Raw genomic sequence first — 576,716 nt, forward strand, 5'->3', positions numbered from 1 at the left:
ATGGATTTATGGTGTACTCGCTTATTATATACATTTTTCTACATTTTGAACACAAACAAAGTTACGGACCGCAGCTCTGATTGGTTGTTTCTTAACAGGAGCGATGCATTTCTGCAAATGGCAATAGGAGCACTGGGAGGAGCCAGAGGAGCTTGATTTTTTCACAGATTATCTGTCTCATATTCTACTGTCAGGACATAATGACAGGTTTAACAAATATGTAAAAAATATATTTTTACAAAAGTTACCTACTGCAGCATTAAGGCTAGAGTGTAAATCTATTCTTAGTATAAAGTTTCACCAGTCTGGAGTTCCTCTTCGTGTCTCTCTGCTGGGATGACAGGAAGTCCAGCTCTGTTTGATGGTTTTCCAAGTAGTCCCTATATGAAACGAGATGTCATTAACATTCACGAGACTAGTGCTTGTGGTCCATGAGTCCATTCATTTCTCTGCCGCAGTGACTGCACGTACTTGAGCCCTTTCCTCAAAGCCTGGAAGATTCTGTCCACCTGCTCAGGCTGTTGGCCCCAGACGCTGCTGCCCACCCGACTCGAGGAAGGTATTCTGGGAGATTTCCCTGCTACGGCTTTTGTGCGGAGAGAGCTACGAGCCGAGGAAAGTCTGTGGCATGAGATGGAAAAATGACATGAATACTTTAGTTAAATCAGGATACATAAAATCAATCAAAAGACATTTTCAATGACGATGAGCAATTACATTAAACTTCAAATGACAATAAAGACATTAACAATGTTACTACATTTTTATTTCAAATAAATAAATTTATATTTCTATATATAGCATGTTTCTTTTTTAATAAATTTCGTTCTTATGTTTCTTGAGCAAAAAATCAACATGAATCAAATCAAAAAAGGATTTCTAAAGGATCATGTGACAATGAAGACTGGAGTAATGATGCTGAAAATTCAGCTTTACATCACAGGAATAAATTTATATTTGAAATGTATTAAACTCTCAAACTGTTATTTCAATAATATTAATAATTATAATCTACAATATTAATGCTTTTGATGATTTTTGTTCAATTAATGGCAGCTTTGTTGAGCATTAAAGACTTTCAAAACATAAAAAATCTTACCAAGAACTAGGAAAATTAATTAAAAATGACAACACACCCAATAACAATCCTCTCTCTCTCTCTCTCTCTCTCTCTCTCTCTATATATATATATATATGTATATATATGTATTTGGCCTTTTCTGAGTCCACAATTGAAGTTCTCAAGTATATGCAATGATTGGAAGACACTGCATTGCAATTTCCACACTTCATTAAACAGCACACAGTGGTTTTCAGCAAGCCAGGACATTAAGAACAGCTTCTCTATTACAAAATTACCACATTATAATGCTTTCCTAAAACAGTGTTTTCTTATAGCAATGGCTGCTGAAAATGATGTACTTAAGATCACATTACAGTTATTTCAAACTGTAATAATCATTTTGAACATTAATGATGTTTTTGAATGTATTTTTGGTCATTTAAATGCTACTTTGCTCAACAGATGTATCAATCTCTTTCCAAAACCAACATTTGCTTTAGCAGTTCCAACAGTAGCATATGTTTTTATATTCTGAATTTAATCCTCATATCCCATTTTAGGTACACCCACAATATAATCTACATATTTCGGCCATGTTCTGACAGTGGAAGCTTACACAGCATAACAAACCCAATGACTCTGCAATGTAAATAAACTGTTCTCTTAGTGAAGGCATTCCTTAGCGCTGCTCTGGGGTCACTAATAACACAAGCTCTGACTCTCACATCAGTATATTCCTTCCTGTCTCCATCACTGACCTCTCTGTAACTCCAGGTCCCTCAGGGGACAGTGTCACATGTGACGCCTTTTTCTCAGGAATAAAGAGCTTGATTTTCTATTCTCAGCCCTCTGCATCCTAACATACTTTCAGTGTATTATAAATAATGTTTATATGTATTTTTTATTATAAGTATGTAAAATTATTTACCAGTTGAAAACAACTTAATTGACTGTAACATAATTTGTGTGTTTTTTGTTTTGTTTTGTTTTGTTTACAACCAACAAGGTTGTATACAGTCTCAAGATGAGTATTCTGGAATTTTTGTGTGAAAACAGACATAAAATTGTTGACTTAGAGTGCGCATTTGTCTCTGCCCAACTGCAAATAATGGTTATAATAGTTTATAAAAATAGGTTATAATGGTTTCTAATTATTTGGCATTGTTGACAATAGTAGAGATAAACTATCCTTATCCAATCAACAAAAGTAATAAAATGTTTAGTTTTATAACTAAAATCCATGATCTTAACAGGGTCATAGCTGACAGTGGTGATTAATGTACAGTTTACGAAGTGAGTAAATGCTTAAAAAGCATTTTCTCACAATGCAGTTTTTTGAAGCTTTTGCCATATAAATTTTTTTTTAACAAATTGAAAGCATGCGGACCCGGCCTCTGAAGTTGTTTTGGCATTTGTCTGCAATCATTTAGTTTCAATCTGTTACTTGAATGGGAATGCAGGAATGTAGTGTTATTGTGACAAATAAAATAAAAAAACTTGCACAAATGTGCGCGCACACACACACACACACACACACACTCACACACACACAGGCAGCTGTGTTTACTTATGTAAGCTGTCACACTGCTCAGATGATGCTCGTACTCGAATGCGAGCCGTGCATCCTCTCAGGACCTTTAGTTCTTGAAATAACTGCTGCCATTATATAATAGCCGATGCTTGTTTACGTTACAGATTTGTGGAATGCTGAATCAGAACTACAAGCAATCAAAGAAAAGCCATAAACCATATCAGATATAAGCTAAGCTCCATTCCAAAGCCTAGTGAGCTCCCTGCTAAGGCCACATCTATGCCTCCTAACTGACTGATTTAAAACATCAGTAGAGTTTTCTGTAAGCTAAAAAAGTGAAATTCAAGAATACATAAAAGTACATATCAAAGACACATATTACAGTAAAATAGATCATTTTTTATTAGATAGCAGTGCTTGAAATTAATCCATACTTTTCAGCCCTGAATGACATATATTTATGATGCTTTAAATTGCTGTTTTAGAATCCCTTTTGCTTCAGTTTACTAAGTCTGGAAACTTTCTGTATACTATAAATTATGGAAAATGTCAAGGCAATTGGCAAGATGGTGAATATCGATGCCCAGAATACACTAAAACAATAAAGCAGTACTTGAAATGTATCTGGAACAAGTAGTCAGATACCAGAGGTAGAAATCATCCTGCTGGGCTTTTATGTTTGGCAGTGTCATATTAGTATAACTTATATACTATGATAGTATTTATTAATTTATCAAATTAGTTTTTATTTTTGTATTTTCAATATAGTGCTTCTGGTCAGTTTTTTGTGAATATGTCTATATACATTTGTTTACATTTCTGATTTAGTTCTAGTTATTTAAATAATGTTTTTAACTTCTTTTCTAAGAATTATATTCCAATCAGTTTAATTTTTTTTTTAACTATTTGTATAGTTTCTACAGTAGTTTTACTTTCCGTAGCACCATGAATGGCTTTATCGCAGGAATGATCTGGACTCCTCCCAAATGTTTTGTTTTGTGCTCAATTCTGAAACAAGACCTCCCCATGTCCTCAGCGACCAAGAGTCATGCTTTCCATGGGATTCCATGACCTCTGCTTTGAGGACATTTGTCTTAATAAAAGTGCAAGTAATGCAGTTTGACGCACATGGAAATACGTCATCTTCTCTCAAACACAAGCCATACTTTCTTACCTTCTCCGGCCGCCGAGTGTGTTTACTCCAGTGAAGGAACGGCTCCGCTGCACCATGCCGCCTTCAGCCGGACAATCAAACTTCAGCTTTACTGACATCTCGCCTCCACCTACCACACACACAAACAGTTCAAAATCCACTGAGTTTGAGTCATAGCCTACCAATCACAACACCAAAACAATGCGTTAAAAGGCACTCAGAGCATGTTATGATCTTGAAAACTCGAACACATCAGAACCATTTTTTGTCACTGTGACATTTGGATGTTACCCACACATCTGCTGAACATGAAGCTCCTCTTCACAAACCCTCGGTCTCTCATTTATCAACTGAGAGGCTACAAATTTAGTGACAGCCACTCTATTTTCCTCAATGACAAATGTCCATGTCTCTGTTCCATCTTTCCTCACCCCATAATTCCTCTCTCCTGTTATTGTACACAGATTTTGAACATTCCTCAGACGCAGAGTCCCCAAACACCTACAGTGGCCCCAAAAAGACACTCAACAATTCATCCTATCTATTTTCTTAATGCATGTTACAGATCTCACTGTGAACAATTTATCTGTGCATGTAGTTTTTTATACATGTAATGTTTACTGAAATGGCCACAACTGGAACTTCCAGTGAAAAGGGCGGACTTATTGCATTAGACTGCAAAATATCCAAATTATCTGCCATTTGTTTCTGAAAGATCATTTGAATTTGTGTGCAGATGACGCTTTGTAAAAGTGTCCCAAACGCTGTTTTACCTCACTGCTGTTGGCTGTAAGATTCACTTATGGCTTTTGCACCTGTTTGGCTCAAGGAAACGTTCTTGTTGACAGTGGCACACAAGAGAGAGACAGAATGGAGAAAGTGAGAGGAAGACAGGATGAAGAGGAGAGACAGAGGACAGGAAAGAGTCAGAGAGAGATGTCTTGATTGCAAACGCAGAGTCGGTTCTCATTCTCTACAGGACAGTAATTCATGTTCTTTTTCCTACAAGAGGAAGAGAGAGATCTGTGGGGTAGATGAAGAACTGTGGGGGGTAGATGGGAAGGGGGTTTCAGAGAACCATGTTTGTAAGACCCATGAAAACAGTGTTATGACAGCTGCTATCACTATGACAAGTGCAGCTAAGGAAAATCGAAAACAACATTTTTTAGATGAAAATGAGTGGTGCTTGTCTCTAAAAAGTTATAGTGGGTTCGGAGTGGTTGCTGTTTACTTCAATTCTATGAGATGGGTCCCTCTTTCAATTTAAGTCTATTCATTTTATTCTACGTCTGGAAACTTTGTTAATGTTTGAATCTGACTGAATTCATTAGAGCGGTTTCAAGATATATCAAGATATCAAGATAGCAGTGACTTTGTATTTTTATATATTATAAGTAGGATTGATTCAATGTTACAGTTTATATTCATAAAACATTTATCTCCAGTCAACTAATTTGAATGATAGCATCGATAGACCAGTAGGTGGAGGCAACTGACTATTTTCATGAACAATATAAAGTCGTTCAATTCGTCTAAAACACTGATTCCTTCAGAAACGAAAAAGTGAGTCATTGAATCATTCTTTCAAAACATTCGTTTGCTGTAGTTGGTTGAGCAAAGTTATCAAATGCCATGCAACAATCAATCATAAGTGTAACGCTTAGAAAAGTGATAACACAAGTTTCACAATTTTGTATACAGTTTATTTCAGTCACAAAAATTGTCACACAGTTTTGGGCATGGTACTAATAGTAATACCATGTTTTTGGACATGATACTGTCATGATTTAGAAAATGCAGAGGCTGTCATTTGTGCTTCACAAAAAGTAATTCAAAAGAATTCTGAACAAGTGTTGTTAATATGCCATGAAATACAAGTGTTGAAGTGTTGAACCTCCTTCGAGCAAATGGCAGTAAGTGTTAACCAAAAACAGCACAATGTTGTAATGAGCCCAGTCCATCTGTCTTTTTGATTGTCTTTTTTTCCCCAAACCATGCAAAAAAAAAAAAAAAAAAAATTCTCTACAAATAGCTGTGGGCATCCGGTTGCAATAAAAACATGCAAAGGAATTCAATACATCCTTGAGGACATGAACACCAGACACAATGTGTGCGTCCAGACTAGAAGAGGGAATCTTCTAAAAGTTTGGGTTTCCATCTTAATAGATCACAGAGATGCATAACAATAGATTATGACACCATTTCAATTGAATTTACACAAACAGATAAAGGGATGTCATATGAGTCAAAGTCATTTGAGTTTGGAGCAACATGCTGGTGAGTAAATAATGTCAGTGTTTCATTTTGGGTCAACTCCTCATTTAAAACTTACAAATTTAAATCATACTGTACATTTCTTTGATAAGCATAATAATTTACTTATTTGCAAATTACATCTCTAGCTCTGTGCCCAGAGTGTATATGCATTTATTTATTTCTATACACACACATCATTCTCAGTGGGATGCGCAGTAAGACTTCTGAGAGCAGGCCAATCAAAATATTAGCACAAGGATCATGTCTAGCATGAGAAACTGCCATACTAAAACTTTTTTCCATTTGTTTTTTGGCAGGAAGAAGAAAAACAGAAGGGTGTAGAGGGGAGGTAATGTGGATTGACTGGCTTGAACCGTGATTCAGAGTATGACTGCTGTCATTCCAAAAATGCACAAAAATACAAATTTGGCTTGAATTTTACAGCCATGAACATGGACATGGCGTTAACACTTACTGATAACACTAAGCAGTCAAGTATGTGAATCTTCCTGGAAACCGTCTGATTGTCATCGATCATTTGTACAGGGGACTCATGGGATTTCACGCCAAAGGGAATAGATAGCTAGTCCAGAGCACACAAAGCTGTGGATCAAGAAAAGCATGGGGTAATGATGGCATAGAAGGGGGGAAGGTTCACAGTCTAGGTCATTATGGTAGGATGGATTTTGTAGGACGGAACAGGACATAACTTATGCTATTTGATACTAAAGCTTCTAGTTTTACAAGTAATTCAGTGGAAATCAGGTATTTTAGCAGTCATTTTTATAAAATCTGTACGTAACACATAAACGTTAGCCAACGATATATAGCCAAACCTTTATGACTTTCCTCTGTGAACACTGAAAGTCCAAACAGCAGTTGACCCCATTATATGGATTAAAAAACAGATGTATTAAAATATTCTGTTTTGTGTTCCTCAGAGGAAATGACATGTGGTTGACAGATGATGACAGAAAATATCTTTAAGTCATTAGTCTAGATGCTTAACCATGAAACTACCACCTCATGTGTGAAAACCCATATGAAACATGAGCCTCGGCGTCTTTTGAAGTCCCTCAGCATCTTCTCTCATAAATGTTTGAAATAGAAATGAGTTTTTAATGACACTCATTAACATGCCTGTATGTCATCTGCCTATTTCCATGACCCAGACTACAGTTCAACTTGATGGTTTGTGCACAAATAAAATGTTTTAAAAAAAGTTAGCCTGAATGCACTGCAAGTCACTTTGGATAAAAGCGTCTGCTAAATGCATACATTAATTAATTAATGAAATAAACTGCAACCATCAATATCAAATGCATTAAAACAATTGAATAAGATTTATCACATTGCACTAAGTGTAATCTTATTCATCCATAGAACTTAGTCATAACAAGAAACAGACACAATATCCATACATTGCTTGGTATGTAGCTTAGTCAGGGTCAGGCCATCGCTTGAATACCAGAGTCTTCCTCCAAAGAATCTCTAACATGAGAAATTCTAAAGCATTCCATGTGTATTTATGTGAACTCTACCGTATGTTGTATATTAAGAGTGATTTATGAGCTCCTTGATTGCACAATTTTCATTCTGCCTTTTGTTTCTCATGGTTTATAATTCTGCTGTTATCTGGAACTGAGTCTCTGCTGAATAGCGCCTGAGTCATAGACTTCACTCTTAAATAACGTTCACGAAAGAGCTCTCAGCTGAGTACAAACATACAAAAAAACCCGCAAAAAAAAACCACTTAGAACACCTTAGCAACTATTCTTGAGAACATGTCAAATGTTCTACCTCTAGCTGTTAAGAAGACTCATGAGGCACTATATGTATTAGCAAACATGCTAAATAAGCTTGCATTTCAGGGATCTTGTGCAGATTCACAGGGGAGTTATGCACATCAATCTTGTAAGTTATTATGAGTACACACACATTACACATGCTCCAAGTTTGGCCATATTAGATGACAGAAACATGTTTTCATTGCAATAATGAAAAAGAGAGCAGCATGTAAGTGCAAAGCAAGGAGTATAGAGGATCACTTTGGGAGAAAGAGGAATTTGACAGACTAGCAAAATAAATTACTCACAACATTTTTTTTTTTTTTTTTTTTTAAGTACAGTCCTACACTCAACATCAAAGCTTCAAATGAGGGTCAGTATCAAGTTATGGAGTGTTAAGGCATGTATTCTGCTTGATTATATTTAAAGACCTCATTAAATGGTTTGACCAAAGCAGTTTTCATTTCTGTGTTTACATATTTTAGTTAATTAACAGCTTCACTGCAGAGCTAAATTGTGCTGTGTTCATAAAAGCATACTAACATGTTTTTTTGCAGTATAATGTTCTCAGTATAAATTTTCTGTATGCACAGAAAACCCTGAACCAACCACTGCAAGAATACTATGTCCCATAATGCCGAGGCGCTTGGTTCGTTTACAAGACAAAAAAAAAAAAGAAAAAGCTTTCCCTATGCAGTTGGTGATGCCACTTTTAAAAGAAACACTATGCAAACACATAATACGCATGTGCACAACATCCCCGTTTTCACAAATTCGCGTTTTCGTACAATAATGGTATCTTTGAAACCGTTTTCAAAAGCTTGCATTTTCAGACACCCAAAACGTTGCTGTCATTTAAATCAATGGCCAAAACTATTTTATCTTTAATTGAAAATGGTGTTCCATAAACATCCCCCTTAGTGTTTGACTGTATGTTTGAATGAAGATTCATGATGAGAGGATATAAGAAGATTTCTGTTGACTTTGTTCAATTTTGTTAGGCGATTTAATTTCAGCACATGTGCCAATGTCTTGTGGTGTATATGGCATAAACTTGGCAAAGCTAGATTGCTTGACATAAAGGCAGGTGGAAATTCCATGTCCATTTGACTGGACAAACAATCTAGACCGTATACTACTTTGAACAATATGTGTCTTCATCAGTTGTTTCTTTTTTTTCCTTTTTTTTTTTTTGGTAAAGTTTTCCAAACTTTAAGCACATGCACCTTGTAAACAATATGTTCTCATTAATATCTATCTAGTGTCTTCTTTTTTAACCAGTACTCTAACTTAGCTGCATCTGTAAAATCAGCATGAAGTGAGTAAAGCCAGTAAACACATGTGCATGTGAAAGGAAACAGGGTCATCTGTTCACGTAGCTTTGTTTATGTTTTGTTGAGGCTGTGCTCCTCAGTGATGTATATGTTGCTGTGTGTGATATATGAATGACTGAGAGTGCATGCTTCAGAAAGGCCGTATAAATCACAGAGATGTAATTGTTAAGAATATTTTTTTTTCCCACTGCAACAAACTGTGCCTCCAGAGGCCTCTACACATACTCATGCTTTCACTCCCAATTCAGCATGATTGCATTAGTATTCATAGGTATTTTTATGTCCAATGTACTTATTTATTTTATTGTAAAGTATCATTGTGGGCTACTTCTAAAAATGTCTAATTTGAGGTGTCTTTACACAGAGTTAAAGCTGCTATGTTCCTGCTCAAATGCAGTGTGAAGTCGCAATGCTGCACAAAAGCCAGATTAAATTTTGCTAGTGTAAAAAAATATATCATCCTTAGTGTGAACAGGCCTTAACTGCTGTTTAAATGCATTTATTCCATCTCTGAGCAGTCTGTGTAAAGACACCTAAATGCCGTTTCAGAAGCACTTCTGTTCCACCTTTAGAGGGTATTTGTCATTAGATGCCTACAAACATTCACAAAACTATGACATTTTTTATTCATTTAATTTTTTATTGCATATAATTTTTTGTTATTATATTACTATAAATATATATTTAAATGTTTAGAATATTTACTAAATATAATATTATTAATGTAAAAAATATTTAAATATCATTTAGGCACTATTTTATATGAGAAATGTCATTTTAATATAATAGAAAAAAATATTAAGATAAAATAAAAATAAAAATATTTGAATCATTTTATATTATCAGTATAGATTTTGTGACATGTAAAAGTGTTCATGATAATTACCAGACACAATTAAATGTTTGAATGCCTATACATAATAACAAGATCACACCTTTTCAAATCAGTTTTTTTCATGTTTTGTTGATCTTCTCTTTCTCTCAGACACAAGCAGAAATGTTAGTTGAAAGCAGTTGAGAGGGTGTAAGAATGTGTGTGTGTGTGTGTAACCTGTGTTAATTTGGTAACCTCAAACCACATGTTTCACGATCACAACAAACTTGCTCATAATTCCTCCTTAAACCCAAAATGTGGCAAAGCTTTGCATGTTCGTGGCTAATGGAGATGATTTTTATATAAGGACTCCTGATGTTTGGTGGTTGAGTGGAATGTTTTAGCCAGATGTTGCATCTTCCCCTTTTTCCTTCTTTTAGTCCTATGATGATTCATGACCTTGTCTCTCAATAATCAGTTCCTGATTTCTGCCCCATATTTCCACTCACCAAAAGAGGTTCCCATGTATTCTCATGATAGTAATACTGAATGATCGCCTATCTTTTGATTAGCATTATTTATGGGGATGTTTTTCTGATCCAAGTAAATATAAAAACCCAGAGTTGGTGATAGCAATACTGTTGGCTACATGCAAACATCCCTCTAGATCACTTTTTAGCAAGTTTTTAAGCTTAGCTTTCATGCACACAAGGGGATTTTCATGTATTGGCAATAAGTCTGATAGATTTCTTATGGGTGTACTTATGTGATGTTTAGTGATACTTAAAAAGAGCGTCCAAGATTTGAGACTAGACAGACGTTTTTCCATGTGCTTTGTGAAGTTGGTTAACTACCAGGAGTAAAGCATGGATATGGTATCTGAGCCCATCTGGCAGGTTTGCGACAGCCACAAAATTGGTTTGCGCCTCGAGAGTTTAAGGTCACTAGACATCTAGGCTAAATCTTCTCTGAACGGTGGCTTAGAAAATGAACGTTTTGTATTATTTCAGTCCAGTCTATGGATTATTTTGTCCAATATGAAGACAGTGCTCAGTGTTACTATAACAACTTAGAAAAATACTAAAATAAAAAAAGTTTGTTGCCAGGGGATGTGGGCTAACATTTCATCCAGTATTTCTCTATGAGGCATTGTCTCCATTTTACCTTAACCACTCTGAACTCTGTCACCTCCTTGGCTGGTTTCTGGTGAAGACTGAACACTGGCTTGAAAGTTTACTTGGATGGCATAGGCAAGAGAATTGAGAAGCAGCTGTCCAATCCAAACTATCTACAAGGTTTTGGATTATACAGCATATGTACACCAGATTTAGGTGGAAGGGTTTGTGGCAGGATGGTTTGTTCTATAAACTCTCATCAGGTCAACAAGGGTTTAATGTTGGGTAGCCACATCCTTCACCAATAGTTTTCTTAAATTATGGATTTTCATTCTCAATCAAAGATATATTGTTGCCCCTTTTTGAGTGAAACTCAAAATTTAGGGAAAACGCTTGTGCAGCTTGACAACCACCCTCAACACCCTAGCAAAAATACAAATCTTCAACTTTGTTTAGTTGTTTTTGTTATGTTTTGAGACACCGAAATGCACTTCACAGACAAAAATGACTTTCCAGCGTGAGTGCTTTCAGATCTCATGAATTATGTGATTAACAGAAGAAATGCATTGCGTGGTTAAAGCCCTGAATGTCTTCAGCTCTGCTTTTCGCATGTAAACAAATCCAAATGACTACCTTGCATCTCGGCGGCGAACCAGTGGCCACTTGAAAGTGCAAGAGAGTCTTCAAAGCAGACAGTGGGAATGCCAACAAAAGGTTCAATTTAGGCTTCTTGTATTTTATTTATTTATTTTTTGCTCGGGCTTCATGTGAGTCAAGTTTTAATAGATCCCAGAGCTTTAGGGGGCTGTACATCCTGTTTGTGTGTGCCATATGGGTTTAAGTGCGGAGAGGCCAGTCAGTAAAGCAGCACATGAACAGTGTAAGTGTAATTACTCTTCGCTCTCTGTCTGCACTTGTTCTCTCTCTCTCTCTCTTTCAGTATCCTTCTTTTTCTTTCCACTGTAATAGTTTACAGAGATGTTCCTAATGCACTTCCAAGTCATGTCATTTTTCGAAAAGTCAGACTTGCTCTTTGGTTTTAAGGTCACAATTTACAGCTCAAATAATATTTTCATGCAGATTTTATATGTAATTAAATTGAAGGTAGTTCTTTATAGTCTCAGAAGAAAATATTCAAGTGCAAAATTCCACGTCCACTTGTAATGAAAGGTTACTTTCAGTATGAGCAATAATAGACTTGCAACAATAAGTGAGGTTAACAAATGTATTTATTTATTTATTTGTTTATTTATGATGGTGTTTTGAATTTAAAGACAATATTTGGCATAGTGATGGCACTAACAGTTAAAGTAATAATTAATTTATTACAAAGTAATAAATCGTCCCCTTGGAATTATAAGGTTCTCTCTGCGTTCTGAGTAGTTTTGAGATATTGAGCTCTAAATTTTTTGTGTTCCATAGACTTCTGTAGATATAACCTTTTTGTTTTTTCAATAAAAAATCCCAAAATGTACACAACTTAAAATAAAACATCACATAATGTAAATAAATTGTCACAGAATAAGAATATGTGAATAACTCAATTTTGACAAAAATGTCAGATAGAACCTTATAATTCCAAGGGGACGAAATCATAAATTGAAAATAATTCAAAATATTTTACTACAACTAATAATTGTATAAAAATTATAATAAGTAGTTCAATATTTTGTATTATGTGATTTGATTTAATTTATATATATATATTATTATTATTATTATTATAAAACTTTAATTAAATACTTTTAATTAGAGAATACATTTTCTAAATAATTTAAGCTTTAAATAACATTTTATTATTATTACTGTAATAGTATTTATTATTACTATGTATTAGTACTGTCAAAAAGATTAATCACGATTAATTGCATCCTAAATAAAAGCATAATATATGTGCGTGTTCTGTACATATTTATTATGTATATATAAAATCAAATATAGTATATATTTTGAAAATATTTGCATATATTTACATGTCTATGTTTATATTAATACAATTTATATTATAAATAAATATATTTAATATATATGCAAACAATTTTTCTGAAATATATAATTTAAAAATGGTATAATGTATTCGGTATCACTTTATCTGACCGTTTATCGCTGAATGGCTTAAGCATATTAATTGAACTACAAGTCAAATGGTGAAAAACTGTTTAAATCAGGCTAAGCTGGTTCGCTGGTCTCCTAACTTGGTCAAGTCAGGCTGTCCTTTAAGTTGTACTTAAAGCTAAATTCAACCTAAAACCAGCTTAGGTTGGATTAAGCTGGCTTCTTAAAAGGGGGGTGAAATGCTGGTTTTCACTCAATATCCTGTTAATCTTGAGTACCTATAGAGTAGTACTGCATCCTTCATAACTCCAAAAAGTCTTTAGTTTTATTATATTCATAAGAGAAAGATAGTCTGTACCGATTTTTCCCTGAAAAACACGACCGCCTAGAGGCGTGACGTGTGGGCGGAGCTAAAGAATCACAAGCGCGAGTAGGCTTTTGAGTTGAGAGCGTTTGGAAGCTGTGACATTACCGTGAAGAAAAAAACATCATCCAAAACAAACCATGGCTTACAGTCAGATTCAGCGTATATTTATGATCCAGAATCAGATCCAGAGGCTGAAATTTAACAAGAGCAGCATCAGCAACGACGTCAGTATGTGGTATGTACTGAAACTGTATATATTTGCTTAGCGGTTTTGGAAAATGACTAAGTTCCACTTTGTCGTCTTTTTTTTTTTTTTTTAAGCTGTACATGTGGAAAGTGCAGTTTGATGACAACATCGCATGTTGTTTACTTGATGTGCTTAAGCGCTGATAGCTAAGTTAACAACACAGAGATATTTGAAGCCGTTTTACTCACCGCATGCGGTTCCAACACACGATCGTGACCCTTTTTAGTTGGGACTGCTTAAACCTTAAGAAATAAACGATATGCAAATCCGTCGTCAAACTGGACCTTGTTTGTAAAACAAGCATCTTCGAAATGCAGGGAACAAACACAAACACTTGTACAACTCCGTTGATGCTCTGTAAAAATAAACTCCATCCACTGGTCCCTTAATGCTGTTTTTCTTTTGGTAATCTGTGCAGGGTTGTCTTGCCCTGGCAACCAAAAACACACTCCTTTTGTGACATTTCGGTCTCTCGCTCTGATCAGTGAAGTCTGTTGTGCTCTCAGTGTTGTGCTATACGGGAGCGCGCGCTCTTCCGGCAGAAGTACCCTCAGGACCCATATAAGGAAATTCCGCTCCATCTAACGTCACACAGAGCCATACTCGAAAAAAACTTGTGACAAACCGGAAGGAGTATTTTTGTTCCAAAAACGTACAACTTAATTTTTGAAACTTTGTCCATGTTTAGCATGGGAATCCAACTCTTTAACAGTGTAAAAAACTCAGTATGCATGAAATAGCATTTCACCCCCCCTTTAAGTAAAAAAAATAAAAAACATTACATTTCAAGACAATTACATGCCAGGCTATAATGATCGCTGTGAGCAAGGCGGCATTGTGTGTGTTTATTTGTTGAAAATCTGTCAGGGCTGTATTTAGCATCAATATATGACTAACATGTCTGACTGGTGTCTGGAAGACATGACTAAACCGGACCTGGATTATAAAAATATCAAGAAAGAGCATCTTTGTCAAGCCTAGATTTTTTAGAAAACCAGTGAAGAACCTTTAGAAACCTCCTCGACTGCTGCTATCATGATGTGACCTCTCTGACAGTCCTCACAATTAGTATCCCTTCATTCCTGTGGATGGATCTACTTGTGGCGCTGTGTTTTTACAAAGTGGGGCTTTCCGCTCTGGCTCGGGTCCACCTGGGTCCACCTCGCTTTAAGTTCCACCACCAGAGCGATTGTACTTTTGGCTGCGTGTTTGATGTGCAAATCCCTCCTTTTTCTGCACTTCCTACACTTCTTTCCTTTTGTTTTTCTTGTGTAAACGAATAAAGCATTGCAGAAATGGAGTGAAAAAAGGGTGAGTTCATCGGGGAGGAGAGCGTATTGGATATGTGGGTATCTCAGCAGGGTGTACCACCACTGAAGTCAATGAAAACACTGTTTCTCTTCTTGCTTGTCACACACACACATACACACTCTCTTTCTATAGGTACCCATGCCACACCTGTTAATAATGCAATCTGCTCACATTCCAGTACCTTTGTATGTAATATAAACATTTGGAAATTGCATTTCTTATCTGATGAAGAAAAATGTCTCAACTTCCACCTCTCCTGCTTGGCATTGATGGATGTAACAGAAATGGAAATGGCTCACCACTGGCATATGAGGAGTGAAATATGCACTACATTTATCTTTTTCATTGCTTATTACGCATCCCACTTTAGCCTATAAAATCTATGAATTGTATTCAAAATTGAAATTTGTGTATTTTTTGGTGAACTAGCCCCATGTGTTTCTGACTGAGCTGGTGAGTCAGTGATAAAGGTTTCAGACAGATAGTAACTCCAGTTTTTGTGGCTGGTCGTGTGTTATCTGAAGTGGACCACCAGCTGACTTTTGGAGTTGTCTTCTATGTGCATGAGTGTAGATAGTGTGTGACATGAGTGCATATACACATATGGTCATATATAAACAGGATGGAAGAGTTTTGTACTGTAATGAAATGGGAATCTTTGTATAGTTTATGTTTCCTGAATGGGAAGGCAATGGATTTACCAAGCATTCGATGAATTCGAAAGTTTATGTTGAGAGTTCGAAATTAAATAAGATTAAACGGGTGTGTTCAGTTCTCACGGGCGACACCGAAGACAACTTGAGTTCTGAGATTATCTTTTTTTTTTGGAGAGAGCTCCACCAACTCACACAGATGTTGAAGAATCAGTTATGGCTGTTTTGAGAACACACATTCTTACAGACGCAACTAATCAAATGCAGAAAAATAGATTTTTGTTCATTCATTGTGTCTTGCAGTTAAATGTTAATAGTACAGACAGGTCAAATAGTCATGCATTTACCATAACCATGTACTAATTTCACATTTTTTCAGTATTGTGCTTAATACCAAATATGCCATGGTTACTTGCTAAAGAATCATTGTAAAAATAAATAAGATACTAAGGTATTATTATTTATTTTGTTAAAAATATTATTTTTTTTACAATAATTCTATAATTAATTATTCATCATTATTATAAAAGGAAACATTTATTCAGAATTTTTACTTGTTATTATTAGAAGTTATTTAAAATAATGATTTTAATTATATAATTAATAGGAATAAATACCTTTTATAATTATTCATAAATTAATATTATTAGTAGGAGTAAATGATAATAATAATAATAATGTTATAATAGTTTTTAGTTTATTTAATTTGTATATTCAATTTGTATTATATTATTATTATTACTAGTAAACATTTTATCATTTTTACTTTATTAATAATAATAATAAAACATTTTAATTTGCTTTTGTTGACGTTGTGTTACTATTATTAAAAGTTATTTAAATAATGATTTAATATGATTAATAATAATAATAATATTGTTAATAAATATATTATTAATTCAATTACAATAATAATCTTTTATGATTTATGATACTTATTTTATATTTATTAATTTATTTATTTTCTTAGAAGTAAAAATATAAAGAATATTCTTCATCATTATTATTATTATTTAATATTTATTATTTTTGTTTATTAAATATCATATTTGTAGTATTAGTAGTATTTATTAAAAATTGTATCGTGTATCAATTGATCTGAAAACTGTTTATTCATGAATGCTTGTATAAAATAAAAGGACATAGCTTGTTTTTTTATTATTTATATTTAAAGTGTCCAACTACAAACCTTCCACATTCTGATATAAAACATGAACACAGCTGGCCAACTTCAAATCTTTGACAAGTCTCTTAATTTAACATGACACTCATGTATAACACTGCCATTGATGGCCTTCAAAGTATTTGCCTTTAAATGATGCAACTAGTGTTTTTAATTGGAATTCTAGATTCCCAGATTCCTTCTAAGGGTGTTGTATCCGTTCAAAATGAAACAAAGCCAATGAAGGGAGACGCAAGCATGAAACAAAAGAGATCGAGAGAGAGAGAGAAAGGGAGAATCTGCATTTGGGGAAGGCTCGATTTTCTGAGTCTCACGGTTTGGGGCAGTCTTGTGATGGGGAATTGAGTTTCAGATTCCCACAGGGGGGCATCAGGGAGAGAGAGAAGAATGGAGGGATGAGCAAAGCAGAAACTGTGAAGGAGTGTAAATTGAAAAACACGAGGAGCCTCTCTGTGAACTCATTGTACAAGGGCAGAGGAACCTGTCTGAGGGTTTTTTCCACAACCACTGGTTTGCATTAAAGCATGACAAAGAGCTCTATTAAACATAATTCGTCTTCATGGAAATGCACGCGGCCTCTTTCATTGCCTTTAAAGAAGATTTGCCTTTAAAACAGTGTTGCAGGTTAAATGCAGGTTAAGCCCTATCATCAGTATCTCGTGCTGCCAGTTATTATTATTACTTGCCATTTTTCCATGAACACGTACCAGCAGCTGCAAAAACAAACACCAATCCTAGGCCGAGAGAAAAGAGCATTCAACTCATAACCTGAGGTGTTTTTCTTATAGCCAACCTGTGCAGCGAACCTCATCCCTGTCCAAATGCCACAGATGACCGCTGATACACAAAAACTTCTGTTTGGGGTTAATTTAGTGAAACAGAAACCAGGGTAGCATGTGAGATCCTGACAGCCTTGACCCAGGTGTTTTTTGATAGCTGACATAGCACTGACACAGATAAATAGTGCATGATAACACCAGGAACATGCTTTAAGAAAGAAAACAAGGTCCATGTGTTCACAAAATGATTGTTTTCAGACAGGTTTCCCTCAGTTTGCCATAGAATTGTCAAACAGTCCAAACACCCCAAACACGTTATGTAGTAGGAAAAATGTTAGTTAGTAAAAATGCAAAAAAAATAAAAAAATGACACACATCCTTACATTTTAGCAGTCTACTTTTTGTCTTACTCCTAAAAACGAAGCAGGACAGCTCAAACTTCACATGCAGAAACATCTGTAGTTAGAATAGTTCATCCTACCTGCTTCGGAGCTCTTCTGTCCCAGAGCCGAGTTACGTCTGACAGCTAAGCAAACTCACATTAGTGCTCATCTCTGCAGTAGCGTGCATGCGTGTGTGTGTGTGTTGCAGGAGCAGATGTCTGTTGACTCCTGATAGCAAGGGTTTCTCCAGCAGCCAGAAATGCCACCTGATTCTGAGAAGCTGCTTGTACAGAGCAAAAAACGAAGTGACTGAATGCATCAAATGCGACTAGCTTTCTCCTGCATCTTGTACTGAGTCGGTCTCTCAATGCTCCCTCGTCGGCTTTAACTTTTCTCACTCTCTCTCCTTTTCTCCTCCCATTTTTGTTCATTGGAGTCTCACACACACTCCCTTGTCATTTCTCTCCTCTGTCACACCAGGCAGCAAACACATCAAAGCTGTAAATTCTGAATTCTTCCATATTTTCTTGGCCACTCGGCACATTTGGCAGCGTGGATGGACTGAAAAACTTGGAACTGTTTCCGTGCAAACTGTACAAGTCCATTAAATATCCTGTGAATATGCTTGTGGGACACTTGGCCAAGACCCCCAATGGCTCGTCTGAATTAAACTATACTGCTTTCCACATACAGTCTGGTGTTGAAAGAGGAATAATTCCTTTTTATGGGCCAACGGGTTCTGCAAACTGGCAAATAGTTTGATGTATTTTTTGTGAATTCTGTCCTCCAAACTAAAATTCAGGATTATATTGTTGTAATATTGGATAAAAGTGAAACTGATTGGTGAAACTCTTAATGGTTCTCTTGAATCAGGTTCTCACATTTATATTGGGGCAAGTTGTCACAAATGCATTACACCATAGATAAACATTTTGGGGTCTTTGTGTGTGTGTGTGTGTGTGTGTGTGTGTGTGTGCTCTTGTTTTTATGACATATCAGGATACTCTGTATAATGACATGGGTAAGACACAGGTATTACAAGGAGAGGGTGACTTATGAGGACATAACCCATGTCCCCATTTTTCAAAATGCTTATAAATCATACAGAATGAGTTTTTTTGAGAAAGTAAAAATGCACAACATTTTGTACAGTATAAAAACCATTACGCCTATGGGATGTCCCCACTTTTCACAAAAACAAATGTGTGTGTGTGTGTGTGTGTTTATGAATTAAGTCTCTTCTGGTCACCAAGGCTGCATTATTTGTTTATTAATTTTTTATTGTTATTTTTATTTATCACAGTGCTGCTTAATAGTTTTTCATGTTTCCCATTGTGCTTTATGTGAACTGTAATACATTTTTCATGATTTTTCTCTTTAGTTTCACTTTTGATGCAACACTGTTGAATGCAAATGTATTGATAAGAAAAGAGAGAAAAGAAAAGAAAAGAAAAGTATTTAAAAAAATAGAAAATTATAATGGAATTTTATGCAATTCTGTTAAAATCAACTCATTACTATTGGATTACTATCAACAATTCATTTTAGCCAAAACAAGGATTTGATATTTTCTGTACTGTATGTTACTGTATTTTCCTTTTTAGCTTTTTTATTAAAAAATTTTAAAAAAAAATTTTATTAGCATTATTATTTTTTAATTTATTGTTTACAGTTTACCTAACTATTTATTTATTTAGATGAAAGCTGACTTTGCATAATGACTATGCATAATTTCAAACATAAATGTTTTGGAAATGGCTTTTGTACTTTTAGATAGTATGTGTGAAATCATGCTGTTTTGCATGTCACAAAAGGTGTATGTGAGTTCAATGAACTGTGTGTTTTCCCCCTACACAGTAACAGTGGAAATATTCTGCTTTTTAAGACCTTAAGGATTGTTTATAGAAAGTGACTTTAAAAAATAAACCAGCCTTGAGAAATACTGTATTGACCGGAGTAAAAGTTTGACTAATTCCACTTGCTAAAAGTATGCCTCATCTGCCCTCTGCTGGTTTACATCACTATCACTCCTGCGTCCCGCTCCAGATGTTTCAAAGAGGTCAAATATAAGGTTGAGGCTTGAGAACACAAAGAGAAAATGTTGTTTGTAGTATGATGAAATGAACTGCAAGAGTGTTTATGGTTTGAATATTCTTGAAGCAATGAAAGATCTTAAACTCCTGCCAGAGACGCTCTGGGCTCAGAGCCAATGAAGGAGCAGAAGGGGAGAAAAGGAGAGGCAGGGAGCTTTAGGGATTTGTTATGTGCCTCTAAACAGATGCCCTGATAATTTCCTTCATGAATTTCATCTTATCTTCACATTCTCATCCTCTTTGCCACTGGAAATAATATGCATAAAAAAAGAGCTTCATTTGGCCCCAAAATCTACACAAAAACATTTTGAAAAAAGTGCCTGAAATTCATTGCTTCAATACGGCAGGATCTTTTCTTGTCAGCTGGTGTTTTGGTGGTTTTTATTGGATGTATGAAATTATTTCTCCAGGTTCACACAGGTGTAGCTGCAGGTGAAAAGTGTGTGTGTGTGTGTGTGTGTGTGTGTGTGTGTATATATATATATATATATATATATATATATATATATATATATATATATATATATATATATATATATATATATATGTATGTAGTGATGTGTAAGTGATGCTTGGCTTCAAGATTTTATAGTCAACAAAATATTTTAGACGTGGTTAGAGGACATATAGACAGTCTCCTCATCTACAGTATCTTTTTTTAATATATATACAATCAATACTATTTCGATCTTCTTCAAAATTGTATGTGTTGCTTGTCACTTTGTATGTAATTAATAGTGAGATTTACTAGCAAAGTGCTATATCAAGTCTCAGTTAGCCTAATGTAATACACATATCAAAAACAGATAGAATAGAAAAAGAACAGAGCAAGCTAGTAATAGAGGCACTTTTTAAAAATTGTATATATCTTTTTTTTTTAAGAAAACAAGCAGTTACCAAATGTCTAAAGTCTAAAAGGGGCAATTTTTTTTAAAGAATAGAATTAGAATAGAGAGTTCTAGAGTTAGATGGACAAGAGATGTGTCCATCTAGAGTTAAATGCAAGAGATGGGTTTCTAGCCAATTCCTGAAGAATAATTTTTAAAGAAAATGTATTTTTGTGTGTGCTTAATTGTTCTTCCTCCCTTTCTTTCTTTCATCCCTTCAAGTCAGTTACCCATATGTGCAGGGATGGAGCAGATGGTTTGGAAATCAGCTGCTCTGAGGAACCTCAGTCAGTGAAAGTGAGATGTGTGCAGGTGAACACACACGAGGGGAACATCCTCTGACTGCATTGCCGAATGAATGCAACCCCTCAACAGAGGTATTCCCTATATTTGTCCTTGATATTACAAACTTGCATCTATTCTAATGTGTGCATTTGTGTCAGTGAAGAGTTCCTTTATAGGGGTAGTGTGATGTTTTAGAGATAAAACACAAGGCTTTGATTCTGTGAGCCATGAGCATCACTTCTGCAGCCTTGTACGAGACACTTAACCCTGGGTTGCTTCAGATGGATTTTCCTTCACTATATTGCATGCTGTGCTTTATGCATGTATGCTACCTTCAGTTTAAAAAAAGGCATATGAATTTCTTCACATTCTTTTTATTCAGTTTATCTTTTATTTTTCATTTGTGTAAGCAAATGTCTCATTATAAAGAAAAATGTTTTTGTAGTCTGATAATATGAGTCAAGAAAGAAGCAAAGAGGTCAAGATTGTGATACAGTTTTCACATTCTGCACTTTCTAATACATTAACTCATTTAGACAGTGCTCTTTATTTATCACAAAAATAGCTTCTACCTTGAGCTACTTGCTTTGCAATAGTTGTGGCATGAGAGATGCACATTCTGCAGTAAGAAGCATAAAAATGTAAATTGCATGAATTGCCAAAAAAGCAACAACAAAAATAATTCAGAAACTGAATTATTTATGAATTAACAGTTGCTGAGAGTTGAAGGTCTCTTTATAGTGTGCTCCTCAAAGTCCCAGAGTCATTTCAGCAGAGTTTATCTACAATTCTCTTGGCGGAGTTGTATAAATAAGGTTGTTTGGCTCAGCAGACCACATGTAACTCAGCCGCAGATTACAAGCCAAAACAACTGCCAAAAACCTGCAGTAAAAGATGCCAAATTCAGCTTTTCTGTCATCTTCTGGAAAGTTTTGCAAAGTTCCATATTGATAAGTGATGTCAAACAATTAATTGTATCCAAAATAAAAGTTATTGTTTACATAATATATATGTGTATTGTGTATATTTATTATGTACATATAGATACACATACATGCATGTAAATATTTAAGAAAAACATGTTACGTTTATAATTTAAATTGATATAGATATGACATTAATCATATGAATATAAATATATACATTTAAATATATGAAAATATTGACAAAATATATGATGTATGTGTGTTTATTTATATATACATACTATACATAATATATTATAACACACATACATTATGTAAACAAAACTTGACAGAACTAATATTGATGTATATAAAGGATTTATCGCGATTAATAAAGTTATACTGTGACAGCACTGTGCCAGTAGGTTTAATGCTCATAAACTACTGGACTGGCATGACTTTAAGTCAACATCTTCTTACCTTTAAGAGGAAATCCATGTGATCTTTAATACAGGTGTGTTTGACATGTAAAAAATGATCAAAATTTCTATTACATGCGAAAACGTGCAAACAGAAATACACCACTGGTCAAAGATTTGCACCGGTAAGAATATTTTTAAAAAAAATAGTAATGTCTCTCTTATTTACCATATTATTTGATCAAAATAAAAGCAGTAATATAAAGAAATATTATTAAACTGTAAAAAAAAAAAAAAAATGTGAATCTATTTTAAAATGTAATTTATGTGTACTCAGTGTTTCACGTGTTATAGAATCAGAATCAGAATCAGAAAGAGCTTTATTGCCAAGTATGCTTACGCATACAAGGAATTTGTTTTAGTGACATAAGCTTCCAGTACACAGAGACAACAACACACAGACAAAAAAAAAAAAAAAAAAAGAGATTTACAAATTGACAAAAAAATAAGTGTATAAACAATTGTGCTATAAATTATAACAAAGCTATTTAAGACATATGGTATATTTTAAACAAAGTACCTTATGATAACCATAGTCTTGCACCATGCTGTTGACTGTTCATGGTACTCAAGTATATGTAGTAGAAGTATATGGCCAATGACCATAGAGCCATATCAAACACAGCTTCGCATTAGTCAAAAGAGCTTCAGGAAACCCAACACATCACAAGGACGTATGCAGCCTCACCCACACGCTTTATTATAACCCCTGCTATTCTCACATCCGGGATATGAAACATGAGCAAAGACGTGGAATGTTACTTTTTTTCCTCTCTCTCTCACAGGCGCCGTAATGATGGAGTAAAAAGCATCACGATTGGTGGATGCGGCGAGAAGAAACATTAAACCCACAGCTTAGCTTTTGCACTCCGGACGCGACGCGACAAACGCGAATGAATCCAGCGCGTGCTTTCGGTCATCAGGGAAGAACTGGAATAAAAAACCCTCTTGAATTGCAGCAAAAACATCCAAATCCACACAACGGAATACAAGTACACAATGGTCGCTGGCGATATGTGTCTCTCAGACAAGCTTAGCGCAGCGTCGCTTGCGTGAGAGCTCGCTGGCCAATAGGAACCTCCAGCGGCCCAGCTGCGCTCAGACGGATCCAATGGCGAACGGCAGAATACGGGCCTAAACACACGTTAGGCTGTTGTTGCAGGCGGCCAGCGCTAAACTTCACCAAATAATAGCTGTTTGTATTTTGGCTGCCGCAGTAGCCATTTTAGGTAAGCACATCTTTAAACTTTTTTATTTTAACGCGTCGCGCGCAAAACCGCATGGAGTAGGTGGCGCGCGGTCGCGTCAAACTCTCGCATCCCCTCATGAATGAACTGCTGTTGTGCGTTTGGATTAAAGAAATTGCTCTGAGTTTTTTTCCCTTCCCCGACTCCCACCCCCTCTAATTTTTTATGCATTTTTCTAAACTGTCATGGCGTTTAGTGTCCTTGGAAATAAATGCGGAGAGAGGAACGCGTAGGTTTGTAGGCTAACTGATGTCCGGAGCCGGCGTGTCCAGGTAGGTGAGGTCGCGTTTGACGGTCCCTTCGCGGAGTTTGAGCGGCTCTTCACGCGTGCAACGCCTGAAATATAGAGCACCGTTGCCGTGACATTACAGTTAGCACGCTGGCTAGCGCCCTACATGGGCTAATGTATATGGGACACGATGTTGGGCTTTTTATAAGAGTGTTTAAGAGGCAAGTTTGGCATCTGTTGAGGCACAAAGCATCCCATGACTGCTATCAAGTACTAGGAACAATGTAACTTCTAGCACTCATGTGGCTTACTTCAACTCCTGGTTTATGCTATTGTCACTGTTGAAATGAAACACTGTTATTTATTGATTTTTGTCACTAATATGAAACCGTTATTGTAACAGATGTATGCCTTTTTCTTTTATATAACGTTACAATGAAAAATGCCTCAGTTACATCGACACCTGTCTTAACTCCAGGAATGAGTTAGTATCAATGGGCCCACCTGGTTTATAATGTAACCCTTTTGAAATTAAAGTGTTTAGGTGGATTTATAAACGTGCATGTGGATTTATACAACCAATGATGTTGCATTAGTCTGCCTTTCTTTTTTATATACAATAATAACACATGACAGGTAGTTTCACACCTGACTTGCTTCATGCAATAGGTTAGTTAGTATTTGGGATCCCACTTTGTTTATGATCAGATTATGTGATTATTATATATTTCTATCACAAATAATGCTTCTTAACTTAATGTTTTTGTTTTTAATTCAGTGATGGTGCACCACAGGTAGATGGCATCTGTCTTAGGTCAATGAATGGGTTAGTTCATATCAAGGGGTCCATTTGGTTTATAATGTAAACTTTTTGAAATGTATGTGTAAAAATAGTTATATCACCATAGATGTTGCATTCGTGTCAAATCGTCATACTTTTCATTACATTTACACTTAATTTTACATTACATTTTTTAAATAAATTGCACAACAAGTAGAATGACTCCTAGTATCAAGGCAAGGGTCTCACCTAATTTATGGTGAAAATTATGGGATATGTATTTATGCCACTAATAATGTTGTCTTTAGCTTTTTATTATAAGAGCATCACCGGTAGATTGACAGCTGTCTTACCTCAAGCAATGTGATAGTTAGTATCATGTAATTTTGTGGTTATTACACATTTATGTCACTTCTAAAGATTTTAATGTTTTTAGTTTTAACTCAATGACAGTGCACCACAGGTAAATTGACACTAACTTTAAGTAATGCAACTTCAGGAACCAGTAAGTTAGTATCAAATGGCTCTGGATTTAGTGATCTTTCAAACTAGTACATATTATTTTAAGTAAACCCTTTAGAAATTTAAACTTAATAAAATAGGTTGCGAAAGTGGAGAGAAGTTTAAGTGCTCATAATTTGCAAGTCAGTCATTTGAACAATACACACTTGTTATTAAGTTATGTCTTGGTGACGGGAAGTGATGCAATATAAAATGACTTTGTATAGTAATGTTGAATAAGAATGTTTATTGACATCCTAAATATTTGTAATGTCTACTGCAGCCTCATTCCTAATATGCACTTTTAATCTAATTTAGTTCTATTATGTATTTATTAATATTTTTTTTTTATTTAATGATGAAGAAGTTTGAACTGCCTTTTGTTGTGCATTCTAAATGGAACCACACTCAATGCTTTTATTGTCAAAATATATATTTTTTTAAAGTTGGTTTATGCTTTGCATAATTTCTGTATTCATGACTCCTTGTATCTCTGTATTCCAGACGCAGACACAGAGATCGAGAAAAAAATGAAAATACAAAAGAAGGACAAGCAGGTTGGTGTATCACATGTGTTTCTGTCAGACACTGTGTGAGAGTTCCCTGTATATCTCGCTCTCCCAGTTTCTCTCACACCGTCTCTCACACTTTCATCATCATTGCAAAATTAGCATAAGTTTTAGTCCTTGCACTATAGCTGTACTTCAGAAAGATTCTCAACCTTATTTAACCTACTTTTTGTCCTTAATATTTAAAGTGCTATTTGCAATCTTTTTTTCAAAGCTTATTAGGTAGTTAAACTTACCCTGATGCTAACTTACCCTGAGACTGTAGGTTTACGATTAGGATTTGAGATGCATGTGAATTGTGCAGAAAGCTTCTGAAATTTGTTTGATCACATAGTTTATATATCCTCCACAAGAAGATTATTTGGTTTTCAGTTGTTTGTTCACAGTCCAGGAGATTTAATTAGGTTCTCATTTTTGTTGCAATATCAACTTTGTGTCGCCAAGACAATGTTTACTGCCCTTTTGTAATTCATATGTTTTATTTTTTAATTTAATGTAGCTTTTTCCTTTTTCAGTATTATGCATGGCTGTGATTTTAGTGATTGTAGCATGGGTAATATGTGTTGTTAAAGGGATCATATGATGCGATTTAAATTTTTCCTTCCTTTTTGGAGTGTAACAAGCTCCTAAAACGGCTCGTTCTAACATGCTCCCACATCTCTACGTCACTATGTGGGAAGATTTTCATAATGCCGCCCAGATGTTCACGAAAAAAAAGAAGGCGTACCTTTCACATGTGGGTCGTCACATGTGGTTGCCACAAGCTCCTTCGTAGAATTCGGCGTCCACACCATTCTCAACACGACCCACCTCTGCTCATTCAAGCCGGCCTCCCCTCACTCTAGACCACGGCTCACTTTAGGCCGGAGGACTTCGCTCACTCAAGGCTGTGGTGTATGACGCTGTTTCGTTGAGAAAACGAAATTGTTTTTTTTGGCCTTCCAAAATAGAACACGACTAGAAATCATGTCAATATCATGTTTATAATGGGTTTTATGTTTATGTCTCATCGCTCCGGCCGGACAGGGGATCAAAATATGTTAAGGGGTGTAACATTTCTGCCACACGCTTGAGGTATTCGGCCAATCACAGCACACCTCGCTTTTCAGACCGATGAGCCTTATGAAAATCGACTTGTTTCAGAATGTGGGGCAAAGAGGAGAAACAATAATGCAGAGTATGTGGAAAATAATGATTTTTTTTTTTTACCTTAAACCACATAAACATATTAAATTACAACAAATACACAAAATAATTTTCTTTTTAGCTGCATCATATGACCCCTTCAAATAAACACTTCTGTCAGCTGCAGCATGTTAATGGTTGCCAAGCATCAAAGCAGCTTTCTGTGTTCGATAGAATGTGCACCTGTGTGCATATCTGCTGTTTATATGCCTTTGAAAGGGACTCATCCAATCAGAATTTGCTGTGGTAACTATCCATTTTATAAACTTGGACACTCTGTCACAATTACTGGTTACTTTTGACTTGTGATGATAATTCAAGGCAGATCATTTCTTCGTAGCCTGAGCTAATGAATAGCTGTTTTTTGGTTATATTGCTTTTACTGGTGGTCGAAGACGAGATCCCCTCTTTCATGTAAAGTGCTTTGAGTGCTTAGAGAAGTGCTATATAAATGTAAGGAATTGTTATTATTATTGTTTGTTAGGAAAGCATCAAATGGAATATATCTTTTGTTTTTCTTGAAATGTAATCTTCTGAATCTACCTCCAGTGTTTTCAGAGTTTTTTTCATAATGAATCTCGGTTACTCCAGCTCTGAGTTGATGCTTGGGTCAGACACTCTCTAGAAGTGTAGGTACTGTCAGCGCAGGCTGGCTGGTGCAAAGATTGCTGTCCTACAGGTAAATGCTAAAATTCTGAATATAATATCTTTTGGCATGTGGTACGAATATGCTTTCTGAAGTACCTGGTATGACTTAAACCTAGTGTAAACTCCAACCACAAAGTTACAAGAAGTTTAAATATATAATTTTGGCAATAGTCATATTGGGATTTTGTTGACATTGCTGCTACAAGTCCAATTAATGTGCACCATCTGTGCTTTTCATATTAGTGCTTTAGCATATAGCTGTGCTATTAATTATTGACTCAGTGTACATTTGGTATCAACACACATTTCGGTTATCTCTGGATATGCATTTTTGGATATGCATGAATATTTCATTATTTTACAGATGAATGTAAATAATTCTTAGATATTCGTACAGAAATTACTTGAATCATCATAGTATTGGCATTTAGGCGTTCACCTTGAATCTAAATGTTGTTTTTTGAAAAAGTAGCAGTAAAAATAATTGAATGCAACATTTTGTAACATTTTTCTATATCTGCATCATCAAGTAGTGTGTTTTTCTTTAGATACAAAAAATTACATAAAACACGATGGCAATTCTGAAATCATGTTTTGTGTGATTTTTGATGTGATTGGAATCTGTGGAGATCTCCAGTGTGGACCTGCACACGTCTGATTAGCACTCAGAACAAGAAGTTACTTAACCTCCATACACACCTCGTACTTCTAGTTGAGGATGTAGAGATGATGATAATGTTTAACTTAGTTTAACTCAGTTTTGCTTTGTTAATGTTTGATTAGAATCCCCTGAAATACAACAGAAGTACTTGTAAAGAAGGTGTGGGGTGTAGCAGAAAAAGATGTTCAGTCAGCAGTTTGCATGATGTCCCTTTGACATTGTGTTCTGTGCATCTGTACAATCTCTCTTCCAGCTTGTTTTGATTTTCAGGTTGGAAACACCCACCCAATCATGCTAATTGTCTATCAATCATTGGCTGTGCTATGAAGTGTCAAAGTTGAACATTACTTCAGTCTGTAGAGTCCAACGCATTGGTTGGAGCATGGAATCGGTATTTAAATATTCCATAATGTGTATTCATCTGTGTGGGAAATTTTAGTTAGTCAAAAAATTAGGACGGTAAAAAACAGTTCAATTTAGTGGTGCACCAAAATTAAAAAAAAAAAAAAAAAATTATTATATATAATGCCTTTGATCATCCATCAGGCATGTCTATGTATTCATGTGTGCCTGCCTATTTCAACACTTTTCAGACCATAGTAATTAGTACAAAGAATCAGTTGTGACATTTATGAGTTGTGAATAAATCCCAGCCAGTGTTGTGATCATGCACCAGTTAGACAGAACATAAATCAATGTCAGCATCACTCAAACTTCTTCCATCTCTCGTGCGTCCCCCTTGATCACTATTGCTGCATCGGTAAATAAATGTCAATGTTAGACATGGTGTGTTGTAGTAAGGCTTTCCTGGTTTCGAGAAATGTACAGCATTTCTCACCTTTATGTGGAAAACCACCCTAGGACACTTCTGTGAAGCTGTCGGATTGTCAGGCGGATCAGGGAGGCTTTTGGTCTGCTGTCAGGCGCAGTGGATCTAGACTCGGCGCTGGGATTTCTTGAAGTGAAGAATGGCTGTGTGTCAGTAGTCAGTACAGCAATGAAGCAGTTAACTTGGATGGGTTAAAACTCTGTCATATTGTCTGTTCAACGGGATTTATATGTTCATTGCTTTGACAGTGTGACCACCTTTTTTGAGAGCAGCACTTTGGAGACATCAGCAGATTATTGATGACTTAAAAAGAATAAAAAAACACTGACTTTAGAAAGGCCAAAGAACCGCTTTCACACTCAGACGTTCTTCTGGTAGTTTCATGTCACTCTCATGATGCAAATAATCTGATCTGCATTTGGATTTGAATTTTGGTGGTGTCAAAATCAAACTAGGCCAGTTTAGTTTTCCATTCCCGTACAGCGAGGCCAGTGATTCAAAGGGCACTTCCTAAGCACCCTGAGAGCTTCATTGTCAGGCCTTTCTGAGGAACCAGCAGGGATTCACACCAGATTAAACTGTGACTTGATTTTGACCAATTTGAAATCACTGCAGGTTTATAAAGTGATTAACAAGTCAAAGGAGACTTTAAAATTGAGTCTGATATTTCTGACTGTTGTTGTCATTAATCTTGAAGAAAAAACGCCAACTGTTTCAGTCATTGTTTCAAAATATACAGTGGACACTACCATTGGATTAATTCATGTTTTTCCTGAGCTTTTGACCTAAGGGCATCTGTACAGAAACAAATTATGAATTTTTATTTTATTTTATTTTTTATTAAATTATTATAGTAAAACTATTGGATTAATGTATGTGCACTACCGTTCAGAGTTTGGGGTCAGTTAGATTTCTTTTTGAAGAAAAAAATCCTATAATGGTTTCCCTTAAAAATATTAATCACAGCTCTTTTCAACATTGATAATAATAGTTTCTTGAGCAGCAAATCAGCATATTACAATGATTTCTGAAGGATCGTGTGACACTTAAACCTGGAGGAATGATGCTGAAAATTCTAAATTTTATAAAATATATTAAAATAGAAAATGCTTATATTGAGTTCTAGTAATATTTCACAGTTTTTAGTATATGATTGATCAAGTAAATGCAGCCTTGGTTAGCATTTGAGACTTCTCTCAAGAACATAAAATCTTACAAACCCCAAACTTTTGAACGGTAGTGTAAATAAGTAAATGTATTTATAATGAATGAGTTGGAGCAGATAGTTATTGAAAAGCAGTTAAGTGTCCATCATACATGTGAACTCACTTTTATTTTGTTTAAAAGCATTTCAGCTTGCACCTGAACCCTCTTGATGTTACCACTTTGTCTCAGAGCTTTCACTGTTGATTATTTCCCTCCCTGTTCTAGCCAGTAATCATCTAGATAATGTTTGAAACTTTGTATTTGTATCACTTCTCATGTTATTGCCTCCTTAGGATGAATCCCTTTGTTGTATTCATATCTTTTTTTTTTTGCCCTCATTTTACCTTTTTTTTTTTTTGTAAGTAAGTGTGCCATGATTCTACTTTGCTTTGCACAGTAAGTATCTTTTAAATGTTTTTAAAGATGCACATCCAGGGCCATTGTGTTGTGTCTTTTGCTGAGCACCACGTTGTAGGTGACATGTCAGGTAAAAAATAGTCCAAGTTTTCTTGAGACCCCTGCCTTATGTTCTTCTCTGTCTAGGTGTTTTGAACACAAGTATTTTCATTTTCATTGAATAGACAGTGTGCTACGCATCTGCCTGTGATCATCTAAGTATGCAGTTTGGTTTTAGTTTTTGTCTGAAACCATGAGCAAAAGAATATGGACTTTATTTAGGGAGGCTTACAGTTGCACAGAGCAGTTAAACGACCAAAACAGTTAATTCTTCTGTTATTATGCTTTTTGTTATTGCAGTTAGCATGACCGCTGCTGTGCATTTGACAGAGAGGTGGATGCATATTAGTGTGAGTGATGTGTGTGCATGTTTTATAACGCACGTTTGAGCAAGGTGTGTTCGGGTTTAGAGCTGGCATTGACTGAACTGCAGCTGTCGCGTTTGGGAGTTGGGAGTTGGTATTGATTCATAGGGAATTTGATTGCAAAGTGTGTACGTGTGTGCACTTGCGGTTGGCAGATTTGCCTGGCAAGCATGCATACTGCAGCACGTCACGGGAATAGTCTGCAGTGTTTGCGCACGCTTATGTGAGAGAATGTATGCACGGTTCCATGCACTTGTACGTATGGGTTTGCATACATAAGCGTGTGATGCATAGGGAGAGCATTCGAAAAAGGACAACCTAAGGGTAAAAGTGAAAAGGGCGTTAGCAGGAAGTTGTTTTTTACTCTATTTGTCTTTATACAGTGAAGTTAAGTACAAAAAGTATAGTTTTACCCATGCTGATATCACTAGGATTACCTTCAAGAACAATGAGGTTGATGCTTTTTAGACCTCAGAAAGGAAAGGGTTACCACGGAGACTGCGTGTTTACGTTCCTCCTTCCCACAGCTTGGTCCCGAGCCTGTTGCCATGACGACGGCCCTGATTCCAGCCCGCTTGCTTTGGAAAGCATGTGATTCATTGACATTATCCCCATACCTGCCTGCAGTCGCATGCTCTGTTGGGGTGCGCGTGTATGTGTGTGTGTGTGTGTGTGTCTGCCTGCACATGCGCGTGCTGTTCCACATGTGTACTGCAATGCTAGGCGCAGTTAAAAATAAACGTGCTTTGCGGAATAAGAGGTACAAAGCTAAATTTGTACCATAAACACAAAGCTCGCATACAACAGTGAATTCTGTTTACTTCATCCATGTGTTTTCCTTTAGAAGGAGGAGAACATTTTTGTTTAATCTGCCCTTTAATGTCTCATAGGTTGGGAATCTCATGGTTTCACTAGGGTGAAGAGATTTTTCCATGTCTTATTTATAATTGGGCACATGTAAATAGGGTTTCAGATCAAGGGAGTGTGAACAGGGATTGAAAACATTATAAAGCTAATTCACTTTGTGCCTTAAAATTACATATATGCACCATAAAGGGTTAAACCAATGAATGAAAGTGCCCAAAACTATTTCTTTTAGTCTAGACTGAGAACATATAGCGTGCTCTCTCGGCTGTAGATGGTAATGTTTTCTCTTGGTTCTTGGTTCTAAATAAATGCGACTTATAGTCCAGTACGACTTGTATGTTTTTTTTTCCTCATCATGACGTATTTTTGGACTGATGCGACTTATACTCGGGTGTGACTTATAGTCTGAAAAATACGGTAATTGAAAGACTGGATGAACAGTCTAACTAGTCAGATGTGTCAGTTTTAAACAACACAAATAATGTTTATAAAAATAAATTAATTTTAATCCAACTCTTGTTTTTCCAGATGTCTGCCACTCATGTACTTAAGCACACTCCATCCGCTGCTGCCTCGAATGCCTCTGACCAAAACGCACAAACTACATTTCCCATCGGCCTCTTGGGCAAAGAACAGTTACGGATCATTGGAGGACCGCCCAATCACTGCATGGCTCACCCAAAGCACTCTGGGTTACGGGAGGCAGGGCCTGTGGCCAGCAGTCACAGTCTCCGCCCCTTATCAATCAACAGCGAGGAGGACGATGGAGGGGGCGGGACAAGGGTGAAGAAGAAACGAAGGAAAAAAGACAAGAAAGAATCAGAGTGGCACAAAGATGAAGAGAGCAACGCTAAACCAAAGAGAAGGGAGCAAAAGGAACGGAAGGAGCTTCTTGCAAGAAAGGCAAAGGAGGCGAAGGAACAAAAGGATCATAAAAAGAGGGAGCCAAAAGCCCAAAAAGAGGTCAAAAAAGTCAAGAAAGGTCAAGATGTAAAAGTGAAAACACAGGCCAAGAACACTGCAACACATCAGCCCTCCAAAAGAGGGAGGAAGCCAAAGTGAGTAAAAAATGACAGAGTTGTCATTTTTGGGTGCAATATTACTATAAATATACAAAAACATTGACTCAGTATTTTGGCCTAACAGTGGAGTACTACTGAATATGTGCTTTGTAGCAAGACCATAATTGTGGGCATATTTAGCATCCATGGTGCCTCATCTACTAAGAGATGTCTCAAAGAGAGCAACAATCAATTTAGGTGTTGACTAACAAATGAAACATGACAACAACAACAAAAAAGTCTAATTTCAGTAAATTGCATCCTTTGCATGTGACAATTTTGCATATATTATATCTGCACTGTTCTTGCTAAGCTCAATCACAGAACTTTTCATGCCTTGATTGGTTGAAATGTGATACAGGGGATTGTGGGCATTACAAGGTGAATGTAGGTACTTACCGGTTTCCAATTTAAAACCAAGGTCAAAAATGAAACCTGCAACCATGCAAAGGGCTCTTTGACCTTTTGGGCTATTTTTTTTTTTTACGTACTTGAAGTAAAGATACATTTTACACAGGCATTCAAAATATACTCAAATATGTAATTTTCTTCAGGGTTGTATTAAACAATCCGATGCCACTATGATGACACTAAAATATGGCCTTATGACCACAAGAGTTTATGCCTATCATCTTGTGTGATTGGATACATTTCCTTTTTAAACTTCCTTACCCAATTGTGGTTCCCTCTCACAACTTGTTTTTCCAAAAGTAAAGCATTGAAATGCAATTTTATTCAAATGCTGCACTCGAGCAAAACTGTCATCCTGCTTGTCCACTTAGAAACCAGTAAATGTCTGCATAGCAGATGTCGGTGTTTTGTACCATTATATGGCCAGATACTTGTCACTCAAACAAGTCCTTGGGTGGTTTGTTCTCCGATCGGTCAACCTGAGCAACACTGGAGGTAAGATGAACTTTAAGAGTGTTTTGTTGCTGTGTTATATAGAGAGCAGGGTGCCATGCCTCCGGAGAAGAAGAAGAAGGGAAAGAGGAAAAGTGATGCTGTACTTGAGATGGTGGAGAGTGATGACACAACCTCTCTCAGCACGCTCGCCACCGGTGAGGAAAGCATCGACCCTATGGATAACACTGTGAGTTCTCCAGAAACCATCCTCATCTGGCATATGGGTTTCTCCTGAGTAGAAGAATTATGATCTGTATTTACACAAATACCAAATCCTGAAGTCCCATGTTCAAAGTTCATGTTGAAAATTCTGAACATTCCTCGAAATATTTCCCTGCTTTTATTCAAGATAACAGTGGCATGTTAACAATTACCACAAAAACAAGGGATGCACAATATAGCTTTCCTATCAGTTATCAACAACCGCTTTTGTTTTTTGGATGATATTGGACATTTAATTTTAATGTCTTTGTCCTGATGTGTTAACGTTTAGTTTAACTTTCCACTCACTTAGTGTTTCATTTATTTAAAATCAAAGTGAGACATTTATTGCAGCATTAAAATAATATAAAATGTGTGTGTGTTTGTGTGTGTCTGTATACAGTATTTATGTATATATGAATGCCAGAATTTGTATAATTTTAATTCACTGTGTCTGTTGGAAATCAGAAGGAAATAATGTAAATATTCACATTGTTTTAAAAAGTGTGTCCATAAAAAATGGATAAATATTATTAAAAAGAAATAACTGTGTAAATTAGTGTGACTTTAAAATCACTTACAGATCTGGCAAAGTTATATCAGTAATCTTTGAATATACATAAAGATTTATACAAACTAAATGAGTTTAAATAATTTTCTTTCTCTCTCTATTTTTGCATTATTTTCATAAACACATTTTCCCCATAATTCCATTGATGAATAATGGATATTTTTGTTGCCATTAATTTATTTATAAATGTAATTTTTTTTGGTGATTGTTAATAATTTGGATGTAATGTGTAACTTCATTTCTTTCTTTCTCTGTGCAGAAGAGGCGATCAGGGCGTCAAGTGAAGCGGCGGAAGTATAATGAAGATCTTGATTTCAAGGTCGTGGATGATGACGGGGAGACCATCGCTGTGTTGGGCTCGGGACGGATTGCCGCCATGTCTTCCTCTACCCTCGCCTGGCAGGCTGAGGTAACCGTGGCAACATCTGCCATCATGCCACACCGCAGACCTGCCCTACTTCTGGAGGGGCGGAGCAAACACACTGGAATAATGCCCACCTTCTTTCTTCCCAGGAACCCCCTGAAGATGAGGCTAATATCATTGAGAAAATACTGGCAGTGCGAACGGTCAAGAAAGAGGTAATGTTGTCAGATTACATGTTATACTTATAAATGAAGGATTACTTGCATGCATTCAGGTCCATGAATACTTTGCAAGTTATATAAAACGAAGCAACAATATTTCTTATGTGCCCATGAAATTTCCTTATGAGTGTGTATTTGATTCAGTATTTAGAATAGTGGTCGCTCAATATGTGGTGTTCAATTATTGATTCTTAAACCTTGAATATTTGAGTAAATTCTTGATTTACACCATGATACAAAAAGACCAGAATCCTGAATGCAGTCCTGTAGCATATATAGCTCTGTAAACTGGGATGCAGGGAATATCTGCCTAAAATGAAATCGTTTTCATGTAGACATCCCTTGACGAACCACAAGAAGAGATGGAGGAGTTTTACGTCAAGTACAGAAATTTGTAAGTGTACTCATGCGACTCAAACTGCTGTTACCTTTTTGTGCTCTCAAGCTCTCAATCACTCAGATTGTCAAAACTGTCAGAGCAAACACATAACTCACAATTATTGTGTAATGCATTACTTCAAATCATTTATGCATTAAATTATCCATCTGCTAGAGTGGTAATACACCCTGCCTCGAGAAGTAATTTGCTGAATCAGCAATGGTGTGATTTACAGCAAGATCTGGAACTTTAAAATAGAAATCTTTAAAGTTACATTTAACCTAAAAAAAATGTGTAATGTCTGTATATATACTTATATTATTATATTTATAATTTAAATATATAATTTTTGTGTTTGCATTACAGTGAGGGGCTTGTGTGCTACATTTTCAATAATACCTCCATACATAAAATTAATGCTAAGAATCATAAAAGGCTTCATTTTCTTTTTGCACAATAAAATTAATGATTTGATTTTGAGTTCAAATGTGACTTAGACATGTTCTTGACAAGTTTAGTATAGATGGAGAAACAAAGACATATTGTAAAATACTGTTATTAAATCTAAAAACTATTTTAAATCGAACACACACATTCTGGTTGAAAGGTAAAGCACACAGTGTTGTTATCGCACATTGTCAGCTATGAAAGGCTTTTCTCATTGCCAGCTCCTATCTGCACTGTAAATGGGCGACCTTGGAGGAACTGGAGAAGGACCCACGCATTAGCCAAAAAATCAAGCGCTTCAGAAACAAGCAGGCGCAAATGAAGCACATTTTCACAGAGGTACGTCTGCCAAAACATGCTGCAATTTGTTTGTGGTACATTTAAAGTTGTAACCTGGATATGCACCAGATATTCTAAGATGTAAATGCTAAGATGCATGTGGAAAATTCAAGAATTTTAGGTTTATGTTTCAAGTACCTCTTAGACTTACTACATGTGTATTATTTGATTAAATCTGGCTGAGATGATGTGCTTCTCCTCAGCCGGATGAAGACCTGTTTAATCCAGATTATATTGAGGTTGATCGGGTTTTAGAGATCGCTATCACCACAGATACAGAAACTGGAGAGGTGAGGTGCTCTTCAAACTGTCTTTAAAATAAGGAAGCTGTCATATATACTTTGGGTGCCAGTCTTTTGATGTTTGGTTTGTTTGCATGTTAACAGGAAGTTACACACTACCTGGTGAAATGGTGCTCTTTGTCATATGAGGAGAGCACTTGGGAGCTTCAGGAAGATGTTGACCCTGTGAAAATCAGAGAGTTTGAAGACCTAAAGCAAATTCCAGAAATCAAGCATGTGGTAAGTCCTCGAATGCAAATGAAGGCATGGTTCAGCTGAAGGTTTTATCGTACGGTCCAAAACATTTTCATTCTGCGTTGCTTTTTAGCAAGTATCTCAGTCTTCTCTCTTATCTTAATACAGGAAAGGCCTCTCCCCGAACAGTGGCAAAAACTGGAGAAGTCCAGAGATTACAGGAATGGGAACCAGCTGCGAGAATACCAGTTAGAGGGAATGAATTGGCTCCTTTTCAACTGGTACAACAGGTGAAACAAACTTTTAATATCAGCACTGGTTAAGCCCCTAAACATCATGATCTTATTTTTAGGTATGATGTCACTACTTAAGATTAAAATGAGGCTAATAATAATTATGACGAAACAGTGACGAAATGTCTTTTTTTATTATTTAAACTGATCAGTAAAATAAGAAATACTTGGACTTTCTCTGTTTGTTGCATTTGATTTGATGAAAGGACTGTCGATTTCAACATGTTTATTTAGTGTGATCTTATAACCAAAATGATTATGATTGTTTAAACTATTCACACTATTCAAAGATTTTGTCTGACAAAATGTAGTGAATTGTCTTTTGTAAGATATTTGTCTGCAAATATTATAATATTCTCAAAAAATCTCAACATTTTAAACATTTATAACAAGAATAGTAATACTAATCAATATATAATTTGATTACTATTTCAGCATGTAATTAATTTAATAATAATAATGATGATGACAATAAAATAATTAACCGCTCTAGCAGAAATCAAATGCAATTAATAATAACCTTATTTACATACATTAAACTATTATTATTATTATTAAACTAATAAAAAGCTTAGTAACTCTATAAAAATAGGGGTGTTGATCATGATCACAATTTCATACAATAAAAAGATACCAAAAACTGCAATCTGACACGATTAATAAACACCCGTTCCTCTTGATGTAGGAAAAACTGTATTCTGGCTGATGAAATGGGACTTGGGAAGACCATCCAGTCCATCACGTTCCTCTATGAGATGTTCCTCATGGGTCTAAGGGGACCTTTTCTCATCATCGCCCCGCTCTCCACCATCACCAACTGGGAGAGAGAGTTCCGCACATGGACTGAAATGAACGTCATCGTCTATCACGGCAGCCAAATCAGTCGACAGATGATCCTGCAGTATGAGATGTACCACCGAGATGAACAGGTGGGGCAAACAGAGTGATTCATTTTGAGAGGAACAGAAGCACACTATAGTTACATTAACCAACATAACCAAAACAAAAGGTTTTTTTAATACCTTTATTGATATCTGTTTGTTTCTGTTATTCATCATGTGTTGGCAGTTTTTATCAAAAACCTAGTCACTACACATCACAATGTAGACTTAGAGTAGTATATAATTTGTTTTTAAGAAATTAATACTTTTATTCAACAAGGATGTGTTGTATGTATAACAGTGTTGATATCACATTGATAATGATGTTTAATAATAATAATAATGGTTGTTGACCACCAAATCAGTATATTAGAATGATTCCTGAAGATTAAAAAATCAGCTTTGTCATCACAGCAATAGATTAAATTAAACTTCAGAAACTTTGAAAAGTTTTACAAACCCGTAACTAGTAAAACAGTAGTGTAACAAACACAAGAATTCAATGTGTGTTGCTTTTTACCCCCACCGTATTTTTCGGACTATAAGTCGCATCAGTCCAAAAATACGTCATGATGAGGAAAAAAACATATAAGTCGCACTGGACTATGAGTCGCATTTTAGAACCAAGAACCAAGAGAAAACATTACTGTCTATAGCCGTGAGAGGGCGCTCTACGCTGCTCAGGGAGAGGCTACAGGAGCACTGAGCAGCATAGAGCGCCCTCTCGCGGCTGTAGATGGTAATGTTTTCTCTTGGTTCATTTCTCTTGATTCATGTCAAATTAACTTCGATAAATAAGTCGCACCTGACTATAAGGCGCAGGACCAGCCAAACTATGAAAAAAAAGTGCGACTTATAGTCCGGAAAATACGGTAATACATATCTAGGGCTTTCATATTATTTTTTTTGCCCAAACCCCGGTTAATGCCTAACCTTACTCTGCACAGCTATTTTACCAGAAGGAGAAGGTGTTGTAGGCACATTATATTTGTTAGTACAGTGTATACAATGGGTCTTTCTCTTGCTCCTTCAGGGAAACATTGTGTCTGGTCAGTTTAAGTTTCATGGCATCATCACTACATTTGAAATGATAATGGCCGACTGTCCAGAGCTGAAGAAGATCAACTGGCGCTGTGTGGTGATCGACGAGGCCCATCGCCTAAAAAACCGCAACTGTAAACTGCTGGAGGGACTCAAACTCATGAACCTGGTAATTATTATTTTAATGTTCATTTATGTACCATGAAACATACACAGATGTTTTTCATTTCATTTCATTTGATGTGTGTGTCATGTGTCATTTATAATATCATCTGCTCTACAAATGATTCCAAGAGTTCAGATCTAAATGCAGAAAAGGGGAAGTGAAGCCATCTAAACTGATCTTAACTACAGTGGTATCTCTTATGCACACGTCTCATTTATCTGCGGAGTTCTGCTTCACTGCATTAACATGCACACATCCTCTCTGGACACAGAATGAGTAATCTCATCTCTCACTTTACATATTACTGCAGCTGTGTCCAGTGTGTGCAAACTGAGCTACATTTGACGCAGTGCTGTTTTATTCAAGAAGATCATCTCTCACAGCTGGTTAGGTGTATTTGATATACAGGGGTTGAAAAAGTATTTGGACACTTTGCAGTAGTGAATGACATCCAGAAAGTGTATAAATTGTGTGTTTTCACTAAATTGAAATTTGTACATAAATGCCACATATTTTAATATCGTGTGTCTAATGCATTTATTTTATGCAAGACTTCAGTGTCCAAATACTTTTTTGGTCCACAGTATAGAAATGTGCCCCCCCCCCCCCCCCCATTTTTCCCAGTGTTGTATCTCCATCTGCATCCAGAGAGAGTTGGTATAGATATCCTAAAATGTAAATACATTTTTGTGAATCAGTAGACTGAACTTAATGTTTCTGTTTGTCTTCTCTCGTAAGGAACATAAAGTCCTTCTGACAGGAACTCCTTTGCAGAACTCTGTTGAGGAACTCTTCAGCCTGCTTAACTTTCTCGAACCCTCACAGTTCCCTTCCGAAACCACTTTTCTAGAGGAGTTTGGAGACCTGAAGACAGAAGAGCAGGTGAGAGCTAAAACTCGAATGCCTCGATAGGAAGCTTGTTATGCACTGGATAAACATCTACACACCTTTACATGAAAATATCTTGAGCTTGGGTTCATCTCAGACTTCATTTTAGACATTTAACCAAAATCCCTTTAAAAAAAAATCTTTCACTTTGGGAAGATATAAAATTCTAATTTATTTCTCGGTTTTATGACTTTATATTAGACAATACGGCCTGATTATTGTTGAATGATTATGTGCCCAGTTTTAACCTCATAAACCTCAACACACCCACAGGTAAAGAAACTGCAAGCCATTCTGAAGCCCATGATGTTGAGGAGACTGAAGGATGATGTGGAGAAGAATTTGGCCCCTAAACAGGAGACGATCATTGAGGTGGAGCTCACTAATATTCAGAAGAAATACTACCGTGCCATTCTGGAGAAAAACTTTGCCTTCCTTGCCAAGGGAGCAAACCAGCACAACATGCCCAACCTCATCAACACGATGATGGAGCTTCGCAAGTGCTGCAATCACCCGTACCTCATTACAGGTGACATCTGGTGTTTAGACCAAGTGTGAATATGAAATATCTTGCTTGCAGTTCTCTACATCTCAGTAGCCACACCTCTAATTTGTAGCGCTGATGTAGTCGCTCTTCTTCCTTCTGTCAGGTGCTGAAGAAAAGATCCTTGAGAGCTTCAAGAAAACCTACAGTTCTGAGGCTGCAGATTTTCAGCTGCAGGCAATGATCCAGGCTGCTGGTAAACTAGTGCTTATTGACAAGTTGCTGCCCAAACTGCTGGCCGGAGGACATAAAGTGCTGGTGTTTTCCCAGATGGTCCGTTGCCTGGATATACTGGAGGACTACCTCATTCAGAGGAGGTGAGACAGCTGCTTATTATACAGTGCCATTAGACATACTTCTATAAAAAAGAAAAAAAAAAATTGAGATGTTTTTGAGACTGTAAGTGAATGAGGAAATAAGACTCCATGTCAACATGAAATCAAAACCTGGTTTACTTCACTTTACAATTCATCAAAATGTGTAGGAACCCTGTGTCTGATTATTAGAACATTAAAAAAAGGTTTGGGTTCAGTAAGAGTTTTTAGAAGAAACACCAAGGATGCAATAAATTGATCAAAAGTGACAACAGAGACATTATACTGTTAGAAAAGATTTCTATTTCAAATTAGGTTTATCAAAAAATACTGATAAAGTAACCATTGACACAAAAATATTAAGTACAACTTTTTTCAACACTGAAAAAAAAAAGATATATATATATATATATATATATATATTTATTTATTTATTTATTTATTTACTTTACTGCATTGTTGATCACATAAATGCATCTTTGGTGACCATAATTATTTTTTCAAAAATCATTAAAAAAAAAAAAAAAAACGCCCAACACCAAACTTTTGTGTATATTTATCATAGGGGTGCTCCGATCACGATCGGCCCGATCGTTAATGCGCATCTCGTCAGTAAAGCCGGTTCTCTAATCAGCGGTTAATTCCATCAGGTGCGTGATTTCACATAGAGCAGCTGTTACTACACAGAGCCGTTGTTAACTGAGGAGATGCGCAAATAAACGCTGAAAATGAACGTGATTTGCACATATTCTCTATTAACAACGGCTCTGTGTAGTAACAGCTGCTCTATGTGAAATCGAGATGCGCATTAACGATCGGCCGATCATGATCGGAGCACCCCTAATTTATCAAAATATGCATGGCTAAAACAGCAAACCACATATGAGAACTATGGTGGAGAAAGAGGGAAGTTGGTCATTTCCATGAATAAATAATGAAGAAGCAAAAAGGAAATGTCGTCTTATCTGAAATTTGTGTAATACATGTAGGTATACGTATGAACGTATTGATGGGAGAGTTCGAGGGAATCTCCGGCAGGCTGCCATCGATCGCTTCAGTAAAGTGGACTCTGACCGCTTCGTGTTCCTCCTCTGTACACGAGCAGGAGGTCTGGGCATCAACCTCACCGCCGCCGACACGTGTATCATATTCGACTCGGACTGGAACCCACAGAACGACTTGCAGGTGAACAAATTGCATCTTTTATGTAGAGTATAAATGACACTCTCTCTTTAGAAATTTCCATACCATGTATCAAAAAACGTTTGTTATGAACATGCTTTGAATTCCACAGGCTCAAGCGCGCTGCCACCGGATCGGTCAGAGCAAAGCGGTAAAAGTATATCGCCTTATTACACGAAACTCATATGAGAGGGAGATGTTTGACAAAGCCAGTTTGAAACTAGGATTGGACAAGGCTGTTCTGCAGGACATCAACCGCAAGGGCAGTCTCAATGGGGTGAGGGATCCACAACCTTTAACTTTTTCTTCCAGTGATGAATTGAGAAAATGTATCCGCCAAAGATTATGGCATACTACCTGTTGGCCCAAAAATACAAACTCTGTTTACTCAACTTCATAAGTTAAGTATTTGAAGGATTGATTGATCTATGTGTGTGTGTGTGTGTGTGTGTGTGTGTGTGTGTGTGTGTGTGTGTGTATATATATATATATATATATATATATATATATATATATAAATAATATATTGGCAGTGTTGTCTTATTTCTGTGCCATCCTCTTCCAGGTTCAGCAGCTGTCTAAGTTGGAGGTGGAAGATCTTCTCAGGAAGGGTGCGTATGGTGCTCTTATGGATGAGGAAGATGAGGGCTCTAAATTTTGTGAGGAGGATATTGATCAGATCCTGCAGAGACGCACACAGACCATCACAATCCAGTCTGAGGGGAAGGGATCAACTTTTGCCAAGGTACACATATCGATATACACTATCATGAATGTTTGGGCTCTATAAGATTTTTTGAAAGTAGTCTCTGATGCTTTCCTAGACGGCATGTATTGATCAACAGAACAGTCAAAACTGTAATATAGTGAAATATTCTTATCATTCAAAAGTACAGTTATATTTTTAAACGTCATTTATTCCTGGTATGAAAAGCTGAATTTTCAGCATCATTACTCCAGTCAGTGTCACACGATTCTTCAGAAATCATTCTAATATGCTGGTTTGCTGCTTGAGAAACATTTCTTATTATCAATGTTGAAAACAGTTGTGCTGCTTTTTATATATATAATTATTTATATATATATATATATATATATATATATATATATAAATACAGAAAATGTAAAATCTTTAATTGTCATCTGTGATAAATATATAATGCATCCTTTCTGAATAAATGTATGATATAAACAAATGACTGACACCAACCCTTTGTGTTAAAATGTTTTCTGAGACCTGCTATGGATCAAATCCGATTGCCAATGTTGTTTTTCTTAGTACGTCTGTTGATGTTGTTATATTCACCACTGTAGGTCATAAATATGGTGGATGAGTGGAAAAGTCATGTGATTGAACAAGATGAATAAGCATTGCTTGTATAAGTAAAACACAGGCCTTAACGGGGGATCTGTATTTTGATAAAGTGCTCATAATCCTTTATTTTGTCCAATTCCAGGCTAGCTTTGTGTCTTCAGGGAATCGTACAGACATTTCTTTGGATGATCCAAACTTCTGGCAGAAGTGGGCCAAAATTGCTGAACTGGAAATTGACTCAAAGGCAGAAAAGGTAATAATCGTGATGGTTTAAAAGGCAAAGCTTTGCATATATGAGCTCACCATGACTCAGATGGTGTAATGCAGGAGAATCAACTCATAGACTAGAGAGAGAATAGGGGTCATTTGAATATCAGCAGAGTCAAAACAGATGGTTGCTTTAATGTGTGAGTTTTAATGGCTGCACTCTAAACTGTTTGCATATTGATGACATTTAAGGAGTAAAATATTGAGACTGCAACACTTTCTGACTCATGTCTTTGTCTCTGCCAGGAGAGTCTGGTGATCGACACCCCTCGCGTACGGAAGCAGACGCGTCACTATAATTCGTTTGAGGACGACGAACTCATGGAGTTCTCTGAGCTGGATAGTGACTCAGAGGAACGACCCTGTCGCACAAGACGTCTCAGCGATCGCAACAGACGCTACCTCCGAGCAGAGTGCTTCAGAGTGGAGAAAAACCTTCTCATTTTCGGGTCAGTGCTTAATTTGCTTTCAGCTGCCCACTCATTCATTCTGGGTAACCTTCTGTTGCTCTACAAAAGGCTGTTAATGAAGTAACTCTTTCCAAAAAAGTTTACAAAAACTAAATGAAATAATTGAAGACCCTTCTCTGCCATTACATTTGCAAATCAAGCAGATGGTCTGAATATTGGAGCCATAAATTAGGCCATATGCAGGTTATACATCTCAGATGGATGAAGTGTTTTCTGTGTGTACAGGTGGGGTCGCTGGAAGGATATTCTCAACCATGGGCGTTTTAAATGGCACTTGACGGAAAGAGACATGGAGGTGCTGTGCAGGGCTCTTCTGGTGTACTGTGTTCGCCATTATAAGGGAGACGATAAAATTAAGAGCTTCATCTGGGATCTGATCACACCCACCAAAGACGGACACAATCAAGCACTACAAAACCACTCAGGTTATTAATGACTGTACACATCCTCAGTTATTATAATTTTTTTTTTTATCAGTTCATTAATTCATTCTTTTGAGACTTTAATTCAGGAACTTTTCTCATTTAAATAAGACGGTAAAAAAATCCATTAATCTTTAACATTAATATTGCACCGTGCTTGTGCAGGTCTCCAAAGAGTTTTAAAGGATTTTTGTTACAAATAGAAACATTTAATTCAATGTAATTAATTTGTTTGCCACCAATTAAGTGATAAATGTTTAGTTAACCAGAAAATATTTTGTTTAGTTGATGTTATTTAATGGACGTATACCTAAGAAAATACACTTTTTTTTTTCTTTTTAAAAAAAAGTTACAACAGAATTTTCAGCTTTCACTGCTTGGATAGTATATTTAAACAATAAAATGATTAATTACCATAATTTGAATGTTGATAAGGCATAAGCATCCCTCATTTTTAGTTATTTGTCCATTTAAACAGAATTCCTGGACTGCTCTTCATATAATTATAGAACAATTTGTTTCAAAACATTGTGTTAAACTTGTGTGTTCACCCGTCCAGGTCTGTCTGCTCCTGTCCCACGGGGTCGTAAAGGAAAGAAGCTGAAGAACCAGTTGAGTCCCCCTGAGCTGAAGAATGCAGACTGGCTGGTCCACTGTAACCCAGAGGTTGTGCTTCAGGACGACAGCTACAAGAAACACCTCAAACAACACTGCAACAAGTAAGACTTGTGGATGTTGCAAAACATGTGTATGCATTTGCAAAGTGTAGCAAAATGAAAATGTTCATACATCCTACCTGTTATAAAACAATATTTGTTATTTCATTACAATATTATGAGATCAGACATATTGTAATTGATACATGTGCTCAACATAATTACAGGGTTTTAAATGTGCGGTCCTCATGTATCGTGTAATAAACAGGGTTCTCTTGAGGGTGCGGATGCTGTACTATTTGAAGGTCGAAGTGCTGGGGGAGGCTGCTGACCAGGCTCTTGAAGGGATCCCATCCAGGTACTACATGGCCCACAAATGATCTTAACCTCATGCATACTCCATGAATTCTGTATCAAACTGTTGTCATTGTAGAGTGGCTTAATATGTAAGGATTTCTGTGTTTTCTACAGTAAACTGGAGGTAACCCTCCCTGATATTGACTATATTGAAATACCTACTATATGGTGGGATGCTGAAGCAGATAAATCGCTGCTTGTTGGAGTTCACAAACATGGTGAGACATAATCACAGAAGAATGGGTGCAACCGTCACACCCAGTTTCATTATACAATTCTTGTGATTACGCAATGGAAATCCATGCAGACACAAATACATAAGTAATTTTTTACTTTTTAGCAGAGATGTGATGCATATGAATGCATTTTGCGAATCTTCATATGGTTCATATCGACTTTTCATCATGTGCATTAACTTCTGTTTGTGTCCCATGCAGGATATGAGCGGTATAACGCCATGCGTGCAGACCCTGCTTTGTGTTTCCTGGAGCGAGTGGGTATGCCTGATGTCACTGCATTGACGGTAGAACAAAGTGGAGCAGAAACTGCTTCAGATGCACCTGATAGGTAATATGCTTAGAGCAGCAGAGATATAACAGTTGCACTGCTTGGCTGTTACTCCCATAAACACATTTCTTCTTTTGTAGTATCAGCAAGAGTGATGAAATCAAAGAGGAGAATGATATTAAGTCTGAAGAATTAGAAGAGAAAGTAGAGATCAAGGTAAGAATAGGAAGTCAAGGAAGTGTGAAGTCAAAAGAATTTTGCTAAGCATTTTAACCTAATGCTCAGACTGTTCATTTAAGTAAAGTGTTTTTTTTGTTTGTTTACACAAAGGAGGAACCCATGTCAGAGGAAACGGGAAAAAATGAAATTGCAGTGACGGGTATTGAAACCTTCCTTGTCTCTTTACTTATTCACCAGTACTGTTGAAATAGAATCTTTAATTGTTTATAAATACTGGTAAGAGATGTCCATGATATATCAAAAATTCACAGGATAGAGTTCTCTAAACTTGAACTTTAGTGCGTAGTGAAAAGAATCAGTTTGAAAGTTGTCATATTGCTCGCTATTGCTTTGGTGTCCGTATAAATTTGACACGGGGGACCACCCCTTGATATGAACTTACTTTATGTTGAGTCTAAAGTATCATTTCTTTTGAAGGGGGCTTTATAGGATCTCTCGCAGGAGACCTTGTTGCAGAAGTGATGGAGCAGGGACGGATACAGTGGCCGGCAGGCACGGCTCTTACAGCACGTCTGCGGCGCCTCATTACTGCCTATCAGCGTTATACACGACGTGAGCCGCTTCGTCATGACTTTCTCTTACATGAGGGAATTGCACCTGTGGCCTGGCAAATAGGAGAGTTTAGACACTGCACTACTGAGCCTGACCCACTCTTTTTAGAGTGGCAGCGAAGGTGAGTGATGTGACAGTGATTTCATTGTCTAGTTATTCTCTCAAGATGAAATTAAAGACTTTAATTTGCTTTCTTTATATATATAACACACACACACAACTGGAAACCAGCTCCTTTGGGTCAAATTGTGGTATTCTCATCATAATAAACACTAAGTTTTAAGAGGATGAGGAACATCAACAAAGTGAAAATAATAAAAATAGAGCCGCATGATTGAAAAAAGATAAAAGCAATAGCTAAAACCTAAATAGAATAATTGGCAAGCATAAAATCCTTGAGGACCGGAAAATCATTGAGATGTTGCAGGTCATGATGAACATTGGAAGAATAGTATTTTGATTCTGCATTGACTTAGATATTAATATGTGCTGAAAATCATTTAAGTTTTTGTTTGAAATTGCTTTTTTTATTTTATTAAACATATCTCCATATATCTGATACAGGTGGACACGTCGAGAGCAGGCTGACTTCTATCGCACAGTGTCCTCGTTTGGAGTAGTGTATGACCCAGAGAAGAAGACTTTTGACTGGAACCAGTTCCGTGCCCTTGCTCGATTGGAGAGGAAGACTGATGAAAGCTTAGAGAGATATTTCCACAGCTTTGTTTCAATGTGTCGAACTGCATGTAGACTGCCGCCCAGAAAAGATGAAGGTAATAAAGATAGTTAATAGTTTGATGGGAAGATTAATAGAAGCTAAATCTGCAATAATGTAAACACAACTTCTTGTCTCATGCAGGTAACGTGGATCCTTCACTGTTTGTGGAGCCCATTACAGAAGAGCGAGCTGCCCGAACATTATATCGTATTGAGCTTTTGAGAAAGGTCCGTGAGCAAGTATTGCGTCACCCGCTCCTCGGGGCACGACTGCAGCTTTGTCGTCCTAGCTTGTATTTGCCCGTCTGGTGGGAGTGTGGAAAACACGACCGTGATCTGCTCATTGGGGTCGCTAAAAATGGATTGAGTCGAACTGATTTCTACATCCTCAATGACCCCCAATTATCCTTCCTGGAGGCCCACCGGAACTATGTTCATAAAGAAAACCACAGATATTCAGTCCCAGGCTTGCCCCACCACCATTGCTGCTTGTATGATGCCAACCTTGGGCATTGTCAGTCCCCACAACCTCCAGAGTATCACCCTACACCTTCACACCACACACCAACACAACTCATCCATACTCATGGGCATCATCAGCCCACAGAAGTGGTGGCATCAGAGTCTGGAAGTTCCCTTGGGATAGGTACAGGAAATAGGGAAGGATTTTTGGATTGTCCTCCACTGGATGATTCTCTGGAGTTGGGGTCATTACAACATGAAGGCTTGACATCAGACACACTACATGGCAAATCTGGTAAAGAGGCCTTCAATGGATTCCCATTCAATTCTGCAACAGGTGGGCAGAATATGCTAAATTCGTATGGTGTGCAAGGGGAGTTAAATGGGTCTCAAGGAGACATGGTGGACTCCATAGCTGGGAAACTTCGCAGCGATGTTCTTGTGGGAGAACAAGGGTCCTCAGAGGAGACTGGCTTAATGGCTCCTTCTGTGGAACTAGATGAACTTCAAACTCCTTGGGAAACCTCAGACCATGCTGAAACTTCTGACATGTTCAACGAGACTGATCCCATCTTGGGAGCGCCAACTTTGGAACCCAGCTTTCTTGATGCTCCTCAACCAGAAGATGGACGGGAGGGTGATGAAACGCTGACCGACTGTTTGAGCATGCCTAGTTCGGACTCTCAAAGCAACCCTGTCGAACCACTGGCACCGAGCTTCATGTTGTTCAAAGACCTTAATGTTGGAGAGACTTCTGTGGATCCGACAGATCTGTCAGCCAGTCTTCCAGAATATGTTCCGCCAACACCTCTTGGACTCCCGGATGTGAGTCTTGACCAGACGGATCCCATTAGTGAGGAGCAGGAGGACAAGCTTAGTGATTCCAACATCACATTTGGTGTTCCCAGTCCAGAAGAAGGAGCTGAAAGCGTAGGGTTTAATTTTGAGAAAGAAGACCTTTCCCCTGACAGTCCAAAGACAAAGGATACTCAAGATGAGATCGACAACATGCCTTTAATAGAGTCTACAAGGGTCTCTGATTCCAATGGAGATTTGAAAGATCCTTGTGAAGCTGTTTTGGAAGAACCTTATGAAAAGCCTCTAACAGAGCCAGAAAAAGTGCCTTTAGAGGAGTCTTATGATTTAACTTGTGACGAGACCCTGCAGGAACCTTGTGAAGGGTTTCAGCAAGACACAGTGGAACAGCAGTTGGTGGAAGAAACCTGCAAAGAACCACCAGAGCCAATAGAAGAGTGCAATCTAACTAACACTACTCTTTCAACAGATTACCCTATGCCACCTTCACTCCCATCATCTCCAACTACCTTACCTGACACCTCTGTATCCCCGGGCCTTGACGCAGTCCCAAAACAAGAGTTTCTTGTGGATCCAGTAGTGTCAGATGTGAAGCCTGAGCCAGATAGCACTACACAGACCCCTCACCTTGAGCAGACTGAGGCTTTGGAAGTAAAGGACAAGATAAAAGATGAAGGTGCAAAGGCACCAGGTATTGTGGCTGTAAACATTAGCTTTCTACTTTTTATGTTTTGTTTCTGATTCTGTTAGTCATATGTAGTAGCTCCAGGTCGATTGAGGTTTTTAATATTTCATTTAATTCTTTGCAAAACTAGTAATGGCAGTTTGGGCTGTTTACCCTGTTGGAGAAAAGCATCTTAGTAGACTTAGCTGGTGTAAGCTAGTCTAGCTGGTGTCCTAGCCTGGCCATTTTGGTGTTTAGCTTGTTAGACAGCTGTTCTCCAAGTCTGAACACTTAAGTGTCCAAAAGCTAGCAAACTGGATCAACTTGAACACGTTAGGAGACCAGCAAACAAATTTTGGCTGTTTTAGGCTCACTTTATTGATACCAGAAGTATGTACACATCTGTTTTAGGGCTGAAAACATTTTAGATAGAAAAGACAGTGATAAAAGTGGAATACCTGACTCCTGACTGTTGAATTATTGATAATTATTGATGTTGTCGCCGCATTACCACCTTTACTGTGCATTAAATAATTCAACAGTTTTTCATCAGTTATTTCTAATTGTTGACAAACACTAGTCAGATTTGCTGGATGGAATCACTTCTGTACTGCTCAACATATTGAGACACATTACATGCTGATAAATGATTTTCTCACTATGTTCAAAAACCCAGTGGAAAACATAAGGAATAAATAATTTAAAAAATAATTTAGTCTCTTTTTCTCCCAACATGGTTTGAGTAATAATTGTTTATTTTATAGCATTATTGGGAGATGTTGATGGACCACACTTTGCATTGCCCATGTGTGAGATGGCAGACAGTGTCCATGAAATAAGGGAACCAACCATTGCTCAGCTTCTACAAGAGAAAGCACTCTTCTCGTTCTCAGAGTGGCCTAAGGTATTGTCATGCTGGTGATCATTCTTCATCAATTGGTTATACTGAGAAGATACTGAAAAATGTGCACATAAGTCTTCTCTGAAAATTAAATAAGGCTAAAGTCAGCCCATAGCATACCACTAGACATGTATCAGTCACCCGTTTCTGCAGTTAGACCCATTTCATGCTCTGTTTGTCTTTTGCTCCCTATAGGACAGAGTGATCATCAATCGTATTGATAGTATCTGCCACACTATCTTAAAGGGGAAGTGGCCTTCCTCCAGTCAACAGTATGAGTCTCCCACCTCTTTGGCTAACACCTGCGTGCCCAGCAGTGCCCACCAGAGGGCAGGATTTCTGCCTACCAGAATGCCTATATCTCAGAGCCTTAACTTTAACCTCTCACACACAGTACCCCACTTACCAAAGGTAGGTGTGAGATCACATCATCAGACAAGAGAGTCCTTTGGATTAAAATTGGATTGTTTTTAATCCATCTTACTACTCTAAATATCATCAAACACCTAATAAATATCAGTATTGCATTTGTTTATAGCCCAGCATTGAATATCATTCATGCAGTTAAACTGATCAAATTTTTGATAAAACCATGCTATTTACTTACTTAATATGAATTTGTCTCCTTTGATTTGTTACAAAATGGGTTGCAAAACTCTTGAGATTTAATTAAATGAAAAATGGAGATATCCTTTTTTTATTTTTTTTTATTTACAACTCTTGTCCCAACAGGAGCGGCTAGTGGCCCCAGCTTTTCTCCCTGAGCTCAAACGTCCGAGACGTGGGTTTGAATTCGAGGCAGAAGTCCTTGCCAAACCAAGCCAGCTTGGAGAAAAGATCCAGGTTGGCGTGCCTCATCGTGCTAACGCTCTCCTCCTTAATGGTTGGCAGGATGCTGCTATTGACCTCTCCAAACCAACAGAGCTAACAGTTGGTGGAGACAGTGGGTCAATTGGTCAGATGAGCCACACTGTCCAGTCAGCACCCCATAAAATAACTGGGATAGGCTCCATACAAGGCTCGCTGGGATTGGATATGGCTGGCATTTTGCAGGCTGGCCTGATTCACCCTGTCACAGGGCAAATTGTCAATGGCAGTCTTCGCCGTGATGACTCAATGTTGAGACGGAGGAGAGGACGGAGAAGAAATGTAGAGACTCCTGATCTCAGCTTTATAAAGGGACAAAACATGAACTTACCTGAACAACAGGTTTGTGGAAACACATGTCAATGAAGTGGATATAGTGGGACACCCAAAGATGAAAATGGCCCCGTGTGATTCTAGCATTGTACTATTTGTTTTGTGAAACATAAAAGGAGATGCTTGGCAAATCTACTCTTCTTTTCTGTGTAAAGAAAGTTTAAAAATTAAAAAAAGTTGAAAGTAATGATTTATCCCGGCAAGCTCAAAGAAGTAAAAAAAAAAAAAAAGCACCATAAAAGATTAAAATCCTCATTCGAAGTGGTATGGGGTACTTTTTTGATCTAACTTTTATTTGGGGTACATTTTTTTAACTAATTTGATGTTTTTAAAAAGATATACCAGGACAATATTTTAAATATTAATATGACAGATCTTATATAGTCTCTTTTGTGATGCTGAAACAAGCTTAGTTTCAAAGTTTTTATTTCAAACATGGATTTTGCCTAAATAATTTTTGATGCTCATATGGCATCAGTTTAACTCTCAAATCCATTTAACTGGCAAATGTTGTATTAATCTTTGTATACTCCACAGAGTGGGTCAGAGAGTATCAGCCACCCTGTTGTGTCCTCCACATCCTCCCAGTCAGAGGGCCCTCCAGCCACCCCGACTACACTTCCTACTCCGCCTGCAGCACCCTCTCCAGCTCCTCCTCCGGCCTCAGAGACCCTGAATGTGAGCATGGACAGGGAAATGGCCAATAAAGGCCTAATGGAATGGCTCCGACAAAACCCCAACTACAACATGGAGCTTTCTGCTTTCCCGGTAAGTTATTACAAAACATCATGTTGATTTGTGTACTGTTAAAGAGCTTTAAAAAAAAAAGTTGCAAGGTTGTTAACATTATTTTTCCATCTAGAAAGATATTTGAATGATCCTAAATGTAAATGTTTATTGTATACAGCTTATAATATATATTATAAGCCTTGATACAAGTAATATATATTATATTTAATGCATTACTATAATCTAATTTATATTGCACATCTTTCTTGGTCTCAGAATGCAAACTTATTGCACAGTTTCCTGGAGCGTCCAAAACAGAGAAGGCATCGCTGCAAAGACCCATCCAAGCTGGACATCAACTCTCTAACCGGGGAGGAGAGAGTCCCGGTAGTGCACAGAAACACAGGCCGCAGAGTAAGAAAACATGCAAACACACTCCTAGAACTTTATTTGTTTATTTAATTTACATTTAATTTGTCGATTCCTCTGATTGCAGCTTGGAGGCGCTATGGCTCCAGCGATTAAAGAGCTCTCCCGTTGGCTCGACGCAAACTCAGATTACTCTGTAGCTCCTGATTGGGCTGATGTGGTGAAGCACTCGGTGAGTCATATGTATTCTGTCTAGAAAGAGACTGGAAACTGCAAGAATATGTAGTAAATTGAACATATTCTAATCAACAAGGTTGCGTAAAATGTATAGGTTCCGAGTGGAAGAAATCGCAATCTTGCTTAAGCACTACACAGTCCTTGAGTTTGCCTTGGACAAAAAACATCTGCTAGATGACTAACAGTATGCATTTTTACTGCAACAGTTTCACAGGTTCTGTGTTCATGTCATCTGCATGAAATCCCCTATATGGATGTCTATAATAATCTATACTATAGTTTAGAACATTCTATTTTATATTCATTTATTATTAGGGTCGGTATGGTGACACTGATTTCTTTTAATTATATTACTATAGTATTATTTTCATATTAAAAATGTAAAAAATTTCACTACTTGAGTGTCAGTGTTTCACTGAAATACATTGTATTGTAACCCAAGTTTATGAGTTCTGCAATTATATGTAACGTGTGCACTTTTTTTTGCAATTAATGAGAGTTGACTCAGAGTTAATAAACTTTATCTCTTATATATGTGCAATTTTTATTCTATACATGAATAATATAGTCTTTGACTTGTAAACCAACACTAAGTTTCTGTATGGCACTGTCCCAGGGTTTTCTACCGGAGGGCAAATTCACACGCATCCTCTCTGGCCCTGTGTGTCGGGATCCCGGTCCACGTAGAAGAGGCAGGCGACCCCGCAGTGAGATGCCCAAAGCCCCCGAGCTAACCGCTGGCATGGGTCCGCTCTTCATGAACGGTGGGCTCATTGGCAGCATGGATCAGGTTAGCTTACCCAATCTCCGCAATGTCCCTGGAATCCCGCTAACCGGAATCATGGGCTTTCCTCATGGTTTCGCCACTGCCGTACTGTCAGGAGAAGATGCCAAGAATGGACTCAGCATGCTGCCCATGATGCTCCACGGTATGGCCGTGCAGCCGCCCATGTACAGCGCACACATGAGTGGGATGATAAATCAACAGCTGTCCACAACGACGTCCACTGCAAGCGCATCCTCCACTTCAGCGAGTGTGACTTCGACAAACTCTGCAACCGTAACCTCAACCTCCAGCCCGGCGGATAGTTCGGAATCTACGCCTCAATGTGAAAACGCAAGCTCTCCGATGAGCACGGAGAATGGGAATAAGGAGGATGCAAAGCAAGGAGGGGAAGAGAAGAAAGTGTCCGCTTCGGTGTCTACAGCTGCAGCCACTAGCAGCAGCAGCAGTAGTAGTAGCATCACAAGCACCGGCAGCCATTTGACCTTTAACCCTTTTCTAATCCCGGGAATGTCACATAGTCTGTTGTATCCACACATGTTCTTGCCACCGGGCAGTATAATGGCTCTGCCCGCTATGCCTGCAGCAGACAGCACGGGCAGTCCCAAGAGGAAGAGGAAGAAGGTTAGGGAAGAAGGAGCAGAGGAGGGAAGTGGCAATGTTGTTGTGGAATCGAAGGGGGTTAAAGACGAACAGACACTCGAACAAAAGAGCCAAGAGGGCGGAATGGAAGATGGCAGACCTGATGTAGATTTAGCTCCAGTCAAAGATCCTTCTGACCCTATAAAAGCTCCTTCTGAGGATAAAAGTACTGAGGAAAAGGACAAAAATGAGCTGGGAGAGGAAACCGAGTCAAATGCTCAAGGCTCTTGTGACGGTGGAGACTAGAATGCATCCTCTTGTTTGGGCTGCAGTACTTTTGTGTGTGTCGTGTCAGTAAAAGCTTGTGTATAGGACTTTGATTATCAATGTATTGTTTATAGATCTGCCCTTGTAATTTCACTGACATCTACCTTCTGCGTGTGTGCTAAAGAAATAGACACTTGAAGCATGCAAACACTCAGAGGTCTCGATTCCTAAAAAAGGGACAACATCATCATTGGTGTTAGCGCGTTTCTTTTGCATCATAGGGAATGGCTATTCGGACGATTGTGTCTATTCATGGAGAACGCTCTTAGTGACCCCAGCATTTTCCTCCTTCGATTAGGTGTTATTCACTAGCATCTTTCACAGATTCTCAGAAAGTGGTAGGATGGCGGTCTCACTTCGTAATGGTGTTTTGGATCACGCTCTTATAGTTGCATAAGACCTAGATTCATGTTTTAAAACATTTCTCTGAATAATGTACAGAAAACACTCATCCCATTGGTAGATTACCAGCAGAGCTGCATCTGATACAGTCTCGATGGATCACAGTATTTTGTTCTTAGTTGCTTGCTGCTATGTATTCATTTTAGTGAAGATTTTAACCTAAATCCTTAACAAAGCTATAGGTGGCATGAGTGCAACATGGTGAGTGCAATGGAAACTCAAAAAGAGCAAGGCTTGAAATTGATGGCCAAGAACAATCCTGAGATTGATCTGTCTTTTGTTTTGTTTGTCATGTCGTTTCCACATGGTTGCTTTGATAAGATGTCCCCGTTGGGATGCTACTAATTATTATAGAGGTGGCTATATATACTTAGGGGTGCTGCAAGTTGAAGAGTGAAGGGTTAAGGCCGTAGATGAGACTTGGTTCTAAATGGTTTTGGAACACGGGATTATAAAATACGTCTGATGCAAAGCAGTTGGTAGAAAATAGTGAGAACTCTGTTTTTAGTGAATTTAAAAGGATAATTCACCATAAAAATTAAGGTTCTGTCAACATTTCACCCTTATGTCATTCAAACTCGTATGAATGTCTTCTGTGGAGCATAAAAGCCACATGCTCACATGAAGAAGTGGCTGTCAGTCTTCAAAAAGGACCATAAAACTACTCCTTATCACTACTTTTCCTTATGCAAAGCTACCTTGTGTCTTTAGATAACTTGGAATATAGTGCACAATTCATTTGAGCTACTTTTATTGTGCATTTTTTGAAGTTTGATAACCCCTGGTCATTGTGCTTTTATGTGGGGAAGAGCAGTCTTAAAACCACATGAGGGTGAATAAAATATGCTGGAAAGTTAAGTTTTAGGTGAAATATTCCTTAACCAAAAAAATCTTTGCAAATCCCTGTTTTTGTTGTTGTTGTTTTTTGTTGCCTTCACTAAAGCTCTTAGGTTGATGGGGTTTGACAGAAAGACATCAGACCATCTCATCTCCTCATGGGTAACATTGCTCTTATTTTCTCTGGTGCATTTGAAAATACTGTAGAGTACAACCGACCGAGATTTTTGAAATCATGTAAATCTATCTATCTGTAAATTGCTGTTGCTTTTGTTTACAAGCACACATTATTTTTCCTCGCCAGTATGTCTCATATTGGGAGGATGTGTAAAAAAACAAATCAGCACTAGTGTTTCTTTTATTTGAAGTACTTTACACTAGTTGATAACCAGATAAATTGAACTCATCTTCTCCTCCAGTCTCAACAGGGTCTCTCTTTTATGGGAGTATTCATTTTCATCTTACACGTTTCTTTAGTTTGTTTTTCAGTTTTCAGATGTGAAAACATTTTTTGCACAGTCTGTTTGGTGAATGTTTACCTGTAATTGTGTTCTGTCTTGTTTATGTGTGTTCGTGTGGACGCATGCGCACGCTTGCACATGTCACTTCCTGTACAGTTTGACCTATGTAAACCTGTACTGTAAATTTCTTGTTAAAAAAAAAAAAAAAAAATCATGGTTACCTTCAAAAAACATGCTGTTGTTGCCTTGTCACATTATTTGTGACACCATGATGTAATTTATTTTGCTTTTATTTCTCTTTTTACGAATTCACCAAATAAGACATTTCCCCTTTCTCATCACATCTATTTTATTGTGTTCACTTCACAATGCCTTATTTAGTGGTTTATATTGATGTTTGTTACATCTTTATGTTGGAAAATATATATCAAAGTACTTGTGTACAGTGTCAACGTTTTGGGAAGCAGTCTCAGTCATACTAGTTCAAATCTAGTTGGACAGATACTGGCCTTCTTGTGCATTTATTTGTGTAAAACTGCAGATTATAAAACCTTTCAAATAACATAATCTTTTCTCTCTCTCAGCTCATTCAAAGCAGTATTGCAAAGCACAAAGTCTGCTTGACTTTCAAAAATGTTGCATTGTTAGTCTGAAAGCTTACCTCGGACCTTTCTCTGTTGCCTACACTGCGGTGTCAGTAACATCTGGTGAACAAAAACGCACAGACCTCGTCTAGACGTCTGGATGATTGTGTTATCCTTGCTTTTGACTTTGAGAAGTTTGTATCTCCATTAAAGGTCTTCAAAATTTTACAAGAAGCAGAGCCAGTATGTGTACAACTGGAGAGTTCAGACAGTTAGACTGAGAATGCTGCGTTGCTGGTTGTAAGTGTGTTGATTTTATAAATGTACTGTTTGTTGGAAATGTACAGTTTGAAAACGCAACAATATTGTTGGAATAACACTCCAGTTTAATTCAATTTGAACCACGGTGTTTGTTTGAAAGGAAAGTCTCCCTGGTGCAGTATCTGGGCTCATTTGAAGATCAATGAATATATATTCAATTCTATGTCCTAGTAACACTCCAGATACATATTTTTGTCTTTCACCCTAGCTGAAACTGTTTGGTAGTTCATCTACAAATCTGATCAATTTCAGTTCTACCTGTATTTATTGTTTTACTGTCTCAGCGTTGTCTCCCTGTGTATTGCAACATGTACATAAACTTGCTGTCTCCAGGTTTTGGATGTGTTCCTATATGGGATGTCTACACTTATCCATAAAAGCTGAACTGTTCTCAAAACCGTAATGTTGACTATCTGTGTGTATAAATACATCTCTGGATAGTTTCTCCCAGACACTCTTGAGAGCAAAAACCCTTCCCATTGGACCCCTACCTCCATTTTTTCATGGGTTGATCAAGGGGAGATCTTTGTAGTAGCTTTGCAGAGTGCATTTCCAATAGGAAGTGAGAACTGGGGAATTTGTGGTGACATGCCAGTGTCATTTTTTATCAGAATCTGTCAGCATTCAATAATTCCGATGCTTTCAAATATGCACGTAGTAAGAGGCTGGATTTTGCTTTGCCACTGTCAGTATTTGCATGTCAGGACCTGCCAAAAACCCAGTCACAACATCTGAGCCAGAGCAACATCCCATACTTTAAAGTGTATGCAAGTCAGGCTACTATGGAGTGTTTCTTATAAAAGCTGCTTAGCCAGACAGACTTAAGTCTTTGGTGTTCACGGCATACTAGAGCATCATATACCACGCAGAACTGTGCTTGCGTCACGGTTGAGCCTATATGTTGGAGGTTCTGTTCCTCAAGATCTTGTAGAATAACATTGAATGAATTTGATACGATTAACGATGGTCAGTGTTCATGACAGGGAAGAACTGTAAATTCGTAGTTACATTGAAGCAAGTGCACTATATTGGGATGATTACACAAAATAAAAAGTGAACTTGTATACTTGGTAAGAAATCAAGAAGCAATGCTGAGAGTCATGGGTGTTATTTTTATTTTATTTTATTTTTTCGGGGGATATTTTGTTTTTGTTCGACTAGCTCCTTTACGCCGATGTGGACCAATCATATAATTCAAACCATGGTATGTGATCTTTTATTGTGCAATAAAAGATGACTTTCAACTTTCACGTCAATGTCTTCTGTTGATCAGTTAGTCCCCTGCCAATCATTTTTTAAATGTGCAGGTTTTTTTTTTTTAGTTCTACAGTAGTCAACATTTGAAATGGTTAAAAAAAGTCCATCAAAGTTGTCCTAAGACAAGAAACTATTTTGGTTTTAGGTTTAAGGACAACTTTGAAAGGTTTTGATCCACTTGAAATGTTGACTAGTGTATTTTATTTATTTATTTTTCTAGCTAAAGACTGATATTTGTAGTTGCACAAATCAGTGATTTAATTTATCAAATAATGAATGCTTAAAGTCATTAAATGTATGGTCTCTGTGGAGATTTTAAATTTTATAATTCATAATTACATAAATACAATAATGCAAATATAATTGTATTTACAAGTATAAAGGATTGAACGTCAAATTAATAAGATAAGCATAAGATGAGATGGGGGGGGGGGGCAAGCAACAAAACGGGACATTTTTGTAAAACTGCTTACACAATTCTCATGTCAATATAATTAGTAGTAATTGTAATTAAATATTTTTAAGTATTAAGGATAAACAGGTAAAATGTTAAAAGTATAATATTCAACATGAGACGGAAAAAACAAGCAACAAAATGTGACATTTTTGTATTCGTGTATTGTGTTACAGATAAAGTCCAGAAATAAAGAGTGAAACAGCCGACTTTATTTTAAAGACAGAGCTTATTATATTGTGTTTATGTTCTTCATATTTTATGTAATGCTTTTTGGTAAACACGGCAAGGAAGTTTAAATCCTCCATGCTTGTTTGCTGTCGTCTTTGTTGTTGTAATGACGCCATCTACTCCTGTTCGCCCATTGGCGGAGAGGAGCCTGTTTTCGCGCCATCCGCGTGTCTCGGCATTGTGGGATAGCATCAGGAGGTCATCGGAGCTCCGGGTCAACTCCGTGTTTTATTAAAACACCTTTCTTTGGACATTTACGGATTTTAACGGATTCCAGCAATGCGTGGAGATGAAACGGATTCGGAGTCCGTTAAATCAGCCGATGGTTCGATTCGGAGCAATCTCGAGGCGCTTTGTCAAGAGCTCAATATGGACGAAGAGACGGCAGCAGAAGCGCTTGAGAACTTCAGCTCGATCTGGAACACGTACACGCTAGAGGTGCGACTTCAATTCACATTCAAACAACGACCAAGCTAACGCTACATGAACAGCTGATGCTTTCTTCCTGCCTTCAGCTAGTCTGTGTGTTTATACAGACATAGTCAAAATAACAAGTAGCCTACTAGTAGCGTAATGGCATTCACACTGGATTTCTCTGACGTAACGTTACCATGGTATGCGAATGGGTTACCTTGGTATGAATACCCTTATACTACCATAGTAACGTTACATCTCGAAAATACAATTGTTGTACCGGTGTATTATGTTACACTAATACGCGTCCACATATTAATTCTGAGAAATAACCTTTAAAACGCTTCAGAAATGACCAAGGGCTCCCTGATATGTCACATGACATTCACAAAGGGATGAGAAGATTAGGAAGTCTGGGAAAGATGCGTGTTCCCTCACTGGCTGCTAGATCTGTCAGACTTCTGTAGATTAAAATAGAAGTCCTGCTCATTTTATTCAAGCCTAACCTTGTAAAAACTGACATACGAAATAATGGTCACGATAATTGAATTTATTTAAAATTCCAGATTATTAAAAATAAGATATAAGAAAAGTTTGTTTTGTATCATATCTGATGCATTAGACGTCCATGGCTTTTTGGAGAGTATGGGAAAAAATACTCGGAATAAACAGCTCAGAGTTTTTTGTTTACTCCATGAAAACATTATTCGATTTGACAACAGAAATCAAATAAAATGTGTGTACACGGATGTGCCAAAGGTGAAATTCTTAGGTGCATGTCTCTGTAACATGGTAGTATAAACAACACAATGTATTGTGTACAATTGACAGTGTATATCTAAATAACAATGCTTGCATTTTACACAAGATACACCATATACACAAGGAATAGACAATGTACACAGGAAGTTTACATATGTTATAACCCGAATGCAGTCACAGTAATCCAAGATGTGTAAACCACAGCCTGAAGGTGATCATTTTACAATTATACTAAAAGGCCTAAAAAATTAAAATCTATCAATCATACGACAGAAAGCATGCAGTCGGTTTTTCAGCAAGGCTCTGGATATGTTGATGATTTAGAGGCCTTGGAAATGAATGATTCTCATGATACGGTGGGCTTTAGGGTTGATTGACCTCTGTGTGATGTGTTGATTTGTGTTGTGTTTGGTTGTGTCAGGGTGATGTCGTTCACTGGCTGGCCTGCTCTCTGTATGCTGCCTGTAGGAAGAGCTCAATCCCCACTGTGGGACGGGGTGTGATGGAGGGCAACGGCGTTTCCCTTACAAGGATCCTGCGCTCGGCGAAGCTCAGGTAATGCTCTGGAACAGACATGGACAGATACCTGTGAGATGGGCGTCCTCTCCTCTAATTTCAGTTTATTTAATGGAAAAGATTTAGTTTGAGTAAGAAGAGATACAATGGCTAGAGCATTTATTGTATGCATTCAAGGATTTTTCATTTGTCATAAATGAAGGTGTTTGTTTTAAGATGGGAGTGTTGTTGTGCTCTTTTTCTTCTAGTTTGATTCAGTTCTTCAGCAAGATGAAGAAATGGTCAGACATGTCGAACCTCTCTCAGGATTTCCGCAGCCGCATAGGTCGACTAGAACGCAATTTCGAAGTGTCGACTGTGATTTTTCGGAAATTTGAGCCAATATTTCTGGACATGTTTCAGAATCCTCAGGTTGAACCTCCCCGGATGCCTAGAAGCCGCAAACACCGGTAAATCTACCTGCCTTTTCTCTCCTTTCTTAACTCTCTTTTGAAAAAGAAAATGGTAACATATTTCTTTCTTTTGTAGGCGTCTTCCATGCCACGTCAGTGACGTCTTCAAGTTCTGTTGGACTCTGTTTGTGTATACAAAAGGTAATTAGACTGAAAGAAGCCTTCCCTGTTTAAACTATAGGCCGTCAGTGTGGTATACATAAGCCTACTTACACACTCTGTATCATATAATCCTATTAACCATGTAAAATAAAAAAACTGTACATTTTTTCGCAGCCATAAAGATTTAATCATTTGTGAAGGTTTACCTTCAAACAAGAGTAAAAACCATGTATTTGCAAAAGTTTGGGATTGTTAAGATTTTTAAACATTTTTTAGGGATTTTTAAGGAAGGGAAAGGAGTGTTTCGACTTATCTTAGGCATTCTGAATGCTAAAGTAAACTCATGACATGATTTCTGCTTTATTTCAGGCAATTTCCGTATGATAGGAGATGACCTGGTCAACTCGTATCACCTCCTGCTCTGCTGTCTGGACCTGGTGTTTTGCAACGCCCTCATGTGCTCCAACAAGAAAGATCTCATCAATCAATACTTCAGAGGTAAAACTCCCTTCGCCTCACTGTGAGAGTTTCCTTGATTAATTGTTGATTTTCTGTTTACAAGTCATTATCCTTGAGAAGGCAGACAGAGTTATTTTAGAGTTCGAGTCCATTGATTGCATTAGAGGAGTTACTTGCAAGGTAGTGCACTTAGTTTTGAAATATTGACTGAATATGTGAAGTTGTAGTTAATTTAATACGCTACAACTTCTAACTGTTCATCCATGACCCTATGAAATGGTTTGAGATCTGTGTTCTTTCCTGTATTATCAGATGAAACAGAAACATGGGTCAGGCCACAGAGCATCACAATTATATCACACACAAAAAAGTTTCAGTCTACTTGTTGTGTAAAGTATTTTAGGAGTATATTAGTAAACAGGTGTCTCAATTTAGGACTGAGATATGAACTGAAAACTTTTTTAATCGAAAACCGTCTTAAAAGATTAGTTTATGATCAGAATAGTAGGTTGCTTTGTTGGAAATGCTTCATTTATAGTCTTTTGCTCACCTCTCTTTAGGACTGCCGAAGGATACAGAAAACTTGGAGGAAATACCCTGTGTCATTGACAAGTTGTGTGAGCTGCATGATGGGTTGGTGGTGGAGGCCAAAGGCATAAAGGAGCACTACTTCAAACCCTACATAAAGACACTGTTTGAGAAAAGAGTGAGGAACACGCATGCATGCGCTCACACACACACGCACTTTTACATCCAGTCTACACTGCAAGAACATCATGATTGTGTACAGCTTGGGCTAAAAATATTCCCTGATTTTTCTCAGATATTAAAAGGTGATGCTGAGACTCTGACTGAGTTGCTGGATACCCCAAATTTCCAAGACAACAAGTAAGCATATGCCTTCATTTCTGTAGAATTTCTTTGTTCTTTTAGGCAGTTCCAACAATTTTGCATTCAAATAAAAAGATGTAGCATAAATTGCATATAAGCATAAATTGAAATGCCTTGCATTAATAAGTACTTGTATATGATTTTTTTTCTTCAGTAAATCCATAAATCGTGAGTATGAGGAATATGTTTTGACTGTGGGGGATTTCGACGAGCGGGTGTTTCTGGGAGCTGACGCAGACGAGGAGATCGGCACACCTCGCAAGGCCACCGCCGAGCCTCCATCAGGTCAACTATCCGCCCGCATGCACGTGGAGAACCACCTTCAGCAGCACTTTGAGAAGGTACTGAAGATTTCTTTCACTGCTGCTACATTGAAGTAACATTTTATCATGCTAATTGTCGATCTTAGCTGAAATATTACTGCTTAAATATTACTGTCAAATATAGTGTCAAATGACCTTTCAGAATATGCTAATTGCTACTGAATGAAAATGTATTATCATCAATTATGAAAACAGTTATGCAGCTTAAAGGGTTGGTTCACCCAAAAATGAAAATTATGTCATTAATGACTCACCCTCATGTCGTTCCAAACCCGTAAGACCTCCGTTCATCTTTGGAACACAGTTTAAGATATTTTAGATTTAGTCCGAGAGCTCTCAGTCCCTCCATTGAAGCTGTGTGTACGGTATACTGTCCATGTCCAGAAAGGTAAGAAAAACATCATCAAAGTAGTCCATGTGACATCAGAGGGTCAGTTAGATTTTCTTTTAAGCATCGAAAATACATTTTGGTCCAAAATAGCAAAAACGACGACTTTATTCGGCATTGTCTTCTCTTCCGTGTCTGTTGTGTGAGAGTTCAAAACTCCCGAACGAATCATTCGATGTAACTGGATCTTCTTGAACCAGTTCACCAAATTGAACTGAATCGTTTTAAACGGTTCACGTCTCCAATACGCATTAATCCACAAATGACTTAAGCTGTTAATTTTTTTAATGTGGCTGACACTCCCTCTGAGTTTGAACAAACCAATATCCCGGAGTAATTCATTTACTCAAACAGTACACTGACTGAACTGCTCCAGTTATTAATTACATAATTTTCATTTTTGAGTGAACTAACGCTTTAATATTTCTTTGGAAACCATGATACATTTTACAGGATTCTTTGAATTCAATGTGTTCTTGCCGAATAAAAGTATTCTTAAAAAAAAAAAAGTCTTACTGACCCCAAACTTTTGCCTCATCCTGTTGTGTTTTGGCACAGACGCGTTCCCTTGCTCCGTCTACGCCTCTAACGGGTCGACGGTATCTGAAGGAGAAAGAGGTGCTGGTCACCCCCGTTTCCTCAGCTACCCAAAGTGTGAGTCGACTGCAGAGCATGGTGTCCGGCCTCCGAAACGCTCCGAGCGATGCTCTGGTTCAAATCTTTAAGTAAGTATCTGCAAAAATCATGCATGTGTGTCCAAGTATGCATAACCCATCATGATGGCTCTCAGTCCTCAGTGTGTTTTCTTCACTTATATTTTATTTTCACCTTGTTTTTATAGTTCCTGCTCTCGAAATCCCACTGAGTCCATTCTGAACCGAGTGAAGACCATGGGAGAGAGGTTTAAACAGGCCTACACCAAACCCACAGATGACCTGCCAGGAGCACATATGGGTCAGATATACTGCACATTAAAAAAAAAAAAAAAAAAAGATGTTTAATTTAGGCTATTGTTATGAAAGCCTCATATTTCGTCTTGTAAGCAAGTGCTGGTTCTTGTGTGTAGATTTTGCAGAGAATCGTCTGAAGCTGGCGGAGATCTTGTACTTTAAGATCCTGGAGAACATCATGACTCAAGAGATGAAGAGATTACAAGGGAAAGACATGGCGGTAAGTCAGTGTAACTGCTAAACCTGGAAAAACCATTCAATGTGTTTTCTATCTACAGCTCTTACTTTCTGCTTCCTCTCTTCTCCTGATCTCTCTCAGGTCCTGTTGGAGCAGGAGGTGCTCCATTGCTCTCTGTTGGCGTGCTGTCTGGAGGTGGTGCTGTTCGCATACAGCTCTCAAAGAACATTCCCCTGGATACTAGAAATCTTTCAGATCCCACCATTCTACTTTTACAAGGTACAGAACAGTGTACTATTGCCTCACGTTGCAGTAGAAAATTATTGAAAAGCACAACAGACTGTTAAGACCTTAAAGAAAACGATGTATTTTGAAGTACTAAAGCAAATGTTCGTGTGTTTGTGTAGGTGATCGAGGTGTTCATCCGGTCCGAGGAGGGTTTGTCCCGAGACATGGTGAAGCATTTGAACAGTATAGAGGAGCAGGTGCTGGAAAGCAAAGCCTGGACCAGAGACTCGGCCCTGTGGACGGCACTCAATAACGCTAATAATAAAGTCCCCACTGTAGAAGAGGTACATACAAACCAATTTATAGGGTGAACTTATTGTAAAATTGTAAATAGAATTTAACCTGTTTTGTATTTGATTCTTAGGTGAATTTTCCCAGTAATTTTGACACGGGCAACAATTCAGGCGGTCCCACTCACCTCCCATTGGTGGCGCTATCTCCCATCGTCCACCCTCGCATCAGGGAGGTCCGCACAGGCCTGGGCTCCAGCGCACGCAAAGGTGCCACACATCTCAAAATGAGGCTAGACTTTGAGAGTGCATGAATGTGAAGAATATTAAAGGAGAGGGACGTTTCAGAGAGCGTTTGTTTGAGCAAAAATGATTGGGAATGTATTTGGTCCATTTACCATTTTAAAATGCATACACTAATGCATATATAAAATATTACAATTTATTCATTTAAGTAACACTTTAAAATAAGGCCTTTTTGCAGTTTGTAATAAGATGTCCTCATATGGCTAATATTTTTTTCTCTCTTAGACGTCCCTCAGTCTCCCATCTATCTCCACGACCGCTACAGCTCACCTGCAGCCGGCAGCGCTAAGAGACGCTTGTTTGGTGACGATCCTCCTCCACAGTCCCCAGTGAAAAGAATCTCAGTCACTCCCATCAAAATCATTCCCAGCAGCACAGAAAACAACCAGAACACCAGCACAACGACCGTCCTCTCCATGGCCACAGGAAACGGCCAGCAGCTCACCATTCCACTGCCAGGTACCACTTTTGTTTCTTGTCGACATCTATTTGACAAAGAGACACCACGAAATTGTGTTTTTGTTGACGTGATGGTTCCTCATCCTTCAGTGGTAAAGAACCAGACGGGTGGCATCACAGTCATCCAACTTCAGGCCAATGATATGCACCCCCTCACCGCTCAGTTCTTACTGACCACCTCCCCCAGCCGAACAGCAGCTCCACCCGCCAGCTCCGACACACAGCCACCGGCCGTCAACAAACCCCGGCGCACTGGATCCCTCGCCCTCTTCTTCAGGAAGGTGAGGAAATATGTGCTGGGCTTTTTTTCACCTGCTCGTTGTTAGCGGAAGTGCATATATGCTGTTGCTTGTCCATTCAGGTGTATCATTTAGCAAGTGTGCGTCTGCGAGACCTGTGTCTGAAGCTGGACATCTCATCGGAGCTGCGAGGGAAGATCTGGACGTGTTTTGAGCACTCGCTGCTGCACTGCACTGACCTGATGAAGGACCGGCACCTGGACCAGCTGCTGCTCTGTGCTGTCTACATTATATCAAAGGTACGGCTCTTGAAATGTGCCGAGTTACTGCAAGAACTACACTACCTTTCAAATTTTAGTGTCAATTTTACAATCAAGATTTAGTGTTTGTTTTAAAGGGGGGGGGTGAAATGCTCATTTTCACTCAATATCCTGTTAATCTTGAGTACCTATAGAGTAGTACTGCATCCTTCATAACTCCAAAAAGTCTTTAGTTTTATTATATTCATAAGAGAAAGATAGTCTGTACCGATTTTTCCCGGAAAAACACGACCGACTGGAGGCGTGACATGTGGGCGGAGCTAAAGAATCACGAGCGCGAGTAGGCTTTTGCGTTGAGAGCGTTTGGAAGCTGTGACACCGTGAGGAAAAAACCAACCAAAACAAACCATGGCTAACAGTCAGATTCAGCGTATATTTATGATCCAGAATCAGATCCCGAGGCTGAAACTGAACGAGAGCAGCAGCAGCGGCTCGCTCCGAGCGGGGCTCGAACCCGGGTCTCGGCATGGGAGGCGGACGCACAAACAAGAAAGCAGAGATATTTGAAGCAGTTTTACTCACTGCCTGCGGTTCCAACACACGATCGTGGCCCTTTTTCGTTGGGATTGCATCATCCTTAAGAAATAAACAATACGCAAATCCGTCGTCAAACTGGGCCTTGTTTGTAAAACAAGCATCTTCGAAATGCAGGGAACAAACAAAAACACTTGCACAACTCCGTTGATGCTCTGTAAAAATAAACTCCATCCACTGGTCCCTTAATGCTGTTTTTTTTTGGGTAATCTGTGCAGGGTTGTCTTGCCCTGGCAACCAAAAATACACTTCTTTTTTGACATTTCGCGACGCTCTCGCTCTGATCACTGAATGCCTCTGCTCTCATTGCTCTGCTCTACGGGAGTGCACGCTCTTCCGGCAGATGTGACCTAGGACCCATATAAGGAAATTCCGCTCCATCTAACGTCACACAGAGCCATACTTGAAAAAAACTTTGCGAAACTTGTGACAAACCGGAAGGAGTATTTTTGGAACAGAAATACTCCTTCAAACTTACAACTTAATTTTTGAAACTTTGTCCATGTTTAGCATGGGAATCCAACTCTTTAACAGTGTAAAAAAACTCAGTATGCATGAAATAGCATTTCACCCCCCCTTTAATGAATTTCTTTCTCACCACGGCTTTGATGCACACTTGCACTTATTTATATACGTTTATATTTTTAGTGAAAATACAGACATATTGTGAAATATTATTGCAATTTAAGATGTTTTCTATTTTAATATATTCCAAAGTGTAAATGTGTAAATATTCCCGTGATGCATGCAAAGCTGAATTTTCAGCATCAGTACTCAAGTGTCTTCAGAAATCATTTTAATATGCTGATTTGTTAAAAAGAAAAAAAATCCTATTATTATTATCAATGTTAAAAACAGTCCTTGCTTAATAGTTTTAACTTCTTTAAAAAATACATATTGACCCAAACTATATAAAGCAGAATTATCTCTTGAGGGACTTTCATTTAAATAGTTTTTTTTGTTTGTTTGTTTTTTTGGACTTGTTCGCTGCTTCTGCAGATTACAAAACAAGAGCACACTTTTCAGGACATTATGAAATGCTACCGAACCCAACCTCAAGCCAACAGTCACGTGAGTATCAACAGTCTTAGTCTTTCCAAACCTGCAACTGTTACTTGTGTTTTTTGTTGTTTGTGCATGTTTCATGTGGAAATACACATAAATGTCAAAGGTACACAATCTCTGTTTTCCCCAGCTACCTTATGTAAAAAACATAGAGTTTGAGCTGTGATGACTGCACATATGAGTCTTTGGTGCATCCACAACATCTCGTTGGTGTGTTTGTAGGTGTACCGCAGTGTTTTACTGAAGAGGAGGCCCAGAGAACAGCAGACAGATGAGAACATGGAAGTGGATCCGCCGGCAGAACAGTGTAAGGATAATGTCCTAAATCTTTCTTTTATCCTTTTTTTTTTTTTTTTTTTTTTTTTTTTTTAATCTAATGCACAATATATTACTAAAGAAAATGTACCAGTTTCCACAAAAATATTACACACTGTTGGTGTTTCTTGAGCAGCAAATCGGAATATTCTAATATTTAAGATGCTTTGTGACACTAATGATGCTGAAAATTCAGCTATGCATAACAGGAATAATTTATATTTTAAAATGTATACAAATAGAAAGTATATTAGCCTTGGTAAGCAGAAGAGACTTCAAAAACATAATGTTACCAATCCCAAACTTTTGAATGGGTATGTAATTATTTATTTGTTTGTTTACAGCCAATGAGAGGACGGAACAGGCAAACACAACAGAGGCTGACAGCGAATCAGAGGAAAGAGGAGACCTCATCCAGTTCTACAACTCTGTTTATGTGCTAAAGATGAAATCGTTCGCTCTCAAATATGCACATTCCACACTTGATAATAAGGTTGGTGTATTACTGTCTCTTTTGAAATCTCTCTTTTTCTGTTGTTGATATTTTGGAAATAGTATTTGACACTTTCTCCCTCTTTCTCTATAAAGATGGAGGCTCCTCCGTTATCTCCGTTCCCGTCGGTTCGTTCCCAGCCCCTCTCTCCTCGCCGTATATCTCAGAGACACTCCATCTTTGTCTCTCCTCATAAAAACAGCTCAAGTCTCACACCCAGTAATGCTTACACGTACAAGTTCACTGGCAGCCCATCAAAGGTTAGTCAAAATACAGGATGTCACAAGCATCAAGAGTAATATTTCCCTTAATGGAATATTTCATTAAAAAAATTGTAACATCCACATCCCTCCAAATCCCTATGACTGACTTCTGAGGAAAACAAAAGAAGGTGTTCTGAAGAATGTCTATATTCAATGAAATACACACAGTGCAACTGAGTATAATCATAGTCTGTATAACTGATTGGTTACATTTCTATTAAATTAAAAATCAAATCAAATTGTGTCTTTTTACATTTGAATGCTCATCCTGTACGTTTTTTCTCTGTTTCTCTTCAGGAGCTGAGTGACATAAACCAGATGATCCGTCAGGGTGGGGTGAGCAAGAAGCGGGCGTTCACCATGGAAGGTGATGAGACCGAGTCTCCATCTAAATGCCTGCGGCAAGAGAACGACGACGTGCTTCTCAAACGCCTGCAGGATGTGGTCAGCGAGAGAGCGAGTCTCTAAGCTGTGGGATGCCCGGTCTCCTAACAGACCCAATATAAAGCCAAAAACTCTTCCTGTGTGCTGCTCAACGACTCCAGGATGTAGAGAGATGCGACAATCAGTCTCTTATCTGTTCAGAATCCAGCACATTAATTATGTCACCAAACAGTAGCAAAGCCAAAAATCATGACAGATTTTTTTGTTTTATATCACACCAGGATTTTTGAATATCAGGGAGATTGGTATAAACTTAATAGTTTTATACCGAATCATGTATCATGTTTTTCATGATGCTCCGCATGCTTTCATAAGTAAATTCTTACGTTTTTACAGAGATATTCTGTATCTGTTGTTTTCTCAATCAAGTGACTCGTTTCTCCGGTAGAATCTCCCATGATCTCCCAGATATATTAGTGATTTTTATTTCATTTTAATCAAGTGATTTACTGGCACAATGCACTGGACAAATTGAATCTTTTAATTTTTTCGTTTTGATTTAAGTGTGGTTTTTGGTGAACCTGCCAGTGGTCGCATTAGTTTTGCAACAATCCTGCAGTTTTTTATTTAGATGCATGTTATCTACACCTCTCTATTAATTGTAATGTTTCTCTTTAGAGTTTAATATTTAGTATTTTCTCCAAAATTTCAGGAAATTCCGTTTCCTGAAATGGTCATGTTTTCAGTGCATTTAACATTTTTTCCATCTTCTGGCTCATGTGGTGTACAAATAACTTTTTCAACACTGTTTGTTAAACAGTGATACAGCTATAATTGTATCATTTGGTTCAGCTCATGTTATTTCATTAACATTCATTGGTCACATGCTCGATGAGGTCGAAGTGAAAGGTGTTTACTTTGAATCATGTGATCAGTGCTATAGTATCTGTATTTCTCAGTATTGTCGGTTAATTTGGGATTGCAGTTTTATTCTTGTACAAATGTTTAGTTTATCCATTGTTCTTTTGCCTTCATCTAACTCCATCTCTGATGTCCAACACTCTTGATCTCTTTGCAGTTGGTGCTTTGTATATTCTCTGAAATACTTATTTTATATCTGTTTATACAAACTCCATATTTTAAGCTCCACCTTTTTCCGCAAAACAATGCTCATGTACTGTTTGTAATTTAGCTTTATTGTAATTGTTGGTTTAATCAATCAGCTGTTCGGCAGTGAGTGCCTTAGCATGTACATAACAATAAAATGTATCCATTCTCAAATATTTTTTTCCTTATTATGCTGCACTTGTATCTGAAGATATGTGACACTTTTTTTAGCTCATTCATCCCTTTCTGATCTAAAAATGTAGAATACTTGTTTTATGGAGGAATCGGATCCAACTGAAGTTGGATAAGAAAGTTGACAATTGAAAGTTTTTATTTTGTGTAAGTTAAATTGCACAATGACCCTGAGATAGAATATCAAGTATTTATTTGTGTATTTATTTATTGACCACTTAAGCGCATCTCAACATGTTTATTGAATGGCTTTGGTTTTAATTTTGTTACTAAAATGTGACCCTGGACACAAAACCAGTCATAAGTAGCACGGCTAAAATATTAGTAATAGCCAAAAATACATTGTATGGGTCAAATCATAGATTATTATTTTATTAAGAAATATGTTCCATTAAGATATTTTTGTAAATTTCTTACATTATATAACAACTTAATTTTTTATTAGTAATATGCATTGCTAAAAAAAATTAACTTTAAAGGTGATTTTATCAATATTTTTGTACCCTCAGATTCCAGATTCTCTAACAGTTGTAAGCTGTATCTCGGGCAAATATTGTCCTATTCTAACAAACCATAAATCAATAAATAAATCTTATTTATTCAGCTTTCAGGTGATGTATAAATCGCACTTTCCAAAAAAAACGACTCTTATGACTGGTTTTGTAGTCGAGGGTCACAAATATGTCTGCTACGTTGTTATTCAAAATAAATATAAAAACCATAACTGTGTCCAAAATCTCTTATTATTTTCCATAAAGTGCGTGATGTTGTACCATTCATTAGATATGAAAAATGAGCGCGCAAAGACGCTAGTGGGCTTGCGGCCAGCAACTCTGAGCCAATCACAAAGCTCAAAACGAGTGACGCACATACGTCTTGTACTCGCAGGCCTACGTGACGCGCGAGCCCCGAATCAACTGATACTGTGTATAAATGAACCCTTTGCGTGATTTACCAGGATTTCCACGCAGCGAAATGTATGAAGAGATGTCAGTAGACAGAAACTGGACGGACACCGAGACGAGGGCGCTGCTGTACATCCGACAGGACGATGAAATCAGTAGGCAAATCAGCGGAACGGTTCGCGACTCTCTTATTTACGCTGAAATATCAAGGCTTCTGCGGGTGCAAGGGATTCACAGAACCAAGCAACAGGTCACCAACAAACTGAAAACACTCAAGCAGAAGTTCCTGAAACTACACGAGCATCACAAAAACAACGGCCACGGCAGAGTGTACTGGAATTACTATGATCTCTGCAAGTCCATCTGGGGCAGCAAGCGCTCCACAGACGCTTTAACACTTCATAATAACGTGAAGCTCGAAGAGCCCCAGAGTACATCCATCGAGGACGCGAGGAACGAGAGCAGATCCACAGACATCGAGGTGTCAGTCAGTCACGACGAGGAGACGAACGACACGATAGACGGTGTGTTCATGTGTCAAATAGAAAGATCATGGCCACATGACTTCACTTGCATCTGCAGTGCATTTCGCGTACTACAAATATAGTATGCGAATCAGTGTGCAGTATACACGACAAAAGCTGTGCATACACTTTTTTTTTTCTTTTTTACAACAAATTAGTCAAGGGGAGGCTGTTTACACTATCTACTTAATGCTTACTACTGCAAACACAGTATGTACAGATTTATTTAAAGTAGCTTGTGTTAACAGTATACAACTAACTTTTTGTTATACTACCTTATTTACAGGTTTAATTCCACAGCTAATGTCCATTTGTCATCATCTTTACAAGACCTAACATAGTAATTTAGCATTTTAACTAATATTACAGTGTATAAAAAATTCCTTTCAAGTGAATAATTTATATTTTAATTTAATAAGACATCACAATTTTTATGCTTAATTGCTTAAAATGCGACAAATGTTGATTTAACTAAAGGTTTCATGACTTAATGAAAAGCTAGTTATTTATTTATTAGTTATTAATTTGTTAAAAATAATTAACAACAATATTAACATATTTTGTTTGCCTACATGTCATGTGACCATTTAATATGTTTTGAAATTATATTTAATGATTGAAATATTCACTGAAATATTTTAAGTCAAAGGGTGACAAAAATATTTGGGAATCTCTACCTGAACGTGAATAATGATGTACATATAGAACTGACTGTGTTGATATTTTTAGTTGGTGCTCAACCTGTGAAGAAGAAGGCCAAAAAACATTCCATTAGTGACTCTGTGAGAGCTCAAGAACCTCTCCACGTGCAGAAGCAGAGGGAGTATGAGGAACGCTTGCGAAGAGAAGCCAGAGAAGAGCAGAAGGAGGACCGAGCGAGTCTTATGGCCATGTGGAAGGAGATGATGGAGTTTCAAGGGAACCTGTTAAAGGAGTTTGTTCACCGCCCATCTCTGCCTTCACATCCATCTTACCACAGACATGCTCTTCACAACCAAGGATGCTCTAGTTTTCCAAGCACTGGCTACATGGCACCGTACGACTCCCCACGGTATGAGCACAGACATATCTTAGACATAAGTTATGTCTTAAATGAATGTAAACGGGAGAAAATGGTATGTGTATCAATGTACTGGATTTGTGTCTTAAAGTGACAGCTGCCTAATGTACCTGCTGCTGTCTGTGTCTTTAATGTTGATCAAACAAAAGACAAATCTCTGATCTTTAGTTAATAACTTTAAGAATCAATGTATATTTAATCCATATAGTGAAGGAATTAGGCAGTGTTTCCTTTTTACATTCGATTTTTCAATCTCTTGCTTGAATGCTGTTGTTGAATATATTGTGTCACCATTTTGCTAATTTAACAACTTTGCCTTTTCACAGAGCTGAATCTGAGAATGAAAGTGCAATCTTACATGAGGAAGAGGAGCAGGAGGAAGAGGAGAAATATGTTATCCCAGCTGAGATTGCACCCGTGTTGGACGTTCAGCCTGTTAACTGTGCAAACGACAGCCAATCAAACACAGCAGAGACCGTTTCACCCCCACCTACACAATCAGCAGGAAAGAGCGATCTGGAGATGTCTGTGCTACGCAGACAGGAAATAGTCTTACAGCTTCAGGAAGAATACTATTCACTCAAAATCAAGCATCTGAAACTCAAGATGGCCAAGGATCCCTGACAGAACGAGGAGTGTAAACTGTTCTGCTCTCAGCTGGACTGTTGAAATTATCAATGTCTATGTGTCTGTGCATCTCATATTCCTTGTAGTTCATATTACATATTTTAACCAGTAGATGGCAAGGTGGTTACTTCATATTTTTCCTGGTGTCTACAGACATGTCCAAGAGAAATTAACAGGTAGGTCTAGATCTTTCTTTAAATATGCAAATATTTATAAACATTTGCTAATTTTTATGGCAGTTTTTTTTAAGACATTATTTTGCAAAATACTCTCCATTGTCTCCACTAAACATAACTTGTCTTATTATAAATGATTTGTTGGTTTATGTAAAACCGGCTTTCACAATAAATTCCCGATGGATAACGGTCTTGCTCTACCTTTTGATTTCTGTTTTGCACATTACAGCAGTAAAATGTGTTGCAAATACATTTTAACGTTGACTATAAGAATTAACGTGAGCTAGACATTACTCTGCTAATGTGGAGTATGTCTATTATCATTACCATTTTCATTAAATGAATAAAAGCCATGGAGTCAGACACATATTCAAAAAACTAAATCAAATGCAAAAGTCTTGGCCACCCTTTATTTTAATGTCCAATTTTCGTTATTGACAAACCATTAACTATGACCTTTGCCTCAATAAACTCCTAATTTGCTGCTTATAATAATAGTTATTCAGGTAGTTAAGTTTAGGGATTGAATATGGTCTTGAGATTGACATTTATTTTAAGATATATTAATTATTTCAAAGCATTTGCATGCTCATGGTTCTCCAATGTCAGTTAATAATCACATGACATGAAGGTAAACAAAAATAAAATGTATTTTTTAAATAATTGTTTTATTTGAATTAGTTTTATTCTAAAGTTATTTATTTTTCATTTAAAATTTTTCACTTAATAATGGCTTTTTATTATCTCTCAACCCTGAGCAGTTCCTTTGTGAACTCCAGATCGGGAAATGGTTCAATAAAAAAAAAAACAAAGCCTTATGCTGTTACTTGTTCTGTACACAGCTCTTACAACATCCGAAAAGATTTAAGAGGGACCAAAAATGCCATAAAACTGCTTCATATAGAACTTTTAGACTTGTGTTAAAGCGCACAAGTCTTATGGAGTATTTTGTGTTCCCTCGCATCTGTCAAACTCCAGAAAGGCTCTGTTTGAGCTTGACAGACACGGGTCACTGTGAACTCTGGGTGTTTGGCAAGAGCTGTGCAACAATTCTTCAAAAATGTCTACATTTGTGTTTCACAGATAAAAAAAAAAAAATACAAGCAAACAGGTTAGGAAAAATGTGAGTGAGTAAATAGTGACAGGATTTTCGTTCTGAAGCCGCTCCAAAAGCTCCAGCTATAATGTTTTTATATCATATATGTATTCTTTTTTAAATATCACTGTATTTCTGTTGTATTTTCACATTCATCTCTCTCTCGTTCCAAGTCTCCGTCCTGCTATTACTTCTCACAGAAAGACATTACATTTATACGACAGACCGACAGCATTTAATTAATGCATTTGGCAGATACTTTTCTCCCAAGCAACTTATATTGCATTTAAGCATGCATCTACTACAAGTGCACATTTGATCAAGAATCACTGAGAATAAAACCCATGATCTCAGTGTTGTCAATGCATGCTCTGTTTGGGCTATAGAAATGGAGCTAAGCATTTTGGCTTGTCCTTAAATTTGTAAAAACAAGCTAAAGTTGTTTGGTAATGCATTACCAGCTTGTTTGCCTAAAAAGTAGTCTCATCACTAATAGCATAAATTAGGTGATTTTACAGCTCACATAACATATTTTTAAGTGGAAGATTTAATTTTAGTGCTTAAAAAACACAAGTTGCACATTTTAAGCCCACAAAATGTGTTTATTGGCATCTTTGGTTCCATGAAGAACTTTTCTCATCCATGGAACTTCTTTAGATGTTTTAAATTGTTTTTCACACTAAAAAAAAGAAAATATAAAAAAAAGTTCACTGAAAGGTTCTTTGGGGAACCAAAAACAATCACCTTTTTGAAGCTATTATGAGTAGATTCCATCCATAGGCATAAATTATAAATATACTGTACACTTTTTTTTCTTTAACTGAGAGATGAGTTGAACATGTCTGTGATAATCGATGAAATGCCACAGATGCCATTCATAGATAATACATTTGTTGGAAGCATTCTGTCTGGAGCAGAAAGTACATAAATTGTAACCTTAAAGTATCTGTCAGGGCTTCACATCATAAAATGTCCATGGGGCTTTGTTGTAAATCTGAATTTCTATGACACCCCTGTGAAAGCAGAAAGTAATTAATAAATAACTGGAATAAATATATAAGAACCTCACAAGAGTTCTCCTGTGGTTTTCCAGCGAGAGGCTGATGAGAAATGTCAAACATAATGGGCATGGTTTTCTGTGAAGCAGCTGCTCTCGGGGTCTTGCTGAGTGGGTTCACACTTAACACTTCCCTCCTGGGTGAAATGTTGCCCTCAGACTCCTAGAGAGATGACTGTTAGCAAGTGAAAAACACTGCGATTCTTCAGATGCTTTGGAGTGAGTGTAGACTCTGGTGTTGAGCACAGTGAATGTCCCAGATTTGATGTTCTTTTAGAAAAATACATGAATTCTTTACTCTGAGTGATTTCAGCTTTGTAAAATTTGTGCCTGGTTTTCAGTGAATTCCCAAGCAAACATTTGAAAGTAAACGCTTACATCATGGGAATATCAAATGCTTGGTTAGTTTCAAATTTCATATATATTTTAATTGAGAATGAATGAAAAGTTTAAGCATGCCCTATCAGTGTTTGATTTAGTTAAAAAAAATTCTGTGGATTTTAAAATATTTTGTCCAATTTTTCCTTTATTGTCTCTTACACTTACAATACTGTTCTACAGCAGCCTGACCAATAAAAATCAGTTTTAGTGCATTTAATAATTAAATTATATTTTATTCATATAAACATTTTAAAAATGTAAATATTTATGTTGTATCTATTAACATTAATACATACATATACAGTGTGTGTGTATATATATATATATATATATATATATATATATATATATATATATATATATATATATAGTATGTTTTAAGATATGTATACTTACATTAATCTTGTGGATCTTTTTTTTCATTTATTTATAGATTTTATTTTTCATGATTCTTTGATGAACACAGAATAGAAAATAAAAGCATTTATATGAATTGAACTGACTGATTTGTACAGTTTGAAAAATATGTCTCTACTGTCAGTTTTGATCAGATTGAAGCATTTTCTAAACCGAAAAATAAAAAGAAGGCCTATAAAAATAAAAGTAGGTCTATAGATATTACTGTATACACAACCTACATTAAAATAGAAGATACACATGCTGTAAAATTGTTAGTTTATGTTAGTCCAGAAACATATTGTTACCAAATCATTATAGCTACTTGCTTTATTTTCACTTCTGTTGGTTTTGTCAAAGCTTTAAAAAGAAAAGGGGTCCTGCTGTGAAACAGAACTGATATCTTTTGTGTGCTTAAATATTTAATGAGTGAAGGGAATGGAGAGCTATTATTGTGCCTGTTGAAGTTTTAGTTGATGGCCCACACAGAATCTGCGCCCACTGAACTCCAAAGAAAGCTCAGCAGAATTGGACAAAGCTCCTCACAGTCACATCCCCCTCCTCCTCCTTTATGACATATTTTGGATATTTTTTAAAACACATTTTACTATTCGAATCCATTCCACAGATCCACAGGGCCTCATTTAGCAGCTTGCAGGAACATGTCATGGGTCACCGCTGTAAGGTTAATCAATGGCTACCCACGCATCATCACCTCATTCTCCTGATCTCTTCCCATCTCTCGGTTTGTATTCCATTCGAGTCTTATCTTCTTTCCGTTGAGCTGTTCGGATAAACCGGACATGGGCAAACTTGAAGGCCGCTTGATCCGTCGCCCCGTGTTCCCTGCAGATCTCGGTAAAAGGCAGCACACGGGCTATGCTTATCCTCCAGCTTTAGGTGGCTTTGTGACTGTACACATAGGGATGATATCTGCACAATTTTCTTTGTGGCATTCAAGAGCCCAAATATAACCGGCGTGCCGTGCGCGGGGCTGAGTCAACTGTCATTGTGAACCGTCGTGCGAGAGAGAGCTGAGCAACAATGACTGTAAACAACTTTGAAAAAATGCGAGACCCCCTTGTCACACCAGTGTGTCCTGCGCCTCAACACACGGAGGTAGTGACACTTTTGGTGGGACGTTCCATTATAATGAGGACTATTCTTGTAGGGTAGTTTAATTTTTGTTTTTTTTCTGTCCTCCCTTACTGTCACAGGAAGGGTTTGACAAGCCCTGTCACCTGTTAAGGTAAAGCTTTGCCTCGAGAAAGGCCATCTGTATTTAGAACGAGTTTGACGATCGCACCGTGACACACAGTTGAATCTGTCACCTGCTCGGAGTTCATTTACATTTGGAAGATTCCCAATTCATTTGACATTTGTAATTCATTGCACTCTCCGCAGAAGATAGGGGAGCATTTTAAGATTAATGCATTTGAAATGAAGACTAGATCTAGACATTTTTGCTGATGTAATGTGACAAAGAAAAGTCCATATATCCATTTATTTATTTAGGCCTATTTATTTTGTCAAATTGTTATTAAGGAAGACATGGTGCATAGGGTATATCGTTAACTAAATCTCGAATGAAAACTATTACAATATTTTTGTGAAATGAAATAAAATATATTAATTAAATGAAACTGAAATTAAGTGGATGAAATTTAAGTTGATGCACTAAAATTACTAATAGTACATAAATAAAACTAAAACCGAACTGAAAATAAATAACAACTATTAAAAGAAAAAAATTAATAAAATGAAAAAAAGCAGACAACTAAATCTCTAAAAATTAAATAAAAAATACAAATAAAATTTAATTCAAAATATTGATAAAACACTGATTCCATGCAAAGTTGGATGTGGGATGTTTTTACTTCCAGCAATAGGGGAGCATCTAAAAACAATTAGAATATAGTGATTTTTTTTTTTTTCTTTTTTTTCAAAGAGTGAAACTTTATTCCAGATTCATTACATGTAAAATAAAACGTTTCAAGGTTTTTATTTTTTATTTTTTTTATTTTAATTTGGATTATTAGAGCTTACAGTTCATGAAATTCAAAAGTCCAGTATCTCAAAATATTAGAATATTTACATTTGAGTTTCATTAAATTACCATCCCTACAGTAGAATTCTGGGTATCTCTTGTTCTTCGAAACCACAATAATGGGGAAGACTGCTGACTGGGCAATGGTCCAAAAGACAACCATTGACACCCTCCACAAAGAGGAAGTCACAGAAGGTCATTACTGAAAGTTCACAGAGTGCTGTATCAAAGCAAATTAAATGCAAAGTTGACTGGAAGGAAGGAATTGGGTAGGAAAAGGTGCACAAGCAACAGGAATGACAGCAAGCTTAAAGAATACTGTCCAACACTTGGGAGATCTTCACAAGGTGTGGACTAAAGCTGGTGTCAGTGCATCAAGAGTCACCATTCTCAGACGTCTTCAGGAATACAGAAACAACGTCAGAAGCATCTCTGGAAGCAACATATCACACTTGTCCATATAATTTGGGAACTGTGACTCAGTTGCATGGACTGCATAATTAACAAGGTTAGTGCATTTTTATATTAAAGTAGACAAATTTAAGATGCATTTTTATATTCTTGCAAAGACCATGTGAAGTTGAGATGATGTTAGTTAAATAAAGCTCAGATTTGATGGCAGATAGTTTGTTTTTAACGTATCCAAGCCCAAACTGAAAATATTGTCTGTAGATTAAATCTGATTCTAGATTCTGATTCTAGGTTTAAACAGGCAGGCCTAGACACATTGTGCCTTATTTAGATAGGGAAACATTCGTCATAGTTGCATCACCGACACTTCATATTAATGCAAGGACACCCTATGTGTGTGAATGTCTGTCTTTGCAGCTATGCAGAGACAGCCCAGAAGGAAACCGTCATTTTCTGTCTCCCTGATGTCCAGCCCAGGGTATTCGATTTTTTATTTTTTATTGATCGCATCTCTGACTCCTGATCTTTGTTCATCATGACTGTTTTTTGGGTTTAACTGTAAATTCCCCTACAGTATTATAAACCAAAATATGATGCACGGAGCACATAGTGATTGATACAAGACACAAAACTAGCACATTAAAGGGACAATAAGTAACTTTTTAGGTATTTTATTATCTAAAATCAATATTTTTATTCATAAATATGCCCTCAATGGTGTACAAATACCTATGCCAATGTTTAAACTAATCCTTGTAAATGAAGAATTTATTATCTTTATATACATGGGACGGGTAGGTCGACGGAGGCTTCCATGTAGTTCCGCCATCTTGCAAAACTATAATAGCAGAGAGGGACAAAAAGTACTAAGCCAACGCGTTTCCACAGCGCGTTTTCGGTCAGAGCCAGAAACGCAGGTGCAGAGCAGTGAGAGGCGCTTGAAACTGCACCGGCAAGTTTAAAAGTCTGGATTGCATTCTTATTATGGACCATACATATGCCGCGCCACAGGAGAAGAAAACATAGTCACCAAAACAGTAAAAAAAATAGAACGTAAAAGGAAACGTGACCGTAGATTACAGAAAACAAGAGTTAATGTCGGGGAAGCTTTTTCTAGGTGGAAAGAGCTAATGCTTGATAAAGATTTCAAAAGAGACGCTGAAGTGGCCAGTTTTCTTCTCGACAGGTAAGTCAGTGTTACAATCTTTATTATAATATTTTTTTTATATCTAACAATGCATATAATTCAGAAAATATAACGAATAAATTAGACATAACTACTAATTACAATATTTCATGTTTTCCACAGTCAGTAATTCATACTGTAACATTCGTTTGTTAGTTGTCATGTTGCAGTTTGTTTGAAATACACCTGTTCACCTGAAGGAAAACTCGACGAAGTGCTATTAGAAGACATCCTGTCAAAGCTTTTTGGTACATATCGCCTACCGTAGATGCAGCGCGCATTTGAAAAAGCGAGGCGCTGGAGAGCAAAATTAGTTTGAATGCAAAATACAATTTCACCACTAGATGGGAGTAATTCCTACTTAGTGTCCCTTTAATAGAGAAAATAAGTTGACCAGTTTTTTTTTTTTTTTTAGTTGTCTGTCATTTGTTTGTAGTTATGATCAAACATTGTGAGTTGTGTCAGCTTTGTTGTAATTTTCTGAATTCTGCATGGATTCTAAAAAACTAAATGTATTTATAAAGCACAATAAAAACAACAGTAGTTGAGCACTGTGCTGAACAAACATTGCTAAAAATAAACAGTTTTGACCGCAAATACACTAAAGATGAGAAAAATCACTGATAGGTGTGATAGATCCTTATACTCTAAGGACAATTAATTATATAATTATAAACCCTGGAAAAAAGGCATGTTTTCAAATTATATTTAAATTCAGATTCTGAAGGAACTAATCAGAGGTAGACTGGGATGACTATTCCGCAGTTTTGGGCCGTCAACTGAAAAGGCACGGTCACCCCTCAATTTCAGTCTTGATTTAGGACCCATCAACATTCTTTTCTTAGAAGACCTCAATGGTCTGGCAGATATATTTGGGCTTAAAAGACCACTCATGTATTCAGGAGCCGTTCCACTTAGAGCTTTAAAAACAAACATTACAATTTTAAACTTGATTCTGTAACAGAGTGGCAACCAGCGCAAAGAGCATAATACGGGGCAGATATGATCAAATCTGCATTTTGAACCATCTGGAGTCGATTTATGTTTGCTTGGCTCATTCCCATATAAAGGGAAGTACAATAATTGAGCCGTGAGGACACAAAGCATGGATCACTCTCTCTAGCTCTTGAAATGACAAAAAAAAACCTCTTGGCTTTTGAAAGCAATGTTAATTGGCAGCAACTGGATTTGACTACCGAATTGATCTGTTTACTTGAGTGCAGAGTCAAAGGTAACATCCAGATTTCTCACAGACAGTTTTCTGCAGGAGTCCAGATCTCCCAATTAACAATCGGTGGGCTCCTGAAGACCCAAACACAATGGCCTCCTTTTGCTCTCATTTAGATGTTAAACATTTTTGGAGAACCTATCAGACAAACATTTATTCAGAGATTCCAAGCCTCTTTTATTCTCCTGGTTGGATCTTTGTCTGCTCTATTGTGATGCTTTGGATTTTTTTCAGGATTCGCATATTTGATTTGATATTTTTAGATCTTGATTGTGGACCTTCAGAATCTTTTCGCGTTCGTAATAATGAAAGCGGTTGCGACGCACACGCGCTCTTTTTTCCAGGCGCGTCCGCACCGCGTCTTCATGGAGAGAGCGCGTCATTGTTGCTTAGCAACGGCAGCCGCCTCAGGAGCGCTTCTGTGCTAGGGCTTTGGAGGAGGAAGCGGCGCGCCTCGCGTTTTCCACGCGTTTTTGAACGGCCCCTGATTCAGCTCTCTGGAATTTTTGATTCTGATTGGACAGTTGCTGGATTGCGAGGTTATAGTTTTGTATGAATTTGTATATTTGAGTTGTAAATTACATACATGTCATGGCTGGATTGCATATTATTAACAATAATAATATTTAAAGTCATATTGTAATGTATTGCTTTTAAAATAATTATTATTTATTTTTATGGATTTTTTTATTTATTACAACTTTAGATGGGTTTTTCATGTCACTAAATATTGTGGGTATGAATCAGATGCCTACAGTAAAAAAAAAAAAAATATTTTTTTGCACTATATTGCACAACCCAAAAGAATGGGACATCTGAAACAAATACCCAGTATTCTAAGTAATAGTTATATTCTAAAAATATTGAAGAGCAATATCTTTTGTTTTTAGCCCTTAAATTAGTTGGGATTGGGAAAGGCTATTCTAATTTATGAGAGCAATAAAGAAAAGAAATGAAACTGTCTGTGTTATTGATCTTGCATTTTACAAAGACACTATCAAATATACATTAGGCCACCCTCATAATTTGGAGGAAAGGCTGAATCATATTGGACTAGGAGTTCCATTGCAGTGAATTTGTACTCTGGAGAGCAGCTAAAAGAAACCCTAAACAACTTTTTTTGTGAACACAGACATTTTTGTGAAATCTATATGCAAAGTGTTATGCATGAATCCCCAGCACTGATATTGTCTTTTGCTCATATGCGCCTCTAGCCAGGACTGTTTGTAAATGCACTGCATCTTATGATGGAAAGAAGCTTCATTTCGGTTCAGATGGAATGTGTGTTTCATTCCTCTGAAAGAGATAGAGATTTTTATCCTGTCCTGAGGAGGAGGAAGTTCTGTTCTCGTTTGTTGTTATTTAGTTTTAGTTGAGTGAGCAATTCCTGAGATGTCAGGACTATACCGCAGAGCCTGCTAAAACTTCAAGTTCACTGATGAAGTCTAGGTATCAGAGAGAAATACATGTAAATGATGAAAGCTTGAACAAGGGCATACATCACGCATACATATAAAGTGTGTGTTCAACTGCAAAATTGATTCAATTAATCAGTCATGATTATTGCTGAATTTGGAATATATCATTTGCATGTTAACTTAATGTTAATCTTAATATCACCATAAAATAACTATGAAATTACAAAAAAGCTATTTAAATTATATTTTTCTTTTTTTCTTTTTTTTTCTTTTTTATATATATATATAGTACAGACCAAAAGTTTGGAAACATTGCTATTTTTTATGTTTTTGAAAGAAGTTTCTTCTGCTCATCAAGCCTGCATTTATTTGATCAAAAATACTTACTTTTTTTTCTTTAAAAGAAAATCAATACTTTTATTCAGCAAGGACGTGTTCAATTGATAAAAAGTATTGGTAAAGAAAATATATTATTAGAATATATATTATTAGAATTTTTTTGAACAAATGCAGTTCTTTTTAACCTTTTATTCATCAAATATATTAGACAGCAGAACTATTTCCAACACTCATAATAAATCAGAATATTAGAATGATTTCTAAATGACCATTTGATAGACTGAATGTTACACTGAAAGCTGGAGTAATAATGCTGAAAATTCAGCTTTGCATCACAGGAATAATATATATATATATATATATATATATATATATATATATATATATATATATATATATATATATATATATACATTTTTTAAGTATATTCAAATAGAAAACTACTATTTTAAGTTGTAATAATATTTCACAATATTACAGTTTTTTCTGTATTTTTGATTTTTTTCTGTATCTTTCAAAACTTCTTTCAAAAGCATTAAAAATAGTAATGTTTCCATAACTTTTGGTCTGTACTGTATATATTTACAAAAAACATTAAAAAATTAAAATAATTTCAGTTAAACTTTCAATTTGTTAGTTTATTGTTTATATGGTTAAATGATGTGGGTTTTATGGATAGCAGTCCGAAAAACACAAAATCCCGTGATAACCCTTTTTAACACTTTCGGCTCATTTATGTTTAATTGCTTGTGTTTTCCCTTCTTTTTAAGTCACTTTGAACAAAAGCATGTGCAAGATGAATAAGTAATGTAAACATTTTTCATTATTCAACATTACTAAGTGCCAACATTTGTCAACAATACTGATGCTGTTGAATTTTTATGATGGATGAGCTGTTTTATTCACTTACTTACTGAACCACTGATTTCTTTGCTACCAACGAACAATCTAGAAGCGAAATATGACACAAGACATAAGAAATCTGATCTGTTCTAATGCTAAACTACACAGAGATTTAGCAGAGACAGAATCATGCAGAGATAGGCCATAAAGCATTAGCATACGGTGCTTAGAAGCAGCAGTGAGTGACGGCTCGCTCCTGCCTCCTGGCCACAGACTGCCATCTCCTCCCTTCTGTGCTCGGCTGTGATCCGGGGATCTGAGATAATGTTCTGTTTGCTCGTTCTGGCTTCAACATGCCCAGTTGTCTCTGTACCGCCAGGGGGTAGCAAGCAGGATGAATAGAGAGCAAGCCCATGTTAAGGTTCTTCCCTTGGGGGCTGGCACTAGGAGAAATCATGTGGAGCGACAGCCGCACTGCTATGAACACTAGAAGGGTGATATATAGCTAGTTTGTTTTTACTTTTTAACTATTTCAGATGCTGTAATGTGTCTATTTGTATAAAGTGAATTAAATGCCATTTATTTTAGGGATATTCAAATTGACAGGAAGTACAAGAGGGTCTGTGTAAAATAAAATAAAATAAAATAAATGTTAACTTTAATTTTTAATTTTAAACATTTGATACTAAAATAATAAATTAATAAATAAATACATTATATAAAATTTTTAATTGACTTTTTATAAATAAATATAAAAAATACATATTATTTAAATGTGAATGAAAATACATATTTATAAATAAATATTTGTGATGAAATAAATGTAAATAAATCTACATCTAATATTACAGTAGCAAGTAGACCAAAAAAAAATTATGTTTCAGAAATTAAACATTTTCCATTACACATGGCATATTGATAGTATTAACGGTGTCTTTATAAATTAAAATATATGGCTGCTGTTTAAATTTCAGGATGGAGGACATTCATACAAGGATGATCATATTTGGGGGTCTTGTTTGTGCTTTCTTAACATTTACTGCTTTTATCTAATTTGACTTTTAAAAGACTGTTCTGTGTGTTTCCTAAGGACTGGTCATAATAAGAAGCCAGACACAGGAGTTTGAGTTCAGAACAGTGCTGCAGGCTTGTTTATTGCCGTAAGACTTTTGCTTATCAGTTAATGATGGAGCAAAGCCTTTTTAAATGCAAATGTAAAAGTCGTTTGTGGATTTAGGCTGGGCATGCATGATGCAGTTTAGTCTGTTGATACAAGTTCACAGTTCTGGATTTCTTCTCATCGTAAGTTTGCTGCTCGCATCACTTATATGATGTATCCCAGTGGAACTGTTCTTCTTCAGATTTTATTGTTTAAATAGTAATCTAACAAACTGCTTCATTAACTATTCAGCAATTTTTACATTTGGTGAAAGATTTCAAAGACAACATTGTCATTGAATAATTACATTTTACATATATGACGGATGATTTCATCCAAAGCTACTTGAATTGCATTCAAAGCAGGCATTGTATCAAGTGCACGCATTCCCCGGGAGTCGAACCCATCTCTGTTTTGCAAGCGTCATGCTCTACTTTTCAAGCTAGAATAGAGTGCTTAAGGATGACATTTTTGTTTACGAAAATCCAGAAAAGAGTTAGTATTTCAGTTTCTGGTTTCATCGTCCTGAAGTCCTGAAGTGCATTTTTAGATTGGGTTTTTGGTTTAATGTCTGAAATGAGGTCCGTGGTGAATAGTTCAAGCTCAATTTAATTTTGTGTTGTATTCTATAACAAAATACATCAGTAACACCCCCTTTTGTTATCTGTGTAAGCTTTTTCCTGTCTTGAAAAAGGCGGTTTCTAACAAGTGTTTAAATGGGACAAAAGAGGTTGTGGACAGATAAACGTCATCATGGCAACATCTAAAATCTCTCTGGTTATTTATTTGAATAAAGACTTTGGCAGAGTCCAATTCAAGCAATCATGGTGTAGTTCATTAGCTTTTTACTTCTTTTGCTCAAAAAGCACAAAATATTTAAGTTATGTGAATTTGTAAAGTTTATTATGATGAACAAAATGTGTAAGAATCATAAACATTTGTTCATCACAGAGCTTATTTTCAGCATTAATCCAAAAGCCAATGGAAAAATCCAATTGGGTTTTTGTGGAGGGAACCAGGATGAGGCTACAAAAAATATGTTATTCCTGTAGCACTGCAAAATGTACACAATACGAGAAAGAACATGTATTAAGAAAGTAAACGGAGCTTTTGATTTCATGTTGACTTTAACGCATTTAAATCAAGGGGTCTTAATTTTGAAAGGAAATATGTGGCAAACTTCAGTTAATTCTACAGATTACTCCCAATTAATTGTTTCAGACTATCGACTGCTCTAATCTTTATCTAAAGCTACCCAGTCAGCGCCAGTGTTTTGTCATTTATCATTATCCGTCCTGTATGATGCCTTGACCTGCCAGGATGTTGACGAACTGTGAAGTCGTCTAAGCTCAGCACAGCTCAGATGGGATAATCGGTTAATCCATTATCTGCTTAGCCACGGAGGTGACTGGCCATGTGTGTGTCACTGGCTCTTATTTAATGATGAAGAGACTTTTCACAGGGAGCGAGGACTAAGAGGCGGATTTTCAAGGCCAGGTTTTTCCAAAATCCCTGCAGTGTCTTTTCAGCTGGACTATTCTTGTCTGACCCCTCGACATGATGAAATACTGAATCAGGGTTGCCATTTATGTGCCCTGTTATTGACAATGGTAAAGATCACAGAAGAAGAAAATCTAGTAAATCCTTGTTGTGATTGCTTCCGTGGCAAAACGTTTTCTCAGTTGCAAAATGCGGCTATATTCTTTGGTATTGGCATTGGATTAGCAAAGGCCACTGACTTCGCAAGCTCCTTGTGTATATCATCTAAATGTAGCGTTAGACCATCTTGTGTGCGAAGCAAATACATCGAGACACCGATATATTCAATTATATGTTAATACAACACATATGTAATATAATATGTTTAATATAATGCATTTGGACATTGAGCTTTCATGAAAACCTGGTTTCCAAATAAATGATTTGCCATAACAAATGATTTATTAATTATATTTTAATTATATAATTATTAATGTATTAAACAAATGGATATTTAAGAATATCTAATATATATTGTTTCATGAATATTATTGTTTAATGTTAATAAGTTTTTTTTTTTGGGGGGGGGGGGCAGAATAAACAAATTTTTAATTTTTTAAATACAATTTTGAAAATACACAGGAATAAATTACATTTGAAAATATATTCAAATTGAAAACAGTTATTTTAAATTGTAATTATTATTATTACATTTTTATTTATCATGGACATCACTTGCTTAAGTGTCTTTGCACAACAGTCCAAGGGAGGCTTTTCAGAGAGCAAAAACAAACAATAACAATGCTAATAATAATAAATAATAGTAACAATGTTAACAATAAATTAATAATAAATAATATATATATATACCATAAAATTACAACAACAATAAAAAAATAAAAAAATAAATAAATAAAGAAGGGACAATATATTCAGAATTTTTTTACATACATAGGCTCTAAAGAAAAGACAAGATAGATAGCAATAATAATTTGGTATGAAGAACCATTCATGTGAGAACTGTTGTTTGGTTTTTAACCATTGTTTAAGTCCTCTGTTAAAAGCATTATGATTGGGCTCTAGTTTTAAATAAGTATGCCCTTTGCCGAGAAAGCAGATTTCCCAAAAGAGTACTTATACTTTGAAACAAGACAGTCACCACTAGTAGTGGCTCGTGTGTTTGCCATATGAGAGCTCTGCCTACGGACCAATTCAGAAAACATGGTGAAACATCTCGTGAAACATGATTCTTTAGACATTTAAAAAACAATTTGAGATAATTAAAATCAATGAAACTATTGAAGTTAAGAAGGTTATGTTTTCTTAAAACATCACAATGATGCCATGTCATGGGTTTTTAGTTCATAACTTTTATTGCCTGTTTGTATATTGAAATAATAGGCTTTAATTTATTTGGAGAGGCTTGTGACCATAATTTGACACAATATGATAAATGTGAAAATATCATTGCATGCATGATTAGGTTTGCAGTTTAATATGACAAGTCCCTTCTAATAAGACGAAAACAATTTAGGTTTGGTTTGACCTTACAGATGTACTTGACTTTATTCACTGCTTCAATTACTTCATTGTTAATCCGCACCTCAAATACGTCCCTTGCAGGCCTATTTCATATGGAGAAGTACATGGAAACATGTCATGTAATGCCTGTGTCAGGTGCTCACCTGCAAGGCTTGGTGTTGTAGTGGACACAGAGACGACAGCTTCATAAGCATACATCTGGCAGTGTCATTTATGTACATTGTAAACAACAGAAGGCCAAGTACAGAACCTTGCGGTACTCCTATATTGTTTGTCTGCAGAGCTGACTCACCATTGACCCTGACACACTGCTGTCTCTCACCAAAACAAGACCTAAACCACTGAATGGCTTCTGATGACATTTTGAATTGATTTAATTTATTTAGTTGAACACTGCCCCGATAACATTCCCTAAATCCAATGAGGCTTATATAAGTTAACAGTTTGAGTGGAATATCTGTCTCTAAATCCAAACTGCTGTCGATAAAGCAACTGGTTAGACTCTAAATGTTTCACTAATTGCTTCGGAAACAATCTTCATTCTTCTATTTCAGAATATGTTTTTGTTCAATACTTTTGAATAAATAAATGAAGGCTTGGTGACCAAAAGAGAATATAAAAAAATCTTACTGACCACAAACCTTTGAACAGTTGCGTGTATGTGTTTGGAAAAATCTAATATATATATGATCATTATATGTCACAAATATATTTGGTTAATTTATTAATAATGTTTAATTTTTTATGATAATCAAACTGCATCCTTTAAACATGTTACTTCAGATATAAAAGTTATATTTTTTGTACTGGTACAATAATGTAAAATAATAAGAAATTGTTGTTTGTCTCTGTTTTATAAGAGCTCTCTGTGTGTGTGTGGTGTACCACTGTGCTATGATGATTTAATAACAGCCCAGAGATGATTTCACTAGCACAGATCAATGTTGAGCGGCCCGAGAAAGAAAATTATTACTCTGCACACCCAATACCTTTTACTAGAGAAGTCTCTCATAGCATCCCATTGCACCACTTTTATAAAACTGATGTGGAGGGGTGGAAAATCATATAAAAATGCTATTTATTTTTCATCTCCTCTTATATTACACTTGTGCACTCCTCTCTCCTTGTCTCCCCAAAGGTTTGAGGTATTGTTCAGGATGAAATGCAGAAAAATGCAGCGTTTTCTGTGTGCGTTAGATATGGCATACCATGCTGCTCTCTAGAGAGATGACTGAAAAACATATGTGTTTTGAAATATATGTTTGCCATTGTACATTCACAACCTGCATGGGTTGTATACTGGTACCATACAAACAAAACCTTCCATTTCTTAAATCTGTAATATTATGTAATATAATGCATATTGTTCAGATAAGTTTTATAAGTAACCCAGGATATAGATGAGAATAGCACGCACTGACTGAAAGCCACAAAACTTCCATTTTGATTTTATGTTATCGATCATTAAAACAAAAAGGCGTGAGTTAACTATATAATGCAGTCAAGAAAAGATTTGACTTCTCTGATGGAAGAAAAGCATCTTTTTGTGACATGGACAATGTGAGATTTAACATTCCATTCAGAATGCAAATTAACTCGCAGGTCCTTTGTATGAGGTTTGACGTCTAAAGCCTGATTGCCAAGATTATTTAATTGTTTGTCCTATTCTCCATGAGTGCAAGTGAAAGGGGCTATTATATTTGTATGAATTTCCAGAAAATGTTATTCATGCGGGTTATAATAGTTGACAGGCAATCATTTTGACATTGTTCAGACGACTGGCATCATCTGGCCAAATATTTACCTGAAATTACACAAGTTCACAGATGATGTCTGTGAATCTGAGAGCATATACACAGAGACTCGGGACAGGAAACATCCCATCCACTGTTACAAGCTTCCACTGCACAGATGAATGTTTTTAAACGTGCTTGAACACATGAATTATTCATATAGTTAAAATCTTAATTCCCTTGACAGTGAATGCTGAAATTCAAACTGGCCTACAAAGAAGTTATGTGATGTTGCGTTTAAACATGGAAAGGAACATCTTAACTTGATATGACAGATGAACATTTTTTTATAAAAATAAAATAAAATAATTAAATGTTCCCACCTATTTTATAAATGTTATATAAAATATGTTATTTTTGTTTATTTTATTTTATTCTTCTCGTTTCTCATGTTCCAGTATCCCAAACAGCCTGACACAGAAGCAACTCAGTTTGAAAAGCATTGATATTTTGGTGCTGCTATTTATTTTATTTTTATTTTGTCCAAGCAATGAAATCAACAGGGTCCAGTGTCATTTGGACACATTTGTGTTCATCAGAAGAAAGACATACAGTTTAAAACCATGATTGTTAGTAAAAATGACAGAATTAATTTTTTTAGGTGAACTATCCCTTTAATATATATATATATATATATATATATATATATATATATATATATATATATATATATATATTTATTTTATTTTTATTTTTTTTCTCTTTCCATTACTTTAATAGATCTACTTTTATTTAATTTATCCATTTTCGTTGTAAAATTGAAATCTAATCTTGGCCTTTTGGGAAGTGCTCATCAAATCATCTATAATTGGCCATATTCAGCCACTGCATGATTGAATCAAAAATATATTATCTGCCATGTGCACTTACAAAGAATATTGTGCAGCTAAGTTCCCAATATGTTTTCAGACTCCTTTCAGCCCGATCCTTGTCTGGGCCCTTTGGTGCTTTTCCAAATGATAGCCTCTTAATGTGCTCAGCACATAAGATTATGACTATTGATCTCACGATCATTAAATTATGTCCAAGGTAGTGCATCAAAATTGATCTATGCAGTTCTTTAGATGAGTAATGGGCTTCCATCTTCGCTCAAGTTTCACTCTACACTTCCCTTCTTCACCACATTACCCCTAAACACTTTGAACTAACAGTGAGGTCTTCAGGTCACTGTCTGCATCCTTGAGATGCGGTCTTGACATCAGATGAGTTCAGTGGAAAGTCATTCATTTCCACAAGAGGTCTTTGTCCCGGGAGCTCTCGCTTCTTGCAAACAGCAGGGGGTCCCGAGTCTCTCGAGCACACATGCGTTGGTATTAAAAGGCCAGAGAGGCTCTTCTCCAGCACTGAGGTGAAGCTGATATTACACATTAGTCCTCTCATTAAACGGCTCCGCAGGGAGAGACATTGTTTGAGTTGTTTTAATTGAAAGAGAAGTCATGGGAAGGAGCAATGGGTCCATGTGAAGTTACACAGCGGTGTCTGCCCTGGAACGGAGGACCTAATATCCCGATGCTAGGCAAACAAGATGTGCTAACTGAAGTTTCATGGCTGTGTAATCCATTAAAGTCAGTGGCCGTTCTTACAGAACTTCATCACACAAGAGTTGGTTTGATTAAACTTCATGCACAATTACAACTGTTTGTGAAGGTGTTTGTTTAGCTTGACACCAGAGGAGTTAATTAATTGAACTGGAAGTTGTAGCTCAGCCATGACTGGGGTTTAGGTTCTTTCCATTTTGTCAAACTGTTTACAAACCCTTATAATTTTTGTATGTGCACTGAATATTACTAAAACAAGTGGCTCTGGGAATAGTTGACCTAAAAGTGTTTCTGTCATTTAGTCACCTTCATGTCATCTGAAAATGTATGACCTTATTGTTTTCTGGAACACAAGGGAGAATGTCCCTTTAAATAAAATGAAAGCAGATTGTGTTCAATGGAAGAATGAAATCCTACAGATTCTAGATGGCACGAGAGTGAGTAAACAATGACAGAATTTGAATTAGTGGAAAAACTAATCAATCAAGATCAAGAAGAGGAAAAAGAAGAAACACTAACAACAACCAAAAAAGCTGTTTTAATGTTCCATAAAAAAGGGAAATCTGTCATTTTTAAACAAACACTGAGATGAAAGAGATATTGCGCAAAATATTGTAATTTAGTTCAATTTAAGTTTTAGTTCATTAAATTCGGAGTTGCAACTTGGTTGTGATTTTGAAGTTCTTATGAATCTTAAAAGCTCACTCACTTAAGAATATAAGTCGCCCTTGGTCCCCAATGGATAGTTGACCAGTTGAAATTTTGTATTTTTTATTTTTTAATTCACAAAAGTCCTTCCAGTTTCTAATGGCATGAGGGTGTCTAACAATGGCAGAGTTTTATTTCTGACTGAAGTATCCTTGGAACCTGTATGAAACATTAATACGATGTTAGTGGTCTTGTAATTAAAATAAGAGGCTATTGAAGATCCCAATGAGCGATATGTATGTAATATTCCAATAAACCGACCTCCAGTCCGACACTGGTCTCCAATAACTTCCTGGGTGCACAAGTATCTGATCTGACTGACCGCAATTTCCTGTTGTGCTGTCTAGTGTATTTAATGAAGGGGCGAAAGTGTTAGGATGTGGCATGCGGGAAGAATTAAAATGAAGTTCTGGAGGAGTTTTGAAGGTTGTGGGGCCTATTTGCAATGAGAGTGAAAATGAATATTACCTGAGGAGCTTCAATAAACAACAGACTTTATGTTATAAAAATATGAACCAATAAAAAAACTTAAATACAGTCTAAATATAATCAGAAAGATGTGGGCATACAAGCTTTTCAGTATGGCCAATGAACTGTCAAGGTTGTATTTTAATCTTGTGTTTAGAGATGCATGGAGACAGTGCTTACTCTATGTGCATTCTGGACTAAGTAGAGTTTCTTCAGCTAAGCACTCTCTGCCCTGTGGATTAGTTTAATTTGACTGAATACACCATATTTACCAAGAAAAACTGAGGTATAGATGTAATTTGTTTAATTTTCAAGCAATGAATATGTTGAAATGGTATCTAGTTATTTATTTTAGTCTCTGATTGTAGTCGAAGAATGAAATAATCATAGAATAAAAAATAAATATTGGTTTATAAACCAATGGTTTATTATGGATTTATTAATAAGCAATTTTTATTTTGAATATTTAATAGCTCAAAATTAATTTTGGACAATTAAACAATCAAAAAAGCATTAGGAAAGTTTGAATGTGTCCTTTATATAACAAAAAGAAAAAGATGAAAATGTTCTTTTAATCATAAAAGTGGCCATAGCTGAATAAACTTCCTACAACTGTGTACAATACTGTAACTTGGCTATAAAAATCATTCACTGGAAGAAACATTGTATGGTATTATCTATAACTTTATGATTTGCATTTGGAGGTTGTTAAAGATTCCAGACATGCAGTTTAATCAATAAGTTGAGAACTAATATTTATACATAATGCATGAATTTAGCACCACACAAAAATCTTTCTTGCCCTCTAGTTTCCCAGAGACATATTGAAGCCTTAATAGCCAGTCCATCTCTCTGGTGATTAGAAAACTCTTTTTGTGAACTCATAAAAACACAGTAGCTAATTCCCTACTCTACCATTTTCACTGTTTTCCAATCCCGCCCAGAGAAATATCATTAGCTCACACTTTCTGTCTTTTTAAGCAACGCCTCTTAAATTGTCCAACTCGACCCAGCAGGCTTTGTGTCGGCCAATTAAATCTATTGACTAACCGAGAGATGTTCCCTGAATGTAGGAGAAAAGAAGAGTGGATGGCACATTGCATGCATTTGATGGACGCTTATAAGAGTTCTTTATGACCTTTCTGATGATTGGGATGAGCGTGGTGAATGGTTGAAACCTTAGGGCACAGAGTACATATTACACACACATTCAAGCTGTAGAAAGGCCTCCTGGTGGCTGTAACTATTGGCAGGTGTGTGGGGGGGACGCCTTCTCACCTCTCGCAGCAACAGAATGATTTGCACCTACAGTATGGTGCTTTTCAATCCACAGCCCCCTGTTGTGTTTATTAACTCTGCTGCCTGACACTAGTTCTGCCTTTGTCATTATGTTTAATATATCTGTAGAGTGGGGCTCCAAAGTTTGAGGCCACTGAGGCCATGCTTACGTTTTGTAGTCTTATTATTTAATATATATTTTTATATATATCAAGTGAGAGTACCTGCATAAAGATGTTAAGTAAGGCTGATTTGAAAAATTCATATGAATTTCTCAGTTTTTTGGTATTTAGTTTGCCACCTCTTTGCTTTTATGACAGCGACACTGGAGCTCCAAACGTTTGTGTAAAACCTGATGATCATAATTTTCAGCATTATTTGAGAATGTTCCAAAGAACATGTAGTTACAGAGAAATAGTCACAATTTGTTATTCATATATATATATTTTAATGTATGATACAATTTGCATAATTTAAATGCATCCTACTATTTTTTATTTTATTTTCAGTGATCTGTTTCACTATGATATACATCACGATATGGAAAAAAAAAAATCACTATTTCTGTTTAATTATTTATTTTTGGCACTATCAATACCAAATAAACCTGCATTGGTGGTAGTTGTTCTGTTTCAATTCAGAATTAAAAACAACAACAACAAAAAAACACCTTTGCGTTCATGCAACTGAAACCAATAGAATGGGATGAGCAAGGGAGATTGATAGTGGAGTGAAGACTCTTGGACAAGAGTGAGTTGGTATGAAGAATGAAAGGGCACCTTTCTGTGTTAATGAGGCATTGATTTCCACATCACTAAATAATGAATTCATAAATTAGGTCTAACCATAAAACACTGTAACTGAAATCTGCCCACTCAGGGTGTTTCTATCTTATAAATGGACCATGGAGTTGACCATATGCATTCTGTAACTAGATCTTGCATTCTCTTGCTCACGTCTATCTATCTATCTATCTATCTATCTATCTATCTATCTATCTATCTATCTATCTATCTATCTATCTATCTATCTATCTATCTATCTATCTATCTATCTATCTATCTATCTAAACATTGTAACATGCATTTTATTCAGAATATAAAAGAATCATGGTTACATACAATTATAGTACCATTAATGGCATTATTGTACACTTTTGGTCATCTTAGACATGGTTACAGCATTTTAACTTGGTATGTTCCACCAACAAATTTTCCATATAATGTATAGGCCTATATTTAATAAATAAAACTTATGTTGGTGAAATGATAAATGTTCTTGTACTATATTTGAAATACTTGGTTTGATATTTTATTTAACACCACAGCATTCATACATTTTTAAGTGTGTCTTAAGTGTCCAAATACTTTTTCGGGGCCTCTGTATGTAACACCGTGGAAAACAATGAAACTAGAGTGGTCTGGAACCTCTCTCACTCATTGCTCGGGGTGTTGAATTACTTTTAGGCACCGCGCAAGTGCGCACCCTATCGCGAGGTGCACGAGAAGAGCGTCTCCAGCGCACGCGGTAGTGTTTAAACCATCACTTCACCACAGTATTTCTGGCAGGCAGGTCTAGGGACCTGGGGGATATTGGAACCCTCTCTTCGTTCATTCGCACCCACTCTCCTCCCCACACACCCTTGTCGTAGCAGTACAGAGAGCCAAGAGTCAGACAGCTGTCGACTGACGGCTCGAGTCGCGCGCGCTACATCACTGATGCCGGGAAACCGTCAGTTCTCTCGCGCGCGGACGGACAGCGAGTATGTGAAGTAATGACCGCGAGAATGGACCAAAGGAACTACTTCTCCGTTCTGCTGCTTGTTTTTCATCTTCAGCTCACATTTGGAGAGTTCTTTCCAGGCAAGTTTGCATTCTGCTCTGTTTCTTTTTGGCCACTTTGCGGAGGTTGACGAGCTTTGGATGCCGTAACCCAAGACGGGATGAAACTTTAATAATTGTGTCTTGTTTATTAATAATGATGTCCTGAGGGGAGATGTTAACTATGCTATAACGTTAATGTTAGATGAATACGAATTCCAGAAGGTATGTTGTTGCTTTATTCATCGTTTAATATTATGACTTTTTATAGGCAAATCATAGCCTAACGTTACCTTTTAATGACGGATCTGTATGTTGCCGTTATTTACCTCAGTTCTTTATATATTATTTTTATCCTGAAAGATGACTGTTGTCCTCTTTAAAAGTATTGTTTTGTATTACATTACATTACGTTTATTATATTTCAAATTACTATGTGTTAATGCTATTCTATGTTCAAGCTGTATATTTATAAATGACATCTCAGACTGGATTTTAAAAAAGTTTACTCAGTCAATAATGCTCATAATTAAAACAGCTGTTTGTTCTTTGTGACTGCGATAATTAATTTGATATTTTTTTGCGTCTGTAAACGATCGGTTTGGGGAACTTTTGAGAACGGCGATTAGATCTTAAAATAGTCTCGTATCAAGTGAGGGAATCGGTCACCGTGTCCGTGCCGCTGTGAAATGGCTGCAGTTCATCGCTCCGCCGGAGGGTGGCGCTCTGGGCACATCCAAACCATGTACCACGGCATCAACGCTTGAATCGTGGGTCGCTGAATAATTGTGCAGAGAATAGGAAATATTTATCCATTTCTGTTGTTTAGCATATTATAACTATTTTTTATAAGCATATTTTCTTTGTCGTAAATAACTCGAGGCATTCAAATACAACACATAAAAGCTGAATTAGAACAATAATGATAGACTTACTGCTAATTGATAAAGAGGATTTCCACGTGTTTGGAAGAACTTATAGCCTGTAAGACAAAACAGAGAACTGTCCATTTTTAATTTATCTGAAAGATTAGCAAAGTCAATTATTTTTCTGCTGTTATATAGCTGTTTAAATGTTTAAACAAAACCAAGAAATTCTAGAAGAAAAAGTCTTGTACGTTAAAACTTAATTGATGCCTTAAATGTTAAAACTTAATTGATGCCTTAAATTTAAATAAAGTGATACGTTTCTTCCACTTGTTCACTTTGAATTGAATTACTGATGTAGAAAATTGAGCTGAATCTTTGAGAACTCTTCTAATTAAGAACAATGGCAGAAATGTAGTAAGTTGGATGGAAACAAAGGTGTTGACAAAAATATTTTAATCAATAGTTTATTAAGCAGTTTATTAAGCATAAATGTTTAATTATGCTCTTTTTTAATTAGGTTTATAAATGATCTCCCATGCATTGTTTAATAAATGTGTTGTTTGTGCATTTCAGCTTTTGGCTTGAGGTCTATGTGTTAAAGGACTAACACTCAGACAATAAAGTTAATCAACAGACAACCACAATGGACACATATTAAAATAGAATTAGCTAGTTTACTTCTGGGCCTTGACTATTAAAACCAAGATAATTTCACAGGACTTCTGTTATGTCTTTCATGGCTTAACATTACATTCAAGTACCATGGCATTACCTTAGTTTTTAAATGTACTTAAAAATATATCTTTGTATTACGATTGTACTTTTTGCCACATTTTGTTAATGATAAAATAAGCTGGTTTGAGAATTGAGCTTTCTTTCTATAATGTAGTCTGTAATTATATTAGGTTGTTGTAATCCAGTTTTATAAAAAAAAAAAAAGATTTCTGGGGGTCCTGTGATGAAGAGGGCCCTCTATGTTCCTCACCCATGTAAATTTGTCCCCAGGCCCTGTCTGTTTTAGCAGCAGCATTATAATTTATTGCAGGGCCAAGTTAGTTTATCTTACTCAGACGCATAATTTTTTAAAATTTGCCTGTCAGAATTTTTTATTTCATTGAGGTTGCGAGGAGATGTCTGTTATTAATAAGAATGATTAATTAAAACTAACGAGAGATCATATACCCTGAGGGAGCTGCAGATTTGTCTCTGTCTGTCTCCTGCTCTCTGACAGCTACTCATAGCAGCTCAGTGAAGTCTCTTATCATCTGCACACTGCCAGACTAATAGCTGATCCAGAACCTGCCAGACTACTGGATAATCCAGTTCACCCAGTGTGTGTTTCTTATGGCTTCTAGATTAATTTCCATGTCCTTGAGCATGAGGCATTTAAGAATTCATTTATTCCTTTTTTTGCACAATGTCTCATCTTTTCTAATATTTTCTGTTCATCTTTCCCTTTACTATGTCTTGCTGAAGTGTTTCTTTGAGTGTTTACTGCTGTTGTTGAGGGATTCACTTGCATTTGACAAGATTTGTCTTAATAGTTGAATTAACTTGTGCTTACGATGCACATTTATTTCTACACCAATGCTGTCTACTTCCGCAATGTGTGATCTTTGTGAATGTTTGCCAACACTCTGATTTACACACATTAGAAATGGCAGAGATAAGCCTTGAACGCACGGTCCAGTGGGTAAAAGCTCCTTATAATGAACAGAAAGCTCATTCCTTCTCCAACCACTTTGTCTGAGCCCTTGAATGAGACACTTCACCCATGTCTAATGGCTGCCCCGTGCTGTAACCCCATCTCTCTCTGAGTCAAACAAGAGTAAAAAGTAGTAAAAAAAAACCCTGAATAAAAGTGGGAAGGAATGGCGAACAAAACTTAAAAGGAAAGAGTTTTAACTTCATTGAGAGTAGCAGAGTGGTTGAATTCTTGCCGAGGCTGCCAGGGATAAATGAGCAGGCGAGTCTGAAAACCTCACTCCATCGCAACTTGTGTGGAAACAAAACGAGTTGCCTTACTGTGACGGCTCCCTGTTTTGTTGTGATTGCTGCTCTAGACCGAGATGGAGAGCCTGTCTGAGGGGGTGGAATAACAATGCGAGAAATCAGGGAGAAATGAAACGCTGAGAGACGCAACTGAGAGATGGACAGAAAAGAGCGAGGAGGGAAAGGGGGCAAAACAACACTTGAAGTGGACGAAAAAATGAGACACCTGAGAGGACCAACAAATGACTTTGCAAGGGCTGTCGGGACATAATGGATTTCACACACACACACACACACACACACACACAGGAACATGATTATTTCCCGTGTGTCCATTAGAAAGCGCCAGGGCCGTAATTGTTTTCTTTGACCTGCTTGTTATCGGCCTGCTCTTGGGTTGCCGGGTTTCAGCGCTCCACTCTTGCCCTCTGACAAGCTGTCACTCAGCGGCCTGTTTAGTATTCGAGTGAGAGCGAGAGAGAAAGGAAGACTGTCAGAGGTGTTATCTGCATGACTGTGCTGGTTTAATCCTCCCCACTTATTCTATTTGGCTGACTAAATGACAGCTCAATACTGGAGTGCGGGCCAAGTCCACTATAAATGAGACGTTTCCTCCTTGTACTGTACAGAGAGCAAAAACCTGTGGAGCAGCCATATTTAATAGCTGAGGAGTTATCCGGAGCCACACTTAGTCAGTATTTAAAGTGGTAGTTCACCCAAAAAGGAGAAGTCTACCCTCTTCATCTATGATGTTGTTCAAACCACATTTTGCCCAGTGAAATACTTTTTTGCAGAAAACAAAGTTGCTTTCTCATACAGTGAAAGTGAATCATGTAATATTCAATATTACTTTATTATATGTGTGTGTGTGTGTGTGTATATATATATATATATATATATATATATATAGATACATACACACATACTAGGGGTGTAACGGTACGTGTATTCGTACCGGACAGTTTCGGTACAGGGCTTTCGCTACGGTGCACGTGTGTACCGAATGACCGAATGTAATATTTTGTGTGTGGAGCATAGGTACATTTTTGTGTTTCCACACGAAAATATTAAGTGGCGGAAGTTTTTCAGCGCAAATCCCGCCCTGCAGCTGATTCTAAAGTTTACAAAAGCTATCACGCAAGTGTGAACATCACTACAACTAGGAAAAAATGACCGTAATTCAAACGCAGCTCCTGTCGGCATTTAAACAGACCTCTGCTCTTAATACCGATCGGTCCAACGCAAGAACAAAATCTGAGGGATTGGTAATGCTGCACTGTAATCATAGTTATTTATATTTTTTATTATATTTTATTATATGATATTGGTTTGAGACTAAGAGTATTTTATTTAGTGGAGAACTTTGCAGCAGTATTTTATTTCTTATTTCTTATTCTTTTTTTATTTTATATATATTTTATTAAAAAGTGTTTAAAAAAGTGTAAACAAATTGTTAAAAAAAAGTTTATAGTAATAAACAGCCTGCAGTTTAATGTTTGCATTTCTTTCCCTTACTGTACCGAAAATGAACCGAACCGTGACTTTAAAACCGAAGGAACGTACCGAACCGTGATTTCTGCGTACCATTACACCCCTAATACATACATACAGTACTGTGCAAAAGTCTTAGGCCACTAGTATTTTCACCAACACAAAATAGTTTTTAAGTCAGCTATTTCTATCTTTTGCTGTAGTGTGTCAGTTTACATTTCCAAACATTTTTGCTATTAATTGTAATAATCCAGTGAGATTTTGTCTTTTTTTTTTTAAATGCAGACTTTTTCAGGTTTTTGTATAATGTCATTGACGTTAAATTAATTAGGCATGTGACTCTGATCTAGTCATATGCTGAGAGAGAACATAAAAGCGAGATCTTCCACTCTTCTTTCATCCATTTCTCCAGGGCACAAACATCCATTCCCCTTCAGTCAGCACTCTAGCAGGGTCATGCTCATTCAGGATGGGCAGAAGGACCCTCTCTGATGTCCAGGGTGTCAGGGGATTTAATGTGTGATAAAAAGTAATTATCTTTTTTTCTACTGTGTGTGCAAGGCAGGATTTACAGACATTCTCTCTGAAAGATTCATGAGAGTTTAAGAAGAGAAAGAAAGAGAGAGAGAGGTCGAAAGAGAGACTGCTCCTGTGGGAGGAAAAAAGAGACAATGTCAAAGAGAGACAGAGAAGAGAGGAAGAGTGAGGAAATTGTAATGAGAGAAAAAATCCTAACAAAAGAGAGAGAGAGAGAGAGAGAGAGAGAGAGAGAGAGAGAGAGAGAGAGAGAGAGAACATCATGTTTTATATAGTTGCATTGTGCATTAAGACACAATGTGAAGTGTTGACTGATATGAGGTGTTTTGAAATGTGAACCACTTCGCATCTGATCAACATTTTATAGATTACGGCACTTGCTTAAAATACTTTTGGATGGAATTAACTATCTGGCCTGTTGTTCTTTTTATCCACCTCTGTGTGGGTTGTAGATTGAGCTGTTTTGTTGCCATAGCATGTGAGGCTCAATTACAGCATCATTAAAGAGACACAGGCGCATTTGACACCCCATCAAATCACTGTCAGTTTCTGTTCATCGCTGTCATCGTAACACTCTCAGAATCAATAGAGCAATAAAGAGCTTTGGGCAAAAAAACAGCGAGGGACACATTTGAATGTGACACCTTACACCTTTCTGTCCTGAGAACAAGCAGGGGATGGATTTCTGTTCACGGCTGTAAGAGTCTCAAAGAAAGCATGCTAAAAGATTCCCACTTAAACCAAAGCAAAAAAGAGAGGAGGGAGAGATACAGGAAAGAAATCAAAATATGCTCTATAATTATCACTAAAGTTAAGAGGTTTCATTAGGCACAGAGTGATTAATAGAAAGGGTATTGTTAATAATAATAATTTTAATAACTGCAATAATAGTTCTTTCACCATATTATGTAGTCAGTGAGCCTAGAAAGATCTGCTGTAACTGATGTCTTGTCACAGCTCGACTTATAATTCTTTTTTTTTTAATTGTTTAAATTAATAATTATGCAATTAAGTACATGATGATGTGTAGTATTGTGGATATACACATATAGAGGTGCCTTCAAAGTGTACATTTAAAATACAGCAAGGCCCTGAGTGTTTAATTGCTAATAAAAGTAAAACATTTTCATTAAAATATTATTTTGTTAAGCAAATATATTACTATCCTTTCCCTTCCAATTACATTTTGCCACAGTTGTTACCACATTGGGTTTTTAGAATTCATGGAATATTATATCAACCAATCAGCATTCAGGACTGGAACTATTTGTTTTATAAATGTAAGTGCAAAAAGTGCACTTCTAGCAGGGCTGTCATGCTGCATTCAAGTCCATGTGATCGTATTTATATGTTGAATCAAGTCATAAAATCAAATGTTTCTGTTTTGCATCTGTGTTTACAGTGTGTCAATTAAATAATGAGGGTGGAAAGAAATTGTCATTGAATATAATTGTCAATATTTATGGTATAATATAGTTTGCACGCGTTCTGTGTGTAGTACTTATGACGAAGAACAGCAATAAAGCTTGCCACTAGTCATTTAGCCAGTTTATGAGGCATTAGACTTGTGTGACCAAACTGAATTTACCATCATTCTCAACAGCAGCATGAAATGCACAGATAATCCATCAATTACAAATCTTATGAGCATCCTTTGCTCCCTGTTTTGTTGGAGTAGTGCTGAAAAGCTTTCTTTGTCAGTATTGGAAAAAGGAAAAATGCACAATGCATTTATGAGTTCTGAGCTTGTAAGTACAAACTTCCCAGGAGGACTTGATCACAGCAGAAACTCACTGTTTGTAAGCAGGATTGAATTGAATCGGGCGTAGATGTTCCTCAGAGAGGGAATGAGGGATGGAGGGGTTGAGATAAAGAGGATGAGGCTAAGGTTTTCTGGCAGAGGGTTATTCAAGAGGTGGATGAGAGAGAGAAAGAGAAAGGGGTTGGCAGAATGATTCAGACGGTGCAGATCTGGAGAGCTGAGCAAACATCATATGGCTGGCACTGAGAAATATCCTGTCCTCCTGTTTACTCTACAGTTTTCTCATGGAGAGGAACAAACTCAAAGAAACCTGCACAGATGTGTACACGCACACGTACACAGTTATTTCCATCAATGAATCCATCAATAAATTCAGTCTAATTGGATTGAGATGGAGAGTGTCTTGATTGTGAGTAGATCTGATTAATTGATAATTAAATTCGTTATTATGAAGACAGATTGCATGTGGTTGCAAGTGAATCTTAATTTGAATAACATTGGAAAGGTGTTTAAGGACCCCATTTTGGTCCGGCTGTTCATTTCTTTATGTGGTAATTATACAAAATCCAGCTGTTTCTTCATTTATCACTTTGAACGAGGCTTTATCCCCCAGTTTAGTAGCTGACTAGTGAAGATCTCTGCAACTTTTGTCTTTTGAGTGTGTTAGTTGTTTGAGTGTTTATTTTATTGTATTTATTTATTTTTGTTAAAAATGCATTTAAAATGCACACACACACACACACGCACACACACACACACACACACACACACACACACACACACACACACACACACACACACATATATATATATATATATATATATGTGAATTGATGTGTAAAAATCTTTAGACAAACATACTAATCAAACTCATCACAGAGTCGGACTTGTAACCCAAACGTCGCAGGTTCGAGTCTCAGTTCTGGCAGGAATTGTAGGTGGGGGGAGTGAATGAACTCTCTTCCATCCTCAATACTGATGGCTGAAGTGTCCTTGAGCAAGTCACTGAACTCCCAATTTCTCCCTGGGTGCTGGAGCAAAATGGCTGCCCACTGCTGTGTGTGTGCACTTCTATGGGTTAAATGCAGAGCACTAAATCTGAGTACTTGCCAATACCATAGTTGGCACAGTTTTTTACTTTTTCATTAACCTACTAGTTGTTTGTAATAATAATCCTGTCAATCTAATAAAAAAGATCATCAGTGAAAAACCTTAGCCATCCAGACCACGCAGTTGATCCACAGAAAGAAATGTGTAGGCAAATGTAATGAGATAAAGAACTTACCTTCTTAAACCTTTATCAAAATAATCACTTTTTGCTACATATTGTTTCCTAATATAGTAACCTACTTCACTCAAAGATATGTCACATTACAGAAGCTCTGACTGCTGGTTCATGTTGACTTTAATTCCGTGTATAAACAGTATAGTGAGTACAAGACCAAAAAGATGAGGAAGATAGCAAAGGCAGGAATATTTGCAGAGCGCAGTGACCCAAACATAATGAACTGGGCGGCTCTTATGTCAGGGCTCTGTCAGAAGTCAAGGGAAGGGAGAGACGAGTAACAAGACCCCACGCGCATTCATTCTCCTTACATTTTCTTCTCCAGAGACACCATTAACCTTTAAGGGCTGTTGTGGACATCCAACACATACTTTTGGCTATTCGAGAGGGAGGCTTTGTTCCCCAGTGGAAGATTAAAAATGCTTTTAATTGGTGTGGTTAATGGCGATTTGCAGGAGTGGATTCATGCTTTGGTGCATTATTTGGACGTTGTGAAAAGGTCATCTTCTAGAGCCATGTGTAAGAGGATGTGGGGAGGCTATAGTAAAAGGGTTTAAATGAGAAAAAGAAAGTGGTGCACACTCTTTTGCAGTGTTTGAAATGTATTGTTAACAAAAAACTAGATAATAAAGAGCCACGAGGTAGAAAGTGTAACTTTTTGCATACTTTTTAAGTGCAAATTATGCACGCAATGATTTGTATGGTGAGTGCAATATAAAATGTTTTCATATATTAGGGTTTCACGGATGTATCAGCCGCCAATATGTATTGGCCACTGATATTTATCGGGTGATTTTAAAGCCATCGGCACATCAGAAATAGTATAAAAAGGGCCCACACAACCCACTAATTTAGGCAGTTTTTCCTCTCAAAATTAACGTTTATAGGGGTAGCATTTTTTTATTTAATGTCTTGAAAAAAATCTTTAATGTTTTTTTTTTTTTTTTGCATTAACAGTGCATTGCATTTTTTTTGTAAATCTAGTAAAGATGATGCTCTATTGGCTATGACTAAGAGAGATCATTCAAGACTCACTTCATGATTTCTTTCTTTTTGAGTAAATGGATCCCTGTGATTTATTATTATTATAATTATTGGAAAAGAGAAAGTAAAAAAAAAAAAAAAACAGTTATTAACTAGTATGTGAATGAATTAGGAATTAAGAATTGTGCTTTTTAGCTCAAACCCTCATTAAATATTATGTATCCATAGATCATACTGTGTCATACTCTGCCCCCCCCCCCCCCCCCCCCCCCGAATTCTTATTTAATCATGAATCTGTACATAATCATATTAAAATGAATATAAAAACTGTCAGCAAAATGTGTGACTTTCAGATGCATTGTGTTTTTTTCAAGGTGTACTCTGATGTTCATAAATCGATTTTGCCTGTGTTTAAGATAAATGCTCTGCTTTTCTCATTTTCTGGTGTCTACTTCATCTCCTGCGAATGCGAATGCAATCGTCTTTTCCGGCTCACCATTGTTCAAAGTGACAGTGTTAATTTGAATGTTTTCCTATTCTTTCATCTTCACACATTTACGTCCTGCTGACGGCCATTAATTATGTGAAAACCGAAGCCATCGTAAAAATGATGGAGGAGTTACACTTTCGACATGACAGCGAGATGCCAGAACCCAACAGGAGCTCCTTTGTGTAGAACGTTTGCCTTGATCACCGCTAATGGCAAGTATTAAAATGATGACTTTTGTCCTAAATCCAGCAAAGCACCCCTCATTACCTGAAACAGCAGAGTGTTAGGCCACTTGTGGAATTGGGTGGAATTACATGGAATTCTGGTCCTTGTTCAGTTGAACTTGGAAATTTATTGGAACTATATATATATATATATATATATATATATATATATATATATATATATATATATATATATATATATATATATATATATATATATATATATATATACACATTGAGTACATAAGGGTCGAACCTTATATCTCTACATCACGATGCACCCAATCTAAAAGCAACAAACATGTTAGGGCTATTAATAGGAGCACTGAGAGTGATCCATATCTCAGTCCCTCCTTGAGTTTTGAAGGTGGACTAGTTTTCACTTCTTTCTCTTTTATATTTCGTAGGTTGTATGTGAAAGATTTTGTAAAATTGAAAAAAGACTTGGCAGTATGTTTGAAAGTGATTTTAAATGGTTTCAAAAGTATTTGCAGGGGGTTGTTTTGTACTGCCTGGTTAAAAAGCCTGCAAAAAACTATTAATTTTCTTTACCAGCATGAAAATGGCAGACTATGATGAATGCTGCTGGTGTTTTGCTGTTTTCACCCTCTCCTCGTTGCTCCCTGCAAATCCCCAAATACAATATTTAATTGTGTCATGTTGATTGGCGGTATCCCTGACAGTGTTTTAACTTTTCTGCTGTTAGTTTACTTAGCAGGAGATCGTGTCTTTTGTTTCATCAAAACCAAACATGCCAATGCATTGTCCCTTTTATCCACCACTCTTTGTTTTTTAATTGTTAAGTTTCATTTAGAGTACAACAGACATGTCTATTTCTCGCTAGCAATAACACAAATCTCTCTAACAGCTTTTACTATCTGATTGTGTTTTTAATGCACACTAATTGCTTTTTATTTTAAGACATGTCATGCAACATGTTACTCTAGCAACCCACTTGTGTTTGTAAAGAAAAAAAAAGATATCCAATTTGTAGTTAAAAAAAAATCTTAAAATAGAATCAAATACACCAGATTTTAGCGTAGAAAGTGAAATGTGTTAATTTCTTTGAGGTTAAAATACATTCTGCTAATATATAGGTGTAATATTGCATGTGTTTCTCTTGGCCCTGCCTGCAGTCTATTAAAGACAGAGGGTGAATTATACTGTCCAGTGAAATAGATTCATGGACAAATAGAATCAGGTGGGAAAGAAAACTAAAATACCATTAGTCGTAATTTGCCCCCATCAGACCTGCATTCTGTCTCTATCCACCGTATCATCTATCACTTCTCTTTCTTTCACAGGCCTCGTGTGCACCTGCGTCTGGTCAATACCCCCCAGACTTTAGTTGATTTATCATCATTATTGTCTTTTCATACCTGCGGTTTATTTGATGAAGCTTTAGCGCGCCAGGCTTCCAGCCGCTATAATGGCTAACTCTCCTTTATCGGGACTGTAAATATGTTATATGAAAAAGCTGAGGATATAAAGTGAATGAGAAGGAGGGGAGAGGATCAAGAGGAAAACATCAATCTTTTTAAACCCCTCATGTGACATATAAGCATAATTCTTTCCTATATTATTTGTGGTGCTTGCTATGTAAACCTCTTTGTACAAACCCACAAGTCTATTCCCACAAGGCCCATTCACACCAAGCACGATAACTATGAAGATAACGATAAAGATATAGTTCTAAAAATCATTCTCAATATTAAAGAATAGCAGAGTCCCACAACTATAATGATAAAGGCACAGAGAAACGATATTGTTGGAATCACTTTCAGAACGATTTTTTTTTCTGATGAACGATAAAAACATTGCCAGCCAATCAGAATCAATCCTGCAGTAATGAGCTCGAGAATTTAAAGCAGCAGACGCGCGTCCGCTTAGAATACACAGACAATATCGTTCGCTGGTGCGGACGCTAATATGGTTATCTTTATAGTTATCTTTATAGTTATCGTTCTTGGTGTGAACGGGCCTTAAGGCTGGATTCATCTTACAGATTCAAACCTGGGGCTCCTGAGTTTGTGGGGCTTTTTGAACAAAAGAGAGAATAGTGATATTTAAGTACTATTTTATTAATATTTGAAATTCTTTTTTATTTTTATAATTTCAGTTTTCATTTTAATGTTACATTTGTTAAGTGCTTTTGTCATTTTTTTTATATAAATATTTTTTTCAATTTCATTTATTTATTTATTTTAGTTCAGTACTCATTATTTAGTAAATTAAAGTTCTTAAACTTTTAATTAGGCAGCATTTCTATTTTTAGTTTAAAGTTTTACATAATATATTTCAGCTTTTATTTCAGTGAACAAGCATGTTTTTAATAGTTTCTCCAGAATAACCCTGCATAAAAGTACTCCATTAGTTATGATGTGTTTTGATTCTTTTTTTATTCGGCTCATATGGTTCATTTGCTCGTGAATCAGAATACACTGGATGTGCAGTATTTGTTTCTGATTCACTTAAGAGATTTGGTGCATATAAGTTATTTGCATTGAGGTGGATTTAATTTGTTGTAATGTATGAATCAGCTCATTATATAACAAACATCTCATACGAGACATTTGTTTGTGAACCAGAAATGATTCACATTCAAAACTGGGCTTATAAGGATTTTTGTTGTTGTTGATAAAGTTATATTTGGTCATACTGTATGTTTTTTGTTTCACTTAAAAAGTTTGGTTCATAAGACTAACATGTTCATGAATCAGACTACAATGGTTGTGCTGTATATTTTTGATTCCCATAAGAATTGGTATGTAAAAGTTTTTTATTTTTGTTTCTCATCGCATTTTTTTTTAGTCCTGCAGATTCAGCAATGTAGGAAAGCCAGTTATGAACATACAGCATTGAAATCATCTAAGCAACCACATAACAACCATCAGAATATCTTAGCAAAGACATAGCAACACACTGGCAACCATTCACTACACTCTAGCAGTGTGGTGGTGAGTTTTGAACAGGTTTTGAATGTAAGACAGCAGGCCTCTCTGCAGACATTTAGTGTTGGACAGAATTTTATATAAACCTTTAATAAAACCTATATCGTATATCCCTCTCACAGCTCATAAATGACACAATGACATTATAAAAGTCTGTTGTCCTTGTATGTGTGCTTGATCCCGCACTATATTCATTAATGCAATTGTAACATTGTATCAAGGACACTATTTCTGCAGATACAGTGTGTGTGTGTGTGTGTGTGAACGTCCTATCTTTATGAGCAGAGTCAGTATCGTAGCCTCAGAGCTTTATTATTAGTTCTGTGTTTGATGTGTCAGCTGTACTTTGCAATATTGCTGGATGGCTGTCACAAAGCTATAACCCATTATATTTAATATATCTTCATTCGTTCTTCCTGGTGAATGGTCTGTCTCATAAAGTACAGATAGAGTTAGCCAAGAAAGAAAAAACAAAAATGAGATTGTTTCGCCTAGACAGTGATAAGATCAGGTGTAAAGAAACAGGCTCAGGGATTTTCTGCTTGTCTATTGTAATGCCCACTATAATTGTAGTGCATTATGATGCAATTTTGGAATGCAAGAATTAACAAATTAAATTTTTTGTGGAAAAAAAATACAGCAAAACTCACACTTTTGCCCTTCTGTTATGTATAAGTTGCATCCAAATGTCACCTGTTAAAAACAAGTTAAAGCTTCATGCAAATTATATGCTAATGCAACTCTTCCCTTACCCACCTTCCAGTGTGTAATTGGTCCACGGCAGACGCTATGTAAATATTTTCTTTTATTTTTGATGCGTGTCATAATGGCGGGGAGACTAATTGAGTTTACTCGAAGTGTCGCCTGGCTTCAGCCTCAGACTGTCAACAGTGCACGGCGAGTGTGACAAGGGAAAGTGGATCTCGTACGCTAATGACATGTTGCACGCCAGCAAGTCACGCATTTGCATGGCGCCAGTCTAACAGCTAAAACCCACGACCCGAGCACTCTAGGCTGCATTTACGCTTACAGTGCTTACTGTCTATAAGCATATTGCAGGATGTGGATTCAGTATTTTTGAAACCACTGCCATAAAATTAAAGGAGAATTTGTTCTGGCCTGAAGAAAGAATAAGTAAGTATGGGCTGAAAGGTTGAAAAATGTTTGTTTTACTTGATTATGGACTAAACTCTTAAGCTTATAATCAGATAAAATAATTTAATTTTTTAAATGTATTTTTTAATTCAAGTTAAATTAAATTAAATTAATGTAAAAAAAAACAAAAACACTTGGTATTTTTGAAGCCAAAAACTGAAGCAAATAAATCAGGTCTATTTAGTTCAACAGTTCAATTATTTCAGCCTGATTTGCTTAATTCAGTTTTTTTTAAAAATAATAATAAATAAAAATATCTAATCTAAATAACAATTTATATTAGGACTAAATTGTGTGTGTGTGTGTGTATGTATATAAATTATATATAATTTTATGAATGTGCATAAACTGTGTTTATATATAAATATATATATATAAATAAATATATATATATATATATATATATATATATATATATATATATATATATATATATATATATATATATATATATTGGATATGTTCGTATTTGTATGTAATTACTTCATTATATCCTACCCTAATGTGCAGAGACATTTTTAGGTCGTGTGTTTTGTGAAGTGTTGTGAATTTAGGCCAGGACTACCTGTTTGCTGAACAATGGCAGCTGGGGCATGTTTGGGAAGTCTGTTTTGAAGTCTGTGTGCTAGCGGAGCAGAAATAACATGCTTCAGCTGTAACTCAAGCTATTTATGCTAAAGTGCTTTGACTTATCTACCTGTGACTTCATGTGTCCTTCCTAGCATTAGTTGAAATGCAGTTGCCCAGCGAGATAAGGCAACAGCAGCATGGTGCGAAATGCTTACCAGCACACGCGCTCTCGGGCCCAGCGACTTCAGAGGGCCACAGGGGGAGATCTTCATTTGTATGTGCGGCACTTGATTAGTCTTGCCTGTCATGCTAATGATAGATCAGGGAAAATGTGCCCGCAACTCAGCTCCTAATGGAACACTACCATTCCCCCCGCTGGCCCTGGAAGCATTTTACTCGATCAACTCGGGCCCCTGGAGTGTGAAAACATACAAATACATACCCCACACACACACGCCGACACTGATCATAACCTACACAGATCAGCCTGGCATCCCGTGACCTCCGTCATGCTCTAAAACACACACAACCTTCGTTCTGCCTCAGTGGTCCTGCCGTTGCCCCGTTGGCCACAGGGTACCGATGTTCTTGATGCCAGCTGACGAACCACCGAAGAGCAGGCTGCTGTAGAAGAGGATCACCTGCTCTTTATTTTTCATTGCACTGCTCATGTGTTTCAAGGACGCTGATGTGAGTGTGTGTGTGGAGTTGCGATGAATGCTCTGGACACTTGACCCTACGGGTGTTTGTCTCGAACCAGCACTACGTGTGGATCTGATGCTGCTGTTCTGCTTTTTGCAAGGGCGGTTTGTCCTTTGTGTTTATGTAGTTTGTGCACTGTTAGTGGGTTTGCCAGTGTGAACATTAGTGCTGTTAGTATTGTTCATAGTTAGTGATTTAAACAAACTTCTATCCTAAATATTAAATCTCACCAAGTAACTCATCTCACTGCATTCATGCTGCCTGCATGGTTGGTACCTCAAACGTTGCGTGCTGTCCAGGAAGTTCCATTTAGTGTGTGCATGGGAAAAAAAAATGGGAAAAAGGGACCAAAATATTGTAGAAAAACAGAATATCCTAGCAACCAAATAGCAATGTCCTATAGCAACCACAGAACACATTGTTTATAAGCTCTATTGACTTTACCTTTTGACCTAATGACCTTTTGACTTTGTCCATAGCTCCAAATTTAATTGTAAGTTTTATTTAAATATTTATTTATTTTTAATTTTATTTCATTTTTATTTTATTATTTGTAATAAAGATAATAGGTCTCCTCTTTATACCGTTTGGTAATGTAATTATTTTTATTTAAAGTGTATTTTAATTGTTTCAATTCATATATATATATATATATATATATATATATATATATACACACACACACACACACACACACACACACACACACACTTAAAAGTTAACTTTAAAGTTAAAGTTATTATAGGGTTTACGGCTAGATAACAGAGCAAAGAAAACATTATTAGCTCTTTGTAAAATTATTATTATTTTTTTGTAGAATATGTAGACAAATTATGAATCGTAGTTTTGTTGTTATTCATAATTATTAATCATTTTAATATTTATTTTGATAATTATATATAAATAAAATGTAAAAGAAATTATATAAAGATTAAAGTAAATAAAAATAAATAAATATAAATAGTGCATACTGTTGGTCATGTTTAATATTATTTAATTTAAAGTTTTAATATTTTAATATAAGTTTTATTTATTTTTTAACATTTAATTTATTTAAAGAATCACTATGGGGTTTAAGGGTAGGATAGGATATATAAACAATTTTTAGCTCAGTATAAAACAATAAACGTGAGAAGAAAATCCCTATCATAACAGAAAAACAAAAGTGTGTGTGTGTGTGGGTGTGTGTTTGACCCACAGTGATGAGAAGTTCAGGTAATACTGAGGATATCAAGTTAGGAAGCAGTGCTGAGAAGAGCTTAATTGCTTCTAGAATATCAGCAGAAAGTGTGTGTATGCATGCACTCTTGTGTGTGTGTGTTTAAATCATCTGGCGTAAAAGTCACAAGCACTAGTTTCTCTGCTCAGTAATGAGTAACACCATTGGAGGAGCTCTTGCGAAGCTCGCTGACATCCACACACACATTGGTTCCACCAGGGTGCCCTGAAGCTGTAATATGCAGAGAGATGTGACTGGTGGCAGAGTGCAGATGAGGGAATGACCATTTGCATTCTCAACCTATTTGTTCTCATTAAGTCTCTCTCTCTCCTGGTCTGATTTGTCTCTCTCGACCCCTAAGCTGCAAATAACACGTAAGGCTGCACCTTTGGCCCACCACGGTGAGACAACAAGAACTTTAATTAATAAATAAATTAATAAAGCTTACTTAATGGTTGGATGCCCAACAGGCTATGAGAGATGAACAAAGACCAGTGACAAATAACATTTCCTTTCATCCAGGTGCCCCTGTGTGAGTGTTACCTGCATTATGAATAATTCTTCACTGGCTTTTTATGCAGTCTGTCCGGTTCTGAATATTTAATACACCAATCTAACTGAGCAAAGGACGGCTATGATTACAGGATAGTTATTTCTCTTTGAAATGCCGAAACGCTTTGAAACACCCGCACAGATGCAGACACGTGCTTATGTTATTTCCAGATGGACTTTCCCTGTTATTTATTCAGATTTGTCTGTATTTGCCCCGTTTAAAAGAATAGCATATGTTGTGCTTTGAATGCTGTGTGATGGTATCTATCTACCTTATTTTCCGGACTATAAGTCACACTTTTTTTCATAGTTTGGCTGGTCCTGCGACTTATAGTCAGGTGTGACTTATTTATCAAAATTAATTTGACATGAACCAAGAGAAATTAACCAAGAGAAAACATTACCATCTGCAGCCACGAGAGGGCGCTCTATGCTGCTAACTGCTCCTTCAGCCTACACTAAGAAACATATAGCGCCCTCTCGTGGTTGTATACGGTAATGTTTTCTCTTTGTTCTTGGGTCTAAATAATGCGACTTATAGTCCAGTGCGACTTTATATACATTTTTTTTCCTCATCATGACGTATTTTTGGACTGAGGCGACTTATACTCAGGTGCGACTTGTAGTCCAAAAAATACGGTATCTATCTATTGTTCATTAGTTCAGTCTGTCTGTCTATAGTCTATCGTTCTATCTATCATCATTTGTTCATTTGTTTGTTTGATCATTTTATAATTTATTCTATTTATCTGTCATTATATCTTTGTCAATCTATGTCTATCTGTCTATTTATATATCTTTGGAAATCATGCACTCCTATCCTAACTATAAAAGGACACTTCTCTATTCTCTGCATAGGTTATCTGGAAATTTTGACGTATTGACCTTTGTCATAATGTGTAATATTTGTGATGAAGCTGCGCTGCATTACGTTATGAAATCTCAAGTAGGAAATGGCTCTCTCTCTCGCCCCCTATATTTGACTTCATGTTTATAATGTTTAAGTCTTTTCCTCTACTGTGACACCCATTTGAGAATTCACCTTTGACCTCTCTCTCTTATCATAGGCAGTCCAATAGGAGTTCACGAAACTATGAAATTATTCTCTGACCGCTCACTGTCGCCCTCCCTAGCATTCTTTCACTTCTTACATTTTTTCCTGCATTTTCTCTCAGGGCAGTCAGATCACTTTTCTAATATTCTACTCTCGCTGTATATGGTTATACTATTCGAGCTAATTGCCTCATAGCTCAGCTACAAAAAAGCCTCCAGTGTCGATTGTTAGCTTTATCACGCAGAGAAAAGGCTAGGATACATTAGCATTTAAATTAGCTGGAGACGAATGCTAATAGAGAGGAGTGACACTGGCGGTCAAAGAAGATACAATCTGTAGAACACTTTAAAGAAGTACCTTTCAAAGGCGGTCACTGGTTTGGGATATTTTCATCAGCCTTTTAATCACATTTTCTCTGAGAATTAACATGCTAATTGTTAATACGTTGATGTTAATGGTCTTAGATTATTATTATAGCTAATTAACTAAATTTCATTGCTGTTTACTTGTGGAAGGAATGCATGTAGCTGTTCATTTAATACCTTTGTTAAAGAACATGATTGACATACAGACCTGGATTATCTGCCATTTCATGCAGTCGTCTGATGACTTATATGAGGCAGGGCAACAACTTACTGCATGATGGGGCCTAGAGAATATACCTTAAATTCAAGATATGGGGCAAAATTCCCCTGTATGAAATTAGTTAAGAAATATCACACAAGCTGTAGGCTGAAATCACATGAGTGCAAATGTGATAATCTGCTTATAGAACATTTTATTAAGAATCCACACTTTGAACAAATTTGGTGAGCCATTTGGTGCATTGAACCATTTATATACGCGTTGACTTTGAAGTGGCGCTGCACAGATCGATCGGTGAATGACATCAATGTACAGCAAGAGCGATTCAAAAGCACAAGGAGCGGTACTTTGATTCACTTCAAGTCGAACAAGCCTAATGATCCTATGAACCATTCATAAAGAACCCTTTACTTCACTCCTGAATGAATCAGCCATTTGAACTAATCAAACGAATAAATAAATGACTTTAAGACATTTAAGACATTAAGACATTTACCACCACGTACTGGCACCTATTTACTTTTAGTTTATTATTTAGAGCATCATTTCATTAAAGAATTGATGTAATATTTTCATAGTAATAATAATAAAATTAAGAAAAAATATTTATTAAAGTTATAGTTCACCCAACCAAAAATGTTGTCAAAAATGTTGTTCTCTCTCTCTCTCTGGAATTTAACTAATTATATTAAATAACATATATTATTTTATATAAATGCACATTATTTTAAATAATTTTTCTTTTTAAATGCACAAGCACAGGATAAAAATAAATTATAAATTTTAAAGATATTATATTATATTCTTGATAAACTATTTCGCTAAAACAAATATATATTTCTCTGTAAGTGGCAGAAGGTAGCACTTAAAGTGGCACCTTGTGGACCCTAAAAACAGCCATGTAAGGTTTAATGGCCGTGGCTACACACACACTTTTTTCACTGGCATACACACATACTTGGAGGCCATTATTTTCCATATGGTGCAACGCAGCTGGTTCATACGTGTATGTGTGTGTAGTAGTGCAAGGTAAACTCAGCCTCTCCTCTCTCAGGGTGAAATTGTCTTTGTCCTTGTGGGTAAAAGCTCTTTGCAAACCTCCTCATTTATTACCTGCTCACAGGTGCAAATGGAGCAAATCGCTTCCGCCCATCAGACAGTGGGTGGCATTGGGGTGTCCTGCTGCGTTACTGGCCATTCTTTACAAACACACATGCTCGACGTGGGGGAATGGTTTGTCATAAAAGGCTCTTGTATGTTAATGTGTGGGTCTAATGCTTGAGGAGGTAATGGCTGGAAAAACTGCTGGATGCTGCTGCTGAATTCAGGAGGACGAGGCCTTGTGCCCACCCCTACCAGAACTTACTGCTTAATGAGGCATCACAACTCCGATCAACAGACACACACAGGCATAAACACACTCTGCCGTTGGTGTAGACAAGGTTTGGAGGAGCACAGTAGCTCAAATGAACCCAGAAATGAAGTGTGCGACCTTGAATGTACAATTTGTTTGTTGTTTAAAAGCCTCCTCTTTACGATCCAGAGGGAAATGAGATGCTCCTCCTGGTCTCACATTAGCAGGGACCAGTGAAGACCGCAGCAATCTGCTCTTACGCTTGTGTTTCTATTTTCAGGAGTCTCATGTATTTAGGCAGAGGAATTCAATATTTCATACTGAATCTTTATTTGTTGTCATACTGTATATTAAGAGCTGCTGGAGTTTGTTTCTGCAACTTTCACACAAGGTCAAACAAAAACTTATTTTAGGGACAGTCTTTCATTATTCCTTTTCTTCCTTCCTTTATCACAACATCATCCATCTATCCATCCTTCCCCCATTTATCTATCTATCTATCTATCTATCTATCTATCTATCTATCTATCTATCTATCTATCTATCTATCTATCTATCTATCTATCTATCTATCTATCTATCTATCTATCTATCATCCATTCTTCCTTTATCCATCCATCCATCTTTACTTTATCACTTCATGTATTCATCCATTTATTCTTCCTTTATCTCTCTATGGATGGATAGATAAGTGGCATCCATCCATCCATCCATCCATCCATACTTCCTTCCATCCTCCCTTTTACTTCCATCCATCTTCAGTCCATGCATCCATTTATCATTCTTTGTACTTCTATAATTCCATCCATCCATACGTCCATCTATCCTTTATCACTCACTTTATCCATCCAGTTGTACTTTATCACATTATGCTTTCATCTGTATTTAGGCCCTACTCTTCCATTATCACTCTACAGATGGATGGATGGATGGAGTGATAAAGGATGGATGCCAAGTATCCATCCTTTAATCCCTCATCACTCCATCCATTCATCTTTCCATGCTTCTAGCCATCCTTCCTTCCTTCCTTCCTTCCATGTCTTCACTCTGTGTATCCATTTTTCATTCATCCTCTCTTTTTAACCCCATCCATCCATCCATTCTTACTTTCTTACTTTCTTCCTTCCATCTGTCTTCATTCTGTGCATCCATTTATCATTCTTCCTACCTTTGTAACTCCATCCATCCATATGTCCATCCATCCATCCTTTATTAGTATATCTGTCCATACATTATTTATTCTTTCTTCTTTTATCACTCTATGGATGGATGGATGTGTAGCATCCATCCATCCAACATTGTATTCTATTTTCCTTCATTCCTTCCTTCCTCCTCCATACTCCTTTTTTCTTTCTGTTATTCTGTCCATCCACCTATCCTTCATCTGCCTATCCATCCTCCTCCTCCTTTCCTTCCTCCCTTCCATCCATCTTTGCAATCTGTCTTTGCATTGTTTAAATGTTTATTTTATTAGACTATGAATAGAATTGACACTGAAGAATTACTGTTTTCTAAGTCTTTTTCTCAAGTCATCATTATTCAGATGACTTCTTTTCTGTCATAAAAATGAATGATGATGAATATTCACCAAGCGTTTTTCAAATCAGCTAAAGCTGTACTTCTGTGGGTTTACAGTCAAATAAAAGAGCCAGTTGAAAGAAAGACGGCTCTTTAACTGATCATAAAAATGTACTTTGATCTCAGGACGGTAAAGCCCATTATTTGCTCAGAGGACACGCAAACATCACAGTGCTAATATCATTTAAAAAATTGTGTGTAAATCTTCTTTATTCAGCTGTTGTCTGTTTGCAGTTGACTGGTGGGTGATTTAAATAGATCGCCTGAAATTATTGCATGTTGTACATCTTCACTGCGTTCAGTATTATTCGCTGAAGTGCTTGCTTGGTAGTTTACAAGTATGCTCTGTTAAACTTGAAAGGGCAAGAGAGAAAGAAATGATTCCATGTTCTTGGGGCATTAGAGGCATTGCAGGTGCTTTCTGTCAAACACTTACATTTGTGCAGGTCTGACTGGATTGACATGGTCAAGACAGCAAAGGAGAAAGAGTTGCTCCAAATCCATTCCTGGAGGTGTTGTTTTGTGTAGGGTCTGTTCAGATTGAGCTGTGGGTTCAATTATGTGTGTTTCTGTGTGTCTGTCTGTCAACGTTGAACCCTAAAACTGCTGACAGCACTTTGAGGTCACAAGGGCCACTGAAATGAACTAAATCGAACCACTGTACCCTGCTAACACACACACACTTGTATTCCTCATCTGCCAGTCAATCCATCAACTATATAGACCCAAGCAAAAAGAGAAAAATTGGTGAATTCACTCATTTTTTTGGTATTTTAGCACAAAAACCTTTTGAACAAACTCCTCTTGATAAGAATTAAACTTCGCTATTTGTGCTAGAGACAAATAATACCACAAATCGTGTAGCCTGTGTAAAGGAATGTGCTATTATTCTAAACAATTTGACTTACTATCTGTGCCAGCAGATAATAAAAATGGGCAAAATAGACATTACATTTAAATTTGAAGGACATACCGAAGCCTGAAACAAATGATCATGGTTGCCCCAACTCTTTCTATGGCTGCACAATTATCTTTTTAAACACTGATAATAAGAAGAATTATTTTTCTTCAGCAGCATTTCAGGATATTAGAAAGATTTCTGAAGAATAATGTGACACTGAAGATCAAAGTAATAGTTGCTGAAAATTCAGCTTTGCATCACAGTAATAAATTACATTTTAGAATATATTAAAATAGAACATTTTATTTTAAATTGTATTTCACAATTGTATTGAGGTCCACTTTTTGTGACTACCTCTGAGGAAGATGAGTTGTAATACTTTGTTGTAATAGAGAAAATGTTCTTTAGATTATGGTGATTCTAGGATGACAGTGCTGGGCATTCATGAGTTATTTTTCTCTCTTTTATAGTTGTAAGGAGTCAGAAAGAAGAACTTTTTGAATAGTAGACTTGAAAAGGGTTTCTCGTAACTCTGGTGAATTTTAAGATGGAGCCATTCATCATTCTTGTCATTTTTGTCTCGAACATCTGTGTCTTTTGGGCCGGTAGACATGTTTTTTGCCTTTGACGTGATCACAGAACCATATTTTATTCCCACTGCGGGTCTTTATGCTGTCTATCTGCCAAGTAAGTGCACACACTTGCAGGTTTTCATGTAGCTCCCATATAGTACAACTTCAAGAATAAAAATTACAACCATTTCTCACATAAAATGTGCCTTAATGTGCCATAATTGTTCAGTGATCCTAAAATGTGGAAATTCAGTTCTTGGCCACTCCAGAGAAAGGCATTATGAGTGATTTAGTTTTTGGTTCAGCCTACGTCAGCTAAGATATATTCCCCAAATGACTGTGTATAGGAGCTGACAGGGAAATATCTGTCCCATTTAAGGGTTGGCTTGATGTGCATTAGACTGTAAGGTTGGGATTTCTGAAGATGTCCTCCTCAACATCCCTCGCTTGAGCAAACCGCTAGTTGATTGGAAAATTGAAGCGTCCAGTGGAATGAAATGGCACACACATACCTCTCTTATTTATTCTTCAGTTGATCACAGTGCTTTTAGATTACTGGTAGCAATGGGAGAATTGATTTGTATCTAATTAAAAGGAAAATGATTTATTGTTATTTATTTAATAACAATAATAGCTTTTGAAAGAAGTCTATTATACTCACCAATAGGGCTGCATGATATTGGGAAAAAATGACATTGCGATATTTTATTTTTCTGCGATATGTATTGCGATATGAAATCTAATCAATTTTCTTCTTACAAACAAATATAAACACTCATTTGTTCCTCTGTCCATATCTCTGCTGAATAAATACGGGAGAGTAAAGAAGTGTTAATTCCTACCCAATTTTATTTTTAATTTTATTTATATTTTTATGGATATTGAAGACCACTCTTGCAGGGCAGATGGGGCAGGGCCCACCTTCATATTAACTATCAATTTATGTTGTTATTGATGCTTATATGTTTTTAGTTTGTTTTTGTAGGTTGTTGCATTGTAGTTGTTGGAGCTTGTATTGCAAGACAAATTTCTGTGTACACGGACAATAAAGTGCTATCAATCAATCAATCAATCAAAACAAAAATGGGGTGAGCACACTTACATTATCATTTTAAATAATTTAAATATCGACACCATCCTGTCAATTGATTAATATGCGCGAGGGAGAGAGAGCAAGACAGCGCTCGTGTTCTTTGAAGACGGTGAGCGTGCGGCCGGGGCTCGCTCGCTCTCTCTCCCTGTGTCTCTCTCTCTTGCGTGCACTCTCTCTCTCTCTCTCTCTCTTGGGCGCACACACATGCTCTCTCTTTCTCTCTCTCTATCTCTCTCTCTCGCGCGCGCGCTCTCTCTCGTGCTCTATGACTCTATGATGGTTAAGCTGTGCAATTAATCCACAAATCACATTCGTCAAGAGCAGCTGGCCTGTACAGTTAATGAATAACGGATCAACTACGACAGCCTACATCACACATCCTGCGATGTGACTATCGTGGATTCGTACATCGCGATATCGATACTTAAACGACACATCGTGCAGCCCTTCTCACCAAGGATTCCTTTATTTGATTAAAAAAAAACGTAAAATATGTTTTTACAAATTAAAATCATTGTCCATTGCAATTGATTATATATTAAAATATAATTTATTTCAGTGATGCAAGTTGATTTGCTGCTTAAGAATCATTTTTAAATTTTTTTTGTAATCAATTTTGAAAACAGATGTGCCAAGTAGTATTATTGTGGAAACCAGGATGCATATTTTTCAGGATTCTTTGATGAATAGAAAATTCTTATGAAACAAAAATATCTTTAGTGGCTATTTTGACCAATTTAATGAATTTTTTATGCATTCTGAATTAATTTATTTAAAAAAGCCAATATCATATTAAACAAAATATATTTAATTTATAAATAGTTCTATAAAGGTGAATCAAAAGAAGAATCTGGCTTGTCTAAGAGGACATTTATAGAAGTTGGAGGAAGTTGGGCAATTTTCCATCAGTTTTTCTCTCCCCATCCCCAATCGTTGAGTATGTGGTGACTGATGAGGCCTTTGGAGGCTCATGTTGTGTGTGTGTTAGCAGTTCTGTTTCAGCCCATACTAGTGTTTTTGTCATTATCAGCATACAGAGATGGAGTTTGTGTAATCATGTTTGTGTGTGTGTGCTTTTGTGTACTCTTGAGTACGTCTGAGTGTGTTCCTAAGTGGGCATTTTACTTGAAGGAAGTACTAATCACATGATGACGAGCCGCTTAACAGGGGTACGTATTTAAACTGCTAATTAATTTGGTGTCTAATTGCTATGTAATGAATTGCTTGTTAGGCAACGAGTCGCAAACGCTCATAAAGTACTGCAAGGTCATTTACGACTAAAGGCAAAAACGTATAGTCTCAGTTTGTCTGTTTAGAATGCACTTCATATTCTGTGCACCTCATGGGCTGATGCCATTCAGATAGACGTGGACGCTTGTGACCTCAATTAAGCTTTTGTTTGCAGGCAGTAATGCTTAGAATGCATCAGCTGTGTGTGTGTGCATGTGTCATACCTGTCCAAACCCATAAACCCACTGCTAGGTGTTTATAGGAAGTCTGCAGCCTATAGCAATGCCTCAGTGCCCCTTCACTCTCTCAAAGCGAAGCATGACCTCTTTTATTCTCCATGCAAGGCTGGATGACCCCAGGTGTGTGTGTATTTGTGTGTGTGTGCGCTTGACATACCCCACACCACATCCCAGCTACAGGCTTCCTTGGCCTGTCAGTGCCATGGCCGTCAGGGGTCTGTCCATTTTACATTTTATCTTTTGATGGTGCCCCAAATAATGAGTGTAATTGAGCCGCAGCAGCACCAGCCCACAGCCAGCTAGAAACCATCCCGCAATGATTGCGCTAAAGCGAAACGCTAATAGAGCGGAGTCATTTCCACAGAGATCAGCGGGACTGGTTCTGGAGCAGTGTTCAGCGTTTGGCTGAGATCATGACTCTGTGGGCAAGAGAAATCTGCTGTCTGAACAGGTGCTCTGTGTGGTGAGGAAGGGATGAGTGCTGAAAAGAGTACACAATGGATCATTGAGTTTATATCTTTTGAATTGGACGAAGTTTCTTCAGACTTGTTTTCAGCTTTTTTTTTTTGTTTTTTTTTTGCTTTGTGTCACTATGTGTGTGTTGAAAGAGCTAGAGGACTAGCCATTGTGGATCAAATATATACATGTGGATAAATTTTTCTGAGAAGTCTCCTGTGCTCACCAAGGCTACAAAATACAAAAGACAAAAAAAAAAAAAAAAAAGAGAAAGAAAGAAAGTAACATTGTTAAATATAACAATTTAAAAAACTTTTTTTCTAATCTATAATGAAAAGGCAATGGAAAGTCCTCTAATGGATGTTTTTAAATAAAATCACCAGAAAAATATTCAAAGTCTGGTTCAATATGACACAGGTATATCATGGTTCGATACAGCAAAAACAAAGAAATGCCAGACAAATTTCCTTGATTTTTTTTTTTTATATATATAAATTGATTAAAACTAGTATCATATAATCGTACAAATATTTTAGACTTCGGAAGGCCTTTTGACTTTTGGTATTTATCCAAGATGATTTTAGAAGGTTTTTTAACATTTGTTTCTTATGTTTGCTGATTTTCAGTGTTTTATATTAATACTTTGTGTAAGTTATTTGTTTTTATATTAGGCCTATAGCGTGGTGTATTTGTATCTGTTTTGTTAATAAATTACACATTCGATGTCTTTTTGGTACTGTTTTGTTGTCAGTGTTGTGGGTAACGCGTTACAAAGTAACGCGTTAGAGTACTCTAATTACTTTTTTCCTGAAATTTGTAACTTAACGCGTTAGTTTCGTGCGTAAGTAATCAGTAACTTCGTTATTTTTTTAAAAAAAGTAATCCGTTATTTTAAGGAAAGGAAAATCCCGACTGCAGCCTGCTTTTTGTCAGACAGTAGTCCTAGGTCTACTGTGCCACCTGCGGATGTACAGTATCAGCGGAGCCGAAACTCTGTGATCGTAAAGTCAATGGCTGTGATGCGTCTGTGCCCTGCGCCTGACCCTGTGTGTGTGTGTTTTTTTTTTTTTTTTTTTTTTTTCGAACTCCCGGCAAGATAGCAGAGAGGACAGCGTTTGGTTTATGGAAGTACGCACATTATTTTCAATTTGTCAACGAAAAAGAAAAGAACATAACGGTAAAATGCACACTCTGCTTTGGTGAAAAGCTTCTGTCGACCGTCAAAAATTCTACCTCAAATTTAACGCTACGTTGTAATCACTACTTTGAAGAGTAAATGTAAGAGGACTGTGTTAAAGCGAATTTAGGCTTGTGACTGTGAGTGACACTTTAATAATAATTAGTTCGGCTATTAACCGATTTGTCATTTGCCTGTGTGGCAGTGAAGGATTTAATTCGGTTTGTTATCATTTTTGTTTGACAGGCAGCTGTTAATTTCTGTTAGATCATTGGCTGGCTGGTTGTTCATCATTTCTAAATGGATTTAAATCTGCAAGCCTGTTTAAGGTTGTGTTTACAAGTAAGCATACTTGTACTTTGATAACTGCATTATTTAAAGTTAAAGAAAAATCAGGAGTTATCTTGTGGTGCTCATAATATACAGTAGCCTAGGCTACCCGGGCTGGGTAACGTTAGGTGCGAATTTTGATTAATAATATGTTCTGTGATAATAAATAAATAAAACGCCATGTGGAATAGCTGATTGCTGACTGTCTATCCTGTTATTGTTATCCTGCAGTGTTAATTTAGTCGGATGACTGACGTTATTCATTGTCGGGAGTCACGACTTCTAGGTGCATTTAAAGGGGCCGGGGGCTGTGTCTGTCATGTGTGAGCCGCTGCAAACGGCTTTTAATTTTTGGTAACGCATGAGTACTCTAACGCGTTACTTTTATGAATAGGTAACGCTGTATCATAACTGACTACTTTTAATTGATGGTAACGTTGTAACCTAACTAACTACTTTCCAAAGTAACTATACCCAACACTGTTTGTTGTTGTCAATTCGGTCAATTGAAAGTAAAATGCACATTTACAAGCTATTTAAAAGTGAATAAAAGCAAGGAAAAGAGGGAAAACTCTAGCAAACTACTTTACCGTCACAACCTGGAGTTCACCCCACCTAATGTAACAGGATTACTCCACCGAATGTTGTACTAAATGGTTCATTACTAATACGTGTACACCCGTTACACCCCTAATAATAAAAATCTTACTAACCCCAAACACTTGATTGGTAGTGTTTATACTATATTATATTATATTATATTATATTATATTATATTATATTATATTATATTATATTATATTATATTATATAGTTATTATATTATATTATATTATATTATATTATATTATATTATACTACAGATACAGTAGATTCACGCCCACCCATAAATTATTTTTAATGTTTTCATTTTGCAGGTCTTATTTTTTTTTATAAATGTAAATTTAGGCCTAGTTGTATTACAATGAATCAACGTCTATCATTAGTAAAGTTCCACATAACTCCCTAACTTCATGCGTGTTTGTTTATATTGATAATGCCTTCAGCTATCAATAGAAGTTTTATTCTTTAACAATTTTTTCCATATCTAAATCCATTCCCCAGAATTCCACAGTTTTCCTGCACAATCAGCACTGAAAATGTGTGACACATTCTTTGCGGACCTAAAGTTGTTCTGACAGTGATAGTACTGTTTACCTAACCGTGTTTTTCTGTGTGTCTGCGTCTCAGTTTATATTGGCAAAGTAATAAAATGTCACATAAGCAGAGCTTGGCTAAACGGCAAGAAATCAGAACGTCTGCTAAATATTCATGACAGGTTACAGGAGCGAGGAGCCATGCATGTGTGTGTGCTTTCTGGTCCCTCCGCAGAAATCGCCATCACATGCCACCGATCCAGATGATAATGAACTGTTTGCATGCATGTCATATCCTGAAGGTCACACACACACATACACACACAAAGGACCAGAGAGTAAATGAAGGACAGGTGAAGAGTCTATCAGTCTGGTTAACACATACACGACTTTGACAGCGACCCAGTCCATTTAGAATATCCATTGGCAGATTATTCCAGAGAGTGACATTCAAAATGCGTGTTTGTCTCCTGGAGTGTGTGTGTGTGTGTGTGTGTGTGAAAGGGGCAGTGGAGTACTGTAAGATTAGATGCTTTGCTTGACTGGGAATCCTCCCATAATATATAATAATTACATGGATCATTGCTTTCCCACCTCAGAGAGAGAGAGAGAGAGAGAGAGAGAGAGAGAGAGAGAAGAGATACAGAGAGAGAGAGAGAGAGAGAGAGAGAGAGAAAGAGAGAGATGGCCAAATGAATTCAATTTCATCTGAGCTCCTCCATGCTGATGAGGAGAATGGCCTTTTGGGAAATGGTGAGGATGACAGAACGCCTTACTGCTCTCGTTTCACTAATCACTCCATCCAGCACTTCTCTATCATCCGACTGTCCTCTTCCTCCTCTCCTTCGCTCACCCATCTGTCTCTGAGTGCTTCATGCCTCCAAGTTTGTGCTGAAGTTATTCAAACGTCGCTTCATGCAGATCTTTCTGATAAATTCAACTTCTATTTCTGAAGCTTTCACTTCAGTCTGACTAGCGTCTTTCCTTTAGGCCTTAAAGGGACAGATCATCGAAACCACTTGCCACTTTCAGCCTGAATCGGATGTGATATGATAAAAAGAATTTGTAGCACAAAGTAAAGACAAGACGGCATGCTTTTTTAGTAGGTTCAGGTTGTCCTCACAGGCTGCATAAAGACCAGTTTTGTGTGTCTGTGCTTGTCAGGCTTGTTTGACTACAAATGACTCTTACGAACAGTTCCTTTGAATGACTCATAAACTCAGGATTTATTTATTTGATTCTGTTTGATAAATACTTTACTCAATAAACTGTTTCAGTCACTGAATCAACATCTGATTGCTTTCAGCGATGTAAAGCAGTTATCTACAGTGATCATCATTTTATATACATTACTGTAATAAAGCTTGGGGTCAGTAAGATTTTTTAAAAATAAATTAATACATTTATTCAGTAAAGATGCATTAAATTGAACAAAAGTGTCAGTAAAGACATTTATAATGCTACAAAGTTTATTCTTAAAAGTGGAAAATGCTGTTCTTGTCAACTTAGAATTTATCAAATAATCCTGACAACTGAAATATTAAGCAGCACAGCTGTTTTCGAAGTTGATAACATGTTTCATGAGCATCAAATCTGCATATTAGAATGATTTCTGAAAGATCATGTGACACTAAAGACTGGAGTAATGACGCAGTAAATTCAGCTTTGCATCACAGGAATAAATTACAATTTAAATGATATTCAAATAGACAACTGTTATTTTTAACTGTAATAATATTTCACAATATTTCTGTTTTTACTGTGTTTTTGTAGCCTTTCAAAAACACTGGAAAGAGCAACGTGAACATTCTCCTAAACATCATCATTACATTCCACTGAAGATCCATGAGCGAATCCACCCTGTTTCTTCGATCAGTCCGTACATCTTTTATCCATTCCTGTGTTATTTCCCGCCTTTCTCTTTTCACCGCAGGACTGCATGACTCCCTCTGCAGGCAACGATAAGGGTGAAAGGAGGGAAATAAGAGAAGAGGGAGTTAGACAGAGAGGAGAGAGGGGCTAAGACAGGAAGAGAAGGGGGCTGAGTGGGCATCCCTGCGGAGCTCACGGAGCAGTAGATGGACCTGTAATGAGCACCTGAGAGAGTGAGAGAAAGACAAAAAGAGTGCGAGTTAAACTTGAAAAATATTGCAATCCTCAAGCAAGGGTCAGCTCAGAAATGTGCCGATGTTTCTCAAAAACACACTTTGATGATTTCTCATTATTGTTGTGTGGTGTTCGTATAGTACTGTTAATGTGGGTTTAATTATTGCTTTAACATCTGCATAAAAGCTGTTTGCGTACACACACTCGCGCACAGATACACAGTTTAATCACAGTGCCGGGGACCCGATGCAGCTGAGAATTCAGCAAGCGGAGCTGGACTAGAATACTGACAATCACTGCCAGAGAAGGATAAACACAAGCTCACACACACATACAAATAGCCTTGTAGAATACTAATACACATACACTCCCGCCAGAGGCCATGGGTGCTAAATTAGATTGGCAATTGAAATATGTTTTTCTATGCTAATTTACCGCCTCTGTTTCCCTCTGAAAGATTTTCATTAGCCACTCTCGCTAACACCTCACTTGAGGCTGACCGACAAGTTTTAAAGAATTAAATGAGAATACCTTTCCATTTTACTTGCATATTTGCATAAATAAGCGTCAAATTGATAATCAAACGCACACACGCAAATGTTTTATTCAGTTTCTTTTTAAGTAGATGCTAGCCAGACAATGTGACTGTCTAATATCTGTTGCAACTATTGCATTTTTTCTGATATTGAAAGGAATAGATCACCCATAAGTAAAATTTTTATTATATACTTATGTTACTTTATTTATTTGTTACTTTATTCTCCTTCTTCTTGTTATTTTTATTCGTACATATATAATAAATATGATCTATTTTATATTTGAAATGCAGATTATTTGCCAGGTTGGGAAGATTAAGTAAACCACTGGGTAGAAAATTTATCAATTTAAGAGAAAAACTCAGATTGGGGGATTTAAACTCTTGACATCTGGCAACTGCAACCATCAACCAGCAGGCTAATATTGCAGATGATTAATCTTTGCACCTCAGCATGAAAGAATGATCAAATTATTGCACTTTGAATAGCAAGATATTACACCTTTTAATGTAAAACTTCATACAGAGTGCACAGTAAAGTATGCTACTATGAGCTTTCTTCAAGAACAGTCTTGCAGGTGAAAATCTTTGACATTCATTTCTCACTCAGCACTTGAACTTTCTATTTTTCCCTCTCTGGTATTTCACACTTTTTTGACAGCCTGGGCGTCAGGAGTATTTCAAGTGAGCGTGTTCAGTTCAAACCCCGTGCAGAAGGGCACTTTGAAGTGCACTTTGACAATGCTTTTAGTGTTCCTCCTAAAACGCTCTCAATATTTTCATGTCTCCACTGTCTTTTTAGAGTTCCGCTCTGCCACTTCAGTCATTTTTTTCTTTCTTTTTTGTCGAACATGTCTCACACGTAACAAGCATATCCCTGGGTGAAAATTTCCAAGAGGCATGCATGACCCTGAAGCTTCAGCGTGACGTTAAACCTAACAAACCGCAGTGCTGAAAACTCTCACAATACGTCTGCAGTTTTCAGACACAGAGGTCCATTACGCCTTGTACAGAGTGCAGGGGGTTTCAGAGCTCTGTTGCATTGCCGTAGGTAATGCTCTACGGTTGGGGTGTTCATAGAGAGCTGCTATTACAGAAAGGTTAAGGGTTGGTACAGACAGAGAAATGGATTGACAACAGAGCAGGAATGTTTGATTTGTCAGATAACATATTGGTATTGGCCGGTGTATTCTGTTTTTTATTATGTCTGTATGCATCGATCTGATTATTGGAATTATGATGTTTCAAAGCCTTAATTTATTTTTTGTAAATTGAGTTGTTATTAGAGCTGGGCAATATATTGAATATAAGTGATAATATCGGAATAATTTTGAAGACGATGTAAAATGTGAAAATATCAGGAATATTGAATATTTCAAATTCAAGCATAATTTCCCAAAAGAATGCGCTGAATGTCCAAAAAAGGAACATGTAACTGCGGACTGCTCATACGTGCCTCTATGTTTCATAAATGAATCAGAGTTTTGCTTTTACAAGGACACATTTCCTGCCCGGTGTTTGCTTATTTTAAGCAATCTGGCAACCATGCGCACCTGCTTACTCCTCATTGCGGAACAATGTGTTTTCAGATCCGACAATGATCTGAAAACACTAACAAGCTGGAGTTTAGCGGTCTGTGCTCTGCCATTAGATCTCGACTGTATTGTTTGAGACTGTGATCGCTGAATAAATGCACTTACTCGATCGCTGATGTTTGAATAGAGTATGGCCATTGGGATTTACTATTAGGGAATTTCACTGTTATATTTACCAGTTTTCATAATATAGACAGAGAGAATACCAAAGTCTTTGGTATTCATTTATATATATATATATATTTATATATAAGAAATAACTATGTGCTTCAGTAACTAGCTCCCCATCTAAGAGGGTTTTAAGTGTCAGTAGGAACATAGTTTCATGCCACAGAGCTTCTCTTAAAACCACAGACAGTTGACAGACTTGTGTTCTTAGCTAAAAAACTTGTAAAAATAATTCAAGTAAAATACTAATCCCAGTTGCATAGTTTAAATTGTGAATTGCATGCACTAAAAAGTTGACAGAATGGACTTTCTGTATTTGTTTTGCACTACTTGAGTTACATAAGCCCCTTTCACAATGCACGTCGGACCCGCAATATTTCCGGAACATTGCCGGGTCACCTTCTGTGTGAAAGCAACCACGTCCCGGAACTGATTACCGAATTGAACCCGGGTCGGGGACCTAGAAACATTGGGGGGTTCGACCCAGGACGAGCGCTGTGTGAACAAAAGCCAGATCTAATTCTGTGTCGAAGTGATGACGTGCGTTATCGCGCGACTCTTTTACCAGCTGTTTTGAAGGAAGATCAACATTCGCGACGAAAACATATGTGCAAACTTTAATGAAGCAGAGATCAGTTAGTTCCTCACTTTCCGCGCTGACGCCGAGATCGTTTGCTTGCTTCAGTGAAAGTATAACGTGCCTAGCATTGTCGACTCGTACATTACACGTCACGCACTGATGTCAAGTGTCGTTACGGGATCTTCAAGGGTTGTGTGTGAAAGCACGCACATATACCGGGTCATCACTGGCAGTGTGAAAGTGCCAAATCTAGCGACCAGGGAACAATTGCAGGAACATTTTACCCCTGTATTTGCCGGAATGGCAGTGTGAAAGGGGCTATATAGGCCTACATGTGTTCAATTAATAAAAACCAGGAAGTGGTCACTTGGTCTAGATTTTTAACTGCTTAAATTAGCTGTTTAATCTAAATGGTTTTTGTTGTTGTTGTTTTTAATGGCAAAAAGAAAATCATGTTTTTTATTATTTAAATGCAAATTCAAACATCTTGAGATATAAACAAAAGAGAACTGGAGCGCTGCTGGAATCCCTTGTATCCTCTGGTGCTCTTGGAAGGGTTAAATATAGAAAAAGATTTTGGAAAAAAATCCAAGTCCAGGCACTCAATAGGATGCAAAAGTAAAAAAGCCTTTAATGGTTGGGCTAAAGCATTAAAACACCAACGCGTATCGGCCCATTGGCCTTCATCAGGGTGTTGGTAACAAACAGACAGAATCACGCAGTACTTATAGTTGCATTGGTTTCAGGTGTGCCACTCTGGCACTTGTAACACAATTTTTTGGCCACTAGAGGCAATAGTTCAGATAATGGCTAATACCAAAGATCAAACCATACAAATACAAGATAAGGGATCTCCAAGTGGAAGAAAAAAAAAAAAAAAACACAGGAGAGAGTAACACCAATACAAACATCTTGTGTACTCCACACAATTATATCCATAAAGTCAAATAAATGTGTAGAGGCTAGTTACCCATCTTACTTCTGGATTCATTGTCAAGATAGTTCCAAAGCAACAGGAGAAAAATATTATTATGGGCATTACAGTACATTAAAAGAACAGTCAACATTCACGGACAACAATACACTGTCCCTATTGAGACACAACTTTTACAAAAAAGGTGAGAGGTCAAAGTCTTCATTAAGACCTGGATGACTAGTAGCCCTCAAGGAATAGATCCAATATGTCTCCCTTTGTTTAAGGCGTTTGATGATATCCCCACCCCTGGCATCCAGGCGAACAGCCTCAATGCCCACTACTCTTAGGGTCGAATCACTCCCATGTTTTGCGTCTATATAATGTTTGGCCATTGGATAGTTCATATTTCCAGTCCGAATGGCATATCTATGTTCAGCTACCCTGTCTCTTAGTCTCCTTTTAGTAAGGCCTATATAAAAACAGCCACAAGTACACTCTAAACGATAAACAACATGGGTAGAATTGCAATTTATAAAACTGTTAATAGTGTAAGTCTTATTGCTAAAAACATCCATAAATTTGTCAGTTTTAGCAATATTCTCACAATAATTACAATTACCACAAGGAAAGTTACCCTTGGGTTGACGAAGCCAAGTTTCACGTTTAGGAGCAGGGAGGTGACTTCTTACTAACCTGTCCTTAAGTGTGGGGGCCCTCCTAAAACTGATTCCAGGGGGTTCCGTGAATATTTCCCGTAAAGTCGGGTCACATTCAATAATGTTCCAGTTTTTCTTTATAATGTGTTTAATCTGGACAGCCTCCTTGCTGTAATGAGTGACAAAATAGGGTTTCTGTGTTGATACTCTATTGGGTCTAGACTGAAGCAAGCTCTTCCTTTCAAGTGATTGGGCTCGATTATGAGCTTGAACAAGAGTTTTTGTTTGGTAACCTCTTTGTTGAAAACGCCGCTGCATATCCAAAGACTGATACTGGAAATCCTGATCTGAATCACATATACGCCTTAGTCTCTGGATCTGTCCAAAGGGTATGTTATCAATAAGCCATGGGGGATGAAAACTATTAGCATGCAGCAAGGTATTACGATCTGTTGACTTTCTGAAGATAGATGTATGTAGGAATCCCTCATTATCTTTTGAGATCCGTAGATCAAGAAAGTTGATAGTGTGTAAATCATAATCCAAACTAAATTTAAGGTTCTCATTTAAGCTATTAACATATACATGGAAGTCTACAAGTTCTTTTTCTGAACCTGAGAACATCAAAATCACATCGTCAATATATCTACCCCACCACAAGATTTTATCTTTAAAAGGGTTGACGTGGGAAAATATATAGCGCTCCTCCCATAAGCAAAAAATTGTGTTACAAGTGCCAGAGTGGCACACCTGAAACCAATGCAACTATAAGTACTGCGTGATTCTGTCTGTTTGTTACCAACACCCTGATGAAGGCCAATGGGCCGATACGCGTTGGTGTTTTAATGCTTTAGCCCAACCATTAAAGGCTTTTTTACTTTTGCATCCTATTGAGTGCCTGGACTTGGATTTTTTTCCAAAATCTTTTTCTATCTTGAGATATATATTGAATATCGTAAAAATATTGAGATATAATTTTTTTTATATATATATCGCCCAGTTCTTGTTGTTATTATGTCCTAATACCAGATAAAATCCAAATAATTTGGGTTTAGGGGTTTCTTTAAATGTGTAAGACAAAAAAAGGTTGAAATTTCTGGTGTTTACATGTGAGCGTGCATATATGACCCCATATAACCTATAACTTCAGGGCTGAAAATTAAATGGGAAGTTTAACAGCTCTTTGAAGCGTGTATTCCTTTGGCTTGTTTGTGTGTGTGTGTGTATGAGCCAGTAATAGCAGTTGAGCTGATAGGAACAGACAGAGATGGATGGCAATGTACTGACATATTAAAGCTGCTGTGTGAATGAGGGTGTGTGTTTGTAATAAAAACCTTCTTCTGCTGTCTGGAAAGTATGTGTTGCTGACCTTATGAAACCTGTAAGGAAAATTCCTACTGCAAAATAAAATAAATGAAATGTATAAAATAAAATTTTTATATTTAAAAAATATGAATAGTTAAATATTTATATATTACATTTTAAATATATAATATGTATTATTTTATTGGCTGATTATAGGACTATTCTGTTTTTGCTGCATGTTTATGTATCTCATTCTCTGTACTATAATGCAAAAATATAGTGACACATTATTTATTTAAGTATTTATAGTAGTATTTGTTTTATGGCTATTTAAATAAACACTTTTATAGTAATTTGTACTGTAAATAAATGTAAACAAAACATTTACAGTAAAGAAAATCTAAGAATTGCCATTGAGAATATTGGTATTAATTATAATTTAAAAATAATATTAATAATAATGATTTCTCATTAGATAAGGAAAATGTGGGGGAAATTGTGCTTACTGTCATGAAATAAATGTCAAAATGCAAAAGCTCCTTAAAATAGACTTTTTATTCTTTGAGGAAATATAATTCTGCAGTCATTGTGTTAATGTTGATTTTGTGATGAAATTTGACACTTGAGACCCATAGCATTTACAAAAACAAATGATATTAGTCATTTGTAGAAGATGCTAAATATTTGGCAATAAAGATCTGTGAGAATTAGTCAGCACATGACACTTGAAGTTTGTGAGGAGGATATTTGGCATGTACATCCTCTCAGTGTCTGTCCCGGGACGAGCGAGAGAGCAGGAGGACGTTTTTATTTATGACCCGTCCAAAGCAGCAGAAACAGTTGTTTAGAGTTGCACACGCAGACGTGTTTTACTGCCCGAATGAGCTTTCATTTCTCTAGTAATCATTTTTTAAGGGAAGAAAAACTGCAGGACATGCAGTTTGTGGCAGCTAATAATTTTTATTGGCAAATTTTTAAGACCTAAAGTGCAGCACTGGAACATTTGTCATTTTTAATCAGCGAGAGAGAGTCTCCTGAGGTGTATTTGGAGTTACCTGAGGCGGCTCTACCTTCCCTGCGTGTGAATTCTGCTGTTTCGGCTGCCAACCTCCACTTGGCCTCTGCGGAGGGAAAAATATAATTAACTTCCAAGGACATACAGTATTGAGACTGAGTATGTCTGTCTGCAGGGGGGAACTCATAAAATGAGGTGGAAAAGTGAGCTGTAAAGTCTTAAACTGACAAATACAAATTCCCAAGAAAAAACTAGCTGGGATTTATGCAGCAAATATTAATGATAGGCATTTTCTTATAGGCAAGCATCAGGAAGGTTCTTGCACCGTTTGTGTTACAGACATGAATGATACTTCAAATTGCATGTGCTATTACCTTCCTAATCATCAGACTTACAATTGCAACTTGGGTCGGTAGGAAACCATCAAGAACACATTAGTAAACACAGTGCGATAGCCTAAAGGTGCCATCATATTAGCCATATTTCAGAGAATTTAGTGGTCAAAAAAGGTACATTGTCTGTCATCAACAACAAATTCACATAACCAACTGAAACCCATGCACAGTCTCAGTGAGAAAATGTTTGCCTTCACTAATATTTCAGAAATTACTGAATTTTGCCTGCAAAAGTTCTGTTGAACAGTGTTAAACAGTGCATTAAAACCACCCGGAACACAAAAAACTTTTTGCATGAGCAATTCCTGTTTTACTATGTTTTCTGAATATAGTAAACTGTACTACGTTAATATTGGAGTTGATATAATAAAAGAAGTTTGTTACCTGTATAAGCAATTCTTAACCTATGCTGTGACACTTTACATGCAATAATAACCAGCTTGTCTAGCTTGCATTTGTAACAGACCAACATTGTACCTTTAAATCCTGTCCATTTTGGGATTTTAGATCGTCCAAACTCTTCTTAGCTGTTTATTTCTCTGCAGGAAAGGTATCCTGACCCTGTATGTCAAATATTATACTGCAGAGTATTATATAGTGTTTTCTTCAGAGAAAGCTGGAGGAAGAGATTTAACATATGCCTTTGAGGTAAAGTATCAGGTCTATTCAGCCCAGTGGGAAAGTGAGAATAATATCTGAAAGAATCCCATGTCTGGAGGAAGTTTCAGCTGGAGTCGGTATGTGCTAAGCAGATCAGAACAAACCGGGTCAAGAGAAGATCTACCAAGTTCAGCGGAGTCAACTAGTAGTAGCACTAATCAAATTTTCAAAGTTTTTGAAACGCATATGGCAGCTGATTTATTATTGAACAGTAAAGGAATAAACACGCAATTTGTCAGCAGAACTACAGGGTATTGTAAACGTGAGAATTGAGTTTTTGGCAAAGGCATGTTGCATTTTCACTTGGTCTATGGGGGAAAGTGGTTTGGCACTGAATATCTGGTCAAAACTGCTTTACTAGTGCTGATATTTAACTCCAGAGTCTTGCAACCGAAGGTGTAAAATGTGATTTTTAGCGAGTCGTGCAATGTGTGGATCCATGGGAGCAGTGCGGGGTACCGAACCCCGTAATCCGTGTAGCATTTTAAAGGCGCGAAAACCTACTCGAGCAACACGACACTTCCTACTCGCGCTGGAGGAAGTGTGAATGTCTGTTGGACGCCTGTTCTTAGAGGACCCGAGTCCTGCTGTCTTTGTGTGGGTGTAGTGTGTACTAAATGAAGGAATCGCTGAGGTGTATGGGGACGTATGAATGAGTTTGAACAATTAGGAAGTTGGCGTTGGGTAGAGTGGTAAATATCTGCTCAGGCGTGGGTGGACTGGCACCTCTTTGTCCTTCTGTTGTAAGTGAAACTAGGAAATCAGCATCCGTCCGGCAGGCACGGCTGCACCTGTAGCACAGATGATGGATGGGAGAGATTTGCAGCGCACAGTGGATTCTGTGGCCCGAGCGGACGAGGTTAAAGGCGGCAGGTGAGGTGGAAAAAGTTGCATTAGCTCAGGTTGATGGAGCTGCTACACTGAATGAGTGACAAGCTCACTAGAGAGCGGCTGCGCGTGTTTGTGTGCCAAAAGGTGTTGGAGACGGGAAACAAGTGAGCGTGTGATGTGGAGTTTCCTTTCTCATTGTACGCTCGTGTCAGGTCCCTCTTGCTTAATTCAGAGGGACTAGCCATGCAAGGTAGCCTTCAAATAGGTGTATGTGTGTGTGTGTGTGTGTGTGTGTGTGTGAGTGTTTTTTTTTTTCATGGATTAAATTGGCTTGCTTGCTCTTGGTTCTTGCTCTCATCTGATCTGATTGGGAGTTGTCCACTTCTGGGGTGGGGTTGGTTTTCTCCCCGTGAACTCCATAATTACAGCAGCAGTCTCTTGTTATCAATAATATTGACAAAAAAAAATAAAAAATTCTGGGTTATGTTCTGCATTACATTTTGATGATTTGTAGAATGAGTATGTTTATATGTAAGGTAGTATTTCTGCTAACATGGAAGTAAGGAACTAAATGTAGACGGTTTTTAGAGTTTTATATACTAAAAAAACTAAAAATTATTGTATTTGCATGGACATTATCTGATTTTATCAGAATTCCAAGTTTATAACTCACAATTCTGACTCAACAACGCAACTGCTTGTTACAAAGTCAGAATTATAAAGTCACAATTCATCAAATCCATGTGGTTGTGTCCCCAAAGTGATGTCGCTGTCTGGTGGATGATGTCATTAGAAACTGGCTTTAGTTAGTAAGGGATTTTACAAAAGCCTAACAGGATAGAAAGTGATATCGAGGACCACAATGGAAATAAACCTATGGCTCTTTTTGTGTATTTTATCTTTGATAGTTTTGAAATGTGTATGAATTGGTCTTTATGGGCCTTTTTGCATTATGTTTTACATTTTGTCAATTAAAACAAACAAAAAAGACAGGAAAAATATGTAAAAAAAAAGAAAAAAAACTTAATAAAAATGGAAATGGATGCATAAAAGAATGGTTGCAATGTTAGGATTAGAGAAAGAACAAATTAAGAATTATTTTTTATCTTTTATTGTTATGTGGGAACTTGAATAAATAAGGCCTACTTCTTAAAAATGAGCCCATCTAAGTTTGGCTTGGATTTTCAGTATGTTTCGTTCACACAAATAAAACCTGTGATAAATTTGAATGTGGCTCGGAGCAGGAAATAAACTAAATACAGATTATGAGATTTTAAACAGCACTTTGATCGCTGCATTAACAACAGATATCGGAGCTATTATCTGTGCTTAGTGGGGTGGACAAAATCACTTTAGTTTCAAACCCACTATTTGTCTGCTCGACTGGAAACGCCGCTGGTGAGGGCCAAGAAAGACACAGAATATGCTTATGACTAATGCAGTTAAACTCTCAAACATGAATGTAACGTCAGTATCTGTTAACTAAGATCTTAACTAAAGGATGAAAACAATAGGTGAACATTCAAAACATTCAGCTGTCAATTCAGTAGTTGTCTCATGTTATACACTTATCAGTCTGTATCTGTTTTTTTTTTTTGTAGCATAGACAAAGGCCTGTATATCTATCATCTATCGATCTATAATGTTATCGCATTATATCATTCTAGCATTCTATCTATTGTTCTGTTGTTTTCTGTCATTTTGTCATTCTATTGTTCGGTTTATGTCTCTGTTGTTTCTGTCTGTTTATTATATTATAAGACGCAATTATTCATGTGGCAGTTAAAGAGAACAGTAAAGACTGTGACACCTCTGTTTCTTACATGCCAGTTATTTGTCAGAGTGTAAACAAACCCTTCTATTAATCGAGCAGATGTTACCCATCCACCCCTTCCACATCCGCCCCAAATCTCACTTTGTCTTTTCCTATGCTGTGAAATGATCTCTAAGTATATCAAGCGCTCCTGATAGGACAGCACAATTCTTAGATTCAACAGGGCATATGTTAGCGACCTGTGAGATGTGTGGAGCCGTGAGCGGCAGATGTGGGGGACGAGTCTCACTCGTACCGCTGCCTTGTCTGCCGCTGATGAGATTGGAAACTGTTGCTTGTATGCTGTGGGGCAACTTATCAATAATGGATCACATTGGTAGGCAACATTAATTAAAGGAGAAATGAAGAACGTGTGCTTGTTTTATGTCTGTGTGTTAGTGTGTGTGCAATGTGACCTCATTAGTACATGTGAATATTTGAATGTGAAGTATGGTCCAAGCACATTTTAATTTATTTACTTTCATTTGGATAGACACTGCCATTTAATTTTTATAATTTTTTTATTTAAAAATAACATTTATTTACCATTTAAAAATACTTTTCCAGTGAAAGGTCTCCTCAAAGGCCTATTTCTTCTCAAAGTCCCGAAATGGGCTTGTGTTTCTCAAACTTTCTGACAGGTCAGATTTAAAAAAAAGTGTTGTACATCTCTAAAGTGGTACATGTATAAAAAGCTTTGCTTTTGAACTTTAGATACCAACAGTGATACAAAGCTATTGTATCTCTCCAAAAGTGTATGAATCCCTAAACATCCCTCAACAAACCCAAAATTCAGAACAAAAACCACACACTGCAGTGCTAATTGTTTGACACTTTTTTCGATTCTGAATATGAAAACATCTTCTTTTCCCAGCGTCGGCCTGAGACGATTGGGGTGGCAGTATGAATATGTGAACATTTCAAAGGCAGTTAGAAACCGAGGGTTACATAAACTACAGGAGACCTCATTTCTTCTTCTTCTGCTGTCTAACTGAACCCCAGCGGGCAGTCGTGTTCCACAAAATCACGTCTTTGACTGGTTAATTTTTTCCTTCAATAGATCACGAGGCTATCTGATCGCTCCCCCTGGAAAATTCGGAATATTTTACTATTATTGTTTTTTACGGTTGTGCGATTTCTTTGGGAATACCTTTGATGTGGCTTGCGAGTCTTGCTGGTATTGTAGGTTTCATCGCCCTTTCAGCGCTCATGGCAAATTAATTATTTTTGTGGCATTTAATTCTCTTGTGTAGCTTAATACGCAGGGGCAAATTAAGACGGCAATGAATATTTGGTCCTTGAAATATGCAGAATGTAAATGTAAGTATCCTGCAGTCATAAGTTTCATCATGTTGAATCTGAGCACTTAACATGCTCACAAACCATGTTGGGTGACACAGAAAGTAATGACTGCGTGACATGTTCAGCCCACCCTGTAAAGATTCAGAAAAGAAAATAGTCTGAAGGAAACGAGAAATATAAATAAATATTTAGATGTAACATATATAGCAATATGCTGATTGGTCAATATAGTGTTCCAGTAATAATATAGTAATTTTATATATAAAAAAACCTGTTCATCTGCTATTGTAGAGGCACAAAACGATCTCAGAAAAATGTTCCCACAAATTATAATTCATAATTTTTGCATGACAATACAAAATAACAATAACAGACTGGTGTATAAATCTCTCAGACATATTTTAAAGATTCTATGCCGCAAACTTTTAATATTTGATATACTTTTGAAAATCCAGCGTTTATTTGATCTGTATAAGCACTTGTCGCCACAGTTGTGAACATGGCAGCTTTCTTCTTTCATGAAGGGGGTAAGGAGCCACTGTATCTTTATTTCCAGGCGGAACGTTAAAGAATGCGACACACACGTCTCGTGGAAATCCTGTATAATTCAACCAATCCGATGATGACTTCGACACTCCTGAAGCGTTTCCACTTTTGTGTCCCATATGCATCAGACGTTTAGCCAACAGTCCGTGGGCATGATGTCTGAGGCTGAGACTACTACGCTACACTTCATAAATAAAAAAGGCCATTTAGTCATGTCTGTATTCACAATACAGCACACCCTCTTGCACCTTACAGCTTAAATACACCCCCCCCCCCTTAAAGCTACAACACAAGACAATGTGTTAAAACGAGTACATTTAATTAGTGCTATTTCATCCTGGGTTTCTAATCCGTAGCTCTCGGCTAGCATAAAGCTTAATGCGGTGGAAAATCGTGTTTTTAGCGAAGATGAAGTAATGATGGCACTCCGTGGCTTAATCATGTTGACATATGCCATCTTCCCCTCTTCTCTCTCGTGTGTGTTCTGTAGGCAGCTGTTCGTTTGAAGAGCACTACAGTAATTGCGGCTACAGCGTGGCGTTGGGGACTAATGGCTTCACCTGGGAGCAAGTCAACACCTGGGAGAGACCCTCCATGGACGCGGCCGTTCCCACAGGTATGGGACACACCTCCATGCCTCATTCTTTCCTGTTTTCTTCCTCTCTTTCTCTTCTGCTAGTGAATTTTGAAAGGAATAGTTCACTCAGAAATTAAAGTTCTGCCAGTATTGTCATTCCAGTCCTTTAATGGAGCGTGGAAGAAATCTCCAAATGGACATAAAACACCATTAAAGTGCACTGTAGAGTACGACAGTCAGGTTCTGGAAGTAAAAATCCCATTCATTTTTTTTTAAATGGAATTGATTTTTAATATTATCTTATAAACCTTTAAAGACAGACCTACTGTGAACTGCAAGGTTGTTATGTAAGGGATAATGTACATCCAGCTGGCTTCGTGTTGGGGTCCAGATCACCCTGTCGGGGTTTATTCTGAGAGAACAACTGGCTGGATGTACATTATCCCACTTATTACACGGCTACTTAACACATTAGTAAATAATTTTTATGTGAAATATTCATTCGAGCAAGCGGCATATTCAAATTAGACAGAGATTTAAGGGAAATGGTTCAGTCAAACTACTTATTACACAACATTTCACCACAAAAATAATTTTAAGGCAATTAAATAATTAAGACAAAAATGTCTTAATGACCAATCAGAATCAAGTATTCCACAGAGCCATGTGATAATGGAATAAATATGCTTGTGTTGAAGCCGTCAGTCTGCATTATTCCACTTGTGTTTAATGATTAAATTCCTGGTGGAAAAACTACATTACCCATGATTCTGCAAAGAAATTCCACCAATCAGAAAAAAGTACTTATATTTTTTTGCAATAAACATGAAATATAATATAATTTCACTAAGCACAATCAACATCTTTAAATCAATAATTTTATATTTATTTGTGATTTTTAATTCATTTTTTTTTTTTTTTTGCAGTGCTTCATGGGATTGTAGTTCTTTCCCCCATTTAAGCTTTACAGTACAGTTTTTATTTTACCTTTTTGTCCGATTTGTGAATACATTTCAAAGTATACATCAAAGTTTGTCATGTTGTGATTATCCTCGTAGCTGGTTGGTTTGGTTCATGGTGTGTAACTTTTTAACAAAGACTTAAAAAAAATGACTGCTGAATAAATCGGTGCACACCTTTGAACTCTAGACTTTTGTACTATATCCCAAGCCATATCATAGTTTTATGTGAAGAACAGACCAACACTGTATGCATTTTTTTTAAGTTAAAAGTGAAGTTAAGGTAGGTTTTTTTTTTCTTTTCTTTTTTCTTTTAGAGCTTAACAGATATGATTAGTTGATGTTGAATGAAGACTCAAACATACTGGTTTGAAACAACGTAAGGTTGAGAAAATAAGAAAAATTTTCATTTTTGGGTGATCAGTTCCTTTTCCAGCACTTTCTTTCAGCAAAGATCCATTTTCTTCAGACATATCTCAGTTTCTTCATCATTTTCTTCATGTTTTTTCCCCCTTTCATTCTCTCTGTTGGCCTCTTGTTATATGGAGAAGGCTCTTTGGCCTCCCGTCTGTCTCTTTCTCTCTCAGCCCTTCTCTCTCAGAAGCAGTAGTTCACAGTGAGACAAATGGCAATCAAGTTCACTGTCAGTCTCACTCAGCCGTCTCCTGCAGTGCTCAACAACCTCTGTCTTGCAGCACCCTTAAAGACAATAGAGTCAGCTACACAACTGTGTCTCTCCACGCCAGCTTATTTAACCCCATTTGCTCCCTACACACTAGATCTGACACCAAAGCACTCCAACTTCCAGACACTCCATTGGAAAGATGCTACATCCTTATAAATGAATGACCATTTTGGGGTGTAGTGTGCTGCTTTTAAACCACTAAAGAAGTTTAGGATTGCTTTAGTGAAAGCACCATTCCCAGAATTGGATGGTGGTTTTCTGAAGACAAAAGTGTTTTTTTTCAAGGCAGTGGTTCTCAGTTGGCCGGTTATGTCCTAAAAATATGAGCTGTTGTGTTTCAGATATATATATATATATATATATTAGTGCTGTCAAAATTAGCGCGTTAACGCATTCGATTAATTTGAAATATTTAACACGTTAAAAAAAAATAACGCAATTAACGCGGTTGCAGTTTTTTTTTATTCCAGTTGTGGCCTATGTGTGTTCAACGTGCAAAGAAATATGGATAAGACCAAGGGACTTTTAGACGGAAAGTTTCAGTATAAAACTCTGCCGGATTACTCTTCAGTCTGCCACAAGAAACATTACTCTTCATTTAGTCTGCCACAAGAAACAGCAACATTCAAATTATGAACTCAAATGTCATTGTTTAAAAAAAAAACAAAAAACAATGACTGTAACAGTGTGTAAATCAGACCTTTCTGTAACGCTAACGTTAATAAGCTTAAACGAAAATAACGAAATAATTGTGTAGCGGAGTATTTTTTGTACACAGTGCCGCGAACTGTCAATCACCCCACGCGTGCATCACTGTCCTCCTCAGCTGCAGCAACTTGCGCTCTCTCTCTTCATCAAGCTTTAAAACAAAAAGGGGACAAAAAGATCATATTGTCTTTGTGCATAGGCTATAGATTAATTAGATAAATGAATATCTAAATTCGTGCCTTGCCGTCTACGGTATTTTTTTAGAACTTAGAAAAAAGATGCTGCAGCCAATGAACAGCCAGCGGGGGCTGCAGGACGACTCAACCTCCGCAGACAGTTTTTAATGTTTATCAGACAATAAATACTCAAGATTTTGCTTTAGTATAACTCACAACGAGTTTCACACACCTTCTCCGGCCACGTTGAGTTGTTGACACTTAACAGTGGGAAAAGCGACACATGCGTTATTCACTTGTATAACTTAAGGGTGAATGGGTAATGTAGTTTCTGCTCTGGGTGGGATGAATTAGGAAGCTTGCATTGTGAAGGGCGCTCTGAAAATCGGCAGTGCAGGTAAAAGATTAAAACCTCTATTAAAACAGATGTCCAAATGAGCGTACCGGTACTCTACAAGCACGTTCTGGGCGCACGGAGAGGTGGCGGTACGCTCAAGAGCTATATTTGGAAGTGGCGGTACTGAGTACCAGTGCATACCGGCCCACTTAAAGCACTGGCAATGACTATACTTTGGAATTTTTTTGCAGTCCACTTAGAATTCAACATGGAAATCATTTTTGTTTTTTATTGGCATTGATTGTTTTGAAATTCAAATGGTACTTACATGCCTGTGTTTTTATTTCTGTAATAAATATGGCTTTCAAGCCAACAGTTAATTTGGAGGATATTGATGGTTTATTGCAGGTATGTTGTTTACATGAGAAAATCTGTGTTACAAGTTAAACAAAAATTCCAATAAACAATCATATTTTGAATTTAAATAGTTTCTTTGTCTTGAGTTTACATTAATTATTTACATTTTACATTTACATATCCAAAAAGTTTCAGTCTTTTAATTGCGATTAATCGCGAATAATCGCGATTAATTTAAAAAAATTGTGCGATTAATTAGTTAATTTTTTTTAATCGATTGACAGCACTAATATATATATATATAACACACAAAATTAAATGCTTTATGGTGATTTATTGCATCATGCCTGATTAGGACACAGTGTTGAGTCGCCACTTGATGTCTAAAGTAAAATCTGGGTCCTGAAGGAAAGCCAGCTGAGACGTACTGTTTTAAGGAAACGGGGTCGTCAGCAACATCAAACTAAATCCAGCCAAAGACATCAAAGTCTAGTAATTTTTCTCTATTGGGGGCACTAGCATCAGGCCCCATCTGATAAAAATACACAAGCACTCATTAATAAATAAACGGCTGAAGAAGCACCATCTGCGCATTTTGATGTCATCAGGATCTGATTGTCTAATCAGGGGAGGAAATTGGGCCGCGGCATGATCCTTCCGTCATTAAAGCCTGTGGAGACGAGCAGATATCAGTCTCTCCTCTGATTGTAGGCAGCACTTAATATAGTGTTCAGTGAATTACACCCAGGATGAAAAAAGAGCAATTTAAGAGTGTACCCACAGAAAAATGTTATTGCTACGATGTTGCTCTTTCATATCATGCTGCAAGTATAGAACACCATACATTTCATGATAATAAAATTGAGAATAAAATATAAAATAAAAAAATATAACGTAACATAATATTACATGTAATTTAAAAAAACAATTTTTTGAAGGTTTTACAATCATTTTAGAACAGCCTTAGAAGATAAGAGCAAATATAGGAACACTTTATTGCTCAGTCTTGTCTCATCCACTGGGAACTTAATTGGCTTCTAATTTAAGTTTCATTGCAGTAACAACATCATCTCCCTCTACATTTTTTTTTATCCCTCTACATTTTTTTTTTATAAAAAATGAAAATCTACACGAATTAGACAACTGTTGATGAATAGTATGAGTATAGAGCTAAATATCTGTGTATATCATAGCTGAGAGAATTTGATCTTGAAACAATTTCATGACATGTAAAGTGTATAGAGTGTGAGATTAGGATATTTTTTATCAAAAGAAAACTTTGAGAAAGATAAGATTTAAGCTCACATCTCATTTTGCTCTCTAATTAATCACATTGGAATAATAAGGAGGTTTCATTTATGTTTTGTTTTCTCTACTGCCAGAGCAAGAAGAGGTGGGAGATAGAAAGAGAGAGGTGACTCAGGTGGGGATGAGGGCACATTAATGTGTTCTTACAGGATGTGTAATGAAGCCTGTCAGTCGCCACTGTTTTGTTTTATTCCTCCATGGACCACGGGTCACTAGCATCAATACAATCCATTCCTCTCTTTACTGCCGCTCTCTGAAGACTTCAGAGACACGGTTCTCCAGGGAAACACACAAGTGAATGAGATGTTGTGGCCAGGTGCACACGTTCTTATTTCACTCGGAGAGGAGACCAATCATCCCTCCGATGCCACACTTCAAAATGCTAAGTGAGGGAATGTGCGCCAGTACTTTCAGTTGGAGTTATTTCAGGTAGTCATATTTTTTGCCAAAAACATCTGTGTCAATGTGCACAGGTTCGTTTTTGAGGGAAATATCCCTTTAATGGAATAGTTCACAGAAAAATGAACATTTGCTAAAAACATACTGTACTTGGCCTCAGACCATCCAAGATGTAGATGCATTTGTTTCTTCATTGGAACAGATTTGGAGAAATTCATTATTGCATTACTTCTTCACCAATGGGTCTTCTGCAGTGAGTGAGTGCTGTCAAAATGAGAGTCCAAACTGTTGATAAATCCATCACAATAATCCACAAGGAATACTCAGTCCATTAATTAACATCTTGTGAATAAAGACATCTCAAGTGAATAGTCCATCCCCTGTTGTCCTCTCACATCAAAATCCAAAAATCCAAAATATTAGTTTAGAAATGTTTTGGACAGTTTTGGCTGGTAATCTATGCTTGATCTGTACTCATTTCTCTCCTGATTCAGTTGTGACGTCTTGAGAAAGCAATAGTATGGACTTATAATGTAATGGAAACAATAGTTTTATAATAAATTAGTGTCTTACAAACATGCAACTTTTCGCTTCACAAGACATCAGTTGATTGACTGGAGTGCTGTGGATTATTGCAGTGTTTTATCAGCTGTTTGGACTCTCTTTCCGACGGCACCCATTCACTGCAGAGGATGCATTGATGAGCAAGTGATGTAATGTTAAAAAATGTTCATGCTCTGATGAAAAAAACAAACTAATTTACATCTTGAGAGGCCCGAGGGTAAGTGGATTTTCAGCAAATTTTCATTTTGGGAAGACTATTGCTTTAAATGTAAGATTAAAACAGCTCTATCTGGGAATTTTTAGACTGTGAGATATAGGGTCACTGGTTTGTTCCTTGAAGGAAAAACTAAGTATCTTTCTGAATGTCCTAGAATTTGAGTTTATAGCCTGGTGATGTGTTTGATTTATACAACTTTTTGAAATCTTTATGAACCTGATGAACTCAAAGAGGCTGGTGGTTTTCAGATATGTCTTTGATGGACAGATGAAAGCTCTTGGCCTAATTTTAGTGTTCTTTCACAGTTTTCTCCCTCTGTTTCTCATGCTTGTCTGATATTTGTCCTACTATTTCTCTCCTCTGATTGGCCGGAGCTGTCAACAAATCAGAGGCAATCAAAAGAGCTGTCATTTAATCATGACAAACAATTTTGTGCAGGTGTCCACTATGATGTCCGAATTCCTTGTGCATACTGTGCACTTTTTGGAGTGGTAATTGAGTTCTGAATTATAGGTTGTCAGGGCAGCATTGCATACATGTGCACGTTACATATGGTTGATGAGGGTAAATGGCATTTTTACGTTTTCATATTTTTTTGTTCTTTTTGATGATTTGAGGGTCCTCAAGGGCAGCAGTGCTTGATTGTGTGTCTGATTTCTTTCCTCTAAGATTAGAAAGTGGAGCAGAAAAGGTTGCAATTGAAAAGAAATTGACAGGGAAGGAGCTTTAGGCAAGCACTTGCGTACACCCACTTACGCATGCACTTAAGCATATATAAACATATAAAAACCAGTGTGGGGGAAGCTTCAAGGTACTCATAATTTCAAGTAGTTAAACTACAAGTTAATGAATTCATTTATTTTTATTTGCAATCAGAGCAGTGTTTTTTAACACAAATAAAATGAATTCTAATTAAGATGACAGATTTGAACAGATTTATTCACAAAACGACCCTAATATAACTAGAGAACACCTCATTCATAATTCATAATTTTAATATTTATATAATTAAATAATTCACAGTATATATATACAGTACAGACCAAAAGTTTGGACATATATATATGAAATTGTGTCTGTATATGTCACACATAATAATATTATATATTATTATAACATAATGTACTATAATATATGTAATATTATATTTAATAATATTGATTATAAAATAATAATAATTAAATATTACAATAGTAATAAACCACAATACAAAAAAAAGTAATACTTTAATAACAATAATGACAATAATAACCAGAATTAGAATGAGCTTTTTTCACCAGGTGTGTGCAAACACACAAGGAATTTGTTGTGTTTCTTTTTTTTTAAGGTGCTCCTGGTACATACATACACATCTGACATGAGAACAGAATTAAAATAAAATGAAATTAGTAAGACATAGCAATAAGTAATGTGTGTGTATGCATCTGGAACAGCTCACTGATTTATGGACAGATTTGTGCAATTTTATTATTTATTTTACTATATAGAAATAAATAAATAAAGGGATAGGCATATCTATTTACATAATATTTGAGAAAGGCAATAATTTAAGATGTACAATTATTTACGGAAATGAATTAAAGAATGCATGTTAGCTTCATATGTTAGCTGTTTAAGTTGGAGATGGCATTGGGGAAAAACAGTTTTTAAGCCTAGATGTTCTAATGCACAGAGATCTGTAGGGTCTGCCTGAGGGGAGAAGTGAGAGGGGTCTTTGATGATGTCACCTGCCGTTTCTTCACTCTGGAGTTGTACAAGTCCTGAAGACTGGACAGGTGCACACCAAAGATCCTTTCTGCTGCCCTAACAGTCTGTTGCAGTCTTCTTGAATCTGATTTGCTGGCTGACCCAAACCAGACAGTTATAGAAGAGCACAGAACCGACTCAATAATAGCCGAGTAAAACTGTGTCATCTCTGCCTGTGGCAGGTTTAACTTTTTAAACTGACGATGGAAGTACAACCTCTGCTGGGCCTTTTTCACAATGGAATCTATGTGAGTGTCCCACTTCAGGTCCTGAGAGATGGTTGTGCCCAGGAACCTGAATGACTCCACTGCAGCTACTGTCTATGATGGTGAGTGGAGGGAGAGCAGGGTGGTTTCTCCTGAAGTCCACGATCATCTCCACAGTTTTGAGCTCCAGGTTGTTGGGACTGCACCAGATAACCAGCTGCTCAACCTCCTGTCTGTAAGCAGACTCGTCGCCATCCTGGATGAGGCCGATGACTGTGGTGTCGTCTGCAAGCTTCAGGAATGGCTTTCAGGCCATTCCACACTGAAGTAGAGTCATTACTTGAAAACTGTTGTTTTAGATTTTCAGAGTAGTTTAACTTTGCTACTCTTATCTCCCTATTCAGTGTGTATTTGGCCTGTTTGTACAATACTTTCTCCCCACCCCTGTAGGCGTCCTCTTTGGCCTGGCGAAGCTGTTCGAGCTTTGCACTGAACCAAGGTTTATCATTGTTATAAGTTAAATAAGTCCTGTTGGGAACACACATGTCCTCACAGAAACTTATGTAGGATGTCACGGTGTCAGTAAGCTCATCCAGATCAGTAGCTGCAGCCTCAAAAATACTCCAATCAGTAAGTTCAAAGCAGGCCTTTAAATCTTGCTCTGCTTCAGCAGTCCATCTCTTTACAGTTTTTACTACAGGCTTAGCAGATTTGAGTTTCTGCCTGTACGCTGGTAGAAGGTGAACCAAACAGTGATCAGAGAATCCTAGAGCTGCTCTGGGGACAGAGTGGTATGCATCCTTTAAAACTGTGTGTATATCGCTGTCTCTGGTGGGGCATGTGATGTTCTGTTTATATTTAGGCAGTTCATATATATATATATATATATATATATATATATATATATATATATATATATATACATATATATATGTTATTGAATAGTCATGTTAATGTGTAATATTTGTTGGCCAATTGTGGAGCTCAACAAGTCAGCACATCAAATCTAGAGGATTTTTTTTTTAATGCATTTGAAATTTTCATCAGAAAAATTGCTATTAGATCATTTCTAATTAGATATTTTTTGTCTAAGAGGATAGTGACATTCTGCCATCTTACAGTGATAATGAAGGCTCATCTGATGATTCTGGTGAGTAGGGGGTTTTGCAGCGGTGACTATGTTAAAATGCTACTGGAAGAGATCTAGAGAATGAAGGAAGTTGGGTATCCAGCAGCGTACTGCCATGAATGACTTAAAGAGATTGACAGACCAAAAGAGACAATAGACAGAAATTGAGAGCGATAGACAGAAAAAGACAGACAGTAAAAGATGATGGAGAGTGTGTTAGTGGGTTTAGCATCCTATCCCAACACACATCAGACTTGTTTACTGATTTCCAGGCTCCAATAAAGCAAAGCTACAGCCTCTAAGATTCTCCTGCCGCGAGCTGCCGGAATCACGCTCTCACACTGGGGACCCAACTGCTAAGAGCCCTCCGCTCTTCCCTTCTCTCTCTGTCTCTATCTTCCCTCTTGCTTTTTCTCCCCTCTCCCCCTCCTATGTCTCCCGAATTCATCACACCTTCCGCTGACACGCTGCTTTCATTAAAGCCTCGCTCGGGCCCTCTGCTGACTTACATGTCTCTGCTCTGGTTTACATGCCTCGATGAGCACACTCCCAGTGATGCATTCACACTTACAGACTCACACACATGCTTACACTCACTCGGTGGGACAGAATGCTGCCGAGCGGCTCGGGTCAGGAATCGGAGCTTGTGATTAACAGGACAAAAAACATGCATCTGTTCTCCGCGGGAAAACAGAATGTTTTTTTTTTGTCCACGTTTGCTTCATGTTCAACTAAATACATCAAAATGTCATTTTTTATGTAATTTTTCCATCCTTATGACTGGGTAGGCCAAGTTAATAACAACTGAAAGGCAGTGGGTGAACAACGATATGAATAACGACACTGAATCGAACTGAATAATGTTGCTGTTGTCTTCTGTAGAGCTATTTATAGCTAAATTAAATGATTGTTTCATAATTTATTAACTTTTTACACAGCTTTTCAACACTTAACTGACTTGAGCTGAATAAGGACACTATTGTGTTTTTTAGAATTTGAATGTGTCTCATAATTGAAGAAATCTGCATCAGTGATTCTGTTATTTTCCTCTTTGGTACTGTGAAGCTGTGAATCTGTACTGTATAAAGTGTTATACATAAACATGACTTGATCGGTGCTGTAAATGTGGACGGCACGATGTGATAGCATTAATGATTTAAAACAATTGAATTTTATTTTGATATCAAAAATGGACCTTTTCACCCTTCCAGTTTTTGAAGCTTGATGGCCTAAATGCGCCTTGCATTAGAATCTCTGTTACTTAAAACCATTGCAGCATTAACATTTTGTGCATGTGTGTCTCTTTGTCGTTGAATTTGACAGACATACAGACTTGAAGGCCCTGTGATCACCTGTCAGAAACATGTAGTGTCTTTCTCCTCGTACAGCACCTCGAAAAGTGAAATGTTTTGTCTTTCCCCTTATCCCTCTATACACCCATTTTTCATTGTCTCCATATCGCTCACGTTCTCATCTCTGTGCTCAGATAATACAATTTTCTGAACATTTCTGTGTCAGGATGAAGGAGTTTTTGTTATCCATCACTTGTAACGGAGGCCAGAAGTTTGTTGTCTGGTTATGACCTTGAGCGGTGCGTGGTTGTGTGGTTGCCTTTTCCCTTGTTCACATAGAGGAAACAGGGATGGATAACCATTAGTCAATGCCATTGTTCGACTGGCAGAGCATTTAAAAGCCATTGCTGTCAGGAGCAATGTTGCCCCACAGAGAAACACAGAGAGTTGGTGCTTTCTTTGTGGCGAGTATTAGCTTTATTCAGCACTGCCTCAGTAAGAACAAATCAGAGGCCTTGATCGTGCTTTGAGAATAGCATGAACTACAAGGTCTGTTAGGATTGCAAGAAACTGCTAATCATACCATAATGCATCATATAGGTCATTTATTTCTTATAAAGGCTGATGGAGTATTTTCAGTAGATGAAGATGTTATATGGGAGTTCTACAGACATATAATATCTATATCTACATAGGACAGCGTATTCAAAGGAGGATATAACAGAAACCCTGTAATTAAACACTGTGTTATATTTAATCTAAAGTAAAAAGGTTAAAATCCTCGTTCAGTGATCGTAAAAGGCTGGAAAAGTCACAAAAGTTTATTAATCAAAAGACGTGGCATCCCAGATGTTAATTTCAGAGATATAAAGGTTATTCAAAATGGAAAAGTCTTGAACGAAGTTGTGTAAAACCAACATGTATCAGGGATATATTTATTTTCTCATTAAATTTGTGATTTCCAGGCCTATAAAAGCCACCAAAAGTAATTGTAAATTTTAATAGTCAATATAGCTGTTTTATTTTTCTACTAATGCTCACATATTTGTCTAGAAATGGTCTTCTAAATAACTGATTGGAAATGTCACAGGAATTCATTGGTCAAAAACTGTGGAAATGCTGAAGTTCTTATAAGAGGTTTAAATGTTTGCAATCAGAAAGAACTGAATGAAAATCTTTTGAGAGAGCAGACAGGCCTATGAATCAGTTTCCCTTTTGGACTACAGTTTTAGATGATTTGCATGTGCATTTGTTAAGCAAGATATTAAAATTGCTATACACATCATTAACATTTATCAAGATGATGCAAACTAGATTTAATCACAGAGATGGGGAATTGTTGTTCATTATTGGTGATGAGTGTTTTAAATAAATAAAGGAAAATATTCAGCATCGTAATTAAGCATAAACAGTGGCTTGCTAATGTAGAGTATTGCACACATGGGTAATGAATCACACATCTGCTATTGACAGTTTCAGGTTTTCTATGCAAAATACTGTGTAATATTACTTTTAAACATAGCACAACATTACTGAAGTAAAGTAACAAATTGTGTTGCACTGTAATTTTTTATGTAATTTTTATATTAGTAAGTTTTTGTGTTACTTTTGCTTTTGCCACATGGTCTCTTAAGTTTCAGAAATATTGCACTGTGATTGAACACATCCGTGTGTTTTTTATTTTTTATTTTAGAATAAATAAATAGAAAAGTAGCTTGTTTTTAAGAGTGCACCAGTGACTCATCCATTACTCACCCTACAGTTGTTCCAAACCTGTTTGAGTTCTTTAAAATATTATATGTTATTTTCTGTTCAACAGGAGAAGGAAAATCATATAGGGTTGGAACAATTTGAGAATTTTTATTTTGGGGTGAACCATCCCTTTGAGCTTTTCTTCTTGTTTTTAAAAGGAACAGGGTACAAAGGGTATTTCATGCAAGAAATGGATTTGGGTTTTCAAAGACATGAGGGTAAGTAATTAGTGAAATTATATTTATTTTTGGGTGAACTGTCTCTTTAAATCTCTCTTCCAAACATCTGTTTTGATTTTTCGCCTCGTGTTCGTAAGCATACTATCACAATTCAGCAAATTGTCCTCACCAAATCAGTTAACTCTCTTCACATTACATCTGTTTGAAATGATTTTATGAGACAATGCACCTTATGTTCCACCAAATTTCATTCATGGGAGCCATTTCTTCACTGGAATAGTTTAATCTGAAATAATGTGACCAGAAAGATTGCATTGGGCTGGCAGAGAGAAGGGCATAATTAATTTGATGGTGACTTAATAAATGCAGGGTGACATATGAGGCACTGCGAAGAATGCTTAATGAGAGCAGGAATAAAAACGAGAGAGAATGAGAGAGAGAGAGAACAGAGATGTTCTACTGTCTCTTTCCACAGATTGTGAAGCAGACAGCAGAGCTCCGGGCGATGAGAGGGCCACTTTACAGCTGAAATTAAATACCGCAAGAGAGCTTAGACTCTGAACAGTTGAACCCAGCAGATCTATACTGATCCTTGAGCTGAAGTGACGTTACCACAGTCTTTCTGCTGATGAAGTTTGGGTGCAGAATATAGCAAAGGCCTTATCGGTGTTCTTAGGAAGTATTAGTTAGCGACTGCCATTTTTCAGATGATTTGTACCTTGCTCAGATTGTGATTTAGCCACAGTACCTGTGTTGATCATGCATCCCTGATATTGTGTGTTCTCAAGATCATGTCTAGGTCATATAGAACCTAGTCTCAGCCTCAGACGTCACGCCCACAGACCGTTGGCTAAACGTCTGACGCATATGGGACACAAAAGTGGAAACACTTCAGGAGTGTCGAAGTCATAATCGGATTGGTTGAATTATACAGGATTTCAGCGAGACGTGTGTGTCGCATTCTTTAACGTTCGGCTGGAAACAAAAATACTGTGGTGCTAAACCCCTTCAGGAAAGAAAAAAGCCATCGTATTTACAACTGTGACGACGAGCGCTTGTCAGGTGCAACTAAACGCTGGATTTTCAAAAGTATGTGAAATATTTAAAGTTCACGGCATAGAATCTTTCAAATATGTCTGAAAGTTTTACTCACCGGTCTGTGATTGTGGTGACATTTCCACGCCCCGAAATGTGACATGTCGGTCAAAGAGCCTCTTGGGTGGGCTTGGCCAGTGAACGCTGCCATGAATTCCAGACCTACTCGAAACTATATAGAACCCCAAAATCAAACGAAAGAAGCAAAAGGAAAATTGTGGAATTTGTGGAACCATTAAGGCTGTGTGGAAATTATTTTCATATTATTATTATTATTATTATTATTATTATTATTATTATTATTATTATTATTATTAATAATAATAAGATTCGAAATAAAAAATATATATAAATTGTGCTATTACAATTTATAACACAACATATTGTGTTATTATAATTTATTACAATAGTAATATTTATTACAATAGTATTTTTTATTTATTTGTTAAAATAATAATCATAATAATCATATTAATTATTATTAGTCATACTGATATATAAGCATTTTACATTTGACACTTTTTGGCCAAATTGTGTAGCCCTACAATAAAACTAAAGAGTCTTATTGTTCTTTGTATAAATGTTTTTCTTTATATAAATGTTTGCATTTAAAATTGTAATCGCAATTTTTAACCAGAAAAATGGCTAATTGATTTTTCTCTAAAACTGGGCAGTCCTAGTTGATACTCCCAAAACTAAATTCTGCCTAAAAAATCTAAAGAAAGGAATAATTCAGAACAATTTACCCTACATTTAAATGATTGTTGTGGTATTATTAATCTTATTTCCTAATTAAGTTGTCATTACTGTAATTCAAATAATAATAATAATAATAATAATAAAGTATTAGTCATTTATAATTCATGGTATTGTTGTATTGTCCTGCCCTTATGTTGATTAAAAAAATATTTCTTTACCGTAATACAGTAAAATATCACTGTATTATGCTAATGAAAATCTAATGTAATGAAAATTCTCTGGATGCATCGTCATTGCCATATTATGTGATTCCATCTTAAAAAAATAAATATAAAAAAAATCTTCAAAAACTTTTCTTAATGTAAAATGTAATATATTTAAATGTTATTATTTTGAATAATGTTATGCTGTATATTTTCCTGTTACATCTGTAAAAGAAAGCACCGTCTGGACAGTGTATTCTTTCTATGAACAACTTAATTTATTATATATATTTTTTTATCTAATTCCTTGTAATTCATTAGCTTGAAAGCCAAACTGTTGCATTAATATGGAATTCAATTGATGTACAGTCATCTATTCAGGGATTCAAAGCAACATCATCTTAATGTTTGCTAAGCGTATAAGGCTGTTCCTGTTCTGCACCTGTTGTTATGTCTCGCTAACTGCCTCATGTAACCTAATGCTTAATGGCTATTCATTATAGAATGGCCACAAAGCCTTTAAGTGCCTATTATGTGTAAATTGTGTCTGTGAGCGTGTACTAGAGTAGTTGAGCTTGTAGTACAGAAAGCTGGGAGGTCCAAACACAACTGAATTGAGCTTTGTCAGAGAAAGGGACACCCTCTGGTCTCATTTTTCTCCCAACTCCTTCAAGAAAGACTTGCTGATAGTATTACAACTTCATTATGGGAGTTCAAAGGACTGAAATAGTGTTTCCAGCAAAAGAGAGCATTTATTTTGCCCTCAGATCTCTGTTCTTTGTGGGCTTTTTCTGCTTGCTGATTTTCCAGCCCAGCAGCAGTGTCGTTTATATCACAACACACGACACAAACCTCATTCTGTAGAGCTTGCTTAGTTGCTACAAGTCATTTGTCGTAAGCCTTTGTCCTGCTTTACCATTTTGTTAGCCATCCCTATCTTCTGTGTGTGTTAGTTCACATGTGTGTATTTAGACTGTAACCATTACTTATCAGCAGATATAATATGTTGGTTCCAGCTGAATGCTCTTTTTGTCCTCCTTGCAATCAGACCCTGGCGTGGCCTTTGTTGACGGAGCGTTTCTCTCCATCCCTCAGGGAACAATAAAGGCTCATCTGAAAGCTTGATTCAAGAGTGGCCGTCCAAAACCACCAGGCTTGGGCGTATGTGCGATATTGAATAGGCCCTCTGAAAGAACTGACCTTTTCTTTTGCCAAACTCAACAACAGATTTCACTTTTGCTGCTACCTTGGGGACAATTATGCATTTACTCCCCCCCCCCCCCCATTTTTCTTAGATCTCTCTCTCTTTCTCTCTCTCCTCTGTCTCTATTTCTCACATTTGTTGTATTGTGTTAGTGTAAGGTCAACTGCCTCTGTGTGCTTTGGTTTGGGAGGCTTGCAGCCTTCGGGGAAAGACTGAGATGTCATCTTTGATATTTTGCAGAAAATGACTAGTTCTATATGTCTCATATCTTAAATGAACATTTCTCTTTGGGATTCAGCAAACATTTAACTATCAAATGCTCATATATTTGCTCCATTGCCGTTTTAGCCTGCCTTGGTGTAATATTGTTCCACCGCTTACTTTTTAAGTTTTTACAAGAAAATTAAATATTATTATGTCTTTCTACTTGAAATTTTCATGTTTAATTAAACATATTACTTGCATTTTCTTTCTAATTATTTGTGAAATTCTTTACCAGTTTTTTGAGTGAAAATTTTTCTATGTAATTTTTTTTTTTGATCTATAAGTCACAATTTTTTGGCAGATTTTGTAAATTCCATGTTATCTTTGTGAAATTGATTGTGATTTTGTTTTATTAACAAGAACACCTTTGGCTTTGAATACTGCATCAAAAATTTTGAAACAAACACACACACACACGCACACACACACACACACACACACACACACACACACACACACAGATATATATATATATATATCATATACTTTAAAAAAATATGGACGTAGTGTCCGTGACGTCACCCATAGACTCCTCAATAGCGGTTTTGAAGCCTAAAGTGTGCAGAGCGGGCCGTCGCCCTCTTGGCAGCGCGTCACCGGGCGACTCTCCCGGATAATCGAAAATGGGCAAAAAGGCGGGAGCTGATTGGTGAAGCCACGTCCACCGAGCGCGACGGCATTGTCAGCAGCGGCAATCCACCTGTCACTTAAGTGGCCACGCCCTTAATTATGCAGAACTTTAAGGCTTAATATAATTTAAACGGACGAGTTATAAAAAAAATTCACCCCCCTCACAGTTGTCATGAAGGGCAAAATTAGCAATATAGACCAAAACCATTTTTTTGAACCAGGCTGTAAACATGTTTTTTTCTGCTGTAAAGTTGGGCATTTTAACATGGGGAGTCTATGGGACTGACTCCCTTTTGCAGCCAGCCTCACGCAGCCAGTCGATGAATTGCAGTTTTAGTCACTTCCTTATTGGCTTCACGAGAGAGAGGTTGCCGCTCGATATATATATATATATATATATATATTTTTTTTTTTTCTTAGAATATCCAAGGATTTGTGAAGTAGTGGTGCACAGGTAAAGTTGGTCTAGAAACCATTTTCCTTTGAATTTAGTAAATGGAGGCCCTCGTGATTTATAAGTGCAGTGCATCTTCTGCAAAAATGCTTTTCATTGGTCCTCAAGACTTCCTACACAGCCACATGTGGTCTGCCAGTACTTCCCTGTCACTTCCTTTCTCTTTCTTCCCCTCTATGAAAGATACAGTGTCATTTGACCTAGTTTTTTTACAAATACAGCTGAATTCCTCTGTTTTCTCTCTCATTCCCGCTCTGATGGTTTTAGTGATGGAGAGAGAGAGAGTGTGGGTGAGTGCTTATTACTTCTATCTCCACCATGTCAAATCCAGGGGATGTGGAAAAGGTATTTTTTATAATACCACCTCACCCCCTTCGCTAAGGACTGGCTGTCCCTCGTTTTTCGTCTTCGCCTGTCAGCCCAATCTTCAAATCTCCTAACTGTTGAAAAGGATGAGTCTGAGAGTGTGTCTGGCTAACCTGAGAGACAAAAATGTTTGATAAGAGCGAGAGAAGAGCTTTTTTTGTTTTTGTCTATGGTCTTTTTTGCCTGTTCCACAGCAGTATATAAGTCATGTCAATATGAAATGGCATTAACAATACAAATGTAGTTTGTTGTGTTTCTAAATAAAAATGGATGCTCTACTAGAAAAAAATCAGGTATAGGTCTGGACTTGATTTTATTTATCAAGATGGTGACAAAAAAGTAATAAATAAATAAGTGACATGACATACAGCCAGGTATGGTGACCCTTATTTAGAATTCATGCTCTGCATTTAACCCATCCAAAGTGCGCACACACACACACAGCAGTGAACACACACACACACACAGCAGTGGGCAGCCATTTATGCTGCGGCACCCAGGGAGCAGTTGGGGTTTTGGTGCCTTGCACAAGGGAACCTCAGTCGTGGTATTGCAGGCCCGAGACTCAAACCCACAACCCTAGGGTTAGGAGTCAAACTCTCTAACCATTAGGCCACGACTTCCCACATACCCAAATGTGAGTGTTAAATAGATTACAAAGGACTTTTTCTGTAGCACCACATCATCTGCTTTTGAAATACGTTACAGAAGTAGGCTGTGAATGACATATATGTCGACGTTTAGCCTGAATCTCTCTGCAGTGTTATTTTTGTATTATTTATATACAATTGTAGTATCTATTGATATTTTTAAATTTGCTTTTATGTTGATATTTTTATTACTTTGATATTTTTATGTTGAGATTTTTTATTTGTATTTTAGTTGTTTAGATATGTGCTTATGTAATATTTTATTTAAGTTTTTATATTTCTGTTTCCTTGAATTTATTTAGATTTTAGTTCTAGTAATTTTAGTACTTTTCTAATTTTCTTGTAAGTTTAGGTTTTCATCTAATAGTAACATTCTATTTGATTCCAGCTTTATAGCACTAAACAAAACTGATTTCTAATAGCTTTAAAAACAGAAAAGCTGTCTTTCTGTTATTCATTTGATTTTTAACAAGCCGTCATGTACTACTGAACACATCAAGATGTTGTTGAGATTACAGTTGTATTCAGACCACTTTCCTCCTAAATTTAATCAGCGATTATGTGTGTATTTGTCTTTACGTGAGCAGAAGAGAGACAATGAAAGTGCTTTCATCCTCAAGAGTCAGTAAAGAACAAAACAATACGTGTTGGCTGAGAATTACATCACTGTTCAAGATCTAATTATGTCTGAAGAACATAAATCTGCAATATTGATATTTATTATGGGTGTGCATTTGTTTAAGGCAGAGAGGTGATTTATCTCAATGTGTGAGTGTATCTCACACCTTCTCTCTCTCTCCGTTCCTCCGAGCTCCCTGACAGAATGTCATTAGATTCGTGTTTACATGCATTCTTCATGAGAGATCCTGCTGGAACCATTAGCTAATTATGGTCATGATTTGATCGCTTATGGATTAGTGCACTAGGCCCAGTGTTAACTACATATAGCATGCTGTCTTGCGTGAGTTATACATAAGAGTGAATCTGTGTGCCATCATGCATGTGTTTGATGGAAATCATCAGGACAGGCTAATGCACACTAAATATTACCTTTGGACAGGTGCCCGCTGTTTTCCCTTCAGCTCTGAAGACACCTGTATTGACCCCTGAAAGCTCTTTTAATTATGTGATGGTGGAAATTTTTCATCAAGCCTTGAGATTTGAGTTTTGAAGGGAAATGGAAGGGGTAAGATGGATAGTAGGAGGAAATGTATCTCACGATTAGGCTTCAGGTGTCCACTGTACACCCATAAATCATTTACATTTAGTCATTCAGCTGACACTCTTATCCAAAACGACTTACAAATGAGGAACATCACGAGCAATTTATCATTAGAGCCAAACCCCACCTTTCAAGAATCAGCTAGAGCAAAAGTAAAAATGCAGAAATGTGCCAGAGAAAAGAGAAAACCTAAATTGTGCGTTTCATTTGTGATTTCCTTTGGAATGCTCATATAAATCATGCCTGTTTCCACACTTTCACACGCAAATCTTTAAACCAGTGTTGAGCAATGTTTCAGTTATGTTATGTATTCAAATGAACTGAACTGAATTTCCCCGGTGGCCAGTAAATAATAATAATAAAAAAAAATAATAATAATGTTCTGGCCAAAAATAGTCTTTAGCAGGCTTGAAACTATATTTTATATTATTTCATTGTTTTCTGCCATTCAAAAGTTACATTTTCTGAAATATTATTACAGTTTAAATGAACTGTTGGTGTTCAACATTTACTATAAAATTCAGTTGTGTTGCTTGATGTCTTTTTGGAATCCGTCATATATTTTTTTACAAAACCATGAAATGCAAATTCAGAATACGACGCAAACCTGCAATAATTAAATGTTAACTAACATAAATATCCTTTATATATTTAATCCCATTTTATTAACCAAAGTTTTTGCTGCTGACATTCAATGGTCTAATTCAACCATACTAATAAAAAAAAAATGACTTTAGATAAGCAACATCATTTATGCATCCTCTACTGTACAGACGTAAAATTAACATTTCCTTCAGACTGCAGCTCATTCATTTAACTTTTGGCGTGAAATGGCTTTTACATTTGCCAGAAATATAACTTTTTATTATTAAGAATAAACAAGCAAGCCCATCCCAGGTGAGACAAAGTAACATAAAAGTAACATAATGCATTACTTTCTAACTAAGTAGCGCAGTTATTTATTTTTCACAGCGAGTAATGCAATACTTTAATGCATTACTTTTAAAACTAACTTTCCCCAACACTGATAGTGTAAGCAAACAATACATAAAAGATGCATTTTGTCAACTGGCCAAGCCACATTTTTGACCCTGATTATGCAATGGTTAATGTTTGTATTTTTTTCCCCATTTTTCTCTTCGTTCAACTTACTTATTTATTATGACTTGTTTCCCATTATGAGAGATTGTTTGTGATGCTCTTCATCTGTAAAATATCATGGATAAAATTGTCTGCTAAATGAAAGGTTTTAAATGTACTTGTCTCTTTTTTAGCCATGTAGTACAGTCCAGTCACTGAACTTAACACAAAATCAGAAGTCCTGAAGCTTCTGTATCTTCTCTCTTTAGGAGTAACACAATAGTGTAACCCGCTAAACTTTTGAATGTTACGCTCCTGTCATTGCCTTCGACCTCTTCTATTGTTCTTTTCTCAAGTTAGAAAATGCGAGAGCCGCTGAAAGACTGAGTAGCGTAAATTCTGTCGGTGTCATTTTTTCCCTTGGGTTTACGATTCTCACTCTAGATACCTGTGAAGAGAAATCATCACTAACATCAAACCAGAAGAAGAAGAAAGAAAGAGACAGAAACAGCATCCTGCCCTAAAACAGGATAAATGTCTCCCAGAATTCCCATTTTCCCTCCTGGCCTCACAACAATTGGCCAGAGTTTGATAAATGACAGGCCTACAGGACCAATGACAGTTTTGTTGCTCAGGGATATTTTTATACCCAGTAGGGTTTTTAATGATAGATAGCCTCTGGTATGAAAGGCCTGCCTACTTTTTTTCCTTTTGTCCTATTTGCTCTGTCACAATCTAAAATTAGCTAATGTGATGGAAAAATAACCAAAACCTTGCTTCTGTCTCAATCTCTTTCAGTTCTAACAATTTTTTGATGTCTAATTTTAGTGTAAAAACAAACCACATGCTGTGAATAGTTTATTTATTTATTATTTTATTTTCTGTACAAGCTTTTTTCTTTTTCCCATTGCAGTACTAGGAAAGAAGAATCTCAAATGAGTTTTATTTATTATCTTAATTGTTTCTCCTATTCAGCATTGAGTTTAGATGAAGTGATATTCAATAAAGAGATGCCTCTCAGACATTTCACGTGATTTTCTCAACAATGTCTCAATCTGTGCTCGGATTTGCTAAGATAAAAAGTTCTGTATTAAGAAATTTCAATATGAACTTTCAAGAAACCTCTTTAAAACATATCTTAAAATCCCCCGAGACACGAAAGCAGAACTCTGTTTTCCGAGTTTCTCAGCTGAAGTTTTGATTGTGTTGGTGTCTGTGACCTCATCATTAGTAGATGATCCCAGGCACATCCAACACACAGCAGCCATCAAAAAGTTAGTGCTTTGTTGATGTTTACACCACGGCGTGTGTCTGTGGACATTAATAAAGGACACGTGTGTGTGTGTGTGGGAGGGAGGAAGAGAGGCTATTAAAGAGTGTGTGTGCAGGCAGGTCTGGATCAATATCACTACACACCATGTTTTTAGCCCTTGTCAGTTTCATGATGCAGCGTGTCCAATGAAGTGTAAAGTTTCAGTTTGTGAAATGTGTGTGTGTGTGTGTGTACCCTAAAGTGCTGTAAACCCCAGGCTCGTGATGCTCTCCATGCCACCACTAAAGCAGAACAGACCACTGGGCGATGTTCCAGTTGTAGGTCATTATCCCCTATGCCATACACCCTGATTCCTGCCAAGTGTACTTCCTTTTCACTGACTAGTACACTCTTCTAAGTAATCATGATGCCACACTTTAGGCAAGAGCATTTTTCTTTCCCTTTGTTTTCTGGCTCTTTTTTATACTTTTATGCACTAAATGAGTTCTGGCTTGGCTTGTCCATCTCTGCAACAGACTATACAGGTCAACTTTCATTTCACCTTTGAGAATTTATAGGTATCAAAGGATTTGATTTTTAAAAAAAAAAAAATAAAATAAAAGTAATTTAAATTTAATTAATACTGAACTGATTGGAGCTGAATAATGAAACTATTGTGATTCTACAGCTGCTTTGTGGCAGAATTATGGATTAGTTCATTTTTTTATTTGCATAATTGACTCTTTTGTTTAATACTGTAAAGCTGCAGTGAAACCATCTCTATTATATAAAGCGCTATAAAAAATAAGTTGACCACATTAATTTTAGTTTGATATTATTTTTTACGTTTTTGTTTATTTATTTTTTTTACTTTTATTCAATTTAATTATTATTACTATTTTTTATATTTGTATTATTTATTTTTTATGTATTTTAACTTTAATTTATTCTTAAATTAAAAATGTATATTTTTTCATTAGTATTAAAATAAATGAAAATTTAATTAATTAATAACATATAATAAATGTTTGATTACCACAAAAATTATTTTTACTCGTCCCTAGTAAATAGTGAAATAGTGAAAAAAAATAAAAATAAAAAAATAAAAAGAGTATGTCTGCAGTAATACACATACTTAGTGATGGCTTTTACTATACTTCCTCTCTCTTTTCCTCAATATTTCTTTGTCCTTTATCATTCTCTGTGATCTTCCTCCTGCATTTCTTCCTGCAGCTCTGACGCCCTTCAGAATGTTCCCCAGGAAACCCCTGTGGAGTTACATCGGACACGTCTAATTTCCAACTTTACGAGTGCAGCTTCTGTTTTCATTTTGACCCGGGGTGGATTCATCCTGATTGTTATCTGTGAAAGTCTTGTCTGTCACTGGGATGTGAGTGTCTCAGCTTGGCTTTCAGCAGCCATCCCTGTGTGAAAGCATACGGACAACCTCAAATAACCGGCTTACAAAATCGCTCGTGGCTCGCTCTCAAGGGCCCAGGAATGCACTTCCCTCTGTGAGGTTGAAGAGTTCAGCGGGAAATATTTTATAGCAGCAGCACTGGCGAAAGTGTCCAATTGCTCTCAAGGGAGCAGTAACATGGACTGCTTAAGCAGCTACGGACTTCTGCCCACCATAACAGTTACAGAAGCCAAGATATCTACCAAACACTGGCAGGACAAATCTCTGTCGGTGTCAAGATATTAGATGCGTTCCGATTTTAAAGTGACAGTAGGACTATTAAACACACAGCCTACTGTCATTACTGTCAAGGGATAGCTCACCCTCAAATTTCATTTCTGTCATTATTTAGTCTCAGTCACATTGTCCCAAACCTGTGTTAATTTCTTTCTTGTGCTGAACACAAAATAAGATATTTTGAAGAATGTGGGTGAACTATTCCTTTAACGTTAAGAAAACAAAAATCACTCACTGCTCTTGACTGAAGAAATTAAAAACTAAAAAGCTAAATTCCTAAAAGTTGCTTTAGGAATCAGTTTATGCAGTGTTTTATTTTTATATTTGTTCATTCAGTTTCTTGAATGCTCCTACTAAATACACCTATTGTATCTGAAAATAAATCACTGTTTGTTTTATTTATATATTCTGTGTAGTTGTAATTTGTATCTTTGTCATTCTTTTATCTTTGTTATTGAAAAATAAGAACCATAGATTTTATCTTCACCCTCTTTGACCTAAATATCTGTCTTTCTGCCTCTCCATCCGTTGGTCAGTCATTAGTTCCATTTTTCTGTCTATCATTCATTCATTCATTCTAATCAGTCAGAAAAGTTTTGCTAGTAGGAAAGCCTTGCAGCAGCAGTAACAAAGGGGACGGAACCAATGGTGGTTTGGGGTCAGTTGTTTTAAAAGTCACTTTCTACCAGTATCCCGATTGCTGCCAATTCACTGTATTTTTTATCGCCCACTTCTAAATATGCTCTCCTTTTGTGTGCATGGAACTCAAGGACACCTGGTCCATGCACGGGAAAGACCGCTCTCAGCAAAAAGAGAAGTGATACTAGATTTATGGCTGTGTGACTAGGTGCAATAAGCATCAAGTTCGCCTGGTCGCACGCTGCCAGCAGGGCGCCGCTGTCGTGCCCCTCTTCCCGGCCACCTGTTCCTGTCATGAACCTGGACGTGGGCCGGCAATAGGTGGGCCAGGGCGACTGTAAATTTGGAGCAAGCAGGTCTTCTGTCCCAACACAACTCTTAATTTGACACAAATCTGTTCACCTAGAGCTAAATTTACTTGTTACTTGAGGGTAAATGGAGCTTGAGTTTAAATTGGCTTTCTCAGCTTCAGAAAATACTGACAAAATTGCACCTTTTTAGACAGTTCCTTTATCATTTTAGATGGTTCCACTTACATACACATATTTGCAGTCTGTCAATTGAGATTTATTATTGCGCATTCTGTCATCTGGACTGTTTCGCAGAAAATATGAATCTTTTTCCCGAAATGGAGATGTGTATCTGTTTAAAATGTATTTTTAGATGTTATTGGACTCTTTTGCATCTCCCTTTATCTTTCTCCCTGTTGTATTTCTTCTTCCTCTCCCTTGTTAGTCTAGCTATGATCTCCCCAGGCAATCTGACCGCCTTTGGATCTTTTCAGACCTTTCCTTTTAGATGCTAATAATAAATAGCCAGTATATGATCAATTTGAGACAACCTGAGTCTAATTCAGCTTCTTGGCCACTGAGGGAGACTTTACTAGGAACTGATAAAAGGCCATCCTTTGTTCCAAAATGAACACACACACAAACAAACAAGAATAAGAAGCAGAAGAATCCTTTTTTCCTTTTGAACCCCTTTCTGAAATGCAGATTTCATAAGTTCAAATAACCATAATTCAAATGCCAAGATGCCCAGTTTCAGAAAGCATTCAATCCAAGGAATGCTAAAATAAACATAACAAATTGGACCAGGATTCTTGAAATCTGCATGCGCAGCGGCCACAGAAATGATCTTGAAATGCTTAAAAATGTTTAAATGTCATGACACAAACCAGGTGACATTTATTATAAAGAAAGACAGCTTAAGCAGTTAAAATCAAGTTTCTCAAACACTATTGGAACATGTTCATAGTTTATGTGATGGACTTTTGATTTAATATACTGTATTTTTCTGACTATAAGTCGCACCTGAGTATAAGTCGCATCAGTCCAAAAATACGTCATGATGAGGAAAAAAACAACAAACAAAAAACACAAGTCGCACTTGACTATAAGTTTTATTTATTTATTACCAAGTACCGAGAGAAAACATTACCGTCTACAGCCACCGGAGGGCGCTCTATGTTCTCAGTGTAGACTACAGGAGCACTGAGCAGCATAGAGCGCCCCCTTGCGGCTGGAGACTGTAATGTTATTCTCTTAGTTCATTCCTCTTGGTTCATGTCAAATTAATTTTGATAAGTCGCACCTGACTATAAGTCGCAGGACCAGCCAAACTATGAAAAAAAGTGCGACTTATAGTCCGGAAAATACGGTACTGTATTTACTAAAAATTACAGCTTAAACCAATTATTAAAATTTAATGAAGTTTTTGCCACTTGTTTCAATATTTTTTAAGACTATTATGTTTTCAAATGTATTTACTTACATTTTTAAATGTGGTTTAAAGGGATAGTTCACCTCAAATTAAAATTCTTCATTTAATATATCTGTCATATCATATACCACATCTTTCTTCTGTAAAGCACACAATAAAAGAAGATACTTTTTTCCTCATGCAGTGAAAGTCAATGGGGTCAAATGGTATTTGGATATTAACATTCCTCCACCAAAGAAAGAAACCAGGAAAGCATGAGGGTGAATAAATGATGACAGAATTTTTGGGTGAACAATCCGTTTAAGAATCTAATTACTTCAAAATACTGCCACTATATAATATGTTTGTAAAACACATTCTTATTGTGTAATATTAATTAGCTGTCTGTTCTGTTTAAAAGTAATTGGCGGGCTCCCTATTTGCATCTGCATTTACCCTTGATTTAAATAGTCCCTGTATCAACATCAGTTCTCCTGTAGCCAATCAGCAAATGGAAGTCTAGTGAAGCAGAAAGCGTGAGCTGGAATCCTTAACCACAGATGAAGTTGTATCTATTGGATTTGCCGTTGGCCGATTCCCTGATTTGCATTAAGGTGCCCAAGTGTGGAGTCTTCACTCTGATAATGACACTCCAATTATTGATTTTCCACTTATCGGATTACCACAGTCTCGAGGGTTTGCGACAAGGTCCACCGAGGGCCCATGAGAAAAGGGCATCGCAAGTAAAGGCTGGGGTGATTTCAAAGGGCCATGACGAATTGCGGCACACAGCCGGTGGGTCTTGTTGACTCTACGCCAATCACGTATCATTTGGCGCGACAAGCAGGGCGAGGCAGTTTCTGCTCGGGTTGAAATGGAAAATGGGCGTGCATGTGTGTGAAGAAATAACAAGGGCTTCAGAGAGGAGGAGAGGACATGGATAGCCCCATATCATGAAGGTCCATTACACATCCAGGGCAGCAAACATATGGGACCCGGCTGAAGTAGCCAACTGTCTCCCATCCTGTCTCTCTGCCATAAAAGCATCCATTCCATTCCTTTTACGCTCACTTTCACATATACACACTTCTATGAAGTGAGGAGGGATTTGGGGAATTTACTGTGCTTAAATGTGTCAAATGGGCCACAGCGCAGATCCACTGTACTCTTGAGACCTATGGAGAGTATGTATGTGTTTATAAAGGGACAGCCCATCTGCAGTCTGTCGTTGGGGGGGGGGGGGGGTGTTTTAGAATCAGGCGGGCATCTTCTCTCGCTTGCAGCTGCTCCAAACATAATGATTGCAGCTGACGCATCACCATTTCCTCTGAAACAGGGCCATACAGTGGACTTCTGATATGAACCGGCAAACTGTTATTTATTCATAAATTAATGATCCAGATGTATCTGATGTTTACTCTGATGTTTGGGTTAATGGTAAAATGAGCTAATATAATATTTGTATCTTTATTTCAACATACTTGAAATAAACAAACTTGTCCCTGTAGCTCAACTGGTAGAGCATTGCACTATCAAGCACAAGGTTGGGGGTTCGATTCCCTGGGAACACATAATAGGTAAATATTGATAGCCTGAATGCCCTGTAAGTCACTTTGGATAAATGCGTCTGCTAAATGCATAAATTTAATTTAATTTAACATTAATTTGAATACAAAATAAAATATTTAAACCAAAATGTATGTCAAAGTTTTTGTTTTTAAAAATGTATTAGTTTATTTTTTATTTCACATGCTTAAAAATAACCACTATAAAAATACAGTAAAACGCACATGTTTTTTTTTTAGCTTTTATTAGTTACTAACTGTTGTTTGGCTATTATTAATAGTTACCTTTTCAGAACTTTTTTCAACAACTCTGTACTCGTTGCAGATTGACATGTTGATTTAACCAAGTCGCTACAAATTGACTCATTTTGTGTTTCACATGTCATTTCAGCTTTGTTTAGATTTGGATGTGACCGAAAGTGTGATGTCCGAGTGTCTGAGTTGTTTACTTAGTAATTAGTCTGTCCATTTCCACCATTTGAACCCTCTCAGGTCATTTGCGGATCAGTTGTGGACATGATAAGTGGGAATTATCTCATTCACTGGGTAATTGGCCAATTATGTCCTATCATGTGACTTTGTGACTGTATTTTGCTAATGTCCCCCTCAAATTCACACTGCAGAACCTCAGTTAAGAACACAATGAGCTCAACAGAGACAAAAACTGTTGGATGGAGTCAGTTAAGAAATTGATCTCATATTTCAGTGTATACACAACTGTTTCAAACTTTGTGGTTGGTGTTTTTTAAAGTCTCATGCTTTTTGAAGTCACATTCTCACCAAGGCTTTATTTATTTTATAAATATAACTGTAAAACAGTCATGCTGTAAAATATCATCACAATTTTATATATAATATACAATTGAATATATAATCACAGTTTTCTATTTTAACATGTTATCATGTAATTTATCCTGTGGTTCCGATCTGAATGTTATTATTCTAGCAGTTATTACTCTAGTCTTTAGTCACATGATCCTTCAGAAATCATACTACAGTTATATGCTGATTGGACACATTTATTATTATTATCAATGTTGAAAACAGTTAATATTTTTTATGGCAATAGGAATACCCCCCCCCCCCAGGATTCTTTGATGAATAGAATGTTTATAAGACCAACATGTATTTGATAGAAGTCTAATAGAAGATTAAGAGAAAACAATAATCATACTGACCCCCAATTTTTGAATGATAGTTTCAAAAATATTTGTGTTTTTTTTTTTTTTTTCATCTGAATGTTTCAGCACAAGCTCAAAGCATTCTGACCTCCAATATATGCTTCCATACCTCTTTAAGCTCTTTCCTCGCTTCCTCCCTGTGTTTTTTCCTCTCAGCGCATTAGCTTTTCCATGGTATGGTGCATATTACCACCCTTGTTTGGCTCGGTGGTAAATAAGTGCTTTATTGTTCCCAGGTTAAAACTGTCAGGCAGGAATGAGAAATGCCGTGACTTTATCTGACCGAGCAGCAGAGGGCCCAAAGTACAGGGACCTGCCATAATTGCATATTAAAGTGACAACTAGAAGAGATTTTGCTATTTGTCTTGTGGGGGATCATATTATGATGGCGGGAATGTGACATTTAGTGCAAAGAGCTCCCAGTGGAAATACTCAGAGGGAATAATGACTTTCACCGGCAAGTTCTCCCGGTACTTTGCAGCCACACGCAGAAGAATCCTCTTCGAGAAAATGAGTTGAAATTGCCGCACAAGGGCCAGGCGTCTCTAAGATTGATGTGAATTGCAAGGCATTCTAAAACTGCTTCTCAGATGTTTGAACTGACAAATCTTCCAATCAAGGGCGTTTAGACATAAATGAATTCATGTAACATCTCTTCATATTAACGCAGGGGTGACAGCTGTCAACCAAGCGGCACTGAAGCGATACCTTATCTGGTTGCCTCGTGTGGCCCCTATGAAGATGTTTTGCAGACTGTTGTGCTGTACTAGAAAAACAGTAATGGATCTGCCTTGACGTTGGTCTCGAAAGCCACGTACTGGTTATTGGTTGATGTGAACAGCATTAAATCACTAGTAGTGCAGCTGTGATTCTGTGAGACTCTATTTTGATGATGGCACATTTGCTGATAGTTGAGAACGACTCTCATATTGCTATCGATTTTAGTAAAGGAGTTCGCCAAGTGCTTCGTTTTACTCCAGAAGCTATTTTTGTTCTGCAGTAAGTATTGAAAGAAATGTGTTTATCTGTGCCCACAGTTGCAGGAAAAGGAATTATCATCCAAATAGTGTTGCCCTTGAGAATGCGCATAACAAGTTGTGCATCAAGCTCAGGTATTTCTTAGACTATTCCGAAAATGACTTTTAATAATATTTTGATTCATCCCAGAACTCATTAATACACAAAATGTAAGTGCCTCCAATGCATTGGGACTCCGGGAGGTAATTGAAATCTGGTAATATCACTGAAGCAATTTGGAGGCTACGTGTTTTTAATCTGTTTTCAAGCAAGAGCTGCGGCAGCATCACATTCTTCATCCTAAAACATTCATTTCCATTTCGGAATTCTCATGCAAAGTCCCAACGCAAGATTGTGCCAATCACAGGCATGTTTGTAGTGTTGTCATACTCACGCTGGCCGATTTGTCAAGAATGTGTCGTGCATCCAACAGTCCACTTGGAATAAAACCTGTTGAATTATTTATCATAGAACCATTACATCCGATTTCACATTAGCTCAGCTTAAGACAGTGTAATCTACTGAAGCGGCCGATGGTGTGATTGAGGACACTCGTATTGACCGTGGTGATAGGGCTGATTGCCTACTTGTAGGTTCGCTCTAAATTACCTCTCGGTTCAAAGGCTTCACTCTGCCCGAACATATATATTGGCAATCATCAACGGTAGGGAATATATAGATGTCTGCTCGGAATACCTGATGGAAAATGCACGTGGGCCGAGAGGGTTGAATATGAAATGCAATCAGGCGAGTTCACTACCAGCCCGCTGTTTAGGGGGCCTTCGCAAGATTGGATCAGTGTGCGGAATTGATTGGCCTCATCCCAGGCCTCAAGGTTGTGTTGATTGATAGATGCGATGCGCTCGGGTCTTGTGATCATGTCTTAGCTAATACTGGTGATGAATGGGGTGTTATGGCAATGGCTTCCTCTGCCCACCTGACAAGTTATGCATGGTGATTTAGCACAGCCAGGCAGAAAAGTGTCAGGAAAAATTGGGACTGATTTTGCCCTACGTATGTGATGTTTTAACATAGCCCTTAACATATGCACACTGCTTGAGGTAAGTACGCCACCTGGATCCAACCTGGTTCGACATTGGCGAGCTTTCAGAAGTTCTGATGAAATACATTTTTTGCAAGCAAACGTGTATTGTAGTAGATGGATATACTCCAGTTTTTGCATGTCACAGCTTAGAATAGTCCCTAGTGATGGGATATGCATATGCACACGGCTTTGGAAATACTTCAGAGGTCTTTCAGTCACTAAATCATGAGCAGACCAGTTCTATAATTGCTGTAAAAACACTATTGAATAGCCAGAGTTTTGACTGATAACCTGGCTTTCACCTTTGTTAAGGCTAAAGCCTTTTACTTGACATAAATGAGTTGAACTCTTTTGTGAGATTTTTTTTTAAGAACTTGGAATGAATTACTATAATTTGTCAAAAGAAAAAAAATGCTACCTTTGGGTCTTTAGCTTAAATGAATGCTTTTCCCTGAGGAAGGTGAATCATTGTCACTTTTTTATCAGAAAAATCTTGATTTTTGTATTCTCTGAAGCCCTGCGCTCTTTCTTCTTTCTAACGCAGTGCCGCTGTTGGTAGTGGCTTGTACAAAACTACTGTATTCATAAGGCTGTAAAATGGCATATTGTTTCATAAACTTGGAGTAAAATAGATGTAAAGCTGTCCACAGAACCATTTCATAAATAGTGCCTCAGCACTTACAGTTTCAGGGTGGTTTTATAGCAGGCGTTTACCCAGTTACTCGGTTATGTGATGTGTTCTGCTTACAAAGGCACAAAAGACCATGAACATGATTGTGTCGTGTAAAATGACAATGACTATGATAATGTAGCCTTCAGTGTGGGAATATGTATATCGTACATCAAAACATTCTGTTCAATAAGCGTTCTTTTAGGAGGTCTATTCTATTCTGAGGTTGACAACTTCATTTTGGTTTATAACCATTTCATGTGGAAATATTCTATTCTGGAATATATTTTTTATATTATATATTTTGTTTTTAAAAATGTATTATTTTTCATATTTATGTCAACATATAAAATTGAACCAATTTGTCTTTTTTTTTCAAGAGTAATTCTATTCTATTCTATTCTATTCTATTCTATTCTATTCTATTCTATTCTTAACTTCTGTATGTTGTATTACTTATTACTGAGTAATAAGAAAGTGTTACTGAATCAGTTCAGTATTCAGTTTTTTTAATGATTCTTTAAAATATTGGCCCTAAGAATCAATTGCTAAGAAACACTTATTGCTTTGTTACAGCTACTACATTTCCAGTTGAATGCAGTGAACTATATTCTATTCAATTCTATTCAATTCTATTCAATTCTATTCAATTCTATTCTATTCTATTCTGTTCTGTTCTGTTTTGTTCTGTTCATTATTTCAATATGTTTCCATACCTTTTTTACTATACCTATTTCCATATGCTACGCTACTTCTAGGTTCCTTCATGATGGTGAATGCTTCGGGTCGTGCATCAGGGCAGAAGGCCCACCTGCTCCTGCCCACGCTAAAAGAGAACGACACCCATTGCATAGACTTCCACTACTCCTTGTCCAGCCGCGATGGGACAAGTCCCGGAACCCTCAATGTCTATATAAAAGTGGATGGTGGACCGCAGGGGAATCCCATCTGGAATGCCTCAGCACCCGTCACAGAAGGCTGGGTGAAGGCTGAACTCGCCATCAGCACCTTTTGGCCCAACTCCTATCAGGTAAGCATGACAATAACAATGATAGAGTCATGGGTTTCAATACAGACAATCTACATACTGTAAGAACATTTTCTGGTTTAAATACAAAAATAAATAAAAAATTATTGATAACCATATTAAATTATTTTTTTGATTAGCAAGACTCCCATGGTCATTTAGGTTGTTTTTAGCAGGATGAGCCACATAGCCAACAAACGACTAGCAGCTAAAACAAGTACTGAAAATGTTGTCTCCTTGGCCACTAAAATGGACTGAAGTTTATTTTCCGCCATATATTCTTGGTGAATGACAGCAATTGAACTGCAGAGAGGGGCAGTAGATTGCTCTCTGCTCCTATTACCACTGCAATCACTGTCCCCTAATCTCACCCACAAATGGCCCTGGTGAATAAGCTTTTAGCTGTTAATTTTAGATCTGTCTTTTTGCTTATTACCTCTCACTCTCGCCCCCTCCTTCTTTTTCTCTTCTGATTCTTTAGATCCCAGATCTCTCTCTATCTCTCTCTGCCTCTTACGCTCTTTTTCATTCTGTCTATAGAGTCACCGGTCAATCTGTGCAGTGAAATAGCCTCATAAAATAAGCCGTGTAATTGAATTAACTAATGAGAAGAGCAAATATTTAGAATGTGCTGGGAATACTCAATTCTCTTGGCAAACAGTAGACCAATATTTGCTAAAGGCAATATTTGCTGAGGGCATCTATTTGACCAGCAGGCAATATCAAAGCTTTTGTGTGCGTGAATGTGTATTTGTGAATGTCACAAAAACATGGGCAAGTTTTATTATTATTTTGCATATTGGTATTTATTGCGTATTATACATTTTAATTATTGTAATTTAGATTATATTGCAATTTATTTTATAATTCAGTATTTTTTTTTTAATAAAATAAAATAGTATTAGATTACTTGCTGTATAATACAGTATTTTATATTTCTTGTCTTTTCTTTTTTTTTTGGAAACTCGAAAATAAGACCCTGGCGTATTTTCGAGATTCAAACTCTTTGCGTGCTTGTTTCCCAGTTTGTGTTTTTTGTCTTGCTGAGTTGAACTTAATAAATTACCTGTTAAATATTGAGAACTAATAACTGCTAGAAAATCTGCTCATGGGATCATGAACTATACTGAAAAATATCCCACTGTGAGTTTGATTAGAGCATCGAATTTGCCGTATAAGTGGCCAATTTTTCTAAAACGAATCTCTCAAGTCAATCTCAAGTCAATTAATTGACTTGTTTTCTGCCGTGACACATTTTAAATCATAGGGTGCCACTTGCAGCATGACACTGTTTAAAGAGTAAAGTTTTATGATATGCAAAAGGATAAAAAGGTAAATCTGTCTCTTTTTAAACTTGTAATGGTAGATTTGACAAAAAGCTGTTATTTTTCCCATGTCCTGACAGAGATTGTTTGAGTCAGCCATAAAGGGGCAAGGATGATAAAAATGATGATGTAAAGGGTTTGCTCATTCAAAATACTGTCATTAATTGCTCAGCCTCTTGCCGTTCCAAACTTTGTGGCAGGATATTTGCACTGCTCTTTTCTTGGATTGAGAATTGAAAAAAAAACTGAACCAAGAACAACAAAAAGCTAAAGCCACTGAAAACAGTTTCACAACATTTCTGATCCGAAACGTGACATTCTCTGATTATGGTTTGTTCAAAACCATACCTTTAGTCTCTGCAATCTCTCCCTGAACAACATGGTGAGAATTGAGTCTGTTCGAGTAGATTGAGTTTCTTGACTGAGGCCTTTTTGGGAAGCCAGGGACTCAAGTGCATCCTGTGTCCAAGTTTTGGCATTCTAGCTTTGAGAGAAAGGGCATTGATCAGACCACACATGTCCTCACCACATGGCATGTACAGTATGCCATGCAAACCATGCCAGTCCCATATGTGTGTACTCAGATATGTGCTTAAAGAGTTTCAGGCCAGATTATCAGATCATTATGTCTTGCTTGAAAAGTTTTCTTGAGGTATTTCACTTTAAAACGAATTCAAGGTGTGTGTTTGGGGCCACTGTAGGTGGTTTTGCAGTTAAAGATCTCTCCTGTTGACTTACCAATTTGAATATTTTCATGCTTGAAATAAATTCACCATTTCAGTTCAGACTTTAACAAGCTGATTTGATTTAAACACTTGATTTCCGCTCTCCTCTTTTCTCGTTTAGGTTATTTTTGAGGCTGTGTCTGTACAAGGGCATCCGGGGTTCATTGCAGTGGATGAGATGCACGTTTTGGCCCACCCTTGCCGTGAGTACACACACACACACACACACACAGCGCCTGCTTACTTTCACAGTCTTGGCTACGCTGTAGGAGTTCAGTCTGTCAACTACTGTGAAAAGCACTTCATGTGGATCGAGGGTTGAACAGAGATGGAAAAGGCCAGAAACGAGCAGGTCGGTCTGAGGATGAGAGAGAGGGAGACAGATTGCAGAGCTGAGTGCTCAGACCTCAGGCCCACATCATTCTTGTTGTGATGGGAGAACTTTAGCCTTTGACTTCCATTGTCCAAGATATCTCTGTATCACTCATTTTAGACCGTGTACGTATCTTTTTTTTTATTTGCTATAATGTATGTGGGTAATATTAAGATAACTTCATTAAATCTGAGCGCTTTCCACATTATAGCAGATAAACTAAAAAAAGAAGTCTATATTCTCAGTGACTTTAATTGAAAAAGATTGATATTGCTTTTGTGCAGAAATGCATGCACAGATAATGAAGCTGGCAGAGTGAGTGGGTGGAGACGGAGACACAAGAGTTCAGCTAGTGCACGAGTTACCCTTCTGACAAATGCACCTGAACATGCAAATGAGAGAATGTTTATTGGAAGTAGTATTGAATACAAATGGGTTATTCTAAATGTGCAATAAGAGAAAAAACAGACAGAAACCATGTTCAACATTTCAAAATAAATATACAAGGACTGAAAGAAGTGTTTGGACACTTGTGGAACACTTACAAAATCAGAATGTAATTTCATTAGATACTGTACAATAAATGACACTTGCTTTGATATTTTGCAAGGATGTTAGCACAAGTACACTACTTCATTAGCTAAAAATGTCACAAAAATATATTCACAAAAACATGTTCATAGCTAAAGCTACGCCAATTTTAAGTGTAGAAACATGTTTGGGCTACTGTATAGTTGACCACCAGTGTCTTTGGAGCAAGTGTTTTATTTGATTTGCGTGGATGATGTAAGATGTGTTTTGAAGGTGCATGTGTGTTTTTTGATAGGCAAGACACCACATTTTCTGCGGCTGCAGAATGTCGAGGTGAACGTGGGACAGAACGCCACCTTCCAGTGTATTGCTGGAGGCAAATGGTCACAACATGACAAACTCTGGCTACAGGTGAGTCATGCACACAGCCTCACACATATGCATCACATATAATCTTACATAAATGGACTACAACATACATTTTTTAATCATCATTGTTTTTTGTGTGCTATTTCTTATTTTGTTAAACTATGTGCTGCCTCCTTTGGCCAGGAGCTGCTTGCAAAAAGAGATTTTAAAACTCTAGTTTATTTTTTATTTTTTTATCCTAGTTAAATAAAAAATAATACCTATAGAACATTCAGTGATATATTAAACCTGGTATGATTATGCACTGAAAAAAAAATACTTTGGACCTACATTTTCTATATCTATTTATGGTTTGGTTCAAACCTTATTTCTTTTCTCAAAGACAAAAATAATCATACAAAGATTATATACTATAAAGACCATTTTCTTAAGACATAATCCAAAATGTAACGTATAAATAAATATGCTTTTTACGACTTAATTTCACCATGATCAAAAGCTAAATTAGAAATAGCATTAAATTATATATTTTTACTTAAACTAAAGTAAAAGTAGCTGTTTAATTTAGTTTACTTACAGCAAATAAAGAAAACTTTGAAAGTCCTTAATTTTTTAAATATGCATTATATTTAACTGAATAACTGAACTAAACAAGTTAAAACCAGAAGCCAAGCTTTTCATTTTGACCAATATAAGATTTTAAATAAATGACACAGTCATTTTAGTTTTTTTAGTGTACTCAAAATGCTGATTTTATCCCTGAGCATCTCGTTCACTTCATTTGCATTGGGAGGTTTTGAACCTTGGTCCCGAGACACATCGCTTGAGGAAACTTAATAACTTGTTGGAGATTTTTGTCAGCGGGATTTCTAAGCCAGTGTCTGTGTCCATGAAGTCTTGGATAAAATTACTTTTTCCCTTGGCTGGAGACTATAAGCCTCCATCTATCCTGTGCTACAGCTCTTAGACATGAAGACATAACACCAGTTCTCATTGTGCACAGTGTGTTTTAAGACTTTGTGCCTCTGTCTTGATGGTCAACTTTGTAAAACATAATATATGTGCTTATTGTCAGATGCAGAATGATTATTTTTCTGTTTTTCAGCAATGGAATGGTAAAGACACATCTCTCATGGTAACCCGAGTGGTGAACCATCGGCGCTTTTCCGCCACCGTTAGTGTAACGGACACGTCACAGCGCAGCACTAGCCGTTACCGCTGCGTAATTCGTTCTGATGGAGGATCTGGCGTTTCCAACTACGCTGAACTCAGCGTCAAAGGTGCGTATATATACCTGAAAACACTGATGCCGCTGATTTCAAAGGAACTAAAATGTGAATGTTAATTTGTACTGATTATCTAATTGCTTTTGGGTCTGTACATGTAGCATTTGATAAGTTCTTCAGTAGCCAGAAACTGTTGTCATCAGTCTGGCTGATATGTGGCAATTTAAAGAGTTCATTATAACCTATTCAATTCTATTGGATGATAGACAGTATCTATGACATCAGCTATCCTCTTAATGTTGATCAGCCAATCACAGCAAAGAAAAAGGAAGTGCTGTTGGCTGTTTGCTGTTTTTTTTTTTTTGGTTGTATGACTATATTCAAAACATACTGTTAAAGATGCAGATGCAAATAATAAGAGTAACAACAATTAATAATAATGTTTTGATATCTATTTTTAATAATAATGTTATATTTATTTTTTAATTTATTAATAATAAATTGAAATTAAATGTTTTATATTATTATTTGCACTTAACAGTAAAAGTATAATACAGTTAAATGGAAATAGTGATTTTGTAATGATTCAAGCTTTTTTTTTAACAATGTAAATTTTCCATTCTGTTAAATTTTTCAATTTTCATCGTCTACTGCACAAATATAAATATATTTACTTAGATTTTATGCAAATTACTGTAGTTCACGTTTCATAAATGTGGCCCAGTGTTCAGGGAGATTGGCTTTCAAATGCTGCCATGCACGTTGAAAGATGCTCGCCAAAACACACACAAAACCAACCCACAGCCCAAAATGCAGCACTTATAACCCGCATCAGCCATCAGCAGCAGGATTCCTCTTGAATTGTTACCCACAGAGTGTTCATTATTTAAGCTAGCACTGCTAACGACTAGTACAGAAGCCTTGATTCTCCTCTCTTTCTTAAGATAATGGGGTAGAGCCTCAGCTTTGTTACAGAGCCATTGTCCCACTTAAGCAGAAATAACAATAAGCTTTGGTCCCTTTCTGCGAGGCTTGTTAGCATGTGGTCACTGGACTTGAGAGAAATGCTAGCATCTGTTTGGCTGTAGCTGTGCCGTGTGTGACTTAGCATGGCCAAAAACACCTTTAGTGGTGCTCTTTACCCCTGATAAGCTTCGTCTGGGATTCAAGCTTGTGTCCCCATATTGCACTTGGAAGTAAAAAAATCAGAAATGACTAAAATCCAACAGTTTCTGCTTTTGGAACAAAGACATGATTAAATCCTTTAATCACTACAGAGACATCAGTATTGGCTCTTAGTCTTTATTAGAAGCTGCTATTATTCATTTCAGATAGAAATAGAATAGGTAAAATGGCTTTTTTACCTACTTTATTTGTATGTAGTGTGCATTTGTAGCTCACAATCTGTTAAGTTAGAATTTAGGCTGATATGCAATATATCAAAGTACTTTCAAAGTTTCAATGTCAAATTAGGTATATGCAAGTGCTAACTGTGTTAAATTTACATTTTGGCACTGTTAAGCATGTTTAATCAATCTCCTTTATTAGAAATATGCAAAAATGAGGCTATCCATTCAATAATCTGTGAGCCTAAACAGAGATTTTGTATTTCTGTGAAGCCATGCGTAAAAAGCCATCCATATGGTATTGTTTGTATCAGCGTCTATTCAAATGTAAAAATGTATGAATATCTATGAATGATAATGAGATGATGGTAAAAAAATGACTTTTTAAGGTAGACTGGGCAATAATGTAATTGACTAATTATTTAAGGTGGAGTGTGTAATTGTTGTGCCACTAGTGAATTTGCAGAAACAATAAAACATTTGCAGAAAAAAAAAAGGTTTCTCAAACAGTTCTAGCACCCTTTCTGTCATTGTTAAATCAATCTAATTGTCCTGTCTAGCACCATTGGTTCAAAAAGACATGTTAGACTTGCATGTAGTTGTCTGTGAAGATTAAATTCTGAGTCAAAGAACCATTCGAACAGAACAGTAAAAGTAAGTTTAAGGTCTGACAAACCTGCATCAAAGTTGGAACCACTCGAGTTCCCAGGTGTACCCAGCATGACAGCAGATCTAGCTTCTCTTTGCAGATGATTTAGCATTGCTGTCACTGCTAGAGTGAGCACTGCGGGACAGTTTCAAGTCCTGTATTTGCTCTGCAAGACCTGTTTGTCCCAGTATCATTTGGAGAAAAAATGAAAAATGATAGAAACTTTAGAACCACAGAACAAAACTTCACCGTACTGTTGTCAAAAAGTACCAACTGCGATACCATTTGGTACTGAAATTTAAAAAAATGTAATAAATTATATTGTGAAATCTATTCAAATAGATAACAGCTATTTCAAATGTATGTAATATTTAATAATATTTTAATCAAATATGTGCAGCCTTTGTGACCAATAAGAGTCTTACTGATCCCAAATGTTTGAATAGTAGCATTTGATTGGTTATAAATGTAATGATATGGAGCTATATTTTTAAAGCTTAGTTATACATTGTTATATATTGAGAATCTGCACTGCAAGTAAGTTATTATAATTATCCTGCGATACAATTTGAGGCATGCAGGTACTCTATTGTCAAGGCTGTTATCTGTCATTTTAAGCTGTGATTTATTCTATTCTGCTTGAATTCCATTTTTTTTAAATGATGTGGTGTGATGTTTGATAATGTGTCCCCTTAATCATGATAAAATGGAGAAGTTAAATGGGCTTTTCATGAAATTCAAATCCAGTTTCACCCCTTTATACATAAATTGTCTTTGTACAGTAGCAGACAATTTTTAAAGTGTGAATTTCCAATGTCAAACCTACACAGAGGATTTTGTAATTTATTGTAAGTCATATATTTATATATGGAGAGGTAAAATATATATATAAGATTTGTCTATTTGTTGATATTGTATGTATCCATAGTGTAAATGGTTTTATTTGACACAAAGTCAAACTTTAGTGTCTGAAGTCCCATTAACCATGGTAAAATCATTCTAACTTCTCTTGGTTTATTATAAAATGGTTGCAATAAATGATATAAGATGGCCAAGTTCAATTAAATAACTATGATTATTTATTATATAAATCACAACAAACTGTTTTTCAAGTGATACAAACTGTAATTTATAACTGTAACCTGTAGATTGATTTAGAGTATAATCATCATCTGTGACTCATCCAACCAGATTTTCTTGTACAGTAATGACCCATCTTTGTAGTATTAGTATGCATCTGATTAACATGCCAAATCTAGAAGCTAACAGAGGTGTCACATATAGTGGCAGCATGATTGTGTTTCTAGAGCAGCGTGTTTGTGGCTGGCTCTGTCAGCGATCACTGCCATCTGTCTTTGCTGAGCACGGGGTGGGGTGGTGCGCTCTGGGGCAATATCCCTCAGGCTGTGAGCGCCTCAGGTGCTCAGAGGGTCCAGTGTCATCCTGGGAATTCAGAGGTGTGTGGATGCGTCTGCCTGTGTACAGTCTGTGTGATTAGGGAAGCCAACAGAGGGGTGATGTATAACATAATTTCCCTGGGGAAATGAATAGAGTGGAAGGCAATATGCCGCACAGCACAGGCATGCTAAATGAAATATGCATTAATTAATGCATGCAGTGCCAGGGATTTAGTCCAGGGGGAGGAGGCATGAGTGTATGGCATGAGTGGCATCGTTCCAGCCAGACACTGACAATTAATAAAGAGAACTTGCTGGGGGTGTAACTTTTAACAGGAGCTGAGCTGAAAAGGCCATAAGTTTGACCCGGTATAAATGAAGAAATGCAGACTAAGTGGACCTGCAGAGATGTTATTTTCTTAATCAGTTTTTTGGCCTTAACATCCTTAATGCAAGATAATTTCAATGGAGAGGTAAAATTATGCTTAATGAATAGGAATGTGCCCAACGACTAATTTGAATGAAGCTTAAACTGAAGTTTTGTATCCGACTAGTCTAAAAGCAAGAAACCCCCAAAAGATGGTAAGAAAAACATAAAAACAAAAAAACTTGTGCATGCGTGTATATAATAGTCTACATTTTAAATACTTATTCTGTGAATCAAACTGTCAAATCCCTCAATGAATTCTGCTAAAAATAGGTCACAATTATGCCGTAGCCTACACTTGCCTCATGTTATCATCATTTAATTTTAGGCGGTACAATAAAAGAAGATCACACACTCAACATCAGCCAATGTTTATTTATTAAAATCAGCTGGGGAAATGCAGAACAATGGAAAAATCAACTGATAGCCGGACAGAATCATTCATCTTCATGTAACGTTAGCCAACATATTAAAACACAAGTCAAAAACAATAGGAAATTTTATCAAGGGATAGCATTAAAACGTTTTTAAAAACATACTTCATCATGTAGGCTATATCATCTAAAAACAAAACAAACAAAAAGAAAGACAGGACCTCAGGCGATTAACAATTCTTGCTCTTGAGAAAAAGTGCTCTGTGGAAATTGAAGTCACAGGCAAGCAGAGATAACGAAAAGCAAGCCAACAGAATTTTGGAAAGCGCCTGGACATCCCGCACCAACACCGAAGTGGGTCTTCATTAGAGGAATAGATGGCTCGGACGGGATGGCAGTGTATAACGTGATTGACATTAGCTGGCTTTGGATAGTCTCTAAGCTAATGATTACGCATTGCTCCAGAAGAGTTATTGTAAGCCAATTTGACAATACACAGTTTACACTAAACTTTTCTGTTTCTTTCTTATTCAAAATAATCCCACACCTTGCTCGTCTTTCGCGTGGTCACGTTTGAGCTCGCCACAACTGACATGAAGAAAACTCATGCAAGGTCTGAGGTAAAAATTTAGTTTATGCCCAGATACACTTTTAAAAATAATGTATTTTTTTCTAATATTTTATTTTAGCTTATTTAAAATGTTTTAAATGTAACAGTGTTAATTTAATGGTAAAATAAAATGATGGTAATTTGAATGATAATTATTTTTATTTTTTTTTGGTCGTGTAATTGAAAGTCGACTAGCAGGAGCTGTAATGTTTAGTTGACTAGTCGACTAGACCTGCATATCCCTATGAATGAATTATCTTTCTCATACCCCAAACTTTTGAACTCTTGTGTAAACATAAGAAAATAGTTTTTGTTTTGTTGTAAGCCTAAATCTCACTAAAGTCCATTTTCCCACAAAAACTGTTTTTAAATCACTATCTTTAAAAATGTACAATGACATGTCGGTCAGGTTTCAAAAAGAAGGGAAACACCATAAAAGACCAGGAATATTAGGAATATTGTGGATGAGTTGTATAACCGGTTAAGCAACAGAAAGAGAGGAATGGTGTGTAAATACGAGTAAGTGTGCTCAGTTTTGGGCAAGTGCGTGAACTGTAAGTACTGGCCATTGCATTCTCAATCCTCCATAAAGGTGTCAGCCACTGAATGTATGAGTGTGTTTGCAGGCTGAGGGAGCGCGGGGGAGTAGCACACACTGAGAGAGATTAAAACGGTGAGTTTTATAAATGGGGTGCTCACAGAGGGGTGCAGGGGTCATTAATAACCACCGGCTGATGGCATAGAGAGAGAGATAGAGAGAAAGACAGACAGAGGTGCTAGTAATTGTGATGTGAAGGTACCTTACTGCTGGTGACCATGGAGAAAGTCCCATTATTTGTCATTTTCATCTCATGTTTTTTTATTTGTGTTTGCTTTTGCTGTTTTAGGATTACCTTTGTAAATATGTTTCCCCTATGCATGCCTTTGATTGCTTTCTCAGCCACAGTAACATTTTATTGTTCACAGGTTGCTCTTTCATAGCTCAGGAGTTCACAATTATGTTTTATAGCAGTACTTGAAAAGATATTCCTCAAACAATCTGGTTAGTTTGTTCTAAGCTCCTAACCTTAGGTGTAAAACTTCTGCAAATAATCGAGCCTGAATCACTTTCCATTTTCACTATGTTTTAAACTTAAAGATGGATTTTTGTTCTGGTAAATGTTATATGCGCACTTCTTATGATTAAATGTTAAATGAACGTATTCATACTGTAGCTGTCAAATGCAACTGACACTCACACATTGTGATTTTAGTATACACAATTGTAATGGGTCATCTTTCTAATACCAATTTGCAAATCTAATTGTGATTGACTTGATGATTTTTGCATACTGATGAGGTTTTCCTTTATATAGATAAAGAAAAACCTGAAACCTGAACGTACCTAAAAAAATCTAAACACTGTTATTTTACCACTATGCAAAGTATTGTATTTACCTTTAGGAAATGCAAATCTTTGTTGCATTTTTCTAAATTTAGACAAATAAATATACACAAATTAGATGATTTTTGAAGTACAGTAAGAGTGTAGCGGTCTAAAGCTCAGATCATTTTGTGATTGAAGAATGTCATTAGAAATGTTTGTGTTCATACTGAGATCCCTTGTGACTTTTGATCGCAGACTTTGGTATCTCGGCTAATATGAACTCAATTCGAGACTTTGAAGAAGTTGTTCTGAATTTGCTATCTATTTAATCTTTTTAGTCTATGAGCAACAATTGAGATGTCTTTTGTGATTTATCTTTCCTGTGGGCAGCACTTTCCTCTCATTACTCTTCGTTTCTGTCTCAGACACATTTGACGTACAATAATTTTCATCTGGCTGCATTATCATCTTTATTTCTTTTTTCCCCTTTTAAATTTCTGTTTTCTTTATCTCTACTTCAAGCCTATGTGGTGTCAAAGCTCTCCCGGTTTTCATATTTAATGTATGCTAATCTGTGTTAAGTAATATTCATTCTGACAGTCATTTCACTCTCTCATGTCCTCTCACAATCTCACCCTGATGCAATTTTAACCCAAAACCCTCTGTGCCTTATTAGCCCATTTATACACATTTGCATCACAGTGTCAGAGGGAGAAAGAAAAGTTTTAGATTCATTCAGGAAGAAACCATTTGCACAAGTTATTAAAAAAGTCTTTGGGTTAAATTAGGATTTTGGAGGTGGGAAAACCCATTTATCTGGGTGGGATATTAGTGGTTGAAAACAGCTTCTCTCAAAATAATTGATCTGATAGATATCAGTCAAATGTTTGCAATTATTATTATTATTTTTTTTTTTTTGAAAAAAGTATCTTATGCTCACCAAGGCTGCATTTTTTTTTAAAATATGGTAAAAAAAATGTTTTGCTGCTTAATATTTTTGTGTAATCCATAGTACACGTCCTTTTAAATTGTACTTAAAAAATAAAAATAAAATAAATAAAATAAAAATTGTATGATTTTTTTTTCATACTTCCTAAAAATATACTTCATTTCCAATATTTATATTATGCTTACAGTAATACATCTTGCAAGCTGGATAGTACATCTTACTTTTCTTACATCTTACCTGGATACATGAACAACAATATATACAATATAGCAAACCTTGGATGGGTAATTGTTTATATTGTTGCAATGTCATTTTAAATTGTATTAACGCACAGCTATATATATATATATTTACATATTAAACATATATAATTACATATTACATTTATTTTCTTAATGTTTTTGAAAGAAAGAAATCTCTTATACTGAGGCTACATTATTTGTTCAGAAATACGGTAATGTGTGTGAGTGTGTGTTTGTATATATTCAGTTGGTATGCTTCTATTTTCATTGTAAATTAAAATGAATACAATTACCGTATGTCTATAGAAATCTCTTGAAGCCTTCAGTGTTCTGATATAGAGATGAACTCTTCTTGAATCTCTCAGTGAATTACAGGCCTGTGCCTCTCAGTGTGGCAGAGGCAGTGCGCTAGGCTAGTTAGCATGCAGGTCTTGGCGTCCCCATGGTTCATGAAACCCAACTCTGTCTCTGACAAGACAGGAGGCCCCCAGGGGCCCTTCATCCACACCACACTCTCTCCACAGACTCACATCAGCAGAATAATAGCAAGGTCTGTGCGAATGACTGTGTCCACTATGGCCTTATTGATATGCTGCTGGTCAGCGTTGGACCTTACATGTGGGAGTGAATGAAAGAGAATAATATAGTGTTGATATAGCTAATGGATTCATAGACAGAGCGATGGCCTCAGGTAAAGGTGCTAATGACAGGTGACAGTTGTAATCTGGGACTGAACTCCAGGGCATAATCTGGATCGATTCTCTGTAGCCTCTGTTTGGTATGATGTCCGTGTAGTTGATGAAGGGCATGTGGGGAATATTAACCTACTGTAAAGGAATGCAGTAGACTGCAGATTTTTTCTCATTTAATTTTTTACTTTTTTCTAATGTCCTTAATTTGCATAACAAAAACTGTGCTTTTAGTCCTTATTTTATTTTATTATTTTGAAAAGGCATGAATGATACTTTATCAAGCTTTTTTTCTCCCTTACATATTGTATGAAAAATTAAGTGATAATGATTTTTAAGCTCTTGGGCCAAATTTTGAGGCAGCATTTAATTTGTTCTTTACAGATTTAGTTTTTAATATAATTTATTATATTTAATGTATGTTTTACCTGTAACAACAAAGTACCAAAGTGTATAGGAAATAATTTTGAGCTGCTGCTTTGTTACATGTAGTCGTGTACTGTGCAGATTTTCAGTCTATGTTGAGTGTTTTTTTCTTTTATTATTACATGTTACTTTCCTTAGAGGTCAGCTGTCTAAGTAGGGAGCTTTCTAGGTTTTGGAACAGAGCTTGTGGGTGGATTCTGGATATTGGATGGAAATCCAGTGAGTTTGCAGCTTGTGCGTGTTGAGTTTTAACGCATACCTAAATGTCTGCAAATGTTGCTGGTCTGTGTGTGTTTTTTGCGAGAGGTGTTGATGTGTGTGATGGTGTGATGCAGAAAGCACTGCTATCTACACTCAGACAGAGAGAAGTATTAGTGAAGGATTTCGGAAGTCTGTGTGTGTGTGTCCGTAGACTGCCTGCGAGCGGCCTTCACTACAGAGATGGATTAGAGCACAGTAATACTACAGCCCAGATAAGCAGGAGCCGAGGAGTTAGCACTTCAAACACTCGCAGCCACTTTATTTGTCTGTGTGAATATTTATTTATTTAGTTTGTATTCCGTAGCCTCTTGATGCACTGCTCTCCAAGTACCCGGCATATGTGCATTGAAATACATAGCTTTTTCACAGACTCTCCATCTCACAGGAATACAGTTGTTCAATTTCCAAAATCTAGTGAGCTGCCTACCTAGACAGCATTATATGGCATTGCAGGTGAGCTACCAAGTCAAAGGCTGCAGAGAGAGCATAAGGAATGTGATGCTGACCACTTGTAGAAAAATAAATGGTAAAAATCACTTAGGGATAAACGGGAAGACTCTTTCAGTTAATAAAGCCATTTATGATTATTTTATAATACCATTGTTGACGGATGTTATTACTCAAATGGAATATTTTATTAACACAGAAAGTATAGCTGTATTAGTATATATATATATATATATATATATATATATATATATATATATATATATATATATATATATATATATATATATATATATATATATATATATATATATATATCACCCAAGTAAATACTAGCCAAGAAGGCCAAAGAGTGAACTGTCTTGTCTGAATGGGACTTTGAAAACTGTTGCAGGGTAGTTTAATTATGCAGCTTCTATAAGATACTTCAAATGTAGCATTATGCATGTACATTGCAGAAAAACTCTATCTATCTATCTATCTATCTATCTATCTATCTATCTATCTATCTATCTATCTATCTATCTATCTATCTATCTAGTTTTTCTATTACTGGTCTGCATTTCTGACCTTATGAATCTTCATTTAGGATGTGGCCTCTGTAGGCAGTATACAGTAAGGCAGCTCGCTAGATTTTGGAAGATATATTTGTGTGTGTGTCTGTGTGTGTGTTTTACATCTCACTGAGTCCAGAGATCTATTTGGAGCAGAATTTTGAATTTTATGCACAGGTGTCCTCAGCATGGCATCTTTGAACAGTGCCGGGTTTGTGAATTCAGTCTAGCGAAAGACCCCTCCTCCCTTATTTTCACTCTCTCCCTCTCTTGTTGTCCCTTCCGCGTGCATTGCTTTCATTTGTCCAGACCTGTATGTACTTCTTCTGAAAGAGGGTTTGAAGAGCCTTCTCTCCTCTCACGCTGTTCTTACTACGCTTGTATGTTTACAGTGTTCCTCCGCTGTATTTCTCTTGTTCCCTGCTCTTCTACAATGCTCAGTATGGTGTTTTGATTAAAGCGTTCTGTGAGTGCATTCAACGAAAACCTTTCTATCACTGATGCACAACTATAAAAAAAAATAGAAGAGGAATTAGATTTTAGATGGAAGGAATAAAAAAGCAGGAATTGTAGTTCCTTTTCCTGACAAAGAGAATCAACCCTCCAAAGAGATACTGCATCAAGGGATAAGGGTCAGGTCAAAAGCACAGACTGCATCTCTCCTGACATCTCTCATCTGCTTCCCCTGAGCTGTTTTTCAGGGGTTTGATCCAAACAATAAAGCAAATGATTCGAAACAACTGTGTGAGTCATTCTGAACTGTTTCCCATGAGGCTGTAGGTATGGAGGATGTATCTTTGTGGGTGCTGCAGTAGTCTTGGTGTGCAGAGAGCTTCCCAGTGCTATGGAGAGCTTTGCAATTGTTCTGAAGTGCTCCTGTGATTTTTGGCATAATGTGATGCAATTCTTAAATGAAATAAAAAACTCTGAGGATGTTGCACAATATGTTGTGATGTTATAAATGCTTTTATGGTTGTGTAACGTATTAGACTTTATTTTCAATGATACTAGCAAAATCAATCTTATTTGGAAGAGCTTGAAGTGAAGCCAAGTTGAGGTTTAACATTTGTAGAGCTGGTATATAAATATATAGTATCAGTATTCAGCAAGGAAACATTCAGTTGATCAAAAGTGACAGTAAAGACTTTTACAATATTACCAAAAATCCAATTAAATGCTTTTCCTGTGAACTTTCTTGCATCAATAAATCTCTAAAAAAGTATCAAGGTTTCCACAAAAATATTAAGCAGCATAACTGTTTTATGTAACAGTTATGGATGTTGAAAATTCAGCTTTGCATCACAGAAACAACTTAAGTCATATATTAAGTTATAATATATAAAATGGAAAATGGTTATTTAGAACTGCAATAATATTTTACAATATTGCTGTTCATTCTTTATTTTTGAACATATAAATGTAGCCTTGGTAAGAGAAACCCCAGACATTTGAATGGCGTAAGCAATATACATAATTTTACAGCTAAAATAAAATTGAATGTCAATATATCATTACTAATTTATCGCCCTGCTCTAGTGTTTATGCAAGCACGAATGTGTATGTATCAGTTTTTGCATCAGTTTGTGGATATATATATATATATATATATATATATATATATATATATATATATATTAGAAAAACTTTAGTTCAAGATTAAATCTTTCTAAACTTTCTAATACTGTAGCCATATTCTCTCTTTCTCGGTTTCTGTTGAATTGGTTGTTCCGACAGACGAGAAACCAGATTGCAATTATTGTTGTTTCACAGCTACAAATTCCCATTTGACGCTGGAGCTCATCTTTCTCTCCTCCAGCTCTGCTATCAGACAAACCCGGTGGGCTTTGATCAGATAGCAGGGTGGGATTTCTGGAGATTTCTCGCAAATCCAGCTGGTTTTAAAACCTCCCTGCGGACACCAGGTGATAAAGGGTAAAATTACAGGGGCGCTCAGCCACATGGACACACATACACCTGCACAGGGACTCCAATCACCACATTGCTGCTAATATTCCTGAACGGATGGCAAAGTATCAGTGGAAATGGGAATGAACTTTGTGTATCAAAGGAATTTGATAAGAAAAGAGTATTTCGAATTGTGTTCTCTCACACACATGAAGTTCTACACCTGAAATAGTAAATAGTGTGTGCAGGAAACCTCTTATGTCTGTAGAAAATAGGTTTTTCCTGGAGTGAAAGGCACCCCTGGTGAACGGGTAATGCTCCTTTTGTTATCTGTATCCATACTGTGCAGTTCTGTCTGAGCCTAGCATATTTCCTCATTTTATCTCTATGAGAGAATACACTGACATAAGAAATGGAGAACTTTAGAAGTAGCTGAGATGAGCTGAAGCTTTTGTGTCATTCATATATTTGTTTTTGTTCTGCCAGCATATTTATATACAAGCCCTCCCTCATTATGTTCATGCACTTGCAGTTGTTAGTAGCTGTATGTCATGATACCACAATATTTTATTTCTTTGTCAAAACTGTTGCATCATCCTAAGCAATATGTGTTCTGAATGGGACTACAAAGTAATTAATAGACGTCAGATGTTTTAACATTCATATAATGAACATATGTTGATCTCTCTAGTGACGTAGCCCCAAACCGCTGTGCTAATCAACAACAACATCGTCAAGGCTGGAAGCTCAAAATAGTTTGTAAATCATCCGGAGTACAATAACACTCAGTCAGTCATCAACAAGCAATAACCAAAATTCAGCCAGTCCTCAGCAGCATCCAAACCTCATTTCAATCAAGCTGCAATCATAAATGCTCAATCCTAAAACTCTCCACTAATCACAGATTTTATCACTTGCAGGACCATAAATGCCCATGTCAAGACAATGTGCTGACATAAAGACTGCTGAAAATGCATTAAGCGATGGAAGTGTATTAATGGTTTGAACAGGGGCACTACTTCAAAATTGCAATTTAGATGTGACAGCTACCTTGATGAACAACATGCTGGAGTCCATTCATATGATAAATAACACATTATCCATAAGCAATATCAAATTTCAACCTAAAGTGTTGAAAATTTGTTTTGCAGTCATTATTACTAGGGGTTTACTACGGTAAATTATTGGTCATGCTTATGGTTAGGGAATTAAACACACCCCTATGCTTAAGTATTACACATTTATTAATTTCCTAAGCCAATAAAATTGGCAAAATATCCAATAGGCTCAGAATATTATAAAGACTATTAAGGTGGAACGTTTCCGCAGAAAATGTTTTCCCTTCTCTTACCCTCCTATATTTCCTGTCTTTTTTTCTGTGGTAATCTCTGTTTACTTCTTATTATTCCTCCTTCCTTTCTGTTATCATTTTTATTTTCTCCCACCTTCATTTTCATTTCAAGCACTAAACGCTCTTAAGCTTCAGAGGTTGACTGGTCACGTCTAAACTCTCTTCTCCGAGACAGAGCATATCCTTTCCGGGCAGCTGAGGGAGTCAGTGGTTATCAGCTGTGGGTAAATGGGCTTTGGTAATCTGGCTCAGTTGATTACATGGCACAGTAGAGACAGCAGCCTCTCATTAGAGTGGGCCTGGGTGGCTCTTCCATGCTCGGATGAACCCTTCATGCACTGCTACTCACCTCTAACCCTGGATTAGTGTCTGTCTGAACCCTCTCCTGCTGAGAGAGAGAGTGCCAAAAAGAAGATTAGAAGATGGAAAGTGGGAACTGAAAAAGAAAGAAATTATAAAATGAGGAAGATTATTCTGAATGTATTTTTACATTGGAAACGTAAAATGAATCGAGAAACAATATTGTTATTGTTGTTATATTTACATTTAATGGAGAAAGTTTCTTTGTGGCTCGACCAGGTCATTGTTAAGGGGTTCTGGTTGGTTGCAAAGTCATTATGTGGTTGCTAGGGTTCTTTTTCTTATTTACCTGAAATAAAGAAGAAAGAAATAAAGAAGAAAGAAAGGAAATGGAAAGTGAGGAAGGAAATGGGGAGAAAGGAAGTATGGAAAGAAGGAAGGAAATGGGGAAGAAGGAAGGGTGGAGGAATGGAGGGAGGAAGAAAGGAAGGATGAAGGAAATGGGCTGGGAGGAAGGAAATGGGAAAGGAATGGAAGAAGGAAGGAAGGAAATGGAGAGAAAAAAGGAAGGAAATGGAAAGCAAGGAAGTATGGAAAAAGAAAAAAGGGGAGGAAGGGTGGAAGGAAATGGAAAGAAAAAGGAAGGAAGGAAGAAAATGAAAAGCAAGCAAGGAAGGATAGAAGGAAAAGGGGTGGGAGGAAGTAAATGGGGAGGAATGGAAGAAGGAAGGAAATGGAGAGAAAAGGGCAAGGAAGAAGCAAGGAAATGGAAAGCAAGCAAGGAAGAACAAAAAAAAATAAAGTGAATGAGAGAAAGAAAGGAAGGAAATGGGAGAGAGGAAGCAAGAAATTAACTATGGATGTAAGGTAGAAAAGAAAAAAATTCGGAAAAAGAAGGGGAAGGGAAGAAAAAGAAAAAGGAATGGAAGGGAGTAAACAATGATGGAAGGAAGCAAGCAAAAAAAATAAAAAAATAAACATTGTTTACCTTTTACAGGTTTGAGGGTAAATCTGAGGTGCTCAACGGCAGTGAGACAAAGAAAGAAGAGACAGGCAGAGACAGGAAGTTAATGCAGGGCAAGCCGTAAGCTGTCTCCAGTGGATTTAATGTGAGTAGGTAGAAGCAATGGAGAAAGAGAGGGAGAGGAAGAGAGCTTAGCTAGGTGTTTAGGGAAAAGCTATAGCCCACCTTCTCAACTGGGATTCCAGGAAACGTTTCATTCCATTTATTCTAACAATTCTGCCGGCCAAGCAAGTCTGTCTGATATCCCTTAATGAGCTTCAAAGCTTCGGCCACATGCTTCACTGTAATTCCAGCCTTCATTTTCCTCTCACCATTTTGCGCTACAAAAGCAAATGTGAAATTATGGCTGAATGCAGTGTAATAGTGAAGTGAGATTACTTTCTACAGCCCTTAATTGCTCTTTCAACAACTTTTAAAATTTGCTGAAAAATTATTGCCAGGAGGCATTTCAGTGCAGCCACTTTTTTCATTTGTTTCTGTTGCTTCTTCCACCGCTTTCAAATGTGGATTTATTCATTTATTGAAGATACGTGGTATTGATCATAATGGGTGTTTGATGAATCTGTTAGTTTGTACACAAACATGCTATTCATGAAGAATAATCAAAAATATGCTGATAAAACATTGATTAAAATTCCCAAGAGTATTTTAAGGCAACATGATGATAAAATAGCCTTTTCTATGATGCCAAAGTGGTTGATTGTGTTGTGATAAAAAAAGATTGTAGATAATAATCAACCTAATGGAAACGATCCTGTTCTTTTTATCTTCTTCAGCACCCCCCACACCAATCGCTCCACCTGAGCTTCTCGCAGTTGGTGCCACCTACTTGTGGATCAAACCAAATGCCAACTCCATCATCGGCGACGGCCCCATCATCCTGAAAGAGGTGGAGTACCGCACCACCACTGGAAACTGGGCCGAGACGCACGTCGTGGATTCACCAACCTACAAGCTCTGGCATTTGGATCCGGATGTGGAGTATGAGATTAAGGTTCTTCTGACCCGACCTGGGGAGGGTGGCACTGGACCACCGGGACCACCCCTCATCACTCGGACCAAGTGTGCTGGTAAGTGTCTATATATAATTAAAACTTACAGAGGAGGTATAGAGCAATGGAATAGACCAGTGTTTGGACAATTCAACAGTTGTGTACTTCTTTCCAGTTGTTGCTTTTCTATGTTTCTCTCATTGTTCACATGCAACACAGTTACAACAATAAGGTGGCCACTCTATTTGTTTGTTCCATTGGCTTTTATACCTAAAGCATCTATGAATTTTAAGGGTTTTTTTTCTTGCTGTAAAAGTAAGAGTAGTGTGTTATTGGTGGCTAAATGCTCGGCTATGGTCTTTTTTTTTTTTTTTTTTTGTAGAAATGAGCTTTGTAGACTTTTAGGCTGAATCAAAGTAAAGGTTTGAAAGTGCTCTTCATACCTTGAACCCTTCTCAAATAAAAGAAATAAACTTTTATGGACCAGTAAGTAGAGTTTTATTTTTTGCTTTTATTTATATGACAGTATAGTCTAGACAAGTAAGTAGGGGTAGAGAGGTAAAACTGAAACAAAGTTTGGACCTACTAAGGTTGAAGCCATTTAAAAAAAAAAAATTATTATTATAATTATTTAAACATTATTTAAAAGTATATTGGAAAGTGTAAAACAAAAACAATAATTAATTTAATTTCATTTTAATTTAGATTTTAAATACGAAGAGTTAATTTGCAAAAACAGATAATGTCATTTTTTTTAAAATTTGAAAAACTTTTTTAATTCAAATTAAGTAAGGGATAATCAATGGTTATTTTATAGAATACTTTCTATTCATCAAAGGACCCTGAAAAAAACTTTCACAAAAAAAAAAAAAGTTCAGAAGGATCATGTAAATGGAGTAATAGTGCTGAAATTCTGCTTTATCATCACAGGAGTAAATTATTTTTAAATATATTCAAATTTTATATATATAATTTTAAATATATTCAAAGTAATTTTACATTTTAAATACATAAACACAGCATATTTTATCAACCCCAAAAATGTGAACAGAAGTGTGTTTTATGCTTCATAAAAAGAATCATGTCCTTAAGTTAGCAACATGCTGGGTTATATTAGAGAGACAGCACTTAAGTACTCTATCAGTCAGTAGTAGAAAGCTAAAAAGAGTCCAAATGATAGTGTGTTATTGTGCCGTTTCCTGAGGAGAAATAGGGAGAGACTGGGATGATTTGATATGATTTATGAGGGAGTGAAGGTGTTAGATTTAATGATAATTTAGATTGTTACATTTCCACTGCAGAATGATGGCAAAGAGCAGGAGAGAAGACAAAGGCTATAGGTGGGAACAATTTTCAGGCGTAATTATGAACGCAGCAGGGTGGCATGTGGAGCGGCGCTCAGATAGACAGAGACACTCTTTATTTGATAAAGTGACAGATAATAAGATGATGGGAGCAGATGAGAGAGCCCTAGGAAGTAGGGAAGCATGTGATCCAGGTGAAGGAAGTCACTCTGTCTGAGTGAGAGATGCAGGTGAGGGTTATGTGATGAAGGAGCTGGATTATCATTGATGACACAGCGGGTGAGATCCAGAGGGGCTCTTCTGTGTCTCCTCTCTCGTCTTTCACTCCCCCATTCTCTTTTCCTCAATTTAACTTCCTTTTTGACATTAGGATGCATGCATGTTCACACATAGTCTTGCACAAATTCAGCTGGAAACTAATGGTCTTCCAGTGGCAAAGACATTTCAGTGTTGTGCAAGATTTGAATTTAAATGCCTTTTAGATTCCTATTTATTTTCAAATTCATTTTCTGAATTTAAATTGCATTTGAATTGAGTTTGCAAACCTGATGCAGAATTGCAATTCATATAGCTGGCATTTTAAATGGAAAAGCAAAAAACAGCTAAGGTGATGGTGTATATATAGATGACACAATATTTACCATCCCTTTTCTGTTATTTATTTATTTATTTATTTTGAGCGTATTTGGCCATATATATGTGTGTTGTTTGATATTTTTGCTTGTCCAGATGAGGCTATTCTGCATAATCTGTGCATTCATGCCAGCTCACCACAGGTAGCCGTACTCGCACACATTTCTGATCCAATGAAGTGGCTTCCATCCGACAGCACTGATCTTCCTTGTCCTTCCAATTCAATTTTTCTCCTCCGCTCCGCAGCACAGGAGCTCTATTGGTATGCTAATATAGTCCCACAGAAGTGCGTCCTCTTTAAAATACACCAGCAGACTGGAGGGTGTCATTGTACGAGTACAGAAACACACATACATCTTGCATTTCTCTTTCAATATTTATTCTGAAATACAAGGATGCTATTATATGTAAACAATGCGGCTCTTATTCTTGGTGCAGGTATTTGAGCTAAGTATTCAACATCAGCTTGTAACAATAAAATCCAGAACACCTTAGCAAACACACACATGACCTGGCAACTATCTGTGTATGTTTACACCTGTTATTTTATAAGCCATGTTTACACTTCACAAAACCTTCATGTATAGACCCCACAACATGTCGTTTTTGTATTTTACCTTTGTGCGCTTTCTGTAATGGAACAGAACCACTGGGTTGTCACTGTTGACACGCTTCCCTTGAGATTCGAGCTGCAGCCCACCTAATGAGCTGGAAACTGGCCTTAAACTCACACGATTCTGACTCTCGACCTCATCCCGGTGAGTTCTGATAGTTTTGGTCTATAAGACTCCAATTGGCATTCGGGTATAACAAAAATCATCTATGGCTTTATCAACAATCCGAACGGTGTAAAACTGCTGATATAGCAGGAGAGTTTGAGGGGAAACAGGAGTGAGAGAGGTCAAAAAACGCAATGATAAGGCTGATTGCAGCAACCATCAAAGCCTCGAGAGCCACGCTTGTGTGTGGAGATCAATGTGAAATCCACTGTCAGATTTCATTGCATCACAGCCGGGGAGGCATTTTGGGAGTGAGAGGACAGGACAGACAGAGGGATTGGAGAGAGGTGAAGCGTGTCGGAAAAAACATGTGTTTATGAAGTGACGGCACTGTCTACCTGTCACACACGCATGCACGCACACACAGCGGTGCGTATCTGTCATACAGCACTGATTAGAGCAGACAGGTGTGGAGGTGCTGTGGTCAGGTGAGGCCTGTTTGAGGAAGTGTGTGTGTTCTGTGCGCTGCAGGAAAGTTACTGGGTCATGACAAAGGATGGACACACAATCTTCAGGGCAATGTTTCTGGTACTGGACATGCTTTCATTATTATTAGCAATGAGTACATGCAGGGGGTCAAACTTTGACATATGCAAGAGAATTGTATTTATAATTTTTTTTTTACTTTTGTCATTTGTTTAAGCTTATAAATTTGTGATATGGACTACTGTTCAAAATTTTCGGTCAGTAGGATTTTTACTATATTTTTGATACAATAAATTCAACTTTGGTGGGCACGCAAGATTCCAAGATACCCCAAATCCAGCTGATACTGACTCTGTAATTTTAATACCATTTGTGTGGAGTAAAATGTTGGATAAGATGAAAATGGAGTTGACATTTGGGATATAATAACTTTCCTGTAGTCCAGCCTCTCATCTACAGCACTGCTTCAGTCCTGCAGGGAAATATCTGCAGTTTCATGGACCTGCTAGCAGAATTCATATGGAAAAATAAATAATATTGTTCTTTCTGATGTTTCTTTTCATTTCTTATGTTCTTTCACTTTATTTTATTTATTTATTCATTAATACATTTCTTTCTTTCTTTCTTTCTTTCTTTCTGGCGTAGTTTTTTTGTCCCACTCCATCACCCTCTGTGGCACAGAGGTATTTAGGTGTGGAGATCTCTTATCCATTCTTTCTCTTCTCTTCCATCTAGCACAAATGATGGATAGAGTTTAGTCCTCTGCTTGACTCTCCAGCAAAGTGGATTTATTTGAATATATTTCCACATCGCTCATGATAAATTTCCATCCTCTGCAGGGGCAGGGAGACGGAGGTGATAATGTGTGTGTTCTTAATTGCTGAATATCAATTGAAGTGACTGTGGTGCTCTTAATATTTAATGCAGCAATTTTTCAAAAAAAAAAAAAAAAAGCTCTGTGGCAATATCTCATCTTTTCATCCTCTGCTATAAATTCTACCCTGAGATCTTAAAGCAAATTTACTTTACCTGTAGACAGTCCTTCATCATCCTTTTCCACTTTTCATGGAAACGCAGGCCATCCACACACACACACACACACACAATTCAATCAAAGGTCAATTTAACGTCTCCTCTCTAGCCTGAAACCTTGAGATAAAGCCTGTCATAAAGAACCTCTCTGATTTGCTGTGGCCTTTGGGACTTCTTTTTGTTAAATTTACGACATTTTAAAACACCTCCACTTTGCGAGTGAATTAACAACATATTTCTGAGTTAGAGGGCCTAATGTGTCTTCTGGCTTCTGTCCTAACATTAAGAAAGAATATGTACGGTGATACCAGCTCTCTGCAACCCATCAGTTAATGATATTATATACTGTATATGCAGAGGTTTGGGCAGATTTAAGTATCCTTTATAGTGCTCTCCATATGGAGTCAGTAGATGGCTGCCGTTATAATGGCATATTTGAACAGTTGATTTAAGTTTTGATATTCTATTTCTTGTTCTTAATGAGCCATAATGATGCAGCAATGTCATTTTATTAACCCTGGCTCACTATTGTATTAGTGAAAATTGTATTGCGTTACTTCTTGCACATTTTACAACACTTTCAAAGTGAAATGTCAATTGAGTGGCATGAAAATGCCATTCAGTTACATGCGAAACAGATGTAAAACGAAATGTAAATTTGGCATTGTTTTTTTTATGTTTGTCATATGTATGGGTTAGGTAATGAAAATCACTTTTATTGTGACTCATGTTTCTTTGAATGCTTCACATTGCAAGTGCAATGGTTCACCAGGTGAGCTACCCAGCAAGTTTACTATATCAGAAAAGACATTCATATAGAGCTTGTGTGATTTAAACATCAAAAATGTTTTGTTTGTACAAATCTTGCACAACAGTAAAAGTGCTTTGAAGTCATAACATGGTATTGTTTAATGAACCTGATAGAAAATGTCTTAATAAATAACAATCTGTCTTGTAATCATAATTTGTTTAAAAGGAATAAAAATAGCTGGTGTTTTCAGCTTGAAACTGCAGTCAATTGTTTAAAAACAAGTAGTTAGAGGCATGTTTTTCAAATGAGCCTATTTTTAATTTTATTAAAATGGTGCTGAACAAGCCAACGTTGTGCCAAATATCCAAATTCTCATTACCATGCTAAGTGTCAAAGAGTAGCCCTGTGGCACTTATCAGTAGTCAAAGATGATTTTCAAAACAAAATGTTGGTCATTTCCTCTTTTTGAATTCAGAGATGTCAATTCAGATAGCATTTAAATCAAACAGTAGTAGGACATTCAGCCCAGACTTATTTCCTGGATGATGGGAATAAAAAGAATAGGACATTTTTAATTCAATAAAATATTCTACTAGCTCATGTAGATACTGAAATCAGCTCACGGCCTTATGTAAAACAATAACAATCTCGATAGGACTTTTGTCATGAATGATTAGACGTCAGTGCATGTCTGGGCACTATTGTCTTACCTGAGAGAAAATAGATGTTTGCTCAGTAATGGAGAACGCAGCCTTATCATTATCAGTGAGAGGGTTTTGAAATGGATTTTCGGCTTTTGAATAAAATTCAGTTATGAAAAAATGTGAGTGGTACCTCACAGTGACAGAATGATAATAAAAGTTGACCTTCTTTAAAGAGGCAGTGATGCAATATTTTCAATGTTTAATGTGCATAGACTTCATGTAAGACATTTGTTGGCTCAGCCAATAGCGTGATTTTGGGGGTGGGGCTTCATATTTGTAGTAATAATGATCACTTTACCTTTATGAAACATCACATCTTTATTTCTCTGATCACTGTAGTTTATTTTTAATGTTGTATTTTATGAATCTAGCTTTCATAAAGTGAATCTCTTTTTAATAAAACATGGTAATGAGGCAGCAGAGAAAAGAAGAGAAGACAAGATTTCTGTATCGGAAAAGAACAGGCACATAGATATGTTTATATTGTCTTTCCCAGCACGTCAGGCAGTCATGGTGCAGAGATGCTGAATAATGCACAGGGGAGAGAGAAAGAGAGAGAGAGAAAGAGAGAGAGAGAGAGGGGATAGACGGAGATAGGCATGTATGGAGAGAAAGCGAGAGAAACTTTTTTTTTTTTTTATTCTGAAGTTGATTTGGTTTTGTGAGGCCTTGGCCATGGAGCCTGTGGCAGTGATTATATTTAAGTCCCTGGAAACTAAACAATATTATTCTAAACTTTCATTCTAGACTTAAAGGCATACTTCACATACTTTCAAAAAATGAAAATTCTGTCATTATTTATTGCCTTATGTCATTTCAGACCTTCAAAATATCTTATTTTTTGTTCTGCAGAAGAAAGAATGACACGAGGGTGAGTTTTAATTTTTTCGGTGAACTATCCCTGTAAGTGTAAATAAAACAGAAAGTTTCTAGCTTGTTCCATACAGAACTACACTGTTTATTTAAGGGGGGGGGGGGTGAAATGCTTGTTTTCACTCAATATCCTGTTAATCTTGAGTACCTATAGAGTAGTACTGCATCCTTCATAACTCCAAAAAGTCTTTAGTTTTATTATATTCATAAGAGAAAGATAGTCTGTACCGATTTTTCCCTGAAAAACAAGACCGCCTAGAGGCGTGACGTGTGGGCGGAGCTACAGAATCACAAGCGCGAGTAAGCTTTTGCGTTGAGAGCGTTTGGAAGCTGTGACATTACCGTGAGGAAAAAAACATCATCCATAACAAACCATGGCAGTCAGATTCAGCGGATATTTATGATCCAGAATCAGATCCAGAGGTTGATATTTAACAAGAGCAAGTTCCACTTTGTCGTCTTTTTTTTTTTTTTTTTAGCTGTACATGTGGAAAGTGCAGTTTGATGACAACATCGCATGTTGTTTACTTGATGTGCTTACGCGCCGATAGCTAAGTTAACAACACAGAGATATTTGAAGCAGTTTTACTCACCGCCTGCGGTTCCAACACACGATCGTGACCCTTTTTCGTTGGGACTGCATTATCCTTAAGAAATAAATGATATGCAAATCCGGCGTCAAACTGGGCCTTGTTTGTAAAACAAGCATCTTCAAAATGCAGGGAACAAACACAAACACTTGTACAACTCCGTTGATGCTCTGTAAAAATAAACTCCATCCACTGGTCCCTTAATGCTGTTTCTCTTTTGGTAATCTGTGCAGGGTTGTCTTGCCCTGGCAACCAAAAACACACTTCTTTTGTGACATTTCGCGACGCTCTCGCTCTGTGCTCTCAGTGCTCTGCTATACGGGAGCGCGCGCTCTTCCGGGAGAAGTGCCCTCAGGACCCATATAAGGAAATTCCGCTCCATCTAACGTCACACAGAGCCATACTCGAAAAAAACTTTCCGAAACTTGTGACAAACCGGAAGGAGTATTTTTGGAACAGAAATACTCCTTCAAACGTACAACTTAACTTTTGAAACTATGTCCATGTTTAGCATGGGAATCCAACTCTTTAACAGTGTAAAAAACTCAGTATGCATGAAATAGCATTTCACCCCCTTTAAAGGGATAGTTCATACCATGGATTAGAATAAATTATATTTTGAGGTTAATTTCCATATAATGAAAGGAAATGGGGAGACAAACTATAAAAACACCACAAATGTAACACAAAAGTGTTTACAGTTGCTCTTGTACTATAAAATATATCAGATATTTGGGTCTCATTTGGTTCACAAATCTGTTATTTGGAAAACCATCAATGTGCAGTGTTTTTGACAGTTTTTATTAACTTTTGTAGTTGACCCGAATATGAAAATTTTGTGTCTTTATCAAAACAGATTTGGAGATATTTAGCAGTCCACTAAATATTTAGCGCTCCAGATCATCAATAAATGTCTTGTAAACCTTAGTACATGTTGAAAAATCTGTATTTTAGAAGCTTTATGTGAGGAACAGACTGACAATTGCTATGCATAAGACTTGCATAAGTAATGCATGCATAAGACATTTCTACACCTGTTTCTGTAATACTGTACAAGGTTGTGTACTTTAGATTTGGACGCTCACAGTATTCCAGCAGGAGCTGTAAATCCCTCTTGTGCCACGTTTGAGGCCCCATCACACCCCATTTGCTAAACACAGAGTCCTCCTGCCCCCCTGAGCAACATCAGAATACACTGTATGTCTGCTCGAGTTTTTGATGGTTGATCACACCCTCAGATTGCCCTCTGGGAGATGTTCTCTGAATTATAATACAGTTTGCGTTCTGTATTTTACATCAGCTGCAGTAGTTCCCCTCTCGCTCTGTCATCACAATCTCTCATCAAACCTGGCTTTCTGACTGAATGTGACTCAAGGGTTTGAGCTCCTAAAAGACTTGTACTTAAAAGAACGTTCTGGGTTCAAAACAACCTAAGCGCTGTTGACGGCATCTGTAACACGCCATAGACGATTAGCACAGAGAATAATTGTGGCGTTTCTTTATGTGTAAAATCAAGCCATGGTAGGGGGCTTTTAAGAGGTCATATGCAGAATGTATTTTTGTTAAAGCACGTATATTAATTCTTCTCAACAAATATTTGTTTTTTAAGTTGTTTAAATCTCTTTTCCTAGGTGGATAAATTGACAATTCCTGTGATTTTTCTCCTTGTAAACAATGTTATGTTTGTGCATAACATTTGAAAGTTAAGAGTTTATTGGCTTTATATGGTTATGAAGAGAGTTGAAATATTGGAAATAATTCCAAATATTCAAATATTTTTAAATACCAGTAACTCTTCAGATATATTGTTTGTTGTATGTTATTAGCTAAAGCAGTGGTTTTCAACCTGGCTGCGGTGGTATTGCAGGTGGGCCGCCAATTATTTTCTGTTCATTTCCAGTCCATTCTAGGGCTGTGCGATTAAAAGAAAACGTCCTAAAATCACGATTTGAGCGGGCGCATATGCCTAACTCCAGGTTCACACACTGTCTGTAATGCGCCTTTTTTCTGAGCCAATGTTGACGGATCAGAGCGTTCTCACTGCGGTAAAAGGCTAGAAATAAAAACGTGCGAAAATAATTCATGTCTAACACATGAGCATAGAGTGAATTTGTTAGTGAACAGGATGCAGTTTAAGTGAGAGGAGACACGTTTTAAGTGTGCACACTCTCTCCTCGCAAAGCAGCGTGTATCTGAGCAAGCACGACCGGTTTTGTGACAGAGCAAAGGAAATCTATGCGAACAGAGAGATTCGCACTCGTGCATTATTTGAATGTGCTTTCGCGTTATATTTATGCGCTCTCACTGCTGACCGCATACACATACTGTATACACACTTCAAACACCTGAGGCACCGCTACAATTAATGAGCTCTATGAGCAATGCATGGCAAAAAAGAAAAAAAAGTCCCTGTATACAGGATTTTTTTTTTTTTTTTGCCACAAGTCTATACATTTTTTTACATCTTCACTATAGTGATAATTTTGACTTATGTCTGTTCTAGAGATGTTACAACTTTTTGATAAAGTTCTGATTGGTTTTCTTTTGGAAATATGTTTCAAATTAATCCTGAATGCATTTATGACTGTAAAAGCACAATTGCAAAATTGATCAAAAAAATCGCGATAGTTGTTTTTTTTTTTTTTTTGTCCATATCGCACAGCCCTAGTTTATTCAATAAATATAGTTTAAAATCTAGCTTCTGAGTACTAAGTTATTAACCCAACAATAGCGGGGTCAGTTAATTTTTTTGAAGTGGGGCGCGCAAACATATGTGTTTGGTTTTGTGGGCCGCGAGTTGAAAAAGGTTGGGAACCACTGAGCTAGAGGTTTCTGGTAATAAGAATTGGTGCTCAGCAATATAAGGTGACACTATTTAAAGATACATTTTGAAGAAACTGTGATGAATGTTATTGAGAATTAGTTTTGACTTGAACAAAGACTTGACTGAGTGAGAACCAGAGGGAGAAATTCGAAGGAGAAGGAGGAGAAGAAAAACATCCAGTATAAATATTAATTTCTCTTTTGTTCAACAAAAACGACCCAATCGGATCCTCAGCGGATTCCAATCCACCTCAAATTGTTTTGTTATTCATAACCTGCCTCTATATATTAACATGGAATACTTCAAAACGAAATCACAGCAATCCCTCGGGATCATGAGAGATGTGGATTTACCACATTTTATTGATTTCTCATGGATTGTATTTAACTGACATCTGCAGTCATAAATCAAACATTAACAATGAATAAATCAATATGCGAACTACAAACTGACAAATATAAAATTGTTTATTGTAAACACATCCGTGAGAGAGCAAGAAACCACAATAAAAATGATCTGTGGCTTATTTTTTCTCTTATTGTTTGAATGAAATTATTTTTCCCCATAGTTGTTGTCAAGTTTGTTTGTATTGCATATTTAAATAAAATGCTAGGAATTAAAGAGCTAACAATATTTCAAACAAAGAGGATTGTAAGTGTATTTGCTACAAATAGCCACAGATATCTCAGCCTCGCACAAGACTGCTCTAGAGAGAAATAAATAAATAAAGAATTTCAAATCATTTGAAAATGCAGCCACTGTTCCTGTAATGGAGATGAGGGGAAATGCGCTTCTCCTTAATTAATTTAAACATCTTATAGGGGGAAGACGAGGTGGTTTGCATGTTGGAAGAGTAGCGCCCACTGGGCACCAACATATGGAGACCGCATTTGGCTTTGGGTGACGTTTAATGAACTTATCATGATTATGAGTTCCGATACCAAAATAGCCCCCGAAAGACCTGAAGGAGGCCTTATCTTCAGGAGAAGCAGACTTTGTGGTTTAGCTCTAGGTTGTGTCCCACTGTGATTCAGCCTTACAACGCCGCGTTCATGCTCGCCCCGCTGACAGCCAGATGTTTTTCCAGACTGGAGTCATGTTTTCTTGCAGGCCTGGCCTTAGGGCATCTTTCCATTCTGATGGGCTCACGGGCATAGAATAATAATAATGATAATAAAAAGGAGAGAGAGACAAAGAGGGTGGCATTAATTACTCATTCATGAATAATGCAGATTTGTTTGACAGATGAAGGCTTTCTGTAATCTTAGGGTCATTAGGGCCATCAGTTGAATTAAAATGAGCTTGTTTGTAGCATTTCTCTTCTCAAATTAGTGTGGAAATTTAGAACTCTAGAGTTGGACAATAAGCAATATCACAACTTAATTTCTTGATGGAAAAAAAATTAGGATCTACGCTGCTTTTCAAATGTCTTGTGTCTGTGAGATTTTCAGCGTTTTCGAAAAAAGCCTCACGTGGTCACCAAGGCTGCATTTATTTGATTAAAAATATAATAATATCATAAAATATAATTACAATTTAAAATAACAGTTTCTTTAAAAAAATAATAATAATAATAATAATAATAATATGAGAGTATGGTTCCTAGCTAGAAAATTGCAACTTTTAATTTTCTATCGGTCTTAGTACATTATGTAACCACAGAAGGGTCAAGTTTTAAATAGGAAAATTATAGAAACTCTTTGGTCATTTTTGAGTGAGATGTTAAAGGTCTAAACAGGTTCAATGATCTATAATAAAGCTACAGCTAAAGTGCTACCGCCAGACCTGGAGATCAGTTGAATGGATTCAAAAACGGTAAAACTCAACTGTTTAACTATAGGGGAACTTACAATTAGCCTTAAAAAGAAATAAAAAAAATAAAAAATAGTGGAGTGTTCCTTTAAGCCCAGTCTGGGAAACCGTGGTAATTACATTTAGTCGTTTAGAAGACACTTTTATCCAAAGTGACTTACAAATGAGAACAATGGAAGCAATCAAAATCAACAAAAGAGCAATGATATACAAGTGCTATAACAAGTGTCAGTTAGTCTAATGCAGAACACATAGCAAGTTATTTTTTTATTTTTTTTTATGTGGTTTTATTAACAAAGTTCGGGAGGAGCACGATCAGATAATCATCCAATTTGGCACAGGTGCATCTCGTTTAGCTAATCATCTTAACTAGCACACAAGCATATATATATCCAGTCTTCCTACCTCCTGTCCCACGACAGTTTTTCAGCATCCCTCCTCCACCCCAACTCCTCACTTCTAATCTATTTATCCAAAATTAGGGATAGGGGGTGTTATTTGGGTTCGGGCTATGCTCCGGGCCCGGACCCCTCCCCCAGGACAGCACGCCAAAATATGCCTACTATTCGCCTTTAGATTAGATGTAAGGGTGAACTTGTGAATTGTATAAAAAAGAAAGAGAACAGAATAGAAAAAGTATAGAGCAAGACCATGTTAGGGGCCTTTTTTGCTTTTGTTAAGTGTATAATAAATAAAAAGATTAGAAAAGCCAGTCTTCTGGGTTTTTTTTTTTTCTTTTGAGGAAACAAGCAGTAAACGAATAGAGGGTAACACGTTATTTTGATAGTCCACTTTAGACAGTAAGTAACTTTGCAACTACATGTCAACTAGCAGTCATTAGATTATTAGTAGGCTGTCTGCTTAACATCATTTGATCAACTTTAAAGGCGATTTTCTCAGTATTTAGATTTTTTTGCACCCTCAGATTCCAGATTTTCATATAGTAGTATCCCAGCCAAATATTTTCAGATCGTAACAAACCATACATCAATGGAAAGCTTGTTTATTCAGCTTTCAGATTATGTATAAATCTCACTTTTGAAAAACTGACACTTAAGACTGGTTTTGTGGTCCAGGGTAAAATTTTGGTCCGATAATATGGTGCATCCCTAAATTATATCTGGTTTGCGCCTTTAAATTAAAATTTTGAGTCTTCTTTCTCTATATTACGGAGCCCCGCATATGACATGCAAGAAAAAAATAAATAAATTGTGCGCACGATTTACTAATTAGTTCCCTCATTGTACTAAAACGTGCACACGATTACTATTGCGTTTCCTCGATTTGGAACTCGAGGGAACAGATTAGTAAATTGTGTGCACGATTATAAATCGAGTGAACGAAATAGTAAATTGAGGCTAACGCAATAGTAATCGTGTGCACGTTTTAGTACAGTGACGGAACAGATTAGTAAATCGTGCACACGATTTAGCCTACATTTTTTTTCCTGCATGTCATGTGCGGGGCTCCGTACTATGTCTATCTCCCATTCTGCTTTCTTTCCTCTCTGCATGACTATATTTGGAACTGTCAACCAGATGCACTGTGGGTTTTGGAGCGCCGCTTTCTAAAATGAGTCGTTAGCGAGCAGGTACATAAGCTGCCAATGACAATGTCACATTCCCAGCATGCAAAAATTGAGGAATCATTAATAACCAGGCCAGGCAGTCTCTGTGCTCGGGTGGTACATTCACCGCTGCACCTTAAAAGAGTAACAGTGATTTAATCGTCAACTCTTCTGTCAATTGTTTCCAGGCAACCTGTCTTAAACGTAATGATCTCTGTTTGATTAAAGAACTGGAAGAGGACTTAAAAGAGAGACAAGCGTGGTGCAGTGTGGGGGGCTGGAAGCAGAGAGATTTGCTGCGCTGTCAGATTTTTTTTGTCTAGAAAAGTGAAGTGATTCAGGGAGGATGATGTTTCGTAAGACATATCGACTGGTGTTCTCTTTCTTTTTAATGGTGCGTTTTGTTCACATGCTAGTTGACTGAACCGACCTTTTGTTTTAAGATCAACAGATCAGTGCAGGGATTAGACAGTTAGTTCTCCAAATTAGAGAGATGTAGATGGGAGGCTTATCTTGAGGGGAATAGCTGGTTGAAGAGCGGTTCAACTGGAGAGCAGGAAAACAATATGAAGAAAGAGTTTTAGAAGGGAAAAGCGAGCACAGCCCTCTTCTTTAGCTCCCTTTGGAGCTGTCACCCTGTCTTGACGTGCATGGCTGCAGATAGCATGCTGACCAGAGGAGGCTGACAGGTGGAGCTGCCCCCCTCATTCAGGCTTCCAGAAACCCCTCCAAAATACATGACGCCAGGCACAACCATTAAAGTGTGTCCAAAAACCACACAGGGACAGAGTGGAGGGGGAACAAAGAAATGGGAAAAGTTTCCTTCACAGCAGACAGGTATTAATGGAACGTGGTGGAAATGAAATTACGTTTGTTGTAGGGATGGGATGATTCGCTGAAAAAAAAACGAACCGTTAGGTTCTTCACACACGGTTCGACACACGCTGCGACCACGGTTCAACTTAAATCTGACAGTGCATCTGTGATATGGTTTAATATAAATAACTCGTAAAACAAACGAGGTTGAGCTAATATATTTTTTTGTTGATGCATGCACATTCTAGCTTTCCAGACATTACAACAACAGTGATTAAATAAAAAAAATATATATATAATAAATCCGTGGACAAACAATGCACTTTTGTTCATTGTGAATGTCATATGCTGGAATATGAGCAGTCATTTATTCCGTCATCACCCGGGTGCTGATAGCACACGCGCACAGGATAGACCTGAACAGCACACGTTAATATCTGTGTTTAAACTAAACTCATTAAAGCTTTGTCATTTTAAACATTTAATTGCCAAAGGACGCAAGCTCGCCGTGCAGTCATAAGATTTGTGCATGCACTCATCTGAGGCGCGGGTTTGCGCTTTGGATGAGTGCAAATATTAAATAAATAAATAAATAGAATCCTGGGTTTCTCAATAAAATTCAGTTTTGATTCACAAGATTTGATTTGATTCAAACTCATGCAGTTTGATTTGATTCATTTCATTTTGATTCAGTTGAGTTGAGTTGATTCAGTTAGTTCAGTTAGATTCTGATTCTCATCTGGATTACATTGAAGCTGATTCTGATTCATTTGGTTATATTTCAGTTATATGAAATAAATAATTTCTCTGCTAATGCTGTAAATGGCACATTACAGCATTTCGGTCTGATTCGAAAACCAGCTCGTAAAAGTCATTAGTTTTGGGAATTGGGTGACACTGGACACAATATGTTTTTTTTTTTTTTTTTGCTTTCCTAAAATGAACTGGCTCATAAGAGTGATTTGTTCCTGTATCAGACTACACCGTTTAATATCTTTTTGTTGCGTCACATTTAGTACAGTCTCAAATGTAAATCAGACGCTCAAATGCTTGTTAGGTTTGCTCTAGTTTTCAATCATTTTGAATTTACTTAATCATAAGCAAAATTGAGCTGCATCTCTGAAAACCCAGAGTTTTTCCCCCTCAAATGTTAATATCAGAGTGGATTGATACAAAGACACTGCTATAATGATGCAGTCATTTTTTACAATTGCTTTTTATTACTCTTTCTCACATTCAGAAAGCTTTGAGTTAATATCACAGATCTACTGTCTACTGAGGAGTTTGGGTCCTTAGAGACTCCGACTGCTCAGAGAGACTTCATAATTCAAGCATAGCGATGTGCTTCTTGGCCTTTTCCAGTCGAGGTCATCTGGGACAGAAAGGTCTTTCTCTCTCGATAGGAGGGGAATAGCAATATTGTAACCTTTTTCACCATTTGATTGAACGGGCAATTAAAATGTATATCATGTAACTTCATACTAGCACCATTGCAGCTGAAGTCTCTGTCCCTACGTACACTATTTCTTCAGAAATAACTATAACTTATGAGATGCTGACCAAAAATAGCAAAATCTACACATTTAGATGACTGAAGTCTGTCTCTGCTGATGTCATTGGTTGGCTATTTATGAAGGATTTTCAGAATTAAATACTGGAATTTTGCTTATATAATGAATATACACTGTATACCGTCATCTTATTTGGATTATTTGAGATACACAATTAACTTTTTCAAACATTAATATGCTACATTGTCACATAAACAGTTAATTTGCAACAACCAAATGCATCCGTCTGAATATGTATGGATGGTGCTTTAAAGAAGATGAGTTTAAAAATTCAACTTTTCTAATAGGTTTTTTATTAGAAAGGGTTTTTGTCATGAATTTTCTTGACCTAACTAATCGACTATCTTGACCCATCCCTAGTACAATCAAATGAGTTTAATGTTCATCTGACACACTAAAAATGGAGGGGTCAAGTTGAGATCAGTGCATTCTGTGATACAGTATACTACACATTTGTGTTAAGATCATAGGTCAACGATGCATGAAAATTTGCATACGAAGAACAAAACATGCTACTTTCTAACGAAATCGAACAGGTTGTGTCATAAGTTGATATGCAAATTTTATGCATTTGAATGAACCATAAAGCATCTTGCTGTTCAGCAAGTATTTATTATCGGATTATTCACACACATGTGCATTAATTTTTTAATGCTAATTATAATGTCTGTCTGCAGTTAAGAGAAAACAAGCATTGTATGATGAAGGAATTAAATAGTGTGAGATTGAATATGCATGAAAATGGTCCAGATGTTTAGATTTATATTTTTATTTTTGCATCGTATACAGTATATACATGCAATTGTCTTAACTTTTTTTCTTTATAATAGCTAGTCATTATTATCTGCTATTATAGTTTTCTTGCAGTCATTTCAGTTGCTTATTTCCAGGCTTTTCATGAAGCCAAGGCCAGAAAGCACTTCAACCCTCAACAAAAGAAAAAGAGAAATAATCACCTTTGTGAGGAGACAATGCTCCATTTCTTTTTTTCTTTTTTTATGTGACAATCAAAATGTTATGCAGAATTGCATTGAATGCGATTGTACAATTTCTTGGTCTGTAGAATTAGACTTATAAATGGTGTAAAAGTTAGACTCTGTTCACAACCCAGCAATCCTCACACCACGTGGGCTCTTCTACGTCTTTTTTGATGTCTGCTCCAACCTTTTCTGATTCAAAAGCTCTCCAATTCTTTCACAATTGCTGTTGCCCCCCTTCTACAACAGATTGCTTACATGCACTCCCAGTCTTTCCGTAATGTCCCGAAACCTCCCGCGGAGTTCATGAATATAAGCACTTTTCCCCTCCACTCTTATCCCAACTCCCACCGATCTGCTCTCCTCCTCGCCGCCCGCCGTTTGATATATCATGATCCTCGTTGCGTGAAGTCATTACGGCAGGAAGTGGAGAGCGAGGCGGTTCACACTGTTTTGCTCTTGGAAGGTTTAAATGATTGGAATCCTGGAGCTTATGATTGACTAGGGAAGAGGGAAGGGTGATTGCTTTTTTCCCCGTCCGGCGCTCAGTTGAAGGCTAAACAATAACAAGACAGACTTGGAGTCATCTTTTGGGAATTGATTGTGTGATGGTGTCTTATGGCTTTTTGTTTTATAACTCCTCTGTGTGTATTATTTTATTTATTTATTTTTTTGCTGAGATTTTAATTTTTTTTCTGTTTATTTTTATTGAAACAATGTAGCAAGAATCTCTCTGTTCTGTGTCCATTTTTCAGCTTGTTTATGACCATCCGGTATCCTTGGATGAATGGTAAAATGGCTTTTTTTACCATTCATCCAAGGCAATTTTTATTTTTTATTTTGTATTATATTGAACATCAAATAAAGATTGAAAATAAAATTTTAAGATATTTAAAGTAAATATTTGATATTGATGTTTCCAATATTTCAAAACTGAAAGTATAAAAAATATATAATAATATAAAAAAAAATTTGCTCTGTTCATCATGACTTAATAGTAATTTTTATTGACAACTAATTTGTACTATTTTAAATTAATTTATTTTTGTAGAATTTATTTATTTGTTATTGTAGAATTTTTTTGTTTTGTATTTATGTATTAATTTTCTAGATTTTCTTTTTTAATATTACGTATAAAATATTAATACAAATTAAAAAGTAAGTTTAAGGTCTTAGGGTAATTAAACATCTGAACTAGGGCTGGGCGATATATCGAATATTAGCGATAGTATCGGTATAATTTTGACGACGATGTAAAATTTGAATATATCGGGAATATCGAATATTTCAAATTCAAGCATACTTTCCCAAAAGAACGCGCCGAATGTCCAAAAAAGGAACCTGTAACTGCTGACTGCTCTGCGCCCCACTACTACGAGAGCTTAATGATAGCGGTCGCCAGATAACAAGAGTTTAAATCTCTGAATCAGAGCTCCACTGTTACAAGGATACATTTTCTGCCTGGTGTTTGCTTATTTTAAGCAATCTGGCAACCATGGGCACGTGCTCACTCCTCATTGCGGAAGAGCCGCCGACGATAATCTGAAAACACTAACAAACTGGAATTGAGCGATCTAATGAAAGCGTCGTTCAGCCGGTCTGTGTTCTGTCGTGAGATCTCAACTGTATTGTTTGCATTTGTGATCGCAAAATAAATGCACTTACTCGACCGCTGATGTTTGAATAGAGAAACATAGACTATGGCCATTTGGAATTACTATTGGGGAATTTCACTGATATGTTTACCAGTTTCCATAATATAGACAGAGAGAATGCAAAAGTATTTGGTATTCATTTATATATATTTATATATAAGAAATAGCTATGTGCTTCAGTAACTAGCTCCCCATCTAAGAGGGTTTTAAGTGTCAGTAGGAACATAGTTTCATGCCACAGAGCTTCTCTTAAAACCACAGACAGTTGACAGACTTGTGTTCTTAGCTAAAAAACTTGTTAAAAAATTTAAATAAAATACTTATCCCAGTTGCATAGTTTAAATTGTGAATTGCATGCACTAAAAAGTTGACAGAATGCACTTTCTGTACTTAATTTGCACTGCTTCAGTTACATATAGGCCTACATGTATTCATTTAATAAAAAGCAGTAAGTGATCTCTTGGTGTAGATTTTTTTAACTGCTTAAATTAGCAGTTTAATCTAAATAGTTTTTTTTTTTTTTTTAATGGGCAAAAGAAAATCATGTTTTTTTATTATTTAAATGCAAATGCAAACATATCGAGATACATATCGAATATCGTAAAAACTTTGACAATATCGAGATATAATTTTTTTTTATATATATCGCCCAGCCCTACTTTCTGTTGACAATTTTATGTTTGTGCCACTCACTGTTTAATAAATACAATTATGTTAACTTTGACTTAGTTGTGATATCCCCTTTTTTGCATGAAAGTTTAAAATTAGCATATATTAATGCAGTATGAACAAGAATGTTTTAATGTAGACCTATAAAATCATCATACTGGTGTGACTGTATGCATCAAAGTTTTAATTCAAGGCTAAGGCAAAATATCGAGATATCGCGTATCGTGACATGGCCTAAAAATATCGCGGTATTTACAAAAGGCCATATCGCCCAGCCCTAATCTGAACTACAGACACAATACTGCCCTCTGATCAGACTGCACCGATATCAATGGGAGTCATCTGAAATATTATGCAAAGTGAGAAAATGATACCAAAGTCATTAACTAATTGGTTCCCATGGCAATGAGGAAACCTGAGAACAACAGAGAACATCACGTTACTTCACCCTGTCATCTTGTTGGATGAGCCAACAAAATATAATAAAGAACTAAACAATGTCCAACCACCACAGTACTCTTTTTTTTTTTTAGGTAGGTATGATAGGAATAGAAGAAATCATGAAGTCAAGGGTTAATTTGTTAGGATTCACCTCAAGCATTGTAGAATAGACAGTGCAGTGGCATGTGTGGCTGTTGGGGTTATTGTGTACCACAGGATAAACCACAAAGAGACGAGCAGACAGACGGCGGTGTCGGCCTCACAGAGAGTATATTCCTTTTGATCTGCTGAGTCTCTCTCTCCATTTCCCCTCTTCCCCTTCCACTATCACTTTTTTCCCTTAAGATCATCAATGTGAAATCACAACCAAATGTACTTTGTTGCCTTTGAAACTCTTGCTGATGTTGCCAGCTGCTGCCGCTCGAAGGAATAGTTCACCCAAAAATGATGAAACCATTAACTCACCCTGTTATCGTTCCACATCGTGTTTCCTTCTTTCTTTCTTTCTTTCTTTCTTTCTTTCTTTCTTTCTTTCTTTCTTTCTTTTGTAGAAGACAGAAGAGTGATAAAAAAAATGCCAAAACAATGGGGGGACTATCACTTTAAATTCCCCTCTTTTTTTCACTACATGCAATTTTATGGTGTGAAAATGCAACTCAGCACTTTAACAGAACACCCTTTCCCATATCCTCATAAAACTTGAGTTTTATGCTTTAAAAATGTTCAACTTTGCCACACAGTGACACTTGACCCTTCAGCATGCTCTTGGCTAAAATGTAGCAGCACAGTACAGCAGAACTTTGCTTCGCTGAGTGTTTTAGTGCTCAAAGCTGCAGTTGAGGTGAAAACTGCTTATGCTGAAGCAGTATGTATGAGGAACTTCTATATGATGTCAGTTGTCCTCAATGTTTGTGACTGCTGCATCTGGGAGATATTCCTTAGCTGGGGATGTAACCCAACACAAACGTCACGTCTCAGCATGATACGCAAACTCTTGCTTCACGCTGCGAAAAGTACAGCCGTTTCACTTTGACGTGCAGCAGCTAATTAAAAGGAGAAGTTTTAAAGTTACATCCAGAGTTAAATGCTAAGTATTGTTTACTGCAGCTAAAAAAAAAAAAAAGACAGTAATTAAAAAACACTCTGGAGAGAAACGACCCAACATCTGTTCCCAGTGTTAATCTAATTGATTCGAGTAGTGTCACTGCATGGGGTGACTCGAGTCTTCAGGAGATTTTGGATATCAGATACTATAAATGCATTAACTTGCACACAGTGCGTACTTCCTGTCCACGTCCAATATTCTTTAATTGTGTTATGTGCTTTAAAAAATGTCTTGTTTTGCAATGACTTTGTTTAAAAACCTGTGAGCTGTTTAGGTGCACAGCATTGTATGTGGACACTACTTCGGGACCGATTTCATTGCACTTTTATGACTGTATTCTATTTGTATTCATTTATTTATTTTTCAAGTTTGTTAAAACCAAACCAGAAGTCTATGTAGGCAGCATACAGCAAAGGTTCTGGAGCAAAGATCATATACAGTATTTTGTGTCCATCCACACACTCTTTGATGGGTTTTTCTTTGATTGGATGGAGATGTTTTTGAAGGTTGGTCATGTTTTCATATAACAGATGGTGCTACTTTGGCCTACAAATGACCATTGGATGGAAGGTTTAGTTTTAAAGGCAAAGTGCAACCTTGCAGAAATATCTGAACATTTATTTCTGAAGTAAACCACAAGACTTCTTTAGAAGTGTAATAAAGCATCTGTCAGCCTGCTGTGTTTTATTGTTCTCTGCAAGACTCACAAATGACAAAAAATCTTTGACTTGTGATATCTTTTTGCTTTCTCATTTCTTTCTTTATTTTTTATTTTAATTTATTGTTTTATTTCATTATAAAATTATTTTATTATATCAATTATTTTATTATATCAACTATTTTATTTAGTCATTCATTTTATTATACATTTTATACTACATATATTTTTTTATCTGTATTTTTTACAGTTGTTTTTCCATTTGTTCTAAACTGCAGATGGCTGTTGTGATGCTTTTTTTTTATTTCAAGACATAAAAATGGGTCATCATGCCATTTTCATGCTTGATGCTGATATCTAGAAAGCAGAATGGCTGTTGGTCGATATATGATACAATTTCATTATAGCGAATGAGACACATTTAGTTCTGTTTCATTTTTCACTGTTGTTTTCCATTGTTGTTCATTCCCTGTCTCTGTCTTTCCCTCATCTGAATATCTTGGTTTAAAAAACCCACGCAGCTGGGTATGGTGGACACCTATTGATATGTTTATTGCTTGCAGTTTCCTCTGTCGTTCCGGAGAGAGCGAGAGGGATGGTGGAGGTGTGATAAATGTTGCGGGGCGCTTGGGTCTGAAGAGATCGCGCCAAAGCAGCGCAGCAGCAGTACTGAAGATTGATTTCTCTTATGCAATTCTCCCCAACGTCTGCGATTAATGACCCTCTATGCTCGCCATCCATCAGAATCCCCCCTTGCTAAACTACAGCAACCCTCATCCAGGCTCCAAAAGCCCACCTATGGCACCACGGCATACCCTGCAGCCGCGCATTAGCGTGTTGCTAATGCTCTCACATATTCACCTCTTTCTGTCAGATTGATGATGATACTGTTACCCCGCACCTGTCCACCAGGCAAATCCCCTGCCCTCCCAACACCTTCCCTCGATGGGAGGCTTCATGTCGGACACGGACCCTCAGTGGCTGTAAGCCAAAGCACTCCCTGATCGGACATATGTCTCTACTTTTATATCTATTCTAGTGAGGCTTAACCACGTACAGTAGGATTCACAGTCTTAAATTTGCCCAGATGGGAAGCATGGGAAGATTAGTCATTATATGTCCTTCAGGAGCAAAGAATTTGGGGTTTGGGGTCATTTGTTGTTCTTTTTCAGCAACTGCTCAGCTAAGAGTTCAGCTTCAGTACAAATCTCCCGCAGAGAACCTAAAACGAGGCTCCCAAATAGGTACAGAAAACAAAACAGCATCTTTCCTAGTTTGCTTGATCTTGAATAGAATGCATTTGAATAAGCAAGGCTTCAAACTTTGTAATTCTAAAACACCCATGTGTAGGAGCCACTGATGACTGAGCCATTGAAGCTGAAAAATGCTGATGTTTGTCCTAGACGTGACACAGTTCTCACAATGCTCAAATTGTTTTGCACCCAGGAACTCTCAGAACTTTGAGGATGAAAGCGCCCTAAGAGAGCTGCCATGATGTAAACTATCTTAAGACATTAAAACTTCTTTTCAGATGCGGCTCCCTCAAGATTCGCCCAAGGCCAAAGTCAAAAACCAGTCGCCTGCCTCTTTTATGCTTTTCTTCTAATCTAGAGGAATTAGTGGGAGAGATTTTGTCCAACAACCCCACTGGATCCACTGGCGAGTCTCTGATACTGTTTCACTGCTCAATATTGTATTAGGATCTCATATACAACAGAGGATACTTGTAATGCTTAGTTGTAGCATTTATGTATTTATTGAAAGTTCTTGCCATTTTGATTACAGAAGTGGTGATCTGCTAAAAAAAGGTTCGACACCATCAGGACGTCTAAATATAATGCTGAAATATAACACACGCTTAATGCTAAATACAATAAAAATAAAATAAAAAATAAAATGCTGGACTGTTCAGCCAAACTTTGGGTCAAATATGGACTAACCAAAACGCTGGGTTACATTTTACATTCAATTTTTAATCCAAAAGTTGGGTTAGTCCAAATTTGACCCAAAGTTGGGTTGAAATAACCCAGCATTTTTTTATAGTGTACTAGGCAATCATTATTTAATGTTTTTTTTCTCTCTCTCTCTTTCACTGATAAATTGTTACATAGTTACCAAATAAAAATTGGCAAAAAAAATATTGATTAGATTTTTAACTATTTTGTATAATAACTTGTATAGAAATATTTGACTGCAAAATGCAACAATTGACCAATCAAGTATTTCACAGAACCAGCAGATGATAATATTTAATAATCAAATAAAATCCTGAAAAATGCATCAACTGGTCCACAAAAATATTAAGCAGCACAACTGTCAATGTTGATGATAATAATAATAATAAGTAATAAAAAGACTTAAATTATGATGCTAATATTCAGAATTTACATCACAGGAATAATTTACATTTAAAATAGTTAATTTAAATTCTAATAATAATCTACAATATTTCTGTTACTATCATATTAATATTACTATTTAATGCAATTTTGATCAAATAAATGCAGCCCTGGTGAATAAAAGAGACCCAAAAACAAAAATTGCACCTACCCCTTTTGCACAGTGTACATATTTTTGTTCTATGAAAGAATGATGTCTTTTGATAAGTGTTTCTCATATGACTCAAAATAAATTAACCATGTAATGACAATGACCCATCATATTTATCTCTGACCTTCCTTTCTTTCTTTTTCTCTTTTTAACCCTACAGATCCAGTCAACGGTCCCCAGAACGTGAACGTGGTGGACATCCGTGCCCGTCAGCTGACCCTGCAGTGGGAGACCTTCGGATACGCCGTGACACGCTGCCACAGCTTCAACCTGACCGTACAGTACCAGTATGTGTTCAACCAGCAGGAGTTTGCTGCTGAGGAGCTGATTCCCACCTCCTCTCATTACACCCTGAGGGGACTCAGACCTTTCGTGACGGTCAGACTACGGCTGGTGCTGGCCAACCCTGAGGGGAGCAAGGAGAGCGAGGAGATCGTCAAGCAGACGGAGGAAGACGGTGAGTGGGATTATGTACGATGGTGGAACGGGTGGATTAGATGTTGTAAATTATGAAACCTTTTATTTGTACTGGCTTTAATTAGGTGTCAGGCGTCAGACCCAGGAAATTATGTATGTGTCGATCCAGCACTCAGTATCGGTATCAGTCTTATGTGGATTTTTTATTTGTCTTTGTCAGATCATGTAACATTCATCCCTGCTCCAAGCCCCTCCATAATTTGCACCCTGACTTCTCTAGTTTATAATAAGATTACTTCACTAATTACTGTGTCTGAACAGTAATCACATTACCGATGATCACTCATGACTTCATTTCTGAAACCCACTGTGCTTTTGCAGATGGACTACAACATGCCAAACTGTCCATCCGGTTGTAAATTCAAAAGATCAATGCAGTTCAGTATTGATTTTATTTACTTACTTTTACTTCTCTGTAAATGTAAGATAAAAAAATCTAAGTAAGGCAAGTCAAGGCAATATAGGTTTACAACATATTTCAAACACTGTGGTAATTCAAAGAGCTTTTTTTTAAGTATTTAAAAATATAGTAATTATAAAAATGTTTCATAAAAGTAGAAAGTACAAATTCAAGAAAAATGAATAAGTTGGATAAAATGCAATAAGATTTTACATTAAAACAAATAAGCAGCAATAAGACTAATCTTATATTATGCATGCAAGAGATTGAATGTAGTGTTGTTCTCTGTTATAAACTTGAGTTCACAGATGAGCGATTTGTATTCTTTTCTCATTTACTCCATTTCGTTTCTTTAATAAAATAAATTATAAAAAAACACTAATGCTTTTTACATAGTCCACATGGTTCACATCATATAAAAGAAGTTTGACAGAACATTAGCATGGCCACTTAACAATAAATTAACAAATAAAGAAATGGACATGTAATATGTGGAAATTATTTTATTTTGTGAAACGAACTAGACCATGGAGTGCTATGAGAAACATGAAACTAGCACAGTATAGGAAATTGATTGCAAGGTAGAACAATTATAAAGTTATGTAGTGGTTATTATACAAATATTATTTGATTATTCAGTCAGAATCAAGTATTCCAAAGAGCCATGCTACTACTTTTATATTTACTTTACGCTCTTTCTCTCTCTAATGAAACCCGTGAATATATCTGGTTTTATTTATTTATTTTTTCTAATTTACAAACAGTGTTGTATTGAATATATGTTTAAAATGTATTCTAATAGCAAAACTCGCAATGCAGCTATGCTTTAAACTGAATAGATATCGTTATATTCTTTCATTTCTAAGTGCTGCTTTAGGCTAATTAGAAAACTTTCTGGGTAAGAGATATTGTGTAATTGTGAGAATTATAAATACATCGATTGTCTTCTTGAACTGATATATTTTGCTTGAAGGTTGTTTGAGGGACATTTTAAATGGAGCTTTGTTAGGTTCAGAAATCATTAACACAAGTTCTTGGCATTTAATCTCACTAGACATTTGAATTAAACAAGAACAGAAGTAATAACTACTAACCTTCACTGGAAGAATTGCGCATGTACAGAAAGATTGGAGGTTAATGCTTCAGTACAATACAATGAAGCAAAACATTAATATTATAGGCAAGAACATCCTTTCATAGCCTATATTCAGCATCAGGGACTCCGCTATTATAGCTAATGTTAACAGTTGTAGATTTTGTCAAATTAGTTTCACAACATGCGTGGCCCTTACCATATTCTCAGATGTGAAAATGGGAAGAGTTCAATGACCTTGCCCCATTATTTCAATTATCCAACATTTTAATGAATGCCTCTTACCCCTGGTTCTTGAGGGCTGAAGGGCCATTGGGTTCGTTTTTTAAAGTCTTTGTCTTGGAGCGCTTCCGTTCTTTCCGGCTGAATGCAATTCTGATGCTTTTCAGAGTGCTGCTGTGGAAATTCTGTGGTCTTCTGGGAAATGCTGTTCAGTAGTGGTTATTTCAAATTACTTAATTTTGCACTGTGGTCAAAAAATTAACAGTGTAGAGGAAAAAAAAAAAGGTTTAAATGCAGGTAAATTCTGTTCTCTGTTTCATTTTTATAGCCTAAGTGGGAGTCTTAGAATAGAATAGAATAGAATAGAATAGAATAGAATAGAATAGAATAGAATAGAATATATTTTATTGTCCCCTAGGGGAAATTTGTCATGGACTCAAAAATGAATAGTGCATAGAAACAGCTGCCATTACAGGAATTAAAAAATACACATAAACACACCAAGTTATTGCATACTTCTTAGACCTATCTTTTGCAAATCATACGAATTTAATTAAAATTTTTGAGTCTTACTGCTTTAAGCCTTTTGATTAAATAAGAAAATGCTTTTTTAAATATTTTGTGGATTTTTATCAGAATTCTCAGACTAGAAAGTTGAAAAGACCAGTTTTTATTTGAAATAGTTATCTTTTGTGACACCTTAAATGCTATTTTTGACCGGTTTAATTCATCCTTGCATAATCTAAAAACTTTAAAAAATAAAATAAATACAAATTACAAAAACTGTTATTGATCCTGTTATTGATTGAATGGTATAATGTACAATTATTTGATAATTCGGCAATGCTGTGCACAGGGGTTGTTTTCCATCATATATTAAAACAACGCCAATGGCAAATATTCAGTATTCCCTCTAATGTACATTAAAGTTCGGTGCAGCTGTTATCGTCAGCTAATAAAGTAAACCAGTGTGCTTTTTAAATAAATCACTATTTAATTAAAGCTCATGTACACATTAAATTGTTCTGTAATGGTGGAAAATCATCATTGCTGCATAAGCCATACTTTTGTAAACGATTTGGAAACAGTTTTAATGTTTTAATAATGCAACCTTTCAGATCTCAGCAGCTGTAATGCTCACAGTGAAAGTGTTTATATTGTAAGACATTAGATTGTCTTGTGTATTTGAGAATCACTGCAGTTCTGTTCAGAAGTCAGATCCACTCAGACAAGTAAATGGAAACAGAATTGTTAGTCCGTAGTACTGCTCTGCTCTTCCCGAAGAAAAACAACAAATATGAAACAAAGATGATGAAAGCCGTCCTCCTTTAATCCATCCGTTCCATTGATGTGTTGCAGTTAAAAGGAAATCCCCACATACAGATGGAGCATGTTAAAGCTTCACAGTCTGTGAAAAGACACAATGTTTCTCAGACGGAGGGAAGGTTTGCAAGCGGCGCTTAATTCGAAAATTTCCCAGAGGGAAGCGTTCAGCCTCCGTTTACAATTAATTTCTCCCAGCTTGTTTTTAATGCTGAGCAATAAAACCGTGTGAAAATAAAGCCTTTTGTCAGGCCTTAGATTATTAGATTATAGCGTATAATTCAAACTCATCTCATTTTCTTTGCGTTTTTCATTTTCATGTTCTGATGAGTCTGTTTTGATCTGGATAGAACTCTTGGTTATTCAGTATCTGCTCTTGTCTGCCGCACTGATGTTTTTTTTCTTTTTTAGCATATGAAAACCTATAATTGCTGTCCTTTGTGTTCGCAAATTGATGGACAGCTGCAACATATCAATAGTGAAGCAAATTTGTCCCTCTGTGTAACCTTATATGGGGATAATTGCAGGAGGCTGAAATTAACATGAAGACAGCAGAGCGTTTTTTACCTTATTAGGTCAACAGCAACACCGACCCTGTGCTTACCGCTTCTCGTAAACAAGCGTAAACAGGAAGAGAGTGAATATGTTGATCCCGATTTATTCAGAGATGAAAATAATCAGTAAGATTCAATGTATAATAATTACGAAACCTATTCAAAGTTATCTGTATCTGAGAGGGACAAGCATAATGGGGAAAAGAACATTTCCTCCACCTCCACCTTATATAGTGGAAAAGATAACGGATGGAGGACTGGATCTAATTATATTACATTGTAACCGTGATTTAATATGCTTGTTGGCTAGTACCAAATCAAGCTATTTGAAGAATTGTTGAAAATATAATTTAACTGGCCTCACTTTGCTGTACAATATCTGACATCAGCACCTCGGTGAGAGAGTGTTATTCACCTTTTCTTTGATTAGCTCAATTCTTTTCCCAGCGAAGAATAAATGCCAGTGACTATTCAGCTTTTAATTGCGACTGAGGTAAAATAACTCAACCTCAATAGCTTTTGAAGATGAACTTAGTCGCATGCGATTGAAATGAGAGGAAATCTGTTCTGTGAGGGCAAAGCAACTTTCTGTTTTTAAGTATACTATGAGTGAGATTATCAACAATATCCATTTTCTCTTACTGCATGAAGTTGGGTGCAGTTCTGCTCAGAAAATGTATTTCTGTTGTTTTTCAGTAATAGTGAAACTTTGGAAGAAAATGGCATTATTGCATAAAACTGGGACTTATGCCATATAAACAAACAGAAAGAATAAGATGAGATGAGATCTTTTCTTTTTTTCCCTCCCTCATTAATTGGAAGAAACATGATTGTTTCATAAATCACAGTTATTTGAGGACATTATTTGCATGCTTTATTAATGTATCCTATTAAATCTCAGGACACAGTGGAAGTGTTTATATTTTAAGTTATTAGAAAAGCATGTTTTTTCCCCATTGAAGAAAAAAGACATTCATCTTTTAATATTAAATGAAGGCAAATATCTACACCTTTAAACATTTTAAAAAGTAAAGTAATTTTTTTCCTTACAAGTAAAAAGAAAAGAAGAAGAAGAAGCAGCATTCTCTTTTGTTACATAAATGGGATTCCCAAAATAAAAAGCTTTTCCTCAATGAAATAGTTCACGGTTTAGGTTTGTGTATTGTTGCTGTGTTAATGAAATGCTGCACGTACAATAGATGCTGTCATTCTTTTCTTCGCCGTTCAAGACGACCTCCAGCTAATCTGTTTGTGCCCGAGCTTCCTCTCCCGCTTGCCCCGTTACAGCCCTGCCACGCTCATCTCTTTAATCTGCCCTCTCAATTAGCCGCGACTTAGTGCAAAGCAAACAGCAGCGCTAGGGCTGCTAAGTTGGACTAAACGACCTTTTAGTAAGTCATTAGCTCTCTTTGCACACACTGTCAGGAACAGTCTAACTCATTAGTGTATCATCGCTAACAGTCAAGTCAAAGACACTAAAAAAGACTGAGAAATGAAAGACAACTAGCCTCAGGTTAATATACTATTGACAAATTACTAATCCTATTGGCTATTAATACTATTGTCTATTGACAAACTGAGCCAAATTAGCACATTTGCTTGCTAATTTATGAAATTGTCAACTCTTAGCATCTCTGAAATTGCTATTCTGGAATACTAGAGCAGGATGAAGCTGTGTATGGATAATGCTGGCATCTTGAAAACAGGTTTTTAGGGTGTTAATGATGTTCTAGCAAGAGTATATTTGGAAGACTTGCAATGTGTGCCAGAGGGGATGTGCGCACAAAAATATGCAAATAGACACACGTATATGTGTGCAGTGGTACTCGTAGCACTTGTTAACACCTCTCGATACCGAAGGGTAGCAAAGCTGTTACAATTCACACTTCGAACATTGCGGCTGAGGTGAGTTTGACTTAGTTTTGCTTCTTTAGTCAGCCAATCTCTGCTCTTCTACCCAGCAACACAAGCCAATTCTGTCACCCTACATCACCTTTGTTCTCTTGACGTTTTATCTAAAGGTGTTGATTCAGTGGTACAGTATTTGAGTTATAGATGTTCACTAAACATGTTTTTGAGTTGCTAAATGTTTTGAATGTCTGTTTGTGTCTCTATACCAGTTCCTGGCCCCATTCCTATGGAGTCCATCCAGACTGGCCCATACGAGGAGAAGATCTTCATGCAATGGAAGGCTCCAAATGAAACTAATGGAGTCATTACACTCTATGAGGTGAGAAAATATTTTTGGTTTATTAATATTTTATGTATTTATAATGTAAATATGTATATAAATGTAATATTATCAGGGTGTATGTAGGTCTTAAAAGATCTTAATTTGCCCTTACACAAATGAAGGCCCTCTTAAATTCATAGTCATGGTATTAAATGATTGATGTATTGCCAAAAGTGAAAATCCTCAGTTTTTGTTTGTTTGTTTTTAAGCATAAGTATTCATTGAATGAAGATGTCTCAAGATTGAATGAGACATTGAAATGAATTGAAATGAATTGAATGAGATTGAAAGTCTTGGAAAACCGAACAAAATTAAGTTTTGTAATATCTCTCGATGGGGTACTTGATTTAATTTATTAAATGAAGTTGATTTATTTGATATTCTGTCTTTTTAAATCATGCAGTCACTTCATTCTGATCATTTTGACAGAAAATAAGTCTTTTTATCTTATGCAATGCAGCTTATCAAGAAAACACATCTTTACGATTTCCAGATCCTAGTGGTTGAGAGCAAATTAATAAATTGTAATACTTATTTTGCTTCAATTAATTAAAAAGTAAGGTAGATAGTTTGGAAGTTGTATTTTCATGTATGAAATGTTGCTGTTTTTGTGTGTCTTAAAACTATATATCAAAGTACATTTCTGTGCTAAAATAAGTTGGCAGGAAGCTATTTGGTACAAATATTGCACAAAAAAAAGTGATTTTCTGTTGGAGGAAATGCTGTTTGACAGCATATTAATTATTTATTAGTCAATGCATAGAATATCCACATTACAAGGAAGGAAATGAAGTCGCGTCATGACAAAAACAAATTACATCCAGATTTTGCATAAATGTGTGTGTTTGAGTGGGCTGGAGGCACAAAAGAGCCTCACTATCTCTTTGATTTGATGAGGAAGACAAACTACGTAGAAGACATTGTGCATATCCAGGTACATCATTAAAACAGGGTTACGGCATGTGCCATCTTGGTGATAAGAAGATTGACAGAATTTACTAAATGTATCGAGTGGGCACAGTGCGGTCCCATTTGGCCAGATAATTGCTATAATAGCCCTCATTGATTTAATTAGAAGCGTCCAATAGAATTATCCGGGAGATCTGAGCAGCCGTATGCCTCCTCTCCTCGCTTTTAGTGATTCAGACAAATTAGACTTAGGACAAAGAGCTCGGAGGCAGAAAAAGGAAGGCACAGAGATGAATGCATCGGAAGGGTCACAAAAGGATAAGGTTTTTTTTTTATGGCAAGCAAGTTTCTTCATTCAAAGCTTTAGGAATGTTTGGACTTGGAGACTCATGCAAATAAAATAGGGCTGCAGCAACTAAAAAAAAAAAAAAAAAAAAACCATTAAAAATGTATTAGCTTTTTATGTGTTTTGATGTATTTTGTTTTTGAGAGTATGAAAAGTTATTTGCAGTATACTATTTAAACATTTTTGAAATGCAGTATTGCCTATACACATCCTATGCAATGCTGCATACACATGTGTAATACTTTTATTGCTATGCATTTTAAATGTATAAAATGTGTTTATATATAAACCAAACTTTAAACATATAAAAGAATATAGATAGATAGATAGATAGATAGATAGATAGATAGATAGATAGATAGATAGATAGATAGATAGATAGATAGATAGATAGATAGATAGATAGATAGTATTCGATCATATTGATATATGATTTTAAGATGATAATACAGCATATAATAATATACATTTTATAGTTTATGTTTTTATTGCAAAATATTTTTTATCTGTGTTCATAGAAGTTTCTATGACTATGTATTTCCAGTACACTCACTTCAGCGGCAATCAAACCAGAAGAGATTTGAGGTTCCCTTTCGATACTTCACTCATACTGCGTATGGGGAAAAGCTCCTTTTTTCCTCGATACTGAAGCCTTTTTTTAATAACGCAGTGCAACTGCACTGCCATTGGTTTAATCTGTAAACTTTTTTAAACCAATGACAGCGCTGCGTAGCTGCGCGAGCCTGTGGCGATGCAGCGCGCCAAAGCCCGCCAGAATGGGCGGGGCGAATGGCTATATAAGCAGGCAATCGCCAGAGGAAATCAGATCTTACTCCTTCAGCGACGACTTCACTTCGTTGGATCTCTGCTGAACGCCTTCGCCTGGAACGAGCTCTCGCCGTCGAAGAGGCACCGCAGCGGACCAGCTGAGACCGCCGACCGCCTGCAGCGCCGGCGTACTCGCAGACAGCCGCTCTCAGCGCCGATCTCGGGCCGCCCGCTTCCCGCTTCCGGCCGCTTCTCAGCGATCTCCTGCCGCCATCCGGCGATCCTAAAAGAGCTTTTTCCAGCGGTTTTCACCGCTCTAAAAGAGCGTTTCTAACGCCGTTTTAACGGCGACGGCCATGCCGCGCCACAGCTGTGGCACATGCAGAGCCCCTCTGCATGAGGACGACGGCCATGGTGAGTGTGTTTTCTGCCTGGGTAAACCCCATGCTGAGGCTGCACTCACTGAGACTTCATGCTGCTTTTGTGAAAGCATGAGTCTCGCCTCTCTGCGCTCGCGGATTGCTTTCTTTAATGAAAGTAATCCCGCCCCTCGCGCCCTCCCGTCTTTTTCCTCCCGCGAGCCGGCCAGGAAAAGACAGCGGGGAAGAGGGGCCCAGCGCCCGGATTTGGGTGAGCTCACGCCGGCTCAGCGCCCGCGTGCCTCACCCTCTCCAATGAGAGAGCCGTCCCCTGTCCTCTTCTCACGCCCAGAGCAGCGTCCCTCGGCTGAAGCGAGCGACCTCGTCTCTTTTGGCGGATCGGAGGACGAGCCGCTTGACGACTCCATGTCACTCGCGGCTTCTGAAACGGAGGACTGGGCCGGCGATTCTGACCCCGCCCACCTGCCGTCACTGGAGCCCATCGACGCCAGAGCTGGGATGGATGCCGAGCTTCTCCGCATCCTCTCCAAGGCCGTTGAGGAACTCCATTTGGAGTGGGCCCCCCCTGAAGAGCCGACACGCAGCAGGCTGGACGAGTGGTACCTGCCAGGACGCCGCCAGGCCCCCCGCCAGCGACCTGCCCCATTCTTCCCTGAGGTTCATGACGAGCTGACAAAGTCGTGGCGCGCCCCCTACTCGGCCCGCCTACGCACTTCCTCTGCAGCTCTCAGCTCAGTAGATGGCTCTCAGGAGAAGGGCTATGAGCAATTGCCGCCCCTGGATGAGGCCGTGGCTGCTCACCTCTGTCCCCCCGCGGCTGTGGGGTGGAAAAATAAGAGAGCCCTTCCTTCCAAGCCATGCAGGACGACCTCTGCCATGGCTGGCAGGGCCTACACTTCTGCGGGCCAAGCCGCTTCATCTCTGCACACCATGGCCATATTGCAGGTGTTCCAGGCAAAGCTTCTCCGTTCCCTGGATGAGTCTAGCTGTAGTGAACCTGCTTTCCGTGACCTCCGCAGCGCCACTGATTTGGCTCTGCGCGCCACGAAAGCCACGGCCCAGGCCATCGGACGATCCATGGCCAACCTGGTTGTGCTGGAGCGCCACCTCTGGCTCAACCTAACAGAGATTAAGGAGAGCGACAAAGTGGCCTTTCTCGATGCCCCAGTCTCTCCATGCGGCCTCTTCGGACCAGCGGTAGAAGGGTTTACAGAACGCTTCACTGCAGCACAGAAGTCGTCCCAAGCCATGCGACACTTCCTGCCCAAGCGCTCCACCTCTGCCCCGAGTCGCCCCAGGACTGCGCCGACTCAGCACCAGAGCAAACCTGCCCCTTCTACCCCCCAGGCGGCACCCCCTAAGGAGCAGCACCCAGCTCGCCCCACTAGGCGCGCTAAACCGCCTAGACGTCAGGGCCCCCGGCAAAGGATTGTGCTGGACCCGACGCCCTCTAAATCCTCCTGATCGTTGGGGAAGAAAGAGGAAGGGGCAAAGTCCCGCTGCGGCCGGACCACCCCAGAAGCTCTCTCGCCTGTCTGCTGTGCGACCTGGGCCCACTGTTGTTGCGTCCACGCAAAGCGCCGTTGTTATGGCGAACACAATAAATATTTCACATTTTCAAAAAGAGAGCACTTTTCCTCTTCCACACTCGTCGGTGTTCAGGCCCCTGATCAGCGGTCTGCCATCCGACACTATCCAGCCCCTTGTCACGCGGGCCGAGGCCTGGCAGGCCATCCCCGGAGTGTCCAAGTGGGTGTTGGGGATAATAAAACACGGATACTCACTGCAGTTCGCCCGAAGACCCCCGCGTTTTCGCGGAGTGATTCCCACCTCGGTAGAGCCGGACGATGCTCAGGTCCTCCGCACCGAAGTGATGACGCTGTTAAGGAAGGGAGCCATAGAGATAGTTCCTCCCTCAGACAGCGGGTCGGGGTTCTACAGCCGTTATTTCCTTGTCCCCAAGAAAGATGGCGGTCTCAGACCCATCTTAGACCTCAGACATCTGAACCTTTCTCTCATGAAACGGAAGTTCAAGATGTTGACACTGAAGCAGATCCTCACGCAGATTTGCCCCGAGGACTGGTTCTTCTCGCTGGACCTGAAAGATGCTTACTTTCACATCCAGATAGCCCCCCATCACAGACGATTCTTGAGGTTCGCGTTCGAGGGTGTGGCTTACCAATATACAGTCCTTCCCTTTGGGCTGTCTCTAGCTCCCCGCACTTTCACGAAGTGCATGAACGAGGCGCTCTCCCCTCTGAGACAGATGGGAATTCGCATTCTGAACTATCTCGACGACTGGCTCATTCTAGCCCAGTCACGAACCGAGCTAGACCACAACAGATCCATGCTCCTGAGCCACTTACAGTGCCTAGGACTCAGGGTCAATTTCGCCAAGAGCTCACTGCTCCCCAGCCAACGTATTACGTTCCTGGGAGCAGTTTTCGACTCCGTCAATATGAGGGCGGTCATATCACCAGAGCGCGCTCTTGTACTTCAGCAGCTCGCGGCCTCTGTCAAGAACAAAGCCTGTTTCCCTCTGAAGTTCTTTCAGAGGATGCTAGGGCTGATGGCTTCCGCCTCCCCAGTTTTACAGCTCGGCCTCCTACGAATGCGGCCCTTGCAGTACTGGCTGAAACTCCGGGTCCCACCTCATGCTTGGCGGCACGGCCGCTTTCGCATCAGGGTCAACCAGGCCTGTCTAGCAGCCCTGGAGCCTTGGATGAACCCTGTTTGGTTCAGTCGTGGAGTACCCCTACAGGCGGTTTCCAGAAGGACGGTACTCTCAACAGATGCGTCCAACCTGGGTTGGGGTGCTCTGTGCGAGGGCAGACCAGCCTTCGGCTCGTGGTCGCACGAAGAAAGCCATCTTCATATCAACTGCCTCGAGATGCTGGCAGTGGAACGAGCCCTTCAATCCTTTCAGGCAATCTTGGAAGGGCGCCACATCCTAGTCCAGTCGGACAGCATGACAGTGGTGTCCTACATAAATCACCAAGGCGGCCTTTCGTCCAGCCGCCTCTGCGCACTGGCAAAGCGCCTCTTGGAATGGGCATTACCCAGGTTGCGATCGCTCAAGGCGACACACATACCTGGCAAGACGAATCTGGGAGCAGACATGCTTTCACGGAGCAATGTCCCCTCGGACGAGTGGATGCTCCATCCCCAGACAGTTCTCAAAATCTGGGAGATTTTCGGGAAGGCAGAGGTCGACCTCTTCGCCTCAGAAAGCAACTCTCATTGCCCAACTTATTTTTCAAAGGAAACAGATGCACTGGCCCACAACTGGCCCAGCCTCCTTCTTTATGCTTTCCCCCCGATTGCTCTGATCCCTCAGGTCATCAGACGAGTCAGGGAAGACAGACACAGAGTCCTCCTAGTGGCCCCACTCTGGAGGACCCAAGTTTGGTCCTCGGAGCTTTTCAGGCTTTCCATGAAAGCCCCATGGCCGATCCCCCTGAGGCGGGACCTCCTCTCTCAGGCGAACAGGACAATCTGGCATCCACAGCCAGAACTCTGGGCTCTGCATGTATGGTCCCTCGATGGGAGCCTCTGAGCCTCCCCGGGGACGTACTACACACCATTGCTCAGGCAAGAGCCCCGTCTACAAGACGCCTCTATGCCCAAAAATGGTCAGTCTTTGTTGACTGGTGCTTAGCACAAAACAAAGACCCTGTTGAGTGTGATGTATCTCCGATACTGTCATTTCTCCAGGAGCGTCTAGAAAAGGGTCTCACCCCTTCCACACTCAAAGTGTACGTAGCAGCCATTGCAGCATTTCATGCTCCTATTGCTGGCCAATCAGTGGGTCGACACAGCCTCATTGTGCATTTCCTGAGAGGTGCTAGGCGGTTGAAGCCCCCACGCCCTCTTACCGTTCCCACTTGGGACCTTCACACGGTCCTTGGAGCACTCAAAGGACCTCCCTTTGAACCGCTGCGGTCAGCTGACCTTCGGCCCCTAACGCTCAAAACCGCTCTGCTACTTGCTCTAGCATCGGTCAAGCGTGTTGGCGATTTGCAGGCCCTCTCGGTGAGCCCTGCATGCCTTGAGTTTGGGCCCAATGACTCTAAGGTCATTTTAAAACCCAGGCATGGCTACGTACCTAAAGTGCTCTCGACGCCATTCAGAGCACAGGTAATTTCCCTCTCAGCTCTGCCTCCGTTGTCAGGTGAGCGGGAGCTGGATTTACTCTGCCCAGTGAGGGCTTTGAGAATTTACATTGAGCGGTCTCAGCCGTTCAGGCAATCTGACCAGCTTTTTGTCTGCTTTGGTGACCGCACCAAAGGGTCTTCGGTCTCAAAGCAACGCCTCTCGCGTTGGATAGTTGAAGCTATCGCTCTATGTTACTCCTCTATGGGCCTTGAGTGCCCCATAGGAGTTAGAGCCCACTCTACTAGAGGGATGGCCTCTTCATGGGCCTGGTCTAGTGGTGTCTCTATCAAGGACATCTGTGAGGCGGCCGGCTGGTCCTCGCCGTCCACTTTTGTCAGGTTCTATAACTTGGATATCCCGACCTTGCATGCTCGGGTTCTTTCGGTTTGATACGACAGCCTCTAGCAGACTCTGTCATCATACCACCTCCAGGGAGCTAGCTCCCTCTCAGCAGTGTAGCGTCAAGGGTTCGATGGCTCCGGCCCTCTCACTTATCCTCTGGACCCCAGGGTGTTCAAGTTAAGTCTTGTCGTTCCCTACCGTGGCACGGCGCGGTTGAATTCGTTCCCCATACGCAGTATGAGTGAAGTATCGAAAGGGAACGTACTCGGTTACGAACGTAACCTCGGTTCCCTGAGATACGGAACGAGTACTGCGTTATATGCCGTGCCACGAGGCTGCGGGTTCAGTGTCGTCGCTTCAGTCGTATGACCTGATTTCCTCTGGCGATTGCCTGCTTATATAGCCATTCGCCCCGCCCATTCTGGCGGGCTTTGGCGCGCTGCATCGCCACAGGCTCGCGCAGCTACGCAGCGCTGTCATTGGTTTAAAAAAGTTTACAGATTAAACCAATGGCAGTGCAGTTGCACTGCGTTATTAAAAAAAGGCTTCAGTATCGAGGAAAAAAGGAGCTTTTCCCCATACGCAGTACTCGTTCCGTATCTCAGGGAACCGAGGTTACGTTCGTAACCGAGTACGTTTAGTACCTACAACAAGGACACAGAGATGATTGCTTATGACTCAATCCTTGTAGGAATGAACCAGTAACCTTCTGGTTGCCAGTCTCTAGGCCACACCACCCTATATGTACTGTTTGTAATGAAGTACTGGGTGCTTCATTGATCTACACTTGCAAGAGCAGCTCTGGAGCCTGCTAAATATGACACACACACATCACAGTGTGTTTCAGATCAGTTTCTGAGTACCTGAGATGTGTCCTGCATCAAAATCCATATTTTTGATCAAATTTCCCCTCTCTCCCTCTCTCTCTGCCTCTTTGCTCTCCCTTCGTTTCACTGCACAACAGCCTCCTGTTATCAAACCATCAAAGCCTTTCAGAAATTAATTGCTTTGCTGACAAAATAAGATTGTGCGTTTGAAAGCACATGCAAAAGTAAGACAGAGAAGATCCTCAACAGCTCCTTATTAATCAACAGTGAGACGTGTAAAGTGAAGGTGTCTTTTGTCCTCCTGCTTCTTTCATTTTTCTTTATCTCTATGCAAATGAGGATGAGTAAATAGCAGAACACTTCTGCACACACGGCTGTTTAGTCCTTGATCTTTGTTTTGTTTAATTTGCATGACATGTTGTGAGTTTGCGATGGTGTTTCTGATGGCTTCCTGTCTGGAGTCACGTGGGAACAAATCACCCACATGTCTGATGGTTTTTCAGGGGAGTGATGGACAGGGACTTTGAGGGTGCTTTCACATTTGGTTCGATTGCTTGGTCCAAACCCGAGTTCAATTGCTTCCCCCTCCACTTGTCCCCGCTGGACAGTGTTCACATTCTATTATTTGAGTCTGAACCTCAATTCGTTTGCATCATCAAGCCAGCATCATTCACTTCTGCGATTTGGTACAATTGCATTCACATCAGCAGCAAATTTTACCGGAGTTCAATGGTTAAGTGGTACAATGGTCTCAGGTACAGTTTGCGGGTGCAAATAATTCAGACAACCATGTTCACATCATCCAAACAAAATGAACTCTGACATCAATCGAACACAGGTGCGCACCAAAACTGCTAGTGTGAAAGCACCCTGACACTCTCTTTGGATACTGTTATCTATACACTTTGAAATAAACATGACATTTGAGTTTGAGCTGATTTTTTGCAACAACAATTTGCCATATTATTATACCATGTTTTTTGCTAAATTGTATTTCAGACCACACTCAATTCATATGACTTTTGCCAAATCGTACAAATTTTATGAGCTACACAATTCGTATTAATTTTTACGAATTACCTACACCTAACCCCGCCCCAAACCTACCTGACACTTGAGTTAAGACAAATTATATAAAATCGTATGAGTGAGGTCATAAACAAATTCATACGAATTAGCCTCCTCTTAAAATACGTACGAATTGGTCATGAGATAGCGATGGAAATTTATAAAGACCATTGTACATTAATTTCAGTACCAAAGTATTACCATCAGACGCCATCAATGTACCATGTACTTCTTTTTATGATGCCATGGTAATTTTTTCATGCTAAGATTTTTAGATATCTACCATGGAAATACCATAGTATTCTTGGCCTTTATGAAAGGAATTAATACTATTATTCAGCAAGGATACATTGAATTTATTAAAAGTGTCAATAAAGACATTTAATATTTCAATTAGTTTCAACATGTTTCAATTTCTAATTCAAATAAAACAACATTGATAATAGTATGTTTTTTTTTTCAGCAATTCAGCATATTAGAATGATTTTTGATGGATCATGTGACACTGAAGACTGGCGTAATGATGCTGAAAATTCAGCTTTGATCACATGAATAAATCATATTTTACCATATATACATGTAGAAAAAACATCTATTATTTGATATTGTAATTATATTTTGCAATATTGCTATTTTTACTGTATTTTGATCAAATAAATACAGGCTTGGTGAACCTTTAAACACACACTCACACACACACACACACACACATACACAAATAAAAAAATTTACCGACCCCAAAATTTTGAACACTAGAATAAATACTATACAATACTATACAATACAAAAACAATAATCTTGGTTAGTTCCATGATAATTGGTCAGCATATCAATTTAACATTGATGAACCATGGTACCACCATAATACGTTTTTTCTAAGTAAAAATCGTTTTTTCTCTCTCTAAATAAGTCAAAGTAAGAGCTGTCATTCTATGTGATGATGTAGTTTGGAAGGTTTCACCTTTAACGAAGATAAACAACATGCTCTGCCCTTACGGGATGGAGGAAAACCTGTGCACATCCCACCTCCTGCCTTCATGGTGTTGTTTTCATTTCCATCAATAAGCACTTGAGTTGCAAGCACTCGAGTTAAGAGAACCAGTAACCCCTATCTCTCCAGAGCAGCTAAACCCGGTTACTGGGCTCATGGTCCTGTACGTCTGGTCTAGAGACAGCTGGAGGGAGGTCTAAATCTGGGTTAATGTTGAGAGTATGGTTTTTATTTACCGTTTGTCATGTCATGAGACAGTGAGATTGAAGTACCCTTATTTTGTCCAAAACAGCAGACATTGACATAACATTGCTAGTAGTCGGAAGGAAGTTGTGTTGACAAGGTACCAGGTTTATGCAATGAGTTAGGCACTGGATTTTACAAAGTTTTTGAGGTTCACTCCATCTTTAAAAGACATTCATAATTTTAGTAATTATGTAAGTAGTAACAAGTAAACAAAAGATTCATCTGCAAATTATGTATTCTTTATTTTTTAGTATTATCTATGAAGTAAAGTTTTTATTTTGAGGGAGAATGAAATTTTTATCACCAAGTCTATAGACATTTTCAACTATTTTCATTCTCTCTCATGTCGTATAGTTGTTTGTGGAGAATGGTGAGCCATGTTTTGAATATTTTGTGCGTTGACAATGTTTTTAGATTTTTCACATTAAAAATAATGTCAAATCACATTGTATTGTAGTTGATCATTGTGGTCAGTGTCTAAGTGGACAGTTATTGATCAATATATGAGAATATATAATTAGTATTTGTAAAGTACTGTATTTTCTTCTATATTTGTTTCTTTGTCTATTTTATTCTGTTTTATGAATTGAGTGCAATGTAACATTATTCTCTACACCAATTGTTGTGTAACCCCATTTCTTCCTGGCATCCAAAACCCTCATAACTCACCCCTCAAAATTTACCGAATACTAAATAATATTCTGTATTCTCTTCCAGTCTGTTTACCAACTGAATCTCAGGAGATGCTGGCTTGAAAAAGGCTGAAGAATTACTAACCAATCCAGCTTGGGTTTATAGTTTTGCATTTCACGTATCTGCTTGTATAACAGCTGCCTTGGATTTCAGATTCTTATAATCTTCTTTGAAGGGTTGAAAGTCCATGCAGAATGAATTTTAGATGTTTAATTGCTTCGAGCTTATTGAAGTACTTCTTTGTGACCAATGTATGCAAGTGTGGTTGCAGGTTTGTTTGTTTGTTCTTCTAGGGTGCCTTTTTTTGTTAGTTGTTTTACTTGTCACATGAAAAAAAGGAATATTGAATGACAGTGTCACAAGAGACTTTATCCCTGTTCCAAAGCGTAGTGAGCTGCCTTCAGTATATGCCTGCTGTTTACATAGGCATCTGCCTCATATGGCTCAGTTGAACTGTAACATAGCAAGGGTCTGTTTTGGAACAATTTCCATAGGCAGCAACTCAGGGGCAAATTGAGGCACACACTTTTACTAATGCCGTGGTACACAAAAAACTTACATTAACACACTGAATAATAGTTTTATAATGTTGCTAATATTTATGCATTTTCCAATGCTCATCACAATGCATTTGGTCAAATCAAGGCATGAAAACAAGCTGTAATTCTTTTTTTAAAGTGTGTTTCATAAGAAAATACTATTTCAGTTTTTCTACTGCAAATATCTTTAATTTGATGTGTTTCCTGCTGTTTCTTTGTAATTGATCGTGGAATTTACTAGCAGTTGCACCTTTCTTTTCCAGTGTAGCATAAGAAGCAGTGTACTTAAGTTGCCTTTGGAAAAGTCTTTTTGTTGCTAGTGCATTTATTATGCCTTTAAAAGGCTGCTCACTGTGTTTTGGAACAGCATCTATGTCCTTTTTTTACTCATTGCTGAAGTGAAGTAGCCATAAATCCAATATCTCCCACAAACAGGGCTGTTTTCTTCACATTCCCATCTCCACTGCCAAACTGAACTGGGAAATGAACCCTTTTCAAATCAGCTGTGGTCAATTAAACTCAAGCGGCTCTTTTCACAAAGAGCCACAGTGCATTCAGTAGTGCATTAGGCCACTTTTAGCAGCCTGTCGCGTGGCATCACATGCCCCCTGGCCAACACTTCCTGTCTCCCCTGACAACAGTCTGATAAGAGAGAGAAAGGACAGATGAGAGCGAGATATAGATCCCCCATCCTCACCTCTTCATTTCATACTTTCAGTCTCCCACAGGATTGACCATCCCTTGTGAGTTCTGTCCCTTTTCTGAAGGGTTGAGAGTCCATGCAGAATGAATTTTAGATGTTTAATTGTTTTCTTCACTTCACTTTTAAATTCAGTGTGTTACTTGTTGTGTCTTGGTAATTGTTGGTGAAATTTACCTGCAATTTCTCAGTCAAAATTGTTTCTTCACCTAGGGTTACACTGAACTAGACACAAACTCAGACCTGTATCAAAACATCTTGAGTGCAGCTTACAGCTGAATTATCCAGCTGTCTGTATATTTCACGAACAATACCCTTCAGCCACCTCACGCTTTCTGTTTCATTGTGCTGTAAAGAACCTGTGTTTTACGAGATATGTTCAATACGACCCGCTGTTGGCTGAGTATATTAACACCGATCGAGGGCACAGATTTACAGAAGAGCTTCACTAAAGGCAATAGATGATATTTTAAAAGCCCCTTTAATAAAAGGCGTGCCATCAATATCTAATGGCCTTTCATTTACAAGAAAACCTATGAATTTAAAACAGAAAGAACACAATTAAATGCTTATGGCACAACTAAAGACATGAGTTGAAGCAGAATTACCTGTTTGTCCAAACAGTGACCGAAGAGGGTTTAAACATTTCTGTCAGCATGTACAGTCAATTGGCAGCTGTAAAAGCAAAATTCAGGCTGTAACTCTCTATTAAGACTGATTTATAATCCGTAACATGTAAACTTGTGCTTGGCAGTATATTACACCAGGCTGCTCCACCACACCTCCGCACCACTGCGTGATTTACTGACCCAACAGGAAATCATAAACATGATAGCATATTAAATCAAAACTAGGCTGCTGGAAAACATAAAAAAAGACAGTATAAACAATCCTTTGACATGAAATAAAACAACAAGCATGAAAGTTTAAGGAAAACCTATGAATAGCTGGATACTGTTACTGCATGCTCTTGTCCTATACAACAACATTCATACTCCCAGAAGAGATGGTGTGTGTGAGTCAGTATGAGAGCGTTTATTAAACAGCATTGTCTAATAAATGATAATTCTGTCATTTTTTAACTGTGTTCATCTTCATGTTGCTACAAACCTGAATGACTTTGTTTTTTTCTGCAGAAGCATATATTTACCAAGCTGCTTTTTCAAACTGTTTACCTTTAAACAAAGAGTTTCTCACAAGGACACATTAAATGTAGCAAAAGTGACAGTAAATACATTTATAATCTGTTTTATATAAATGCTACTTTTCTGAACTTTCTATTCATTAAATAAAAAGCTGATTTTTTTTAAAATGTGTCCATTAAGCAGCATAACTACTTTCATCATTGATAATAATAAGACATTTTTCTTGAGCAACAAATCAGCATATTAGAATGAGGAATCACTAAAGACTGGAGTAATGATGCTAAAAATATAGCTTTGCATCACAGGAATAAATTACACTTCACGTTTTGATTTTAGTTGCACTGTCCCTTTAAGTGACTGTATTGTATATACTGTCTATATACATATATATATGTCATCTGTGGTTGTCTTTTTCCTAAAGATGAACAATGTTCCAAATATTAATTTTAATTTCAGAATCACTGAGATGTCTTATGTCGAGGTCTGAAAAGTTTCAGCAGTGAATTGTGTCTGTCTCTCAAATATGTGTGTGAGTAATATTTGGTTTGAATGTGCAGATTTGCTTCTCCTGACTGTTTTGTTGCCTGTGGTCAGTGGACAGTCACGGATGTGTGTGTGTGTGTGTGTGTGAGTGAGAGTGTTTAGAGGGCATTCTGAATCACTCCACTATGCATGAAAAGCTTTTAGGCAGCGGGCCTGCCAGGCACCCAGCTGTCAATTTATTTGATTTGAATTGTGGACTGGAGTTATGAAGTGTGAAACGTCAGGGCTAAAATGTTTTGATTACCCCCATTCACTGTGGCCATCAATTTCCATCAGCCTCCTCTAAGATATGGAAGGTATGTGCGTCTTAGCATGAAAATGGTTATCTGTAACCTAGTTTAGTATTTGTTTTGGGGCGTGTTAATTCTTAGTTGGATGTCGTTTTCTAAAATGTACATGTGCAAAGCAAATCCGAAAGCCTCGTAAAAGTGTTTAATAAGCGGCTTGTATCTACAGCGCAGTGCACTGAATGTGCTTGTTATTCATTGTATTCATAATATAATATTTGGGTTGCATTTGTAGTGACTGGAATTGTCTCAAATATTTGAAGAGAAAATCTGAATGCAGAAAAGCCAAAGTAATAGAAAGAGATCCAGTTAAACAAATGTTCAGTGCTAAATTGCTTTTCCTGTTCCAAAGGGTTAACCTTATTAAGAAAAATTTAGTTTAAAGGAAGAATTCGCTCCAGACTGAAATGTTATTTCATCACACATGTGTTGTTGCAAAACTGTATGACTTTCTCCTTTCAGTGAAAAAGGAATCCAATAAAAGCACAGGCTATTTTTTTAATTTAAGCCGTCATTAATTGAAAATGTATGTAAATGTGGCATGTGAAGACAGGTTTGTCATTGAAACATTTAATTTCTTTGAAACTGACAGCCTTTGGTCAATATACTGTATGCTTTCGTTGTATGTAACGGAGCAACATGAGCATTCATCAAAACCTTTTCTTTTGTGTTTTTTGGAAGAAATAAAGTAATTCAGGTTTTGGACTTAATGGTGAATAATCTAAGACATAACTTAACGTTTTGGTGAGCTATGCATGGTATAATACATTTAAATTTGTGATTCCACTGAATCTATGAAATTCTTAATGATCTTGTCATTGTAAATGTTTATTGGTTTCTTCTTTTTCATTAGATCACCTATAAAGCACTTGGCTCCCTAGACCCCAGTGCAGATTTGACAACACAACGTGGCCATGTCTTCAAACTCCCAAATGAGACCCATCATCTCTTCGTAGGATTGCATCCTGGCACCACATACTACTTTACTCTGAAAGCCAGTACAAATAAAGGCTTCGGCCCCCCTGTGACCAACCGTATTGCCACCAAAATCGCAGGTAAGGGAACGGCAGGGTTTTAGCTGAGGGTGCAGCTAAGATTATTGGATATTTTCCAAAGGCTAATGATGATTATACGCAATTATAGTAAAACAGACCCTCAAGTTCCAGTTTAATTGAGTTAATGTGACAGACATTTGTTCTTTATGGATAAAGAATATTGACGTCAGACAGACTGGTGATAATGTATGAAATTATTTCAGGGAACATGAACTGACAGGGTTAAATAAGCTTAATTTGATTGCTTACCTAATTATCTCTTGCATTTCTAAAATTTGCATAATTAGTTTTGTCATTTTGACTTTTTTGTGTCTTAAAGAAGCTTTGCTGGAGCGAAAATCTCATTAGCGAGTGGTATTATTGGCATAAATATCATTGGAATGCAGTTAATGTAAAGTGAACAAAATAATGAGAACATGAATCGTAAACAACATCCTCCACAAGTTTAACCGTATTCCTCTGGCCCGCGGCTGTCAGTTCGTTCCGTTTCATAATGACGTGGCATTTGTGCAGCACGCCAGACACCATTTATTAAAACCGTATTGTTCACTGAATCTAAACATTGTAATGTGAGAGTGACATTTTCAGAACGATTACATAGTAATGATCGTTTTGAGTCAGGCTTCAACACTGTATGCTTTATCGTAGGAGTAATACTGTGAAATTAATGTTTTTACAAATACATGAATATTAATTCTGCATAATATCAAAACATGTTTTTGTGTGTTTGAAAGGCAGCTGAGTCCAAGTTCAATACAAGCTAAACTCTGTTTTAATGACATTCTGTCAAATTCCGCATGCAACGATTTTGACATCTCCTTCAGATTGTAAAGCAAGCATGAAGTGTTTACATTAATGCACTTTCATTTCAAAGCTCTTTTATAAAATATTGTTCATTTTATACTTGCAAATGCAATTAACTCATGTTACATAAACCGATAAAAAGTGCAAAGCTTTTTAAACATCCGGTTCTCATCCATTTGTCCTTGTCACTTGAGATGAGATCTGCTAAGCTATGCAGTTTGTGCTTGCTTTATATCCTGATAGTTGGTGTCCTTTAACATGAATCTGTGTGTGTGCAGCTCCATCCATGCCTGAATACGAGACCGACTCTCCTCTCAACGAGACCGACACGACAATCACCGTCCTCCTAAAACCTGCCCAATCACGAGGGGCCCCTGTCAGGTGAGTATCCAAAATGTATACCTTGAATGCGATCTAAGTTGCGATAAAAGTGTCTGTCAAATGCATAAAAGTAAATGTTATTGATGTTGAGAATATTTGCATTTAGAACATAATCTAAGGAAGTACTTGTCAAGTGTGTTCTTTGGGGAATATAGAAATAACAGATATAATGAGGAAATTTAAAATCCTAATTAGCTGTTATCAATTGACTGAGATTAGGAGCCTGAAATTGTGCTCACTGGACCCTTAACATTGGCTGTGAAGATTTAAGTACTTGTTAACAGACATTCTTCTGACTGTAAGTAACTTTGCAAGTACATCAACTTATGTGACTAACCATAACCCTATCCCTGACCTAACTGTCTACTAATACTCTAATGAGAACCAGTGTAGTTGCAAATTAAAAGAATGTGAGGTAGCTGACATGTTTTTGCTAAGTTGCTTATAGTAAATAGAAAATATAATGTGGATCAATAAATAAATAAATAAATAAATTAGATCTGCGGAAAAATGCGAAGCACATTAAAAGGCAAGAATACAGCAGATTACCCATGATTCCTCTCTCCAATCATCCAAGAGGGGTCTAGTGCACTGACTGAATGAAGAAGTGCATTACTGTTGATTCACTCGGGGTCCTGAGGGTTTTTAAATGCGGTCATTCAAATAAGCATCATTTGTATGCTAAGCCTTCGAGGGGATCCTGGTCCATTTGGCTGTGTTTTGGCACCTAAACAGAGCCTTCCTCTGTCTGGAAATTTAGACTGTGAATGTGCAACAGATTTTGGCAAATTCTCGAAATTGCAAGTCGACACAGTTGATGTGCAATGGGAGCCCATCAGTAATTAATGACAATTATTTGGTTGCAAGCACAGTTCTGAACAGTATTTGACAGTGTTATTGTAGTACCATTGAGATACTACTTTTTATTCATATTTTGAGTCAGTTAACATTTGTATTTGAAATATTTTACATTGTCATTGTAAAGTTTGTCATTTTTTACCTTTTTAAATAGTTTTTAAATATACCTATATAGTTTTCATTTTTATTTCAGTTAATTTTATTGTAGTAAATCAAGTTAAACCAAGTTTCAATGAGAAATGGTGCCTTGCAAACTACCTGGGTATTCTTAAGGCATTATAATGAATGCATAATGCATTATAAAATAAAAAAAAACTTTTTATATCAACTCATGAATAATGCAACAATTTTAATACATCATAATACTTATATATTTGTGGTTATAAGTTTAATAGTATGATGTACATTGTTTCTGTGGCTCAAGTGGTGACGAACTGCGTTAACAGTGCAAGGTTGTGGGTTCGATTACCGGGGAAATCATGTTAGGTAAAAAACGGATAAAAGCGTCTGCTAAATGCATACATTTATTTATTTAAATTTAAATGTATTATTTATAACACTTAATGAACACCATGTTAAATCTACTTCATTTACAGTATAATGGACTGTATCATATCTTGACATTGTTTATTTAAGATCTGCACAGTTTCTTGCTACAGTTTGTAGTAATGTTAATTAATTGATGTGAGTTTAATACTAAAAAGGCAGTTTTATATGGTTACATTTAATTTTGTTGGTCCCCTTAATCAATCGACTATAAGCAACTTTGCAACTACATGCCGACTAACTCTCAGTAGAGTATTAGTATGCTCAAGAATATGCTCAATAAGTTGACGTACTTGCAAAGACACTTCCAGTAAGTTTATCTGTTTGTTGACCATCAAAATAAAGTGTTAGCATATATTTACAGTAGCAGACATACTAATACTCTGTTGACGGCTAGATGACATGTAGCTGGAGAGTTAATTATCAACCGCTGTCTAAAGGGTACCATCACAATAACCAAACTGATATTACAATAAAAATTGTTAAAGCAAATGTGTCATATTACACATTCATCTGATCTTATGGCTGTTTGAAAGAAAAAAAAAATGTTATTATTATTATTATTATTATTATTCCTACTTATAAGTGATCTTTGACCGCTTTAGGTAAAGTAGCATCAGAAAAATTGCAAGATATGGGACTTACATAATACATTATAACTATGAGAAAAATAATAATTTGTAAAAGTGGATGCAGCTTGTTCATTGTGTTATAAATCATCAAACTCTTAAACGCTATAACCGCAAATAAGTAAATATTATAATATATTAAATCTATTCTTATGAATATTAATGAGATTATACAACATATTAAAAGTTAATTATAATGCATTTTGCATTCATTATAATGCCTTAAGAATACACTTATAATGTATTATAAATATGGCTTCATAGAAAGTGTTACCAAATTTTATATATATATATATATATATATATATATATATATATATATATATATATATATATATATATATATATATATATATATATATATATATATATATATATATATAGTTTCAGTTTGAGTTTTAAACAACTAATAGCATTTGGCAAGACAATATATGATAACATTCTATTCTATTCTATTCTATTCTATATAATTTAAGGGTAGAACCAAACTGATGCCTGTTTTATAAATAAATGTGGAAAAATGTTTAAAGTATTTCCATTGTTAGTGTGCTCTAAAATGCATATCACCCTGGTAATCCATAAGCATCTTTATAAAAAATATGTGACTGATAATTGTTTATAATTACAGCATCTTTTGACCTGGGTTAGAGCGGACGCACAACACACAACATCCAGTGTGCACTTAAAGCCATTAGTTTGAAATGGAGATCCAGTGTGTCTGAAAGAGAAAAGCAGGCAGGCCTCTTTGGTCATGGGAAATTATCCTTTATGAAAGATGCCAGATTAGAGGCTAGGATAATTTGCCACGTCTTTGCTACACGGAACATACATTTCCCAAATTGCACATAATTGGGAAGCATGTTCTTGGCGTAAGACCACATAATTGCAAACAAGTACTATTAGCACAAGAAGCTCAAAAGATGTCCTTATCTATTCATCGTGTACTGAAACACACACATGTCCCTATCCAGTCCTCCCCATGATAAGCACTTTCAAAAAGCCCAATGTGCACAAATCCACCACCTCCCCTCCAGCTAATTAGCGTAGTAGAGATTTCCCTCTGCTGGCTCGCTACTGCATCGCCTGCCTTGTTGTTTTCTTCAAGAGGAGAAGCAGCTGTGTATTTCTGGGTCTCATGCAGGTTTAAAGAGTTTTTTTTTTTCCAAGAAGAGAGTTTAATAGAGATGTTTAGCAGCTAGTTGCTAGCGTTAGAGAATTCTTGATGGCTGACAAGCCCTTCTGTGATTCCTAGAAAGCTACGGGAAGAGATGTTCTTGATGGTTTTAATGGCTCGTTAAATTGCCTCGAGCACAGCTCCCTCTCTGTCTTTTTTTTGGATGTGCCATCACTAACTGAAGATATTTCTCGAATCGAGAGGCTGCAACATAATGCTAAAGGATGTGCTTAAATATTACAATTGGCACCTTACATATTAAGCTAGATTTATTGTGCACCAGTTTTCTCATTGAATGTCATTTTTTCCTCATCACTATGTCACATTACAGAAATTAAATGCATTGTGAACATGTTTCGTGTTGACTTAAATAAAAACCTATTGGAAGTGTGCCTCTTACTTAATTTTTTTGAGGCCTCATCAGAGACTAGCTACAATAATGAGATATTAAGTACGTATTTTGATATTTAGTACATGAATTCATCTTTTTTTCCCCTCTAGTGCTTATCAATTGGTGGTTCAAGAGCAACGGAAGCAGAAAGTTCGCCGAGCCACTGATGTGTTGGAGTGTTTCTCCGTTCCTGTTAGTTTCAAAAACGCCTCCATCTTGAATTCACCTCACTATTTCGCGGCCGAACTCCCCCCTGTGAGCCTTGCTGTAGTACAGCCCTTTACTATAGGAGACAACAAGACTTATAATGGCTACTGGAACGCACCGCTGTCACCAGCCAAAAGCTACAGCATTTACTTTCAGGCCCTGAGCAAAGCCAATGGGGTGAGTATCCCATTTACTGATTATTTAATTGACCAATTCAGTCTTCTTGATAACGGTTCACACTTGAGTATTGGTAATGAAATAATGAATTATATTTTGCACATGAGAATGGAACTTCATGACAATTTAGCATTTTCCAATACTCATCATTATAATGTCCAATATTTACTTTAGTATGTTTTGTTCTAACAAATGCTGTTAAGCATGCACATGCCAAAAACAAGTGCAGATGCACGTCAAAAAAAAAAAAAAAACTAATATATATCTGTATTTCTTACTATAATATAGTATTGCAATAATAGGAATCAAAATAAGAAACAGTATTGACAATAATGTGAATGATAAAAAAATGTAAATTAAAAAACACCAATGATGATAATGGTGGGAAAAAGTAGTGTTTTTTTACGCTTATTTTTAATGACATTTTTTGAGTGATTCAGCTTTAAACAAGTCATCTTTACATCTTTACAAGTCTTACCATTGGGCGAAGAAAATCTTGTTTTAAAGTATGAAGCCATAGGATAAAAAGTCTAAAAGTACACAGAACATAACCTACATATCATCCAAAATTACAAGGCTATCCTAGATATATATATTCACATATTAGCATTTCAGCAGGCACAATGCACTCAGTAAAGGATCCATTTGGGCCTGCTGCATTGCTGTGCATTTTGAAGTATGTGGTTCCCAATTTGATTGGATTTGATTCAATTCAATCTCTCAGTCTCAGGCGGCTGGAGAAAAGCACTCAAAAACAACCTCAGACCGTGACCCAGATAATTTGATTGGAGATTCATGCATAAAATATGGATTTAGGTTGGTAGTTCAGATTTGTTTTCAACTTACCTTGTTCCAAGTGTGCTTGAGGAGCGTTTGGTGTAAATGTGTGTGATTCAATTTTTTTCATTTCCACGGGCGCAAAGTAACAAATAAATTCACAATGCAATTCAGTTTTGAGATTACCTGTCATACTGATAGCTATTCAGTCCGGCTTGATGTACGTAGCAGTTGTCATTAGTAGAATCATTTATTGATTTGGGGCATTCTGTGCAGTTTTGTAATGATATTTATGCATGGAAAATACAAAACAATATCAGTGCTTTATACAGTGACTCTGAAGAGTATTTGGACTTTGTACACGTCTGAATGTGATTGCACAGGAGAACAAATGATAATACTAAGTGCACATTTCAAACTTTGTTTAGTTTATCTGATAAAGACAGAGATTAACTGTCACTTAATATAAGTGATGATGCTTCAAACCCAAACAAGAATTTTAAGACTATTAACAAATTTTTAAAACCTAACAAATCGCACGTTCTTCTGTTCAGCAGTGTAACAGGTTTCTTAAGTTTTTGGAGGATAAAATTGAATTTATCTATAAGTCTATTGGTTCTTTCCCCGACTCTGTGCAAGGGGTGTCTGTCGACAATCAGTACCTCATGTTAAATATTGTTAATTCTTCTCTTATTACTGGGATTGTTCTGTGTGAACTTAAGGTTGCAGCTATCACACCAGACCTTAAAAAGCCTGGATGCGATACCTCTGATCTAACAAATTACAAGTCCATTTCAAATCTTACTTTTCTGGCTAAAGTCCTAAAACATGTTGTAATTACATTCTCATTTGTCTTTTAACAACCTTTTAGAGCCTTTCCAATCTGGGTGTAGGTCAGGGCACACTACTGAGACCGTTTTGGTTCCCGTTATCGATGACCTTCTGGTCTCAACTGACTCTGGTGCCTCTTCCATTTTGGTTTTGTTAGACCTGAGTGCAGCATTTGACACAGTATGTCACTCTATATTACTTGATAGACTAAAGGAGTTGGCTTGGTAACTCTTTGGCTCATAATGTCAGCATGAACAAGAACTGTAGGCCTCGTTAAATTTTCTAGTCATCATTATCACTTTCCATGGAGTCCAAATGCCAGCATGACTTTTAAGGCCTATTCAGATGAAGTGTGTAATTTTGGGGGTGTTAAAATACCTTTTCTTATCCCTGCTGAAGCAAATCATAGGTTGATTCCCCCGAAAAGAGCCCTTCTTCAGTTGACATTGCACACATCAACTTAATAGAAATACTACTGTTTTTTTTTTTTATCTCTCCGTGTAGCAGCAGTCCATAAACGAATGCATCTCAGAGTGCCACTGCCCACAGAGTTTCTCCTGGCACTGCTAATAGCACCAGGTCATTTTTGATAGACTTTATCACGTCAGTCTTGCCAGAGATGGCGAGAAAGGGGAGGGAGGTGGTCAGGGGAATAGTGGTCTCAAACTGTTCTAAACTAAATTAGGATTCCTCCGCTCTCTTTTGTCCCTCGGTTGTGTTTGTGAACAGGACCGCAGACGCTTGGGCTAAAAGAGCAAGTAATTGCTGCTGCAGGCGTCTTTTGTTCTGAAAGAGGGATACGGAGTGGTGAAGAGGCACTCACTCGTTTAAGTGGCTGAACTCACACTAGACAGAAATTGAAACAGACACATGCAGCTTTTAACAAAATGGAACCCGTAAAGCGTGTCCCGTCTTCGTTGTGTGGCAGGTAAAAGGACAAGTTTGGGGCACTTTGTTTCCACTGATGTGTTGCTCTGATAGGAGCAAACACTCTGGAGGAAAACAGCTTTCATTTAAAAGTCGCGACCTGTCAAAGGTGAAATCATGGCTTGTTTGAGTGTGGCAGCTATTGTTGGACAACTTGATTTAAAAAATAATCAAACAAACAAAGTGTTAAAAAACATGTGCCCCAGGACTAGTGTTAAATGTTCAGTTGGCAGGTCAGATAAATAAATATTTAAGAATCTGCACTATTTATTGAGTAAATTCTCGTGAAACATCAGATTTCCTTTATTTCACCAAATCACAAAATGCTCTTGTAATAATAATAATAATAATAATAATAATAGCTGTATTAATAGTTTTAATAGTAGTAGATTTTATTTTATTTTATTTTATTTTAATAGTAGCTTCTTTTTTTTTACTAGCTGTCTGGACCCAATCCAAATGTATTTAGATTTGAAACTAAAATCTTGATGAACTACCCAAACTGTGTGCCTTGATGCATTCAAACACTGAATGCAGAGTTTTCATTCGGTCAGTGCAATGAAATACTCAATGCAGTATTCATACGGTATATTCATGAATATGATTAATTGCTTACTAATTAAATGAAATGGGAATAGCCCTAATCATGGGTTAATTTGTATTTTACCCTCTTCCTGTTTTTCTGTGCAATTCATCAGCATCTGATAGCATTGATACTCTTGGTTGGAGACTAAACATTTCTCTCGTGGCAGTTGGGAGTATTTTTGAAGCGTCTCACACTTCTTTAACACGTTTTTTGAGAATCTCTTGCCTTTTCTTTCTTAATTTACACCTGACGCTGCAGTTAGCTGTCATGCTTTCCTTTGTTCTTTATGAGAAACAGAGTGCTATGTATGAATGAAAAAACTATAGACAGCACAAGCAGCTTGTGTCATACTATTTTGCTTTGTTTTTTAGTTTCTTTTGTCTAAATCTCCTGCTAATACTTCACCAGACTGAAGGTGTTACTCTCGAAAGCAACGTCTCCTGAAATAGTAGCGCCGCTGTCTCAAATACCTCCAGACAACTGGCTGATGCCACTTTTCTTTTGTCATTTTGTAACACACATTTCTTTTATTCATTCTCTATGGAGCGTTTTCCCTCCTGAGCCCCTAATGTGTAGATGATTGCCTCAGGAGGTTGAATTCATACCTGCATTCATAATTCCTAATTATAAACATCCAATTCACAATCTGTTTAAAAGACTGCAGAAAACATACCTTAAATTATTAGACACTTGAATGGTTTTTTCGTCTCCTAGGAAATAATATTTTTGATCAGCCCGTTTGTGTGACGTGCAAAAGCTGCTTATGACAAATAAGTTTCATTATAAATCATGTCTGTAGAATATATGTGGTTATTTGTTCCTTCTAGAGGCCCAAACTTAGAAGAAATCAGTGTGTTCACACAAACTGAACTAGTTGATAGTTAGGTATGGTTTCCTAGCTTACAGCTAGGTTAACTAATCCAAAGAATGCTTCAGAATTGAGCGAGTGACCACCTAGAAACGGTATAGACTGTAAATCTGCTGTCATATGGATTAACTCTAGCAGGCACGGCAAAAAGCTGAACGGTGACATGAAATCCATATTCTTTAACTTCTCTGGCTAACCATTAGGCATTTGTCATGAGTCCTGTGTTTTTTTTAAAAACATTAATGAAAAGTTGTCACTCAAGTTTAGTAAATTGCAGTCAGTTGGATTTGTCTGTGCAGAGTTATTAGCTTATTTTTGCTTTTCTTTTCTTTCAGAACTGTCATGCATGTGCCAATCTTTCCATTTCGCAACAAAAGCCATCTTTTTTGCTTTTGTTTGGTTTAAGAAGATCCTTACCACTATAGCAATGGTCTCACAACAACTTGACAATGAGCCACAGCACTTTAGCATCATTCCTCAGACCAGCAGCCTTTTCCTTATAGGGTGCCTTCTCACCTGCCTCATTTAGTTCGGTTGAATCGTACCAGAGTCCGTTTCCCAGTTTGGTGCGATTCGTTTGGGCAGGTGTAAAAGCAGGAATCGCACTCTGGTGCGCACCTAAAGCTGACCAAACAAGCATACCGAGACCAGCTTGAAGAGGTGGTCTCGGTACGCTTTCAAACAAACTCTGGAGCGGTTCATTTGTGGTGAGAATGTGATCGGACTTCGAACAGACCCAACTGCAAAAAGTACTGATCATCTTTGGACTAAACCAGCTGCCGTAGTCAGCTGCGTTGTGCTTTATGGGATGAGGAAGTGTTTATTGACAGTTTGCAATTTAGCATGGACAAACTTGGGAGTAGTGAGGAGGTGCAGAGCCTCATAGAAATTTGGTCAGATTACCATGAGCATGTCAGAGTTAAGAAGAATTAATGCACGCCTCCGCTTGAAGTTACGAGCAATTCCAGCTCGCCGTTTGCAGTGCATTAGAACGTTGTTTTCAAGCCGCATCCGCGCTTCATTATAGAAATGTATTTTTTGCATATTGTGGTGTATACAGACAATGTAATAGATTGTGGCCAGGGACAAAACCAGCCCGCACAGTCGTCTCTCCATAGTTGTGTTGTCTCCGTGTTGTTTGCTGGCTTTTCCTCTTATGTTGGAATTTTTTTCCCGCACGTAAATTCTGACCAATTGAAAAGCAGTTTAGGAAATACGTCATGGCCAGTGAGTGATGTAGATGTTGTTATGTGACTACATTTTGGTTCATTTCAACTGGTACGGACCAAAGCAATCAGTGTGGTGTGAAAAGGAACCAAAAAAAAGAAAAGAAAAATGCTACAATGTATAATTGTTTGTCCTTGGTTCGGACCAAATGAATCGAACTAGAGATGTGAAAGCACCCATAAAGTTATTCAGTCTGCCAACAGTTATTTTGCAGTCTGTTAGAATGACGAAGTTAGATGTTTAGATGAAGACTCTTTTCTCAAATTCACTCACCACCCTGCAGTTTTTCCTGCGCTGCAAAGACTTGTTCTTTTTCATCCCTTTTTCTCCGTCTTTCTCAGTCTTCCTCTCTCCGTCGTTATGCGGTCATATTAAAAAGCCTTTGACAGTCTGTTGAATTATTTGACTGGAGGGGCAGACAGTATAGCTCAGCTGTCACTGGATGTTTTCCATCAGCCGAGACCCCCTGTTATTATTCCATTCCCCAAGTCCCAGCACTACGACGCACTCAGAAACAAAGTACCGGCCCTCAGCTCCTCTCACCCTTTTCGGTTGCACTTTATTTTACAGTACGTGTACTTACATGTACTTATAGTGTACTTACAGTGTATTTATCTAAGAAAGTTTTGGTAATACAAGGTAACTATATGGGGTAGGGTTAGGTTTAGGGGTAGGTTCAGTGTTAGTACCTAGTTATTACATAGTTATTGTAATTACTATAATATGTACATAGTATGTACATGGGGAACAGGACTGTAAAATAAAGTGCTACCCCCTTTTCTCTTACAAAAAGTACTGAAGTCATATCATGGTGTAGCAGAATTTTATTAACTAAGAGTTTCCCCTCAGTAAACTCTTAATTGCTTATTTCGGTGTGAGGTTGACGATAGGGGTGTCCATGGTTAACCGGTTAACCGATTAACCGTTAAAAATTGCGTAACCGAGTGAAACATTTTGCTCGGTTAAGTGACGTCAATGGCGTGCATTGAATTTAGTTGTAATACATTTTTGCACCACCAGAGACCGCCAGAGCGCTCCCAGACATTTGTAATGTCCACAAGAAGAAGTCATTTTTCTAATATGAAGCGGGCAAAAAAAAGTACAGCGTTGGAGCACTTTAAAATTGAGAGTGACGGGGCAAAATGCAAGTATTGCAATACAGTGCTTAGACATACTTCAAGTACAACCTCGTTGTTGTAATCTCAACAGCCAACACCCGGGCATCATTAGGCCGGTCAGGTCTCACTGAATGCGTGGCGATGAGCGAAAGCATCTCAGCTGCGTGGCGTGTCTGTTTTTAATTCGGCTCCCATGTTAACAGGTTAGAGCTTGCCGACTGCCTGCGTGAGACGCGCGGCTCAGGCGCGGCTCGACGCGTGCATGCTAGAAATAGAACTGACGCCTTGTTGGAAGCGTTTCCAGGCAAAATATAATAGGAAAATATGTTTATATGTCATTTTGTACACAAATACATATTAATTCATGACATTTTGATATTTGAAAGTCTATAGGTTGACATAAATTCAGATATAAATGTAATTAAAAAAAATAATTATCGATTTTCAAATATTGTACCTGTCAAACATATCATAGTCATAGCCTTAGCGAGGCGGCCGCGGAGCCTGCTTGTTACCTTCGCCTAAACACGGAAAGTTACATAACCATTACTAGAGCCTGTTCCTTTATTTATAACATAGCCAAAGGTCGGTGTATATTTGCTTTATACATTTTAGGCTTATTCTCAAATACAGATTGTGTTAGTGGGCGGGATTATTAGGTAGTTTTAATAGGACAATTTGACCGGAGAGATTAAATTTTGTCGGACATTTCTTTTTTTGGCCAATGTCTGGAAATTACCGGACAACGGAAACCCTGGCGCACACTATGGTTAACCGATTATTAACCGCTAAGGGCCTCGGTTAACGGTTAATGAAAAACTTGAAAACGTGCAGCCCTAGTTGACGATGAATTTATTTGTATTTTTTTTTTAATGTTTGAATTTTTTGGGAAAACAATTTAATATTTCTGTGGAATTTTTCTTTTCTGTGATAAATAAAAACTTCAAAAGAACAGCTTTTAAGTTTAATTCTAAATCTTTTTTCACCTTATAAATGTCTACTGTCAATAATAATACATTCCTTTTTTTTCTTTCTTTTTTCTTTTTTCCTTTTTTTTTTCTTGCTTACCCCAAAGTTTTGAGCAGTATAGGGTAATATTACCATCTGATACCATCATGGTGTACCATTGTACTGCCATAGTACTTTTTTGTAAGTGATATCTTACTATGGTAAATGCCATGGTACATAATAAGTACCCTATTCATATTTCATGGTATTTACTTGATATTCTAAGGTACTTCTAGAACACCATACCCCCAACAACAAAAAAAGGTTTAAACCATGGTACCATCTTTTTGCCTTCCCTCCCAGTTTTTGTAGCTTGTATGCCTCCCTCCATTCATCTGCATTGAAAGTCTTCATAAAACTCCAACAATATTATTTTCCCCCACTTCTACAGTGGCTAGCAGTGTTTGACCCTGCATGTCCGATAGCAGTCTGTGACAGACAGATGGTCCGCTCACATATGGACCCCTCTCCACCTCGCTGTGCCAATCCACCCCCTGCTTCAATGCCACAATCAGATGGGACAAACCGTCACTGACAGCGAGGTCACATGTTAGTGGCTGCCCTTTTCTTGCATAGCACTGCATTGACAGTTCATTTTTCAGTGTCAACAGTTTGAGTCAAGGGTGTTGTTGTGTTTGCATTCATCAGCATTGGATGTATTTGAGCAACTCGTATGGGTTTAGATTTGCCGTGAGCCCAAATTGATATGTTGCCAAGGGGATTTTTAATATTTCTGAAGAGTGCCACTCATAAAGGCACAGTGAATTATAAAATAAATACTAGGAGAGAGACCGTCTGTATTGCTTCTTCAAAATGCATTTTCTGATTGATTTGTTAGTGGTGTTTGCTAAGACGAGCTTCATCCCACATGCAAATGATACCTCAAATCATGCGTCTTGTTCAGGAGAGGTGTGCTTTTACTTGTCTAAGTAATCAGACCTGGCGGAGGTTGCACCCCATAGACTTGAATTGAAGGAGGGGCTGGGGGCACATCTAGGAGTCAGAATGTCATAGACATAGAGTCTTTTGACTGCGCCAGTGCGAAACCACCTAGCAATCACCCAAAATACCGTAGACAAGTATACAAGTATTAACCCTGTTAACAAAAATTTTTTTTGTCTGTGTTGTCACGTCTCTGGATAGCAGCATTCTGAACTTGTAAAGAATCAGTTGGCAGATTAATTTGAATGATTTATACAGCATACAGCAAAGTGATGTTGAGTGGTGCTAAAAAAAAAAAAAAATAGTAGTGAATTTTGAGAAATGTGTGTTTGTGAACATGTAAAGGGTTTTTTTAGGCTGTCTAGGCTGTCATTCTGGAGATGATTTTATCTAATGTAACTTGGAGTGCACTTATTAGGGTAGAAGCACATTCTGGGCAAGTGCACATACACAGGTGTGACTACTTAGACACTGCAATGCAAGTGCAACTTAAACTGATAGTCCACCCACTCACTGTCATGTGGTTCCAAACTCGTTAAACTTTGGTTCATCTTCAAAATATGAATTAATTTATTTTTGAAGATACCTGAGAGCTTTCTGTCCCTCCATCAAAAGCCCAGGTGTAAAATAAATCAAGTCTTGTGAAGAGATATTATGGCTTTATACAGTATGATGAACAGGTTTAGGCTTTAGGCTTATATTTAGAGCTAAACAGTGATCGACATACAGTACAGACCAAAGGTTTGGACACACCTTCTCATTCAAAGAGTTTTCTTTATTTTCATGACTATGAAAATTGTAGATTCACACTGAAGGCATCAAAACTATGAATTAACACATGTGGAATTATATACATAACAAAAAAGTGTGAAACAACTGAAAATATGTCATATTGTAGGTTCTTCAAAGTAGCCACCTTTTGCTTTGATTACTGCTTTGCACACTCTTGGCCTTCTCTTGATGAGCTTCAAGAGGTAGTCACCTGAAATGGTCTTCCAACAGTCTTGAAGGAGTTCCCCGAGAGATGCTTAGCACTTGTTGGCCCTTTTGCCTTCTGTCTGCGGTCCTGCTCACCCCTAAACCATCTGGATTGGGTTCAGGTCCGGTGACTGTGGAGGCCAGGTCATCTGGCGCAGCACCCCATCACTCTCTTTCTTGGTCAAATAGCCCTTGATGCCTTCAGTGTGACTCTACAATTTTCATAGTCATCAAAATAATGAAAACTCTTTGAATGAGAAGGTGTGTCCAAACTTTTGGTCTGTACTGTATAAATAGAGAGCATGTTTGAGGTTCTGTGTTTACCATACAACCTGCCACTTTGTATTTGTTTATTTATGAATAAACACATCAAATAAATCTGTTCATCTAAGGTTTGGTAAGCTGGACTTTCAATGGAGTGACAGAAACCTCTCAGGTTTTACTAGGTATTATGGATGACATGAAGGTGAATAAATAATGACAGGATTTTCATTTTTTGCATTCTTGCATTGCTGCGTTGTTATCATTGGTGTATCTTTTCAGTAAGATTCTTGTCAAACAGTTGCTCTACCATGACGTTAGTAGTTTACGTAAAGAGAAAAATGAGCACAGAAGAAAATAATTTATGCTATAGAGCCTCCTGTGGCAATGCTGAGATTATAGCATGTACTTCTGACACTCTTTTCAGATGTATAATACAGCTGCTATACAGTATAACTTTCTGAAGTATTGCTGTAAGCAAAACCTTCCAAGGCCCTGTGATGTGTAGGCATTACTGTTTACGTGCCTGCTGAGATGAGGTGCACAAGGACAGCAGATCTAATCAAAACAAGTGGCTGTTGTAAACATGCTCACAGAAACACATGGTAGCATCTGGCTTCCTGTCTCAGAGCTCTAAACTTCCATGCACACTTCACACCAAAATCTGCCGGCTAATTAACACCTGTCACGCCACACGTGCCATTCGGATGATGCAAGTGAGATTTTTTATCATCATAACTGGCATTCCAGAGGCAGCCACAAACGCTTTTAAATGGAATAGACTAGAACAAGAAAATGTGTTGTTATCTAAATTAGCAGTTTTATTCATATTCATGTTAAATGCGACTTAAACAACATGACTACATTTGTTTATACCATCAAAAGTAATTTTTTAAGGATTAAATCAGGTCTTATTTATTTGTTCAGGGCAAGTTTTATGACCATAAATGTCTTTAACTTGACTGTAGTGACTTAACATGCATAGGAAAACTGAACTATAATGATAATTTCTCTCTGTTTTGGCTTTAGCACTGCAGTTGGGAACCCTTCACTATCATTAGAAATGTTGTTATATAATGAACGGTTTCTTAATGTCATGCACCTCATGATGAAAATAAGCCGCACTTCATTGTGTTGCAATTACTAAGATCACTGTAGCTTGACAAAAACAATGTTCCTCAATACAGTGTCTTTTCAATGTTTAATTAAAACACAAACTTTTCTCTCCTCTTCCAGGAAACCAAAATCAACTGTGTGCGACTGGCTACCAAAGGTATGAGAATTGTTTCATTAATTAATTAATTTTAGCTCGTATGAATGAAACACTTTATTATTAATTACTACTGATTTATTTGTTTATTTATTGATTTGCCTGTTCTGTTGTATATCCAGATGAGACTTGCTTTGGAAAAGTTCTTTGGCTGGGTTGATATTTGGATAGTTTAAGTCCCTGTAGCTAAACACAATCAATCAATCAAATTCATTGAAATAATGTTTGGGTTGGAATTAAGCAGATGTAATATTAGAAATGCTATTTCCTCTGTATTCTTAATAGACCTTTGATTTTATAGTGGAACCCATTACTAAAGGTACATGATGAGGTACAAAAAGAAAAGAAAAAAAGCACGAAGCCTTTTCATTTAAGTTGTACATTCAGACAAAGCTCAGTTGCATCGGACTGAGATTAGTGCTTCCGGTTTCATTGAAAAACTCAAATCCCATTTTTTTTTACCTGCATGATTATCTACGTTTGGCCAACAATTCTGTTCAGTTTCTTTTGCTCCATTTCATTTCCCCTCCTCTCCGTAAAAAGACCCTTTTACATAATCACTTTCAGGAACAGAGCGATCACAAAAGACTTTCTATTATTTAATGGACATCACAGATAAAGAGGCACTATTGCCGTCCAGTGCTACACACTCGTCATATTTTTTTTCCTTGCCCATTCTTTCTTTTCCAGTTTTCTTTCATTCCTTTTGGCTTTTTCTGCATTTTATTCAGTAAGCTTGCTTCTGCGCACACCTGTTTGTTTGTTTTGCTGAACTCCATGTCCATTTTAGGCTTTTTTTCTTTTCTTTTGGTCATGGCCTGTTTTCAGTTCATATCCCAGTTAGATCCGTCCTGAGTTGGGTTCTTATTATGATTATAAAAACCAATTACTTTTGTGTTTCTGTCATAGAAACACATGCTTTACACTGTGATGCCTTGGATACAGACATTTGAGCGTTTCAACCTTCCCTTGCCTTTTTAATGCTTTAGATTACGGGGTGAATTCACTAAACAGCTTTTGTGATTTTTTGCACATGGTATTCACTCAATACCTGCAAACTAGTTTAATGAGATGAAATGGAATGCAAACACGTGTCTTTTCTATGTGCACTAGACTGATTTAAGTTCTTGCCTTGTTCATAAAACCCAGTACTGTGTTCTGAAATACCATTAAGTTATGTTTCTCTAGATGTTTTGGTTATCAAAGAGATCAGTTGCTGTATTTAAAATAACCCATTCAAGGAATAGCTCACCCAAAAATGGATATTTACACGCCATCTAACAGATGATAAACAGATGATAAAAACATCACAATAATCCAAAAGTAATCCACAACCCTCCAAACCATCAATTAATGTTGTGGATTTTTTTTTTTTTTTTTAAATGCAGATTTTCTCCAAATCTCTCCTTATGAACCTGCATCCAGAATTCCCTGAATGTGCGTACATTTTAAGCAAATTCTCATTTGTGGGTGAACTATTCCTTTTAGGTGTTTGCATTGCAGTGGTAGAGCATGCAAATTTTGTAGTGTCATTAGCACAGTTACCTAATTTGAATAATTCCTTTATTAAATTGGTGGGTGAATCAATGCAAATTCATATAAATGACAGCAGACACAAAGTGTCTTAGTGCATTCCCCCCGTATTTTTTCCTTCTTCATACAATTGTATACTCAGAATAGAATAGTTTTTTTCAAAGTAACATAAGGCCTCGAAAATATTTGCATTAGTGTGAAAAAATAGCTATTTCTAAAATCTTCTGTAACTCTGTCAGTTCCACTAGAAGATTCTGGAGAGATATTATTTTCCCGTGTGAAATAGCCTGCCTGTTGTATCCTACACATTTCAGTGTCCTTTCCAGCCAAATGTTACTCACTCAAAGGAAGCTCAGATGACTGAGTTGAAAGCATAATTCTTTAGACTATTTTTTCTTTCCTTCTTTTCTCTCATGCATGCCGGCCTGGAACGTAAAACCTTGTGTTAGTGGTAATAGGTAGGGGACAAAATACCACGCCCTACATACTTGTCATTCCCAGTGAAGGTGAATATTATACCATAGTCAAACTTTTCTTTCTTCTTTGTTCTTTCCACCCATCCACATTTCATCTGTTGTTTCCTTCTCTACTTTTTTCTATTTTCATTCAGTTTTTTTTTTTTTTTTTTTACCTTGTTCCTTTATTCTGCTTTTCTCCATCGCCATCTTAATGCATTTTTTGCATGTCTGTTTCACTAAAAAGTCTAGCTGGTTCTCATTGACTCCATTGACACTGTTGTAATTTGGGACCCTGATAATGTACAGTGCCACCCACATGTCTTAAATGATCGTATTATTATTCATATCTCATGTTTAAAAAACAAAAGATATCCCCCTCTATGATAGTTTTGCTCATGACCTTGTTATCCTCTTTTAAAGAAAATTTCCTCCTTAGAAATTACATAATCTTGCTTTAAATGATCTGTAAATAATTGTGTGTGTGGGGGGGGGGGGGGGGCGTTCCTTATGTATTTCTTATTTATAAAAACAAATGATATGCATTTTAATTGTATGTATAAATGTATAAATGTTATATTATTATATTTTTTAGCTCTATAACCCTTCTGTTGTTCTGGAGTGTATTATTATTATTTATTTATTTATTTTTATTTTTACCCAGACCATTACGTAGTTGCTGTTTGGTTATACATAAAAATGCTTTACAGTAGAGCTTAATAAGTTTCTGAGCAAAATGTAAGCATAAAGTGATATATGTTGCCTTACCTACAACACTCCACCCCTTACATATTCAAGTTACTGCTTCACCTAACATGATCCCAGTCATACACTCTGACCCTCCCAGCCTAACTGGTGCGTGCGTGTGTGTGTGTGTGTGTGTGTGTGTGCGTGCATGTGAGTATGTTTGCCAGCATGTGTATGTTTGTGTGTCTTTACTATTCTAGATATGTTTTCCTGTGCATATATGCAGTGTGTGTGGAATAATTAAAAGTACCTAACTGTGCTTAATTGTATTGGGAAGAGCACTTAATTGTTATATTTGTTTATTGTATGTTCATATTATTCTTCATTTATTCCTAATATTAATAGATATTCAGACACAGGTGTCAGCTCTTTAGTTCCAGTGCAGTAAGGTCCACATTTAGGTGCTTCTCCATTTCACTCTACAGTCATATACAGTATGTTCAATTGCCCTGACTGAAATTACAAATTGCTTCCACTAAAATATCTCACATATCCAAAGGGTCTTGCTGGATATCTGCTTTGCACAGGAGATTTTAGCCAGCTAGTGAACCATTACAATGCTTAATCGTCTGAATTATGCAGATTGCAGCTTCCATCATTTAGGTTTTAAATGCATATTTTGACATGCAGTTATAAGGATCATATTTATGTTTTAAGAGTTTAATTTTAATGTACAGTGGCCCCAAAAGTAATTTGACACTTGAAACTTAAATATGGATGAATGTCATTGCACTGGTTAGCGAATGCATAGTGGGGTTTCAAAATACAAAACATTGGACTGTTGCACAGTACTTAACTACAAAGTGATTTTTTATATTTTTAGGTGTGGCTTTTCCTGGGCCAGTAATATTCCCTAAGCAATAAAAAGCCAAATCTAGTTGTGTTTGCTACATTATCCCAACAGTTCCAATAAAAAAAAAAAAAAAACCTAAAGACATCATGCATTATGCATGTGCACTTTGAGCTTCAAATCAGTTGTCAGTTTACACAAATACCTTTGTTTCTCAATCCTCCCATCTTGAATTTAACAAAATGCTCAAGACCAACGATGCTTAAATATAAGCACAAATACACTTGTGAATTAGAAACAAAAGGATTTTGAACTAAATGTATTTAAAATCCACCCATTAACCTCTCTGTATTTGCTAAAGGGGGATGCTTTTTTGAGATATTAGCATCATGGGTTGTTTATATGGCTGCCTGGTCTTAATCCCAGTCCATTTGAGATTATAATCCTGTTAGATGCATCCAACGATGTATCCGTAATCCTGTCAGCTCCAGAACAATGGCAATAGAGATGTCAGCGACGATATGCACCCCTATAAACCTTTGCGTAATCCCTCGGCCTACAGACCTGCTTTAAATAAAGTTATACAAAAGTACCATTTCACACGCTAACAGAACCACACAGAGTATCGCAAAATGCCAGCAATTAAAATGGCAAAACCCACCCACTCCAACTCCCCCAGTATATGGTAGGGATTATATTTTAATATGATGGGCTTTGATAATAATTCCTCTTTGATACTTAATTTTACCCCCTCAGAATAAAAGGATTTGCATACTCACAGATTTTATTGGGCATACAAGCAGGGCTCGTGGGTGAAGGTAAATGTACAGTGCTTCTAGAATCAAGGGCAGATAGTTTTTCTTAATTATTTTACATAAAATTTTATGGTAAATAAAAAATAGCACAGCTCTTAAAGGATCACTGAGATCCTTATGATTCATATGAGTGTAAGAGTCATCAGAACCAATATTATTGTCAAAATGATACAGATACAAGCACTTAGAATCACTTTCTATATTTTTTTAGGTTGTGGGCAGTACGTATGTAATTAACCGTTGTAAAATCGTTATTTAAAGCTGTAGTTTGAAACATTTTTGTTCCAAAAAACCCTTCAATGAACATTAAAAGAATAGTTTTTTTTCTTAGAGTGAAGAACATTTAAAAAAAAATCTAAAGAATATTTTTTCACTTTAAAGATAATTTGTTTTTACATTTTTGTACCAGTGAATTGTAAATGTACATACTAAAAATGAATCTAGTCAATTCGTAGGTGTATGCTGCCATATAGAGCTCTATGAGAAGTGATTTTCTGTTCTAAAGGGTCAGTAAAATAAGTCAATTGGTTGGTCAAGATTAATATTGTTGTATTGTCGTGAAGATGGGGCTGTCTTGGAGGATGATATCAGAAAATAGACTGAAAGAACCCCATCATGGAGTAAGTGTGTGTGAGTGTTTGTGTGTGTGTGTGAATCATGAACTGTTGAACCCAATCAGATCAGAGCAGACTGGAGGACATGGAGTTCAGTTACTACGCTGATAGAGTCAAAGGAGAACACATAGTCCATTCACATAGACCATCCATAGCGCTCACTTCACCTTCTGACAGCTGTAGATGGAGCCAAAATGTGTTTGGCTGGAAAACATTCCAAAGACTAGCAAGGTTAGCAGAGCTTGGCCCAGTGTTCTTTTCAAAGGTCAAAAGAAACTAAAGTTGTAAATGTTTTCAAAGTCCAGTCTTGGATGTCTTTTAGGGGTTTGGTTATGCCACCTTAAATTGCAAACCCAATGGAAATGAATAACTTCTGGTCACTGATGTCATTTGAAAATTACTTTCAGCTCATATATATAATATTTTTTTTTATTTGAACGTCTTTAGAACACCTTGATAAGCAAAACTGCATAAAATAGTAACACGTTCTTTTCATTAACTGAACCTTGAATAAGTTTGTACTCCATCAATAAATAAAAATAAAACATATTTGTGTGTGTATGTATATTTACACACATTTTTTGTACTGAAAAACAAGACAGAAATACTGTTTTGTTTGCTCTGAAGGTTTAGCTCTTCAATGTACTGTTCCAGAAATGTCTGTACGTTTAATGTTGAATGTTTGCTCATGCTTAAAAGAACTGTACGGTTTGAGGGAAATAAATAAATCAAATTATTGAGCTTACATGAAAGCAAACCGCCCACATAGAGAGATCAATGCTTTAATATGCAACAGATTGTTAAAGATGTCACACTGGCAGGTTCAAACATTCTCTTAAAGGAGAAGTGGAGGTAAATATAACAACATAATTGTTTAATCATTCTACCATACTTTCCTATGGTTTGTGTATCTGTACACATTTAATGCAGCTAGGCTATTTATTTATATCTATATGTGTTTTGAAGTCTATGCAGCCTTTCTTCTTCATATCATTAGGATTGATGTAGATTATTGTATGGTTGAATATGTTTCATTTAGTTAAGGCTTTGAAAATAAATTGCAAAGATGATTATGATCTTTTCAACAGTGAAATACGACAACAACAAACAGCTGATGTTCTTTCATAGAAATAATGGCAATTTCACAGTAGAATTACATGCCTGATGAAAGTAGATGAGCCGTTTGGTGTGGAGCCACGCTAGTCTGAACAGTATTTTCTAAAAATCATGCATGGTGAAGATTTTACACAGATATTACAATAACAATATATTGCATGCAAGTTTACGACACATATATGCACACAAAGACACACATACATCTGCATGAATCTTTTTGTCTCTTGTATCCATATTTCATGCTTGCTTTCCTTGCATTGAATTGTCTTTTGGTTATTTTGCATTCTCTAACCCAGAATCCAAAGGCCCTAGAGTGTTTCATATTTCACCACAGTGTTCCAGTATTTGAAAGCTCCTTTTTTTGTCTTTTGCCTGTTAATTAATACCATTCAATAAACGATCCCCCCTTGCCATAAACCCACCACACAGTAATGATCAATGTCACTTGTGCATTTGTTTTGTCTGAATTTAAATGCATTTAATGAACTTGATTTTGAATGCGCGTCTTTCGTTTTCTGTCTTTTGACTGGTTGTATGTATCAAATGAAAGTGTGAGAACATGAGATGTGCTTCTGTGTACTTTCAGTTAGTGTTTTCATTTAATTCTTGTGTTTGTTTGTCCTGTGTGTGTCACCGTAGAGCCTTTCTCAACAGCTCTTGTCTTAGTTAAAGGCCCTTTCTTTTCTTTGTGATGTACTTGTTGCTTTAAAGGTGCATCTACCCAGAATTCCAATGACATAGAGCCCGAAAAACAGGTGGACAGCACTGTAAAGATGGCAGGCGTCATTGCGGGAATCCTCATGTTTGTCATCATTCTCCTGGGCGTTCTCCTCACCTTCAAACGCAGGTACTGCTTACATAAACACACACAGTTATGCCCACACACTTAAAATGTATGTGTGCAGTTGCTCACATTTCAATGTACAGTAGCTCAGGCGGAATTTGAGGGTGTTAGTTAGCATTGCTTTTGACATAATCAGCTTTTGTGTCTCCTGGTGAAACATGCACACTGGCTTTCTTTCATTACATCACTTCCTCTCACCAACTTTACCGCCCACCCCCAACACACCTCCTCATGTCATTGTGCCTTACAAGAGTCCACCTCTTCCCATAGCGTCTCTGTCGTCCCTGCTGCACACCAGCACTCACATACCTTGCTCTCGCTCCTCGTAGATCGTAGACTTTCTATTTAAGGCTTGAACCCTTTAAATTGAAGCAAAAACTAGAGATCGAGGTAAAAGGGATGGGGTTAATAAAAGATCCTATCAGAGACAGCTCTGCACTTGTGTAAGTGGTAGTTCCCTTGTTACAAAATCTATCTGCAGTCTTGTCTAAACATATTGATATTTAATAATAAATTGTTTGTTTTAAAAGTATTTTTGTGAATTTTCAGTAAATGTGTGAAATTAGAATTTCATTTCAGAACTTTGACGTGTGATTCATTTTGCATTATTAAATTTCCTTATTTGTACTATATTGGTATTATATTGGTTTTAGAAATGTATTAATAAGATTTTAATGTTTTTAAAGTGAATTTTTAGTGAGTTTTCTTCAAATATTGCGTGGAATAGGAATGCATGTTATACGCACATCTCATTTTGGATTATTCAACTGAATAATTAATAATACATGACATTATATTGGTTTTATAGGAAATCAATTATTAACTTTCACAAAATGTTTGTCAAAAATTGTGCGAAATAGGTTTATGTGTGTTGTATGCATCTTTTTTTACATTATTAAATGGAATTATTTATTATATAAAGGCCATATATAGGCCATTAGGTCATATTAAATATACTATTTTGGGAATGTAAACAAGTCACAAGTTATTTAAATTAAGTTGTTTATTTATTTATTTCTGCCTACTGCTTTCTACTGTATGCTTCACAAACATTGGGACTTTTTGCCATTTTGCCATTTGACTATTAACACTGTGCTAGAAAACCTGGAGGTAAAGACTATTTTATGGTCAAATGTCTTCGTATATTTTTGAATGGTCATGACAGCAGTAATTCGTCAAATGATTGCGACATTATAACTAGGCACATATCCAGAAGCACACTTTTTGCATTCCAAAGAACCAATTCAAGTGTACTGTACATACTGAAGCTGTAAGTCCTAGTAAATGATGTCCGAATGGGACAGTCTGCTGCATCTTCAAAAACAAGCATGCAGAACGAGATGATAAACTGTCCTGTACCTGATTTGAATAATTAATTTAAGTGCTAAAATTAAACACACCATCAGGAGATGCAATCACTTTCAATGTGTGTGCATCTTTTTCTTCTTTTTTTTATATTTATTCCATCTCTGCATATTAAACTATGACAAGAAAAGTATTTAACCTCTTAAAAACTTGGATTACTACTTTAAGATATCATGTAAATTCATTGAAAGTCATTTAATAATTTGCACATTGTGGAACATTAGATGGACAAAAGTGAATAACCTATAGATCACACTCGAACCCCACCATGAAGCACTATTCCTGTTCTTCATGGCATAGTTAGGATTTTGCACTCATGCTGCTTTCCTCAAATAGTTGATTAAGTCTTTATGCATATGAACCTAAAGCTAGGAGTTTTTCCTTTTGTTTTTTAACCTGTTTGATTGTTCAGAAAGGCAAGGTGATAACCAGGACCTTAGAGCGAACGACACTTTGCCCATACAAGCCACAGTCAGAAATACAATAGTGGTTAAAACCGCCAGCTAAATCAATAGACTCTAATTACCATGAATTGTAAAGGAGAGCTTGACAGCACCATTGTTAATGCTTCACTGTCTGGAGCAGTGTGAATTGAAACTTAATGATAGATCTCGCTATTAAAAGAGCGGGAATCAAAAGGTTAGCCATGAATGGCCTTAGTAGGTGTTCATCTTCCACAGTCGATGGAGGAAGGGCACTTCTGCTTTTCATAAGGCACGAACTTGAGGCTTGAATATTACAATAATAGTTTGTGCTTTTTTGTCATTTTTCTGATGTGTGGGAGTCATAGCGGCAGAAGTTATATGCAAATACAAGAGTTCCTCAAGTCTGGATTCACACAAATAGCTCAGACTGTGGTTGCATTGAAAACTTTACACCTATAATGCATGTATTTAGACACTACCATTCTGTAGCATTGTGTTCCCAACCCATTGTCTGCGATCTATATAGGCAGCTGCCTTTTAAGATCGTCAGAGTATGTGTTCACATGTTGCAACTCCAAACTCTTAAGAAACACAAAAATATTTAATACATATTGCTTGCACATATTGGATTAAATATGTTATGTACCTTTCCGTGCTTGTGGATGACTAGTAACTCATGCTGTATTGTGCAAAAACTGATGTTTCTTAAATGTTTAGTTCATGAATGTGAATTTGAATTGAATTGGCCATTTTGTTGTTCTGTCTATCTTTTGTTCAATATCAATCATTCTATTTCTCATTCATTTTATCTTTTGTTCTGTCTTTAAGGCACATAAACCTTCAAACTTTAAGGCATTAAAAAAAATCTAGATTTTAAAACAAGATTTTGACAAAACATTCAGAATTTGTCTTGACAAACTTAGCTTTTGTGAATAAATATTGCAGTTTAAATATAAAAGTATTTAATTTAATAAATAAATACTGTTGATTTTATTTTAATCAAAAAGATTTTGTGGTTAAAAGTACTGCTAAATATTTTAATATAAATAATAAAAATAATTTTATTCAATAATATTTATTGCATTTCATTTTTTTTATTGTTTTTTTTTTTTATTAAAATTGTACATCATGTTATCTGCCTTAATTCAAATTTAGGACATAAATTAGAGGCATTTTCAATTCAGTTCTGAATGGCACACAGTCCTGATACTGGATATCTGTTTATTTCATGACTAAAGCACACAATATTATCCATGTCCAATTTTTGGTTTAAAAGGTCAAGCGTATCAGTACATACAGACGCATATTTTCTGTTCTCAAGTACATTGTGTTGAATTCGGGAAGCAGCTCAATAGGGTTTGGAACAGACTAGTCTAGTGCACTGGAATTGTACATTTTAGGCACCAGAAGACTCGTGAATTTAATTTGCGATGATTGTAGATGTCTGCACTCTAGTTACACAAGAACAAGAAAAGGCAAAATTGCTTATCCCTCAACTTCTTTTGATCATTCATATTTTAGCCACTGACACCAGCACTTAAGTCAGGCGATGATGTCTCATGAATTGCAGCATTTTACATGTCTTTCAGTCACCATGAATTATTTCTGTGGCATCAAAAATGCTTGCAAACTCATAAGCTATGCTTTTTTATCTCTCAGAACTTGTGTAAAGCATGTTTTTTTTTTTAAAGGCAGGAGAGATGGACTTCATTTTTAAACTAATAATACAAGGATGAATGGAGTAGACAGGCTAAGTCTAATGGCAAATTGATGTTTTACTTCTTGGTAATAAAATGTCCCCTCAGGCGTCTTTGACCGAGCCTAGGATAGATTGTAATTAATAATTGATGGCTTGCCTATCTCTTAAAAGTGGAACTGTGGCCTTCTTCTTGCATTGAGCCACAGGAGATTTGGCTCTGGTGCCGTTCAGTTCGGATACTTAAACACACTGTGCACGAACTGAAAGGAACATGCAATGCTCATAGTACTCCATGAAGTCTAATGTGCTGTTTCACATTTCTGTATGCCACCTGTTATGTACAACAGGTCAGATTTAAAACTTGTAGGATTTGTCTCAGAAGAATGGTTAAGAACATGTATAGGTCATATTAAAATCTTAAATCTATTGTGACATTATTTCATAAAAAAAAAAAAACATTCCCTCAAGTTGTCATTACCGTAAAATGTCTAGATATTTCTTATTATTCTCAATTGATTGTCATTGCATTTTTAAAAAATTAAATTAAATTCAGCATACATTAGGACAATACTCTTCACCATGCTGCATTCTTTATTTATTTATTTGCTTGTTTGTTTATGTATATTTAAATATAAAAAAAATCTCCAAATTACTGTAATGAAAATTTGATGGAAAATGTGCTTAATTGTCATCTTATTCGTAACATGTATATATATATATATATATATATATATATATATATATATATATATATATATATATATATATATATATATATATATATATATATATATATATATATATATATATATATAAAAATCTTAAAGCTCTTGAATGGTCTTTATTTCTTGTGATTTTAGGGTGAAACGTGACCCTGACATGTTCTTGACTATTCTTAACTAATCTCAAATGGTAATGTCATATGCATACTGGCTATAGTGTATTTTTTAAGGTAAATAATGAAGCTCTAAATGTAGATTGATGTATTATGTGCTGAAACGTTTCTTTGTGAGGCATGGGACAGTGTAACATTTCCATCTCAGCACTCACCAGCTCATTCAAGCTTCTCCATTTCAGCTAGAGTCAAAGCTCAATGAGTTGCATGAGGCGCAGTACATACACTCACAGTTTGGCCTACCATACAGGAGACCCTCAGATGCTGTATTTTATGCTGTGAAGTATGAAAGGTGTGTGTGTGTGTGTGTGTGTGTGTGTGTGTGTGTGTGTGTTACTTAACCTCTAGACTCATACCCTGTCTTTTATTTCTCCTCCTCTGGGCTACGTCCGCTAGAGAAATCCACACCTGGAGAACTCTAAGTGTGGGGTATTGTATGTTTAATTCTAGCCACAGTACGCATCCTGAGCGCATTCGCACACCAGTTTCTTTTATTTGAGCCCATTTGTGTCATGTTACATGCTTTTATTTATTTATTTATTTCTTAAGTTGTTTTTTGTCATTCAGATTTTAGCACATGCACGGAAACTATCATCTTGATTTGTTTGTATTAGTGATTAAATACAAGCTCTGCTCCCAAACCTAGTGAGCTGTCTTGCTGCCTACTTAGCCACCTGCTGTCTTAAACAATGGACTGATTTGGAGTGCTGTATATATGCAGAAAATATAAATCAATCAATAAATAAAATCTTATACTTAAGCTCACAGAATATGAGACATAACTTATTTTAGGAGAATTCACCCTAATACTCCAGTGAGCCTTAACATAACACAGATTTGAGTAAAATAGCATAATATTGAGTAAACTATAAGTATGTTAATAATATTTTAATTAATAATTGTTAAAGATTTTTCTTGCTCTGGCAAGTTTAGAATTGCAATGAATGCATCATGTTTTTCAATGTTGTGATCCCAGTGAAAGAAAGAAATCCAAAATAGCGATAAAATTGACAATGCAAGAAAATCTCAATTATTATAAGCATATAAATTCATAAAATATGTATAAGTGGAAAAAAAAATATGAATTTGAAGCTTTACACCATAATAATGGTAGTGTGATAATATATGCTGCATTTAATAATAAAAAAAAATGTTCTATTGCATTATACATTTAGTGCAATTGCAAAATGCATCATAAAAAAAAAATAAAGTAAAAATAATAATAATAATAATTTAAACTGCCAAAGCAAGATTAATGATAGTGAATAGTATCCCTAAAATCCATAAATGCATAATAAGATCACTAAATAAATTGATTCGGACCGGAATTGATGACAGAAGAAATATTTTAAGGTGAAGGGTACATCAAGAATTGGTTTAAAAGCAAGGAATCTTATAAGACAGCATCTGTTGAGCGTCTGTGAAGCCTTAAAATGCTGTCTCTGTAGGCAGTTTACTAGGTTTTGAAACAGAGCAATAGTGCTTGTTGGTGTTAATTGTGACAGTATGATGCTTTTGCTTGCCATCAGTGTGGCCTGTGTTTAATGTGTTTTTTCTGCATTCTCACTCTTGTTTTTAATTGCTTGTTGTTCTGCTTTGTCGCTGTTAAATGTTAGAGAAATCTGCAGTGATTTGTGCTGGGAAATTTAAGGGCGGTTCAAATGTCACTACATTACCATATTAAAATAAGTTTAATTTCTACAGCGAATCCCGTTGCCTGTTAGATCACCTTCTCATAAATAGCATTAGCATATGTCCCATGGTGCATCAATTACAGTGAAAAGGGCACTTGATTCGCTCAGAGAGTGGCTTCAAATGACACTTTATACTGCAATCCGGACTAGCTGGTAATTATTCCTCTTTAATACTGTCACAACCCTGCCTCGTGTGCCGCACTACGCCGTTAAGCTAATATGTTATGTTCATGAAGGCAAAGGGTGATTACACCCACGCCAAGACACCTACACAACCAACAGTATAGAGGATTTAGCTTAAAGCGCAGAGGTTGCCAGGTCTTTTCTGTAATCTTACCAAATTCACAACTGCAACATTACTGGGAACACATTATAATGTCAGTGCTTCAGGTCATTTGGCTTGGATTACAGAAGGCAACAGTAACAGGTAAAAGATTTATGGTTTATGGTACGTTTTCATAGCGGAATTGTATAGGCTTTAAAGTAGCTTTTTGGAATATGGAACCAGAAACTGATGCGTTGTTGGTTTTCTTTACAGCCTGTTAAATAGAATGTTGTAGCACCATTAATCTATATTAAAAGGGTCTCTTTGAAATCCTTAAACATAACAGCACTGAAATATTCATAGCAATAGTTCATAAGCTGGCATGCATCAGCCCCTTTTAATAGACTTGTTGGAAATTCTTGTAAATCTTTAAAGGGGTCATAAACTTTATTTAGATTCATTTACTATTTATTTTATTTTATATTATTATTTTATTTTATTTTGTGGTCAGTTTAGCAAGTTTTCTTGAAAAACTATTATTACGTGGAACATTTTACTTTACATTATTAAAATGTCCAGTTCATGTACAAAAATTTCAAAAACATTCACATTTTCTGTGAATGCCATTTCCGAGACTATATCGTTCTTTAGTCATGTTTTCTTGAAAACAGTTGTTTTTCCATCCTTACAATACATTTTTTATACATTATTACTTGTAAACAATAATTAAAAAAATATTTCCTATATGTTATATATTTGTTGATATATAAATTATTAAAGAAATGATTTGAAGGCATTATTTTTTTAATATTAGCTAACATCACAGTAACATTGTCTTTGCAGACTAATGTGACAGATTCATAAAACAATCCACGCTGAAATGATCTGCTGCTGTTCCACATGAACGGTTAAAATACCTTGTTAAAAATAAACTTTCATAACATCGGGATCAATCATTTCCATAGAACCCTTGAAGATGGAGGTAGATTTGACTTGTCATGACATTACCTTTTTACTGTAAATACCTACAGTCTGGTTTTGGATCCGATTTGCTTTTTAACATGAAGCCAGAAGTGCATAAGTAGCATTATCTGATTCTACATCAGAGCTCCAATGCTGAGAGATCTCATGAGGTGCAAGTATATTATGTGAAATATAGTGGCTTATGATCAGCCCTGCTGAAAATAGATGTATGTGATGATTCAGTGTGTAATCATATGCATAGGCAGCACAGCTATTACACAAAGTGTTGGTCTATTTCTCCCTCGGTCAGCATTACCGTGGAGCAATGAGGGAGTCGATCTTGGACAGAGTTGGTTTGGACACTATTCAGTCCCAGACCATTAAACACACACTCAGACACACAAACTGCAGCATGGCCCTGCACTCAACACACGGCAGTGAAGCTCTGACACATCTGTGTGGTTTCGATCAGTGACAGACCTAGACATAAAGCAATTTGACATAAATAATAGATGATTGCTGTAGGGGGACAATCTGATAGCATTACATATAGACTGAGACAGAAAGAGGTCATTTAATAATATGGTGCATATGAAAGTATCGAAGTATTTCTGTATAATACAAGTTATGAGGTACCAAGATATTATTTGAAGTGCCAGCATAAATTGTTCTACATTTAGGTACATACTGTGTTTTTTTATGTTTTATTTTATTTTATTATATTATTATTTTTATTATTATTATTACCAAGGTAAAATGATGTTATTGGACATGGTTGTATGTGAGCATAGTTTTTATATTATTACAAGTTTAAATTATTAGTATTATATTGTTTATATATACATTATATGTATATATTTAAGAAAAAAAAGTGTGTATATACATACATGTATATTTGGAGCTACATGAAGTTTATTTCTAATTAGTTTTATAATTAGTTTTCTATAACTGCAATAGAAGTGTGTTGGATTTATGTTGGTAGGCGCGGATGTGGATGTGTGAGAGATGTGTGCAGACTTCTACATGCTTGTCAGCCGATTGTGCATATGCTTTCAAGCCTGAATGGATGAATGAACAATTTTATGATCTAATAAACCACGTTGTCTCATTTACAGTCATTAGCTGAAATAAAGTTTTCTGAAATCTTTGGCACTTTGTTAAACAAACCAACCTTTTGTCAAGTTCCAAACCCTTTCTCTTCTCCGTCTTCCTCCTCCCTTCCTTCTGTCCTGTGTAAAGTGGCGGTACATGCGTGTAACATCACCGTGGGTATCACACTTTCTCCTCTCACTAGAAATGCGTCTCGTTTCAGGAATGCTGATAAATCATGGGAGAGCCCAAAAAAAATAATAAAGAGGCCACTTATGCTGCGATCTCCTCGCAGTTCTACTCCATTAATATTTATGGCCACCTTCGCCCGCCGTGGTGCTCTTCACTTCGCTCTCTTTTATTAATATCATCAGAACAATGTCAGCAGGCCATTTTAAAGGGCCATTGAGATGAAATGGCCAAAGATGGATGCCCCTGCTGCATATGCATGTCTTCCGAACGCATCGACCGCCTGCATCTGTTTTAGCACCGTCAGCCTGTCGCAAAACATATTTTCCATTACAGCCCATAGCCAAACTGTGTTTTTATTGCCTACAGAGAAGTCACAGGGTCATTAAATATATTTACTTTGGTGCTGCTTTAGTGATAAAGCTAGCAGTTTGGGTGCTATAGCTTGCTTTTATGATACACAAAGCGTACTGGCAATAATATAGTGTTTGTGTGACTTAATGCAGCTGTGTGCCAAAGAATAACTGTGACAGGCTGATGCATGATTATTCTGGTTTGTATTATTGTAAAGATTTGTGCAAAGTGGGAGGTTTTGAGGGTATTTGTAGCATGAAAACATGTTAATAACTCAGGCTAGTGGATGATTTATTTAGCAGATCATTTTGTCATGAAGGAAACTTTTATTGATAGATGATAGATGAAATATGATTACTTTGGTGGTTTTTTAATCATTGTAAAGGTTTGCTAAAAAATGTAAGGTCGTTTGTAAATGGTAAAAAGTGACGAATGCACCTCGTGGAAGATATGTTTCAGAAGAGCGATAAAAAGCAGTGAGCGCAGTCAAGAAGCAGACGGCCATGAAGTCACTAATTGACGACTTTGCTTGCATGTTCTCACCAATATTACAGTTAATCGAATCGCTGTTAACAGACGCCATATGGTCTTTATTATGGTATCAGACTGCCATCACTGTCCTAGCTTGCCGTGTGTCACCTCCTCTAGTCTTTACCCGGAAGGAACCGGTCCACAGAGACGTCAGCGCTGAGACACTCTAATGACAAGACCTCATTTTGGAGTAGCAAATGCGTGAGGTGTTCGCCAACTGCTTTTGGTGTCTCTTGTCCTCCTCCTATCTCTTTCTGTCCTTGTTAATCTCATAACAGAGAACAGAGCTACAATATGTCTGTGAAACACCCACCATTCCTGTCCATCTCTTTAGCTGTCCAAACACACACTCCCACCAGTACAGGTATATAGACTTTTCCTTCTTTTTGTTCTCTTTCACACTTTTTTTTCACTTGAAGGGAAGCCAGATGTGCAGTTTCATACATTTCATTTGTTGTTTAATTATATATATATATGTTTTTACAGATTTACTATTACTGACTATTACTTATTCAAAGGCCGTTTACAACCCTAAATTTACAGCCGCAGGAAGCATAAATCCTTACCTTAGCTACATGAAGCTGTGTAGCAATTTCTTGTCTAGATAAAACATTATGCGGTCAGCATGTGACAGTGGCAAGTTTTAATATTTTTGTCATTAAACATCTCTTTATTTACAATACTGATCACTAATCAATGTGTTTGTCCTTTTTGGTTCTTTATTTTATTTTATTATATTGTTATATTTGATTTTATTTTTTTAAATATTATTCAATTGTGGTATTTTCATATTATTATTATGATTATTATTATTATCATTATATTTTCATTTGTATTTTTCATATTGTTTAAATATTTATATTTATATTTTATTTTATTTTATTTTATTTATATTTTCATATTTCCACAAATATATTTTATATTATATTAAATTTTTTATTGATATTTTTTGTTGTTCTTTTGTTTTGTTTTCTTTCTTGTTTTTGTTTTGTCCTCATCTTGCTGCTCCAGAAGAAATGCGTATTCCTACTCTTATTACCTGTAAGTAGCATTAAATTCAGAACATCTAACCAACAATCCTGTTTATTTTATTTTATTATTCATGATTTCCTATTAATTTTTATTTTAAGTACTTTTAACATTTCCTGAAAAGTATTTTAAAACCTCCTTAGTTCATTAGAAGAAAAAGTAAAAGACTGAATTAAATGAAATTAAAGTTAAGTAACAATTTATCTTAGTACCAAAAGTCTCCTAACTTTGCCATGGTGAACAAAGCTTTTCAAAATAAAGTAAAAAAGTTCAATTTCATCTCAAAGTGTTTTATATTCGGTTTTATATTCATAACACTTTGCTTCAATATTTTAGCATCACAGTAGTTCCATTTTCTAGCAAACATAGTCGATTTCGGCCATAAACCGTCTTATGTACGATATATCTACAGTTATTTATTTATTTATTTTTTCAGATTGCATTGAAACATTAACAGGCACACAGTTATAAATTGCTCTTGTGTGCCCGTAAATTGATGTGGCTCCGCTGTTATCTTATTATTATCGACTATTGCTTGTTCAGCTCAAGTCCCTTTGGTCTGGGAACTCCACCTCTACTTTTTATTACTTTTCCGTTACGCTTAACTATTCACTATTACCTCGACTGTTATGCCTGTCTCAGCATTTTACTGTGCAGGATTGTTTCATTTGCGCTGTGTGCAACAGAGCCTAGCTGCAGGATGTTTACCTCATGCATTAAAGGATTTAAAAGCTCAGATTCACAGTCGGACTGCTATGTGCATTCTCACTGCGCTCTCCCTGATCCTGAAATATAGATGAAAGTAGGAACATAGCCAGGAGGAGCTCTTTCAAAAGGATATCATCTGAGAGGGCAAAGACAGAGAGCTACAGGCTAAAGCTAACAGTGACGCCAATATATTCCCCAAACCCAGAGAGCGAGGCATTCTCATATTCGGCGAGGTTATGTTACAGGATTTTCCGCATGCATGTTCAGATTTAGTAGCGCAGTCAGTGCACATCTTCACTCTTGTCCTTGCCCAGTCTCAAACTGAATTTATCATTAGGAAAGAAATTTTGACTTTGAAACCAATTTGTAATCTTGTATTCTATGCCTACAATTTAGGCAAGGCAAGGCAAGTTTATTTATATAGCACATTTCGTACACAATGGTAATTCAAAGTGCTTTACATAAAAGAAAGTAAAATAATCATGAAGAAAGAAAAATAAAACAAGCAATTTTTGAGTCTAGATTTAAATGTGACTAGTGTTTTAGCACATCTGATCTCTTTACACTTACTTTACGCACTTTAGTATGATTATCAGATTGCAATGATTGTGTTGTAATTATATAAATATTTAACCTGCTATGTTATGTAGTGAATATTCATGATAACAGTGTTCACAGTGTATCAAATCTTGTAATGTGAAAAATGTATACATTTAAAAAAGCATTTCCCTTCATTTTTAAGCCAGAATAAAAGCTATATGATTTAACTTCTTAATCTTAAAAAATAATTAAATAAATAAATAAAATTATTTGAATAATTATAAGAATAATAATAATCGCAGTTAGATTAGCTTCCTCAATTTGTTCTGCCTGTTACAGACTTTTGATGACACTTGCGCAAACCGTCTTTTGCCAATAAAATAGTACTGTCAGGATTTATGCGCAGTGAAGAATTAGAACTGAAAAGGCATGGACACAGTTATTTTTGGGCCTCACCTTATTGAATATGCATTTGTAGGATTTCCCCTTCATTCAGAAAAAATCTATGGGAGAGTTATATTATAATGAATCATGCAACGCAATTTACTAACATTTGCGCTCAACAAACTACTGGTATTTTCGTCATTAATGACTAAAAAGCATGTCTTAAAGCAGGTGGTAATTTTCGCTGCTCTTGTTAGATCGTGCTGGTCATTATGGAAATAGTCTGGTTTCATCTATGTTCTTTAATGTGCCCATTATTGGTAAAAAACCTGAAGAATTTTCCCCCATTTAGTAAATCTGCCCCTTTGTTTTCAAAGTACTATGATTTTAGGGTGTCACGACAGTCAAAATATATAATGCTTTTGATGTTTATTCCAGATTCATGTCTACTCCAAAATTTGTTTGTGCATGAATTAACATTTGCCAGATGCTTTTACACAAAGTTACTTAAGGGCATTCAAAAACATCAAGAGTTTTAACACCATGTTCCCTGGGAATCAAACCCTTGACTTTGTCCTTCCTAATGACATGACCTACAAGTTAACCTTGTGCATACAAGCAACTGAATAACAGTGGTTGGTGTAAAGGTTATTTTGAGATCTTCTGCATGCTTACTAACACTGCTTAGACGTGCACTTCCTGGCCAGCTGCCTCATATTTACATGTTCTGATGTCACGAGTGCACATGTCGTTGTATTATTTCCTCCATTCTAGTTTTAGCTCATTCAAGTGTGATACCCTTATTAATGAACATTTGGCGAATTTTATGCATAAATGAAGAGCAAAATCAAGCCAGATTTTATAGCTATCTCCTCATTGTTCCCCCCTCGCTCTTTCTCTTTTACAAAAAGCCATTAACAAAAGTTGGTGCTATAAATACTGTTTATGGTGCCCTAACTATATTATAGCCTTCACTTTTAATGAAGTGCTGCACTGACATTCATTAAATAAGGATTATCTATAGTTTATGCCACTTGCAATATGTCCAGAATTTGGCACTTGAAACGAGACCAATTACTGCAGCAATCAATGTTTTTTTTTTTTTTTTTATCTGATGGCTGTTGTATTTCAAAATACTGTGACCTTGGTTGTTGACTATGCTGTCTTGGTAGGGAGCACTCTAGGTTTGGTATAGAGGTTGTGCGTTGGAGTTTCTCCAACGAAATCTCAGCACTTTCAAGCCATCACATTGATGCTTGGCTGCTTAATTGGAAAGTCGTGACCCCTCTCTTATTGCTTCTTGGTGTTAAGACCTGCTTCTGAACACTTTTCGTCCTCTTTTGATCCTCAGTCACCAAAAACCAATGTTAGTGAATTTATTTTCCAACCTAGCTAAAATGGCCCCAATTTTAAAGGTTGGCCTGGTTTTTGTAGAAGCTGAAACTTTATTTGATTTTTTTTAAATTCCCAGCAGAGAAAATAACAAAACAAAGAGTTATTATCAGCTCAGCCCCATAAGAGAAGGGAGCACATATCAAATGGTGTTCTGTGGGACCTGGAGAATCACAGTCATTTTATTGGATGACACCAATCCATTGCTGACAGTAATATCTTCCTTGATGTTCTGTGCACTAAAGTGTGGGGAGACCTCAGCTTATGAACAGCCAGACAAATCAACAAATCAGGAGCAGCAGAAGTGAAGTCTGCTTCCTTTATAAAAACTGCCATAGATTACTTTTATTTGATTATATTTTGAGGCCATTTTTATGGATAATAAGGCAGGAAATGACAGGTGAAGAGGTGGGATGAGATCAGGAAATGTTGCAAACCATATTTAAACAGCACAGCTCAGTATGTCAAAGTTATAACTGCTAGGTCACTTATTCAACATGTCACAGTTTTAACAACGATGTAATACTTTCATAGTGCAATGCTATGTGTAGTTAATGAAACATTGCAGCTGTCATCCATGTGTGTGCTGCCCCTTGCAACAGTTCTGTATTGGACCTTTAAGAGAAAGCATTGCAATATATTTAATATGTAATTAATGTGTAATACTTTAATATGTTTCATTTGCATTATCTACAAGTGAAAGTGTTTGTGTACAAGACTTTCCTGATCAATAGACTTGTAGTGTTCAATTGGCTTTGTTCTGCATGGCAAGGTTTTGAGCTTCTTTCCCTTGATTTGAGTAGGTTTTCTTCTCTCTCTTTCTCACTCACTGGCATATATCACTGCAGAATATATATATTTTAGATGCTAATACAGAAATCTTACAGTCATTTTCATTGGAATAGCCAAATGCCAGCATCACTTCTTGTCCTCTATGTGCCCGATGTCTGTTTGTGTGTGTTTGCCTTTTATATCTTGCATGTCAGTTTTTACAGCAGTGTTGTGGCAGTGCTTTGGTTAAGTGCTGTATACTGTTACTATTATACTCTTATACTATACATATATTTCTAACCAATAACCGGCAAGTATAAGAGTACCCCCCCCCCCCCACACACACACACACACAAAAAAGTGATTACTTTTGCACATTTAACGTGTTTATACAACAGTTTGCACTAGCCAAAAGTATTGCACAAACACTGAAGTGTCTTCTTTTGATCATGCATAAACTTGCCCTGTTGTGGATGGATTTGAAGGAAACTAGCAAAAAAACAGAAGGAGACAGCCAGCAGCAGCACGCAGAGAGAGATGGGACCCGTAAGTACAGCGGATAAAAGCACAGGAAAAGTCAGCACGTTACACAAGGACGATCCGTTCTCCACCAGCAACCAGGACCTCAACGGATTTTGTGAGTTCAGCAAATATTGTGCTGTGACATTATCGTGCTGCCCTGTTTTTTGTATAAGCTCTGTTTATATTGAATGTACAGTACCTGTGATATTCCTGTGATAACAGTAGTTAGTTGGAGAGGGAAGTTGGCATTAACCAATAAACCAATAATATAAATTGACGAATGAACAAATTAAAAAATGAGTCGATGCATGAAATCACAAATGAGCAAATTAAAGAATTATAGGATTCACACAAATTAAAGAATATTTAATGAACTGATGTTCAACTGAATCAGTAAATGAACAAATTATTTAATGAATAACCAAATGCATGAACAAATTAATGAAATATTGAACATGTAAACAAATGATTGAATAAAAAAAAGAAAAACAATGAAAAAAGAAATGAATGAATGAAGAGATTAACTCCATGAAATGAATTAATGATTTAACAGAAACTTAAGTGCTATTTTCAACATACTCATTTAAATTTAGGAAGCAATTAGTGAAGCACTGAAATTTTTCTTGAAACTTGGCCAACTATTCAACCAGAATAGAAAAAAAAAAGAAAGAAAGATTTTTGGTTTGGTCACTGATGAAACGGCAATGCTTGGTGCATTTTGACTGTGTTGATTTAGTGTTAATTACGTGTACACAATGATAAAAAATCTTTTATACAAACTAACCATTGTTTAGCAATCATCCAATCCAATATTCGCCATAAGCCTCTGCTTTTAAATTCAGTGAAGCAATCCTCTTTACTATTAATTATAGCACTAAATAAACATCAGTGGATATGGTGAAAGATAGTTTCATGCTCAGTCAGACATTTTTCACATGTTCTCTTTAGAAAACATCTTGCACTTTTCCACCAGTCTGAAAAGTCAAAAGTCCACAGGTCATATAATCACCACGTTCCCCAAATATCACGATCTCTTGAAGTGGCCGCAGTGTGTGTGAGCCAATCTCTGGACTCATTACTGCAATCACACAAACCTCCTGCTCGTCCCACCATCATGCTGATGAGCTCAGCAAGCCCTAAAAGGGGTCAAAAGCGGTCAACAATCTGTCATTTTAACTAGACTCACCATTCTCCTTGATTGTCTTTACTAAACGTCCATCAGGAAACCAAATGACGGGACGCCACCGTCTCACACCTGCCATTCACAGATCTGAACGTCACCCTCCACAGAGAGCTATTCTGTAGCTACTCAGGACGGACCGAAGCGTTCTACATATCAAGAGACCTCTCTATTGATGTGCTGCTTTAAGAGGCGCTAGAGAAGAATAGAAAATGGCATTTGGACTAGGCATTTTTTTTCCTCTTGCTTTCATTCTCAGTTTTAAGTGGGCTCTGGCATGCTGTGAAGGGGCTGTAATTAGGACGGGTCTTTCTGAGTCGCTTTCTGCACAAAATGTCACAGTGGCCTTTGTGTACAGAATAATTTGAATGGAGCTGGAAGAAGAGGTGGCAACGGAAAGTAAGAACAAGATGCTTAGAGAGAGAGAATGTCATTATGCATAATGATCACATTTATTTCCTGTAAAATGAACACTGATTTGGAATGTGTTCTGCATGGTTAGTGTTTCTTAGTTCTTTTGAATGCCATTGGTCAGTGAATGTGCAAATGCAGTTTATTTGTATGTTTATTTCGGATCATTACAGGCACAGAGTAATTGGAGGCTGTTATTGTATCTGTTGTTTATCTAATGGTCGGAGAGTCACTATTACTGAACCAGTACAGGCCCTTTATTATAGGCATGAATCTCAGCTGTGGTGTTAGAACAGAAATAATCTAGGACTCAGCCCAGCTCATAATTGCTGTTTGAGAGCAGCTCTTTAAAAAAATAAAAATAAAAATAGTGTCAAATGCCCAGTGATGCATTATCAGAGACAATACACTTTCAGCTAAATCTTTAAAGCTGCAGTGGGTAATTTCTGTGTTGTATTTGCAAAAAGAATGTTTTTTTTTTTTTCAACTGAATTTTTTTAGCTGCAAAAATAATTTCTTAATCACTATTTTGTCTTGATATATGATATAACAACCTTCTTAAAAGAATATTAAACAAATATAACATACTTAAAATAAGATCTTAAAATAAGAAAATCATTGTGCTTGTATTTTTTAATTATTATTATTTGTCTAATATTGTTTTATTTGATAATTTATATAAGCATTTAAAAAAGCATGGAAAGCAGAGCATGTGCTGGCTTTACAGGCAGAATCTACAGTTTTTTATTTGTCCACATTTTTGTGCTGGTTCTAGGAGGAAAATCTTTGGAGAATAGTGTGTGTTAAACTTTGTGAATGACCAATTTGTACGTATTTTACGAGGTGGCTTATTCGTAATTCACTCGTACGATTTTATACGATTTGTCTAAACCCCAGTGACGGTTAGGTTTAGGGGCGGGGTTAGGTGTAGGTCATTCGTACAAATTCATACGAATTGTTCAACTCGTAAAATACGTCAGACTTCCTACTTCCGCTCAATTTCATTTCGCTTCTGTAGTCAGTCTGATACAGCGTCAGAACTTTCTGTTTGCCACCGGTCTGGAAACAGCCGGGCCAATCAACGAACAGAGGGCGGGCTGAGAGCTGTGAGGTAGATGCTTAGCACCGAGTTTTACATTGTAGGTTAGAGAAATCGAAAACCGAAACGACCGCGGAAATGGGAAACGAGACACAGGATGCAATTCGCTCTGTTATGGAGAACATTCACATTTTTTTCAAACTGCAAAAGTCGTTTACAGCCATGTTCACTCCGGTATTTCGCTCTCATCATCATGTGTTAACAACAGGTTTACAGTGGAAGTTCAATCATAGATTTGAGTTCAATGCATGATGTCTGTGCTTCGATGCCGTTGTACAGGCGCATAACATACGTCATAACTAAACGTATCTGATTGGCTACAGGTAACCAATGATTTTAAACTTCAGACAAGCGCCCCCTAGCAAGAGAGAAAATACTTCTCTATTATGCCATTCCAGACTCTGTCTACGAAGCAAAGTGAAGTAGCAGAGTCTGGTATTACCAGGCTAAAAGTACGTACGATTTGGCAACAAGTGTGGTCGTACGAAATCGTATGAATAAGCCACCTTGTGAAAAATTTACGAATTGCCGTGATATCATGTTGGAATGACGGGCCTTCCAATTTGTAAAGCCTCTTCTGTGGGCACCATATTCTTGCGGACCTTTATATCTCATATCGTAATTGTAATTTTTCTGATTTTATATCCAGACCTTCCTCTCACTGGCTCCACAGCTATAATCACACATTATATATATATATATATATATACAGTTTTTTTTTTTAAAAAGACGATTGGCATAAGATGTGTGAGATAGAGATCATGGTGATCCCAGCCTACACACTCAGCATTTTAGTTGTATTACCATTTAAATGAACACAGAGACACCTGCCTCTAACCTTCCACGCTTCTCTCATTCAGACGCTCTCTATCTCACCCCCGCTGGCCCATGAGCTTTTGCTGCCAAAGCACTTTCTGTAAAGATCCTTATGTGAGCAAATGCGTAAGCGCCAACACATGAGAGATGCAGAGATTTGTGTAAAGGGAGATCTGGAGTGATAGGTGATCAAAATAGAAAGTAAAAATGATATGGCTTCAGCTGAGAAGATTAAGAGTATGTTTCTGTGACCTCCATTTACTTTGTAGTAGAAGTCTACACTGTAAAAAATATTTAAACAATTGCAGCAGGTGTGAATAAAACAGATCATTGAAATATGTTTTAATGTGTAGGTTTTTCTACTTCAAAATCAAGGTGTTACTTGCACTTTCTTTGTAATTATTTGTGAATTTTACTGGACATTTCTCTGAGTTTCTACACCATTTTTTTTCTCTCAATCTTTTTTTTTTATTACAGACATTGTTTAGAAAACCACTGTATATGCTGAGCTAGGATATGAATGTGGATATGTTCAAAAGAGTCATGACATTTAAAGGTTTTGTTGACTACAGCAAGATGCAGTTGATAAGTGTGATATATGTCTCTTTTGCAGAAAGTTACCTAAAAATCTTGTGTTCTGTTGCTGCTTTGATTCTGTCACAATGTGATACTGCTATTAATCTGGACGTAATGTAATGTTTTAGGTTTAGATAGATATGTGCAGTGTGTGTGTCTGTGTACTGTAAGGTCACTAGTGCACTCCTCTCTGTCGTTCCCAGCCTCCTCTTCTCCATGCTCCTTCTCCATCCAGGGTAAAGCCCTCCAGAGTAAAACCCTCCTCAACTCCTACTACTCAGGTTTGTAGCTTTCTATGTTGAATAGGTCCATGTGGTACAGTACTACAATTCCGAAAGGTTCAAACTTTATAATGAATCAGCAGCCCAATCACAGAATGTTCTGCGGGATTCAAACCTCAAAAAGTTCATTTATGAATCATTTAGGATAATTTGATGATGCTTTTTGTTGCCAGTAAGGATGCAGTACTCTCAGTTCTTAAAAAAATAAAAATAAAATAAAAATAGCATCAATTTCAGCTATTGATACTCTCAGCTTTTAATACATTTTTAAAGCAAAGCACTTTAAAAACAGGTTTCTACTGGATCAATGTATATTATATTGGATGTTGCTTTAAACAATGGCATCTGCTAAATGACTGCTGAAAAGAATGGTTCACAAAAAAGAAATGTAAATTATGCTATCAAGCTTCAAAAAGGACACACAAAAAAAACATAAAAATAGATTGAGTAAAACTAAGCCTGTGAATGAATCATTCAGACTGGTTTTGTGAAATTGATCAACTGAAAACATCTGATTAAAAATAATGATTCATTCATGAATTGGACATCTCATTAATTCATGAAGCCTTGGCAAGCAGTACAGTCATACATTTTTTATATTATTTTACATCCTTTTTCAAGCTTTGATAGAGGCATTTTTATCCTTTTTTGTTGCATGGAAGAAAAATGGTTATGTTTAAAAATACACGAGGGTGAGTATTTTTGACAACTGTGTTATTTTAGCATAAAATATATTGTTGTATTAATACTTTATTATTTTTAGTAATTTTGTTAAGTCCTTTTATTTTATGAGTTTTTAATATTTGATGTTTTAATGTTTTTATTTCAGTTTTAGTCATATTAATACTTAAGCTTATTTCTATGAATGAAGATATGTATATCACTTAATTTACTTAACTTTTAATTTCAGCTTTATTTCAATTTATGATTTTTTAACTAGTTTTAATAAACAATAACAACAGCATTTTTTTCTTCGGAATCTCAGAACAATATAACAGTAGCTGTGTTGCATTTATGCTAAAGCCAAATATAAAATAAATACATACAAACATAAATGAAAGGGTTTCAGTTTTATTCTGTTTTTATTTGCAGTTTCTAAGGAGCCAGTCCCTGCCACAGCATCCATAGGTAAGACACTTTTCCTTCACTCCTGATTATACGTGGATTATGTTAAACCGTTTCTTCTGTTTCTTTTGATGTGAATGTAGGAGGAAGCTGAACTTAGACTAAATGAATATTCAGAGGCAAATCGCTATTAAGAATGTCGTTTCATTCCAAACCTGCGTGTGTATCTGTGAAACATCTCTGAGTCATAAAGTATGGGTTTAGATGATGAAAGATCATAGCATTGACCTTTGAAGTCAAAAGTAGGCGCTCCAGACTTTGGCTCCCATTCGATCAAACTAATTGCAGCTTGTAATTTTATGTTTTCAGTGAGGAGTCGGCGGCGTCCTCCTCACGCTGATGCGTCCGTCCCACGCTGAGCCAGATTAGAGGAATAAAAGCCCTCTGTCAGTTCAAACAAACTCTATGTTTACATCCCAATGTGTGGAAAGTGATTTGAATCAGATCGTTAACTCTCAGAATGCTAATTGTCAGATTTGGCAGATTGGTGTGTGACACGCACACACACACTCACCCTCATGTCTTTTCAAAGGCAGATTGACCATTTCACAGCCAGTGGCAATAGCTCATAATAAAGCCTTATCCATCCTTCTTTCATTCTGTCTTTATTTTTTCTTCTTTCATTTTTTTATTCCTTCTTTCCTCTTTCCTTTCTACTGTTCTTTCATTTTTCCTGTTTTTGTTAATATATGTGTTCATTTGTCGTTCCTTCCATTTTTTTCAATTGATCGTCCTTTCTTCCTTCTTTTCCTTTGTTTATGAATTCATTCATTTTGTTAATGTATTTGTTTACTTGTCCTTCCTTCTTCCTTCCTTTTCAATTCTGTCATTCAGTTATGAGTTCATTTCAGTCCATTTTTTCATTGTATTTCTTTTGTTTCTTGTGTTTCCATTAATCAGTATTTCTCTTGATTATTTATAATTTACAGTTACTTCTTCTTCCCTGAAAGCTTTGAGAAATACTTGCAAAAATCCAACTATAATTGGATTTCATCAGTGTCCCAAATTTACAGCAACAACCTGCCATCAACACAGAAAATAACTATTGATTATGAATAATTTGGACATTTACTTTGCCTTCACTGGCAAGCATGGTTTGGATGAAACCATACTCACTTTAGCAGCTAGAGAGTACTTCTGCTCCACTGCTGACACTTTCAAGTTTTTCCTGGTCACGCAAAGCTTCATCCTTTACTCGTTCTTCAGGAGATATTGAAAGCGTTCTTTAGAGTCGGCTTTTGAAAAGGGATTTCTGATAGATATCTTGGTGGGCTCTGGGCTTAGAGTCAGTCCAAAAGCTCATTTCAAAGGTTCACTCTAAAAGGCTCAGATGCAGTGGTCTCTAAACACGCACCTCTGATCCAGACAGCTTCTAGTAGGAGTTTGAAAACTCTCGCTTGAAGCTACACTCAGCAGCGAAGACCGCGACTCTCCCATACACGTACACACTCAACGCCAATAAACCACTGAGAGCAAACGTATTTACAGAGGTTATGAAGGTGGAGACAGCTTGCTTAGTGCACCGAGATGGAGAAAAGAGAAAATGGGCACACAGGCGGTGTATTGGAGGAAGAAAGAGAGAGAGCAAAATGGGAAAAAAAACGTCAAGCATAGGGGGCTTGATTCAGGCTTTTATCGACTAAAGCAGTACATTTGGACTGTGAGATATTTGTAAACTGGACATGAAACAGGCCACAATCATACTTTCACATTCATGCCAACCTGACCCAGGGAAGCCAAGGGGTGAACGGAAAAAATATGAGTAGAAAGTCTGATGGAGACTGAGAGTAGAAAAGCAGTTAATGGAGGACAGGGATGGAGGAAGAAAGGAATGGATCAGAAGAAAAGAATTCAAGTGAGAGTGGGAATCTGGGATGTCAATAAAACTAGATATGCTTAAGCAAATATTCAGCACTTGGGAGCCAAAGTAGTGTTAAAAATGTTGGTAAATTTAGGTTATAGTCTTTGATTCTCTGTCAGTATTATACAGTATATTGAATTACAGTAATAACATAAATTTTGTGAAATACTATAACAATTTAAAATAACTGTTTTCTGTTTGCATATATCTTTTAAATATAATTTATTCTTGTAATGCAAAGCTGGATCTTCAGTGTCATATGATACTTCAGAAATCATTCCAATATGCTGAACTGCTGCTCAAGAATCATTTCTTATCATCAATGTTAATAGTTGTGCTATTTTTGTGAGAAACTTGTTTTTTGGGATCCAAAGAATAGCATTTATTAAAAAAAAAGTATATATATATATATATATATATATATATATATATATATATATATATATATATATATATATATATATATATATATATATATATATATATATATATAATATGTAATAAGCTTATTACTATTATTATTACTATTTATTCATTGTGTTGTATTAAGGTTTAAATGTCCTGAACCACCAATCAAAAAGAATGTTGTTGAAGATACAGTGTAAATCAGCTTTTTTAAAATTTAGCTGTCAACATGAAATTAACATTGAAATCAAAATGTATTTTCTTAACACTCTTAATTTTACAGTGCACAATTCATGAGTGCACGTTGTTCCAAGTAAAGAGTTTGTAGTTTTTGTTAAAATATAATTGCTTTGCTTATGGCAAATCTTGGGTGATATTGTTGGGTAAAATCATATATTAGCCTGCTTTTTCAATATGTCATGACAGTAAGATGGATTTCAAATACCATTTCATGTCAACTGTAATGATAAGTTGCTATTAAAAGTAAAATGTTTATTAAAAAAAGAATAGAAAATACAACTAAGATTAAAATGATCTACAAAACAAAGGTTGAATGGATTCTAGAGTCTAGCAAGCACTGTATTAAGCAGTGATTGTGTAAAGAAGAATTGAAAAGGTGAAATTGAGTGGGGGATAAAGATAGTGAGATGGAGAGAAGATAGTAAGAAATACAGCCTCCAGTTCAGATAAAAGAATGAGGCATTAAATGAGGAAGAAGGCCTTTTCATTCTGTTTTACAGACCCCATCTCTCGCTCCGAGTGAGGGCGGTCATATTTCTGTTCTGGAGATGCTCCCTGCCGAAACGATGTCACTGAGATTACGAGGTCGAGAAAGACTGTCAGCCCCTAATCATTTATAAACCTGCCTATTATGTGAGGCTTCCAGTTCATTTACAGTCTATCGATCACGTTGCGGGGAAAAAAGCTCTATCTTGGTAATCGCATACAGGAACTGTGTGGGAGGACTCGTGCCGACTGTTTTTTAAAATCACTTCTCCTGTAATACATACAGACATGATCATCAATGCATCTGACGAACAGTCTGAGTTTTGCATCTGGGAGAGAAAACATTGTGTAAGGAAGAGAGGATAATGGGAGAGTAAATAGGGTGCATGCAATATTTTAGAGCAAAATAAAGAGTGAAAGATTTCGATGTTGCAGAGGATTGTAGATATCTGCAGGATCGATGGAAAAAAAACAGAATGGAGGGACAGAGATAGGAATGGGGAGAGAGAGAGAGAGAGAGAGAGAGAGAGAGAGAGAGGGGTTCTGTTTCATGGAGAAAAAATAGTTTAAGTGTCTGGAAATGGATAAGCCACTAAGGGATATGTGTGTGATTCTGCTGTTTAGCTGAAAGACACCTGACGACTCCAGCTTTACTCTGAAGATGGCCTTTAGTGCTATGACATTGCTCAAAAGTTGCTCCTTCTTAACTTAGGAGAAAAAATAGACACAAATGAGACAGTTTTGGATTTATTCAGTTCAGTTCAGTTTATTTGTATAGCACTTTTCACAATGCAAATTGTTGCATAGCAGCTTTACAGAAAATTTAAGATTCTATATTATATGTATTTATAACTTATCAGTGGTGACGATCTCAAGTTGATGTCCAATATATCAAGTTTTGTAGTAGTTTTGTACTAGGGTTGGCATCATCTGAGGTCTTTTGGGGGGTTAGCATCCTCTCTTCTCAGGTGTTCGGTCATCTCAGGCCCTTGTAAGGACTGGATCCAGACTTAAGCTTCTGTAATACCTAGTTGGCAGAAACAGAGAAGGTAAAAGAGAATAATTAGCATAGTTGCTGTTCCAGCTAAGCAAAAAAAAATATGTGCAACCCAAGCAAAAGAATGAAAATGTGCATTTGATCAAAAATAACTGAAGTACAAGGTTATGAGATACATTATTTGAATGCTTGGCTAAAGAGATGTGTCTTTAATCTAGATTTAAACAGATAAGAATGTTTCTGAACCCCAAACGTTAACAAAAACGTTGAAAAAGCTCTACCTCCTTCAGTGGACTTTGCTATCCTAGATACTACTAAGAGTCCAGAGCTTTGCGACCTTAGCGAGTGTGATGGATTGTAGCGTGGTAGAAGGCTAGTCAGGGAAACAGGAGCTTAACCATTTAGGGCCTTAAAAGTAAGTAGTAATATTTTGTAATGCGCTACAGGCTATAAGCTAGTAGCAGATTCTGCAAATTAAAAGAAAACTAGTGATAACAAGGTGCTCCGACTGTTTTTGTTATAGAATACAGTGGGGGATATATTCACATGTTATAGAAATGAAAATGATGGTGTAAAAAAATTGATTTTAAGATTGAAAATTAAACAATAAAGAATAACTTGACAGAGCTTCAACTCAAAACACACGGCAGCAGCCTTACGTATAATACCTACATATAATAATAGTATTACTATAAGTATAGTAATAGTAAAGTAATAGCAATAATACAGTTAGTGGCGCAAACTCAGTGACACATTTCTACAGTCGGCTGTGGCTGTTGCTGTTTAGTTGCTAGGTGGTTACTTACTGTTTAAGTTAGAAAGTAATCTCTTTGATATGGCTTTGTGAAAAATCATAATTTTTTATACTATGGTGTTTATTTATTTTGCCCATATAAAATAATAATATATGTAAGTTTGAAAGATGAACTGTAGGACTGAAATCTCCATTATGCTTATGCTTATTATCAGTGTTGCTTTAATTCAATAAAAAAATATATTAATTATTTGAAACTATTTTAATATTTTTTCAAATGTATTTTATTCTTGTGATGCAAAGCTGAATTATTAGCTAGAAACCAAGATAGAAAGTTCAAAAGAACAGCAATTATTTGAAATAGAAATCTTTTGTAACATTATAAATGCCTCGCTATCACTTTTGATCACTTGAACGTGTCCTTGCTGAATAAATGTATAATTTTCTTACATAGAAATATCCTGCGGACCCCAGACATTTGAATAGTGATGTATATATTTAAACAAACTACTAATAGATTACTTTTTCAATTCTGTAGCCAAGGACAAAAAGCTTAACATAGTGAAGCATGTTTTATTTATTGAAACAATGCCTGTGCTAATGTTTATTACAATACTTTGCTAATAATTCCAATGACTTTAATTTATTTTACCTTGACAGCACTTTCTACATATAAACACATTTGTACAGAAGTTTTTTTTATTTTTCTCCATATACCCACAAGAGAGCCATTCACATATGACATTTGAAAGTAATTCACATATCATTATTTAGTCACCTGTGCTTTATTGTGACTTGTCACGCAATTATTGTTAATGGCAAATGCCATAGTAGGTGATCATAATGTAACAGTGCATGCCGATAATTGAGCTTTAATGTGATTTTAGCTCTAATCATCTGAATGCACATAATGCAATAGCCACAAAGAGTTCATGCTCAAATGAAAGAAGCCATTATGGGACGGAACAAGGCCGGAATGAGAAAATTACCTCCATAAGGAGAATAATTACTTGGCATATATCTTTCTCTCTCTTTCACTCAATATATGACTGTATGCTTGATAATAGTCCAGTGCAGTTGTTTTATCATTTCAAACCTATTTTTTGCAGCTACAAGCAATACAGAGAGGACATTGTGTTAGAAACTGAAGATATGAATGTGAAGATATGCAATATATAAGAAAAAGTTTTAGACATGGCAGATATTTTGTAGAAGAGTCAACTATAAATACAATATGGGCCTGTATGAATCATGTCTAGCTAAATATTATCAGAAAAATGAAAGCAATGCACATGGATATTGGTTACCCATGCAAATAAAAATCAGAAACATATAGTATTTATTTAATTATAACACCACATTTACACAATTAAAGATGTGTTAATGTTAATGTAAGGTACATAAAATACACATTTCACCTTTAAGGAAGGACATATCAAAATCTAGTTTAGTATTCATGTTGTTTTTCCATATGGGTTTTCAGTCATGTTTTTATATTCCCTTCATCCTAAAGTGTATGTAGTACTGAACGTATCCCATGGGACCTCACAGTAAAATCTGCTAATGGTTTAGTATAATTTATTTATGAACTGTACTCTTCTTTTTATCAACTTATAACTGTCAGAACTCATCATCCTGAAGATTTAAAACTACAAAATGTAAATATTAAGTAATAATCTACATAACAGTCTCCTATATGAGGTCACCTAAAATGTGCAGTTGACCTTTCGTGTTTTAGAGCTGGAGCTCTTCGATATTTCTCTGGGTCTGATGTGGCAGACGCATCGTTTTAACAACATAATACACCCTCTGGGCCGCCACTTTGGGATTCACTCCATGCTGTTGAGACAAAACACATGAATAATTAATTAGGAAAAAATTGATAACGATAGGGGGAAGGGGAAAGGCAAAGGATGGGGCAGTCATTTGAGAGACTTTAGAGACTCTTTTTTCTCTTTTAGTGTTCGTATGTTGGCATGAGTCATAAAAAAAATTTTGCACCATGAATTTGCCTAGACCAAATATCATGGCAAGTAATAATCACATATCATGATTTTTTTTTTTTTTTTTTTTTTTTTTTTTGTGTCTAAAGATCAAGCTTAACATGTTATGCTTTTCATTGACTGTTGGCTTTAATTGTTGGCTTAGACCATCTAGACCATGTATTGTTAAAAAAAGTGTCAATTTTGCAGTGTGTTGGTAACCAAACAGGTTCAGTTCCCATTGACTTGTCCATACATTGGAAGTCAGTGGGAACCAAAACTGTTTCCCGTTCAGTCCGATCCAAATGATGTTTTGTGTGCTGGTTGTGAACCTGTTCAGATCTATTGAGCAGTCTCAGCATCTCTCTGCTAGTTACTTTTTGTGCCCTTTAAAAAGATCCTCCTGAGGCTACGATTGTGGCATAATTGTTTTCTTCATTATACATTGTCGCCGCTAATACTTTCAACTTTTTCCTTCTGGCACTGAAGTTGCTACGGTGCTAACACGTCATGCAAAATTACTTGTATTTGCTCGTGTCGAAAGCGTAGATGTTTGGTGTGGATTATAAATTTTTTAGCCCCAGAATTACTTTAAGTGTATAATGAATTTTCAAGGCAATTAAGATGCAAATAGCCACATTAATAATTCGTCGAGTAATATTCCATTCCTCTATGCATCTAAATGATGCTTTAGCTGGTTAAAGGAGGCCATATGACAAAAACTCTGTCATTTGCTTCCCCCATTCCTCTAGTTAATGAACTCATTAACATCAATAAAGTTCTTCCCAGTCTTATTCTAATAAAAGAGTATGCAAGGACTGCGTCTCAGAATATTGTCATGCATAACTGAAGTCTGCACTGAGCTGTGATTGAATGACTCTCAGATAGCTCACAGTAGTCAAGGTCTTAGCCGAGCTTTCAGGGGTTTGGTCTTGGCTGAGAGGTATTAGTGCACAGTAAACAAAGCTGTGCTTTTTTGAGAGCAACATGATATCCTAGACTGCAAATATTTGGGTTTTCTTTGATTTCTGAAGGATCATGTGATGCTAAAGACTTCTGAAAAATCAGTAATAAATTACATTAAAAAGACTCCTTTCAACTGAAACTGTTAATTTATATATTGGATGAGGGATAGGGGAAACAGACATTAAATTTTTAATACATTTAAAATGTATATTTACACTTTTATGTATTTTTTATGCAGGCTGAGTTTGTCATTGAAATATCGATAATATTAGTAGCATTGGGAAAACATTTAGAAGAATCCAGTTTAATCTTTAGATGGTCTGAAATAGATATGCACTATTCATTATAGCAGTTCAACCTGCCTAGATTGTAAATTATTGAATAAAAGCGCACAATCTTCTAGTGTTTCCATTTTTGCCCCTAGGCTTAGATTGTAATATTGTATATGTGGGAGATTGTGAATCCAAAAGTTGTAGAAATTAATTATGCCTTTTCTGGGTAAACTGTAAATTAAACATTCTGCTCAGTGGAAACTATACGCTACAGAACAAATTTTTTTCCTAAAATGACCCGGACTGTAAGAGTCCATTACTTTTATGACATAAATTTAGGAAAGTGCAACCCAGAGTTTTCTGCCTTGCTTGCCTTGTTTGGTGTGAAAGCAGCAGCCTTCCAGCTGGCAATTGGACATCGTGATGGTTACACAAGGATTGTGAATTGTTCCTCCACAGATGGCAGCCACAGTGAGATGTCCCAGCCCTCGATGACCATCCAGACATACCCATATGGAGGCTGTGAGTCGGTGGAGATGTCCTACCAGGCCGGCCAGTTCCAACCAGCCATCAGAGTGGCAGACTTGCTCCAGCACATCACTCAGATGAAGTGTGGGCAGGGTTACGGCTTTAAAGAGGAGTACGAGGTAAGAAGTCTTGAGCTTGAGTGACTGACATCAATAAGAGTGAAAATTTCAGTATGGCATGCAAGTTTATTTATATAAGCACATTTCATACACAATGGTAATTCAAAATGCTTTACATAAAAATTACTTGACCTTAAAGAGAGTAGATAAAATAATATTAATGCTGATTTGTTTGCTGCATTCAATAAATGAAGCTGTCTTTACTGTACTTTGCTGAAAGTTCCCTCTCTTCTGTAGCTCTTAGTATCATTTGCTTACTTTGTAGTGTACTTAATTTGTCTAAAGCCTTTCTGCAGTAAATTACAACAGCCGCGCAGCTATGAAATTTGTTTTTTTTCCCAAAAGCCCAAAAATGATGTGAAATTAATCTTAATATTGTTTTATTGAGGGGGTTGTTAAAATGTCAGCCATCTCTTTTTTTATCGTTCAATAATGACATTTTTTTTTCTAGTTTCCTGTCTTTCTTCACATCATTTCATTTCTTAAACACATTTGAATAACTAATTAAAGTGCGTCTGTGCTTACTAAAAGAAGCAGGTCTGTGCATCTCGATAACATGCTAGCATTTTGTTCAGAAAAAGTCACGTGAGATATGATGCACTACTTGAAAAATCTGCTCACAGATGGGGTCAATTCCTCCGTGACAATAAAACCAATTATCTAAGCCTTTATTAGTTAGAATATGCAAAGACCTTTGTGTCAATAGCATGTCTTATTCTAGATTTAAAAAAAAAAACATGCTAACCTCGGGCACTTATCACTGTCGTCCCCACACGTTTTAATAATACGAATAAAGATCTCCTTTTTGATTGTTCACGAAGGTCAGCAACATAGAAATTGTATCCGTTAGACTGTCTCCTTGTCATCTGAACATAAAGACATGTTTATTGTGCATGCCTCTTATTGTTCTCTGTTTTTAAGGTACAGATGTTGTAGTAGGGTAAAGTGTTTTATTATTGAGAAATCCCACACTGGCATTGTCGTGGCTCTGTTATTTTGTTTGAATAGCGCTAGAGGAAAGATGCTGCCAACAAAAGAGAGATATGATAAGGTCGTTTATTTTTCCTCTAAACGTATTTCCTACAAATTGTGGCTTTGAAGTAGCTGCCTTGTATGAGTTCCAGCTTCACTTTGTGATTCGTTTTCATTAAATGGATCGTTCACCCTCCAAAAATGACAATTCTGTCATCATTTACTCACCCTAATATCGTTCCAAACCCTTTCTTTCTTCTGTGCAACACAAGTTTGATTTTTTTTTTAAGAACGAGCTGGCTGCACTTGTCCTTGCAATCAAAACGAATGTGGACTGGAACTTTTAACTGGGAAGAAAAAAACCTTAAAAGTACCCTAAAAGTAGATATTGAGCTAAAATAGAGTTTGGAATAATTCTGACTTTTTAATGTTTTCAAATGAAGTTTCTAATTCTCACCAAGGCTGCATTTATTTGATCAAATACGCAGCAAAAAGAGTAATGAAAAATTATGAAATATTACTTCGATTTCAAACTGCTTTCTATCTGCTTCAACTTCAACTCATCATTGGTGCCTTTTTGTATGACCAACAGACCAAAAAGTTTTGAGGGTGAGTAAAATATTAAGCCAATTTAGCATTTTTGGTAAATGAGGGTTAGGGTTAGGGTTAGGGTCTGTAAATAAATATTTAAAATACTCTTGATCCCACCCCAAGATGAGAGATGTAGTTTGCATGTAGTAGCATGATTATACTTCAAGATTATTTGTGATGGCTAAGCAGTGATGGTATATTCTGAATAGTTTGGCTTGTAAACGTCTTATTCAGAATTCTAATATGGAATCTGGTCTGCAATCAGTTATTCAGAACAGCTCTTTTCTCACTGATGTAGGAATACTCTTCAGTAAGCTACCGAAGGAGAGTATTGTGTAAACATTCAGCAGAGAACTTTGCTTGAGTACAAGTATGAATCATATCTGGCACATTATTGTGTATTCAGACAGGGCCTTGATGAATGGCTCTGGCAACAAGAGACATCAGTGAATTAGAGAGGAAGGATGCTCTTTGCTTCCAAATTTTCAATCACCTGGATTGAAGGCTTATTTAAAAGGGCAAAGATTGCACTTTTAAAGACGAGACTCTCATTTATAAAGAATGACTCATAGTTATGTCTGTCATACTTCTAATTTACTATTCAGAGACGACAAAATAACAAATTTATGTGCATGTTCTATAGTGTCTATTTTGTCCAATTTATGTGTTCAGAATTACTATTGTGAATGATAAATAGGATAAAGCAGCTCCGCACCAAGCCTGAAGGAGATCTAGATGATACAGGTCTGTCTTAACCTCCTCTCTTACTCTCTTAACAGCATCACTTGAAGAGTTAGGCTAGGCCTAGCTTAATTTCAGCAGTGGAATGCTCAGCTGTATAGGCTGCCCTAAGCCATCTGAAGTGTTGAGGTAAACATGAGATCGATGCATGGCTGGCAGCTCATTCCTGTCATAGGCAGTCTGATAGCACCAGAGCCTGTGGCTCCGTGTTTAAAGGGTCATTCATCAAGGCAGACATTTTTATAACGCCTTTTTGTTATCGCCTCTCTCTTCTAACCTGATTTGCCTCACAGGTTTGCCTGCAAATGAAGTTGGCAGCTTTTTGCATCAGCCCATCTCTATCCTTGGTGCCGAAAATAAGTCATTTTTCCTAATATGCAGTGAAGGAGGAGAAACTCAATACATTTACATTGAGTCGAATGGAGTGTTTGCTTACTGGCTTGTGACTGGCTCATATGAGCGAGAGCACATTAGGGGCAAATACTGCGTTTCCCATGCATGTTTTACTGTGAGTTTGGAGGTGGTTTTTACTGCAAATTAGATTTTAATGTTACTAGTGCCCAATAATTGGACTTTTTCAGTTTTTAACTCTTTCAAGTAGAGTATCAAGCAAATTAGCTAATAAATTAAAATACATTCACGTGAAGATATATGTCATAAAATGATTCAGATCTGGACTTGTTTATCAGTATAAAATCTGACTGATTTAATTTTATATTTTAATTTAATTTAATAATTTTAAGTTATTCTCATTAAATTAAAGTATTAAATTAAATATTTGTAATTTAAAAAATATTTAAAAAGTTACAAATATTTACAAAAGCGGCTGTAAACTTAATTTGATGCATATTTGTCAGTAATACTAATTAATGGTGTTCCTGTAGCTGAATTGGTAGAGCATTGTGTTATCAAGCGCAATGTTGGGGGTTCGATTCCCCGGGAACACATGTCGTGGTATTGCCAGCCTGAGACTCAAACCCACAACCTTAGGGTTAGGAGTGAAACTCTCTAACCACTAGGCCATGACTTCCCCATATTTTGTTTAAATCTTGTATGTAAGCATGTTTACACAATGTTTAATTTATTTTCACAATTCATAGATTAATGCTGGTAAGCAATGTTAAAAATGACTTGAAAATATGATTATTAAAATAAAGTCAAATAAATGTGAATACTTAATTATAAACAATGTCATATTTCTCACTTGATAATATTAATTTTGGGGGGCATTATTGTATCTTGCACCTCTGATATTACATGAGACGTAATTAGAACAAACGAATAGAGTAGCCAGAAGGAATGGAGATGGATGAGATGTGATGGACAGGGAGTGAGTGATGCAGATCTGATCATGTTGGTAAAAGCAGATGATGGCCACCTGTGTGTGTATGTCAGCACAATCGCATCATTAATCTCAGCCTGCCAGATGTGTGATCCTACATCTGTGCTCACGTTACAGAGATAAGAAACAACGAGAAGTTAATGGTACGTATAAATATGGAGAAGGTTATAGTGGCCCCATAAAGTATTTGGACACTTACATAAACCCTCAGTGTGTGAATGTCATTGCATTAGATAACAAAATAACAAAGTGAGAAAGAAATGTAGCTGGTGAAGAGGATTATGAATTGTTTGTTAGTGTGAGGTAGGAAGAGGTCTGACAGCATCTCTGTTGTCTTTGTGTCCACACACATGCCTCGTTTTATTCTTCACTGTCTTCTCATCACTTCTCTGAAGCATTAATAGTATAAAAAACAGAAGATCAGATGACGAGAGAGGCTCCACTGAGGACATTTTTGGAGGGTGGATGAGGAATCCGGTACAGAACAAATGAAGAACAAGTTTAGCTCACTGCCAGAAGACAGAAGTTTAAGGCTTTTTGTGTAGCGATTCTCTCCGGATGTCTCAAAATGTATCATTAAGAAACCCTCAAACAGTTTTAGCATCACATTCTGTCAGGCAGACAGAGAGTTTGGCTATAACTGACTCAGTTACCCTGCCTGCACCGTGATAATAATGAGAACATGGGCAGAGTTGCCAGATCCCAGCATCCCTGTGCATGAATGAATGTGACTGATTTATTGGAAGGGTTGCCAGATCAGGTTTAATTCACACATGAAAGAGCAATTCAATAAAAATGAGGCTTTGTGAGGTTTCGATTTTCACAGGTGCCAGATCACGTTTAATGCACGTGAAGGAACAGTACAGCAGAGATGATACGGTCTGTATGTTCAGGCTTATGTGCTTCACTAGTTCCAGATGGGATCCACTGAACAGCCTTGGGAGAGAAAAAACATTTCTTGTACATATGGAACACATTTTTTTGTTTCAATAAAACTTTATATATTTTATATATATATATATATATATTTATTTATTTATTTATTATTGGTTTGGTTGGTTGGTTATATATTTATTTATTTACTTTTTACCTTTTTATTATTATTTTCTATCCATCCATTCATATGGTATTGCTTTTTGGTACATTGATCAATGCTGCTACATCAATAGAGGTATCAAAAAGCAATACTGGATGGGTGGATGGATAGAATTCAATTCATGCAATAGATATAATTCATTATGTAATATCTAGTTATGACATTATATTTTCCTAAAATATATAGTTGTGATTGTTGAAAGAAGATGAATGAAGAAGTAGTCTGTCATTCGCTGATAGCCAGCAGGTATTATGATCGATTTGCTTTTTGTTAAACCTTAATTATATAAACTGGTCATGTCAGTAATAACAAGTATGCACTGTGAAAACCTTCTAGTAAATTCTAACATGTAACATGAAATTCAGGTCTATTGCATCAGATTTAAGAAAAGTTTCTACCTGAGAACCATATGAGAACTTAAAGGTGCAATAGGAAATACACATTAGCCTGATAGCACTGAAAGCGAACGTCCCACCCACCCTGCGATCACGCCCCCTGAACGCATTTATGCTCACAGACCAGAATACCATAGACAACCTTACTACAATAGCGGTTCCCAATTCCAGTCCATGTTCCAAACCCCTGCTCAGGGAGTAGAGAGCAATGAAAACCTTGTAGGGATCATATCGATCAGAGCACAGTTCATTCATGTATCTCACATCTAACAAGTTGGTCGTGTGAATCGGGTGTGTTAACTGAGCAAGACATGTAAAATATGTTTGCGAGCACTGGAATTGGGAATTGCTGGGCTATATCATGTGTCATTAACCAGCAAGAAAACGTTAAAAGTACCACAATATCAAGAAGGAAGACCGGGTTGTTGATATATCTGCCATTTTAGCTCTGTCTGCACAGCGTGCGTGAATGCTCTAATGACGTATTCTGTCTGCGCAAACAGGGTGCACAGAGGTATGCAGATACATACGTTGACAGGCAGGTAGATCGAGCATTTTGATTGGATGTACATTTGGTCCTATGCCATCCACAGAATATAAAAATAAATAAAAATACATTTAAACCACATAACTTAATTGCTATGGGGATGTGAAGAGACTTTCAACCAGTATAAAAAAAAAATCACCTATTGCACCTTTAGCAAACACTGAACTTTTAATCATTTTTTGAACTGACATGATTCAGTTGCACTTATTATTATTAGAGGTCACTTTATCTTAACAATGTGCAATATCTTTACAAGTGCCGAAGTTACTGTATGAAACTTGCCCCCCAAATTTTAGAGTGAGAAAAATGTTTAATGAAGAAAAGACACATCATGTGGTCTGTGAATCAACTTTTATCTCTCAGTCGATTCTCTGTTGCTCTTCTTTTACAGAGACGTCTTTTAAAGGTAGACCTTCACTAAATTGCACCATCGCCCCTCTTATTCATCTTTAAAATGTGCTTGTTTTGAATCACTTTGTCCATGAAGTCTTTCTTTAATGCAGACACTTTGCAGAACACCGTTGTTTCTCTAGATCTATCACCGTAAATGGCTTGTCTTGTGTGTGCTGGACAGGATGAAGATTGCTCTACGGCTTTAAGTGGCCACCATTCAGCGCTCCTGTCTGACATTTCAGAGTCTTGTCTTTGCCGAAGGCTAAAGGATGAGTCTACAATTACCAGATTCTTCCAAACACAAGAGTCTTTCAGTGATTTCTAGGGAAAACAGACACCTATTTCAGAAAAGCATCTCAAAGTGTGAAATGTTTAACTTGTATGTCTTTTAGCTATCAAAAAATAGATGTATAGGCCTAGGTTTATGTGTATCTATATGTGTGAAAGCAATCTCTGTAATGGATGAACATGTTAAAAAATATTCTTGATTTGATTCCAGGGTCTGGCTGAGGGACAAACAGCACCATGGGAAACTGCCAAGAAGGATGAAAACCGCAACAAGAATCGCTACGGCAACATCATCGCTTGTGAGTACTGAAACAACAAGGATCCTAAATAGTGTTTTGTTAAGTCAACATTTGGGTTTCTTTCAAATTGAAAACTGCACCTAACTACTCAAACGCAACAATGGCTATGTATTTTATTTTTTATGTATTGTCTGAGCTCAGAACAGCTTTACTCGGGAACCAAAGTTGATTTCGCAGCACTGTTACTGCACAGCGCTGCGATATCCAGCGCAGAATGAATCATCAAGAGATCAGATTTTGAGAGAGTTTTGCTCTTTTCTATGTACGAAGTAAGAAAAATCACAGTGCTTTGAAAAACAAAAAAACAAACTTTTCTTCAATATGCGACTTAATCAGGAGTTGATCAGTTCCATATAAGACTATAGAAGAATAATAGTACTTTTAATAAGAGTACTATATATATATATATATATATATATATATATATATATATATATATATATATATATATATATATATATATAAATACAGTCAGGTCCATAAATATTGGGACATCGACACAATTCTAATCTTTTTGGCTCTATACACCACCACAATGGATTTGAAATGAAACGAACAAGATGTGCTTTAACTGCAGACTTTCAGCTTTAATTTGAGTATTTACATCCAAATCAGGTGAACGGTGTAGGAATTACAACAGTTTGTATATGTGCATCCCACTTTTTAAGTAATGGGACAGATTAACAATCATAAATCAAACTTTCATTTTTTAATACTTGGTTGCAAATCCTTTGCAGTCAATTACAGCCTGAAGTCTGGAGATCAATTAGACATCAGCGTACGCTGGGTTTCATCCCTGGTGATGCCCTGCCAGGCCTCTACTGCAACGGTCTTCAGTTCCTACTTGTTCTTGGGGCATTTTCCCTTCAGTTTTGTCTTCAGCAAGTGAAATGCATGCTCAATCGGATTTAGGTCAGGTGATTGACTTGGCCATTGCATAACATTCCACTTCTTTCCCTTAAAAATCTCTTTGGTTGCTTTCCAAACACCAAACTACCCGGAAGACCATGGAAAACAACTGTGGTGGATGATCGAAGAATTCTTTCCCTGGTGAAGAAAACCCCCTTCACAACAGTTGGCCAGATCAAGAACACTCTCCAAGAGGTAGGTGTATGTGTGTGTCAAAGTCAACAATCAAGAGAAGACTTCACCATGTGAATACAGAGGGTTCACCACAAGATGTAAACCATTGGTGAGTCTCTAAAACAGGAAGGCCAGATTAGAGTTTGCCAAACAACATCTAAATAAGCCTTCACAGTTCTGGAACAACATCCTATGGACAGATGAGACAAAGATCAACTTGTACCAGAGTGATGGAAAGAGAAGAGCATGGAGAAGGAAAGGAACTGCTCATGATCCAAATCATACCACCTCATCAGTGAAGCATGGTGGTGGTAGTGTCATGGCGTGGGCATGTATGGCTGCCAATGGAACTGGTTATCTTGTATTTATTGATGATGTGGCTGCTGACAAAAGCATTAGGATGAATTCTGAAGTGTTTCGGGCAATATTATCTGCTCATATTCAGCCAAATGCTTCAGAAATCATTGGTCAGCGCTTCACAGTGCAGATGGACAATGACCCGAAGCATACTGCGAAAGCAACCAAAGAGATTTTTAAGGGAAAGAAGTGGAATGTTATGCAATGGCCAAGTCAATCACCTGACCTAAATCCGATTGAGCATGCATTTCACTTGCTGAAGACAAAACTGAAGGGAAAATGCCCCAAGAACAAGCAGGAACTGAAGACCGTTGCAGTAGAGGCCTGGCAGAACATCACCAGGGATGAAACCCAGCGTACGCTGATGTCTAATTGATCTCCAGACTTCAGGCTGTAATTGACTGCAAAGGATTTGCAACCAAGTATTAAAAAATGAAAGTTTGATTTATGATTGTTAATCTGTCCCATTACTTTTGGTCCTTTAAAAAGTGGGATGTACATATACAAACTGTTGTAATTCCTACACCGTTCACCTGATTGGGATATAAATACCCTCAAATTAAAGCTGAAAGTCTGCAGTTAAAGCACATCTTGTTCGTTTCATTTCAAATCCATTGTGGTGGTGTATAGAGCCAAAAAGATTAGAATTGTGTCGATGTCCCAATATTTATGGACCTGACTGTATATTGCATGTTACTGTGGTAATTAAGTAAAAATTTTAAGTTTCCCAAATCAACCTTAGTGCTTTACTGCCAAATGTGTATTAACATGAAATAAACAAGCAATGAACATGTAGTATTATAAGTAACTGCACTTAATGCAAAAAATAGTACTTTTATCATACCATATATATTGTTTTATATCCTTCTAAAACTAAAAGAATACGTGCACATTGTAATTTCTATGAGTTAAGTCTATTTATTATCAAAGCATATGTCAGTAATACAGTTAAAACGGGGAAAATATGTGAATGATTGCATTGCAGACTGATTTATGGTGTGCCCCTAAACTTTCTGCTTGTGCTCCAAAATAATTTCATTCAGGGGCTACATACTCCTATTAATAATAGTTAGTCTGGATCCCTGATATTCCTGAATGGTTTGCAAGTTTTTAAGTAAGATCACGTTGAAAATCCACAGTATTGCACGATACTGAACCACTTCATTCAAAAAAGTACTAAAATCCACCATGGTACTAATAGTACCATAGTACTTGAATTCCAGTATATTTTAAAGTGCCATGGAAATACAATATGAACATGGTACACCAACCTATTTCACCAAGAATACTTTTGAAAATGTCAAATCGTGGTATTATGGTATAATGGTAGGCTATTGTTACGGTAGTTCCATGATAGACTTTGGTAAATATTTTGCTAATATAGCACCATTAAATGATATCTGGTTGTTTTCATTATTTCTTCTACAACATTTAGTTGTCACTGTCACGGTGCTCTTAAAATGAGACGAAACATTGGGCCAAATGAAATAGCCTGTCAGTCACTGATGGCCAGCGGGTATTATGATGAATTTGCTATTAGTTAAACCCATTTAATTATACAAGTTGCTAATGAAAACTGTCCATCAGTGAAAAATAGAGATAAGGGAGATGGATTTATTTAACACCAGGTGCAAAGGGTGTTGCTTTGCTTGTAATTGTGACTTTAGACTTTAGACTATTTTTTACATTTAGAACAACATTCTTGTAATAGTTAAATGACTGCTTAAAGACACCTAAACTTAAATCTTATCTTAAGTAAAACTGTCAAAAAACATGAAAACGATAGTAATTAGAATACATATATTATGAAGCAGATCGGTCCCTGTATTTGGGGATAGCTTTATGGCTTTAACATGTGGCTACATTTAATATAACCAAATCCATTGCATTTGGACTTGGATAATGGGTTTTTAAGTAACTGAAAAGTCTCAAGTCTACCAGCCCAAGGAGGACGTTGTTTTGTGAAGCATTTCATTATGTGAATGCATGTTTAACCACCCCAAATTGGAGCAATGTCTTACAAACTGAGCCAAGAAAAAAATTAACCCACAAACAAAATTGGCCGTGCATCCCTTGATTAACTTTGACAATTTATGGGAGATGAGGAAAGCCGTTTCAATTAGAGACATCTGTCCGGTTTCGCTCATCCCTTCAGTGTTTCAGCAGGCAGTGTCAGCCATTCAAGCCCATATGGTCATCTATAATTCACGAGACTCTACACCCAAAATAAACTGTTATTGGCAAACATTTACATATCAGAGAACGAGAAGGCTGTGGGTGATTGGGAAGATGGCTGTATTTACTCCTGCTCGCCTTCAAAAGCAATTTCTGCTTTTCTGTGTACGCTGAGATTTTTGTATCTTCTCCAAATGATTCCTCATTAGTATATTTCGTCAATAATGGTCGAGAGGGAGATATGTGCAGACAGTGAGCCTACTATGATTTGGTGAATGTGTGCTGTTGAGCCCCTTTGCTTAGTCTGTTTGGACTGAGATTGCAAGAAATGCTTTGGCAGCAGGTTTGAATAGGAACGGATGAGTCACAGCATACCTAAGGCCAGGTCTGATCCTAAAACAGAGGGCAATGACATCACAGAGAACACAACAGAGAGAGAAACAGGGGAAGGTCGGTAATGGAGTGTTGAAAGAGGACTTGCAGCTCTGTACTCGCCTGTAATCAAAGTATTTTTACAGGCATTTGATGAATTTATAAAAGTCATGAACATTAAAAAAAAACTAAGTTAATACATCAGATGCCAGCATCTCTGGCGTCACAATTCTGTTCTAACTACCATCATCATTATTATTTAATATTATTGGTACTAATAATTTTTTAATTAGCTTTTATTTTTATATATGAATATTTCATTTGTAAATATCTTCATTATTCTCATAAGCAAAAAATAAATAAATAAATAAATAAATAAAGTGTTCTTTTCTTATTATTCCTTAAAGAAATTCTCCACAAAAGTTTGTCACGGTGCATTCTGGGATTGCCTAATCCACAAAGCTATATGAGGTGGGATAGTTAAAGGCATAGTTCATCATTTACTAACTTTCATATCATTCTAACCCTGTGTGACTGTCAAAAAAGATATAAAAAATGTGTGAATGTTCGGATTTTGTGTTCTTTTTTGTTATCACTTGGTTTATTAACTCTACTTGTAGTGCAGAGGAAATTTAATTTATCTTGTATGAACTGAATTGGATTGTGTTACTGAGTAAAGCTCTCACATGATGCAATTCATGAAGCGAACCCCAACTTCACGCAACCATCCCGTGAAGAGGGATGAAACCCCAAAAGGATAACCAGCACACATCGGCTCATTATCCAAACCGTCACTCATTTTAACCAGTTAGCATCGATGCCTTTGTGGATCTGAGGTTAAAATATGCAAGGTAAGGCACCTGCTGAATAATAAATGTCCAGGTTGTTCATCTTAATTAGTCCAAACACAGGAGAGCGTGTCTTGCTCTTTTAAGTGCTCGGCATGCGTGGATCCGTGTGTCTGGATGAAGACACCTTATCATTTCTTCTCTCTGAGCTCCTCAAATTCTGACATTTATTCCCTTCACGTAGCACTGCCAGAATCGTCAGGTTCCCTTGAAGTCTTGCGGGGATGAAAAAACCTCCTCTGATGTATTGACCAAAGCTGGAGTATTAGCATTTACATGAGCTGTATAGTGTATTACACTCTCGCTTCTGTTTTGTTTGTTTATCGTAATCGATTAATGCTCTTAACTGGGAATGGACACCTAGTCAGAATCATACTTCATTTACATTACAATGATTAGTGGATTTAGACATCATCAATATTTAGAGATTGCTCAGAGAACTCTGTTATGCTTTATTCAAGCATCAACTTTTTTAATTTTGATAAGAAATGTTTGATTTGATATCGAAATTCCACTTTTGATTCCTGAAGAACAGCTTATGAGAGATTTATAAGGAAGTAAACATTCAAGAACTAGAAAAGACCTGCAGAAGTCTCCATTTAATATCATTACTGTCTGTGAGAAACAAAATTAAGATACTAAAGAGTGATGTTCCTATCCTTTAGCTATATCATATAAACTAATAGGATCACTTCCTTACAAAATGGCGTGGATAACAGATATAAATTAATTTCTTTAATATGAATCCTTGCTTATGTGGCAAAAAAATATCCTTTTTATTGCCATTGGTGCAAATTAACCTTCCGAAATGAATCCCTTTCAGATTAGGATGACACTTGTCCTAACACCAAGCTCTCAAGCGTTCGCATAAACACTTCTGCTGCTTTCTAAAACCCTCTCAGGTAGACTTCATGAGCAAAGCATCTTATCCTCGAGCGGATGGAAATGGATTAAACTGGATTAGAGTGTTTCGCTCTCACGCCATGAGGTGTGTGCGACAGCACTCGGCCCATTTGACACGGGAACCTCTTTTCTGCCGAGCAGGGATTTAATAGGCTGTTTAGGTGTATAATGCACTGGGGCCAGCTGACAACACACTCAGGTTATATAGAAGAGCAGCGACGAGGACACAGGCTTGAGAACACTGATTAACAGACTGCTGACATTTTTAGGGGGCTGTACTTTTAAACACACAAAATAACCAAGTTGTTCTCTTTGTGATTCATTTACTTTAGGATGAGGTGCAAAATAAGAAATGTTTAATGTTACCACTGCACCTGAAATCCATGGAGTTTTTAGCCTAACATTGCTTGTTGTGCTTTGTTGTTGTTGTTGTTCAATGATTGCATCAGCATGATTAGGCCAATAACAGATGCAATGACCTTAGAAAGTATTTGGAAACTATAATGAACTTTAAAAATGAATAAATGTCATGGCACTAAAGTATCTTAGTGACCTTGAAAGTCATTGCAAAAATGGCTCAATGCAGAATTTGTTTGCAGATGCTTCTTCTATATAATTAAAGTTGCCACTGTAATTTTATAACTTATTTTTTAAAATTACATTTACATATACATTTAGTCATTTAGCAGATGCTTTTTTCCAAAGCGACTTACAAATGAGGACAATGGAAGCAATCCAAATCTAATTTTCCAATTCAAACAGTATATTCTGTTATTGCTATCTAGGTTGCTGTGGATTAAAATGTTTCACTGCCAGATTTACTTTTGAATAATGTAAAATATATTGAAGCTGTTGTGTACGTACAAAATCTTTTTGTTAAAAAGCTTTTTCATGAATAGTGCTATATTTTGCTAGACTGTTCTGGGTCATTGCTTATTGGCTTAAGTCAAAAGAGCAGTTAAATATGGCTCATGACCCTAGTTTTTTTTTTTTTTTCTTTTAAAGTAGTAACTCTCAATATTTAGACAAGCAATAGCACTCCTATTCTCATTTACCTGCAGGACTGCATGAGTCATGTCTGTGGTGCAAATGGTGCAGAATTAAGATCCCTACTCATCATCATGTCACTGTAACGCCTCTCATACACGTCTAAACAGGTGATCATCCAGAGATAGTTTTGCAGGCTTACTCAGAACTACTGTACCCATGCATCACGGCGCTCGTCTGCAGTCCGGTCATTCTCTCCCAATTAGAGCTTTGTGTCTGGCCCCTCACTGCGGAGAAAAACCCTGCCGTGCGCTTGCTGTTATGACAACTGACTCAGTGGCGTCTAATTAGCCCCGTCTCTTTCTCTCTCTCTCTCTCTTTCCACATCCCTCCATTTACCTCTCTTCTGCTTCCCTCATGCACATTCCCTTTCGGGGAGCAGAGAGGTCAGCAGACAGACCAAACCACCGGTGCAAAGATGTTTGTGAGGCGAGCGAGAGAGAAGGAGCAAATAAAAAGTCTGAAGTTAAAAAAATATAAGTTGGCGAATTTTGAGCTGACAGAATAAGAAATGCAGCAAGTTTGGACAGGAAGGAGGGGCTGTCTGAGAGTAAACAACCTTCACGACCCGCTTGCAGCTCCAGACACAGACCTGCTTCTCCTCAGAAACAAAAAAACGGAAAGACTGAGAGAAATCAGGAGGGATTCTGCGGAGCTGCCTGCCATCAGAGAACATCCGCTGGCTTGGAGTCGACATGCCTCAACAGCGCATTTGCATTCTCCATGTGATCAAAGCAGAACGCCACACGAGTTTGCGGAGCTAGTGTCAGACCTTTCCTTTACCCCTCCTCTCTTTCCATTTCCACCCTCTTCCCCTTTTCCAGAAGTGTCGTCGTAATTGCTAAGACGTGCAGCTTCACCTTTCAAGGGAGGAAAGACGAAGTGCCTGAGCTAAACATGAGCAGGTCAAGTGTTTATAGCAAAGGCAAGATGAAGATAGGCGGTGCTGGAGTAATTGCATCTATTGCATCACTGGTCAACTGTACATCCACTTCGTTGGATGGGAAAATGGTCTGATTCTTATTGTCAATTCCCCAAAGTGCAATGCTGAACTTGGGGCACCCAGACTTGAGTTGCTTAGAAACAGGAACATTTTTTGAAAATGGTTCCCCGTCACTATAGATATATATATAAAAAAAAAAGATTCCTTGTGCAGGAAGTTACGCTGAGATTGCAGATCTTCCAAAAAGCACATAATTCATCAGCACCATTGGTAAATCACACTAAATGTGTTGTCTTTTATTAAAGGAGATTGCTGGCATAATTCTTATACTCAATAGATGCTGTTTTTTATTTATTTTTTTACTCAAATGTTCCTGAAGTATTTGACCCTGGTGAAAAAAATAAAATAAATAAAAAACCCATTTTAATCAACAAATTAGTAGAAGTGTATTTAGAATTTGCCTGGGTTTTTTTCTGTCCGAAAGTGATTGTTACACACATATAACTCCTGACATTGTGTATACAGCACAGTACAGTACAGTTGTGTTTCCTGGACAGCTCATGCATGTGTAGCTCCCCTTTAAAGTGTATGTGTAACTTTAGACCGGCTCTTCTGTGAATATTTGACCCCACAGACGATCACACTCGTGTCAGACTGCAACTGCTGGAGGGAGACCCCCACTCTGACTACATAAACGCCAACTACATAGATGTGAGTATATTTCACATTGTATGTTTATATTTATGCCATGTCAATATGATATTTATTAATTCATTATTATAATATATATTAATTCATGTTGAGCATTCTTTTCAGTTCATTCAAATTATTATTCAAATGTATTATTCAAATGATAATTAATTACTTTTATAAAGCAAGGACGCATTAAATTAATCAAGGGACAGTAAATAAATGTGTACCGTTACAAAAACTTCTGCTTCCAATAAATGCAGTTCTTATGAACTTTTAATTCAGCAAAAAATATATATATATTATAATAATAATAATAATAAATGACACTTAAGGAGAACAAATACTTTCAAAATTGATAATAATAAGAAATATATTAGAATGATTTCTGAAGGAACATGTGACACTGATGACTGGAGTAATGATTTGCATCACAGGAATAAATTACAGTTTAAAACATATTCTAATGGAAAACAGTTATTTTTAAAGAATGTACTATTTCACAATTTTACTGTTTGTATTACATTTTTTATCAAATAAATGTAGTCTTAACGAGCACAACATAAAAAATATTACCAACCCTACACTTTGGAACTATAGCATATATTCATATATATTCAGATTTCAATATTTTCCTTATTTCTAACTAAACTAAACATACAAAAAGTTTTGCATATACTGATAAAGAAGTACTGATCTGTGCATTTATGACCTTTAAAGTCTTGTGTATTACGTAACCACCATAAAATGTCAGGAAAACGTCCCTCTTGGCTGTTAAAGAAGGGCTTAATAGATTAATGCAACATTTATATGCTGCGCTCCTGAGAGCCTTGCTTACAACGAATGAAGGATACAAGGGATTTCTGCACTTAAAGCGCTCTTCTGAGTTTCTGCAAATTACTCAAGCAAATGCTCCGTGTCCACAGCGAGCGACAGCTCGATTGAAAGTGCTTCCCTGGCTGCTCCAAATCCACTAACTTGATCTAAACACCATAATGACACAGTCGATATGATTGTGATCATTGCAAAATGGGAAGTAAACATGTGCGGCTATGCTTCAGCGCGAGGCTTCTCGCCCTGCGGCAGCTATAATCAGGCTACCCAATCTCATTCCTGATAATAAAACAATTACCAGCTCCGTCATAGCACAGACCCGGTCGTAAACTGCAGTGATGCTTTAAAGCCTGACATGAGCAAGGCTACATTGGTCACCAATTTGTTTCACGGTGATTAAAATGCTAATGAACCCAAGGCGTCAGAAAGGTGAAATTACGATGTCTCATTGAGTGCTGAATTAGATTCAAGCAAAGTTTACTTTAAGCAACTTCCTTTTTCATTCTGTTTCCCAGGGCTACCACAGACCAAGGCACTACATAGCCACACAAGGTAATTAACAAAACACATAACAAAGACACAGCATCGGCAAAACCAAGACAAGACTTCTGACATGAACACAATCTACAGATTTTCTGGTTTCCAGCATGCATCTGTGCAAGTCACAGTGCATGCAGCAAATTCATGTAGCACTTCATGGGCTTCTGATTCATAAATGAGGTTGTTGTTGTTTTTAGCTTTATTGATTGTATTTGGTGTAAAAGGTTTGTGAATTAAGTTGAATGTCACCCTAATTGATATCCAATTTGTTTTTATGCAAAGTAAGCATTGCTAAATATCAGCATAGCTCTGCTAGAAATGATTCAGTTTGTTTTTAATATACTCTTTACAAAAACCAACTCACACCATAAGGTGAACAGTTTAAAGGCTTGGTTCACCCAAAAAAAGAACATTACCTGAAATGTACTCCCACATAGGACATTCAAGATTTATATATATAAAAAAATAAAATTGTTTCTTCATCAGAACAGTATAATATCCAATTACTTGAGGAGTTTTGTATGTTTTTATCAGCTGTTTGGACTCTCGTTGGCACTCATTCACTGCAGAGGATCCATTGATGAGCAAGTGATGTAATGCTAAATTTCAACCAAATCTGTTCCGATGAAGAAACAAACCCTAAACTCCAAAATCTACATCTTAGATGACGTGTCTTTTTTTTTTTTTTTTGAATTAGAAATATTAAACAAAATAAGAAATATTATATTATATATATATATATTGCAATAATATTATTAGTAATATTAATTAAAAATAAATTGTAAAATGACAATGATAATTCTTTTAGATTAGTTAACCTGCATTGGTTAACCATCTTCACAAGAAAGATGGACCTATGATACTAATGTGGACAGTCATGCTGGTCTGTGATGCTCTCTCCATCAGGGACTGTCTGTGAATCAATAAGGAAACGTTTTTCTCATTTCTAGTTGTTTTGTGAGTATTGCATGGTCTTCTAAATGTGTCCCTCCTCCTCTCTTGTAGGCCCCATGCAGGAAACAGTCAGGGATTTCTGGAGGATGATTTGGCAAGAGAATTCTGCCAGTATCGTCATGGTAACCAACCTGGTGGAAGTGGGCAGGGTAGGGTTCTTGTAATTATCTCTTTCCTTAATAAATATCACAGGATTAAGAATGTTATTTACAAAGCGCTCCTCCAATTGCTACACATTTAATTACGGTCCCGTGGTTAAACGGAGTGTATATATAAACCTGTGAGGTGGGTGCTCATGCAATGATTTTGGAAGCAAGAATTACATGCAAATGTTCTGTATGATTCTGTATCTCAAGGAATAGAGCATAGCAAGCAACATCAAGGTCATGGGTTCCATTCCTGTACACATCTTGGATGCACTTACAACATCAAGTTTCTTTATTGGCATCAGTGTTTCCATGAAAAACCTTTGAGATCCATGGACCCTTTCCACTCCACAAAAGGCTCTTTATAAAGGCCTGTTCACACCAAGAACGATAACTATAAAGATAACTATAAAGATAACCATATTAGCGTCCACACCAGCGAACGATATTGTCTGTGTATTCTAAGCAGATGCGCGTCTGCTGCTTTAAATTCTCGAGCTCATTACAGCAGGATTGATTCTGATTGGCTGGCAATGTTTTTATCGTTCATTAGAAAAAAAAATCGTTCTGAAAGTGATTCCAACGATATAGTTTCTCGGTGCCTTTATCGTTATAGTTGTGGTGTGGACTCTTTGCTATTCTTTAATATTGAGAACGATTTTTAGAACTATATCATTATCGTTAGCTTTATATCGTGCTTGGTGTGAACGGGCCTTAATAGTAAAAGGTCATTTATATACAAGGGAAACTTTAAGCATTTTGGAGGACATCCTAAAATCGAGCACAATTAGGTGCACAAGTCCTTCACAACATCCCTAACGAGAGCCGTTTGATGTCACGTTGAGTGTAATTGAGCGATGTTCAGTGATTGGCTCCAGGGAACTCGGACCACAGGGGTCGGTCATTCAGAGATAACATCCTGTCTGACAGGTGGCCAATTACACCTCTCTGTTTTCAAAATGTCATCAGGGACTTGTTTAATAATACTGTTTCTGAAAATGCCAATTTGCTGTAAAATTAAGATGCAGGTGTTGTGTAGTAATGTGTGCGTGTGGATGTCTGTGTCCATAAAGGTGAAATGCGTCCGGTATTGGCCCGATGAGACCGAGGTGTACGGAGACATCAAAGTGACGCTGATTGAAACGGAGCCTCTTGCAGAATATGTGATCAGGACTTTTACTGTTCAGAAGGTAAAAACCCATCCTCCATCTACACTCAAATATTTCATTGCTCAGGTTTCATCATATCAGTTTACATACAAATGGTTCTAAAATTGATTTAATATACAGTTATTAGTCTTTATAGAAAAGGAAAAATAGAATGTGTGTATACTGAAAAATATAATAATAAAAAAATGCTATTTTGTTTCTCAAGTACATTAAAAAATTAACTTTTCAGCACTCTCTGCATGCATCTCTTCATCTAGTTCCATGTTCATCCATACCATATGAACCATCAGCTTGTGTTTAAGCCCATAATGCATCTTTCACTCAGTCAGTTTTATTATTCTTATCATACAGGAACTGCTTGTCGTCAGATCTGCATAAAATATAAAAAAAAAAAAAAATACAAAAGAAATTTAAAAAACCTTACCACAAAGTTCTAACAAACAAACTTTACTAGATCTTAGCATAAGCCAACAGACAATATTTTGCAACGAAAGCGAATCGCAGAGAAAGCTCTTAGGAGTGGGTAGAGTTTTGTAGTTGAGTGTTGTAATCCAAACAGAACAGATGTAGGGAGGGAAGCTTTGATAGTGGGAGAAATTAGTGTTTGGGAGTCGTTTTTGAGGGGGAGAGCGCGGTCTGGAACAGCATGTCATCAGCAACTTTCTTAAATCACTCAATCCATCTGTCTCACGAGGCTGCTGCCGTTCAAACGCTTCCTCAACTTTGAAAGAGAGTTGTTAGGGTACATCCTCCTCTCGGCGCGTGGTTGTGCTTCATAATGAGTGGGAGCAGAAAATGACTAGAGATGTTTTCTAGTTCCTCCTAGAGGAGATCTAATGAGATCAAATGGATATTAAACAGGCACTTTTGCTCAACTCTTCTGATTCTCCGATTTTCTCCAGAGAAAAGGCCCTCGAAATCTTGTCTTGTCAAGAGATCTATTTGTCTGTTCCTCTTAAAGAGATCTATGACTCAAATTCCACATACTATAGTATTCTGAATTCCAAGAGTTTCATGCTCAAATTGTTTAATTACAGTCATTCAAGAAAATGATCAATTATGAAAGGTGATATTAATACTCAGTGTTAGATGAATTAGCAAACATTTCTTTAAGACCGTATTTTAGTGGCCTTATGGCTGTCTAGTTATGGATTTCATTCCCGAGTGCTGGATATCAGAGAGTCTTCTGTTTTTGTTTTTTTCCGGCTTTTGTTAGCTCTTGACATCTTTAGCAGCTTAGCTCAGTTACACACACACGCACACACACACACACACACTACACGGGTTCTCTCTTGGTGGTATCAGCACCTCCAGGCACGGATTACGCCACTCTCAATCCCAAATTATAATTAAAAGCGTATCAGAGCATTAAGTGCTAGTAAGGAAGTAATGGGAAAATGTTTTCTACTGTAACACAACACGGTGTGTGAAAAGGCTCAGCGCTCACACAGATCGAAGCACATGTGCAGTTGTGAAGTGGTTCAAACTCTGACCATGAGGCCCTGACTGACATTTCATTTTAGGGCAAATCAGACATTTCTGAAAGTTACAGTTGAGGTCAAAAAGTTTGAAACATCAGTGAGCATTTGAACCTTCTGTAAAAGTCGCATATGAGTCCCTCAGTTGCGAAAAGATGGATCTCAAAATTATACAGTCATTGTTGGAAAGGATTTCAAATATACAAAAATGCTGGAAAACCAAATAATTTGTTGGACCTGTAGGCAGTCGAACTGTTCAGGACAAGCAAGGGACTTAGGAAAAACTATCACTAAACAAAAACACAGATCATTCAGGTGAGAACACAGTATTAAGAATCAAGTAAACTTTTGAACGGGGTCATTTTTATAAATTCACCTATTATTTTCTCATGTGGATTATATGTAAATATCTCATTCAGGCCAGAACTAAATAAACAGTAGCATGCATTTTGTATGATATCTCTTATTTTGGTAAAATAATGAACATTTTGCAGATTCTGAAAGGGGGATGTAAAATTTTGACCTCAACTGTACAGTGATGCCTTGACATATTCCATGATAACATAATTATATGAGACCCCAACAATAAAGATGCTGCTGCTGGAACAATAGTTCAGCAGTTCCTCTTTTCTTTTCTTTTCTTTTCTTTTCTTTTCTTTTCTTTTTTCATTTTACTTTTGTCGGGTTATCCATAATGTTGTGCCCATTGTTGCATGGTATTTACACTGTATACACTGCCAGAAAATACCACATGGTGTTGATTGTTATTGACATGCCTTTATTGGGTCTGCTAATCCTAGCCATCTTCTGTCGTAATCACCTACCTGTTACCCTCAGATGGTGACACCTGCTGATATTAAGCTCACCACATGCTCCTGTTTGCAGAAGGGTCACCATGAGATTCGGGAAATCCGGCAGTTCCATTTCACCAGCTGGCCCGATCACGGCGTTCCCTGCTACGCCACAGGCCTGCTGGGCTTCATCCGCCAGGTCAAGTTCCTCAATCCTCCAGACGCAGGACCCATCGTGGTACACTGCAGGTGCGCTCTTATCTAAACCTCTTTGCATCTCTTCCTACAGTCCCTTTCTCACTCTCATTACATACATGTATTGTAAGTCAAAGGTTCTGGTTTAAAGTTAGACTGATGGTGTGATAATGATTCTACAATGAGAGGTCTATTGATTATTTAAATAAGACATTCTCTCTGAGGACTCTCGGTGGCTGCTGGTGTAGGTTTGTTACTGGTCCTCAGGCTGCTCTGTGTCATTTGTTAATATGGATGTCACTAGATAAAATAAATAATAATAACATTTACATTAGTATTAAAAATAATAATTCATTTGATTTGCTAACATTTTAGAATAAAACTAGCTGAGTAAGGCTATGCAGTTGCTAAAGATTTCTGAGAGGTTGTTTACTGGCTAAAGTTAGAAGAGCCCATGCATTATTGTTTTTATATTATTGACTAAAACGATTAAAAATAATATTTGGTAGTTGAAATAAAGTACAAAAAGAAAGAAAACTACATTAAAAAACCTTCAATGAAAACTTCAAATATAAAAATAAAAGCTAATTTAAAATATTCATATTAACTAAATAAACTAAAAAATGAAGCTAATAACACTGATAAACAAAAAAATGTAAATTAAAAAGAAAACTGAAAATGTAAAAATAAAAGCTAATTTAAAATATTATAAATAAAAGCAAAACAAGATAAGAAAAACACAAAATTAAAAAGGAAACTGAAAATATAAAAATAAAAGCAAATTAAAAATATAAAAAAAATGAAAATATAAAAATAAAAGCTAATTTAAAATATTATAAACAAAAGCATAAAACAAAATGACAAAAACCCAGTATTAAAACTGAAAATATAAAAATAAAACTCACTTAAAATATTATTAATAATAATATATGGTATTTATTTTATATAATGAAATCTTAAAAAAAAAAAAAAACACTGCCAGGTGTTTAGAATATTTTTGACTCTATATGTGATCTTGTAGATGATACTTTTACATGTCGAGCTTCCATGATATTGAATTCTGCCATACAAACATTGCCCTTCAGAAGGTCTTGCTCCATTATTTACTTATAAACGACATGCATCTTTATAATATTATTATTATTATTATTATTATTATTATTATTATTATTATTATTATTATTATTATTATTATTAATAATAATAATAATAATAATTTAATTTGAATGTGAAATTAGGTGAAAGCGTTTATTTCGTTTAAACATTTATTTTATCTCAAATGTTTGACAGTCCAGATGATCGCTTGCTGGCAGTGTAACTAACTTCTCATGTAACAGTAAAAGAACCCAGGGAGATAGAAGAGAAGACGATTTTCACACATCCATGAGCACTCACACATTCTCACACTAACGTAGGACGCTTCGGCACATGGATAGACATTCACCCATGAATCTGTCCACAACATGCCCACGTGCTCACAGATGGATGCACGGATAGACAGACTCGCTCTCACAATTGTGGGGAGTAATTGGGGGCCGTGTGGGAAGAAGGTTTGAGAATGAAAGGTGACAGCAGGAGACTGTGAAGTGGCAGTGTAAATTTGAAGTCGGCCGTGCAATCCCAGAGACGAAGCAGATGTGACAAAGAAACTTTCAGAGCGGATTAGCCCAAGTGTCAGGGGCTCCTGGTGCAGAGATTAAGATTTGTATTCAAGCAGTAGTTTTCAAACACTTTCTTACTTCCATGAAACGCAAAAAGAGATTTAGCAGAATGCCCTGGCTGCTCAAGACCGGTTTGATGTCAGTAATTGGATATGTGAGAACCGATAATGTTGGTCATCAAACCTGTCACAACACAAACTGATGTACCATATTGTACCATATTGAGCAGTACTGTACATTAAGATGCTTATGAAATTTGAGATCTGTAATGGAAGGGAAGAATTTGAATTTAATGAATAATATTGGCTACTGGCCATTTTAACGTTTTTTACTAAAAGGTCCACCAGAAGGCATGTAGTAGATTGTGTACTGTTTGAGATTGAAAACAGTTTTTCTGCAAAAACAACTGATCGTATTGAGAATTTAGATGCATTGGAAATGTGCATATCAGGCTTTACTAATGAAAACGTCTGGCAATTAGAGGATGATGATAATAGTGAATAAATGACCGAGGATGTAAGGTGTAACGAAATTCTCTCTGTCTATCCCTCTCCGTCCTTTGCTTTCTTTTTGTCAGTTGTTTACCACTCGCACCATTAATCACCGTAAGTGACGGCCAATCTGTGACACCGTGGAGTTTGTGTGTGTGTGTGGTTTTAGCCTGACTGATGGCACATCTTCTGTCCAAATGCTCTCTCACACACACAAGCATCTTGGTCTGCCAGAGCCTTGTTTTCGTAACACCTAACATTTGGATCTTAGCAGAAATCTCAGTCTCATGAATGTGTTTTGGCCATGTTGTGAGGACAAAATGTCCCCAGTAATATAGTAAAATCTTAAAATCATGACATGTACAGTGTGGGAAAATATAATGCCTTGAACATACAGGAAAAAAAAGTTTCTGTAACAGTTTCTGTATGTCGTGTTTATCACTAGGGTTATTTTATAGCATAACTATATAAAAATGTTTTCTATGTAATGATAAATTAATATATAGAATAAGTTTTCAGTGCTCACTAAGGCTACATTTATTTGATCAAAAATAAAGTAAAAACAGTGTGCAGAATTATTACAAAACAGCTGTTTTAAATTTTAATAACAGTATTTTTCAGTGTCACATGATCATCAGAAATCTTTCTTACATGCTGATTTGACACACAAACAGTTATTGTTAGCAGTGTTACAGCAGAAATGGAGCTGGTAGAAGGTTATCATGAGGCCAAAATCCTGATGTTCTTCTGTAATCTCCGCAGTGCTGGTGCTGGAAGAACCGGCTGCTTCATTGCAGTGGACATTATGTTGGACATGGCAGAGAGTGAAGGTGTGGTGGACATCTTCAACTGCATCAGAGAGCTGCGCTCACAGAGAGTCAACATGGTCCAGACAGAGGTGAGCAGAACCACAAAAGTTCTTATTTAAGCTTAAATCACAAGCTTATATACTCATGCATGCATTTATTAAATGTTTCATTATTTCACACATTATTCTCTTACTTACCTGTTCACTATTTCACTTCTCAATCATGCACTCAGAACCTCACTCACACTCACATAGCCTTTTACTAAGCTATCTAGTCTGTGAAGATGATATTGAAGTCATCTATTTTCAGCTTAAAATTTATATAACCTTTCTCTTCCCTACATTAATCTCCACAATGTAACATCAAAACAGCCAGAACATGAAATTGCCTTGGCTCTGACAGGCAGATTCCCTACCCAGGACTTACTGGATGTTGGAATTCAAAGTGATGCAGTGGTGGAGGAAAATTAGAGTTATTATTGTGTTCTGTTTATTAATGCAACAGTACTACAGTAAAACTAATAAATATTAACTAATATTAATAGTATATTTAACTAGTGTTATTTGTATTAAAAAAGAGCCTTTAAAGCCTTGAAATTCATTCAAGCATTTGACGTGAAAAACTGATCAATTATTAACATAATTATTTTATAGCACAACTATGATGTATGTAATTTATAATTATACCATTATTATTGTTTTTGTTCCTCACTAAATAACACACTATATAAAGTCAGCATGCCGTTTTATTCAATTTATTCTAATATTGCATGTTTTTTGGATGTATGCTTTTAAACAGCATGCTTTTAAAAGACTAACACTAAACACAGTGGTGGTGATAATGGCTTCTGGGAGGCAATTTGTGTCAGCCTGCAGCTCCATTCAAAGATAATCCTCCACAGATACAACACACAGCAATTCATCTTTTAAAAGGCTTTTTCCTAGTCTTTTGTCCTCAGCCCTCCGCAGAAGTGCTCACCAGGTTATGGAGTAATAATAGGTACGAGAGGTCAACCCAGCTTGACTTTAGCTTAGCGTGGATCAAAGGCCTACATTAGCATTCAAACCTTTAAGCCGGAGGCATTGTTGAGTTAAAATATGGATAATTCCGGCCCATATTTGGGGCCTGGGTTTAAGAAGGAGCTTAATATTAGCTGCAGGATGAGGACGGTGCTTTGAGTGCCCCCTTGATCTCATTTTTAAGGCCGCAGTTGGAACGGTTTTGGGGGACGTTGCTGTCACTGCAGGATTTCAGCATCAGAAGCTGCAGCGCCATAATCCATGTAAAACATCCCTGAGGCTGGAGTCATTTCACATCGGCAAATTGCGCTTCATGCATCAACGTTCATGCAATGCTCTCATGCTAACATTTGCATGAAGCATCGACTATTTTAGAGCTGTGATTATAGTTTTTATTATAAAAAAAAAATTGTGCTAAAATGCCGAATGGAAGTTTTCCCCTCAGCAAGATAATTAAAAGTGTCTTCAGTAGGGTTGAATTGTAAATCTGAGATTGCATTACATTTAACTATTAAACTGAGTAAATAAAATTAAAGTGTGTTTTTTGGAACACAAACACATGTACAGGTGCAGTATAAAGACTACCAATCAGAATTTTGTATTTTTTTTATGTTTTTAAAAAAGTGTCTTATGCACACCAAGGCTGCATTTATTTGATACATACATTTAAGGCGGGCATACACGGTGCGTTTTTTGCTGTCGTACGAGTTTGCATGCAATTTTTTGGTCAATCGTGTGGAAATCGCGTATGCTCGTATGGTCACGGCTCGTATCATTTGCGATGAATTACGAGCCGAGCAGAGTGGCTTACGAGCACTTCCCGACCTCCCGATCATTTTTAAACATGTCTAAAAAGTTTGTGAGCTATCGGTTTGAATTCGTGACATTGGTGCGGTTGAACGAGCCGATTTGTTGATTTATCTGAAGTTGACCAATCACGAACTAGGAAAACCACAGAAGAAGAAATACGAAGACGGCAGCGCCACGACGAATGTGTACTATTGACCAGGAGGATAAACTCGCTGAAGTCTGACAGGAACAGCGAGCGCTGTATGATGTTTCTAGCAACGTGCCATTTTCTCTCTCTCTCTCTCTCTCTCTCTCTCTCTCTCTCTCTCTCTCTCTCTCTCTCTCTCTCTCTCTCTCTCACACACACACACACACACACACACATGCATATGTAGTTTACAGGGACTCTCCATAGACGTAACTGTATTCCGTATAGCCCCATACACTACCTCTATCCATCACGGAAAATGCATGTTTGAAATTTCTAATAAACACCGTATAGTATTTTTTAAAGCCATTTGGTTTACGAGGGCACAGGAATTTCCTCACAAACCATGTTTACATTGTAATACCTATTTCAGATATTTATAAACCATATACAAGAACACACAGGGTGACCAAACGTCCCGGTTTCCTATTGCTGAAAAATAACTGAGAGAGGGAGAACAGTTATATTAGGCGCGTTCGACTTGAAGCAGCGCTGCACAGAATGATCACCTGTATGACATCAAAGCACCGCGAGAGTTGTTTGAATGCATTGTATATGTGTGCTCTCTTATCACTCTCGCGGTACTTTAATGTCATACCTTCTGTGCGTGCAGCGGTTCTTCAAGTCGAACGCGTCTATCAACTTCGTGCGATTGCTTCTGGAATTCGCGGGTTGTAAAATCGTGTCATATATCATCTCGTCCGCACGATTTTCAGATAAACTCACTCGTGCCGTGTGCGTGGACATACGTTCTTCCGACCATCCGAATTCACACCGTGTACGCCCGCCTTTACATATTTTAAACATGGTGCTTTCATGTATGCTCATTAGCATGAGTGTACCACAGTATTTTCTGTAAGTTGATATCTATGTCTGTCTCTTTCTGCAGGAGCAGTATGTGTTTGTCCATGATGCCATTCTGGAAGCGTGTTTGTGTGGGAACACGGCTATCCCAGTGTGTGAATTCAGAGCCATCTACTACAACATCAGCAGACTGGACCCTCAGACCAACTCCAGCCAGATCAAAGATGAGTTTCAGGTGAGCTGTCTAAGCAAATGGATCCATTTCCACCAAAATACTTTTGTTGTTCATATGAAGAGTGCTTCTAAAATCAGTTGACATGTTGCACAACAAAACAAGAAGCAAATTACTATATCCAGAGGGAAAATTACTATTTTATAACGCAAAAGTTTTAGTCTTACAAGAACTTGACGAGAATTGTTTGTGATTTGATTTCAGACTTTGAACACAATCTGTGACATTGTAGAAATCTGATTTCTCAGTATATCATCCTCCATTTGCTGTTCGTTCAATCTCATTACAGTCTAGGAAGAGCAAATGAGATACTAAAGAGCTCTCATTTGTGATTGATCTTTCCTCTGAGCCTTAAAAACAGTAGGAACATGCAATTTGTTTTCAAACTTCATGCTTCGTGTTCCTGCAGCGCGCTACACGAGCAGCCCACATGGAGGCCTAATTTACTGAATCTTCCAAGGTTTTTTCTGTCGACTGGTAGTGCTGCAATATGGCTGAAGGCCTCACAGCTATTTCTAATAGCTTTATCAAGCTCTCTGGTGTGATTTCATCATGATTACTCCTAAATTCGAAGCGCTTTTGAATAAGTCAATCGGCAAAGCGCACATTTAGATGAGGCAGGTGAGTAAAGACACGATGACTCAAACGTCAAGGGAGAAAGCGTTTCTTTATGAGCCATCGACGAGCTGCTGGAGCCCAATAAAGCCCAGAGCTGAGAGATTTCTTTTCATGGTGCCTTCATGTTTTGTATTCCCTGTGAAATGAGCGAGCCGCTGCCGTCTGTGGGAGAAGCAAGGCTTCAGATCTGTGAGGTGTCTCATAAAATATGATGAATATGTTTCTATCTTTCTTTCCTCCCAGATCTTTCGTTTTCTATCTAGCGCTGCATCTTTCTCGCTTGTAAGCTATTTTTCACCGTCTGTCTATCTCGCTCTCTCCCTCAACGTCTCTGTTCTTCAGTCTGTCTTATACATAAGTAATGACTGACCTTCGGTTTACTAAAATATTTGCATTGCTTGTGGTTGGACCAGCAGTGCGAGCAGAATTGGTTTTATAAACGCACCATTTTCCCCCAACTAAGACCAAGAGCAGCCTAATGTTCTTCTATGTTTTAAAGGTGTATGTCACAGTCCTTGATGTCTTCTTCTTCAGACTCTGAATATAGTGACACCGCGTGTCCGTCCGGAGGACTGCAGCGTAGGTCTGCTCCCGCGTAACCACGATAAGAACCGCAGCATGGACGTCCTCGCGGTGGACCGCTGCCTGCCTTTCCTTATTTCTGTTGATGGCGAGTCCAGCAATTACATCAATGCAGCACTGATGGATGTAAGTTTGATTGCTTTTGTTAGAGGTCACCTCTGAGCCCTAGATATAGAATATGGTCATGCAGAATAGTGCTAATACACAGCCAATATGTTAATAACAATAACTAAAGTGAGGGGTCTTTATTTTTTATTTTTTCACTTATAATACTCAGACATAATTTAGTCATTTTAGGCCGAATTTAGATATTCATTCATTTTTACATCCTTTTTTTTAATTTAACTTGAAACTACAGGCTTCTTGTCATTTTCAAGTAAGTTCAAATGTCAAGCTACTCTTTTGAAAAGGTAATGAATGTTTTAAAAATACGTTTTTTTGCAGCCTCGTGTGATTAAATGGTTTATTTGAACTAAGAAATAAATTTTTTTTGAGGTTTAAATAAATTTTTTCACAGACAAAACTCAAGCATTATATATTACAGAGCTTGGCATTGTACACACTGATAAATTCCAGGTAAGCGGAGCAGACGGCCAGGAGATCACACAGTAGCAGTCTCACATAAACAAGCCAATTTAACAAAGTACAAGATTAGATCACATCTCCGTAATCTCCACACATAGATCATAAGCACACTCGTACCATGAACCAGCAATCTTCATTTAGCATTGAAAAAGGATAATCAAGACAGGAGACACGCACTTCAGACAACAAGATGAAAAGAAGATAAGCAGCAAATGAAATGAACGGCCTAAGCGTGCAAGCAGAGCGTGTGTGTTTGTCTCAAACGAAGCCTAGGTAGTCCATGTCAATGAATCCCTTGGCAAGGTTATCACTCAGTCTCTGTGTCTTTCCTGTCCCTCTGCAAGTCTCCATTTAGTTTGGGTCATTACACATGTGAGGCACGTTGGGGTATGTGGGGTTCAGGCACATCTTCAGTGCTGGAAGGAAGAGTTAACTTGTTCTCTTATTGATTGTCCCAGAGCCACAAACAGCCGGCGGCGTTCATCGTAACGCAGCACCCTCTGCCCAACACCGTGGCCGACTTCTGGAGGCTAGTGTTCGACTACAACTGCTCCACTATTGTGATGCTGAATGAAATGGATGCTGCACAGGTATGGGAAGTACTTGGATCTGTTACAAGTGGATATTGGAAGATGGGATTCATTATCCTCATAGTGTTGTATTGATTTTGTGGATAAGGCTCAATCCAGAAAGAAAAAATGCAACCTAAAGTCTTTATGCACACATTAATATAATAAATTAGTTTTACTTAAAGTATACTTAACCATTCAACATATAGGGTTATTATTTCTATTATTTGCTTTATTTATTTTTTTATTTTTTTTAAAAAGCACACATTACATTGATCATTATTCTGGAAAAAAAGGATAAACATATTAAGCAGCTGAACTAAAATAAATAATGTGGTTAATCACATTTCTTTCATGAATTAACAGGAGGGGGCAAGTCATTTTTCGCTTAATAAATGAAAGGAATTATTTAAAAACTACATTTTGTATTTACTCTGGTTATCTTTGTGTAATATTAAAATGTGTTTGGTGATCTGAGTCTTTTAAGGGTGACATATGAAAAAATATATATAAATAAATATGTGTATACTTATTATGTATATACACATATAGCATATATTTTGTACATTTTGAGAATGTACATGTATTTATGTATATATATTTATATTCATATAAATTATGTCATATATAATTATATTTAATATGTAAACATATAATTTTTATAATCTTAAATATAAATATGCATGTGTGTGTATTTATATATAAATTATAAATATGCACAGCACACACACATATATTATAAAAAATAAAAATAAACTTTTATTTCAGATGTGATTAATCACGATTAATTGTTTTAACAGTACTTATATATAACACAAATTTACCCAGGAATGTAAAAAAAGTTGAATGAGATGATTCATTTGTTTAGTTCCAATTAATGTTCTTTTTTTACTCAGAGAAGTTCTGAAAGTTACAGTATATTTTAGATAAAGGGAAATTTGATTCATGACGATGTGATAAGTTTGAGTGGGTAAATGAGGGATCATTGGAACAGATTTGAGATCTGAGTTGAGATGAGACTGTGGACTTCAGAATTATTGAGTTGTTTCCATCTTCTCTTGCACTCTTTTGACTTCAGCTTCTTGAACTCTAAGTATATTATTGAGTCACACTGAGGGCTTATTTGCTGTAAATTCTCTCCCTCGCTGCAGCTCTGCATGCAGTACTGGCCAGAGAAAGGCTCCTGCTGCTACGGCCCCATTCAGGTTGAATTCATCTCCGCTGACATTGACGAGGACATTATCAATCGCATTTTTAGGATCTGCAACATGGCACGGGTAAGTGGAAGTGGACAGGGAAGGGACTGCTGTTTAGTAGCTCTTTGGGACTCAGCTGAGTGACTGAAGCAGAAATGTGTTCATTGATTTGCCTCTCACTTCATCGTTTGGTCCTTTGTTGATCTGAAGACTCTAACTAGATCTGCCAGAGCTCTTTTTCCAACCAGGGTGCAAATTTTAAATATACACTAGTGGTATTTTTATTTGTATTTTTTTTTTTTTTCGTTTATTTTTAAAGCAAGTCTCTTACACTAACAGAACCTGTATTTATTTGATTTAGTTGAACAGTAATATTCTAAACTATTTTTACAATTGAAATTTACTGTTTTTTTTTTTTAAGTTTTAAAAATGTAATTTATTCCTGTAATGACAACGCTGAATTTTCAACATCATTACTCCAGTTTCCAGTGTCACGTGATCCTTCAGAAATCATGATTTGATGCTCAAGAAACATTTCTTTTTTGTCAATTATTATTAGCAATGTTGTTCCAGTTGTTTTGCTAAATACTTTTTTAACCTGTGATACATATGAACCCAGTTAATGGAGGCAACAAAAAATAATGTTTTTTTTTTTTTTTTTTTTTTTTTTTTTTTTTTAATTAGTGTGCATTTTTACTTGCTACTAAACAGATGCTTAAAAGCTTCACCAAATTGAAGTGTAAGAAATACTAATGGTTTTTTCAGACAGGTTTCCTGATGATGTACCCCAAGCCAAGTTGAACCCCCTAAAAGTCCTGATGTACTTTGTACAAACCATCCTGACTATTACTTCCTTAAATAAAACTGCTTTTTGAAAACCAAAATCCTAGAGCTCAAGAAAAGATAAAAATTCACTTAAGTCACTTTGATTTGGCTCCTAATGCGACAGTAAATCAACAGCGGCTGAGATTATGACCCTGAGTTAGTGATGTGAGAAATTACATTATAAACCAGAAAGTCTATATAGTCCTTCTCAATCCACATGATTTCAACACTCAGCACGTCATGCATCTTTGAACGTGATTCGTTCTGCCAGACCCATATGCAAGAGCACAATAATCTGATAAATATTTGACCACCATCCTGCCATAGCTGATATAAGCCACAGATGGGTTTTGTGCAGTTTTTCTTCTTTTCCATGTGAGTGAGCTTGAGCTTTCTGTTGGTGCACATTAGCAGTCATTACTGAAGCTTGACGTGTTTCGAGCGTCTAAACGTTTCAGAAGACTCATCCCGCCTCCTCCTGCTTCCCTTCTCTTTTCTTCCCCCTCATTCTCTTTAACCACCGGTGACAGCCGAGGTTTACCCGGTAGCTAATCAGTGCCAGCGTAGCATAGCAGCACAAAATAAATAAGTGCCACAGCATCACAAATTTGCCATGAAATAGCTCCATCGATGGCAAATTGTGTGTAATATGACTCTCATTTAGCTGATCCGGTCTGACTGCAGTATCCAGCTGACATCTCTGTTTGCTTTCGCTACTGTTTTGATGTTTTATTTCTTGCTTTTCAGTGTCACTGCAAGAATCGGAGGTAGTGTGAATGTTATATATACAGAAAAAAATGGATACAATCATTTTCCAAACTAGCTTTCAGTGGCTTATTGTTCCAATGTTCTTAGTTACGTTTAAATTGAAGTATCGATTTTGTTGCTTCTCCTAAAAACTAAGAAAACATTTAGTAAAAACATAAATCAGTAAATAGTTCATATCCAGTGCACTAAAATATTGGTGAAGAAAAACCTCCCTATTTAATCTCATGGCTGTCTAAGAGACCACTGAGATAATTAAAACAACATTAATATGAATAAGTAAAGTAATTTTTTCGGTTGAATTTTAACTTCAAAGAGATGTCTTTATGTGGATTCTCTTGACTATGGGGTGTCAGTCTTATACTGTAGTTCAAAACTTTCACTTTGTGAAACATTAGTTGACAAATGTTTCCTGGAAATATGATCTCAAAACGTCTCCTGTTTTGCTTCCAGCCTCAAGATGGCTACCGACTGGTCCAGCATTTCCAATATATTGGTTGGCCGGCGTACAGAGACACGCCGCTGTCCAAGCGCTCCATTCTGCAGCTGGTCAGACGACTGGCCAAGTGGCAGGAGCAGTATGACGGAGGAGACGGACGCACGGTGGTCCACTGTCTGTGAGTGTGACCTTCACAACACAAAGCTGTTATACATAAAACCATAAACATGTAGATGTATGAATGAGTTGTTTGGAAAAACCCTGTGATGAGCAGGACAATATTAATAGATACATAGCAAAACACATAGCAGGATAATGTTATGTGGTGTGTGCTGTATGAACCTGAAATATAGTCAGTTGTTAATGAAATCTTGGTTGCACTTTATTTTAATGCCCATTTCTCGCTATTAACCAACCATTAACGATGACTTTTGCCTCAAGCTTATAATTTGCTGCTTATTAATAGTTAGTAAGGTAGTTGTTTAGTTTAAGTATTGGGTAGAATCTAAGCCTTAGTTTAGGTATTGCTTGAATCTAAGATTCAAGATGGTGCCTGTGTCTTCGGCATGCCGTCTGCTGCTCTTTTTTTATTTGATGGATGTTTGGTTTTTTGAAATTTTATTTGGCACACTATTGTTTTATGACCGACAGTCACTAATGACAATTCGTGCCTCATTTATGGACAGTTATAAGCAGGAAGTGGAGCACATTTTTAAACAAACACAGAAAAATTGTAATGGATATTCCAGTGTGTATTCGCCGGTGGCCTCTCAGCACTTCAAGGAGAAAGAGTAGGAGAAAATGTGAGTGTTGGGGAGGATTTACCATCAAACTAAGGACACTCCTTCAGGCTGGCTTCTTTTCTGTGAGGCGTTCTGCTGTGGTCCTGTTGCCTGGTGGCCGTAGGTGACTTCAACCTGTTCTCCCCATCTCTGTCCCCTGTCCCCTTGGATGGAGTTCCTTGGTCGCTGGTGCAATGGGGTGACTCCCATACATGTGATCTCTGAGCAGAGCATTGCTTTCTCCTGATATGATTCCCCCGCCAAAAATGGCTCTCTCATCAACGCTCGATCTATGGTGAATAAGACCTTTCTGATAAAACGATTTCTTCACTACTCATAGTCTGGATTTTATGTTCATGACTGAATCCTGGACCAAGGTTGGTGATTTAACTACTTATTCCAAATTGGTTCTGGCTGACTGCACCTTTTTTAATTCTGCCCACCCGACCAGAAAAGGAGGTGGACTAGTAACTATTTTAAAAGACTCTTTTCTTGAGCGCTGTCGGTTTGTTTCAGTGGAAGTGTTTGCCAGTTTTGAAGGTCAACTTCTCCATCTCGACTGGAATGGTCCCGTTTTATTGGGGTGATTTACTGTCCTCCTCACTCAGCAAAGGACCTCATACCACGATTTACAAAATTTGTCTGCAATGTTGCCACAAAGTATGACCATTATTAGTGGGCGATTTTAATATCCATGTTTGCTGTCAGTCAAATCCATTATCGAAGGAGTTTCCCAATCTTTTTGACTCTTTTATTTTGGTTCAACGGATAAAGGACTCTGCTCATGTTCAGTGCCATGTTTTAGATCTTGTACTCTCTCATGGGTTTGCTGTTTCTGATATTGAGATATCTGATTTCCTGCTCTCTGACCATAAGCAGATTTTATTTTCTCTGTCATATAATTTTACCGAGAAAGCTGTAATGCTGTCTCAGGACTATTCTTCTAAGTTTGGATCAAATTTGAATCAGTGTTTTATGGAGTCTTGTTTTCATCTCTCTGGATCTACCGTTACCTGACCTGGATACTGACCAACATCTAAGTGGCTCGATGTTTTAGATGTCACTGCTCCGTTCAAGCCTTATATGCACAAATTCTGATACTAGACTCCAATGACAAGCTAGTAGAAAGGCCGAACGCAAATGGAAAAATGATCTGTTACATATTTCATTTCAGTTGTTTAAAGAAAGAAAAAAACACAATTATTAATTATTTTATTAATCCTATAGTGCCTGTTGCCTCCGATGCTCTGAGAAATCTTCTTGAGACACTTCATTGACTTGACATTGACTTTAATTTGAGACCCAAAGTCTGTTCTCTCCACACTAAACTCCCTCTTTTTTCTCGGCATCCTGTTGGGTTGTTTTTGAACCTATTTCCTTACAATCACTCAAAGACATCATTGCTAATATTAAACCACCTTTTTGTCCTCATGACATCTTTTTTTTAAATTAACATTAACTGGCTGTGTTCCTGCTACTCTTAAAGTGGCTACTGTCACTTCACCTCTCAAGAAGCCTTCTCTAGATCCCTCTGTCCTTCTATTTGAAATGTTACAGCATTAGAGATGGCTGTCCACACTTTTATTACTTGACGATTAGATTACTGCAACTCTTATACTGTATATTGTGGTATATCAGTGTGGTTGGGCCTCGGTTGTTGAACAATCTGTCGACTGAGATTAGGATGGCACCTTCCCTATACATTTTCACATCACTTTTAAAAACACACTTGTTCAACCTGGCCTACTAATATTCTCATTACATTGTATTATGGCCTTGTCTTATTACTCTTAGGAATGTTCAAAATGTCTATCTGTATTTCATTTTGGTTTTCACTTTGGTCAGTCTTGTGGCTAATAAACAGCCAATATGTTAATAATAGGCATGCTAATAAGCAGCAAGTTAATAGTGAGAATTGTTCCCTATACTAAAGTGTTACCGACATCTTAAATGAACACTGTATGTAATCAAAGGAATAGTTCCTCAGGCCATCCAAAATGGAGATGAGTTTGTTTCTTTATTGGAACAGATTCAGAGAAATGTAGCATTACATTACTTGCTCACAAATGGATCCTCTTTAGTGAATGGGTGCCGTCCGAATGACAGTCCAAACAACTAATAAAAACATAACAATATTCCACAAGTAATCCACCCCACTTCATATCATCAGTTAACATCCAATGAAGCCAAAAACTGTATGTTTGTAAGAAAGAAATCTATCATTAAGATGTTTTTCAACTTCAAATGAGTCCTCCGTCAATAATAACCCATCCTCCAGTGGAAAAGTCGTCTTGACTGAATCTGGAGGGAAATACACACAGATCAAGCACTGTTTACAAGTGAAAACAGTTAAAAACAGTTCTTAACAATTATGTTATTAGATTTTGTTGTGAGAGAACAACAGGGGATAGACTTTTTTAATTGGAGCAAGCCTTATTATGGATTACGCATTATGGTTTGAAGTTTAAACGTCTCAATGATGGATTTGTTTCTTAAAAACATGCAGCTTTCATTTCACAAGACATTAACCGATGGACTGGAGTGGTGTGGATTACTAGTAGATTTTTGTGATTTTTTTTTCTGACGGCACCCATTCACAGCTGATAATAAGTGGTGAATAATTGATGTAATGCTAAATTTCTCCTAATCTGTTTCAATAAAGAATCAAACTAAGGATGGCCTGGGGATGAGTATATTTTCAACAAATTCTCAATCTCAAATTCTCATTTTTGGGGGAACTGTTTTAATAATTTTTAGTAATAAATTAACCTTTAATAATGCCATACTGATTTGTCTATAGATTTTAACGTGTAAGACACTGTCTGTTGTAGCTAATAAGAGTTTAATGAAGCAAATTTTGATCATTCAAGATGTGTATTTCACAGCTTTTCATCCAAGTCTGTGTGCACTGTGTAAAAATTGCAGCTTTAAAAGAACTAAAGGATAAAACCCTACAGCCTTTGAGCCAAGGACAGTCTTATCAGTGTCACAAATTAAAGCCAGAGAGATATAAAAGATCTGACAACTTCATTACTTTCCCATCACTGTCAAAAAAGTTCAGCTGTTGAATGCATAGCAGTTTCCGCGAGAGAAATAATTAAAAAATGACACAGTAATGCTAACATTCTGCAAACGGCATGAATCGCTTTGAAGAGAATTCTCTACTTGATTGTGTCATGTCATTGTACTGATACTAATCAGAGGTAAAACAAAACTGACCCGTGATGAGTGGTAGTTATTTGATTTACCAGTAGTTCTGCAATGTCCTCGGTTCAGGCAAACATCCAGATTCAGATACAAGCCTTTTACTTTCGTAATCTCAGTCCGAATGAAGACTATACTTCTAAACCATGCGTAATGTGCCATCAGTATTTGTGTTTTTCGAGGAAATGACACTATGAATGGCTGCACATTAAACTGAGATATTAGAAGCTATTGTAACAACACAAATAAAATTATACACTTCAAGGTTGGGGCCAAGAGGCCTGCGATCTCCAGAAATGTAACACAAGTCAAGCTGTGATTTTATGGGATATTAACTCTGCGTATCTGTGACATTATGGGATGTGTGATTTGTTTCTCGTGCCTTATTGTTGTTGATCTCTTCAGGACTGGTGGAGGACGCAGCGGGACGTTCTGTGCCATCTGTAGCATCTGTGAGATGATCCAGCAGCAGAACATCGTGGACGTGTTCCACACGGTAAAGACGCTGAGGAACAACAAAGCCAACATGGTGGAGACAATGGTGAGCTACCATTAAATTTATGTGTTTTTTAATAATATTGTGTTTAGTGTCAGTAAGATTCAGCAAGGATGCAATAAATTGATCAAAAGTGAGAGTAAAGAGAATGTTATAATGGATTTCTATTTCAAATAAATAATTTGAACTTTTGTTCACACTTTATTTTTATGTCCAATTCTTGCTATTAACAAACCATTAACTGACTTTTGCCTCGATGAACTCCTAATTTGCTGCTTATAAATATTTGGCAAAGTAGTTGTTAAGATACTTTTTACTATTAAGTTACTTTTTACTATTTACTTTTAAAGTTACTTTTTGTTAGTTACAATGAGTCAGCTATTTGTAAAATTAGCGGAAATAGGAAGGTAAAATAGTCCTTAAACAAGGTTAAAATAATAATATTAATCAATTGGCTATAGTTACATCACACACATTAACACACATTGCCACTTGTTAGCTAGTCATTTACAGATGGTATCATTTCAAATCTCCTCTAGGGGGAACATTTTATTTTTTGTTTACCACCATATGATTCCATCCTCACCGTTCTCAGTTCTCGATCAGATGAAAGCTGTTGAGTGCTAACATATTCAGATACTCACTATCTTCAGGAATCTTGTTGGTGGTCTTAATGATTCCACTTGAAGCAACAGTTCCTTGAGTCTCGGCAGCATGTCTGCTGCTCTTCATCACTCTGAGACAGAAAAGGAGTGTAATTACTCGTTCACCTCAAACCCCTGAGACACACAGCTGCACTTTCTACAATTCTGAGAGAATGTCTTGAGTGTAATAGGAGGCTGTTGCAGGTGCAATTAGAAATCTGTCCTCCGAATGCACTCCAAACATCTCACTCAGCTGGAGAAAAACTCCACAGCTGCGCAACTGATATGATGCTGGACCAAAATAGGACTAACATCAGGTTACCATTGGCCATTAGTTTAGAAAAGAAATGTATCTATTAATAAATTCATTAAAAATTTCTTCAGTGATTTCTTTATTTGCACTCACTTTGAAAACATTTAATCAGCTAGAAGTTCCTAATTGTGAGTGCAGTCTTTTAAAAAAAATTTATTTCACTATTAGATTCCTACTCATTTATAATTCATAAACCACGAGCTAGACATTGCTATTTATGCTTGCAATCTCTCTATTATGAACATGACATTATAACAAACATAATGTTAATAAACTTAATAAAAGTGGCATTATAAAAATGACATTAATGGCCATACGCACCTAGGCAAGGCGCAGGAAGCCTCTGACATCTAGACGGCTGATGAGACTCTTACTCTATTATAAGCAGATGCTTTTCCTCTAATAAAAGTGACTGTATAATGATGGGGTTGCATTATTAATGCAGGGGTTATAGGGAAATCTCCCCTGAGTGGCGTCTGCCTTTGAACTGCTAATGCATTGTTGCTATTCTGTTTTTGTTTTTTGTTTAGGAGCAGTACAAATTCTGTTATGAGGTGGCTCTGGAGAGCTTGAATGCCTTCTGAACGTTGGAAAGGTGACGAAGGGAGAAAAACAAGCAAAGCAATCTTCTCTGCTTCCTCAGAATGACATCTCATCACAGACTCATCGCTCAGTCATTCCTCTGAGCTTCTGTGATGAGAACAGGAAACTAAAGTTCAACCCTTCGCTGTAAAATAATGTATAAATAAAACAAAACGTTATTTGCCATTTCTTTCTTCTTCTGTCAATGTCCAGCATAAGAGCGTGTATCCTGGACCGTGAAGTGATCTTGTACAGTCCTATTCCTTTTTAGCTATACGCCTTGAATGTTACCCTTCAATGTAAAGAACAACATTGAAAAAACAAAAGCTTCTTTCTACATGCCAGCTGGGAATAACCAAATAGACTTTCCCTGAGCTCTGTACAGATTTAAAGAAAATCAAAAATATCAAAACAAAGCTTAAGCGAATTTGCGGAGAAACGCGAGGAAGGATATTTTTGTTAATCTGATGATTTTTGTGGTTCCTCCCTTTGGTGCGTTTTCACTCTGCTTGCTTTCTCATACACATGCGCCGCACGCCTACAGACCAACGTAAAGATATTTCAAAGGTTGGACGTTTTGGGTAATATTTGTTCTATTGCTGTTCTGTCTTTTCTTTTAGTGTTTGTTCTTTCTAAAAATAGATGTTGCCATTTCGGTTTTGGTTTTTTGATGTAGGCAGTGAATGTTAAAGATTAAATATATATCTAAAGTAATTTCTGTTTGTTATTTGCACTTTATATGTCTTTTACCTCCAAGGGTGAATCTCATAAATAATTATATACTGTTGTATAATGAGAAATTATACTTAGCATCAGGAAAATGGAGGCTATTTTCGGACCAGTAATTGCTTAATTGTTAATTGTAACGCAATATTTTTTTTTTTGCTTAATAGAAAATTACGGAAACCCACACATGGCATGCTGGAATAAATTATTGGGCTAAATTGTGTGCACGGTTTACTATTTTGTTCCCTCGATTTATAAATTGTGTGCACGATTTACTATTTCATTCCATCGATTTATAAATTGTGTGCACGATTTTCTATTTCGTTCCCTCGATTTATAAATTGTGTGCACGATTTTCTATTTCGTTCCCTCGATTTATAAATTGTGTGCACGATTTTCTATTTCGTTCCCTCGATTTATAAATTGTGTGCACGATTTACTATTTCGTTCCCTCGATTTATAAATTCCGTGCACAATTTACTAATTAGTTTCCTATTAGGCTAAATTGGGTGCACGATTTACTAATTTGTTCCCTCAATTTATAAATTGTGCGAACGATTTACTATTTGGTTCCCTCGATTTATAAATTGTGCGCACGATTTCTTATTTCGTTCCCTCGATTTATAAATTGTGCACACGATTTGCTAATTAGTTTCCTATTAAGCTAAATTGTGTGCACGATTTACTAATTTGTTCCCTCAATTTATAAATTGTGTGCACGATTTACTATTTGGTTCCCTCAATTTATAAATTGTGTGCACGATTTACTATTTCGTTCCCTCTATTTACTAAATCCTGCACACGATTTATAAATCAAGAGAATGAATTAGTAAAGTGTGTGCATGATTTAGCAAATCGAAGGAACGATTTAGCAAATGAAGGGAACAAATTAACTAATCGAGGGAACAAAATAATAATTGTGTGCACATTTTAGTACATTGAGGGAACAAATTAGTAAATCGTGCACACAATTTATTAATTTTTTCTTACATGTGTGGCTCCTTAGAAAATAAATAAATAAATACATACAAATTATATATTTTTTTAAATATGTTTTGGGCATTTCTTTGTGAGATTCACCCCCAAAGTATTGGTATGTATTTGTAATCCCGTTGCATCATTTGATTTGAAGTGCCAATTTCTCACATTAAATAGAAGGACTACCACCAAACTACAGACAAATTGCATATCATGAACAATGTGGCGACTCTTTTCTAAACCCCAGTTTGGTTGAGAACCTATTCAAACTCCTCAAGCTTTCTGAAACTGGGCTTCTGCATTTTTCAGTGTGATAAGAGCTAGTGAATTTAATTGTAAATCCAAGAGTTTTGCACGAAAACTGTGATATGACTGTGATATCTGTTTCTGAGCTTCTGAACTGTATTTTTTAGAAGAATATATGAATGTTTCACTGAAAACCAGCCATCACACAAGGTTACGGCACTTACTCTTTTTTTATTTGTATTTTCTTTTGGGAACTGTCTTTTTTAATTTTCATGAATTCACTGCCTGCTTTTATGATTTACTCCACTTATTGTATTTTTACTTATTTTCAATGATTATTTATCATTTATTTGTCTAGCAAAGTGATATATAGAGCTGGTGATTTCATGACCATGGTGGTTCTGTTGCTTGGAATTGTGATAACATTAATAAAGGGACCAAAATGTTGAACAGCAACTTTCCTGAAGCACTGAATTTCTGTTTGTCATTTCACTTACGATCCATCTGCCTCTAGTAATGACAGCTGAGCATCTGCATCGCTTTAGAGACCTACAGACACTGAGGAAACTAAACTGTTATGGGGTCATTCTGACAAAACGGTGCCATTTGTGCCTGAACATTTCAGGATTTCCTTTCATTTAATCATTCCATTAGAAATTTCATACTGCAGCACACCACAAAAGTCGCTTAAAGCCAAGTCATTTCACTCAGCAGCCATCATTGAACTATTCCAGTCATGCAAGTGCAGTTCCTATTTCTTTGAAAGGGGAAATATTAAATTCTTTAAAACTGTTGACTGATTTTACAGTTAAATTTCATTTTTTATGCTCAAATAGCACATTTTTTAGGCTAGACCAGTCAATAAGCATGTGCAGTCTTAAACGTGTCTCAGGACACTGATTGTTTCTATAGCAAGGAGAACTTCTAACGACAGACTCTACAAGAATGTGATGACTTTACTAATTAGTGATTGGCTCTTTTATCCAGAATGGTGTCCTATAGTCGGAATTTGTGCTCCGCATTTAACCCATCCAAGTGCACACACACTGCAGTGATTAGTGAACAAACATACGCGCACACACACAATGAAAAATAAAGCATCAACAGGTATTGACGTTTCCCAACAGCACAGCAGTAATGACTTTATGAAACTACTTCCAAGATCAATACTATTAGAGATAAAATTGTAAACATGCAGCTATCAGTTACAGTATTGCGTCAGATCCACGGAGAGGTGTGCAATAGATCCCCCGAGGAATGATTTCATTCATTCTTTACTATGGGAGAGGAAGAATTGCATAAACTTGTTAAATCATCTAAACCAACAACATGTATGCTATTTACATCATGTTTTGGGGTGGTGTTGGTGCAGTGGATAAGACACATGCCTTTGGTGTGAGAGACCCGTGTTTGAGTCCACTGTGAGACACCAATGTGTCCCTGAGAAAGACACTTAACCCCTAGTTGTAGACTAGAAAACTTTGTTGGTGTTATTGGAAGTGCATTTGCATGGTTCAAATCATAACTATCTGACAATTCGTAGCAGTGAATGGAGAGGTATCACAAGCGCAAAATGGAGTACAATACCCTTAGGAGATATCATCAGGAAACATGGTGTTAGCTTTCACTGTTATGCTGATAATACTCAGCCTTATATTTCTTCAGGGCCCAGCGAAACATATCAATTTGGAAAACTTCTTACTGCTAAATTCTGGAAAAAAAACAGGTGTTCATTATCAGACCTAAAACCTCTGCATGAAATGACATAGAACACTGCCTAACAATTGATGGCTGCTCTGTCAATTCTTCATCATCAGTTAGGAAACTAGGTATGCTATTTGATAGCAATCTTTCCTTTGAAAGCCACATTTCTAACATTTGTAAAACTGCATTTTTCCCATATGAAAAATATATCTAAATTATGACCTATGCTTTCAATGTCAAATGTAGAAATTTTAATTAATGTGTTAACTCTGGCATTAAAACTCTGGCAATTTGATAATACCGAGGATATCAAAATGAACTGCGGTCAGCAGATACTTTGCCTATTTAGCACCCAAACTCTGGAATAATCTACCTAACATTGTTCGAGAGGCAGACACACACTGACAGTTTAAATCTAGATTAAAGACCCATCTCTTTAACCTGGCTTACACATAACACACTGACACATTTCTAACAATTGAATCTATCAAAGGATTGTTAGGCTGCATTAATTAGGTCAGTTGGATCCGGGAACACTTCCCATAACAACCAATGTACTTGTTACATCAATAGAAGAATGGCATCTACGCTAATATTAGTCTGTTTCTTTCTTATTCCGAGGTCACCATAGCCACCAGATCCAGTCTGTATCCATATCAGATGGTCACTGCAGTCACCTGCATCCAGTACGTATCCAGACCAGTCCAGATACCAGAACAACTACATGAGCCCCAGAGACAACCCCCCTGTTGTTAGACGACCATCGGGACAAGACCACAGGATCCAGATGAGTCCTCCACACAAGCTGACTTTTCTGGAACTACAGCTGGTTCGTCTGGTCAGAGGAGAACTGCTCCTAAAACCACAATGCCCAACTACACTTGGTTTACCCCATGTTTCCTTTCTCCATTCCATTGCTGTCGCCTCTGGCTTGCCTAGTTGGGGACATTGTCAGCAATACTGTTGACTTGCACAGGTCATATTTAAACTGAACTGAGCTGTATGAAGATATCACTGAATTCAATGATGAACTGCATTTAACTGAAAATGTAGTGGTTACTGTTGTCCTTTTACATTATTGACACACTATTTTCCTATTTAATACTGTAAAGCTGCTTTAACACTATCTGTATTGTTAAAAGCACTATATAAATAAAAGTGGCTTGATTTGACTTTGATTCCATGCTAACAAAATATGTTTTCTAACAATGTTTTGCTAACATTCCCATTAATTTATGAAAAACTTATTTCTGAATGTTATCAGAAATGTTCAAAATGTCAATGTTTTTATTTAATTTTAATTTAATTAATTTATTTATTTATTTTGGTTATATAAACGTTTTGCAAACTAAATGTCTTCTCAATGCAAACTAAACATGTTCTAAAACAATAAGTAACATTTTTAAAAATCTCACGAATGTCCAACTCAAAAAGTTAACATTGTATAAATAATGTTTTTGAGAACATTATTTAAAACAGCATAACTTAGAACAAACATTCTATTAACGTTACTGGAAGAATCTTTGTTCATAACTCTGAAAACCTTGCCAGAATGTTATCCAAAGTTCTGAGAACATTTCTTGTTTGCAGAGATGGACAGCAAAAAAAAATAAAAAAAAAATATTTCTAGACAAATAGAAAACAATGCATTATGACAATGACAAAAGGCAACACTGCTGTTTATAACGTTTGCATATTACATATAATGTACCACAATATCTAACAAAGTCAAGAAAAAAAAAAACAGTTTAAAACCCTAAGAAGTATATATTGAAAGTTTTGATAGACACAAGGCCATTACGTGGGCCGTGCTCTCAGTATACTTTGTTCATCTCCTCGGCCCTCATGCCCACCTGTACAAGACCAACATCAAAGACAATGAGAACTCAAAAGGGTGAAGGTGCTTCTTTAAGCAGTCAAGGCCCAGGCTGCAGCAGAGACTCGTATAAAGACAGACGAGTCTTCTGAGATCCACTCCAGACTGCCAAGTACAGAAATAACCTGCCGCCGCGGGCTTTGATGTCATATACAGTATATACGAGAAGAGAATGTCTGATGGAAAACAGCACAACGACTTGCTCTAGTTTATGACTTCAGTAACTATGTCTTCTATGTCTTATTGAAAAGCATTAAGGACAAACTTAGTATAAGGTGTAGTAAAGCCACTGTATTCAAATTAGCAATGGCTAATGGGTAATTTTCACACTAAAGTAATTGTCCTCATTTTCCACAAGGGCTCAGTAGGAGCTGAATTACTCTTGAAAAAGTAATTTTGACAAGAATTTAAAAATAACCCCTGGACAAAATGTGTTTTGAGATGTAATCCTTGAATAAACACTGTGTTGTTAGCATGTCGCGTGGGCTAATAGGTGAAGCATCCGTTGTATTGTGGACTAACCATTATGATTATTCTTGCTATTTCACAAACAACAAAGCAATTACGCTCCTTCATGTGCTGGAAAAGCTTGTTTAAGGGAAAAGGCAAAGATTGTTCTTCAAACAGAAAAGCTTGTAGTGTTAGTGCTTAAATGCTAATTTCACAGCACCAAGAGAAACAAGCACACTTCGATTCTAATTAAAGCAATAGTTCGGTGAAATTTTCATTCGACCGCAGTTTTCAGTGAATAATGACTTTTTGACTTAGAAACAAAAGTACATTTTAAAATAATTTTAAAAGTTTTTAAATTCCAGTTAAAGTTTTATTTTTGACATCTTTCACAATTATTTAAATTTATTTTATGTAAAGCACTATGAATTAAACATTGTGTATGAAATGTGCCATATAAACAAACATGCCAAGAAAAAATAGAATATTTCTCTAAGTAAATTTTGTTTACTGAAAACTCTGTTCTTTTGACCTTTCTATACATTGAATAAGAAATTCCAGTAATTATTACTACAAAACAAATCAACTAAACGGTGGTGAGCATAAGAGACTTCTTTCTAAAACATGAAAAAGACTATATGCATGTGTTAAAAAATTATTATAGCTATTTAGCTTTGAGAATTTGTAATTTTGGTTCTTTGAAACTATATAAAAAAGAAAAAATCTAGTTTCAGTCCTTTTCCAAGGCTCCAAAGAGGTTAAAAATGCATCTCTACAGCCATGGGCTGCTGTAATGGTGGTTGCTCCATCACTAGAAGGTTGAAGTGGCCTGGTTCTCCGGCCTGTCTGTCACACCGATCATTTCATAGCATTTGTCAGTCAATTCTGTCCGCCGGCAGGCTTCTCTCTCACATCCACAAATTATTAATCCCCTTCTCACAGCAAGGCCATTGCGAGGCAGGTCAGCACTGATGAATTATTAACACTGTTTATAAACATTATTATTTTACACCTGTGGTATATGTGAGGAATCTATGGAGAGCTGCTGCCAGTGGTCTCAGTCAAAGTAAAGCTCACCCAAGGCTGTCAGAAGATTGGACTGCACCGCTGTGTGAGCCGCTCGGGGAGGCTGGGAAACATCAAGAAATTGATGCTTTGATCTCATTGAAAATCACATGTGGAATTGCGGTTGATTGCACTGTGTTGCTTTAATTATAGATTACTGGACTGACAGATGAAGAAAAATTGACTAAATGATCACAACTGAATTAACCTTTAACAAGATGATAGTATGTCAGTGCAGATTTGAGAACATATCTGCGAGGTGATTGCTTTAAGACTGCATGGAAAGATCAGCTTCCTGTAAAAATGTATTTATTTAAAATCTGAATGTAATGATGCTTATCTGTCTGCACATATATATATTTTTTTCTTTAAAGAAATTAATGCTTTTATTTAGCAAGAATGTATTCAATTTATTAAAAGTGACTGTAAACACTATATATAAAACATGTATTTTAGTTTCAAATAAATACTGCTGTTTTATTTTTAACTTTCTATTATCAAAGAATAAAAACGTATCACAGTTTCCACAGTATAAAGCACCAACGCTGTTTCCAACATTGATAATCAGAAATGTTTCTTGAGCAGTAAATCTTCATATAAGAATGATTTCTGAAGGATAATGTGACACTAGAGATTGAAGGAATTATGTTGATGCAGCTTTGGATCACAGGAATAAATTATATTTTAAAAATATTCAAATAAAAAGTAGTTATTTTAAACTGGAATCATTTTTCTCAATTTAAAAAATTTTACACTGTAATTTTGATCAAATAAATTCAGCATTGCTAAGCATAAGTTACTTCTTGCCAAAACATAAAAAGGATAAAAACTAAAACACTTATGACTTGACATGATGGCATGAGACAAGAGCCAGGCTGGTTGGCACAGACTGCAACCTTATCCAGTATAATGAACTGATGGTCGTGACGTGAACACAAATGCCCCGGCAATGATCAAGTTAGTATGATTAGATCACCTGTGTCTGTCATTCAGTACACTAAACCAAAATCAGAACAACAGTTACTGGCTTCCACAGTTCTAGTGTGTTCTGGCTGCTTGCTTGCTTTTAATATTCCATCTTATGATTTGAAGTTCTTATCCAGAGAACAATGTGGAGGAGTTGCACCCCAATGTTTAATACTTTAGGGTATTTTTATTTTTATTTTTTTGTTGGAAAAAGCACAATACAAATGCATTAGGACTTACAGTTAAAGCCATGACAGAGTAGAATTCATTAGACAGCCTGTAAAATGACTTTATGAATGGCAATGTGTTCGGAGTCATTTGTAAGACACTTTGGAATCCTCCCTCTGCCAATCCCTTAATGTCAGTCATTTCAAATTCAATTCTAAATCTGGGCTCGCAACAAGGAAGCACGCATCCACTGGGAATTACACATTTAATTTGTCAAGGTTACCCATTTGGCACATAATGACAACATTACGCCGAGTGGCACGAGATGGCGAGCAATTTGGGTCAAGTACAGAGATTTTTCCCCTCTCTCCGACCTTGAAAGCAGGGAAGGCGGTCAGAGAGATGGAGGTGTCCCTGTCTGTCAGGCTCTGGTGTTGGCGGAGGGTCTTGGCAGACAGTCAGGGCTGTTTGGAGACGCTCAGAGGTAGGCGGCGCATGACTGTAGGACTGAGAGGCTGCAGGTCTTGCAGATGGTGGCAGATTCTGATACAAGTGGAGGTCAGCCAGCGGATTCAGAAACAGCTACGAGGAGGGCAGAGAGAGAGAGAGCGAGGGGAATATTTCTGATTTTTTTATTGGTTCCTGAGAGTGACAGACTGGGGCAGGCTGGGTAAGGAGAGGCCACATGGGACAAAGGAGAGTAGGAGAGACATGTACAGTAGATTGAAGGTGACGGAGAGAGAAAATAAACTGGAAAAAGACAGGTTAGAAATGGCTCAAAAACAGAAAAAAAAGCTGGATAGAGAAAATGTTGTTGTGTGCTAGGTGATGTTAAGAAACTAAATAACTAAATAAAAGCAGTGTTGGATTTTTATTTGAAGCAAAACAAAAAAAGTAAAGTAAAATCTCTTTGAGTATGTTCAAACTGGAACTGGTTTTAGTCATACTGAACTAGACAAAATAAAAAAATACGTATTTTGTAATTACACAATTATGCGCAACCATTTAAAAGTATTTACTCAGTTTTTTTAAGAAATAAATGATAATATTCAATTAGGACGTAGTTAATTGATCAAAAGTAAAAAGATCATAAGTAATCAAAAACAGAAAAGACATTTACAGTTATTTCACAATATTACAGTTTTTACTGCATTTTTGATACCATAAATGCAGCCTCAGTGAGTATAAGCGACTTCCTTCAAAAACAATAGAAAATCTTACCGACCCTAAAGTTTTGCTGCTCCAGCACTGGACATTGCTGGATAAGATCATCGGAATAGACAATGTAGGGATGCTGTAAATACAGACAATCACTGTGGCAAGGCCGATGTTCTTGTATCCAGCTCACTGCAGAATAAAGTTGATCATCATCATCATCATCATCATATTACTGAAGTCTCTGGGCAACAACACCTTGGCTTGAACCCACATTACAGACATTACAACAAAAGAGACAGCTGGACCAGGTCTGATTGCCAATCACACATGTCCAGGCAATTCAAAGCCAAGCTCCAATCCCTCTTCCTCGGCGGCTCGGATAACTCTAAACAGCACGGCCCAGATTCTCTCTAATAGTATCATTTCTCAGTACATTTCTGTCATTATTTGCTATTCCTCCAACAGGGCCAATAACGGGGGTTAGACAGCAAGAAGCACAATGTAATTTTGCAAAACTGCAAAGGTTCGTGCTTTCCCGATATACAGTCTTTGGTCCAGTGTGTAAGAGGCACATTGTATAAGCATACACACAATTACACGGTGGCTGTGGTGAGCTTTTCACACCTCCAATAAAAGCCGACAAGAGCCGCATTTTACCACGTTGTATAAGGTCACTATGATAATGGTTATGCAACATGATAATTGCATGTGCCACAAGATAGCAATTTTCTTTGAACGCAATCTTTTGTGATTAATTTTAAGTCACGCAAGCCAACTGTGAAGGTCAGCGTCTGATGCGAGGCGTGATGCATCTTCTATGATTAGGCAACAACTTTGCCAGACATTACCATTCCCTAAGTAATTGCCTCTTGAAGACGGACGTGCTAATTTAATTGTGTAAATACACGCGGCTTGTTTTGTGGCGCTCCAAAAACTGATGATGAAATATTTGTGTTGAAAGGTTGACGGTTGCAAAGTGACTAGATGGAATTCTAGCCTCCTAAAGGTCTCAAAGAAGATCCAATTACAGTTATTCATGCACACATCATTTTGCGGCAGCCTAAAAAGGGGATGAAACTAAATTTTGCATTGTTTTATTAAATATATACTTTGGTAAACTACATATTTGAATGTTTCCTCCATAGTATGCCTCTTGTATTACTCTAGAGTCTCTTTCTTCTTACATATTGAGGTCATTTTACTTTGGTTTTAATAATTAATAGGTAGCATGTAATAGCAGGGATGCATTCAGCAAGATCACCCTGATGGGGTTTATTTTGCATTAAAGGGGTGGTGAAATGCTATTTCATGCATACTGAGTTTTTTACACTGTTAAAGAGTTGGATTCCCATGCTAAACATGGACAAAGTTTCAAAAATTAAGTTGTACGTTTGAAGGAGTATTTCTGTTCCAAAAATACTCTTTCCGGTTTGTCACAAGTTTCGGAAAGTTTTTTTCGAGTATGGCTCTGTGTGACGTTAGATGGAGCGGAATTTCCTTATATGGGTCCTAAGGGCACTTCTGCCGGAAGAGCGCGCGCTCCTGTATAGCAGAGCAGACAGAGGCTGTGCACAGACAATCACTGATCAGAGCGAGAGCGTCACGAAATGTCACAAAAGGAGTGTGTTTTTGGTTGCCAGGGCAAGACAACCCTGCACAGATTACTAAAGAAAAAACAGCATTAAGGGACCAGTGGATGGAGTTTATTTTTACAGAGCATCAACGGAGTTGTGCAAGTGTTTGTGTTTGTTCCCTGCATTTCGAAGATGCTTGTTTTACAAACAAGGGCCAGTTTGACGCCGGATTTGCGTATCGTTTATTTCTTAAGGATGATGCAATCCCAACGAAAAAGGGTCACGATTGTGTGTTGGAACCGCAGGCGGTGAGTAAAACTGCTTCAAATATCTCTGCCTCCTTGTTAGTGCGTCCGCCTCCCATCGGAGACCCGGGTTCGAGCCCCGCTCGGAGCGAATCCTTGCTGCTGCTGCTCTCGTTCAGTTTCAGCCTTCACAGCTGTCACAGCTTCCAAACGCTCTCAACGCAACTGGCGCTCGTGATTCTTTAGCTCCGCCCACACGTCACGCCTCCAGGCGCTCGTGTTTTTCCGGGAAAAATCGGTACAGACTATCTTTCTCTTATAAATATAATAAAAATAAAGACTTTTTGGAGTTATGAAGGATGCAGTACTACTCTATAGGTGCTCAAGATTAACAGGATATTGAGTGAAAACGAGCATTTCACCCCCCCTTTAATGGCCAGATGACCATACACTACCCATGACATATACAGTCATCTTTATGGCAAATTAATTATTTAGCTGTTTTTCTTTTGTATATTCGCAAACATCTCATCATTATGGATTGGTTGAAGAACAGAAAAGCATTAACAACTTTTTGCTGTGCCAAATTTTCTAGTGATAAAATATGACAATCACTGAGATTTTATTTATATGCTATTATGGTATTCATTAATAATTTTTATTAGCTTTTAAGTTTTAATTTTCAAAATGAAATCTATTAATTGTGAACAAATAAAATTCTAACATTTTAATTTCATAATTTACATTTGAATGCTATGCACTTTTGTTATTTTTATTTATTTATTTATTTATTTATTTTTGTCATTTTAATGCATAAAACTTAATTTAGTTATTTCACTAATTTCAGTTAGTTGTTGAGACAACCTTTATATTTTATGCTTTTAAGTTTTAGTTTTTATTTTTTCTTCAGTTTTAGTTTTAGTTTTAGTCGTTTAGTACTTAACGTTAACTTATTAGTTACCTAAACACCTTTACCTCAAGACTAGCAAATTACCTTACATTGTTTCTTTATGCTTCATTTATGAGCACTGAGCGGAAAACTGTACACTGTAATACAACTTTGAATAGAACACAGCATTTAAAAGAATCATTTAAGGCATCATAAGGCTAGTATCCTTATTTCCTTGCCAAAACCAATTTGGTGCTTCTTTATGAGTCTGAACTTTATATAGTTCAATATGACAAACACAGGCAGCACATGAACCTGAGGTGATGTCTGTTCTCCTGAGGATGGAGACTCTACATCCTCCTCTACTGTGTTCTTAGCACTGCAATTCCTCACACCTCTTCTTCTCCTCATCACACATCACTGCCCTTGAAGAATGAGCAGTGCGTCCGTCGAGTAGCGCTCTGCTCTGATGTCATTTAAATCTGCCAGTCGCTGATGCTTTCGGAGGCCGGGTTTCATCACAGTGTCGTTGAGTAAGCGAGGTTGCTGCCACCCACTGTCCTTTGTGACTTCATCAAACCAGGTCAGGGAACCAGTGGCCTCATCTCTAAGCACTGACACCCCAGCGCTACGGGTAATAAGAAAATATTAAAGGGACTTGAATCATGGGCTTCTCCCGCTGAATCTGTTATTGGTTTCCGTGTGGAGGTTGGAAATCGTGAAAGTTATAAATATGAAGGGAGCTGCCAGAACAGCAGTGAAGATCGACTGCATAACCAGAGGGGTAGAAGACAAAAACAAGAGCAAGATCAGCTGATGAATCAAAGCTGCTTACTAAACACAGTTACATTCATAACTGAAGTACACAAGCAGGGCAAAGTCTGGGGTCGGTACATTATTTTTTATGTTTTTAAAAAGACATCTCTTATGCTAACCAAGGCTGATTTTTTTTTTTTTTTTTTTTTTTTCTTTAATTTAAAATAACTGTTTTCTATTTGAATATATATTTTAAAATATAATTTATTCCTGTGATGCGCAGCTGAATTTTCAGCATCATTACTCCAGTCTTCAGTGTCACATGATCCTTCAGAAATCATTCTTATATGCAGATTTACTGCTCAAGAAACATTTCTGATTATCATCTGTATTATCAATATTTTTATGGAAACTATGACATTCACAAATAGAAAGGTCAAAAGATCAGCATTTACTTGAAACAGAAATCTATTGTATGTATTTATAAACATAAATGTATTTACTGCACAGCCATTTTTGATCAATTAAATTGATCCTTGTTGAATAAAAGTATTAATTTATTATAATAATAACACACTCTCCTAAACTGTCATATTCTCATATTTATTGAATCAGACGGTTCATTTTCAATCAAGTGGTACATAAACAAGAGTATTTCAGGAAATGCATTTGATATTTTTAGTTTAGTTAAATGAATAGTTATAATCTAAAAATACAACTCATCCACTCTCATTTCGTTCCAAACCTGCATCACAATTTTTCCTGTTGAACACAAAATGAGTGTAAAAAAACTTGACAACATGACAAAAGAAAGTCTTTTAAGCCCCATAAATAGTTCTTATGACTTGAGTCCTATATAGCTCATCTGAAGTTGAGTTATAGTTGAAACAGGACCAGTGAATTGATAATTGATCATTTTTCTGCTTCTTTTAAATTAACCAAATGATGCTGTTCCCAAAATGGACAGAATTATCCTTTTAGAGTCATTAGAGTCAAAGCTAAAGGAAAGATTTCATTTCAAAATATCTCATCTTTTGTTTCACAGGAGAAAAAAAGAGGTAAGATTCATCTCCCTAGCTTCACAATGTATATATATAACAATGTTTCTTTAGTAGCTTGTATTTCATCTAACTACTTTTTCAAACAACCGTAGTTTCAGTTCTTTAAAGTATGACTGGAGTTTGAAATATGGTTAACAACTAATTTCAGCAGTTTTGAAGAAAGAACGCACTTTTAGAATGGCGTTATCCAGGCTGTAATTGTAACTGCTAGGTTTTAAATAATAAATTATGAATGTCAGACAGGATTTATGTGGCAACAGCAGCTCGGAAACCGAGGTCCATTCTCCCAGGCACTACAAGACGAGTTTATTCTTGGGAGAAGATGCGTGATGGGTTCATGTATTTTCATGAGACTGGCATCACTCACTTTTTTGCAGCATGCCAATGATTATTTTACCAAGTTCCTGAACTTTTTGCTTCTTAACAAAATATTTATTAGCTGGCAAGATTGCAGAGTTATTGAGCTGTTGGGAACTGCTGTACAATGCATTCTGAAGCATGAAAACGATTCAAGTAGCCGGCTCCTAGGGATCGAGTTGGATGGGGAGTATTTGTGAGGTTTATGTTCCATTGCTTAAGTGAAATGGTTTAACTGTTTGCTTTTGTTTGCTAATGGATTTCGAACAGAGATGGGCGTGTGATTACAGGTTTATGTGACACTGCAAGGTTGAAATAATTCTGAGGCTACGTTTACACGACAACGATGTCGTCAAAAATGGAAAGGTGTTTCTCTTGCGTTTTCAAAACGATTTGTTTTTACACATATCCACGAAAACGGCTAAAAATGCTGTACAGTAGTTGGTGCCATCACTTTGTAACTGTAGGGAAGTGACGATTATATATTGTATATGATGCGTCTCTGCTGTTAGTTGTAGTATTGGTGAAGTAAATCCACACTTTGCTGAAGAAGTGTTAGCACACTCTTGAGCAACATCAGTACCATGTACTCCGCCATTGTTGTGTATGTTTGTTCGCACTCACCTTTAAAATGAACAAGTACTGTGCATGTCTACATACCTAACACATACATGTACCACGCTCGCGCATGATATCTTCGTTTTCAAAGATTCACGTTTTGGATGTTTACATGTGTAAACGAACAGGCAGAACACATAAAAAGCTTCCCATTTTTGTCTGAAAACGTTGTTGTGTAAACGGCCCCTGTGATGCATGATACATATCCTAACAGATATAAAAGCATTACAAATTATAATAAAATGACAACCAGCAGGGAATAACTGGCCCATTGGTAACCAGCCAACCCTTGACCTTATTGAGTGGTCGAAATTTGTCTGGTGAATATAGGCCAGTTTATAGTTATAAGCTAAAATATTCAACTATTTAAAAACTAATATGAAAATTGTCAAAAAAAAATTGGTTTTAATTTTGCACTCAATACATTTTTCATCAATTGAAATGTTATTTCTGTTGATTCAGATAAAGTGAAATTTTAGACTGGTCATTACATGCTATTATGGATGGATGGATGGATGAATAGATCAAAATCTAAATTACTAATATTTCACTACTGAATATTCCTCACCTCAAGTGCATCTTTAATGCAGTGCTTATTTATTAAATAAATTATGTCAAAAACTGCTAGAAGACACATAAATAACCATATGCTGTAAAACTACTACAGGTATGACAGGTAAAACAGGTAAAAAATAGGGATGTCCACTACTGTTTGGAGTTTTTTCTGAATTTCTGCTTGGTCAGGCTGGTGAAGGTCTGACTCCTCTCACATCCTCTGAACTCGCTCCTGGTCCAGCCCTGCATCACTTGTGTACTGACAGACTGACAGGCCTGATCAAACACACCAGGTCCTGCTTCTCTTTGAAACAGTGTGGCTGAGCTAATACTGAGCTGAGAAGTCAGATCTGACAGGACCTGTGTCAGCGAGAGCCCATTAAAGATAAATGAAAAATGCTGATGGCGTAGCTCGGCTGACAGGTCCAAGATCAGCCTGTGCCTTCTCTGATCCTCCGGAAAATGCTCACAAAGGCTGGGATCTTTAGTCGCGCACATCACCTGGTTTTAATTGTACCAGCGAACCACAAATCTATCAAATTAAATTAATACACTTACCATTCAGTGGCCTTTGAGGCTCTTACAAAGACACTTTGCTTTACTGTGCTCTTCAGATATCAGCTGGTTGAATTTGAACATAAATTGCTTTGGATAAAGAGGAAGGAACTAATGTAACTAAATGCAACTGAAGCCAGAACCTTCCTTTTAAAAAAGGTGTTTTTCATTTATAGTATTTCTGTAATGTCTGAATGATTCTGTTTGTTCTGGATTTTTAAAGCTTCAGTCAAGTTTTTTCTTTTTCATCTAAAGGAAATTTGATATCTGAAGATTATATAGACATATGCACTATGTGTATACTCTCAAGTGTCTACAGACAGGCATTTAGAAAGGAAATCAGGGCCAGACGACAAACATTAAAGCCTTTCAAACGGAAGGATTATAATTGTTAGCATCAGACTAGTTTGATAGAATCACTTACTGACCTTGTCTGGGTAAAGTTGCATCCAGTCTTTCAACTTCAGTGTCATGGAGCCGACAGCTCTTGCACAGTGGTGTAGCAAGTCAGTCCCGTGCCCATATGCAAAAAAAAAATAAATAAATAAATTGCCATTTGCACGTGCATACCCTGCATACCCAGACACTACGTCACTGCTCTTGCATGATAGGGCAAAAAGACCAGAAATGCGCCATTGCTAGGACTCAAACAAAAAAGCTGAATCCAAACAGTTTTGAAGCAAGTTACTGGCTTACCAAGAAAAGAAAAAAACATATTTGTGCCTCTGTATTCTTATGCACACATTTTTACTTCCAAGTGAATTATGGCAACCACATTTTTTTAAGTAAGATGCACCAGAAAATTCATCCAAAATGAGTGTCCATGATTATCAAAATTCTGCTATGAATGTTTATAAAGCTTCACTTATGTTAAACTCAAAACATATCTTTCAGTCCCACAGCAGGCTTATTTTAGTCAGCGTTTGAGAATGTAGCAGCGTCTCCCCAGAATGTGCCAAAAATGTCTCACTCTGTTCCACTCCAAAGCAAGACAACAGGCTTTCTCTGGATTAAGAACTTCTCTTTTGTTGTCTTCTGCTGCTTTCCACAGCAAAGTGGTACCAACGGCACCTAAATGAGGCAGCCTAGAGGTTCTGCTCAAAGAGGCTGATTTATCTCTATAAAAATAATAAAACAAGGGATGCCAGCATACGGAATCGTGCAAACATACATGCAGGAGGGGGTACATGCATCTCTATTATTTACAGAACATTTTTGTCAATGTCTCTCTCTTGCTTTCTTTCATTCACAGCAAACAGCTTTGTATTTGACATTTTCTGTCTAGGTTTTTTTTTTTATTATTATTCTTTACTTTTATTATCTATTGCTGATGCTGATAATAATCGCTACATGTCAGTTCAGGTCAAAAAATCCAACATTTTTAGGGGGATATGCATTTCAAGATGTACAAAACCTCTGAAAAAAGCCAACAGATATGGAAAATAAAACAATAAATCATCTTTTAAAGCTTTTCGTAATATATATTTTTAATGAATAATCCACAATAATGTAATCTTTTTTAATTAATTTCATTTCTTTCTCTGCAAATATTTGCAAACGCAATTGTGATTTGACTAATTAATCAGCATATCATGTAATTAATTTGATTCAAATCAGCCTGACTTCTAAATACATTGTATACATGACTCTTCTTTCTACAAGCAGCCTTATGTCTTTACCAGAAATATAACCTTTCTTTAAGCCATTTCATGTTCCCACTTGAATAGACTATCAGGACTCATCTGTGCAGTTTTGTTCTTGCCAATTCAGTGTCTTAGAACAGAGAAAGACTCTCAATTACCTCCTGAAAACCAAGTGTCTTTCAGAGCCTTTTCCCACCTATTTCAAAGCAATTATCAACAGCAGACTTGACAGAGTGTCAAAGGCACAAAGAGCTCTTACATTCTTAAAAAATGAAAATGAAAAATATAAATATGCAAACATTCGGCTATTTTGGCAGTCTGCTGCAAAGCGTTTTCACATACTGTATTGTGATCAGTTACATGACATTCATCAAATATGAGCCACGGAGAGCAATGCTAATGGATAGTGTTCTCAAGGTGATACAAACTTTCAACTTCCATTTCTTTTATTGAGTTTCTGCTTTTAATAATTATACTGCAAGTCACTTCAATAAAAGCATCTCATTAGTCACTACTTACTTACCATGTTTATTTGCATGCTTATGTTACAAAATGTCAAATGCACATTAGATTGGAACAATTCATGTCACAGCCATTGATACTCACCTTTAATAAACAGCCCTTTAAAGGCATCGAACACATAGAGGTAAATGCTTGTATATTGCACTCTAGGCTAAAACATTAGCTAACATTACTTTGGCACTAAGTGAAATTCAGAACCCATGCGAAACATCGCCCAGTGGACATTAACTTAAGTAACGCAACGTTAGCTGTGAAAAATTTCAGAATTGCTCTTAAAGTACACAATCTAAAAAAAAAAAAAAAAAAAAAAAAAAAAACTAATGTAGGGCTAGGCTAATGAAGCGCAAATAGCATGGCTGTTGCCGCGTGCAGCAAGGTGCTTTCCCATGGAGGAAATTGAAAATTGATTTTGTGGAGAATGACTGCAAATGAACTGCGAGGGGATAGGAGAGCACAATTTCCTCTCTCTGCAATAAAGCTGTGCCGGCTTGGGCTTTATTTCATTTTTAAACCACAAATCGTGTTAAACCTCAATGCCTTTTTAATACTGTGATATCAGCATTTGTTTAACAAACAAAGAGGAATTTGCAAAGTAGTATCAAATCCATGCTAAATTTCACACTTTATTAGAAATTTTTCCCCTACTACAGCCTCACCTGAGCAAAGTGTCTTATTGCCTCCAAATGATCAGAAGCCTTTAGAAAACCAATTTATCTGAAAATAAAGTATTGTATTGAGAAGCACAGTTAATCTGCTGAAAGGGAGGATGTGTTTTGCCGCCTCCAGAAATATCATATTTTTTGGACATGGTACCCTGGTAATACTATTCATATATTTACATGAACGTAAATACAATGGTGCATGATTATAGTTCTTATTGTACTATAGTACTGTATAGAGAATAATAGAAAAATCTCATGTCATGTAAAAATAATGATGAGCAATATTAAAGAAAAAAGCAAATATCTATGTATTTTTCTATACATGATATGTAACAATAATTATCTAACTGCAATAAAAGAAGTGCATGATTTTGTAATGAAGCGTGTGATCAGACTGTTATAGCTAATAAACACCGGCACTCTGTGTAGCATATTTAATTCCATTCTGAGTTGAGTTTTATTTTCCAGTTCTCATTCTGGTTGACACCATCTGTGCTCGGGTATGAAATAAGAGCCTATTTTCCTAAAGCAATTTTTAAAACCTCTAATTTAGTAAAGCATAATTTATCAGTTGGCCGCAGTGCATTCACTAACTAACCTCTCAACCATAAAAATGAGTTGAAAATGAAAATTCTTTACTCAAAGAGAGCCAAGTGATCAGTTGTGCATGGTTGAAATGTAATTTTGGTGCAGTAATTAGTTGAATTAGACATATGAAGTTTGAGTCTGAAAATGATGTGACCCTGAATTAAACTGTAATGTTCTAGGTCTCCATTACAGTGAAAAATATGGAGCCAGAAGAGTCTCAATAAAGATAAATGCACACACTACATTCACATATGCACACACAGGATTCATAGATGCACACACATGATTCATAAATACACACACAAGATGCACAAATGCGCACAAAATTCACAAATGCACACACAAAATTTAAAAAGCACAGAAGATTCACAAATGCATACAAAATTCAGAAATGCACACAAAAATCAGAAATACACACACAATTCAGAAATGCAAACAACATTTACAAATGCACTCAAGATTCACAAATGCACAGGACAAGATTCAGAAATGTATTTCTGATGCACACACACATATATCTTGATTTACAAACTGCTTGCGGTCTGTGAACTTCACTGCATTTGTGTGTGAATTTTGAGACTCCCCTGACTTGGCTCGACACACAAATGCTTTTTTTTAAACAGGGAATGATCAGCAACCAATCAGATATCTCCCTTCTTTTAGCCAATAACAAGAATGCACCCCATGTGGGGGGGGATTGTTTACTTATAAGCCAATCACATGAACGTGTTCACAGAGCAATTGTATTAAATTGTATGAAAATACAGATGTTTAGATTACAATTCAGGTTTATTTTTTATTATTTTTTACTAAATATAAATTTAAAAATGTCTCAATACATATAGCCCAGTGACTGCAGAAAAAAAGTTAACCATGGATTCATAAATTTGCAATAGGCAATTATTTCATTTTATTGAAATATTTTAATGAAAGTAAAAAAAAAAAAATGTTTAAACCTTTTTGAATATTTAAATATATCTAAATATTCTTTTGGATGCAATATAGAAGTCACTTTAATTATAATATTCAGTCCCTACATGAAGAGAGAGTCAGTGGTCCGCTGCGAGAGGAAAGTGGCTCTCTGGCTGCGAAAAGTGGGTCTCCGGCTGTCGTTCGCTTAGGAAAGTGAGTTGATCGCTGCGTGAGGAAAGTGAATCGTTCGCTCAACTTCGCTGCTTGAGGAAAGTGAATCGTTCGCTGAGGAAAGTGAGTCGCTCGCTGGGTGACTCGTGAGGAAAGTGAGTCGCTCGCTGGGTGAGGAAAGTGAGTCGTTCGCTGCGTAACTCGTGAGGAAAGTGAATCGTTCGCTGAGGAAAGTGAGTCGTTCGCTGCGTGACTCGTGAGGAAAGTGAGTCGCTCGCTGGGTGAGGAAAGTGAGTCGTTCGCTGCGTGACTCGTGAGGAAAGTGAGTCGTTCGCTGCGCAAAGTGGGTCGCTTGCTGCGCAAAGTGAGTCGCCGGCTGTGTGAGGTAAGTGAGTCGTTCGCTGAGGAGAGTGAGTCGTTCGCTGCGTGAAGAAAGTGAGTCGTTCGCTGATTGGCTTATAAGTAAACAATCCCCCACGTGGGGTGCATTCTTGTGATTGGCTAAAACAAGGGAGATATCTGATTGGTTGCAGATCATTCCCTGTTTAAAAAAAGGCATTTGTGTGTCGAGCCAAGTCAAGGGAGTCTCAAAATTCACACACAAATGCAGTGAAGTTCACAGACCGCAAGCAGTTTGTAAATCAAGATATATGTGTGTGTGCATCAGAAATACATTTCTGAATCTTGTCCTGTGCATTTGTGAATCTTGAGTGCATTTGTAAATGTTGTTTGCATTTCTAAATTGTGTGTGTATTTCTGAATTTTGTGTGCATTTCTGAATTTTGTATGCATTTGTGAATCTTCTGTGCTTTTTAAATTTTGTGTGTGCATTTGTGAATTTTGTGTGCATTTGTGTATCCTGTGTGTGTATTTATGAATTATGTGTGTGCATGTATGAATCCTATGTGTGCATATGTGACTGTAGTGTGTGCATTTATCTTTATTGAGACTCTTCTGGCTCCATAGAAAAATAATAGCAAGAGCACGCTACTGAATTCTAGAAGTTTAATGTGAATGGAATACTTTCCATTAGCAAATCAGCATTAGAAAAACCTGTATTAAACTCTTTGTAGGTCCTCCAAAACAACTGGTAAAATATTGACTATAAGATGGATTTGTGACAAAATTCTGACAATTATTGATTCTCTTGTTCACGTAATGTAGTTTCAACACCAACCCATTATACAATACTTATATTCTTACATAGGTTTAAAATACAGGTTTTGTCATTTTCTGGTTCCCATAAAAGATCAAATGGTTAAAGGTACTTGTTGATGTTTTCTTGCCATAGTTTGCTAATCAGCCATGTACAGCACAGATGTTAGCCAAGAATACTGAACTGTCATGCAAAGTCTTACTATGACAAAAGCAGAAAATGTAATTACATCAGAGACTGCTGCTGGAAATTCCTCAGAAACATTTCTTAACTCACAAACACAAGATGCAGTATTTACACAGGCTTTAAATTCATGCCAGATTTATGAAGGAAAACAATGAATGGGAAATTGTGAAGCATGCTATGAGCGTAGGAAATAAGTAATGCATTTGCCAAACATGCTGCTTAACAGCACAAAAGCACCCACATGTGGGATGAATACAACCACTTTTTGAGACTTCTGGGATGTTCTTTGATGGCCTTTAAAGTTTATTCGTTGTAACTAGATTTCAGTTGAGCTTACAGTATACTTGAATAAATAAAGAGCTCGAGTTATTAAATGAACTACTGCTCACTGAGGGAATAAGAATGAAAAAAAAAATGCATTGCTATTACTTACTCATGTTTATGCTGTTGATTTCAATTCAAAATGATGCCCCTTCCTGGAGTTATTTTAAATTAGAAAGTTAAAAGGTATTTAAATTACATGTAAATATATAGGCCTATTTTATCCTATTTAAAATACATCACAGGGATATTAAAAACATACTTAGTAATAGGAATGACCGAAATATGATCTCTTTTTGTTTAGTTAGGTATTTGCCACATTTTTGCCACAAATCTGGTGACTGCTGAAAACAGCACTTAAATTTTAGTTTCTTTAAAGAGATTCCAAAAACTCAAACATCTAACAGATATCTGCCAAAAGTGAAACATCCCAGAGTTACCAAACTTAACTTATCAAAATGCACTGCTAACTAAGAGGAGAGAACCAAGATGGTGAGGACAGTACAGAGAGGGTTTTTTACCCTGATCCTCTATTTTATGTTCAGCAGAGCATCTCTGAAGGTGATTTATTTGGGTGTTAATCTGGTTTGGCAGTGCTTGTGTGTACGTGTGTGTGTGTGTGTGTGTGCTATATTTACAGGCTGGAGATGTGTCCCTACGACCTGCTTCACAGCTGCACACCAGAGATAGGAGCTTCAATCCGGAAGCCCCACAAACACAAACACACACATGTAACACTCACTGGCTGACAGACAGCTACACACAAAGACACACATGTATTAGAGAGCACTCCATCACCAGCAACACAGGACAGATAGTGCTGTTGTTTACCAAAACAGAAGTGGCTTTAGGTGAAGGGTAATTTCCTGGCTTCTTTGATTGGTCATGTAAGAGAGCAAAAAATAAATAAGACATCTTGTGAGTTTGTGCTTGTAGCACAGTCGAAAATTCAGACGAAATATGGATGGATGCATATGTGTTATAATTTTCCAAAAACAATTACAACATATTGTGAATATGTAAATAAATATGAAAGAGAAATGTCTTAACTCTATTCCCACCACTGACCGATTGGACGAAGTCTTTAAGTCAAAAAACAAAACTTAGCTTTTTCTTAGCTTTTGTTCAAAATTTTGAAATTGTTACCAAAATTCAAGCGTTAATAAAAAAGAATGCATGAACTCAAATAAAATGGTTTTGTATGTTTAAAAGCAGAGGCTATGCTCTTTCTTTTAACAGAATGCATGTTCAGATATTCATACAACGACATATTCTAAGGGCCATGAAAATTTTGTGAAACTGATCAAAATGCTAGTGTTGGCTCATGTCAACTTTTTTTTTTTTTTTTAAGATCTGGCAGGGACAGAGTTAAACAGAAGTTTCTACTTGCTCACTTCAGTATTAATGTCAAGAGAAACTGTTGAGACATGCCTATTGTGATCTCTCACATACACAGTCACCTCACAGACATTATATCTTTCACTTGCAACTTTCAGTGACCTTCACAAATCAGACTGAATCATGAGTCATTGCAGTTTTTTTTTCTCTTCCTTTCTGCCATTCCAAATCCTCTTGATGAGCTATTCCTCTCGTTAGCACGGTGTGTTTAATAAGGCATGAAAATGCAACTTTGAGGGGGCTGTCATCTGGATTTGAGAAGCAACGGGCATAGAATGAGTTTAAGTGTGTGGAATTGTTTTTACAGAGGCAGTACTCTGTCAGATGTAAATTGAATGACAAGCATCAAACCACTTTGCAATATCCATCCATAAATCAGCCAACAGGTGACAGCTGCCCAGCTTCATTTAATTCTATCAGACATTCAGAGGGAGACGGAAATTTAATTAGCGCTTCTTTCCTGCTCTCCATCTCTCTCTATATATATTTCTGTTTTAGTTATAAGTGCTTTCTAAGGCAAGCATTACTATTTAAAAAATCTGTAAAAAAAAAAAAAAAATGAAGGAATGCACATGATATCTAGTGACCAGAAGGTTCCAGAGAAATATGATACGGATCATCCTAGCAACTACAGTACATATCAACACACAAAGAGCACATTAGCGACAAATACTCTAGTAACTATATTTTCCTCAGATGATGTCACAAATCTAGTTTACTTTTTGTTTTCCTTCTCTTGTTGACCAGCTCTCTTAATATTGACTGTTTTTAGACTGACGCTCACAGATCGTCCTGGGGCTCGATCACTGTCAGGCAGGAGAAGCAGCAGTGGCGTATAGTTAGATCGAGTGTTTGCTGCTGAGTCTGACCACCTCTGAGAAGAATTGACTGATAAAAGAGGGAACGGAGGATGAGAGGAGCCAGACAGACAACACGTGCTGATAAAGTCAAAGAGTCAGGAGGCATCAGGCCAAGCACATTTCAGAGGTTTTGTGCTTTTCTCTCTGCATTCTAGTTGTTTCTAATATAAGTCTCAGGTGTCCCCAGAATGTGTCTGTGAACTTACACACAGTACACCACGGGTCATTTATTATATCATTTTGAGAATGTCTATTCTGAGTGGAAGCAGAAACAGGCTGATTTTGTGCATGTCTCTAAAAATGCAAATGAGCCGCTGCTCCTCTTTTTCAGAACTGGGCAGATACTCTGCTTTAAAAATTAGCAGGTTTGGATTTTTTCAAAACATATCATGATGTCTATCGTGCTGAAATCATGTGTTTTAAAACCATATCAGTTTAAACTTCTGTTATACAGTTTTTTGAGCGCACACATCTGAAGCATGCGCACAGAAAGCGGTTGCGTTCTTGTTCATGTCTTATTGCTCCTAAACGGTCATGTTTATGTTAAAAACACACATAAGTGTAAAAATATCTTAGCAGTCTGCATGTCCATTATTGCTTACCACTGGTGCATTTGTATCATAATTTAGTTTTATATGGCCATTTGTAGTGTACGTACATCTGAAATGTCTTTTATAACCTTGTGTTAATTGTATAGCTTGAATAATTTATTCAGAGATCACCATGAAAATATCCTTGATGTTGGCATGGCATTAAAAAGGTGATTAAATAACTAAATATATGACCATTTGGCACCCTTTTTCTGACTATAAAATGTATTCTGTACTATTATGTACAGTAAACTCACTTAACTAGCACTTGTGTAGTCAGCAAGGCAGCTCCCTGGGTTCTGGAGCACAGCTATCCACAGATTGTGTTCAGGAGCCTGAAGGTCATATTGCAGCAGGTGATTGTCTACAGAGGACAGAGTCACTGAAGAGCCACATCTCTACAGGTACTGTCTGAATGTCCAAAGTCACGTTATCAAGAGACTCCCTGTCTAAAAATCTGAAATATAAAAAAAATCAGTGAAAGGTGGTGCATGATAAATTTTTTCGACAAGTTTCTATACTGTTCTTCTGATGTTGTACTGCTTTATATGGCTGGCTGGAAAATTGAATGTTCAATAATTCACGATTTGCTCAATGAACAACTTTGTATTGAAGTGCAATAACAGTTCTCACCCCGAATAACTCATAAATAATTACTTCATTGACTGAACAATGTGCAAGTATTCTTTAACCATTTTTCACTGAAATAGCACAATATCATTACGAGCTAATGTACAAAACTGGTAGCATAAGGGGTCTGGATGAAATCTCCAGAAAAAAACAGATTTCATTTATCACATCAGAGAAATGTTGAATGATATATTCGGTTTCACACTGCTCAGAAATGGCCTCAACTGTTTAGTAAGACAAGCAGCACTATTTTTATTGCTTTTTTATTGCTTTTTATTGCTTTTACTCAGTGATAGAGATTTGAATAAACTTAAATATAACTTAAGCGTTTAACTTACTCAGCACCACATGAATGGATTTTGACCTGGGTGAGTATATATTCACCAATGCAATTGCAAAGAAACATGTTATGAACATTTCAGAACACCTCAGCAACTGTAGAGTAACACCTTGGCGACCAATCACAACACCTGATTATGAATTTGGTGAGTTTTGTATGGAAAAGTATCGCTTACATATAATACAGAAAAAATGTTACAATCTAGTTAAGAGTTTCCAAACTTTTCTGATGGTAAGCATGTCTTCAGCAAGGGACAAAGAAAGCTTTGAGTGTGACTGCTGAGCACCTGTTGTGTTGCACAGATCATCTTCTGTCCTCCTTTCTGATGCAGATGTGGCAATCGGAGGATTTGATTCCAACTGCAGCTTATGACAAAATGCCAGGATGAGAGGGAGAAAAGGATGAGATGAGAGGGAAAGTAGCGGGAGGCAGAAGGTTTTATGTTGTGCTGTTTGTCTCCTGCAGAGGAGTGCTGAGAGGAGCAGAAAAGATAGTCCTGAAAAAATACCCATTGTGAAGAAGCAAAAGAAGTTGAGGATGAAACAAAAAGAGCAACAAAACGACACTTCAAAATTTTGTCATCTTCTACAGGTAACTCATCATGTGGCTCTAAAGTGTGGTACATCTTTGCGATAAATGAAAAAACTACATAATTCCCTTCTATAATTGTGCAACATACCTCTAAATAAGATTTGAATCACAAACAGATCATGTAGCGAAAGAGTCATTTGCATGAACAGCTTCACAAATCTCTTTTCAAACATAGTTCACCAAAAAAAAAAAAAACATTTGTCAACATTTACTCACCCAAATGTTGTTTCAAAACTATGGCTCTTTTTTACTCAGCTACAAATTTTTGCTGTAGGTTACATCAATGCACCAGTAGGTGGCGACAAATTAATCTTAAGGGGGTCGCACACCGGATGAAAAGCGCGTCTTTAAAATTCGAACACATTATTCTCTATGAGTGTACACACACCGTCCGCGCCATTCGGCGTCTGTCCGCGGCGCCCAGCTACGACTCAGAACTCTGTTCAAATTCCTGCTGTGCCACAGAGCGCCATCTGCATAGTTTTATATTAAATAACATCATATTTGTTTCAAACGTTGTTTATACATTATACCAAGATACCACTGCTACAAAATACTACCTACATTATTTGTACAGCTTGAATAAAATGTAAACATATATAATTAAATGTATAATAAACGTAGTCCTTTTAATCTTTTATTTTTCTCTTGAGACATATTGGCAGCCACCTAGTGGATTTACAAGGTCACAACCATCACAACACACTTCAGGTCATTTAAATAGCGGATAGCGGAGTAGCGGGCCGCAAAAGAGGACAAACTAATCAAGGACATAGGGAAATACACAATACACAAATATTCAAAGACAACACGAGGAAGTCATAAACGTGGAGGAAGATCGCGTTTGTCACCGGTTTTTCAGGCAAGAATGTCTAATTTTCGATCTGAGGTAAAATGTTCAGTGACAGTCCTTAGAAACGGTAAGATATAGGTAAGCATACCTACATAATTTTTTTAGGTTCTTTGTTTTTATTGAGCTTTCTTGAGATTCTTTTCATTAATTAACGTTCAAAACTCTTAAAACTCTTAAAAATTAATTAAAACACATCTTCATCTTGCTGCTCAGAACTTGATTCAATATTGAGCTCCAGCGTACAGAATGTGCACGTCCAGTGTGCGATACATCGAGCTGTCCTACATGTGGCGCGACGCGGCGCTTCTCGTCCGGTGTGCGACCGCCTTTAGTCTTAATGAGTGAAACGATTTGAAACAAAACAAATGGCTGTTTTTAAAAGTGAGTCATTGAATAATTAATTCAGCTGATCAGTTCAAACATTTATTCAGGAATGAAACAAATGATTAATTTAATCACTTTTAGTCCATCACTTCCGTATGTTGTTCGGTGATTACGGGTTTGGAGCAACTTGAAGTGGACTATTTCTTAACCTTTACAAATCTCCAACTCCTTCTATTTATGCCGTATTTATCAGCTGAAATCTCCAGGCATATTCAAAATGCAATTTCACATAGGGTGATTCGTTTTGTTTCTGTCGTATAGTAATTGGCAAATCCAACACTCTTTGAAAACAGCATCTTATTCTAATTTGTTGCAAAACTTGCATCAAGTATAAGGATGAAAGGGGTAATCCATCAAAAGACAGGTAGCATCAGCGCACACTTCACCAGTAACAAATCTATGAAAATGTGCAGTCAATCAAAGACAACAGTGTCTCTCTAGCTCCATACTGAAAACTCCAGTTTAATGTATACATGCTGCATATGTCTGGGTGCTCTTAAATCTCTCATGACTGACAAAAGTTTTCAGAAAATTTAAATGAAAAAAAACAATTAACATTAACATGTTAGATTAAGCATATAAAGTGAAAAGATTTTCAGCTTTTTTAACCATGCCTGATTGCATACTTTTTGCTGTATGCTTAACGTTCTGTGTTTTATGCACTGACATTCATCTAATAGAAGCATTTAATTCCAGAAATGTCTGTTGGTAAGTACATATCACAAAGCCTGTACAAAATGTGACTGTAGAGGCATGAAAAATATGTCTGTAAAAGTACCAAAAAAATGTCCAAAGGTCACTGTTGAGCTATTCAGATTTTCAGGTAGGACTTTAGCTCTCTATTGATAAAGACATGCAAAAGTATTGCAAGAGACAGTGAAATACACCGTGTTCTGTGCATGTGTGTGTCATTCTTGTGAGAGTGTGTCAGTCTCCATGGGAGGGATCTGTTTGACAGACGGTAGGACGGAACGAAACGGACAAGGACATACAGAGGAGAGACAGACAGCTTTACTACTGTTTGAAAATCGCTCATCTGCCATCTCAAGGGTGTGTGAGTGTGTGTAAGTGCATGAGAGCTTCCCATCCATAACATCCTAATTTTCCAGCCACCTCTAACTGACACACTGCCAGATTTACGATCGCGGCCCTGACAGTAACAAACGCGCGATGCTGTAATGATATGAGTGTGAATGCATGTCTGAGACATAACCCACGGCATTTAATCTGTGTTGTTATGCATGTTTTTACACCTCAGAGTTCATTTGTGTTGACAGAATACAATAAATGGAAAGTTGGGGATGCATTTTGCTGTGACTGCACAAAATACGATTAATAAAACGTGGATGAAAACAAACAACCTCTATGCTTTAGGATGTTTTTCTCAGGTTCTCATGGTTGAATCCACCTTCCAATGAACTGAAATTGCACTTGCATGACTTTTAAATCTGTCTTAACACTATCATCCATTAAAAGCAACCATTGTGTGTTTAAAAAACATGAAAGATCAGGACTCGCCAGTCCTATTCCCTATGCCACGCCATCCCTATTGTGTGATAAAGAAGGCTTAAAAACAATAGGGCTTTGCTTTCTGGGTCAGTGGGTCTGAATGCCAAAAAACAGACAGCGAGGCTGTGAATAAGAGCAGAACGCAGGCCAAGGGACCCTAATGCACTTGTCGAACACACTTAAAAGATTAACTATCCTTTTAAGTACTTAAAAACCCTTTGTGATGCTGAAAAAAAGACCAAAAACCTCTTTAGCATATCATTTGACAATGACCGAATACTGCCTTCGAGAAGAAGATTAGGCATTATGCCAGACAACAGTAAATAACATCAGGGATTGAGGCCTTTTTTAGAACAAAGACACTTTGTGAGTCTGATGTGTCTTAAATATGAAATGCCGTTTAAGGGATGATCGCTTTTTACGAGGAAATGAGTATTAACAATAAGCTGTCTGAAGTGTGTTATGTAAAGAATGATACATTTACCCATGAGTGCTGTTTAAACTCTGCCATTTGCAGCAGATATTCTGCATATTTGTCTGTAAAGCTGTCATATTAAAAAGTCAAATCTGAGACAAAATAGAAAAAGAAACTTTTATGAATGGCTTTGAAATAGGTTTGCTTTAGAGTGAAAAATACCACAAAATATCAAAATAAGTGCCGTTTCTGTGAAAGAAAAATACTGCAAGCATACTTATCTCAGGTATTAAATGACAAAACAATACGTATATTGTTCAAAATGTTAATTTCCTATTTAAACAGTTTTGTTCATCTAATACATACATACATTGCAACTGTATCCTATAGAAGCCCATTCCTGCCACTAAATAATAATAATAATCTGACAATGTAACAATTCTGATATTTTTATTAAAATTGTGAGTTTAAATCTAGCAATAAATCTTTTTTCCTATAGTTATAATCTTGCAATTACAAGTCTTAATCTGAGGGAAAGCAGGCTGATTATTTTCTTACAATTGATAGTTATGATTAACAATTCTAACTTTATAACTTGCAACTGCATGCTCTAAAGTCATAATTATGAGATATAAAATTGTGAATTGTGAGACAAAAAGTAGCAATTACCTTTTAAATTCCTTATTCACTGGTGGAACAGGAGGCCAAAAACTGAAGCCCAATACTTTTGAACGCTAATAAACTCAGAAACACATTCAGATGGGTATAGACAGACAGCACCAACATATCAAACAAATTCATATACAAGAGCGACGGTGTGAACCACAGGCCTTTAAATGTGCAGTATATATCAGTTTCAGGCCTTATGAATGAGTTCGGCTGAATGGATGTATCTGAATCACTCAGGTTGCTAATTACTCTCTGCTCATTAACAGACAGTCTAGGAAAACCTCTTCATCTGGCCGGCCGTCAGGAGGAAAGTCAATGATATAAATGACTTTTTCAGCACGATGAGCGAAACTCTATCAGTCAGTCCGAGGAAGTAAGGACGTAACTGATGTGCGGTCATTAACATGTCACACTCAATTAGGAATATCGGCTTAAGAGTCCATATTGAGAAACCAGAGCTCATATTGGGACACAATCCAGTATGTACACTATCATAGACATCTACTGAGTGAGAGAAAGACTCAATATGTTTCGAGTAATAACATTTCTGATTTTTTTTTTATGTCTTTCAAAAGGAAAGTTTGCTTTGACCCTCAGAACATCAAACTACAAAGTCTGAAGGCCTACATGTTGATGAACTGCAAATCAATCACTTCTGAACTTCTTCTTGTCTCTTTTGAGAAAGATTCTGTGAAAAGTAATTCTAGATGTTGGGATGAAATGAATTTATCATTAGTGAATCACCTTTGAGTGATTCATTTTTAGTATCCTTAGAAAAACAGAACACTCATTTTACTTCAAGACTAAACTTTCATTATTTAAAACCTTCTGAGTTCCACATAGAGAAAAAAAAAAACATTATAATATTTTGGAACAATTTTGGACAACTTTGATATTTGAATGAACATTTCCAAAGTAGGAAAGATCACACCTTACAAAACATCACAGGGCTTTATAGGCAATCGATAGGAGAATCAATGGTTGTCAGTTTGAGACCAACCTATGCATCAATCTCTAGAAGATTCCCTCTGTCTATGCATGTTTACAATGTAAAATATAAAAATACATTTCAGTAGAGCTTTTATTTTCTCCACTCAGTATGTCAGTCAAACTCGCTCCCTATTCATGTGTGTCTGTGCAAGTTAAAGGTTTGTAGAGTTTGGCAAAGTGCAAATGGAGCAATCAAAAGAAAAAAGCGACAAATACAGCATTGTGATGGAGAGCTGTCCACTCAAACAGATGAAGAGTACGCCCAAGCCTTGTGGGGAATAAATGGAAATAAATGTGGGGAATAAAAGTGAAAGTCTTTCATGCAGCTCTAGGCTGAAGAGGATGAGTCTGCTGTGGGTGCAGTTCAGAGTCACCGTGATTCATCGCACAAATGAACCTTCGGTTGCTCATTCTTCTGGTTTCCGTCCAGTTTATATTGTTCATTTCTTTTCATTCTGTTCATTTCCTTGCATTAGTCAAATAGTTCTATGGGCTTTTTATAAAAATGGCCTTAATATTGATGTGTGCCATTTTTCTAGCTTATAATACTGTAGCCAGACCTGCTTTAATAACTTCCTGAGGTGCATTCAAAACATTGTGCTGCTTGTTTGAACTGTTCGATCAAGGTCTACACTGTAGTTCCACAGAAAGCAATCTCATCCCATGCAAAATTAATACATATATACATTTGACAGTAAATCTCTCTTCAGAATCATCTGTTAGCATCAACAGTTGTAGAATTATGGCTAATTTGTGCTCAAATTAGCTGTTTAGTTGGTGTCAATGGGTCAGTCTCTTGATGGCTTTTAATTATTGCTCTACCAAAGAAATCTACAGCAAATCTATCTTTCAATACAAGCTGCTAGTTTAGCACTAATTGCTTATGTGATATAATTAAAGTACTTCATTAACTTTACTCCTCAACCTCATAGTTAGGTTCAGATGACAGATCCAATCATACGATATAATCACCATGTGTAAAACATCAAACCAAAGTCTATTGTCTTCATTTTCTGGATCAGTTCCATATATTTTCCGAAGACAATGCGCATGAAACACTAAAGTAACGTTCAGATTTAGGGTCTGTGAACTGAATAATACATAGACTCACTAGCCAGATACCCTTCATCATGAACAACCATAATTACATGCCTGGATTCTGTGACAGGGCTGATTGACTATTGGCAAAAACAACATTAAGCTATTTTTATGTCAGTTTGATGTCTAAAGCCCTGTATCTCAGTGGTTTTCAGCTGGTATTGCATCAGATTTTACATTGGAAAACATATATATATATATATATATATATATATATATATATATATATATATATATATATATATATATATATATATATATATATATATATATCTACAATTTTCTCTACAATTTTCATAGTCATCAGAATAAAGAAAACTCTTTGAATGAGAAGGTGTGTCCAAACTTTTGGTCTGTACTGTGTATATATATATAGTACAGACCAAAAGTTTGGACACACCTTGACTAACTGTACAAACTGTAAATATAATTTATTTAATACTACATATAATATATATAATTATATGTTTAATTAATGAAATGTAATATCTTATTTTTAAATTAGATTATTTTTATATTTCTATATTAAATATCATCATCATCAATATCATCATCATTATTATTATTATTATTATACAGTAACCAATAATAATAAAAATACAAAAAAAACAGTGACCATTTTTTTGGTCCACCAGTGAAGAACCACTGTGAGTAACACCCAAAATTGTGATGACTGGAATAGTGGTAATCATGGCTTTAACTCAACAACATGGATTGCAGAGTTTTGTAGAGTATTATCATCTGCCAATCACTGCTTATGGCAGCATGTAGCGTATGGGTTACTTTAAAACTGCATGGCTGGAGGGAAAATCTTTGATGGAGAGAGACAACATCAGCGTTTGTGAGTCAATGTTTCTCTGTTTTTGTGTTTTTCTTTCTCACACCTCATACGAGCTGAGAGGAGTGACAACTGTATTTAGCTGCAGTGTGTTTATGGCCTACAGGTCCTAAAGCAGTATATGCTTGAACTGCTATTGCCAGCTTGTTCTTGTCAAAGAATAATTGGGTTCTTTTTTGAATTCTGGAAGAGCACCAGGTACACTAAGACATGGTGCCACAGAAGTGAATGAGAGTGAGATGGAAGCTTGTAAAGCCATTGTTCAAGTCCATTTTCCCCTCTTCATCAGGCTTGGCTGAGCAATACATCAGCCCATCATCTCGCATCTTCCGACAGTAATTCTTCTCGTGTGCAACACAAACCCAATCAATCAGCCAACTCCACCTGTAATCCTGTAAATTCCTCACCATCCGTCAACGTCGCCGCTCATCTGTCTCAACTGGGCCAGACGAGATTTATTACCATCTCCGAGACTATTAGCTGGAACAAAAGGGAAAAGAATGAGGACAAGAGCAGCGTGAAGGAACGTGGTATGGTAATACGAGGAAGAGTCAAAGATGACAGAATTAAAAATGGAATAATATCCTGGAGGGACAGAAAAATAGAATTGATAGAGAGTTGAGTAACATCTGGGAAAAGAAAGCGAGAGAGAGGGAATGAACAATGACATTGCAGCTCCGGAGGCTCTTCCCATGTGGCAAATCAAACAGTAACAAAGGCCTATTAGAATAATTCAGCTAGCAGCCCTTTATGGCACACTAGAAGGACAGGACTTGTTAAAGATGATTTAAAGCTCGTGGCTTTCACTAATAATGGCCTTTCAGAACCATCAACACTTAAATATTCACTGTACATTTGCAATAACTTTTCTGGTGATATAAATTAAAATAAAGAATTGAATATCCTGATTTTATGTGCTTTTCACATGAGACTATACTGTTATTGTTTTCTTGACTACTTGTCTTGCAACTTTAAAAAAAGAATTTAAAGAAATAATTCACCCAAATATGTCATTAATTACTCACTCTCATGTCGTTCCAAACCAGTAAGGCCTTTGTTCATCTTTGCAACACATATTAAGATATTTTATTTAGATAAAATCCAAGATCTTTCCGACCCTAGACTGCAATCATACTACCACGGTCAGATCATGCATGTGCTGAGCCTTGTTTATGTGCAGAGGAAAGCAAATGTATTGTAAAAATCTCCATTATGGCACTAGGGTGACATGGAGGAGAATAATTGTTAAATAAAGTCGATTTTTTTTTTTTTTTTTTTTTTTTTTTTTAAGTTTGTAACAACACAAGGATGATTAAATGATCACAAAATTTGATGTAATGTAAATTGAAGTTGATGTAATGAACAACATTGAAATAAGGTTTGCAACTTTCCAGGTTTAACTAGATCAATAATAATAACAAACAAAAAAATGTGTGTATGTGCATATAATTAATGTTTTTACCCATAACAATAAGCAATTACGAGCAGTTCCCCAAAACAATCACATGAAGCAAATGTTCATCAGATCACCCAGATGTTATATAATTATACAGAAACATGAGCGCTAATATGGAATGTGCCTGAGAAAGAGGAATAAGAAGCAGCTCATATCAGGCAGGAAATGACCCTATCCACTTTCTTCAGTGCTTCATATCTCTGAGCTGAGCGATAGAGCTCATTTAGTAAATGAGTGTTCACCTCACACTCACTCTCTTGGTAAATGTCAAATGTACTGAAACATGATATAGACGTTACAGTTTAATCAAACAAAAGCTGAAATGTCAGTCAATAATGAGCAATAATGAAACTGCCAAAGACATATCAGTGAAGTAGCGAGTGGAGCATTTAGCTTAATATTTCTTCAGTGCGTCTCTATGTTTTTATATGGTCAGTGGGTTTATTAGTGGTGTTTGCAAAGGCAACCATCCATTTAGGCCAGACATGAATGATAACACAAATCAAGTGGTTTGTTGAGGGGAGGTGTGTCTTATTACTTTTCTAAGCAATCAGATTAATTTTTTTACTTGGCAGATGATTACACTAGTGTAAAAAAAAACAAAAAAAAAACAGGGAAGCACCGGAGCCATATCTAGAGACTTGAAAGTGGAAACTTTTGAATAGAAAACACATAGAAATGTACTGAAAACTCAAGTGTTTAAATTTCAGTGGCAAAAACAACATTAGTGATGCCACAGAAGCAAGGATAATATAGTTAATTCAAACTAAAACCATTAAAAACACTGAAATAAAAGAAACATTACATAAAATGAAACATGTAATATTTCAGACAGTTCCCAAGGCCACATATCAGATTTTCAATTTCAACTTGATGTACTAAAATAACTCATACTGATATAAAACTGTGAAATAAAACGAATAATTACATAGACAAAACTAAAGAAAATGTACAATTTATTAAAAACATAATAAAATCAAAATAGAAACAGAAAATATAAAAGAAAATGTTAAAAAGTAAAAATAAAAATAAAATGTAATTGTGGTATTTTAAAGGCTAGGAAATAAATAAATAAATAAAAGCCATTTTCAAGGCATGTGTTCTGATTTCTGATTGGCTAAAACTAGCAGTTGAAAATATGAAACATAAGAGAGAGAAAAACAACAGCATTTGCAATAACAGCCGCCGCTATACAGCACATTATTACTCATTAGATCTCACACTTTCCCACAGCACTCAGGTCTGACGCAGCTGACTTTCCCCCTACACAAACGCACCTTCATGGCTCCGTGGGAGTCAGTCTGCCTCATGTTTGCATGTGTGTTTGAAACGTGCCAGACAGAACAGGAGGTCATGTGCAGCTTCAGCAGACTGTGAGATTGAGAAAGTCTGCTGCCAGCTTTCTATAAAGAGAGTCAGGCAATGCAAATGATGTTCAAACGTCCTATCATATATAAAAAAAATGCTTCCACTTGAAGCATTCAATACCATGCACTGTATTTTTTACATGTTAAATTAGTGCATTAAACATAAGGTGACCATAGATATTCCTGACCAGGATTCCTAAAATGTCTGGGTTTTGACTTCATTCTCTTATCGTTTTGATACTTGATGATGCTGAAGGTAATGACTGAAAAGTAGTTTTACCAACAGTGTGCAAGTATTGTACATAATCGACCAGTCATGGTGTGCGAGAAGGCAGAGAAGTCAAAGCAATGCAAATATGCATAAATATAATGTATGAGCACACTAGAAATCATGTCAAATTAAGCCAAAACCCTGAAATTTTAGGCAATTAAAAAATCCTGGGCATGTTCAGGCCTAAAAGCAGGATAGCATATGTCACCCTATGTTAATAACATTGTTAATCAGTTGGCAGACGACACAAACAGTAAAGAAAAGAGTTGAGTCTTGTATCAAACACTTATATTTACCGACTTGCATCCAAGATTCCAAATGTAATCACATTCTCTTCAGTGAAAGCTGCTCGCTCATTCTTTAGTGGATCTTCAGGTTTGTTGACTTACTGTTCTCTGCCTTAATTACACTAGATGAATTAGAGAAAAACAAGCTTCAGAGAACACAAGAGAGATGGAGAGAGCAAAGTGTGGAGAGCATTAAGAGTCTGAAGTGCAGTAGGTCTGATCGATGCCCTCACTGCACCCTGCACAAAGCCACCGCTATAAAACCTCTCTCGGAGCGCTAAAGGGGATGCTAATTGATTCTGAGATGAGAATCTGTTTGCCGATCTATCCTCATTAATCTCTATAGAGGGAACTTCCTTCTTGCAGTCTAACATAGTTGCTAATTGGATACAATGTGGAGGAGGATCCCCACAAATGTGCTTGTTTTTATTTTTGACATTTCACTGAAAGAAATATCGGTCTCTTCTAGAGATTCAAAAGACACCTTCTGTGCTAAAATGTTCTGAAATATCAAAGTCTGCAATCAAAAATCTAAGATTTTGAAATATGAACAAGCATTTCTCAATTTCTTTTCCAAATCCTTTGAGAAATAATACTGAGATCTCTTTAGAAATACAGAATGCACAGCTTTGAAAGGCCATCAATGCAGAAAGTTGCCTTAATGGAGCATTATGAGTTCAGTACAATAAGCTCTTTGAACGAGCATAAACTTGATTACCGCAAAAGTCAATAGACTTCCCTCCTTTTCTCTCTAAAAAAAAGGCTCTGCTTTTAAGGCTTTCCATTTTTAAATATGTGCTTCAGAAGTCAAGTAAACTACAAAAATGCGAAATTGTGAAAAGTGTGTTATTACATGTTTCTTTACATAGTGACATCATCAACCACTGGCCTGGTATACATAATGGAGTTTTTTTTTTTTTTTTTTTTTGGGCTGGGTGGGTTTACTGTTTAACACAATTATATTGTTCATTCAGACTGATTCGCAAACATACATGAACACAAGAGGCAAGATTTATCACATGAACCAATCAAAGCTGAACATAGCCAGTCATATCCAATCATATCCCAATGGAGGGACTGCATCCCATATATAAACCTATATGTGTACACTTCTTAATGTTATATTGTGTAATAATGGCATTGTTTTTTGTTTTGTTTCTCCTCCTGCACCTGATGTAATCTTACCCCGAGCCATTGATAAAGTCTCTAATAATGATCTGATGAAATAAAATTAGGTGTGTTTGATTAGTAAGAGTTCAAAATGTGTAGTGTTGAGGGGACTAAAGAAACAGAGTTGAGATACACTGCCAAAAAAAAAAAACTGTAAAAAAGATTTAAACTGCTTTAAAACTCAAATAATACATAGATTTAACATAAGTGCTTTTACAAAATGCTGGGCTCCACAATTTTGCTTTTTTAAAATCGTTCACAAAAAATAAAATTATATATATAATAATAAAGTTATTATTTTTGCATTAATAACTGGTCTGTGTGTAAATGGATCCAAGTGATGCGTTGTGTGATTAGTGGGCTTAGATCACTTTTGGAGCCCACAGAAGCAATGATTATGAACCCCACCGACCCAGAAGCTCAAACAGTCTCCAGGAGGACTGAGCAATTTCCTTGGGTCCAAAGAACTCGACACCGGAGGTCTGATAATTACCAACATCCCCCATTCATTTCAACAGGCCAGCACCTTAGATGTGCAGAAATAACGCTGGGACAGAACCCGTGAGCGCGGCTTTCTACTCCACTGCATTCTCATTAAAACAATCTCCTCTAACAGCAGTCTCCAGGCGGCCCGAGATGTTCACGCAGACCTTTTGTGTTAATCTTTGTCGGCCATTATTTATATATTTAATTCAGAGAGAGAACGATGATCTATTCAGCCGTAAGTCTTGGGAGCATGAAAGAGGAAACTCATTAGTTGGTGCCTCTGGAAGAGTGTAATTGCAATTGGCATGATAAAAAGAAAAAACAATTTAAATTGTTAATGTCCAACAATAAGCTCGAGCTCCCAATTGTAGAGGGCAAACAAGCCTTAATGAGAGAATAAGCCGAAAAAAGAGGCAGACATCTGGGACTGACGGAGGCAATCTAATAGCACAGAAAAATATGGCAACTACCTCCATCCTATGAGGCCAAATGCTAACATTTGTTTCGTTTATTGGCTGGCTTTACAAATAATTAGGAAATCTTGTTTCACTGTCACCGATTCCTAATTTACAGTCAATCCAACAAGTGGGTGAAATGAAAGAACCATTCTTTATATATATATATATATATATATATATATATATATATATATATATATATATATATATATATATATATATTTTTTTTTTTTTTTTTTTTCATTTTTTTTTTTTTTTCATTTTTTTTCAATTTGAATGTATATAAACATTGTGATAATTTGCATTATTATTCAAATTTGTGGAAAAATATGCTTCGTTTTGGTTTTAAAAAAAAAGTCACATAAAGGCATATTTTAATGGATATTGTCAGATTCCTTTTATTAAAAACATTTAAAAATTATTGTTTTATATATGAATTTTCAGCATGCTACAACTATGGTTTGAACCCAAAACTGTGAACGAGACCTGTGGTGACAGAGAAATAAACAGGAGAATATTCTTTAGATTTAAAGAGTGTTGCCTGTCTGTTTTAGTTATCTGACAAGAACATTTAAATTGGAGGTCATCAAAATATAAAGACTGATTGTTCTCCCTGTGAAGACTTTATTTCAGGTTTTTTTTCACACCTACAAGACTGAACAAAAATGTCAAGGTCATATAAAAAAAAAAAAAAAAAAAAAAAAAAAAAAAACTTTAGTCACCATTCAAAGCAAAATATCATTGTAAGTTATCTTTGCTGGAGTTTTTCCAAAGGAGGCATTTTGTACATTGTGTGCCTTTTTGTAGCACAGATGACGGATAAAACCAAGATTAATGTTGAGGTATGATAAAGGTCATCAACAGAAAACCTTTGGCTAAGGTTTAGCTTTCGAATACTGACACCTATACTCCAACAATTGCCTGGTCAGAGGGTCTCAAATGAGAGAGGAGACAGATATCAAATGCTATAGATAAGGTGGTCTCTCAGAAAGCATGTACACTTCTGTTCTTTTTCATCTTTTTCTCTCTTTTAGTTAGCATTGGTGGGTCGTAAAAGGGATTACTGTGAAGGGCTAGCTCCATGTCAGATAAAACTCTTACAAAAAGCTGGTCATTAGTAGAGAATTACCAGAGACCGATAATGGAATTACATTAATGAGATTTTTGGTCTGGAGTCAAGGGGTAATAAACATATCTCTAGTTTCTGAGGAGAGATAACAGGAAGAAGTTCAGCTGCCCAGTGATGGGATGATCTGAGAAATGGAAAGTGTTCAACGGAATATGTTCAGGATATAGTGGCTTCACAAATATAATCTCACAATTGATTTAGAATTGCAAGACAGAAAGACTTTCAGAATTGTAAAATATCTAAATTGCAAGATAAATAAATTGCTTAGAAAGTCAAAATATATCTTATATCTTGCAATTCAGATTTTTTTCATCAAAATTCTGCATTAACATTTCACAAGATTTCACACAGAATTGTGAGGAAAAATTATCAGATGAAATGAATTGTAAGATAAAAAGTATATATATATAACATGGAAACAGGCTTCATAAAAATGTATTTTTCCTAGAAAATGTAATATCTAAAACATGGTGCCAAGACACCAAGGTTGCCATTAAGAGTCAAGAGATTTCAAAATGAGCTCAAACATTTCTCATCAAATGCAAATAATCTTCCAAAACCAAAATATGTGAGTCACACTGATTTGAGTTAATATAAAATGCCATTCATTCAACTTTCATACAGTAATTCCGCATTTCTATAAGAAAAACATGATGTTTAACAATTCACATATATAGAGCATAGGCTATGACTTGATTTTATCCATTAGGAATTGATTGGATCAAGAAAATAAATAGTCCATTTTGATTTCATGTTGATTTCGATGCCTTATTCTTTCATGCATATGATCAACTATCTTATCTGTTTCTCTGAAGAGACATTTAAGGAGGCATGATTGAGAACTCCATTAAACCTCCTAAATTTTAAAAAGCAACTTTTAACCAATACCATGTTCCTGTGGGTCATAAGCGCTGGGCAAGCTCAGAAATGTAGAAAATATTATACCTCTGTGTCTAAATTAATGATCTGTGCTCATAAATCATCTCAGTTCTCTGGTAAAGAGTGAGCCATGTAGCGTGCGCTCATTGTGAACGGTACGCCCTGACTATTTTTGTCCTTGGGCCCATCTCTGCCTATTCAGAAAATTACATTACATTCATGACAAAATCTCGAAGATCCCTTTATTTTGCACTTTAACTTTATTCAAGTTAATATAAATCCATCTATCATTTGACCATTTCTCATCCCCTTTGTTAGAAAAAGGAAGAACATTTTAAAAGCATTGGCTCCGGCAGAAGTGCATGGTCCAGGATGCATAGCTTTTCGCTGAAATTGCTTTTGAAATACATTACATAAAAGCATGAATCTTTATTCATTTGTAATGATTCACTCCTGTATCACGAACAGATCTCTAAAAAGATGGAGCTGTGCTTCATTCTTTTCTGGATTGAGAAGTGTCACTCTCACCTTTTAGGGAAGAAAATAATAAAAAACAATAAGAAGGATGAGATATTTTTAGTGTGGCAAATGAGAAAGTTAAACGTCTTATTTGAAGTACAAATCGAGCAGTAAAAGCTTTGTGGATTAGTGCAACACATAATGGTGAAATTGTGATGAGAGAATTTACATCTTGGCTAAATTATAAAAGTCTTGTGAGGCGGAGAAGATTTGGAGTTTGATGCAGGGAAACTGCAGGCCATTATAAATGCCAAATGAATGGTTAAAGAGACTGAGAGTTTCATTCGGTGACGATCAATGTTGCGAGATGTTTCTCACTTCACAAATCACACAGATTGCCACCCTCTGCAGTTTCGGGGAGGATTTTCTTGAGGGGTGTTTACAGTCATTTTAATGAAAGGGTGTGTAGATGAAGGGGTGGATGGGTGGAACTGAAAAGAATGGGAAAGTGATGTTAACTTGAAATTCACAGTTGAGAAAATTCAACAGACTTTTTGGACTAGAGAGAAAATATCCAATTTTTTAAAAGAAAAAGCCAAAAGTAAGCCAATAAAATACAAAACTTAGATTCTGGCACAGCTGACTCTGCAGCCAATTGATTTGACCAATTAATTTAACAATGATTCATTCACTGAATCAAGTGACTGGTTCAATAACTTATAACATTAACTTGTTTTGTTGGGTTAAATATAACATCCAATGACTCCCTGATAATGACACTGGGCCTTTTTCAACAGCGACACGTGCAGTGCTCATTTGAGAACATGTACATATGATAGAAACAAAGTGTGCAAGACTGTCCCACGTCTGCTAAATTCCAATGCTCAGTGTCCTCAATTCACAAATAATCCACATTATCACTAATACTGCTTCAGAGTGGCTAACATATCCTGGCATTCATCACGTTCAAGAGAAATATCAAGATTTGTTGGAAAACCATTTGCTCAAAACACTTTCATTTAGGAATGAAACAAATGTTAAATGTTAAATGAGTCACTGAACTGTTCATTTAGAAGATTTGTTTGGTCAAGAAGTGATGGTCTACTATGATAGTATATTAATGAAGTTTTTATTAGCAGAGTTTATGTAAGTATTCAATCACACTTAATTAACATGTTAAACTGCCAGCCCTAAAGAAGTCTAATCAAGAGTTACCTTCTCATTTATGTTATTATCTGGACTGAGAACTATGAAAATCACCAAAGCCTGAACTTTGACTCATACTGGCTAGTCATTAACCAACCAAACAAGGTTCACAGTAACATCAAAAAACATAAAGCCTCCGCAAACAACATGGCACAGTCTCGGTGAGGCTAATTTACATCATCTAAGGCTCTAGCATTCACGAAGTTGTATCCATTCGTTTACATCAAGATAAACAGACTCCTTTGTGCTCAACTCTTTCATTCTCCTTCATTTGTCTTTCCACCTGCAGTTCATGTGGTCTCCGGCTAGCGGGTACAGCAGTCGCTAGATCTGGTTTCATTAGTAACCCCGGGCGAATGAAAGGCCCCTCTGACTTATTAGCTTTAATTACTCTCTCTTTCTCTCTCTCCTCGACATCTCAGAACCTCCCCAGCACCCTTTAATCTAGACAGACACGCTGGTCTTGGATGATTTCCTCTGAACAAGAAGTCAGCCGGTCTGACTAAACGAATTCAACAGTTCAAGGTTGCTATTGTTCCCTTGATGCCACAGGAAGAAAAAAAGTGTGACAGAGAGAAAAGAAGGCTGAAAGACAGAAAGGAAAGATGAGAAAACAAGAGACAAAGACAGAAAGGCACTTTCCATTAATAGAGAACAAATTGGTGCCCCATTAATTTTATAAGCATTACAAATCCCATGTCTTTTGTCGTGAGAATTTAAGCTCATTTTTGTACATTTCAATACAAAGTACTGACATATTATCAATTTTAACATAAAAAAAAATGTCATAGAATCTGCTAAATGTATATCAAATACATTGTATTATAGATTTCCTCCATTATAAAAAACATTTAATATTCTCAATTCTGAGATTTTTAAGAATTGTGTTACCAAAGTTATTATAAGACAAATATCAAATGTCTTTATGGGAAATAAAAGTTTTCCATTACATTTCACCATTCTGGCTTTTTTATTTCGTAAAGTGTTATCTATTTAATTTGGGTATGATGAATATATTTATATAATATTTATGATTTAATTATAATATCTGTTTGATATAATATTTAATTAAATTACGAACCTAATACAAAATGAATAGCAATCCTTATAGATGTCTCTGATCCCTCACGAACTCAAATAATAGCTCTGTTTAACTATAAATCCAAACAATTCTCACAAGCTGCACAATTTGAGCTATCGTTCACATCTCTGGCACAAACAATCCAAGGAAAAAGCCTATACGTAGTGTTAAGGGTTTGTTTTAATCACTAACCCAAAGTACGAGCAATAATAATGGTGATACTCATTACATAACACTAATAAAAAAGACTGCAAACAGCTTCAGCTGCAGCTTTTCTTCAGGATCTTATATCAGGAGATCTGATCATGAGGCTGTGTGAATCGACAAATATACACGCCTACGTTTCCCCCGGTCAACAAGTAATTAATATAAACATTCCACATGTCCCTCCTGAACATCCTGTGAAATGAGCAACTATTCAGTGCTCATCTATATCCTTTACGACCTTTATGACACATTTACCATCATTAATTAGAGAGTAGTGTGTGGGCTGCACATTTACCTAAGCTTATTGATTTCAGCCTCCCTCAAAAAAAAGCTAATGGTTCTGAATGGCGACTTTCACTCTACAGTCTGCAACGTAGAAGAGATCAAATGTAGAAGCAGAATGGAATAAGAAACAGAAAGTTTTTGTCATGTAAGATGGAACATACAAGTACAAGTATTGCAATTGCGACTTTGCAGTTGCAATAAAGCTCAGATTAAGAGAAAGAAAAAATCAGCAAATGTGAACATTCTCAGAATTTTATTGCAGTACCCTTAATAACATATTTGTTCAAAGCTATGTTGTTTTTAATATATATATATATATTTTTATTTTATACTACTTTATTCAAAAGCAAATGTCCCATAATGCTTGCAATCTTCTAAAATATAATTTTTTGGGAATGTAGAAAGCCTTCCTCCACACACAAATAAAACAGCACAAATATATATATATATATATATATATATATATAAATATATATATATATATATATATATATATATATATATATATATATATATATATATATATATATATATATATATATAATTATTTTTTTTTTTTTTTGTGCAGAAAAAAAGTAACATAATACAAGCAAATGTGTACAGCAAAACCTTTTTGGACAGAACAGCATAACAAAAACAAACATAATATTACAATGAAATGTAGTTACAACCAACTGCCCCCTCAACCAGTTTCACATACTTCAAAGCCTAAGTGAGAAATCAGATCCCACTTGTAAAGTAAAGCATGCTGGGTAACCAGCAGTGCCACAGCTACTGATTGACTGACTTCGAGGCATTTCAATAGCACTCCAAAATGTTCTTTTTTATACTTAAAATATTTGTATCTGATTTAATTACAAATAAAAATAAAGCATTACAAACTTATGTGTGGTTGAGGTTCGATTTCTAATAACCCGGCCTCCATCAAGATCAAACACTTTCCTAACTACTCCGCCGCACAAATCGAACAGCTGTCTCTAAACCCAGACTAGACTGAAAACCCTCTGATGACTCCCTGAGTACAAACCGAAATGTAGAAAGCAGTCAAACCCACCAACATGCAACACTGCTGCCATGAAACTAGCAATCAATACATATTGGAGAGAAAATGATCAAAGAAAGTAAACAAAATAGGTCTTAGAGATCTATGCATGAATCTTAAATTTTTTAAGACTTTAAATAACATTTGAGTAAAGCTTGTTAGTTACATAATGCTCAGATTACTTTCTTTTCATGAGTTGCTGGATTTTCAAAATTGGCAAATGCTTTCACATAATCCCCTAGTGCTGAGAAAAATTAATACGGAGGAAAAAACCCATGAGTCTCCTCATTTTGATAATTGACATATTAAATGATGCCTAATTATTTTATCAATTACATTCAATTTATTCCATTAGATGTTTCAACAGCAGAGAGAGAGAACAGAGTGGAAAATTGATATATAATGAGAATCAATGTAATAACTTTTAATTGGTATGCTAATTACTTCTGCAAATTGATTGTCTCATCCTAACGGATTTGAGCAGATTCTTGCATGCACCGCAGCGCCTTCATTGGGGGTTGATCTATTGACATTTGTGTGCATTAGGAACTACTTCATGAAGTGTCCTGGGGCGAAACTCCATTTTTCGATGAAGTGCTGATTTCTGACAGCTAGCCTGTTTATAAATGTCGTGCTGTTAAAGAGACACTTCTCTGAAAAAGGTTGCATTTAAATCATCTTTACTGGCAGAGCTGTGACCAGCATGTGTTCTGTAGCTGCACAGAGAAAACATTTTATTTCTGCTCGAAATAAGCTTTTAAGTGCACATGACCCATCAATCATACAGTGTGTTTACAATGTGAAACAAATTTGTGAAAGCCATAAAAAAAATGATCAGACTACTATATTACATAAACTGTTTTGAAGTCCACATCAAAATGAATCCTATTTACTTTTGAAAGGCCCATTTCTGGTCTTGATTTCTATGAAAAGTGTATGTTATTTCAAATAAAAATGATGTGTCAAAAAATAACAACTTACCCATCCTCTGATGGCATCATAAATCCCTTGTGCTTTCCCATGCAACGTCCAATTTTCACAACCCAAACAAATGCTGATGAATCAAATCAATTGAATAATTCACAATAAATGACTGCTGCTGCTTTGCATCTTTAAATCACTTTCAGTATGAAGGCTCTTTCAGAATTGAGCAGAACAGCAGTTGTCGACATCTGTAAGAATATTAAGATGACGCTGAAAATGTAAATATAATTTAGGAATATAATAAAAAATATTGCATTTATCCCTACTTAGATTTACATTATTGCTTTTGCATGATCTTCCTTTTGGAAATAAACATGTCTTTCAAATGAAGTAAGGGTCAAAAGTACATCAACCTCTGAGCCTTTCACTGTGATCCAAACAGCTGCACCTGTCCGTGTTTGCTTAACTTAAAAGAAAAAGAACAGAGAACATGACATTTTGAGTATATTTTCCATGTGCTTTGCAAAGAAAGACTTGTCTGAAGTTGCATACTGCTCTGTTTGAATTCTAGACCCTGTATTGTTCCCTGATTTGTTTCGTACAGCTGTGGAGTTGATTATTGATGACAACCTCACAATACATCTGTTGCAAACACAGTGAGACTTGTCAGACTCAACAAAGTTGAAAACAACACCGACTATCGTTCAGCAGCCCTGAATTACAGTACTGTCATGTACAATGACAGTGGCTCCTCTGAACCCAAAGGAATATTATGACTCATTTAAATACCAACACAGAATTTCCTCCCAAATTTCATTTGGATGAATGAAAGTTGACTCAAATGAGACAATTTGTGGCAAGAATCTAGCAACAAAATGAATGTGGATAGCATTTCCCATCATTTGGTCTTGGAAGTATTTGATGAGAATTATTTTAGATCTCTGACTTCTGATCGCACTCTTTGGTATCTTGGGCAATCTAAGCAGTTTGAGATCTCCTCTAATAAACGTGAGATTACCTGCATCTTTTAAAAGGGATAGTTCACCCAAAAATGTAAATTCTGTCATTAATTACTTACCCAAACCCGCACAAACCTCTCAGGTTTCATCAAAAAAATCTTAATTTGCTTTCCGTAGATGAACAAATTAATGACAATTTTCATTTTGGAGTAACCACATACCTATATATATATATATATATATATATATATATATATATATATATATATATATATATATATATATATATATATATATAGTTCTTTTAGATTCAATGATAATAATAATAGTTCTGAGAAATTCTGAGAAATCCTGGGAAAGTGAGATCCTTCATCTTCGTTTGCACTTTACTTAATCTAACAGCTTTTTCCAAAACAACAAAATTAATTAACATCAAAAACAAAGAAACATTTTTAAAAGGAAGTTCACATTTGTGACAAACTGAGGCATGATTTAAAAATACGCTGCTAAAAATGAACTAACCCCATAGTGAAATATACAGTAATAAAATAAAGCTTAAAAGATAATCATTTCAACAGATTCATTTCTATCTCCATTCCATCAACATATTCTAGTAACTCTCAAATCTAGTTTATCTTCATATGCAGCCACAGCAATTCAACTAAAGACAAGCCAAAGAAAACAAATCTGTGAAACCAGTCAATAAAAGAATGATTAGAATGATTACAAACGTACGCCATCAAACTCGAACATTTCCCACGACACACATCAGCCTCCTGCGTTATCACGACTTCATCGCGTTAGATTTTAGGGTGGAAACCTTGTTTGGATGATGGACTGCTGTAATTATAGACTTCGCTGTCCTCACTGCTCACAGGTGTTGGGACCAAATTATGGAGAATGAAAATAATTAATCCCTGTGCAGCCTAAAGAGGAACGCTGCGCTATGGGGGGTGATGGGGGCGAAACCTGTTCATGAAGATGGATGGATATTTCCAAATTCATTTAAACTTGAGGGTTGTTTGTGAGTTTAGTTATTGGTTTTACTGTGGAGTGAATATATGATGTGTAAAGGTCATGGTTTTGGCATCCACATTGCGCATTTAGACCACTTTGGACTTCTATAAAGTTCCAGCTCAATGAATACAGCGACAGATCTTTTCTTTGGGATTGTGGCAAACATTCAAGGAAAAATTACAAAGACAAAATTTTCTTTGGAATAATGCACAGCAACAATAAACCAGGAACATAAAAATGATCTATTTACACTGGGACAGGACAAAGCTTTTGAATGCCAATCAAATGACAAGTGAAGTTGTCTTATGTTCAAAGAATGAATGCATAAACGTGTTTTATTTACCATTAAAATGGATCTGCTATGGTTCTCTGTTGAGGATTTAAAGCTGTATTTTAGCACTACATAAAGCTCGGTAAAGGTTAATGCCATCTTTGATGCTTAAAGGGGATGAAATCTCAATTTTGTCCTTTCAGTTTTGACAGATGCGATTCAAAACCACCACATTTTAAAAGGTCCCCTTCAGACTGGAGATAGCCACAGCATCAGTGTCTGTCACATTTATAAAGGGATTCAAACAGTCTGTTAGCCAGCGATTCGCCAGTCTGTGGGACTTGAACGTTGCCGAGTCCATGTCTGGCGTTTGGCATCAAAAGGATGTCTGAAACTGATGATAAAATGTGTTTAGTAATGTTCCAACACTTTGTACAATTAAATATTTATCTTGATTTACTTTTGTTTTACATCTTTGTTCTGCTTCTTTCTTCTCTACCCAACCAAAAGAAAACTAATTGCTCAGAGGTCATTCTTTCATTAGAAAATGGAAAAGAGGTTCTCACATAGAAACCATTTTAGTTTCAACTGTATTAGATGTTTCTCCCAAAGACGTAAGACATGTAAGGTTAACATACACTAAAAACATTCAAAGGTTTGAGATCTATACGACTTTTTTAAAGAAATTGATGCATTTTATTCTCCAATGACTTGAATGATCATTGAAAGACATACTGTTACAAAACTTGTTTGTATATACTGTTACTGTTCTTTAAAATGTTCCATTCATCAAAAAAATCCTGAAAAAATAAATAAATGAATAATCAATGTTTCCAATGAATGTGAATTGTTTTTAACACTGAGTACTTGAGTTTGGAGTAATGATGATGATGATTTTTTTTTTCAGGACATTTCTGTCCTTTTATTTGTATGTGTCTGTGCCTCAGTTACGTGTTTTTGGATGAGAAGCATCAGAGAAGTAATATACTTCCACAAAATCTCCATTTGTTCTCAATTTAATCTCAAAGAGAAACAACCAAGATACCAATTGTCATTTTTCTTACCTGTTAGCCACGTTTTTGCATCTCAGCAGTGGCTGATGAGACTTCATTGAATTTTCATAACTGATGTGTCCTAGTTTCATGAAGAAAAATTAGTCATAAACACAATGCAATATGAAAAAGAAAGAGATGAAATGCCATCTTTATTGAAATATCCCTCACAGCTGTTGTATAACTGCAGATAGATAATATAATAAAATTAAGTTAAAATTTAGGGCATCACTTTATCATCTCATCTACCATTTTACATCTTAACATATATTTTGAAAGCTGTCCAGTGCTTTGGATCTACTCTTTGGATTTTAGTATCCCATTACAAAGAGTGTGACATTGGGAAATATGCCAAAGGTGTTTGATTTCACCTAGATCATCAGTAATTTCGGTTTGTGTGTGTGTTTGTTATTACTTTACGCCATTGTATAAGATATGAGCTCTGTTTATATCCTCAAGCTATTCATTCTGCTCTTTGATTTACTTCCATCTCCCCTCGACTCTAAGTGTGTGTGTGGGGACACACTCCCACTTGTAATCAGCAGGGTCATTTGCCTTACAGCCTCTGATGCATTAAACTTTCATTGTCCAGAGTAAGTGTGTGTATGTGTGCGGTAGTGAATAAATCTATACCTCGACCATAAGGAGCACTTGTAAATCTTGGTTGTCTCACGATACATACGCTCAGGTTCCAGCTCTGGAATTACAGCAAGACAAATGGGAATACTGGCTCCATTACCGCGGTAATTAAGGTCTGTGGGAGTTTTCTCACATGCACGGTTATTTAATTCTGCCCACCTCTGATACTTTAATAAGCAGAGGCTTATGACAGGTGATCCTCGTCAAATGTGGATGCTGGCGATTTAAACAGAAGACCCACATTTGTATGTGATGTGTTTCATCAGATGAGACAAGTCACATTAATAAAACATTCTCATTCCTTTTTCCTCAATTTTTTTCCCATGTTTGCTTTGGTTCTGTCCAGCTGTTTTATAACCCTGAGGAGCACCATGAATATTTTACCATCCAATATCTCAAACAGTCGTACATCTCCCTCACTTGCTCAAATCACACGCATGTTTACCCGCATGAAACCTAAAGTCCATCACCTGAAGCATGCTTAATCTTTACACGGCAACATATTAAAGTAATAGTTTTATTACCCAAGATGTACAGTAAATTAGTTTTTTTTTTCTTCATCAGAACAGATTTGGAGAAATGTAGCATTGCATCACTTGCTCACCAAAGGATCCACTGCAGTGAATGGGTGCTGTAAGAATGAGAGTCCAAACAGCTAATAAAAACATCACAATAAGACACAAGTAATTTATAAATCTCCATTAAGATGTTTTAAACTTTAAACCATTGCTTTTGGCTAAAATATGAGTCCTCTATCCAAAATATCACTTTCTCCTTTCTTTCTGCCAGCCAAAACAATAATTTTCTTAATATTTTTTTGTTGCAAAAACATTTTCCTGAAATGATATATTTAAAGTTTTAAGCACAAATCTCATTAAAAAATTGTATTATATTTATGGTAAAAAAAATAATAATAATTGGCCACTGTGGTCAGAAAAACAAACTAAATAAGACACATTAGACATAAAAACACATCTTATTATCTCATTAATTTACTAAATGCATTTGGTTTTAGACATTTTATTGGAAAAAATGCTGATTATTATTATTTATTATTATTATTATTATTTTGTAGCGAAAACATCTCAAGGGTCTCACACTTTCACTGCTGAAACATTTTCCACTGCCACTAATGCTCATTAAATGTTCTAATTTATATGTGGCAGGCTTTAGATCCATATTTCAATTAACATTCGTGATTAATCAATGTAATGGCCATATTGGGGGTAATGAGGTGTGTGTGAGTCAGGACGTGTTGAACAGGTGGTGTGATAGCTGGAACATGATTTAATCAGAGATGGATCTCCTCTGCGCGCGCACACACACACACACTGACACACACACAAAGTCAAACGTCTATATTCAGAATAGCATACTACCACACTACTCAAACTATATCTAAAGTATACAGTATGCAATATTCCACACATTTACTTGGCATGTATAACTTGGCCTTCCATTCCTGGTTGGTTATTTTAGACAATTACATATTTCAACAAAAACATTTAGTTGACTTTGAGTTTCATGTTTAATTCGGTGAGTACTGCTCCGTTCTAATTTTAGAAATAAACATGTTTTGTATTTTTTATAATTTTTTAATTCAGTGCCACACTTCTACAGACAACAGAGAAAAAGTGTTGTGAGGAAAGAAAACTTCAATACCCACAATGCACTACGAATGATCAGACTATCTGTGAACAGGAATACAAAAATGAGGAAGTAAAATCTTTTCGCAAAAGCCTTGGAGCTGTCAAAGTTTTGAAGAATATACATTGGATATCCTGATGTAGGTATGGAAAATAATACATTGTTCATTTACCAACATTGTAAAAATGTAACAAAATCATTAACTTACCACTGAAGAAAAACATGCAAAAAAATTGGTCAAGTTGAGTACATTGCATTGTAGCAGTACTCTGTGCAGCATGCTCTGATATTTCGCTTATTATACTTATTATATTATACAACAAAAGTGCAAAAAACAATGCCTGTGCTCTTAAAATGTCTTTCAAGTTTCTCTCTCATTTGGAACTTTCACTTGATCCTGTAGGAAGGAAGCGTTTTATGAACATATACTGTACATGAATAAGAAAAGAGGGGAAAGGAAAGAAGCACAGCAAAGAGAAAAGCTGAATAACAGAGTGAGGGAGAAAGACCCAAAGACAAAGAGGAAAAGTGTAAGATCATAAAGAAGAAGAAAAAAGACTGATCGCTCATGATTTGAGGTGGAATTCTACATGCATTTCCAAAACACAGATAGAGTCAGACTTTTGGGGCGAGTGTTTGTTGGAAAAGGGTTGGAGAAATTGACATCAGTTGCTCACCAATGGACCAGAAGACGAATGAGGTCAAATTTGGACAGCTATCAGGAGTTTCTGTTTGCTTCATGTCTTAATCTGAGTCAAGCAGCACCTGAGAACACACCCCATTCATCTGTTACACACTCTGACACCAGCAAAAACATACACACACACACACACTACAGACACACAGTCACAAATATATGTTAGAATGTTACCCACACTAACTAAGGGAATACTTAGGGCTCTTTCATATGACTTACACAAACATATGTCCCGCTTTGCTTCTACATGACAATAGCAGATAATGTCTCAACTCAGTTTTATGTGGTTTCCATCAAGAAAGTGGGAACACAGTATACAGTCTGCATTTTCACAACAAAACCATGAGCTTACAACAAAAAAACAGTCTTGATTCAATATACAAAAGCAAAATTATGCCAAGCATCAAACAATATAAAGAAAGCTTAAAAAACTAAATAAAACAGTTAAGTAAACAGATGCTCTTGGTGCTCTTTTGGGAGATGCGAGTTTGAATCCTCCAGAAATGTGTTCCTTCTTTACTCTCTCGCATACAATAAAGCTCTGAAAATAGATTTAAAAAAAGACTTCTGAATCTGAATCTCTTATACACTTGTTAACGGCTCCATTAGTTTGGTAAAATAAAAAGAAAATGTAAAAAAAACTTTCTGTTATTTCTTTCCTCAGTTGTTTATATTTCTCCAGTGTGTACAGCTCTTGAGAATTCTCAACATGTTTTTGGCAAATATGTGTGTCTTTGCGCTTAGTGAAGTGTCTGCCACATCAGTGGGAGGTCTGTGAGTCTGTTTGCAAGTAGACGACTGTACTTCACAACCAACACACACAAACACACACTCACACACATCAGGAAGTCAAACTAAGGTGATAAAGACCCACAAGCCCCTACTAGATTAGCAATGCAGAGTGATGTGCTGAACTTAATGTTCTTAAGGACTTCTATCTTCAATATTGCAGTGATTCTATGACTGGTTTGCTGGATCTACACATAAATGAACGTTTCAGTCATCATTTACTCCTGACCTCTGAGCCGCTGAAGGTGCAGCTGTGTCCTGATCTGCCAAAATGTGTTTAAGTTTGTGCAAATCATTCGTGATCCAGTTTCATTTACAAAAGGAGTAAAAGGGTTTTTATGAATCTTTGCAAATCGCCTTTTCTTAATATATGATAGTTAGCAAGTTTCACAGCTGAAGTATACAGTCTGTTCGTCACCCTACAGAAGAGAGGGGCGGGGTCAGCAGAGCTCATTAGCATTTAAAGCAACATGGACTCGAACAGTATACTGAAAACATAGCTGATTTTGACAGGGTAAAAGGGGTATTTTACACACTACAATTGAGAATTTAAACTAAAACTAAAGTATGTTATAGAATTTTCATTAAGACCCTAAAAAATCATATAAACTTGTGGAAAAATGGGCATCCGATGACCCCTTTAAAGCTATAGTACACTCAGAAAAAGGTACAAAATGTGTTACTTGGGTGATACCTTTTCAGAATGTACCATTAAGGTACTAGTATGTACACTTTAGGTACTTATGTATACTGTTAGGGTACTTATATGCACCATTCATGGGTAAATAATGTAAAAACGTGTACTTTTTTTCTGGGTACTGCCCCAGTTACAGCTGTAGTCTTTTTTTTTTCTTCTTCTTTTTTTAATTTTTTGAGTGTGTGCAATGACCCTAAAAGATATGTGGACACATTACATTTATTTGGTATTTTTACTTTTTTTAAAAAGTACACTAACATTCAAAAGTTTATGGAGCAGAAAGTTTTGTTTTAGAAACGTAATATTGTGAATTATTATTACAATTTAAAATAGACTGTTTAAAAAAGCGGCTTTGAATTTTAGTATATTTTAAAATTCACAGTCATTGTACAAAAATAAAGAAGAAAAATGCTTTTTGTTCTGTAGATACCATTAATGCAAAGCACATTTATACATTTTCATGTCTAAAGGCTGCATTGATGGCAGACAGTTTCATGATTTGTGGTAATTTTAGAGCAAAGCACACAGTATAGGAGGATGCAGACAGTGAGCATATTACTTTAAATCAAGGTTAGTTTCCGGCTTACCTAAAGGGGTCAACTTGGATTGAGAGACCCTAAATTGCTGCAGAGGGATTTTGAGGATTTGGATGTAACTTAACCACGCAATCCTCAAAATGACCTTGGATTAGGTTCCTCTGAGGACTCGCTGGGGTCGTTCCACTCTCAGTGTAGCTCTAATGGAGCCCGTCTACTCTAAACCCCTGCTGGCTACCTACTTTGAATAGACACAAATAATGAGTGATAAACCTCACAGAACATTAGAGCATGGAAATCTCCCCTCAGTCTCAGAATGTGTGTGGAAAAGCTAAGTACGCCTCTTCATTGCCACATTTCTCCACTCCAGTGAAGCGAGGGTAACCTCCCTGTGCTCTCTGGAGAGACGGTTGGCCATTTCGCAGTTTATTTGATTTTCAAGTATTTATTCTCACTCTCTCTCTCTCTCTCTCTCTCTCTCTGCCCACTCCAGTTGTTCTGATCCGTGTCGGAGTCAGGGAGAGGCATTAGCTTTTCCAATCGGACAAATCCTAATTAAAGTCCCCTAAAGCGTGGCACTTGACATACTATCTCTCACTCTCTCAATCTCCCTCATCCTCTCTCTCTCCGACTGGAGGGATTTATGGCAAGGGATTCATACCAAAACCCTGTCACACGTTTAATACAGCACTTGGAGCAATCATCCACCCTGTAGGACCAGGTGGAAAAAGAGACCGTTTCCTGACCTCAGGCATTTTTATGATGCAGTACATTTTCATGTCTCCATCATATACATGTCTTTATATCCTAGGCAAAATATTAAACAAAAAACCTTTGAAAAATTAAATTTGGTTAAGATCAGCAAACTTCTCTTTTTTTAAGTTTAGTCTCATGTTCCTGAGTGTTAACTCAGTGTTTACAGTGCTAAAATTATTTATATATAATTATATATAATAATAAAAATTATATAAGTACTAGTCAGTTTAAAATGTTCCATCTAATTAGTTAAACAGCAATGAAGCATGAAGCTTTATAAATCCATCCCTCACTCAACAATTTGGAAAAAAGTTCATATTCCTGACACTGTATAAATAAGCAAGGTATAAAGGATAAAGTCTGACCAGAGCATATTTCTGAAAGGCTGGTGTATTGATATAGAATATTTTCCTTAAATTGCAGCACAAGCATATGCATCACAAAAATGTTCTACCACTCTAGAACAGGAATGACCCGCCTCCTGACTCTTGGCTCACCAAGATACGGAAACATCTATGCTCTTATTGCTTTTTATGAAGAAGACAGAACTTAAACCCTGCTGGACTGATAGGAAAGTTCTGCTCAAAGAAAAGGAACACCACTCAGGCACTCTGAAAATCTGTTTGCATTTGCAAATTCCTAAAATATAAATATAAATTCAGTCCTCTGAACTGCTATCTGAAAGTTCATGCGTGTTTGTAGAATTATCGCCTGTAAATGTTGATACAGACCTCAAAGGCCAGTGGAATGAGGGAGAACCATCAGAATCACTCTGTCTCCCCCTATGGAAGCTACAAGGAAGTGCAGGGTGAACACTTTATTCTGCTTTCAAGATCTGAGGAACCAAATGGATTTCATAAATATAAAACTTTGCCATATTAATATGCCTATAAACATATGGTACCAATGCATTTTTAATTCTCAAATATTTACAGCAAATAGTACTGAGAGGCAGCTGTGGCCTAATGGTTAAATACAGCTCTCTTCCACCCTCAATACCCGTGGCTGAAGTGCTCTTGAACAGGGCACTGAACCCCCAGTTGCTCCACGGGCGCTGGATATATAACTGCCCACTGCTACAGGAGTGTGTTCACAGTGTGTTCACTTCTCACTGCTGTGTGTGTGTGTGTGTGTGTGTGCACTTGGATGGGCTAAATGCAGAGCAACAATTCTGAGTATGGGTTATCATACTTGGCAAATGTCACGACTTTCACAAGCAAATTAAATTGCAGAAAATATAAAGGTAGTTTTATTTTATGTCATAAACAACTATGTAATTGTTGGACTCTTTTGTCATAAGTTAAACAAGTTATTTATTATGAATATGTATATACTGTATATAAATTAGCATGCTAATACAATACCATGGAACAAAGCTTTCCGATATCTCACAATTAAATAAAATTAAAAATAATTAGATTCCAGAGTGAGACGTAAGCTCTCACCTCGTAAAAGACCCTGACTTCAAGCAAAAACGACATCTCTTGGAGCAGCGTAAGAGACTACCACTCCACAACACACGCACACATGCACCAGAGACATGAGGAAACCCCTGAGGTTAGAGAGGAATTCACACAGATTCACAGAGAGATTGTAGTAGAGTGCTTCTATTCCAGTGTACTGCATCATGCCTAAAGACACATGTTCCACGATATGAATGCATAACCTGGGATATGGAAACGGTGGACAGATATGGCTTGCTATCCATAGTGACTCTAACAGACAGATTGTCAAGATCAAATGAGGGTGTTAGAAGAATGATCTCAAGATCTTTTAGGCTGATTATGTGTGAATTCTACAGTAAAACCTGATCTGACTAGAAACTTCAAGTTGTTTAATATGGATTTTCCAACTGGGAACATAGTTCTTCTGTACATTTTAGTAAAAAAAATGCAATTTCATGTTTTGTAACAGCTTTAGGCTAGTGAATACGACTAACTGAAGACCATAAATTACCAGACTGAACCAGCTAAAGACGACAGGGTTGGATCAGTAAATGACCACAAATGATCAGTTTGAACAAACTACCACTTTTTTAAGCTGGTTTAATGTGGATTTTCCAGCAGGGAACATTCTCTTCCTGAACGTCTTTTTGTGAACAGCTCCATTTTGCTTACTTTACTCAAGCTCTAATCAGAGATTTCTGTCTCAGTCAGAGGGGTTCACTGCTGGTTCCTCTCATCTTTCATCTGATAATGCACACATATCTCTGAGCCACATGCTTGACCTGAAGAGATTGGGAGTGGGACATCAGGAAAAAAGTATGTTTATGTGGAACTGTGTGTAGACAAGAAAGGGGCTCAGCAAAAAAAAAAAAAAAAGACAAAAGAAAAGAAAAATAACGAGCACTGCACATTAAATCCTGTGAACAAACACCAAGCCACAGTTAAGAACAAAAAAAACTCCCAGCTTTGTGTCGGCTTTAAACAGAGCCATCTCTTTTGTCAAGTTTTCCCCCTCTGTTTGCACACACGATAATCTCACAAAAGCTGTTTTCCAGAGCGGTGCGACACACTCCCCCTTCTGAAAGAGTCCTGAAATTAACCGAGCTCCATGTCTTAACCATCTTAACCCCTCTGTCAAGCACAGATAGCCTCCCCCTGGGCTCAGTTTGCATATCTGAACTCTTCAATGGAGAATGAGAACTGCAAAAGCAGCAAAACCCTAAGACAGCACTTTGAGAAGCTGGGGGAGAAATGTGAGAGGAGAGTTTGTGGTGTTTGAATGTGTTATTATGATAACAGATAATAGCTGATGCCTTCCACTGCACTGTCACCTCATGCAAATAAAATTCTCTTATTGCCACCGTTTGGCTGGAGAAGCATCGCCTTTGCTCGGAAGAAAAACGCACACTGGCTCGCAGTGATAAATGAGTCTGTTACCTCAGTAAACACAAATATATGAGATATTTTCAACATATTATATTATTCAGTGCAAACAAATACTCGTAATACTCGTAAATGTGACTTTATTAATTCAAAACATGTACAACTACATTTTCATAAATTTGTGGGGAAAATATTAGTGGTTCCCCTGCCACATTGCCAGTTACTGAGGTGTTCAGAGTAGTTGAGCATTCATAGGGTACTGCTGGTTACTAAAATATTTAGTGTTTGCTATAGGCATTGATTTATTTATTTTTTTACTTTACCATTATTTTGCATGCAGTTACTAATATGAGTAGTTGTTAGGGCATTGCTATTTGGTTGCAAGAGTGTTCTGGGTGGTTGGTAGGGTGTTGCTATGAAACATAATTTAAAAAAAAAAAAAAGGTTGAAAAAAAATCATGAAAGAAATGAATAACTGTCATTTTGCCTAGGAAAAGATTATCTGGATGTTGACATGTAAATGCTGGCATGAAAGAACCTTGAAGATGGATGGATGGACGGACTGACGGACGGAGGGATGAGATAGATGCCTCTAAGGCAGCTGGATATCTTTCTTTGTCAGTATATACGGCTTAGGTTGAGAAATCCAGAGGGATTTTCTGGTGATCACTGCGGCACACTGCTGAATGAGTTCATTCCTATCTAGAACTTTCTATTGTTCCTCCTAGTCATCCAGATGTGACCGTTGTGTGCAGAAACACACGTCTGTGTTAGCAAGGAATAAATTACACACCTCAAAACATACTAATTAAGAATACTAACTAGCACAATTTCCCACCATGCAAAATGAGCTCAAATGCTGCTTTTGGATGAAGAATACACCATTGGATGCACATGATGTGTGTGCTTACAAGGGCCTTTTTCTGAAGCTGAAAGCTCATTTAGCTTCTGTGCTTTGCGAGAGGTGATGGTGCCAAGAGACTCTGGCTGCTGGCAAAGTGGATGCCCACTGTCCAATGCCAAACTTGCTTGCGCGAGGGAATCTTAGGCACAAATTCATGCACCATCAAGTGCACACACACAACAGAGTGCCCAGTGCCAATATGCCAAGAGGACAAAAATATACATTAATTAGTGCTTGGTGAGGGTGAGACATTTGTGTACCTGTCATTTTCATCCTAGGCAATTTATGATCATAAGGAATAACTAACAACACCTGTCCTTAATTTAAAAACACACTGAAGGAGAGCAGAAAAGAAACACTGCTAACCAATCAGGTGGGCTTGGACACCACAGAGACCCTTAAATTAATCAAATGCCATCATTCATGCACCAAAACACATATTTGTGTCAAACGTCAAGCTCCGGGGTGAATTAATTTATTTATTCCATTAAAAGAATTGTTAATCAAGTTGTCCATTGCATGAAGTCAATTCTTCATGGAAACCATTAGCGGTGCCCAAGTTATCACACTCAGTATGTTTGTCATTTCAGCTTAGCAATGAACAAGGTTTAATTAACCTTTCACATGTGCAACTTGATAGAAAATCACTGCATAGTCATGTTTAACACCAGGAAATCTTTTTTATTTTTTTATTTTTTACTATTTATTTATGGTGTTTTATGACTTTATTCGAATAGGACAATACAGGTTGACAGGAAGTGAAGTGGGTGAGAAAAGGGGGGGTGGGGGGGGTCAAGGAGGGTCCACGAGCCAGGACTCGAACTCGGGACTCCCGAAGCACAATGGTGATGTATGTCGGCCATTGGTGGAAACATCACCAGGAAATCGTAATTTTTTTTTGCAACCAAAAAAAAAATCTAAAAATAAATGGTTATTTATTTGTATTATTTAACAAATAAATATTATTTTAAACTAAGCCATGCATTGGACGCAGCATGAAAAATGCATAAAGCCAAAGGGGGAAAAAATCCTAACTTTTATAAAGTAAAGATATAATTTAGCGAATTAAAGCAAGAAAACAATAAAAGAAACCAGTCATATGTGGAGTCTTGTGGTTACACATTTTAAGAATTAATTAAATGGTTATATTAACCAAACATGTAAACAAAAATAAATTAAAACAATTTAAAATTACAAAATGTCAGGCCCAGAAATAGAGAAACTTGTTAAAAAGAGAGACTTGTTAATATATTTAGCTATTTAATTTATGCTAAAATGTTCCATTGAATACAATTATTATAAGACAGCAAACTCACAAAAAACACTCAACAGTTCAATTAGTTTTTAATAATGTAATATATTATACAGTTCAACTTATGCTGAATTAATTTCATCTTCAATCATTCAAATCTTTGATTCATCTTCAAAACTTTATCATCAAAATTCCAAAACCCATGATATATTATATTTTCTTTAAAACAGTGTTTAACCATAAATCACTTGCGCAGACTGTTATTTGATTTCCAACAACTGTTTTGTATGCTGCAGGTTTGAATGAATTGCTGCAGGCCATTAGAATTATGTTTATCTTAAAAGAAGTGTTTCTCTCCTTGCAAAAATGAAAAATGTGATTTTTTTTTCAATTAGTTCTGTTCCAGTCATAGAATAAAAGGAGCCAAGATAAAAAGTAATAATCATTTACTAAACCATTTTATTAAACCATCATTTTCAAACATATAAAATCTCAAATAATACAAAATATAAATCAACTAGACAATTTTTCTCGTAAGTGTAAGAGTTTATTGATATAAATTCATCACAATCTACATTTTTTAAAATGTTTTTAAACATTAGTTAGACTCAAGAGGACTTGCACTGCAGCTCTGCTTAAGGGTAGGAGCATGGACCAACTAAATGGGATAGACGTGTGTGTATGTGTGTGTGTGTGTGTGTGTGTGTAAAAGGATGAAGCCAGCAGGGACAGGATTAAGTCTGTAATTCAGCCTGAAATTATTGCGTGTCATTAGAGAGGTATTGACCCCTATGGTGAAAAATAATTCAAAGTTAATAATTAAGGAGGTGAAAAGGGATTCATCTGAGGCCACCCATTATCCGGCAACAGTATTATTTATTTACTTCCTGAGAAAAGGAACGTTGATCAAAGCAGAGATTATCAATCTGGAAACCTCAGTACTTACTGCAGAGGTGGTTCTAGGGAGGGGCCAGTGCCCCCCGTCAACAAGTTGTACATATATATATATATATACACACACCTCTGGTTGACTGAATTCTCTGGCTAAATCTCTCATCAGAAACAATAAAGTGAAGATGTACTGTATGAATGCAAGTAAGATATTAATTTCACAGTGTAATTTCTTTTTTAGAGTGCTTGAACTCACTGGACTGAAGTGTAAATGTTCTTTGATAATGTAAATGTTCTTTGCTCTCTATTTTTTTCAACGAATTTGTTATAGGCTAATTAGTAACTTATAGGGTTTTTTTTGTTTGTTTGTTTTTTAATTCACATTTCATACAAAGTCTGTCACATATAAAAAAATTGGTAACACTTTCTATGAAACCCGTATTTATAATACATTATAAGCGTATTCTTAAGGCATTATAATGAATGCATAATGAATTATTAAAAAACGTATTAAGAATGGTCAAATCTAGTTTGGTAGAATAAGTTGACGGACTTGCAGAGACACTTATAGTCAGTTTATCTCTTGGTTGACCATCAGAATAAAGTGTTTAATATATTTACAGTAGCAGACATACTAATAATCCAATGATTATTAATTATAATTGATATGTAATTAATTATCAACAGTTTTCTAAAGGGTACCATCATAATTAATCAAGCTGATATTAAAATAAATATAGTTCAAAGCAAATGTGTCATATTACACATTCAACTGATCTGATTTTATGGCTGTTTGAGGGGGAAAAAAAGTTGTTATTGTTATTATTATTACTACGAGTACTTTGACCGCTTTAAGTAAAGTAGCATAAGCAAAATGGTATGATATGAAACTTATAATACATGAGAAAAATAATAAACTATAAAAGTGAATGCAGCATGTTCATTGTGTTATAAATCATCATACTCTTAAAAACTATAACAACAAATAAGTAAATATTATAATATATTATTAATATCTTATTAATATTCATGAGACATATTACATAAACACACCTGAATCAACTAATCAAGGTGTAACTAGGTACAGTATACTTGAAACTTCCAGGCAGGTGTGTTGAGGCAAGCTGGAACTAAACTCTGCTGGACAGAACCTCCAGGATCAAGTTTGGGGAAAACTGCATTAGGATAATAAAATGCAATTATTGAACAGCATTTTTTAAACTTAAACAGATCTCTTAGTCAGTGTTTTGTATCTCTTCAGCCGACTCATTCTACAGCACAGGCCTAATTGATTGACACAAGCCTCCAGCAATAGCGTCTTCATTGTCTTCAATAACAAGGACACTTTGTCATTAACCCCCAAATCATGCTCTCATTCTAGACATGCAATCCCATCATGCCAGTCCTCTGTCAGTGGTGCAGTGCTAAAGCGCCAGCTGGCTGCAGCCCAGCAGTGTGAACCCTTTCCACCTTATTAACCACAGCTAATGAAGCCACCACTGATGCTAATAAGCAATACGGCGACCTCATTAACTTTAAGCTCTGAATGTTCTACATAAGTAGTGGAGAAACTAAAAAGTTTGGTGAAAAGTCAATATTTGATAAATGGTTACAGATGTTGTAGGGTACAAATGGTCAGATTCAAGAAGAAAATTTGGTAAAAAAAAAAAAAAAAAAACTGTAAAAAAACAAAAGGCAAAGATTGGACCATGGAATTCTTTAAGACATTTTTGAAGAACCTGCACAACATTTACGCAAGTGTAAAACTAAGATATCAAGACGTTTAGTGGCATAAACTCATAGTTATGAGAAATGAAAATGCAACATCTTTCATGGCAAGAATGCATTTATATTGCATATAATGCAGTCTTCCAATGCAGTTTTGTTATAAAGCTTGTATAACAACCTCAGCTCAACATCACAACATCTGTGAAAACATAAAATCAAGTTATGATTTGGTTCTTCTCATAAAACTCAAGTATATATGTGAACTGTCAAATAAAAATGAAATGTAAATGTACGTGCCCAAATGAAGTTCTCATCTGCTCTTGAACGTCTGTGGCATTGAGAGATGAACAGAGTGTGTGCCTCTTGGCTCAGTCTTCTTTGTAGGCCCAATGCCAGACCTGTGTAAAGTTAGACACTGGGAGCAGTAGTCAGTACCCAGAATTCCTGCTATAACGAATGAAAGGCAACGTCAGAATGATTAAAATGAATATGACAGACAGAATGAAACCGATTATGTTGAAGAGCCTAAGATCTTGGCAACATGCACTGGCAGTGTTACGAGGGGAAATGTAAGACATTTGTTGTCTACAGAAGGGTTTCCCAAATGCCTATAGTTTATGAGAAAACCTTGGAAGATTGTGATTCTGTAGAAACAAACACCAAAATACAGTATAAAAAAAACATTACAACATCTACCAGTGGAAGTTAAACCAGGGATTTCCATATATTTATGTCAGTCAAACCTTTTTGACTTTAAATATTTACTTAAAATCTAATGGCTACAATATAGCAACACTTTCACATATTTACAGTTCTCGTAAATACAGCCACGTGACATGCAGATAAATAAATAAAATATTAGTGTTCAATTTGTATTATTTTTTTTTATTTTTATTATTTAATGTTTGCGATTTAATTATTATTTGCGAACCGTATTTAGGATTATCCCAAGTGATAACCTTCATTGTTTTCCATGCTGAAAAAGATTATTCCAGAATGTTCCGCTGTGGTTGTCTTAGCTCGACTGGTTGACTAACAGACACCTGGATTGTATTCTGGAAGCTGTTTTGACATCAGGTTACATTAAAAACCCTCAATATATACGTCATCTGAACATAAAAAGGAGGTGGAGTGTGACAAGCCACAGATGTATGTCACTTCTAAGCCAATAAGAAAACAGATAACAGATGCAAAGAAGAGAACTATACAGCTGCCTACAGTATTGTTCACATCCTTCATAGTTGAAGGAAATGGATTATTGATAAGACAAGCTATTGAGCTTGTATATAGATAATTCAAAACACCTTAGCAATCACATAGCCACATCATAACCAGCTTTGATACCTTAGCTTCATTGAGACTGGTTTGTCCACATTTCTTTTGTAAAATGTAAAACTGAAGAAAATTTAACTCTAAGCAATTAGCTATCCAAATTCTTGACTGATGAGTCTTTAATAATGTAGTTTTAGCATAAAACCCTCACCCGGTTGAACTGTTATGCACTTGATGTGCAAAGAAAAAATCATTTTCTGATTTGTTAGCATTCCAATAAATTCCATGTAAATTAATCATCTGTTATTTACTATGAATTATGTTCCTGTCTCTCCAGATACACATCAAACATTGTGCCACATTCAGCACAGCTGACTACACAGCGTAATTAACAATTCAAAACATCCGCCAAGCCAGATTGTTCATGACAGCCAGGTTCAGAATGAATTGATCTTCACAGAGTTGCCTACAACATGCAAATGCATTCAACAACCAATCTGACATTTCCTGCCTTTTCTATTCCCTGCATCCAGGGCCCAAAAAGAACTTTGTACAGGTGAACTGAGTAAATTTCAGGGCCATAAATCTTTAGTAGGCTGTTTGATTTGAATTGCTCATGTCACTAACATAAGCAAGGGCCAGAATATCATTTTATATCGACCATATAAAATTCCCCCAAAACATGTCAAAGTTACCAACCAGCAAGCAAGAAACTCACCTAAGCCAATTTTTACTTACATTTCACTCTTAGTGTGTGTTAAATTTGGTACTATTTGCATAAATAATGGTTTATGTAAGGAATCATTGACGACAGGCAGTTGAATTATTAGAAAAATAATGCACACCAATTTTGCTGATTCAGTTCTATTTTGTGAGGGTCAAAAAAATCTATGATTTGTGTGTCATGGCTGTCACATCTTGGGTGCGCATTATTTTTCAAATAGTTCAACGGCCCAGAGTTAATTATTCCGCTTATACTATGGTTACCGCACCTCAAGACATTGATCAGATGATATATTTAAAGGGATTTGTCTGATTTTTGTACTTAAATCGCTATTATGAGTAGGATTATTTCTTCCGCATCTCATCCCATCCTCTTTTGCTAGTTCCAAAATGTACATTTAATACTGGTAATGGAGGCTTGAGCTGTTGATAGCATTCTAATGCAGTTATTAATAAAGCTATTAGAAAGAGAGATAGAGCGACAGAGACGGAAAGAGAGAGAGAGAGCTTTTACGAATTATGCTAACATACCTCTGTGCGTCTCTAAACACTTTTCTGCTGCAGCGTCTCTAAACAGCGCTGTTATTACCTTGCTAGTGACCGTTATTACTGTTTAACTACACGAAGTGAAATGAAACTGTAATGCGTCAAGAGAGCTTCCTGGAATTATGTTCGCCGTGAAATAATGGCATATTTAAGAACGTTAGTCAGCCAATCAGATTCAAGCATTAAACGGCCCGTAGTTTAATATCATTTGGAAGTTTAGGGTCAGTAAGTTTCTAATTATAAGTATTTTTACAATAAGTCAAATCAAGTCACCTTTATTTAGATAGCGCTTTAAACAAAACAGATTGTGTCAAAGCAACTGAACAACATGAATTAGGAAAACAATGTGCCAATCAAAATAATACTTCTGTCTAGAAATTATGCACTGAATGAATAAAATGTGACAGTAAAAACAATTCTACTGCAAAGAAGTTCCTTTGAACTTTTTATTCATCAAACAAGTCCTGAAAAAAAAAAAAAAAATATATATATATATATATATATATATATATATATATATATATATATATATATATATATATATATATATATATATATATATATAATATATATATATATATATATATATATAACGATTTCCATAAATATATTAAGCAGCTCAAGTGTTGATATTCAGCTTTGCATCACAGGAATAAATTATACTTTAGAACATTTTCAAATTGTTATAGTATTACACAATATTACTGTTATTACAGTGTTTTATATTAATAAATACATGCAGAAACTTGTGAGTGAAACAGTATGTCAGTACTGGGAATATCACATATTTAAATGTCTTGATTATACACACCTCTTTTCGCTTACAGTTTGTATATGCACATTAGCATGAAGCTAAATCCACTGCCTTAAAATGAACATTTTATGTTCCTTTAAAAATGTGCTATAACGTCTTTGATCACATCTTCTTTTGCACACAGAACGTGTGGGTAACTTTAGCCGAAAGACATGCACAGTTCCTCACTTCCAAAGTCCATTCGAGAAAGTACTATTTTCCACATATATTTGGGACACTCTAAATCTTATCTCACATGCTATTTAGGGAGACAGCAACAGTGTCATGCCAGTGGGTGTTTTCGTTAACTCGTCAGTAACTGCTTTAGAGGGCTATCATGGTATAGAACAGCGATTTACACACCTTTACCCCAGCGCTCTCAGGTTAATAACACTGGGACCAATCTGGTCTACAGGTGCTATAATTCACCACACATACACACACAACCAACAGCCTCTATCTGCGTGCAGCCGCTAGCTAGAGATAATGCATCTTTACATCCCTTACCAAACCCTGAATGCTTCACTCTCTTAAGACCGTCTGATGGATTGTCTCAGGTCTGGCAGAGGCAGATAGCAAGACACACAGGTTCTTATCAGCCCTAAGCCAGGGGGATATTAATCAAGGCATCTGTCACTCAGTTTCAGGTAGGGTACGGATCTTAGTTAGCATTTAAATTTAAAACCTTAACTCTAAATTGAGAGTATCCGCTACAGAAATTACGTAATTCCTCATAGATGGGGGCTAAATTAGTTCTGAGATGACTGGAGGAACCATCTAGAACAGTCCCCAATGGATGAGTGTGCTAAATCTGGGATCTAGACTGTGTGTTTGTTTTTCAGATGTTAAATAAAGACGAGCATGAATGCACTATGGTATTCTTGAGGTTTTTATTTTGGAAAATCAGTGCTAAAAAGTGATTTGACTTGAAATAAGCCACGCTTTGCTTTTTACACATACAGTTGTTTAAATATCATGGAACAGAATTTTTGTAGAATTTCAATTAAAGAGGACAGTTCACTCAAAAAAAACATTCTTTAATCATATACTGATCCTCATGTTGTTTGAAAGCCATTGGAATCCAACCCAACCCAATTCAACTCAGACTGAGATGCTTTCAAAATGTTTGAGCTCTTGTCCATACAATCATATTATATGGTGCAAATTTTTAGTCAATGCAAATCATCTGATTTGAAATTCTATAAATCATCATTGAAATGAAGGTTTTTTATTCAACCACATGAATCTCAATCCATTTTTTTCTGTAAACACTATTTAGACTTAGTTTTCCTCACAAAGACTTCACCTGGTAACACTATTTTAAGGTGTCCTTGTTACACATTATAATAGCAATTAATTATGCATAATTACATGCAAGTAACCCTAAGCCAAACCCTTTTCATATAGTAAGTACTTGTATAGTACTTGTATATATTACTCATTACTAAAATGTATGATTACACTGTATTGAGGCACCTTAAAATGAAGTAACCCTACACTCTTCCCAACACACAAGGTCACCTCCCTCTAAATTCATATCCACAGAGAAACTCTCATTTTTCACACACGTCCCTGCTCCATGTTCACTGGTTCTATAAACATTTTCTCCGTGGGTTCTATTTGACAAACCGCATCCATCAGCTGCCACCTACTGTAGCTCTAAGATATCTGTTCTTTATTAAACCTGTTTCTTTCACGTCAGTATCAGTGATTAGATTGCACAGTTTTGTTTTTTTTTCTGCATTAGTATGAAAATTGCTGCTGAACCGAAACAGCTGGGAGTTCCTTTAACCTGTGTATTCCGGCCCCCTGGCAGAAGACTCATTTATTCTGTCTGTTGTTCCTGTGGATGGCTGAGAGGGAAACACGCATCACAGATAAACACCAGCACAGCAGGGTGTAGCTCTGAATGCGGGCTCAGATATGACGGAACAGTCTGGATAGACATGGTTAATGCATACAACTGCAGGAATGCCGCTCAAAGTGAGAAGACTGTATGTGAAAGTCACAATATTTAAACTCTAAGAAAAGTTCTAAATTTCTATTCTTAGGGCATTTTAACATACACATAATAACAAGTTGTTCTTTGAACTACACATACAGTAAATATTAACATACATGAATATGGGAATCACTGAAGTAGCATATATCAACATCATGAATTTTTTTGGACCCTTACAGAATAGAACTGAAGCAGCTACATTGGCAAATGGAAATATTATCATAGTTCAATATTGAAATGCATGAACTAATGTATTTATATGGCACATCAAAGTAATTCCAAAAGTTACAAAAGTAAGTTGTACCATGTTTGTTTCTTTTTTTGGGTCATGTACTATAATATATTTTTATTTACTGAAGCACAACGGAGTTCCAAGAAAATGGCATGATGTATAAATATGAGAATCATTTATATCAATATATTAACATATCATCCCCGGACCATGGTGCACATGGAGTCACATTCTTTGAAATCAGATCAGAATTTAAACCTATATACTTAATAGTGTAAAAATGTAATCCCCAAACACATGAATGTGCTACTATGTGGGAATAATCTTTTAATGACCAATGAATGGCTTCTCTTCCTTGCATTTCATTGCCATGCAAATGGATTAATAATTGATAACAGAAACTGTTGGTGTTCCTCAAGGATTAATGCTCGGCAGGATAGAGAAGCAAAGGATGTTCGGATGAAAGGAGAGAACGAGGGGATGGAATTAGGTGGGATTCAAAGCAGATAAACGCCCACTCTCTCCTGCTTTTCATGTCAAAGACAAACAACCTATGTAAATGCTCCAAGGACACACAGCAATCCCTGAATGGAGGAGTTGATCGCCTTGTATTTATTTAATTCAAATAGAAAAGAAAGACGTGCTTTGGCCAATTCCTCGAATTAGCCTTCACTGACAAATGAAGGACAGAAATCCACGCTTCCCTTGGCAAACATCCAATAGAAAATGTTCAATAACAATTTATCTGCATTATGTGAGTCTAATAAAAACATTTTCCCTTTTTATGATACACGCCGCACATTTCTAATTTCTCAAGGGAAGTAAAGAAAGCCACCCCCTTTGATAATGAATTAAATTATCTGATTTGTTTTAATTGATCCGGTAGTTTAAAGTGGTTTTATGGTGTTAAGCAGATGCTAATTGGCGAACACTCATAAAGCTGACTGAGGAAAAGTCACCAAGGCCAGTCTGAAACATTCGCAGACCAAACTGCATTCAAACCAAAAGAACTAAAAAGGTGGAACAAGAACAAGGACATCAAATATGAGGAGATAACAGTTGCATATATGGCCTACAGAAGATAACAGTTTACATAAATGACGACTCAGAATTTCCACCTTAGATATCTTCAATCTATATTAAACTATTACAAACCCAAAACAGATAATGTAGTCGCATTCTGACTTTTTCACATTGCGTTTCTACAGCAGATGACTGATATATTAGATAAAGAAAGCACACTAGCCCTGTGGAACAAAGAAATGAATTCTAATGCAGTCAATAACCTGAGAATAGAGGGCAGATAGGTAGTTCGGAAACAATCAAGATTTATTAAAGGAGCCTGTTCGGTTTAGTTATCTCCAATTATATTCACCAGTATTCACTTGTCTTTCAATTTCTATTCCAGTGCTGTAAAATAAACCTTAAGGACTCTACGAAATCACCTGGTGAACACAATTTTCTGTCCATTTTGATGCATTCCTTAATGGCATATTCAAGAGCCTGTTCTTTTCGGTAAAGGAATAGTCTAATTCTGTGCGGGGGTGGAGGGGTTGGGGGGCTCAAAGGACAAAACTCAGCTGTTAGATCATACCAACAATGCTAGATGTGTTAGAGGCAACATTCCCAGCTTGTCATAGTCATAACATCACTGCCAATGTCAGCAGTATATATCACAACAAACATTAAAAGTATCATAAAAAGTAGTCTATGCAACTAATATTCTAAAGCTATACTTTAAAAGACTGAAATTTAAGACCAAAGTTATTCACTTTAATGTAATACAGCCATTGATGTTTGATGTGATGCTTCAAAAGATGCCATACTTCATTTGAAAGATCAATGCATAAAGGTTATTTTCATAAGACTTGGAACGTAATGTCAAATGGACTATTTTCACCATTATCATAACTTGGGTATGAATTTGTGTTCCTTGGAAAAAAGCAGACAGGTCTGGAGCAAAATGAGGTTAAGTGAATAATAACAGAATTTTCCATTAGTTTACATCATAAGCGTTCATAGGAGTTCATAGGGTCCTGAAGTCAGGATCTGGTTTGCACTTGTTTGGAACCTCTGAAAGCATATGATGTCAAACTGAACAATGTGGCACATTATGGCGTTTACTTTTTAACTGTGTCAGTATTCATAGCACAGCACTACAATACTAGTCGTGCCCCCTAAAGGGGCTTCATACTCACAGTTAAAGGTGATTCCCGGCCTCTGAATATGAATTACTGCATCGCACAGCATGATCAGTGTGAAAATGTCCCACTGATGCATACCTGGCAGACATTTTCATCTGCTGAAATGAAGGACAGAAGCAACCAACAATTACTCATTGTGGAGATATGTGGCAAGCTACCTCATGAACAGCATCTAAATGAGCGTGAAAGGGCCATCATTTATCTAAAACGACTTTCAACTTTGTTTTGTCAGATTGGTTGAGACTTATGTGGTACTGCAAGCCGGACTACTAGTTTCAGCAAGGGACCCTAAGACACATTCAATTCAAGTTTATTTGTATAGGGCTTTTCACGATACAAATCATTCATTGAGACTAAAAACTAAATATTTAGTTAAATATGCAAAGTTCCAAATTTAAATTCTTATTAACTTATAAATTCTTCAACTTATTAATTCAGTTTGTGCCATTTATAGCCATTATCTGAAAAGTGTACATTTATTTTACTGTAAAGGGTTTTTAATATGCCACAATGTACATCATTAAATCCTATCATAACTTAAACTTTAAGCAACAAACTTGGCAGGCTTTCGGTTTGTTCTGACTCAGATAACTTTATTAAATAATAATAGCAAAAACACCCCAACTCTCACAGATTTAACTTCGACTTTAGAAATATGTTATGTTACTTTTACAAAAATGAACTGGTAGCGCTGAGACTTAATGACCAGCATACAGCACCATAGGGGGAACTGTGATTATTTTGGCCTATTTTGGTTAATTAAATCTTTAAACAGTCTGCATGCAAAAACAGTCAGTCTGAGACACTTTAGTTTGATTGAACTATCTCCTCTTTCAATCATAATGAAACCGCCTCATATTGCGGCGCACAAAACTTCTGCCATCCATCAGCAGATTGATGGTGAAGGGTGTTTTTCATTTCGATTTAGTTTTAAGTTCATCCGCAGTGGTAAATGGAGAGAGAGAGATATTCTGAATCTGAGACAAAGCTAATCCCTTTAACCACACGGTGCATTTCAGTGTTTTTCCATCTCATCAGAAATGTCACCCGCTGAAGTGACAAGGGAGGAGAGATTGAAATGTCATGCATGATTTATGGAACCTTTTCATGTAAAACTGTTTATATGACAGTGCCGTCTTATCTGTGAATTCAGCGTGACTGATTTGCCTCCCGTAAAGAAGTAAACGAGAGATGGTGTAAACACAATTCTGACAAGAAAATAAGACCTGTGGCCTATTCACACAATATACTCATGCAAACACAAAAGTACTCACATTGGCCATTTGCTGGCAAAGTTCTTACCAATAACAAAAACATTATTGACAACAACAAAATTCTGACTAGAAATCAATAAAAATAAAAAGCAGTAAAACAGACCTTCTAGTTTGGTTGGTCATTTTGTCTTTTCCAATTGAACTTAAAAGTATATGCCGCAACATCACAAAATAAAATGGCAAAAATAAGCTTACAACTTTCCCCTAAACACCTTTCCTAACCTGCCACTGCAAACAAGGTGTCCCATCACCAACCAGAAAAAAATGAGCCAGGTGACTTTGCCTCAACAAGTCATGGGACTGAATAATTAGTTCAAAGATGAAAAAATAATAATTCTAAAATTACCAAACAAGCAAAAATTTTGCTTTCTCTAAAACAATGCCTTATTCACAAATAGTTTTTTCCACTTAAAATAAATTCAAAACTTGGAAATATACCTAATTTAGCTCAAGCTGTTTACGTCCTTTAAATGGAATTCCCTTTTAAGTTTACCACCCTGTAAAAATAATGTGTAAAATGAATTAAAATGTCAAAATAAAAACCTGTATGTTTATTAACCATTTATATTTAATTGCTTACTTAACATACAGTACAAATTATCCATAAAAAAAAAATAATAAAAAATAAAAAAAAACTTGTATGCATAAATGAAAAGCAGTCTTAAGCAGATCTTGAGCTGAGTATGGAAAGCTGTAAGGGACTCCAACACCACATTTAAATGCCATCTCCAAATCCCACTGCACACCTGCATGGGAAATAAAGCTACAGTGTTGGCTGCATACCCACGCTTGGGAGAAAAAAGAGAAACCATTTCATCACTAGAGATTGGTGTATTAAAATCAATATTTGCAAACAATTCAGTTCATTAATGAACTAAAGCTAAAGCCCTGTGTGCATTCTTAGCCATTAGTCAGGAATCAATAAATGTAATTTCAAAAGCGCACCGCAAATAATGAAAAGGGTCCTTAGCAGAATATTACTTTAATCATCTGAACATTTTTCAATTATTCAAAGGGAACCTTGCTTGTCAGGGTGGGCGGACAATGATTAAAAATTCTATGAGAGACTTTTACATGGGCAGTTTCATTTCAGGTGAGGCTCGCTCTTACTGACATTCAATCAATTTGCCTAAAACAACAAAATCTGAGGACATGCTTTACATGCTTTGAATGGAATTTATATGAATACTCTCCATACCTATTTTATATATGAAGAGCCATTAACACAACACCTGTTCTTGTGTTTTGTACCATTTTGAGTTTATTTAAAAATTTTGCATCCATTTTTAAGCCATGTCTACACATTCATAGCTATTTTTATAAACAGAGTTTTTGGAATACACTTCTATAAACACATGAATACATCCACAGATTTGCGTCACAATCAAGGATATGTTAGCGAAAGAGAAAACATCTCTTCTTTTGGGTCACAAAGACTTCAGTCAATGCCAATTAGTTTCTAAGAAGAAAGTACATCAAGAGCCCCAGAGGAGGCATTACCTCCAAGGATAATGTGTCATCACCATTCTAGAAGTAAATGGGGGGTAATGAAATCATATCTCTTCTCAGGGAAATCACCAGCCAAAAAGGATATGGGTAAGCTGAAATGTGTTTAGCAGATATCCAGACAGGACAGAACGACCTAATGGCTGAACGTTTTTCAGTGGTCTTTGCTAATATGTATAGAGAGATGGGTTACATTATATTTAATTACCATTATAGCAAATAAAATCATACACAAAATATAATTATTAAATTAACATATATTTATTTAATGTATGCACCATTTAAAGCCAATTCTAGAAGAAACATCATAGTCAAAATTGATACTAAAAAGTGACATAACTGAGGACACCACCGAGTAATGAAATTAAATCAGCTGCATCACCAGTGACATTAGAAATCAAAACATTAAAAACTGTTATTCTGAAGAGGAAAAGGCACACAGATCCAGTGAGGAGGAACTAAAGTTATCCCACCTTTCCGTCGTATTGATTCCCACTACAGTGCATTGAGTTCCACTCGCCACAGGAGTTCTACAGCAGCGGCACTGAAGAGACAGAGAAGGTCAACCTTTGATTTCTCACCATGGTTTCAAAGAATCTTCCAAATAAAGAAACACTTTCCTTTTCCTTTCTCTTACTCAATCAACTGGAGACAAGCTGTTTCTAATTAGTGAGATATGCAGAAGATACATTCCTTCCATCTCCAACCTTTGCCGAGACTTCAGTTGCCCACAAACACGTCTGTACAGCCATTTTCTAATTATGGGTGACAAGTTTCTAAAAAGTCAAACAAAATCACTCTTGAAATGTTTTGCTTTCAGCTCTAATGCCACACAGCAGTATGCCTATTATTGTCATCATTTTCCATAATGGGACACAATTAATCATCAAAGCTGTGGCAAAGATGAATGAATTTGTTGAATCTTCTAGGAATATATGTTCATGGCCAATATAATGATTTATTATTGGCCTCAGATAAAATAGATAGGAAAAAATTATTTTTCCTTTAGGAAATTTAGGTACATTTTAATCCCCAGATGAAGTAGAAATGTGGAAAATGTAGAAACTGAGCTATGCACAGAAAAGAAAAGAAAAAAACTATGGAAGTGCATTAGAGCTTGCTATAATGTCACTAACAGAATGCTGGAGAACTTTGCCCTGTGAAAGTTGTCTTTGTTTTATTTATTTAATTTTTGGAGGGGGTGGGGGCTGATAGCAATTATTGCTGCATCATGCTGTATGATGCTTCTGCTAAAGACATTTTGCCAGCTCAAAACTAGTTTACTTTCCATTAGAGAAAATAAAAAGGTTAATGCATTGATTTACTAAGGTTGCATGAGCAAATGCAAATTAACTTTAGTCTTAAACCAAAGAACTATTCATCTTACCTTTACAGAATCATTGTCACCTCTAATTACAGAGGTTCAATGCTAAATTCTCAATTTTCACAGTACTTCTAATTGCATTGAATATAAACATTTATTAAGGGATCCTGTCTAATTCAGAATGATTGAAATGTCTCTGTGGACATATTTCACTGCTTTATTAAGTTTATTAATGAGTTTGAGGGTGAGGTCAACACATGGAGTGAAACTGATGACTCTTGACTGTGTTCACAAAGCACAAAAAAAACTGATTTCTTCTTCCTCCATACATATACAATACAACTAACTTTAATATGACATTGGTTGGTTGATTTCTTTAAGATTTGTAAACACCATGCCATTGGAAAACAATCATTAGTCAACGGTGCAGAAATGACACATTTAACCTAAGGAGGCTTCTTTTATAGGTTTGATTCTTCCTTAGAAAAAAATGATATTCCTGAATAACAGTACTACATTTCCTTCATAACCATTTCAGCCTTAGGTTTTAACTGTGGATAATAATTTTGTTAATAGCATCAGAGAAACAGTCAGCACTGTAATTGAGTTTAAAAGGTTAAAATTCATCAAATAACCAACCAAAAAATGTAAAATGACTGTTTGTTCCCTTTGGCAGTAATTTTCTGCATTTTATCTCTCTGCGTCTTTACCTCTGAGGACTTTTTTTTTTTTTTTTCTGGTCTTGGCATTAATTTATTAACACTAGTGTGATAAATGCAACTGATAAATCCAAATAATTAACTCTTATCATGTTAAATCTATCAATGCTGAAAGTAGCTTTCATGTCACCATTTAATTTCAATTGATGCAATGATGTTGATGGAAAGAAGCTGATGTAAAAGTTGAAGCTGAAATGAAATAATACTGCTAAAATCTAGTTTTATTGATAGTTCCCTAAGCTTCAAACATCATTGTTCCAACCTCTCATGCACATAATACATAATATTTAATCATTTAATCATTTGCCCCAGGACAAGGTTTTGTTGTGGCAAACACAGAATTAGATTAACCACAGTTAGGAGTGTATCTGAATGCCCTTTGAAGACAAATATTATTAATGCGATAATAAGCGCAGCAAGAACAATACAATTTTTAAAGATCACATCAGCTGCAGACTGCTGTTCTGGAGTGTGAAGGACTAGAGGACTAGCAGACTCAGTCATGTGATATGCCTTTAAGTGTCTCTCTGGATTACATTAACCTCCATTAGAATAAGTACACTGCTATGAATATGAAATGGAAAAATATGAATATGCATATGAATATGCTAATGGGGCTGCAGATAAATTTAGGGATTGACGTTTTTTAATTTTAGTGTTTATGAATAAACCCTGACTCATATTTCAAGCACACTAAATTGTTTTGCGACAATGTAAACCCAAACAGAGTTATTTAAAATGCCTGTGAAATCAAAAAATTATGTGGTTATTTTGCCAGCTAGATATTAACTTATAAACTTGAACTAACTTTCTCAGCCAGATATTTTTCAAACTGTTGCTCTACCATGTCAGTAAGTGACCTGAAAGAGAAAACTGGCTGCAGAAGGAAACTGTTTATGCTTATGTCCTTTATATTGGCCCTTGCAGCAAAGCAGAGGTTGTCGTGCGCATATGGTTTGCATTATAAATTGCCGTCTGACAAAGTTCAGAACGCAACAACGCATGAAATCGAGCTTGTAAGGCTAGAAAAGATTGCGTTCACGTACATTTTGGGCCTTGGGCCAAAGCACTGCTCTTAAAGCACCTTCAGTCTATAGTCTCTCCTTCACTTGAATGAACCGGAGTAGTTTGTACTCATCCATGGGGGCTTGTGCATAAAGTTTAATGGAGGATAAAAAGAGAGCACGATAAAGAGGATTTGCAGGTCCTTATAAATAAGGCCTCTAATGATGTTCCTGTCATTATTTATGTGTGACAGGTTTCAGACAGGCACCTCGAGGGACAGCCGAGACCTTGTCTTGTCGCAGGCACGCGGTGCCCACAGAGGGGGACTGATTGATCAGGTTCCAGAGCGTGGTCCGTCTGAGATTGAGACGTGATAGTTGGGGCAGCTGATTGATGTGTGAGCGTGTACGTGTGAGAGAGAGAATTCATCAAGACAAGAGGCTGAACAGACAAACCAAGGGTGCTGTGTGTAGATATGAAACCTAAATTTACAACGAACACTCACAGCACGGCTCTTAGGATTTACAGATTTAACCTACTACAACATTTCAAATTTGACTGTCAATTATAAATACTGTATATTATGTGTATATCTAAATGCACACACACCTACATGTATAAATATTTGCATGTATAGATTTATTTATACATATACTGTAGGGTAATTCCAAAGATGTTTCCAAAATCTTTTTATGCATTTGAACCAATTTTTAACTGAAAAAAATGCAATTGTGCAGAAAATGTAGGCGTCACGACATTGAACCAAATATAGAAAATATGAAATACTGCAATAACTCAGATTGTAGTCTACATGTTTGAAAATCACAGAAATCTTGTGTGTGTTTTTACACCTCTTTTAATTTTGTAAATTAGCTATAAATATATGTGCTATTACTTTCAAGGGTTAAATTAGTGGTAAAAAAAAACTTAGTGTGTGATTAAATCACACAACAGAAAGGTGACTTGCAAAACATAACTCATTGCCCAGCATATTATATAACCCATAGAGCAGGTAATAACGGATACTGAGAAATCTAAGAAAATGTATTATGATTTTGATAAGACATATTCGTGAAGGAAGGTTTGAATTTTCCATAGTAATTGTATAATTCACCAACATACCATGGTTAAAAGCCATTTACACTGAATAAAATTATAAACGCAACACTTTTGTTTTTGCCCCCATTTACCATGAGCGGAACTCAAAGATCTAGGACTTTTTCTATGGACACATAAGGCCTATTTCTCTCAAATATTGGCCACAGATCTGTCTAAATCTGTGTTAGTGAGCACTTCTCCTCTACCAAGATAATTCATCCACCTCACAGGCATGTTAGACAGCATGATTATTGCAATGTGCCTTAGCGTGGCCACAATAAAAGGCCACTCTAAAATGTGCAGTTTTACTGAATTTGGGGGGTCCAGGATGTGTGACCACCATTTGCCTCACGCAGTGCAACACTTCTCCTTCGTTTGATTTTCATGTTTGATTTTCAAACATGTAGTCTAAAGATGATCAGGTTGTTGATTGTGGCCTGTGGAATGTTAGTCCACTCCTCTTCAGTGGCTGTGTGAAGTTGCTGGATATTGGCAGGAACTGGAACACACTGTCGTATATGCCGATCCAAAGCATTCCAGACGTGCTCAGTGGGTAACATGTACGGTGAGTATGCTGGCCATGCAAGAACTGGGGTGTTTTCAGCGTCCAGTAAATGTGTACAGATCCCTGCAGCATGGGGCTGTGCATTATCATGTTGCTACATAAGGTGATGGTCATGGATGAATAGCACAACAATGGGACTCAGGATCTCATCACGGTATCTCTTTGCATTCAAAAGCCATCAATAAAATGCACCTGTGTTCATTGTCCATAACATATGCCTGCCGATACCATAACTCTGAGATTCATCCGTGAAGAGAACACCACTCCAAAGTGCCAGACGCCATTGAATGTGAGCATTTGTCCACTGAAATAGTTTCTGACAGATTGTGAAGAAATTCTTTGGTTATGCAAACCGATTGTTGCAGCAGTTGTCCGTGTGGCTGGTCTCAGACGATCTTGGAGGTAAAGATGCTGGATGTGGAGGTCCTAGGCTGGTTACACATGGTCGGCGGTTGTGAGGCTGGTTGGATGTACTGCCAGATTCTCTGAAATGCCTTTGGAGACGGCTTATGGAAGATAAATTAACATTCAATTCACAGGCAACAGCTCTGGTGGACGTTCCTGCAAAACGCTTCCTCAAAACTTGTGACATCTGTGTGACTGCACATTTTAGTGTGGTCTTTTATTGTGGTCAGCCTAAGGCACACCTATGCAGTAATCATGCTGTCTAATCAGCATCTTGATATGACACACCTGTGAGGTGGACGGATTATCTCGGCAAAGGAGAAGTGCTCACTAACACAGCTTTAGACAGATTTGTGAACAATATTATAGAGAAATAGGCCTTTTGTGTTCACCTCATGAAAAATGGGAGCAAAAACAAAAGTGATGCATTTATAATTTAATTAATTAAAATTCCAACTCAAACGAAGGCAGCCATAACCTATCAAAAACTGTGCCAATCCTCGGATTTCACCTCAAGGTTGCATACAACTTAATACTACTTTTAAGTGCTTTCTCCTAATCTTCTGTCATGGTTTCCCTCGTACAACCCAAATTGTATTTTTCAGCTGGAGCTCAGATAACTAAACACCAGCTATCTTAAAGAAGTCGTAAATAAAACTCAAGTGATATAATATCCATATTAACTTATGTTTTATGGATTTTCAGTCCCTTCCAGCAGGTGTTCAAATCTTCAAACCAATTTTAACGCGTCCCCACATGCAAAGTTGAGCGTGAAAATATGGTGCCATTGCGACACTTCTGGCAACGCGCTTTGGCTCTATATGATGTTCTTTTGCATGGTCATGCAGGTGAGAGAAATGTTTTATTTGACCGTCTTTTGAGAATAAGATAAGAACAACATCGATAAATAAAAAACGTTTTATTAGAAGTTACATTTTTTATTGCAAATAATAGTTTTTCACACTGGCACCATATTTAGTTTACTACGTTCTAAGTTTGAAGTCTAAGCATATACAATTCTTAAATATGAATTCATAATTTAAATTTATTGTAAGGTTTAGTAAATAAACTTGTTATCAGTCTCGTTATGAGGCTCTAGCTAATTCCTCCATCACTGGGGTCATGGGTCTTTAGTGCTAATAGGGTTAACTGGAGTATACCATCGCTCCAGACAGGGCACACCCGTCAGTGTGTCTCTCGGGTGTTTGACGCACGTCAGGAGCAGAGGGCAGGTGTGATCACTCCCGTCGTGGCCTGACCTGTCGCCCAACGGTGAATTATTCCACACCAGCCGCGGCAGAACAGTTTAGAGGTGATGAATCGCCCCGGTGCTTGGCAGGCGGTGTGAATTTCATTTCCCCCCAATCAGCAGGTGTCTAGTTTTTCCCCCACAACGTGCAGAAACTCTGTTCCTATTGAGCCAGAGCGCTACTTTTTGCCACGTGTCTCCCACTGACAGTTCTATTACGAAGAAAAATGAACAGGAGACATTAACCGTGCTGTCCTGCCACGGTGCATTCTGAAAACTCCCTGTGAACAGAGCAACTGCGGCAGCCATAGTGCCATCAGGTTATTAAAGCAATCAGCCACTCGAGGCTGTGTGTTACAGTGATTTTACCATGGGTAGGGGTGTCCTTAGACACAGTCTGAGGTACAATCATTGTGCACATGGCCTTTGTGGATTACTGCAGTATGATAAAAGACACCAATGTTCAATCAATGGATTTATTATTCATAATAATTAGTATAAACCATTCTTACACAGTCACATCATAGCTCAATAGTCTGGCCTATTGGGCTGGCTGTCCCATTAAAACGTGATGCCTCCTAAAAATTCTTAGGGAGTGCACCTTGTACAATTTTTGTACCATTTATCTCTAACATGTACATATTAGTACCACAAAGGTATATTAATAATTTAAATGTACAAATACACATTAAATAGGCTTGTAACTTTCTTTAAGAGTGTATGACAGTAAAGGTAGAGGTAAAAGGTAATATTTAAAGCTGGTAGGCTAATCCTAATTCAGTCCGCGATCACTTCTGGAAATGTAATCAGGTTATCATGTTCCTTGAACTCTGAATCATCAATGTCTCAGTGTTTAGTGAATGAAGACCCTTGCCAGAACCTCATGAATCCCACTGCACTCACAATTTATGGCCAGTGGTTTACAGAACTGTAATGTCAAGAAGCTGTATGGATAAGGATCTATATAATTCATATTTAAGATTCTGTAAAAATGTTTACAGGGACAATGATTTGACTTGACAGTGTTTATTTACTCTACCTGCTCTTTATTTCTCTTACAAAAATTATGTGGAAGCATGGTCTGTATATAATTATGCTACTACTACTATCTAAATAACAACAAGTCTAAATTTACTTTAATTCTCTCTACATGTCACAAGTTAGTTAGTTAGTTAGTTAGTTAGTTAGTTAGTTAGTTAGTTAGTTAGTGACAGTTATAGTAAAAATACAAATATTGTGAAAAAAATATATATACATATTTATATTTGAAATAATTGATTTTTTAAAATATACATTTAAATTAAATTTCTTCCTGTGATGGCAAAGCTGAATTTCAGCATCATTACTCTGGTCTTCAGTGTCATATGATCCTTCAGAAATCATTTTAATATGCTGAGTTGCTGCTCAAGAAACACTGTTTTTAAGTACTGACCTCAGACTTTTGTTAGATGTAGTGTACATCAGTATATTTCTCACATCACCACTACTGGCATTGTCTATAACACTGGGTCACTAAATCCCTGGTCGTCCCTGTAATATTAGAGATCAGAGTTGGAGATAGATATCCTGGTGGACTACCACAGTTGTTGTTGACACATCTCATTTGGGAAGTAGGCTTTTCCTTCAGCATTATGATTACTTGCATCTCCTGGGCCAAAGTTTGATGATAAAAGATATTTGTGCAGCTGCCTAAAAACACTTTTCTGCTGACCGTTATCTGCACTCTGTTCTTCCTTCATGCAAAATCCCATTTTAAAACCCCATTTTTTCTTAGGCATAGCATGATTTTGACCTATACTGGCAATAACATGAATTTAATTGTATGTGCAGAGTATCTGCGACAGTGCAGAGCCCTGAGGTCAACGACAGAATCTGAACAGGTGAAGTTTGTTTCTATGTTAATTCATGCCTGCGAGACAGGATTAAATTTGAATGAATTTTGTTTCTAATTTTGCTGCCTAAATCAAGCAAATTATTAAAGGTAATAAATAATAAAGTCAATTTAATATCAAATAAAATAATAAATATTAAATCAAGTTCTAGGAGACTCTGCCCAGAAAAGGGGATTGAATAAATGGATCTTTTTAATTTGTTATGAGAAACTAAGGTTTATTATAAAAGCTGAAATTGATTGTTGCATGATTACCTTGTTCTTCTGGATATTATTCATTCTGTCAATAAAAATCCCATGTTCAAAGTCAACTTGAATATCTCTGACTGAGTGTAAAACACTGGCACCTTGATTTATGAGCACACATCATATGCCAGGTTTTTACTTGCTGATCTTCACAAACTATTAGACGCTAAGACTTCTCTCAGCAAGCCAGAAAATTGAGATTCAGTGAGAGAAAGACATACAGAGTTTCAGGCGGGATGGAATAAGTTATCCTCAGTCAAACAGAAAGAGACTCCTGTTGAATTAAAAGCAAGAGAATAGAGGAAACATCACAGACAGGGGTTTGAAAGGTGAGCACAGCCTTTGATAGCTGTCTGACTTCTGCTTCTGGTGTAACGCTTTTCATCCTTTCAAAGAATCCTTTTCAGGGTTGCAGCAAACATTTTAAAGTTTGAGGCTTGAGTTGGTTGATAATGTTATAGGCAGCTGTCAGTAACTCAGTGAATGATACGACCACAGGAAACACTGACAACTCACTTTGAACCCAATAAATTAAATATGTGTATGTATCAGAAGTCATCATGGGATCCAATCACATTCTATTTGATTTCCACAATCTGATGCATTTTTCAGTGAAACAGAAGAAATGTAGATTTTACCCACAGGAGCTGCTGGATCATGAAAAGTGGGCGTTTTATACCTGAATAGAGACAGACTTGAATTGAGTTTGCAGCTGACATCCACTTTTGCGGAGGCTTTTCAACCTGAATGTGGAGGACAAATTATTGTTGCACATTCTACTGACAGATTTTTAGAAATACTGCATTACCAGGAGTTTAAAACAGTGATTAAATTGCATTCGGCTAAACACTTTAGTCAGGGTAGTGCCATATTTAATTTTTTGACAGGAATGAAAAGAAGGCTGTGAGGGATATGAGTACAGTACGTTCAATAGCCTGTACTATTGTTTTACAACATAACGATTATCCAGTCGACAAAAACATTTCTGAAAAAATACTAGACAAAAACAGATTTGAAAGCTGTGAGTTGTGAACAAGATGCGTGCAAATAATGCACCAAACCTGATTAAGGTCTATTGCTTAACAATAAACCAATATCACTATTTAAAATATGAATAAATGCAAATTGACCTGCTCATTACAAGTTCAACTTAAGTCCAAACAGAAATTATATTTATATTATATAGGTAATAATCATATAAAGATAAAATGCATGCCTATTAGATGATACAAAAAAAAGGCTAAAGCTTCAATATCTGTCTGTTGTCTTTGGATTAGCTCAGAGGAACATAAAAAAAAATTTGAAAGTCAAATTATAGATTAATTGGGGTCTCTGGGACTCCAAATAAAAAGAAAGTCAATCTCACCCAGAACACGAAGCTCAGCGTGCTAGATTAAAAACGTATTTCAGTCACACTTTCTTATTTCTTGCTCTTTCTAAGGTCACTCTTCTCATCCTGAACTTTCTCATTTCGAATCCCTCTCTATCCACATCTCACAGACTCGCTGCTCAGCTTCTCTCCACATGCTGTTACCTGGCTTGGTGCTTTGGCTGCTCTTCAGAAGGGTGAGCCAGTGTCGGTCAACACGGTTGCTCGATAATCTTTATCCACTCACCGGCCCGTTCCAGCCCTGCCCAGAGCGAGAAACAGGGGCAGACTGTGTCTGGGGGGAAGGATTTAATGCGCTCTCCTCCCTGACTTCATTACATCCCCAGACCAACATCATCCCTCTTGGTTCAGACCTTGAACTTTGCAGCTTCTCCAGCTGAGACCCTCATGATCCTGTGTGAATCAAGCTCATAGTGGCATCTTTAAATGACCTGATTCTCTGGTTTATGACACACACACTCAGTAATCCTCTGACACACGCTCTAGTCATCTTCTCCCCATCAGCTCCATTTAGCCTTCACTGGCTGATGTGTCATATTATACGCACACGGGTTCTCCATAATGTGACATCGTATCCATAAATGTTTCTTTGGCTATGTAATAGGGATCCTTCTGGGTCAGCATGTCCTTGATATGTTTAGAAGGACTGTAATGGGACATAAAGCTGGAGTGCATGTGAACAAAATTAGTTTTACAAGCTTAAGGGGAGTTCGGGTGTGTTCTTGGGCAATACAAGAAACTCGTTTACTATCTTGGGCTATTATTGGTTTATAAACAGGAGCTATTGAGGGTTCAACCACTGCCATCTTGTGGTCGGTTTCGAATCCTGTTCCACATTTTAGTAAAAGTGTCCATCTGTAGTCATTCATCCTCACAAAAAACTTGGCTTTGTGTAGAAAACGAAATAAAATGTTCTGATTAATGTTCACCCTGCTCTGTATATGCGATACACCATCCTTACAAACCAGCCCACGTGACAAATGAAAACTTTATGATCATTTCTTTATGAAAAGCTATTATTTTAATTTAACCTAACACTTTTGAGAAGTGGTGAGAAGGTCCGTTAATAAATTCTTTATCGTTGCATTTTGTTTGGACATTAAAAGCTACAAATCATTTAGCAACTTACTTGCTAAAATAATACCAAAACAACAATAAAATGCATTGAAAAAGGAAATCAAAAACTGTGGAGCCAGTGGAGAACATTATAAAGAATTACTGTAATGAAATATGAAATCTTACAGACCAGCGAATAACATGATTGGCCAAAATAGGACACACACACACACACACACACACACACACACACACACACACACACAGAGTCATGTTTTGCTCACTGTATTTCGCTGTATTGTTAAATGAGTTCACACAAGGACTATGATACAGTATGTGGAAGCTTTCATTTGTTCTCATGCATTCCGAACTGTAATTTCCATTAAACTATCTAAAGCTCCCATTTTCTCCTTTATGAACGTTAGAGAAGGTGACGGTGAACTTCGTTTCCCAGAGTGCATCGCGCTGACAGCTTCTTCCTCGCGACAAAAATGGCGGCTCCTTTAACCCTACTGCTGATAGTAGCTGTTACAATAAGAGCCGTTTTATTCCGATCCAGTTTGGCAGAAATAATTTCAGAGAGGGTCGAGGTGGTGTCCCCTTTGAATGCTTGGAAACGAGGTATGATTATGTATTTTTTCTTTTTGGGAATGCTGTATACCGATGGTATGTAATGTATGGCAGCATTGCTGAGCTGTCAGTTTATGCATGTAATATATTTTCAGCAAATGATGTTTTCATGCTTTATTGTTAGTTACATTATTGTTTACTTGTATATCTGATTTTAAATATTCAGCATCAATGGAATACACAGATTTGTTCTCCACAGCCTGTTGTGGCACACAGCTTAATATCTATTTACTGTATGTCTTGTATTGAATGGATTGCATTAATGCAGATTGTTTTTAAGTTTGATTTTACATCAGATCCATGTTACATCTAACATCCTTGTTATATTTATACAGTCTGACAAATATGAGATAAACTGGAGTTCATTCTATGAAGTGATGTGATTTTGGTGCATTGTTTCAGTAGGGAAAACGTCTCCGGTTACTATCGTAACCTCGGTTCCCTGAGAGGCGGGAACGAGACATTACGTCAGCTAAGACGTATATGGGAACTCTTCCCTTCTCCACTTTCACTGAAATCTTATTGGCTAACGCCAGCTGGGGACAGCTGGCCAATTGACGCGAAGCATGCAAATACTGGCGGGTAAGCGTGCAGTATAAAATGCATGGGCGCGAAAATTACGTCAGAATCACGACTGAACGCTAGCACAGCTGATCAAACAGCGACCACGGCGGCTAACGTAATGTCTCGTTCCCGCCTCTCAGGGAACCGAGGTTACGATAGTAACCGGAGACGTTCCCTCTCGAGGCGGTAACTCAACATTACGTCAGCTAAGACGTATATGGGAACTGTATAAAATCCCGCCGTGAGAGCAGTGAAGATAAGCCCTGAACGGAGTCAATCACCCTCACACAAGCAGTACAGTTCTAGCCAATGGCCGTGTCGCTAAGAGTGCTTGCATCTGATAGGCGGAACTAGGCCAATGAGACATCTGCTCCGACCCTAACAAAATATGCATAACTTCAAGCAACATATCGAAATCTGCACTAACCAGGGCAGACACAAAGCAATAAGCACTCAAGCATGAGAGTTAAACAGAGTCGACGGCGTTTGCGGTGACTGCTGCATAAACCATTTAAACCATAACACAGAGTTAGCAGCCATGGTAACCACTGTATAGCTGGTTATAACAGCTTTAATGAATAAAAATTTAACTCACCGAAAAACATGTGACGCTACAGAGGGTACATCCAGCTTGTAAAACCTGGCGATTGTGTTCTGGGAAGACCAGCCAGCAGCAAAACATAAATACTGGACAGACATACCTCTAGACCAGGCCCATCAGGAAGCATATATAATGTCCTCGCAGAATGAGCTCTGATGTTGAGGGGGTAATCCTTCCCCTGGCATTTGATAGCGTCCACGATCCAGTGAGAAAGTCTCTGTTTAGAAACAGCACGTCCCTTATTACATCCACCAAGCACACGAACAGCTGGTCCGACTGACGAAAGGCGGCCGAGCAATTCATATACATCCGTAAAACCAGGGTCCTGGCGCTCTGAGCATCAGCGTCACGCGAGGCTGACGGCTCAACAGATAAGGCGGGCAGGGAAACAAAACGGTGTATAGAGTGACTTAGAAACGAAACCCGGTCTCGGCCGGAGAATGACATTACAGTCGCCAGGCCCGAAACCAATGCAATATCGTTCACCAAACACTCACGAATTCTCCAAGGCACTTCGCTGAGGCGAGAGCAAGAGGCAAGGCAGTCTTCAGGGAAGCTCCTTAACCACAATCGAAGCTAATGGCTCGAACGGTAATAAGAGATAGAGCCCTCAAAACTAGAGCGAAATCCCACGGCGGCACGGAGGGCGGCCATGAAGTACACAATCGACTTGCTCCCCTGAGAAAACTGAATACCAGAGCGTGCTTACCGATCGTTTACCCGTAACCGGGGAACGAAAGCGGCAATAGCGGTCACATACACCTTCAGCGTGGATGGTATCAAACTCCCGCTATCCAACTGTGCTGTAGAAAGCGCAAAACATCCGACACGGAACAGGTCCCCGGGTCAATATAAATGTTCTCGCACCATTTTGTGAAAACTCACCACTTCTGCGCGTAGCAGCGAATGTTTGATGATGCTCGCGTCTCAGTAAGTGTGTTTAGCACTCGTCAGTGCAGAGAGTCCCGCTCATTAGGGTCCCCGCAGCGGCCACACATGAAGGTTCCACAGCTCGGGGCTGGGGTGCTATATTGTGCCATTCGCCTGAGACAGCAGGTCCTGCTTGAGGGGGATTCGCCATGGGGGAGCCATCAGTAACTCTCTCAGGTCCGCGAACCAGGGCTGATTCGGCCAGTTCGGGGCCACGAGTATAACTGATGCTTTCTCCTCCCTGATTTTGCACAACACCGGCAGAATCTTCACAGGAGGGAATGTGTAAGCCTGGCTTCCGGCCAGCGCGATGTCAGAGCATCTCCCAGCAGGGGGAGTGAGATAGCAAACGTGTTCTCGCTCGTGGCAACAAATCCACTTCCTCCCTCCCAAATCATTAGATCTGATCTTGGGTGAAGCCAACATCTCCTTGAGGAATCCCGTTCCTCAAAAGCATGCTCACTCCACGGTCCAAAGTACCGGGGATGTGCGACGCTCCTATGGAGATTAAGTGTCGGTCCGCCCACAACAGGAAACTCGCTGCCTGTTTGAATAGAGCTCTGGAGCGCACGCCGTCCTGGCGATTTATGTACGAGACCACAGACGTGTTGTCGGTTTGAATCAGTACATGTTTCCGCTCCAATCTCGACCGAAAGGCTTGCAGGGATATTAGGACACCGCTTCCATTATTCCAAACGGTTTATGTGTCACCTTCTCTGTGACTCCGACCACAGGCCCAGACGCACTGCTCCCCAGCCTAGATTCGCAGAGAAAAGAACTCCTGGGCTGAACATATCCGGGCTGTTCCACGGTCTCAGAGTGCTGACGCAACTGTGAATGACCGTAAGTGCTTGTGGACCGAAGACCACGCCCTCGGCGGAACTCGAGTTATAGCCAAAACTGTAGCGGCCGCAATGTAGCAGACCCAGATGGCACACTGAAGAAGCCGCCGCCATCAGTCCCAGAAGCCTCTGAAATTCCCTCAGTGCACACGACCTGCCCAGTCAGAAACAGCGCAGAGTCGATGAAATGCTCTAGAGAGAGATGGGCTTGTATCGCCATCGAGTCCAAACATATTCCCAGATATGTTACAGTCCGACTCGTAAAAACACGCTCTTCTGCATATTCACACGCAGTCCCAGCGTATCCAAACGGCGAAGCATTGTTTCCACGTGACTGATAGCACATCTCTTGAGTGGGCTAAAATCAGCCAATCGTCCAGATAATTCAACATGCGCATTCCGCTCGATCTGAGGGGAAATTTCGCTCTATCGCTCTCTCTCGAGCAGACTGAGAACTTCCTGTCGCAGAACAGGACGGTTTTGGGGCAAAGTCAGTGACGGGACCACGCCATTGAAGCGGGGAGGTCTGCGTTTGAATTGGAGAGAATATCCGTCGTGAATTATTCCCAGTATCCACGGTGAAACGCCCGGGATAGCCCTCTTACCGTCCATGAGATGACACGGCGGACGCGTTACGTCTACAGCCACTGATGGCTTCTTTTAATCAGGGCCCCGCCCCCGCGAGGCTGGAAGCACTGGCGGGAGGGCGGGCCATGGTGTGACACTCTTGCGCCATCGTGAGGCCATTATAATCATGGACTGTGGCTCTGCGCTGTTTGAGACAGGGCGAGTGACACAACGTTGGGTGCAAGAATTTGTATATATGCTTCCTTAGTACAATTTTTACTCACAAAAACATCATTTAAACAAATATAGCAATTGTCACCCATAGTGATGTGGGGGACATGATGCATATGTCTTTGTGGTGTTGGCACTCTCGCTCCTTCGCGAGGCCATTATAATAATCGGTTGTGGCTCTGCACTGTTCTGAGACAGGGCGAGTGACACAGAGATGAGTGTAAGAGGAAGTAAAGCTCTTTTGTTGATTGTAACATGCTTTTATTGTGGAACTCACACAAACAGCATTCAAACAGACATATAGCAATCGTCGCCCGAAGAAACATGGGGGACATGATGCATCCGAGCATTGAGGGTGACACCGTGTTCATGTGGTGTTGGCACTCTCGCGAGGCCAGTATAATCATGGGTTGTGGCTCTGCACTGTTCTGAGACAGGGCGAGTGACACAGAGATGAGTGTAAGAGGAAGTAAAGCTCTTTAGTTGATAGTAACATGCTTTTATTGTGGAACTCACACAAACAGCATTCAAACAGACATATAGCAATCGTCGCCCGAAGAAACATGGGGGACATGATGCATCTGAACATTGAGGGTGACACCGTGTTCATGTGGTGTTGGCACTCTCGCGAGGCCAGTATAATCATGGGTTGTGGCTCTGCACTGTTCTGAGACAGGGCGAGTGACACAGAGATGAGTGTAAGAGGAAGTAAAGCTCTTTAGTTGATAGTAACATGCTTTTATTGTGGAACTCACACAAACAGCATTCAAACAGACATAGCAATCGTCGCCCGAAGGAAATGGGGGACATGATGCATATGAACATGGCGCTTGGGGGCGGGGCCTCCCGCTCACTCACTCTTTCACCGTCAGGGAGACGGCTCGTATGGCGCGCTGGCTCTCTCGCGGCGCGAGATCCTCAACTGACCCTGACGTTACCTTCAAGGCTCTTACCACTGCTGGTTTTGGCAGAAACGAGCGTCCGATTCAGAGCGGGGTGCCACAGCGGGTTATTTTAGCTGGTTTTAGAGCCTGACCCGGTGCATAAGAATCTCGCAGAGAAGACTGGGGTGAGCGACGGGGTATCACATGGCTCATACTTTGGCGCGCTTTCTGCGTCTCTGAGAATAGCTCCATGACGTCACCAAAGAGGCCGGAGGGAGCAACTGGAACGTTTAGGAGCGGCCTACGGTCTGCGTCTTTCAGGACAGCTAGGGTAAGCCATAGGTGCCTGTAAAGATGACCATGAGCTCCGTGAAACAGCTGAGCAGAGCGCTTAGTAGCAATCAGCGCGAGATCAGTTGCCGCGTGCAGATCCTGATGACGTCAGCGCTACTGTGCCGCCGTTTGCCTGAAACACCTTGAGTATTGCCCTGGCATGAAGAGCAGAAGCTGCACTCGCTCTTTCTAGACTGTGGTCCGGACCAAAAGCAGAGGGAGACGAGCACAGGTGTGTGGTAACAGTCTCCTAGACGGGGGGGGGAGGGTTTCCGTCCCGTCCACGTGCGTGATATGGCCTTCGTAGCAGAGTGGGTGCGCGCCGATTGGGGTGCAGCCCACGATTTCACCACGAGCTCTTGCATGCCTAAATGCCATCTGGTAGCAGCTCGACTGGAGGAGCCACGAGTCTAGTTACCTATCACAGGCTCGTCATGTGCGTTGCAAACGAGACTCAGCTCCGTGACGACCTTTCCGAAGACCCTGACGAGCTTCTCCTGGAGGTCTCAGGGCCCTCTTGGTCGGGGCGGTCCCACTGAGAGGCCCAAACCTTTTTCGACGTCGAAGCGACATGGAGTCGTTCTCCTCGCCAGCTCCGAAGAGGACTTAGTTCGCGGAAGCTATAGTCCACCACGCCGACGTCAAACTCGTCTTCGGGCGGGGGAGGGCCCACCAGCGGCTCGCTGGCGGCAGTGGGCCTCATTCCCGCCGTCCTCCGAGCCACTCTGGCTCTGAGGGCGCGCACTGGCAGCTCGGTACAGTGGGCGCAAGTGTGGTCCGTCTGAGAATCCCAGGCAGGTCACACAGAACTGGTGAAGGTCCGAATCTAGCATTAGCAGCCATCGGATGCGGAGAGGAAAAACAGGGTGAGTAGTCCTCTATTGCAACTTCCACGATGACTTAGATAAGACTTCTAGCGTGAAGAAAGAGATTCTAACGTAATTTTCGCGCCCATGCATTTTATACTGCACGCTTACCCGCCAGTATTTGCATGCTTCGCGTCAATTGGCCAGCTGTCCCCAGCTGGCGTTAGCCAATAAGATTTCAGTGAAAGTGGAGAAGGGAAGAGTTCCCATATACGTCTTAGCTGACGTAATGTTGAGTTACCGCCTCGAGAGGGAACTTTACAGATCTGTTTCAGTTACAGTAGTGTTCACTTCGCTGCCTTGAATAAAATGACTTGTGTATTTAGAGAGAAATGTCCTTAAATTTGTTAGCTGTTAAATGCATAATATGATTGATTTTTTAATTAAACAGTTGTAGAGGGTCTTGCCTTGTTGGATCTGGGGGTCTCGCCTTACTCAGGAGATGTGTTTCATGAAGTAAGTCATTTTTTTTTTTTTCAAACCTTTTTTTTTTCCGATGTGTTTAATAGCTGTTGTTTTTTTATTTCTTCCAGACACCCTTTATGATATACCTCTTTCATTTTACGGTTGACTATGCAGAGATTGTTTTTATGGTAAGTGCTTATTTTGTTGATTGTCTTTCTTGTTTCCTTATATCATTAGACCATGCAAAAATGGCAATTGGTAGCAACAATCTCAAATCTGATTTACTGTTAAATTTTCCAGGTTGCTGTGAATTAATATCATGGTTTATAACTATTACTGTTCGTTTGTGTTTTTGTAAATTTCACTTCTTGTAAGTATGCTCATGTAACGTTATGTCTCCAGATAGCAGATGGAATCACAGCGGTGGCTCTTTATCTTTCAGTTCAGATCTATAACAAGGATGTGGTAAGTTATAGCTAACATTTGTGTTGATATCTGTGTATGTGTCTTAAGTTAGAGCATATGAATTCATTATATTTTCAAATTATTAAATGTATTATTAATGAACATTTATCTTTGTGTGCTTTGTAGTTTAGAAAACAGAAATATGCCTTGGAATCGGACCGGTATCCTGCCGACTGTTTGGAGCTCCTCCGCTCTCCGAAGGAAATGTTTTATATCCCCCTCAAGGTTGCCATGTTGTAAGTTCTGATCTGGCTTTAAATCAAGATCACGCTATCGCTTTTTTAATTTCATAAAAGAAACTCAGCCTTACAAGTAAGGTGCATCATTTAATTTCCCTAATTGTCTTCCAGTTATTTGTTAAACCCCTTCACCATCCTGTCTTGTGTGGCAAAGTCAACTTGTGGGCTGAACAATGCCATTATTGCTCTCTTCATTTTCTGTACATTAAAAGGTGAGTGTTCTCTGTTTACACTTAAAGGAAAAAGATGATCAGTTTCCACAAAAAAATTGAAATGTCTCTTGAGCAGCAAATCAGCATATTAGAATGATTTCTGAAGCATCACGTGACACTGAAGACTGCTGAAGATTCAGCTTTGCATCACAGGAATAAATTACATTTTGAACCATATTCAAATAAAAAAAAATATATATTTTAAACTGTAATATTTTTTCCAAATATTACAGTGTTACTTTATTTTAATCAAATAAATGCAGCCTTGGTGAGCATAAGAGACCTTTGAGAATCTTACTGACCCCAAACTTTTTAACAGTAGTTAATATGCTAATTATGATGTAGTTGATTAATAATCAGATGTGAAGTGTGTCACAAAGATCATCCAAAACACATTTAGGATCAGCAGTCTTTGATCTGAGTAATAATTAAGAAATGATCAGCTGCTCATATTTGACTGTTATTTATTATAATCATATGAAGTATAACATAATTGTCTGTGGTTTACTGTATGTGATTTCATCAGGCAGTGCCTTGTTGAGTGGGATATTGCTGGCCTTGGCTACATATCAGTCCATCTATCCTCTGACCCTGTTTGCTCCTGCACTCCTGTTCTTCCTGCAGGTGAGAGTCTGAACTCATGAAGAAACACTGCTCTGATGGCCAAAATGAAACATCTCTCTCTATCTCTCTCCGTCTCTTTCAGAGGTTATATATCCCAGTGAACCCGAGGAGGAGCAGTTTCTGGTATTTCACTCTTCAGTATGCGTTCATATATGTGGGCAGTCTGGTGGTGATCACTGGACTCTCTTTCTTCCTCCTGGGCTCCTGGGACTTCATGCCTTCTGTCTATGGATTCATGTTAGTCAGCAGTCATACGCCACATGCTTTATCTCCAAATACAAATGTCTTATTCAAATATTCACTGTGTGTGTATTCCACAGATTATCTGTTCCTGACCTGACTCCAAACATCGGACTCTTCTGGTACTTCTTTGCAGAGATGTTTGAGCATTTCCGTCTCTTCTTCAGCTGCGTCTTTCAGATCAATGTCTTTTTTTACACCATCCCGCTCTCCATCAAACTCAAGTAGGTCCTGCATTATACCTGAACATGAGCGATGTATTTATTTAGCATGTATAGCACTCTTATGGGTAAACGATTCAATCAAACAGGGAGCATCCAGTGTTCCTCATCTTCATGCAGATTGCCATCATCTCCATCTTTAAGTCGTACCCTACTGTGGGAGATGTCGCCCTCTACATGGCATTTTTGCCAGCCTGGAGTCACCTTTACCGATGTGAGTAGCTGTTTCATTTAGACATGTTGACTGATTTGATATTGAAACGGGAAAATGGAGAAGAGCATATCATGTAAATTGAGCAAAATATAATTTCGTTTCATTTCTTTTGTGTGGGTTTTTCTTTGTGAATTAACCAAATGTGGAGTGTATCCCGTGCTCTTCAATATATTAAGCACTTTTTCAAAGCACCTTTACAAATAATGTGTGTACTATTTTCAGATTTCATAGGAAAATCAAAATTGAACATGGTAAAATGCGATAAAAAGGGGACACTGCAGTTCTATTGGCAGCCGAAAACAATGTATTCGCGGAATTTTAAATAGACGCAAATGCAAGGAGTTGGGCTTCTGTGAATGACTGCTATTTAAATTCTGAGGAAATATGTAGACAAAAGCATCCAATGCAGATTCCGTGCAAGCCTGCATAGACATGCACTCGGTTAACTGGATAAAGCTGAAATCTCCTAAAAAGCTTTTTACTTTTTGTAGAAATGAGTTTGCTTTATTTCTTTCTTCTCTCTTTATTTCAGTTTTGAGGAACATCTTTCTGGTGTCGTGCGTGCTGTTGGCATGCTCCGCTCTCTTTCCTGTGCTCTGGCATCTCTGGATTTACGCTGGCAGTGCCAACTCTAATTTCTACTACGCCATCACATTGCTCTTCAACTTTGGACAGGTAAAGAGTCTTGATAAGCCATTTCAACTAAACACAATAGCAAATACAGCTGCCAAATTGTCTGGTTTGCTCACAAGTCTTAAGTTAATCAAAACTGGTTTCTTATACCTCTTAGCCTCAAGGTACAGTAAGATTCTATTAATTATGCCATGACAGAAGCTGTCATGCCAGGTATTTCCTGTACTCATGGAGGTAGTACACAAAACCTGATGACAGAAAGATGATGGCTATAAAATGTAATGAAAAATTTAATTAAAATTACATTTATGCATTATGCAAATTTATGTTGTTTGGAAGGTCAACTGCAAAGATGGCAGCAGTTATCCGCTCCTAGCTTCTGGTGTTTGACCGGCTCAGCTACGACAGTGTTTACAACTAATTGGCTGTCAAATTATGGGTGGAAAAATCGATGTAGGAACAAGGTTTCATTATTCATTAACTCGTATTAGTTTCAGTTAAACAGTCCCGTATTAGGTTAACCAAGACAGCTGGCACACCCCACATAACCCGTGAGGAACGTGCACCTCACAATCATGGAACAAATTTCATCTTTTTGTAGATTTTAGAAGTTTGGGAGTTGTCCGTTTGACCTCAGAATGAAAGTTCATTTAGTGAGCACTGTTTTAGTTCACAGAACTGCATGAACTGATGTCATGTGTGTTTACACCATCACAGATCCTCCTGGTTTCAGATTATTTCTACGCCTACCTGCGTCGAGAACATCACCTGACACACGGCCTCTATCTACAGAAGAAAGATGGCACTGAAGCCACTCTAGTGTTAAAGTGACCTTCTTTCATAAGACTTGGAGACCTCACCGACTGCCTCACACCCGATATCTTTGCTTTTTCAATTTCCATTCACACTACATTTTTTTTCCCTCTCACATCCGTTTGCCTCCCCTTTGCTTTTTCCCCATTACTTTCAGCATTGTACCTCATGTTTGAATGTTGACACCACCTTTTGGATCAAAGCTGTTTTGTACAAGACTTTTTGATAATGGGAGCCGAAGTATCTGAGTGCTACAGAACTTAACTATTTTGGCTCCCATGAGGTGGCTACAAAGTTATTTTCACTTTTGTTTCACTTGTCTTTCATTGTTTCGAAAGATTTGCCTTCTTTATTAAACTCCATTCCAAAAATGAGGTTGTTTGGCTGGACTTGCAGTTTGAAGTCATGGTCAGCAGAGGGCGTAACACGAATGTGGAGACTTCAAGTTGAAGACCCCCTCAGCGCCTTTGTGGATATTTTACCTGAGAGTATGATATGAAGAGATGGTTATCTTCAAATGTTCTCTGAATGCTTTACTTGGTTATTGTTTTTGTTTTTTTACCTATTAATAATGCAAGAGGATTAAAGGTTGGTAAAATATTCACATTTGATACTAAGTTTGATTGTTTGTTTTATGTTCTTAAAAAATTAGGGATTAAACTGCACTGCAATTTTATTCATTTTAAAATTGGCCCTGATTTGAATTTGGTTTATTGTTCTGTTTTATGATTGCTTTGGCATTAGGAATTTACCGTCTGGATTTCCTTTGATCTGTCCTTTTGATCTAGCACCAGGGCACGTGAACCGAACGATTGCACACCTGTATAACCCGTCACTCTTGTGGTTCAACCATCCTTCTAGATCTTAGATGGTGGAATTTTCCATTGCCTGTATCGATTCTAGACTTTTCTAATACTCGGCCCTTTGGTCAGGTAGGAAGACGCAAACATCCGGGTGGCTTTGATAATCAGGTCAGTGGTTTCAAAGTCTAGTGTGTGGAAGTCATCTCTAAAGTCATAAAGATGTAGATGTAGAACATATGCTTGCCATTTCATTTCTACATGCACTGGCATAGCTTATCGCACCTTATGTTGACCTTAAATGACATTTATAATGCAAATGGATTTCCTAAAACAAATAAATGAATTAGCTTTAAAATGTAAAAAGACTTGTTTTCACAAAATACATTTTCAATTAGCTTCTCTTCCCACATTGGCTATTTTTTTTATGCTTAAAACTAAAACATCAGTAATGTAAAAAAAAAAAACAACATGTTTTATATTAAGTATAATTTTAAAGGAAATTTAATTTGTTTTGACACTAAGATATTGTTACTGGACAACAAGTCAGAAATACTGATTCAGACAAGTTTTTGTGAAGTATAATACACAGCATTTCGATTGAAACTTCTGACTTTGATCATATTGAGCAGTTGTTGTACTTGCAAGTACCATTTTCATTTTTTCAGTCCTCATGGGAATTATTTATTGTGTTCTTTTGAATTCATTTTACTCTTTTACTTTAGTTGAACAACAGACTAAAGTTCATAAATGTGCTTTTTTGATACCAAGTAAGAAACATTTGAATGGCCAGCGAAATGTGAACATGTATGTGGTTGGCACAATTAAGGGCTTCTCTCCTGCTCACTTCAGGGAATCTTTATCTTAAATGAAATTTGAAAAACTTCAATGTGTTTTCAGGAGTTTTTATTTTTATTTTGAATGCCTGCCAGCGGTTCAGAAATGTGCACACTGAAGTATTACACATTACAAACCTTCATTTCACATTACTCGTGAAAGTTTGACTCGTTTTGGATGTCATAACACTGATTTGAAATCATCTGTAAATGATATGGGCATTAAAATGTCATAAAAGATTATTTCTCAGTTGTGTTATTTTGTTAAACCCTGGTGATTCTAGATTTAAGAGATTTTGTCAAAACTTATAAAAGATCCACCCTTTATGATCCGTTATTTGGGTGTACAAAAGCAGTCTTATGATCTGTTTTCTTTAAGGAGAAATGCTGTTTAAATTAAGCTTGTCATGTGTTTTTATGTAGAAACCAGAAGTATAATCTATCATGTCAGCAAGTGTTGTGTGTCCCAGTTCAAGTAGTTACATACCACTGCTGGGATCATGACTTGATGAGTGAACTAATGAATAGACTTCTTAGTAAATTTGAAGGGTTCTATATATTCTATAGATGCTATAGGTTTTGTAAAAGCTATGAATGAAATACCTTTAGGTATTAGTTGTGAAATACCTTTAAAGACTGTCAAAATGTTGTCACAGTCTTTCATGCTCTGTAGATCTCGCTGACAGATGACACTGAAACAATGTTGAGTGCAGTAAAAAAAAAACAAATAAAATAAAAATGTTGACAATCAGGCATTTATGCCACACCTGCTTTAGTTCACCAAATACTTTAAGCTGTCTATAGTGAAGTCAAGAGATTTAGCATTATTCCCAATTATTTCATAAACTCAACCCATCTGCACTATGAAATTCATGTTTGGTGTTTAGGTCATTTTAAGTTTTTTTTTTTTTTTTTTTTTTGCATACAATTTACATTTCTACTCTGAAGTATAGTAGTTATTAAGAAGACTACATATTTGCTTCTTGGCATTTGCAACAAACTACATTAAATTTTAAGTCATTATTGGGATACGTCAGTCACGCCAGGTGAAAGTCAGAATGACACTGCATAAATCACAATATTTTTTTTTTTTTTTTTTTTTTTTTTTTCATTTGCATTGTTTTGGTGTCCTTTCACCTCTTTCAGTGGATTCAATTATTACTTAACCACAGGTTGTTAAGCTTTATTATATTTATCTTGAGATGTTTGTTTTTAGATTATATTTAAATATTTATCTTCATCTATAAAACTGTCAAAGTATCCATAATAAATCATAGTTTGAGTTTATATTTGATAGCTTTCTTTGACATCTGTCACTGTAATCTAAGGTAGGTCATACTTTAAACAACTAATGTTAACATTAGTTAACAATAGTTGAAACCAACTAAAACTATGAGTAATACTTCCATAACATTTATTAATCTTGGTCAATGTTAATATCTACATGTAATACAAAATGTTTTAAGATTTCAAGTTAATATGATATTAATCATGTGTATATTTTAACGCTACCCAAGCAGAAAAAAGTTATTGTTTGCTGTTAGTTCATGATACCTATGATAACAAATGTATACAATTATACAAACCCAAGTTTGCTTAACATTGTAATTGCTTTTCATTCTCATGGCCTCTGTGCAGATTGTCTAAATAATGTTGCATAAGCATTTACATAACTTCTGAGCTACCATGACAACTGCACGTGAGCCGCTGAATCAGATTTTCATGTAACCATTCTTTCGCTCTTGAGCTGATGAAGCGATGCCTTGTAATAACACAGACTTGGTTCTCTTTGTGAGTGCCGTTGACTCTTGGATAGACTAAAGAGAAATGCTTTCAGAAGCCTTTTGAAAAGGGCCCCTCATTCTGTCTAACTGGAAACTTGTTGAGTCATATGCTGACTGGCCAGCAGGATGCAAGAGGCTGCTGAAGTAGAGCGTAAGGGACTCAAATGAAACATTTGGTCTACAACAATATGCTTGCATATTAAACCCACTAATTACAGACTGTAAATGTTTAATGATTCAAAAAATACCCGTATTTGAGTTATTTAATATATCGATTATTCTGAAGAAACATCTTGGATGCAGATTAGATAATCTGATAACAGTAACCCTGTCAACCCCTCGAAAATTAAGCAAATTCATGCAAAATAGAGATACATTCCAAAAGAGAAAAAAAATGATATTCCATTATGTGTGCAGATGTCTTAACTCACGGTGTGATGAGGCTTAATAAATCTTAATGAAGGATCACAATGTCCTAAAGACAGCATGTTCTTTGGTTAAATGTTTAGATGGTCAAGAACAAATCCTCCTACACCTTAAACTTTTATCAAGACCCCAGTCAACATTGTGATAATATTTAGACGAGGTCCCAAGATAAGTCTTTGTTTTTCTTTTCTTACACGTACCATTTTAGAACCATTGCAATACTAATCTTTGTAATTCTGTATATTGAAATGGCTCAGATGATTATGTAAATGTTGTGGTGTATAAATATGGTACCATGTTATACATCAAAATACCATGGTTTTGCTGAAGAAGAATATAGTATTTGTCCTTCATCTGAACTGATTGATAAATTTGAATTTATTATTACAGTCCACAGTCAACCAACAGGGTTCCCTTTTTCGAACAGTTGATCATGTTTCTAGACATGCTGTTCTACTTAAGCACTGAAGTTGCCAAACAGGCACTGTTCCCTTGTGCTATTTATTAAAAGGTCTTATTTTCAGAACTCAACAAAATGTTTATGGGAACCCAAATAGACCCAGGAGAAAAGACCTTGAATGAGGATTTAAGTAATTAGTTCCCAACAATGGAAACTTTCTTTTTCTTCTGAGCAGGGTGGGGGTCAAAGAAAGTAGCCCAGACTATTTACTAGTTACACTGCATCGCCTGACCTATAAGCATGTCACCCAGTCACATACTATTATTGTTTTTATGTTGTAACTTAAATATGAGGATTGTCGTAAAGGGTTTACATCTATTTTACAACAGCACACTAAGCATGTGTAAAGTTCAGTACAAAAGGAATATAAATTACAAAAATGGGGTCAAAGTCACAGGAAGTCTTTTTTGCTGTGTCACCTGACCAAGTAGCCATATTCCCCAGTCAGATTTTTATTTTATTTTATTTTTTTATTTTTTTTTATCTGTTTTCATGCTGTATCTACAATAAAAAGAGCCAGGGCTATAAAAATGATTTGCTGAATGAAAAAAAAATTATATACAGACAAATTCACAAACTAAGTAAATACACCTTTAGCAGTTCTCATTGCTGTTGAAACTCTGTAACATTCAACGTCAAAATGTTTGTCTTGTGAATAAATAATAATTCACATTTGTATAACAAAAGAAAGGCTAAAATAATTGTTTATGGGGTCAATAAAGGTAATAATTCTCTGAAATGGAGATGTGATGGGTTTTAACCATAGACTGTATAAAAACAGGTTTTAACATAGATATATATACGTATCTATCAAGGGGCAAGGAACTCGACCGGAAGTTGAAGTCGGATGGGGGCTGCCATCTTTTAGCAGAACTTCACTTGCGTTAGCATTCCCATTGACTCCCATTCATTTTGGCGTCACTTTGACAGCGAATAACTTTACATCTGAGGCGTTTAAAGACTCTGTTTGTCCATTATTTATTTCTAAAGATACACGACAATGTATAAAGGGCTCCATTACCTTCTATGTTACATTATGGCCCCGTATAAACAGTTTTTGTAAAAAATAGGCTAACGATTGCGTCATAACCACTCGGCTCTCTGTCGCATTACCGTACAGACAGGAGGAGAAGCTCGCAGGCAATTAATTTAATATGGCGTACTGGCGTTACATTTTAAAATACTATACAAAATAATTAATCAGAATACTTACTCCTGCTCACTCACGACAAAGAACTCCCCGCTCAAGCTCGCCGTCTCTGCAAGATTAACGATGGCAGTTTGCACACACAGCTACTAGAAGATTTACATCTGTCAGACAGGTTGCTGACGTCGTCAAGCTTCGTTTGAGTCTGCGCGTCAGAAACGGAAGTGCTAAAAAACGCTAAAACTGGGCTTCATTTGTCTCAATTGAGTTCCAATGGGGTCGCTGTGTCCATTTCTTTTACTGTCTATGGTATCTATGGGTTTTAACACTGTTTTCTATGGCGGCGACACCGTTCAAGCCGCTGTGTTTGCTGATTGGCTGGTGTGAAGTGAGCGCTAGACTCAGACCAATCGGATAAGAGCATTGTCAGTGAATGGAAAACTACAAGCTAGAACACGCTCTTTGCGTCAACCTTCACCCAACCAATCATAATGCCAAGCGTCACGTCTTCGCTCGATGATTGGCTCTTATGGGCGGACGCTGAAGAAGAATTATAAAACCCATTAGCGCATGAGAGTATCTTCTTAAGGCTCTAACGGTGCTGCGGCATCTCTCATTACAGCCACACAGAAGAACAACCGGAGAAAGCTGCGTGGGTATTTTACCTTTCCATTTAAAATATCTACGCAGCCGCTCTGCTTGTATATTCAAGAATTGCTATCTTACGTCAACTGCGAGTTATTCGGATCTTGGAAATTTGCATTACAGGTAACTTACATGATTTTTGGTTTACGCTCATCACGCCAGTGTAAGTTACATTAGAATATTTGACATCATTTTCAATCGTGATTTGATGAAATGCGTCACGTTTTGCACTCATCTCATCTCTTGGGTCATTTCAACTCATCTTTGTTCTTGTTTCCTTAATTTGGTGTTGCGTCGTAATGTGTCCGTCGGATATGGAAATTGTCTCGCGACAGCATGTCTGATCAGGCTATTCGCGCATCTGACCAGTTTAACAGTGTGCGGTGAGGCTCGCTTCGCACAATGCGACTGTGAAACGATGAAGCCATCACTGGGAAACGCATGTCGACTGCTCTGGAAAGTTCTGTGGAGCGCAAATATCTCCGTTATTAAATGCATTATCACATATATTAAAAGTGAAAGAAAAATGACAGGAGTGTAGAATGCAGAATGTTAGGGACTGTCGCCATTCACTTCCATAGCGTGTGTGCCACATTAAGAAAGCTTAGTAAGAGTTTTGGTTTCGTCACATTTGGAAGAACATGATCGTGAGTGTCACCGTAGTTTAACTTTTGCGTGAACTGTGTCTTTAAATATAGGCACAAGTGAAAGCGTGCGGTTTAGTTCCTTGAATGGACTTCAGAACTGACCCGTGCACGCGCGGCGACCTTATTTTCAATCAAAAATTATTCACAATTTGCGGGTCAGTTGGGGGGAAACGTCTCAAGTGGCTTAAATGAGCAGTCCCACAGTTTTGCTTTCCAGTTCACACGTTGGTAACTGCGTTATCACGCTTTAAAGCTACGTGCTTATGGTTTCTAAACGTTGAACTTGAATGATTTGTGTCTGCTAAACTTTTTATGAGATGGACATTAAGTTTTTTATAAAACTGCATTTTTATAAACTGTCCAAAACAAACATAAAAACGTCTTGCACGTACTCCGTTTTAGGCACACACGCCCCCCGAGTTTACAGGAAAAAGTCTGTAAACTCGGTCACGTGTATTACACGTGTATATATTTAAGTGAAATCAGCAGCAGAGCTTTGTATTTGTGTATTAATAGGTGTACTAGACATCTAGCATGTCGTGCGATCGCAATTCAGAATGACTTGGCGATTTTGACCCTGGAGCGAACCGTTTTAAACAGGCGCTGTCCCTTTAAGAAATTCTGCGCACTCATGGTTACACTGAACTTATTATGTAACTATACATCGGTTGATTCGTAAGAAGTGCCGGCTGAAGCTAATGTAAAGTTTGCCTTACTGTAATGCAGATTATATAGGGTTATATAATACAAGAGGAAAATATGAGTCACTTTACTGGTCATGACTAAGAAAGTGTAAATTGGATGGAGTGATCTTGTATTGTGTAAATTGGGCGGGGGTTTATGCTTTTGCAGCTCGCCATTTATTCTCTTTTTGTATGTAACAGGTGAACCACTATGGAGCTGTACAACAAAGACATATTTTCTGATGATATCCTGCCTGTTGTCATTGTTGGTAAGAGTTGTCATTATATATTTGTTTACCACGAGCTCTCGGAATTGTTAATGTACATTTACATGCATTAGGCATGCAAAACCATTCTATTTTTATTCTGTTGTTTCTCTCTCCCTTTCCTCTGTTCTAGACTGTACTTCTCTGAGCAAATTAAAATGCATTGCAGCCAAGGTCCAGAATTAACTAGAACAGGCTCAAGTGGAATCTGTGCGTGCAGAACTCTACAGAATGCCTTGGAAGGCATGTTATTCAACCATGTTCTGCACATCCAGAATCCCTTGTTTTTTGTTTATTAAATATTTTGTTTACTTTGAAAATTCTTTCACGTCAGTTAGCTTTACCATGTTTAAATGTGAGATTATATCATCTTAAAAACAGTGAGATCTCTTGTTCTGATCTGTATAGAGCATTTCCAGTATTCACATGCATGACTGTATTTCAGGTAATGGACCATCAGGGATTTGTCTCTCTTATTTGCTGTCGGGATACACACCTTACCTTTCCCCCGATGGCTTCCATCCCAACCCAATTTTGCATAACAAGCTGAAAGAGAATCCTCATCTGTCTTTGTTTGACCAGGTAATGCACACACATAATTCACATTTACCACACCTCTTTACATAACAAGTGGTAATCTATTATTTTTTTTCACCAAAAGCCCCTATAGACCACTACAAAGATTAGGGAATGTTGCCAATGACACACATTCTCATGTTCAAATACAGAAAAAAGAACAGTTTTGTTGTCTTATGTACATGTAGGATCTGGAGTACCTGTGTGAGGGTGTAGAAGGGCGTTCATCAAACCCTGTGGCTGTGCTGTTCGACGCCCTCCTTCTTCCAGATGGTGACTTTGGGGTGGAGTGCGCCTCCCCGCTGATATGGAGACATGAGCCAGAAAGGGCCACACCTCACCTAGTGCTGGGGAAGGGACCACCTGGAGGGGCCTGGCATGTAAGTAACCACACCTAACATATTTCTGGCGTCTTCGCGAATTCCTCAGCAGACACATTGGTCTCTTTTATTTATTTATTTAATTAATTTTTTTTTTTTTTTTGTGAAGCTCTACTATGTGTCCCAAATACACGTGCAAGTCATGTTTCACTCCGAAATCTAAAGAAAAATAAAATTATCTTCAAATTTTGGAGATGCTTTGCAAAGCTGTATTCCTAATAATGTCATGTGATAAAGAGCAATGAGTAAAATACATGAAAATGTGAGGTTTACTCTAATACACAAGGAAAGCCCTGAGGAAAAACACTTAGAAGGTACTGATGGAAAAGAACTCATGTGATTAATAGTTGCGTGTCTGAGAACAACTGAAACAGTGTCTTCTGTTGTGTTTTCGCACCAGTCTGATCAGATGTCATTCTTGTGCTCTGCCTGCTTCATTCCAAGATGTCAATTTGTGTTTATTTTGTTTGATGCCTGCAGGCGATGGAGGGCTCAATGCTGACACTCAGCTTGGCTAACTGGATGGAACTTCCTGGTGTGAAGCTGAAGGAATGGATGAGAGATAAACGAAGGTATAAAGAAGTTTAACAGCAACATTAAAGTTAATGAAGAGAATAATGTTTGTTATGGTGTAATGCGTTTTTCATATTGTGGGTTTTTTTGTGGAAAAGGCATTATGTGTAGAACACTTTCTGGTGCTCCAAATGATCAATACTGTTTGTTTGGTTTGTGTGTGCAGAAATCTACGTAATGACCGGGCCACACCAGCTGAGATTGCGTCGTACTATCAGCACTATGTGACTAAAATGGGTATGGAGAAGAGCTTTGCTTGCGGCACCACCGTGACCTCAGTGTCTCGGGTTTCCCTTGAATCTGGCCGCTCCGTTTGGAAGATCCAAGGCCTCCAGAAAAGAGCAAGCAGTGGTGAAGAAATTGAAGTCCCTTTCGCGGTCTATGCCGAGAATGTGGTGCTTGCCACAGGGACCCACGACATCCCTGCCCGTCTCGGCGTGGAAGGCGAAAACCTTCCTTTCGTTTGCCACAGCTTCTGGGAGCTGGAAGCTGCCATTTCGTCAGGCCACTTGGACAGCGCTTCAGAGCCGGTTCTTGTGGTCGGTGCTGGGTTGACGGCAGCAGATGCCGTTCTCGCAGCTCACCACTTAAACACTCCTGTATATCACGCCTTTAGACGACCTGTGAGCGATCCAGCACTCATCTTCAACCAGCTGCCCAAGCTCCTCTACCCCGAGTACCACAAAGTGCATCAAATGATGAGCCAACAACAGTGCAAAGGGGGTGAGACGGTGGCCAATCTGTCCAACCAGCCTCTTTCTTCACCTGCTGATGGCAACTGTTATCCTGGTTACCTCAGTTTCCCAAAGCACCATGTGGCTGCCTTCAGATCTGATGGCAAGTGTGTGCTTGAGGATGAGGGAGGGAAACAGACCGTGCTGCAAGTCTCAATGGCGCTCGTTTTGATTGGTGCCCATCCCAACCTGTCATTCCTCCCCGAACATGGTGGTCCGCTGGCGTTGGACTCGGAAGAGCCAATCAGTTGCCGGCGGAACCCGCTAGACGTGGATCCATACACGTATGAGTGTGTGAAGGAGCCTGGGATGTATGCCATGGGTCCGCTGGTGGGTGAGAACTTTGTGCGGTTTCTGAAAGGTGGAGCTTTGGCCATTGTGTGTGATTTAGCCCGAAAACGAAGTAAAAAACGTCAAGAGAATTGCACAGCGAGCTCATTGAATATTCAACTGACTAACTGTACACTGGAAGCATGAAAAGACTTTGACTTTTAAGGGGTGAAAAGAGTTTTGATATACGTGACCCTGGACCACAAAACAAGTGTTAAGTGTAAAATTAGTCAAAATTGAGATTTATACATCATCTGAAAGCTGAATAAATAATAGTTTCATTGATGTATAGATTGGACAATATTTTGCCGAGATGCAAATATTTGAAAATCTGGAATCTGAGGTGGCAAAAAAAACGAAATACTGAGAAAATCATCATTAAAGTCCTTAGCAATGCATATTACTAATCAAAAACTGAAGTTATTAATGGTAGGAAATTTACAAAATATATTCATGGAACATAATCTTAATATCCTAAAGATTTTGACCCATACAATGTATTTTTGGCTATAGCAACTTAAGACTGGTTTTGTGCTCCTTGGTCACACATAGCTATCTATTCCAGAATCCACATGCATGTCAGAAAATGCTCAGTGGTTCTGCTCCAACTGACACAAAGGAATCAGTTGTTGAACAGTTCATGACCGTTCCCACATCCCACAGCGCACGGACACATTTTTTTGTTGTTAATGTCTAACTAACCCACCTCTGAACATTAATCTGAGTCTTCAGACACATGGTGCTTTAACACTTCAGGGATTTATTTTTCCATGGCTGCTCACTCGAAACACTACTCATGTTCTCACAGCAATCATGTTCTGTTGTGCCAAATTAACTTTTGTAGGCTCAGTGTTTTCAAATCTAATATTTCCTTCATGTAAGGAAAACACAAAACTTATCTTTGCCAAGCAAATGCTGCTGTTGTATCAATGGTGGTACTAACCCTCTTACTGTCTTCTTCAGTGAATGTAGAAATCATAGTGGACCTGAAAAATCAGAAAGATCATTGTAGTTTCTTCTTCTTGTCTCCCGTACATTGCCTTCAATTGTAGTGAATCCTCGGTTATACCAGCAAACCAGACTTGAGTGTCTAGAATTAGGGCTCTTTAAAGTTTAAGACGTCCTTGTTGCATTATGCTGTTACAAACCTAAAGCCAAGCTCAGTGAGGTCCGGCTGCTCTTACAAAACTGACCACAAGAGGGCCTTTGCACGCCGTGAGTGAAGCCAGCAACATTGCATCAGACATGATCTATCATGACGTTATTTGAATGAATGATTAATCCTCCTCCATAAGCTTATTCAACGTTGTGTTAACCGACATGGGCCAAATATATGACCTAGGACCTTTTGATGCAATGATGAAAATAACTACATTTATTTCAAATTTTGTAAGATGCAAAATCAAAACAAATGCATATATTGTTCCTTCAAGAAGATTATTCATGATTATGATGCAACCTCCTTTTTTTTCTTTTCTTTTTTTTTATCTAAAAACTATTACTGCTGCATTAATTGCGTGTAAGTTATGAACCCCGGCAGCTCTGATAAAACATGTTTGTACTTTTTTATGTATAGTTTATCTACATGCGTTGTTGCAGTCAAATACTTTTTTTTAATAATAAACTGGAGCCTGAAAACAATACTGTGTATTCATTTGTCTATCTATGACTACTACTTGGTCTGTGCAGTTTTTATTTTTATTTATCAGTTTACAACATAACAAACAAAACAATACAATCATTGCACATTAAACATTATCAGAGTACAAATGTAGTACATACATCAACAGGTTCATTTTGTATGAGCAAATTAAAACTGAAACAAAGTGATAGCACATGAAATGGAGAAATTTGTGTTAACAGTAGGTGAAAAATTATACCATGAGTCAAAGGGGTTCATAGTAGATGAAAATATATTTATATATTCCAGGTCTCCAAGAATATGCGGATTTAGTTTTTAAAGCTGTATGTTAAATATTCCATATGTAGTGTGTCGTTTATAATACATTTAAATAATTCAAATGTAGGTGGTTGTTCTTTTTTCCAATTCAGTAAAATTCATTTCTTAGATACATAAGAAATCACACCTATCCTTTTTATAAATAGAGAGTCTAATGTTTCATTTAAGTCCACCCCAAAAATGTATGTTAAAAGAGTCTTGTGATATGTTTTCCCCAGGGTCATCACAGAGAACTCATGTACAGAATCCCAAAACTCATTTAATTTTTCACAGTTCCAAACAAATATGCATAATGGTGCCCCTGTGTGTCTTGTATCTATTGCACAATGGGGATGCACCAGTATATATCTTACCAAGACGAACTGGAGTCAAATATATTCTTTTGTATAAATTTGTAATTTCGGTCATTATTTTGTTACTGGTCTGTGCAGTTTTAAGAATGTTGGTAAAGCCACTAAGGTTTTAAAAAGTTTAGACTTAAAAAAAAAAAAAAAAAATTCAAACTTTTCCATCCATAAAAGGGTCACATGACAACAACATGGCTTTTGTGTGTTGGTTAAACTACAAGCAGGTATTGAGTTAATTTTGAATTCAAAGTCTAGAGTTATACAAATATTTTCTTTAATATTGCTTTTTTTTTTTTTTAAATATGTTTAATTATTAAATATATTAAAATATGGCATACATAATATATACAGAAATATTAAAATGATGTAAAAAAAATAGGCAGTACAAAATATGTACTGTAATTTCTGTAATACACCAGTAGCACATCACATATTACAAATCACTACTAAAGTTTCACCACTAGATGGAAGCATTTACTAGAGCCTAAGCCTTAAGGACATCTGTACTAACAAAAAATAAAATAAAAAATAAATTACGATTAATTTTTTTTTATTTAGTTAGAAATAGCTCTTTTCAAGAGAAATGAATTCTAAAATGTTTACTTATAATGTTCTAATGCAAATTAAACAAATTAAAAGATACTTTGTGTGTGGTTTTACACTTATTTATGTATATATGAAATGACCTGTTAATTTTATAGCAACACTTAAAAACACTGCCTTCCATGGACTTTTGTGGGTTTGGATGTTTGTGCTGTGAGTGGGCACACGAAGCTGTGTGGGAAGCCCTTTGCAGACTGATGAACAAGGTGACCTCCGCTCTCTCCCACAGACAGACAGGTGGCCACTGGAGGACGTGATGCTGACTTCATCATGTCTGCGTTGCTATGAGACCGCTGAGCTGAGAGGTGGACTCATTTCATAATGTCAGGTAACAGCACAAGGCTGGGCAAGATTACAGTGATGCTGACTCATAGATGATATGAATCCCTGAACACCAGCTCTTCTGTGTAGGCTACAGAAGAAGAGAAAAATGGTTATAAACAGTGATGCAGTTGGTAACTATTTTTGCAGTTGGTTCACATTTTTGCTTTTACTTGTTTGTCTTAAATGTTTTTAAAAGTACAAACATTTAATATTGTGTCTATTATGAGGTCATATTATAATATAGGTCATACATATATTATATGTGACCCTGGACCACAAAACCAGTTATGAGTAGAACAGGTATATTTTTGTAGCAAAAGTCAACAATACATTGTATGGGTCAAAATTATATTATTTTTATTTTACATAAAATAAATAATTAGGATGTTCCATTAAGATATTTTGTACATTTAGTGCCGTAAAAATATAAAAACACATTTGTTTTATTAGTAATATGCATTGCTAAGGACTTAATATAATATAATAATTAAATAATTTTTTGCACCCTCAAAAAACAGATATTCAAATAGCTCTATCTCGGCCAAATATTGTCCTAACCTAAAAAAACATACATCAATGGAAAGCTCATTTATCCAGCTTGCAGATGGTGCATACATAATTGACCCTTATAACTTGTTTTGTGTTTCAGGTTCACATATTATTTACATACATCAACTACTTGAATGTTATGACAAAATTAACGGAAAAGCACGAACATGTCCGAAGTACTCGTGCTCCGCCCCCGTTTGAGTTCGTCGTCAGCCACAGAAACGGGTTAGAAAGCGCGAGAGCGACCGAGCCAATAGTGAATGTTTACCACTTACACTGTGGAATCTATCAGGAGCCGAAACTTTAGTCAGGTTTTGCTGTATTCATTTCACCCGAAAAGCTATTTCAAACGGCAACCGCTCAATATTATCTCTATAAAGGACATATCAGCGGCTGGATCGACTGAATGAAACCATGAGGAATAAAAAATACGGCGGTTGTCGCGCTCTAAACTAACGTGGCTATCGATCCAGCAGAGCCAAGATTTTGAAAACGCCGAGCCAGGTACTTCGGCGCAGACTTTCAACGGTCGGTTTTTCCTGCGGGTTTACCTGTGCTTACGTGGCACTTTTTTGACCTGGATACTTATTTTTAAAAATCCAATTTTTAGGCTTTTTATCCACTTTTGTCGTGGCGATGCGACGTATTTTTAGAGGTTTAGTAAGTTGCGTGGCCGGGACTAGTTTACTTGCGCCAGTCAGCCAATCAGCGGAATAACACTCACTATTTTTGCTTTAATTTATCCACTTTTGCCTTATTCACACGGTAGCCTTCAAAAACAGCATCGTACTGCACCCTTCAGATACTGACAGCGGGTTTCGAGGCGAGCTTTCATAAGCAGCACTGCGCGTGTGGTAAAATGGATGCGGGAATGGAAAAGGAGTGCAGCGCTTTGGGAGGGCTCTTCCAAATCATCATGAACGATATGAAGGTGAGTCCCTCTCAAATTGAAATAACACACCCGATGCTTTGATTTCCCCCCAGCACCATGGGTGGGTTTGTAGTCTGTCTGTAGAAAGGCTCGGAATAAGTTATTTTCCAGCTGTTCTGGAGGGTTGGCAACAGTTCTGTGGTTGGCCGGCTGCTGATAGATGTGAATCCAGGCGCCCTGTGATGTTTGTCCCCTTCAAATCTCCATTTACATCCGTGTAGGCTGATCCTCTCGGATATACGAGAGCATTTACTAGTTAGAAAGACTGAATACATTTAGGTTATTTGTTTAGTAATATACAGTAGAAACATATTTGGTTATTCCACCTTCCTTGTTCAAAGCCACTTCAAATGGATTGCTGTCTCACTAACATAAAACTAGCATTTTATTAATATGGCTAATTTGACAAGCACGTTGGTATTCTTTTAAATACATTGGAGCTTGGAGTACCATCTTAGTAACGTTACATCCATGTTTTGTTTATATACATGTTAATGCAAGATCTATACAATGTCAAAAAATATGGTATTACCATAATACCCTGTTGTAAATATGTTAACAGATGGCACCATGGCTGAATCATATTCATATAGCATACTGTTTGATCTGCACATCAAGGACACTATGGTAAATGTAATTTAAATATGGCTGTGTATATAAATGAGCACGGAAGATACGATGGTATATGAGTATAATATTTATTTAATAGTAACATGGCATATATTAAAGTGCTGAGCAATTATCCAGCCTATCAGTCTATCTAAAATGTGTCCGCTTGGTTTATCATCTGTCAGAAGTTCTAGTTAACAGTCTCGTGCGTTTTTAAGTTATGTCCTGTTGTCTAACAGCAATGTTGATGTTCATTTTTAGACACTGGATGGTGACTTTTAATGCATTGTAACCTTAAAACAGAATTACTCTTCAAATACTACTCATGCCAGTTGTTTATTATAGTAACTCTGACTAATCGTTTTCCTCGTTGAAAATGTGTTGTAATGCAGTTGTGTGTGAGCGCGCACAGGTGAGCAGGAAGTCTTTAACGTGTGTCACATCCGGTTGTAAACGTGTGACTCAGGCTTTATTCATAGTACTAAAATCTAGACATTAAGGCTCAGTTTGCAAGTATGCATTCAGTCAAAGCATTGTTTTTTTTTTGTCGTTATAAAAGTTTTTCTATTAGGATGTTTATGCATAATTTTATGTGGAAAAAGGCATTGGATGTCGTTTTTTGACTCTTTGTTGTACCTACTAGTGTTCTCAAAGCATATATAAGTTAAAAAGTGTAACATGAATAATGTTGCTCTATGTAATGCAACAGCACATATTTCTTAATGTTCAAATACATTGTGGGTCACAGTATTTTAGGAACTCGGATTGTTGCTTGTTTGGCATTTAATGCTTTGCATTTATGATAAAAATGTTTCTATGTTTTTGTTTGTACTCAGTCAAGCTATAGTCATGAGAGAATAAATGGACCAGAGGTTTTTGGCAATGTCTAGCTATCCATTTGTATGCGTGCTGTTAATGTGGAAATAGGCCTATTGATTCACATGAAGGGGGAAGTGTGCAGGAGATCCCCATTATTGTTTGTGTTCGCGTGAATTTGTGTGCATGTAAAGTTATGATTCACAAAAAAATAGCTGTGGGGCAATGGCTGGCTTGTGATCTATAACAACCCAATAAATAGTGCCGACCACAGAGTGCAGTGATGTCCAAGTGCATGGAGAAGTGTGAACTGTTTTCTGTGAAAGTTTACATTTTTGTCCAGATTTAAAGGTAAATAGTTCACCCAAAAATGAAAATTTTAAGTTTATCTACTTACCCCCAGGGCATCCAACATGTAGGTGACTTTGTTTCTTCAGTAGAACACAAACAGAGATCTTGAACTCAAACCGTTGCAGTCTATCAGTCGTATAATGTAAGTGGATGAGGATCATGGCTTTTGGAGTCCAAAAATATACTCAAACAAAACCAAATTAAACACTGAGGCTCATGACGATACATTGATGTGTAAAGACACAAAACTGTCAGCCGTAGTCTACCGACAACTAACACAAAATCGTTTTCAAAATCAACAAAGAATCACCTGCGATTTTAACATCGATTTTGTGTAGATTGTCAGTGAATTACGGCTCAGTGTAGTAAATGCCAACCAGTGTTGCCAAGTCTGCGGTTGTTTTTCATGTCCGCGGGTCAAAGTGAGCCCATTACAAATAACGTGATATTTAGCCCCTAAAATGCTAATTTTACCAAGACAACCCTGATAAATAAACGTATATTTTAACCCCGGGAAGTGATTTTTATCAGGGAACCTTCTGGAAGCGCGATTGGGCTAGCTTTGAGAAGCAACTGGGCAGGATTTGTTGTGAAATCCTGGCAACCCTGATCTGAACGCACATGCTGGAGATATACTTCTAATTACAGGAGCGTCTTTACTGATGAGATGTGCATGAAAATCGCATTCGATTTTTTGCACAGCCCTATTACTGCCACCTATCTCTCAATTGGACAATTGACACTCTATCTACAAACTCAATTAGGAGTGTCAATGGTCAGACGGATGGTTTTGTATCTTTACACATCAATGTATCGTTACGAGCCGCAGTGTTTAATTTGATTTTGTTTGTGTATGTTTTTGTACTCCCAAAGCCGTGATTCCCACCCTGTTACATTATAAGACTGATAGACTGCAATGGTTTGAGTTCAAAATCTAATTTTGTGTTCTACTGAAGAAACAAAGTCACCTACATCTAGGATGCCCTGGGGGTAAGCAGATAAACATCAAATTTTCATTTGTGGGTAAACTATCTCTTTAACTGTTTAGTTCATCCAAAAACAGACATCGCGTTGTTTTCATATGGATTACTTTATCACAGAATATCTGTTTTCGGCAACATTTGTTTAGTTTTAAAGTAGACATGTCAAGCTTTCTATAGATATCTCTCTCATGTCTCTTCGTTGAGTATTCACGGAGTTACACTTCATTTTATTGACGTGTTTGTAAATGAAGATCAGCGGAGACAGGCTGCAGACAGCACACATACTGATAAGATGCTCGGGAGAAAACAAACACACAACTTCATAATCATACTTCGCGTTGTGATTCGGAGATGCTCGTTGTTCTAAATAAAGTTGATAATGAACCCTCTTTTATGGCCAAATGCTTTGAAAATCCCGCTTTGTACTCACCGAGATTAGAAAAGCAGTCATCAGTGAAATGTTGTGAACACAACAAAAGGGATTTGTTGTACTGCTCTGGTATTGTGGTGAAAATGAATTTTAGCCATTGGTTCTTCTGATCTTCATTCTTTGGCAGTGAAAATAAAACAAACATGCCTTTACAATTAAAAACACACTGTCTCCTCGACATGATGCTATCACACCAACCAGAGCGTCTGTGTGGGGGGGGGTGGGGCAGGGCAGAGTTCCGTTTCTCCCAATACGGTAGGCGGAGATTATTATGCAAAGTGTTCCTAGTGACGTACATAGTGATGGGCAAAAGATTTGAAATCTATAACGACTCGTTTCAGCGATTCAGAGTCGACTCCTTACTTTAGAAGCCAGTAACTTTATAAATCGTGTACTTTTTGGTTTAATTACTTTGCACATTGTTTACACTGATGGACAGCTATATCATACACTGTAATACAGGTATTTTTTAATTTCCCATCTGTGTGGCTCTTTAAAGATCATATTAAGATATTTGCTTGGTGTGCTTTGTAATCAAGCAGAAGTTTTGAATCAAATAATACAATGAGCAAAGCTTTAATACTATTACTTAAATAAGCAGGACTAAGTAGCTATTTCCACATGCCAGATGTCAGGTATTTGTAAGAAATCATTCTGTTATACTAGTCTACATTGAAATTGTTATTTTGGGTAGATCTAATGTCTGTATGCTTCCTCCCCTCTTAGGTTGTACTCAGTGTTGCACCTGATTTCCCCAATGTTCAAGAGTAATGTATGTAAAGTGCCTCGCTAGCTGCTGCTTACTTAGGTAAAATGTCACTTATGTTGACAGCCCTTAGTGTAAGCGTAGGCTGTGAAATACAAAAGTAAAAAGATAAATTGTAATCGGAGACAAATGTCACTGGTCAGAAATAAGTTGTTTCTTTTAAGAATTTGATGTTTAGCAGTGTTAAGTAGTGAGGGATGTGAGCTTGGTTGTCATGGGTTTGTTTTTTCTGCTTTGCTTGACGTTAATGGATTGAAGCAAGTGTTTTCTGGAATGCACATTACTTAATTTTTCCTTTCACACCATTGAAATTTTTTTTTTTTTCTGGTATGGTCTGTGATTCATGCTTCTCAGTTTCAAGTGTTACAGCTCTTCACAGAACAAGTTTGTGTTCTGTGGAAATTTTGCCAGTTTTTGTTCACCAAAAAAATTGTGCAAGTCAAGAATTGCACGTAATCAAAGGGATAGCTGACAAAAAAAAGGCAATTCTGTCATCATGTACTAGGGCTACACGATACTGGGAAAAAATTACATTGCGATATTTATTATTTCTGCGATTATATATTGCGATATGAAATCTAATCAAATTTTTTTCTTACAAACAAAAAGGGATGCACACTTACATTCTCATTTTAAATGATAGTATTATTTAAATTAGAGTAAATTATTTGCTTGTAACTTTAGGATATGGTTTGAATTGTTATCATGTTAACTAACATGAACTGACCACGAGCAATTATTTTGTTACTATATTTATTAATCTTTGTATATCTTCGTTTATAAAAACAAATGTTCTTGGTTTGGTAATGTTACTTTACAGTGCAGTAACTATGTTAACAAATACTGTACAACTTTTGATTACAACAATGAAGGCTATAGTGCAGTTTAGTAATAGTAAATGTAAAATAATGTAGTTAAATAGTTTAATAAATAGGACATTATTGTAAAGTGTTACAGATTTTTTTATACACCAATTCAGATGTCTCGTGAGTTCAGTGTTGGACAGGTCAGTTGTTTAAACCATTCATTCAATTGAATTGGTTCAAAGGAATCATTCATTCGAGAATCAGACGTGTGCATTGTGTAATTATCTCTGCAGTTTAGGATATCGCACAAGATTTGACAACACCGAAAACATTTCATCACTGGATAGTTTTTTTTTTTTTTTGACACCATTCGTGTCAATTGATTTCGATTAATATGCGTGAGGGAGAGAGAGCAAGACAGCGCTCTTGTTGTTTGAAGATGGTGAAGGTGAGCGTGCGTGCGCGGTCGGGGCTCTTTCGCTCTTGTTCTCGCTCGCTCTCTCTCTCTGCTCATTCTTATATGCCCTGTTAAACTGACAGGACTTAAAAACTCTATGATGGTTAAGATGCGCTATTAAATGGTAAATGGACTGCATTTATATAGCGCTTTCAACAGACCCCATGGCTAGGGCTGGGACAACGCGTCGAGGTCATCGATAACGTTGACGCAAAAAATACGCAAAATATGCGCATCGATTCGTCGACCTGTTTTTATTTCTCTAAAAAACGTTTGCAAAACGTTTACCTTATGTGCGCTGAATATACGCGATGGCCGGATCAACATTATGTCCAACGTTATATAACCAATCCAGGGGTTTTTCTGCATTGATCTTTTTTTTGGTGGCTGTCAAAGCCTTATTTGATTGGTGAGTGATGTAGAATGACAGGGCGCGTACGAGAGAGAGAGCCCCGGCTGCGCACGCGCGCACTCACAGTCTTCAAACAACACGATTGCTTCTTGCTCTCTCTCTCTCCCTTGTGCATATTAATCAAAATCATTAAACACGATAGAAAAAGGGCAAAACATCAAAGTTTCACGGGCGCTCGCGGACTCACAGTCTTCAAACTACACGAGCGCTCTCTCTCTCTCTCTCTCCCTCCCATCCCTCCCTCGTGCATATTAACCAAAATCATTAGACACGATAGAACGCCAAAGTTTCACGTGGAGAATTCTGAGATTTTTTTTTTTCTTCTCCATGACAGGCTGCTGGCTCCCACTATTTATATATTTTTTTTTTTTTTGAAAAGCACTCTCTGTATTAGCTTAATGCCCTCAAGTTTACATAGTTTACTGTATTCTTTCAAGCTCTAAACAAGAAAATTTTTTATTGAATGCTAGACATCAAGTTGTCGTTATTTTCATCTGAAAGAAGAACTTTTTTCAGTAATAGCCCTATGTGTTAAGTAAGCTTGTTTCAGTGAACTGTGTTTTTTTGAAGGTTTTATTGAATGCTATCTCTATAGAAGTGCAAAGTAATGCATTCTTAGTCAGTCTTTTATTTTGTAATTTTAAGAGCAATAAACATATATTGCAATGTTAAGGAATTCATGTTTTTTTCATTCAGATATGTAAATCAACATGTATAAATTGTTAGTAGTCAATTAATGGGGAGATAATCAAAATCGAATTGGTCTGCAAAAATTAATCGTTAGTTTAATCGATACATCGAAAAAATAATCGCTAGATTAATCGTTTAAAAAATAATCGTTTATCCAAGCCCTACCCATGGCCATCCACAAGCGATTTACAAGTTGCCTAACATTCACCCATTCACACACCGACTGCGGTGTCACATTCAAGGCAACATCCAGCTCGTCGGGAGCAGCTGGGGTTAGGTGTCTTGCTCAAGGACACCTCGACACTTGGTCATGTGGAGTCGGGGATTGAACCACCAACCTTCCGGTTTGTAGACAAACTACATGAGCCACTGCCGCCCAATATATAATCCACAAATCACATTTGTCAAGGGCCGGGGAGCATCTGGCCCATACAGTTTATGAATAACGGATCAGCTACAACAGCCTACATCGCACATCCTGCAATGTGATTATCGTGGATTCGTGCATCGTGATATCGATGCTTAAATGACACATCGTGCAGCCTTATCATGTACACATCCTAAAGTATTTTTAAACCTTGATGGTTAGGGTTTTCATGATTATGAAAGTTTGTCTTTGAAATGCAGTAGTAAATTATTTTTATCCTAAAAATTATAATAATAACTCAGATTAACCATATATTGCCGTAGTCGTGTGTTCATTAGTCACGTTGAACAAAGTCCTTTTAGGCAAGTCGTGCCACTCGGCTGCCATCTTGGCAATGCCTTTGGGCAGCTATTTCAGTCTAACAAGACAGAACTGCACTTTCACTGGTCACCGGGAGATAAAAACTGCATGTATAGAAAATTTTTCCCACAGGTTATACTTTTACTATGCATGCGCAAGGTTTCCTCAACTTAGCGCATGCGTGAGTGGAACCAGACGATAGGCTTAAATGTTTCCTGGCTTGACTTTTAAAAGCAGATGATTGGCTTTCCAGCGAGAGGGGCGGGACATGTGGATACAACCGCCATCTTTGCCGTTACTGGTTTTCCTAATATAGTTGAATGGAGGATTGAGGAAGTGGCATGTCTCTTATAAATTGTCTTTGCGTTGAATCAATGAAAGCAGTTAAAACTTGTCTTAATTCAGCTCCAGCGATAGGCATGTCCTGGATTTCTTCTTCAGGGCATATTTGGATTTTCAGCATGAGAGCGTCCTCTGGCTTTCGGATGGAGATTTACTGCTGATCACAGAACTGTGCTTCACTGAAAGATATGCATAACAATCGCAGCTTCTGCCTAATCGCGATTTATTGCCTTTGAGATTTAATAGGTGAAAGTGCTGCACGAAATAGTTTTGCATTTGCATTGCTACTATTATTCATTGCAGTACAGTTAAGAAAGTGAGAATATAACATCATACGAAAATAACATTTTATTGCATTTTTGTAAAAATTTGGAAACGATTTTCAAAGAAAAGCCATAAAAAAAAATGTAATACTACAAAATCAAAGAAAAATGTTATGAGTGATATCGCATAAACAGGTTTGCTCTAAGCATTGCGCAGATGCAATAATATACTGAAGTAATTCTCCACTATATTGTGTCAAATCTGTAGTTAGTTGTGTATGTATGTTTGTTTTTTTAAATGTGCGAATTCATATAATTCTTACAGTTCAGTTAAATGTAAATAGCAAAAATCACAAGCATACCTGATGCACTGGACAAAACTTAAGCAAAGTGTGCTGGTTCAGTTGCATTGTCTTGAAGATAGTGATTTATAACAAATCGTAAGCTAGTTGGCAACATTTTACACCCATATCCTTCAGGATTGATACTTAAAATCATACAGCTTATTGTGAAGAAATGCAGTCTTATTTTTGATTTCATGTTTTGCCTGGTGGACAATAACACAGGTAAAACATCCCTTATATTTACTTCTGAATTGACTTAAGCCATGTTTAATAACCATAATGTCATAGCAACTACTGTTTTGCAGCCTTTTCGTGTCCCTCCCCCTCGAGCCCAGTGTCTATTCCTGCTGGACACTGATCATTAAAAGGCCTCAACACTTTTCGTTGACATCAGCCAGGCTGTTTGAGGCCGCTTAAGATGTATTGGAGAAGGTAATGATTTTTGTCTACAGCTGAGGAGCTGTCTGCCTGTGCACATTCCTGCTTCAGGACGTCCCCCTCCCCCCTCTCCACCATCCCACAATCCCTCCGTCTGACGTGTGTAAAACTGCATGTTCCGTGCACAGGCCTGCCTGTGAATCACCTCTGAAATGCAACCTGGTTAAGACCGTCCTGACACTTGTACGCCTGGTACACGTGCACGCACACACACACTGGATACACCCTTTCTGCCAGCTAAAGCAGACACACCCTCGTATACAGGCGCAGGTGCCTATTACACACATGCAAAGCTTGTGCTGATGAGAGACTTGATGACTCAGTCAGTTTGGAGTGCTTTATGATATTCAGTAGTGGTTAACCCATTTGGGTTTCTCTGTGGCTGATTACGATATGTTAAAGAGTAGGGTGGCCTATCTGAGTATTAAACACTTAAATTGCACTTAAAAATGTCTGCATGTCACTGTTTAGATGAGAGAATATCGAAGCTAATATTCTCTCCTCTTAAATTTCCACAGCACTAACTTCACTTTTCTGAGCCATTTTTGTGATAACTTAGCTAGGGCTGAGCGATTTTTCCTCCTTTTATAGATTAATTCGAATTTAATGTTATGCCACAATTTTATTTTTTAGAAATAGCAAAGAGAAACGTTCGGCCTGATAGTGGAAAAGTGGCTTATGAATCGCCCATGAGTGAACGTCATAATTCAGTTCATCTGGAAGAGAAGACAAAAATGCAGAAGAGCTCAGCTGTGTGGGAGCACTTTAAATTGAGTGAGGACAAGACAAATGCAGTGTGCCAGATATGCAGTTTGAAACTGTCCTACCAGAACAGCACATCAAGTTTGAAAAATCACCTGAGTTCTGCAAGCAGTATGCCTATAGTATATTGTTGGTGTAAAAAAAAAGAAACGCTTTTATCCACTACGTTAATCAGTAATTTTTTTAAATTTGCACTTAATTTGCTTGGAAAATACTTGCGAAAATGGTAGTCTGTGCTCCTGTAGCCTACACTGAAAACATAGAGTGCCCTCTCGCTAGTTGCTGTAGACGGTAATGTTTTCTCTTGCGACTTATAGTCCAGTGCGACTTATATATGTTTTTTTCCTCATCATGACGTATTTTTGGACTGATGCGACTTATACTCAGGTGCAACTTATAGTCTGAAAAATACGTTAATGTGTCTTTATTAAAAGTATTGCTCTTAACAGAGCTAGCTGTGTGTTTTGTGTCACTAGTGCAGTGTCTGTTCTCGGAGCATGTAAGAGGCAAGTTGCTTCAGGTTCGTGCTGCTCTGTAGTTTATTACAAGTTGATTTATTCTGATGTGTCGAGTGTCCATATTGCACCAAAATGCAACACTGCACCCCCTTGGCTACACACCCGCCACGCGTGAAGTTTATTGGATGAACGTTTCTCGACATAATAAAAATGCAACACAGAAATTTCTACCTTTATTAGAGAGAGAAATATGTTCAGCCCCCTCCCTCCGAAGCTTCGAATATTCGGAGTTGATTACTATCGAAGCTTCGAAGCTCAAGATATGATATTTGGACCAGCTCTAGTTGACGCATACTCTGTTTGCTGTGCGTGTGCAGTCTATGTGTGGTACGTAAGCAGTGCAGAAGCAGCATGTGCTGCTCACTGTGCTTTCACACAGGAGTCTGCATTATTTTGATTTCAAATCCAAACATTTTTATTTAAAATGCTCTTCCAGCATTGTGATTATTTTTTTTTTGCACAGTACAGTATAATACAATATTTTATAGATGTGTTTAAATTCAATAAATATAAGAAACACATTATTCAATGCTTTTTCCTTTTGCATTTACTTCTAGATTTGTATATTAAGTTGCTCAAGCTAGTGGCAAAACATTTAAAGGGGTCATATGACGTTGCTAACACTCCAAAGAGAAAGAAAAATTTAAATCGCATCATATGACCCCTTTAAAGCACAGCTCATTATTTGTGTTCAATATGAAAAAGAAAATGCATATTAATACACCATTAATGCATATAATTAATGTCTGTGTTTCACAGCCAACACATATGGCTTGTTGGCTAAGTTTAAAGGGAAAATTCTTTATGAACCGCAGGATTCCTTGTAATAAAGATTTAAATGCAACAGAAAAGGCAGCACAGCTGACTGTTTCTTTTAGTTTGTTTTAATTTGGAATGTTTGTGATAACAAAAGTAGTTTAAATGTTTTGCCACTTGCTTGAGCAACTGTGTTGTGCTGTTTGTAAGCTATTGTGCAACAGATGCACAAGTGTATAAACAAAAGTGCACTTCATGATCGAACATTTAGGTGAGATTAATGTATATTTCTAAGTCTAAAAAATGCTCCCCTCCACCCCTCAAATAAAAAAAAAAAATTCCATGAGAGTCACAATAGTTTCCCATAAGAGGAAAATACCCCACATTTCAAAAATTAAATTCAGGCCTTGAATAAATGTCTAAAAATCCTGAGTGAAGTAATACTATAAATAATATATAACTGAATCTAAATTAATACATAGATATTTCATATTGTTCTTTTTTTGTTTGCCTTTTTTAATTCAGTGTGATTTAAAATTTAGTTAAATTAGAAATTCTTACAAAATAACTTTTTATTATTTAGTAAAATAATAAATAATGATTTAAAAGCATTTCCGTTTCGGTTTTCGGCTAAGTGCATTCAGAATCTTCAGTTTCGGCCCAGAATTTTAATTTTGGTACATCCTTAATAATAATAATAATAATAATAATAACAATTATTATTATTATTATTATTATTATTGCATTAACTAGCAATTTTTCCCCACTCCCACAAGTACTCTAAAATGTAAAAATGGGCAGAATCAGACATTCAAATGGTGTTTTCATATAAAATGTTCTCCAATAATCTGTTTTATTTACAATTTGGAAAAAAAAATACTGTTTACAGTGTATTTTGTAAATACAGTGGTATATACATTTTTGTTTGCAAGTGCACAAGTATTTTTGTTGTGACTGAATATACTTCGTAAATATAGTTGAATATACACTCATGCTAAAATTTACAATTTACACTTATTTTATGTGATCATACTATTTATAATTATTAAGAATTTGTTATAGTGTTTGTATACATTAATAGTTTATCCAGTTACTCTTCTATCTCTTATCCTTATGATGATCTAGATGAAAAGCTGTGTTTTTGTAGGATCCCCTTTTATAGCTCAGTATGTGGATCATTAGGGTGCTGTTGGTTTAGAGTACTATGCGATGACTCCCTTGAGTCCTTGTTAAGAGAGGGAAGATGTTTTTAAAAACATTTATTATTAATCAAAGAAACCATCTGTGAGGGGTGCCATTTTTATTTTTGAAATTCAATGGTTGATCCTCATTGCAACCTCTGCCAGGTGTGCTATACATGTGTCTGTTTTGTTACTTGATACAGTGGACAGACAGGTTTTCTGTCCTCTCCTCGTCCTCCGCTCTGTGTCACCACCTTCTTTACCACAGCAACAGGCAAAGATGAGAAGGATCGAAGACAGGAACTGATAATATATTTCTCTCATGCAGTTGAAAGCAGAGCTCTGGGGGGTTACTTCACAGGAGTGGTCCTCTTCTGAGAGCTGAGGGAGAAAGAACTGAGAGTTTGAAAAGGAAATGGTTCACAGGACTGATTTGGTAGGAGGGTTATTGGGGGTGGATCGTTCTTTTAAGTTTCTGACAGAGCCAGGAAAGCCCTGGAGGCTTGTGTACAAATCATGGTCACTAGTTTTCTATGAGATGCACACTCTGATAACCTTCCGTGCTGTGATTATGGCCACCGGAAGCGGAAGGAGCTAGTAAAATTTAGGGGCTGACATGTAGTAATAGAGATTTTTCACATTTTTGAACCCTGTCTTTGTCACTTGGTTGACTACTGGATTCAAATCAAATAAATTGAACATCATGTGGTGGATAACATTTCACCGCTTCAGTTTATAAGTGCATTTATTCCAGTCAGCATTTTATGAGATTTTTCTGTAAGCGGGCTCAGCTGTTACCGATACCCATTATTGCAAATAGAATTAGCTTGATTTGGATTAGATGTAATAAACAACAGGGCAAAGAAACAATCTTAGTCATACTGCTATCACTAATTACACAGAAACTACTGAGAAACACATTCTGATTCATGCTAGTCTGTCATGCTGTGAAATGACAACTTGAGTGACTACATGATATAAAGTTTGGAAATGTCACCTGGTTTACATGACATTCAGTTGAATAAAACACACCGTACCTCTTTTAATTTGTAGTTATGTAATTAATCTAGTAATTCAATTCTTTAGGTTGCATATGTCACACAACCAGAAATTCAGCAAAGCTGTTGGATATGACAACCTGTTATAATTGCTGCATTATTTGTCATTAATGTTGCTTCTTGTTTGTGTGTTTGTCCAATTTTACCAGTCACCTTGTGAAGACTTGCGTTGCCTTGGCTGTTTTTGGTGTAAACACTGTACACCAACAACAACTTCCTATCATGTGATTGCAGCATTGTCTTATTATATTCATCCTCATGCACTTCCTCATAAACATTTTTAAAGGAATTTCAGTTAACCCCTGACTCTAAATATTAAATTTCAGTGCATATTCCTCTCTTGAATACTTGTATATAGAATTTTATGATCGTAGTCAATAATTAGGAATTGTATTTTCGGCAGATAAATATTGATGATAAATGTAAAGTGCAATGATTTATTCTTGTTTGCCCTGACTAACAGTCTCTTCTTCTCTCTCATTGTTTGTTCTGTAGGCGAGTTATCCTGCCTGGGAGGACTTTGTCACCAAAGGGGCTAAGCTGCAATCTCAGCTAAGGTAAGAACAGGCCTCATGCGTTACACGCTTCCTTGAGTAGGGAGTAATTATGATAATCTTGTTTCGAAAGCAGGAAATGTGCTTGATTATTACATCATTCAGGAAGGATTTGTCATCCAGTATAAGAGGAGAGCTAATAAAAGAACATTTTTGAAAAACATCTTTTTGAAAGATTCAAAAAGGCAGTGAAGAGGCAGTGATTTCATAATAAAGAAATCATTTAGAAGTGGAGAAATGTAAATACAGACAGTTAGGAAATGCAACACATTTAGAAAATGAGGATGTATAGTTGATTGAATGGGCTGTTCTGTCCTAAAGTTAACAGAATATGGCATCTGCAAGCCTTTGTGCCTCCATGATGTTATGAACGTTTGAGTGAAGAATTAAAAAAAAAACCATCCTGATTTTATCCATCGTGCATTGATTGGATTTTGAAAAGTAAGTGTTACATATTATCATAGAGCCAGATTGTTGGAGATAGGTGTGAAAAAGTAAGAGGGCTTGGGGACATTATCTAAACTGAAAGATGTTCAAGAGATGTGTAATGTGTAAAGTAAGACCTTGAGTGTTTAAATTGAGTAAATAAATGGGGCAGGATTGATTCTGACTTGGGCCATTCCTAATTTTCACAATCCATGTTTTTGTCCAATGTTATGTTGACTTAATGATCGACACTAAAGTACACAACAGTACAACCTACTAAACAGACTGTAAGTCTATCCCTTGTGTGTATTTGTGCTAGATTAAATATTCCATCTGACCTGACTAAGGTGCAAGTTGGTATACTCTATAAAGTCCTCAATATACTCATGACACAACCCCCCCCCCCCTTTTTTTTTGCTTTATGCTTCTTAAGAAGGTAGAGTCGCAGAACATGTAATAGCCACAGACCATTGGTAGTTGAAAGGTGTTTGAGGTGCCATAAATCAGTATGATACACAAAGGCTTATCATAGGAAGATGATTGTGTAGGTTCTCCGTTGGTTCCATTTTTACAGTGCGTCGCCTCTGCCTGACCTCTTTGTTCTGTCCCTGGAGTAAACAGGCTAATGACCCTCTCAAAGGTCCACTCCATTCCTACAGATAAACATCAAACACGCTCCACTCACACACACAATTACATTTCCAGCCGTCTGGACTGCCAAGAGTTGATCATGGTCTGCTTTTTAAAGTTCCTCATGACTTTGGGCATTGCTAGTGTTTTTGTAAACACAGTGTTTACCCGTTGCTGTATATCACCATATGTCTGGCTGATCAACACCACAGTATATGCAAATAGTGATACTAGCCTGACTGGTTTGGGAATGGCTGCTGTAAATCTTAATGCAAACCACCAATTGTGCTTAAGGTGTAGTTGTACTGACTTAAAATGAAAAACAACGTTTTTGTGATATGCAGGTCAATGGTTATCATGTTTTGTTCATCTAAAAAGGAATTCATGCAGTCAGTGACTTGGATACACTAATTCTAAAATGAAATGTTAAATTTTCTGAATTCAATTTCATTTTGATAATTTCTTGGGGGTTTAAAGTGAAGAAAATAGTGATTATAACTGTCTGTAAACAATTTATTAGTCTGATTTAAAGGCCTAAAATAGTTAAAGAATGTTTGGTCTTTTTATAATAATTGAATTTATTATTGTTTAATTAAAAAGCATTATTTGTTTTACAATATAATTAATATTTCAAGAACTGAAATATTTGTAATTTAAATATTCGTTAGCATCAAAAAAAAAATTCTATACTTCACAGTTATGTCATTTAATTTAAAAAACAATTACCCGTTTTTCCAGGGTATCCCTACCATTAACCCAAACTCTGTTTCTAGAGACAGAGCTACTCTTAAAGTGTTAGCTGTTGCGAGTCTACCTATAGGGCACAAAAAGCTTTCGCAGGGCTTGGGGGGCCGCTGTGGGGAGGTGGGGGAATTGCTGAAAGGCTGTACTTTGTAGTTCGCATCACCTGATACCACAGAGCTCTCTCTGATAAGCTGAGATCTCTCTCTTCAGAATGAAGGCACTGAATGGATCCATACAATGGCACCATTGACCCTGTCAGTATGTGCCCGTGTCCCAGCCGATAAACATGCAGAACTCTTTCCTATTGAGCAACTGTTTACTATATTCTGACCTGGGAGAAGACTATAGATGTGTTTTACTGTAGAATCAAATAATCTAGTATATGTAAGCTTTCAGAATTGTCAAATCAAGTAGGATTAGCAATTTTGATCAAAATTCCATTTCATGGCCATTTCAAGGCTCTGTTTCTGGGATTACTTCTCTTTATATCAGGCAATCCAGTTTTGTTCCTCTTTGGCCAGAATACACCTTGTTGTAGTCTATATATTATGCTCTGTTCATTATTTTTTTTTAGAAACCTCACGCTTTTCTACTCAATTTTAAACGTTGATCTTGTATTCAAATGTAAGGCCCCGGTATACTTCAAACGAAATTAAAGAACAAACTGATAGGACGTAATTTCGAACAAAATCAGGCCAAAACGAAGTTCGTTTTGAGTTCATTTTGACAGTTCGAAACGGCTCACCAAAGCTTTCACTTTCAGGGGAGTTCGCTTTGGCTCCTAAACACCTTTGAGATTCCATCGGTCTGTGGTGGTTATGCAATTGGTGGGGGTGTTTTGAAACTCCACTTTGTTTGACACGCAATATTTTTTTTTTTTTCTCTGTTCATTCCTCATTCTGCGGAGGTCATTAAGGAGAGCAACATCTCCTGAATACACTGGAGTGTCAAATAGTTGAGCTGCACAATTATATCTGCACCTGTACGATCGCTTGCGGACAGACTTTAAAGATATAGAGACAATATTTCATTCCTAGAAAGAAATAGCAATGAAGCTTGGTGTCGACGACCTGGAGTTATGCAAATAGCGAAGCAGAGAAACATCTGAGACAAGTTTTCCAAAGCCATGAAAAGAATGAAAGGAAAGAGTAAAGATATAAGGTAGCAAGTACCTTTACAAATAAAGTTACAAATAAATGTTAGACCATACTGCTGCTGTTGTTCTTTCAATAAGCGAATTTAAAGGGTATACAGTAAATGAATCCACTGTGAGACTCTGACATATATAGCAATTGTAAGTCGCTTTGGATAAAAGCGTCAGCTAAATGAATAATGCAATGTAATGCAAATGAAATGCCAAACGAATATACAATAATAAACCTTTGTTTTTATCAAAACAATTACCGTATTTTTTGGACTATAAGTCACACTTAAGTATGAGTCACATCAGTCCAAAAATACGTCATGACGAGGAAAAAATACATAGTAACAGAAGTCGCACTGGAATATAAGTCGCATTTATTTAGAACCAAGAACCAAGAGAAAACATTACCATCTATGGCAGTGAGAGGGCGCTCCATGCTGCTCAGTGGTAGGCCACATGAGCACAGAGCAGTATAGAGCGCCCTCTCGCGGCTGTAGACGGTATTGTTTTCTCTTGGTTCATTTCTCTTGGTTCATGTAGAATTAATTTTGATAAATAAGTCGCACCTGACCATAAGTCGCAGGACCAGCCAAACTATGAAAAAAAAGTGCGACTTATAGTCCCAAAAAAACGGTAATACAGTTTTATAAAATAAATGAACACTAATAAAACAAAGCAACAAACTGATTCCAATATTTTTTTCCCCACATCATGCTAAAGTTTTACAGACTATGGGACATTCACACTTCCCAAGTACTGATTATGGAACGGTTCTTTTGTATTGCAAACATGATACTTGACTCCGCTGCTAATCATTATTCTGTTGTCTATAATATTTTGACCATTGGGCCCTATCTCTCACCTAGATTGCCTACACTTCTTTATTTCATCGTTGTTTTGTTTAGGGGATACACGCGAGTGTCGCGACATGACACGTCGCTCAGCCTTTTCAAACTTCTTTTTGCCCCAAAAACTATAAGTATGACTTTTGGAGTTTCAATTCTGTTTAATTAAACTTTTTACAATATCGTATCTAAATTCGTTCTACAGAATTCCAGAAAATGTGAAAAAAGTGCAGAAAAAATAGGGGAAAAATGTGGATTGTTTTGTAAGTTGCACTTTAGTTATTAGTGTCTTCAGGTATTTAAACATCATTCATCCAGAGTATTGTGGGCTGCTGTGCTGTTAACGTGCAAGCTCCAAAAATCTGTCAGTGGAAATATTTGTTGTGATATATTGACTCTGAGCAACAATCCAGTCAAAGCCTCTTTGCTTGTAGGTTTTTCTTACAGACAAACTCTTTCTCTTTCTGTCATTCAGGACAACAATCATGGTCACTAGCTCATTCCTGGATGCTTTCCAGAAAGTGGCTGACATTGCAACTGGAACACGAGGTAAGATGAGATTTCTACCTTCTTTGTCTCTCTCTGCTGTCTCACGCACAAACGGTCTGTCTCTCCAGTTATGATAATGAGGAAAACAGGCAGAGTCGTACTTCACAGGAAAGGTTATTCATCAGAAACATGAAGCATTAACTCGGAACACCTCAAGACTTGTCCAAATGTCTTTTCCTTTTTTAAAGGCCGATGTGGGCCGTGTGACACTAAAGTGAGAAGACTGCGTGCTTTATAGCTTTCCTAATGATAGTACTCCTGGTGATATGCATGAAACCAAGAAATAAATTCACACAGGTGCTTTTTGGAATTTGGTAGTGCATATCGATAAACTTTTTTTTTTTTTTTTTTTTTTTGCAGTATGTCATAGGCTATTTACCATTTAAAAGTGCTGAGACTGAGCTGATATATTTAAGTTGATGTGTGTGTAATGTTGCCAGTGTTCAAATACTTCCTGCCCTTTTAAAATGCAGACAACTATAATTGAAGCATTTGTAGATCGACAACCATGGAAAAAGAGTAAACACTGCGGTATTAGCAAAACATTGCTGTTTGTAAGAGCATTCCAGCCAACCCAACAGAGCAATGTTGGTTTGACCAATGGCGATTTGGGGGCAGGGCTTTCTGTTTGAGTGACCAATGGCAAATAGGGATTTGTTTGGAGATTTCTGGTTGAAAACAAACATTTTTACACTTTTGTTTGATTGGAGGATTATGTTGTCATGCTTTCACTTTGAAGATCAGTTTATAGATTATTCTTGCAGTCAAAACGGAAAACTGGTAGTGCTAGTTATTCTGTTAAGTTTTATATGCAGTGTATTATCTTTTTATTTGTTTTGTTATCTCTTTGAGATCATTTATTGATTTGCGCTGAGGTCTCACCTTTAGGGCAGTGTGAAATAAACAGGGTAAAATCTTGTCACCCAAGGCAACAAAAAGGTCATCACTGTATTGTTCTCTGCTCAGACAATTGCAGGAAGGCATGAGTGTCTCATAATGGCCTGGATTGGGTTACATGTCTCCACTTCTTGTTAAGGTGACCTGTTTGTTTGTAGTCTGTATGCTGTGTGTTTTGCACTCCTCATTCTTTGTGCAGCTGCTGTGATTTAGCCCTGACTCTGTTTATCTTGCTGATAGTCCAAGAATTTTACCTTGATCTTATGTCGCTGAACACTGAATTAGATTAGCATAGCAAAAACACGGACACTGCTGCCCACGTGCTATTTTGAATCTGTCTTGAGTTTTTTTTAGTCTACTTAATGAATTCAAAGAAGTATAGTATTGGATGTATGCTTCTTTTTTCCGTTTTGTATACTTATTGTTGATTTACTCAGTTTTCTTTGATCTAATTTGTCTACAAAGAAACACTGCAACCATAGTAAATAATTTGTGAGTTTTTTTTGTCTGTAGCTGAAACCTGATCTGTTTCTATTGTGCTGTTCCACAGATGAATAGGCCAATGGTAAAACAATGTTATATTCTAGTTCAGTTGCATGAAATCACGTAAAAAAAAAAAAAAAATAGCATTTACAGTTCCAGTGAAATAAGCTCTAATTTCTGTTTTCAACTTGAACCAATACATTTGAAATGCAGTTGATGTCAGACTTCCACCTTGTAAACTTGTGCGGAAAGTCCACAAATATGATGTCATGTGAAAGGTATTTGTGTAAGCTGCAGACACTCGCTAGATTTCAGAACGGAGCTGTAATATTAATTTATTCTGCATTTCATCCCAATTTGCCCATGCAAATATTTTCATACCCTAAGAGAATTCATTTACCCAAAACAGACGAGGTCTTGACACGCCAGGAAAAGGGAGTGAAAGAGCATTTAAAGATTTAGGTGCCAGGGGTGCTGCTGCACCTTTACACGAGAGAGCTGTCATGATTCAGACCTGCTGTGTCATGCCTTCTGATGGAAAACCGTTGCCTAAAATGTCTTTGTTTGGGGGTCTTGACTGTTGAGGAGGTGCTTTTTTGTTCTCGCAGAGGAAAATAAATGGTGCATGTGTTTGGATTAAGTTAGTGTTTGTTTAGAAAGTTAGTGTTGACATGTATGGCATCTCTTTCAGTCTGAGGAGTTTTACTTTACGTTCTTTAGATTGTTGTCAGCTTTGTGACAGTTTTGTTCTGTGTGTAGTTACTTTCACTCTTCTCTTTACTGATAAATTCTGTACTGAATATATACTGAATGTACTGAATGATAAATACTGATAAATGTGAGAATTTAAGATCATTGATGCTGATCTGTTAACAGTAACTCCAAATATATTTAATGTAGTTTACAAACATGCAATTTTCCAAATAACTACACAGACAATACTCAACAATATTTTTCTGCTTTATATTATTGGTGTGTTTTGTCTCCATGCCCACTTGGGATGCACATGCCTGGTCCGATCCTGCTCTCCCCTCCCCCTGCCCCCGCTGTACTGTGTTCATATTATTTTATTTGGGTCCAAATCATGGTTCGTTTGCCTCATCAAGCCAACAGCTGTTTACCGCATTACTTAATAACGATGAACCCGGGTGTGCACTAAAAGTGCTAGTCAGTGTGAAAGCACCTTTGCTCTCTGTTGTCTGAGTTCCACCAGAACCCTTTACTTGAGCCTCAGTATTGATTATGTGACAGGCATATCAGCTGCTGACCTGCGCACATCCCCCAAACCTGATCATTCGACTTACTGATCACAGATGAGACCGCTTTGCTAAACCAACCCATCTGCTTGGGGTTGTTTGATTTGATCAAATTTAAAAAGTTAATTGTTATGCTTTCTGCAATCTACAATTATTTCTTGCAATTATAGTTTAATTTACATACTGTAATGTGCCTCTTGTGAATAATTATTTGGTGGTTATAAATGTACATTTTCAAAATAAATGTTATTTATTTATTTTTGAATATTTAGGAGTGGATTTCTGTCAGCTGACTTGTCATTATCTGTCATTAAATCTTGAAAATAATCATCTTAAAAATCATCATAAATAACTTCTTATATTTAGGACAGCCCCAGACTTATATAATCCCAAACAATAATAATTTTTTAATGAATTTATTGGGTTATTTCAAATGAATTGTTATATTTAAGCATTACAACAACAGCTACATATAATACACAGGAGGACTGGGGATGTACATGATTTTCTTGACAGCGATGATTGTTAATGTAAACACGATCACTCATGATTAGCCTGTGTGTGACGCTGCTTTTTGCTGACTTCAAAACTCATTAGCAACTCAAAAATGAGTCAGATAGGGAGCTTTAATTGAACGCCGTTAATTTTAGCTTATAAATACATAATCTTTGGCAGTATTCAGTGCATATGAATACGCAGGACGCATTTGCTGTAGAAGCGTGGACTCAAATACCGGAAGCGTTCACTCAGATGAGAGCGCAAAAACACGGCACAAACATGAATGAAAAATATCACTGCAGCTTGAGACAGGCTATTTTAAAAGTAACTGTTCAAAAACAGGCCGCATTAAAACGTGAAGCTGAGCGCCAGTCAAAGTCGCAACGAAAATATACAGTCTATAGTGCATGCTTATTATGATTATTAGGGTAATCTACCGGAAACGCAAAAAGACAATAGTGTGAGTTTATCAGTGTGTCATGTATTCATTCAGATAACGGCTGTTATTTTCTTCTTAAGAAAAAAAAAAAAAAGATGTTCGTAAGAACTTCGTGGAATTTATCTTAAGAAATTTCTTAATTTATTTTTTAAGAAGATTTTCGTGAATCCGGCCCCAGATCTCCAACATAGCCTTGTCTCCTCCTTCTATCATCCAAATTGACTATCCATGCAGTAGCCAAAAAACAGGAGAAGAAAACTATCCATCCTCCATTTTTCTAATCAATCATCTGTTCATTCATTAGCTGACTGCATTGATTGATTGCTTCTTTTTTTCCTTTTCTCTCTTGTATTTTGCTGGAGGTTAGGGTCCCACACTTCCTTGCATTTACTACTTCAGCTTCTCTCTTCATCGGTTTGTGATTTGCAATCTTGCCTCCATTTAACAACCTCATTCCTTCCATCCATAACAGATGAGGGCAGAAATCCCCCTTGTTTTCTCTCCATCCATTCTTTTCTTTTTCACTTTTAAGGCAGCTCCTCAGAGGACATCTGGTGGCCTAAATGCTCATGCCGTAGCGAATAGAACAGAAATATCAAAGCGGGACATTCTAGTGTACACTTCTAAGGAAAATTCTTCATCTTATCTCACCAAACATTAGCTTTTGCTCTTACAGCCCACTGATGATATAATCAGATATCTGGGTAGCTGCTCTTCTCAAGTACCTTGTGTGTAAAGATCCGTGGACAGCTGTATTAAGACGAAATGGGAAGAGCAGATGTATGATGAACATATGGAGGTATAGCTGGAGTCGTCAAAAGCACCATTGCACCGTCACTGACTGGGGTGCCGTTTTGGTCCCACACCTGTTTTGGCCAGCGCCTGGTTCACAGCTGCTATGCTTTCACAAAGGGGCCACACCAGCCCCAGTTGTCTGTAAATATGTGTGCACACGTTTAGATCCTCTACTGACCCTTAAACGTCAGACCCCACTGCAAACATTCCAGAAACAGGAAGGATTAAAGTGCACTAGGAAGGCTGGATCGGCATGTATGTGTTTGAGGGGAATTTAACCCACCAAGACCCTCAGTACCCGCTCTGAAACCCCAGCTGAGAGTGATTGAGCATGCGGTGTGCAGCTGTGAAGTCCCATGACCCTTCCACATAAAGACGAAGTATGCATGTATGCCAAACAGCTTTATTTTAACAGTCTCTCACTTCTATTTGACCTGTTTTACTCTTTATAAACTAGCTCCATCTAGATTTAAACCTAAAAAGTCTAAAGCAGGGCTTCACAGCCTTTTCTGCTAAACCCTTTATTATGTAATATTTACTCACCCTAATGTCATTTCAAACCTGTATTGCTTGCTTGCTTGCTTGTTTGCTTGATTGCTTGCTTCTCTAGAACTCAACAGGAGATTTTTATTCTGAGGCTTGAGGCTAAGTTTCAAGCAGCAAATCAACATCTCGGGATGCTTGAAATGCAGCGGCGCTGTATGTCCGCACACTGCCTACTATTGGTGTAGACGAAAACAGTCACTTTAAATTGTAATTATATTTTACAATATACAGTTTTACTGTATTTTTGATCAAGTAAAAACAGCCTCAGTGAGTGAAAGAGACATTTCCAAAAATCATATTGACCACAAACGTTTGAATGGTAGGCCTAGTCTATAATAAAAGATGTGTAATTTTACTGTCATTATTTACTGGTAATCCTACCCTACAGTGAGCTTTTAACAATTTTGAATGGATGATGTATTCAGAACATTGAGAAATTGTGTAGAATCATTCCAACTGGTTTTGTCGGAGTGATTAAGATGGAAAAAAAAACTATCCATTTAAGTATTATCTTTCTATACAGAGAATATTTAGATTTGTCTTTCATACATTGCACTTTCCTATGATTCACTTTCCCTGATAAATCACATTGATGGGGATGAGTAATGGACTTCACCTTTAGCAATGATTTTCCATGCTACCATATTTATTTAGTCCCTGTGTGTAATTCTCTGTTGAAAAGACCTGCAAAAACTTGTGAAGGTTGTTGACATGCATGGATGAGTTCCCTTTAGGGCCGTTTTTGAAGCAGATGGTTTTTAAAAGAACAAAAACCATTTTTTTTCTAGTCTCTTAGGGAACTCATGACTAGTTACTAAAGTGGTAGACATTGCATAATTGGTTGGCACACCCAGTGTTTAATCCAAAGTGAAACTGCCTCTGGACTTCTAGAGATTCACATAATATTTTCAGTTTGAAGAAATAATTTGACATATGAGGGTGTCAGTCACCACACCGGTGTGGATACTGTAACGTTACTTAGGAATCACAGATTCTCACCTACATCTTATATATGAATATATGACCCAAATAAGAATTTTCTCTGTAGATTGTCATCAGAACAAGTAACAAGTCTGCCATGTTTGTTCTTACCAACTGAGGAAAAAAGCATTACAATACATTGCGCTACCAGTGGTGATTTAAATCTAATGATCGATAAGCTCATTTCACATCAAACCATGAAAAGTCGCACCTTAGTATAAGTCGCATCAGTCCAAAAATACCTCATGACGAGGAAAAAAAAAAACATATATAAGTCACACTGGACTATAAATCACATTTATTTAGAACCAAGAACCAAGAGAAAACATTACCGTATACAGCCGCAAGAGCTCTCGCGGCTATAGATGGTAATGTTTGTTCTTGGTTCATGTCAAATTAATTTAGATAAATAAGTCGCACCTGACTATAAATTGCAGGACTAGCCAAACTATGAAAAAAAAAATGTGCAACTTGTAGTCCGGAAAATACGGTATTGTTATACTTTGTTCTCAAATTGTTAGTTAATATCATCAACATTGGCTATAGTGTGTTTTAGCGTGTAGATTTCAATTACTGTACAGTCTAAATCTCTAATTATCATACCATTCAAATTTCATATTAAGAAATTATTTTAACCCAAAAAACATTATGCTCCCTTCAAACTGGTTGTCTTTTAAAATGTAAATTTTGTGTAATCCCAGGTAATGTAATTAAAAGCACATGTAAAACTGAACATAATAAAATTTCATTCACATGTGTTTTATAAACACATAGTCCTTTCTGGATTAAAATCCGCCATCAAAATGAATGTAATTATTCCAGCTAATGTGAGAAAAGGCTATAAAGATCCGCCACCTGGAGGATCCTCATATGCAAAAGCCTATTTGCCGAGACTCGATCTTTATGTTTACAGAAGTGACGTAATGACGCAGAAGCATGCTCAAATTTTCCAAGAAAACCTACTCGTAGCACTCAAATTAGAAAACATTTGCCGCGTTTCCACCGAAATTACCCGGAACAATTGTACCAGGAGCCTTTTTTTCCCCAGGAACAATTCCCCCCCCCCCCCCCCCCCCCCCAGACCTGTGGCTTTCTGCGTTTCCAACGCGGTCTAAAGTACTGTGAAGATTAGACAAATAGTCTGGTGACGTAGGTCTGTGTGCATTTCTCAATACAAAGTACACAAATTTCGGACATGCAAAGTCCGAACTACCGAGGATGCAAGTTTGATTTGGGAGTGTGATCTTCACCGGACGGGATGACGCAAGTCCGTTAATTATACAAATATTTACACTGAGCTCCTGCTGATCGCATGGAGCTGATCGTCTCCAGAATTTGGGAAACACATTTTTAAATAGGTGCTGTCTTCATAAATAAACCGCAGATTTGATTTTTAAACAACTACATTCTCACCTGAAATACTTTTAAAACTACGTTTTATGACACCACAACAGTAATATTTTGTAAATGATCTGAACAAATGGTGGTTCAGATTAAAAAGCTGTGTGAACTCAACCAATCAGCATGTTTAGCGCCCAAGTCCCGCCCCCAAAAGTTCTGGACCTTTGAAAAAGTGCTAGCTTGCGAACAGAAGCTATCTGAGGCTGTTTTTTTTTTTGTTTTTTTTATATAACCCAGAACTTAGACCCTGGTTCCTGCGGTGGAAACACAAAGCACCAGCCCAAAGTCCTTAGTTACTGGGTAAAGTTCCAGTGGTGGAAATGCGGCTATTATTATTATGAGCTTATCGTTGTGAATCAGGCTAAAATAAGGCGACAGTTTTGAACACTGGCTGGTTAAGCACTTGCTAAATTTTTTTTCTGATAATTTTTAACCAACACTAATGTGCATTTTTATTATTTATTCTCCCAATTAATTTACTTATTTTACGTATACATGACTATACCTCCCAGAGAAAAAAACAAAAAAACAAAACAAAAACTTTTGATATATTTTCAAATGGAAGTGGAATTTTCAGCATGTTTACTCCAGTCTTCAGTGTCACATGATCCATTATTATCAATGTTGAAAACAGTTTTAACAATCTTTACTGTTAATTTCGATCAAATTAATTCAGCCTTGCCGGATAAAAGTATTAATTTCTTTAAAAAAAAAAAAAAGAAAAGAAAAAAAAAACATTTAAAGTGCATATTTTTAATGGTTCATGTTTTATATCATGAACTTATTATAGACAGGCAACATTTTTATGATTGCTGCATCTCAAACTTTGATGTGCATTTTGCACTCAATTATCACAAGCCTTGTCTAAGTTGCCCTATCTTATCTAATTGGCTGTTTTTTTGCCTTTTCTATGAGTCGGGGTGCTTTAAGTTTTGAGCCGTTTCCAGGAACAATAATTTCTAGGCTGTGACAAACTATAATGGTGTGACGTGAAAGAGTTATCTTTGAGCACACCTGAAATTCTTTTTTGTTCTCAGAATTATAGATGGTTTTAGATTAACATGCCCCCAAACGTCTTAAATGTGGTTGTTCAGTTTATGTCCATCAGCAGGAGAAAAACCTTACAGATAAGTAATAACACTGAATCATGGCCTCATGGGAAAAGCATCACCCATCAGCAACATGAAAAACCTGACATTTCCTTTCCACAGCTTTTTTTGTAGCACTTTTTGTGACTTTTTTTTATAAATATATAAATAAAAACGAAGGTGTCTGAATCATGAGCAGGCGTTGAATGTGGAGTCTGTGCTGTGTAGAGAGTCGGTGGGTGGAGTGAGTAGGTGTGAACAGTGACGACTGTGTAACACGGACACACTGGAGGCTTTTGTGCGGGCCGGGCATGAGTGGGCACTGGCTAAACTAGATTTTAAGGAATGGAGGAAAGAGTGTGAAGTTTATTTTGGACTGTGTCTAATAGAGCAGCAAAGAGGGAGTACAGACAGAAGGATGGGTTGGCTTTATATGGTCGTGTTTAGATAAAGTATTCTTGTTTTTGCTAAACACATGCTGTCAATAAAGAGATGCAATAAAGCCAGTTTGAGGTTTAGTTTGAAATTTATCGTGGCATATCTGGTGACAAGATCCAAATAGATCTGTGAACTGGTCATGTTGGTTACAATCTAAAGGGCCTTTCGCACCATGGGAACCTTTTCATAGTACTGGAACTAACTGTGGAACTACCCACTTTTTGCACCGCTGGAACTGGGTACAATTTTAGTACCAGATGCTGAAGTGCAGGCACTTGTAGCAAATGCCAGTTGTCATTGGAGATTTTTAGTACTCTTTTCTGTTCTTTCATTCGGTTTATGTATATGCCAACATTCCATGTCCATTATTGTGAAATCCGCGAGACACAACAAAAACACAGCTTCGATCACAGCGTCCTCCATCTACCTGTTGTTAACGTTGTTCTTCTGTTTCCATTGTAGAATGCCATGCACAAATGACGTCGCTGACGACCGGGTTACATCACTTCCTAAAAAACACTGTCGTTGCGAATGGAACCCTTTAAATGGTACTGGGAAATAGTTTGTGCAAAATCGTCCCAGTATTTTAGTACTCTACATTTAGATCTGGAACTGAAGCAGTGCGAAAGGCCCTTATGAAGGTTATGTTTTTCACCACTTTTGTACACTTCTTGTTTTTATAGACACGTGTTAAACCAAAGCCAGATGTCATGCAATATATGCCCACAGATCATCTGCTTGAAGAGGAATGTCTCTTGGAGATCTTGTTCATTTCGTTCACCAATCCATACGCTATAACGCTTCATGAAGATGTCTGTCAGGGCTCACCAGAGGGTTTCATTTGTGTCTTCTTTGCTCAGTTCTGTAGGGCATTTGTGTGGTGGACGTTTCAAACTCGCATGACCCAGCGATCGTTTGGGACACAATCTGCCTGGAGCTTTTATCTAGTTTTGAGGCTTGTGGCTAAGTGGGCCCCCATGACTCACATGGAGAAAGGAACCAAGTGGTACAAACCCAGTCCTGTGATCCACTGGGGAACGTCCTTTTTCCATCTGTGCTTGTCTTTTTTTCTTCTTTTTTTTTTAAATAAATCACAAGTCAAAATATAAAAACTTTTAGTCAGACTTTGTTTTAGTTTGTTTTTTTGCTTTAAAGGATTGGTTCATCCAAAAATTCCAGCATACAGTGACAACATACAGTAACTATGGGATGAAAGTCCATATTGAACATTTAAATACCATAAAAGTAGTGTAAATGAATTCTTTAGAGAGATATTTGAAGCTTTGTATGAGAAACCGAAGCAATTTTATACTACCGTTCAAAGGTTTGGGGTTAGTAAGTCTCCAGCAAGGCTGCATTTATTTGCTCAAATGTAAAAAAAAAAAAAAAAAAGTAATACTGTGGAATTGTTACAACTAAAAATATTGGTTTTCTATTTGAATATATTTTCAAATGTAATATGTTCTTGTGATGGAAAGTTTGATTTTGAATGCATTCATATTTTTATAGCACTTTCATTGTGTATTGCTGTATCATTGTGTGTTTTCAGCATCATTACTCCAGTCCTCAGTGTGACTCCACACGATCTTTCAGAAATCATTCAGTCATTTTAATATGCTGATTTGCTGCTTTTGTATTAATATTTTTTTGCAACATTTTGTATAATTAATGTAGAAAAATAATTGTTGCCTCATATGTATTGCCGAAATCATAATGCATTTTTTTTTCAGAATTATTTGATGAACAAAAACTGTAATAAGTAAGTTTATCCCTTTAGTAAAAATATTACATTGGCATCCAAGCTGCTATTAATCTAAAAAAAATTAAGTCTTCTGAAATTGAGTTTCCTTGAAGTCCATTCCTTTCTTGCCTGTTTTAAATTCTAAATTCCTATGCTTAAAATAATCTCTTCCCAATATGGTTTCCACTAAACATAGGCACCACATGAAGTTCAATGAGTTTGACTCTGCCAGCCTTCCTACAACATGATCTTGCTCACGAAGCAAAATCGACCTTTAACTAGTCTGTTTTTTAGTGTTTCAGTCAGTTGAAGGTACAGCTCACAGCTAGCTGAAATGTTCGTATGTTTAAAACTCTCCTGCCAACTTATGATCAGATTTTTTTTTTTATATTATCAGATTTGTTGAATGATACCGTTTGTAGGTAAGAGATCTGTTCCACAGTCCTTGTGCTCTGTAGTTTGATCATTTTGAGTTTGATGCAGATTTAGAGGTTTGAGTTTGTGCATCTGTTGTGCTGTATATTGAGGAAGGATAATACAGACAACGCCTTAAAGTAAGGAAGGACCGGGGACGCCTTGGTATGCTGTGATCATTTAAAGTCTGCTCAGGGAGGACCTTTGTCCCCAGACGTGGTTTACGAGAGTATCCCGACCTCAGTGGGGAAGGCAAGCCGCTGACCATTTCCTTTGGAAACACTCGCGTCCCCAGTGAAATGACCTGTGACTGCTCTGGCTCAGACTAGTTATTTTTGGGTTGAATTTGAACATACCGCAGAAAGCAGTCATCACGGTCTGAAGGTTCCAAGACACTTCAGAGAAATTAATTATGTGGAATGATGCTGCTAGGAAAGTTTTTTTGACTAGGGCTTTGTTTTAGGTTTTTGGGGGGTGCATGCACACAAACCCTCACAGATGCATGTGCGTGTTTTCCTGAAGACATTTGCAATTCATTAACCCCTGAAGGGCACACATGACCTGAATGAAGCTGAATTGGCAGCCCTTCAGTCCACCGGTTCCTGAAGTCCACGCAGGATGGTTGGCGATTCTGCTGACGTTGCCTCTAGCTGATCTGTTCCAGGGTCAGCCTTCATTGACAAAACTGCCTCATAAAGACAAGAGCTTTTCCTTGTATTGCACCTTCATCAGAGATCACATGATTCTCAGCTCAGTGAGGTTTAAATCTGCTGAATGGGATTTATACCTAAATTTCTTAGTGATATATTTGAGAGATTTTATTGCAAAACTTGAATTTCTGATTTCTTCAACCATAAACCAAGCCCTTCTGCTGAATCTCAATATTTTCCCTCTGCACTAGAGAGATTTGGTTTATACAGGCTCCATGTTTAACCTTTTTTTGACATTTGGCAATGCCAAAGAACTCCCTTCTTTTTGCAGGCATTTTTTTTTACTTTCATTTTTTTTAATAAAATGTATGCATTTTATTATATATTTTATCAGGTTTAAACTACAAAAAATGGTGTCTCATGTTTGCATTAACAGACCTTAACACTGCTGAGAAAAGTGCACCATTATGTTTGAGCAAATGCACTTAATGGATTCATGCAATAATGCTAATCAGATTTGCTTACATAAAAGCCTTCTTCATTAAAACACTCTTAATATTTCACTTGGCGTTGGGGTCATTAAGGTTCAACTGTTTTTCAAGGACAGCTCTTTCAGTACTTTTCTGGTCTGAAACCAGCTGGGAGTGTAGACCTCTGGCTGATGTCAGTGTAGTGAAATACATTTTTGCATTAGGTGAAGTTTTGAATCCTTAGGAGGGACATATAATGTTTTATAACTGAGATTTCTCCCAGTAGCGAAGCCTAGTTGGATGAAACTCTGGTGCAACATTGTCATGTGGAGGGTTTGTGAAAGCAAGTACTGTTTTTCCTGAAAACTATTGATCTTCAAATGATTTTGGTTGAACTGCTGTTTTAAGCACGTCCGCACCGCACTGAATTTACTCTGATCTGACCTGCAAAGCAGCATGCAATGAGTTTCAGTTCAGTGCTCACATGATTGCATTATGCTTGCACTATTTTAATGCTCTGTAATACTGAAACTAATGAAAAATGCTACTACTTATTTATTCAATGTCAGTGCTTTTTAAAATGGTATTACAGAAAAAAACTAATATGCTTCTATGTTTTATTATCTTAGTTTTAACTTTGTACCAGAACTGTAGCATTCTAGTGCATACTCGACTGTCATTTTGGCTGTCATTTTGTATGTGCGAGTGTGATCAAGGTGTGCTGCATCTGTGTGAATGGACATCTTTGTCCACAGAACGGCCTCTTTTAAGCATCATATCACAGACAGCAGTGAGTGCCTGTTAACTAAGGGTTCATTCTTTGGGCCTCTCTCTCATTCTGAATGAATATATTGTGACTGACCCACGGTCAGAAAAACTCAATAGAGAACCTGAGATTGAAACGGAGCACTGCGAATGCTCTCTTCATACGACGAGCTTACGTGCAGGGAAATGAAATTGTGGCTAAGTGAAAGCTTTTCCATTGAGGAAGAGGTGGAAAAGTTTATTGCTCTTGAGCAAACACGATTTTGACCGTTTAAGGTGATGAGGACGCCAGCTAGGTGTTGTTCCTCTGAGGCGGAGTGCAAAGGCTTGGTTTTAGGTTGAGTTATGGACTCTTTTTCTAACAGCACAAGCAAGAGGAAAGTATTTGAGCGCCGACGGAAACGTACAGTCTCTCCGTCAGTGATAAAGACTGTTTTTGTGTGATTAAGAGGTTTAATGGGGATCATAAATCATATTGGCAAGAACAGTGAAGAACCTTTTTGTATTCGACACACAGATGTGAGTGTGCTTGAATGTTTTAATCTGGTTTCAGGGAGACTTGATTTGTATATGATATTTTATTTTTATAAAAAAAACAAGTTAATACTAATAAAAATATGGAATTATATAATCAATATAAATATAAAATAAACGTTGATTTTAATTGTTTTTCAGTATAATCTTGGTGCACAGATATTCTTTTGAAATGTTCTCAAGGTAATACCACATGGTCTATCATTTAGTCATTAAATACTGTGGTAAAAATTTCATTCAAGACAGGTTAAAAAACCCATAATGCCTAATACAATAATAATCTGATAGCTGCTAAGTGGGTTGTAAGTATTTCACTTTTTACTTAATTATTTTTAATTGTGATGTATGATTTTGATAACACTCAGCCCTTTTAGTGCATTATAAAAGTATAAAAGTGAAGAAAAACACAAACTACCTCTTAGCTCAGCCCACCTTTTTATCTCAATTTTGCCCTCGGATGCATTTCTAATATTCAAACAAAGCTTATTTTTCACTTCATTAACTAAAGAAGCCATTTTTATTACTTTTTCTTTATAGACACAGACAAGATAACAGGAAATTATGGGGAAAAGAGAGGATTTGGAACACTTTTGGAGCTATATTCGTACAAAACTGACTTAATGTGTCAGCATTTGTGTGCTAATCGCTAGGGCAAAATTCCAACCTAGCTAGACTAAAAAGTGGTATGCCATTGTTTGGCAATGTTTTGAATAGATAGCCGATTTGGACAGTTACAGGAAGTTAAATTAATTAAGGGCTGCCTTTTGTGGTTTCCACCAAGCATAACAGTTGCTTTTAAAGTGGTTGGAAAATTGGCTAGGTGGTGAAGTTTTATTCCAAGAATATACAGAATGGTGCAATCAGCTTGATCTGTAACTCTTACTAGGAATTAAAGAAGGGAACAACTAATTTCACACTGTTTTTACATTGGCAACTGGTTAGTTTGGCGGCCTGCCTGACTTTTACACTCAAACACCTGGAATTATAGAGTTTGAGAACTGTTCTTACAAGTTTGTGTCATCTGTGCTCTCTTTATTTGACACCGGTTGATCAACACCAGAGACATTGGAAAGTTTAATCACTTAACCCCCAGCAGATAACATGTTGAGATCTCGCGTGTGAAATGATGTGGCAGTAATGAGTCTTACTGAGAGTCAGCCCGAGGCGTCAGGGTGTGACGTCCCACCTCCCCAGCCGAATCATTTGACTTCAAAACATCAACAGAGACCAGTTTGTGGCACTAGTGGCTGTGCTGAAGATCACACAACACGCAAACAGCAACAAAGAGACCAGTGAGGTGCATGATATGATATGACATGTCCAGTCCTGCGCTGCCCCAGGCTACAGACCTGGGAAACACTTAGCAGGAAGTACAGTGACAGAGATGTAGTTACGCGAAGAGCTTTAATGGAAAAAAGAGAACAGCATCAAGGATTAACTTCAGTGATAGTAATGCGAGAGATAAATAGAAGGGTGTTTTCACACTCTGTCTAGGTGTCTCAGTGTAAATTCTGACTGCTGCAAATGCTCTGAACATTGGACTTTTAACTTGTGATTTGCATGCAAGGTTCACTTTCTTTTTTTTTATTGTATGTTATAAAATATGTATATGAGATAAAATACTGTATGTTTACGTTACAATGATAATGTACCTCAGTGATAACAGATGCAGAAATTCAGGTTTTGTGGGAAATTTGGCAACTACACAGAAATGTAAATGTTTTTTAAAGAAATGTAAATGAATAACGAAATGAAATTAATTAAATTATTATATTTGTGTAAATGCAAAGTGGAGTGAGACTCTTTCAATGGGATGATTTAAATTGTGTTACTTTACACTTTTTATGGTTCAATGAAATGTTTGGTTATTTGAAGAGGACTTAAGTAATGACAGAATGAAACTGAAAGCAAAGTGCATATTTACGGCAAGTGAATGGCAAGTTTTTCAGCCAGTCGTGTTGAGCATAATTTGCATATTGCATCAGCTATATCCTGTTAAAACACAGTCAGCATTCCAATATAAACTATATCTGATTAACACAATTTATTTGAACATTTCACTCACTGTTTAATCACAGGGTAGATTATGTTAATATCAATTATGTTATTTCAGAGTGTTCGACTCATTAGATAATGTGACCTTTTTTGTGTTAATGGGTGGGCTGGTTAATGTATGTATCATTGCGATTTAATGTATAATCTAACTAGTTTATCTGCTTTTGTAATCAGAATTACTCTTATAGTAATTTATCATAGAGGCTGTTAGGAAGCCAGTCTAGTCTATGCCTTTCCCAGATGTTTACCTTAACTGTTAGCAAGTGAATAGTTGGATTGTCTCAGATCAGTGATTAAATAAAGCTTTTTTTGGCTGTTCTTCTCGGCTGTACATGTGCTAGCCCAAAAATTTAGCATCCTTTCCTCAGCTGACTTTAGGTTGGAAAAAAGTCCAGATGTGTGTGTGTGTGTGTGTGTGTGTGGTCCTAAAAATGGGCTGTCTTTCCTGATTGTGAGAGATTGATTGTTTTAAACTTATTTCCTTACCTAGAAGGTGAATGATTTGAAAATCATTGTGTTATAATGAATACAATCTATAGCGATCATTTCGAACACACTGGATTGGTAAATACATTCATTTTAACTAGATGAAGTTTGCTATGCTAACCACAGATAATGAGTGCATAGGCTTGAGGGGCTGTGGAAGAGCTGGGTCTGCTGGCACCCTGTCTGTGTGAGCAGTCTCTTGATGAATGTGCAGTGCTCTCGCTGCATGCTGGAGGCTTTGCTGCAGTGATGAATTAGTCTGATTATGCAGAAGCTAAGTAATTGACCTGTTTAAAACTTTGGGTCCGGAGCACTAATTCCTCAAAGCATTAAAGAGGTTTATAGTTTGATATATATGTATATATGTGTGTGTGTGTGTGTGTGTGTGTGTGTGTGTGTGTGTGTATGTGTCCTGTCCTCCCTTCTTCTGGGTCAGAATAACCTGATGCAGGTACAAGGCCTGTGCTGAAGGAAACTAGGTCAAATGTGCTTCAAGTCATTCTGTAACAGTCAGATCGTGAATGCACGTAATTACCCACCTCAGTGAAATGAAATTCTTGCCATTATGTACTCACCTTCATGTCATTCCAAACCTGTATGACTGACTTTCCTTCTTCTTTGGAAGAACGTTTGCCTATTTTCCATGCTCTTTTCCATGCAATTACAGTGCAACCGACACTTTTGAGCCTCAAAAAGGATGTGCATAAAAATAGCACATATTACTTGTTCACTAAGTCTTCTGAAGCCATATGATGCTGTTAGCAAACCACTCTTTTAGTTGGATCATATCAATGAATCCATGAGGCGGACAGATTTGGAACGTCAGGAGGGTGAGAAATTATGATAGGAGCTTCTTTTTTTGGGCAAATGATTCCTTTAATCTTCAATAATGAGAAATCTGCGTTGCTTCATTTGAAGCACACATTCCTGTGAAAGATAAGAGGAGTTATGTTGCAAACTGTCTGAGACATGTTACAAAATGAAGCCCATTCAGCCACTTATTAAAGAAAGAGAGAGGGAAAGACAGGATTAAAGAGAAGAGAGAAGAGAACAATGTGACGAAACCGTTCTTTCAGGATTCTTAAGCAACATGTTTTTCCTCTTGGCATCACAGCTTCTGATAGAGCTCAGAATGAAAGTTTGGAAGATTAAAGACACTGATATTAATTTCCTCTCTTATTTTTTTTTATTTCCAGGAGCGACGAAAGAGATTGGATCGGCTTTGACCAGGATGTGTATGAGACACAGAAGCATTGAGAATAAGCTCAAACTGTTCACCACGTATGACTGCTTAATTGTTTTGTTTTTCATAAGCTCATTAGTTGAATTGGTAATAAAGATTATGTATTATACAACGCATTAACTGTGTTTGTGTGTGTGTGTGTGTGCAGGGCTCTCATGGATAACTTGATCACTCCTCTGGAACTGAAAATTGAAGAGTGGAAAAAGGTTGGCAGTCAGCTGGATAAAGACCATGCCAAAGGTATCGGCCTCCTTCCCTGTGTGATATAATCAGAATTCAACAGGTTTAGTATTTAATCTCTGTGTGTACGGCAGGAGGTAAAGTATCATTTGAATCCTTTAATGGAGGTTTTTCAAACTTAGTGGGTTGATTTTAAAGGTAGCGTTCTCCTGAAAATGAAAAAATTCATGTTCAAGCTGAATAAAAACAATAACTAGAAGAACAGACTGTTCAATACAGAGTGTTCAAACTTTATCTATTAAAAATATACAAAAAACATTTAATTGTTAATTAAAATGTTAATGGAATCCAGTATTTCTTTATCCTTTTGAGATGGGTTAATTATACTATGAAACCGTTTACATAGAAATCTTAAGAGTGCAGTAACAAAGAGGAAAATGGGCATAAAAACTGAGTTATGATTGTTATTGGCACACAAAAAAACTTGACCTCGACAATATAACCGTTGGAAAACCTGTCCTGTTAGCTGCACACTGTTAATTATTAAATGAATCTTAACTCTGTGGGAGTCCCTCAGACAGTTATATTAGAGCTCACAATGGATTAATTATTCATGAGAACAATCCATTATGTCATACACAAGATTAGGCATTCAATCAGTTAGCTTGCAGCTCGCCACGCTACACCCATGCTATCTCCAACACGTCTGTCTGAGGTTGCTAAGGGGTCGTTTCATTTGACATCATTGTGAATCATTTATTAGCAGTGCTTGCTAAGGCAGGCAACGTTGTTATTGGTGCTCTTATTTAAGATTAGGGATTTGAACCACTGCCTTTATTATTAACATTTAGCTTTTGCTTCCACTGCAGAGGCTAATGTTCTTCTTTCCCTGTCTTTGTTGTTGTAGAATATAAGAAAGCACGAGCAGAGATCAAGAAGAAATCTTCAGATACGATTAAACTGCAGAAGAAGGTTAAAAAAGGTAAGAACTGATGCTTTTCATTGAACGAAAGTCACTGAGGGTGAACACCTTGGGTAAATACTGCCTCAATTATGTTCTGTGTGTTGCAACATATGAATTCCTGTTGTCTTGTTACACACTCGCCAATCACTGACCTCAGATCTCTGTCTAAACACAACATGCCCATGACTTCTGCTGGTGCCACACCCCGTGTTGTCATGGCGTCAACCTGGGCCATCTTGTCCTCAGTCATAATGCACTTCGAACCGAATGTTCAATTGAAATAGTCCTTCAGTGTTTATTTTACAGCTTGACCAAAAAACTAGATCTACACGAAAATAAATCAAGTGCTGAATGACGATGCCATGATTTCACCAACAAAACCTGATAAAGTTTTTGAGAGAACTTCAGATCGCCTATAAAAGATCATATGCAAGTCATATTTCACCCCAAAATATTAAATTAAGAAAATAAAGCTTGTGTCGAATTAAGATTGTTTCCATTTTGATGTTATTTTCATTACAGTTCATCCCCGAATTATCATTATTGTTTTGCATTACTGTAAAAAAAAGTTTTTACAAATTACTGTTTTTTTATTTTTATACTTTTATTGTACTTTTTTTTATTAATAATTAAGTAATTTAGTATCTACACTTGAATAGGTAACTGTTTTTATCTAGTGTTGTGAATTGTTTTTAATAGGTTTGGTTTAAATTAACAATGAAAATAGAGTAAAGCATGCTATGGTGATGGGAACTTGGGAAGGTGAGAGTATTTATAATTCTCATGGCAATAATATTGCAATGCAAAATAAATTTGATAATACCATTTTTTTAAACAAAATATAAGTACTTTGATTTTAGTGTGAAACATGGTTTAGATGTGACATTAAGCTTTTTTATTCAATGATTAACAAAGACTTGAGATTGGAATAGTGTTGTGTTGGAATAATTATGAGAGTGTTGGGATGAAACGAGTTTAAGATGGAGGAAGAGACGTTAGGGATAAATGGAGCCATGATTAATTGAATTCATGGAAAAGAGGCAGCGAGAGAGATAAATGCGTATGCAGATGTGTTCTGTCTCTATGGTTGATGTCGTCTGCTTCAGCTGTGTGTGCATGGGTATGGGCAACAGTAAGAGACACTTCTGCTCTGGTCAGTTTGAAGGGTCAACACTCCACCATCATGCAAATGCTTACTCAACATTTCCAGAGAATGTAAAAAAAATTACTTTTGCATTTTCTGTGTGCTTGTGCATAAAACCCCTGATTAAACTCCATTTTATGATTTATGAGCTTTCTGGACCCTCAAGTATGATAATCTTCTTTCCGAGGAGACCCTTCATAGTAAATAATGTCAGCTATATATACAAAGTTTGGGGTTAGTAAGATTTAAGAAAAAACTTGGTACTTTTAAATGAATCAAAAGTGACAGTAAAGACATTACAGTGCCACAAAAGATTAATATTTCTAATAAATGCTGGCGTTTTGAACTCCATTCAAACATTTCAGAAAAAAAATCAAGGTTTCCATAAAAATATTAAGTAGCACAACAGTTTTCAACATTAAGAAGAAGAAATGTTTCTTGAGCATGAAATCAGCGTATTAGAATGATTTCTGAAGAATCATGTGACATTGATTGAAGGGACTACATAGAGGGATTTATTTTTGTTTTGTTTAGTGAAGGTGGTTGGAATGTGATTGTATGCATAAAAAAGAAAGCATTTGAGGAAATGAGCAGTTTTTGTCTGAACATTGTCTCCAGGATAGCTCATAGCTCAAGGCCACACAAACTCTTCAAGAGGAAGGAGATCCCCCATCCTTCCTTCCATTGGCATGTCATCTTTCCCAACATTGGGAAAACACCCTGTGGTCATACACTCCCTTTCATTTGGAAGGGTTCTGCTACGTCTGCACGATCTGCCTTGTCTTGTATTTAGGAGTAATATGACCTCAGATCCAGTTTATCTTTTGGTTTTATCAGCCACTTACTGATCATGAAAACTGAAAACTAAAGGGAAATCTGTTCAATAAGGCTGGACGCATTTATTTGGGGATATTTACATGAGAGATCTTATTCGAATTCATTAGTAGTTCTCTGGCAGACTGTTTGTATCTTAGTGTTTCAATTAGATCAGTGTTCTATATTTGCATTTTCTGCCCCATCTTATTTTGCATTTCCAAATAACTAGTACCTTAAGATTGGTTTACTCACCAAAGCTAATCTCTACTTGGAAGTTTACTACATGCATGTTAAAAAAAAAAAGTTACGTTTCCAATAAAAATCATTACTTTTATCTGTTGTACCTCCCACTAACAGAGTCCCTTACTGTGATGTTAGTCATCTGCATCTGTAAGATGAAAACATGGCCTTGCCCGACACCGTCTGAATCACAAGATGAAGTGTTAGCATAAGTGATTCAGAGGCTAGTGCTTTTAGATCACCACAGCACACCCATAAACCCCTCCTAGTGCTGTTTGATGTACTGTCATAACTCTCACAGATGGTGAGAAAATGAAAATAAATATGGCATCTAGACCTATGATGCGTCTCGGAGTGCACATTTGTCATTGTATCTTGCATTTGTGTTACTCGGAGGTCTACGGGGGCAGACCGCTCTGAAGACTTGGACCCGTCTGTGTGGGGATTGTGAAGAAAAAGAGCACTGGATCTGAATTATTAAAACACATGCACATTAGTATTCCAATGCCATTGCTGCTGTGTTTGAGATCTCTGGACTCTCTGGCGTATGAATTAACAAAATTTTTACGTTTTGAACATCTAGAATATGTTTGTATTTCATCTCCCATTTAATATAGTGATAAATGATTTCCTCTCTTTATTTGCATGTTATTTAGACCTTGTATGCTCAATTATATACAGGCCAGGTATATTCACGTGTTGCTGTGCACTCATTTAAAAATGAAATCCTCGAGGTCTCTTGGTCACAGATCCAATGCAGTAACACCTACTATCATCATCATCATCATCAGTAAGGTTCCTTTGCCCTACTTCTCCCAGAAAACCTGCACAGTGCATGTGTTTGTGGAGAGAAGGTGTCTGCTCATGACATCATAGCTTCCAACCGCTCGGGCTCTCTAGACCTCTGGGAACGTCTCTGTGGCGCACACACCTCTGGGTTATTTTCCCATCACGAGGTTTGTTTTGTGTTTAAAGAGCTCAAATGAACTAAACACTAAAGCTGTTACTTTTCTAAAATGTGCATGGGTCTTTCCACTCTGTTCTGCTTCATATAAAACTCATAATTTCCCATAGATCATTAAATTTTTTGATATACAATTATTTATGAAATAATATTTGTGTGTATCTTATTAATAAATAATTCATTTATATATATTTTTTCGATTCGAGTGGTACTTGCCAGTGCAAAACTTTTCGTGATATTAGTGTGTTTTTAGGTGGTTTTCAGGATGATGCTATTAAGTTGTTTAGGCGGTTTCCTAGTAGCGGAGTCAAAGTTACTGATTTATGTTTGTGGTGTATCACCTGCTTATTAATTTTGCTGGCCTGAAGTCATCTTAGCACTCTCTAATAGTTGCTATGCTGTTTCTAGGGTGATGTCAGCGTGTTCTGAGGGGTTGTTGTCACTCTTTCACATTTCTCTGTGTTGGAGTGTATTCTGTTAACATGAAACAGCCTCCTGTAACATATTTAAGATAGAGCTGCATGTGTCCTAAGCCATTTGTCTTACAGACAGGCCGTGGGATTCATCAACAGACCTAGTGACCTTTGCCCTTTAAACTGATGATGACCCCAGCCCTAAGCTGTCCTACCCAACCAGGTTTCTTTCAGCCTTCACTGCAGGCTGTGTTTAAAGGTGTAATGGTCTAAGAGCATCTAAACACACATGCAGTGACACAATCCAGCACAAGGTCAATGTACTCGAGCACCATGTTCACATCTCTGCCTGGAAGGTCAAAGGACTTAACGGAGTTCCGCAACACTGACGAGAATTGCTTAAATCCGAAAAATGCATACTCCGCACTTAAACAGATTTGCAGAGGTTGTTGAGATTTACTGTGCTGTGGCGCTTGTGCAACACTTGTGGATCTGATTCTGTTATTCGATTAAAATGCAAACTAGACTCGCTAAATGCTTATGAACCTTATCAGGAGGATTACCGTATAAATAATAAAAATAATAATAAACAAATGATTTTCATGCAAAAAGTTTCAGAGGATTTTTTTCATAAATTATTTTTTAAACTTTATTGAATAACAGACAAACAGTGTGACCGTACTGAGCACCACTGTATGTGTGTGTGTCAAGGAAAATGCATTAAAACCGTTTGGTTAAATCACTGTTCTATATTAATGCGCTGCTTTAATTGATGCACACACACACGCACACACACCACTCACACCAAGAGATCTGAGAACGCGCAGTGCAAGAAGTAGCATTCTGTTTTTTCATTCTGTTAAAAGGCCAGGTCATGTGTTTGAAGCTCCTCATGTGGTATGTGCTGGCATGAGGTAAACAAACCTCGAAATGTGATTAACCTCACATTTCCCCCAATGCACTTCATCAGTAAAGCACCAGGAGACAGGAGCTGTCATCATATCATAATTAAAAATCACTGTTATGTTCTTACATTAAATACTTTGCTTCTTTTTTTCTATCTTTTGTGTAAACTTGTATCATTATGTTTGCCAGTTAATGTTTTTCTGTGATTTTTAGAATGTGTGAGTAAGTCCATTTATGGTATGTCTTATTTTCTTTAATTAAGCCGCATTATATTAGCTGCCCAGCACCATAGAATCTGGATATCAGTGCTAGTCATTAAAAACAGCAGTAGTGCAGTAGTATTATCTAGTAGCTACTATGGAATGTGAGGGGGCTCTCAGTGGCAACACATGCACACCATACAGTCCACCTGTGTGCCATTACCAGACCTCAGATCCGTCGTCACGCCTGGTCACCAATGACCAATGAAATCTGCACAGCCTGGCTCTTAGAACACCTATTAGCATTGCAGCACATATTTGCATGATGTAAGTGTTTGTAGAAACTGTACTGACTCCTAGTGGTTGAAAACATCATAAGTTTTAGCATAAAGTTACCAGGCAGGTTATTCCTTCCTTCAAATATCAGCAAGACTAAGCTGTTTTGCATCCAGTGCTGCTTTAGCAATATTTAAATACTTTTATAACATTTATCATTACTTCCTAGCCTTTTTTTCTTTATCTAGTACTTTTGCCAAGGCAACATTTTAATTTTCAGTGTTTTTTTTTTATTTTATTTTATTTATTTATTTATTTTTCTAATATATATATTTTTTAAATATAGTTCAGTTGATGAACAAAACTTTTTATTTGATTTTAGCTTTAATAAGAAATAATAATACTTAATGCATCATTCTTTAATATTACTATTACTATCATAAATGTGCATTAAAATTAATGTAAATAATATATGAATATTGGAATGTCTTTGTGTTTGTGTAGGTAAAGACGAGGTGCGGATGCAGCTGGACAGCGCTCTTCAGGATGTCAACACACGCTACGCAGTTCTAGAAGAGACTGAGAAGAGAGCCGTGTGTCGAGCACTTGTCGAGGAAAGAGGAAGATTCTGCTCATTCGTCACAATGCTCAAACCTGTCCTGGTGAGTGTCTGAACAGACTCTGGTAAGACATTATATTTTGCAAAAAGAAAATGCTTTGAATAAGACCACAGCATTTTGTCATGTTTCAATAACATTTTCACAAAAAGAGATAACCCTAACTGTACAATAGAATGCGGTAGTGGTTCGTTTTGAAGGCTGATGCTGTTTCTCATTAAACAGGATGATTCTCATTACTGTATTACAATCAAAATGCTTTAGAGTTATGCCTAATCGTCATGGAAATGATTCAATAATTAAAAAATATATATTCTGCTTAATATTGTCATGCCATTTTTTTTCTTTGTATTTTCAGGATGAAGAGATAAGCATGCTTGGTGAAGTCACCCACTTACAGACAATTCTAGAAGATCTTGGCAACCTGACGGCTGATCCCAACACACTGCCTCCTGCTAGCGAACAGGTGCTGCGTGGACTCTAATCAGCCACATTGTGTCTGTGTGAGCTTGATCTCTGACATTCTGCTCTGGTTTTATTTATGCAGGTTATTCTTGACCTGAAAGGCTCCGATTACAGTTACTCCTATCAGACTCCACCCGCGTCTCCTAGCAACACGCTATCACGCAAGAGCAGCATCAGCAGGTGAGTTTGGTGTCGGGAAGAAATGTTTGTGCAAGAATTGTTAGCTAACTTGCCCTTAGAATGTTATCTGAATTACTGATAATATATTAATATTTTAGTGATTGGGTTGCAAAGGCCAATTTCATTTATTTTTTACGTTGTATTTAACATGCTATTTTTGCAAAATTGACACTAACGTAACAAACAAATGTGTATTGTAAATAATCAGTATAAACTCTCTCTCTGTTTCAGTAACTACACCTCTGTGCGTCATGTCCCATCTCTGGACTCCATCTCCAGTGCAGTAGATGGGCTTCATCTGAGAGCACCAGAAGTAACACAGGTATCATGGATACATGCTCCACAACACAAAACTGAGGGTCCAAAATGTACCTAGTCCAACTGGTGTACAAATCCTAAGAAATAATCTGTCACTCAGAACACACATACGGCTTCATTCAGCGCATAGGAACAAGTACAGCCTGCATAATCCAGACCTCCTCAAAATCCAACCTCTTCGGACCCCAAAATCAAATGAGCAAATTGACCATCAATACACACATCACTGGACAGTTCTTCAGTGCAAATAATATAGAAGATTTCATGTAGTTTGTCTTGGTATTGCAGTCCAAGTGTAATGGTAATAAGGTAGTACTTCACTGTTGTGATTACATCACCATACTTTCCCAGTTCATTAAGACGATACATTTTGTATTGCAAGCATTCTAAAATGCTGTTTAAATGAGTAAATTCTGCAAATATAAAAAAATGCACTTATTTGCATAGATTTCCGGAACAGAAATCTGAACGTTAGACAAAGCCATGTTCAAAATTCTTCTCAAATTTTTTTGACAAATGATAGATTTTACAGATCTATTTCAAGTTTGGTGTATGAACTGCTGAAATTTCTTTCTCAGTGCAGGAGAAAATACTTCTTAATCTTGAGAAAAAAAGCCTTTAAATATATGTATTGTAATTGAAATCTACAGACCTAAAAGATGAAGTGTGATAAAATGAACACTTTAATGTAACATCTCAAAATCAACCAGTGATTTTACTTTCTTTAAAATTGTTTATTATATTATGTGATATATGTATATATTTTAAAAGACAGATCAACAAGTGCCATTTTATGATTTTCCAGTCAGGCATTGAACAGAAAACCAGAAAGCATTTACTTTCAACAATTTGTAAAGGGGTCTAAGGGGGTTTGGATTTTGATGGAGGCTTGGATTGATCTAATCTCATCTTTCTCTTGTTCCACTCCTCTCTGCCCCTCACCTCCATCTCCCAGCGCTCACGCAGTCCTCTCCTCCTGGTCGGAGGGGAGGAAGGTGCTCGATCTCTCAGTGAGGGGAATTCTCCCACAATCCCTCGCACGGGCCACCGTGGCCAACACCTGCGGCACAGGAGCACTGTGAGCATAGACTCAGTGTAGTGCTGTGTGTAACTGTGAATGGACTCATTAATGTTGCATGAACTACTGGACACTTACCTCTCTGGTGGTTTACTTCCTTGTTTGTCTTTGTGCATGTGTGGAGGTTCTGTCTGTGTAGGTAGACAGCGCCCTCTGCAGACCATTTAGAGGGACACCTGATAAATTTACACAAGGAGAAAACTAATTTCTGTTTTTGAATATACATTAACATATTAACCATTTTTCATATCTCTAACCCCAAAAATCGGAATGCTCTGACAGGCCAATCTAACTAAATACTTAGCAAAGCATCAATAAAGTCAACATGAAATCAGAACGGACTGTTTACATACATTTCTGGCCTTTTTGTCTGCTATTTATAACATTTTCCTGCTGATGGTTTAATGTTATCCAATGACAGAGTTGCTTTTTAGGATATATGCTGTTGTTTTAGGTAATGCAGCCTTTATAAAATATAAAATATTTTAGTATTATTTAACTCTTTCCCTACCAGGGTATCATTTTGTCAGCCACTGCAGACATTTTTGATCATATTCGCAAATTTGTATGAATATAAGTTTTTTTTTTTTTTTTACATATACATTTTTTGGCAACTGTAAAAAATATATTCTAATTGATCCACTATTAAAATAATACTTTTTCTTTTTTTTCAAGCAGGACATTTTATATTTGCATTTTTTTTTTCTTACTTCCATTGAACTTAATTTCTATAATGGAAAAAAAAACTGATTTGTGAACACCATTTCATGTTGGCTTTAAATCCTTATTACTTTGTGACTACAGTGTGTCATAGTGTCTTTTGCTATTTACTAAGTTGAGATGGACTAATAGAGTATATTTTTTTGTGTAGGAGAAAGGCACCGAGAACGGGACCTCCATGCCCCCACTGCTTAAAGCTTACAGCGGGCATGAGGAGAGAGCCAGGACACTGTCCATCTCGGACAAGGTACGTGCTGATTTAAATGCAGAAATTATTTCTAAGCAAAAACAGAGTGCATTTGATACACCCTTTGATTCTACTGGAATCATTGTGGTTGACTCCAGACCTTTACTGATCTCTGATTGGCTCTCGTTCCCATCCATAGGCACAGTCAGCCAGGGAGCAGCTGGCTCTTACTCTTGGAGGCGGGTTTAATTCAGAAGCTCCTCGGACCAGCCGAGATTCCCTCCACTGCTCCAGCGGATACAGCACCCAGACGACCACACCGTCGTGCTCCGAAGACACCATTCCCTCGCAGCACGGTCAGTATGCCTGTATGTACGCTTACATGCATGAGCTGCTCGTTTCTGTTCTGTAATTTTCCTTCTTTGCACACATCTTGGAGAAATGATAAACCAAGCTCAATCTAGATATATTTTTTTGTTTAGCATTTTAACCCTTTTTCCCCTTAACACAGTAATCTGATTTGTGGTTTGTGTGCACATCAGATGTGCGAAGTAGTCCAATTTTGGACTAAATCTGATGTGCTTGCCCAAATCACAGGCTTCAATTGCTGTCCAAAGTGCATGTTTCTGGGCTGTTGTATACATGTTAAATGTACTTTATTGTTCTTTTACAGTGGTAAAGAAAGAACCTCCTCTTTATGGTAGGTTTCTGAATGTCATTGCATAGATTTGATTATTCTCATTGTAATCATATATACCAATAATAAACATTTAAATGTCTTGATTTTAGGGAATCCATGTCATTTTGCAGGCATTCCTTGTTGAAAGAGTGTTATCTGTATGCATAAGATCTGAGTGTGTGCAACCATGTGGCATCTCGTCAGTTGTCAAGTCTGTTGTCCATCTTCTCATGTTGCCCGAGTTTATCTGAAAGACACACTCTTAAACAGAGCTTTTGTTTGCGTTTTTTTGTTGTTGTTGTTTTTAGATGGTAATCTAGTACTGTTGTCTTCATGGAGTAATGTTTAAGGGCTGTCAATTTAGTGCAATTATTTAATAATGATAAAAATCTTTTTTTTTTTTTTTTTTTTTTTTTTTAGTATACTTGTTAGTTTACAAATTGTATATGCATGTTCAATTTGCATAATTTTCCCTTTACAAATAATTTTTTCTGCTAGTCCATCTTTTCAAAATGTAAAAAAAAAAAGGTTTTTGGGGGCTTTTTTTTGTATGTGTTTGTATATATACACATATAATTTTTTTTTATATTTTTCATTATATATATATATACATGCACACTATTTAAACTATATAAAATGCATTTGTAGGTTTAATTTAAACATCTTACTAATTAAAATGAGCTACTAGATAATGACATCACAAAAGGGAAGTTAAGTTTGCTAGGTAGAAAAACCCATGCACTGTCCTGTCTGGAACACACTCACAAAGTTGGGCCATCTTTATTGTTAAACCCTGAAATTTTGAGACATGCTGAACAGCTGTTGTGTTTTCTTCCACTGTCATTCTCTGCATATGTAATTTCTGCTTGAATTAAATTTTTCTCTTCAAGACAATATAAAAATGCTATCATTCAGCATTATCTCAGTATGTGACTCTCCTCATTTTGTGTTTCTCTCTCTTTCAGACTATGACTACATCTCGCTGCATGGAGGAGAGGACGCCCACAGCCAGTCTGAATTTGATAGATCTTCCACCATTCCTCGCAACAGCGACTTGAGTCTCAATTACCGCAAGATGTTTCAAAGTAAGAGGCCGGCTTCTACTGTTAGCCTGTTGATGGATCCAGAGCCTATAGGACCCCACACAGCCACCATCCGCCGTAAACCCTCCAGCAAGCCCAACATCCGCCGTGGGACCATCAGTGGAGGAGTGCCTATCCCCATCTCCACACCACAGGTCCTTCATCTACTCAAACTCTACTCAGAACAATTTTAAACTGTGTAAAAGAGACCTGCTGGAATTTCTAGCATAATTCTGAAGCAATTTTGAAGAATTGGGAATTTAATTTAATTTTATTTTTTTAAAAAAATTGGAAGAAATTAATCATTTTATTCCACAAGAATGCATTAAATTGATCAAAGGTAAAACTACAGACATTTATAATTTTACAAAATATTTAAATTTTAAAATAAATTCTGTTCTTTTGAACTTTTTTTGAAAATAATCCTGAAAAATGTCCTGGTTTCCAGTTAATTAGAAAGCTTTCTGAAGGATTTTGTGACACTGAAGACTGGAGTAATGATGCTGAAAATTCAGCCTCGCAAGTTACATTTTTAAAATAGATACGTTATTTAAAATTGTAGTAATATTAAATATGACCGTTTTTACTGTATTTTTTTATCTGATTGTTCAGCCATGTTGAGTGCAAGTTTTTAACAGCATCATGTTAAAAAGAGGCTGTATGTTTTCAAGTTGCCATTGTTATAGTATTAATAAGAAAACCACTTTCATCCTGCTCTTAGGTGCCGATGAAGGCGTCCGTTTCCACCGCCGGCCTAAGCGGCAGTGAGGAGACCATGTGCCCTCCAGGGGTGACGCAGGGTAACAGGTTACCTGGTTCTGATCTGGCTCACACCAGACATAACCTCTGTACGTCCACTCAGAGTCTGAGTGCAATGCCGCCTCCATACTATTCCATGTTTCCTGGACAGCCACCAGTGGGTGGCACAGAGCCGCTGTATCAAATGAGCAAGCAACAGCAGTATGCACTGCACCAACAGCAGCAGAGGCAATATCATCATCATCAAAAACAACAACAGCTGCAACAACAATATAATCAACAGCAATATAATCACCAACAGCAGTATAACCAACCGCAGGAGCCGCAATATCAACAGATAAATCAAAAAGAGCTCCAGCAGAAACTCGAACGGCAGCAACATCAAAATCAGAAGCAGATTCAAAACATGGCAGCTCACAGTTCCAGCTTGCCCCCTGAAAGCGGGAAGATCAATTCTGCTCAGCCTGGTGTGGATCATGTCGACGGCGTTCCTGATCCAGGCAGCGGAGGTGACATGTTGAGTATGATCCGAAGAGGAGTCAAACTACGTCGGACACTAACCAATGACCGTTCGGCTCCTTTAATCACCCCCAGCCATCTCAACTGATTTCATTTTTCTTTGAATTCATCTGTGACTTTTTTACGGTTGCCTTTGGCTCCTTTTCGTTTAACGACTTTTTCATGCCTTTTTTTGTTGAGGTTTGCGTTTCTTTTTTTTGTTGTTTTTAAGTTGAGGCAAAACTGTTGACTAATGTGCGACTCCTGCCACATGAAAAGAAGTTCAATTTAACTACACTGTGCGCGAAAAGTAACTGTTTAGCAGTGTCTATGCGAAGGTTGCGAATTAATTCTGCAGGCTGTGTGCTTTATAAATATATGTAAACCTATATATACAGATATATATGTCTTTAGAGATCTAGATTGAGCATCGGAGTTTAAGATATATTCAAATTATTTGTTTATGTCGTATTCGCAAGGATAAAGCACTCAGCCTTCTGGTTAGAGATCAAAAACTTCTGTATATATTAGCGAAACAATTGAAAGACTGTTGTATTATTATTAATTTAGTTTTCTTGTCTGTTTTCAAAATTAGATAAAGCAGCACTAGGCATCTATTTTTGTACAGTTTAGGGTAACAGAAAACTGCCCCACTGCCTTTAATCCACCCAATGACTGGAAGCGAATGCAGCCAATGAGAGGAATGGAGGAAGGGAAGGAACAATGTGATTGGGTGGATGAATGAAGGACTGGAATAGTGGATCATATTTGTGTTGCTTATGACTGTGAGAGCTTACAAAGGCATCACTGTGGTTATTTATTCAACCTGTTTGATTCTGAATCATTTTTAATCATTTGGTTACCAAAGCTTTGATGCTGTAGCCCTGTAGATGCATATAAATCTGCTCTCCTGGAGGATTTATAAAGACTTGATTCATATAATTACTTTTTGCCCATGAATTTGAGCTTTTTTTATGTTTTTGAATTACAAAACTTCCTTTAACTCAGTTATTATTACCAGAAAAGAAAGTAAATGGTTGCATTAGGTTTATAGATTGAATGTGTTGCAAGTTGCCTTCTTTGTTTGAAATCGAAGTGTCCCATCCTTCCACCAATTTAAGTGAAGCTTATTCAATGGAAAATAGGGTATACTTGTCTTTTCACTTTGAAAGACTTAACTCAAGACTCATATCTTAAGAATCTTTTAATGCATCTTAATTAAAACAAAAACCGTGACGCGATATGGTTAAGTACGACTATCAAATTGCAATAGCTTTGCTTTAATTGAACAAATATAGATGCGGTATGTTTTAGCGTGAAGCGCAGAACTGTGTTCTTTTACACGCGAGCAACTCCTGATCCGTTGTTTTCAGTATATCAAAATCTGCTCATCTGCTCCACCTGAACTCGTATGTTTGGGACGCTTATAACGTGTATTTGGAAGCACTACATGCACCAGCCATCTTTCCAAACTTCATTAGAAGCGCTTATAAAATGTTGACTATGTTGTCAACCAACGAAAAGCTTTAAGACAAGAGACGTTTTCCATCAAAAATAAAATTAATTATTTGTTAGTTGTACTGTAAAAAATAATTTTTTCTTACTTTTTTTTATTTTACAGTGAAATATTACAATAGTTCTATTTTAATTTAGTAGTAATGATCATAATAAAAAATATTTTATTTTGCAGTACAATTATTGTTATTATTACTTTATGGTCATATTGATGTAATCACTACATCTTTGACCAAATCTAGACCTCTTTTGAATCAGATTTTAACTTGTAATGGCGAGCTGAGAATTAAAGTGGTTGTGTTTTTGTTTTCTTGAATGAAAGCCAATGCTGGACGTTTGCTTTCATGTTGAAGTGCATCGCCAATGTCTTTAACATATTTAATAACAGGTGTAATTACATCATTTTAGCACCTCTAGATTTAATTAGGACCGTATTCATCTCAGTATGATTCTGAATGTAATGAACCTGATATCCAGAAGCACTTCTGCGGTCTGATGGGATTTTTCGCGGGCATCTGTGCTCTCTTTGATGTCTTATAATTTATCATAGCTGTCACACACGTGCTGGCAGGTGCGCTTTGAACTTTCACTCCTGCTTCAAAAGTTGTTTCTTCATATCTTACCGCATTCTTTTTCCCCCCCGTTTTTTTTTTTTCTATTTTTCAGGTTATTCTCAATCTAGGGTTACTTCACACCTGTCTGAGCCGTGTCTAGGATTTCTCGCTCAGTTGTTTTGTCTCTCTGCAGTGATTTAGACATGGCCAGATACAATGCTCCTCAGGCCTTTTACTGTAGGATTAGCTTGCAGCTGCTGTACAGCGCTCCTGGAGTGTAAAAGAATATAGTTTTACTCTGAAAGGTGAGCTGACCGAGGTGTTTCTCTAATAATCTGCATTGCTATTAGTGCTGCTCAGGGCAGTGATGACTGGGGCGTTTAATCGGTGTTGAAGTTTTCTTTGCTGAGATATAGCGATGGCTGGATCATAATGAGTGCTGCCTGCTGTAGTCATTTATCTTCCAGCTTGAGGCAAAATGATAAACTTGCTAGATTGAAAGGTGGAATGAAATGAATTGACCCAAAAGAGTGTTTTTAGACTTTTTTTTTGTTGTTGTTTGTTTTGTTTTTTGTTAACATTCTCGCTTTTTGATTCCTTAATCATCTGATGCATTCTGTATGCTAGACCATTTCATGATCAAACATCAATGGAAAGGGATGAATGTCAAATTGAAGTGAAGAAACCATAATTATTGTGAACCAGTCTCTTCTCCATTGACATTTTGAAATCTGTTTTAGGACTTTAGTAGTCATTAAAGCAAAAAGCCACTAGAAAGCTCTGTTGTAAATGTGGGTGGTTTACCAGGGTGTTGCTATGTGTTGTTTTTGATTGGTTTTTATCATTTTTGCTATGCAATTGTTATTGTATGGTAAGTAAAATTGTATACTAATTGTATACGGCTTAAAAGTTTGGGTAAGCAAAATTTTATAAAGAAATAACACTTTTATTCATTAAGGATGCATTTAATTGATCAATAGTTCCATTAAAGACATTTATTATGTTGCATATATTTCTGTTTCAAATAAATGTTGTTCTTTTTACTTTCTATTTATCAGATAATCCTGTGAAAACTATCGGTTTCAACAGAAATATTAAACTGCACAACTGTTTTCAACATTAAAATGTTTCTTTAATTATTAGACTGATTTCTGAAGGATCATGTGACACTGAAGACTGGAGTTACAATGCTGAAAATTCAGCTTTGGTCGCAGAAATACATTTTAAAACAATAATAGAAAATAATATTTCACTATATTACTTTTTTACTGCATTTTTGATTAAAAACAATTCAAGCCTTGGTGAGCAGGAGAGATTTATTTCAGAAACATTTAAAAGTCTTACAGAACCCAAACTTTAGAATTGAAGTTTGATTCTGATCATTCTGAAGAGTAATATCATGCTTCTTAAAAAATGAGCTATAGTAATAGCAAACTGTTTACAGTTATCAAATAACTACTGTAGAAGTATTTATATAAAAACTAATGTTAGTACCAACTCCTTTCCATCAAAACAGTCCTTTAAGGATCGTATGTTCCTGTCAAGTTGACACATTTTCCTGCCACAGCAGAGTGAGGTTGTGATCAGTCTTATGTAATGAACAGGCCCTAATAAGTGCAGGTTTTGACATCTGAACAAGCTGTAATGTTGACGTCAAGTTTGTGTGGACTCTGAGGTGACTGTGTTGTGTGTTTGTGTGTGTGTGTGTGTGTGAGAGAGAGAGAGAGACAGACCTCTTAACATGTTTAGACATCATCCTACTCCCTAAGGTAGTAAATGTGTGTCCTTGTTTCATTTACTGTACAAACTATTTTAATTTTTTAATCTATACATTTGTATTTATGCTTAAAAATATATTTTTTTTCTTTTTTTTTTTAAAGAATTTTATGTAATTTAAAAAATATATAAATTTTAGTTAAAGGGTTAGTTCATCGAAAAATCAAAATTATGTCATTAATAACACCCTCATGTCGTTCCAAACCAAATTGAATTTAATAGTTTTAAACGATTCGCATCTCCAGTACGCATGAATCCACAAATTACTTAAGCTGTTAACTTTTTTAATGTGGCTGACACTCCTCCCTCTGAGTTTAAACAAACCATGAGTAAATCATGCACTCAAACAGTACACTGACTGAATTGCTGTGAAGAGAGAACTGAAGATGAACACCGAGCCAAACCAGACAATGACTTGTTCACGAGTCAAGAACCGGTTGCATCGTTTTTCGGATCACCAGTAGTTCTTTCGGACAGTTCGTTTCAATAAACCAGTTGAAGAAAACAGTTCACCAGTTCTTTTGCGCTCGACGTAATGCCGTCATTGGCGATGATTGCCCTTGATTCAAGCCTTTGGTTTACCTGGGCTCATAACATTAGCACAGAATCAATCTCCAAAAGAATCAGTTCGGTTCAGACGCTCTGTGTGTCGGTCTGCTTCACGCTGATTCACTCATGCGCAGTATCATCAGCTCCTCAGTTCTCGAATCGGACACGACTGAGAGAAACGGTTCTTTAGTCGAGAACGAGTCAGTCTTTTGTTCGTTATCTGGCTCGGCTCGGTGTTCATCTTCAGTTCCCTCTTCACAGCAGTTCAGTCAGTGTACTGTTTGAGTAAATTAATTACTCCGGGATATTGGTTTATTTGAACTCAGAGGGAGTGTCAGCCACATTAAAAAAGTTAATAGCTTAATAAGTTCGAGAAGCTAACTGTTTAAAACGATTCAGTTCAATATGGTGAACTGGTTCAAAAAGATCCGGTTACATCGAATGATTCGTTCGTGAAACGGATATCACAAAATGCTTTGTTTGGAACTCTCTCACAACAGACACGGAAGAGAAGACAATGCTGAATTAGTCGTCATTTTTGCTATTTTTGGACCAAAATTTATTTTCGATGCTTCAAAAAATTCTAACCGACCCTCTGATGTCACAAGGACTTATTTGATGATGTTTTTCTTACCTCCTGGACATGGACAGTACACCTACACACAGTTTCAATGGAGGGACTGAGAGCTCTCGGACTAAATCTAAAATATCTTAAACTGTGTTCCGAAGATAAACGGAGGCCTCACGGGTTTGGAACGACATGAGGGTGAGTAGTTAATGACATAATTTTGATTTTTGGGTGAACTATCCCTTTAAGTTAGATCTTCGTATTATTTATTGATGTCTAGGGTTAGTGTTTGGATTTAACGTTTATTGCATTTACTTACAATTTACATTAGCCTAATTTGCTTCACTTCGCTACTTTATTTACAAGTCAGCACTGCGGACCTGATTGACAACCAGAGCAAGAGCATTTTATTCAGTAGAATAAAATTGGTTTGTTGTCTCTTAAAATAGAATTGCATATGCCTGCAAAATGTTTATTTTCTCAACTTTTAGGAGTCCCAGGATTCCCACAGTCCAGGGTCTTTTTAAAATTGCGACAGGGGTTACAAAGATCATGGGAACATTCTAAAACATTAAAAATCATGCCAATGTACTACTCCTCAAATCTGAGGAGACAAACACGTTTTATTTTCTATTATTTTTGTTTAAATCTCAGTTTCAAAGATGGGGACCTGACATAGAAGTGTAAAACCCTCCCCATCAAAATTCTAAGGTACTTTGCTACAAACTCATTTTACAGTTATCAAAGTTTATGTTCCATTGGTTTTTTGTGCATTTTTCTAAGTTGTTCTATTCATCATTTGCATCATGTTATTTATTTATTGCGATCCTAAGCATTTTATTCCGATATTAAGAACTCTTCAATTATTTTTATTTATTTATAAGGTGATACTGTTGAATTGTGTGGGATAAAAATACTGCTGATGATGTCCTTGTCCTGATGTAAATCTGAGGCTCTGGGTGATACAGATGCGTCAGTCCCTCACACAAACAAATACGTAAGACGCTTCTGTGTCACGGTGACTAAGCATTTTATGGAAGCCGTGTGACTTCACCGGTCACGATAATTCGGTGATTTAATCTGACCTTGATGCACTCGGTATTGCTGAGTGATTGCAGTATGCTGACTCACCTCCATCAGTTCAGGCAGTGAACGCCAGGTGGCGCTGCCAGCCGCGAGGAAGCTTCCATCCCTCGTCACTTCCAGGAACCACGACCGGGAGGCAATCTGAAGGGAAGGAGGTGGGTGTGGGGCAAGAATACAATCTAAGTGCTCATGTGAAAACTATTTATTTTTTCCCGACATTTCCTGTCAGCTGTTAGGATGTGAGGGAAATGCTGATTTACTGTAAAACGAGGAGGGGGTCTGTGGATAATCATTCGGGGATGAACACTAGCCAGTGTTTACTTAATATTGTAGTTGCATAGTTACAGTGGCCCTCTAATGTGAATTTGGACACTTACACTAGGCTTAAAAATATCTAAAACTAAAAAGTGTTACTCCGATACAACGAGGAAGATTTTCATGATAAAATATACATAAATACACTATATTTTAACATAAACATACTTTAATAAATAAATATTAAATTAAGCAGTTGGACACTTTCTATGGAAAATATTCATAATTAATGTGATATACATTAACTTGTGTGAACTTGAGTGGAATTAACTTTATAGACTAACACCAAAAAATTTATTCAATTTCATTTTAAAGCAATTTTTGGATGTGGATATTGTGTTTACAATATGGCGAAGGCACAAAATTTCAAGTAAAAGTAATGCTCAAGCAATATATATATATATATATATATATATATATATATGTGTGTGTGTTTGTGTATGTATGTATGTCATTTCTATATATATATATATATATATATATATATATATATATATATATATATATATATATATATATATATATATATATATATTAGTGATAATAAAAATCACTAATATATATATATTAGTGATAATAAAGATCACAAATATATATATATATATATATATATATATATATATATATATATATATATATATATATATATATATATATATATATATATATATATATATATATATTAGTGAAAAAAAGATCACCTTTACACTAGTTGAGTAGGAATGAGGTAATCAAAGTTTGTTTACGGTTGCCATTTGGTTATATAATTTATTCAGTGTTTCAACATGCAAACTTTTTTTTTAAGTGCGACTTGAGCATAAAAATTTGTTTTGGTGCCATAGTTATATCTTGGTAACATTAACATTGTAATATATTGCATCAGATTGCGGCTTAAGTGTTATTGACCGCAATTAAATGAGTCACACCTGACCTGATTAATGTAACCGCAGTCAGTTTGCACTGTTTCTTTTTCTTACTCCATCTGTTGAGCCTTTATTCAGTCCTGTTTTCTTTCTCTGTTTGGGACAAGTTAAGAGGTTAGGGCTCCATCTTCTAACATTGGAGTCTCTCTCTCCCTGTGTGTGTGTGTGTTTGTGTGTTTAAAAGGGAGAGTGAGTCAGTGAGATTCCATCCCATTACTGGTGCTCGTGTACTGACTCACTTCCAGAACGTTAGATTATCCACAAGCAACAGCTTCCTAAACCACAAAACCACAAACACACACTCCAAACATCCCTTGAACTTTACTCCAGTTATCCCGCTTCCTTATCTTTTCATGGATGTTTTGTATGTTTTGCACAAAACTAAAAACACCTGTCTCTCTTCCACTGGGATTTCCTGTAGTAACGTTAAAGTAAATCCATGCGACTGTGACCTTGCTCTGTGTGGTCAGATCTGTCCATGAGAGTATCAACCTATGACACATTCACACAGACTTTTGATGTCTATTGTAACTCTAAGCAAAAACATCCGTTAGTGTTGACTCCATATCTGATTCAAGGTTTTGTTCACCGAAGAATTCGTTTTTTGTCATTTACTCACCCTCATGTCATTACAAAACCATGTTTTACTTTCTTGAGTGGAACTTTAATGGAGGTGTTTTGATGAATGTTCATGCTGCTTTTTTTCTCCATAAAATATATGGTGACAAGGAAATGACATGAACCAATAAGTCATGCAATAGTGCAATAGCGAAAGTCATTTTTACGTTTTGTGTAAAACATAACAACAAAAAAAACAGTAATGAAAATTAGAAATGTTTTCTTTATAACTGACTGAAATAAGTTTGTTGAAGTATAATTACTTAAAAATGAAACAAAATGGTAACTCTTTGCATCAAGGTCACATTAGTTAATGATTAATAACATGAGCAATGAACAATACATTTATTACAGTATTTATTAATTTTGTTAATGCTAGGTTATATAAAAAAAATAGCACTGTTAATTTTTAGTTCATGTCGGCTCGGGTATATTAAATAATGTTACAGCGATTGACTTTTAATATTAGTAAATGTTAAAATTAACATTAAGATTAAATGATTTAGCAGCACTTTTCATTCTTAGTTAATTTGAACTAATCAACTAATGTTAACAAATGAAACCTTACTAAAGAGTAACCTAATGCCAAAATATTAAAGCTAAACAGAAATATTTTACAAAAACAGATCAAAGTGACAAAAGCACATAATAAATTAAAGTAATATAAGTTAAATGAAAGTACTTTATATATATATAGAAAGAGAGATAAAAATACTGAAATTGTGCTGCTCTTATGCTTTACTTTTATTAGTAAATAAATCAGCTGCTTGGACATTCTTCAAAACATCTCCCCTTGTTTTCCATGGAGGATAGAAACTCCTACGGAACAACATGAGGTTGAATAGGAGATGCCAGAATATAAATTTTTGGCTGATCTATCCCATTAAGTTGTGCCAGTGCTAAAGTTGAGTGCCCACGGCATGCCTTCTGTTTCTCTCTTTCTCCTCCCTCCTCCTCATTAGGCGGTCCTAATAAACTTGTGTCTGGTTGTGTCTTCTGTAGTTGTGCCAGCATCTGTGATTGGTCATGGCCGTGATCTCTGACGCACCGCGTGATGCTGCCCTCATCTCCTCCTGATCACCGCATCACGCCGGCATCTGTCTCACAATCGGCTTTAAAAATGCTGCTGCACAAAACACTTTCTCATGACTGATGAGGAGACAAAACCACTGTGATTTCAGTCTCAGAAATCACTGCACACTTTAATGGTAACGGCTTTCTTAGAAAACACACTTCTGAAATCAGATAATCTTTTTCAGGATTTTTTGATCAAGTTAAAAAGAAAGTAATTTATTCTCGCTGGAACTTATGTAACTATAAATGCCTTTACTGTCACTTTTGATCAATTTAATGTGTCCTTGGTGAATAAAAGCATTAAGCTTTCTTTCCAAGCTTTTAAAGGGTAGAGTACGTAAGCATGTCATGCACACTTGATTTTAGAAAGCTGTTGATCGTTTGACGTCACTTGAGTCACTGTAGTGTTACTTTTCGGCCTTGTTTTTGTGAACACTTGCATGTTTGTGTGTTTGTCCGTGTGAGTGTGAGGGCATCATGAGGCGTCCGAATCTAATTTGTGGGTGACTTCTCTCACACTTGGTTATGTTGCTAGGGATATACTCACATGATGACTGTAAAATCACAGTAACTGCATGAAGGGGAAACTTCTGTTTAGAAGAAAGTGGTCAGTGTATTTGAAGCCATAAAAGTGGTCAGTATAACTTGTGCATCTTAAAAAGTCATGTTAAGTCTTTGTTTGAGAAACAGACCTACATTTAAATAATTTTTTCAAACATCCACTCTAGCTCTCCTTGACATGTTCACAAGAGAGCTAAAGATGTCTGATTTGTGAAACGAATTGTTCTTTTGAGTCTAATTTAGTTTTTGTTTTTTTCTGTGAATTGGTTGATCGGGTTTACCAGTTAAAACTGGATTTAGAGTTTCAGTGAAAAAACACATGCATTTCACTCTCATGCAGAGATAGCGTATGTCTTCAGAAGACTCAAAATACAGTGTACGAGTCTCATATAAGCTAGTTTTATGCTACTTTTGTCGCTTTCAAAGCTTTAAAGTTTAAGTACCAATTGATTTATAATTGCTTTGAAAAGTGAAATGTTTATATTTTTCTGCATTTGAAAGAAAGAAAGAATGATTTGGAACAGCATGAGGGTAAGTAAATGGTGACAAATCTTTCATTTTGTTTGTAGTCTGTCCCTTTAGGTCTTTATAAGACCGCCTACTCATAATCTGAGAATCCTATCTGTATGAATGAGAGTTTACCCCCTGAAGCATCTGTTGCAATCCACACCTACAGGGAGGAAATGCTTTTATGACTCTAACCGTTAGATTAACTAACCCTTTGAGCCTTGCGCATGTTTTCTGTTTGCCAACATGTTCAGCACAAATTGTGCTATGACTTGGCTATTATACTTACTGTACAGTAAATGTGTTAATATGTAGCCAAAGTTATGTTTGAAGAGTGACTCTGGTAAACGTCCTTCGGTCATTGTGGCAGTGTCATGTGACTAACAGCATCTTAGGTTGAAAAGGCGGTTTGTCAGTTTGTTAATGGAGTGTGTTTTATTACACCCTTCCTAAAATTGCGTTAACAATTCCTCAAATTGCAATAGTGCCTGATAGAGTGATGGGTTTCTTGTTGTGACACATTGTGACCATAAATTTTGTTTAATTAATTTGGCAGATTGACAAATATGACTCTGTGTAAGATTGTTCTTACACGGTTGCATTGCAAAATATTTAGCTTACCATGCTTACGAAATAGTACCGTAGTATTACCATGGTGTACATATATATGAATTTAGTACCAATTAATTTTAATATCACAGTATTACCCTCTGATACTGTTGTAAGGCCATGGTCACTTAACTTTCTGTTACTTAAAAAAAAAAAAGTATCAGATGGCAGTACTATGGTTCTTTAAAATATACACTGGTAAAGAAATTTGTGAGGCATGGTTTAAATATTTTGCTTAAAGCTGAAGTAGGTAACTTTTGTAAAAATATATTTTTTACATATTTGTTAAACCTGTCATTATGTCCTGACAGTAGAATATGAGAGAAAAAAAAATCAAGCTCCTCTGGCTCCTCCCAGTGCTCCTATTGCCATTTTCAGAAAGTCATGCGCTCCCGGTAAGAAACAACCAATCAGAGCTGCGGTCCGTAAATTTGTTTGTGTTCAAAATGTAGAAAAAATGTATATAATAAGCGAGTACACCATGAATCCATTTTCCAAACCGTGTTTTTGGCTTGTCCTGAATCACCAGGGTGCACCTATAATAAGTGTTTATATTCGGACTATTTTAGATTGCTTCAGGGGTACCGCGGCGGAGTAACCCAGTACCTTTGTGATTCTTCATAGACATAAACAGAGAGAAGTAGTTCCGGCTACGATGTTCTTCTGCAAGACACAAGCAGTTCTGTTTATTAACCGCTAGAGCGTCAAAAGTTACCGACTGCAGCTTTAATGGTATGTCCAAGAATACCGTAATATCATACTAATATTGATCAGTGTTGATGAATGTCCAAAATATTGTGATATTACCATGGTACTTTGTGGTACTCTTTTGTGCATGGTATATATCAAAGTACCATGGTATTACCATCTGATACTATCACTATGTTTTTTTGTTTGTTTGTTCTTTGTCAGGCCATCATGACACGTTCTAAAACACATGTACTATACCTTGATTGTATTAGAGGGCAGTACTTTGGTACATTACTTTGATATCATGATAATTCATTTGTGTGGCATGATTTATATATTGTACTTAATGCTATGTCTGAGATAAGTGTCCAAAATACCATGGTATTACCATGGTACTTTTTGGTACGCTATTGTTAAGTCCACAGTATTTTTTGTAAAGGTAAAAACTTTGTTAATTACAAACAATTTGTGAATATTACAAACAAGAATGAATGGGGGGGGAATACAATAATTTTTGCTTCTCCCCTCACAGTTGAAATGATCTTCTCTTCGCCTCTTTTCAATACAAAGAATATAAAAGTACACAAAAGCTTCTTTTTTTTTTTCCTAGGGAATTTTCCCGCCAAAACGCAGCTGGCCTTGTATCCAGTGTCTGTGGTAACCATGGTAACGGATCCTATTGCAACCCTGTGTCACGTGAATGAGGAGGTCGTTCTGTGTGTTCAGTTACAGTGCCACACACATTCTGATGGTGTTAGTCGGTGCCTTGTGTGTGTGTGTGTCATGCTGAGGTAATGAAGTTTGGCAGATCCCTAGGAGCCCTTACCACCTCTCTGTGCTCCTCGAGTTACATGTTCCCTCTCAGACTTCAAACAACATCTTCACAATGGAGCCATAAAAATAAAGGTCCTTTAATAAACGCTGGCAGTCAGTGAATGTACTGTAAAATAATAGCCGTGTGTCATCATGGTGCCAGTTAACCACTAGAGGCCTCTGTTATGTGTGTTGCCTCTATACCCAAAAGCAGACTCCCACACAGGTAGAAACTCCAGCTGTGCTGCTCTAGTTCAGAGATACTTCAGCTCCAGCTGATCTTACTGAGGACTCAGTCCTGGCTCTCTCACCTGACACAAACCAGTGTCTGTCTGTCTGTCTGTCTGCCTTATGCTCTCACCTGATACAGTCCAACAAAAGAAAGTCTGTCTGTCTAGTATTTTGTCTGTCTATCTATCTGTCTGTCTATCTATCTATCTGTCTGACTAGCATTTCATCTATCTATCTATCTATCTATCTATCTATCTATCTATCTATCTATCTGTCTGTCTGTCTGTCTGTCTGTCTGTCTGTCTGTCTATCTGTCTGTCTGATTGCATTTCATCTATCTGTCTGTCTTTCTGTCTGTCTGTCTGACTAGCTGACTAGCATTTCGTCTGTCTGTCTGTCTAGTGTTCTATCATTCTATTGCTCTCTATCTATCTATCTATCTATCTATCTATGGTTATATATATATATATATATATATATATATATATATATATATATATATATATATATATATATATATATATATATATATATATTGTATTTATTCTCATTTTATCTATCATTCTAACATGCTTTCTCCTTTTCTCGTTATCATTATATTGTGTTATCTATCATATCTATCATACTGTCTATCGTTCTATCTATCAATGGTTCTATATATTGTCATTCTGTCCATAGTTCCATCCATCCATCATGTTACCCATCCATTCGTTCCTGTCTTTTATCTATCTTTGTTATATCTATCTATTGTTCTGTCTGCCTATAAATATTTATTTTTCCTTAAACGTATTTTTTTGCATGACAGAAAAAAACCCTTTTTCAGAGTAGGCTCATTAGTAGATGCTTCTGGAACAAGTGTGAGTGAGCATGCAAGAGAGAGAGAGAGAGATGGAGTATCACATGAGGTCCCTCCCCTCAGCGCAGCGGACTCATTGACCTTTTGTTCTCTCCTACTCGGCTGTGCGAGAACGGGAAGCGCGCGAAACGGCAGCCAATCAGGTTGCGGCGTGGCAGCTGGCAGAGAATACAACAATGGCGCACAGTTCTGACAAAGGGTGGGCCTGTTCCCGCACTATGAAAAAACACTGGCAGTCTTCCAAACACATTCCTCACAGAAAGCCTCCTTCAGAGGAGAGCCGAGAGAGTGAGAAGCACGGGCTTAGAATGAGGAAGCGTGCCGGATGCATTGTGCTGGTTCTGCTTTCCGTTTGAAAGCTAAGTTGGGCAGTTAAGTGTTTCATCAGCAGCGGTTTACCGCACATTCAGTCAGACAATTAGTTTGCGATTTTTTTTTTTTCTTTATCTTTTTAAACATTTTCATAAAGTGTGCTACAGCCTAAGGCTTAATTGTGTTCAGAGCTATGTGTGCTTCAGAATTCCAATAAGAAGTGTTTAGACTAGAGAATTAGAAATGGGCTGTGCTCAGTCTGGCAGCGTGGGCCTCTCGCTCACTATGTAGTAAATCCAGGCGCAAGACAGTATGAATGGGGTTGCAGCTTTGGCTGCATCTCCAAAGCCAATCAGCTTTAGCAAACAGAAGCATAATGCAGTACCGTTGGCACTGTCAACAGTCAACGTGTCACATTTCCATGGAAGAACTTGAGTAGACTTTACATTTACCCAGAAAAGCCCACCTCCCCCTTCTCACATTACAAATGCAAGTCGAAAGATGCCTTTACACCCCCTTTCCAAAATCCTCCGATGATCCCACCCATTTATAACTGACAGCTCCGTCAATACTCCCACCACACTCTTGCTGCGTGCGGTGCACGTGTGAACCCCCAGGTGTGTCTTTAACACTTCATAGACCCTCCTCTTTCCCATAAGTAACGTCACTGCTCTTTAAAAAAAGAAAAAAGAAAACCTGTACCTTTAACTAAGCCGTTTTTATTTTTTCTCTCATTCGCTTCCTCTCTCTCACACAGTGTAATGCAAACGTGGCTGAGACATTTGATCTTTCTAGCAGTTGTCATTACAGTGGCCTGCAGAGACACCCGTATAAGGGCTTTGTGGTGTGAATGGTGGTGGCGTGATGACAGCTAAAGGGAACATCTGGGTGGACCGAGATGTAGAAAGAATGTGCAGCATGTAATGTGATTTTATATGTGCATGTGTGTATGAGTATATGCAACATATATAGGAAATATGCAATATTGCAATGCATATGCATTGTGAGTAGTCTGCAATGGACTTTTGTCTATTTGAACATCTGCCATGTTGAAGGAGGAAATCTGGTTCTCAATCTTCTCTCTAAATCTGTCAACAAGTGGTTTGATGAAATTCAAATCAATTGATTTGTCTGGTCAGGACAGATGTTGGTGCTCCAGCTGTTCAGATATCATGATCATGATCTTTTTTTTGCATTTTAGCATTGGTATCTGTAATTAATTTTTTAGCATCTGCAGCTCTTTTTCTCTCTATGGTCTTCAAGGTGAATATTGACGTTTACAGGCCCTATCCATTCACCTTCCGTTTTGCTCACTTTTCTTCTTCTCTGATGAATTCTTGCCATGCTTTATGAATTCTTGACGTATTTGATCATAATCTTAAAGATTGTTAATAAAACACCAAATAATTGGGCTGTTAAGGATATATGGATACTTCCATGATTTATCCCTTTTGAAAGTCTAATTAGTCAACCATTTCACAGACTTGTAAGAAAATGTGAGCGCTCCTTGCTTGTGCAGAGTGTTGAATAAATTGTGTTTCCTTTTTTTTTTTAAATGCATTACATTTTTGTCTGAAAAATTATCAAATAAAAACCACTTCAACTTACATTAAATGAAGCTGAGCCATATCTAGAGACCAGTGGCTGGATTCACAATAATCTTAAGATTAAGAATCTTAAGATTCTTAAGATTAGTTCATAAGAATGTTCTTACATACAGTTCTTCAAAATTAAGAAGTTCTGAAATATATTCTTAAGAACATCTTTAGAAGAAAATGACAGTCTTTAACTGATTGAATGAATGGTTCTTGCTGAGCTCTCAATCATCAGTCCCATGAGAAACGGTTCTTTTTTACGCTTTCTCTACAGTGAATGTGTCTGGGGTGCTCTCCTCTGTGCTGAAAGCTGACAAACATTGTCATATGGACTGAAATTAAAAAACTAGCTCCATTTTTGACTTGTTTTAGTAAGTTGTTAGACTACTGAATTTCGAATTCAGTAAAAAGTTGCATTTCACAAATACTAATGGCAATGTCAATGATCAATTATCCCTAGAAATATGTATTCTAATGCTGTAATTCTTAAATGCAACAATTCATTTAAAAAAGCTTAAATTTATATAACCTATCTTCTATCTATTGCTCTATTGTTCTGTCATACTGTCTATCATTCTATCTATTATTCTGTATATTTTTACATCAGTTCTTTAAAAAAAATGTTGTAATGTATGTTTTATTACGAAAATATTCAAAACTTTTTTTCTTTTTGAAAATAAGAAGAAAATGGCAGTTAAGAAGAATTTTACTCTTAAAAATATCCCATGAATCTGACCCAGAATATTAAAGAGACACTAAAATGAACTAGTAATAAACGACCTAGAAAAGTTTCCTTAAACTAAGAAAATGGTAATGTTTCTCTTAAAAGCTCTTTATGGAAAGGCTCTTCGGGGAACCAAAAATGGTTCTTCTATGACATCACTGTGAGAGCCTTTATTTTTAAGAATATACAGGAATACTCATTCTCCATGGAACTCAAAGTGTGTGTGCATTCACATAATACACATACGTGTTTGTCATGTGTGTGCACGCTCGTCTCAAATCCTGTCTCGAAATGTCGTGATGGAAGACAGTGAAGATCCTTGGACGCCGTCTGAGACCACAGTATGTGAAGCTCAGCGAGGGGGAGGAAGGATACTGCGTAGTCTGTAATCACACTGACACACACTCCTCCCTGACTCGGTGAAAGAATGAAAAAGCTGTCGCTCGCAGGCCACACAGCCGTCCCACGCAAAAGCATGTATGCCACACGCATGCACAATCTCACACAGGAATTTAAAGCAAAGGCAGTGAAAACTTTATATGCGGTTGGAAGGCTTTGTACACCCTGCTCCTCTGCTTGTTACCGCAGCTTACACAGAGCGGTTTCCTTCCTGAATCACGAGCTTTGGTTTCATTTCGGTCTCAAAAAGAGCTGGGATCATTATTAAAATATTTCACTGTCTATAAAGCTTTTTGCTGATGCCTTTTCTTGCTTTGCTTTTCAGCTTTCTAATTCTCGACCTCAAGACAGCTCTTCCTGTCAGAGCTCGGTTGAAAATGAGGTTTTCAAGCAAAGAATGTTACATTTCTTTGTAATCACAGAGAGACTCATATGATCTATTATGCAGATTAATAGACCAATTATATATTAGCAGCATCAGAAGATTGTGCCAATTGTCCATTTCAAAATAATGTGCATTTTCATGTTGTAAATAGTTAATATTGAGTAAACTTGGTGTTTACCTGACTTTGCACCATGTTCAGTGAACAATGTCATGTACAAAGAACTTGACTGACAGCCACAGTAATGTCAGAGTGACAGTGCTGAGGACATGTTCCCCCGTCAGCTGAGAATCAACATGAGATCAAATCCAAGGTAAACGCAGAGAGCACCAGGTAGTGTTTGCTCATATGATAACAGCTTAAATATAAGGGTAATGAACTAATGTTACCGCTGTTATAACACACGTCATTTAGTTACTATTACAGCACAACCAGGTCCGTTTGCAATCATGTGAGAAAGTGCATCTGTCAAGCTTCTTTTGTTGGTCGATTCAGCAGATACGAATATTAGCCAGTAACATCACTCACAGGCTCATCCTAGCACTTCATGACCAGTTGTTCAAAGAGCTGGTTATTTTATTATAGTCATTGTGATGGGGACATTTAAGTTATGAGTTTTTACATCATAGAATCATTAGCTTGAGCATGAATTAATGATTAGGTCACCCAGAAATGACTTTCCTGTCATAGTTTACAGAACAGGAGCTGGGGTTGCATGTTTCAGTTAATAAGCAAATATATATAACTAAATAAATAAAAGTAGTTCTTATAATACTGGCACAATATGTTGATGTCTTCTGAAGTCATTACATGGCTTCATGTAAGGAACGAACCAAAATTTAAATCACTAGTCAGTGATAATCGTGAGCTGTGAGCAAATCATTGAACTGAAGAACTGAATGAGTCTGATTTGTGAATGAATCAGATAGAACGTATTATGAACAATACATTAAAAAGGTTTAACTCCAAAGATTTGTTCACAAATCAGCCATTGCTGTGTGTCTAATGGGCTCTCATTGAATGGCCAGTCAGATGTCAAGGTTTTCAGATTCTGATGTAAAGTTCAGAATATACTATGAGACATGTATGTACCACTTTTATGATGCTTTTGTGTAATTTTTAAAGCTTAATTTGTTGTAATTTTCTGAAAAAATATTGACCTAATGATCTCTTTTTGTGTCTGACGGATAAAAAAGAAAGTCACACTGGTTTGGAAACAGCATGAGGGTGAGTGAATGACATCGCTTGAATTTTTGCATGAAATATTTCTTTAAAGGAGCCGCTGTTTTTATACCCCTTGAAACACTGGCTGAATGGGAACTAATGAATGTCGTCTAGTGTTCCTTTAACTACAGAGTCATTTAACTCTGCAGATAAGACCGATTGTGTCAGGAGCGGGTCATTGGGTGTATATTACATGCTGCTGGCTCAAACTAGATTTGTTCGCTAAACATGGAGTCTCTCTGTTTCTCAATCACTCACTTATGCATATGTGTATGAGGACATATTTTCCCACCACACAGAAGCTATTCTGAGTTGTGTTGGGAGATAGGCCAGATTACGTATCTGAGCGGCCTGTGGATTTGATTGGCTGGCGGCTTCATCAAAGTCCAGAGCTCTGTTAGACGCCGCTTCCCTCTCACACAGAGTACGGGGGTGTAATGTCAATCATTAGTGGTCTGGTTAATCATTAAGTTCATGAATTGCTCTTATTATAATAAATAGAGTTTGAAATTTTCTAAGAAATTGCGAGTGGCAAAAATGGTGCAAGGGCATTCGTGCTTGCCATGATATGTCAGGTTACTGGCTTAAGCCAAGAGAGTTGATAGAGTCTCTGATGAATTATGAACAATTGTTGCCTTTGAAATCATCTTATCATACTTAGAATTGTTTGATTCAAAAGCATGCAAATTTATTTTAGTATCTTTAGTATGATATAATATCAAGCATTGCTTTTCTGGTATTATTTATAGACGGTTACATTTACTGATATTTTAAATTAGCTTTTATTTTTAAATTTGTTTTCATTTTAAATTTTACTAATTCAGTTTCATCTCTCTCTCTCTCTCTCTCTCTCTCTCAGATACACACATAACTTTGGGATCAGTTAGTTATTTTTATTATTATTCTTTTGTCATCAAGGCTACATTTATTCCATCAGATATACAGTAAAAACAGTAGTATTGTGAAATACTATTAGAATTTAAAATTGTTGTCTATTTGAATATTCTTAAAAACAAAATGTATCCCTGTGATGACAAAGCTGTTTCAGCATCATTACTCCAGTCTTCAGTGTCACATGACCCTTCTGAAATCATAGTAATATGCTGATTTATTATTAATTTATTATACTTCTTTTCTAATAATTAAAAAAAGTATTTAAAAAAAATATTATTTATTAAAAATAGGAATCTTTTGTGACAATATTAGTCTTTCTATCAATATAAATTTAACACATCCTAGCTTAATATAAGTATTTATTTATTTATTTTGAAAGGTAATGTATGTATATCTGATTAGTGTATTTTATGACATATTATGTTTTAACATTTATGTTTTTGTTATCAAGCTTTTTTTAAGGTATATCTATTTTTTATTATTTATTTTATTTCCGCTTATGTAAAAATGACAATGTCAACAAATATCTTTGTACACATCCATTTAAACTGCTTGGACGGTTTCATCCGCCTGCAGAACTTTTCCAAGAAATGGGAAAATCCTAAAGGTTTGGGGCTGAGCTGAGGGTTAGCAGATGATGACAGATGTTTCACTGGTGTGTGTGTGTGTGTGTGTGCGTGAGTGAACCTTTAGGAGTCAGGCATGCAGAAAGCAGGTAATAACAGCTCTCTACTGCAGGAGCTTTAGTGATTAAGCAAACAATCATCTATCTGTTAACAGTGCTGAGTAAGTGCTTTGAATATTCTGTACATGAATTTGCATCCATATCAGTCTTAGAATGACAGTGTTAACTTAAGCAAACAAACCTTCATACCACTAGAGTTGAAGAACTCTCAGTGAAACCCAGTGAGTCAGTCCACTCGACCGCCATCACAGCTATTTTGTAGTCGTGGAAGTATAGCTCCTGTTTGCTTGAATGGGAAGTCTGTAATGTCTAAAACAGTGGTCTAATAACATGATCCGATATACTTAATATTTATATTTATAAGCTAAAATTAAAAATGTTTCTGCTAATATTTAGAAACCTGAGAGCTGGTAACAGGAGAAGTGTTATTGCACATTCTAACACATAGTTCAGTTAAAAGATTTTAAGCAAAGGATGTTACACACTGTGTTAGCATCTGTATTGTTTGGCTCCATGACAGATTAATTTGTAACTAAATTTCAAATGCAGTTCAGACACTGATAGCAGAAAAATAAAAGCAGTAGACATTTTCTCCTTCCTCTGGGGTAAGATCTGAAAGATGTCCAAGCCTGCATTTATTTGATCAAAAACACAGAGTAACACTTTTGTACAGGGACCATTTCTCACTGTTAACTAGTTGTTTATTGGCATGATAAGTCACAGTTAATGGTTTGTTAATTGCGAGAATTGAACCTCGAGATAAAGTGTGACCATTGTGAACTTAAAATAACTATTTTGTATTAAAAAAAAAGAAAAAAAAAGCAATATATTCCTTATCAGGAAAAGCTGAATTTCCAGTTAATGTACTGTCACACGATCCTTTAGAAATAATTTCATAAAAACCATGATGCATTTTTTCCAAATTCTTTGAATAATCCAAATTGAAATATTGAGAAAACCGCCTTTTAAAGTTGTCGAAATGAAGTTCTTAACAATGCATTTTACTAAACAAAAATGAAGTTTTGACATATTTACTGGAAGAAATTCACAAAATATCTTCATGAAACATGATCTTTACTTAATATCCTAATGATTTTTGGCATAAAAAGAAAAATGTATAATTTTGACCCATGCAATGTATTTTTTGCTATTGATACAAATATACCCCAGTGACTTAAGACTGGTCTTGTGCTCCAGGGTCACAGATATACAGTTACATGCAGTTTAACAGCTTGCAAAATCTCAATCCCTCATTTGGTGCTACATAACTACCATCAGGTTTACTACAGACATGCAGCTAAAGGTGCAGACATTTATTTTTGTGACTGGCTTTATTGAATATGCATTTGTAGAAGATTCCCTGTCAGATGCAAAATAATGGGAGGAGAGCATTTAGATGAATAATGCAAGGTTACTTTACTAAGGTTTGCGGTAATCAATTTTCTGATACTTGCACCATTATTTTTCCTCTCTCAAAAAAAAAAAAAAAAAAAAGCATAACCCATTTTGAGCCTGCGTTGTTAGTAGATTACCTGCACCTGATTACTGTCTGCTCTGCTTGCAACCCTCTGCTGATTTGGTAGATTGCATTGGTCATTATGCTCATTATGGAAATGATCCGTGTTCTTTAATTTGCACATTGTCAAAACTTTCCACTCCCATTAGTGCTTTTATGAGATTGCCCTCACACACTAATTTGCCCTGTTTAGTAAATCTGGCCCTAGTTCTGTATCTCACCGTCTGTAATGTTGAAGCGCTGTGAGGGTGTAACGTGTGTATTTAGCGTGGATGGAGGCTGTTGAGATTAGTATGCATCCTGGATCCTCTGACAGTATGTATAAGGCAGTGGTCTTAACAATATAAACAGCTTAAATAAACACGGTCCTATGGCAAATGCCTGCTGTAAACGGTTCACTGGGTCAAATGGAGACCAACAGCTGGGAGAAGACACAAGTCTCTCTGAAAGACTGACATCTTTTACATATGGTGCAATGATGTTACCATATTTTTGGACATGTACCAAAATATTACCATGCTGCTTTTTGAATGAAATGCACAAGTCTAGAGGAAGACTGAGAGAGAACGGAGATGGGGTTTGGTGCAAAGGAAGTGAGAAAGTGAGTGAAAGTTTACTCTCACGGATCAAGGAATGTGTGATTCAGTGTTGAGCTGTACAGGCTTGTTTTACCAGCAGCATCCTGTCGATGTCAAACCCATTAATGTACAGCTTCGCACACACACACACACACACAGTGTGTTCTTTGGATACTCTTACTGTTATTTCATGTAATTTATGAAATAACTAACCCCTTAGGCCTTGGTAAACAAATAAACGGCTGCCCCTCCCAGTTCCATGACGGATAATAGCAAAGCACAGATGATTTAGCTGGATTACATTCAGTTGGATTAACTGATATCCTTGGTAGAACATGAATGAGCACATTCTTTCCCATAGGAAAGACGTGAGGGTGTGAATAGGTGATGATATATTTCCTAATGGAAGAGAGAGAGAGAGAGAGCCCTGTGGTAAAGGTGGGCAGTATTTGCATTTCTCAAGGAGTGGTTGTAAAGTTTAAGCCTCTTTCAATTTAACTTTTTTACAGTTTCTTTCTCTCTTTAGAAGTGTGTAGTGTTATGTATGTATTGTTTTATGCTATAACATTTTTAGGAATATTTGAATTGGCTTTTAGTTTTAGTTTTACTTTATTTCTAAACAGTTTAAAGGTATTATTATAATACATTTATTAGTTTTCCTCATGTTTTAGTTTTATTTTTGTTGGTAATTTCAGTGCTTCAACATAAACAACAAAACTAAATTTTAGTTTTAGTAAAGTTTTTCGTCTAATACTTAAATATTAATTTATTTCATCTTAATTTTAAATTAGCAAAAATCTTTTATAGTTTAGTTTTAGTTAATAATAACATCGCTGGACTAAGTTCAGATAAATGTATGCATAATTATACATGCACTTAATACAAAGTCATATTGTTTGCCACATTGATTAACAGTGAACATAAAGACAAATAACAGAATATAGCATTTTAATCATAAATTGCGTTACTTGATATTTACAAACACTTATATAAAAAAGAAATGTTCTACGCCGAAAATAATATCAAATGTGCAAAGCCGACCTCATACGTCACCCCCCCCAGAGCTGTTTCTGTATACAACAGTGAGCGTGAGCTAGATTAAAGTGAACATTATGTTTTAAATATGGTTCTTTTTCTTACAAAAATGCATTGATTCACTTCAGGAGGACATTGTTCACCTCCCGGAGCCATGTGAGGTAGTTTTTATTATGGATGGATGTGCTTTAATTAACTTCTTTTGGACTGATGAACAGTAACACCCGCTGACTGCCATTAAACAGCTTGAAAGATCAAAGACTGAAGTATAGACAAAAATAGTTTAAATGGGTTGTTTTTCCTCCATATTTGATTAAAGTTAGCTGCTTCTGCATTTAACGTCTGTATGGTTTGTACTGTCAAAATAAGAGTTGTTGGGTATTCAGGTATAGTAGTCTTTTATGGGATCCTATGATAGTTAGGATGTAGACATTACTCTTGTTCTGTGGAAAGTCGTTCTTGAAGCTTGTTGTTGTGAATCTCAGAGCTCTAGAGTAGCGAGCATCATGGCACTGACCCAGATGAAGTGACTAAGAGCGTGTATGAGTGGTTTAACAGATACACTCAGGTGGAGTGTGTAGAGGTTTGTGTTGCAGTGGGAGGGGTTGCAGGGATGAATGCAGCATTTGTGGTTTTTCTGAGTCAACATCAGTTTAAAGTGCTAATACTGAATTGAATGTGAGTGTCATTTTCTGTAGAGGTGCCATGAATGATGATTTAATTGCTTAAGTAACTGAATTATTTCTTTTTGAATGCTAACAGGATGTTGTGTACTTTTTACTTTCAAGTGTTTGTGTAAGTTTTCCTGTCTTTCTCTCAATCTTTTACACTTTACCACCTGTTGGACTGGGATTCCTCTCCAAAAGTCTTTCTCCAAAATCAAAGGCTCTTTTTTTTATCCTTGCCGTTCATTGCAAATTATGTAATTGAATCATAAAAACACACTGTAATATGCAGTCAAACTTTTGACTATATGAAACAATGATTTTTAAGCTTATTACAACATAAGGAAGTATATAAGTTTGAGAGCAAATAAATGCTCACTCGACTTCATGGGAAAGGGTGGTTACTTTTGAGCACTTTTGGCATGATTTACAGTTTCCATAGAAACATCGGCTTCTCTGATTGGTGGTTTGGAATTTGAAAACATACTTTGCAGGCTTTATGCTGCATCTATGAGAAGTGTGTGTGACATAACAACAAATCAAAATAAACATTCAAGTATGAATATATAAAAAATTAAACACAGGATTATAATGTTGAATTAGATTGGAAATCTAAAAAAAAAAAACTCTCATGCTCTTAATGTAGCAAAATCAGTTCAGAACCACTGATTCAAATTTGTGCTGTTTAATGAAATCTTAGGTTACATTGCCATAGTGTGCAGTTAAACTCAAGTATCAAGTTAATAAGACATGCAATTGGAAGATTTAATCATTTGAATTGAATCTCTTCGCACAATAAATATAACAATGCAGCATTGAATATAAAGATCATTAAGATCTTTATAAAGATGAAGAACATTAAGCTGAATTGTAATGGCCACCTAAGATAATAATTAATATGTTGCTGAAGTATGAGGTCAGATTACTGTAAATAGGAGATGGGGAATCGATTTATGAGTGCAGAGTGTCTGTATTGTAACCAGGAATGTGAACAAGCTTCCAACAAGCTTTAAAGGAGATATCCTGAGAAGATATCACACTACACTCCATGTTATTTTTTGCGGGATATGGATATACAGCATGCACGAAATGCTCACCGAAACCATGAATCATTCAGACCCCCAATCAAAAAAAGAGAAAAACATGAAAGAAGACAGGAAAATTGTGCTCGGAGGCATTCAAAACATGTACTAACAGAACGTTGATGCTTTGTTTTTTTGGGTTTTGCACCAATTTGAATCCAGTGCAAGAAATTCCGGCCTGTGTGGGAGTGTGTTTGATTGGGGAGAGAAGTACCAACTTGTATTTGGACTACTGCTTTGGTTTCGTCTGAAACAGGTTAAATTCTAGAGGGAATGAATTTTGGGTTGAGTAACTTGGCAGGATGTTTTTTGCTGATAACGTTATCCGTTGTGTTTGTGACTGTTGGGTAATGCACGTTTGGAATAACTGAACTGAATGTCTTGCCACAAGGCATGATCTTGCAAAATCAGGAAGAAAAGAAAAAAAAAGTCAAGAACTGGTCTGTTTGTCAGGTGTTTATTGTTTTATTTACATGGCACATATGCTTATCTCACACACACCCACATCCTTTAAAGGCCACAGCACACACACTTGCACTCTCATCATTATCTCTGAACTGTTTTATCTCAGAGTCTGTCAGCTATCACCTTAGTTTGCTGCCTTGAAAGAGTGAATGTTTGTGTGTCTCTTTTGCCCAATTTGGTCATTTGAATATGCGTCATTGGCACATTTACAATCACAGTGGGGTGGTAAAGGCAGTCTATGATGCTCTCATGTGTCCCTGGTCACACTTGCAGAGGTGTTCACGAGCCCATCATGTGTTTGTCTTTACACCCTATAAACCTCAGTTGAAACCACCTTCAGCTCAACGCCTTGAGTATTCCAACAGATACATGCTTCGTGCAAAACACACAAACTGATTACTGATCAGAATCAGATTCCTATCTTTTGTCAGCACTGATTAATGATCAGATTCGAACTTGTCATCATTTTTTCCAAACACTCATTACTATATTTGAATGGGAAACACTAAAGGAGACATTTTGAAGAATGTTAATGCTGAACTTTTTTCATAGAAAATCCTTAATGATTCATCAAATGTATCATAAAAGAAAGTCATATGACTCTACAGATGAAGACTTATAAAGCCACTTGAGACCACTTTGCAACAAAGCAAACAGTGTTGTGTGCATTGGGTAAGTAAGGTATAATGCACGGCTAGCTGTTGATTAACAGTCCACCTTTAATGTTAAAAACAAATTAATATATCAATTATTCAATTATCTGGAGAGATCGAAGAAAGAAAGTAATTAAGAATGACACAGGAGTGAGTAAATTGTGACATTTAGGTTTCATTTTTGTGTTACTGTTCTTTTAAAGATTCAGTTGAGGACAAAGGTTTTTAGTTATCTGTATCTCCATTGGCCAGAGGCATCTGTAACACTATCATGAAAGCATAGAGACAGTGATATGACACATTCATTAAAAACGGCATAAATAAGAAGCTAAAATAAGATAAGGGCAACAGAAAACAACAAGCATCTGGAAGGTAGATGACTCATTGTTCTGAGAACAAAACAGGGTAGTAAAATATTATTAGAAAAAGGTTGATAGTAAATGTTCAGGCACACAATGTGAGCCACAACAAAGCAATAAGCTAATAGTTATTGTTTGCACCTAAGGACTGTAATACACAAAAGGACAAGATATCCAATGCTAAGGCATTGACTTTCAGTAATAACTTTTTGCCGCAGGTAAAGTAACGTCCCAGAGAGAGAAGCCCCTCGACTCAACAGAGGTCAGAACAGGATCCTTGTGTCTTGTAACGCTTGAGCGCTAGTCATATGCCTTCGCCATAGTGACTCATAAAGTTGAAAAGAACCGTGACTAATATGACTCAAAGTGTAAACATAATGGACAAACCAAAGAGCATTGAAAACCTCCCATCTGTTTAGACAAGGAGCGGCGAGGACCCAGTGACAGTTGTGTTGGCAAAGGGGAATCAACAGACCTACTTTCATGATGACGGGGTCTTGATGGAGCTTTAGCATAAATAAGCCAATCTATTTTTCTTTTAACTGTTGGACTGGTAATCATAGGAAATTTTTTTTTTTTTACTGTATTGTCCTTTTGTGTGTACCATTTCAAATTGGTGCCTGTGTTAATGATCAGGGCAAATTAGCGTCTTTTGTAAATCCTGACAGTACTATTTTAACACCAAAAGATGGTTTGCACTGGCGCAAGCTGTTAGTAAAACTGGCCCTAGATATTTACATGTTCTGAAAAAAAGTGGTAAGCTGTTAGGGTGTTCTGGGTGTTGCCAGGATGTTGCTATGCAGCTACTTGATTGATCTGAGGGTTTTCTAGGACCTTACAGTGCAGTCGCAAGGGTGTTTTTGGTTTTTCTGTTGCTATGCCATTGCTAATGTCTTCTTTGTGGTTGATTGGCAAGTAATTTACAGTTTTTAGCACCTGCAATATGAAATCATAAGTTTGAGCACCTATCCTCAACATTGAGTTATGGTCTAATGATGAATGGCCCGCTGAAGTTATCCGTTTGTGTAAATCCCTGCACACTGAAGTGTACTTGCTATTTACTGTAATGTAAGTGTGTAAAATGAGTACACTCAGCAGCACTAAACACCGCTGCAGGGAGAGGTGTATCAGGATGTGGGATGTGGCTCAGAGCTTCTCAGATTTAGTTTGCAACACAAGTAGTGTGACACCGTTCCAATCTTAGAAGATGAATGCAACAAAACTAGGTTTTTACACACTGTCATACACATGTGTTTTTCACCCACTTCCTGTCAGCAAGATAGTACTTCCTGTTTTTATGTGGCTCCTGTGGTTATACGTTAATACTGGATGAATTATGTTTTACTATATGTGACCTCTGGCTGGCATAGATCAACTGTTTATCAGCTGTGAACAAAGAACCAATGGACAGACTCATCCATTTAACCTGCAGGAAACTCAAGGAGCTCGAATCTGACAATACACCCATTTACTAGAAACTAAATCTAATTGTAATTTTAAAGTACATGGTTATTAAATTTAAAATCTAAATACTTACTTAGTCTAAATAAAATGCTATTTTGCCATATGTGCCATATGTTGAATTAAAGCCTCAATTGAAAAACAAGTGCACTTTCATAATGTACTTAAAATGCTCTATTTTCAGGCACTGAATTTGTTCTTAATATACTAAAATAATTATGTAGTACTATCTTAAAATCATCTAAATGTACTTAAATGTGCTACTTTTGAGGCGCTATGAATATGAACTAAAATGTGCTTTCAAACATTTATATATCTTTCAAACATTTATATACAAGTGGTTACTAAATACATTTTTAATATAGAGTATGTTAAAAGCACACTTCAGTTCATATTCATGGTGTCTTAAAATTACACTTGGAGTTTCTTAAGATTATTCTAAGTAAATAAATAAATAGAAATATACAAAAAATGTATTTGAAATAGATTTATTTCAAGGCCAAGTATACTACAAATACATTGATATGTTATGTACTTAATAATAAATACTTGCAAATATACTAAACTGGTATACTTAAATTTAGCTTAATTGCAACAACTAATTTTGTACTTAATGCGTGCAGAATACTGCCGAAATACACTGAAGTATATTTGATTGTGTTAAAGTGGAACTATTGCAAGTATAGCGTACTTTAAATACACTTTAAAAATCTTGCATTTAAAGATATGAAGATAGTGACCTTAAAACACATTTTAGGCTTAAGATTAAGAAATGTGCGTTGTGCACAAATAGTACTCCAAATAAAGTTTAAATCTAACTTTTATATCAGTAAATACATCGGTAAACATTTGAATAGATGTTAACTATAGTAGTATGAAATAAATGTATTTTAAATATATTTGATTTGTATTTTTTTACTAGGGTTGTCTTGCATTAATTATGCCATTTTCACATTGACTTCTTAACCTTTGGTTTCATTTTTGCTGTGAAGTGGCCTGTACAGATGTAAGGGAAAACACAGGGTTATGAAGAAACCGTAGGAGGAACAATGGCTCGAAAAGGACACCCGTCCTCCTCTGCTCGACTTGGGAAGGGTAACGTATACTTAAGTTACCCGTTACCGCATTAGTCACTGTAAAAACACAGTATTTTACCACTTGTGGTGGAAATGATAGTGTGAGAAAGTTACAGTATGATTAAAAGGAGGAAAGTCATTAGCAAGAGCCATTTTATTCTGCCATATATAATGCACATACCCTAAGACCCCTCACAGCTTTTCACACTATAGATCTATTTACAGAAACTCTCTTTCATCTCGGCGGCATCTCTGTCTCAATTCACACATAGCTGAGACAGAAATGGCAACCATCCCTAAAATGGCGTTTGGTGTGAAGACAAGACTCATTCCAACTTGAAAGAAAGAAACATCTCAATTTGTCCTCCTGCACTGCTGTGGCAAGAAAAATCCATCTGAAGGCATGAATGTATATAGAGCATAGGTCTGTGGTCTGGGGGAGAGAGAACCTACGCAAAAAAAAACAAAGGGCCTACGTATTACAGCAAAAGCCTACGCTAAAGGGAAATCGCACAATTAGACGCAGTAGTGTTTATTTGTGTTGCTATTGTGGGCCACTTTCTATTACGGCACCACTGAACTACAGGTGTGAGAGGAAGTTTCCAGTGCGGTTAACGTGACGAGGGTCTTGGAGTCCAGGAAGTTCACGCAGGAAGTTCTAAACACTTTTTCTTATAAATTGGAGTTTTTGGCGGGGTTCATTTTGCAATAATAACTATTTTTATTTTATTAAACTATATTATTATTAGCGAGATAAGTATTGAAATTAGGTGTGCAACTCACTGACAATCAGACAATAAAATGTGAAAATATTCCAAACTTATATTGAACTCGCAATTGTGTGTTTATATCGCAGTGCTGCTTTTATTGCAATTGCGAGTTTATTTCTTGGAATTCTGAAAAAATTGTGAGACATTAATTCTCAACTGCGAGTTATAAAAGTCCAATTCTGAGGGAAATAGTAATTTCTTACAATTGCTTATTATAAGTCAGAATGGTGAGATATGAATTGTGAGCTTTTATCTTAATTCTGACTTTATTTCACAGAATTGCCAGTTCATATCATGCAATTCTGACTTTAAAACACCCAGCTGCGAATTAATAACTAACAATTCTGATTAAAAACTTCACGTAATTCTGATGTAAACTTGCACTTGCAAGAAAAAAGTCAGAATTGTCAAGTAAAAAGTCGCAATTACCTTTTGTAAATTTTAGTCATTGGCAAAAATGGGCTTCCACACGTCGGTGAGTTTTGCATGTGTATGCAGTAAATGTGCAGTGTGTGTCATTGTGTTCACAGCGTCTGTGATGGTGATCAGAGCTACTTCTGTAAAGGGTCACTCCTGAAGCACTCATGCTTGACGTTCCCTTCTGTCTCCATCACTCTCACTCTCTCCTGTTTATCTCAACAGTGCTAAGAGAAATGACATCAGAGAGGGACGCAGACAAACATTTGTCCAGATGAGCTGCGGTAACAGAATTGTGTTTGGACAGAGGTGACAGTGGATCAGCTCAAGCACACTTAATGGGACACAAACTAAGATCTTGGGATATAAATGATGTTATTCAGTGTTTTTGGCCAAACCATGCGTGCCCACAGAAGTGATGACGTCTAAACCACACCATGTTATTTTGAGACAGGTATATAAGAAGCATGTTTGCAGCGTTTCATAACTTGTTTACTGCGACACTCTCATCGCATCTCCCCTATAGATTTTACTTGTGTATTTATAGACTAGACACAAGAACCACATGAGGGAGCAATCAGTCAAAACGGTTTACAGAATTTCAAGTTAAGTGTGGTTAGAATGCCTGTGTGTAAAAACAAAGATCTAAGGTTCTAATCTAAAGTATTAATTTTGGACTTGATTTATGTAATTTATTCATTTCTATCTGTAATACCTTCTACCTTCGTAACCACTTAAAATACAATAGGAACTGCATAGCAACCTTAATAGGGATTATGTTAATCTGAAACTGGTCAAGAAGTCGTTTTTAGAGAGTTAAAGGTTTAGCTCTCCCGAGAATGAAAATTTGCCCACGTTTTACTCACACTCGAAGCATCCTAGGTGTATGTGACTTTCATCTTCCAGAATAATCCAGTCGAAGTTATAATAAGAAATTGCCTTTGCTCTTCCAAGACTGTATTTAAAGATGTGTGCACTTTATTTCACGTCTTCTGAACAGTTGACAACAAACGCCCGCTTACACCATTGAAAGGCTTGGAAGAACAAGGACAATTTTTTATTTAACTTTGATTGGATTATTCCGAAAGCGGAAACTCACATAAACCTAGGATGCTTTGAGGGTGAGTAGAAGATGGATGAATTTTCATTCTCGGGTGATCTAACCCTTTAACCTGCACCACTTGTTGTAACCATAGAAAAAACATTTTTATTTATTTATGCAAAATGTAATTTCTTTTTTTTTTCAAGACCCTGATATATGAATGTGCGTTTCTCTGATGTATTGTTGACATAATATCATTTGATTCGTCTTTTTATTGTTGAAATGATGTCTGACCTCTGATCAGATTCTCTGATGTGAAACGCTGGATGATTCTAAGAATGAACGACTTGCAGAACTTTCTTTGTGGTTCTGATGATTCATCCATCCAACCGTGAGTTCACGTCGATGACTAGACTGCAGCTCTCACCAAGTCAACCGGTGTTTCAGTTCTATTCACGCACACGCTTTTAAACAATCAAACAATTTTCAACACCCCATCTCAAATGTGTTTATGATTTATAACAAAACCACATGCATGCTCATTATAACAGAGAGGAAAACATTGGGCAACAAATAACATTTAGCTTTAGATGTCACTAAACACCCAATTCAAGGTGGATAAAGATAAGAAAAATGGCATCAGCTTCAAGGCTTTTGATTCATTCGATCTGGGTACTGTATCAAGGTGAACTATTTGTTTCAGAAAGACAAATTGTCTTTTAAGTACACTAGATTAAGGCCGTACTTTATTCTTTATAAAGGAGTTCAGACCTCAGATAGGGCATCTGTCTGGCTCTCGTCTCCTTTCCTTTGGTCTTTTAAAGAAGGAGGCTCCTGGTCTTTGCTCTTTGGTTGGTTCTTTAAGGAGTTCCTCACCTCCTGACCCCAGACCTGAGAGACATGCTCCAGTATACACCTCTCCAACAGGGGGAGGTCAAAACTTAGAAAGTGGCAAATGCACTCCTATGCAGAGATGGGGATTTTTTTTCTTCTTTTTACAGTAATAGAAATGATAGAATCAGCGGAAAGAGATCAAATGATTTCTCTGGTTCATGTTTAAATTTAGGAGTGGTAGTGAGAGTGATTGGTTACCAAGTGGTTTACAATTAGGGTTCATGCAAAGTTGGTTAAGTTGTTTAATGACAAAATGTGCACTGCAGGTTTTTTTATTGTTACTCAAATATACAGTAAAACTGTTTAATCACTTGAAAATTAGTTTTAATTAAAGTCCAGTATATAATTGAATATATTTAAATCAATGTGACTAAATCAAGTTACGTCAACAAATACTGGTCATAGCAGGTTGAAATAAATCTTTGGAAGTACCTACTGAAACTCCTTTTTTGTTCTCTAATTAATTATTATTATTATTATTACATAAACCTATTTTCTATTGCTACTGTCCACTACTGATAAATATTACTTAGCAGAAAATGTTAATACAGTTCTATTTTGTTTTATGTATTTTGAAAAAAAAAAATTAGTTTATTTATTTGTTTGTTTTAAATGTTGTTTTCAAAATAAAATTGAAATGTGTAAGTACATAACAGTGAGATTATATTTTAGCATTGCTCAACAGAAATGTCAAAACTGGCCCATACTGGATTGGTGCTGGTCTAGGTGGTTGAATATGATAGCCATGCTGTTGACCAGTTGGTGAAGTTGGTCAACCAGTATTGTCTGTGAGATGACAGACTGGTTGGCCAAAGGGAGTCATACTGGATAGCTAGTTATGAAGCCAGTTTGGGACCAGCGTGCAAAATACAACATATGTTGTTGTGTTTAAGAAACTTTCTCTGTCTGCAAGTTGTCCAGTTTTCAGCTCTTCTTAATTTCATTTAATGTTGAGAGTGCAGATTATGCCTCCTGCTAATAGCCATGTAAAGACATCAGCATCTGCTGCCTCTGATCTAGGACCAGTGTCGTGTTACGTGCTAATGGATTCTCATTACTGCACAAAGAGGGTTCAGTGAACTTCAGATTCCTGACGTATCTCAGCTGGCAGTTGGGTGATAATCTGTAAACTGTTGGTAAACCCTGATTCAGGACCACGCTGATTATATCTAGACTCAGATAAAAGGATTCGTTCGATTCGAGTTCGACGGAGCTCGAATCTTGCTGAACTCCTAAAACATTAATTTGTTTTCTCATTGTAAAACACAATCATTTAATTGTTCCATTCTCGTCTTTCCAAACTTGTATGATGTTATTTTTGTATTGAGTTTGTGAACTACCCTTTTAAGAATGATTTGCATAATAAGCGCTTTAGCCAAACCTTGCACAGCAAGCTCATGGGCTCAGATGGGTTCATGTGGGCTAACTGGTTTATAGTATAAAGTTCAGTTTGATGTTCTGTAAATAAAATCTCTTTTGCAGCCGGTCATTAAGTGAATGATCTGTTTTCATCCGCAGACGTGACCATTTGTATTTCCATATGTAAAAATTCCTTTACAGAACGTTCTGTAATTATGCCTTCTACTCACCACCGATTCAGACGAACTATAAATCATGCAAAACACAACTGCGTCTGAGGAATGTGAAACGGTTTGCCCCACTGCAGACACAGACAGATACACAGATGCTAGAACACACACACACACACACACACTCTCCTCTTACATACTCACGTTCTCGGACACATATATACTGTCCTTTTGTCTCGTTTCACGTCCCTCAGCTGTCCACTGTCACTCACCCCATTTCATGCTGCTGTCACAGGACATTTTCCCACAAATCTCCCACGCACATGTTCCCTCTGACAGTTCACACACGTGCCAGGAACACACAGCACACACATTCAACTCTGACGGGTCCGAAGTCGACATAAAATCAAAGTTGACCCTTGACTATTTACTACATGTTTCTGGTCTTGCTGTGAATGATTCATTGGCGAACTTTATTCTAAATTATTATTTTTATTGTCTTCATAATCTCACTCTGCCTCTGAATTGACTCTCCTCTTTTGTTGACGTCACGTATTGTTAACCAATAGCCGATAACGATTTTATGTTTTAGAAAAGTCTTAGTCTGGTTGAGAAAAAAAAAAAAAAAAAAAAAAAAAAAAACTGCTTTGTACAGTATGATCCAATAAGTTTTTTTTTTTTTTTTTCATTAAATATTAGATTTTTAAATTGTACACAGGGGTATCACAGTGGCTCTCAAGAACAGCATTTGCAGGACAGTTTTACTTTTAAAAACAGGGGAAGTTTGACAAAACTATATGTTCTAAAATGACAAACAGCAAACTGTTTAAAATAATATGATTTTATTAGAAATGTTCAAACCGGTAATACAAAGCCAGAAGAAATGAGAAGACATTTTTTGAATATTCAAATTGAAAATTGAAATTTCCACATTGAAAATAATTTTTAATCAATACTTTTTGTCTCGTTTTCCACTAAAATAGTCAAAATACTAATGGTATTGGACTATTTTAGTGGAAAAAAGGGATATTTACATGAGAATCAAAGTCCAAATGTCCCATTGGCAAATTACTAAGTGTAATATTACATTAAAAAACTATTTGCCAGTGGGGTAAGATAAATGCACTGCATGAATTTCGACAAATGAGTGTTTTTTATTACCTGAAAACAATTTTCCTGCAACACGCTTGAGCAGCCTATCAACTATCTGAAAATCAAGAGAATTTTATCAGACCAAATTAAGACGCATATCCAGAGAGAATGTGCTGGATTTGTTGTGACTAACCTCTATGATAGGGTTCTGTCTGCGTGCCACATTGTGGATACAGAGAAATCCAACTTCTCAGAAGGAACTCCCTGGAATGGAACAGAATGCATATAATGCTGAGCCAAGGCTTACGTCTATCTTTGTATTCCTTCGATTTTATCAAGCTGGCCTTCATACAATGACCTGATCAATCCAATTCACTTCAAACACATGCATTCATTCGAACTTTCGTTTGTCCTCTTCACAGAAAGTCATCTGGCCTTGAAATCATAGTGATACGTCATCCACCAAACAAACACCCATACGCGCATATCAATCACCAGGGAATGTAAACCAAGCTTTGCTGAGTACTGTAATCATGTTCTACTGAACTTTGTCCCAGTATTTAGAAGGACTTCTTGGTCCCTTTAATTTAGTGACATGTGTACCCCATGCATAATTGGAAAGATGTTTATTTTACTTGGTAAAACCCTTTAAACCAGAAATAAAAAATAAGTTATCAAGAGTTTTCTAATATGCATAATTTCTCTCAATAATACTTTTTTCGTTCACAAAAAAAGACCTAGAACTATTCAATAAGCCATACTGCAGCTGTAAACATACTTGAGTCAAAAACATCTTTATTTTGCAATGCCATCATTAATTTGAATACGTTTCCACGAAATAATCCCATGTAGTCAAATTTCGGTGTATCTTGTCACATTCCTGTGGGTTGAAGAGCTTATCATGTTCTTCTGATCTCTGCAGCTGTAGGAACAAGCTGAAGATGTTGAGAAATACATGCCGGCGGTTATTCTGAAAATGTATGTTTCCCACCGGAATGAAATGTATACAGGTGAATCTCGTGCGATGAGAAATGAAAAAGAAATCAAGAAATCTTAAGCTTTACTTTACAAGTGTCATGACAGTTAAGCACATTTCAGCCCCTATCCCCATAACTTTAATTCATCTTGAAGTGAATGGTTCCCATGATTCAAACGTCACCTAACTTTGCAGTAAGATGTGTAGGGGGTTGAAACAGTTGAGACCACTGAAGTCTGAAACATTTGAGACCGCTGAAGTGTGTCTAACCACCTGCCTGCAGTGAGACATTGCACCTTTGCAGTTTACTCATATCAGTCTTAAAACTCCCCCTTTATTTGTTTCTCCACAGGCAAAACATTGAAAAGCCCCCTCCGTTGGAGAGAGAGACAGAGAGAGAGAGAAGGATGGAATAAGAATGAGAGCGAGTGAAACCGAGTGAGTCATGTGTGCAGCTTCAAACAACAAGGGGAAATCCTCTGGAACATGCATCACGCATAGAGGTAATGGAACCGGAGGCCATACACAAACCAAAACTTTTAGCCATTTATCTGGAGACCGTTTGACAAAGTGTCATGCAAAACTGTTGCACTTTTAATAACAGTAAACTGTGAGGCATTAGCAATGCAAAATACTATTTCCTGAACATTTTCATATGCTTAGAGGATTTCGTTGATGATACGGCATTTAACGGTGATTGAAAATGATACGGCATTTAAAGTGCATGCACAGTATGTAGTGCACTGGATCGGTCCAATTAATATGCTTGTTCTTGTCAAATGCGGCTAGAATTCTTCTTGGAGTAATACAAATTTGTGGTTTTTCACATTAAAATATTGAAAGCTCATCAAGTAGTCAGCGCAGCCTACACAATGGAGCTATTTAGGGAAATTTCACATGAATGTCATATGTAGGTATTCACCCCTGTACTTTCTGTTGCAGCACTTGCGCTAGAACTTTACTCACAGGAAACTCAGGGGGAAGCTCCCCATCTGGGTTTAACATTAAAAAGGAACGTTTCCTGTAGCGTAGCAATTTTTCTCTCGCATTGTTCTCATTTGCATGATTTCCACCCTGATATTAAAAATCAGGGTTTGTAGGGCCCCAAGAGCCAGAGTTACATCATATAATTAGCTTTTGTTCTGTTTCAACAGAAATCACTATGAAGATGTCAACAGGAAGCGCATGTACTTGAATGGCGGAAAAGAGGATGAACCTCATATATATAAAATATATATATATATATATATATATATATATATATATATATATATATATATATATATATATATATATATATATATATATATATATATATATATATATATATATATATATATATATATATACATACACACGCACACACAAACAAGGTTCATCCTATTTTCAGCCATTAAGGTACATGCACTTCCTGCACTTAAATGTATATAAATACATCTTCTTCGACTTATTTTACGACTGTTGTTATGCAGAGATGATGAAATGTTAATGATGAATACATTTGATGATAATGATTATAAATTCGCTTTACACCAATTGTAGATAAAAGCACACATTCCTGTAGTATATACAGATTTCATGCATAAACAAAAAAAGTTTAATGTTTCTGAGAAGCCATGAAAATAACTGTTAAAATGTGACTCATTGTGGTCATTTTCAGCATAGCATAATAATTTGGCACTGCACTAATTTAAGGAAACCTCTGGGATGCTTAAATCCTGTACAAAAATAGTGAAATGACGTTCATGAACAGCTGGCTCAGGGTCAAAATCAGATCTGAATAGCCTTAGAATGTGGGCTTTTGTTGCACTGGCTGAAAACAGGACAAAGCTGATGGTGTTTGTTCAGGGAAATGAGCTGTATTATGACTAAAAGCCATGCCATTTTCTTTCCTGTTAAATGCAGCGCCCCCAAAAAAGTGTGTAGATATTTAAGTGTGAATATTATTGCATTAGATAATAAATTAAGAAACCAAGTAGTATTTTCAAAAGACAGATGGCATAAGCAAAATATGTGATATGTGATATGTGAAACATTCATATTTATTGCAATATATTGTTTTTGTTTACTATCGTAAATGTAGCCTGTTGGAATTATCTTCACCTTCCAGCAGTAACATTTTTCATCTTTATTTTAAATGTTTATTGTTTCATCACAATAGTGTAAAACATTAAGCTGAAATGATTGCGCTTGATATTTTGTCCATTTAATGTGTTCACAACCTCTTGCAAATCCATAAAGTTGCATCTTATATGCAAGCTGATGTTTCAGCAGAAATCAAATGTTGCTGCATTTAAATAGACTGAAGTGTCAAGTGTGAAGTGTCTGGTTTAATCGGTGGATGTCTTGACACGAAGATGGGTTAAAGGGTATTTTATGAGAAACTGAACAGAGAGACTGTTTTACACTCTAACGACTGTTCTTCTGAAATCAGAAGATTGTGAGTAATCCACCCTTTTACCAGAAGAGTTTGTGTTCCCATGCATGTTTGAGTGTGTTCTGATCTACCATCAGTTCAATCATCATGACTGTGCATGACAAGAACATCCAACTAAAAATATCAGCCTCCACCGGTAAAGCTGAATGATCTGTGAACTTCTGAGACTTTCTATAAGCTCATGATCATGATGAGGTGTCTGATGATTCCTGTGCTTCTGCAGAACCTCACAGGAGATTCAGATCACTTACTGTATCGGCATGCAGAAGGTAGAGATGAGCTGTTAGACACCAACATATGTAAAAGGGGAAGCCCCCTAGCAAAAGCAAGACTCATCATCTGACATACATGACAGAAATGGAAGTTTTAGCCTAAAAAACACCCACCCATAAAGGGGCCCGGGTCAAATTTAGCACTCGTTTCTGATAGACTGGAAATGAAACTTTTTAAAGGGGTGTAAATGTGTTTTCTCTCTTAATCTGTCTACTTCACTCATGCAAGAGAAGTATCAGTATTATTATTAGTCATGCTTAAGTTTACTGATCTGAGCAAATAAATTTTGGCAAGAAAATGGCCCAAAAAATAAAACCGACTCGTGGCAAAGGAAGGGAAATGTAGTGCCATATAGTGTAATAATGCATTAAGTATCTAAGAACACCTTAGCAACTGCATAGGCATAATGACTGTGAGTTTTGCCCTGGCGGATGCAAAAGAAATTGCTCTTTATATTTACTATTATGTGTTACTATTGCAGCATATTAATTATGTGAGTTTTATGTAAAATTGTCTCATGCATTGCAACGGTGTGACTGATGTTAATGGTTTATGTACTTTGGAAGCATAACTTTATGATCATAAAGTAAATCCGATAGAATTGCTAGGAGATGTTACTATTTTCTTCCAAGCTGCCTTTTTTGGTCACCCAGATTTCTCAGAGCTTTTCTCAAGGCTTCTATCTTCAGGCTTGTTGGTTAATCACAGACCACACATGCTGGAGAACGCCGAAATTACAGCAAAACAAGGGCAGTGTCTTGTGTAAGCAGTTTTTCCTTGAGGTAATTAGAAATGTCACATAAGGGCTCCATTATATAGCCATGTTGTTTCCCTAATGAGAGGTACGGGAATGCATAGTTACAGCAAAATAAAAAATGCAAAGCATGCATTTATTGGTGTATTTATTGTGTTTTTCTGTTTTTGAGTTCCTGACAGCGACAGCTTCAGCTCACCATCCAGTTTCACAGTATGGAGAACCTCTGAGATTTGTGTCCTGCAGAAGAAATAGTCATAAAGCTTGAGGGTGAGTAAAGTATGACAATTTTCACTTTAAGATGAATTATTTCTTTAAAGCACACCAGGTTTATTCACATTCAGGCTGCTATAGCCCACAGTAAAACACATGTTCAGACTGTGGTTTGGCCTCCGTGATCCCGCAGTAGTTGTTATTTTCCATGTGTCTTCATGTACAGTATGTCTCTGTACTTCTATGAATTTTCCTGGGCTGAGGTCCACGTGTCTGGGATCACTGTCTCTCATCTGGCTGGCTGGAATGAAGGGCTTTTCTCTGCCCCCTGTGTTCAGCCACTCAGTGTCCGCGTGCACACATACATCCAGAAATTCTCTTCAGCTTAACTGGGGAGAGGCGAGTTTCTAGGAAAAGCCTCACAGAACGTCTCCGTTCTAGCCAATGATTAACAGGTGCCCGAGCTGAAAAACATAAACAGCACTGGGGAACTCTGACTTCAACTCGGCGTGCTTTCTATGTTTTTTGATTCAACCTTTGTGTTTAGAAACATAGAAAGAGAACCGAAGGAGTTTGAAATAATGGTGTACTTCTGACTTTCTTGATTTAAACTAAAAAAAAAAATGTATACATATTAATAATTTTTATTTAGTAACTTAATGGTTTAATTATTGTTTAGATGTTTTTTTAAACAATATAGTATATATATATATATATATATATATATATATATATATATATATATATATATATATTACATTTAATTATTCAATTTTAATCATGTAGATTTAATATTTTGTTATATATTTTTATTCTATTTATGGACAAAATATTTTATGTAATTATTACAAATGAATAATTTATATTTTACTTTAGATATTTATTAATATTCATATTTTACTCATATTTAAAGGGAAACCTGATATATAGTGACCAGAACTTATATTATGTTGGGCTCTTTTGGTTTCACTTAATAAGAAATCGCAGAAAGTACACAGCAATTAAAGCACCAAGAACAACCTAGAGACCACTTATCATCAGAGGAAAATTACTACACTTCTATATATTTAGGTTATTTTTAATTATGTTCTGGTATTGCATTACATTATACTGAAAATATTAAATTGGCTTAATACATATAAAAAAATACCTTTTTTAATTGAAATCTTATAATCTAATCATTACTAATTGTGTGATGATAAATAGTACTGAAAACAGCTGGACATACTGTATACGGTGAGCAAAAAGAGGTTTTGAATCTCAGCTATATGAAACACTCTAGTGTTACGTAACGTTTCGTTCTCACAGTTGTTCAGCTAGTGTCTTGATGAAGTGTAGATGTGTCCCTGAGCTGCTGTACAGAACAGAGCTTACATTGACAGCGCTGACATGCAGTTATAATTAGTTTGGAAGAGCAACTGTTCCTGCATTCTCACACACTCTCTCTCTCTTCCCTCACACACCTTGACCCTCGGGAGCATTCTTGGGGGAAGGGATTAAAGCCTGAGAGGGGGTTGGAAGGGCAGAACAATTACCCTGAAGAGGCGTTGGGCCAGACCCCTGCAGGTAAAGCTGACAGGGCGAGACCTCAAGCTGTCATGAGCTATTAGCTAGGCAGAGACGACCAGAGAACACACACTCAGACGGAGCAACTAGATGAAAAATAGCTTTTTTTCGGCTGGACTAGTCGACTTCAGCATACTACTCAATATACACTGTGTGTTGCAAGTGCAGTATGGACTACATTCTGCATGCATACTACACTCACCAGGCTATACAGCAATGTCCCTTCTTCAAAAGATGATTGTGAAGTGCAATATTCATAGAGCCACAGACTTTAGTCAGTATTTGGAACACACAACCAGTTAGCATTAGTCAGTGTTTCACCTTTGCAGAATTTAAGTTATGACTGAAAATATGGCAGAAGATGTGATCGCTGAAAAACTTTTTGTAATCATTATTCATTAACATTCATTTATTTTAGGTGTGTTAGCATTTATTACACTGAAACTTGCTTGGAATTGTATTTCTACTACTTCCCATGTGTTTTTACTATTAGGTGTGATGATTTTGTGTTAACTATGCAATATATTGCTTTTTTCCTGCCCATGGACTACAAATTAATTTTAGTTAATTTCTTTCTGTTTCCAACATAACAAAAGGACCAAAAAAATCAGCTGTGATTTTTAACACATCATTTTTATTGACCTGCCAATATTCAAGCCATTTTATACAGAATTGGGTAAAAAAAAATATATTATTCACTTGCATGATAGTAACTTGATGCCTCTAAATTGAAAATACAAAGTAAAGTGACAATAATGTAGCATACTGTTGTTTGTCACTGCATACTACTTCACATACAGACATACACAGCCTATGAAGAGTGTTTATTATTATTCCAGCTATATATAGGTAAAAATAAAAAAAATGAAATATTGCAATGCGGTTTACAAAATTGACAACTATATAATAAGGACACACTGTTACACAATTACTTTACTTAACCTCTCTAAATTAGAGAGGACTGGACATGATTTGGAGAGAGATGGAACATGTCTTTAAATATAATCATATAATCTCACCTCAGTTGCCTTTGACCAGGTTGCACACTGTACAAATGTGGAATTTGCCTCTATTAAAGAATGACCAACCTTTGAACAAATATACTTGGGTGTGTTTGTGTCAACAGAATGATGCAAAACTCTAAGATCATGTGCAACTCTTGCACACACACAAACACACGTCTACCATAACAACTTCCTTTTGTGAGTGAGCAGAAACAAATGATGTTTTATATCATTTATAATGTTGTACTTGTTTCTGCTACATCAAAACACGTCCCTACAGCTACAAATGAGCACTTCCTCATCTATCACACTTCTCTTTACTTCTCTTTTCTTTCTGTGCTGTACGTTTCTTGGTTAGTCCTCTCTTTAACTTCCTGATTCTGAAATATAAAATAAATTTTACAGGTTTACAGTCTTGTCTTATGTTCACGTTCAACTCTCATTGTGCTCATAAGCCTGTTTAAAACCCAGTCTCTCATAGAAATGAAGGGAAAGAATAATGTTGCACAGTAATTTAGCCAATAAATCCTCAATGAACTATTTCAAACTGTTGGTAACTAAACTTAGTGAAGGATCTACCACTTTAACTAAACAATATAGTATAGATGGCATAAGACCATGCAGACAACCTTTATTATTAATCAACTTGATTTATACTATAATTATAGAGCAGAATACATAATTGTAATGGGGAAAAAATAAAGTAATAATTCAAGTATGTATGTATATATATATATATATATAGAGAGAGAGAGAGAGAGAGAGAGAGAGAGAGAGAGAGAGTTTGGATAACTTTCCAATTTTTAAATATATTAAAAATATAATTAAAGGGGCAAAAAAATACTTAAAATGAATTCTGAATAAATGTCATTTTAATTATGTTTTAAACAATATATTTTGATTATAAATATATTAAAATGCATACCGTTTCATTTGAACTAATTATCCTAATTAATTAATTAACTAATTAGTAAGTAATTTAAACTTTTTAAAATATTCATATAAATAAACATTAAAAATTTTATGTAATTAAATTGTATACATACATACATACATACATACATACATATATATATATATAGAGAGAGAGAGAGAGAGAGAGAGAGAGAGAGAGAGGGAGAGAGAGAGAGAGAGAGGGAGAGAGAGAGATTTTTCTGTTTTAAGCATAAACTTAACTACCTTTTTGTATTTGAGATTCATGCTTAAAACTAGGTTTTATGTGTGCCCTAACCTCTCTCTTCATGTGTATGTACATGTGCTGCAGGACGTTCCTGAGATGACAGACATGCACACCTACAGGAGTTCAGGGGTGAAGCCCCCCATGGTGACGGAAACGGCCCGAGGAAAGGCCTCATGCTGGAGGGAGAGGGGCCCAGCAGCTCCCTCAACAATGGAAGTTCTTGGACGATTCTAGGAAGGTCCTGTGATTTACGATTCATCTCTTTCTTGAATGCCACTTCACTCCTTGTTCACTTTGAAACATGGAGCAGTTTTCAAAAAAGTGTGTTTCTTTGCATGCACGTGAGACTGTGATACCCGTGTGACCAAACCGGTCGAGCGGCATTTTGGCGCCCTCAGAAAATAAAAAGAAATATATTGTGCAGAGCAGCTAACGTGTCAACACAAGCTTTTATCATTCCTTTGTCAGTTTAAAAGCTTTTATGTGGAATAATCTTTCCGACACAATTTGACATACTTGAAAAAATCCACATAAATGCCATTAATGTTTAAAGACACCCTATCAGCCTGCTTTTACGCCTAATTACCCCGGCGATCCCCTCACTATGACTGGACTCTCATTATGCTCTGAGGGCATGGAGAAAAGGAGGTTTAACATCCACAAAAGAAAGAACCTTCTTATACCCTGGAAAATGGATACACTGTGACCTTTAACATTTGGGGGATTAGGCTTCATTAGGGGTTGACCCTAAAACCTCTGTTCACCCGTATGCTCATCTCTCTGGGATTAGAAATCTTTGACCAATAGGTCCATGGCAGTTAAAAGCAGCAGGTTTTATCAACGTGTAGTGCGTTTGCTACTAGTTTGATTGTTTAAAAAAAATCACAAATAGTGATGGTAAACAGTTTAGCTTCTCCATAAACATTACCATCTCTTGTTAAAGGTGAATCGGTCAGTCAGCAGAACAGGCGCATGACTGGTTGCTTAATACTTTATTTCTGCATCTGTTATTTCAATTGTTACTTGCTGGTTAGAAGGTTTATTTCGTTCTCTAACTATTTCTGCTGCTATTTTTCGTTGTAATTTATATTTTTGATTGCACTTTATTTGCAATCAGAGCAATAGCCATCGGCTTAGAAAGAGCTTTTGTTATTTATATTGCTCCGTTCCTGCACTTAAGTGCGAACTTTAGTTTCAATTTGAGTGATTTGGGAGTGCTAATTTAACTATAGGTGCCGCAGCGGTATTCTCTGAAGTGTCGGGTGGCTGTATTTGTTTGTTGTCTGTCAGCTGAGGAGGAAGCTGGATGGTCTGCAGTCCTCATTCCCAGAGGATAGCAGTCCACTTTTAGTCTTCGGCAACTTTAAAATTCATTAAAGTCTTAAGCTGCAGACTTCCATTCACTCCTAGATTTATTACAAACCCCTTGCACCAACCCCTCTACCTGTTACTTTTAGATGAAACCTGCGCTCCCTTTCACCCTCCCATCTTTCCTCTGTACTATCCTCCTCTCTTCCCTCTCCTACCCATTTCTGATAGTGAGTGACGGCTCATGGTACCATCACAGAGAGGCTCAAAATCACTTTCCAGAAAAATTTTCTTTTACTGTTCCTGGCTGGTGGAAAGATCTTCCAACTTGGTATGACGAGCACTTCCTGTGTCTATTTGTCTCTTTAAGATGAATCGCTTGATGCATTCCCCAATTGTAAGACGCTTTAGATAAAAGCGTCTGCTAAATTAATAAATGTAAATATAAGGCTGTTTTAATTAGTTTACGATTAACTAGATATTCAGGCTAGTTAGTTCTGTATATAATTATGCACCAAATTTTTAAGAAATACATAAAGTAAATGTCCAAAAATATGTTTGTTTTTTATTTGATCAGTTATCCCAAAACAAAGCAAAGAGGGACATGGATCTGAAACCTGTGAGTCATTATGTACTCAACTTGGGATTAAAATAAAGCCACTTTGTTTTAAAAGTTCAGGGAAGTTACTGTTAGTTCCTTAAAACCATTACTCGTTGTGACAATGAAGTTCAGGTGATTCTGTGTTGAAAGATAAAGTGTTCTAGGCTGTGCTACTGAAGCTAAAGTTATTCAACTGATTACATACTAGATCAGGAAAACTTTCAGCAAATGATCCATATCTGCAGCATCTAAATAACTGCTTTCATGGCAATTATGACATCAGTTCTTGAAAGACATAAAGTCAGTTGTGTGACAGTATGCCATTTATAGTTTATCAGTTCAACTGATGAAAGTGAAATGTAATTCATGTGACGGGTCATATTGCACTACTTTTATGTTATTCTAAAGATAAAACCTGTAAATGAAAGGGGATGGTTGTTCTTAGTACTGAGTTAAATGACAAAGTATATGAGATTATCAAGAAAGAGTAATGTTTGTTTCATGGCCACTGAGTGCCATAGATGTGAAGTCAACACGAAACGGTGTTCAAATCCCATTGTACTTTCATAATGGAGTGTATTTTAGAATGAAATAAGATATTCTGTGGGAAAAGGATGATGAATGAGACCGGTTTAATTGGATTGTGAAAAGCTATTTGTTTATGGCAGGCTTTTGGAAGGGAGAGGTTGGGAAAGTTGATTACTTTTTGATAAGATTACAAATACAACACTGAGCTGATGAATCATGCTCAATAATGTGCATTAATTGGGTCAATTTTGATTTCATATTGCATTCATGAAGGTAATATTGCCCAGTAGTCCTTAAAAGTATAGTTCACCCAAAAATGTAAGTTCTGTCATCATTTAATCACCCTAGTGTCGTTCCAAACCTCTGTGAGTTGCTTTCTTATGTTGAAAATAAAAGAAGATATTATGAAGATTGTAGGTAATGAAACAGTTTGTGTTAGCCATTGAGTTCCATATTAGGAAGAAAAAAAAAACTATGGAAGTCAATGGCAAACACCAACTGTTTCATTCCCAACAATCTTCAAAATATATTCTTCTATGCTTAACATAAGAAAGCAACTCACAGAGGTTTGGAATTACATGAGGGTGATTAATTGATGACAGAACTTACATTTTTGGGTGAACTATCCTTTTAAGTTAAAAGAGGTCATGACATACCAAATCTGTATTTCTTCTGTAGAAGATATTTTATAAATATTCTTGACATATTTATTGTTTCAATGAAAGTCAATAAGGTTAAATACTGTTTTGGAACCCATTGACCTTTATTGTATGAGCAAAAACAATTCAAACAATATCTTTTGTGTCCTGTAGAAGGCGGCCAAACAGTTAAACCATGAGGGTAAGTATATGATAGATTATTGGCTGAACTATCCCTTTAAAAGCCCGAATACACTACATGACTTTTAAAACCTGAAGAGATTTTTAAGCATTATGCATCATACACTTGCCGACTTGGAAAATTGCAAAAAAACTACCTGACATAAACTCTGATTTTTTTTGTGTGTGAAATCGGTCAAGTTCAACTGGCCAAAATCTGTGTACTGGCTCTAACTCTTTTTTGGTCAACTTTTGTTGTGTAGTGTATTTCAGATGCAAGTAAACCGTTGGCATTATTCCCAGGGCTTATTTATTGGGGTTTGTTGCAAATGACAGACTGAAATGACTTATGATGAAATGACTTTAGGACCCGAGTACAGTTATGCTGTTTTCTAATGCTGGGAAGATGTTGCTTTGGAATTGACTATAACTTTAGCCCTGTGGTTAGTGTGTGTGGTGTGTCTTCATAAATCATTTGCTGAACACACACATGCACTGATCTCAAACTGTCCTGAAAATACTTTCCCAGCTCCACACATGCATCCAGGACGCTTCCCTTCCAGAAAGCCTAGAGGGTGTATCACGGCCTCAAACAGATCTCACACCTGTCCTTGTCTACCACTCGTCACGTGTCAGCGTAGCGTTTGGATTTCACTGGCTATTTGGCATTTTTGTGCTGAGCCCTGGAGCGTGACCCTTCAGTGACTGTTACTTCTCGAGAAACATTTTTTCCCGAAAATAGCCAGCAGTCATTTATTTCCCAAAATCTAATTTGTGTGTCAATCACTTATATAATCATGAAGGTGCATTGCTGACATATCTCCTTGTCAGTTCTGCATGTGAAATGCTGTCATAAATCATGTTTTAGCCCTTAAGTAATACAAGTTCATGATTTCTTTTAATGACATAATGGTTGCATTTTAATACGTAAAAGTATGTTTTGGGAGGATGCTGATCTCTTTGGCATGAACTATTGTAATGAATGTGTTTGTGTCCTTTATGGTCAATATTCTTTAAAGAAGCTGTTTCAGCTTTAAAATCTGCTTTCATGTTTTAATGGCAGTAGGAAGGCAGTGAAACGTCCCCGTGCAAACATGGCTCCTGTCTCTTGTCACCTTCATGCGAGGGAACATATGGCCAGAGACACTTTAGTGTGATGAAAGCAAACACAACCGTGTCAATCCACATCAGGCCAACAGGCTAAAGCCCAAACGCTGATAAAAACACTTTCACACATAGCAGAAAATGGCAAGATTGTCATGCGGCGACAGATGTGTATCTTGCAGACTTTTCTTGAAAAGGTTTCATTTGGTGTTTTTCAGCAAACACACTTTCAAAAATAAAGGTTCTAAAAAGTAAAGGGGTTTTCACAGTGATGCAAGGGGAAAAAAATTGGTTCCCCAAAGAATTGAAAACATTCAAAAATAAAAAAAATTGTTGTTACAGAGAACATTTTAGTAATCTAAAGAACTCTTTTTCCAGCAGAAAATAAAACTTTGGTGGAATGGAAAGGTTCCATGAATGATAAAAGTTCAGACCTAGGGTGATTCCCTCTTTGAAATTTAATGGCTGACAATAAAGATAAAAAAACTGTTGTTATTGAAACGAGTTGTTTGATTGAATGGAGACTTAAACATTAAACTAACTGGGAGCGCTTGCTTTTTCCAGATCTTGTCTTTTTCGTAATGGTCTGGCTTTGTTTGCTTTAGCACCTCTCTGTCTACAGCTTCAGAACGGTTCAGGAGCCGGTTGTCTAGATGACGGCACATTTACATGTTTAAAGACTGAATGGGGACTTCACAATGCAGATTGTCAGGAGACAAACCTTTCATTCTCTCTAAAGCATCCATGACCCAACAGGTTTAGGCACAAAAGATGAAAGGAGACTTAAGTAATGCAGGTCTAAAGCTTGTTCTGACACTTGGTGCTTCAGCCACGACATGCTTGGTGTTCTGATGGAAATGATAAAGGTCACTTTAAGTCAAAATGTTGTATTATTCTAATTTAAATGTGTTTTAAAATGCACTTTTTTTCTGCATCATTACTCCAGTCTTCTGGACTTCCAGATTTGCTGCTCAAGAAAATTTTTTTATCAATGTTGAAAACTGATTTTTTTTTTTTTCAGATGAATAGAAAGTTCAAAATAACAACGCTTGTATGAAATCAGAATATTTTATATTGTCCATTTTGAAGAAAAAAAAGTTTGCTGAATAAAAGAATCAATTTCTTTATTTTATATACATAAATATATACTTATTTTTTACAGTACCATTTATTAAATACAAAGATTTTAAGACATTTCATTAAACATTAAATGAATCATAAAAATTGGCTTCTCTTCAAGAGCCAACTAGGGCAGTAAGTAAAATATTTATCACAGTGCTTCTGGCATCAACTGTTTTTGAATACTAGAATGAATTTGACTATCAAATATAATTTGGATAATTGTTAATTATGTGATGAGAAATGACAGATCCTTATAACCATAATACCTTCGAGGCGTATGGTGGAAAATGAAGGGAGAAATAGATTAAACCAAATGAACCATTTTTGCTAGTCACACTAAAATATATGGTTTATGCTTCATAATTCGGTTCACTATAAAATAAGGCTTATGCATATAGGTTAATTTATGGGATTCATATGGGGCAAGTTTGTGCTCAGTGTTTCAGTTTGGTAAGTAACTCCTACAGTGTTCTATTGACCCACTGCAATCAGGCCCTTTAGACTTTAAACAAATGTCAACCTTGCCACCCCCTCACCTTGACCCAAATTCACTCAAACATTCCTGCTTTTCTTTAAAGGTTTTTAGTCTTGTGCAACTCTGGTGTGTGCCAGCCATTTCACCTGTCAATAAAACACACCTTGAAATCTTTAGGTTCATGTTGTTCTAATGTGATTTTCTGAATGCTGCCAATAAAAAGATCCAATCACGACATGTCATTTTGCTCATTCTTTATTACTTTAGAAAACAAAGTGCCATTGAAGATGAACAGAACTTTTTTTTTTTTCAAAAAAAAAAAAAAAACCTACTAAGGAACCAAAAAAAGCCTAAATAATTTATAATACATAATTAACAGGTGGTATTTACATTATTAAAAAAAAGTGAATAATCTATACAGTTGCCATTATGAAGGCAATAAAATAGACGGCTTCTTCCTGGTAGAGGTAGATAAACAGAGAAATGGGAGGGAACATACAAAAACTGACAAAGTAAAGACACGTGGAGGCAAAACAGAGTGTGATTCAAATATGAATACGCTCCATAACTCCAGACCTCAACAATACAAGCTATGCATGAACATGAATCCAATATAGTTTATCTTTCCAGTCTGAACATCAACAATTGCAAACATTAGTCTATAAAAACGTAATCATCTCAAATTACATTCAACTCATTTTCTTTTTAACATCCTTTGGATCCAGCCCAAAATATAACAAGAAGTTTATGCCAAGAACAAAAAGGTAGAATGTGTGAGGATCATCTAGGGTGTTTCTTTTAAGGCTAACTATGCGTTTAACTGATTATTCATCAAATATACAGCAAACAAAACAGTTTCATATTAAGACTCAAGAACTAAATGACTTTAACACAATCTAAAGTCATAACACTGAGAACGTTTCTTGCATTGACCATGCATGTTTGCAAACGGAACTTAAAGGTTGGGGAAAATCTTCTCAGACATCATAGTCTTTACAGTCAGTCACAAGCATTACGGTCTTCAAACCAGCAGGGTCCCAGACCACTACCTAGTGACCAAAACTGGCATTGTTCAGTCCCAGACTCTCACAACCTCTTGAGCTGCTCCAGTCTTGCTTTCAGACGTTCTTGTCGTTCTCGAAGTTTCTCTCTCTTCTGCTTTAGTCTCTGGTTGTCTGCTTCCAGATTTCTGATGCTTTCTTTAGCCCGCTTTAAAATCACCACCTTGGATGCCTTGTCGTTATTGGACAGTTCAGGGACGTTGTCCCGTAGCCTAAGGAAGCAGTTCTTTAACTCGTTGCGCCTTTGTCTCTCCATCACGTTGTGAGTCCTCCGTCTCTCTTCCTCGTCCTCAGTGTCCACCCCCTGTCGGGAGGCCAGACTGCGAGAGCGTCCCGTACTCTGAGCGCTTCGGTGGGAGTCTCCGGACCCTCGGGAGCGTTTGAGAGGGGAGGGAGGGGGCGGAGGAGAGGCGGGCCTTGGGGCAGCATAGTTGTGCTGTTGTTGGATTTCAAAGTGACAGCGCTTCAAAGCACGCTGTTGCTCGCGCCGACTGTCCTCCAGCTGCTGCTGGTGCTGGGAACGCGTGTTCGACCGCCGGACAGTCACAACGTCAATCTCCTCCTCTGTGGAGCACAAACATAATGATACAACTTACAATTAAAACTGAGTTTGAGCAAACTTTAAATCCAGTTTTAAGACACTATCCTCCATCATAGCAAAATAAACATGGTAAATTAATCAAAAGACTCACCAGAATCGCTTGTGGATGATTCTCCTTCAGTGGACAGTGAGCCATAATCAGACGTGGACTCGATCTGCTCCTGGCTGTCCAGCGGTAAGTCCTCGCTCTCCAGAGCCTGACAAGCGAGCGCCACACTGTGGCAGTCCAGCGTAGAGCCGACGATTTCGGCAAAAATCTCAGTGTCAATATCGGAGAGCAAGGGACTTGTGGAGAGCACCGCGGAGAGTTTATCCTCGTTCGGTTTGTCGCTTTGCCACAGGCAGTCTTCCGAGAGCGGATCCGAATCCGCTGCAGAACCGCTGCCGGTAAAGTTCCAGTCCAGTTGGAGAAAGTCGCTGTCTTCTATTAAAAGTTCAGATACTAACTCCAGCTGATCCACCGTCGATAAATTCTTTGCGAGCCCGGCTTTCATCGGTGGGGACTGAGGCGGCGTGGGGATGGACTGCAAGTCCTTCATGAGACTCAGGCAAAACTCGTCATCAAACAGCAGCGGCTCGGAGTCGCAGAGCCAGTCGTGCGGTGGAGAACAAGCCTGCAACATCTTCGCGGAACCTGTCAGAGAAACGCACGAGAAATGAATCCTTTGAAATGAGAGAACGCGTGCATCCACAAGTGAGCGTCCACCCGGCTTTCAGCTAACAAGTAACTCGCACTGTTTCTTAAGGGGCTGCGAAGTGTGGTTCTCATGCACTGCTTATTGTAAAGTTTCCCTGGCTCTCGCGCTCATTTTTATTCATGTTTACAATGGTGGCTCCGCCCACATGGGCGTAACGAAGTGCAGTAATGATGTCAGTGGAACAGCTGGAAGTGGTCCCGCACCTCCACTCCGAATTTCTCTCTTAAAAAAAAAAGTTAAATCATACAATTGACTTTTTTTTTTTTTACCCTAATAACCAAAAACAAAGTAAAACACGGTTTTTTTTTTTTTTTTTTTTTCAAAGCATTTGCGATTCAGGTAAAACTATTTTAATATTGCGTGAATATCTTCAAATGCTTATTTTCTAAATTAAGGTGACACTTTTTTTTTTCTTTTTTTATTATTATTATTTCTAAAACAAGTTTCCGAATATTGCTAGGATGAAAAACCGGCGTAAAAGTATTTTTAAAAACAATGTTCATAACTGCAGGAATTATCAAATAGTACTATTTAAAGTGAACGAAGCTGATACATGTATAGACTGTACAAAATGCAGGTAAATTGATGTTTGAGTGAAAGACAGACAACGAAAACTATTGTGTATTTTATAATTGCGCATTTAATAGCGGAGCAAAAGTTATACAAGTTATCCATAAAGCTTTATTAAGGAAACTTCCCAACACTTCTTTACGAGTAATGTACTGCAAAGGTAATCGAGAGGTTCACGCTGTAATATCATATGGATGGAATGCCGGTAGACAGACCACACGCACTAAAGCAAAAAAAAAAAAGAGTAACGTCTTACCTTTTTGCTAAACACTGTGGCCAATAAAATCGATGGAAACCGTCGGTCAAAATATTTTTTTTTTTTATAAAATTATTTTTAAAAGACGTTGAAAACCCGCAGATCCTCTTTGCGGCATGTCAGAGCCCACGCGGACAGAAGCTGCCAGTGGGTGTGGCGACGCATGGAGACCTTTTTACTTTAAAGGGCGACGTACTGCTGTACTACTACGCGCATCTCGCGCCAAAACGTATTCGACAAATGTTGAATGAAAAGTCTCATAGTGATTATGCCTATTTATAGTCTGTAGCTTTATATGCAATAAAATCCTTGACGGAAAAGCTGTTGAATAGCCGCGGAGGAATGAACGGGATATAGGCCGGACCTATTTTCCTAGCGGAGGGCTCTTGCACTCAGTGAACCTTACAATTCCAAGAAAAGAAGGGAGGGGGGGCAGGGGGTGTAATTCACACACGTGTGCAGTTCACAAATGCCGGGTTTGCATAGTAGTGCAAAAAAAAAAAAAAGGAGAACGAATGCTGCGATCACGTTGTGCTGTGGTCTGTTTTGGCGGGTAATATATGCATACAAGGACATAGTGTTCTCAAACAGACACTCCTTACAGTAGATCTCGCGCGACTTAAGAGATAGAAATATGAACTTTAGAGTGACTAAAAGGTATATGAGGAAGATAAAGGCGCTGGTTACGCAACAAAAGAATCGCATCCGGCTCAACACGTGCAGGAGTTACCCCTCCTTCTCCAGTCGCGGGAATGATTTATGAGTCTCCCGCGAATTCAACATATGGGCGGAATCCTGCATTCCCTACAACCACTGACCTCAGAATGCAACAAAGGGAAATACTAGAATTCTCATACTCGTTCGTTGTACAGTGTGATATGCTCCACGTCTTATTAAACTGTTTAAACAGCACTTTCTACCCTTAACTGGAATGCATGCTCATATGAAAAAGCAGGGCTTTCCAACACACTAGTGATCCTGAAGCAGTATTTAATGAGAATGATCATGTAAGTTATGTATATATAGCCTAAAAATATATATGTAGGTTCAAAATCGAGAAGCAGCTTTTGTTGATTGAATTTGCAATGCACCGATAATTCAGGATAAATAACACATTAGGTAGCCTAAATGAATGAAGAAGTAAATCGCATTGCTTATTACTGGCTCAAATGTACAGAACTGCATGTATTTTGAATGTCCTATAAATGTTGCCACCTAGAGGCCATTAAATAAGGCTAGCGTACCAAGTGAAATTCAGACAGATGTGCAGCATTACAGCATCGCTCAGTAAATTCACTAACTTTGTAAGCTGCAGGGCCCGTATAATCTAACCTTTCTATATTAGAACCGGGGCTTTAGTGTATCTTTCACACTTTGATCTACAGTTCTTTTAATTTTTGAATATAATGAAATGAGATCAAATGAAATGAATATTGCATAATGGATAAAGATAGACAGGAGAGAGCAGTGCTCAGTAAATGTAACATTAGTAATAAGTCAATGCACATCACACTCAACATAGCAATATCAGGTGTGAATACACGGAGTAGAATGCTACCTCATCCCATAATACATTAGCTACACAAAGTAAAAAAATAAAAAAAATAAAAAAAGCTTGACTTTAGGTAATTCTGTCATATGCCAGATTTGTCTGGGATAGACCTTCTAGAGAAAGTTTGTCATTTGACCAGCTTTCATGCGGTTTGTTGTGGCAATGTGTGGTTGTTAAACTCAATGGGAGGCATTTGTAGTCCAAGTCTGTTTAAATGTCTTGCATCACTCATTCATATTGCTTCTAGCTATCTCTAAAATAGCTTCCATATGTTGTCCAGCTACATGTTTTAGAGGTGGAATTTAAATGGCTTGTGTTCATTCATTCAACAAAGAATCCCATTGTTTGGTAGATTGCCTCATCAGCAGGGCAGCTTTAAGCTATGTCACAATTTTAAAGCCGTGGCATTTACACCTTTCTAATGAGGTTTATGTGTTCTCTTATCAGTATTGTATAAAAAGAGAACATGTCTAGACGTCCAAAGATAAGCGTCTTGTTAAAAGTCATGTTCACTGTTCCTTAGAAAATGAGTAGAATGTAATTTATTTTTGTTTTCTGAATGAATGCTTCAAACTGGTTATAATAAATGAAAAATGCACAAAGTCAAAATGTTCACTTTTTAAAAAGAGATTAAATGAGTTTCAATAAATGAATCATCAACTGATGATAAATACTCACATTCTAAAATGAATAACTGCACACTTTTGCTTTTGTGAATATGAGAGAATGGAAAAGCAAAGCATAAAGCATCATAGAATAAAAATAAATAAATAGCATTAAACTGACTAAATGTTTTGGCTTTGTTTCTTATATTACATGACCCTTTTTATGGCTTTTAGTGTTAGAAGGTTGTAAAATGCGTCCAACTTGATTGTGTATATAATGTTTTATATATATATATATATTTTTTTTGCATAACTGGCTAAAATATGTTTTTTTCTTAGCAAATGCTTTCTTAAAAAAGTTTGACCATGTTTGTACCACGATGTAACTGGTTTTAAAATAGCAATTAGGAATAGCTTACTATTCTTATTATTTTTGCCATATAAAGAAATGGCAGAAATAGTAAGCCATTCCGACTTTGGCCCTTCTTGCTTCTCGTGAACTTTAACCTCGCTGATTCAGCTCAAGTTAGCTTGATTCAGGATGGACAGAAGATTTTCATACTCAGTTCGACCACAAGGTGTTGAAAGTGAGGTTTACAATGGCATACTGTGGTTTTGCTGTTCCCCCTGATAATATTGTCATCTTCAGCGAGGGCCGCCAGTCCAGGAAGAGAAAGAAGATAACAAGATACCTAACACTGTTCTCTGCAGGCAATCAAGCATTGCAACACAAGCGGTGTCCTAATTCTTTGCTTAGAAGCGTGTGGTGTGTGTGGCGGGGAAGGGGACGTGTCAGGGGGAAGTTTGCCTGTAAATCGGTGATAGTAACAGTTTTGAACTGTAAAAATGCTGCTCCTCAGAGGTCCTAGTGAACATCACCCACTAATGCTCCCTCATATCTGGAGTCACAGAATGTAACTGATACCTCCCTGGAAAAGGCCAATTCACCAGAAGCAGATAGAATCCTCTTCCTTTGAGACTGTTACGGACTCACCTTCATCCTTCTTTAGCCAGATAATTTCCTCGTTTGCATATAAGAAAGTGAGGGAAGCATTTGAACGGGCCTCGAGCACTCAGAAGTGCAAACATAAAACTTACAGAAAACTTAGGAAATAAGAGTATGTCAATCATTTCATCATCTGGGTCATAGAGCATTGTATGCACACATTTTAATTTCTTTGCTGTTTTTCATTGCATTGATGCATGAAGAAAATTTTTCATGAATATTAGCATAAAATTGTATAAAAATATGCACTTTGTTTAAATTCATCAACATTAATTAATGTATTAGGCATGATTAACTATCAGGTTACAATAAGCAAGCAATAAAATATTTTTTTCGACATTTATAATCTTGGTTTATATTTCTTTACGGTTTTTCATAAATGCACAGAGAAAAAACAAAACAAATAAAATAGTATATAAATATGCACTTTACTATAAGTTTAAATACGGCATTACTAACTAATAACTAGCAACAAGCTAAAATTTACCTAGAATTCATTTTTTATCACTTGGTTTGTATTTATATATTTATATTTATGCATTTGACAGAAGAATTTATCCAAAGTCACTTACTTAGCATTAAAGTTATGCATTTGATCAGTTCATGTTTTCCCTGGTTAATGTTAAAAAGTGAACATGTTTTCATGTAAAGAACATGAACCAAGATTACAAAATGCTGTAAAAGTATTCTTCATTCATAGTTGATGTTAACTATTAATATACTACTATACATACTATAAAAACAATAATTAATACTTTGAATATAATGACCTAATGATGTTTAGAGAAACGATACAACAGGTTGAGCAAAACTGAAAGTGTTCATTGATAAGTTTCAAAGAAGAGGACCCTCTTTACTGTTACTCTCTCTGTCCTACAAGTACACATGACATGTTTCACTTCTGTTTTTGATGCTCAATGTGACCGCATACCACCAACAGTTAAAGACTTTACGGGGGCCCCTCAAGTGGGGAGGAATCAGCCAGTAAAACAGCTATGAACGTTACTTTTGCAATACATACTTTTTTGACATATTTGAATTTGACATTTTCCTTCCCCTAGGACACTTTGTACTTGGATGTTATGCAATGCGAACAGGTATATGTCAAACAACAAATCAGTATCACGTAGCTGTTGTAAAGCAACTGTTGCTTTTAAATGAAAAAAGAAAATGAAAATGTTAGTTCAAAAATATTTTTTTGGTTTTATTTAAAATTAGGATTTCTAAGAATGGCTGAAATCATTCAAAATAAATATTATACAAATGATATATATAATTAGTATGGTGAAAGTTAGGGTTAGGGGTTTGTTCGAAACATTAATCCTAAAGATGAACAATATCAAATATGAGTCATAAACACATATGAGTCATTCTTTTTTTTCTTTTTAATATGCACAGGAAACAAGTGGTTTCCTGTGCATATATTTTGAATGCAAAGAGTCACACTCATACACATCCATCCAGTAAGAAGTCGATCAAAAGAGCAGAAGGAGCTCAGTGTTCCAATGAAAACCAGATGCATGCAGAAGCACACGTCTCTATGAGAAACATCTGTTTTGTTTTTAGCAGGGAGTCTCCCCATCTGACAGTGTCCTAATGTAAGCCCTGAAACAATGTCCCAATCTGTATGTGTGCGGCAGACGGTCCTAACCATGGTCAACCCGGCCACAGCCATTCCCACTTTAATACTTGATAATTATAACATTCTTTCAAGGTCTGACCGCATAACCTGACCGTTTTTGACCAAATTAAAGATTTCGAACAGTACAGATGTCCTAACGTGACCAAAGGACGAGCAAAGCAGTAAAAACAAGCCTCACATGGCTCCCACATGAGGGGAACGTACAGGGGATGATCTGTTTTTCAGTCTCTTCCTTGAACTTTACACAAGTATGTTTTCTAGGAGCTCGGGATATAATGCCTGACTGTGTGGAGGAAAAGCGGTGCGGCAAGAGCAAATATGCAGCGGGAGGGAACTCGATTTAAAGCAGAGTGAAATAAGAGAGGGAGAATGAGAGAGGGCATCACCATAGTACCTCCAAATTTAGACTATACTCCGAAAGAGTACCACAGCCGACACTGCGAAGCCACGGCAGATGCGAGAGGTCCTGTATCAGCAGAACATTGTAAAGCACATCCGTTCCTGCTGGCCATGTAGGGATGAGAGTTGGCACACATGCCCCTATAACAGTTGTTGGTGACCACAACTGACCCGCAACCTGATGCCACGCGTGCCACAGGCGTCCACTGAACCATCCATTCATCCCAGGCTCCCGAAGCCACTTCTCAAAAACAATGTCTCACTGTCTGCTGTCTTTATATGGTAAACTTGGTGCTGTTCCAAATGCTCCGTTCTTAAAATCACAAGACTCGTGCTCATGCTGCATGAAAGTATGTTAAAGGGATAGTGGAACACACACACACACACACACACACACACACAGATATTTATAGCAGTCCAAGCTGCTCTTTTGCATATCTAATGAGAGTGAATGGCAACCACAGTTGATTTTCAGGGTTTCTGCTTAATTCACTGTTCCACAATTTACCGCTTAAAAGGGTACTTCTGTCAGACCAGAAAGAGTTAAATTCATGCCATGGCATTAAATGTTGCATGCATTGGAAAAAACTAATATCTTCCTCTGAACATCCTTAAATCAATTACTTGAGATGTAAATGTGAAATGAAGTCTGGAAAAAATGTAACAAAATTAAGTGAGATTGTACTTATAACAAGATTAAAACATCCCTTTTAATTCATTTTTCTTGATCCTACTGGGAGACATTTATTCTTATTTAATTATAAACTCACTTTATTTTGATAAATTTCACAGAAAACATTTACAGGGCATATTGATCTTTTGTGCTCCCATCAAATTATTCCTTAAAAATTCACCTTTATAAAACCTGCAGAAACCCTTATTTCTGACACAAAGTTATTATATGACTTTAAATACACTGAATTAAATTTACATACAATAAAAAAAAATTGATCTCAGTATGGTTCATTTAAATCGGGATTTTTTTGAGAAGTAATAATGGAGAAGCAAATATTATTTAAATGCTATTTATTTATTCATTTATTTATTGTATGTTGTTTGTTTGTCTTACAGAAATGTTAGCACTTTTTGAAGCCATTCTTGTTATTTTTTCCAGCAGTGTTCGCAATCTCTGCATGTTCAGCTCCTTATATGTGACTTACATAACTGGTTCACTTCTCCCCTACATTACAACACAGTTATGCTGACTGATGAGAGGCCTCTTAGAACTGGTGTCCTCTATACCTTTTTAACTTGCTTTATGGACATGACATATTACACTGGCAGGCACTTATCCAAAGCAACTCACAGTCAAATTCACAGGATACATTTTATGTGTGTTCCTTTTTAAGAAAACTAAATTTAACATGGCTATCATTATGCCCTTCCCATTCCCAAGTTCTAAAACTAGCTTTGCCATATGTTTTATATCATTTTTGTACAATGAATAATGAATTTTTCTGTTCTATTTCAAACCCACCAATCTAATATGCAAATTTGACATTGATCATACGACTCTTTGTACAGATGGTCAGATGTTCTTGCTTCCTGAGCAAGCTGAAGCACATGATATTCTTCATGATGTCAAGTAAATGTAATGTCGGACACTGCAGGCAAAAGTTTTTTTTTTTTTTTTTTTATGCACCGATCATTTTTGAGATTTTAGACTTTTTCTTCCATAGCATGTCTTCTTTCAGACCAGTGGAATAAAAAAACATCCAAAATACTTGATATTTATACGTTATTTCACTTTATCTATTTGTTACACTTAATCTTTTAAGGATTAAAACCTTGCACATATCATTATAGAAAAATTAAATAAAAATAAAAATGGCTTTGTACTTTGTGAATTGTATACAAATTGGTCCACATTTAATCATAACAACATATACACTGATTGAACACCTCAGTATCCATGCCCTAATTCACCTGTGGTGTCTTGACTTAAAATCTAAATATATATATATAAAAAAATGCAAAATTATTTATTTTATACAGTTGGGATATCATAAAGATTCTGTTTTATTTGTTTTGTCGTTTCATAACATAGGTTACATGATCCCTACCTATCAACTTAACAGTCAATTGGCCTGTAATCACTATTGCTCAAAAAAAGATGGATGGGCATTTAAAACAAATGCATGGTGTGTGTTTAAAGTGACAATGAATGATGGAGCTGTAGTAACAGATGTCCCATCGGCCGAGGCATGCTAAGACTCGTCAGGAGTAACTGCTCACTAACTTCTGTCCTATGCGCATAACTAACCGCTCCAGGTCATGCGAGGCATGTTGTCTCTCAGAGTCCTCTATACAAAGACAAGATGTCTCCTAGTTTCCTCAACACCCCCGGAGGCACACGAACAATCAATAAGCTACACACTGAGCATCAGACATTAGCATAAACCGTGGATGCATAAGCTGTGAAGATTCTTTCTTTGGTTTTGTCTCTAATGATCTGCATGTCAAAGCTCGGCTGTATTAATATATATGGCAGATTAGCTGCAGATTACAGTGAACTGAGAAGTCATGCAAGGCTCTAAATGCAGTTTGATTTCTCCTTCTGCTCCACCATCATTGATGGGGATGCTATGCTGAGCTAGTTTCATGGATTGACATGTGACCGGCAGTCAGCATTTAGTGCACACTCAGCAATTAACGCTCTCTCCCTGTCTGATTATTCATTATTCATAGGGATTAGGACCCATGTAGCTTTTCCAACTGCTTTGCACAACAAGCACATACATTTTTCAAAGCAAATGGCAACTAGCAAATATATACAGTGGGGATCGAAAGTTTGGGCACCCCTTGCAGAATCTGTAAAAATATGAGTAATTTTCAAAAAATAAGAGAGATCATACTAAATGCATGTTATTTTTTATTTAGTACTGTCCTGAGTAAGATATTGTGCATAAAAGATATTAACATTTATTCCACAAGACAAAAGAAATGCTGAAATTATTCAAATAACCCCATTCAAAAGTTTGGGAACCCTTGGTTCGTAATACTCTGTGTGGTTACCTGATGATCCTCGACTGTCTTTCTGTTTTGTGATGGTTGTTCATGAGTCCCTTGTTTGTTCTGAACACTTAAACTGAGCAGCGTTCTTCAGAAAAATCTTTAAGGTCCTGCAGATTCTTCAGTTTTCCAGCATCTTTGCATTTTTGAACCCTTTCCAGCAGTGACTTTATGATTTTGAGATACACCTTATCACACTGAGGACATTTGAGGGACTCAAACACAACTATTTAAAAAGATTCAAACATTCACTGATGCTCCAGGAGGAAACAAGATGCATTAAGAGCTGGGGGTGAAAACTTTTGAACACAATGAAGATGGCCAAATTTGTCTTATTTTGTTGAAATATTCCAAAAGTTTTTCACTGATGCTCCAGAAGGAAACAAGATGCATTAAGAGCTGAGGGGGTGAAAACTTTTGGAATTTGAAGATCAAGATAAATTGTACTTAATTTGTGTACCGGGAAACATACAAGTATCTTCTGTTGCTTACGAAGGGCAGAAATAAATGGAAAAAATATATATTTCAACAAAATAAGACAAATTTGGCCATCTTCATTGTGTTCAAAAGTTTTCACCCCCCAGCTCTTAATGCATCTTGTTTCCTCCTGGAGCATCAGTGAATGTTTGAATCTTTTTAAATGGTTGTGTTTGAGTCCCTCAATTGTCCTCAGTGTGAAAAGATACATCTCAAAATCATAAAGTCACTGCTGGAAAGGGTTAAAATATGCAAAGATGCTGGAGAACTGAAGAATCTGCAGGACCTTAAAGATTTTTCTGAAGAACGCTGCTCAGTTTAAGTGTTCAGAACAAACAAGGGACTCATGCACAACCATCACAAAACAGAAAGACAGTCGAGGATCATCAGGTGACCACACAGAGTATTACGAACCAAGGGTTCCCAAACTTTTGAATGGGGTTATTTTAATAATTTCAGCATTTTTTTGTCTTGTGGACTAAATGTTAATATCTTTTATGCACAATATCTTACTCAGGACAGTACTAAATAAAATATAACATGCATTTAGTATGATCTCTCTTATTTTTAGAAAATCACTCATATTTTCACAGATTCTGCAAAGGGTGCCCAAACTTTCGATCCCCACCGTATTTATATATTTTAACATACCCATGTAGAAAACATTGTGCATTTCACAACGCAATTTTTTTAATAATATTTAAAAAGACAAATAAAATGTCTAATATAGCCATGACGGAAACCTTGTTTTTCACACCGCATAAAATAAAATATAATATTTGGTGTAAAATAATACCAGTACGTAGATACATAGAAATGCCTTCTATGTTAAATGTTTATTTCCAAGCGTACTATTACGAGTTGAAAAGGTTTGATGTGTAAAAACAGAGTATATTAGAAATCAATATCACATCTTCTACTTCTCGAAATAAAGGGGTCAAATAATTTCCAGAACAATACACATTTGATTTGTTAAAAAAATTATAATTCCTCAAACAGAAAAGCCTAATCCTCCAAAACCCAAATCCTCAACAAGTTCCTTAAGTTCTTTCTATCATCTGTTCCTCTTTTTCCTCTCTTTCCTTCCGGCCCTCCACGTTTCACAACGTTCCAGTCCTCTAATATCAGACTCCTCAGACAGTGAATCACAGAGTTGCACACAACATCTAATATTAGAGTTCGCCTCGGTTTTGCAGAGTTTGCAAATTTTCAAGTCTTTCCCATGTTGCACAAAATGTTCAGATCTTCCTTTTTTCTTAATATGCGGAAAACGCTCCCACAGATAGACTGGCAATTAATGCAACTAAGAAATATCACACATAAGCAAGAGTTTTGTTGTTCTGAACAAGCCAATTTGTGCAACAGAACTGTTGCATAGGCTATAACATAGCCTACTTCTCTTAATATTTCTGCAATAAAAATTTCTGTGACTTTTAATAGCTTTCTGTATGCGAGTCCAGGAGATTGCATTGGGATATAATACAGTATACACAACATGCTGTGTTTGTATACTGGATATTTCAGTACTGTAATACACTGAAAATGATCATTACTGTAAAAACAGAAGCTGTAGAACGCCCTTTTTGCTGTCCTAAAAAAAATCTTATTTTAGTAAAAGATGCTAAGACCAACACCTTAGAATTGTGCTGTGTGCAACCACATACTGCACTGTGTACTGTATCCCACAATGCAATGCAATCAAACTGATTTTTAATTTACTGCATGACAGATGAGCTGGAAGATACATCAGATGTGATTTTCAACATCTCGATTCATTAAAAAGGGACAACATTTGTAATTTTCTTTTAAAAAAGACAACTAGATGCCACTTGTTTAATTAAACATAAAAAGTAGCCTAATATGTTTGTGTGACATATGTAGCATATTACTATTTTAAAATGTTATTAATACAGCATACACATTCACATGGCCTTATGAGAAAATAAATAGTATGCAGTAAGCACTAAGCAGACAAGTATGACTAAAGTCCAGTCAGAGACCGGAAACTAGCGTCTGGAAACATTTCCATATGGAATGAATTAGACAAAAGTCTCGACGTCTCTTGACGTCTCATAACACCGCTACACAATTAAACGAGCTAAAATCGCTTTCTTGACTAGTTATGTTTAAGCACAAAGTCAGTTGTGACAAACTTCCCGGAAATTACTCATGGCAGTGTGTCCAGCGTGCTATAAACGTGTTCCTCATTTTATCTTAAAAAAAAAAAAAGAAGAAGAAGAGGAACACAAAAAAAAATTATAAAAGTCGTTTTGATATTCTTGTGCATTTCTAGAACCTGTTGCTCCACCTGGTGGTCAATAATATCACTTGGCTGCTCTCAGATGCCGGAAACAGTTTTCCGTCAAACAGTCAGCTCTTTGTTCCGAGGAGAAATTTAGGAAGATAGGTCAGTGGATCAGTCACATGAAATAATTAATACACAACAAAAGACTGTCTGCTTACAGAGAATGACCTTTAATTCAGAGCTGGCTCATCCTCAGGAAATAACTAAATGACGTGTTGCACACACTATATATTGCTTTTGTTTAAAACACATTTTATGCAATAGAAAAATTCAAACAGTAGTAAGTTACTTCTTGTCAATGACATAATTACACTGTTTGGGTAAATTAATAATAAAACAAGGAAATAAAATGTTATTTTGCATTATACGTCCAACTTCGTGTCACTCACTGCCTTGGTAATTAGGAATGTGTAAAGGAGATGATTAAAAAGTGGTTTATATTAATTTCAGTTAATTAGAAATCAATCGCTGAGCAATGCATTGTGGGATACAGTACAGTACTGCATATTTGGGCAATTTAATGCACTATGATTAAGCACTGAATTACAAAATGATCATGTCGGAAATAAAGAGCAACATTTTTTGTAAAGCACGTTTTTTGTTGTTGTTGTTCCTGTTTTTTTCTATCCGATTAAAAAGTCTGTTTAATAAGAGATGTGAATTTTTACACAGCAGATACAAAAGTATGGTATAGTATTTGCAATGTAATACACTTATTATCATCATCATCATGTGTTATGTCAAAATGTAAAATGTAAAAATGTCATGGCTGTCCAATTTAATAATCAGTTTAGTAAGAGATGCTAACATTAACACTTAAATCACTAAATCATAAACTAATATAGTATTCCGTTTCCAATCCAGCCTTTCCATCTATGTAAGCCTTGTTTCTAATGATAATTAAATAAAGACTAAGCACTTAAGATCAAATAAAAATTAAGCAAGATTTCTCATAATCTCCAAGAAAAGCATCACTGTTCCGAATTTAGGCTCCAATTCATTCAACAGTCACTTATTCACAAGAAAAGTCACTGAAGTTCAGTCTTACATTTATTCCTCATTTTAAAAACCGCTTCGAACAATCAAAATATAAATACGTTTTTCCCACACACATGATAAACCAGCAACAAAACATGAGAACACTCTCATACCAAACACACACACATACACACACTCGCAAACACACACCCCAGCCCCTGAATTTAGAGTTAAAGGTGCAGTTACAAAAAAAACCAGACATCTGTACAGACTGCAGTCTCTGTGTTTCCATTCAGAGTTGGTGTGCTTGACGACAGAACAGGATTCCTGTTGAGTTTGCTTGTGTCTTTTCCAGTTCTGATTCTTCTGTAGGGACCCAAACTCATTCAAACGACTGCTGGATTAGTCTGTCAAGCTCTGACAGTGTATGACAGGCAGGAAAACACTGGTTTTGCGATCAGGTAAGAGTACAATTTTCAAATCAACCAACAAGTGATTCATAAAGGACAAATAAAGGCCAAAATCTGAGAAAGAAAGCTGTTGATTTGTTGTTGCATTGGCATACAGCTAATGCGGACGTTTGTACGATCCTCCAAAATACAGTCGGCCAGTGTCTCAGTCACAGGTCCTTGTGTGCGAGGGGCCCATGTTGACGGATTCTGCTCTGCGGCCACAACAAAAAAACAGTCTGAAGCTTTCACTGTGGCACCTTCCCTTTAAAACACAGAGGTTTCCAGACACAGTCATGCACCCAGTGTCCACGTGGTGCTAGGATGCTTTACCCAGCTCGATCTTTTTCTGTATGGCTCTTGCTGAGTGGTATATCAAAGAATCGATGAGTCCAGCAACTGCAGGAACAGGAGAGAAACAGACTCGATGAGATATTGAGCTCAATTACATCTGGCATCTAAACTGATGCTTGCATGTCGCCTTCACATGCAGTGTACAGTAAAGTTATCAAAACAATGAAATCACACAAAGGAAATCATGAGGATTATTGAGTGACACAAATACTAGTAAATAATACTATTTCCTAAAACCGAACAATTTATCAAAATAAAACCGAAATCACAATATGTGATCCTGGACCACAAAACCTTAAGTCTTAAGTCGCTAGGGTTTATTTGTAGCAATAGCCAAAAATACACTATGGGTCAAAAATATAGATTTTTCTTTTACGCCAAAAATAATAAGGATATTAAGTAAAGATCATGTTCCACGAATATATTTTGTAAATCTATGGCCATAGTACTATGCAATCACAAAATCACAGAATAATTCATCAAATTGTGCAGCATACAAACAAGCAAAGCAGACTTGAATCCTTAAAAAATACATTTTAAAAATATCAATCACCATTAAAAATAAATAATAATAATTGATTTTTTTCCCCTCAAATCATGCTTTTTTTAGTTGACACATTCTAGGCTTCAGTATTAAAGGTGTTCACATACATGCTGGAAACTTGTTGACTTTTTTTTATCATCTGGTCTAACTTAGCCATTAAAATGCTTTATGTCCACAAAAACTAATCTTTAACATTTAAGCTTAAGTGTGTAGATCAAAGGGTTTTTAAGATCATGAGATACAAATTCAGTGAAGCGAGCAAAATCTTGTGACTGTGCCTTTCTGTCGGTTCTGAGCATAAAAATGTGAATGTAAAACAAGCAGTAAAAGGAGGTTTACAGTCTACATTCTTTCATTCTGCACACAAAGTACATTTATGTGAAAACCACTGAGGTACAAAACACAGAATGGAATCTCACCTGTGAAAACACCTCCTATAATAGCACAAACTCCTGTTAGGAAATGAGTGAAAGACCTGCGGACAAAAACATGTGCAACAATACATCAAAATCTATCCAGCATGCAACATACATTGCATCAGACTGTTTCTTTCAATCAAAGTGAACTAAAATGATAGGTTAACAAAAAAAGTAAGTTTTTACTAAGACATACCTTTGCTTCTCTGTGAATTTGACCATCATCGGAGACAGTTCATAAAGCACAAACACCCCAGGTAAACCCTGATCTCCAATCAGCCCGTTGGCTACTTTCTCATGTCTTGTTACTGAAAACTGGTTTGTTTTAACTACCTAAAGTAAAATACAAAAGCATGGCTTCTTTTATCACCCATGTCTAAACAATTCAAAGACAATAACTGAAGCATCCTACAGAGTTTTAAACATATTCTCATACAAGACTACCATGAAAACCATAACTTGCAGCTATTCAATTGTTGCTACTTCAGTTATCGTCAGTGCTGTAAAACCTTAATAAAACACTAAGTACTGAAACCAAGTAACCAGATTTTAGCTCACAATTTTTTTTAAGCTCATCTCTCTTACCTCTCCATCTCCTTTAACGTATATCGTTGGCACAATTTTCACAAAATACTGGTACATCATTGATGCTGTAAAGAGCAAAGAGTGCAAAGGTCAATCTAACATAAAAGATCAATATTGTGTGTCAGTAAGAACCAGGTTTTTTTTTTTTTACACCTCAATGCAATGTGTTTATATTTTTGTTCTAACCTTTATATTATGATAGGGAATTAAAAAAAATGCTTTTGCATAAAATAGATTATAGTAGTGATTGTTTGGCGTTAATATATTTTAAAGAAACTTAAAAGAACCGCTTGCAGTTTCATCATTCACCGTTAGGAGGCACGCGAGTCTGTCCGAGCACGTGATTGGCTCTACCGCTAGATGGCGCTGCAGTGCTTCACAAACCCTACATTCTCCGCTTGTACTTTAACACCAACCACTTCCTCTCAAGTAATGGCGTCCGTGTGAGAAAGTCCTGTAGCAAACATTGGACAATTTTCTGCGAAAACTAACTAATAGAGACACTCATATAGTGATTTAAACAAGGTAAGCATACTTTCTCCGTATACATTTTCCGATAATTTATCGTTGCAAACATTCCGTGCTCGTCGGAGTTCGTTCAAGGCCAGAGACCTTGATGACATTTAACGAAATAAACAACTCACGTGCAATATATTCAGTCTTATATGTTTTAGTTTAACATAACCGTAACTTTTTTTTTATTATTATTATTTAAACCTCATAAATAAGCCAATTTCCGTTCAGTTTATGTAATTACCTTCCCTTATATAACACGCAGGTGTGTGGTTTATCGGTGAAACCTACTGAGCCACATACTGTAACTAGACAGCATCGGTACAAACAGCATTTTGGACAGAGGCCATTACGTAAAACTGCGTCTGTGGTGACCAAAAATTTGTTTAAATGGAAAAAAAATGTGTGTGTGTTTATACACGCACACACACGTCATTTTTATGACCCAAATTATCCAGGGTGGTCATATATACATATACATACATATATATATATATCACATTTGAAATCGTTGTGTGATATTGTTCTTGCAGCTAGTGTGTTATCGCTTATCATATGATATAAATATGAGACAAGAACTCGTCCAAGGGGCACTTTTTTTGCCCCAATATCTTGATTTTTTTTAAGGCATACCTACATTTATAGAGTTGTTTTCCTGCATCACATTTGTCAACAGTCAACTGTATGAAATGTAAGATGACGTACATGGGCTGTGTTAAAATGTTAGTTGTGTTATTTTGTTTTAACTAATTAAGTTAACACATTGAACTGACAGCCCATAATATATATATATATATATGTACATCTCCACACACATTTTTATTGCATGCTACTAAAATTGAAAGTATTGTCCTCTTTCCAGATGCCGGTGACAGTAGGACCGTATGGACAGACGCAGCCCAGCTGCTTTGACAGAGTTAAGATGGGCTTCATGATGGGTTTTGCCGTGGGCATGGCTGCAGGTGCCATGTTTGGAACGTTCTCCTGTCTCCGGTATGAACAACAGCTTTCATTTTTAGGATTATTTATATTATCATATTGAGTAACATTAACTGCGACTGGTACTTTGGCGGAAATTCTGTTTTAATAGAGACGGTTTCATTATATCCAGGATCGGCATGAGGGGTCGAGAGCTGATGGGTGGAGTTGGGAAGACCATGATGCAAAGCGGTGGCACGTTTGGAACCTTCATGGCTATTGGGATGGGTATCCGCTGCTGAGATCACACTAATGCCACTTCTGAAATTATAGGACTTTGAACCATTTCTAGATTCATCTATTTGTTATCATACCCACATTCAAGGTCACAGGTGTCAATAAAAACAGATTACATAATTGTGTAAATCTTGGGCTCAATCTAAGATATAATTATGAGGACACTTTGAGGTCAACCCTCTTTTCCTCAGTGTCCCGCAGAATAGGTTAAAGTCAGATATGTGGGATTGACCTTTAACAGTGCATTTTTTACTGTCTATGGAGGGCTGACAATGAAATGACCATAGAGAAGATAAAGATGCGCTCTTTAATTCTGGACAAATCGATGTTCTCAGACATTCTTTGAAATTATGATTTAGGCATGAAAACAGAAATTACATGCACTTACCTTGAGGTGCTGCTACGTTAGTACCATCTAAAGGGTTAATAATTCCCGGATAGTCTTTGCCGAATGAAAGATGTTTGATGAAATGTGTCATGTTGATCTGCGTTTATACCAATAAAAAAAAAAAATTCTGTTAGTTCTAATATTTAGGGCAATGGCAGATCAATCTTATTAAAAAGAAATGAAGCAACTCACATTGTCCAGCCCAAAGCTCTGCAGATCATGAACTGAAAATAAAATAATCAATTAAGAACATGAATGAATGTTTTCACAATTTATAAATACATCTCAGTGAGTTTAATCAGCCTGGAAATTCGCACATTTCAAATAAAAGCAGAGCATATTATATTAAGTGGTCACAGATGCACTTGCTGATGAGAATCATGACGAATTAACTGATGCTTTAAAACCACTGCTCTGTCAAATCACAAACTGACTATTTGCTAAATACTAAATCTCAAATTATGTGCAGAGAAAAGCAGAATAACTTTAGTAACAAGGTAAACTTGTCTTGTAATAAAGATTAATTAAAATATAAAAAAAATCAACTTACTTTCCACAGCATGCACTGCAGAAAGAAAAGAAAATAGTCACTAAGTGGGTTTTGTTTTTGGAAAGTAAAGATTTCAAGAGGAATGTGTGACAACCACTGACCCTTTAAGCTCATAAGAGAGTAAATTTGAAATTTGCAAATTATCATCTTTTTTTGTTTTGGTGAAGTAGGACTATTGAAATATTGTTTGGTATCTGAACTCAGGGTCTGTAAAGGTGTATTAAGTACTGTATATGCACTTCAGCCATTGGAAGAATAGCCTATGAATGACCAAGCATAACCCGTGTTAGTTCTGTACCTTGTTACTTAGAAAGATTGTGAGCTTTGGTGGGAAAGAATAGAAACCATTTTATCCCAAAGTTAGAAACCAAGACTTCCCAGAACCATTTCATTAATAAAACAGCTTTGATTTACGGCATCAACGGTCAACACCACAAGGACATGAGTGCAAGGAGGAATTCATTAGATCTTAAAGGCACACTTGCATAAACAAAGACCTGATTAGAAACTATTCATCAGCCCAGAAACAACTGGTCAATATAAAACAGAATCTGAATTGATTTAAACTACAGATTCTCAGGTGGACAGACTGATGAATGGTTTTGAGAAAGCAAGCAGAAAAAAAGCAAACACCCAAGACATGCATTGTGTATTTCTCAACATAAATACAAATGCAGATCTCAAGACAGCACCGAATGGCTCACCATGTTCGTCTTTGCATAATAAGAAATGAGAGGCTACATGAAGCATCTGACTACAAGCAGTCAAATCAAACTTTCAGGTCTGATGCATATTGGCAGGCACATAGATTTCTGATGTAACAAAAGGTCAAGTCCTTAAAGGGTTCATGCGCTAAAACTAATAAACATGCCTCTGCATAAGACCTAACAGCTTTGGTTTGTGTTTGATTCATACTTAACAACTAAATCCAAATCTTTACCATGTACATGAGACTGCTGGAAGCTCTTTCCAGGGGCAAAATGGAAATTTCCTGCCACCTGGAACGAGATATAGGAAATGTGATTTTTCAAAAATATACATATCATGTACTTGGGCTCACACCGGGCTGTATATTACCTTATTGACCTCCAGAAAGCCGTAGACTTGACATCCCTCATTCTTCTGTTCCTGCATCTTCTGGCTGAAGCCCTCTCTCTTACACTGCTCAATGGTGTCAGGGGTCTTAAACGCCCAACCACGCCGCCGGTACGCCTCCCGCACATCATCACAGGTATTACAACACCTGCAGAACAACCAGTCAGTGTCTTCAATCACAATCACAAGCTATGTGGCCCTATATACACCTGTCATTAACATCAGGGGCTGATCAAAAGATGAAAGTAAAACTACTTCAAAGAAAGCTGAAATCTAAAAGAAAAACCTTAAGAATTAGAAATGTTGCCATAAAAATTAACTGAAATCAAATGTTAGAAGAACTAACTTTACTAAAAATAAGTACCGTATTTTCCGGACTATAAGTCACATTTTTTTTTCATAGTTTGCCTGTTCCCGCGACTTACAGTCAGGTGCGACTTATTTATCAAAATTTATTTGACATGAACCAAGAGAAAACATTACCGTCTACAGCGCGCTGTATGCTCCTCAGTGCTCCTGTAGTCTACACTGAAGACATAGAGCGCCCTCTCACGGCTATAGATGATAATGTTTTCTCTTGGTTCTAAATAAATGCGACTTATAGTCCAGTGCGACTTATGTTTTTTTCCTCATCATGATGTATTTTTGGACTGATGCAACTTATAGTCCGAAAAATATGTAATATAAAAAAAAAATACCATGACAAAGACAACATTTTTAACCAAATATTATTAAATATTCATTGTATATACATAATAATACAATAACACAGCCTGTCATTTACACTCTGCATTAAAATGTCTCAAATAAATATATTTGACCCTGGACATCAAAAACAGCCATAAGGTCAATTTATTGTTTGATGTTTAGATTCATACATCACATGAAAGCTGAATAAATAAGCTTTCGAGTAATGTATGGTTTGTTAGGAGGACAATATTTGGCCAAGATACAACTATTTGAAAATCTGGAATCTGAGGGTGCAAAAAAAAAAATCACCTTTAAAGTTGTCCAATTGAAGTTCTTAGCAATGCATATTACTAATCAAAAATTAAGTTTTGATATTTACAGTAGGATATTTACAAAATATCTTCGTGGAACATGATCTTTACTTAATATGCTAATGATTTTTGGCATAAAAGAAAAATTGATAATTTTGACCCATACAATGTTTTTTGGGCTATTTCTAAAAATATAGCCAAGCGGCTTAAGACACATAGTATCACATATAGTTTACAGTAAAAATACAATTGTAAATTTGACTGGTTGACTGTCAATTCAGCTGCCTAAAAGGCACTTTTGTTCAACAAAGGAAGTATGAATACAGAGGCCCTGAAGGAATTTTAAGCTTCTAATTAATCTCCTCCACTTTCATTAAGTTATGTGGTTATGAATTTGAGGTATTTTGGCTGTGTAAGCACCTGTCGATTTACCGGATTGTAACAATAAGTCTGAGAACTGGTTTCATGCCAGCAGACAGACCTGTTTTACCAGCAGTTTCCCCATCAGGAAACCTCTGCTGCTCTGATTGTGGTCCTGGTGCATGATGAGAAAAAGGTGAAACTCACTTTAAATCATCAGTCTCAGCTCCATAACAGCTCTCGCAGCGATCAGGATCCAGCGTACTGGGGTCAAACACCCCTTCTTCATCTTTCCCCAAATCTGCAAAGTCAAATCAATGCGTATATTCAAACTATGTTTGTAATTATAGATCCTACTTTTATTTAGATTGTGTTTTAGATATTAGATTTTATTTTTGAAGAATTCTGTTATTTTGAAGTTCACGAATGGCACAAAACAAGCACCATAAAAGTACAAAATTGGCCGCATTTCTTTTTTGACTATTATTCCTCATAGTATACATTTTTCTGTGGTATATCAGTAAACAGGAATATTAGCTTGATATGATGGAGCTGACCATGTTTTTCAGCCTCTGATGTGACTGGCTGGCCGTCTTTGTCGAGCCTCTGCTTAAACAAGTTGTGCTCCACATCTAGTTGCTGTTCTCCTGCTACATCCATGGCATCAATGCTTAAATCTAAGAAAACAAAATTACTAAAGTGCAAATAACTCAACAACCTGTAACTCCTTAATCAAGCCCGGTTCAAAAGATTATTTTATATTTAATTTAATCGTTCTTATATAGTGTTCTAGTGTATTATGAACATTAGGACAGTACCTTTTATCTACAAATTATGCAAAAAATAAATCAGAAAAACATGTTTACTTACAGGCACAAGGCATATGTGGAAAGAGAACATCAATGTTGATTCTTAGTTTGTCTCCTCTTGAAGTGTCTACAAATAGTTCAGGATGGACCTGAGAGGTGACAGCAAAGCCAGACGTTTTACGAGCAGCTCTAAAAACTTACAATCAAATCTACATTCACAGTCCATATAGACAGACAGATGTCATGAGTTACAAATGTATTCATGTTATGCAGCACAAGGTTGTGTTAAATCATTCACCCACCTCCTTAGTTAGATAATACTGTAGCTCAGAGAAGAACAGAATCAACATGATAAGTCCACTGATGATGGTCACTGTAAAGTGAATAAACAACATGTTAGAGACAACTTCCTAAAGACTGATTTACATGGCATTTAAATCACAGTCACATTAGCATGACTCTTATCTCATACAGTTTGGGATTTAAGCGCTCCATTGACACTTTCCATTCAAACTATGCTCATTTTATTATGTAATCATATGTGCATATTTTACGACTTTCTGTTAATTCTCCTGCTCAGCACTGCTTTCTCCTCACGAGTCTGTGTGTATGAATGGCGCTCAGATCTCCTGCAGCTCTCGGTGGATGTGTATCACTTACCCGTGGCTCCTCCACATGTTTTGATCCTAAAGTCCTCTAGAGTTTTCGGGTACGCGTCAAATTGTTTAAGGTTATTTAACGCATCCATTCTCCCTCTCGTTCGGCGGTAAAGCTAGCCGTCACTTCGATTTCCAGTGACCCATTTCCGGTACACCAGGGAAGTGATGGAGTCCTCTCAGCCAATCAGATTCCACCGCGTAGCTGGAGCGTCCCTGGAATGTTGACCCTCTAGTGGTAGATTTCTGAAATATTTGCATTCTAAAAAAAAATAATTGTAGAATTTTTGTATTATAGCTTAACGTGGATTTTAAGACCTCTTTAATATACTATTTATATATTATCCATTTGACTTTGTACACACCCATGTAATTACAGATTAAATGCTGCAGGCTCAGTATAAGAATTAAATGTAACCAAACAACACAGCTTTAATTAAATAGATATTTATAATATGTGCACATTTTTGTTAGTAAAATTGATTTACGTTGCAAGTGCAATCTGCTTTTGAAATTTTGTTGTTAATTTACCCCAAATTAATTATAGGCCGAGCCTTAAACAGGTTTCATTTAGAATATAAACTAAATAGGATTTATTTTTAAATACACAAACCATATATATATATGTTATAATTATGTAAATGGGGTTTACTGCCTTCACTTTCTACTTCATTCTCACTTTTAAGTGAAATTGTGTAGATATACTAAGTTATAATTGCTTTTGTTTTGTACCTCAATTTCATACGTTTCTACTGTATTACATTGTCAAATTTAAGAATATTTTTACACTGTTCAGCCATTATTTACAATTATCTTGAGAGGTCTGGATAAACATTTACCCAATGTTCTCTTAAAAAATATTAGTGACTAAAATATAACTAAAAGTGACTAAAAATAAACCCTGCAGTTATGAAGATTAGGGTAATGTTTATCTAGAGAAAGTACAAAAACATGGAAAATACACATCACAGTTAATGAAGGAATTGCTATAAAAAAATGAGTATCCTGATTTATGGTGGGATTTATGTTGGGTTTCTAACAACCTTCAGGAAGTCCCAGAAAACATCTGATGATACTGTTATTTTTAATAACTGGCATTAGGTTTGTTTAGGTTTCTTAGAATAAAAATCAACAAATGAATAAATCAATCTAAATGAACAAACAGAAAGAATCAGGTCACAAACTGCCAGATTTGTTATAAGAGGTCAATAGGTTTACCGCTTTTATTAAATATTTACACAACAAAGTGTAGAGAACCTACTGCAAGGACAGATCTCACAAGCACAAGAAGGTTGCAAATGTATTTTTGATTTTCACCTCTAAACATGCGCCTTACAAACAACAACAAATAATTCATTGAGATTATTTTACAGTAAAACATCATATAGTTTGTCTCCGGTCCCACTCCCCAAGTCATTTAGGAGCCAGGACACCTCTGAAAGGATGTCCAGCAGTTAGTGATGATGGCAACCTTATCTTGAAGCATTGTGCACTCTGAATAAGACTGGACAATCGTGAATATGGGTTTTACGTTGTGTCAAGGCCAGGTGAAGGCAGCAATTTGGCTTTATTTGGGAGGCCTGTAGGCGATCTTTCTGCTCTTCATCACAGACCACCTGTGCCTCTTAAGGTAGTAGACCAGGGGAACAAGTATGGAGGCCCCCATCAAAATCTGCAGAGAGAATCAGAGAAAAACAATGACAATTTTTTTCTTAGTGATTCTGCTTTAATGAGAGATGCAGCATCTCTAGAAGCAACATCTCTAGTCTTGCTCTTCTGTTGTGATAATTTTGTATTGCAATTCCATAAAGGGTACTACATAAATCTAATGATACATCAACATCTAAAAAAATTATTTACTAAAAAAGAAAAATACAAACCTTCAGTCCCATACGTTTACGTTGGTCATGTTCTGGCTCAGCCGCCCACCTCAGGAAAGTACAGACATCTTTAGCGACCTGGCTCATGGTGGCAGGGGTTCCTATGGAGGAGAAGTGAGTTAATAACAAACTTTGACATGTATGCAATACTTAGTATGTTACTTCACACCCTTTAGTTGTAACAGATGCATATAATCCAGTAGATTTATATTTAGCCATTTTACTTTCTAAATTTATAGGCAAATCAAATAGGATGATTTACGAAACAAAAGCAATTTACATCCTTGGCAGAACTGAATTTTAATCAAAGCATGAAATATAACCCATGAGTAAAATATCAATTCATTAACGAGAATAACACCAACGGGCTGACAAATATTGTTATTATATTCCCTCCTTTCCACCAAAATTAGCTTTTTATTTTATTGTATTTAATTATATTTCGAAAGGCAAAAAAGAAAGAAATGAATTAGGTTAAATAACAAACATAATAAGATCGATCTGTTGACAGTCCTAGAAGAAATATGAAAAGTGTGAATGAAAAGGGTAATGATAAAAGAAAACATTACAAACTCACCATCGTCATACTCGAGCACCTCATTGTAGATGGGTGGTGCCATTCCAATGGCCTGGCCAGGGAAATAAGGGTTGTAATACAGGCCCTCCCTCACAGACACACCACCTGGAGGGTCACAGTAACCGGTCAGGAGAGAAAATATGTAATCTTCCCCTCCGTGCCTGAGCGAGAGAGAGAAAAAGAGTTAATAACTATAAGATCACAATAAAGAGGCTTTAGTGATGCTTGTGGCAAATAATTTTTACGTGTAAAACAATGACTTTCACACCTGATCAAAAGTTATCCATTACCTGGCACTGACAATATAGCTGAGGTCAGGGGGCAGTGCGCCGTTGTTAGCAGCACGGGCGGCCTCAGGGTTTGCGTAAGGTTTGGGGAAGTAATCGGAGAGTTTTCCTGGTCGGGTGAACATCTCTCCAGTGTCATCAGGACCATCCACAACTTCAATCTGGATAAAAGAATATTAACATTACAGACGAAACACAGAGTACAGATGTCTGTCAAAGACGTTGTGAAGTTGACCATCCCATTAAAAACTCCCTCTGACCCTACGCTATTTAATTTTCCTAGAGAAAATGCTTGCTTCTCTGTGTAAAATCTGCCACCACAACTGCCAGGGTGCTGCTAAGGTGGTGGTTTTTATTGTATTGCTCTGCCCTAGCAAGCACAGGAAAGCAATGAGAGACAATTGATTTTGCAGTTGTGTTTGTGTTAACATTTTAAGATAACTGACCTCTTCAGCCAGGGTCTTGACCTCTGCCTCTGTGTGTGACACTCCCACCAAGTTACGGAAGGCCAAATACTCCATACTGTGACAGGCCGAGCACACCTGCTTATACACCTGATACCCACGACGAATACTGAAACACAAAGCCATAAGACTAGTTAGCTCCGAAGACTTTGATACCTCTGTAATTTGATATTCTGGCCATTTATATGTACCATATTTTCCGGACTATAGGTCGCACTTTTTTTCATAGTTTGGCTGGTCCTGCGACTTATAGTCAGGTGCGACTTATTTATCAAAATTAATTTGACATAAACCAAGAGAAAACAATAGCATCTCCAGCTGCGAGAGGGTGCTCTATGCTGCTCAGTGCTCCTGTAGTCTACACTGAAGACATAGAGCGCCCTCTATAATAATTATATCTGAATGTAAGGGAGAGTGAGGGAAACTATCACTTTTAATCCAGTAAGAGAATAATTAGATAATATTAACACGCCTAAATACTATATTTATGTACTTTTTTTTTTTTATAGAGCAGTTTATTGACTCTTTAGACAAAATCTACTTTGCTTTCATAGAGTATCATATTTGATGCATCAGGATTTTATGGCTCATATATGACAGTAAGAATATGGAGAATATAAGCTTTTTATCCAAATTTTACAAATAAACTTTCCTCAAAAGCCTGATGTATCATATTTGATAAGGACATTTTCACATGGTTTAAAAAACCAACAAATAAATAATCAGTTTCTCCTGTCCAGTAAATATTCCTGCATAAACATTACTTACAACATGAGAGATATTATTACATTTACTTTATAAAAATCAATAAACAGTTCACATGTAACATGACTTTGAGGTGGACATTTTTACAACTATATGAGCAGAAAAAGTGTGTCCTATCAGGTGGCATGTTGTAGATTGTGTACAAAAGTTTTTTTTGTTTTTTTTTAATCATGCTGATAACTTAAAGGCCTTAGAAATCCGCATATATGACACGTATATAAAATATGACACAGTAAGCTGTATAGGGTTAAGAATGTGTATATCCTTTAAGGTCATTGAAATATGACTTTTGGAAAAAATGCTTAAAAATGTTAAAATATTGTTTCACGTCTCATTTTGCGGTTTCATTAAGCAAGCATAACTTCAGCACCCACAGGTGTGAGTTTGAGGGGACACTTCATGTTTTACTAAAAAAAAATCGAAACCATTTCAGTTTAAAAATAAATCAATTATTTTGCGATTGGTGCCACTATTCACCATGCAGAAATGGCACACATCACCGACAACATTACGAGACACTTTGAACATCTTGCACATCCTGATTAGAGCGTGGTACCTGGCGTGGTCGAGGGAGGACAGCAAGCCGTTGTGGCTCCAGGGGTATGATGGTGGGTGCAGCTCCAAATCAGAGGCCTTGACTGACTGCTGCAGCATCAGAGCCAGACCTGCTCCTCCTGTCGTCAGCACTCCAATCGTGGTCAGGGCTATCTTCCTTCCCTTAGGCAGGCTAGCGAATGACATGTTGGCCTAAAAACCAAAAATGGTTGGCTAGGATTACTTTTCAGTTAGTAAACTGATGGATAACACTTAAATACAGCTTAAATGGCTAAGCACACATTAAACATACGAGGGACCAATGTGCATATTGCAATGAGATGAGAAACTGAACTATTACCATAATCACATACAGATGAATGGCACTCCCAAGGTTGTAACAAGCAGTCAGCCCCCCCCCCCCCCCCACCCCAAAAAAAACCCATTCAAACAATTTACTATTAAAACATACAGACAATAACAAATTATGAACCAATGAAGGACAGCCATGAATCCCCATTAAAACACCTTATAAATACATTTCGTTCTATTAACTTATATTACAAATACGGTAGAGTACACAAATTTGGGAACACATTAAAAATCTACACTTAAACCTGTGTAAACGGATTCTGAAATTTTTTTGTATGATATCTAGGTCACTAATCAAATAAGCAAACCTGTGAATTTTACAAAGTAAAAAAATATATATATATTTTTAAATAAATGTGTACGGTGTATATTTAATATGTGTATATATAAACACACACATCCATGTATATATTTAAGAAAAATAAAATTAATGTTAAAAATGCTGTTTATATATTAAATATTTTATATTTTAATAATAAGAATATATATAGACATGTAAATACATGTGTGTGTATTAATATATACACATAATAAATATACACAGAACACATATTATGCAAACAGAAACTTTTATTTTGGATGCGGGTAATCGTGGATGGCGAAGACCAGTGATGTCACCTCCTAGGATCAGATATTAGACTCCAAAGTCCTTTTTAATCCAAATACACATGAATAATTTCAAATTATCCTCCTTATTAGACAGTTAATGTGTTATGACACTAATATAAAACAACAAATATCATTGATGCGAATCGAAAAAGAGCCACAGCCGCTGTGACCTTGCTGTAGATAATACACTGCAAAAGACGCCGGGATATTTCAATGAAAAAATGCGTACATCTGCATCCTTCTCGCTCTAGAATGTGAAAATCAAGCAAATAAGACAGTATGTGTCCATACCCGTGGAGTATGAAAGGATTTGGGTGTGTTTAGAAGGCTTCTCCCGGTGCCGGAGAACACAACCCAGCGGAGCGCCGCCATTGTTCTTGACTCTGCGGATAGAGAGACGCTTCCACCGGATGAACGAGAAATTACCCCCTCCCTTACCTGAAAATTACACAAGGTCTTATAAAACGTATATATTATGCTATTTATATTTTACAATTATGGAGAATACATGTAATTTAATTTTAGAAATGTAAATTTTGATTGTGCTCAACTGAAGCGGTATTTTACTTTAATAGAGGACTGACGCGAGAGTGTATTCGTTGCTTTTATATAGCGCCACTTAGAGGTGGGAGGTGTGTTTAACAGCATAGAAAAAAATGTCAAATGCAGTGAGGGATGAGAGAATCAGAACCAGAATCAGAAAGAGCTTTATTGCCAAGTATAATTGCGCATACAAGGAAGCTTCCAGTACACAGAGACAACAACAACACACACACACACACACACACGCACACACAAAAAAGAAAAAAAAAACTGCAAGTAAATAAGTGTATAAACAATTGTGCTATAAATATATGATTCAGTAAGATGCAGGGATGTACTAGGATGGAGAGGTAACAAATAATTATAAGGATATTGCGCGTTTTTATTGCATAAGTGGGGAACATTTACCTGTTCATGAGGTAGATTGCCTGGGGGAAGAAACTGTTCTTGTGCCTGACTGTTCTGATATTTTAGGTTCTGAAGTGTTAGCCAGATGGTAAAAGTTCAAAGATGGGGTAACTTGGATGTGAGGGATCCAAAGTGATTTTCTGAGCCCTTTTCCCCACTCTGGATGTATACAGTTCTTGAAGGGTGGGCAGGGTATGCGAGTAATGGGAAGTCGTGGCCTAATGGTTATAGGGTCGGACTCCCAATCGAAGGGTTGTGGGTTCTAGTCTCGGGCTGGACAGAATTGTGGGTGGGGGGAGTGCATGTACAGTTCTTTCTCCACCTTCAGTACCACTACTTAGGTGCCCTTGAGCAAGGCATCGAACCCCCAACTGCTCCCCGGGCGCAACAGCATAAATGACTGCTCCGGGTGTGTGTTCACTGCTCTGTGTGTGTGCATTTTGGATGGGTTAAATGCAGAGCACAAATTCTGAGTATGGGTCACCATACTTGGCTGAATTTCACTTCACTTTAATCATGGATGGCGAAGCCTTTTTTTTTTTTTTGTAAGCCTGTGATGATTATTTATATAACTTTCTCCAAGGTACTTCAAAGAACAATATAATGTTATGCCACTTTTCATATCCAAAAACACAGTTGCTGCTTGTGTTTATGTGCTTGTTAGAGTCACTGGTATCAAAATTGTGTGGTTTTGACTATTGTAATTGCGCGTTATTTCCTGTAGATGGCAGTGTGTAACAAGTGTGCACAGACAGCTGTCCATCTCCGGTGAGCCCTAAACAGTCAACATATGTAAAAAGTAATGAATAATGGAATACAGCACTCATGAGTGATGTCTGTACATCAGCTTTAGAATCATACTGTGCTCTACAATACTAAAAAGTGGTATTATCCAGAATAAACATTTGTTATGCTCCTTTTAATGAAGCAATTAGGATAAATCTAAGTGTAGCTTTAGTGGATCATGTTTATGAATGCAGCAGTACAAAGCTGAGGTTTATTCAAACCATGTGCAGTGTCAGGAGTATCACACACCTCATAGCTGTTTTTTAATGGGTAAAAAAATAAACAAAATGTGCCAAAGATATGCCAACTGAAGTATTCAGTCAGTATTAGCTGACTGAAGAAGCTATCAAGGACTTGTTTGTCTCTTCAGTAGTTAATATTAAACAAATAGATTAGCCAAGATGAAAATGAAAAAGACAGACCTAGTCCCCATTCACTTTCATATGCATTGTAAAATCAAACAAACAGTATGTTTTACAATTGGTAGTTTTTAAATTTCAGAATTTCATGCTATTTCTTTTAAATAAATTAATAGAATAAATAATTAATTAATAATAATTAATAATTAATCATATAAATTTCTGACTGAAAATTGTTTCTATTCAAAAAAAATCCAGTGGGGAAAGAGTGATTTTTCATTTTGTGTTCATACTTTTGTGTTCAAAAATTAAATTAAACATATTCTTTACTCTGGAGCATCAATTACAAGGCCATCAATTTATAATTTAGACCTTTCCCATAAGCCTAAAACGGTCCCAACAAACGCAACTGTCCCCACCTGTGTTTGTAATATTGGGTCATATCGCAAAAAGCCAAGCTGCAAAAGTGCCCTAAATTGGCCACCTTGGCAAGATAAGCCTGTGGAAAATTGAGCGTGTCCCACAGGACGGGAACCAGGCTGCAGAGAGCGGGTTCAATCAGGTACAGCAAACAAGCCCTTTCAGAGGCCAGGCATTGGATTTTTTATACAGCTTTATCTGATTGTTTGGAAAATAATAGAATTTTGATTCCTACTGACACTTACAAGTTAGCCAAGGCCGTAAGCCCTGATATCACAATTGATTTCAACTGATACAGCCTTGTTACTCTTGTAGAATGAAGGTAAACCTCAGATTACACATGAAATGTACTACAATGAATGCACCATGTATTTGAGCGCAAACAGGAATGGTACGCAATGTCTCGCTTTTATGAATGTGCTAAGCTTAACTGAAATGTTCCTTTTCTCACTCCTCGTTTCTTGCTGGTTACAGTGTAATTTGAAATTTTTCATTCAGAAGTTAGATAAGATGAAAAAAATCGATTAAGTTTTGAAAAAAATACAGCTTCACTTCAAGTACAAACCGGCGGAGAGAGTAAGGTCTGCACTTGATGAAGGTGTCATACTAAACCTCTATTAGAGATGTTTAATTAGTTTGCATAGCAATAAAGCTCTATAGCTATTAATGCCTCCATTAAAAGGTAAATGCACTGTGTCTGCGTCTGACCCATGAGCCTCTGGGGGAAGTCTAAATAGACGCTTTACCCTTGAAATCTCCCGAGGCCAGCCTTCAGCTTTGCTTGTATGCTTTCGAATGCTGGGTTAAAATGCTGCCTGCAGTCATAGTAAACAATAAAACCTGTCCCTATCCACTCCCCAGGGCTGAATGTTAAGGGACATCTGAAAGAAAGGCAATGTTTCTCTGAGATGGCGTGATATTAACTCCCCTTCAATAATAAATAAAGTTAAACATCTTCCTTTTTTGGCTTGCATCAGATGAATCATTCCCAAACGAAGATTTTTTTTTTGCTCAGAGGTTATTCTTTCAAAGCTCAGGAGACATGTTGGCACTTTCCACGAACAGGGTACAAAATAGGGCATAAAATGCCTGAAAAATGAAAAAACTTTCTTTTTTAACAAATGATTTGGAATGATGATGCAACACCTTCAGAAAATGGTGTTTACCAGCCTCAGAAGATCGAACTAAATATTATTTGACCAGATTTATTTCTGTCCATTTTATTTGTGATTTTGCATTATTACTTTTACATTTAAACATAAATAATTTACGTTTAAATTTAAGTAAATGTATTTTTTGCTATGATTAAATAAACATTACATTTACATTTAATTCAACTCAGGTTAATTAACTTTTTTTTCAAATAATAAGCTCTGTTTATTTTTTCTGGGAATAGTCTTTTTTCGCACCCTGTTGCAAAAAATTTTGTACAGTTTAAACATTATGATTTGTTTCATTTTTTTGTTGCAACAATTAAATTAAATTTCATAAATATGTTCATTTTAAAACTGACATTTGATTGCACAGTTTGAGACACTGAGATCTCTTCAGAAACTCTAGAGAAGAAATATCTGAGAAACTCTTGAGCAAAATTCTCCAACTGCACTAGCAACTGAGATGTTCCTTCATGCCCTTATTTACTTAATATATTCACACTACTGGAGAATGAATATTTGTCAGATTTGACAGCAGATGTTTAGATATCAGCCATTGCAATTCTCAAGAGCCTGTATTTGTTATGCCATTATGACAAACCATTCCCATATTTCATGGATGGAAATTATATATATCATGTGTTAAAATGTCGGGCATGGACACACTGTTGTGGAGGGGTTATTAACCCAGGCAGTTGCTATAGTAACCTTCTGTCTTGGGGGCAGAATTGATGACAGAATGACATGGTCAGACCGACAGGTTTCACTTTATAAAGTTATTCTTTCTTTCCACCTTGGAGAAGTAGAAATAAATCTATTTGTAGCACAGCATTTATAGTACCACCACCATTCCTGAAGCATTCTTTCAGTTATAGAATCATATGACAGAAGGGTAAAAATGTCTTTTATATGTGCTACTGCATGCTCGAAAATGCAAAACAGCTTGTAGCAATTATAAATGCTGGTTTATAGTGCAATTAGTTTAATCATTTCACTCCTAAATAGCGTTTAGTAGCTTCTCTTCTATATTAGTTATTTGTGTAGTGTAGCCAGACCTTTAGACTGACGGCAGAAGGTCTGGGAACCTTGGACACTTTGAATGATCAAGGACTGCCCAAGAAGCCATAGAAATGACAGGCGAAGAAAACAATCACTTTTCGTTTTGTGCAATGTCATGTTTAGGGGCGTGGAAATGTCCCCAAAATAAGGGGACAGAGATTTTACAAAGACCAGTGTGTAAAACTCTTAGATGTATTTTAAAGAGTCTGTTCTGCGAATGTTACATATTTCACATCTTTTGAAAATCCAGCATTTAGTTGATACTGATAAGTGCTATTGTTACAGTTGTAAACATGATGGCTTTCTTCTTCCTTGAGGGGGTTTGGTGTTATGACATCTTTGTTTGCAGGTGGGCACGTCTTCCAGATATACTGCTGAATTCATCCAATCAGGTGATGACTTCTAAACTCCTGAAATGTTTCCAAATCCTATAGCGACAAATGACTAGGATGTCTCACGCAATCACAGAAAATGGCTTGCTTCATGTTTAAAAATAAGGTGGATAAGACCCAACCTTAGATCATATGGTGGAAGAGCATTTACTGTGAACCAAGCCACTTTGAGACACTTGATTGTAAACTTCGTGTGTAAATGGACACAGTGCCAAGCTTCATTCTAAAAAAAAAACAAAGAAAAAAAACATTTTTTTAAGTTGTCACATAATGTATCACGATTTGTTTTGTTCAGATTAATTGCATCCCTAGTTCACATCTAAAGATCCTACATGCAATATTTTGGTCTTGTGTTGCTTCTTAAGTCATATTTTGATGGTTTCATATCTTTTATTGTCCACCTGTCACGGACAGAAGAGGGAGACAACAGGGTATGCAGGTAAGTAGATGTTTATTGGAATTACGGAGACAGAAGATGGTATCACACAATCTTGCAGAAGAATTGTTGAGCTGAGTGGGATGTTAAAAGGATGACTTGAGGATACTTGCTATACAGAGAAAGGGTGGACACAGGAGGAACTGACAGGACACAGATGACAGATGGTGGTAGGTAAGCAGGATGATCAGACGGTCAGGTATTCAGATGATTCCAAGAGTAGCACAGAGCGTAGAGTCGGTGATTCTCTGACGAGACCAGACAGAGAGTGAAAGCAAGTGTGGGCTTAAGAAGTTGCAGTGATGAGCGGGTGCAGGTGTGGTGACTTCAGTAATCTGGTGATAATGGGCGGATGGGCGGAGTCGGGTGATTGGACTATGATGGTGTGGCAGGTGTTACTGGTGACTCCATGACACCACCAAGCAAGAAGGGTGGTCAGATTGTTTAGAGAAGTTAAAGCATACCTTTCCTAAAAGGTTAGTTTACTTCCAGAATAAACATTTCCTGATAATTGACCTATCCCCATGTCACCCAAGATGTTAATGTCTTTCCTTTAGCACTAGCTCGACCTCACACATTGCATACTCATGTTGGAAAGGTCATTTGTGATGCAGGAAGAAATATCGACCCAGTATTTACAAAGCAAACGTGCAAATAAAGTTAGACACCCTTTACAACAAATTTTTTATTAAATAGGTAATACAATTATGTCAGGCCATTTGAAGTTGTTGGGGAAAACGAGAGTTTTTTGCCCTTCACTACCCTTTTGAACTGAAATAGATGAAGAATTAACCTTGCATGACTTTTTTTTCATTCATGGTTAAAAAGTATAATACAGTGTTGTGCTCAAACCTATTCATACTCCTGGTAAATATGTGATCCTTGGAGAGTGTCTGGTCACTCGAACTATTCTCCTCACTGAATAAATTTAAGCACAACTGTAATTTTATTTTATTCTTTTAAGAAATTACCAATTGTTTCACTAGATAAGCCCCTTATTCCTTGGCTGGGATTATGTAGAGCCCTTTGAAGCTGCATTGAAACTGCAATTTGGACCTTCAACACGTTGGCTCCCATTAAAGACCTCAAAAAACATGGGTGTTAGTAAATTATCAGGACATCTTTATTTTGGTCGTGAACTAATCCTTTAATAAGGTGCAACATTTTAGTATCAATCATGTTCGTAGCATGGCATTAATATCATGCCAGAGTTTTAAAAAAATCACTTGCCATTAGCATGTCGATCAGTTTTATGACAATGTAGATACAGCAAAGGTGTAGGGCAAACTTATGAATGCATGAAATATTTCCTTGTCTCTTTGTACTGAAATGCATGTCATTTAACATGGTCCCCATATTACTGCCCCAACTGGATAGGCCACTCAAGAATCAATAAGTATCGTGTCACCAAAACTACATCTACAATGACAGACGTGTTTTTTCACCGTGGTGGGAATGCTTATGCATCCACAGCGATGGCCTGCAGTGGCATTCGTATACCAATATGAAAGCTTATTACTGGTGTGAGTAAAAGCTGTTGGCAGCATGTGATGGAGTGGCCCTGGTGCGTGTGCCCAGGGAGGCTTCCGGCTTGTCGTTACAAACGTTGGCAAGTAATCCATGAGAGTTCTCAAACACATTCTCATTTTCTCCCTCTCTTTCCCTCTGATTATTGTGGCGGAGGAAGTGAAGTGTTGCATGAATGCTCTCTTCCATTAAGCGGTCTCCTGTTGCTGTCTGCCACGATGACTCTCTGCCTCTTTGGTGCACCTGTCTCCTAGTGTCAGCCGGTGCGCCGCTGCTTCACCGTCCTCTGTGTGGACAGCAGGAAGCCACGCCTGCCCATGTCAGCAATGATTAATGACAGTCGCTTCAGTGATGCCCGTCCTCCACAGGCTTGGATCCGGGCAGAGTAGGCAGCGAGTTTCTGAGGTTATCAACACCTTGGGCAGCTTAATTGAGCTTGAACGAAGGCTGCCACAGCTGCATGGCGGGGTTACACGTATTCTAAATAACCACAGGCAAATGTTTTTTTTTTACTTACTTTTCAAATAAGCTTCGAGTGGAGAGAGAAGACACGTGCCTCGAGATGCCAGGCATAATATACTCAGTTTAACCTGCAGAAATGTGTGTTGAGGCACTAAAGCGTCATTGTTTTTAAAATGAAATGAATATTCAAGTTCAGTACAAGTCGACAGAATTTCTAAAATAATTACTTCAAAAATTAATTTCCACTACATTTCTTTTATACTTTTTATGATTTATAGTACTTTTAAAGTTTATATCTATTAATTTATATATAATAATAAAAGTGAAATACAATAATAAAAACTTGCTGCATTACCATATTAACAATATAAACTGATAATGTATCAGTGTATTTAAAAATGAATAAAAAGTGCCTTGGTATTACCACAGTTTTAGAGGTATAAAGAAAATCCAGTTATAACTTTAGATTAAACATTATGAGGTTAAAAAAAAAAAAAATAATACTGATAATAAAGAAAATTAAACATACATGGATGAACAGTTTAGGAAATGGATAGAGTGAATTTTCATTTCATGCTGACTTTAAAATCTCACAGTTTCAGTATAGCCGGCGGACATAAGCAATATGCATGCTAACATGATTGTAGTGTGAAAACTGTTTGCTAACCTTTTCTTTATAACGTTAAATCTAATTTCACACCATAAACCCTAGAATGTCCGCAAAAATTATGTCCAAGTTTAAAAAAAAAAAATAATATAAATGCATTTTAAATCTCCAAAAATTGGCCCATTTACTTTTATTAGAAGTGTCCTACTGTAACTCTGAATGTTTTTTTTTTTTTTTTTTATGTTTTACGGTAGTATTCTGTCACAAATGTTACACTAATATACATATGCTGTAACTATATAAGTGTGTATTTTAGCATGGTTGAAATGCTGTATTGACCAAACACCAGACTGTTTAATATGTCAGCTAGCTGATGTCAGATGTCACATACAGAAGCCACAAAGACTCAACGGCAAGCTTTTTCATTTAGGACTTTCATTTTATCAGGCATCTGCCAGAGCTTCTTTGAGGTGCATGTCTTCACGTATACAGTAAAAACTGGGTCACAGTCGTCCAGTTATGCAATATTTTTGTTACACAAGTGCACTTTGTAGGTTCATAGAAACCCAGAGGATGGTTTTCTTGCTCAGAGGTTGTTCTTTCACAGCTCAGGAGCCTCCTGCTTCTCACATATTCATTTAAGCATCTACTTCATAAAATCTTTTGAGGCGATCAAAACAGAAAGAAATGAAAAATCTTTGGCATACAGTAAATGTGTAGGGCTATACATTCATACATATCATTAAAAAAGCAGTCACAGTGATTGTGCTGTATTGATGTTTTCTGGCCTAGTCATGGCGTATGTGTTCTGTGTAGATTCTGTCCAGCTATAAAACTTCTGTGACATGTGACAGCGGTTCAGGTGCGGTCATGTTGTATCCAGGGAGATGTGGCTGTGTCTTAGCACCATCAGTTTGATTTAATTTCAGGTGTCCAGACCAGGGGCAGCACATCCCCACTGTAATTCATCTCGACCTCAGTCACAACTGACATCTGGATCAGTGCCAGGAATTTTGATATGGTTGAGCAAGATCTGCTTCTAGCTGGATATCAAATGTCCATCTATGTAACATCAGCATAGAAAATCAATATGCAATAATCAGGGTTGGTTACATGTCTGCTTGGGACTTTAAATACATGAAGATTGCGTCTGTACATTCACTAAAATGCTGGATTAAATGTAACCCAGTACTGGGAGATATATGATCAAACCTAGCAAATGTTTTTTTTTTTTTTTTTTGACCCAGCAGTTGGGTTACAACCCAGAAGGTGGGGTCAAAACAACCCATTTGCTAGGTTTGTCCATATTTCACCCAGTACTGGGTTGCATTTAATCCAGCATTTTAATGAATGTTCAGATGCAGTCTTTATCTGTCACCAAACAACCTTGAAGTCTGTTTCTAATCTTTGCTGTTATAGTTCAAAAGTTTGAGATCAGTAAGATTTTTCTTGTCTCTTGTCTCATTAAGAATTTATTTAAACAATTAAGACAATTGCTGCTTAATATTTTTTTTTTTAACATGATACTTTTTTTCAGGATTATTTTATGAATAAAAAGTAAAAAAGTAAAAAAAAAAATATAGCATTTATTTAAAATTAAAATATTTTCTAACAATATGAGTCTGTATTAATACATCCTTGCTGAATAAAAGTATTCATTACTTAAAAAAATTAAAAATTACTGACCCCAAACTTTTGAACGGTAGTATATATTGTAACACAAGATTTCCATTTTTAATAAACACATTTTTTAAATTTATTTTATGTTCATAAAATAATCCTGAAAAAAGTATCATAGTTTCCAAAAACAATGAAGCAGCACAACTGTTTCCAACACTGATAATAAATCAGCATATTAGAATTATTTGTGAAGGATCATGTGACACTGAAGACTGGAGTAATGATGCTGAAAATTCAGCTTTGAATCACATATTACATTTTAAAGTATGTTAAATTTTGAAATTTCACAAAATAACAGGGTTTTTTTCTGTATTTTTGATCAAATAAATACAACCTTGATGAGCACAAGAAACTTCGGTTAAAAAAAAAAAAAAATCTTACTGATCCCAAACTTCTGAATGTTAGTGAATGTTGTTTTATTATCAAAATGATTGTCATTTATGAAGTATTGTATTATCAAAATGAATAAACACATAATAAATGTACTTTCTTTTAGAGGGAAGAAATCATTTGCTGAGAAACTAGGGATATTGCTAAAATTCTCTCAGAGCAAATTTGAATTTTTAGATCATAATGTTATGAATCATATGTGTATAGACCTATATGCTTAAGGTGTTGGTATGTGCACAAGATATGAACGACGAGTATGACAAATGTATTCACATTACTCAACAAAAAGGTATTCACCCATCAGCTTCTCTGATAATTATCCTCTCAAGTTTAAGATATAACACATTTCACTTAAAGATTAAAAGGACTAATGTCGCATTGATTTCTTTCTGCTTGAAGCATTAAACACTTGTGTGTTAATTATTTATGAAGAAGAGACAGACCATAGCTCCTTGTACCCTGCAAGAGAAAGAGTCTCTTTTTGAAAATCTCAGAAAAGTGAAAGCGGCTAATGTGACTTATATGCCAAGCATTCAGAGTGTTTTTACATTGCTCCACCAGTTCATGGCCGGTTGCAAAAGGCTGAATGCATAAGAATAAAGATGTATTTTCACATTCCCAGCAGAACTTAGAAAGGCCATTGCCTATCCCTTCAAGTCACTAGGGTAATTGTTAGGTCGTCTATGTAGGTGTTTATATTAGTACACCATTCACAGACATTTCCATTTGTGTACCTCAAACTGATTTACATTTATATACTAAAACTATATAGTCATGACCCAAAATGATGTCATAGATCAGCTTTTATAGGGGTGTAGAAAGCAGGGAAAAACAGTGTCATGAATAAAATAAATCGCCACTTTCTATAGAACCATCTTTAACATAGCAACATAAATAGTCAAACCTACAAAAGGAAAGCGAAAAACTGATAACATACAATCTAAGATCCTTCAACACGCCTCAAATACTTGTGTCATTATGCGATGAGAAAGCAGAACACTCAAACAAATCAAACTAATGGCAGATCTTGCAGAAATCAAAGCACATTGGCCCCTGATTTTGTGTTCACACAAAAGGCTTCATTCATGGTGCTTTTAGTGTAATAACCAAAGTGGTCTGAATATGGCTTGAAAGGGAGGTTATGATGATCGTGCAAGAATCCTGTGCCAAAACCGTTTGAAGATAATAACTTCAATTTTATTTCCAGCCCCTTCAGATATAACAAAACCAATATTGTGGAGGTGGGCTGGAGGCCCCAAGTGTTTTTGTAGTTCTAAGTGTATCATATGATTATTTACACAGCCACAGAAATGTGTTGCTTTTAGTCTAGATGTAAGGCCATCTGCTCTGTACAAAAGTAAGAAAGTAAACTTTTAGCAGATATACGCATTCAAACCTTTTTTCCCCCTGACAATGGGTGTTTGCTTGGGTATAGTCTATACAAAACTATTTCTAATAAATGCTTTATAACAATTTATTTAATTTAATTAATTTGTAGTTAATGTTCTTTTATGGTTAGTTTTCTTTTACCATCAGTATAACAGTTTGTATAGCGGGACTGGATGCTTAAAATATGTTTGCCAAGAATGTGTTTCTGGCATATGTTTCTGGCTATTATATTGCATCAGCACTTATTAAATACAGTCAAAGAAGGCTGTTTACTTTTGATTTTTGTAAGACAAAGAATAAGGCTTTCTATTTGCTTGGATGAATATTTCATTGTTATTTTCTGCAGATTTTGTAACACAGGGGTGCTTCACTCACTCAGTCAAACCTTAAGCCTGATAATCAATGCTAAACCACAGAGCTGTGAAGTTGACTACAAAATAGAAAAAGGAAAAATATGATCATCATTATTCCTGCACTCCCTCTTTCAATGTGTTCATTACACTATATTCTGCTATTTGGGGTGATAAAAGAACATAGAACATGCAAACACACAACTATCCAGATTGAAAAACAAATGAGTTGAAATTACCACTTAGAGTTGTTTCCACAATCCTTTTTATCCGTAAAAGCAAGCTATCTGGAGAGTTATTGGGCCTGGAGTCACAAATGGATAGCTTTTGAAGTGCAAAGGATGCTGAAACATCAGACGGTTATTTCTTTCTTTATTTATTTGGTATATTTGGTTACAGATTGCTGTATATTTTCAGTAGCTCATTGGCTTATTTCGTTATTATTAGAGCAAAGAACATTAAGTTTAGAGTAAGGGCCTCTTGAAAGCACTTGTTGTCTAATGAAACTGAACTACTGCAATGCCTTTTTATCATGTGACCATGTCACTGCTGTTTGTATAGACCTGGCAAAGATCCTAAAAGAGAATTTATGTTAATTCCTCCTTTTTAAAAACAAAATACCTGATGCAGTAAAAAAGCTGAGCATTTACACTGCACATTGTTTTCTTTCTTTTAATGTAGAACAGATTTATATTTCTTTTTGAAACCAATTGATTGTAGGCCTCATTGATCTGAGCTTATTAGTATTATTATTATTATTTTTTTTTTTTTGAGGTGGTGAATAAATATTTTTCTCTCAAATTATCTGGTGCATTAGCTCAGATCAATGAAGTCTACGATCAGTCGGTTTCTAAAAGAAATATACAACCTGTACTAATTGAAATAAATTTTGAAAGAAAACAGCTGATAAAAAGATTGAATCTGATATCTGACAACAATATATAATACTAGATAGATATATACTAGATAGAATACTAGATAGATATAGAACTAGATATTTATAAGCTCTTTTTTGTAGACCAATCGTTTTCCACCAAGCATCTTTGATGTAATATGACAAAATTTGCATAAAGATATAAGAATGGAAATCTGGCTACTGAGAATATTTACACACATTATTACAAAATTTTATTTAAGAGAACCACACTTGCAACAGAATTGTAATTAATCTACACTCTATGATCAAAAGATTGTTATAATTATAAGGCTTAACTATTCCAGTCATTGTTGTGAGGATAAATGTTAATAATAAAATAAAATAAAATAAAATAAAATGCTATTGAAATGAAGGGCAATGTCTGCATATTTTGCCCATATCTTTAGTTGAAATCAAACACAAACCCTACATTGTAGCTAAACAATTTAATTAACAGAATTCCGTTAAATTATACTGAATAGAGCCTAAGGTTGATAACTCAGATAATTTGGTTTAGCGTGAATCAGTTTGAGCTCGTATTGAGATTTGATTGCAGACTTTTGTGCCAAACCTGAGGACAGTTATCCAGATCTAAATCTGTAGAAAAGATCCATGGGAGATTATTTCTTAGCAGATGAAGTTTACATTTGCTCTCCATTTAATGTCAGTGCTCTCTAGGAGAAACATTGAAGTTATCATTGAGATATTTATTCTCTCTACAGGGAGAAATTTACGAAAATCGACTGTAAGATGTCAGGTTAGATAGCACTATGTGATGTTTGATGTTTCTTAAGTTTGCATATTCATGCCATGTGAAATTGGCGCTAATGTTTCTGCTCCAGTAATGCATCTGATGGGTCTTGCTGCTGCATGAAGAAGTGGCGAGGAGTGAGATAACAGCGTCTGACTGACTCCAACTGCCACTTCAGATCTTCTGACATTGCTTTGACCCTCAGACGATGTCTGTCCGATCCAGTGGCCCATCTGCGTTTTGCACATTTGTCTGACAAACACTTGAGGGGAGACGCTGATAAGAAACATTGGTTGGACTGTTCCACCGACTGATCTTTTCTGATTTGCTTTACTCTCCGTGAGCCTCATCTCCTCTAGTTCTCTATCAGAAGGGAAAAGGAGCATCATAAACTACATTTTCTTAAACTAACATGAAAGAGACTTGAGAATGTAGGCTTCATTTCGCACTGTCAGTGATTTTAGAAGTAAAATCCATTGATTCGCTCATCCGCTGACATCTCGCAGAACTAAACGCTTTGAAGTCGCTTGTTGTTGTTGTCAGAAATTGTGAG

General features: G+C 36.8%; 12 protein-coding genes and 2 long non-coding RNA genes across 35 annotated transcripts in view; 9 read left to right on the forward strand and 5 right to left on the reverse strand.

Annotated features, from left to right (window-relative positions):
- The window catches only part of ripor3 (RIPOR family member 3), a 33,224-nt gene extending 14,844 nt beyond the window's left edge, over window positions 1-18,380 (reverse strand). Inside the window, exons 1-4 of one of the 2 annotated variants that reach the window (XM_052559579.1) lie at window positions 18,130-18,380; window positions 3,769-3,877; window positions 472-621; window positions 302-380 (exon numbers count right to left, since the gene is read on the reverse strand). In XM_052559579.1, the coding sequence (XP_052415539.1) occupies window positions 302-380; window positions 472-621; window positions 3,769-3,866 (327 nt within the window). In that variant the 5' untranslated portion in view covers window positions 3,867-3,877; window positions 18,130-18,380. Of the gene's footprint in view, window positions 1-301; window positions 381-471; window positions 622-3,768; window positions 3,878-4,178; window positions 4,201-18,129 lie in introns of those variants that run through there. The other variant, XM_052559580.1, reaches the window with a different exon arrangement.
- A 5,031-nt stretch (window positions 18,381-23,411) lies between these two features.
- On the forward strand, window positions 23,412-58,927 carry LOC127960035 (chromodomain-helicase-DNA-binding protein 6). Of its 3 annotated transcripts, none has more exons than XM_052559565.1 (38): window positions 23,412-23,909; window positions 25,943-25,995; window positions 32,753-33,282; window positions 34,234-34,378; window positions 35,223-35,372; window positions 35,477-35,542; window positions 35,884-35,942; window positions 36,596-36,713; window positions 36,917-37,003; window positions 37,100-37,234; window positions 37,358-37,479; window positions 38,168-38,411; window positions 39,397-39,573; window positions 40,309-40,452; window positions 40,732-40,987; window positions 41,109-41,319; window positions 42,306-42,501; window positions 42,611-42,775; window positions 43,064-43,243; window positions 43,956-44,066; window positions 44,327-44,529; window positions 44,776-44,975; window positions 45,532-45,691; window positions 45,897-45,986; window positions 46,100-46,203; window positions 46,423-46,552; window positions 46,633-46,708; window positions 46,823-46,871; window positions 47,150-47,405; window positions 47,849-48,057; window positions 48,144-49,970; window positions 50,708-50,847; window positions 51,040-51,255; window positions 51,577-52,053; window positions 52,582-52,812; window positions 53,050-53,187; window positions 53,270-53,374; window positions 53,996-58,927. In XM_052559565.1, the coding sequence occupies exons 2-38, from the start codon at window positions 25,969-25,971 to the stop codon at window positions 55,049-55,051; spliced, it is 8,790 nt and encodes a 2,929-aa protein (XP_052415525.1). In that variant the 5' UTR covers window positions 23,412-23,909; window positions 25,943-25,968; the 3' UTR covers window positions 55,052-58,927. The 3 variants fall into 3 exon arrangements, with proteins under 3 accessions (XP_052415525.1, XP_052415527.1, XP_052415526.1); XM_052559567.1 differs by having other exon boundaries at window positions 46,639-46,708; XM_052559566.1 differs by lacking the exon at window positions 23,412-23,909 and adding an exon at window positions 24,073-24,199.
- An 853-nt stretch (window positions 58,928-59,780) lies between these two features.
- rbl1 (retinoblastoma-like 1 (p107)) lies at window positions 59,781-71,231 on the forward strand. The gene is made up of 22 exons (XM_052559578.1): window positions 59,781-60,057; window positions 61,217-61,350; window positions 61,560-61,760; window positions 61,840-61,904; window positions 62,235-62,363; window positions 62,885-63,030; window positions 63,148-63,212; window positions 63,370-63,556; window positions 64,485-64,651; window positions 64,768-64,880; window positions 64,993-65,096; window positions 65,196-65,333; window positions 65,462-65,626; window positions 65,707-65,842; window positions 66,104-66,337; window positions 66,428-66,618; window positions 66,699-66,875; window positions 68,430-68,501; window positions 68,718-68,802; window positions 69,155-69,303; window positions 69,399-69,563; window positions 69,864-71,231. The coding sequence occupies exons 1-22, from the start codon at window positions 59,899-59,901 to the stop codon at window positions 70,032-70,034; spliced, it is 3,153 nt and encodes a 1,050-aa protein (XP_052415538.1). The 5' UTR covers window positions 59,781-59,898; the 3' UTR covers window positions 70,035-71,231.
- An 876-nt stretch (window positions 71,232-72,107) lies between these two features.
- si:dkey-6e2.2 (uncharacterized) lies at window positions 72,108-74,729 on the forward strand. The gene is made up of 3 exons (XM_052559581.1): window positions 72,108-72,678; window positions 73,408-73,729; window positions 74,065-74,729. Exons 1-3 carry the CDS (start codon window positions 72,183-72,185, stop codon window positions 74,360-74,362), a joined length of 1,116 nt encoding a protein of 371 aa, XP_052415541.1. The 5' UTR covers window positions 72,108-72,182; the 3' UTR covers window positions 74,363-74,729.
- Window positions 74,730-96,430: 21,701 nt separating this feature from the next.
- On the forward strand, window positions 96,431-329,776 carry ptprt (protein tyrosine phosphatase receptor type T). Of its 9 annotated transcripts, XM_052559577.1 has the most exons (35): window positions 96,431-96,774; window positions 140,134-140,255; window positions 171,622-171,893; window positions 174,062-174,143; window positions 175,140-175,255; window positions 176,319-176,493; window positions 191,533-191,826; window positions 215,646-215,942; window positions 221,675-221,784; window positions 236,580-236,781; window positions 237,864-237,966; window positions 241,675-241,948; window positions 252,708-252,744; window positions 254,724-254,780; window positions 259,523-259,658; window positions 264,436-264,468; window positions 270,136-270,165; window positions 274,434-274,585; window positions 278,756-278,833; window positions 279,926-279,961; window positions 288,381-288,568; window positions 295,145-295,232; window positions 303,595-303,671; window positions 305,000-305,036; window positions 306,030-306,127; window positions 307,198-307,314; window positions 309,657-309,811; window positions 312,672-312,807; window positions 315,624-315,773; window positions 316,923-317,096; window positions 318,014-318,145; window positions 319,276-319,401; window positions 321,364-321,527; window positions 325,741-325,876; window positions 327,319-329,776. In XM_052559577.1, the coding sequence occupies exons 1-35, from the start codon at window positions 96,683-96,685 to the stop codon at window positions 327,370-327,372; spliced, it is 4,530 nt and encodes a 1,509-aa protein (XP_052415537.1). In that variant the 5' UTR covers window positions 96,431-96,682; the 3' UTR covers window positions 327,373-329,776. The 9 variants fall into 9 exon arrangements, with proteins under 9 accessions (XP_052415537.1, XP_052415528.1, XP_052415529.1 ...); XM_052559568.1 differs by lacking the exon at window positions 270,136-270,165; XM_052559569.1 differs by lacking the exon at window positions 264,436-264,468.
- Window positions 329,777-411,941: 82,165 nt separating this feature from the next.
- On the forward strand, window positions 411,942-423,919 carry LOC127960093 (phosphatidylinositol glycan anchor biosynthesis class U protein). The gene is made up of 12 exons (XM_052559643.1): window positions 411,942-412,134; window positions 418,353-418,417; window positions 418,495-418,554; window positions 418,769-418,831; window positions 418,958-419,067; window positions 419,182-419,282; window positions 419,809-419,906; window positions 419,989-420,143; window positions 420,227-420,370; window positions 420,457-420,581; window positions 421,114-421,256; window positions 421,932-423,919. Exons 1-12 carry the CDS (start codon window positions 412,005-412,007, stop codon window positions 422,043-422,045), a joined length of 1,308 nt encoding a protein of 435 aa, XP_052415603.1. The 5' UTR covers window positions 411,942-412,004; the 3' UTR covers window positions 422,046-423,919.
- Window positions 423,920-428,033: 4,114 nt separating this feature from the next.
- osgn1 (oxidative stress induced growth inhibitor 1) lies at window positions 428,034-433,955 on the forward strand. Of its 5 annotated transcripts, XM_052558232.1 has the most exons (7): window positions 428,034-428,248; window positions 429,657-429,724; window positions 429,855-429,964; window positions 430,167-430,303; window positions 430,486-430,677; window positions 431,158-431,249; window positions 431,417-433,955. In XM_052558232.1, the coding sequence occupies exons 3-7, from the start codon at window positions 429,880-429,882 to the stop codon at window positions 432,459-432,461; spliced, it is 1,551 nt and encodes a 516-aa protein (XP_052414192.1). In that variant the 5' UTR covers window positions 428,034-428,248; window positions 429,657-429,724; window positions 429,855-429,879; the 3' UTR covers window positions 432,462-433,955. The 5 variants fall into 5 exon arrangements, with proteins under 5 accessions (XP_052414192.1, XP_052414193.1, XP_052414194.1 ...); XM_052558233.1 differs by lacking the exon at window positions 429,855-429,964 and having other exon boundaries at window positions 428,037-428,248; XM_052558234.1 differs by lacking the exon at window positions 429,855-429,964 and having other exon boundaries at window positions 428,054-428,132.
- Window positions 433,956-436,330: 2,375 nt separating this feature from the next.
- Window positions 436,331-487,703, forward strand: mtss1 (MTSS I-BAR domain containing 1). 4 transcript variants are annotated; one of them, XM_052558228.1, is made up of 16 exons: window positions 436,370-437,028; window positions 450,233-450,294; window positions 454,556-454,629; window positions 471,763-471,847; window positions 471,958-472,049; window positions 472,897-472,971; window positions 478,417-478,574; window positions 478,888-478,995; window positions 479,077-479,174; window positions 479,406-479,496; window positions 480,448-480,570; window positions 481,442-481,537; window positions 481,677-481,833; window positions 482,151-482,177; window positions 483,122-483,393; window positions 483,960-487,703. In XM_052558228.1, the coding sequence occupies exons 1-16, from the start codon at window positions 436,957-436,959 to the stop codon at window positions 484,602-484,604; spliced, it is 2,235 nt and encodes a 744-aa protein (XP_052414188.1). In that variant the 5' UTR covers window positions 436,370-436,956; the 3' UTR covers window positions 484,605-487,703. The 4 variants fall into 4 exon arrangements, with proteins under 4 accessions (XP_052414189.1, XP_052414191.1, XP_052414188.1 ...); XM_052558229.1 differs by lacking the exon at window positions 482,151-482,177 and having other exon boundaries at window positions 436,331-437,028; XM_052558230.1 differs by lacking the exon at window positions 480,448-480,570 and having other exon boundaries at window positions 436,371-437,028.
- Window positions 487,704-518,321: 30,618 nt separating this feature from the next.
- LOC127959225 (uncharacterized) lies at window positions 518,322-519,021 on the reverse strand. The gene is made up of 2 exons (XR_008154217.1): window positions 518,784-519,021; window positions 518,322-518,705 (listed from the first exon to the last, which is right to left on the reverse strand). It is a non-coding gene; the product is annotated as an uncharacterized LOC127959225 (long non-coding RNA).
- A 611-nt stretch (window positions 519,022-519,632) lies between these two features.
- Window positions 519,633-529,735, forward strand: LOC127959170 (uncharacterized). The gene is made up of 3 exons (XR_008154209.1): window positions 519,633-520,069; window positions 523,203-523,300; window positions 527,078-529,735. It is a non-coding gene; the product is annotated as an uncharacterized LOC127959170 (long non-coding RNA).
- A 3,453-nt stretch (window positions 529,736-533,188) lies between these two features.
- mych (myelocytomatosis oncogene homolog) lies at window positions 533,189-536,302 on the reverse strand. Of its 2 annotated transcripts, none has more exons than XM_052559297.1 (3): window positions 536,136-536,302; window positions 534,703-535,245; window positions 533,189-534,574 (listed from the first exon to the last, which is right to left on the reverse strand). In XM_052559297.1, the coding sequence occupies exons 2-3, from the start codon at window positions 535,232-535,234 to the stop codon at window positions 534,036-534,038; spliced, it is 1,071 nt and encodes a 356-aa protein (XP_052415257.1). In that variant the 5' UTR covers window positions 535,235-535,245; window positions 536,136-536,302; the 3' UTR covers window positions 533,189-534,035. The 2 variants fall into 2 exon arrangements, with proteins under 2 accessions (XP_052415257.1, XP_052415256.1); XM_052559296.1 differs by having other exon boundaries at window positions 534,703-535,531; window positions 536,136-536,292.
- Window positions 536,303-548,170: 11,868 nt separating this feature from the next.
- ergic3 (ERGIC and golgi 3) lies at window positions 548,171-557,237 on the reverse strand. Of its 2 annotated transcripts, XM_052559239.1 has the most exons (14): window positions 557,051-557,235; window positions 556,693-556,763; window positions 556,452-556,539; window positions 556,139-556,258; window positions 555,789-555,882; window positions 554,203-554,368; window positions 554,066-554,123; window positions 553,126-553,140; window positions 552,768-552,799; window positions 552,576-552,672; window positions 550,460-550,524; window positions 550,071-550,207; window positions 549,878-549,933; window positions 548,171-548,959 (listed from the first exon to the last, which is right to left on the reverse strand). In XM_052559239.1, exons 1-14 carry the CDS (start codon window positions 557,136-557,138, stop codon window positions 548,880-548,882), a joined length of 1,167 nt encoding a protein of 388 aa, XP_052415199.1. In that variant the 5' UTR covers window positions 557,139-557,235; the 3' UTR covers window positions 548,171-548,879. The 2 variants fall into 2 exon arrangements, with proteins under 2 accessions (XP_052415199.1, XP_052415200.1); XM_052559240.1 differs by lacking the exon at window positions 553,126-553,140 and having other exon boundaries at window positions 557,051-557,237.
- On the forward strand, window positions 550,844-552,831 carry romo1 (reactive oxygen species modulator 1). Of its 2 annotated transcripts, none has more exons than XM_052559241.1 (3): window positions 550,844-550,984; window positions 551,835-551,965; window positions 552,063-552,831. In XM_052559241.1, exons 2-3 carry the CDS (start codon window positions 551,835-551,837, stop codon window positions 552,190-552,192), a joined length of 261 nt encoding a protein of 86 aa, XP_052415201.1. In that variant the 5' UTR covers window positions 550,844-550,984; the 3' UTR covers window positions 552,193-552,831. The 2 variants fall into 2 exon arrangements, with proteins under 2 accessions (XP_052415201.1, XP_052415202.1); XM_052559242.1 differs by having other exon boundaries at window positions 552,084-552,831.
- A 1,000-nt stretch (window positions 557,238-558,237) lies between the features above and the next one.
- On the reverse strand, window positions 558,238-562,986 carry LOC127960254 (cytochrome c1, heme protein, mitochondrial-like). Its single transcript, XM_052559892.1, has 7 exons — window positions 562,826-562,986; window positions 561,576-561,766; window positions 560,237-560,363; window positions 559,794-559,951; window positions 559,504-559,664; window positions 558,927-559,027; window positions 558,238-558,718 (listed from the first exon to the last, which is right to left on the reverse strand). The coding sequence occupies exons 1-7, from the start codon at window positions 562,904-562,906 to the stop codon at window positions 558,614-558,616; spliced, it is 924 nt and encodes a 307-aa protein (XP_052415852.1). The 5' UTR covers window positions 562,907-562,986; the 3' UTR covers window positions 558,238-558,613.
- Window positions 562,987-576,716: the final 13,730 nt, after the last annotated feature.

The sequence above is a fragment of the Carassius gibelio genome, chromosome B6, assembly GCF_023724105.1.
Source record: "Carassius gibelio isolate Cgi1373 ecotype wild population from Czech Republic chromosome B6, carGib1.2-hapl.c, whole genome shotgun sequence".
Classification (NCBI taxonomy): domain Eukaryota; kingdom Metazoa; phylum Chordata; class Actinopteri; order Cypriniformes; family Cyprinidae; genus Carassius; species Carassius gibelio.

Bases quoted from the DNA above. Each gene is read 5' to 3' on its own strand.
- osgn1 (XM_052558232.1), top strand. From the start codon at position 429,880: ATGCATTGCAGCCAAGGTCCAGAATTAACTAGAACAGGCTCAAGTGGA. The intron at 429,965-430,166 runs GCATGTTATTCA...ACTGTATTTCAG, and splicing joins TCTACAGAATGCCTTGGAAG to GTAATGGACCATCAGGGATT. The intron at 430,678-431,157 runs GTAAGTAACCAC...TGATGCCTGCAG, and splicing joins CACCTGGAGGGGCCTGGCAT to GCGATGGAGGGCTCAATGCT.
- si:dkey-6e2.2 (XM_052559581.1), top strand. From the start codon at position 72,183: ATGAACCCTTTGCGTGATTTACCAGGATTTCCACGCAGCGAAATGTAT. The intron at 72,679-73,407 runs GTGTGTTCATGT...TGATATTTTTAG, and splicing joins GACGAACGACACGATAGACG to TTGGTGCTCAACCTGTGAAG. The intron at 73,730-74,064 runs GTATGAGCACAG...GCCTTTTCACAG, and splicing joins GCACCGTACGACTCCCCACG to AGCTGAATCTGAGAATGAAA.
- ergic3 (XM_052559239.1), bottom strand. From the start codon at position 557,138: ATGGATGCGTTAAATAACCTTAAACAATTTGACGCGTACCCGAAAACT. The intron at 554,369-555,788 runs GTGAGTTTCACC...GTTGTTCTGCAG, and splicing joins GCTGAGACTGATGATTTAAA to GTGTTGTAATACCTGTGATG. The intron at 554,124-554,202 runs GTAATATACAGC...ATCTCGTTCCAG, and splicing joins GCTTTCTGGAGGTCAATAAG to GTGGCAGGAAATTTCCATTT.
- LOC127960254 (XM_052559892.1), bottom strand. From the start codon at position 562,906: ATGGCGGCGCTCCGCTGGGTTGTGTTCTCCGGCACCGGGAGAAGCCTT. The intron at 560,364-561,575 runs GTACCACGCTCT...TTTGTGTTTCAG, and splicing joins TCCTCCCTCGACCACGCCAG to TATTCGTCGTGGGTATCAGG. The intron at 559,952-560,236 runs GTCAGTTATCTT...TCTTTTATCCAG, and splicing joins TCAAGACCCTGGCTGAAGAG to ATTGAAGTTGTGGATGGTCC.
- mtss1 (XM_052558228.1), top strand. From the start codon at position 436,957: ATGGATGCGGGAATGGAAAAGGAGTGCAGCGCTTTGGGAGGGCTCTTC. The intron at 479,175-479,405 runs GTGAGTTTGGTG...TCTCTGTTTCAG, and splicing joins CGCAAGAGCAGCATCAGCAG to TAACTACACCTCTGTGCGTC. The intron at 479,497-480,447 runs GTATCATGGATA...TCCATCTCCCAG, and splicing joins GAGCACCAGAAGTAACACAG to CGCTCACGCAGTCCTCTCCT.
- ptprt (XM_052559577.1), top strand. From the start codon at position 96,683: ATGACCGCGAGAATGGACCAAAGGAACTACTTCTCCGTTCTGCTGCTT. The intron at 254,781-259,522 runs GTGAATATTATA...GTTGCTTTAAAG, and splicing joins ACTTGTCATTCCCAGTGAAG to GTGCATCTACCCAGAATTCC. The intron at 321,528-325,740 runs GTGAGTGTGACC...TGATCTCTTCAG, and splicing joins CGCACGGTGGTCCACTGTCT to GACTGGTGGAGGACGCAGCG.
- romo1 (XM_052559241.1), top strand. From the start codon at position 551,835: ATGCCGGTGACAGTAGGACCGTATGGACAGACGCAGCCCAGCTGCTTT. The intron at 551,966-552,062 runs GTATGAACAACA...CTGTTTTAATAG, and splicing joins GGAACGTTCTCCTGTCTCCG to AGACGGTTTCATTATATCCA.
- mych (XM_052559297.1), bottom strand. From the start codon at position 535,234: ATGTTGCAGGCTTGTTCTCCACCGCACGACTGGCTCTGCGACTCCGAG. The intron at 534,575-534,702 runs GTGAGTCTTTTG...TGTGCTCCACAG, and splicing joins ATCATCCACAAGCGATTCTG to AGGAGGAGATTGACGTTGTG.
- rbl1 (XM_052559578.1), top strand. From the start codon at position 59,899: ATGCGTGGAGATGAAACGGATTCGGAGTCCGTTAAATCAGCCGATGGT. The intron at 61,761-61,839 runs GTAAATCTACCT...TTTCTTTTGTAG, and splicing joins CCTAGAAGCCGCAAACACCG to GCGTCTTCCATGCCACGTCA. The intron at 69,304-69,398 runs GTTGGTGTATTA...TTCTCTATAAAG, and splicing joins ATTCCACACTTGATAATAAG to ATGGAGGCTCCTCCGTTATC.
- LOC127960093 (XM_052559643.1), top strand. From the start codon at position 412,005: ATGGCGGCTCCTTTAACCCTACTGCTGATAGTAGCTGTTACAATAAGA. The intron at 419,283-419,808 runs GTGAGTGTTCTC...TGATTTCATCAG, and splicing joins CATTTTCTGTACATTAAAAG to GCAGTGCCTTGTTGAGTGGG. The intron at 421,257-421,931 runs GTAAAGAGTCTT...ACACCATCACAG, and splicing joins TGCTCTTCAACTTTGGACAG to ATCCTCCTGGTTTCAGATTA.
- LOC127960035 (XM_052559565.1), top strand. From the start codon at position 25,969: ATGAAAATACAAAAGAAGGACAAGCAG. The intron at 45,692-45,896 runs GTAAGACTTGTG...TGTAATAAACAG, and splicing joins CTCAAACAACACTGCAACAA to GGTTCTCTTGAGGGTGCGGA. The intron at 46,204-46,422 runs GTGAGACATAAT...TGTCCCATGCAG, and splicing joins TGTTGGAGTTCACAAACATG to GATATGAGCGGTATAACGCC.